This window comes from Pleurodeles waltl, chromosome 8, assembly GCF_031143425.1.
Source record: "Pleurodeles waltl isolate 20211129_DDA chromosome 8, aPleWal1.hap1.20221129, whole genome shotgun sequence".
Classification (NCBI taxonomy): Eukaryota; Metazoa; Chordata; class Amphibia; order Caudata; family Salamandridae; genus Pleurodeles; species Pleurodeles waltl.
The window spans coordinates 536,014,351-536,591,066 of record NC_090447.1 but is presented as its reverse complement, the minus strand read 5'-3'; the positions used below and the strand labels follow the sequence as shown (position 1 = coordinate 536,591,066).

The 576,716-nt window shown below is 43.1% G+C and overlaps 1 long non-coding RNA gene across 1 annotated transcript; it reads left to right on the top strand.

Moving 5' to 3' along the window:
• The first annotated feature begins 222,915 nt into the window (after nucleotides 1-222,915).
• Nucleotides 222,916-546,273, top strand: LOC138249123 (uncharacterized). Its single transcript, XR_011194731.1, has 5 exons — nucleotides 222,916-222,990; nucleotides 245,569-245,887; nucleotides 271,560-271,639; nucleotides 304,250-304,345; nucleotides 544,515-546,273. It is a non-coding gene; the product is annotated as an uncharacterized lncRNA (long non-coding RNA).
• The last annotated feature ends 30,443 nt before the right edge of the window (nucleotides 546,274-576,716 follow it).

Below are 576,716 nucleotides of genomic sequence, written 5' to 3'. Positions count from 1 at the left end.
TTTGAAGTCAGCAAAAGAAAAGTAAACACCAAGCTCCCTCAGAAGAGAGAACATGACATTTGACCTCTGTGTTTGAATGCATGGCAAATGTAACAAGATAAGACAAGATTTGAAGGCCTGTTTACAGAAGAGGAGTTTGGAGAAGAGTACAATAAACAAGGTTTGGGCGACGGGGGTAGGAACTCAAGCTAGACAGTCTAAAGCAAATAAAGCCTGTTACACCGCAAATGGGTTTTCAACCTACAGTGTTACATTCTCCGCCTTGGCGAGGTCTGCGGTCCACTTTCTGGGCTGTCAGACCTGCAGCGGGCTGCATGCTTGGCTGAAGCGTTTCCCTTTTTTCTGGCAGTGGGGTCAGGCGGCCCAGGGTCAGGCCGGGGACCTCGCTGCCAATGACTCACAGCCTGCTGTTGTGTCACCGGTGTCCCCGTGACACCCACATAATTACTTACCTGTCCGTGGGTTCTTTGGGCTCTGTTCTTTACCTCTGGAGATCAAGCCATATTTTCTCCTTCCCAGAATACTATTATTTCCCCTGCATGCAGTAGTTACTTTTTCTTTTTCCCTTTGTAAGATGGTGTCCTGTCCAGTTTTCTCTATGGCACGTTCCCAATCCAAGATGGTGTTTTTCCTTTTTTCTGCTTGTCACTTCCTGTCCATCAGTAAATAAGGAGCCTGGGTTCTTTTCTTCCTTACAATTCCTGTTGGTGGTGGTCCTCACTCCTGCTCAATATTCCTGTGGAATTGTTTCTACTTGTTTCTCCTTCAGCCTCCTGTTGTTCCAGTTCTTGAAGTCCTCATACCCTGACTCTCTCTCTCTCTCTCTCTTTCTCTCTCACTCTCTCTCTCTCTCCTGCTTCCTAGAGTTCCCTCATGGAGGTTTTTTCCCTTTGAGATTTTTCCTCCAGGATTCCTTCTGGAGGGCATGGACTGCCTTGGCTTCTACCTTGCCAGCAGCACTGTGGCTACCGTAAAGAGTGGCCCCTATCTTAGCCAGACAAGACCATGCAAGATCCAAAGATGTATCCCTGTTCCATCTGACAAGGGCAGTAAGAGAGAAGTGGAACTTACCAAAGTCAGCAAATAGAAAGCCAGAAAGTTAGAGCTGCAAGCCACAAAGCCAATGGTAATCAACAGACAGAATGCATTTCTAGGTCAGCTTTCTGTATGTCCCCAAGAAGTCTTTAGCAAAACAGACACCTGCTCTGTCTGGTATGCTTAGACCTAAAAAGGCTCTGAATGAAAGCACTGATCTTATGCACCTAAGACCACAGCCATCACTTATGTTTTTTTATTTTTGTGCATACACTAAAGCAAAGTTCACATCCCAAAGTTTTTTTGTTTTTTGTTTTTTGCAACTGGTGCACAAAGACTCAAACAGCACGCACAATAGGATGCTCACCAGCAAAATCTGGGCCTTCTGTCGCCATCAGCAATCCATGTCCAGGTCTTACTTTTATACAGATAATGCATTCTTCAAACTTTTTTTAGGAAGATTTTTTATTAATTTTCTTATAGAATAAAAGCATAACTTTTTAGCATCATACACAATTATACCGTTTATAAGTGGCCTTTTCCTTTGGATCTGTAGACCTAGGTTTCTTCCTTACTAAACATGGAGATGTTTAACCAACTATTACACAGCTCAGTCCATTCCTTGAAATGTTTTAATGTCCAAGAGTGATTCCAGCCAGGACATCGGTGCTTTAATAGCATATCGCATTGTAAGTGCTTTGCTCTGTTACCCATTTTTTCATGTGCAGTGGAAATATTAATGGTAACACTGGCTTATCCATAACTGGCATATTTAATTTTCTTAAAAGTCCACAGTAAAGTGCAATACCTGTGCCCAGAGTCTGCAAATTAAATGCTACTAGTGGGCTTGCAACACTGATTGTGTCACCCACTTAAAAAGCCTTTCAAACATGTCTCTGGCCTGCCGTTGCAGAGCCTATGTGCAGTTGTAAACTTCCATGTCAACCTGACAAGTTAACCCTTTTGCCTGGCCCAAACTTTCCTTTCTAATACATACACATCACCCCTGAGGTAGTCCCTGGACAGCCCAAGGGCAAGGTACTGTGTATTTACAAATGAGGACATGTATGTTTAAGTTTTACATGTCCTACTAGTGAAAAACTCCTAAATATGTTGCTCACTACTTCAAGGCCTATCTCTCCTATAGGATAACATTGGGATTACCTTATTACATTTTATAACTGTCATTTACAATAGGGAAGAGTTGGGACCTCCACAGTTGGTGTCTCTGGAATCACAATTTAAAATCACAACTTATGGTGAAGATGGATTTTGTGATTGTAATTCTGAGAATTACTCGCTTAGAAAGCTGGCCTGTTTTTTTTTTTTTACTTTGGTGCCAACAGCCTGTCTCTGAATACACATCTGTGGTGGGTGATAACTGGGCTTTGTGCACTCCTTCTAGACAGCCGTACACAAAGGGAGCTTAGGTGTGGCTGATGGGCCATCAACATCCTGATGGGCCATCCTTGGCAGGGTGCGAGGGAGGAGCTGAAACACCTGAATAGGCTGTGTTCTGTCCCCATACAAAGGGCTGCACACACCCCTGTAGTGAGTTTGGAGCAGGGAGGGAAGGGACTCTATGCACTTCAAAAGCTTCTCTTTGAAGTCTCCCCCACTTCAATGGCACAACTGGGCATACGTATTGGACTTCTGACACCACCACTTCAGTACACTTATGGACCTGTGGATACTCTGCCAGGAAGGACTGCTGTGCAGTTCAAAGGACTGCCACTCTTCTGGACTGCTACTCTGCAGGACTCCTGCTCTGCTGTGCTGACCTGCTGCCTGCTGCCCTCCTTGCCTGGGAGTGAGAAGGACTGGACCTGCTTCTCTCCAACCCAGAACCCAAGGGACTCCAATGGCTGACTGGCTTGCCTCCTGTTTTCTGAAGCCTTACGGAAATAAAAGACTGTCAACTCACCTGCCACACCACTGGGACTCTGTCAACTGAGAGTCTTGCCCAGCAAAGAGGTGCCAAACCAGTCCTGGACCCTTGAAATTGGGAATAAAGAGCTATTCTAGACAAAATCAATATATCTACGCTGTTGTGCCTCTCAGAACCAGAACACCTCCATCGATACTGACGCACCACCGCTGCCTACAGGATCAAGGACGTCAAATCGCTGATGGCAGAGTGAATCACCTCCATCCCTGATGCATCTCTGACTTTGCATGGCTCGGTACCGATGCATTGCCTTTATTTGAAGGTAGGATGATGATGCATTGCCACCCCCGCATCTCCCTTGAAGCAAACAAGGTACTGTTGCAATGGGCAAAGGCTGATCCCTGTATCCAAACTTTGCTCCACCGCATTTGGCCTGAACTTTTAGATTTGACCAGATCTAGCACAACCAGATAGCCCTGGCTGGAGCTTTATGCTGTTAAGCACTACATTTCAGTTTATTCTTTAAAAATGAATAACTCAAGTTCTACTTAATAGATTTTTGTTGTTTTGGTCTTGTTTTCTTTATTAGGTTGAGCTCTATTTTTCTAACCAGGTGAGTTATCTTTTTGTGTGGTGTTTTCAGTATTTTACTGTTTGATGTTTTACACATATATTTAACACACTGCCTCTTGAGATAAGCCTGACTGTTTGATAGCAAGCTACCTGGGGGGGAGCACAGGCAAATTTAGGGTGTGTTTATGAATTACTCTGACTAGACTGTGGTCGCTCCTCAGAAAGGGTGCATGCCTCTGCCAACCAGAAACCCAATTTCTAGCACTACGTATTGAAAATGGATGATTACTTATAATTGGGTCAGCGGCGTCCAACACAGGTCCATATCTATAGAAAGCAAACCTGCATACAATGAACCTCAGTGAAAATCGTTTACTTGCTGGTTATGTGGACAAACTGGAAATAGTCCATTTATCCTGGAATTTTTAGGAGATTCTTGAGTTAGACCTTATAATCAGTCCTTAATCTGAGCTAGTGGTTGCAGAATGGACCCCTTGCACTTATTTTTGTTCACCATCACTTATTTTTCATCATTATATATTGACCGAGAGGGAAAAACACACAAATGAGAAAGAAGGAGGATGAGAAAAACCGGAAAGGGAGGATGCCATGACCTGAAATAGTGAGATAAAGGGGCAGGCAGTGTTGAGAAGCAGATTAAAGAGCCATCAGGTAAATTCAAGGCTACTCAGACGTCCTATCCTGACATTTAATAGCGCCGGCCACTCAGTTCTGAGGAGACCCTTGGGCACTGGCATGCATTATTTTACAAATTAAGACCCAGCACTCGTTCTTTTACAAATTAAGCACTGCTTATATTCTTGTGTACTTTGTTCATGGAGCGGAAGAAAAAAAGCAGTGTTAGTATTAATTCCATTTGAACATCGCAAATTGAAATATCTTTCCCGTACTGCCAATGATTTTAACTAAACAATAATAAGTTCTGAGAGACGAACTTCTCTCAAGGTCATATCCTGCACTAGCAGACGCTAAGGAAGTGGCAATGCTGACAGGCACAGTGCACGTCAGAATTGTTTGCACCCGCGGCTGCCAGCCACAGCATGAGCTGCTCATGACACACATCATTATCTTTTACATGGAGAGCGTGAGAAGGTTAACTAATGCGACCCATCCAGCTTGTGCAGCGTGTTGACTAACAGAACACCAGACCGTCTCTGGTTCCGACCATAGGCGTGTAATTCTTGCTATGGGGGTTGTTTGAGATAAACGAGGGTTGACACATGCCCACGGGGTGATGCCAGGCATAAAACCAACAGTTTTTCAGTCTGCTGACTGCAGTTTATAAAGTTCATATTCCATTTCGGAGCAATTCGTAATTAATCGCCCCTATTATCAACCGAGTGACAGATACACGTATGTAGGCTCTCATACTGGATATTAAATACAGCTTCCTACTCCCCCCCAAGCAGGAGTACTGGCGTTAACGGCCTTTTACTGATGCATCTCAGAGATTACATGGTGATTGAATTTCAACTAATTTGTGCATAACCTAGCAATCATATTCAACAAACGAGCCTCCCTCAGGCCAACAGGCGCACAGTGCATCTCTGCTGGAGGACAGAGCGTCATAGTAATGGATTGTGGATTGCTAAATTGAAAATTAAGTTTTCCAAGCGCAGTGCACGATGGGTTTAAAATCAGCATTTCAGGAGGATTTCCATTAAAACTGAAGGCCACATACACAAATCTTTTTTACGAGCTTTTGGGTCTTACATCTTCTGTCTTAGGTGTGAGTTTCGCCTAAATATTCAAACTTGATTCATAAAACGTTTTCTGATATTAGTTCTAGGAGTAAGGCATGCTTACTCATAGAAACCACGAGTAAGCAGGCAGTATTCATGCCTAAGCATGGTAAAAGACACACCTATTCATAGACCACATACACACTTTTGGTGCATTTAGGCTGGCAACGGTCAAAGGCCAGATCCTGAATCGTGAGCATGCAGCCTGAGATCCACGGCTGCATGCAGCTAGTTGTGGTGGTGTGGAGGCTCGGTGCCAAATCTGGCCGAAGGCAAGGGCCTGGATCTAGAGCACGCTCTGCGGCTAAAGTGCATGCCTGGTGAGTTTAAGGCTCATGGTGATTGGGTGCAGAGCCGAGCCCAGATCAAGGATCCAGCTGTTCATGCTCTTTTGGTAGGTGCACTGGGTTCTGAATGGATGTGGTTCAGGTACAAGGTGTGAATAAACACAAGGTGCTGCTACCCAGAGCTCACTGTGCACAACCAAAGCAGTGGAATTTGGGGTCCTATAGGCTATGAGCAGGCTTCGCCAAAGGCTAGGTTCTCTGTCGAAATTAAAACACCCATGTCTGAAGTTCAAAATCATTTGACTCTCGGATCATTGTTCACGAGCTTAGGACATCACCCCAGTTTGAAGACCCCTGCCATAGACCAAACGCTGCATCTGGGCACTGCTCGTGACCAGGGCTATTTACGGACGTTCCTTAATTTGGTCTGGGGTCAAAGTTTACCATTACAAAAGCAAATGCAATTTACTGAAACATATTACAATTCCCCTAAAACGTTGCAATTAAAGGGACATTAATGTTATGGAAGAAAGTCTAACAACACTGAAATGCAGTGAGTCATCTCTCCCAATCAACTGCTCCAATTCACCTTCATAGTGAGTAACAGAACCACGGCACATTTTCTGAAAGCACTGTTCTCTCCCTAAAACAAGATGCCTCAGATGACACCTGTGTGGAGATAAAGCCAGAGCTGCCAACTTTGGAACTTGGAAGCCAGATTTGAAATTCCTTGTTGGCTCAACATCCTTTTATTCTGGGGATATCTCTTAATCTCCACATGCTTAATAAAAAGAAGAAATGAACGTGTCGTTGTGCAACGTAACTGGTGCTCATGTAAAGCGCTCAATTACCCTTGGAGTTCCCGCTATATAAAACCATGGACGTCATTTAGGGGTTGCCAGGGGTCGCAACTGCGATCCATAACTTGCTCCCTGTGACCTCCGACACTGCCCGTGTGACCTCTGACCTCGGAGGTTGCAAAATCAGAACCAGAAACAAAGTGGCACCTTGTCCTTATGGACATCGGTTGGGGCTCCACTCCCTTTGTTTTGTCTCATTTTGTTAAGCATTAATAGTGAATAGGAGTATATTATTCACTATTAGTGTAATGAAAAAACGGAGTACAGTTAGCGTCCATATAACCCTTTCTGGCAGATGAGGTAAATTAAAATGTTTGCGTGAGTGCAGGTGAGAGTATGTTTATGTGAGAGTGTGTGTGATTGTGTGTTAATGTGTAAGCACCTATGTGTGAGAGGATGTATAGGTCGAATGGCGTATGATGTCACTTCCGCTACCCCTGGCCTTTCGTGAACTGACGTTCATATATAAAACTGCAAAATAATACCGCCCCTGACATTGAGAACATCAATGACGCTGTCTTTCCAGCCTCTGGCAGAAGTCCAGAGGTGTGGGTATAAAGGATCCTTAACAGAACCAAGGAACTGAAACCCACTGTAAGACCCAGAGAGTAAGCAGCAAAAAGCCCTTCTTAAAAGGTAGCCTCTCCCTCTGTGTGACAGTCAGACAATAGATGGAGTGGGCGATGTACAGGGTGCCGAAAAGAAAGCATACACCTTCTCCTCTCCTGAAAACAAAGGAAAAACTAATCTAAAAAGACATTCTTCCAAAGAGCAGCCAACCGACCGTTCCAAATAGATTCCCATGAGGTTCCCAGTGATGCCTCAATTACTTTCAGAGTTGCAATAATTTAATTCGCTGTGTCTGTACTCTAAAATAGCTGGTGTACATATGAGCTCCTCAAAGGCATCTCCTAATTTGGTCTATTGGAATTATTTAGTCAACTCGGCCCTTGTCTGTGAAAAATACAGGATTAAAAGCACTTGGAAAAAAACAAACAAAATAATACATCAAGAGCCCTCACAATGCAATTATGAAACCGGATCGTGTCAGTGAAAATGAAGCTCGGATTCCGTACGCATTTTCGTATTCCTCTCTTTGTTTTGGCATCCTGCTAATCTGGTCATTTGTACAAATTGTGGTGGTGATGTTATGTGAAGCCGGCACAAGTCAATAGTGAATTAGTCGGAGTCCACAAATGTCTCATATAGTCTCCAAACATCTGGATTAGATTGGGCAAGATCATTTAGAGGCATAAGGCTCTATAAATCTCTGTAAAAGCATTTACAGCCGTGTGCAGCAGGAATACCTCGTGCAAAACAAGTGTGTGCATGCTATTCATTCTGCACTCACCGGTAGTAGGTCATTGCAGGTGAGCCAGTAAGTGAAGGAAGAACACTCTGTGAGTCAGCAATAGGGTGTACAATTATTTCCACAACATTTTGTGAAAAGTAGATAAAAATTCAAGATATTTCACACAATTCACTGCCAGTTTATCGTGCGAAAATAGAACACAAGGTCATACCGCACTTCCAAAATTCTTGCGAAATACAGGGGGGGGGGGACTGGTTCAATGAGAGCGCCTGCCACGAGATATTTTCTTTGCGAACCCGTTTTTTTCCATAGAAATTATCCATAATTTAGCATCTGATGAATTCTCAAAATTTTACAACATTTCAATAACATGAAACGTGTGAATTTCGTGGGTGTGAAACATGTTGCCAACGCCTATTAAGCACCCACTCACTAGGATTATTTGCTCAGGTTTACCTCCGGATATTAGCCGGTTGTAGAATAGCGCACAATAACAGGTGCATAAATGGCAGAAAAACCATCTCTGTCTGTTATCCAACACGTTTTGGTCATTAGAAATAAATCAGGTGTAAAAGCTAAGCCGCAAAGCAGAGTAATTATACTCTGGACTGCGGAGATTTATGTGCCTGGTTTTACTGCACTCTGTCTGTAAATAATACATGTTCTTTGCTATAAAACATGAAACAACTTTTCCACGTATTCTTTGCCGAAGGGTATTTCTAAGGCTAGGAGTATGACTTCTATTGCTAGGTAACACTGCCCCTGGGGGTTAAGAGGAGGTTGTCCTCAACAGGAAAAATATGAGCACAGGAAATGCAGGTAATCACTGCATATGAACTAACATGTATAAATGTCTTCTTCTTTAACTTTTTATCTCTTAAAGTCATGGGGCCTGATTCGCACGAGGTAACTATGCACTCATAGTAATACTTCTAAACATGAGGGCAGATGTATTACTTTTTTTCAGTTCACAACCCTTTATTGTGCCTGAAATGGTGCACCAGTTGCAGTTTTCTAGGTGTGTTACTGGGAATGTCACTTGACATTTTTCATCTTGTCATTTCTTCAATATATAATTCCTCACATAATGCAATTTTGCATTGGGTGATAACAAGCCCACTATGCAATTACACATGTTGTAAATTTTTTTGTTTTCTCCAAGAGAAGAACATTTTTCCCAGTAGAGAGTCAAAGCCTTTACAGCATCAAGAAGTTTGGCCGCATTCTGTTCCCCTTCCCACCCAGAATGGTGCACTCCAGCCCTTTTCTGAGGCACATCTCCTTTCAGTTCCACAGTAGAAAGAGGTCAGAGAGGAGTTTGTTATTTGCCCATAAACTAATAAATATATGAAAGTTCACAGACTCTTGAAGCATCCCACGCCTGAATCCTCCCGATCTCCACCCACGTGGAGTACAATTATGCCGTGAAACATAAGCTTCTGCTTTCAGGTGCTGAACTGACCCAATATTTATAAAGTGCAAAATTGTTACGTACCTCTAACAGTGTCCTAATTTCCAGAATAATCCTCCCAATAAACCATTTCTAAGCATTATCTAAATTCCCGATAGATGTGTACATTACACTGACAATAATGCAAAAATGGTTTGAACTGATCTTTCGTCCACGATTGCCAATACTCACTTTTAAAACCTCATTTTGTACTTGTTAATATGCCTACATCTCATTAAGGTAACTCAGTTGAGAACCCTCTGTACTCTTCCCCCCAGCAATGAATAAAGTGTACAGTCTAAATTACTGAAGATGTTGGATTAATGAACAAAACTTATGTGTACATCTTTATCTCCAAACTAGAAATGATTAGCCATATTTCAGTTTCACCGATTTGTAAATGTGTTGACGTTTACTGAAAACAATTATATTACTTATATCGCTAGAGGCAACTAGCCCCCTAACACTAACCCCCAATACCGAAAACACCAACAAACCTGTGCAGCATGTGAAATAATCAAATATATGAATAGTATAATATACAAAATACATATCACTCTATTCACAAAACATTTTGGCACATCTTTGGAACAAGTTTGTGTTCAAAATGTGGATTAACAGTCACAAATACCAACTTCTATCCAAGGTTTCAAGATTTATGATGTTTTTCCGATTACAATTTCAAATTCTAAACAGAAAACACATCAGAATGAATGATGGATTTTCTACAGTCAGAAAGTTAGGGCACCGGAGGGCTGAAGAACACTTAGGGAATTGACAGATGTGGCCATGCAAAAGGGTTTTTATCCTTATGTTCAAACTTGCTTTTATGAGTGGAAAGTTATTTCCAATTTCCAACTTGTAAAATAACGTTTGCGATCCTTATCAAATAGGAAGGGGGGGGGGATTAAAGGGTGCCCCCCCCCTCCTACTGCCGATGCTGAGAGGGGTGAATCAACAGTTTATGATTGCAATTGCAGTCGCCAACCATTCCGAGTTACTGACGCCCAATGTGGGGTAGTAACTTATTTTCAATGCGGAAGGGTCACCTTAGGACTCCTTCCCCTTTAGGAATCATGTTGACATCTTCTGGGTGAGTAGGCAGTGGGTTGGGGGACCACTTCCTCCTCCCACTGAAGTTTTCCAAAGAGGAAAACACATTTCTGTTTTGAATGCATTACTATTTTTATGGAAAACAGGCTGCTTTAATGCTTTGAAAAGAAATGTTTTCTGTTTTGGAATATAATCATAGAAGTGGTCACCTGCTGTCCCTTTCAGCTTACCATCCCTGTGATTGCTGCCAATCACAGGAGGTGGTAAATTGCGACCCACGAAATGAATATTAATTAGATGCAGTTCTGTGACCTGTGCTTTGGCTCTGAGGGTGTTCAAGATTCGCAAACAATGGAGAAAATTATTTGCTACACTTTACTTTGCTGCTAAATTGGAGACGCTGGTAGTAAAAAAAATAATAAAGTGAGCCTAGTAGGTCGAAGATGTTTTCAACAGTGACCCTTTCTTTCAAAACAATATTTCTGGTGTGAAAATTGCAGAAAAGATTAATGGATCCTTTTATGACTGCATCTATTGCATACACCTGATGTGCTGAGAGCATGTTGCACTTCAGACATAATTTTTCCTGGTTGCAAAGTATGTCAATGCACGTCTTGAGTTGTGCATAGTAATTAAATGGGTTGTATGGGAATATTTGTAAATCATTTACATGTTCACATTTTGCGCACTCACTCAAATACATCTGGCACAAGCCTCAAGTTCCTCATCTTTTCTGAGGCATTTTAAATCAGCCCTCAAATCATTTACCAGGGAGAGGCCCCTTTTGCATAACAATGCACACTGGATTAAAAAAGAAGAAATAAATATTCATGAATAGCCATATTAGAATAAAAGTGCATAGTAATCAGCTCAATGATGAACAGTAGCGGCCAGGCCGTAGCCTCATTTACCCTTGCAAAGTAGACAGGAGGTTTAGATGAGAGTCAATCAATCTAAAACGAAAAAGCTACTCCAGACAGATTGTCTGGAACATGTGCATGATTGTTAGGTCGGTGTGTCACTGTCTTCAGCTCGAGAGCTCACTCATGCCAGGCTCTGCCTTTAGTTAAGTGCCACTGGTCTGTTAACAGAGGTACGCCCACCTGCAATGTCACTTCGTAAGAGAGCGAATATCTCTTACAGTTTACTTTCTAAGATTGGGTCACACGCAAAGCTGCACTTTTCCAATTTTATATTAGGGAATTGCAAAAAGTGCATAGTTTGTTTTTGCATAATTACCTGAAAGCTTGTGAATAGTATGCAAAATAACTTGTAATTACACAAATCAATCAATTGGTGCTAGATCAGCTAGAAATGGGAACTTGCATCAATTTTGACTCAAAGATGCATTTGGCACCTAAAAAATACAACAAAAAACGCAAGTGACATGAACAAGAGCTGCTAGCAATCTAGTTGTTCGCATTGTTCTTGACCACCTGTGCTATGATCTTGCCGTGAATGGCAGCATAATTAAGGGGCATAACTTAATAGCGTAATTTTGAAAATTTAACGAAACACGCGATTCTTTATATTATGTGAACTATTCCACGCAATGTAAAGTTCCGCCAGGCCCAATTTATTTATTTATTTACCGAGTTGATCTGTTTTGTACAGTGTCACTGATCTTTATCAACCAATGCACATTTTCAGTTAGAAACGACATGGAAGTCAACTATGTGCGTTATTAGAAACATTGAGGGCAACGAGTTAATTCCAATGGGACTCTAAGTCCCAGGAGCAGCCCAATCGGAATTAAAGGGTTCATGCATTCATTGTGGAGCTGGTATGCCAAGAGTTTAGCTGGTGACATCCAGTGGGAAAGTAAAGAATCACTGGGGGAGTCATAGAATAACCAGAGAAGTCCCTGGTAGTTTATAATTTCCTAGGGGAAACTAAGGATCCCACCTGTAATCTACATGAACTCTGTCCTCTTGGGGAGAAGTTCAAGGACCTCATATGGAGCCCACAATCAATAGCTAGCCTTTAAACTAAAGAAGATTCGTGCTTTGGTTCTCGCAAACTCGTATAGAAGCTAGTGCATCTTAAAATCCCAAGGAGGTGTATTAAAAGTGAACAGCAGTTTAGAGAAGGAGATTCCTTGCATCGTTTGGCTAGATCCATTATATTCTGGTATAAAAAAAAGCTAACATTACAATAGAGGTCACTGGCACTGAAGGTAATGCCTTTGTGAATGTGCTCCTTGTGAAAGTGCTGCAGACCATAACTCACAGGGAAGTCAGCCAATAGCTGAAGTGGGCTGACCCAGTGCTCCATGTTGCATGCTGGAGTGAGTAAAAGAAAAATGTGAATGATACACAGACTAATGGATGAAGTCTAGCTGAAAATTCTTATGCATAGTTTAGGTACATAATTTTAGTAAAATCAAAACTTTGTGACTAATACCAGGACCTAAAAGAATAGTCTGTCTGTCAGCCTTTTCCCTTTGGTAATGTGTTTTTTGTAATGAGTTGAAAAGTCAGATAGAGAGAGGTGTATATATAGACAGACAGATAGATAGATATGACTGATAGAGAGACAAAGACAGACACGCAAGTAGACAGATAGAAAGAAGGACAGACACACAAGTAGACAGATAGATAGATAGACATAGATAGATAGCACAACTTCAGTTGGTGATATAGTAGTCAGACATCTATATAAATGACATACAAGAGCACAGCAAGCAAACTAAAATGACACAAAAACAAGACATACAGTCTAAATTGTTTTGCAAATATAGCAGTAGACCTTAATTAAAATACGTACCAGCAAGACATACACGAGTACAGTTAGAAACACACTTTATTGTGTACATATTTAAAAGAGTATGCTGTAAAAAAGCAGCAGTCAGATAAACAAATGTCAAACCAAAAGGAACCTACAACTGCATTAGCAGGAGACAGAAACTAATAAAGGTGGATGTGCCCTGTGCCCCATCAAAAGCAACATGAAGTGCTGATAGAAAATACTCCGCTATCACACCAGGATCTAAATACAAAGGCAACACTAAAGTAATAATAAAGTAAAAACAAAAATACTGGCACTGAAGAGGACTATAGTGTTTGAATGTGTTCTTTGTGAGAGAGCAAAATGCATCCACTCAAGGTGAAGTTAGCAAGTGGATGTAGGCTGACCTATTGCCATTAGCTCTATGCTGTAGTGGGTGGAAACAAAATGTGAATGAAAAAAACCACAGACCAATAAATGAAGAGAGCTGCATGAAAGCCCCTTTAAGTAAGTATATAATATATAACTGTATTAAAATCAAACGTTCTTAGCTAACACCAGACCGAAAAATGCATTGAACCTTTTCAACAAGCAAAGCAATCACCAATTGTGACTCCACAATAATTTGCATTTCATTTAATTGTGGATTCAAAGCCTCTACATTACAGCAGGATAGCTTGTGTTCACATTTAGTCCAAGGGCACAATATTCTCTATAAAGAGGATTTTTCAAAGTTAGCCAGGAGAGCTTACATGGAAAGACACAATTCTGCATTTGAAGAAAAAATAGACTAAATAAGTTTGCATCACACATATAATAATGTGCTATGTGTACATTTACACATACAGAAACATTTTTATAAGATAGTTCATGGAATCCACAATGGAAATTAAGGAGTGAATCTTGAACCTTAGTTTGCTATAGCTTTCTAGACATAGTCATGGGCTCTTTTGTGAGTTGCAAATATTTACTCCAAACATACGGGGAAACACATAGGATTAAATGTTCAACTGTTTCTGTGGAATGGCCCTATTATATTTGCTAGGTTAAGCATCGTTACTATTGTTCGAACATAATCAAATGGCAGTAAAGTAATTCAAAGATGCTCTTCTCTTCTCTCTTGCAGTTGTCCTTAAATGATGAAGTACATCAGAAGGAGGTGTAGAATCTGTATCGTAGCACCTATGTTGTGGAATACCTAGCATTTTTGTCTAATAAATAGAAGTATCTGCCATCAATTTTGAGAGAATTAAAAAAGTTTCATTTCTAGGTAAATAAGCCCGGAGGTGCAAAAGTATTATGGATTTGCCAAGTCTCGAAATCGAAGAATCATAGGCTTTCTAACCACAAAACACTTTGTTGCTCTGTACTTAGTATACTTTGTGAGCAGAAATATCTTTCCAAATCGCAAAGTACAATTGTGTAAATACTAGATTGCAAAAGAAGGAGGGGAATGCAGGGCCGGACCGGATAACCAAAAGTAGGCCTGGCAAAATGCTCAGATCGGTCCTTCTCCCTTCCTTGCCCTATATCTCTCTCTTTACATCCATTCATTCCCTCTTTCCCCTTCTTCCCTCTCCCTCTTTTCCTCTCTTAACTTTCTCCGCACTTCTCATGTCAATTACTGCAGTCAATCTCTTGATTTTGAAAGTAGACCCTGACCATTTAAGAGACAGTCACTGCATTAACAAACAAGCATTTGCAATGCAATGGGACTTGCGTTTACTCGAGTTAAAGCTATTAGAGTTGTAAACTCCTATTCGGATTTTTCTTGCGACATAAACTAAAAAGTAAAACAGTTTCACATAAGCAAGCCGACGGCCGCTATGAGCACAAAGCAAACACACAAAAGGAAACAGAAGTTCGCTCACAGTGAAACGTATTGGCAAAATCGCAATTCTCCATGTAATTGGCAAAAGTGCAATTATCCATGTAACAGGGTCGATGTCATGCAAAGTGCTCAACTACTGCCCAGTGAGATCGCGCTGCCTATGAAATAAAGAGAAAAAGTAGTCCAGAAACCATACGGAAAACATGGAGCCTCGTATGTTTTCAGTAGTTGGCCGGTGCGCTCGAGACGGACTAAACACCAGAAAAGGCTTGACATTTGCATGCCTTTCACTAATGAAATGAAGCAAATTGTAAAACGCAAGCCCACGAACCAACCAAAGTGATGGGCCTGACATGGGCGTGGTTACAAGCCCATGCAGAGATAACAACAGGGACAGAGCTCTTTGTGCTCGACCCTAAAAAGTGTCAGAATGAAGTCAATATAAGTGCAAGGATGGGGGATGCTTTTTCTTGCAGGCTTCTTTCCCTGCATTCAAAGGGTATCCTTAAAAGAGATTTGTGCGTCATAAGTTTAGATGAGAAAGTCGTTTTTGCGACTCCCTGCATGTTATGATTTGAGTCATTGGTACATCTGCAATATCACAAAAGAAAGGCAGGTTTGCAAAGCAATAGGTGTGCAAAACCTACTGAGACTCTGACTAAGGTTGCCCCCCTTTACTTCACTTGAGACCCTTCATTTGATGGCAATCAGTTGGTTCCAGCCTGTCAGAGTATGGTTGTAATGGCTAGACGTATAGAGTGCAAAAGATAGGCTATTAAACTGATTTATCATCCTGTTTCTTCATCAGGGATAGTCAGGAATATTAGAATTCTTAGGGCTCCATTATAAGTGCCTATTAAATTGTGCACATACTTGTTTTCTGATGGCTCACAGTTGCAAGTGGTACAATATTTATTGTGCCTGGTCATTTGCAGGTCTCACAAAGATTGCACCTTTTGTTAAGTTTTGGCAGGTCAATCATGCTGGAATTTAAGAGGGGGTAACAGGTCTAGTATTTACGTTGGCATTCAAGTTTTGATTCAGTATCTAATCTTGTAGACATGTTCAAAGTATAGAAAACCATGTTTTGTTTTCTATGCTTTTAACATGTCTGGTCGCTGATATTGATCTTTCCAATGCCAGTGGATTTGAACAAGCTTCAGACATTATCAAAGCCAATAGTGGCTGCAATCAGGGCCCGAGAGTGCATGTGAGAGGGCAGTGGAGGGGGAGGAAACAAAACATGAAAAATAAGGGAGTACAAAGAGGTGCACATCCAGGGCATCACCAGTGCTGCCTTCCAGTGCCTGGTGTGTTGAAGAGAAGAATCCAGAGGTGGGGTGGGAGTGGAGAGATGAGTAGAAGGGGGCTGAAGGGAAAACAAATGCACCAAGACCAAGTCATGAACTCCCAAGGAGTGCTAAACAAATAATGAAATTAACAAAAAGGTAGTTCCATAATGTCAGCAGTGGAAGGCTACATGAATGCTAATCAAAAGCAAGGAGAATAAGCTATTATCCAGGGGAGGAATACGCACAGAAAAGAGAGTAAGTCATTCACTAAAGAGCAGGGAACTGACACAGACAAGAAAATCATCTAATAATGAGGAAGGCTGAATCTGTGTAGTACTGTACGCAGTGCTGCCTGGGACAGACAGCTAGAGCTGTCTATAGTGAGACTACTAAAAACAAAACTTCCCCTTTGAAGGAAGTCACAAAAATGCGTCACACAGATGATTAGACATCAAAAAGAAGATCCAGTTACAATGGTTTGGGTATCTCAAAGGTACCCAAAATGTTGGAAAGATTTAAAGTTTCTGTGTGCCTACCATGTGCACACATTTGTTTTTGTTTGAGCTCTGCTGGGAAGGGGCAAGTCAATGCATGGCTGATCTGGACAAGGAAATGCACAAAGCTTCATTTTATTTGATCCCAGTAGGGTAAGAAACAGCCATTACAACGTTATCACTACTACTCACTATCTTTACAAAGCAACCATTGCAACGCAATGCCTTTGCCACGCATGTCTTTATCACACATTTGTTTTCCCAAACATATACTTTTATCATGCGTGCCTTTACAACAAAAGTGTAAATATAATGGAGGTAAGAGAGATGCATGGCATAGGGGCTGTGCTCTCACAGCTAAATGAAGAGGGCCTGGATCAACCTGTAGCATTTATTAGTAGGAGGTTACTCCCCAGGGAACAGAGGTGGAGCACAATTGAAAAGGAAGCCTTTGTTGTGGTCAAGGTGCTGAAGAAATACAAGTCATAACTGCTTGGCCCTCACTTCTGGGTTCAGACAGACCACAGGCCCCTCAGATGGTTAATGCAGATGAGGGGGGAGAGTACCAAAATGTTGAGGTGATCCAGCTCTGTACACGGAATGGACTTTATGGTGGAACACCATCCTGGAACAGACACCAATGCTGATGGTCTCTCCAGGTTCTTCCTTCTTAGTGAAGAGAACTCCTAAGGGATTGAATAGCTCTCCCTACTTCCAGCTGTGAGGTGCACGTGTTAGACCTGGCATCCTTGGTGTGGTTTCCTGTGACTTTTTGCCTTCAGATCTTCTGTTTATCTGACTTCATTTTTGCTGGCTTTAGGATTCGGTGCACTTTACCACTGCTAACCAATGCTAGCCTGGAGGTGTTCTGTACTCTAAAACATGGTGATATTGGCTTATCCACAACTGACCTACTTAATTTACTTGTGACTCCCTAGTAAAGTGCACTATATGTGCCCAGGGCCTGTAAATTTAATACTACTGCAGCACTGATTGTGCCACTCACTACAGTAGACTCTTAAACATGTTTATGGACTGCCACTACAGAGCCTATGTGTGCATTTTCAAACTGTAATTTTGACTTAGAAAGAGCAGCCAATTGCCAGGCTCAAACCTTCCTTTTTATTACATATAAGTCACCCCTACGGTGGGTCGTAGTTAGTCTGAAAGGCAGGGTGCAGTGTATTTAAAAAATATGTAAAAAGTTGTACATGTATTTTTAAGTTGAAGATGTCCTAGTTGTGAAAAACTATTACATTTTCACTGCTGCAACACCCCTATCAAGATTTACAGATAACTTTTCAATGTGAAAATGCAGAAAGAAAACACTTGCTTTGTATTGACCATGCACTAGAAATTATTAAGACTTTACTTGAGTGGAACTTCAACTTGATAGAACTGCTTCGTTTATATCTGAAAGTGCTTCCCCCTGAGGTTTAATTTCTGTGAAATGAGCATTGTGCCATAATGAATCATCCTGCCATGCATATTTATATATTTATCCAAGAAGACCCACTGTTTTGTGCAAAATGTCTACCCAACTGGAATACTTTCTATAGGCTAATTAGTAAGTGCTTGCTTGTAGGGTAAATGTATAGTGCATCTTCTAGACTACAGCTGCTTAAAGGATGCCGTGGTAACGCCTCCAGTGACTTTGTGTGTCTGTAACTTTGCCAATGCTATTATTCCTGGAGCATCTTCATTAGATAACTTTTCTAGAGGATTGCAGGGTGAGCCTCAAGGCTTCCAAGATCCCAGCCAACTCCTGTCTCCTGCGGGAGCCAGCATTGCTATTGCAAGCAGAAAGCTGCTTTAAATAGCAGCTCCCTGATTGCGAGAGCAATGTTTTCATGTCTTTACCTGCATTTATGTTAGCGTGCAGGGAAAGAGATGATTTTGCTTGGTGGGAGATGTCAGCTCCTACCAAGCAAAAACAAACAGCTACCTTCAGAGGATGGGCACCTCAGGAGGTAGCTGGATCCGGCCCAGGGTGTTGTGGTCCTCAGGGCCACGTATGGCTCCATTTCAATTTTGCCCCAGGGAGGTGGTGGTTCCCAGGGTTGGGGCCCCATGACAGAACCCATGTTTTTATGTTATTTTAGCCTCAGGGAGGTGGTGGTCCCCAGGGGGGAATGCAGGACCACTTTTACTATAATAATATTTTGCCCGGGAGGTGGTGGTCCCTGGGGTGCAGGGGGCTATGCTCCTCCCTATGCTATCAAACGTTAATACCTGGGGGGGTGGTCCCCAGGGCCCCAGGGGTCCCCAGGACCACCGCTATTATTGTAAAAATATTTTGCCCTGGGAAGGTGGTGATCCCCAGGGTGTGTGGGGGCCACGTGCCCCCCCTGCACACTATTAAGTTTGAGCCTCGGGGAGGTGGCGATGTCTGGAGGGGCCAGAAGACTCCTCTATTATTTTTTAAAAAATATTGCCCCAGGTAAGTGTGGGCCCCAGGGTGCCGGGGGCTTCACAGCCCCTGCATATTTTATGCACATAGCCCCAGGCAGGTGGGGGTCCCTGGTACTCCTGAATCCCTTTTGTTCCACAAAATGTACCCACGACCTGGCCCCCATGGGACAACAAAACAGAGAAATGCCAGAGACCATTTTGAAATCAAATCACGACAAAATGTGCAGATCTGCCACAATGTTCATTGTGATTTTTTTTTTTAAATGCTTTTAAGCCTTGGAGGAGTCCCAGGAGGACCCCTACATCAAGGCTAAGGAGTTTGGGAAAACATTCCCTGCCCCCTTTTCTTTTTTCATATTTCGTGTTGAGACTCGGCTGAAGCCAAGTCTCAAAATGGCTGCCAACACTTTCTGGTTGAAGTGTTGGTAGCCAATCAGATTTATGGACGATATCAGGAGTATTCGCACCCCAATATATTTAATTTTGGCTTTCTTTTAGTATATAACAAACTATAGAATGGATTTGCACCAGATAACAAAAAACACTTAATCTGGACCAAGAGCCACCTTTCTGCCAAATTTGGTGAAATTCTGTCCAGCAGTTTGGACTGTAGTCATGTCTAAAATCTCTACAGGAAATGAAATGGGAAATGCACTTTATTTGACCCCAACTTTTTCTCAGCCCCCACTTGACGGATCGCTCCAAAACTTCCCGAGCACAACAAGATTCTTGGGCATACTTTTTTTGAAAAATTTAGTGAAGATTTATGTGAAATGGTGCCAAAGATATAAAAAAGTCAAAAAACATTCTATGGAAACTAGGTCCTAACTATAACTAATATTTTTTATATATGCATTTCTAGTAAGGCATTTGGATTTCATGGGTCTTTTTATATTTCTATGTTGGGTGAGTAGGGGTACTTAGGTAGCAAGGGTATTTTTAGGGTTTAGCGTAGTTAAAGGTGAATATATATATATATATATATATATATATATATATATATGTAGGCAAAAAAGCTTTATACTTACCTGAGTAATACTTACATTTTCATTGTAATGGCATGCCTTTAAAGGTATATGCCTGGTAAAGATATGCGTGGTAAAGGCATTTGTGTTGTAATGGTTGCGTTGTAAAGGTATTGATTTGTAATGGTATGCGTGGTTCCATCATACAACCCTGTAGGTTGGAGAAGAGTTCTTAAGGCCATTACTGTTAACATTTTAAGAATGAGCCACGTACCAAACTGCTGCATGACTGCAGGGCTGTGCTATCTGCTAGACTGTACATAGTAAATAGTACTAAATACATAAATTGAAGTGGACCTATTGAAAGACTCCTATCTGAAACATGCCAAATGACTGACACCAGTACCATCTGCATTGAAGAAGGACTACTGTAGAATGCCGTGGGCATAACAAAGCTAATTCCTAACTGTACCAACAGTAAAGCAGAATGTATTGATAGCCTGTAGTGCTCACATTCACACTTACAAGTAATAAAACCTTTTAAAAAAAATGAAAGGACATTTACAAAAACATAAGCCTTACTGGCCTGATGGTGTTTACCATCCCATAAATTGTATCACAGTTACTGACATAAATGTGTTCTGGCCAGTACTTAATTTGAGCTGGTGGTTGCCAGTGGGGGCCACCAGACACTTATTTTTGAGGACCAGCACTTATGTTTCACATCACATATTTGCCAAGAGCAAGAGAGGGAAAACACACAAATTGGAAAGACATAGATAGAGAAAGGCAGTAGCACTTTCACAGAGGGAAAAAGCAGGAACCTGCAAGAGTGAGCTAAAGTTGCAGAGAGTGCCTAGTAGTGGATTAAACAGACATTAGGCAGATTTATTTATGACTACCAGTCATGGTATTTGGTGTGTGACTTTAAGAGCCTCGGCCACGGTCTTCTGAACAGGATAGGATAACATTGGAGTTGCTTATTAACTTTTATAAGTGTAATTTCCAAATGGGCAGAGATGACTCCTTCAAGTTTGGTGTCTCTGTAATCACAATTTAAAATCCTAGCTCACTGTGATTTCGGACTTTAAATTGTGCTTCTGAGAATGACACCTTTAGAAAGTTGACATTTTCATGCCTTAGCCATTTGGCGCATGCAGTCTGTCTCTGGACACATGACTGGGTGAAGTTGGCAGTTGGGCTTTGTATATTCCTTCTAGACAGCCACCCAAAATGGGAGCTTAAGTGTGACTAGATGGATCTGCACTGGCAGGATGGGTAGAAGGAGCCGGATACAGCCTAATTTACATCTGAATAGGCTGTGTCCTGTCCCAATACAAAGGGCCTAATGACCCTGCATTGTCACTCCATCCATCTTGGGTCCGGGGCAAGGGAGGCAGGGAATTCTTTGCACTTCCAAGCTGTTGTCAAGAAGCTTCTCCCACCCTCCTGAACCACAGCACTGCTGTATAAACGATGGACCTCAGACATCGCCACTTCAGTACACTTCTGGACCTGTGTATACTCTGTCAGGAAGAAAGACTGCTGTGCTGCTGAAGGACTGCCACTCTGCTGGAATGGAATCTGCTGGACTCCTCCTTTGCTGTTCTGACCTCCTGCTGCTGCCCTCTTGCCTGAGTGAGAAGGACTGGACTTGCATCTCTTAAACCTAAGACCAGAATTACTCCAAGAGCTAGTTAGCTGGCCTTTTGATCTGAAGCCTCAGGGACATAACAAGCTTCCAACAACTTTGCATCTGCACCATGACTCTGCCATCTGAAAGTCTGCCCTGTCAAGTGACAAGTGATATCATCCCAGTCCTGGACTTTTAGAAGTGGGCCTAAGGTGCTCTGCCAGCCTGTCGATTCAGTGGAGTCCATAGATCACCTCTGCTGCACTGTGCGGAACAAACCTGGGCAGAGCCGATGCATCACCATCACTGTATTGATTGGACCTGTCACAAAGACCTGCATTGCCAATGCAACCCACAACACTGGACTTCTCATTGTAAGCCACGTCGATGGGATCCTCGAGGTAAATGCAAGAGGACCTCACACTGCAGCCTCGTTGCATCTTGGAACCGAAGCATCACCTAAGCTGCGTGGTGCATCTTCGACGCAGATTCATGCATTGCTCTGCCTACCAGGATTGAAGGTACTTTTGCTCAGTGGGTCTAACTAGGTCCCAGGAGCCAGCCCATGCTCCATCATGGTTGACCTGAACTTGTGACTTTGGCCTGGCTATGTGGGACCAGATATCCACAGCTGAGGCTTCATACCTCTTGGTGCTATTTCCTTTAAACATTTTAAGATGCAATATATCCGGTTCCACTAATTGGACTTTTGTCACTGGTTTTGTTTTATTTATTAAAAACAACTCTATATTTCTAACTCTGTTGTGGGCCTCTTTAGGAGTGTGTTATGTTAATGTTTGTAGTGTTGCACCAAATATTTACACACTGCATCTGAGTTAAGCCTGACTGCTCTGTGCCAAGCTATCAGGGGATTGAGCACAGGTTAGGTTGGTGATTGCATGTGCCTTACCCGGACAAGGATTGTGGTTGCTGCATGGCCAGGGCTCACACCCCAGTCAACCAACAACCCAATTTCTTATACCAAACTTGTCAAGGGTTTCAAATCTCATCAACATTCTGCAGTGCAATTTGTGGCTTTCTGCAGCCCTCCAAATATTTACATCTTCCAATTTTTTACAATAGAAATAGCAAATATTTATGAATGGAAATAATGAAGGTTTGTGGGAGCCTCGTAAAATATCCATTTGGGATCATTGCAAAATGACACACATTCTGGAAGATAGCATTAATTACGCTGTTTGTGCCCAGCAATGTAAATAATTTGTCTTCCAATTTCCACTGCAAACCACATCTGAAACTGTATCGAAATGTTCTCATCTGAAATGCTCATTTAATTTGTTCTTCAATGTATTGTTTTTTGTGAAATTGCAGTATATAGTATGAAGACATACTCAACCTAGAATAGCATTTGCTGTTTCTAAAAAGCCCTTGTTGTGGTGGCTTTTTCATAAGTGCTCCCTAAGTTTTCTCCTCCTTCTTAGCAGCATTCTGTTGTTGCCATGTGAACCGATTTCTGCTTCAGTCTTGAATCTTCTAATGCTTTGTGAAAGTATACATTTGTGTTTTTTTTCAAATAATCTCGTTCAATTGAGATGTGTCTTTTCTAAATTTCTGTCACTGATGACTTATTATTATGATGAGTGATAGGTTCAAAAACGTATAAATGTTTGACTTTTCAAAGTTTGCAGTAAAAGAAGAGGAAAAAAATAAAATATGGAATGATGGAGTTTTTCGTGAAATCACTTCCTAGGGACGGTTATCAAAGGACTCCATGTTTTGAGGCACTGAGGGCCTTATGTAAGAAAAGTGGCGCTGCTTCTAGTGCAGCGCTACTTTTCTTGCGCCCCATGGGGCACCCCTAACGCCACATGTGTGCACCTTATTTAATATGTGGTGCAACATGGCGGTAGTAAGGGAACTCTAGTCAGGATTCTTTATGCTAGTTCAGAGCTTTGCAGGATTAGCGTAAAAAAATGTGATGCGATTCCTCCAAAGCCGATTGAGGCCCATTGTAAACGATTGTGTGCCTCCTTTCAGTTAACGCCAGCTCTGAGCAGACGTTAAAAGTGCCAAAAAAAACGATGCGAAGAAATGTCTTAGATTTCTTTGCGCCATTTTTTTATCACCCCTAATGGCGGAATGCCCCCTTTACATATATTATGCCTGGCATAGGCATAATGTGGCACAAAGGGTTACAAAGTGGTGCAAAGCATGCATTGCACCACTTAGTAAATTTGGCACAGCAGTTTTGGCCTCATTGGGTCACATTAGCGTAAAAAATAAAATGACGCTAATGTGGCGCAAGGAGAGCAGGGGCTCTTAAATATGCCATTGAGTCTGTTACATTATTGGCTTTATTTATTCTGGGAGTTGTAGTCCTTTCTCTCCTCCATTACACCAATGCCATTAGTTCCAGTTAACAATGGTTGTACTTTGACTCTACCAAGTACAGTGGGCCAGGATTTGGTTTGCTATCCAGTTAGCCACAACAAGAAGGTACTTGTAGTCTATGTAGTGGTGTGCTCTTCAGCTTCCACCCTTTACTCATATTTGCACTAAGGCACCAACGTACCACCCTGGTGCCTTAATTGTAACTGTGATGATTCACTCTGACTCACTCCTTCACCACCTGCCTTGGTCGAGGCCGTAACCACTCATTCACATCTACCTACAAAGGTCAAGGGGTCTTCACATGACCATCTACTGCAGTTCTCATAGTTTGAACATTGGTTGTTGGGATTGCAGGAATCGAACTGTTGTACTTACTCTGCAGTTGCTTATTACAAAGCTTCCTTAATCAGAACACAGATGATTTGGTGAAACAAACAATCCCATAGCAAGTACATATATGTAACAAAGTCATCAACAACCACGCCTACAGAAACTACCACTGAAGCCATAAACTAAAAGGATGTATGGAATTAAATACAAAATCTGGTAAAGGACAACGTGATGGTATATGCAGCATGAAACCAGAAAAGAAAGTAACAAGTAGTACAAGAAGAAATTAGATTGACTAAACCATATTGGTTCAGATCCACAAGTGGAACATAAACATCACCAGTGGATCTAGTTGAAATTTTTAATGAAGACTGAGGGCCTGATTTAGATCTCAGCGGAGGGGAACACACAAATGTGACGGATATCCCGTCTGCTATATAACGATCCCTTTACATCCTATGTGGATTGCAATACAGCGAACAGGAGAGCCATCACATTTATGACAGAGTATTACCTCCTCTGAGGTCTGAATCAGGCTCTGAGTCTCATTCATGCTCCTAATTTCAACGTACAACACAATGGGTCATGGTGTCTTGCAATGGCTTGGGAGAGCTATAGAGTATCTGTCAACACAAACTTTGTCAATTTGGAGACAAGCAACTGGAATGACCAGGCACAACTATTTCAACAAGTATGTAAAAATGGCTGCAAATGAAGTGATCTTTGTTTCTACTTTGTAGCCACTTCTGCCACTGCCACTATTGTAAAGAGATATAGGGGGTGATTCTAAGTCTGGCGGGCGGCGGAGGCCGCCCGCCAGACTTCCCCCTCCGAAATACCGCTCCGCGGTCGAAAGACCGCGGAGGGTATTCTAAGTTTTTCCCTGGGCTGGCGGGCGGTCGCCAAAAGACCGCCCGCCAGCCCAGGGAAAAACTCCCTTCCCACGAGGATGCCGGCTCGTAATCGAGCCGGCGGAGTGGGAAGGTGCGACGGGTGCTGTTGCACCCGTCGCGTATTTCACTGTCTGCCAAGCAGACAGTGAAATACTTGTAGGGGCCCTCTTACGGGGGCCCCTGCAGTGCCCATGCCAGTGGCATGGGCACTGCAGGGGCCCCCAGGGGCCCCGCGACCCCTCCTACCGCCATCCGGTTCCCAGCGGGTGGACCGCCGGGAACTGGATGGCGGTAGGGGGGGTCGCTGCGCCGCCTTGGAGGATTCAATAGGGCGGCGGGACACTGGCGGGAGACCGCCAGTGTTGCCGGTCTGACCGCGGCTTTACCGCCGCGGTCAGAATGCCCTGCGGGGCACCGCCGGCCTGTCGGCGGTGCTCCCGCCGACCCTGGCCCCGGCGGTCTAAGACCGCCGGGGTCAGAATGACCCCCATAGTATTTATTTAACATTTTATTATTTAATTGGTAGGTAGGTACAAAATCTTTATTCGACTTTCAACAAGTCATAAAAGACATAACAGTCATAAAAAGATCTCCATTTATGATACATACATACATTTCAATATACAATAAAAAGTTGAGTAAGTAAAAACACACAGTAATAAAACGATCTAATGTATCAATAAATAAAAAGAACCCTATCACAGTAGATTATATTTCGATCACCTCCCTCATAGATTTCCTTATCTTTAATACGGAGCATAAAAAATTTGCTAAAATTCCGCACATCTCTAAAGAATATAGGGGGTCATTCTAACTTTGGCGGGCGGCGGAGGCCGCCCGCCAAAGTAACCCCGTCGAAAGACCGCACCGCGGTCAAAAGACCGCGTGGTCATTTCGACTTTCCCGCTGGGCCGGCGGTTGACCGCCAAAAGGGCGCCCGCCGGCCCAGCGGGAAAGACCCTGCAACAAGGAAGCCGGCTCCGAATGGAGCCGGTGGAGTTGCAGGGGTGCGACGGGTGCAGTGGCACCTGTCACGATTTTCACTGTCTGCAGAGCAGACAGTGAAAATCTTTAAGGGGCCCTGTTAGGGGGCCCCTGCACTGCCCATGCCTGTGGCATGGGCAGTGCAGAGGCCCTCAGGGGCCCCATGACACCCGTTCCCGCCATCCTGTTTCTGGCGGTGAAAAACGCCAGAAACAGGCTGGCGGGAAGGGGGTTGGAATCCCCATGGCGGAGGATTCCCTGGGCCAGGGGAAAACCGGCGGGAAACCGCCGGTTCCCCTTTTCTGACCGTGACTTTACTGCCGCGGTCAGAATGGCCCTGGAAGCACCGCCAGCCTGTTGGCCATGGACCGCCAGGGTCGGAATGACCCCCATAGTGACTGAAGACAGACATAGGCTGTGCGACATTGGGGGAGATTGATTGACCTTAAAAGCGGAACAACTAGGCGCTTCATCTGATAGGCATAAAAATTACAAAATAAAACCACATGAATTGTGGATTGAAGTGTTTTTGCATCGCAGGGGCATGGTTTTAACGAGGTTGACCAATCATTCATAGTTGGAAATGAAACTAGGCGATGAAACGTGTCTAGCCTGAATCTAGTAAGAACATAACGGTGACGAGGGAGTACCGTATTTGCCAAATACGGCTGCATACCCTCAGCCGTCAAAATTATTTGGTTATGAATGACTGAGGTTTTTTTTTATTCCGCCCCCCAACGTATGTCTTCTAGATAGTTCAATGCCAGGTTACTCAGGTCCTTCCTAGATATATTCCGCCACGAGAGTGGGTTTGTATAGTAGTCTTTATTGCCCAATTTTTCAAAGAAGGTCGTAATGTATTTTAACCATGGTACCCTTGATGTATATAGTGACTTCATACAGTAGGTCAGGATGGCCTTATTAAGACTGGTGTGTTCCGAGGTCCAGACTTTATGCCATAATAGCAATGGCTGGATTTTTATCAGGTCTGCAATAAAGGGAACCCCAAGTTCCGAGTGTGTGACGTACGATGAAGTGCCTTTTGGTACCCTCAACAGATGTCGTAGGAAATCATTTTCCACTGTCTGCACTAGATCGCAGTTTGTATAACCCCAGATTCCTGCCCCGTACGTAACAGCTGGAATACACTTGGCTTTATAGATCTTTACCATATTAGGTGGTGTGATCCCCCCAAGCCTATTGGAGAAGAGTCGTAGTGCCATTGTTGTTTTGATCAATTGCACTCTCTTCGTCTTCCTGCAGTTGGCCCAGGAACCCAGCTTATCAAATGTTATGCCCAAGTATGAAAAGGTTTGCACGATTTCAACCTTGCTATCTGCAATAGTGGTGTTATAAGTCTTACCGCGCTTGCCTCCACAGTTCATGATAAAAGTTTTGGATCGGTTGACAGTAAGTCCCAGGTGTGTCATGTATGTAATGCAGGTTGTTAAGAGTTTCTGGAGAGCTATTGGGGTCCTGGACATTAATACTGCGTCGTCCGCGTAAAACAGTGCCGGAACAGGTCGATTATCTATTTGGGGTTGATTACCATTACATAGGAACTCATTGCCTTGAAGGTTATTGTTTTGCGATGCTTTGCCACTATTTTCCTGCTTGCAATGAATGGAGTTCATGATCCCATCTTTCCCTTTCTAAACTTTTCGATAATTAATGGTCATCCTGTGCCTCTTGTTGTCCGACCTTTTGCGTCTTCCCCTCCAGCTTTAGCTGTCTGTTGGCAGACCTGTTGTAACCCACATATTTGCACAGAACTTTGGGTAGGCCCCTCACCCACGATTCAATGATTTAATTGTCTTTCTCAGCTCCCTGATTTTGATTTGATAGTTTGATTCCCTAATCATGTCTATGTTCCTGCCAAGAGGAGCATTTTTGTGTCACCATGTTTTGATTTGCTTGGTGGTTGTATCATTCCATTCTATGAGGGACAATTTTCTCTCCATCTCCTTGCTTTTATAATGAACCCCCACATTCCCCATCCATTGCTCTATTTTATAGATTTCTTGTTCTCTCTGTGGCACGCCTTACACCTCCTGTGCTTGTATCTGGCACCCACCACTCATAAAGTGATGGGCAGCATTTTTTAATGGTTTTAAAACCAATGTGAGACTACTGTCCATGTGAACTCAGTGGCCATTTTGTAATGTCCATTATTTTTTGTTTTGTGTCAAACAAATATAGGGTAGCCGTCATGCTTGTTCACATGTAAGCCAGCCAGTTTGTAGTGAATGTTCATAAAGCTTAAGAAATACCACTCAAGATGGCTGCCATGCTGGTACGTCCACACTTTGGGCCTGATTATGAGCTTGGCAGACGGGATGACCCATCTGCTGAACGTCCGAAGGGGAGGTTGCCTCCATATTGGCTAACCCCCCACCAGGCCCATTAAGACTTTCCCGCTGGGCTGATGGGCGAAAACCAAGGTTTCCGCCCATCAGCCCAGTGGGAAAGTGGCACAGCATTGTCACCAGCTTGTAATCAAGCCAGTGCAATACAGCCACACCCAGGGTGCATGGGCCTGGTGCATGGGTAGTGCAGGGGTCCCACTGTGGCCCCCTGCACCTGTTATCCGCCAGCCTTTTCATGGCAGTGAAACCGCCATGAAAAGGCTGGTGGAGAACCAGGTCATAATCAGCAGGGAGTGCTGACTTCAGCCCCACTGGCTGAATATGACCTCTGTCACCGTCATACTATCGGTTTCAAAGATCCCGTCGGAGACAGCGGTAGGTTGGTCGGGCTGCCTGCCAATCTTGTAATGTGGCGGTCAGACCGCCACAACCACGACAGTCTGACAGCCACTGCGAGTGTAGCTGTCCAAGGACCGCCACACTCGTAATCAGAACCATAGTGCCATTTTGTAATGGTGTGCGCCATAAAAAGCATTGCCACAAAGCCATTAGGTCTGCACAGTGGTGCATAAAGGAATCTCATTGGTTTTGAAAATGCTCCTTATTTGCTAATACCGTTCTCTTCTGTTCATAATGCCTTCTGGAAATCCATTTCTAATTCCAATTCTTCTCCTCCCTGACTTCGTATCTTTCTGAGTTGCAGGCATCGTCTTAGTTCTTTCAGTTTCATTGTCATAGAATTTTTTTGTTTGCACTTTCAATGCAAAAAAGACTGCACTACCTCTTTTGTGACAATTTAAAGTTGGCAGGTTCACTTGCCAGATACCTTCCTTTACTTGAATTATAGATGTTTTTCTTCTATTCTGTTTTTTTCCTGCATATGGACGAGACCGTTCAAACCATCCTTATTGTTATCTTCCCTTTTACCATGCTCCTGCGCTGATTGAACTACAGCCATGTTTGCTACTCTTATGTATGCCTTTTTGAAACATGAAAATTACCATTCAGATTTTATAGCGTAACTCCAAAATGTGAAGTTGCATTTTGGAAAGTACTGAGGCAAAAAGTACACAGAAGCACCAATATTACAAGATCACGTCTTAAAATTCCAAATTTATGTCAACAAATCAAAACCGTGAATCTGCAGCTTAGGGGGATTCGGAACCCAACTAAAAAAACTGCCTTGAAAACATATAACAATAGCTAAGGAAGGATATCTTTTCTATAAATTGAAAAAATATAGGTAATTCTACTGGCCAGGAGTTCAGTCATCCATTCAATAGACCATAACACTGGGATTAATATTAAACACACTATGATAACTTTAGAAATTTGTGGATACCATTTAATTTTGATCTCTAATTCTCGTACCCTTTAAATTTAGGGAACAAGAGTGCTCATTTCCAACCAAATTTCTTATGCCAGAGGGCTGAATTTACAAGCCCTTTATTCATAGTGTTTCAGACCTCTTCGCAAACTTAAGAAACTACCTACTTCCTAAGTAGGGCTCCCAGTTTTATGGGATGTATGTTTTTTAAATTCCCATCTGTATTTATCCATATTTATTTTTTGCTATTTTTGTCTGTATTTATCAATATTTATTTTGTGCTTAGTGTAAAAAATGAAGCTGCAATGGGTATATTTCTATGTTTATTTAACCAACAAATGTTTACTCACGTTTGAATGTCCAATGGGTTTTAACCATTTACAATAAGATAGTAATCTAAAATCATTTATATTGTAAAACAGCGTAAACAGTTGTGCTACTGTAGTTATTGAAGCTTCAGCAGGAAATCTTTTTTCTTTTATTAACTCCCTCCACCTGTCAGTCTGCACGGTGTTGACTCAGCATATATAACTGACAGTAGTACGATTTGTGTAGAAGAAAACCTATTTTCTGTATTTTTCCATATTTAAAAATAAATACAGGCAAGAAATCGATTGTTTTCTGTCTGTTTTTGTCTGTAAAAATCAGTAAATATGGAAAACTCTGAGCCTTATCCATAACTTACAAAAAGTTCATCTGCAGGTGATGCAAATATGCACTCAATAAATGAGCAGGAGCAGTACAATTTTAAAATAAAGGGCTAGTTTAGATCCTTACGAACAAGGCCTTCTGATGAAAGGATTGAAGAAACAAATGTCTGTCACCAAATTATAATGGATCCCGCCAAGGAAAAAATATGCGGTTTAAACATGATGACCTAGAATTAACGGTCAAGGGGTGAACCCTAGCCCTACCTTCTCACTATTCAAGCCTTCAATCGTAAACAAAGGACACTGTGCTCAGGAAACAGATGAAAACTCCCACCTCGTCGAACCCACTACATCAAATTTCATGTTGGTATTGTGCAGCACACTCTAAGTTGTGGTAAAATGGCACTGTAGTGCTTTACAAAGAAATTTAGATAAGCACTCAGTGAGTTAAACATAGCCAGTAAATCAGTGCACCAGCCAGCCAGTGACTACAAAACAGACGAGTGGTCTGATTGTTAGGTAGTAAATTAATAAATTAGTGAAAGTGTTTTTATTAATGTTGTAAACATGGACAATAGTTACGGGTCACCAGGGGTTGCTGTTGTTATACCTGGTTGTTAACTCTGACAATACCCTTAATACCCTTGCTGTCAGGGGTCATAAAAGGAGTAACAGGAACAAAAGTAAAGAGAGCTAAACTTTCTGTAGTTTCTACTCCTAGCTCATCCTCTATCCACCTGAAGAAGTTAGGAGGCTGGTGGGAAGTTAAGGCAGGTGAAAGGATCAGCCTTGTAATACAGGTGAAAATCCAAAGGTATGAGACACCCCGTCCGCTAATCTTAACATTTTGTTCAATCAACATTTATGGCTGTAGAGTATGTCAATGAAAACTTGTTACTGAGGGTAAAAGAGGGGCTAGAAAAAAGTAGGGGTAGGTGGAACTCATAGAGTTTTACTCTGCAGAATTTCACAGCTACATAAAAACTCTGCGAGATTCTGCAGAGTTCCACCAACGGGTGCAAAATATGCACATCACCCTGCGATTTAGCACTGGTAGCGCGAGCAGGGAGGAAAAGTCAGCATGAGCGGTGTGCAAGAGTGCGTGCCCATTCAAGTTTATATTGCTGCTGCTCGAGTAGAAAATTGACTTGAGCGGCAGCAAATAAACTTGAGAAGTAGCCCGCTGACCGCGGCTGCTCACGACTGCCTGTGATCGCTGGCATTAGAAAATGGTGATAAGGAATACAAATTCTCATTTGTGGTTGCATTTTTGGAGACTTGCACAAAATAATGACACTACGTAGCGATTGGTGGAAATTGGCCAGAACGTGACATTACAAGATTTATGTAGAGTTGCCTAATTCTCACAACTCTGTGGAACTACAAAAAAGACAGTGCAAATTAACAGTGAATATGATTTCGCTGCATGATGTCTGCATGCATGACATTACTGTTTATCAAGACAGCAAGACTATACAGCAAGGCCTTCATTTCAATTCTCACCATAAAGCATAAAAGACTTCTACAAACACTTCTTCTGTTTTGTGGATTCCTGCAGAGGGCCACCAATTTCACCAATTGGAAAGCGAGGTTTCTAATCCCCAAATGACAAGTCTGACCTACTTCACTTAGCTGAAGGTTCCTTCTTAGATTGTAGACGATGCATTCACTCAGATAGGGAGCTAAAGCCATTGCTAAACAGACACAAAATGATGATTCACATATGACCAGATAAGGCATAAAACACATTGTAAATGACCTAGTTAATAATTAAATATCAGCATGCATCTAATTACAACTACAATTTAAGACTGGGATGGTTTATTGATGATGTTGTTATTGCCTCTTTCTATTCTCTAATGACTTTATAATCCTATGTAATATATACAGTCTGTGTGCTCCAGGTGTACTCAGAGTTAGTGGTGGCTGCTGATCTTTGAAATTGTTGGGCCATAATATTTGCCAGGAGTTTGGCACGTTTTTCAGAATTAGCCATGAGAGTTTGTGTTATGGGTATCTCATTTTGCCAAGAATCACAAACTATATTCCAGTTGCAGAATGTTGCTATTAATACTGCTCATACACCAGTGATGGCCTGTATGTCAACAGCTAGTTCCAGTAGTTCAGAACCAGTATTTTGTCATAGTTTGCATCCCTCAAACCACCCCATAGATCCCCTGTAGGCCAACGCTGCTCTCTCTGAGGGAAAGAGTTACCAAGGCTGAGAGGGCCGACCTGCACTATGGCAGTGCTCATGAAAGCACGACATGTTTTCATGAACCCTGTTCACTTACATAAATAGCAATTGTGGCAAGGGACAATAAGTGGCACCTCACAGGAGGCAGGGCTGCACCCTGAGCCCCTGATAAGGAACTTCAACTGCTAAGAATGTTTTAAATCATCTCGGTAAATATATATATTAGGGACTGGTGCAATTCTGACAATAAAAATAAAAATGCTTCCAGAAAATAGAAAGAGCAAATTCCATACTCTAAAAATCCCTTTTATAACTTGTATATCCTGCTAAGTATCATACTGTGATTGGTCCCAAATAAAGTTTTTGAGAATTTAATTGGTGGTAAAATCTCTAGAGAAAATGAGAACAATAATACATTGGATGCACATTTTCTATGCACTTGTGTATACACCAATTCGGTTTACCACTTTTATGAACTATGCAATGACCTCATTGGGCTCATCAGTCAAATGTATCTTGGTTCCACTGGCACAGTGAGTATGGAACTCATGTCTGGACATACATACCCTTGCCACTCAGAGCTGTACATCAAACACACAAAAGGTGATGGGAGGAATGCTTGACTGGCAATTGCTGAGGGCAGAACCAGTCTTGTGTTGCTTGTGTCCTGATTTAGAGAGGACCTGGCTTGGCAGTTCGGGCTGGCACAGCAAATACTTTCACATGTCAGTTGGCACACACATCTTTAAGACAGAATCAGACTATACTGGAGCACAGACGCCCTTAGGCAACAGTGCAAACTATATTAAAAACAGAGATTCAATTTATATATTATTTGGATTCAGAATTTCCTTCACGCTTGGCAAAGCTAATAAGTATGCCATTTGCGCATGCCATGCATTAGCGCAATATAGCCAGGACTACTGCCTTTGACAATGCTGGTTCAATCAGTAGCACACTATTCATTTAATTATCATGACAATTTTCAACAAAGCTTTTGGTTTTTGCTCTTTAATCAAAGCACATTTTGCTACAATCATACTTCGTTGATATTTTGATGGTACACGTAGCGTTTTCTTTCTATACGACCCTTAACATCTGTGCATGTCGTGGTGCTAGATGTATATTTTGCAAGTCTATAGCAGAGAGAGTAGACACGTACTACTGTTGGTTGATTAAACTGAAGCAGAGTTTCTCTTTTATTTCTTAACGGCGACTAATCAAATTTTCAACAGCTCAGCTCCTGAACTCCAACTGGAATAGTCTTCTAGCCTCTGGAGCAAAGGTAAGATAGTAATCATAGCTGGAGCTGAAGATGTGTCTTTCAATATCTCTGGTGCATAGGGACATTTGTAAAGAATATTTGTGAATCCTAAACATGTAGGTAAACAGTTTCATGCCAATGGACCCTATATGCGGGTCTCTCTGACCCCAAATAATTTGTATCTGTTAGGTTCAATGAAAAAACATAGCCGTCTACTGTCCGCAGGCTCCTTGAAAAAAAGTTTATGCATGACTACGAAGAGCTAAATTGACCAGAGAGAGTCTTTTGAACAGTGATTTGTTTAGTGTAGTGTTTACAAGATAGATGTGATTTGACAAAGATGTTTCAGGTTTTGTATGCGTGGACCCAGCTGGTTTGAGCCCTTTGAACTTAGTCAGATATTTTTGGTAGCCCTTTGTGGATGGTGATGCAGAGGTCTAACTGTAAGGTAATCACTGCCAGACCGAGGCCTTCATTACGAGTGTGGCGGTATAAAGACCGCCACACTCGCGGTGGTGGTCGACCGCTGCCAAAGTCTGACCTCCACATTATGACTGTGGCGAAATCGCCACGGTCAGACCACCAGCTCTGGCACGTTTTGGCCGGCCAATGGCCTGGCTGTGCCATTGGTCTATATCCACCAGGGCAGCGCTGCAAGCAGAGCTGCCCCGGGGATGACAACTCCAGTGCTTGCCAGCTTTTGAATGACGGTTCCACTGCCATGCAAAGGCTGGCAGAGACGTGGTGCAGGGGGGCCCCATGGGAGCCGGCCCCTGCACTGCCCATGCACTTGACAAGGGCAGTACAGGGTCCCCCACGACAGCCCCTTCACGCTTTTCACTGTCTGATTTACAGGTAGTGAAAAACATGATGGGTGCACCCGACGCATCGCAACATTGCCGCCAGCTTGATTACGAGCCAGAGTCAATGTTGTGGTGAGTTTGCCTCTGGGCCAGTGGGCTGGAACGTGAAGTGGCGATCTTCCAACCCAAAGAGTTTTGCGGCAACCTTGGCCACCAACTAAACTCATAATGAGGCCCCAAGTGTTATTTTCTGAGGAAGGAGCAGAAGACAGTGGATTTCACGCATTTGTCATAAGTCATGGAACATGCTCTTGAGATTGATGTACCTGATTCACAAAGGGGAGGTCAATCTTCTAGGTTGCGTGTTTTTTATTTTGTCATTGGAAGTGGACCAATGGAGGTTGTCCATGTATGCTGAAAGGATTAAGGGTCTGCAGACTGGACAACAGGATCTTATCTTTCTGAATGTTCAGGCTAAGCTACTTGAGTAAATGTAGTGCTTCAAATCATACAAGCAGGTTGCCCCTCTCTGTAAGTCTCCAGATACGTCCTTTAAAGTGATGTTGATCGTCGTATGCATAAATAAGATGGCTAATTTTATGGGCTTTCAGAATGTACGTTTGATAGTCCATGTAGATGTTGAAATGGATTGGTGAGTTCTCCAGTCTTTATGGGATCGCATCAATGGTAAAATGTAACAACGGTACAGTCCTAATTAAACTTGCTGCTTGTGATTGCTCACATAAAGGATGTGAACGTTGATATTGTGATTCCACTGACTGCCACCTGCATTTTCTTAACCCAAGCTTTATTGCATTTTGATAAGGCATCTGAAAAAGATACACAGGATACAAATGTGAGCATTGTCCAGTCAAGAAGCCAAACATTGAATAGGGCATGGCCCATGTATATCATTATATGCATCCAGTATTGTGGAATGACAAAGAGAATAAACTCAAAAGCGTTGTTGTCACGGCATACACAACCTATAAATAAAAAAACAATGACTACGGCAAGCAGTAAGACTGTCTTACATTAGGAAAAATGCACATCCTTGCAAATGCAGCATAAAACTCCTCCCTCTCCACCCAACTTATCACTATACTACACTGTCATGCAGGTGTTCATCACATGGGCTAGAGATATTGGTGTGTGTGTTAGACATGCGATATGAGACCTCTCTGAGTGTGCAAGCTGGATATCGTATTGGTGTATCAAAACACAGAAAAGCAATGGTAAGTAGAGGAGTAGGGTAGGGAACGTCAGTTGGACTCTTCTTTGACTACCACTTGCATAATTAGGAAATTGAACCACACGTTTTTGCAATGCAGTTGAAATTTTATGACAAGTCTGGGAGGAGAAGAGACTATGAGTTACGTTTTTTCAACAATGGTGTGATGATAGCATATTTGAGTCAGCGAGGGACATCACTCATGGACTCAGTGAGGGATGCAAGAAGAGAGGACTTAAGCTGTAGTGTCCCTTCAAGTGATGAGGTTTTCTGAAGGATGGGATAAGCTTGATGACATTCATTTCTTGAAAAGGGCAAACTTTCAAAGGAAAGGCTGGTCATTTTTCTCCACTGCATTGGCTTGCTCATGCAATATGTCATAGTTCAATGTTTTCTTTTATGGTGGTGATTTATTTTCAAACAAAGGCCGTTAATAATTGGATGGTCCTGGTGGGAGAACAGGTGATTACAATTAAAACACGTTTTAAATCAAATATGTTTAGTGATGCAGGCATGGCACGTGCTATTTCAATCTTGGTGCAAGTGATGTTACAGCCACTGGAATATCTCTGGCCAGTTGTGTGAATGGTTTGTGATTGTGATTTGATTCATCATCTCTGAGGGATCTCAGCTTTAATTTGCCATGGTGGGGATCAGCTGTGCCAGTCCACCATGTTTTTTAGAGATGATGTTGTGAACATTGAGAAACAGTAAGTGGTCAACAGCCAAGCAGACTTTGATTTGCAGCCAGATGGGCTAAGAGTTCCATCGAATTTACATGAGGTGAGTTGTTTGTGGCATTAAAGTTTTTGCCAATGTGTCTGAGTTAAGGTGTTTGCAATACATAGATGGGAATGCAGAATTCTTCTTCAGCTGTGCTTTATGCTTACTTCAGAACTTCTCTCATATGCGGTTAATAAAGACACGATCTGATCAGGAGAGTGGCTGTTGCCCTATCTTTTGGAGTTCTTTGATGAGCGAGAACAGGAGGTCTCTGGAATGGTTTGTTTTTCCAATCATTTGAGGCAGTCCTAAGTACAGCATATCAATGATATTTTGGTATACACATATGTAGCATTAGTGATCAGCCCAAGAACCGAGATTGCCAAGAATAGCAGCACATTTTTAGATTTAAAGGATGTGTTAAGTGAGAAGGTCACCAAGAAGCGTGACAAGTTTTTTTCTCCGGAAATGGCTGATAAGTGCACATAGTTTCGACTGATAATGTAGCTGGCTAGTGAGTATTCAAATGAGTAGAGCCTGGGTCTTGTGTTTCCTTGCAAGTGGGTGTAGTGTGATGAATTATGAATGTTGCCATGTGGCAATTGCTGGAGGTGTGGCCTATTTATGAATTCAAGTATGCAAGGGTGTCCAGTTAATTATCGATAAAAAGCCTAAAACATTTATGACAGAGCTGACACCAGGACTTAATTATTGTTCCAGTTTATTGCTTTTCACTAGAATTCATTACTTTAAAATGCAAATCTCTGTTTTTTTTCACTTCAGAGACACAGTATGAAACCTGTGTTTTCATTTATATACTTCCAGCCACATCGTGATTAAGACGTGCACTGCCAAGCATTCCAAGAACATCACAAAAGGAACAAATATCAAGACAATAAATAAGACCCAACAGACCAAATCTCGAAACCTTTTTAGCAATGAGCACTTGACTTCGAAACAAGGGCTAGATCCTGTATAGAGTACCATCAGTCACACAAAAATATTTTTTTACAAAAAGTACAGTACATCATTTCAACCTGACAGTGTAGGATTATCACTCCTTAAAAACAGTTTCATATCCTGCGGAGTATGTTGGCCCATATAATTTGTTCAACACTCCTCACTTTGAAACATGTTGACAAATTGAGTTTGCAACTCTTTGTACTGGGGACTAATATTCACTGAAGTTCTTCATTGGGACTAGATCTTTGATATTTGACAATATGCAAAGGCGATCAAAGCTTGTGAATTAAGACCCTTATGCCTCTCAGTTTGGAGGTTATTGGAAAGGGGACAATTTATCCCATTTTGAGCCTTCTAATCCTATTCCATATATGTTGTCCCTTGTTTCCTTGGTGTCCTCATAAATGGCCCTGTCTTCAATTTGCACTGCCTCTTTGGTAATGTTTTCAAGGATCAATGTTCAGTGATTTAGCTGATGTGTTTATTCAGCTAATGTAGTCGAGGTTTTAGCTAGGTGCAATAGTAGGGTGGACAGAGGTCCACGATGTTGGTACAGGAATCATTGGAGCAAATGCATATGAAGATGCTAGGAGTTGAGATAATATCTATAATCATGTCATGGATGTCGGAGGAGGGCTCTATGTCAGATCTGCATTCAGCAGTTCCTCAATAAGACAGATGCTGCAGGGTCATCACTGCAGATATATTTTCTTATTAGTTGTACATGCATGGTACTAGCATAAATGACATCAGCTGTGGAATAGTTTAGCTTTGTAAAATTGTAGACACCTTACTTTTGACCTTTGCAAAAGTCTTGTGGCCCAATAAAAGCATCTCTGATAAATGGCCACTCATGCTGAATTTCCATTGGTCCCCAGTGTTAGCTCTGCTGTGGGCATTATGACATGATGGACACTAGTCTCACACTAAAAGGAATAAAATATAAGAATCATATTATAAGGTAAATCAATACCGTCTTTGCTGAACAGTTATATACAAGATCATCTATTGGTTTGTGAAGTATAACTTATAATGTTCATAAACCTGAAATATGTCTCCGATATCTAAAGTGTCAAACCACAGCCTAAAGTTTAAACTCCCAATCATTTGATTTGACAGATTCTGATGTGAATTTCTCAATATGTAATTAATCATGCCTAAAACACACTAATAAAAGTATGGGTTTGGAATATGTCTTTTTCTTTGGACTACAGAAGTTGTGAGATGTCATTCCCTTTAGGCTCAAGATCAATTACCAGATTACCAATTGTATACCTGAGCTACAGGGGAATTGAATAAACTCAGGTTAAGATCCCTGCTGTGGGCTCTGACAGCTTCCTGAAAGGCTTTCCAGAATAAGACAGCACTAGCGGACAGAGTCATCCTTTCTCATCATCGTCTGGTACATGGCATGACCTGGGAGAGAATAAGCATTTTGTTCCAGCCTTATAAATTGCTTTTTGTAACACTTGACCAGCTGACTACACTTCTCTGTAGAATCCGTGGCCTCTTGGATCTAGATGTTAGTGTGGATTATCTTTATTTTCATTTGTTTTCCTGAAGGTGTTCTGGCGGCTGTGGAATAGTGTGGGAATTGTTTAGGTGTTCAAGAAAGAGATACCACCCATCATGTTCAGCGTTCCCAAAATCTTTGTATGAGAAACCCTATGTGAGGCTTACATTGCCTGAAATCTGAAAGCAAATCTAGTAAGACTTCAGTTGCATCATAGCAAATAAGTAGCAAGTAAGAGTTGGGAGTGTCAAGTCAGGTAAATGACAATCATTAACAGACCCTACCAATTGTATGTCAAGATTTAATTTTGGGTATTACTGCTTAAGTATGACAAGTTGATTATATTCATGCTCCATGCACACTCTGCTTGGATTGGTGGAGACTGAGCACCTAGATGGTAAATGCCCAGATAAGGTACTATTGTCTACATGAAGCTGCTAGTGTGTGGAGAATTTCCAGTTAACTAAAAGTACTGAAATCCTGAGTGGATTAGAACTGGCTGTGTAGGGAGAGCTGGCCTGATGTGGGCTGTTGAGTTGTGCTCTGTCCAGAGTCGGGTATACTAAATATGAGATAAGGTTCTGCAAAAGAGTAATCCCAGAGCCATTCTGAAGTATCCCAGTTAAAAGATGTACCACAAGAATTTGTTGACTTTGTTCCTATTGAGAACTCCTTCCTTATCAAAAAAATTCAATTTATGTGGGAGAATGTGTTTTGCTTGAAAACAATTTGTGTTAATTGTTTTCTGCTTTGTAAGTGAAAAGCTCATAATGAGTAAGTTACAGAGATCTTGGGCTAACCAATAGAGCATTGAGCCTGGTATTGCTGTCAGCATTTGAAGATCTACAAAAAATGCTGACCAAAGTTTTGAAGAAATGTATGCCAAAAACGAAGACCTTTTGTCAGATGTTACCTACAACTGAAACATTTGGATATCTAAAACATGCCCTAACTTTGAAGCTAAATTGTGGGACAACCACTTCTTCAGGTTTCCAGGTTGATTGCTCACCTTGTTTGACGTGCTGTCCTTCTCAAAACCTTTGGAAGCAGAAGTCCACATCTGACAAGGATGCCTCAAAATTAATTTGTGCACCTAGTGATCTTTCCTAAATTTTATGATTTTATGGAACAATATTGAGAATGGCGATATAGTGACACCACAATATTGTGCCAAAAATATAGTCTACAAAAATATTGAGTTTACGTACTTTGTATGTCAACTAACAAAATATAGAATAAACAATATAATCAAAAAGGTTTTCAAATACTCATAAATATACATGTAAGTTATTTAAAATATTGCAATACAAAAAAGACAATATAATTGAAAATCAATGTTTACATAGTAATAAAAATTCAATATTCACTCATCCACATACACACACACACATACATATATACATAAATTTATGTACATATGTGTATTTCCTCAAAAATATAAACAATAACGAAACAATAAAAAAAAAAATTACATACAAATTATTAGCAATAGCTTAAATGTATAATCCTTAACAAAAAAAAATCATATGTGAGACTAATTTAAAAAATAAAAATGAATACAAAATAGATGCAATTACAAACATTAGACAAATATATTAAATAACACAAAATTTAAACAATGTACAAAGTTTATTAAAAGTTTAAACAGTAAATAGAAAAATTAACGGTAACAAACATATATTAACAACAATATATATCACACTCTTTTATAAGTGATATAAATATTGGAAAAAAAAATAATACTAAACGTGTTGGGCTTCAAAGGAGTCAGATTTAATATTCTAACTCTAATTCAAGCAGAAGTAGAGAAAGTGCTGTAGGCCTTGGATTTACCATTCAAATTCCAATGTAAGCACAACCCTTGGACTTTAGAAGGGTTAGATTTACTATTCCCACTCAAAGAAAGCAACACTAAGTAAAGTGTTAGCCTATGAAGAGATTACGTTTTCCATTACCACTCAAATCTAAACAGCTGTAGGAAAAATGTTGGACTTCGAAGGGGTTCAATTTACTATTCACACTCCAATCTGAACAACAGTAGGAAAAGTGTTGGACCTTAGTGAAGTTGTGTTGCTATTCCCACTGCAATCTAAGCAACAGTAGGAAAAGCGTTAGAATTTGGTGGGGATGTACATACTATTCCCACTCCAATGTAAGAAGAAGTAGGGACAGTGCTAGATTTTGGAAGGATTAGATATACAATTCTAATCCCAAAAAAAAGTTTAAACACCTAACAATATATACAAATATTAAATCATATTTAAAATTAAAAATATATTTCTTTTAAATAAATAATATTAAATGTACTTAAAATAGAATATAACAACACAAAAATAATTTCATAAATTTAACAAATATAAAACAAAGTACATACATTTATCGTAAAAACACTTCTCTCCCTACCAGCCAAAGAAATCAAAAAAGCATTTAAAATAAAATAAAATAATAATAACAATAAAATAGTAATTACATACATAGTTGAATAATTAATTACTAAATAAATATTTAATTAATATGAAAACTATTTAAAAAACAAACATTTATAATTTAATAACTTCCCACTCTATTTTCCTATACACTTACTCAGCAACTCACTACTACATTTTACATTAGTAATTAAGTGAAAATTGAAATTATAAACTACTATTTAATTGTAAAAATAAATAAATCCACCTTAAAATTTACAAACTATCCAAAAAATAATTACAATAACACTAATACCTAAAATAATACAACTAACAAATGCTAAATTAATTAGAAAACAATACTGAAAACATCTGACCATAATACACCTATAATAAAATAAACAGGGGACAGATAAGTGATAGCTAAAAGCTATCTGTGGTGTAGAAGAACTTACAGAAATGCAGGCTACCAATACCGTTAAAAGGGAGAAATTGAAAGTGCAATTGAATAACTTCCGCAAACCTAATAAAAAGAAAAGTCCTCCAACCTTCATTGTCCGGGAACAAGGTAAAAAAGGTTCTGCTATCAGTAAGCATCAGGACCCGCCCACATAATTATGAAACAATTGAAATTCATAAAATGTACATTTAAATTTACTGAAGCAGTACTATTGACAAAACAGGCTTAAATGTACAGTAGTCCCATCTTGAAGTAAGTCAAGTATCACACATGGTTAACCACTACTATTTCAACACACACAGAGAAATAATGGAGGCTGGGAATTAGAGTAACATGTAGGAAAACATATATAATAAATTAAATACATTTTAATTAACCCCTTTGTCGCCACGGACGGCTGCGCCCGTGTGGCGCCATGGACGTAACCATTACATCCTGGGGCCGGCCCTCGGGGGAAGCGCTAGCGCTCCCCCCGTGGGCCGCCCCCCCAACCCCCCAGGCCAGGGCTGAAAGGGGAATCCCTTCCCCTTCCACCCCGACCCCCCCACCCCCCATGTGACGTCAGCACGCGATTGCGCGCTGTTTGTCACAGGGCCTCTTCCCATCGCGCTGGAAGCTCAGCTTCCAGCGTGATCGGAAGAGAAATGCTTTGCATTTCCCTTCTGATCACGTGGGGGAGGCCGAGAGAGGCTTCAAAGGGAAGGAAAGTTATTTCCTTCCCTTTGAAGTCTCTCTCTGCGTTTTGGCAGCCGGATTGAAAGCAATCCGGCTGTCAAAACGCCCACTAGACACCAGGGATTTTATTTTTTATTTTTGAAACTGGCTTAAGGGAGCGACCCCTTGGGCAAGGGTCGCTCCCAGTGGGGGCATTTCTTTTAAGGCCTTTTCTGCCCCCCCCTGGGGGCAGATCGGCCTATTATTAGGCCGATCTGCCCCCAGGGGGGGCAGAAACTTCTAGGCACCAGGGATAATTTTTTTTTTTTTTTTTTATTTTTTTTATTTTTTTTTAGTTTTTTGTTTTAGAGGTGGGGAGCGGCCCCTTAGGCAAGGGTCGCTCCCATAGGGGGCAAATTATATTTAGGCCATTTCTGCCCCCCTTGGGGGAGGATTAGCCTATTTTTATGAGGCCAATCTGCCCCCAAGGGGGACAGAAACCACTAGACACCAGGGAGTTTTTTTTTTTTGTTCGTGAATTTCACGTAAGGGGAACGACCCCTTAGGCAAGGGTCGTCCCCCTGGGGGTCAAATTTATTTTAGGCCATTTCTGCCCCCCAGGGGGGCAGATAGGCAGAAACCACTAGGCACTGGGGATTTTTGTTGTTGTTGTTTTACAGATGGGGAGCGTCCCCTTAGGCAAGGGTCGCTCCCCTGGAGGGGCAAATTGTATTTAGGCCATTTCTGCCTGCTTTGGGGGCAGAGCAGTCGAATTTAGGTCAATCTGCCCCCAGGGGGGGCAGAAATCTCTAGGTGCCAGGGCAATTTTTTTTTTTTCGTTTGTTTTTTTAGAGATGGGGAGCGACCCCTTAGGCAAGGGTCGTTCCCCTGGAGGGGCAAATTGTATTTAGGCCATTTCTGCCCGCTTTGGGGGCAGATCGGCCGATTTTAGGTCAATCTGCCCCCATGGGGGGCAGAAACCACTAGGCACCAGGGATCTTTTTTTTTGCGCCGCAACGCAAGGGGAGCGACCTTGTAGGCAAGGGTCGCTCCCAGGGGTGTGGGGGGCAAATTTATTTTAGGCCATTTCTGCCCCTCCTGGGGGCAGATCGGCCTATTGTTATTAGGCGATCTGCCCCGGGGGGGGGGGGGGCAGAAACCTCTGGGCGCCAGGGCTAAAAAAAAAAATGGTGTTTTTTTTTATTTTTTATTTTTACAGATGGGGAGTGACCCCTTAGGCAAGGGTCGCTCCCCTGGAGGGGCGAATTGTATTTAGACAAATCGGCTGATTTTAGGTGAATCTGCCCCCAAGGGGGGCAGAAACCACTAGGCACCGGGGATCTTTTTTTTGCGCCGTCACTCAAGGGGAGCGACCCCGTAGGCAAGGGTCGCTCCCCGGGGGGGGGGCAAATTTATTTTAGGCCATTTCTGCCCCCACTGGGGCCGGCTGAGCTAGAGGCCAAAATCCACAGATAGGCACTTTGCAAAAAACACCTCTGTTTTCAGTGAAAAAATGTGATGTGTCCACATTGTGTTTTGGGCCATTTCCTTTTGTGGGCGCTAGGCCCACCCACATAAGTGAGGTAACATTTTTATCGGGAGACTTGGGGGAACGCTGGGTGGAAGGACATTTGTGGCTCCTCTCAGATTCCAGAACTTTCTGTCACAGAAATGAGAGGAAAAAGTGTTTTTTTTGGGCCAAATTTTGAGGTTTGCAAAGGATTCTGGGTAACAGAACCTGGTCAGAGCCCCACAAGTCACCCCATCTTAGATTCCCATAGGTGTCTAGTTTTCGTAAATGTGCTGGTTTGCTAGGTTTCCCCAGGTGCCGGCTGAGCTAGAGGCCAAAATCCACAGGTAGGCACTGTTTTCTGTGAAAAAATGTGATGTGTCCATGTTGTGTTTTGGGCCATTTCCTTTCATGGGCGCTAGGCCTACCAACACAAGTGAGGTACCATTCTTACCGGGAGACTTGGGGGAACGCTGGGTGGAAGGAAATCTGTGGCTCCTCTCAGATTCCAGAACTTTCTGTCACCGAAATGTGAGGAAAATTTGTTTTTTTAGCCAAATTTTGAGGTTTGCAAAGGATTCTGGGTAACAGAACCTGGTCAGAGCCCCACAAGTCACCCCATCTTGGATTCCCCTAGGTCTCTAGTTTTTAAAAATGCACAGGTTTGTTAGGTTTCCCTAGGTGCCGGCTGAGCTAGGGGCCAAAATCTACAGGTAGGCACTTTGCAAAAAACACCTCTGTTTTCTGTAAAAAAAATGGGATGTGTCCACATTGTGTTTTGGACCATTTCCTTTTGTGGGCGCTAGGCCTACCCACACAAGTGAGGTACTATTATTATCGGGAGACTTGGGGGAACGCTGGGTGGAAGGAAATTTGTGGCTCCTCTCAGATTCCAGAATTTTCTGTCACCTAAATGTGAGGAAAATGTGTTTGTTTAGCCAAATTTTGAGGTTTGCAAAGGATTCTGGGTAACAGAACCTGGTCAGGGCCCCACAAGTCACCCCATATTGGATTCCCCTAGGTCTCTAGTTTTATAAAATGCACAGGTTTGGTAGGTTTCCCTAGTTGCCGGCTGAGCTAGGGGCCAAAATCTACAGGTAGGCACTTTGCAAAGAACACCTCAGTTTTCTGTAAAAAAAAATGGGATGTGTCCACGTTGTGTTTTGGGCCATTTCCTTTCGTGGGTGCTAGGCCTACCCACACAAGTGAGGTACTATTTTTATCGTGAGACTTGGGGGAACGCTGGGTGGAAGGAAATTTGTGGCTCCTCTCAGATTCCAGAACTTTCTGTCACCGAAATGTGAGGAAAATGTGTTTTTTTAGCCAAATTTTGAGGTTTGCAAATGATTCTGGGTAACAGAACCTGGTCAGAGACCCACAAGTCACCCCATCTTGGATTCCCCTAGGTCTCTAGTTTTCAAAAATGCACAGGTTTGTTAGGTTTCCCTAGGTGCCGGCTGAGCTAGGGGCCAAAATCTACAGGTAGGCACTTTGCACAAAACACCTCTGTTTTCTGTAAAACAAATGGGATGTGTCCACGTTGTGTTTTGGGCCATTTCCTTTCGTGGGCGCTAGGCCTACCCACACAAGTGAGGTACTATTTTTATCGAGAGACTTGGGGGAACGCTGGGTGGAAGGAAATCTGTGGCTCCTCTCAGATTCCAGAACTTTCTGTCACCGAAATGTGAGGAAAATGTGTTTTTTTGGCCAAATTATGAGGTTTGCAAAGGATTCTGGGTAACAGAACCTGGTCAGAGCCCCACAAGTCACCCCATCTTGGATTCCCCTAGGTCTCTAGTTTTCAAAAATGCACAGGTTTGGTAGGTTTCCCTAGGTGCCGGCTGAGCTAAGGGCCAAAATCTACAGGTAGGCACTTTGCAAAAAACACCTCTGTTTTCTGTAAAGAAAATGGGATGTGTCCACGTTGTGTTTTGGGGCATTTCCTTTTGTGGGCGCTAGGCCTACCCACACAAGTGAGGTACTATTTTTATCGGGAGACTTGGGGGAATGCTGTGTGGAAGGAAATTTGTGGCTCCTCTCAGATTCCAGAACTTTCTGTCACCGAAATGTGAGGAAAATGTGTTTTTTTAGCCAAATTTTGAGGTTTGCAAATGATTCTGGGTAACAGAACCTGGTCAGAGCCCCACAAGTCACCCCATCTTGGATTCCCCTAGGTCTCTAGTTTTAAAAAATGCACAGGTTTGGTTGGTTTCCATAGGTGCCGGCTGAGCTAGGGGCCAAAATCTACAGGTAGGCACTTTGCAAAAAACACCTCTGTTTTCTGTAAAAAAATTGGGATGTGTCCACGTTGTGTTTTGGGCCATTTCCTTTCGTGGGCGCTAGGCCGACCCACACAAGTGAGGTACTATTTTTATCGAGAGACTTGGGGGAACGCTGGGTGGAAGGAAATCTGTGGCTCCTCTCAGATTCCAGAACTTTCTGTCACCGAAATGTGAGGAAAATATGTTTTTTTGGCCAAATTATGAGGTTTGCAAAGGATTCTGGGTAACAGAACCTGGTCAGAGCCCCACAAGTCACTCCATCTTGGACTCCCCTAGGTCTCTAGTTTTAAAAAATGCACAGGTTTGGTAGGTTTCCCTAGGTGCCGGCTGAGCTAGGGGCCAAAATCTACAGGTAGGCACTTTGCAAAAAACACCTCTGTTTTCTGTAAAAAAATTGGGATGTGTCCACGTTGTGTTTTGGGCCATTTCCTTTCATGGGCGCTAGGCCTACCCACACAAGTGAGGTACCATTTTTATCGGGAGACTTGGGGAACGCTGGGTGGAAGGAAATTTCTGGCTCCTCTCAGATTCCAGAACTTTCTGTCACCGAGATTTGAGGAAAATGTGTTTTTTTAGTCAAATTTTGAGGTTTGCAAAGGATTCTGGGTAACAGAACCTGGTCAGAGCCCCACAAGTCACCCCATCTTGAATTCCCCTACGTCTCTAGTTTTTAAAAATGCACAGGTTTGGTAGGTTTCCCCTAGGTGCCGGCTGAGCTAGAGGCCAAAATCTACAGGTAGGCACTTTGCAAAAAACACCTCTGTTTTCTGTAAAAAAAATTCGGATGTGTCCACGTTGTGTTTTGGGCCATTTCCTTTCGTGGGCGCTAGGCCTACCCACACAAGTGAGGTACCATTTTTATCAGGAGACTTGGGGGAACGCTGGGTGGAAGGAAATTTGTGGCTCCTCTCAGATTCCAGAACTTTCTGTCACCGAAATTTGAGGAAAATTTGTTTTTTTAGTCAAATTTTGAGGTTTGCAAAGGATTCTGGGTAACAGAACCTGGTCAGAGCCCCACAAGTCACCCCATCTTGAATTCCCCTAGGTCTCTAGTTTTCAAAAATGCACAGGTTTGGTAGGTTTCCCTAGGTGCTGGCTGAGCTAGGGGCCAAAATCTACAGGTAGGCAGTTTGCCAAAAACACCTCTGTTTTCTGTAAAAAAAATGGGATGTGTCCACGTTGTGTTTTGGGCCATTTCCTTTCGTGGGCGCTAGGCCTACCCACACAAGTGAGGTACCATTTTTATCGGGAGACTTGGGGGAACGCTGGGTGGAAGGAAATTTGTGGCTCCTCTCAGGTTCCAGAACTTTCTGTCACCGAAATGTGAGGAAAATGTGTTTTTTTAACCAAATTATGAGGTTTGCAAAGGATTCTGGGTAACAGAACCTGGTCAGAGCCCCACAAGTCACCCCATCTTGGATTCCCCAAGGTCTCTAGTTTTAATAAATGCACAGGTGTGGTAGGTTTCCCTAGGTGCCGGCTGAGCTAGAGGCCAAAATCTACAGGTAGGCACTTTGCAAAAAACACCTCTGTTTTCTGTCAAAAAATGGGATGTGTCCACGTTGTGTTTTGGGGCATTTCCTGTTGTGGGCGCTAGGCCTACCCACACAAGTGTGGTGTCATTTTTATCGGGAGACTTGGGGGAACATAGAATAGCAAAACAAGTGTTATTGCCCCTTGTCTTTCTCTACATTTTTTCCTTCCAAATACAAGAGAGTGTGTAAAAAAGACGTCTATTTGAGAAATGCCCTGTAATTCACATGCTAGTATGGGCACCCCGGAATTCAGAGATGTGCAAATAACCATTGCTCCTCAACACCTTATTTTGTGCCCATTTTGGAAATACAAAGGTTTTTTTGATAGCTATTTTTTACTCTTTATATTTCAGCAAATGAATTGCTGTATACCCAGTATAGAATGAAAACCCACTGCAGGGTGCAGGTCATTTATTGGCTCTGGGTACCTACAGTTCTTGATGAACCTACAAGCCCTATATATCCCAGCAACCAGAAGAGTCCAGCAGACGTAACGGTATATTGCTTTAAAAAATCTGACATTGCAGGAAAAAGTTACAAAGGAAAACGTAGAGACAAATTGCAGATTTTTTCACCTCAATTTCAATATTTTTTTTTCCAGTTGTTATTTTCTGTAGGAAACCCTTGTAGGATCTACACTAATTACCCCTTGCTGAATTCAGAATTTTGTCTACCTTTCAGAAATGTTTCGGTTTCTGGGATCCAGCATTGGTATCATGCCCATTTCTGTCACTGACTGGAAGGAGGCTGAAAGCACAAAAAAATCATAAAAATGGGGTATGTCCCAGTAAAATGCCAAACTTGTGTTGAAAAATTGAGTTTTCTGATTCAAGTCTGCCTGTTCCTGAAAGCTGGAAAGCTGGTGATTTTAGCACTGCAAACCCTTTGTTGATGCCATTTTCAGGGGAAAAATCACAAGCCTTCTTCTGCAGCCCCTTTTTCATTTTTTTTTAAAAAAAACACAATTTTCACTGTATTTTGGCAAATTTCTTGGCCTCCTTCTGGGGAACTCACAAAGTCTGGGTACCTCTAGAATCCCTAGGATGTTGGAAAAAAAGGACGCAAATTTGGCATAGGTAGCTTATGTGGACAAAAAGTTATGAGAGCCTAAGTGCAAACTGCCCCAAATAGCCAAAAAAAGGCTTGGCATCTAAGGGGGAAAAGGCCTGGCAGCGAAGGGGTTAAAACTTGAGTTGTTAGTCTTGTTTTTATTTATAAATGATTTTCACTACAACATTCTAAATGTACTGTTTAAAAAACGTAATCACATTAGGATAGAATATATTGTAAACAGTCATTTATCTTTGTTTAAAAATGTATTGTAAAACTAAAATACAATAAAACATAAATAGTGCCCAAGGTTTTGACACATTCAACACAAATGATACCATAATAGGTGCGGGATTAGCATTTTAATTAATTCGATTCATTTAATAAAACATTTAAATAAACATTAAAACATTGCAATAATTGAAAATGTGTTACATTTTAGTGTATGTATATAGTCTCGTGTTACTGTGGTAGTCCTAGCTGAATAGGAGATAGAAAAATGTGGTTCAGTTATTTTTAATTTCCAACATATATATTTCCATTAGTTTTGAATTCATGTTAAAATTTTCTATATGGAGCTCTCCGCCCCAGTGGCAGATACCTTCGCATAGAAATGGAAAGTCACTAATAGTAACTTTACTCTAAAAAATTCAGTCATAGGAGTTTCACGCCCCTCATTTGAGAGGGTGGAGATGCATAAGTCTACATCCAGGTTTAGGTCTACACTTCTGGAGGTCTGTTCATGCCAAATTACCTTACAGCAAGTTTTAGAAGAGGTTAAATTAGAAGAACCCTATTCACAAACGTAAATGTTCATGTTTTGCTTCCATTGAACTAGTTAGACTAACAAACTTAAAATCAATGCTTTATTGATGAAAAATTCAGTTCAGGAGACACTGTTCTAGATGACCTGGAGTGAACTGGTCTCACGAAGGTGGGGAAGATGTAATACAAGTTAACAGCGGAATTAAGGACAGGTAATTAGGATGAACTGTCAAATAATGCCACAGCTGCTTAACGAGTTTTTATTTTTGCAAACCACTATTGTCTACATTTGCGGACATTGCAGCTCATACCATGTATTCAAATCATTATTGATTACAGTTTCATGGCACTGCCAATTGCACGAGTCAAAAAGCTTGGCAGGTCGTTTTAAAATAAAAATATGCTCCGGGGACTGTTAATGCAACCACAAATAAAATACATTTAGCCGAAATCTCAGTATGCATCAAATTCTGTAGTCACATTTATCAAAAACTGTATTTTTCAATTCCCGTATTATTCCTTCTGAGATAAGTATGCTGGAAAGCATTAACCGCTGTGTCAACCAACTAAATCATGCTTTTCAGGAGTTCCCAGCGATTCAAGGTGACTTTAATGCTGCTGTTGGTGAGATTGTTTTGTCCTTATATCTTTGCATCTTTACACAGTTTGAAAAGCATGCACAGATAGAGGTGTGCAGACAAATGCTGAGCTGCAAACATATGCATTGTGCCACTGCAATCTCTACTCGTTCCCTGGACCCACAATAAAAAGTGAGATAAATCAATCTTTTAATGCCAACATCAACTCTGCATAAAAAGGCCACTTTAAAATAGGGGAACATACACTAGATTCAAGAAGAAGTTCACCAAGTTGGCAGCAATGCATCTGAAACGGAACAGGCAACATAAGCAGAAAGTTGGAAAATGCGGAAAACATGCATTGTCATTGTTTGCAGAAAAATGCTAAATAAATCATACCTGTTATTTCGTTTGACAAGTAATGAAGACAGTGATTGTGGTCGAAGTGTGTTGGTCACCATGCGAAGAAAGGAAAGAAAAAGAAAAACGCATTGGTCACAAATATAATCAAAAGCTGCAGCTTACCAAAAGACAACATACACGACTAGCCGATTCGTAAGGCCGCATGCGTGCTTGCTAATAATTCGTTCTAAAACATTCCTTCTGTTTTATGTATATATTACATGGGAGTCTGCATTCCCTTTATAGAAGTCTGTCTTTAATTTCACCGTTACAGTGGAGTTGTTAAATCTCTACCCACCTGTAATAAGGAAATGACTAGCTGCTTAAGTTTACTAACTTATTTAAGCTAAATTGTGATTTCATAATGCCTGCTATCAGCAGCAAAGGTTAAAGGCAGGTCCCAAGCATAATTACAGCTGCAGATTAAACAGAGATAAGGCGAACTTTTTTTTTTTTTTACTAATCTGTTTTTAAAAACTGAAGTGCTCAGCAGAAAGTAAATATATATATATATATATATATATATATATATATATATATATATATATATATATATATATATATCAGCATGTTTGTTTTTTCTTGCCTTGGATTATTACAGGAAATACAGGGCCTCATTTACGAGGCCCTGCACCACTGGGAAAGGGCAGAAATGCTCAGGATCTACAAGATACAGCACATTTCTGTCCTCTCCCCCTGCGTTAGTGCACACATTGCTGCCTAGCGCCAACACAGGTAACCTTACACCGTGTTGCAAGGGTGCCTGAGTTGTGGGGAGGATTATTTTTGTTTAGGAAGGGACACCTTACTACACAAAAACTATCACAAGAGGTGTTTTCTTCATTCTATGTGTGCCGCAGAATGCAGCACACATAGAAAGAGATAAAAACAGGGAGAAACAAATATATTTCTCCCCATTACATCATTCTTAAGCCACTCCTGAGGTGGCGTGGGAAGCTGATGCATTCCCAGACTTGTAAACCTGGGAATGCATCAGATTCCTTGAGTTTCCATGGATGTTGCATGAGAACACCCCAAGCAACACTCATGGAACGTCCCTTTCATGCTGTGTTAACGCTGGAAGTGGTCCATATTTGCAAGGCCATGAAAAGCCACGCAAGGTGGCTTTACATGGCCTTTTAAATATGGGCTGGCACACTGAGTCACCAGAGTGCCAAAAAAATTACACTCCACTGCCACAGTGTGCCGCTAGGGCCTCGTAAATAAGGCCCACAGAGTCTTTCTGAATGTTTCGACAAATTCTGATCTACAGCATTTTTTTCAATCTGACTTACATTAAACATATTCCAATATCTTTCGGCAACTGCTTTTCGTGGGAAGGGTGATTGTTTGATCATTTATTATAAAGTTTAAATTACGTTATCATACTTTAAAAAGGATATTGCATTCAATTTTAGAGTTCTATGACCTTACAACTAAACATGGTCTCTGGCTTTGTTCCTTTATATGGTCACAGAACTCATTGGTGGCTTGCAATATCTTAGTAATCTGCATCAGGGGGTACGTCATCATATATATTTGTGCTTTCTGCAGTTCAGTATGAAATGTATAGGTGGGTAGTCCCATAATCAACCAGTGTACTCAGGGTCCAATGTCTGTCAAAGGAAACTGACCTGATGAGTGAAAAAACAATTGAGTTGAACACAACATGAAAAAACTCGACAAGTAACTCACTCATTGCATCAGAAATAAAGAAAACTGAAAGAAAGTGACTGATTTCCTTTATAATACTACAACACACTTTGTGAGCACAGACATACTTGATACACATGAGACATTACACAGTTATGCAGCCATCAGACACCATTCATTGGTGGGACCATGAAACACAGTACATATTTTTGGTCTTTTATTACACACTGTCCTCCTCAAAATCAGTTCCTGACCTCCTTTGGGGGATATAATTCTGAATATCTAGTTTTATCAAGGGTAAGTATTGTGCCATACTACTTTGGAAATCCAATCCATTACCACCTCATAGAATAAGCCTAGCCTGCTCCCCATCACTATCCTTGATGAATTAAGTGTACAAAGGGAATGACCTGGCTCTCCAATTGAAATTTAATAGTATCTTAGGTCCTGAGATACCAGTGATAAACAGCATTACCTACCAAGTATGTTGTCTTGTAAACAAAGAAAGGTCGTACAAACCTCATCAGCCCTTTATTTCCTTATAACACCCTGCCTGACACTCCACTAATCAAAATGTGCAAGAAAGTTACAGGCCTTTGATCAAGCTGTACTGTGTTCCAGTTTTTGTTTTCTTAGTTCACACAATACATTGATTTTGGACAGGTTATGTTCTCTATTCTCCCTATGCTTTGGTCCTCCTGTTTGGTATTATTTAGGAACTATGAAACTGCTCAAAACAATAAATGAGCACCATATTCCGAAGACAGGGCACCCACCGCTGTTTTCATTCTCTCATGATTATATATTGATCACATCCTCATTCCTATGGCTAGCATGTAATGACCAGTGTAGGAAATTGGGTTATTAGTTGTGAAGGATGTGAGGCCCGCCCAAGTTTCTTCCTTCTTGAGAGCGGCGCGAGGGGTGATGGTAATCCTCTTCATCCCATTTTGTGACTGAGCCAAGAGATGGATCTGACATAAATCCACCCAGGGGTTGAGATCTCCAAGCCTCGAGAACTCTGGGAGGAGTCCACATGTATGCCTCCTCTCAAGCTCCTCTCAAGCTCATAAATATTAGTGGCTTGTGCTGACCCCAAGTCACTGGGGGGTATCTTGAGCTTTCGCAGCAAAGCTCCACACATTAGATTTCTAAGGTGGAGTGCCAAAGGGCAAATCATTTTCCCTGTGATATTTCAGGCCTTTTGGGCTATTTTGTGCAAACATGTGGTCATTTTGCTCCTGGTGACAAGCCCGAGCCACATGGAGCCCTTTCACAGGCCTCCTAAACTCTAAGGTGGCCCACTTTGCAGGGAACTAGATCCACTGGCTCCCTGTGCCAGCTTGCCTAGTTCTGGAGTGACATGGGGTCAAATGTAGGCAGAGTCCTTGGTCCATTAACACATCTGGTGGCTTGTCCTTTCAGTGTCCATGGTGATTCTGCCGTCCATTTACAGTTTCCAACTCCAACAAAAAGCACCCACTTTCCCTTATATAAGAGTTTTTAAATGGTGATGGAAGGTTCTAGAAGTCAGACACCCCTTGCCAATCCTAAAATGCCACATCACTCCTCCATCTCTGATGTCCTGTATGTATAATACAGTTTCACTGCAGGCAAAACAGCAATCCATACTGAGTTTACCAATGAGTGGCTACCTGTGCGCAGTTACCGGGCTGCCCACAATGGTATTCTTGTATTTGCAACCTGCAAACCTAGCAAATTTCCAACACACAGAATGCTAAAAGGAATGCAAAAATTCCTGAATTCACAATGTTGTATTTTCTTTTTGTCCACCAATTGAAATTAGTACCTTGTGACTCTATAGTTAATTCAGCCTTGCGAGTACTTGACTCTGCATTTCGGGATTGGAATGTTCCTCTTAGAGCCAGACTAAGGACCTCATCCTGAGTTTGGCGGGCGGCGGAGGCTGCCTGCCAAACTCACAGGATCTGAAGACCGCCAGTGCAGTCGTCCTCCCACTGGCCCTATTCCGACTTTCCTGCTGGCCCAGCGGGAAACAGGCCACAACATTGACGCCGGCTCATAATCCAACCGGAGGCAATGTTTCGGTGCATTGGGTGCCGTAGCACCCATCGTGCTTTTTACTGTCCGCCAAGCAGACAGAGGAAAGCACGACGGGGCTGTCCATGTGGGCTCCTGCACTTCCCATGCCAAGTCCATGGGCATGGCGGGGGACACCGTGGAGCCCCTGGTGCCCTGCCCCCACCAGCTTTTCAAATAGAAAACCAAAAGGAAGCTCTGTTGACATATTGTGTGAGGTGTCACTCATCATGCTTTTAAACAAGCATTGACCATACCAATCTCTTCCCTAACACAATAAATGAGTACAGGGTAAGTGGCTGCACGAGGAATACAAGTTTCTGTGAGACACAAAAAGCAAACATGAGCAGCAGCATTGGAAACTTGGCCCTCACAGAACAGATACACAAAGATAAGGGAGGAGAAGAAACAAAGGAAAACAGGGTGGATGGAAATAGATGGGGCATAGAAGGTAAATGGACAAAATGGTTGAGAAGTTGAAAGAAACAGGGAAAAGTTGAAGGAAGGAGATGGTCACAACAAGTAGAAGAAGAATGAAGAAAGTCTAAGGAGAGGTGAAGAAATGAGAAGGACTGAGAGGAAAACGTGAAAGAGCAAAATTAACCTAACAGATTACACTTATTGAAACCGCCCAATAATATCATTCACTTTTTGAGAAGAAGGTGACAGGCCTACGAAACACAAAATAGATGTGTGCCTTAATCCACAGCATTGCCAGCATGCCTTCCAGTCAAAGTAAAAAAATACAAGTCTCAGCTCCTTTGAAAAATACTTTGCTGCTTCTTTTATGGTCTGCCATTGAATACAAAATAATGCATCAGCAGCAATCGATGATGCAGTTTTTCCCTGAAGTTTTTTTTCTCATGCAATTGTAGGTTAGCTGTAATGTTATTAACACACCTCTGAATCATTTGCCACAGCTTCAAAATGTTTTGGGACGGTAAATTAGTATTTTATTCCGAATTAAAGTAATTGATCATGAGCTGCATTTTCCGCATTTAAGATATGCAAGTTTTACCTGCAGACTCAGCGGCAGCTACTAATAACTATTACCGGAGGTAAATGAACATCTGCATCCGCCATGAAAATAGACTGCTATTGATCATGGCAAGCAAATGGTGAACCTGGCAGTCTCCGTCTGTGGATCAGCGAGTGTTTTTGCTAGCCCAGAGTGCCCCGATAGATTAACTTAAGTGCTTGCAATCAATACTGTCCAATTCAATGTTTTCACATGGTTATCACAGACTGAGCTGTAATTAAGAAGCAACTTCATGACAAGGACCGTGGCCTACACTGGAATACCTCATGGGATCACACAGTCGCTCTTTTCAGAAAGCCTATTTATACATTCACTAATCTCGAGGTGTCTGATTTATAAAAGGCATGCCACTGACAGCGAATGTAATCGCAAGTGTACCATAACTGACAAAATCTTTTCATAACTAGCCAACAGTACAGTCTTCGGGAAATTAATTGAAGAAAATATCTATATTTTGAAGTGCACAGGGAAATGTCATATATGTGATTTGTTGAAGCTAAGACAAATGCATGGGTGGGAGTGTCTTTTGTAGCAATCTCCCTGTATTTTATTACTGAAACGAAAGATTTAAGGAACCTCATGGCAGTAATAACGGGTAACACTGTAAGTGATGCCAACATTTCATAGAATGCTTTTTTCCCCAACGCAATACCTGAGAGAAAAACAATTTAAATGACTCTCCTAATCCATGTGTTAAGAACTCCCCAGGCTCATTTCAAAGTCATCACTAGTGCATAATAGACAAGCATTGGCATAGCCAATAGGTCTCACCTTTGGGACCTTGTAAATATTTAGCCATGCAGCACATTAAACCTTTATCTGAAATAAACGGTTTGTGCATTCCTTCTTGCACTTGGCATTAAACTGTAATGGTCAGAACATCCCCTAGAGGGCAGCACAATAAAAGTAGCATGTGGAAGAAATATGATTGTGTAACAATATAGTCAGCCCCTAGAGGACTTAGCCACATGAAAAGAGAAGGGCAGAGAGCATTGCAGTGTAACCATATATTCAGCCTCTAGAGTGCATAGTGCATTACACATTTTCAGGCTTAGCAGCCCATCTAGAATATTACAACATGCCCCTTAGAACACAGACTATTCCCAGCTGTAAAGCAAAAGCTTTAGCCATGAGAGAGCTTAAAAAGACATTGAATGGTGGGAGAGGTTAAGTTTTGTGGGTCCCCAAACTAGTGTGGGGACCCAGATCATGAACTGGACAGAAAGAGCACGAGAGTATGTCTTGCTGAACTTTTTGGTGATGGCCCCATTTCCCTAGGACCACCACAGGCTGAGTTGTGGGCACACATGTGTTGTAAAAGGAAGGTCCTGCAAAGCATTATGGCGCAAATTTCCAGAGTACAAGGAATATTGTAGTATCGACTCTCCCCCTGTGCCGTGGTGAGCTACACATTGAGGGTTTCTTTTTTTGTTTTTTTCTATTTAAAAGACATCAGGTTGTATATTTTTCAATTGCTAAACTTGGGAAGAATTTAGGAATGGGACTGCAAATTTAACCGGATCTCATGTAAAGTGATCCAATCTTCCAGTCAAGTTCATGCTGTACAAATAAATAAAAAGGAATCCCCCTCCAGCTTGCAGTCTTTGTCAGGTGTAGACACTGCAAAGAAACAGCGAGCTGCCAGAGGAACAAACAGCATACTGCCACAAAGGTGAAGCAGAGAGGCATAGGAGAAACGTAGTGCGCCGACAATAAGGTATATGGCCAATCATGCAGTAACCCATGTAACAGGTTCAGTCTCCTAGGAGGTAACAAAACAGCCTCTAGGCAAGACAAACCTAAAGCATATACCTAACAAACCAAAGGAATTTTGAAAGGCAGGCCAAGGAACAAATGAAAGTGATGGGTGTGTGATGGGCGTGGTGAAAGCCCATAGAAGTAGATTACAGCATGTCTCGAGACAGCTCATGCGTGCTGTCTAAGCTTGACCTAAAAATGAATGCAACTGAATGCAACCAATATATATGTGGCTCTCGCTTAAAAGGCCAATATTTACTATGATTACGTCGCAGCATTGAGAAACAAAGTTTGGTTTCCATTGCTGTGATCTAACAGTGATCCATCCAGCACCTGGAGTTGGTCTCCTCCAGTTCCTGTTTATATCTTTAAGATGCCACAAATTTAAAAGCCTGTTTACCACAGAGAAAACATAAATTTGTAGCTGAGTAACTGAATAAAGGGGATTTTTTTCACCATGGGGTTCAGAGCTTTGCTCTTGTCTGTTTCATGTCACTCAGAACCCCCTCGGCGAAACACATTGGCATTTTTCATAGCTACCTGTAGTTTTGGGGCCCTAGGCCCTCATGCTGCTAATAAAGGTGACACGGACACATAGTTAGGGTTCATATAACTGGCCTTGAGCACATGTGCCCAGCCCTTTTTATTAGTTGAGTCACCTGACTGCTGACGCCTGTGTTGATGGGTGTGGGGTGTGTGTGGAAGCCAGCCCTCAGCAGAGTGGCTGTGGAAAACTTAGAATGAGTCCAGCCGGACTCTACATCCCTCCCAAACTTTATTTCAAATGAAACAACCAAGTCCAACCTGTGGGAGAGAAACAAAAACAACAAAATAAACACTGAGGGGGTCATTATGACCCCGGAGGTAGGTGGTAATGTGGCAGTAGTACCGCCAACAGGCTGGCAGTACATACCACCACATTATGACATTCCAACCCGCCAATTTACCATTCCTACTGCCATGGTGGTAGCAGCCGCTGGGCCACAGATAACACTCTCCAGCCCGGCGGCCGCTATGGTACCGCCGGTGGCACTTTGAGCCAGCCTATTGCCATGGTTTTTGTGGAGTTAGCAACGCCAAGAAAACAATGGCGGTAGGCCCTACCAGTGATAGAGAATTCCTTTCCTGTCAGTGGTAGAAGGTTCACCCACCCCCCAAACACTCCCCAGATGCCCCCCACCAACCCTCCATCCACGCTCCCCCTTCTGATCACTCACCCCCATACATGCACACACTCACAGACACGCATTATGCATACACCCCCTCACTCACACTGACATACACGCATTCATTCACGCATACATCCATTCATGCTCGCACACACATTCACACTGACATGCAGACATTCATTCACATTTCCATTGTAACACGCATTCACACACATGCATACACCCACACAAACAACACTACACACACAGACGCATTCACGCACACACTCACACATTCATGCACACAATCCCCCCCCCACACACACACACAACACCTCCCTCCCCCTCCCCTGGCGGAAGCCCAACTTACCTGCATCCAGGTGGTCTTCCATCAGGGGACGGGTCGTTGCTACCGCCAGCAGTGCCCATCAGCAGAACACAGCCAGAGCGTATCATGTGTCATAATACGGCTGGCGGCGGTCTACTGGTGTGGCAGTGCTGGTGGTAGCAGCGCAAACCTACCACCATCTGCCAGTATGGTGACAGCCGGATTTCCACCCATCTTGTGGTGGAAGTCTGGCTGTTGTCATAATCTGGCAAACGGATGGTAGCCGGGGTGACAACATTTTGGCTGCTTATATCACCAATGTCTTAATGTGGGCCTGAATCTCTTCAGGGGGTCCACCGGACATGCTGCATTGAACAGGTCCAGCTGGGGCACTAGGTATCACGGCATGCCTCTGTTATTTAACCAGACTGCCCTGGACACGAATGGCTGTGTAGATGAAGTCCGGATACCTCAATCACCTGTCCACAACATTATAGTTCACTTGGGGACTGTTGGTCCTGTCCCACCTGGGCTCGCTGTGTTGGAGTCTATTTACAAAGTTTGATGCTGGTGGATCAGGAGCAGTGGGGAGTCCACTTCAAGGATCTCTGAAGGTATTCCAGCTCCAGGAAAAGCAAACCTCCAAAGACTGAGGATGACCTGAATGAAAAGGGTTTGTCCTTAAAGGCCTTGGTGCACCTTAACGGCTGCTGGTAGAGCAGCTTCAGGCTTCTCTCTCTCATGCCAGAACTCCATCGGACAGGAGTCTCCTCAAGGCCTTTTGGTGGGCTGCCACCGGACTGTGTAGACTGTGCTGGGCCTATCATAGGCCAAGCGGATGCGTCACTGAGGAACTGCCAACAGGACCACATCCAAGTCACGCTTGGAGCCACAAGGGTGGTTCTCACAGGGTCAAGGTGCTTTCGCCATAATGACTCAGGTGCTCTGGCCTTTGTGCGATAGTCTTTGGGTGACCAGTCTCTGTCTGCAACCTCATTGATTCCCAGTGCCTGTCGTGGAGCTGCCTCAGACACATCTCTTATGGTGGGGTTCTTCTCTCACTGGAATTCCCTCGAGTCCCTTGCCCCTGGTTTGCCACAGGACCATGTGTGCTGTGTGGGCCATTGGTAGGCTGCAACAAGGGGGTCACTGCTGAAATCCCAACAGGATCATGTCCAAGCCTTGTGCAACCCGAAGGGTGGATGATCCAAATGGTCTGGTCTTCTCTTGTCAGCAAGTGTCTGGTTCAGGGGGGCTCACACCAGGTTTCTTGGTGGTCAGCCTTCCACAGTGCCAGGGATGCCTTTTCAACTTCTGGTCTTGTTGCTGACTTTGGCTCCACTCTGGTGGCCCTGTGCTCCTTAGGAGGTTTGGGTGACGCACCTGGAAAGGATGATGATCTTATCACTTGTTTGTTCAGATCAACAGCTGGCGATGTTATTCTTGGAGAAGGGATGACTTGAGGGACTTTGCTGCCACGTGCAGTTCTTGCATGGCATGTGCAGTCTGCGGCAGGGATGCCATCGATGTCAAGCAGCCTGTGACAGATGGCAGATGGTTGCACTGAGAACTGTGGAGCTGAGACGCGCTTCGCATGTGCTGGTGGCTTACAGTTGGTCCACCCGCGGAGCTGTATCCAGTGACGTCTGCTCACCCCGGTGGCTGGCTTGTGGTGATGGATGGCCTCTCCTATGCTGGCACGAGTCCTCAGTCCTGCAGCTCTTCTCCCTTCCTCTTGCACCCCTGTGGTGTTCTTGATCTTCTATGTGACAGGTCTGTCACACTCTTCTTCTCTTCAAACATTCATGTTCATCGTGCCATGTTCTTCTCTCCTCCTTTCTTGATGTGGCGTAGTGCAGCAGGTCGCATTTTGCGTCACATGGAACATTCGCTGGTCGTGTGCTGCACCTCAGCTGGTGCATCGTCTTCTGTTGCAGCCTCTCGCAAGGCTTAGTCCTGTTGGTAGGACTTGATCCGCTCTTCCTGCAGACATCTCACAGGTCTTGTCGATCCCGGTATCTTCTTGGTGGTCCGCTCCCTGACTGGAGGATCACAGTTCTCTCCTTCTCTTCACTCAAGGGTGCATCACTTGCACCTCCAGACTACACTGTTGCAGTGCTTGCTCCTGCCTCCATTTACTTGGCAGGGTTGGTCACTTCTCCTGACCTATTCAATGATGGGCCTATGGTGGCCATCTTGTGCTGCAGTGTGGCCGGCTGGAGCAGGCCTCTTCTCACTGGCATTGTATCACTCTCAGGGGGCTCTCTGTCTCTCAGGCTCCAGCCTGTGCTGTCAGGTTCACCGGTGCAGCCCTCAACGCACCTCTGACATCACGCTCTCCAGCATTCTCCATGGGCACCCTTTGTTGGTGTGTGGTGTTCCCATTCTCCGGGTGTACAGTGGTGGCCATTTACCGCTGAGTGTATGCAGAGCTGTCTTCTTGTTGTTGGTGGTGGTGGCAGACAGCCAATAGGGACTGCGCATACCACGCATGTTGTCCTTGTGCCCCTCGTGGCACTTGTGGCCTTCTTAGGCTTTGCTGCTTGGCTGGGGCAGCTTTGGGCAGAAGCATTCTCTCAACTCGTTGAGCAGGGGTTGCACACATCTCTCTCTCTGGGGAACTCACTGTCCGTGGACACTGCTGCCCTTCACCTGTGGGCACAGCAGCTATCTTGGTGCAGTAGTCTGTTTGTTTTGGCTAAGACTCAGTTTAATTTTTTAAAAAGGGGGTTCAGCAACCACCAGTGCCACAAGGTGGCACTGCAGCCTTACTTCTCACTGGCCGCATCTCACTGGCTGCTTTGTACTCAGGGGTGAGGATGCTGGTGCGGAGCCATGAGATGCTGAAGCAGCTCCTCTCTGATCAAAGGCAGTCTTGGCCAGGTCCTCTGCACACAAGTGGCACAGGTATGGAGAGCAGTCTCATTGCTTACAACGGCCTCAGCAGCCTTTCCAGTGCTGCGGGCCGTGCTGTCCTCGGCTTAATGCGAGTGTGGGGGCAAGCATTGTCGTGCAGCATGAGTGCCTCATTGAGAGGCCACTGCTGGGCTTTCCCGTTGGGCATACAGTGAAGACTCGCTACGCCTCACAGCCTAGACGCAGCAGCTGATCCTGGCAGGCAGTAAGGCTGTAAACTCAAATGGGTGAGAGTCCCCCTGACCTACAGATGAGGACTTGCACTGCCGGCTGTTCCCTTTCCTCAAGCGCATCCGTAGTACTGCCCGTCTTGTTTTCTGCAGCGCTACAGAGGCAGGGGGGTCCGCTCTGCTGCTATGCGGTCACTGGCTGCTTTTCTCCCTCGCCGGGATACGATCAGCAACAGGTGGGGCAGTTGCAGGTGCTCTACCCAATGACCGGTTAGTCAGCACCACGTTTCCTTGTTTGGAAGGACCATCTCTGTCCCCTCATTTCTCCAGGATCAGATGGTGGCAGGCGGGAGCACAGGGATTGGAGCTGTAGATGGGGCCTGTGGCTTTTGCTATGGGGCAACTTTTCTCTGCACCGCACTCTCTCACAGTCAGCGCTCTCACATTTCAGCTCCTTCTTGAGTGTTGTTACCCTTTCACATGCCGACCGCAGCATCTTTCCGCATGTTGCGGACTGTGCTATTAATCTTGGGCTAAGTTCGTATCACTGCATGGCAGAAATTGGCAGTCATTACTGGACATGGAGTGGACCGAGCCTCTCTTTTCGCTCCCGCAGGTCCTTCAGTCGCAACCCTTATTCCTGCCCTGACTCCGCTATCATTGTGCTGGCATTCGATGCGGGGGTGCCTTAGAAGTAGGCAACACTTCCCCCCACGAACAGCAGCAGAGTTGCTGCCAGTGCGCATGTAGGGTCAGGCCCACTTGTCGCTATTGTGGTGTTGGGGCCCTAGGCCCTCATGATGCTAGTAAATGTGACATGGACAAATAGTTAGGGTTTGTATAACTGCCCTCAGGCACATGCCCCCGGCCATTTTTATTAGCAGGGTCACCTGACTAGTGACGCCTGTGATGGATGGATGTGGTGCCAACCCTGAGTAGAGTGGCTGGTCGAAACACTAGAATGAGTCCAACCAGACTCTACACTACCGATCTATAGTTCTATATGTTCTGTATGGCTCGATTGTGAATATCTCGTTTAAAATCTAGTTAGTCACTTCAGTGACATCACGAAAGTCACTAACCAAAGTGATAATCCACTGTGTTGTCACAAGGGGAAGCATTTACTTCTCCTTTGCTTCGCTGCTTATTTTCGGGGTCTCTAGAGACCCGAGTGCTGCAGCAGAATGGTGGTTGGCGGGCTGACCCACTTTCTTCCTCCTCTCTCAGGTCTCCATAGGGTACAGGTGATTTGGTATAATATTATCCAGAGAAATATGAGTTTTGAAAATATTACTCCTTTTTGTGCAATAAAAGCAACCAAAAATGTAATAGAACACATAGTACATACACAACATAATAAATCATTTTATACATCGTCACTCTTAAATGATATTTCTCAAGGACATCTCTGACTCTCCCATGACAATAAAGACTACACATACGTCAGATAAGTAACTCATATGTATGTTTTTTTATCATTTATTGAAATCATATAATTAACTTTCTGGATGCTTGAGGTGTTTACCTTGGAATTCTTTCCCCACGCCTGTATACTTTCAGAGCAGACACGGATGCAATGTGCTTCTCAAATTATTCTTCTGGCTTAAAAAAAATGTAGATACCAAGAAGAGGAAACGCAGCGTACATATATGTTTAATAAAATGCCCACTTGTAATTGTGATATGAGTGAGGTATTTGCATGAGAAACCTAAAACGTGACAACATTGCAGCTTCTCTGGGGTATTCTTTTCCCTTTAGCCAATCTGTAGGTAAAACATTGCAAGCTTATAGCGCAAAACAGTGAACTTTTCACATGTACCAAAATGTCTGACTTGGGCATGCACACGTTACACAGCATATTGTATCACTGTGGAAAATAAGAGTAGTAAAACAATATATGTATGCCAATTAGTATTTGCCTAAGGCAATATGCTACTCCTTGATGAAAAAAAGAAGTAAGCCAGTTATTTGCTAAAAGGGAAGACAGGTTACAACTCCAAGGTCGAACACCACCACCCACGGTGCTCATCCCCCTCTCTGTGACTACCAGCCAGCTACCAAGTGGCATAACTAATACATGACATCACAGGACACTGCGGGGAGAGCAGACGTGAGACAGGAGCAAAAGCAACAGCAGATTATAACAGAAACACTATTACAATTAGAGATAGTAAAATCTATGTATTTATTGCGGGATGGGTTTTCATGTTTTCTGTATTATTTTAACATAAACACCCTTGAGGTTCTGCACTAATGCTTACGAGAAACAACACCTTACAAACCACAACTACATTTTCTCTGAGTGTTTTTTCAGTGCATTACCTCTATTTAAAATAATTACTTTAACATCATGCAATCACAATTGCTTGCATTCCATTATATTTCTTGAGGTCCTTTTACGTCTTCAAACAAAGTGGCAGTGCCATCCTGACTGTTTCCTGCCAGCCACCGTAGGTGCGTTTGACAATGGGGCGATTCTGAAGATCCAGAGAAAGCAAAATCAGCAGCCATATAATAACATAGGAGTTGTTATTTCTGGACAGTATACAGAGGGGAATTAGCAGCTGTTCTCTAATGGATGGTAAAGCTTTTAGTTGAAAAAGATCACCTTACATGATACATCTCTGCACAGATGGGTTAGAGAAAATACCAGAAGTGCATCTTCCCGCAGGCTGTGATTTCCCCATGGTGTTCCAGTTAACCATTAGGTAGGAATGTCCCAGAGAGACACACCAGTGTCCTCGATTAGACTAGCAAACATTGGGGGTTATTCTAACTTTGGAGGAGTGTTAATCCGTCCCAAAAGTGACGGTAAAGTGACGGATATACCACCAGCCGTATTACAAGTTCCATAGGATATAATGGACTCGTAATACGGCTGGTGGTAAATCCGTCACTTTTCCGTCACTTTTGGGACGGATTAACACCTCCTCCAAAGTTAGAATAACCCCGTTTGTGTCTAACCCTGTACCCTGCCTCTCCCAGCTCTATAATGGTGATTTACCATCAAGTAACCACTGGAGGCTGGGGTGAAAGCTACGGGGTCCACCCATATATGAGTCCACTGGAGAACACGTTAGGAGACCTATGCAGCTGGAAGGTGCTTGAAGTCACCCATCTCTCACCATAATACTTTACATGAGGTAATAGCTCCCTCTTGGTGGCATCCATACCTAAAAATAGGTGGGAGTTTTATGTATCTTAAGTAACAAGGGTCCACATCTACCCAGATCCTAATGTCTGACCCTCATAATGAGTTCAAACATGTCAGCAGGAACTGTTGGCTCCTTTTTAATTCTGATCGCTCATTCACCAAAGGTATACTGTCTGCAATTAGTATCACCAAAAAGAAAGGGGTGTACGCACATCGGCCAGGGTTATGGACATGATATATAGGATAATGGGATTTCCCCAGTGGAACTGGACTGGTTGAAGTGGATAACACCATAAGGCAAGGAAAGGTGGTTATTTAGAGAAAGGATAATGCCCCCCCTCCTAGTGGAAACTGTACGGGAGGGAGATTTGTCAAGACCTAGAAGGTGGCTCTAGGAGGAGTTATTTATATTGATCCACCTAAATAGATACCAGCAGAGCTTGCTGAAACTGTTCATCTGCTCTTCTTATCCACGACAGCACAAACAGAAGATGTCTCCTCTAAGCATTTCTAATGAAACCCAACTTACTGTTGCTTTGCAGTGTTCTCACATTACAGTGCTAAAAGTCTGAACTATAACAACGTTGAATCAAGGTATCTATTACATGTTGGATGCACTTAAAATCACTTATTATGTAGTCTACTCTACATGCTTCTCCCTAATTATGGCAGTATTAAGTACGTAGTGATGTGGTGTGGCGCGCATGACACTGTGCTGCTTGCATTAGGCAGTCTTCTAAGAAGTGCTGGTAAATAACACTAATCTTAAATATTCTAACGCAATTTTGGCTAAAGGACTGAGATGGGGATATTAACTTAGAAAAGAATATGTGAATTTTAAGATTATGTCGAAACTGAAATGGTCATTGTTAGAAAATGTCTACTTTTACATGATTACCTCAATTTTGTGGACTGATGCTGTTGGTTTTTGGACTCTGTACAGTAGGAATCTGCTAACCAGCCCCCAGTGCATGTGGTGTGACCATTCAAAATTCTAAATCACTGACTGGCACATTTAACTTTCCTATACGCTCCTAGTATATAGTGCCCTGTGTGTCTAGGACCTGCTACTTAGATGGTGCTAGTGTACTGCAGCACTTATTGTGCCACCACTAATGTGACCATATACATCATGACTCTGGGCACGCCACAGAAGCCTAGCTGAGCAGTTTTAAAACTGCAATTTCGACATGTCAAAATCACCCTTTTTCAGACCTAAACCTTTCTTTTAAATAGGCCTGGACAGAACTTCCAGAATTTCACTCACCAGAACTCTGCAGAGTTACATAAAAACTCTGTGCAATTCCATGGAGTTCCATCAGTGGGCGGAAAATGCAAGCCATGCTCTGATTTAAGCTCCTGTAGAGCATTCAATGCTGAAGAATATGTGTGATCGGCACCACTCAGTGCACAAGAATGCATCTCCATTCAAATTGATTCTGCTGCTACTCGATTAGAAAATCTATTTGGGAAGAAGTCCACTGACCATGACCGCTCTTGACCACCTGCATTTGAAACTCTCCTAGGAAATTGCACTAGGGGATGTAAAATCTAGTTCACACTCTCCAGCTCAAATTCTGGAGCCTCACGTTTTTCTCATTGTCATCACATTCCTCGAACAGGGAAAAAATTCTTCCAATGGCAATTGGTGGAATTTGGCAGGAACTCAGTGTTACAAGAGTAGTGTGCAGTGGCCAGATTTCTCAAATTCAGCGAGCACAATCAAAATTACACCGGGACCTACTGCTATATAATAGTAAGTCACGTCAAAAACAGGCCTTTCAAGCCCTAAGGCAGGGTGCATAGTTTTTAAAAGTAAAACATAAGTGTAGTATGTCATAGCTTGTAGAATGTTTGAGATGTTATAGCATGTAGAATTTAGAATTGTGAAGGGATGGTGGAATCCAGCAGAGAGGACGACGGCGAGTGAGGAGAAGGAGAAGCTTGCAGTTGATGGAGCTGGATGGGGTTTCTGTAGATAAATAAAAGCTACTTCGTGAATCCAAACGACTCACCGTAATTTATGGTCCATATCTTACAATATGTATTTGATGTTTTTATATGTCCTTACAGAGAAAAGGGCCCCAAACCAGTTTTTCAATGTAGCAGGGTTGGTTGTACCATAGAAATGCTGGATCAATTTATTACACTTAATAAAGCTAACTTCAGATTGACACTTTCAAGACAAATAATTCAAACAATTAGTCAAACAAAACCCATCTTAGTGCTAAATCCAAATTTGACTACTGCAGATATAGTGACCTTAGAAAGTAACTAAGGTTCAGCCTAAAGCCTCTAGTAGCCTTTTCAGGGTTAATCCCAACCTGTGAGTTGGAGGACTGTTGGCCCTCTGCATGGGAGGTGATAATGGCTCCACAGAAAATAAACAAAAGATCCTTTGGTGGGAGATGTGTGACCTCCTCCTGACAGGATTGCCTGCCGGATGCACCCACCAACTGCTTAAGCTTGAAAGGGACATCCCTGTAACAAGCAGATGTAGCTCACACCTAGGCCTGCTCTTTCTATTGTCAATGGAGTCACGATGGCACTAATCCCCATTGGGGGCACCCTGTATAAAAAAATGGTTTGGAAGGGGAATTTCTTATTTCCCTAGACAGTCATCAGGGGTGTGCCCAGCGCTCTGCCCAGGGCAAGAAAGGTTCTGCCATGTTGGATTTCAGCAGAACAGTACACTGTGGGATTGCTTAGGGAAAACCCTCCAGGAAATGATGTCAAAGCAGGAGGGTTGCTCCTGGGAACTTTTTCCTAAAAGACATGAGAGCCTCCCCCACCCACACACTAATGTCTGGCATAAATGTGACATTCATGGGTACATTTTTCAGACCACACCTGGACCTATGGAATACAGAGGAAGTAATACACCTGCTGTTGAGCCTGCGAAGAGAAACCCCATGGGCTGAACTTGCTCCTATTTTTACCCATGAGAAGTGGTCTCTGTTAGTTGGTGGATTGCATGCTAAGTTACAAGGTCACATAAGCTGCAACAAGCCTACTTTTTACAATAGCCCAGCTGACCAGTTCATATTTGATTTTGCTGGGACCCTGCTGGTGGCTTCTGGGAGAGTGAGTCTTAACCCACAAGTGGTTCACACAAGGTCCTGAACCCTTTGCTGGTGTTAGAGTGTACTTCCTGACCTTAAAACCTGCTACACTAGACACTTAGGCCCATATTTATACTTTATTAGCACTGCATTTGCACCGTTTTTTGATGCAAAAATGGCGTAAACTTACAAAATACAATTGTATTTTGCAAGTTTGTGCTGCTTTTGCGTCAAAAAATGACGCAAATGCGTCACTAAAAAAGTATAAATATGGGCCTTAGAAACGTTTTGGGAAATTTTTCTTTGGAGAACCAGCAGAGACTGGAAATGATGCTGAAGCTGCAGCCACAAACATCGAATAGCCAGCTGGGTTAGATTTGCTAATTACCCCTGCTTAAAGGATTCTCACTTCCATTAGTTTCTAAGTCTGAACATGGAGATACTTCAGCAAGGCTGATGTTGAACAACATCCAACAACGAACAAGACCTTCCTAGGTACATATTCTAGACTTTACCTACTCAAAGTTTTCCCGCTATAAATGTCAGCGGCAGCAAGATTCCCGCCAGAGCTGAGGCTCACTTCGAGGACCTGTGCTTCACCAGGGCTATTGTCAGAAGGTAAAAAGGTAAACTTGCCACCAGAACAAACCAGCTGGCCCCTGTACCCAACTGGTGGAAAATTGTGGTAAGCCATAACTTTTGACTTGGAGTTGCCCCAGTGCAACCTGATACCCATGGTTACAGCTTTGCACTTTTAGGCTCTATTTTGACTTTAACATTCTTAAAATCATATCTCTTGTTCCCAGCATTGATTTTTGTAGTTTTGGTGTCTATTGCTTCATTAAAATGTACTTCATTTTCATAAATTGGAGAGTAAGTTTTAGTTGTTAACTGTTTTGGTACTGATAAATGCTTTACATATTTCTCCTATGGTAAACTTATATGGAGAAGCTTTCTTGACTGTCTTGTTTTTTACTTTATTTTTTAATTTCTTCATGTCCCGGCAGAAACTGTTCTGGCTATGGATATATCTATGCTGCCACCAATGGTGGTGAGCTTGTGAGGCATGTGGGTGGGAGTTCTGGACTTGATTGCTTTGTGGATGGAGCTGTTGGTTTTGTAATTGGTGCGGGCTGCCAATCTTTTTAGCTCTTAAAGTATGGCTTTTGTTTTCCTTCACATGACGTCAACCAAGATTTCTTGCTCCCAGAATTAATTCTGAAATGTTGAACAAGGGAGAAGCCATGACTGACAACAGGATGTGGGAGTCAATGTATGAACTCCTGCCATGTGACAGGGTGCTCTTTGATAGCTCCTCTCTCTTTAAAGCCCAGATATACATGTCTTTTAAGTAGCAATTGGCACGCACGCATCCATTATCAAGATATTTCCACTCACTTAAGGAGTCATGTTCCTCAATTTGTCAGCAAGGCTCAACATAAGCACACACAGGAGGAAACAGGAAAGTATACACTGAGAGCATGAGCACAGCTGCCACTTTGTGAAGCAGAGGGAAGAAGGAGACTAGTCTTAACAGCACACATATGAATGCTAGTACTGTTAAGTACCAGGCTCCACACCAACAAGATGCAACCCAACCATAGCAAAAAACAACACACGACAATAAAAGGTTACCAATGCAGCACAAAACATTGTATTAACAAACACGGAAATGCAACAGAACACAAAAAATGAACAAAAGTACCACAACATATGAAAAAAAGTATATTAACTAAAAAAACACAATAATAACAAAAACACATAAAATTGACACTATAAAATACTGCAACAAAACAACCCAGCAACTTAACAAACACCTCACAATAACAACAGAAACTCACCCTACAAAACTATGGCTACAAAAATCGCAATAGAAGCCTAAAGCAACAATACACCAGTACAGTAATCCAACAACATAAAACACAAACTAAATGACTCATGGTGTTGATTTGTTTTTCTGATTTATGTCAATGTATCACTGTGTTGTGCTAGTATGTGCTGTTGTGGCCCATCTGGGATGTTAAATTGTCATGTATTATGATGTGGTTTTAGTGTTGTCTGTGTTTTGTTGTTCTTTGATGTACTGCTACAGTTGAATTGCAGCTCTATTGCTCTTCTACCTGAAATGGAGTACATCTGGATGAAAGTGCATAAACATTTTTGTCTCGTATTACCACCACCACAGATCAACTTTTTTGATATAGTAATAAAAGGTATTTGCAACAAGCACTGCCCTACTTACCATCAATGGCATCTAAAAATGACTAACCAAAAATGCTTTATAGTCTGGCGATGTGACTTTAGGATCCCTTCTTCCCATCATATTTATGATCGTAAAAAGCCTTAGCAGTGCTGTTGGCTGAAAACAGATCTGCCAACTCACACGGTGCCACCGTGTGATACACTATCGGCTTCCATCACGCAGTCAGCCAGTGAGGAGCGGATATCACACTGTGGCAGGGAAAACAAGATGAAAACAGGTTTTTAGCACATTTTCGGAGGCTTTGAACTGCAGATGACCATTAATGTGTGCAGCAGCATCAGCAAGGTTTTGTTTTTGGAGGAGGGAGCTTGGGGGCAGGGTGCAAGCAAAAGTGCCACTTAGTTACTTCTCAGCACAAGGCCCATCCCCCTCCAAGGCCGCGCCCCCTTCTCACATGGTGAGTATTTTATTCAAGTTGGGTGGCCTGTAAAAGCCTAACTGAAGGGATCACAAGTGGCATTAGCCATCTAATGGCCAAGCACAAATTCACTGTTCGAGTTAGTAGTAATGTGATGTGTGTGCATACATGCATATTACAACAGAATGGCTCTCATAAAATAGCTAACTGGTCCCAAAGTAATGCTAAAAACTTGAAATGGAGATTCTTGAAAAAAAGTGATCTTAAGCAGAAATTGGCTATAAAGGTTCATAATTATTCCCAAAGCCAAGGCAGCTAACATACACAGTTCTTAAACTAGAACTTTGTCAGTCTGCTCTCTCCAAGCACCGATTGTACTTGCATGAACATCTTGTGAGAGCACCTTAATGGCCAATATATTGAGAATTAAACATTTCGATTCAAGGATACTGGTGCTTACAAACAACCCCTTTGTACCTCACAGGCCGTGCTGTTTCGCAGGAGCACTCAAAAGAAACACCACCATGGGAATAAAAAAATATAAATGCGTTCAAGTCTGCCTATCCTCACACAGAAAATGCACCCTTTATTAAACTACGAGGAAATGTGAAAAGCATAAATATTCAAAGGTAGATTTGTTACATAGGTCAATAAGTACAAAGGGACAGAGCTGATTAAATTCAGCCTCAGTTCAGTGGTCTTAAAAAGAAATCTTATAAGCATGCTAAATAAAGGAGAAAAAGTGTTTCACCTTGGAAAGTATACCTTTCGATAATAGCATGGTTACTGAGAGTGGCTTTAGAAGGATTTATTTGTCTCTTGGGGAATGGGCAGTATTCTCCCAAAAGTGCAATGAATGGAAACTCGCTGCATTGCGTTTCATTTGAACAAAGCTATGTTGTGCTAGGGTCATTTTGATTCTTTTCTGTTAGTGGTGTTTTTTGTGAATCAGTGGTTGACGGGATTTCCGGGCATTTTACTTATGTTGCACCTGTCATCTGTGTAATGCACAGGGGGCTGCTCCCACACATTCAGGCCATACATGGGAGGTTGCAGTACCTGTCACCTGTGCAACAAACAGGACGCTGCTCCCATTCATCCAGGCCATTCCTGGGAGAGTGTTGCACCTGTCACGTCATTTGCGCAACAAACAGAGGGCTTGGCCATCCTTGGGAGGGTGTTGCACCTGTCATCTGTGCAATGAACAGGGGGCTGGTCCCATACATCACTGGAGAGTATTGCACATGTCAGGATCTGGCATCAGGCAAATGACACAGTCAAAGATGGGAAATGACACGAAGGAGATTCTCAAAAGTATGCACAGCATTGCACACTTACAATCTTGAGCTTCGGCTTCCTGGGAATAGTTGTATAACTATGCAAGCTTCTTAACTTACTATGGGAACTTATAGCATAGGGAAGAGTAGACTGCTTAATTTGAGCCAGTCGTTTCCAATGCTCAGCACCAGCACTTTATTGTCAACACCATCACTTATGACGGTCTACCACACAGTGGTACTGTTTGCGTAATCTAGAGAGGAACACAACAACAATTGTTTACTAACTCAATGTACATTCCAAAATGACTAATACCTGCCACCCAATTCTTTCTCAATGCTGTGGAGTCCTGGAATAGTTTCAATTGTCACACTTGTAGGAGTATGATGGTTAGTAGTTTTGTTGGTTCTAGCACTGACAGCGCTGGTTAGGCCAATAGGTGGTGCAAGCTGAATTGGCCTCCTGACAAGGGCCCTGGCACTTATGTTTTTTTTTTTTTTTTTTAAACAAATTAAGCACTGAGAGTAGCAGGACAATGTAGAGTTGTACGAGAGGTCCTCTAATGAATATGCATGAGCCAGGCATTGACAGGCCTCCTTCTTACTCTGACTATTCACAACCACTTGCAGAAGAAATAGAGGCTCTGCTTTTCCAGCTATCTCCATTCCTGTAAGAAGGTAAATGGCAGGACAAGCCTCAAACAGGATGTCAAGATCATTTTTAAAATTATGTTTTAAATAATGTTTAATCTTTTAAAACCTGTGACAAAGCATTTCTTGTCTAATTTAGACCCAGGTTGGTAGAGGTCTTGCCCACTGCTGCCACCCATCACAGAAACATAGCTTATTTTTAAATTTCTGTCTGCCTGATGGGAATCTCACTGCATACAATGCATCCACTGGTGTAATGCATGCATTGGATAAAGAGGCGTATTCTGAGTAGTCACCATGATTTTTATATCTTGTTCAGCATATTTTTTTTTTTTTTACATAACATAGAAAGCGGGATGTGTCTTTCCTGTACGGGCCTTCGGAAGTTTGCCCTGCTCGGGTTCAGGGCCTATCGCAGGGAAACCAGTGATGGCTGCCTGTGCTAAGTACGATAGGGCAACTATCAGTGTGACGTCATGGGCCAGTGACAGAAAGGACATCACATCAAGAGTTTCCAATAGCAGAGTCAGATGATGCTCCTCAGTCAAAAATCCTGTAATGCCCCCATCTCTAAATGATTTTGTAGAACTGCAAGGTTTGGTTTTAGAGTACTCCTGCTTGTGCTGACCATGAGCGCAGCTTCACAGTGAATTTTATTGCCTTACAGGGTTTTGGATAGACCATTGTGTACTCTCCATATGCGCTTTGTGAGTAATTGCATTTGCACACGAGGTATCTCAAAGCAGAGCAAAATTGTGCTTCCTACCAAAATAAAGGATTTGATGCAATTGGTGCAATTGAAGTAATTGCACCTACAACAGACCCCATAAATGCAAAGTATTTTTAAATACACCAGTTATCCAGGTCTGTGATCAGTTTTAAATACTACAATACTGTGTTTTAACATGTTTTCTAATGGTTGCAAAAACTCTGATTTAGCGAAGCACAGAGTTTGCGACAATTAAAAAGGTTTACATTAGGCCCAATAAATCTTATTGGCTTTGTGACTTACGTAGCAGTAACTGTTAGCAATGTAGACATATAGAATACAGCTGCCTGTAGCCTTAGCTCCAATGTAGCACTTTTCAGTTAAAAAACAGAAAGTGTACCCCATGAATTTCTTGACATTTTCTCCCCATCTGAAAACGATGAAAAATATTAACTATCCTTGTGCTCTACCAATTACCAAAAATGAACACTGAAGCCCATATTCATGAAATGTTTGCGCCGCCTTAGTGTCATTTTTGTTTTCGCTAAAGCTCCACAACCCTAACTCCATATTTATATTTTGATGGTAGACCCGTCTAGCATCAAAATATTGGAGTTAGCACAATTTTTAGGATGTGCCAACCCACCTTGCGTCAATGAGATGCAAGGTAGGTGTTCCCGTCCATCGCCATATGGACGGGAACACCGATGGCCTCCCCATCGCCATATTTAACTCCCGGCACAGAAACGACACTCGGGTGGGAGGCGGACCAAAATAATGGCGCTAAGCCCTTTTAGCGCCATTATTTAACGCCTGGTCAGACCAGACGTTAAAGTGCAGATAGGCCCATTTCCATGAGGAAACACCTTGGAATGGGCACAAAGATGCCCACCCCAACCCCCAGCAACACCACCACCCACATCACAGGGACACTGGAGGAGTGAGTCCATCCCAGGTAAGTTGCAGGTATGTATATGTGTGTGGTGTGCCATTGGGGGCCCCTTACTGGGGCCCCCTGCCTGGCACTGGGTATGTAGGGCTTGCCCAGGGGACACCGGCCCCCTGTGGTGGGTATGGGGGCGGTGGTAATGACTCTTATCTATACTTAGACAGGAGTCATTTTTGGCTGCTTGTGTGTCAAAAAATGATGCTAGGCTGATGCTAGGTTGAATAGCGGCAGACATTTTGCCACTAACCAGCAGAACGTAATTTCTTACCCACTAGCGCCATTTCCCCTAACGCCATCCCCCACCGGCTAGCATTTTTTTTGTGATGCTAGCTATTCCTTAGCGCAATTGTGCGTCATTTCAAAAATATGGCGCACGGATGGTTTTGAGGAATGGCGTTAGCCGGCATTAAACAAAAAAATGCACAATTGCGTTAGCGCAGTTGTGAGCCATTTTTCATAAATATGGGAGTCTTACTCCAACACATGAATCACTTCCCTTGCTTTAAGAGAACTTCAAGAAACAGGGAACTGAAAACAACAATGCTAATAGTCACATTTGTAGAACTGACATGTTTTCGCAATAGTGGGCTCGCTTCAGGTGCTAGGAAAGGGTCACATGGTCATTTTTTTAAGTAAATTTGAGGTCAACAGTGGTTCACTGCTTCTCTGCACAAAAACACAGGGCTGAAAAGGGCAGTGTAATTGGTTTGACGACAGACTAAAGATTTTTCTTTCCAATTTTCACAGCTTTTCTCACCATCCAGCACCACTAATGATGGCTAATTCATTGCTAACTTTCTCTACAAAATTGACCCTCGTACACTTCCTCAGTTATTAGCGGTTGCTTTTTTACTCGGACGTTTTGTGCAATTTTAGCTACATGTATTTCTGTATGCATTTACCACTTGACGCATGTCCCTACATTACTTAAGCAATCCATCAATAGTTCCATCTCCAATTTGACCATGTGAAACAGCATAGTGTCTTCTTTGTACTGTACAAGATGTTTGAGACAATGTGTCTCCCTAAAGCCTATTCTACAAAAGAATATTAGTTTTTAGTTGGCAGTAGGCCCCTGGAAGTATCCTCTTGGAAATGTACAATGAAGTTACAATTACATATGGGTGAAATTTCTGGTACATCAGAGTAATCTCACGTAATGCTGGTAATTTCATGTTACGCCTGTTGTTCGAAGTTCCTGAAATTACGCTATTCCGTCATGTCACATGATTAAAAACCATTCATGGCCCGAATGAATAGAAAGTGAGTAGCTGCTGTTTGTGACGCTTTTGTTTTTTTCTCACCTTTTTGGCGCGAAAAGCCCCCTCCTGTCTAAAATAGATGCACCAACGCATTTAAAGATACCATTAAAGCTAGTTTTACATATTGCATAATAACATGTAAATATGTGTAATTTTTCCAAAATGGTGTGTCTATTTTTTGAACTTTTATGTAATTATGCACATACATATTACTTCCACACACTGTTTAATTTGCTTAATTTGTAAATAAAAAAGTGCCAGTGCCCAAGCCCTCCTCCTAAATACGCGGGTGCTGCAAATAAATGTACTAACACGGAATACTGAGACAGCGTAATCCAGAAGCCACTTCGGGCCTCTTCAATACATTTAAAGCAACTCCCTGCCCCTTCAGCTCCCTCTTGCATCTTTCTGATGTCTCCCATTGTGAAGCTTTCACGTTTTTCTTTTCCTCCGTCTTTCCCATATTTGCCTTTTGCTCGCATTGAATGCTTGAGGCTGAAAACTGAGCACCGGCCCTCAAAAATAAGTGCCGGTGCTCAGCACCGGAAACAACAAGCACAAATTAAGCACTGCTTCCACACATCTAGTTGCAACAGGCACCAAGACGCCATTTCAACATTTTTTCTGCGGACCAGGAAATATTGTCATTTGGGATAACCAGTGATTTATTTTTACAAAAAGTAAGTGCAGGAGCCAACATTTTTCATCGAAGGCACTGCCAAATGCTGAGGTTGCTGAATACCAAGGCTGCCTTATCTCCACCTAATGCCTCTTTCATCAACCACCCTACATTTCTTGCCTCCTTCTTACTCTATTGGCTTCATTGTCATTCCTGCTTTTGACCTCACTTTCTGTTTTCTTGAATTTTTTTTGGTCATTCTTTCTCAGAGGCGGTGCCTATTATATGCCACTAGGCAGTTATGTTAGGATGTTATGTTTTTGACTATATCTTTGGCACTGGTTGATGAATCTTCATAAAATGTTATATCTATCTATCTATCTATCTATCTATCTATCTATCTATCTATCTATCTATCTATCTATCTATATATATATGTATACATCTAATATATCTGTTAGAAATGGGGTCTTTGCTTGGCAGTCAGGTTACCCCCTGTCCAAGCAAGGACCCTCACTCTAGTCAGGGTAAAAGAGAATCAACATCAGCTAACCCCTGCTTACCCCCTTGGTAGCTTGGCATGAGCAGTAGGCTTAACTTCAGAGTGCTAGATGTAAAGTATTTGTACCAACACACACAGTAACTTAATGAAGACACTACAAAATTACACAACACAGGTTTAGAAAAATAGAGAAGATTTATCTAAACACAAGACCAAAACCACAAAAATCCACAATCAAGTCAAGTTATCAATTAAAAAGCAAAAAGAGTCTTCATGTAGTTTTAAACACACACTAACACTGTTAGCGTGAAAATGTACCTTGGGGGGGTCAAAAATAACCCCGCACAGGAGAGTGTGCATCAAAAAGGGCTTGCGATGTGTCGATTTCACTCACTCACGAGACCTTGCGTCGTTTCTCCTTTCGTCCGGTCGGGCGCGTCGTTTCTTCTTCTTCTTGCGTCGATCCGGTCAGCACTCTCGGGTCCGGGCAGGCCTTGCATTGTTTTTACACACCCAGCGGTACTTGTGTTGAAAATCCAGCCACACAATGATCCGAAAATCATGCAGCGCGGGTTACGATCTCACCAGCCTCCATCAGCGATAATGCACGTCGTTTCTCCAGCTCTGTGCATCGATTCTTCAGTCGCGTTACAGGCGGGCATTGATTTTCAGCCGGAAGGCCGGCGGCGCATCGATTTCCCAGCCACAGATCGAGTCATGTCGATCTTTTCCCGGCACGGCGTTCTGTGCGTGGATTTCTTCCTCTTAGGCTGCCAGCTTCTCCTTTCAGGGTACCAGGAACTGGATGTGCACCACAGTGCAGAGTAGGAGTCTCTCCAGAGGCTCCAGGTGGTGGCAGAGAGAAGTCTTTGCTGTCTCTGAGACTTCAAACAACAGGAGACAAGCTCTAAATCAAGCCCTTGGAGATCTTCACAAGATGGAAGACACACAAAGTCCAGTCTTTGCCCTCTTACTCTGGCAGAAGCAGCAACTGCAGGATAGCTCCACAAAGCACAGTCACAGACAGGGCAGCTCTTCTTCCTCAGCTCTTCAGCTCTTCTCCAGGCAGAGGTTCCTCTTGGTTTCCAGAAGTATTCTAAAGTCTGTGGTTTTGGGTGCCCTTCTTACACCCAATTTCTTCTTTGAAGTAGGCCCACTTCAAAGCAAAGTCTCTCTTGATTGTGAAATCCTGCCTTGCCCAGGCCAGGCCCCGCCCCAGACACTCACCAGGGGGTTGGAGACTGCATTGTGTGAGGGCAGGCACAGCCCCTTCAGGTGTGAGTGACCACTCCTCCCCTCCCTCCTAGCACAGATGGCTCATCAGGAAATGCAGACTACACCCCAGCTCCCTTTGTGTCACTGTTTAGTGTGAGGTGCAACCAGCCCAACTGTCAAACTGACACCAGACAGGGAATCCACAAACAGGCAGAGTCCCAGAAATGGTTTAAGCAAGAAAATGCTCACTTTCTAAAAGTGGCATTTTCAAACACACAATCTTAAAATCAATTTTATTAAAAGATGTATTTTTAAATTGCGAGCTCAGAGACCCCAAACTCCACATATCTATCCGCTCCCAAAGGGGATCTATACTTTAATCATATTTAAAGGTAGCTCTATTGTTAACCTATAAGGGGGACAGGTCTTGCAACAGCGAAAAACAAATTTAGCAATATTTCACTATCAGGACATATAAAACACATTACTATGGGCCTGATTACAACTTTGGAGGAGGTGTTAATCCGTCCCAAAAGTAACGGTAAAGTGAAGGATATACCACCAGCTGTATTACGAGTCCATTATATCCTATGGAACTCGTAATACGGCTGGTGGTATATCCGTCACATTTGGGACAGATTAACACCTCCTCCAAAGTTGTAATCAGGCCCTATATGTCCTACCTTAACCATACACTGCACCCTGCCCTTGGGGCTGACTAGGGCCTACCTTAGGGGTGTCTTATATGTAAGAAAATGAAAGGTTTAGGCCTGGCAAGTGGGTCCACTTGCCAAGTCGAATTTACAGTTAAAAACTGCACACACAGACACTGCAGTGGCAGGTCTGAAACATGATTACAGGGCTAATAATGTGGGTGGCACAACCAGTGCTGCAGGCCCACTAGTAGCATTTGGTTTACAGGCCCTGGGCACCTCTAGTGCACTTTACTAGGTACTTACTAGTAAATCAAATATGCCAATCATGGATAAACCAATCACAATATAATTTACACAGAGAGCATATGCACTTTAGCACTGGTTAGCAGTGGTAAAGTGCTCAGAGTTCAAAAGCCAACAGCAACAGATCAGAAAAAATAGGAGGCAGGATGACCCTGCATAAACTCAAAAGTGTAACAATATATATCAATATATAGTTGCCACTAGGCAGTTATAGTTAGGACCTAGTTTCCATAGGATAAGCATTTTTTGACTTGCCTATCATTGATTAATTTCCCCCAAAAATTTGACACTCTCTTCAGTTGCTGTCTGGAAAGTTTCGGGGTGATCCATCAAGAGAGGAAGGGGGGTGGGAGGTCTTAAAACGTGTTTTACCCATGTTAATTCTCATGGGGTTTTTGAACACGACTAAAGCCTGAACCACTAGACGGAATTACACCAAATGTGGCAGAAAAGTAGCTCTTGGTACAAAAAGTGCCTATTTTGTTATTTTGTGTAAATCCGTTCAGTAGTTTTCAAGGTATTGAAAGAAAACCAAATTTGGATAGAAAGGGACACAGATTCTCAATGGATCCTCCTCGGTTTCGCGAATACATGCTCCAACAGCAATGCCGTGATTGGCTGGCTACAACCTCAGAGGAAAGATATTGTCCAAAAACCTTTTTATTTTTACCATATGATGAGCCTTGGATCCTACTCGGATAGTCCCGGCATCCTCACAGATTCAGGTAGGTTCAGGGAGGATCAGGGGATCCAGACCCCAAATTAAAAAAAAGATACACTCACTCACAGATCTACACCTACTCACACACGTACTCACTCACATACACACCAACTTACATACCCATGCAACAACTCATACACCCTCTTACACACCCATACAACCACTCACACAACTTCTCACAGACCCACAAAACCACTCACACACCCACTCACTGACCTTCATTCACACACCCACTTAGACACCTACACACCTAATTACACACCCATGCAGCCACTCACAGTCCCACTAACAGACCCTCCAAACCACTCCTACACCCGCTTACAGACCCACACAACTTTCACACACCCACTCAGACACCCACTTACACACCAACACAACCACTCACACACCCATACAGCCACTCGTACACCCACTCACAGACCATCAAAATCACTTGCACACCCACTCACAGAGCCACACAGCTTTCACACACCCGCTTACATACCTGCACAACTACTCAGACAGCCACTCACACACCCATGCAGCCACTCACACATCCATTCACAGACCCATGTAACCACTCACACACCCACACAGCCACACCGACTTACAGATCCACCCAGCCAGTCACAAGCACACACTCATGCACCCACCACACACTCACACATCTACTTACATGCCACACAACCACTCACACACCCACTCACACATCCTCTCACACACCCAGGATGCAGGGACGTTATTGTTAGAAAATAGCAATAATAAAACAAAGACATTTACTGAAAAAATCAATGGTTACAGGGATGTTAGAGTTAATGGAAGGCTCTAACCCTACAAATTCCATCTGACACTGCATTCTAAGCAAGGAGGGTAATTGAAGCTGTTTCTCTGTACTGGGGACCCATTGTCTCAGGCTCTATGCCCAGATCGTGGTGAGGCACGTCTGATCACACGTGAGCGATGACCCTCTAAGTGGTGAAACCGAGGAGACATCCCCATTAGAATGTTGGCACAGGGGCACATGTCTCTTCCACGAAAGCTCAGAAAGTGTGTGCTATGGCTTTTTTTGGAAGCCCCCAAACTTTACAGAGCTGAGAACATGAAGTGCAACAAAAGGAGAAGGAAAGAACATGAATTCCTGCCTCAAAAACACAATAAGCATTGCGAGGGGAGTGTCTGAGAAGCAGCTCAGCTTCTGCAGCTCAAACCCCACCATGTGAGCAGGAAAAGGAGATTACAGTCACCACATTCCCCCGCTATCTGCAGTGCAGACACAGCAGCAGCTATGTCAGTGGAGTGTCCAGACATGTGCATGTGTTCTTGTTGTCCTAATGGCCTGCTGTACTGACCTGCAAGTGCACCGCCATGTTGATGTCAGGCTGGGAGATGGATTCACAGTGAGGAGGAGGTATGAATAGAGGAGGCAAGGGGTGGAGTTTTTGAGGTGGGCACAAGGTGGCTGTCAGGATTTGCGTTCCGAGAACCCTCTCTACTTGTTAGGGTGTAACATTACTGAAAGCATTCATTGTTACTTTCTCAGACTCTGCAGTCCTCTTTAATACTCACTATTTCTGGTGCCATACCATCATAAAAAAACTTGTGGACACACTCCCAATGCTTTTGATTGTTTGTCATCAGACAAAGCAAATAAACGCTGTGCAGCCTTAAGCAAATATGTGTAAAGTAGCACATCAAATATGAAAAGAAGTTCTGAAACCAAAGCAGATGAACACAGTACTTGGCCCTCGGGATACAGATAAGAGTAAACACACTTGGAACAAGCATTGGTAAATGCAAGAAAATAGTGCAAGAAAAGCAAGGGGGCTGGATCTAAGCCCCGTTTTTTAAAGATTTATATTAAATACAATAGATTTCACAAGCACAGCACAAGTGCTGTGCAGGTGAAACCTAAAAAGTCAATGAAAATGTAACCATCTGGAAATTAGATGAGTGCGAATATTCTGAGCCTTATGCTACAAATATAATTAAGAGCTGTTCTCGGGCTGGTCCTTGAGTGCCTAGGGTGCTGATGGGAATTTAGTAAAGGAGGTGAGGGGTTCACCAGGATGACATGTAACAGATCGGTAAAGTAGTAAGGATGAAAGGAAGGATGGTGCGCTGTGCTGACAGAATGAAGTTTGTTACATATGTATATATGGTTTCTGTTGAGTGGAGAGTGCAGAAGCTAGATTGGTGAGGGTTAAGTATCGTTTTGGAGGAATATAGTGTAAAGTGAATGAAGACCATTCGTTCCAGTATCATGGAGAAAGGGAGCTCAGATGAGGATGATAGAAGGACCAGAAGTAGACTTTTTTGTGAAGGCAGGACTACTGCAGGTTTGAAACAAGAGGGCTAGATACCAGAATTAAGTGAATGATTGAATTGAAAAGCTCAGTAGAATAGAGCTTTGGAGATGAGACTGATGTGTTTGAGAGTTTGTGTTCAGAAGGGGTTAGAAGAAGCAGATGATAGGTTAGCAGATATGATTGGGAATGAGCTCTGATGACTAATTTGTGAATGAAGCCAAAATACAAGGACCTATAGATTTTCTTAGGGTCTGGCTGACGGTGCAGCCAGATACCAGTGTTTCTGAATCTTTAGGTTGCCTTTTCTTTGATTCTACCTCATGCCTTTTTCTTCCACCACCCCACATGTATTTGTGTTTAGCTCACTTGCTGGTTCTGTTTCAACTTTAATTTCTCACTTTGCCACTATTTTTCTATCTTTTACTTCTACCTACTTTCTTTCTTTTCCTCCTTTCTCCCTTTTCTTCTGGGTTAAAGTTTGATCATAAAAAATAAAGTCCTCGTGCTGATGTCCACTGACATGAAGTAGGCACTGCTTGGCCTATGGTAAATGAATCCAAAAGCTCAAACTGAAAGATATAGGTGGATGGAAACCAACTGGGGAAAAGGAGACATAAGCAGTCAACTTGGGAAATTAGTCTTAGACCGAGGACACCACAAATGAACCACACTGAGTGATTATGACACAGAAAATCCACTGAGTCTAGAGTTGTTTTAGCATAGTAGATATGATGAAAAATAGGTGAGCAGTGGGGTAAGTGAAGAGGGAAAATTCAAACCACTGAAGGTACAGTTTTAATATTGAGGAAACTAGCTATTTCCAGCAGGTTGTTGCTGACCCACCTAATGACCAGTAGTTAGGTGTTTCAAATGCTTGCACTAATTTGCAAATTATGCCAAATGTGCAGAATGAAGCAGGTGACAGCGTACATGACAGCATACATGATGTAGATGCTGATCTTTAAGTTGACCTGGATCAGAATACACCATTGTGGTGCCTGGTAATGTTTAGAACAAGGAAGGTTTCAGGAGTACCACTATCTTAGACCATGGACAAAAAATACAATGAGTTTAATTATGTCAGTGGAGAAAAAATGTGATCTTTGCACAAACTCTTAGTTGCACGAGGATTGGAATTCTAAGTTTTGCAGTAAACACCACTCACCACTATTTTTGGTGCACATTTTGTCAACAAACCTCCTAGCTGAAAGGGAATACGTGCAAACAAAATCTGAAATAACCCCCTGCAGTAAGCACCGAATTTGCACCCAATGCCCCAAGCAAATTCATAATAGGAGGGATTTACCACACAAGGTAAATACCTCAACTCAAAGTAACATTGTTTATTAAACTTTCATTATGAGGACCAAAGTGCCACTTCATACGTACCTATACCTGACCAATGCCTGATCAAAGCTGATGTTATTGGTCAGACAATGACCACTGTGATGTTTCTGATTGGTATTTCATAAGTTATGTCGTCTGCCACTAGGCTGTTAGAAGGTATCCATGCTCTTTTATGAGGTAGTGATACAAAAAAGCCATTCAGGCTCACATCCTTATCAAGTATGTGAAGAAGCCATGTTTCCAAAACAGCGTGAAATGTGCAACCTGCTCTAATTACCCCGTGTACTCTTAGTTAGATGATGTTTTCTACTTTCGTTTGGAACAATTTCTGATGTGATTATGGATGTCATCAGTGATTTAATCAATGACTTTATTTGTAATCTCATGAACATTCATGAGTGTCAACTTAACCCTCAAATGTCCTTTATTTGGTAACCTTTAGGCTATTTTTACCGTGTTTTCTGATGAACGTACACATGCATTGAGGCGTGAAGTCAAACAATTCTAAAATAAAAGATGGCCTTGGTCCCCGCGGACCGTAGAACATGTTCACATACACTTCAAATTCTGTCTAATATTAATATTGTAATGAGCTCTACATTTCCACTGTCTCAAAAATAGATGACTTTGCAAATAGCCACGCTGTAGACAAGGCAATATAATTGCCATTCAGCTCTCCTGAGAACCTCGAGTAAATTGATGCATGCACTGAATAATCACTGCCGGTAGGACGGGGTCGGGCATTGGACGCAACGAGAGGCACAGATGTAGAGAAAGAAGAGATATTGGAGAGTGTATGGAAGCGAAAATTACAAAGGGGAGACAGAAAAGAGAGCGAGAGGGAGGAGAGTGTATGAAAGAGAGATGGACAAAGGAGAAAGAAAAGATGGAGCTAGAGGAGAGTGCATGAAAGGGAGGAGGAGTAAGGAGAGTTGGGGAAGAGAGAGGGGTGGAGGAGAGTGCCAGAGAGAGACGGGGACGAGAGATAGAGAGAAAGGACAGTGTATGAGAGAGAAGGACAAAGGCGAGACAGTGAAGGGAGAGATAGGAGAATATGGAAGAGAGAAGGACAAAGGAGAGAGAGGCGAGTGAATGAAAGAGAGGAGTACAGAGGAGATATTGAGAGATAGAGGAGACTGTATAAAAGAGAGAAGGACAATTGAGAGAAAGTGAAAATGTAAGAGAACGAAGAGAGAGCAATGGAGAGAAAAAAGAAACGGGCAATGTAAGAGAGAGAAATAAACGGATAATTAAAGCAATAAATAAAAAGTGAGATTGATAGTGCGCACAAGGACAGAAAGAGGTGTGATACGTGGGGAGAGAAAGTGAAGTCACAGTAGTAGTGTGTCGAGGGAGGAAAAGAGAGACAGACACACACGGCAGTGAAAAAAGAGCGGGAGAAAGTACTTGATTACAAGTGCAGCATGCCAGCGTTTTGGCTGTCTCAGTGTCTCACACGAAACAGTCCAACTGTACCACGCAATCGCCAGTCCATTTCAGAGAGACCACGTTGCAACTCGAACTTTTCCATACAGACAAGCGTCCATAATGAAGTACTAAGCCACTTAATGCACTCGAACGATCTTTTCACGGCATAATACTGTGCGATCTGTATGGCCGTTCCAGGCAGGCCCCAGAAAAACCCCAAATACAAGTCCACAGGCAATGCAAAAAAGGCCCCGATAAAATGCAGTTCCGAAAATCGACATTGGGATGTTCCTGGCTATTCCAAACAGGCCAGCTTCCTAAGTATAATCCATTAGGGTATTCCAGACATGGCAGACCAGTCTCAATGCTGCAATACAGCGCCCATTCCAAGCAGGGCACTTTGCAGTCCAGCCGGCCATTCTAAACTGACCAGCCCGCACTTTACACTCTCCCTGGCATATGCTATAGGAAGAAAAAAAGGAACTAATAATACGGGCTGGATTTATCAACACTTCGTGCCATTGCACTAATCCCAAAAGTGACGCAAACCAGTGCAGGGGGGTGTCCAAGGGTGGTTCATGGCCATTCCCAGAGTGGTTCTTTAGGATTCCCATGCAGCCACCCGCGGATTTTAATGCAAAGCCCTATCTTCTGACATTTGTATAGAGCACTTTGCACCAAAGATCAACACTTCGCAGAACATTTCAGAAATGTTTTTTTCTCAAAACATTTCTAACTTTGCATGTGTACTGTACATCACACATACCGAGTTTTCAGCTATGTCTAAGCACATCATTTTGCTCTGGGATGGTTCTCTTCCAGATGCTAGGCATGACACACACAACTGTGGTGCAAGGAGGTGTGCGTGGCACAAGGCTGTTAAAAGGACGCCGGCTGAGGAAAGCAACAGCACCATCTCACAGTAGCTATGACGGCTGTGGTGCGCTCTTCCTATCTCACAATGCAGCACAGCAACTTTGTGGTAAAACACTCTCTCATCAGCCAACTGTTCACTCTCCCCCTTTTCAAAGTCCCACTTGTGTCACCGGCCGTTCTACTTCACCCACTCTCTACTTTTTCTTCTCTGCTTAACTCTCCATGCGTTTGAATATTGTCAAACAGTCAACCTTTTGTTTCAGCAGCAATCGCTGACTTCTGGAAGGGAACTGTCCGGTGCTGCACCCAATACATTGGCAGACACAAGCATAACATGCCTTCTGAAGATGTAGATGATTGAGTGGTGATGGTGACAATTCCGGAATTATTTTGCTGAAGGTTTTACTGAGTCTATGGCAACATGTGCAGACCAGTTCAGCGAGGACATAAAGCATTTGCCACAGCATTGACATTTAGTGCAAAATATTACATGTCATGTAAGAATATAGCAAAGTGACATGATGCAGCAAGTAGCTATTTCTTCACAAACATTGAAATTGATTAGCCTGCAAGATGCCCACTGTGTTGTCAACAGGCAAGAAATGCAATGCATCATGTAACTTGACGTAGACAGGCATGGTATGTACTCGTGCAGATGTTGATGGAAGCCTATTTTCATTTTACCTGACTATGTACATGATCACATGTGGTGGGAAATACCATTTCTGTTCACCCCTTTTTCTGTCGTAACTCACTGTGGGAGTTTTAGCTCCAATTGCCTCTTTCACATGCCCTGCTCCACATGACCAACAAAGTCATAAGCAATGTCTGGTTCTGACAGTTTCATGAGACTCCCATAATGGTTCATGATTCTCCTTTACCACTCATCTTTGCTAAAGCATTGTGAGATACATTAGGCATAAGATGACTCGCAAAGGTGATCCATCTTTCCTGCATAAGCACTCAGTATATTTTTCACTTTACTTTTTTATTTTGTTTTGGTCAGCAATATGATCTTTCTTTATAAGTTATCGTAGTATAGCAATGCATTTTGACTTTTACTTTGTGTGCTAGTCTGTATTAAGTATTGTTATCTTTGGGATTATAGAAACATTGTCTTTTCTGCACGGTCACCCCAGATTTATGTCTTTCTGTGGACCCAATTTTTATTGGAATTATGATTCTCTGCCCTGAGGCATTACTATTCAGCGACACATTGTATGTGGTGTGGCCCTAAAATAGCACTTCCAACCTTGTTTCACCCAATTGGTTTATTCAACTTTCCTGTACAACTATGGTAAATGGCAGATACATTGCACTAGTGGTAACATTATATGTCATATGTAGCCTGCAGTGTGTACTTACACCCCTCACATATTTGTCAAAACATATGGACTGCAGAGACCCACAGAAAGGAAAGGTGCCTTTGCTACGGAGGGATTCCTATTTTTAAATATTAATAAGCCTCGTGTAAAATATGGCTGTAACAACATTTCTGAAATGCTACAGGTGTTCTAGGACTAAAGACAATTTCCAATGGGAGAAGAAAGGCACCACTCTACTAATAAGCATTTTGAAACAGTTAGGTGTTGATCTTTTTATCTTTTTCCTGAGGGTATTATGATTAGTGGTAGTTCCAGAGTTTGGCTGAAAGAAAGGTGTCTGCATCCTTGTCTTGCATGCGTGAATTGAGGGATCGTAATCAATGACTAAGTAGAGGACCGAAACTTACGAGGTAGGAGTAAGTTTCCTGCTGGTGGATAAGAGAGTCAGTCAGTGTGGGGAATGGCTTTGCAAATAGTGCCTCGAAAATGGCACATTTGATTACTGGAACCAGTGCAGGGACTCAAGAACTACTCTCACTGAACATCTTGGGATATGCAGTATAATCTGGGCTGCAGCATTCAGTACAACTGTAAACGCGGTAAGAGATGATTAGGTATGCAAGATATAGGAAGTTTCCACAATCCAATCTAGATGTAATGAGGATTGTACCACGCTTTCTCACAAAGAAATGCATATAAAAGGAAATATTTTCTTAGGAGTCCTAAGGTTTTGAGAAAAGACAGCTGCCATATGTAAAATTCGTGTGGAAAATGAAAGCTTATTTGCAAGAAAGAAACCAAGAAAGGTTTATGGCAGACATGGTGGGAGTTGAAGAAACACCAATGTGCTCAATATATAAAAAGGTGCACATTACATATTTGAGATATAATGCGCCATGACAGTGACTGAATCTCAAAATGTTTTCATTGAGTGGCTTTGGCTAGATTCTCCTTTACAGACCTAAGTAAGATAAAAATCCTTAAAGTACTAGCAAAATGATTTAACGTTATTTCCACTCAGTTTGAAAAATCTAATTTAATGGTGATTTTCTTTGCAAAGGTAAATTAATGATGAAATCAGATTATTGATAACTTTTTTGGAAGGGTAACTTTATAAAATGTTACTTTGTATGCCTTGAGCCAAAACTGGCTTAGAACCAGTTTTACCATGTTAGACCCCACAGCCTTAGGATGGTCACACCTAACTTTTTGCCTGCCTCCCTCCACTTTTTAGATACTGTTTTTGCTGGTTTTAAGACTCTGCACACTTCACCACTGCTAACCAGTGCTAAAGTGCATATGCTCTCTCCCTTTAAACATGGTAACATTGGATCATACCCAATTGGACTATTTAATTTACTTATAAGTCCCTAGTAGAGTGCACAATGTGTGCCCAGGGCCTGTAGATTAAATGCTACCAGTGGGCCTGCAACACTGATTGTGCCACCCACTTCAGTAGCCCCTTAACCTTGTCTCAGGCCTGCCATTGCAAGGCCTGTGTGTGCAGCTTCACTGCCAATTCGACTTGGCATTTAAAAGTGCTTGCCAAACCCAAAACTCCCCTTTTTCTACATATAAGACACCCCTAAGGTATGCCCTAGGTAACTCATAGGGCAGGGTGCTGTGCAGGCAAAAGGCAGGACATGTGCCTATGTAGTTTACATGTCCTGGTAGTGTAAACCTCCTAAATTCGTTTGTACACTGCTGTGAGGCCTGCTCCCTTCATAGGCTAACATTGGGGCTGCCCTCATACATTGTTTGAGTGGAAGTTGCTTATCTGAAAGGAGTAGGAAAGTCATATTTAATATGGCCATAATGGTGAAATTAAATCCTGCTGACTGATAAAGTTGGATTTAATATTACCATTTTAGAAATGTCACTTTTGGAAAGTGAGCATTTCTCTGCACTTAAATCTTTCTGTGCTGGCTGGGATTAGTTGACAGCTCCTTGTGCATTCAATCAGACACACCCCAGCCACAGGATACTCAGCCTCACTTGCATACATCTGCATTTTGAATGGATCTTCCTGGGCTGTGAGGGTGAAGGGCCTGCCCTGACACAAGGGACTGCCACACCCCCTACTGGGACCCTGGCAGACAGGATTGAACTAAAGGGGACCTGGTGCACTTCTAATCCACTCTTTGAAGTCTCCCCCACTTCAAAGACACATTTGGGTATATAAACAAGGCCTCTGCCCCTACCAACTCAGACACTTCCTGGAGAAGAAACTTGTGACCAGAGCCTGCATCCTGCCAAGAAGAACTGCGTGGCTGCCCAAAGGACTCACCTGACTGCTTTCTGTGAAGGACTGCTGCCTTGCTGTTGCCCTGCTGCCTTGTTTCTCTCTAGCTGAGGTGAAGAAGTGCTCTCCAAGGGTTTGGATAGGGCTTGCCACCTGTTCCCTGAAGTCTCAGGACCAAAAAGACTTAATCTCTTCAAGAAGGACTGCTTGTGCGGCGAAATTCGATGCACAGCCTGCCATAAATGACAAACAGCCTGCACCGCGGTGAAAACTTCACAGCACGCCGAACCGGAATGACGCAGCCCCACTTCGCAACGAGAAGATCGATGCAGCGCCAGCGTAGCAACCGGAAATTCGATGCAAGGCCCACTGGATCGATGTATAGCTGAGCCGGAATGACGAAGCCCGACTTCCAGAGAGAAATCGACGCAGCACCTGCCGTGCAGTAGAAAATTCAACACAATGCCCACCAGATCAACGCAGCTCCTGTGAATTTGTCCTGCCAGCGCAGAAAACCCACGCAACGTCCCGGGGCGTCTGAAATCCCCGCTACCTGAAGAGGATCCACGACCGAGCACCGGAAAGCGGCGCACAGCCATCCCTGCGTGGAAACTAAACAACGCATTGCCGTGTGCGGCCTGAGAAATCGACACACACCCCTTTGTTTCCACGCTTCTCCTCCTCTGTGGCCCTTTGCGGACTAGAGTGAGGGTCCTTGCTTGGACAGGGGGTAACCTGACTGCCAACCAAAGACCCAATTTCTAACATACACTAATCTCATCTCCAGAGGCCTATACACATTCCTGGCTGGAGTTAATTGCCCTACTAGCCAGAAGACAATAGCCTAGCCTCTGAGCCCAGGAAGCAGGGGTGTTCTCAAGACCATGCCACCTAATAGGTATTAGGTATTTGGAAGGGGAACATGAGCATTTTGCAGAACAACACCTTCACTGCCTATTTTGATGTGGGCATGCTAAATTAAGCTGATAGGACCTTCCCAAATTCATATAGCAGGGCCCTTATAGACTCTGGCTCGGGTTTGCAGCGGGGAACTAGTTCTTGGCCCTAACAGATGGTGAAGACTTTTACTAGTTATAGGTGTGGCTAAGGTTTAGACAGCGATTCTTTTAACTGAAAGAGGGGCTGACTAAATTGGATTTACTGTATCTGGGAATTTTTACAGTAAAGTGAAGGCATGCTGGAAAAGGAGGTGGGTGAAACAGTAGGGCAAGAAGGTACATAGGATTGGGTTACGAAGGATTCTCCATACACTGACCAAGCAGGCAGGTGCTCATTCTCCATGCTCTACGGCAGGGGGTCTTGGATTCTGTGGGTGATGTCCCCTCACCCAGCATGGAGACAACAAGGCCTTGGGCCCCAATCCTGGTAACAGGCAAAAGTCTTGCAGAGGTTACCCTCCTCACAAAGACTGTCTGGCTGCTTGGCAGATAACATTTTTTGGTGTCTAAAACTCCTCTCCTTATAGTCCATTTCCAGACACCAAATGTGATTTAGCGTCTGAGCCTTTGAAGCTTTATGTTGGGGTTCTTCTTTGTTTGAAGTGTCCACTGCTCTGCTCTCTCTTCCTCTTGAAAAGCAGTCTGTCACAGGGGGAGTGTCTCCGAAGCTGATAGCCCCACAATACAGGCAATGAGAGTAACTAGAGTTCACATCTGGATGTCAGCCATAGTGATATGTGCATCAACGGTTTAGCCCAGGGCTCCAATCATCCTCTTTATGATTTTCTGAGCCTTGTCTCCTTCCTGAGATGTGCATAGGCCCTTTCCTTGTGACCTCTCACTGAATCAAAGAGCATGCCTCTAAGTGTACAGGGGATGTCTGTGCCCAGGGTACGTTCCACCCAGCTTACAGGAATACAGAAAGTCTCATATGTGTCTGGGTGGGGTGGAGTCTCTCTACGTCCTCTCCATGTGTCACCATGAAGGCCTTAGATTCCCAAAATGGATCACAGGGCCTTTCAAGTATTGTACCATACACAGACACAGGTACACCTAGTGCATGTATACAGCATATATACACTGCACAGTACTGTATCCTTCATGTATGGTACACAAATATTTAGCATATTCATTTAACATACACATATTTCCCGGCACTGAGGCCTTCATTACGGCCCACCGTGGTGGTGTTGGTAATCACAGCGCTGCAGGCCCGGCGGTGCCGACCACCGTATCAGGAGCAATGCTGTATAGCTGACAGCAAAGAGCCATATCGCTGCAAGGCCCACCGGTGCAGGCAGACTGCCGGGGCTGGCGGGTGCTTCCTCCGGGCTGGGTGCATGCCTTACACCACCGGCCATATTATGAGGGTGCTTACCGCCAGGGTTTTTGTAGTGGTCACCCCACAATGAAAACCCGGGTGGTGACGCACCCGGCATCAATAATAATCATTCCTATTGCCCCTACACGCACCCCCACACCTCCACACACCCATACAGACACATGCACCACACATGGCTGGTGCATAGCTGACCTTCACCGCCACAGATGATCGTCGTGGGCCCCAGTCTGCCATATACAGCAATGAGTTCCCATTGGATAGTGCACAGTGGTGAAAAATGCCAAGGGTTCAACACCGTGCAGTGACTGCCGTACTGAAATGTAGCTCGTAATATGGCAGGTGGAGTCTTCACATCGTGGCAGTGCAGGTGTTGGGACTACGTCTCTCTAGCCGTCAGTCGGCCTGGCGATGGGTGTAATGTGGCTGTAATTTGGCAGTCTCCTATGTGTGCCTTGTAATACGGCAGTCAGGAGAATTTGGCAGCCACTAGTACGGCGGTCTTGTTGAAATACCACCATTGTCGTAATAAGGGCCTGAATCTTTCATGTACTCTGTAAGGCATAGGCAAACATAAATCCAGGATATACATTTAACATGCACGCACTGCACCCTTTATGTATTGGACCACTCACAGATATACACACACCCAGCACATGCATTTGTCCTGCAACCACTGTGCAGTGCTAAATCCTTCAGGTTCTGTACGACTCATAGGCATTTAGATACCTAGCACATGATTTCACTATGCATGCATTGCGCAGTGCTTCACTATCACTGTATTGAACCCTTCCCATGCACACATACACCAGCGCCGATACCTCACTTCCGTGCTGCACAGCACTTCACGCCAAACTGATGTAGACCAAGGATGAGTTAAGCATACAGCAGTAGAACTTTAAGAATGAGTGAGCCTCTAGGTTTCACTCCTGTGACACAGGATAAAAAGGACCTGTTCTCTCCTGCGTATCACTAAACTATGCTGCCACCACTACATTGATGCTGCTTAATTCCTGGTGAAGGCAGTAGCCTTTTACCACTATGAGGGAAGTGCTTTGTGTGTCTCTCCTGGACCACCAAGACTACAATCCGTGAAGTAGGCCTATGTGAAATCCGTAATCTTTGTTTGCCTATGACAACAAAAATCAGCATTAGGGATCTAGACATCAGTCCAGTTGGGAACTCAGGGCGGGGATGCTTGTTTATTACCATGTAGAGGATCTTTCTGTCCCAACACACACCCATTGGGATTATCCATAACACCTTCAGACACGTTTATTTTCAAAAAGCATACATGTAAACCTTTGCATGCCCGTGCATGTTTTCTCCTAATTGAGAATCATTGTATCATTGTAATTCACATCATTTCTGTTTCTGTTTTTTCTAAATTGAATCCAATAGATTTAGGCAATTTGATATACAAAGGAATTAATCTAATGGCCACATAGTGTCAATTGTAAATTACTTTATTCAGAGGAAAAACTGATGTCAACACTTCCCATGTTTGTAAATACCATAGTATTCAGTTTAGAAGTAATATTTTTCATTAAGATTTCTTTTCTGCAAACTCGTCCATCGGTTGATTGATTTTCCAAATTCTTCTTCATATTTCCCCTTTTTTCAATATGGATCATGAAAATATGCCAAGCAACAAGAGAAAAATCTGAAAAGACCTTTAACTCCCCTTAGTGTGGGGGATGTTCAGATCATCTCCTTTCCTATGCCTCTGGAATACAGCAATGTGACCTCCATATACTGGCACCATCTGGGGGGATGTTTGGGGCACGCATTGCAAGACTTCTCCCATTACATCCCACTGATGCTGGCAGTGGAATCACTTATGCTGTCACAGGAGGGTATTGATTGATGTTTTTGACCGATAACACACAGTGTGTGCAGAATGCACAGTGTAGCGACATTGCCATTTCTCTTTCAAGGAACCCACTGAAGCCAATGGCCTCAGAAGCAAGAAGAATCTGCCACTTTCACATCTATAGCTCTGCCTCCTCAAGGCTCTTAGGCAATGGAGAGATCCCGTTGGAATGGGCGAAATAATTGATCCTTCCGTGACCTCACAGTCGATGTTGAATGCCTTCAAGGATTACTGAGGAAAAGTGACTAGTGATCTCCCGGAATTGAAAGATTTTGTTCACATCAGGACTCTACTAGTGACTCCCACTGCCTCCAAAGGCTTAAGGGATATTGTGGTCAACAGTATCAAGTGCAGCTGACAAATCTAACAGGATTAGCATCCTAGGGTATTCCTTTATCACATGCTGAGTGATAATCATCAAGGGCTGATAGGCGCTATTACTGAGACAAAAGCCTGCTTCTTCCATTCTTGTTCCTGTTGATTAGTTTGTTAGGCTCTACAAAGTCTTGACTCTAACTCATGGCCACTCTTTCCAGGTGTCTACAATGAGGTAGATCGTTCATCTTTTTCACTTTTAGGGTGAACTTCTTGAGCAGAGGTGTATTATGTCCGCACAGCAATTCTATGCTTTAAGGAGCTGTGAAAGATTGCCAGGAGGTGTCACTTGCAGCCAAAAGGACTGATTTTAGATGCTTTGTGAATCAGTATTATTTGGGGACCCTGAAGATAGGCTGTCAGTTAAGGTCTGCAGTAGTTTCTCTTGTGTAATTTGAGTGCAGGAGTTTAGATAGCTCCTTGTCTACAAAATAGATTTAAATTGTGACACGGCCATAGAAAACGAACCATGAATGATGGTGTCCGAGACAGTTGACATTTTCAGACAATATTTCAAATTTTTTGTCTGTGGGGTGTTTAATTTCAGAGGCAATGCAAGATAGTTCTCCAGAAATGTTGGAGTAATTCTCAATGATTCCAAAGAAGGACAATTTAGCAGCTTCAATATTCACTTTACGTATATCTCCCTTGCTGAGGTGCATTACTTCCGTCTCCACTTTCTTTACCCAAACTTTAAGTTAAAGGATTTTTTTATTACCTGAAAACTAAGGAGTATTTCTGTTTTGCATGCGTACAGATTTCTATTCCGGGGCTGGCCCTCTTTCATCCAGGGTAGCATGCAGTGAGGGGCTGAAATTATGAGTAGAATGTTATGGCTGGAATCTGTGCATAGCGCACCCTTTTTTGGGCTCAAATATTTAGTCGTTTACGGCAAGTTGGTCTGGGATGAAAAGGTTCCGGTTGCACGTGCTGGTTGTCACTGACTGTTCTTTCTAGTTCTGCTCTTCTCATTTCTCATTGCTACTACTTGGTTGTTAAGAAAAAATATTGGAGAAAAAATATTGTGTTGACAAAATATTGTGTCAAGAATATTGACGACAAAATATTGTGAAAGTAAGTTTCTATAGGTAAGCAAAACTTTACTGTGTATATATCTCCACATCTATGTATTTTGACAATATATATATATCTTTTAGGTACATAGTTGTAGAGTTAAGAATAGTAAATCTATAATTACCTATTTGCACTTACCTTCTCGATATTTTGCTCTTCAATATTTTTGGCACAATATTCTGTACACACAATGTTTTTGATTCTGATATTCTGTCAGTGATTCTACTACTTGCATGTACTTAAAGGTTTTCCTTGCATCTCTAAGCAAATCTAGACTTTTTACTCCTTATGGCTGCATAAGGTTGTTTTTGGCTATTTTACAATCCTTTTCAAACTATGTCTAGTGGTTTTATTTATGTTATGGGCTAAATTTGCAAGCTTTTGGAAGTAATTGGCATGCACCGTGACTATCTTCCTTGGTAGGTATGGATCCTATTTTCCCCAATTACTCAGCCACTTTCTTGTATATTGATGCTAAATCCTCAGGCTGCTGCTGGATACATGCCCATTTATCTCTCCATCCATCATTTGAGACCAAAGTTTCCTTGTTGTTAGACATAAAATATAGAGCTGCAACATTCTTAAATATATTTTTCTCACTTAGTTACAGGGCATTGTAGTCCCTCTCTCTTCTTCCAATTACTCTCATGTCATCCAAATACTTCCACAAATAAAGGGAAAGCAGAAAATAATCATCGTGCTTGTATGATTGAGTTTAATAACAATATGGATGTCATTTCTATCATAACAGGTTCGGCCATTACAGGACCTAAGTCCCATGGCCAAGGTCAGTGTTGTTAGCTGAATTACCAGTACAGTCCATTTTTTATAGGTGATAGCTCAAGGAACGGTATAGCCTACCACTCATCTTCCCTCTCCATGTCTGACCTCATTTCACTATCAAGGAGTTCAAAAGAGATGTTCAAATCCCCTGCTACTATCATTAGATCATTTGCTATAATCTCTTTCCTGTGTGATTCTAAACGCTTTTGGGTTTCAGGTTCATCCTTGACCCTCTCTGAGCTGGTATAAATGTTTTTCTTATAAATGTTTTGGACACATGGTACCTTTATAGTTATACCTAAAATATCAAGAAATTTTATATTTCGTTGTTTAACTTCACGAATAAGGACTATATTTATCCAGAAAGAGAGCCCACCATATGGTCTTCCCACACCCTTGAATTAGGCATTGACACAAACATTGGTGAATTCTGTTCTAAATACAGGATCAATGCACCACATCACCTGAAAATGTATATATAAAGGAAGCTATGAAGGCCCTCAGTCAACCTGTTTTTCATACCTGCTATACTTGCGGATAATAATTTGATGCTATCAGAATCTGATTTCACTTGTACTCCATTCCAAAAACTGAGCATGCTCCCTCTAGTGTGGGTATTAGCCTTGATTTCTGGGGGCACCTTAGTCTGACATTCATTAATTGGTACTTTTGAGGGCAGCAGATCACGACTTGAAGTTGGAGTGGCACAAAGCTGGTACACACGATCAGTCACTAATCGGTTCAGTGAATCTACATGGGCTAATACAGAGTTGTTATCAGTAAACAAGCAACCTTTATCAATTTAACTAAGGGGTGGCTTCAGCTTGAATTCAATGTAATCAGCTTGATTCTTATTTTTAATCAGGGTGTGTTATCTGGCCTGTAAAATGTCAGCACCTATTACTGAATGACAATGTGGTAATGATCTAATCAAATGAATTGTTTTATTTTTCAGGGAGTGGTGATCCTCTCTCCCTTCTTGTTTGAGCCTCTGTACAATTGCCGTACAAACAATGCTGCCTTCTTCCTCCTGAGTACCCCTAAAATCCCCCTCTTTGGTTATTTTCACTTGGGACAGTGGTGACATCACCCTTTTGATCTTATTGAGCTCCCACTCAATGGGGAACATATTACTGATGACCCATGGACAAGAATTCATAGAATTCTTAGAGTAATTTGGAACTATTTAACTGGAATGCATCAGACCCCTCATAATATCATAATCATTCAGACCCCATAGGATGGAAATTTGTCTTTTGATTGTTCACAGTTGTATGGTTGCATAATCTTGCTTCCTCTCCTACTAGTAGACTGCCTAACCGCCTGCCCCTTAGTCCATTAGAGAAGGAGGCATCACTCTCAAAATTAAATGTTCTGCTACTGGATGCCTTTCTAATTCCTGTGTCTCCCTTACCATAACCACTCACAGTGCTTGTCAGTACACCCACCATAAATTCAAGCACATTGATTCCAGCTTTAATATCCTTCACCATATCAGTGGCTGCCCCAGCCCAATTTACCCCCTCTTTTAACTCAGTAACCCCCTCACTTCCTTGCTCATTATTTTCTACAGCTAATAGTGCAAATCTATTGGTGCATATAATAGTTGTTTCAAGGGTAATAATTCTCACTGATGTACTGGTTTCACAAATATCTATCTATACTGTACCAATTTAATTAACCTCTACATCATTTGCTCCAGTGTGAGACTTTGGTACAAGTGAAGTGTTCAGTCTTTTCCAAATATTCCCGCTATCTTAGGTGACTTTTTGGTAGTTGTGGGGGAAGGGCTTTCTCTCTATTTAACATGGAATCCACTTCTTCTAATAAGCTATCAATTTCCTTTAATGTACAGTTATTCTTTTGTTGTTTAAGGATTTTCTTAACTCCCTGCAAAGGCTCAGCTTTCTTGAGTTTACCCAAAGCATGCAGCAGAGCCTTGCCACAGACAGAAGAGAGCTTCAACAGTAAAGATTTTTATAAAAAAACATTTTTTTAAACTGTTGAAAAAATGTGTTAATCCCAGAGAAATATGTATAATCAAACACTCAAGCCAAAGGGAATCAAGTCTCACTGGAGCTCATTTAGTCCTTTGCAAAGGAAAGGACCACAGGGCTGGCCCAGCCCAGTCTTTTCCGGGCGATGACGGAAAAGAAATAGATGCCCTTTGCCTGAGCTTTCCCCGGGCGCAACACTGCACGCATCATGCGCAGCAGGAGAGTCCACAGCGCTATATAGCATGTTTGAGCACCAGGCCTGCCTTCTCTGCCCCATCCTTCCTTAGTGCTGCAGGGTGTGCTAGGACTTGGAGTCCCTCCTGGGTGTGCTGGTGTCCCCTGCAGCACCCTTGTCTGTGTCTTGCTCTCTGCAAAGGATCCCTCTACTCCAGGACTCCACATTTTTTGAAGATTTGTTGTGCCCTGCAGAACTTGCTCTTCTCCAGAGGCTCTGTGCTTCACATGCAGCTCTGCGTCCAACTTGTCTGCTCTCACAACTGCTGTTGTATTTTTGCCTGCAAGTTTACCCTCACTCTTCAGTGTCTACTCCTCCTACTCTCTGCCTGTTGCTCTCAAGATCACCTCCCTGCTCTCCAGCCCACAAGTATTCCATCAGCTTGCAGTGTCCTCACCCTGTATATACTGTCCAGTATATATTGCAAGCTGACGGAATACTTGCAATCAGAAGACGCAGGATTTATCATGGTTCCGCCAATTTCTACTTCTGCTTTATACTGTTGGTAAAATTTTGGGAACTTATTTTCTCCTGAAAACTCATTAGAGAAGACAGCTTTTGGACCACTTGTAATCACTGAAGTCTATATTATACACTAGACACAGCTGACTCATATAGGACTGACCTACTTTATATATGGACTCAACATTCCCTACGTCTCTGCCTTGAAAAAATCACTGTGTGATGAAACAAGTGTTGGCTGTTAATGAAAGAATTAACTATCAAAGACTATTACTGTTGGCTGTGAACAAACCAGTTACAAAGGACTATTGCTGACGGGAATAAAACTACAAATTTACAACAAAGAAGATCATTGTTTTGTTTAAGGACTGGTCTCCAATCCTTTTGCCTTGAGGTAGTAAGGCAATTAACCACATAGCACCACATCTATAAGCTACTATTTACGTTTGTTACTGGACACAGTGGGAAGTGCTTTTATTTTACCATTACTACCACTATTTCATATATATATATATATATATATATATATATATATATATATATATATATATATATATATATATATATATATGTTCATGTGTGTGTTTTTTGTTTGAAATAAATTAATTTATTTAACATTACTTCCTATGGGGTTCTGTTTTAAAACCCTGCCTTCATTAATTTCTATGAGAGGGTGCTAAACTACCAGTGGTTGCCCATATGTAGTGAGACTAACTGCAGGTCTGTGGTAGTGTACATTTACTACTATTTTCGGTATTTTGGTTGTAGTAACTTTAAAAGTGCACTTTGTGAAAAGCAATTGCCTATTTGTTAGGGGTGGGTGTCCGTCCCTTGGTGAATCCCTTCTTAGCCATTTATAAACACCTGCTTTCTGCTTCCTAAACTCGTCTTACTTAGTAGTAAGTAGTAAACATATATATGTGAGGATCTGACCATAGAAAATGTAGGCGAGATGAAGGTAGAGATTTATACTCGTAGGATTGCGAATTGCACTTTGTAGTAAGTAAGCAGCGCTACTTTAGTACTATTGTATGTACTACAAAATGCAGTTTAAGAATCGAGCCTGTAGGTTGTGAATTGCATTTAAGTAGTAAGCAAGTAGCACGGCTTTAGTACTACTTTACATGGTACAAAATGTAGTTTGTGAATCGAGCTAAAAAATGTATGTACATGTGAAACCATTGTGTGCAGATTATGTAATGCTTTATGTGGGGACGTTTTGTAAAACAATTTTTTTACACAATTTGAAAATGTATGACCATTATGGTTATATGTACAGCTTGGAATAATCAGATGCCCTGAAATATAAAACAACCCTAGCTTAAGTGGAACCTGTCCATGCCTTCCATTTCCAACATAACACCACTGAAAATAAATGGCAGAGAGAAATGCTTATTTGGACTCTAGATGCAGTCTCTAAAGTCTTTATACTTGGAGTTAGTTCAAGTCTACCACCACTAGATGGGGAGACATTTTCTGGAGCCATAGCATAAAACCCAAAGCTGGAGGCACATCTTGCCAATACTTAGGCAGGCAGAAGGACAAGTATCTTTCTGAGAAATCTTCATATCTTCATATCTTCTTTTTTATATGCAATTCTCTTCTGTAGTAATAACCACTTCCAAAATAAGGCCTTAGCTCACCCTAGACTGCTCCGCAGAACTGTGCGCAGAACTGTGCAATGTTTGTACAAATCTTTAGAAGCATATCTGTAATTAATTTATGTGGCATACTTATACTACCCTAGATTGATCTCCAGATCTGTACCTTGCACTAAAGTGTAGAGTTTACATTAGTCAAACGGCTAACGAATTTCTGAGGCTGCCCTGATAGTTTTGCGTCTGAAAGGAAATTTAGGCAGAGTTGACAGAGGGCCAAGAATTTCACTTTGTCATTTCTAATGTGGAAGGGATAAAATAAATTACAATGTATTAAAATCAAATGAGAAAATGTGGTCTAGGGTCTCTTTTGAAGATTACAATTAAACAGTCACAGTGGAGACAATGTGGAAATGAAAGAGGCAAAGCAGACCATTAATTTACAAATTTCACTCATAGCAGAAGAGGAATAAATTGTGTCCTAATAAAGAGTAATATTAGGATTGTACAGCTGTATTAAAAATAAAGCTGGTCAGTAGCTTTACAAATGTTCATTCCGTGTCTAGCTCCACAGATTGCATTGTTAGTGTCTCTAAGTGTAAGAGATAAATTTGTTAAGAAATGTGCTACATTACTCAGTCAAAGGCGTCTACTCTGAATATCAAACCCAGAATATCGATGGGACAAAATATTGAAGACAAAATATTTTTAAAAAATCAACAAGTAAGTCTAGACTTTCTTTACCTTATTCCAAGTAAATGTACCTACACAGACCAGATGTATTCGAGGTGCAAGGATGTGGAGTTAGAAATAGTAAATCTAAACTTCCATATATGAACTTACCTTTCTATATTTTGTCCCTCAATATTCTGTCCTCAATATTCTTGAACAACAATATTCTGAGGTTCTTTATTCAGTAGTGCAATCTGAATTTAAATAGTTGGAAAAGCCTTGTAAGGTTATCTCGCACTCCTCTTTAAACTGTTTTATCTTGGTGTGGTCAGAGGCACTGTCACTATAACTCTACACAAGACATCTTTGCAGGGGAGCTAGGCCTCCTAGGTTTGCCATATATCAAGCAAACTCACTCTAAAAAATCAATTGCTGCTAGAGGTGCAGACAGGATTTACAGCCGTATTATATAAGGGCATTGCCGAATTCACCTAGGCAATATTTTCTCTCTAAGAGTGTATTTATTTGGGGGTTGGAAAATGAGAGAGGTGGAGTAGAAGTATCATATGTCACTACTTACACAATTAATCCGACAACCCTAAACAACCTTTAAAAATGATACCCTCCCTAAACAATGTTACCAACATTCCAGCTGACAGATTCACGCAGCACCAATTTAATTAAAGAAAATACCTATGATCACACATACTGTAATACAGATGAAACATATGGAAAAGTAATTTCAAAATGCTACTTAGTTAAAAAAGATTTTCCCACATATTGCCAGCCAGTATAATGAAGCAAAACATACTGTAATGTGTACAGACTAAGAATTACAAGAAAGTGACTGAACAAGCACAAAGTTAAAGGTCAAAATGGACAGCTATCACAGATAATTAAGACAGAGTGCTAGAATTTTAAATGTTTGGTGAAAGGTCTGGTCACTAGCAAAAAGGAGCTTTAGGAATGGCTTTAATGAGTTAACACATGCAAACAAAATGCATTTGTGCCTATATTTCGCATGTGTTAGCTTGTTAAAGCCAGAACTAATGGCTTTTGTGGTAATGGAGATAATAATGATAATGGTGCTGGTAGCGGTGATAGCAGTGGTGGTGGTCATTGATGGTAATGGTGTTAATAAGGGTGGTGATGGCAGTAAAGGTGTACATATTGCTAGTTATGGTGTTTGTAATGGTGGAAATGATGGTGGTGTTAATGGTGGCGAATGTGGTAATGGTCAAGGTGGTACTTCTAAATAAAGTGGTAAAGGTGGTGTGGTAATAGTGGTGGAAGTGTTAGTAATGGCTGTGGTGGTGATAATAGTAAACGTGGGTGTGATAATAATGCTGGTGGGAATGACAATGGTGGGAATAGAGTTAATTATGATGGTAATTATAGCTGTGAAGATAATCTTGGCAAGGCTTGAATGGTAATAGTAGTTGTGTTAATGATGGTGTTAATGGCGGTGGTGATGTAGTAAGCATGGTATTGTTGATCAAACAACAGTGGTGCTTGTAATGGTTGTGTTATTTGTGCTGGTGGTAGTGGTAATGGTGGTGATGGAAATGTAGTGGCAATGGTAATGTGGTAATGATTCCATAGGGGAGCACAATAATTAAGTTCTAGGGTAGCTGCTCAGTATGTTGAAAGTGTACAATGCATCTGGTAGCAGAAGAGCCACAGTTAGAAGCAGCATGGGTTGAGCTGAAACCAGGGGGACAATGCAGTAACATCACTTGGGCTTGTGAAACAGGGAAGCAATGTTTGAGCCATACCCTCCAAAACTTTGAAAAAAGCTAATAAGTGACAATTTTAAAGGCTATTCATTTTTAAAAGGCACAAAATATATAGTTTTCTGTACACAATGTGGGTATGAGAAGGATAATTAATTGTGTGATGACTGAGTGTGTTTTTCTGATGTAAAACAGTCCCTTCTGGACAACAATGCAAGCCCTACGAGGGATATATATGAGGAAGAATGGTACACCAAACAGTCAACTATATTCCAAATCATAACGGAGAGTAAAGATGAAAGAGCAAAAACCTAAGTTTTTTGTAGCACTTTACAACAACTCCCCAAAAAATAAAAAAAATAATAATACATAACTTTGCATGTCAAACTTCGCTACATTGCCATTGATCAGGAGATGTGAAGGTAGACAAACAGAAATAAAGACACTAAGGTTTTTTATGTGGCCATTTTCAATTATTTTAGGTGAAGCAGAAGTAGGTGGGAAATGTATCACAGAGCATGTAGGCATGGAGCTTAGCATAATGAATATATATTTACCAATATATACTTACCTTCACAATACTGCGTTAGTCGGTATTCTGTCTGTGATATTTTTGGGGCACAAAAATGTTGTGCTTGATATTCTGAAATGCAACCCCCAGTGCCATTATGGGTCTGTTTTTAAACCACACAGTAACATGCAGCAGTTCCAGTGTAAAAATTAAATTTCTATCTTTTGCATGCATACCTGGTGCCTGAATGTTGGCATACTTAAAGGCACATCGATCTCAGTGTTTGATTCTTCTATAAAGCGCAACTGCTCTCATCATCATTGCAAAGAACAATGCAGTCTTAGAAGCAGGTAAAAACTTAAAGTGTTTATTTAATTATCTCAAGCAATATTTACCATTAAGGGAGGAAAGAATCCTGGGTGCAGTAATTTCTGGTAATTGCATTGTTTACAGACCATTCTGGTATAATCATTTTATAAACCACTAAAACTAAATATGAACTGATGGAAAGATAAGGTATCCAGAGCAAGCCACCTAAATCATTTGTTTTGAGAGTGAGATTCTCACTTATGGAAAAAGGCTTGAAATCCACTATTGGAGTTGTACTGTGGGTTAAAGAACTGGATTGTTCTATTTCCATTTTCACTTCCGCAGAAACTTGACAATGGGATAAAGAAATATTTAAAGATAGATAAATATTGGGGGTTGTATCTGGCATGCACAAAGAGGCACATGTGAGGCAAGCACTGCACTAATGCACTAGGAAATACACAACCACACATACACCCAAACACAAGATTATATTTTTTTATCTTGATATTTTGGTACAGCTGCACAAACATGTGTGCTTCAAAACCACAACAGAGTGCAATCACATTTGGAATTCATGATGTTGACAGTTTGACTTCTTTTTGTATTTCTCTTTTCATGGGATGCAATTTGTTTCGTATGCAGATATTTTTGCTACAGATTGAAACAGGAGTTACATAAAGCAAGTAAACTCTTCTTTTTTCTGTGGCTTATATTCTGGAACAAATGTTTTGCCTGAAAACACAACAGGTGCAGTGGTCCATAACTCAAGCCAAGAAAATGAGTCCTATTGTTAGACAATAAATGACATTGACTATCAGTGTATCAGGCCCTTCTCACTCTGGGACCTGATTGCTACTGCCTTCAGATAAGCTTTCTTTTCAGTCACAGGGGTAGGATCCCTCTCATTCCTCTCGTGCTGCTCAGTATCCCTACAAAACGCCCATCAGGCTGAATGCCATAAGTCAACAGATGTGTTGCAAAGTTACATTTTGTTTAATTTACTTATAAAACGTAAATGATGCCTTTGCAAGCATTTTGTGAGGTTTTCAAGTGATTTTACCATTTGCTGTTATATTTTTTTATTTGTACATAATATGTATTGGTTTTTCAGAAGTTTTGATTTTTTATTTAATTTGAAGTAACTCTTCTAGCAGCTTCGGTGTTTGATTAAAGAGCTGCAATTTTGTATTGCTTTTTTATGTTTTCAGTTTTGAAATAATAACTGTATTTCTTCATAGCGAGATTCTGAAAGGCTTCAAAGTGAAGACCGCTTATGAGTATTGATGTTTTGTATAGCAGCTCTAACAAACCACTATTTTATAGTGCCTGTGAAATGACCATGAAAACTGTGCCAGAGGTTTCTAATAGCCTTGGCACTGCTTAATGGAGCTGCACAAAATTCAGCAGAGACTAAGGGGAGATATGTACAAGTTTGTGGTGCAGGGAAGCTCACCAAGTCACCTTGTTTGACCCCATGGATAGGTTTGCATGAAACTTGGTACTCTGTCAAGTCAATCAGCTAAGTTTCAGCATGGCAGCTGGAGTGAAGATCCATCCACAGTAAAAACAAATACGGTAGTAAAAAAAGTGTATCATTTTCCATTTTAGCTCCCAAAGGATTTTTTGCTGAAAGTGGGAGCAAAAACACTGAACAGATTTACATCAAGCTTGAACGTAGAGCTTCAGTCATAAAGCTTGTTTGTTTTTTCTAAAGTTGATGTAAACAGTCCAGTAGCATTAGAGATATTTGTGTTTGAAAAAAAGGGCAGGGTTGAATTTAGAGGGTTAACAGATGTGTGCGTGTTGATTAAAACTCATGAGTCAATCCTGTCTATCACATTTTCAATTTTCTTTACCCAGTGTGATTGGAAGTCAGAGCAGACTCACAAGTTCACAAGCAGCCATTTTAAGTTAGGGTTTTGACTACCATTTTGCCTCTCACTCTTGAATGGGAGCCGAAACGCAAGTTGCATGCAGTGTAAGAAAAACCACAATTAAAACCAAACCCTAAATTAAGTGTCTGGCTTTGCTTGGAATGCAGGAGATAGGACGCAGGGTCTCTCTGCATGATAGGCCCTGTACCAAAGCTCTGCTGGCTACACATTGCTCTCTGTGGGTTAGGCACAGGGTTTGGCTTCAAGCTAGGCTCTCCTTCCCAACCACTGCCAGGCAAGGCATCAGTGGGGGGGTTGGGCAACTAAGGCAGATTGAGCGGCCAGGCCCACGCCCAACTGTACCTGCGCACTGCCAAAGGTTGTGAGTAGCAAGTATTTGAAAACCCATACATCATAAAAATTATGAAATCCACTGAAGAAACTAGTTAAAAATTGACATAGCTTTGGTTCAAGAATGTAAAACCATTAAAATTCACAAGCTTTAGTTACGAATGCACCCAACAACTATTTGCCAATGGCACGGACACAACAAAACAGTTAACAGGAGAGCATCATGGAGGACGTTGTGAGCTATGTTGTGCGTTGCGCGTGTTAATAACCATAACTTGAACATTTCAGTGGTTTCATGCATTTGAGTCAGAACTTTAGCCCAGTCATTGTTCTTTTTTCAGTTAAAGTCTGTGTGTGCGTGTCTGCGGTCGCCTTTTGTGCATGTTTGTTTTCACCTGCGCCAGGGAGGGTCCGATATGACGAGGTATTCATCGCATATTAGTCCTGCAAGCAAAAACTGTAGGGCTGTCCCTGCTTACTGGATGGAAGCAAATAAAAATGAAAGGCAAACTTAAGAATCGAAATTTGAAATGCCAAAAGTAACAAAATTAATGTTTTTCCTTTAGTTCCTCAGCATTAGTTCCATGGATACGGATAATCACAGTACACATTTTTTCACAGCACTAATTATACTTCACAGATTTCTGCTTACAAGTTACTTCTGTTGATGGCTTCAAGCAAAAAGCACTGTCAGGGCAAAGGTAACTTCTATACAAACAGATCAGGCCTTGCATCATTCTTTGAAGAACATGGTTTCAGATTTTGAGAGCAACCTGACTTTGCTGATCGTAAAAAGTTCATTATTGTCCATTTCAACTTCTGTAACTTTTTCTTCTATTTTGCATGTTTGTGACCGTGAAATTGCCTTAATTTCTGAAGGCTAAGGTTAAATTTGAAGAGGAAAATTATTAGATTATTTATTTACAGTACTGCACCAATGGTCTGACGGAAGCCTTTTCTAAGAGAAGACTCTTGAGGGTCAGCCTTGAAATATGGAGGAATATATATATTTCATTACAATCTATAACACTCTTTTAAGCAATAGAGCGCGGTATCATAATGCCAAACCGAATTGAAATGAGATTGTTACCGGAAAGACTTACAATGCCGTGCAACTAGCCGTTACTGATAAATTTAATTCCAGTTATGTTTTGATCAAAGACATTATTTTCCCTGGAATGTTTTGATCAGAGACATTTTTTTCCCTGGAACATTGATTGACACGTGACACATAATGCCTTGCATTGCCACCCGGCTTTGATTTGTTGCACTTGTTCTTTTTTTTGCCCTTTAGCCTACCTGTTCATATGTATTTTCATAACCATTGCTCAATCTCTCTGGCTTTATTGTTGGGGCGTACGTATTTGAAAATACTGTGGTTTGAGCTCCCAAAATATTTTATTGACAGTACTTACTGTCAGTAAGTGGTGGCAGGTGGGGCCCACAGGGACTTATTTTTGGGCACCAGTACCCATTTTTCCTCAAAAGACTTTGATCTAGAGCATGGGTACTCACAAACTTTTTCTCGGGGGCCAAAACTGCAGTATGGTTTGTGGCCGAGGGCCGCACTGAAGTGACAGCGGGGGCGGGGCTTAGAGGGGGAACAACCACCCCACCCCCTTTTTCAAAACATCTGCACACTACCCCAGTAACACACACAGCGCCATCTGCACACTGCGCCATCTGCTCCCACCCCTACCCCAGTAACACACACAGCGCCATCTGCTCTCACCCCTACCCCAGTAACACACACGGCGCCATCTGCACACAGCGCCATCTGCTCTCACCCCTACCCCAGTAACACACACTGCGCCATCTGCACACAGTGCCATCTGCTCTCACCCCTACTCTTTTTATTACTCTAGATTCTAGAGTAATAAAAAGAGCACAAAAGTAGGAAAGAAGGAGGAGGAGTAAGAAAGAAAATCATTGACAAAGTAAGAATGCAGTGATAAAAAGTGATAGGACAATATATTGTGCTAAAATATCGGGAGACAGAAACATTGGAAATTAAATATCCTCTATCTAGTGTTGAATTGGAAGGCATTGTGTCAGGCGATTTGTGAAAACGGAGAGCAAGATGGCGGCCGCGTAACGCAGCCGCGAAGCGTCTGCTCCGACCAAGGAAACCTCCCAGTGTTGCGGCAGCTCTCCCGCGGGTCGGAGCTTCCTTCGGCAGTCGCGCTTAGAGGAAAACAATGTAGCGGCATTTTAGCAACATTGTGCTGACTCGCGTTGCTTCACCTGCTCCCTCTTTTTTTGGGGATGACTGTCCCAGGACTCTCAGGAGGGGCGGCACAGGGGAAATATTGCGGGTGACATTGCTTTTTGAAGGACTGCTTTTCATGTGAGGATTGTTCTAGGCTACTTGGCTCTTGGTTTCTGCGGGGCCTTTTTTTTTCCCCTGGGAGAAGTAAAACTACGTGGATTTGCTGACGGAGGTTAAAAGGATTGCAAAGTGTTTTCCCGGGATGCGGTCTGGACTGCTCCTGCTCCTACCTGAAGACAACTACAGGTCTGTGCTCACGGGTCCCAATTGGGGGCAATTTTCGACGTGGACTCAAAAAACGGTCAGAGTTTCTTTATTTTATTACAAGTATTTGACACTGGGCGTATATTATAATAACGCATTTTGCATTAAAAAGCAAAAAAAAAAGGTAAAAATGCCACCTAAAGGAGTGAAAAATGTGACTCTGTCTGGACGAGGCAAGCCGGTAAGAGTAAGCCTGTCGGCACGGCAGGGGGGGGGTACGGATATAAAACAAGGCTTAGGTGAGAAGGTTGTCTCCAAAAACAAGAGTGCTTCACTGGGCAGGTATTTTGAGAAAGGGAAGGACATACTGGTGGGGGGCATAGATACCCCCCCCGCCGCCGTGGAGGAGGCTGATCCTCTAGTAAACGAAGAGATGACGGCTACAGATGTGCCCCCCCCGCATGAAGGTGGGCAGAGTGATGCTGAAGATGTGGCAACTTTACAAAAACAAGCTACCGGGAGTCAGATGGAGCAGAGGGAGCAGAGGGAGGGCGCACAAGGCGCTAGGTCATTATTACAGGTGGAGCGGAGGCCAGTGGAATTACGCGATAATGAGACAATACAAGGAGACAAGTTTTTCTCACTATCAGATCATTCAAGTTGGTCAAGCAACGAGCAGCTGGATTTGGAGGCGGATAAAACTTCTTCTGAATTCAAATCTGAGGTGTCCTCTTTGGCACTGGGAAAGGAATTACAGGAGAGTGGCAGGAGTGCCACTGTTAGGAAAAAACAGAGGAAGAGAAGTGAGCAAGTAGGACCTAATAAGCACTCCACTAACCCATTGGACACTAAGGCCCTCATTCTGACCCTGGCGGTTCTCTACCGCCAGGGCCAACGGGGGCGGGAGCACCGCCGACAGGCCGGCGGTGCTCCCTTGGTCATTCTGACCGCGGCGCTTTGGCCGCGGTCAGAACGGGAAAACCGGCGGTCTCCCACCGGTTTTCCACTGCCCCTTAGAATCCTCCAAGGCGGCGCAGCTCGCTGCGCCGCCGAGGGGATTCTGACCCCCCCTACCGCCATCCTGTTCATGGCGGGAAAGCCGCCATGAACAGGATGGCGGTAGGGGGGGTCGCGGGGCCCCTGGGGGCCCCTGCCGTGCCCATGCCCATGGCATGGGCACGGCAGGGGCCCCCTAACAGGGCCCAACTAGGCTTTTCAGTGTCTGCGATGCAGACACTGAAAAGCGCGACGGGTGCTGCTGCACCCGTCGCACGCCTTCCACTCCGCCGGCTCGATTCCGAGCCGGCTTCCTTGTGGAAGGCGCTTTCCCCGCTGGGCCGGCGGGCGATCTGAATCAGATCGCCCGCCGGCCCAGCGGGAAAGTCAGAATACCCCTCGCGGTCTATTGACCGCGGGGCGGTATTCAGGCGGCTTCCGACGGGCGGGCGGCAACCGCCGCCCGCCTAGGTCGGAATGACCACCTAAGGGTCTTCAGGGGCTTCAGTGGGAGTATTCCAAGGATGATTTAACTCTATATGATAATGGTGAAAAACAGCCTAATCCTGTGTCACTGGAAACCATATATCAAAGCATTATGGAACATCAAGAGGAATCTAAATTAGAGAGCCGTAGGACTCAAATGGCTTGCCGCAAGATGCAAATCCAAATTCGTCGAGTAGCTAAGACATGTTCAGAGTTTACTACACGGATGGAAGAAGCAGAGATCCGGATCTCGCGTCTGGAGGATGAGGCTGGAGCTCGCCAGTCATCTCGAGAAATGATGGAGAAACAACTTGAGGACACTCAGTGGAAATTGACAGATTTAGAGGACAGAATGAGGAGGAATAATCTGCGCGTCCTGGGTGTACCAGAAGGACTTGAAGGATCAGATATACATAGCTTTATGGTCGCACTTTTTAAGGAAGCTTTTCCGGACTTACACCAGTGGGACTGGGACAAAGAGGTTCAAAGAGCCCATCGATTTCCTTTTAGCAAAATAGGACCAAACTCAGAAGGAGGAAGTGGTAGACCTAGAGCAATATTAATCTCTTTGCTTAATTATCAGGCAAGGCAGGCTATATACGACCGAGCTCGACCCAATGCTAGAAGTAAGGCTAAGGGATGTGAGTTTTTGTGAGACCAGACTATTGCCATATTACTGTTGAAAAAAGGTGGAGGCTCCGGCAGTTAATTCAGCCACTTCAAAGTAAGGGGGCACAGGTTTTTTTATTAAATCCGGCTAAACTGAAAGTAGTAATGGATAATAGGACTTACTTCTTCACGACAGAGGAGAAAGCAAGGGCTTTTTTGGGTGGACTTAACGGTCCGGTTCCCTAAGATAGATTTTCTGGATTGGGACATAGGGGTGGGGGTAAAGTAGAGAGGGTTAGGAGTTAAGCCCTGAGAAGTCGAGCCGGGGGTAAGATATTGTTTTGGCTGAAACAGGGTTAGATAGAGAGAGATAAAGACAAAGAAAGGGAGAAAAGGTAAAAGAAAAAAAAAAGAAAAAGAAAATCATGCACTGGGTAGGGACGGTCGGAGCGGAAGCTTTACCATCATTAGGGACAGTGAGATCCCATACTCTCCATAAATTGGGTGTAAGGGTAGGGGTAAGGGGTGTAGGGGGGTGGGGGGGGTGGTTGGTAGCAGGGTTGGGGTACAAGGGGTGGGAGGATGGGAGAGGGGGTAGAGGGGGGAGAGGGGTGGTGGGGAGTGGGGGGGGCACTAATATAGGTAGAAATGTTCAGAACAATTTAATGAAGACATATCAAAAGAAGAGGATGTATAGGATTCAATATCAACAAGTTGGTTTCTTTAAGGGAGAAAGTACTGACGTGAGTTTGGTACATCAAACTGAGTGATATGGCAAATAGATTAAGGATTTGTACACTGAATATTTGCGGTCTAAATAGCCCCCAGAAAAGGAAAAGAGTGGCAGCTGGTCTTAAACTAATTAAATCAGATTTATATTGCTTGCAGGAAACACACATTGCATGGAGTAAGCGAGAGCTCATACGAGAGCTTGGGTTGACGCCTCTTGTTTGTACCAGACAGGAGGTTTCGACACGTGGGGTGACGATACTTGCCAGAAATAACAATGTACAAGTTTGTAGATCTCGAGCAAGTAACGATGGGCGATGGGCTCTCTTAGAATTATCCGTGAATACATTTAAATTTACCCTCTGCACTATATATGGATCAGTTTTGGACGAGGCTGAGCCTCTGGATACGTTGAATATGGAACTAGTTGGATGGCCCTTACCAATAATTATTTGTGGCGACTTAAATATTCATTTAGAGGTAGGTAGCAGGAGCATGGACACCCAGAGTTTATATCAGGGACGAAAGCCTAAAGTATGGAAAGCTCTAAGGAGGTTAGTAAGGGAACATGGGTTGAGAGATGTCTGGGAAAATATTAAAACTGTAGATCCAGGGTATACCTATTACTCGTTCCCACATGCTAAATTGGTAAGGTTGGATTATTTTTTCGTATCACAAAACTTAATCCATGGGGCTGAAATAGAATGCAAACCCAGATTCTTATCAGATCATAATCCATTAATATTGTCCATAACAATTAAGGGACCATCTAATCCGCGTCGTGTATGGACATTTGATAGGAAATTGTTGGTTGACCCAGGATATATATCCCATATGAAAGAGTGGATTCACCACTTTTTTGATATCAATAGGAATACGGCAGATCCGGGGATGGTATGGGATTCATTTAAAGCTGCAGTGAGAGGTGAAACTCTTAGCTATAGTTTGGGAATACAGAAAATTAGGGGGAAGGAAATTGTAGAACTTCAAGAAAGATTAATAACAAAAGAGAGGGAATTAGCTAGTAAAATTACTAGTAGAGAAGACATTACTCTCACTCAGACCCAAATGGTGATTCTTAAGGCTAAAATAAATGCTTACTTGAATAAAACAGTGGCAGCCGTCTATCAAAGTCACCGATTGGAGTGTTATGAATATGGTGAATCCACAGGAAAAGTCTTAGCTAGACGGGTCAGACAAAAGGCAGTTCAACAGAATGTTTTGAATATAATTGATGGTAATGGGCGGAAACATACAGAGTTAGAAGGAATTCTAGAGGTTTTTAAGGGTTACTATCAGGAGCTGTATAGTGAAGATATAGGGGGTCATTACGACCCTGGCGGAACAAGTCCGCCAGGGCCGTGGGACGCGGTGGCACCGCCGACAGGCCGGCGGTGCCCCGCGGGGCATTCTGACCGCGGCGGCTCAGCCGCGGTCAGAGAAGGGAAACCGGCGGTCTCCCGCCGGTTTCCCGCTGCCCCAAAGGAATCCTCCAAGCCGGCGCAGCATGCTGCGCCGGCATGGGGATTCCGACTCCCCCTCCCGCCATCCAGTTCCTGGCGGTTCTCCCGCCGGGAACCGGATGGCGGGAGGGGGAGTCGCGGGGCCCCTGGGGGCCCCTGCCGTGCCCATGCCTATGGCATGGGCACGGCAGGGGCCCCCGTAAGAGGGCCCCTAAAAGTATTTCAGTGTCTGCAAAGCAGACACTGAAATACGCGACGGGTGCAACTGCACCCGTCGCACCTTCCCACTCCGCCGGCTCTATTACGAGCCGGCGTCATCGTGGGAAGGGAGTTTTCCCCTGGGCTGGCGGGCGGTCTTGTGAAGACCGCCCGCCAGCCCAGGGGAAAACTCGGAATACCCTCCGCGGTCTTACGACCGCGGAGCGGTATTTCGGAGGGGGGAAGCCTGGCGGGCGGCCTCCGCCGCCCGCCAGGCTCGGAATGAGGGCCATAGTGTATTCTGAACAGCTACAAAAAAAGGTTAGTGAATTTCTGGGGGGATTAAAGAGTACAAGGCTCTCTTCTGAGGAACAAATTACATTAGATGCACCAATTCGTATTGATGAGATAATTGAGGCAGTAAGCTCCCTGGCAACAGGGAAAGCTGCTGGACCGGATGCAATACCACTTGAATTTTACAAGACCTTCCTGATAGACATTAAAAAGGATATGCATAGCATTTTTTGTATAGCGCAGGCAGGTCAGACACCCTTATCGTGGGAATGTGCAAGTATTATAGTGCTAAAAAAAAAGGATAAATCAACAGAGTTCCCCAGTTCATACAGACCCATATCTTTGTTAAACGTAGATGGAAAGATTTATGCAAAGATTTTGGCCAGTAGATTGGCAAATGTGATAGTCAGGCTGGTTAGAAAACAACAACATGGGTTTATTCCGGGTAGAGATACAATAGATCATATAAGAAGAATAATAGCCATGTTTGATCTTGCAGAACTATATCAAACAAATTTAGGATTATTACTTTTGGATGCCGAGAAGGCATTTGATCGTGTATCGTGGAAGTTTCTATGGGAAGTCATGCGCTGGAAAGGTATAGGGAGTGGATATATCACAGCTATAAAAACTTTATATGTAGCCCCAAAAGCTAGAATTTGCATTGCTGGTTTGGAATCAGATACTATCTTAATCTCTAGGGGGACTAGACAAGGGTGTCCATGTCCCCCCTTGCTCTTTGCTCTATATATTGATTCTTTCTTGCTGAGATTAGAAGAATGCAAAAATATTCAACCTCTATTATATCATGGAGAAACATATAAGGTGTTTGCATATGCTGATGATGTAGCTATAGTGACAAGCAACACAGAGGAAGCTATTAAGGCAATAGAAATAGAGGCAAGAGAGTTCGGAAAATACTCCGGATATAAGCTGAACTCAGATAAAACACAAATAGTATGTTCTGGGCACGTTTCACTAGTAGATAGACGATTGGTATCTGAAGCAGTGTATTTGGGGGTGAAGATTACATCAGTGGTTAATCGGTTGGTGGAAATTAATTTTATCCCATTATTAAATAGAAATAAGAGGGATTTAGACCGAATGCATAATTTGCACTTATCGCTAGAGGGTCGCTGCAATGTATTGAAAATGATGGTTCTGCCAAAAATCCTATATTTATTTCGGGCTATTCCCCTTGAGGTTGATAAAAAATGGCTTAAAAGATTGGAAAAGATGGGGAATAATTTTTTATGGGGATATGCTAAAACGAGAAGGGCAATGAAGTATATGACACTTCCCAAAGATCGAGGCGGGTGGTCAGTCCCTAATTTTACACTGTATTACTACGCCTGTTGCCTTCAACATATGGATGAACTTATAAGGGGAAGTTTTAAGGGTAATGAAGAAGTAAAATCAACCCCTATTTATACTATGATGGCGGGTGGGGAGGCAAGTGGTTGGTTATCAAAATTTGAGGAACCAAGTTACTTTAAAAAAGTAAGATTTAAGCCTTTTTTGTCCGCCTTCAAGGTTTGGGCTCAGATAAAACGGAGTATGGGACTGGGAAAGATTACGGCTTATACACCAGTGAAATTTTCAGCTATCCCAAATCATATCTTTAGGGATCCCATACTAGATTTTTGGCGTTCTAGGGGAATAAATAAAGTCGGAGACTTGTATTGTAAATCCGGTTATAAATCATTTACGGATCTGCAGTCTCAATTTGGCTTACCTAAGACCCATTTTTTAAAATTTTTGCAAATACGAAATTTTTTACAGTCTCAGAAGTGCGTTACAGTACAGTTGTCGGAGATCCCGGTAGTTGAGGCTGTTAAAAATGGGGCAAAGATTGGCAAGTTATATAAGTTACTAACAGAGTTACAAGTAGATGATATGGCACAACAGAATGAGAGATGGATTGCACGATTTGGGGTGGCTGGAGAGTGGGTGGACCAATCCTTAGCCATGGCTGAGACAACATTTCTATCAGCTAATTTGAAAACCCAGCATTACAAAACACTGATGGACTTATATTATACTCCAGCAAAACTGAAAAAGTGGGGGATATCCTCTGGAAGCTGCAATCGATGTGGGGAAGTTGAAGCTGAGATAATGCATATGTTTTTTGTATGCCCAATGTTGCAGGGAATATTAAATGAGATAGAGGTATTCCTTAAGAAGATCACGCATTGCAATATTCAGGTTACTGTTATGCTGGTAGTATTGGGAGTCGTGGACTCACCTGAAAGTACGGAACCTGCACTGTATAAAATAAGGCGATTTTTATTTTTGTCCATGGCAATATACCGCTTATGTATTGCTACAGATTGGCTCAAAAAAGAACCCCCCACGTTTGAGAATTGGCGCTCTAGATTACTTACCATCTATAATACTGAATTAAGTCTTTATAAGTTAAAGGGTCATAAGAAGAGACATAGAGGAGAACGAATGTGGGCACCACTGACTAGATGGTTGGAATATCAAGACACAGTTTAAACAAAAAAAAATGCTAATTGTTTCGATATGTGATATATATATAACTGAGGTTTTTTTAAAGGTCTTCTTTCTCCCGTTGTTTTGTTTACTTTACTTTCTTCGCACGGATATATTATGTCTTCTTCTTTTTTTTCTCATGTAACCCCCTCCCTCCGACATATTAAAATAAAATAAAATGTAAAAAAAAAAAAAAAAAAAAAAAAAGGAAATTAAATATCCTGTCACAAATATTGTGATGTACAATATTGGCAAGAATATCTTTTTTGGTGTTAAGTAATATCATTTTGAATAATATTGATGTTTTTCATATTGTTTTCAGAAATATAATGGTAAAAAATATTATTTTGAATTATTTGAATGTATTTTGATCTATAATAATGTTATGTGCTACTACTGTTTATAAAAATGGTATTAATATTTTTGAAATTAACCTTGCAATTTTACACCCCTAAATTTGATGTTTGCTGCAGATTCTGGGTAAGAAAACACTGGTGGATTCATGCAATTCACACCACCCTGGAATCTCTTGGGTGTCTAGTTCTCAGAAATGTCTGGGTTTGGTAGGTTTCCCTAGATGGCTACTGAGCCCAGGGCCAAAAATGCAGGTGCCCTCCCTGCAAAAACAGGTTGTTTTGTAATTGATCATTTTGATGTGTCCACGGAGTGTTTTGGGGCATTTCCTGTTGCGGGCACTAGGCCTACCAACATAAGTGAGGTACCATTTTTATCAGGAGACTTGGGGGAATGCTGGGTGGAAGGAAATTTGCGGCTCCTCTCAGATCCTTCAACGTTTTATCACCGAAATGTGAGGAAAAAGTGTTTTTTGCCAAATTTTGAGGTTAGCAAAGGATTCTGGGTAACAGAACCTGGTGAGTGCCCCACAAGTCACCCCATTCTGAATTCAATTCCCACAGGTGTCTAGTTTTCAAAAATGTAAAGGTTTGGTAATGTTTGGTAGGTTTACCTAGGTGCCGGTTGATCTAGAGGCCAAAATCCACTCCTAGGCACTTTGCTAAAAACAGGTCAGTTTTCTTTGGGCAAATGTGATGTGTCCATGTTGTGTTTGGGGGCATTTCCTGTCACGGGCACTAGGCCTACCCACACAAGTGAGGTATCATTTTTATTGAGAGACTTGGGGGAATGTTGGGTGGGAGGAAGTTTGTGGCTCCTCTCAGAATCCAGAACTTTGCAGCACTGAAATGTGAGGGAAAAGTGTTTTTTTAACCAAATGTTGAGGTTTGCAAAGGTTTCTGGGTAACAAAACCTGGTTAAAGCCCCACAAGTTAACCCATCCTGAATTTCCCTAGGTGTCTAGTTTAAAAAAATGCATAGATTTGGTAGGTTTCCCTAGGTGCTGGCTGAGCTAGAGGCCAAAATTCACACTAGGCACTTTCCAAAAAACACGCTAGATTTCAATGTAAAAATGTGATGTGTCCATGTTGCATTTCCTGTCGCGGACACTAGGCCTAACCACACAAGTGAGGTACCATTTTTATCGGGAAACTTGGGGGAACACAGAATAGAAGAACAAGTGTTATTGCCCCTTGTCTTTCTCTAAATTTTTTCCTTCCAAATGTAAGACAGTGTGTAAAAAAAGACGTATATTTGAGAAATGCCCTGTAATTCATATGCTAGTATGGGGACTCCGGAATTAATCTCTTCACAGTTTAACACTTTCCAACACTTTCCCTACTGTTGCCCTGTTTGGAGTGGGAACAGTAAATTTAACCTGTCCAAAGCCCAACCCTTTCCACACTGTTGTGTTGTTTGGAGTGGGATGTTAAAATAACTCTTCCGAAGCCCAACGCTTTCCCTACGCTTCCACAAATTATTTTTAATTCTAAAACTTTCCCTGCAAGTGTGCTGTTTGGAGCAGGAGTGATAAATTTAACCCATGCACAAACTGGAGGGGTAAAATTAAACTGTACACCTCCAAAATCCAACGTTTTCCTTATTGGTGCACAGACTTCAATAAGAGAAGTAAATCTAACTCCTCCAAAGTCCAAGACTTTTCCTACTGCTGCATAAATTAGAGTGGAGGTAGCATATTTAATATGCTCCAGTAGTTTTCATTATAGTGGCAAAATAGATTTTACAGCATTAATTGTTATTTTTTCTATATTGCATTATATGTTTTCATTTTTAATTTATTTTAATGTTTCCATTATTTTTAGTAAATGCATTTTTTAAAGTTTTACATTATTAAGCGCCCCCACAGGCAGACAACCTCATGTTTGCCACTGCCTTTGGGTAACCCACCTGGGGGCAACTAACCACATGCTGTGCGTGGCCTTTGGCCATCTGTGGCAAGAAATTGGCCGCAGGGCCTGGGATGTGGTCAGGCACTGTGGACAACCCCCCCAAAGACAATTAACCCACTCTAAGACAGCCACCCTCCACAGGTTACCTTCCCCATGCTGTGCTCAGCCTTTGGCATGTGTTGCATAGAGTTGACCTTTATATTACGGGGAGGGGCATGCAGCCCCAATCCCCAAGCTTCAAAAGGCCCCCAGGACCCCATTGCCAGGGATGCATTGCATTAATAAGGTGAGGTGGTCATGTGGTACCCTTCCCAAGCCTCATTAAGCCCCTGGGGCAAAATTCAATCAAAAAAGGGGAGGGTGCTCCATGCCCCCTCTCCCTGAGCCTCATTAGGCCCTGGGACGCCAGCATACAGTGCCAAATTCATCTACAGTAAAAAGGGGAGAGGGCTCTGCGACTTTCCTCCCTGAACTTTCAAAGGTCCCAGGGACCCCATTCCACATATACTCATTCACTCCCTCCTGTAATCACGTTGTATTCTGAGTAGATTTTGTGTCAGAATATAGACCCACAGTTACTGAAAGCCTGTGCAGCAAGAATATATTACACACACATATATATATATATATATATTTATGTATGTAGTTATAGTTAGAATTTTTAGAGACAGGAATTTGTTGGAATTTTGCTTGCTAAAAACGTTTCCACCATATGACAAATCCCCACGAAACTTTGCAATCCTATTGCTTTTTCTACTTTGGCAGACAACACAAACTTTAATGGAGATTCGTCAAGGAGGTGCAAAGAAAAAAGTTGGGTCCCAAAATGCATTTTTCCAACTTAAGCATTTTCCATAGACTTAGTACTCACCAGTAGCGCAAACATTGCTGAAAGAATGTTAATGAAATTTGACAAAAATATTGAATATGATGACTGGATGCTCCTTTTGGGATTTTAAGTTACTCAGTGAAATAATTGTAAATTTGTTAGGCACAGAATTTTGATACATTGGTGGAAACTAATATTGCAGTATTATCCCTTTTTTATTGCAGTACATGGCAGTACACGGCAAAGACAAAACACAGTATGATTGGTGAGTGTTAGCCTTTTCAGAATTAAAAGACAGTCATGTTGAATACAGCACATGTTTGATGTGTTGTGTGCTTTAAAGTGAAATATAGATGATTAGTGAGGTTTTACTATAGAGGAAGGAATCAGCTAGCGGTGCTAACTGTGTAGTGGTAGGGAAAGTGTAATGCTAATGCTGTATCAAGATAGTACCACAGTACTTAAAATAATCAAAGAAAATTTAAATAAAATATATTATAGGGTGGCTCTTAAAAGGTACTTTGTTTTTTTAAAGAAAAAAACATACGTAAATATAATGGCGAAGCCAATTTGAAAGGTTTGCATTAAAATCATGGTTTTCATAGCTGATAGAATGGACACATTGGTATGATAAAATGTTGTATTGGAATATTTGATATATAAATGAAAAATTGAAGACTTTCTATAATGTCTGAGGAATGCTGAGATTGTCTTGTTGACATGTCTAGTCGTTTGAAACTTAGCAGAATGTAAATTAAAACACTTCCACTTTTGTCTTTGACAAATGTTGAAAAAGACAAAATGTGTGTTTGGTAACATACACCGTAGGTTTGAAAATGTCTTCTTCATCTCAATTTCTAGTCCAACTCCAATTAAGTGGCGTATATCATTGCCACCATAGGGGATAATCATACAGTGCTGATGGTCACATGTACTCACAGAGGAAAGCAGAGAGATTAACTGATTCCATCTCAAACCTCTTTCCCCCCCCAATTCATGTCATGTCACCTCTTAAACACCTAAAGTACCTTCCAAATCTGTTTTCTTGGCATGCTCTCTAGCCCAAAACCTGAAACAGAGCCCAACAAGCCAAAAACAAACCATCTTGAAACTATACCAAATGCAACACAGAGCCACAAAAACAAAAATATTTGAAGTTAGATGATACACTGATAGAAAAGCACTTAACATTTACAATTTCGAATAGAGGACAATGATTGGCTTCTATATGTATTGGGCGACAAATGCAACACGATACTACAATATATCAAAATGATGTCAAAAGAGAATCTTGTCTGCAGCTATGAAGTTTAACAAGTATTACAAAGACATGTTAAACATCAATTTCTGGACACATGGCAACAAAAACTAAATAGACAAATAGATAAGAAACAGAATAAAAATGTAAAGCATTATGTCATTACTTATTAAGAAAAATAGGCTACAAACACTGCCAAATACTACTAAACACATACGTCTGGCCACATAGCAATTAAAATGAATAGAAAAATGAAAATATAATGGAGAAATAAAGCTACATCTTATCGGTTGATAACTCCAACTGGTCTATGAATACAGCCCAATACTGCTAAATAACACCAAGAACCATAGACACTCTGTTGACTATTGGAATGCAATAATTTTTTAAACACAAGCTTTATTCGGTTATAAAAACCATCAAAGCAATTAACCACAGTGCTCCATATAAATACAAAACTGGGTTAAAAAGGTAAATAAAAACAATTAAAAAAACATCATACAATGTTAAGAATAAAAATGAATTAAATCTCTCAGTCCTTGCCCTATAGCATACTTATTTATATATCACTTATGTTGTAAAAAGCGAGTGCAGATATGCCATGCAGCCACAAGGAACTTGCTAACTGCATGTATCAGTGCAATAGAAGTGTCGCTCCTGAAAATCCTGAGGGCAGTAACATATTGTCTAATTCCCAAATTCTGGCAAACTGGGTGAATCCACTTACGTCGTGGAAAATCATATGCTGTGCAAAAGAACAAAAAGTGTTCAACCGATTCTGGGGCATCGCCACAGCCTGGACATAGGTTGGATACTGACTGTGCCTTCCAACTGCTAGTAAAATTCATTAACGATAAATACCCATAGCGAAAGCGGGCCTGCAGGCTTTTTACTAAAGAATCAGGGATAAGATCTAAAAAAGGTTCATAATGGGTGTACCATTTAAAGTGAAGGAATTGGTTGATCAACCACCCATAGGATGTGCCAAGGAGATAGTTATTCCTGACATAAGACCAGTAGACTATTTTCAATGTTTGTTTCTGGGCCTTCCCTAAGTCCTGTGGGTTCTCTCAATAGCCCCCAAGACCCAAGGTGCGAACTAGTTTGACGCATACCTAAACCATGGGATGAAAGCTACATTGGGTCTTTTTAAAAGATCAAGAAGTGAGTCCCTATAAATAGTGAGCTCTGGAGTGGTCCAAATCCTTACCTAAAAGAGTAACGTCTTAATGCTAACAAATCTGAAACATGATTAGGTGCAAGATCCAGAAAGATAGGACTCAAAGGAGTACTGCCTGGGCACACAAGTAGTGCTCTGGCAGAGCTATTTTCACTCACAGATAATTTGAAAGCTTTGTAAAATTCCCACACCTCAGCACTGTAGATAGCAGAATTTTGTGCGTTTGCCAAATACATCTTAATAGATGGAGACACGGCTTTCATGGCAGTAGTTTTATATAGGCATAAGATGGCACCTGATCTTTGTTGGAGAAGAGACACACTTTTACTGATCTGATCACCCCAATGTAGATTATTGGAGATCCTCACGCTCAAGTAGTCTATAGAGTTAACTTTATCCAAAGGAACACCAGCTATGTTGATACTGCATCTCGTGGCTGGTCCTGGGCTAAACACCATTAGTTTGGTTTTGCTGACATTTAGTTCCAACCCACGATCTGCACAAAATTCTGTAAACTTATTAGCTAGATTCTGGAGCCCCATTGGTGTCTTAGAGTTGAGGAGGGAGTCATCCGCAAAGAGTAGTATAGGGATTTTTTGAGCATTTAGGAAGGGACATCGTTCTGGCAGTGAGACACAGCTTGAATCACCTCACTTATATATAGAGTGAATAGTGTTGGTGCCAGAACACAGCCTTGGCGAACCTTCTGCTGAATGGCAATATGATCTGTTAATTCCCCCTGATTACCCATCTCACCTGAGCATATGTACCCTTGTGTAGTCTCTGTAAAAGATTAATTATGTTCCCTGGAGTACCTATTTTTTATAAAACACCCCACAGTTTTGCTCTAGGTACAATATCAAAAGCAGACCGAAGATCCATAAAAACTACATATAAATTTTGTTTAGCAATGGTTACATGTTTCCAATAAAGGAGTGCCAACCTAAAAACTTGGTCCACTGTGCTAGTTTCAGAGCGGAAACCTGCCTAGAGTGGCAAGATCACTTGATGAACATCAGCGCAATCCAACAACCTATCCAAAAGATGTTTTGCAAAGATTTTTGGGAGATTAGCAATAAGGCTGATGGGTCTGTAGTTAGTAGGGGAACTCACTTCACCCTTCTTATAAATGGGTATTATTTCGGCCCCTTTCCAAGTACTGGGCATTGAGCCCCCACCTGCTATTGCATTTGAAATCATGTTGATATAACTGGACCAGATTACAGGCTCGGACCTGGTATCTTATCTGGACCTGGGGCTTTAGAGGATTTTAAGGAATTGATTGCAGCAATAGTTTCCCCCAACGAAAAAACAATATGATCATCATAGTTACAAACGACCATCCTAGGTCATCTGGCGATAAATGATTTTTAGCCAGCTGCTTGAATGAGGAATCATGGGCTGAGGAATTTCAGAATGGAGCATAAAGATTAGTAAAGTGGTTTCGCTATTGTGGCGATAATCAACCCTCATATCTTCCAACATCGGCCACAACCTAACATTCACTAGGATATAGTCGATAACACCAGTAGATTGGCCCCGCTTGAAGGTGGGGGCGATGCTTGGATCGGAATGCGTGCGACCGTTACAAGCCTGAAGCCCACACTTGAAACACAATGATGTCAGCTGGAGGGCGTCATGGGAGCGAGTGCACACTTGTTTGCTCATCAGTTGGGGAATGCCCCAATATGCGTCCTCTTCAGCCGTTAGATCACTGTTTGTAGAAGAGGGTTCAAATGTACAATTCATATCCCCTGCGACCACTAACTTAGTAGAAGAATGTAAGGTGTCCGAACATTCGATTAGTTGAGCCAAGGTGTGGGACTCTATCCCCCCTGAAACTGACCTAGCATATACATTGATTACTATTACTTTAAGACCTCAATTAAATTCAAGATGGACACCCAGTATATCAGGGGAATCTATTTTTTGTGCTGAATGATTGCACTCTAATTTCTTGTTTAATAATATCAACATACCCCCCCTTAGCCCGACCAATGCCCCCATCTGCAGATTGGGCCACCACACAATAGGATGAAAACCATCCAGGGAGACTGGGCCCTCGGCCCATGTCTCAAGGAATATACATACATCCTGTTTGCTAATATAGGTGGCCCACTCTGGATCCAGTAATTTACTGCCCAGCCAGATTCAAGGACATGATAGATAGTTCAGAATTAATTTCCAAATCTCTAAACCCAGAATACTGAACTTCCCTACAGTCAACAAATTCGTCTAACACCCTGCGCCTACCCACAGAGACCAAAACTGGAATGCAATACATCACTATTTTTTCTTTAAATATATTACAGACAATTTGAAAAAAATACCTCATAACCTCCATCTACTTATATTTACATAATACAGGTATATTGCTTTATGGAATACTGTTTGAAAACCTAAGCAGGGAACTACATTACCAGTTGTACTAGGACAGTCAATTATAAAACCTAGACTTTTTATGTCTTTGATAAAACAGTATCCCCACCTTGAAAACAATGCCTACAAAATAATACCTGCAGAAGAAAAAATGGATGTTGTACAATACAGAGGGGAGAAAAAAATAATTTAACAGAAAGAAGAAGGAGGCCTACTGAAAAACCATACTACTGGTACAGGTTCTGTAGAATCATCTTTCTCCACAACTTAAGTTTAGCAGTAAAAAGGTTACAAGATTGCAATTGCCAAAAATAACACTATTAACACTTAGCTATTCCAAACAAAGATTTTCTGTCCTGTGAACCAAAATATACACTTTAACAAGTAGAGAGAACATTACATTGGGAAGATAACTGCAGAGCATCATAAAACTTATGTATTTAGGAATCTGCTTCAAACACTAAAGATAGACAAACTTGCCAAGAAAATATATGTTCAACATATTGTGGAAAAAGCATTTGTTGTCAAAAGAAAACTCTTCATTTTAATAATTAATCACATCAAAAACCTGGAACGTTTAACTTCAACTTATTAAAAGCAAAAAATAAATAAGAAACAACCAACACGACTAAACATTTGTAACCGTTTCCAAGGGACTTGGAGACATATCTCATGCATTAAACATTCAAGAAGATAATTACCATCTACAGAATGGTTGTGTCATTTTAGTCACACATGAAGGCTGATGTTATGACATCTTACATAGCAATATAGTAGGCAAAGAAAAATGAAAAAATAGGAGAAAAATTGTATCTACTGATGTTTTACAGGAGTAAAAAAAATGTTATATGTATGGAATTGCACTGCTATTTGTAATGATAGAGATACATGCGTTCTGAAGCTAAGGACATTTCTGATAACATATAAAAGGTCATCGCTAGTTAAAAAGCAAAATTACTACAAACTTTGAATTTCTGCCCATTTAAGGCCATTAATAACCTGCAAGGACATTCTTTAAGTTTCCTCAGAATTCACGTGTGAGATCACATTCCATCATGTCAAAATGCTTTCCATACATCATTCAACAACAAGAAAACCTGTGCGGGAATTTACCAGTGTTGCGATTAGGACAAATTATGAATACTCTACTTCAGTCTAAATCAGCACAAATCAAGAGCATTATGGGCTATATCTAATCCAAATACTTTGGTGCACTCTCTGATAACAATAATTATCCAGAGGTTGTCTTCACACAGAATGAATCAGACCATCCATTAATGGAGTTGGGCAAGTACAAAATGGATATTCTTGAATTCCAGAAGACACTTTCAGATATACCTAATTAAAATTGCATTTGTTGCTGAATAACATATTATAAGAAGCATGGTTAATCTCCTTGACAAAACAGAAAATGAAGAAAAATTGGCATGGAGAAATCTTACTCTCTTTCTATTTGCTGAAGAAAGGCACAATATCTATGAATATCATGTAATCTACAATTACTGCCTTGAGAACACAACCATACTTTGGTGCCTTCAAATGGAATTCATAAGAATTTGGAAATGTATCCAATACTTACAGAGCTACAGCAATTGAATTTATTTGAAAAAATATAGTTTAAAGTCCATCCTTTCCAAACCATTGTTAGAATGCAACCAAAATCTGGAACATTTCAGCCACATGAATTAGTTTACACACTAAAAGGTAAAGTTGTTTTCTTACCATTATGTTTCACCAAAAATATAACTACTTTTGGAAAGACAACACAAACGTAAGGAACCTTTACCGGTTTTAGACAATGGCGTGCCTATGAAAGACAGGAAAGTTTGGCAGCAATTAATATGCATGGACAGTGTTACAAAAGCTATACATTACCCTTACAAAATAACATCTACTATAAAAATATGAACATGGCTAACTTCATCTCGTCTACATACTCCTCATTTGGAAAATAAATCCAACAGGACAATTTGAACAGATTACTGAGGAAATAAGCCGAAAACATATCTGAACATTACAGTATACACCTACTACAGCCCAGAGGCATAACAGGTGATGCATTAGAACTGTATCAGATGAAGGAAGCTAGAGGAGAGCCTGTTGAACACTACAAGCAAGATGTTATCAACATTTATTCCCCAGTGGAAAAGGTGGACAATATGATGATCTTCCAGCTCAAATTTCTAAATGTGATTATTCAGCTATAACATTACATTCAAAGAATTCAGGCTTTTGACAAGATATTTCTGATATTTTCACACTACTTTATGAAAGTGAACTCTCAGTCACTTCTTATGCCCATGCACATGTTATACGAACTGGAACTGGCTTTACTAATATTACAGCACAGGGATTTGTTGAAATGGTGAACAGCAAAGATAAAAATTTAGAATATAACATTATAGCATATCAACAAGGGACACATGAATATTGGATTTGGAGATATGGAAAACTGAAATGTATGCTGAGAAATTTAGGATCACCTACTTGGTTAATTACTTTAAGTTTTATTGAGCAAGAATGGGACAACTTGCATCAATTTCTTCTTGAAGCAAATGCTGATATTAACGAGAGTACCTGCAAACACATGCTGTAATATGTTATTTAGGTCCTGCTAATGTGTGCAAGTATTTCAACAAAATGCTTCACTATTTACCGAACAAAAAGTATAATCCAGTTGGAGAAGTCCTTGATTTCTTTTGGAAAAAGAATATCAAGCAACAAGTCCACCACACACTTATATGATTCTCTGGATCAAAGATGCACATAAGTTTGGATAAGACTCATTTGAATCTGTTCTATATTTTATTGAATATTATGAGACTTTCAAAATCCGAAAAAAGAGAAAAACTATAAACTATTTGAATGCGTTTTATGCTTTCAATCCTATGAGTGCAATAAATATTCCTTAAGAAAATATTGGAACAAATCTAAACGTTATTCAAAATGTCACTTTGGATTTCCAATACCAATTCTACAGAAAGGAAGAATAAACAATTTAATGTCATCTGTAAGGCATGTGGTTACCGGCAAGTCACCAAAACACCCTTACAATCTTTGGAGACCACAAGCATCACAGCGGATCAACAATTACAACCTTTTAAATCTAAATATGTGGGATGCTAATATGTATATATGATTCATAGCAGATAACTTTACAGTGGCTGCCCGCTATGTTACTTCCTCCTTAAAAAAGGCAGAAAAACAGATGTGAAGGAAGTACAGGAAGAAATTTCTGCTGCAAAACCTGAAGTAAAAGATCACACAGAGTTAGGGCCTCATTACAAGGTTGGTGGCCCGACTGTCGGCCTGCCAGCCCTGTGGAGAGGAGACCACAGTGGAGCTGGTGGTCTCCCTCTTGGCCCATTACAAGGTTTCCACTGAGCTAACCAGTGCAAACCTCTGAAAAGAGTGCAGCGGCTTTGGTCTTAGCTCCTTATGAAGCCGAGGCCAATGTAGTTTCACAGAGTGCACCTCCAGCACCCTCAGAATGCACACTGTCTGCCATAGCAGACAGTGTGCATTCTGAGGGTGATGGGCGGTGGGGCCCCTGCACTGCCCACAACATGGTTATGAGCAGTGTAGGGGCCCCTCTGTGGCCCCCTGCACAGTGTTTCCACCAGCCTTTTCATGGTGATTGAACTGACATGAAAAGGCTGGCAGCACACTGGTGCTGAACTCAGCACTGCTGTGACTGAGCACCAGTCAGACCGCCGTCAGCCCACCGGGAACCATGTTCCTGGCAGGCACAGCGGTCCCCTGGCAGCCTGCCCGCCAGGGTCCTAATTTGGAGGTTGGACCGCCTGGAGTGCAGTGGTTCGACAGCCACAGTGAGTCTGGACCACCAGTCCTGCAATGAAGGCCTTAGCCTCTAAATGCTATGTCACTGTGAGAATAGTAACATTAAAGCATGTGACCGTTTGAGTTCCTCATGCTTATACAGTAAATGATGGGCAATCATGTGACTTTCTTCTGGCTTGTCATCATCAAACTGAAGAGTTCTGAAAAGTATGCCTGAAACTGAATACCTTGCTGCACATTTTTATCGCACAAAGAAATTAAAAAAAAAAATATGTTGAACATATATTACCCAAACAAATGCCCATTGTTAGAAGATCTAGTACTCTGTGAAGTTTCTAAGTTCTACACATATAGAAATAATATGGAAGAAGATATCAACACTGAAAAATATTGAGATCAAAAGACCAATTTTTTTTATATGTCATTCTAACCCTACTATTATTAATCATCGGAAACTGAGTTGTGAGACAGGAGATAAGAAAGAATTATACTACTTAGCAACTATTTAAACAATGGTCTAAAGAGCAGGAGGTCAAAGGTCACTATGAAATCTATGAAGATGCATTTGTGATGGCTGCAAAAAAAAGAAATTGAATTTATAGTTGCCAAATTTGACCACATCAAACAGTAAAAACAAAAACAGATCTGTTGGTGTGCTGCGAAATTCTTACTTTTCAAGGTTTTATATATTTGTAGAGAACAGTTTCCTATTTGTCTTGTGTGATAACAATACAGAAATAATAAGAACTACGCTTAGATCATGCACTAATTAACACTGGCTATAGAGTATTCAAAAAGGGAACAGCATTCGTTGCTGTATCTCATATAAAATAAAATACAGATTTTGCCGATTTTGATAAGACAAGAATTAATGCAGCCAGTACCTGTGTCAGCGAATACAATCGTTTGGAGAACAGATATAATCCCCATCTTGGTGAATATCCCTTTTTAAAAAAAAAAGAAAAAAAACTAAACTGTCTTTTAAAAGAAAAACAACTACAAGAATGAATTGGATGAACCAAGAAAAAAAACTGAAAATGGAACATACCAATATTACAGGACATCAGTTTCAAAATCAAAATGACATCAACTGATATAGCATTTCTACTGTTGATCTTCTTTTGTATCTAGAAATAATACAGTAGCATGTACATCAATGTTTCTGCAACACATTGATAAGTCTTTATCCACAAACTCTGTCGGATAATTACATATGCCACTCCACAAGTCATATAAGAGAAATGGTAGATATGTGTAAAGGTGCTATTCAGTTTTCTATCAATTAGCAACAAGGTGCTCAAGAACTCTGCATGGCTGTTTTACAAATAATAGCTAAAGAGACTCACCCAAGTTCTGACCTCTTTAGTTTAAGCTACTCTTGAGAATATGAACAAGCACCACAATCACAGCTTTTGAAAGATTTGTATATTTACCAATTCCTGGTTGCAAATTGATTCCATTTCTAGAACTAAAATATAAAGGTGTGCAACAAAACCTATGCCCGAATTCTAAATCAGCCCTAGTCCAAACCCTTTCCTTAAGAATGTTAACCAAATATCTAATTTTGATGATTCAAAGATGTGATGTGAATAACAACAAAATCAGTTTGTCTATTGCTAACTTCACTGTTTCTCAAATTTCTATTTCAGGACGCACATTTATTACTAGTGCTATTATTTTTTAGCATGGAGAAACTGCAGGATCAGGACACTATACCATCTATTAAAGAATAACACAGGTTAGACAGAATGTGGTGATAACACTTTTACTTTCAAGCACACACTCCCAGAAAATTTACAAGACAGTTACCTCCTATTTTACTTCACAAATTCTAAGCAACTATGGGTACCATTGTTATAAAGTTACAAAGGCACTTTTCGGTTGCACTTTTCTGTTGCACTTCATAATAAAGTAAATAAATTATTATGTGACCTAGTGTAGTTAGATATATACTGTAGGTACTGCTATAATTTATGCTTTTGCATTGATCACTTTTGTTAGAATGATATGTGAACTGCTGAACATGCACAGCATGCATGGGGTTTTCACAATCCATTTGATTTGTTTTCCCTAGTGTTTCATGGTAAGTCCTACCATATGATCATCTTGAACTCTTAATGTTCTAAATGATGTCATAGACATAAGCAACATTTATGTTACAGAACTAAGTAACACATAAACATTAAAACAATAATGGATTGCCTTTATGGTATGTTCATTACATACATTTACATTTCAATGTAGTAATGAAGTATGATGTTACCAGTTTTTCCTGTTATAGGTTTAAAAAAATGTAGATTACCTTTATGTTGTGTTTATTACAAACATTCAGATAAGTATATAGTATTCTGCTATCACCTTACCATTTTCTGCAATTGCAGGTGCTAAGCAGTTGCAATGTAGATTCAGAAAATAAAATTGCTTTATGTCAAAGGTTCAATAGCTTATACTTGTAAAATGTACATTGAATATGAGTGAAAGATATACAGTTCCTGTTATGTACAATTGGGAGAGTTGTAAGCTGATGACATTCTGTTTTACAGTGCTGCAAGGACGTATTTCAAAAGCAAAACCAGGTATGCACCTCCACTGTATGGCGCTGTACTGTATTTTATGATACTGCACGACACACCAATCAACTGTAGTGTCTGAGATGAGACTCAACTGTATAAAAGATCACTCCACTCTACCAGATGCCACTGTAATGTAGGACATCCCCCCTCACTGTCTCCACTATTTCCTAGACACATCTACTGTAAAACACTATACAATACCACACTCTATCAGACGACACTCCACTCAGTTTTCCGACACTGTACTGACTGTACTCCACTTAATAACAATATAGTGAAAAACACTCCTCTCAACAACTCTTCAGTCATTAACACAGGACAGAACAATACTCCACACAACAGCAGTCCACTGCGCAACAGTCCACTGTAGTGTATGCCATTTCATTGCACTCAACCACAGTCCATTTAGAATGCTGTACGATGGTATCTTCCACTCTAACTGACTCTATGCTCCTGCACTCTAGGACAAAGTGCTCCACCCTATCTGACTGCACAACACTGAAGTCCTTCCTATTGCACTGAACAACAATGTACAACACAGTATGATACTCTACTACACTCATTAACAATATGCGCTTAACCATTGTACAACACTGTATTTCACTGCACACCACTCGACAGTACTGTAGTACACTTTTGGTATATTACTACCATCCTTGGCAATTTCACACACTGTACGTCACTCCATAACAATGTACAATACTGTAAACCATTCTATGATATGGCACTGTGGGACATAGCACTGCATTCTGTTACATGCGACTACGCTGTAAGACACTTCACTGCACACACCTCCACTGTAAGAGTCTTTACAACCGGCTACTGTATAACCTGGCACTACACTCTAAAGCACTCCACTGTCTTCCCCTCCACTATGGCCGGCTCAACAACTCTCTATAACACTATGGGGGTCATGCCAATATTGGCGGGTGGCGCCGCCATGGAGATTCAGCCCAGACAGGGGAAATCCGGCGGGAAACCGCCGGATCCCCTTTTCTGACCGCGGCGGTAATGGACAGGGAAGCACCGCCAGCCTATTGGCGGTGCTTCCGTGGTCATCCACCCTGGCGGTCGATGACCGCCAGGGTTGGAATGACCCCCTATATGTCATTAAATGACTTACTCAGTTTGTGCCCCAGGAGAACAATTGACTCAACTACAGATGACTCAACAACACTACACTTACCTACAATGTAGTACAGAACAGCCCACTTAATGACACTGCACTATACAACACTCAACTGTCCGATAGTGTGATATACTTTAAATAAAACATATATCACTGTAGTACTGCATTATAAACTTGCTATTTACTATAAAGACAGGACAAACAAAATGATTAACTTATCTTAGACTTACTTTTTTATCAGTGTATTACATTCCAAAATATTTTTATATTTTATTTTATATTATCTAAAAAATGCTTCATATTATCAAAGTGCTTTATTATTGTAAATATTTTGGTAGTTCTAAAAATAACCTTATTTTCTTCTTTTTTTCTGACAGTTCTGTAATTTGTTTTTACCAGGTCAATGTGGCCAGCAAAACAGAAACAACAGGGAGAGGACAAATGAGGATAAGCAAGGGGAGGGTCAAAGTAAAACTAGGGATGATGGGGAGGACACTGGTGCGCTATTACAAGTTGGCAATGTGTAGTCAGATCTGTCTCACCAGCAACAATTACTGTGTGACACAGTAAACAGTTCATGGCCATATTTGCATACTGGTTCACAAGTACTCAATTCTATCTTAACAGATGGACTGTCACTGCGGTGCCAGGAGCAGGTAGTGAGGGGAGAATAAAAGGAGTGGGTAGTGGGGAGGTCCAGCAGATGCTTCTGATGTATAAGGAATTGCAGTGTCCTAAGCTCTGGCCACTAAGTCTATTGATGTTGCGGCCTCCTGCAAATCCTGTTCCACCTCCTTTCTGCCCATGTCTACCTTATGGAGTGGAATGGCCTTGAGGTGCTTCTGCATCCCTTTTGTGCTGAAGGAGTATTGTTGGCAGGTGCCACATGATATTACCTTCTGGCACACATTGCAAGAGACTAGCTCTGCATTAACTTTCTTCTTCCCTTGTAGCAAGGAGACAAATTGTCACACTATTTCAACTACTTATGCTTTTTGCATTGAAGCACCTCCTGTTCTTCCTGCAGCCTGAGCTGCTCCTCCTCATCTTTCTCATCCTCAAGTTGCAGGGCAAGAGCTTAAATTTGAAGCTGGAGGAGTACACTCTGATGCTTCTTAATGTTCAGGACCTGGCGACATGTCTTGGGGATCAAGACTCACTCCAGCAGATTTCTGCAGAAGGTCCCAGGCAGGTCCTCAGCGTGTTGTATCCCTGTAGCTCAAACAGGAGATAAGCCTTGGAGTCATTTCTAGGAATCCTGTGTTCAAGGCAAGCAGGTTCAGGCTTCTTTCCTCACACAGAAGGGCAGTCCTTATTCTAAATCTTCCAAGGTCCAGGAGTGTTCTGCGGAGAGGTTCTGAGGGTGCTATTCTTATATCCAGTGCCAGCTTCTGAGTGAGGAAGTGACCCCTTTGTCTAAAAGTTTGTGGGTTTGGCTCCAATCTGTCTAGGGAGACAAAAGGGGCAGGCCTAGGTGTAAAGTGTATAGACTTAAGAAGTCAGGAAGGTTGTGGACACAACACCCAGGCAACCATATGAAGCTCAGGGAGGCTGAGTACAATCCCCTAACCCATCCTGCTCAGCAGAGGAACAACTCGCCTCACACCCAAAGCTCTTTTGTCCCCATATCCAGAAGGAATACAAAACACACCACAGGAGAGCCATTCATAGCCATGTGACCCTACACAGGCAGAAAGGCACATTTGGTTAGGGGAGAACAATGTCAACTTTCTAAAAATGGCATTTTCAGAATAGGAATTTAAAATCTGACTACTGTCAGGATTTTAAATTAGGAATCAAATGAGGTGAACAAGCATTTCTCTTTCTGTTCCCAAACTGAAAATATCATGTAGTCAGTGTAATAGGGTAACCCAGTGCTAGTCAACTGAAGAAATAGCCTTGCTGCAGTGAAATACAACTTCAGGATTTTTTCACTGTCAGCACATATGAAATTTAAGCACATTTGTTCTACTTTTTAAATACCATACACCCCTCCCTATGAGCCTTTAGGGCCTACCTTAGGGGTAACATATATATTAAAAAGGAAGATGTGGGCTTTGCAAACTCTTTATTTTGCCAGGCCAAAATAGCAGTGTAGATCAGCGCTACAGGCTGCAGTAGCAGGCCCAAGACATGTTTTGCAGTGCTAATTTAATGGGTGGCACAATGACTGCTGCAGTCCACCTATAGTATTCAATTTACAGGTCATGGGTACATGTAGACCCATTTACTAGGGACTTATAAGTAAATTAAACGTACCAATCATGAGTAGATCAATTTTACTATGTTTAAGGAAGAGTGCACAACCACTTTACTACTGGTTAGCAGGACTAAAGTGCACAGAGTCCCAAAAGCCAACTAAAACAGGTTCAGCAAAAGAAGGCAAAACTCTGTGGTGACCCTGCAAAGGAGCCCAGTCCAACACACATTGTTAAAGGGCATGCAGGTTACTGGCATGTGTCATCCAGAATGTGTTCCACAAGATATTTGTGTCTTGTTAGTAGTCAGCAGAGTCACTCTTATCACATGAAGAGTAAGTATTGTATAGATTGTAAGGCAACTTTTCAGAAGTTGAATGAGGGTACAGACTAGTCCACAGGCTTGTGGTAGTCTTCCCTCCCGAAAGGGCACCTGCTTTTACAGTGGCTCAGCATTTATAGAAGAGTTGGTCTATTAAGTTGTTTCTTCTACTTACAAGGGCCATGGCTCTCACTTTACTCCTTAACAGCATGAAAAAGTGGACCCATGGTATGCTTAGGATTTATATATAAGTCCTAAAATATATGCCTCTCCTATGCCTGGTATAATTTGTTTAATTACTTTTTTGCCCACCGCATGGGAGATTAACATACTTTGTTTTGTTCAGTTTTGGGTTTATCAAGTTTCCTTATGTCCAGTCCCTTCTGGACACTGGCAAACTCGTGAATGAAACGGCCCATTGCTCACTTCCGGGTCTCCTCATTAACATGTATATAATGTCATTATTAACATCACACAAATATAGGATGCTTGGGGGGAATTCCCCAGCTCCTACGGTAGCACCAACAGAAAAGGTAGACATGTCTAGAACGATCGCATTGAAGAGATCCCGAGTAACACAGATGGGATTTAACCTTGGCAGAGATTTGTTCCTGCATGAGGTAGACTGAAGGGAATCATCATTTTTTGAAAAAGAAATGTAAAATATCTGATAAGTGTCTTATTCAAAATGTTCTACCAGTCACTCAGGAAAAGGTAGATTTGACGTAAACCAATAGATTTATTAGGCCATACTGAAATAAGAAATGTATTAATGTTATACTTTCAACACAGTCTAGAGTTTGATATTTGGCATCAAACGGACAGTGCTCAATAAACAGCGATTCTGCCACTATTTAGTGATCTGTGCTAATATTACGTAATTTATTGTGCAGGCTACACTCTGTAGAAAAACCCACGCATATTTGGTATTGCCAGATTCCAGGCACTCATAGCAATATTGTTCGTTAGCATCTGGTGATTTATGTTGGCCCATTGTGAAATGCAACAAAATATTGATCACATTTGTTAAAACGTAATATAGCTCAACTTGTTTTATTAAATGTAGATACTTCCACTAGTTATTCACACCGGTTTGCCCCAGTAAATAGTAATGAATTTGTTAAAGATCCCCACAAAGGTTCGAAAATCCTCCAGCAGTGATAGGGTTAAGAGGCTTATCATTCTCTCATTCTGTAGGCACCAAACAAACTTTATGGAGAGTAGATGATATTGTTTATTGACACACAGAGCAAACAGAAACGTCAACTATGAACATTTATGTTCATTTGTCTTGCCACTAGTGGGCCTGCGTGTCTCTGAGGCATATATCACTCTCGACATCCCGCCCCCCTGAAAAGGCCATCGTAGCCAGGTTGTTGGGTGTTATGTTTGGAACGACAAACATTAACTGAGCAAACAGCAAATCTTTAATTAACTCTGCTCGTTTAGATTCGTGGATGCAGGGCTGCCTCTGGCCTACAGAAAGCATCAGCTTAATAAACGGAGAAGGTTATAGCATGACCACCTATCATTACCTTTACGAGGAGATGTGGTATGTTCTCATTCCCAGTATCCTGCCTATTTTAGGAATGTTAGCTGCATTGCCAGCAACAGTTTGATTAGCTGTGACTTGTCTGACGTGATTATACAGTCATAGCAAGGATTATAGCATGTTGGCCGTCCCCATGGATTTGGAGGTACTGGGCATTATAATACGCCTAGTTACAATGGAACTGAGCTGGACAGCATAGAAGATGAGCTTCAGTTTTCTTGCCCTCCTTCAACTTGTCCGGTTCTGCACATAGCCTGGGGGGACTGCTGGATCTGAAATTAACAGCCACTATTTTGGTATAAATTGCCACATTAAGCTCTGTGCACCAGTACAGGTGAACGTTTGGATGAAGTTCATACTCTGTTGCTGACCTCCTTTAAGCGTCAGGAAAAAACATGGGGTAGGGACGGGTAGAGTGTTGACTAGTACCCTAGCCCAATGCATGAATTGTGATGTATCTCATGCTTTGACACAGCAGTGTCCCCCTCTGGCTACTTTGAGAGAAAAATTGGCTAAAATGGCACTCTCGCTCCTGCTGCTCAGGAACAATCATATTTTCACCCATCTCCCTGTGTCTCTGAGTAAGAAAGTTAAAGTGGCGAGACAGAAAATGCCAGAGCCGAGTAAAAAGAGCTCAGGAAAACATCGCACACATGTCATCGTAATGATCATTGTCTCCTGCTGCACAGCGTCAGAGCACGGATGGCAACAAAGGTTGTCAACCAATCATCCTCGATCAAACTGAGGTACACAGGCTATTTATAAATCATCCCGCCATTTAAATTAGGGTCAGGTTAAATGCCCGACATTGAGCTTAAACCATTCCTCCACCCTAATTACATTTGACAGGTGGTTCAATCTCTGGTTTCATCTAAAGTAGACTATGGCAAGTCAGCCTTAGCTGATCTACCTGCCCACCACTTGGCTCTAAACTCATCTGTCATACATTCGACTACCAGAGTCTTCAAGGCACCAAGTAGTACGAACATATTTAACCCCAGTCATCAGAAACCTACCGTGGTACCTTTCCAGGCCAGAATAACACGCACCTTGCTTTGTATTACATAAAAACCATCACATGTCAAAATGTCTTTTATCTGAGATCCACACTCAACAAATCTGACTAAAAACTCAATTTAAAGGGTCTATAGAAATCAGGAAATTCAGGACTCGAAGAACAGCCACACACGCCTTTTCAGAACGTGCCACATTGATATGGAATTCGTTCCCAGTGAAAGTCGGGATTCTGAAACTCTGTTCATTTCGTAGAAAACACCACAAACTTTCCCTTTGAAAGCCACCTAAACCAATGAGGTTTATTCACTAAAACATGTTAGTATCCCCACTGAATTTCGTTCATCTAAGTCACTTTCGATTTGGCATTTCTCCGTTTTTCTTTTTTCATTTTACGTCCAATAACATTGATTCACCCACTTCTTTACTAATGCGTTTATGCTCTTACCCCGACTTTTCAAGCTCTCCTTCCCATTCTTGGTTTCTCACCTCGCTGTATCCTCCGATCACCAACCTTCTCCTTTCATAGGGGCATATTTACAAGCCCCTTGAGCATCCTTTCGCCACATTAGCATCACTTTTTTAACGCTAAGGTGGTGTTAGGTAGGCATTTCTGGCACGCCATTTTTACAAAAGTAGCGCAATATATGCATTGTGCCACTTTGTAAACCCTTGTGCCACATTATGCATCCACCAGACATAGGGGGTCATTCCAACCTTGGCGGGCGGCTACCACGCCCGCCAGGCGGAAACCGCTATTTGGCCGCCATGCGGGCAAAATTCCGCGGCCCCCATTCTGACATTCCCGCTGGGCCGGCGGGAATGAGGGCCGCAACACAGGAGCCGGCTCCGAATGGAGCCGGCGGTGTTGCGGCCGTGCGACGGGTGCATTTGCACCCGTCACGCTTTTCACTGTCTGCTAGGCAGACAGTGAAAAGCTGGCCGGGGCCCTGTTAGGGGGCCCCAGGACACCCCTTACCGCCAGCCTCTTCCTGGCGGTGAAAACCGCCAGAAACAGGCTGGCGGTACGGGGGTCAGAATCCCCAGGGCAGCGCTGCTTGCAGCGCTGCCCTGGCGGATTCTCCCAGCCGGGGCAAAAACGGCGGAAAATCGCCAGCCCCGGCGGCCCGACCGCGGCTTTACCGCCGCGGTCAGAATGGCATGTGAAGCACTGCCAGCCTGTTGGCGGTGCTTCCGTCATTCGTGACCCCCATAATGTATGCAAGGGGGCATTCCGTGGCTTGGAGGCCCGAAAAACTGGTGCAATGAAATTTACAAGACTTCACTGTGCAATTTTTTGCATCATTTGTAACGCTTGCTCAGAGCAGGCATTACAATGATGCACCCATTATGTTCAATGGGCTTCCCTGTGCTTTGCTACACTAGGGTAAAAAATGTTGATGCTAGTGTAGCAAAGCGCCAAAATAGCATAAAAAATGTTGACGCTATTGTGCTAACAAATGCCATGGAGCGCTGTATTATAAATACGGTGCACACGTGGGCCCTCATCCCGACTTCAGCTGTCCTTTTCCAGGACCACCGAAGCCGCTGCAGGCAAAAGACCACTAGTGCTGGTGGTCTTCTGCTTGCCATATTAGAAGTCCTTGGAGGACTTCAGCCTGTTTCTGGGCTGAAGCCTGACTCCAAAGTGGCAGCTGCATCGCCAGCACCACCATGACAGCAGGACTCCGCCTGCCATATTACAAGCTGTTATATGGCTTGGCGGAGTCCAGCTGGCGATGCAAGACTGCCAGGGCCAATCCCCTCTCAGACTTCCTCCTTGACAGAGAAGGTAAGTGGGTGTCCAAAATGGGGGGGAGGGTGTCTGTGTGTGTGTGGGTGCATGTGTGCGTGTGAATGTTTGTGTGCGTGTATGTGTGCGTGTATGGGGGTGTCTGTGTGGATAAATGCGAGTGAGTGGGGGTGTTAGAGTGCATGTTTGTGAGTGAGTGGGGGGGTCTGTGAGGATGTATGCATATGCTGAGTGGGTGTGTATGTGAATGCATGCATGCGTGAAGGGGTGTGTGCATGTGCTGGTGACAGGAATGGAGATTCCTGTTGCTGGGTGCGTGACCGCCAGGGTTTTCGTGGTGGGGTGACTGCCACAGAAAGCCTGCCAGTTTTCAGCGTGGTAATCCGGCAGGCAGGCAGAGTTGTGGAGGCTTGGCATCTGTGTTTGCCATGGGGGGCGCAAGAAAAGTGTCTCATCATCTATGATGCTTCACTTCTTTGTAGATATACCCCTTAGTTTCTTGACTCATAAGGGGCGTTTTCAGGAACCAACCAGAGTTTTTACTTCCATCTAGTTTGATGTAAGTTTAAGCATGCGTTCTCTTATTTACAGTACAGGTCACAGATACCCCAGGGTTGAGTGAGCTATGTAAAAAATAAACTACATAAAATAAGATAACTCAGTGGACTAATGTGTCTATAATGGGGCTCCATATTTAACCTGAGAGTCACAAGTGTGGATGCCAATAGCCACTTATCGCTTGAAGGTTCAATAAATAAGTACCACTCTATTGGGTAATAATTAAGGCTGGTTATCTAACCCAGACATCATCAAATGGGGAACTGTGCTTTATAGCTATAGTTATTGTTATTTAGAAAATAGAAAGATTGTTATTTACTTCCTCATAATAACCGTACCACCAACAGAAATGGAGTAAAATAGTTCACTTTTACCAATGTGTAAAAGGGGAGGAGAATTCCCTAGAGAATCACACCTAGAGGTAGCGCTGGTAGAAATAAAATGCACGAAGAAAGGGTCTCACAAATGATCAATGGTAGTGTCCAAATGAGAAACAAGTTTACTGCAACTTAGCACAGAATGAATTGCAACAGACAGGTAAATGAGTAGACAGGGTGAGCTTGGAATTCTTCACCTGTATCAAGTTTCTGCACACTTAATTAACAATAGAGATAGAGAGATGGAAAATGCTGACTTACTTCCAAAGCTTTTTATATGATTAGTTGTATTGACTTGAGCCTCAGATGTGAGTTACATCCGAACTTCCAAGCCTGGTCCGCAAACCAATTTCAGTGAGTAGTTCCCAGGAGTAAGACAAGCTTACTCAAGGAAACCAGAAGTAATCATGTCTAACTCAAAGAAATTAATGAGTACATCGCATAGAATATTGGTGTAAAATACACCAAATGATTGAAAACTCTTTATGAATCAGACTCATCATGTGCTTTACACCTGACCTGCATGAGTGTACTAAAAGTGTCAGCAGCATTATTGCAAAATATTAGGTCCTGTAGCCTTTCCTGAACTTTTTGTGACAGTCCCCTTCCCCATCTCATCACTACTTAATGTTTTGCCAACAAGAGGGACAAAGTGGTATACTTTCTAATGGACACTTCTTTCACGTACCCCACTAATGCATCCAACAGAGAGGGTTCGAGACTATGCCATGTACTTGTCTCTAGTCTGGAGAAAATATTCCTCCAAAAAATGTAATGTCTAGGCGCCACCAGGCCTAGTGCATAAGGTCTACTGCATTATAACTACATCTTTGATATTTTCCGCCCTAGGACAGTAATCTGGCCAGGGTGTTATAATACTGGCAATTTAATCTGAATCTCGGTATGCTGTAAATGAAGTGTTTTTCTGTAGTGAGCAGAGTGTAAACCATTGTTCGTCAATGATAGCGCATCCCAGATGCCATCGCTCCCGGCAGACAATCAGCGCGACATTCGTTAACATGTAGACAGGAGGACATAAGCACTTGCAGAAGAAAGGCCCCAGAGACGGAAATAACTTTATAAATATCCTGTACGAGGATGACACCCGCCCAAAAGTGTGACTGCCACCTTGAGATCGTGTTCTTTCCCTACTGTGCAGCAAAATACGGAGACTGCAACTGTGAAGCGAGAACAGATGGCATGGTGCTACACTGAAAGAAAAGCCCACGTTGATACATCTTAAAGTGGCTCGGTAGCTGCTAGCAGTTAAACTGTGCCTGTGAGAGCTTGAGAGCAGCAGGAATGTAGACATGTTATTCAAGAAATCAAAGGAGTTGTGCATTTTTGGAATTCTGCAATATGGTTTATCATTCACTTTCAGAGTGCTCATTTCTGCATTAAAACATTTAATCTCATCGCTCGCTAAATGCTGAGGACTGATACTCCCTCTGTGATTAAACACGTCCAAATGAGATAGATTATCTTGTAAAACAACGACAGACATTTCTAGTCCGGCCTGAAATAGATTAGCAGCAGGGGCAGTCTAAGAATTCAGCAAGGCACATGCTTCAAGCTGCTTTTACATGCTTGAATTCCCACCTTCAGATGAAAGTCTACCGGGACAATCTGATCTCCACAAGGGCTAAGGAGGTGAGAAATATGGAAATATTTGTCCCAAGCTTTACACCTCAGGGGATAAGACACTCTCAGCATTTGAGACCTTTTCATGGTTGGAGTCTTATATAATGTAGGAGAGAAACAGAAGACAGGAGACAAACTATGTCCACCAGTAAGCAATCACAGAGCACAATGTAATAAAGTGTGTTATCGAGGGGGTGCTGAAAAGGCACGTAGACCCTGATTCCAAGTGGATTAGGAAAAGGTGCGATATCTACCTCACCTAGTATATTTCAATACAATAGGTAGAGGTATAGTTGGTGGGCGTGGTAAATTCCTCATGTTGCGAGTTTTGCTCTGAAAAATTAGGGATTACTCTATGATTTTGGTGTTTTCTGAAAAGAATACCACATGTACCATGTTTTGCTGCATGTTCACCTTCCCACCTTCGGAAAGATTAGACAGGTTTGATCTGCTGAAATTAATCATAGAAGTATAGGGCCTCATTACAACCCTGGCGGTCAAAGACCGCAAGGGCTGTTTTGTCGATTACACCGCCAACAGGCTGGCAGTGCAATCTTGGGAATTACAACCACGGCGGAAGTGCTGCAGTCGCACTGCCATGACTGGCGGTTTTCCGCCACAGTGGTCCCGGTGGATTTCAGGGGATTGCGAGTCCCCCTCCCGCCAGCCTTTCCGCCATGAAATGGCTGGCGGAAAGGGGAGTCGTGGGGCCCCCTGGCACAGCCCCATGAAGCTTTTCACTGTCTGCATAGCAGACAGTAAAAAGCACGACGGGTGCAACTGCACCCGTCGCACTGCCGCAACACCGCCAGCTCCATTTGGAGCCGGCTGCCATGTTGCTGCCATCATTCCCGCTGGGCCGGCGGGCGGAAACTCGGTTTCCGCCCGCCGGCCCAGCGGTGATGTCGAAATGGCCACCGCGGGAGTACAGCCGCCACCCGTCAAGTTGTAATGAGGGCCATAGTGTTTGAGGTGTGCATGGAAAATCTTACATGTATCAGATTTAACACCCTACTCAGAATCGGGGACATAGACATCAGGATGCCTGCACTTCAAGAAATCAGGTTACAAGTGTATTTAAAAAATATTGTGTCCCATATCTGTATACATTGCAGACACCAGTTCACAACATATACTGAACGTGTATACATTTGAGATTCACATCTTTAGAAAAATACATATGTGCTCATTTTTAATAAACAATAACAGCACACATGACATTTGACATGAGTCACAACTCTGCACAGACTCATAACCCATCACGTCACAAAAACACAAGTTTACTGACACACAACACAATCAATGCACATTAAAAAAACACACAATTTGACCTAACAAAATATAGAAAAAAACATTCCAATCCAAAGTCACCACAACAGAAACATTTTTTATGAACACCCATACAACATCATTCCCCATTGCCTATGATAATTCTCGGACCCATATTCTTGCTTCTTTTCTTCCGACAGGCCTATTCAGGAGTCTCGAGGGATAAAGAGGAGCCAAAATCAACACTTCAAATTAATTAACAGTGTAACCTATTTGGTCATGCATTAAGTTCAACAGTTTATTACAAATTAGGGGCCCAACTTATGTAAATGAATCTAAAAAAACATGCTATATAAGTCTAAAATCACCAATGGTGAAGTAAATCAATGTGTAAGGCTAAATCGCACGAGCATAAACCAAAGAAGAATCTTTGCTGAAACAGTACAAAAGATAAAGAAATAATAAATGGTGATCAGTATATAAACCACAGTTTTCTTGTACCCTAACCTAACTAAAAGAAAACCTTATAAAGTCTCAGGGAAAAAAAGAAAGTGCCAGCATAACAGAAACCTCAGTGGACGTTCTGGTATTGAAAGATGTTGCATAGCATAGAGCCACACAGAGGATAGAAAGTAGAGAGGTCTGTGCCTCCCCGTCATCTAACTAAGTGAATACCAATTAAACTGGATAGTCCTTTGAGAAGTCAACACCAGTAGTTTTCCATCTTCCTTGCACAGTTGAATTTGACAATTCCCATTAAGTTCTCATCCTTTAAGTTGAATGTTGGGATGACCTTGAGAGCCTCTAGGAGAGTGGTATACAACAGGAGTCTTTTTCTTCTCAGTTTGTTACCATTCCTTCTTCCTTGCCACAGTATCCTCTCGTACCTCACTCAAATACAAACTATGCCTTTAATTTACTGTAGACCCAGACACATGCACCCGCAAATGAAGAATATTAAAATGTGAGCAAAACTCCACATTGAAGGTTAGACACATAAAATCATATTTGAGGCCCTCTATTTAAGCTACCTTAACATGACGTTTAAATGCACGTTAATAATACATGACTATAAGTGCATCTCGCAATTATAAATTAAACAAAAGTTGTAAATTGGATTTGATTATATACAATTCTACCACAATACCATAATTAGAATGCACAAATATAAATGTGCACACATATTAAATTCAGCATGTTATATTCAAACAATTAGAACACACATATTTATGTAAATTAATACATTTCTACTGCGGTTGCACCTTCAGTAATACGATTTAGATGCTCTACTTTACATTAGTAGCATTAAGACACACAATATATGCATTTTCAATTGCACTGTTATGTCACACCTGTGATGCATAATGACACAGCCAAAGTTAAGCATTCCCACTTGTGTTCATAGATTTATTCTGCACATGCACAAATAGACACACTCATGCATTATTATTACACTTCTAATAGGAAAAAATTCCAAGTGGGACATTGTGCCTGCCACGTGGCACTATTCAGGTGATTGACTCTAGGCATGTTGTCCCTTTCGCCCTAGCACTATTTGCAACTATTTACGTTTACACTGCGTAGATCTATTTAACACAGTCAGAGTTTTACAAACAGAAAGTTACCTAGTGGAAGAGAAGACATGATCAATACTGAGCACAATCCACCTGTAACCTTCGGCTTAATTTTGATCCAATGCCCCCAAAATGACTGAGGACAGAAGAGAGCGCCCCCAGTGTTACCCAGGAGGAATTTGAAGTGATTGGGTGAGTAGTCCACAAGCATTATCCTCCTCTCTGTTGGATGTGGTCAGATAGTCAGCTGGCAATGAATGTGCACCTGGCCATCAGGAAGGATATACCCAGCAGGTGAACTGGAGTTGTCCTGCATGGAGCACAATACCCCCACCTGCTTGGAGGCCCACAACTAGGCCCAAGACATACATGAAATGTTTAGCTAACAGCATAGCAGGCATCCAACTAAACCTGCTGCAGACCTGGGTATGACAGACCACCTATCCAGATCTTTATTTCCAGCTGGCAGAATTTCGGCAGCGACATGGTGTTAAATAATGTGTACATTTACTGAGGTCTCATATCTGTAGATTGTGTGATTTAATGTCTCATGTTTTGTTAGGCTTGAAATGTTAATATTATCATGATGCTAGTGTGGAATGCATGAAATGTCAACATCATCAAGTAGTTACCAAAGTGATATGCACCTAAATGTGTCTCATTTTTTCGGTTTCATATTTTTCCATACATTTAATTCTCATTTGTCCTCCATCCCTATTCCTATGCATGTATGTCTCAGGGGAATTACGGGAAGCCACAAATTAGATGATGCCCTTGTACAGGCTTGAGCATGAAGGTTATAACATTGTTTTTTGCTGAAGGACTTGAAACATGCCTAAGCAGATTTGCACCACAAACTTGATCGCCTGTTGTCCTCTTCAACCTCCACTTTGTTTTCCTCTGCTCCATCCAACTTCTTCCTACCTACAGTCTTCCTCAGCCCCGATCATCTACCATCACTGCTCCTTCAAGTCACCTCGTGTTTCCTAGTAATCAGGAGCTGTTGGATCCTGCACCCCCAACACTATGCTTCACTCCCAAGAAGGTAGTAAAGGTAAAATTCACCACCGATCTGGAGGATGCTGTGAGCTCCTGCCCCAAATTCAGGACACCAATGAGGAGACCATGTGTGGGTTAGTGGAAAATCGTTTCGGTTAATTTGAACTTTTATTGTCTTTTGTTTTCTAGTTATGAAACCTCTGGATGAATTTCAGCACATATTCAACTGTCTCTTGATGGTGATGCCCCCCAGTAGTGAGGTGTAAATTGCTCCATGACAGGGACAAAGGACTTGACTGTGGGGAGATGTTGGTCTTCCCTTGCCAGGAAGACTGGGGGTCTGCTCCGAAAGACTAGTTACATTTCAAAGAGGCCTACTCTGTCACAAAAGTATGAACCCAACACCAGGCCTGCATTCTTCCTTTGTTTCTTTCGTTAGCTTGCCTCTAAACACACTTCTGGGTGTGCCCCGTATCTCTGATTAAAGGAAGAATGTTCTGCCATCTCGGATTTAGGTAGAAAGGGGTACTATGTAATAATTAACAGACAAACACACATGAAGTGCTGTAAAAGTGGGTAGGGTCACCTCTGAGAGAGGTTACCTCATTGGCTAAGTTGTGGTAAGTGCTTGCTCTCACCCACAGGCTGACACTAGGCATACATGTGGCTTCCCCAGTACCCTCCTCAGAACACACCTGCACCTGAGAAGAATCAAGAGAAGGACTGCCATTCTGTCTAAAGAACTCAAATGAAGACTTGGCCTTCTTGCCTTGAACCCAGGACGCCAGAAGTGACTCTAAGGGTCATCTGGCTGGCCTCCCGTTTGAGCTACATGGCTAAAATAGGATTCCAGAGGCCTTTTAATCTTTTCCAGATAACCAGTCCCAACTCGACTTGACCTGGTCTCCTCTGCTGGCTTCTGTGGGAGTGAGTTCTGACCTCAACTACTGTCCCTAAGGTTCTGGACCCCTGGCTAGGATCAGGGTGCACTCCTCTCTGCCTAGCTGAAAGCTTCACTGGACTGCACACCAAGCAGCGATGGTGACAACCTTCAATAATGCCCTCACCAGAATCAACACTGAGCAGCAACCTATGTATGGCTTTTCCAGACTTGATGCAGAGCAGCACCCCATCAATGTTGAAAACATATAGATCAATGACTTCACTGGGCCCAACGCCGTGCAGCCCTCGATTGACTCAGGGAACTTGTGCAGTGGTTCCCCTTTGTCATCAAGCCCTTCCTCAGATCCAAATGGCTGAGTTGCCCCACTGAACACTTTCTATCTCCATAAAAGTTTCTAAGTAAAAAGTTAAGCATTGCTATCAGGACGAAGCTGGTCCTTGTATCCGACTCACTTCATTGTTGTCAGCCTTAAATCTTACCCTTGTCAAAATCCAGTGTGACCTGTTGCCAGTGGTTGGCGCTTAGTGATTTTTGGTGCTATATTTTAAATTTTAAAAAAAATAAATCATACCAGTGCCACTAATTGAATTGTTGTTGTTTCGTAGTCAAATAATTTATTAAAAGTTAGGGACTGATTATGAGTTTGGTGGTCTGAGGATCACCATTGCGGCAGCGTCAGTCCAACCGCTGCCGTGTTGGTGGTCCGACCGCTGTATTACAATGTTGGTGGTGTGCTGAACTAGAGACCGCCGGAGTCCTGCCAACACTACCATTCATCCACTGACCAAAAGCAGCTGACCACCTACTACGAAATGGAGAGACCACCTACTACGAAATGGCGGAATCAAAGAAAATGGGGTGCTAGCTCCTCCATTTCCTTCTTTTCCCTTCAGTCTCCAATGTGGGCCTGTTCGACCTGGCCCTTTTTGTGGGTTCATCCCCAGACTGTTTCTCTCCTTCCTCCTATTTTTTCTGACCTCTTTCTGTTGGTTCTAGGATTCTGAGCACTTTATCACTGCTGATCAGTGCTAAAGTGCAGGTTCTCTCCCTTCTAAAATTGGTATGATTGGCTTATACCTAATTGGCACATTTAATTTACCTGTAAGTCTCTTGTACAGTGGTATCCCTATACCCGGGGCCTGTAAATTAAATGCTACTAGTGGGCCTGCAGCGCTGCTTGTGCCACCCACAGAAGTAGCCTTTCAAACCTGTCTCAGGGCCGCTAGTGCTAGGCCTGCATGTACAGTTTACTGCCACAGGTACCTGGCATCTAAATTTACTTGCCAGGCCCAGAACTCCCCTTTTACTACATGTAAGTCATCCTTAAGGTAGGCCCTAGCTGGCCCTATGGGCAGGGTGCTATCTATTTAGAAGGCGGACATGTGCCTGATTGTGTGGCCTTTCCTGGTAGTGATAAATAGACTATTTGGTTTCTCACTGTTGTGAGAGCTGACTTGCTCATGGGATTGCATTGGAAATGCCCTGCTTTACTTCTAGGGTGTATTGTCTGATTTATGAGGGGTAGCATAGGCATGTTAGGTATGGTTGTGATGGTAGTGAGAAATGCTGCTTAATGGTATAGGTGGATTTCTTATTACCAAAGTAGAAATGCCACTTCTAGAAAGTGAGTATTTCTCTGTCCTTATGACTGTTGCTGTGCTGACCTCTGAGCTGCTGGGTCACTAGGAGGAACTGCCACTGTCTGCCTCCCCTTTGTGCTGGCCTGTTGTTGGGCCCTAATGCCCTGTGCTCCAGTTTGGTGTCCCCACAGGCTGGGTGCTGTTGACCGTCGCCTGCAACCTTTGAACTTCATTGCTGAAGCATGAGGAGCACTTTCATCTGCTGGAGCACATGGATTGGCGCTCTGCTGGATGCCCAGCGCCTTTTCTTCTAATTTCTAGTGTCTTGTTTATTCCTACAGTGCCTGGAGAGCGCTTTATTGTGTGGCCGAAGGAGTAAAACTATTGTCGCAACCCGGGACGGCAGTAAAGTCAGAGCACGTTTGATACAAGCTCCTTCAGGTGCCCCCGGGGCACAGGAAACAAAGATCAGAGCTAGCGCGCTCCTTTTGGTGCCCCCAGGGTGACAGTCACTGAGGAGAGTGCCCCCAGGGCACCTACCGACTGCAACTTGTGCGACGTCCTCACCGTGCGGCCCGGGCCACCCTCCGAGCGTATTGCCAGGAGGCGAGGGAACTGCTGCGAGCTTGCCGGTGGAGGGCCTAAGAGGATCATGGACCTCTGACTTGCCCAGCCAATGGAGCGATTGTGAACTTGGAGCCATGGTGCTGCTGCTCAGAAGGGGGAGGCCCTAGGAGATCGCGGAGCACCAGGTATGGCTCCCAGGTACGGATCGTGGGTTGGGAGGGAAGCCTCAGCAGAGATTCCCTTCCCTGCCGAGCATCACTCTGTTGGCTGTCTTGTGGACTGGAGAGGGAAGCCTTATCGAAGGTCCCCCCCCCCACCAGGATTTCCGGCTGTTGCGCGCTTGCGGTCTGGGGGAGGGAAGCCTCATCAGGGAGAGGGGAGGGAAGCCTTCCTCAGCCCCTCCGAGCCGCTTTTTGCACTATCGTGCTCCTGGAGCAGGTGCGCGGTGGTCCTTCACGGGATACGGGCACAACCAGAGCATGGGGGCTCTTGTGCTGGGGCCCACAAGTACCATCCGGTGAGGGTCCTGGCATTTTGGTGATTGTTTGTGTTTCCTATTATATCCTTGATATTAGCAATGCTGACCCTTACCTACAGGATGATAGGTTGTAATGATCTGCCAGGTACTTCCTGATGTTCCCTGTTATGAGAAATGATGATAATATGTATCTCTCTATTCTAATGTGTTTTTATGACTTGTCATGTGTTTCCTGATGTTCCTGGTATGGGCATTTATGATGACCTTATGACATGTGCATTACTGTAGTAATGTTTTCCTGACTACTGCTTATGTTGCAGAATAATTATAAACTTGTGTGTTATATGTGACTACTGCTGATTTTTTCAGACTAACCATACCCTGTAATGTTCTGACAACTGCTTGGCTAGCAGGGTATTGCTGTCATGTTGTGTTTGGTCTAAACATGAAGGTTACAAAACAGTTTATTTTTTATAACTTGGTGTTATGTTTCCTTTGTGGTGGGGATAGTGTGTCACATGTGTTGTGTGTGTTGTGCAATCGCTTTACACATTGCCTCTGGGATAGGCCTGACTACTCGTGTCAAGCTAACAAGCGGGTGAGCAGGGGTTATCTTGGGTGTGTAACTCCCCTGCCCTGACTAGTGTGGGTGGGGTCTGCCTGGCTTAGGTTCATACCCTAGCCAACCAGAAACCCCATTTCTAACATTGGTTGTCGGAGGTGAGGATAGGACTTGCGCTTGCACAATAACATTGTGACTCATTGTTGCACCATAAACTGTATTTTAGACCATCACATGTTTTGTTTCTCCTATTTTCTCTCATTGGTCATTTTCCCTGGTTTCAGTTCTTACGCTTTGGTATTTGGATTGTCAAACTTGTGTTTACTTACCTTTTCAAAATGGGGCCAACCTTTAACCTAGAGGACCTGCCATGCAGAAGGAATTAAAGGGGTTCTGTAGAGAGAGAGGACTGCCAGAGAGCAGGGACCTTGCAGAAGGAATTAAAGGGGTTCTGTAGAGAGAGAGGACCGCCAGAGAGCAGGGACCTCAGGAGATCCCTGGATTTCTTTGACGGTTTGTGACATGTACCCAGGGGAAGAGTGTTCTTAGAGGATACTCAGAGGATCCTGAGTGTAGTGAGGATTCCCAATGGGAGGGTTCCCTAGCCTCATCCCAGTGGTACGGTGAGCGGTGAAGACACTGGCCAGGAGAGTGAGAATGATCGGGCGAGAACGCCAGTTGACAGGGAAGGCCCCAGTGATAGGGAGTCCCTTCATGTGTCCTGTGTAAGAAGCAGTGTCACCTCTCATTCCTTGTCGCCTGATGAACTTAGAGATAGGCGAGAAGAGAGGGACCTGAAGTAGCAGCTAGGGCGACTGGCTGTGGAGAAGAGAAGGACTGGGGTGAAAAATACCTTAGTACAGGGGAGGATGGCAGAGGCAGAGAGGACCTTTGCCAGAGAGAGACTTGCAGATGAGTACAGTCTGAAGGATCTGGACTCACTAGTGCTGCAGGTGGAGTCCAGTGGTGGCAGCAATGTAAAGTGCAGTGGCATAGATGATCCTCACATACCCACAGATCTGGTACCTAGGTTCCAAGAGGGGGGTGACATACGTCAGTGGTTGAAGAAATATGAGAGGGCTCTGGTAGGGCAGAAAATCCCTGAGAAGGATTTGGGCACTGGTATTCCTGAGGAGGGGACAGATGCCCTACTGGCTCTGGATGGGAGTAACAGGAAGGGGTATTCCACCATGAAGGACTCACTGATTGTGAAGCATGGTTTTTCACCTGAGGTATACAGAAAGAGGTTCAGGGTCTGTAAGAAACTGTCCCACCAGTCTTGGGAAGAGTTCATGAAGGATTGCTGCATGGCACTAGATGGATGGGTGAAGGGTAGCACAGTAGACAATTTTGAAGGGCTGTTCAATCCGATTGTCAGAGAGCACTTGCTTCATTGTTGTTTTTCAGGGCTCCACCAAAACCTATCAGTGTGTGAGCTCTCTGAACCTGGTTGAGTGCCAGAGGGTCTGGTGAGGAATTTGTGGGTGTTCCTAAAGGGAGTGGTTTAGGTGTTTCCCAACCAAGTGTGGTGGGAGAGGTTTGTGTCCCAGGCAGATCCCAGTATAGTGTGATGGGTTTGGGATCCCTTGTCCTATCTCAGAGGAGAGGGAGTGGGGGTGGGCTGAGTCCCAGGATGTCCGAGACCAAGTCTCAGAGCCTGGTTGGTTCCATGAGTGAATGCCAGGAGGGGAGCCTGGCCTGTACCACAGGGCCAGCTGCTGAAAGGGATCCTATTTTTTCAGAATGTCTTGGGATGGTGGCTGGTGACTGGTGATGTGTACAATACAGTTTATTTTTATATAACTTGGTGTTTATATTTCCTTTGTGGTGGGTATACTGCATCACGTGTGTTGCATGTTGTGCAATCGATTTACACATTGCCTCTGGGATAGGCCTTACTGCTTGTGCCAAGCTACCAAGAGGGTCATCGGGGGTAATCTAGCTTGTGTAACTCCCTCACCTTGACTAGAGTGGGTGGGTTCTGCCTGGCTTAGGTGCATACCCTACCCAACCAGAAACCCCTTTTCTAATAGGGCCCCTTCATCCAGGGCCCTACACATGGAAGCATCTGCACACCTGCTGCACACCTGCAAAAAAAGGAAATAATACAGATAAATACATTTTGCATTTTTCTGCCATTGCCTGGACTGTGCACATATGTCCAGTCACCAGCAATGGAATGGTATATGCACAACCTATGCTTTTGCATTTCTCCTCCGATCACTGGAGGGGCGAGAAAGGCATGAAAGGAGAGGAAAGGCCCACTTGACACCAGGGATTCGTTTTTTGTTTTTGCAAGGGGGGCAGAAAGCCCACCAGAGACCCGGGAAGTTATTTTTCAAAATAAGAGGGTGGGGGTATAGCCATACCAACCCAAATAAATGGGGCCAAAGTTGTTCTGCCCACCAGTGGGCAGATGGGCCAATTACCTCCGATCCACACCCCGGGGGCAGAAGGTCCACTAGATGCCAGGGAATTCAAAAGAAACAAAAAATAGTGGGGTGGTGGCTATCAACCAGAATGGGCCTGGTTATGCCCCCACCCCAACTGAAGGGGGTAACAGGCTTTCAGCTCTCCCCCCGCACACTAAAACATCTTATATCATGGCAAGCAAGAGGGCATTTGATTATTTTGAGTTTTGGTTTTACATTTGGGCCATGAGACCTTGGCTAACTCTCAAAATTGTCCAATTTGGAATGGTGAGGGCTGCACTTTTTGGACTTTGGGATGCTGCCATGCAGAAAAATCCAAAATAAATAGACACATCTGAAAACTAAACATCTGGGTGAGTCCAGGGTGGTGTGCATCACATGCACCCCGCACCATTTTCTTATTCACAATGTCCTGCAAACCTCCAACGTTGCTGGAAATCACAAATTTTTCCCACATTTTTGTGATGGAACCTTCCGGAATCTGCAGGAATCCACAAAATTCCTACCACCCAGCATTGCTTCATCTATACCAATAAAAATTCTGCTGCATTTGTCATCCTAAAAATTTTTTTTTTTCAAACTGCCCTTTTGGACCCGCTTTCGTTCCCCCTCAGTTTCAACATGTTTTTGGTTCTTCCCCGTCACAGGCACTTGGCCCACCTACACAAGTGAGGTATCATTTTTACCGGGAGACTGAGGGAAACATTGGGAGGTAGGAAACTTGTCCCAGTGCAGTGATCACACACAGAAATGTGGGAAAATGTTTTATTTCTTTAGCTAAATTTGAGGTTTGCTGAGGATTCTGGGTGAGAAAACATTGGGGGATCCACGCAAGTCACACCTCCATAGACTCCCTTGGGTGTCTACTTTTCAGAAATGTCTGGGTTTAGTAGGTTTCCTTAGATGGCTGCTAAGCCCAGGACCAAAAATGCAGGTCCTCCCCCCGGCAAAAACAGGTAGTTTTGTATTTGATCATTTTGATGTGTCCAGATAGTATTTTGGGGCATTTCCTGTCACGGGCGCTATGCCTGCCCACACAAGTGAGGGACCATTTTAATCGGGAGGCTTGGGAGAACGCTGGGTAAAAGGAAATTTGTGGCTCCTCTCAGATTCCGGAACATTCTGTCACCGAAATGTGAGGAAAAAGTATTGTTTGGGCCAAATTTTGAGGTTTGCAAAGGATTCTGGGTAACAGAACCTGGTGAGAGCCCCACAAGTCACCCCATCTTGGATTCCCCTAGGTGTTTAGTTTTCAAAAAGGCACAGGTTTGGTAGGTTTCCCTAGGTGCCGGAGGCCAAAATCCACACATCTAGGCACTTTGCAAAAAACAGCTCTGTTTTCTTTGGGAAAATGTAATGTGTCCACGTTGTGTTTTGGGGCATTTCCTGTTGTGGGCACTAGGCCTACCGACACAAGTGAGGTACCATTTATATCAGGAGACTTGGGGGAACGCTGGGTGGAAGGAAATTTATGGCTCCTCTCAGTTTCCAGAACTTTCTGTCACCAAAATGAGAGGAAAAGGTGTTTTTTTTGGCCAAATTTTGAGGTTTGCAAAGGATTCAGGGTAACAGAACCTGGTGAGAGCCCCACTAGTCACCCCATCGTGGTTTCCGCTAGATGTCTAGTTTTCACAAATGTGCAGGTTTGGTAGGTTTCCCTAGGTGCCGGCTGAGCTAGAGGCCTAAATCTACAGCACGTCAGATTTCAATGTAAAAATGTGAGGTGTCCTTGTTGCGTTTCCTTTCGCGAGCATTAGGCCTACCCATGCAAGTGAGGTACCATTTTTATCTGTAGACGTGGGTAAACACAGAATAGCAAAACAAGTGTTATTGCCCCTTGTCTTTCTCTACATTTTTTCCTTCCAAATGTAAGACAGTGTGTAAAAAAGAAGTCTATTTGAGAAATGCTCTGTAATTCACATGCTAGTATGGGCACCCCGGAATTCAGAGATGTGCAAATAACCACTGCTTCTCAAAACCTTAACTTTTGCCCATTTCAGAAATACAAAGGTTTTCTTGATACATATTTTTCACTCTTTATATTTCAGCAAATGAATTGCTGTATACCCGGGATAGAATGAAAACCCATTGCAAGGTGCAGCTAATTTATTGGCTCTGGGTACCTAGGGTTCTTGATGAACCTACAAGCCCTATATATCCCTGCAACCAAAAGAGTCCAGCAGACGTAACGGAATATTGCGTTAAAAAATCTGACATTGCAGGACAAAGTTTCAGAGTAAAACGTGGAGAAAAATGGCTGTTTTATTTCAGCTGTTATTTTCTATAGGAAACCCTTGTAGGATCTACACAAATTATCCCTTTCTGAATTCAGAATGTGGTCTACCTTTCAGAAATATTTAGCTTTCTGGGATCCAGCATTGGTTTCACACCCATTTCTGTCATTAACTGGAAGGAGGCTGAAAGCACAAATAAATTGTAAAAATGGGGTATGTCCTAGTACAATTCAAAAATTGTGTTGAAAATTGGGTTTTCTGATCCATATCTGCTGTTCCTGAAAGCTGGGAAGATGGGGATTTTAGCACTGCAAACCCTTTGTTGATGCCATTTTCAGGGGAAAAACCACAAGCCTTCTTCTGCAGCCCTTTTTCCCACATTTAAAAAGAAAACAATATTTTTGCTGTATTTTGGTTAATTTCTTGGTCTCCTTCAGGGGAACTCACAAGGTCTGGGTACCTCTAGAATCCCTAGGATGTTGGAAAAAAAGGACGCAAATTTGGTGTGGGTAGGTTATGTGGACATAAAGCTGTGAGGGCCTAAACATAAACTGCCCCAAACAGCCAAAAAAAGGCTTGGCACCTGAGGGGGAAAAGGCATGGCAGCGAAGGCGTTAACCTGGTTCAATACTGTCCCATACACAACATACCCTCCCCTGTGCCTTCAAGCCATTATCCGTACCTGCACATCCTCATACTGATTGGAATACCCTCTGTCATGCTCTACACACCTTTACCCATGCAACGCACACTCTCTGAGATGAATAACACACCCTCAACAATGCATGGGTCTCTTTTGATTGGAATAAAGCATGACCTTTTATTGTAATGTCGCCAACTACCCTCTGCACACTCAGCTATGTTCTGCTAACCCACTGCTCTGCCCATCTCAGCTTCCCTTACGTATCAACAATCACGTTTATGTGCATGTAAGGTGGCAGAAAGGCTGAACTTTCTCACTGTGGGACTGGTTGCCCCCTCCCCTTTTGAGACAACACTGGTAGATGCTACAGGCTACTTGACATTCTTTACATGTTCTACTCACAGAACTGGTCATAGAACTCAAGGCAAGGAGTGCCATGTGATATACAAAACTCCGATCTGCATATATACCACTGTAGTATGTTCTGCTCCTGCCAGTCTAACAAAAATGCAAAGGATCGCCAGGTTACCCCTAGAAGCACAACAGGGATCTGATCTGTACAATTAGTGAAACTGGGACTCCCGGAATTTTGCTAATTTCAAACTCTGTTAAAATATGAAAGTGCACTTGGTTACCTAATGACTTATAACAGCACATGGATGACTCTTAAAACTTCCCGTTTTCGTAGACATGGAAAATAAGAAAATAAGGCAAAGGGACATGATTGGCCTAGGATTACACATTGTCCTCAAGTGGCATGAATGTAATTTAGGGGTCGACAGAGGTCGCAGCTGTAAACTCATCCATCCCATCCCGCCTCACCCCCCCCCCCTCCTGCCTCCCCGCCAGCTTGCCCCTTGTGACCCCTGGCACTGTATTGGAGCCTTGGCATCAGAGGAGGCAAAGGGAATGCCAAGAAAAGAAAGTAAATGGTGCTGCGATGTGCACTGTGTAGTTTGTGCAGCTCCAGCTGCAAACCGAGGCACTTAACTCTTAGCTCGGAAAAACAAATACGTTTATAGCAATGCACTGCATACTCTGCTGAATAATTTTTTTTAAATGAAATAAAAATACACCTTTTTAGTAGGATGTTGCAGATTTGTATTATTGCGAACACATAATAAATTATGTGTTTGAATAAAAAATCTCACCTATGTGACGTAGTGAGAGATATTTCCTTTCACGTGAGGTTAATCAAAATGCATTAACAATGCTAAGAATCAATTTACGTCAATAACATTGTTCACATTGGTCTATTTAAAGATATACAGATGAACAAAACAAATAATATTTTTTTAAAACTTTTTGTGTGTTTTTTTGTAAGTTTCCAATACAATTTATGCTTAGAGTTTGTACCAGGAAAACTATTAAATCATGAATTTGAGGTCTAAATAATTTGGCTTCCTATTGCTATTTTGTGTTTAAGTGGCAGTATATTTTCCTCTTCCAAAGAAGCATAATCTGTAATATATACAAAAAAAGAAATGTGTAATGTTTCTAGCATGTAAGTATCTTATTTAAAATGTAGGCAATATATAAAATGAACATGTATCTTTTTGGTAACTTGTTTTATTCTATAATTTGCACTTATGAGCCTCTTCAGCTATGTCAGTTAATATGATGACATGGGGATTAAGTTTATGTGACATCACTTTCTGGGAGGATTCAGGGTCAGATCATCTGATGTCACTTCCATAGATGTCATAGGTGTCATTGGATCAAAGGAAAGTTATGTGATGTCACTTCCACTGGCTCTGGCATTTTGGTGAATTGACACCCATGTCAAGTAGGGAAGTCAGGGTTTGAATCCTGGCTTTCGTGAGCCACAAACAGCATTTAAACACCTGAGAATATTGATTTGTGTATCTTGGTTTGTCAAGCTCAAAAACATAAAATCAATGTTACTGAAGTGGAAGTCCCCACCCTATTTAGAATTGCTCATTTTGTCAAAGTCTTGCAACTGTGCTAATCCATAACTCAACAAACTATGGCCCTCACTTTGAGGAGTCCTTTAAATTTCAATATATGTGGTGTGGTAACTGGTCTTACAGCACATATTGGAATTACCAGTTTGACAAATTCCATAGCACCTGTTACATACTTTGGGCCTGATTCACAAATGTGAACTTACTCTTTTCTGTAGATTTACAATTTTTTTTCCTTTTCACAAAGGCATTTTATGAGTAGCATTTTTACGACTGCAGAGTTTCTGCACTCATGGCAGAGACTCCGCAGTTATAAATATTCTGCTCACAGAATACCCTTGGAAAAGGAAAAAATCATAAACTTACACAAAAGTGTGAGTTTCCCTTTGCGAATCGGACTGAGGGAGTATTAAAAAAGTGCTCTCCCTGGATGCAATTTGGGCGGTCAAGCATGTCGATATTTATTGGGATAGAATGGTAATAAATACTGGGACATGCAGATTTCGGTGCATGGATCACAAACATTTGCATATTATTTCCCATTGTATGTGATAAACTCATGATAGGTACTACTTATCAGACCCGAAAACTAATGTACACAACAGTGTCATTAATTATCAGATGCAAAACATATCCTACCTAATACCGGGCCACTCATAATGAGGGGCTATGTGCTAACATACTTTTTCTCTAATTTGTTACTGTTAGAAATGGGGTCTTTGGTTGGCAGTCAGGTTACCACCTGTCCAAGCAAGGACCCTCACTCTAGTCAGGGTAAAAGAGAATCACCCTCAGCCTACCCCTGCTTACCCCCTTGGTAGCTTGGCACGAGCAGTAGGCTTAACTTCAGAGTGCTAGGTGTAAAGTATTTGTACCAACACGCACAGTACCTTAATGAAAACACTACAGAATGACACAACACAGATTTAGAAAAATATGAAATAATTATCTAAACAAAGCAAGACCAAAATGACAAAAGTCCACAATACACAAGTCAAGTTATCACAGAAAATGCAAAAAGAGTCTTCATGTAATTTTAAACACACACTAATACTGTTAGCGTGAAAATGTACCTTGGGTGCATCAAAAATAACCCTGCACGGGCGAGTGTGCGTCAAAAAGGGCTTGCAATGCGTTGATTTCACTCACGAGTGAGACCTTGCGTCGTTTCTCCTTTTGGCAGGCGCGCCGTTTCTTCTCTCCGCAGGAGAGCAATGCGTCGATCCGGTCAGCACTCTTGGTTCCGGGCTGGCCTTGCGTTGTTTTTACATGCCCACCGGCACTTGCCTCAGAAATCCAGCCACACGATGATCGATGCTGCGCGTTGTTTCGCCAGCTCCGTGCGTCGATCTTCCGGTTGCGTTGCAGGCAAGTGTCGATTTTCAGCCAGGAGGCCGGTGGCGCGTCAATTTTTCAGCCGCAGATTAGAGTCGCGTCGATCTTTTCCCCGCATGGCATTCTGTGCGTGGATTTCTTCCTCTTAGGCTGGCAGCTTCTCCTTTCAGGGTCCCAGGGACTGGATGGGCACCACTTGGCATAGTAGGAGTCTCTCCAGGGACTCCAGGTGCTGGCAGAGAGAAGTCTTTGCTGTCCCTGAAACTCCAAACAAGAGGAGGCAAGCTCTAAATCACGCCCTTGGAGATCTTCACACGATGGACGGCACACAAAGTCCAGTCTTTGCCCTCTTACTCTGGCAGAAGCAGCAACTGCAGGATAGCTCCACAAAGCACAGTCACAGGCAGGGCACCTCTTCTTCCTCAGCTCTTCAGCTCTTCTCCAGGCAGAGGTTCCTCTTTGTTTTCAGAAGTGTTCTAAAGTCTGTGGTTTTGGGTGCCCTTCTTATACCCATTTTATCCTTTGAAGTAGGCCTACTTCAAAGCAAAGTCTCTCTTGAATGTGAAATCCTGCCTTGCTCAGGCCAGGCCCCAGACACTCACCAGGGGGTTGGAGACTGCATTGTGTGAGGGCAGACATAGCCCTTTCAGGTGTGAGTGACCACTCCTCCCCTCCCTCCTAGCACAGATGGCTCACCAGGAAATGAAGACTACACCCCAGATCCCTTTGTGTCACTGTCTAGTGTGAGGTGTAACCAGCCCAACTGTCAAACTGACCCAGACAGGGAATCCACAAACAGTCACAGAAATGGTATAAGCAAAAAAATGCTCACTTTCTAAAAGTGGCATTTTCGAACACATAATCTTAAAATCAACTTTACTAAAGATGTATTTCTAAATTGTGGGCTCAGAGACCCCAAACTCCACATGTCCATCCACTCCCAAAGGGAATCTACACTTTAATCAGATTTAAAGGTAGCCCCCATGTTAACCTATGAGAGGGACAGGCCTTGCAACAGTGAAAAAAAATTTAGCAATATTTCACTGTCAGGATATATAAAACACATTACTCTATGTCCTACCTTAACCATACACTGCACCTGCACCTTGCCCTTGGGGCTACCTGGGGCCTACTTGGGGTGCCTTACATGTAAGAAAAGGGAATGTTTAGCCCTGGCAAATGGGTACACTTGCCAAGTCGAATTTACAGTTAAAACTGCACACACAGACACTGCAGTGGCAGGTCTGAGACATGATTTCCGAGCTACTTATGTGGTTGGCACAACCAGTGCTGCAGGCCACTAGTAGCATTTGATTCACAGGCCCTGGCACCTCTAGTGCACTTTACTAGGGACTTACTAGTAAATCAAATACGCCAGTCATGGATAAACCAATCAATAATACAGTTTACACAGGGAGCATATGCACTTTATCACTGGTTAGCAGTGGTAAAGTGCTCAGAGTTCAAAAGCCAACAGCAGCAGGTCAGAAAAAATAGGAGGCAGGAGGCAAAAAGATTGGGGATAACTCTGCATAAACTAAAAAGTCTAACAGTTACTAACATATTTAGAAGACTACTTATAATGTACATTGTTCATTTTTTTTGGACCTATAAAATTAAATCCGTAAATAAAATAATTTGCAGCAAAACAGCAAAAAGTAAGATGCATGCCTTACTGCTTCTTAGCTTTAAATCACATAGACTGAAAAACTTGTGCACAAAACCTCTGAAGAAAGTATATCACTGACAAATAGACAGCTGCAGTTTCTTCTCGAGGGAGGGGGTTTGTCGCTCCCCCGCCCTCTGCAAGCCGCGCAGGCAAAAATAAAATGCAATGAAAAGATTTAATTGCCATTTTTTTTGTACCAGTGCAGCACGCATCAGCCCAGAGACATGCTGGGCATGTATTCTGCTGCCGACTGGCAGCAAAGGACTGGAGCAGTGGCTTGGCTGGATGCTCCATAGTGAGCATGTCACTTTGGTTGGTTATTTTGTGCCAGCCAAAGTGACATGCGCACTTTGAAGCTCTCCACTCAGCTGTCCTAAGACAGCTGGGTGGAGAACAGGCCTCTAGGACCTGAAGGAGCATCCAGCGAGGCCACTCCATGAAATCCAGGCACTTCTCTCATGCAGGTTAACAGCATAAGATCAGCATCTGAATTAGTTACTGCAGCTCTCCTGGCATCGGAGAAGGGAGAATAGCACCAAGGAGGACGCACAGCCCATAGGTAAGTGCTGTTTTTATTTTTATTTTAAATGTGTATTGCAAGTGTGTGTAATGCATGTAAGTGTGTAATGCATGTAAGTGTAGTGGTTGTGTTTAGTTTTTCTGGTTTTATTTGGGCTTTTGGAGAAAGGGGTATTGGAGTTTTGTAGGGAGGGGGTGTTTATTTTTTTGTTTTTTTGGGAAGTGGTGGGGCACTTTACTCTCCCCACCACTTTAAAAGGGTACACGCCGCCCCTGCAAATAGGTAGCCATTTCCCATTGGACGAAACATGGAAATAATTTAAATCAATGAAAACAGCAGGTTCGTGTTTTGGTGCCATAATATTCTGGCATTCACGTGTAACATTTATGCCGATTTTTGGAAGTTAATATTGAAAGGCCACCAGAGCAATAAGGAATGGCACACGCTTCTTACACAGATGTTACAGAGCCTGATTACCAGTGAACAGGATGGAATAGGGTATTTGCACATCTCGTACAAGCCATTACGCCTGGGTGAAGTATTTACCATTTGAGGTAAATACTTTCGATCCTAAGTTTTTCAGTATGAAACGAGTTTAATATTCCATTTTCATGCCTTTCCTTCCAATAGTTCTCTGTAGGTTTAAACTGCTGGAAAATCAGAGGGGTGCGATAATTATCACACAGCTTGAATTTTGCACAGGGATCGGATTTAACCCCAAACTTAGGGCCATATTTTTCAACTGCACGCCACAGGACCTGAAAAAGCATGCCATCTTGCTAAATTGTGCTCCACTAATAGAAAGTATTAAATCTTTCCACTGCCAAAACGTTTCACTTTGATAGCAAACGATTAATGTCAGAATGGGAAAATTATGATTCCACGGGAAATTACTTTCAGTGTGAGCTGTAACTATGCATTACACACTTAAAGGTTGATTTCATATTTTAAGCTCTGAAATAACCCTATAATTGCCTGATATCATGCTAGTTGTGACTTCTGCCGCAGAAGGGTTGGGGGTTCTCCTTGCGCTATGGGCTCTACCATTTTGCGTCATATACATATGTGTGAGAATACATTATTCTAAAATCTTTTGATATGTTGTAGTCTGTGTAAGGAGATATGCTTGGCGCCAAGAAGCTTGGTTTACTACCAGTGCTTAATTTGTAAATAAAAAGATGCCGGTGCCCAAAGCCCTCCTCTTAAACACGCGGTTGCTGCAATTAAATGTGTGAACATGGAATACTGAGGCAGCGTAATCCTGAAGCCATCTCGGGCCTCTTCAATCCATAGAAAGCCACTCACTGCCAATTCAGCTCACTCTTGCAGCTTTCTACTTTCTCCCTTTGTGGCGCTTTTTTGTTTATCCCTTCATCCGTCATTCCCATATGCGTCTTTTGCTCGCAGCAAATGCTTTAGGCCGAAGAATAAGCCCCGGCCCTCAAAAATAAGTGCCGGTGCTCTGCACCGGAAACAACAAACACAAATTAAGCACTGTTTACTACGCACCTGTTGCCATCACATTACAACAATAAAGAAAATGTTTTGACGGAGAATACATAGGGTTTCCTGGCTGCAGTTATGTATGCATAAACAGTATTGACATAAATGCTCTGGCAGACTTAAATGAATGTTGTTCAAAGGGGAGCTGCAGTGCTCAGGCACTACCAACCAATTAAGGTATATATAGATCAATATTTCAACCAATGCAACACAGCAAGACACCTTTCTGTGCTGCATGAAAAGGAACGGGCAGGAATGTGCCATATATAACATTAGATGGTGCATTCTTTTCCTCTCCTTGTGCTAGCGCACTGTGTGCTGCCTAGCACCAACATAGACAGGATTGTTATTGTGCAGCACGGGATACCTTCCTGCACAAGAACAAATCTGAGGCATTTTCCTCTTTTTCCGTCTGCTGCAGAATGTAGCACAGGTAGCAAGAGGAAAAAACAGGAGAAATAAAGATATTTCTCCTCGCTACGCCTCCCTTGGTAAGGCGTAGTATTTTGACGCATTCTATCACTCATGGTGAATCTGGAAATGAGACAAAATCAAAGGGTGGGTGCATGGGAACACCCATGCACCACCTGTGGAATGTCTCCCTGGGGCAGGATGACACAAGGCTGCTTGTACTGCCTTGCATCACTCCATATTCACCAAGTAAAACCTTTGATAAATATGCTTCCTAGGTCCAGATTTAAGAAAGGTACACTGCACTGGGTGCAGTGCCACTTTCTTGCACCACTTAGCGCTCCCCTAATTCCACTATGTGTGCGCTATGGCAGTATTTAGGGAACCAATGTTTTTGACGCCAGTTTGGAGCTTTGCAGGATTAGAGTAAAAAATGTTGACGCTAATACTGCAAAGCCCATTGAGGCCCATTATGAATAATGGTGTGCCTCCTTTTAATGCCAGCTCAGAGCAGGCGTTAAAAGTGCCGAAATAAATGATGCAAAGAAATCTCTTAGATTTCTTTGCACCGTTTTTCATCCCCCAACAAAGGAATGACCCCTTTGCATACATTATGCATGGTGATTGCATGATGTAGCGCAAAGACTTACAAAGTGGCACAATGCATGCATTGTGCCACTTTGAAAATCTAGCGCAGAATTTTTGGCCATCTAATGCCACATTATTGTAAAAAAATGATGCTAACGGGTCATTAGATGACGCAAGGTGCTCTTAAATGTGCCCCTTAGTGTTAATGTGGATGTAGTGGATGAGATAATATTACTGTGCCAGACACAGCTCCAGTGGTATAGTAGGGGTATAGAAGCCCATGAATACCAAAATCATTTTCAATAAAAATAGCAAAACAGTGCCGCCTGCTTAAAATGTAGGAACAAAGCCATCCTATAAATAAATGTACATACTTTGAAAACGTGTTCCCTTACATCAAAGATATTTTGTTTTCAAATAAATCCCTTTGTCCATGTGAATGAGTAATACCTATACAGCCCTTCCACTTGGAAATTCCCTAAAGTAAGGGAAAAACTAAGTAAGCTAGATCCCTTGGTAAAGTGTAGGGGATGTTTACACCTCCGCGTTTGCGCTACCCAATGAGTAGATTGCAGATTCACGAGGGTTTGGGGAGGATCGCAATACAGAGATATGCCAGCATAAAGGTATCCTACAGCCGTTTTTATCAGTCAAAATTCTGACTGTTTGGTGATTCTTTTAGCAGAGAGCCTGAAGAAAAACAACACTGGGTCTCTGGTAAAAGAATCACGAGTCAGTAATGTGACAGAAAAAACGGTTGTAGAATACATTTATGCTGGCATGTTCACACCGGGAGTGAGTGTCCTATACCCGAAAAAACCTCCCAACCCTCCCCAGACCTATCAAATGTCTGGGTTTTTCTTTTTTGTTAATAATAGTGGCATCCCTTCACGGAGGCGTAAAAGCGCGTACAAGTTCGGCCCAACTGATATCAACAGCGGGGGACGGGCAGCTCACTCAAATCAGTGGCTCATGATGGTGCAGAAGTGGATGTCATCCAATATGACCTGCACCGCTTAGTTGTGTTTGCACCAAAAACTGAGAAAAAATGAAACACGGTTAACAAGAATGGGACAGAACTAAGACCACCACCGAAGACCACTCCATACTAACTAAAGATTGCAGGAAACAATTACACTTGTGAAGGTCAGGAAGACCTGAAAATACATCTCCCCTCATTATGTCGTCACCAACCAGCGGTTAAATAATGCAGTTTTCAAAGATTAGTGTGAGTCAAATGGAAGAGAGATATCACGAGCGAACGGAGAAGGCCCCTATTTGTGAAGTAGTCCCTCATGCAGTTCAGTTAAATCTTTGGAATGGAGGTGGTAGGGCAGACCCAAACTGCCAATAGCATTAGTGCTAGATGAACACTCCATTGGGCTAATCCAAAATGTGAGGAAAAAATCTCAAGCTAATGGCTGACAGAAGCTAGTTGAAGAAAGACAATGGTTGAAAGGGGCAGATCAAAATACCACTCTACATAAATTAAAGCAATAAGTATGTATATGTTGGGGTTTGCTGCTTGGGTTTATAATAAAAACAAATTAATAATAGTAAGTAAGGGCCAGACAGTGCTGGATGGACCACCTGATCCCACTAGCTCATGAATTCCATAAGAGGCAGTTGCTGGAAGGAGAAAAGAATGAGTGTAATTTCCATATATGGGCTTCCTTTGTGGATGTGTCGAAACTGTGTATTTTTGTGTTATGTAATAGATATTCATCTAGTGCTTTGGTATTCGAGATGCGATGATTAACAATTTAGGGCCAGATGTAGCAAACGTTTGCGACTCGCAAACGGGCCGAATCGCAATTTGCGACAGTGCAAAATCGGAAATGGGATGCAAAAAACCCATTTCCGACTCGCAAAAAGCGATGGGACCCGTTTGCGAGTCGCATCCGTTGCGACCCCCTTTTGCGACCCGCAATTTGCGAGTCGCAACCCATATGCAATTGCAACTCGCAAATTGCGACTAGTCGCAAAAAACCCAGTTTGCAAGTCGCATTTACCACTAACTCAGAGCAGGTGGTAACCATTACCAAAGTATAAAAGGAGACCCAGAAGGCATCTGGGTTACTCAAGATGGCGGACATATACCTGATAGCAGTGAGGAGGAGAGTCTACGCAGCCCAGCAGAGGAGGAGGAGGGGCCACAGACAGGAGAAGATATATAGAACAAGGCAGACCCTTTTCCAGCAAACTGAAGAGGAGATCTATGATAAATACCGCCTTAGCAGCGCTGCCATTCTAGAATTGATAGAATTACTAAAACCACATCTAGAACACAAGACTCTGCGTGGCTGCGCCATCCCTACGCATGTGCAAGTACTATGCGCACTGCACCTCTTGGCCTCAGGGAGCTATCAGGGGGTCATTGCCGTGGCAGGTGGGGTATCCCAAAGTGCAGTGTCAAGGTTCCTCAGGGCATTCCTAGATGCCTTAGTAGCGCACAGGTCTCAGTTCAAATACTTACCAAGGAATGAGGCAGAAATTAACAGCACCAAGCTGGACTTTTACCGCATTGCCCACTTTCTTCATGTCATGTTATGTTATGTTATGTTATAAAGATTTATATAGCGCCCAACTGCCAACGGCCTCGTAGCGTTTATACAGCCATAGTGATGATATACTGTTTAAAAACACCAAGTTATTCAGTTTTAAGTTTTAAATAGCCATGTCTTCAATTCTTTCCTAAACAATAGCTCTTGAGAGTTGTTTCTCAGCTTGAGAGGGAGGCTATTCCACAATAGCGCGCCTTGGTAGGCTACCGATCTTCCTCCCCATCTAGCTTTCCTCATAGTTGGAACTTTAGCCAGATTAGCTGAGGAAGATCTAAGAGGCCTAGCTGGAATATAGACCTGAGCAAGGGTTTTCAATATTTCAGGTCCCTTCTCAAATATGGATCTATGAACATGGCACAGAGTCTTGAATTGGATCCTTTCTGCCACAGGGAGCCAGTGTAAAGAGACAATTCCTGGCCGTATTGAATGATGTTTCGGAATGTTTAGTAGTAGACGAGCCGCTGCGTTTTGTACTCTTTGCAGTCTCTGGATGACATATTTCGGGGAGCCAATGAACAGAGCGTTTCCGTAGTCAATCCGGGCCCCAATCAATGCCTGGATGACCATTCTCCTCGCTGTAAAAGGCAGAATGGTTAACACCTTCCTTAAGGTCCTAAACAGAGCGAAGGTCGCTCCTGCCACTTTGTTTGCATGTTGAGCCATAGAAAGAAAGGGATCAAGCCATATCCCGAGGCTTTTTATAAGACCTTTAGGGGGGGGGGGAAATCGATATCCCTCCCAGTATGCTAGGATTGGAAGGAGGAGTTTTATTTCCAAAAAACATAATCTCTGTTTTATCATCGTTAAGCTTTAATTTACTATCAGCCATCCATGTTGCAACTGCCTTCATACAAGGGCCAAAAGCTAGTCCCATATCCAGGTGGGAATTGGAAAAGGATACTATCAGCTGCGTATCATCGGCATAAGAAACTATATTCAGTCCAAAAGGCTCAACTATGCCTGCTAATGGCCTCATGTATATATTAAAAAGCAGTGGACTCAAGGCTGAGCCCTGGGGGACACCACAGCTGCTAAAAGTGCTTCTAGAGATACATTCTCTGTCAAGTACCTGGAAAGACCTACCATAAAGGAATGAGCGTATCCACTCTAACGCGGACCCATCAATCCCACATTCTTGTGCCCTTTCTAGGAGGATTTTCAAATCAACTGTATCAAAAGCGGCACTTAGGTCAAGGAGGATGATCGCGGTTTCCATACCTAAGTCCATCCTCTTCCTTGCCTCTTCTGTTATGGCAATCAAGGCGGTTTCATAGGGTGTGTAGATGGGACACACCTTCAAATATGCCCCCCTGCTAATCTGGAACACATTTTCCGCAACAGGAAGTGTACCCACTCACTCAACATACAGGTTGTTTGTGATGCCCATTATGTCATCACGGACATCGTAGCTAAGTTTCCTGGCAGTACCCATGACTCATACATTTTTAGGCATAGTGGGATACATCAACGCCTGGAACGTGGGGAATTTGGAGACGGTTACCTCCTAGGTAGAGCCACAGACACTTGCAGACATACACACAGGTCACTGTGCACGACTATCTGGACTTCCTAACAGTGTACTTTTGTGCCCAACAGGTGACAGTGCATATGCTCTCAGGCCTTGGATCATGACTCCGTTTTTAACACCCAGAACTGAATCAGAGAGGCAATACAACAGTGCGCATAAGAGGACCAGGAACCTGATCGAGCGCACCTTCGGACTGCTGAAGGCAAGATTCAGATGCCTCCACCGCAGTGGAGGCGCCCTCCAATACACCCCCATTACCGCTTTCAAAATTGTAGTCGCATGCGCCATCCTCCACAACATAGCCACCCGACGTGGGCTACCTCTCACCCCTGCAGACCCAGATCCTGATGATGAAGAGCAAGAACAACCACATCGCCATCATGGGGATAGGAGTCTAGCTAATCAAGGCAGACTGAGACGGGACCACATTGCAACGCAATATTTTGGACGGTACGTGTCAACTCCCACCATACTCACCTATTAACCATTTGTTAAGTGGAACAAAAATAACTGTTTTATTAATGTCATGAAGAAACTATATACAAGTTGAAATTGTCCATGGGCAGGAAAATGCCAACCAGTCATGTGGCACATTAACGCCATGTGCCACATTAATCTGTCCTGGCTGTTATCTATGATCTCCTGCCCCTCCTGCCAGCCTGGCTGGTCCCTGCTGCGTCCATGGTGCTGTGCCTACCATTCCTCAGCACCCTACTGTGAGTGGCAGAGACACTGCTCACTGTTGAGCCCTCCTCCCAGGTGTATTTGTTAACTTCCTGGCTGTGATGCCATCATCATGTGCCAGGAAGTGTTTCCAGAGTGTTCTGGTATGCTTTCTGGAGTGTTCTGCTGCATCTGCAAGCAATTTTGAAGGTATTCGCAATTTGCGACACCCACTCGCTAATTGCGAGTTCGTTTTTGCACACTCGCAAACAGCGACCTCGCAAACTGCGGACTCGCACACAGCGTTGCAAGTCCGGCTGCGAGTCGCAAAATCGGATCGCTTTTTTTTCTGGCATTCCAATTTGCGACTCGCATTTTGCGAGTCGCATCAACTCGCAAAATGCGAGTCGCAATTTTTATTTTTGCTACATCTGGCCCCAAGTTCCAAAAGCACTGAGACTGAGAAGCTGACATAATTTCACAACCTGGATCACTAAATTCTAATGGACTTGTGTAGTTCCATTGGATGGCATTTCCCTATTGTAATCCTGTTGGAGTAGAAGGTCTTCTTTGCGTAATATTTACCCCAATTAAAATGACTCTCTTGAAATCCTACTATTAATGTACTTAAAAGTTTCCATATACCGCTCAACACTTCTTGTAACCAGGTATAAAATGTTATATGACAACACTGTCTACAAGGCTTCTACATAACTATCTAGTATCCAAAAGAACACGTTAGACAGAACACTAGACATGCATCCCACACACCACACAAATTCTATATTCTGTTCTATATATTTGGGCATCACTGTGCCCACAACAGCACCACTCACTAAGAAAATGCACTGAACATGCAACTGAACAGGGTATGTACATTCAACACAGCTCATGTAAGCACTTATTATTAAGATACAAGGGTGCATATTTAAGAGCTCCTAGAGCCACTGGAGTTTTTGTGATGCTCTGGTACCATTAAGCACTGCTCCATATTAACAAGGAAGTGTAACGCCACCTTTTTGTGGTGTTACGCCTCCTTGTAAATATGGGTCCCTCTGACATAGTTTTCGGCATCCACCTCAACACCCATTGCCCCTGGGAAAATGTTTGTGAGTACCCATGCCTTAGACTATTGCAACACAGTCCAGTATATAGCTATCATTGTTCCCAAACAGCACTTCCTAGATGAGTATGCATTTGTTTTTATATAGTGTTGACAGTTTGAGGTGCAAGGAACCAGTTTACTTTATGGGGGAGTATTCGGAGATGTTACACAATCACTTATATGAAGAAATAAATTACGCATGTACATTACAATTCACAAATTATTATTTTTTCATACAAATCAAGAGATTAGGTTATCTCTCAAGTAACAAGGCCTAAATTCAAACCAAATTGCCCACAATCCAAAGTCAGCAGTTTAGCCACAAGACCACACCTCAGGCTTCCTCCCTTCCTTACTAAACCCTGGGCAGTACAAATGCCAAATATCCCATCTGACAATCAATTTAGTAAGAGCTCAGGCAAAACCCATCAAACACTTACCTCTCTGACTTAGCAAGAGCTACGACATGCTTAGTAAAAACAGTAAAAAGAAATCACACATCCACCACTGATGATCATTTCGTGGGTTAAAATGAAATCAGACTCACGCTGGTGATTGAATCCTTAAACCCAAACTAGAAGCTGGTCAGACTGTGTAGTGCTGCAAGTCCATACTAATCACAGAACTGAATATGTGATAGAGAATTACTCTGACACAAAATCTCTGACATTTTTAGGACTGTCGGAGTTCTCTAAAACGGCTAATCTAAAGGAATAGTTACTAATTCAAGGCACACAAAGCAATAAACATGCACTGGCAAAAATCAATAGGTCTTAGCCTTAAAGTGCTGAGCTATCGGCTTTGGCAATGTGTTTTCTTTTTGTTTTTTTTGCAATGCATGCATGCTCATGAATAAGGACCAAATGCATGCATACAAAGGCAATTTTAGAATTTTCGAATTTTTTTCTAATAAAGAAAAGCCATTCTATACTGGCCACTACACTGACAATGCATGCAAGCATGTTGTGGGGAGTGCTCAAGCGTCGAGATCTTGTTGTCCATTTTCAATTCACCAATCTAACGTGGCACACATGAAAAAGTAACCAGCAGAGAAACAGCCTGTTGCAGGTGCTGTGTATTTTTAAAACATAATGTATATTTAAAAAAAAAATCAGATTGGGACAAATAGCCAGAATGTAGTGACCGTGGGGGTGAAGAAAGAGCGAATAAACGTGAGGGATGAGAAAATAACATAATAAGTGAGTGTGGGGTAGGGGAACGTTGTAGGGGAACGTTGTAGGGGAAGAAGCACAGAGGGAGGGAGCAAAAAAATACATGCTCTCATTGCATGCTTACAAAACAAGAAAAAAGTAGGTCCTTCAATGGAAACAAGGTCAGCACTGAAAGGATATAAGTCAACCAATCAGAATACAGTGAGACAGAAATATTCCTGGGAAGAAAGACACATACATTGAGAGTAAAGGCATCATACGAGGAGAAAGACATGGAGGAAGGCAACAGAGCCTAGCAGTAGAAAGGGGCTGCCCAAGGCTCACTATATGCATGCTGGAAACAATGGGTTGGGCCAATAAACCTCTTAAGCTGCCAGTGACCAAGACCTAAAATTATTCATAAATACAATTTGCCTCAAGAGGAAATGTATACACTTTTGCTCCTGTCCGACCTGTAAACATGAAAAATTAGGGTGAGCTGGACATGACATAGGACACTCTTTGTCGGTCCTTAAAGCACTGAGCTACAGTGCATTCTCTTGTCTTTTCACTCTCTTTTTGTCACTGGAATGCCTGGTGAGTTGTTCCCACGCCCTCTCGCTCTATCCTTAGTGGCATAACTCAAATTCTTTTAGCCCCAGCACGCAGAATGATGTATTGGGCCCCTAAAACTTCAATATCTCACGGATATTCAGAGGTCTAGGGCTGAACTCCTGAAGGGTCCCTGTGAGCTATAATACACTATGGGGAATATTTATACTCTGTTTGTGCTGAATGTGCGTCAAAAAGTTTGACGCACATTCAGCACAACCATGCACCATATTTAAACATTGATGCCCAAGCCTGCGGACGTCAAAATTCCTCTGTGTGAGTCATTTTTTTGGATGCGGGAAACTGCCTGGCGTTAATGACATGCAAGGTAGGTGTACCCACCCAAAAAAGGACTTTAAGGCCTGTGCGCCTTATTTATACTCCTGCGTCATTTTGACGCACAGGAGAGGGCGGGCCTTAAAAAATGGATCACAGCTTGATGTGTGCCGTTTTTTAACGCCTGGATCAGGGCAGGCATTAAGGGACCTGTGGGCTCACTTCCATGGTCTCTGACCATGGAAGGAGCCAGAGGTGCCCTTCCTTGCCCCCAGGGACACACCCTGCCACCCTCGCCCACCCATGGAGGACACCCATGGATGGGGGGACCCATCCCAGGTAAGTACAGGTAAGTTGAGGTAAGTATTTTTTTTACTTTTTTTAATTGGCATGGGGGGTCTAATTTGGGCCCCCTACATGCCACCATGCCGAATGACCGTGCCCAGGGGACAGAAGTCCCCTGGGCATTGCCATTGGGCAAGGGGGCATGACTCCTGTCTTTGCTAAGACAGGAGTCATTTCAATGGGGGTTGTGCGTCAAAAAAAAATAGCAAGTCCGGTTTGAGGCATGATTTTTGCCTCAAACCTGACTTTCACCATTTTTTGACGCACAACCCCCATTTTCCCCTATGCCGGTGCTGCCTGGTTTGAGTCATTTTTTTTTACTCTGACCAGTCCGCAGCGCTTGCTAACGTCATTCCTTAAATAAGACACCCGCACGGCGCGTAGGAATGGCGTTAGCCGGCGGTAACATTTTTGACGCAAACCAGCGCCGGCGCTGGTTTGCATCAAAAAGTATAAATATGGGCCAATGCTTTCACCCATGGCTTCTATATATAGTGATAACCCAACACAGATGACAACTATTCCTATTCATTAACTTACCAAATTCCCTCACTCACAATTATTCTATGCCAGTGGTTCCCAACCTTTTGACGTCTGTGGACCCCCACTTTATCATTACTAGAACCCAGGGACCCCCCAATGAATCATTATTGGAATCGGGGGACACTACCACACTGAGTCATTACTGAAAGCTGGGGACATAATCTGTTAATATTATTTAACCCCTACGGTGCCCAGGACGAGCTGGTCTCGCCCTCGGCACCGGGCAGCTCGTCCTGCTATGTGCCCCCGAGGGTGATGGACAAGCACCTCCCTCCCCTGGGCAGAGATGGAATGGGAATCGTTCCCCTTCCACCCCTGCCCCCCCACCCCCTGTGGCATCTGATGAAGTCAGCGCGCTTTTGCGCGCAGACCTCATCAGAGGCCTTCCCCCCGGCGCTGGAAGCTCAGTTTCCAGTGCCGATCGAAGGAGAAATGCAAATGTATGTACCAGTAAAAATGCCAAAACTGTGTTAAAAAATTGGGTTTTCTGATTCAAGTCTGCCTGTTCCTGAAAGCTGGGAAGCTGACGATTTTAGCACTGCAAACCCTTTGTTTATACCAATTTCATGGAAAAAAACACAAGCCTTCTGCTGCAGCCCTTTTTTCCCCATTTAAAAAAAAAAAAAAGAAATGTTCACTGTATTTTGGCTAATTTCTTGGTCTCCTTCAGGAGAACCCACAAAGTCTGGGTACCTCTTGAATCCCTAGGATGTTGGAAAAGAAGGACGCAAATTTGGCGTGGGTAGCTTATGTGGACAAAAGGTTATGAGGGACTAAGCGCGCCCTGCCCCAAATAGCCCAAAAAAGGCCTGCCACCTGAGGGGGAGAAGGCCTGGCAGCGAAGGGGTTAATTTTTGAAGCAGTCGCGGCCCCCCTGAGGAGACTTCGCGGACCCCTAGGGGTCCCTGGACCACAGGTTGGGAACCAATGTTCTATACCATTAACTTTGTATTCTTTGATATGCATATTCCAACTATTATACTTTGTGCACATATTTTCCTTAGTGCAAATCTGTTGTTGCCGTTGGACTGAGTGTCCCATAATCTACTGTTCTTCATCCGTTCCCCGTTTGTGTTGTTTGCCTCTACTGATTTCCCTACCTATGATAAGTTTTCTGAGATCATCTATCAGTCCTTTGAAGGGTCTAGTTCACTATATATAACAAAAAGTATGCAAGTAAATATAATATGAGGTGGGTGACTTTTCAGAGAAGCCCCCCTCCCCGCCTGCATTTTAGGGCATCTGTCCACGTGTCTACTGTGATTGAACACTCTCTGGCTCTTCTGAATGCTTGACTGGGTCCTAGATGTATATGTGTATTAATTTGCTTGTGATTTTGTAGCGCTCACTCAGTCATGTGACTGCTTCAAAGTGCTTCAAGGCGTGAAGCAGAGGAGATCAGGTTAATGTACTCCATGTGACAAATCTTCAGCTACTAAAGAGCCTGCGGTCCACTGGTGACCTGGCATCCTTAGCCCTCCAAACCTATGCAGAACCTTAGCAAATAGACTGCAAGTGTGAAATGAGGGGAGGGGTAGAGATCAGGAGAATTGAGCCTTGTAAACAGCCATTTCATGTAATCGATCAAAACCTCAAACCATTACCGAAGACAGGATACAAATAACGAGATATTTCTCATTCATATTCCAATCCAAGTATGAGAAGAACAACCCAATTACTCATCCAATCAGCCTATTTAAAACTCTGTCAACTCGAGAGATTAACATGCCTTATGTTTATGAAATTAGAGGCCCCTCTGTCAGAGTCTCCATGCAAGTGCCATTAATAAACGCACATTTAGCCTGTATTACCATTCCGTGGCTGTCACTGATGGAATGACCCTGAGTTCTGAAGAGGGAACGTGTCGGGCGGTTACGTCGCTGCTGTCTTGTTTGTCAGGTGGAACAGGAAAACTCGCAGCAAATAATCAATTAATATTATATTAATTATTCGCAACAGTAGTCATTTTTCCCTGTGGTGACAGAATAAAATGACCGCGCATAGTGCATGATTAAGTAGCAGTGCTCGACGGAGGCCAAAGTGATGTGAAAAAGTGGGAGTTCATTCGGTGTTCTGTTTAATTTGACTTGTGACATACAGACAGACCAGAATGCATGCACGGATTGATTTAAAAAAATGCTTAATTGCACTTCAAGACTATGACAGCAATTGGCAGCTAGTTGCACGTGAGGTTCACTGGTCACAAAAATAAATGTGTTTGAGTTGCTTGCTTGCAACGCACAACAAGCATTGGCAAAGCAAACATGCCTGTACTTGCTAATCTGGTGCAGCGGTTACTGTGACATAAGCAAAAAGTGAATGAAAGTTTAAAAGACCAATAAATGAATCCGTTGACCAAAAGTATGTACATTATGCATCAATGTTTGGAAAAACAATAGTGTGGGGAAAGAGCTAAATTAGTCTCAAAGACTAGACCTCAAAATGGTGAACACAATATATTATTGTTGCCGGAAATGTCGTAACTTAGATATGGAGGATGTGAAAGATGGCTTCACTTATTAAGGTACCATTAACATTATCTCTGCAGCTTCATTTTAGGTGTTAAAAATCAATAAGCAGAAACAAAAGTGAAATCTAGGGTATAAGGGTTAGGATCTGTCGACATTTATTCATACAGATGGAACTTGTTTCCATGGAAAATGCACCAAAATGAAAAATTGCAGACTTTCCATACTAGTAAGTTTATGGTTAGGGATGGTTAGAATCGTGCTCCAACAAGAAAAAAAAAGGGTAGGAAACCCGGACACAAACCAAAACTGCTTGTGTTAGGGCGCCCAACATTTCCAGGGTGTGCTGACTTCCATGATTTTTTGGAATGGACTGTCAGAGCCAGTCTTGAAGAGTATTACCACAAAGACTTGTGCTTTGTGGAAGGAATCCAGCCATTAGTCCACCTTTGTGGCAGATTTAAGCTTGTTGTATGCACAGCTCCATGGACGAACTAGAAATAAGTAGACTGTGCTTATTTTTAAGTTTCTTCAAAATGTGTTGCTCAAAGCTAATATAAACCACTGTAGATATTTACAAACCACTCTAATAATTTTCATATGCAATTTGCATTCTTGACTAGTGCTAAAATGGCTGGCCTAGGTGGGCCATTTGAATGTGAAAACAATCAAGGCATCTCTCTCTCACTTCCTCTCAGAAGTCTAATTGTTAACTGGTTCCCTTTACACCTTATCCCTGACTGAAAACAGGTGATTTTTCGACAGATTGAAATTCATCGATTTCGGGTAAATCATACACATGGAAATCTGTACTTTTCATAAATTCCTCTTTCTACAACTGTGAAGTTTCGAGAATCCACTAAGATTTAGAAATATACTCAGACTGTAGAAGGAAACATATCACACATAAAGGAGTAGATTTCGGATGGTAATAATGTAAATTGTGAGCCCGCACCGTCTACTTCTGTGTTAACACTTTCGTTATTACATGTGTCTAGCACCCCATTTCTAATACTTCCTACAACCAGCCATTCATTTTTCACTGGCTGCATAACTGAAACAATTTCCAAATGTTAATTACTCTACTTCATTTTATTGTATCAATTTACTGATTATTCTGTTTATACCTGGTGTAAACAATTGTCATGATTATCAATAATGAGTACCTTTATCCTGTTATGGTGGCCACAACATTCTTTTCGTGTTTATGGCCAGCCAATCAGAGCATGAGCTCTTGCAGTACTCAGATGGGCTTCTCTATCATGTAGGCTTTAGGTAGCTAATGGGAGAAAAGCTCCTATGGCCAACCACATTGCTCTATTATTTGAAGTTGCATGCCCACAGGACTCCTGCGGAACCCCTGGATATTCAACCACCCAGATGTTTATACATTTTGAACCTCCATTTCTCAAAAACTACTGGATGGATTTTCACCAAATAATGAGAAGTACGTTGTTTAGGTAAAGATCTAGTGTCCTGGCAGATTTGGTGTAATTCCGTTAAACCGTTTTGGTGGTACAGCTGTTCAAAAATCCTTATGGATATTGCATGGAGAAATTGCACTTTGGATCGCTCTTTCTCTTGGTGCCTTCTGGACGGATCCCCCCGGAACATCCAAGAAAGGAGCTGATGTGGATGAACTTCTTTTTTAGAAAGTTTTCTGAAGGTTCATCAAAGGGTGCCAAAGTTATTACCACACCTAGAAATCCAATTCCTGTGGTAACTAGGTCCTAAGAATTAACATATAGTAATTCAAATTACTTTATGTTAAAAAAACATAGAAATTCACTGAAAAAACAAAGGTTACAGGGCGTTATAGTTAAGAAGTAGAATTAAAAAAAAAACTGAAATTCACTGAAAAAAACAAAGGTTACACGGATGTTATAGTTAGGTTCTGAATTTACTCATGCAAAACCATAGAAATTCAGCTATAGTTAGAGTTATGTCAAGTAACTGTAAATTGTGCTCTAAAGTAACTATAACTCTTGTCCCCGCAATGCAAAGTTTTTTCTTCAATAATTTGAATGCTAATGTTTCATTTATATTTTTAATGACGTTATGGAATTTGTCATAGTGCTGTAATATTTGGGGTAACTACCAGTGATTGGTGAGGGCAGGAGTTATAGTTAACTTAGGGCACGAGTTATAGTTCTTGCACCGTTCATGATTCGATCAAGGTATTGCCCACGCCACAGCCTTAATGTAATTTGTCCAGGCACTCAGACCCTATGCTGAAGCGGAATGATGAAAATATGAGAATTATGCTAATTTTGTCCTCTGCGTGTAATTCGCTAAATCAGTACCCAAGCCAGGACAGACCTATATGGAATATGATGAACTATAGAAGTCATCTAAGAAGCTATAAGGAATAACAAGGGACTGCGCAAGGGCTGCCATTTGGTTGAAATGCAAGTAAGAAATACTGATATGGCTGCCATTGAAAAGATATCAGCAGCCGTCCTCTTTTGCGTGCAAACCAATTATCCATTGGAAATGTGGTTGTATAATTTTGCATAATTTAAAAACATAGCTGTGACATTTGCAATATTATTTGGTGAGTATTGAGAAAGGCAAAAGTTGAAACATGTCTACTTGCAACAAATATAGAGGAATTACAGCTCGTGAGTGCTCTGTGTTTTGTTTGACATGCAGAAATCATGAGTCCACCCTCATGCAGCGGAGGCACCCGCTCTGAATGCAGGCAAATTACTGGTGGACTTTGCTAGTGACTATATGTATAGGCGTTAGCAGCCATTTTGAGACTCGGATTCACCTGAGTAACAAAAAAAAGAAAAGAAAAAAGAAAAGGGGGCAAGGTAGAGGTACCGTTCTGCACCCTCCACCCTAGGAACTACCACCTCCCCAGGACAACTGCCCCCCTGCAGCCCGGGGACTGCCACATCACTGGGGCACTTCTTTTCATGCATGCCAGGGATGCCCGTGCAGCACCCCCCCACCCCAGGGACCGCCACCTTCCTGGGGCAAATGTTTATAGATAAGTGTGTGAGGTCCATGTAGCCCCCCCCACAGCCACAGGGAGTGCCACCTCCCAAAAACAATTCATACAATTTATGGGGGGGCTGCCACCTCCCCAGGTCTGAAAGATATTAATATAAGGGGTCCATCACGGATCCCCAGCCCTGAGGACCACCACCTACCTGGGGCTAAATTTAACAATGGAGAGGGGTCACACGGCCCCCCTCGTGAAGCCATAGATGGCCTTTTTGGACTGCCAACTCCCAGGGCCGGCTTCTGCTACCTCTCAAGGTGCCTACCCTTGGGAGGCAGCTGTTTGCTTTTGCTTGGTGGAAGCAGACAGCTCCCACCAAGCAAAACCAAACATAACTCCACTTTCTGCAAGCGGAAGCTGTCAAAGTTGTGCCCTAAGGTAACTATAACTCTTGCCCTTGCAATGCACTAATAATTACCCCATAAATTACAGCACTCATGACATCTTTGATAACATCATTGAAAATGTCACTGTAACATCTGTAGTAAAATTATTGATGATATAACTGTACATGGTGGGAGCACGAGTTAAAGTTGCTTGCGGTAACTCTATAACAGCTGTATTTCTATGGTTTTGTACGTTTAAAATGTGAGCCTAACTTTAACGTCCCTGTACCCTTCAATTTATTAATTGAATATATATATATATATATATATATATATATATATATATATATATATATATATATATATATATATATATTCACCCAAAAAAACAAAGGTTACAGGGAGGGTATAGTTAGGTTTACGTTTTACCCACACAAAACCATAGAAATGTAGCAGTTATAGTTTTACTTATAGTTTATAGTTATAATGTTAAGAAACTAAAACTCGTAGCCTAAGGTTAATTTCCGGCCTGATTTATAGTTTCTTCAGATAAGTATAACTATAAGTATAACTATAACAGCTGAATTTCTATGATTTTGTTTGGGTAAAAAGTGAACCTAACAAAAATGCCCCTGTAACCTTGTTTTTTTTCAGTGAATTTGTATGTTTTTTTAACATAAAGTAATATATAAATACTGTATTAATACAACCATCATTGCGCATGGCCTTTGGCCATGGGAGGTAGGGGTTGGCCACAGGATCTGCAGCCAAACACCCCCAAATGCAGCCAAAACCCACACTGCACATAGCCTTCAACCGTTCTCAACACAAGCACAATGTGTCAGTGGATGAGTTTTTTTACCACTGGGCTTCGGATCCACAGATCCACATCACTAGATATGCACATTTTTATTTCTTTAATCACTCCAAAACTACAGAACAGATTTCCACCTAATAACAAAATGCGATCTATCTGGACAAAGATCTAGCTTACTGACAAATGTGGTGTAAATCGGTTAAGTGTGGGCTGTAGTCATGTTAAAAAAATGCAAGATCCCCCTAAACATAACATGGGAAAAAGTTTCTAAAACCCCCTTATTTCTCGGCCCCTAGTTGACGAATCACCATGAAAGTTTCCAGACAGCAGCTAAACTAATTAGAGTAGGAGTTTTGAAAACTTCACCAAGATACATCAAACAGCACCAAAGGTACTAGCAAAACAACTATGACTATGGAAAAAGTTGGTCCTAACTATAAGTACCTAATGGCTATCACCAGTAGGTATATGTGTGTGTGTGTGTGTATATATATATATATATATATATATATATATATATATACATATATATATATATATATATATATATATATATATGTGTGTGTGTGTTTGTGTGTGTATGTGTGTGTGTGTGTTTATAATTTATACACCCTAAAGTTTGTATCGCTGTCAGCAGACCTCTTCACCTCTTCCTCACTATGATAGGATAGCTATGAGATACTGGACATGATAATTGTCAAATTATTAGCATGTTTTCTCAAAATGTTGTATTTCCTTCCAGTCTCCTTCACACACGAACATATCTCTCCTGTCCTCCGGAGATCTGATCAAAGTCTCTGTTCTCCCAGGCCTTCTGAGTGTGGAATGTTCATACAATGGGGGGGCATTCTACATGTTTTAGCGGAGATCAACATACAGGAAATGTTTTTGTTTTGTAAGATTCAGTACAGGTAGGCTGGCACTCAGGGGAAACTACCAGTCCATCACATTTTTTAAATATAAAGACACATTGAAATCCACTGTGACCCAGCTTCCATGACTCCCCAGATTTCTGCACAAATGACAAAGTATAATTAAAAAAATAACAATTCTGCATTTTTCTGAGGCTGACAAATCCAGAACTTCACTCAAATGAAAAGGATCCAATAGTCCAATGTTCCCACACTTCTCCTGATATAAATGATGCTCACATACATGTGTGGGTCTCTAAAATAGGGCAAGAAAAGGGTAAAGATGTGATCATATGAAGACCACACCAACACTATATTGACTTTACACTTTCACATCTTGGCCTATTCCTGTCAGTAATTATTAGCCCCCCTACCCATGCAAGGTACTGCTTTTATTGGTAAAAGAGTGGCAACAACAGGTGACAGGATGTTTGCTATTCCCTACAAATACCAGAATTGTCTGTCACAAAAATGTGAGAAAATCATTTTTTTCTTCAGTGATTGTTCAGCCCAGGGCATTACAGTTAAGAAAAAGTGTGATATCCATGCTGGTTATATGCCGGACAACAACGAGGTCTGAACAACGACCTCGTTCTAACCACTAATGCCTTTACCATGAATACGTTTACAATGATTTTACCGTTGTAAACGCATTCCTTGTAAAGGCATTAGCAATCAGCATGCACGGTTCCAGCATGCTTCCCCCCTAGTCCCCCACCCCCAAAAATTACTGCGACCCCCCCCCATCCCCACAACTACCCCAACCCCCCACCCCCAAAATTACCAGAACCCCAACCCCCTCCCCATAAACCTAAACCATCCCAACCCCCAACCCACCCCTTAAACCTAAACCCTGACGCCCTCCACCCCCCTAAACCCTAATCACCCCCAGCCCCCTCACCCCACCCCGAAATCTGAAAATACCACGAGTCCCCACCCCACCCCTAAAACCTGAACATCCCAACTCCCCAACCTACCCCTTAAACATAAACCCTGACCCCCTCTTTCCCAAACCCTAATCAACCCCAGCCCCCACCCCACCCCAAAAACAAAAAATACCCAGAGTCCCCACCCCTGCCCCTAAATCCTAAACACCCCAACCCCCCAACCAACCCCTTAAACTTAAACCTCTCCCCCCCTCTAAACCCTAATCACCCGAGTCCCCCAACCCCCCCAAAAAAACAGCCCCAGTCCCAGCCCAACTTACCTCCTCCTTCACCGCGTCGACTCCGACTCCCTTCTTCTGTACCTTAACCATGCATGTACGTGGCTCAGACATGCGTGGTTAAGGTACCAAAACCAGAAAGTCATGGAAAACGAAAGCGTTGTTTTGCTTTTGTTTTTCACGTCTTCGTGGTTTCAGAGTCATTGTTCCGGGTGTTTCCCATCTATGCTAGTCAGACCACCGAGAACATTTCCTGGTGTCCAGAATTCAAAAATGGCTGGGGTCGGCAGGTTTCCTTAGGTGCTAGATTGCACAAGATCCAAGGAGAAGTTAGATGCCAGTATGGGATCCTCACTGAACATGTGTGTGTCTGCACCACAGCAAGCCTACAGGTGAGGTTTGGATTTTTTTTGGGGATAAAAACAAAATCCGAACAGCATCCTGGTTTCTTGATCAGTACAGGCCTGTCTTCACGTCTATGCTCCAATGAGGATATCAGCTCTGCTTAAAGATCTGTTTGGATTTTTTCTGAAGGCATGAACAAACCCACAGAGCAAGTGGGCTCCTTGCTGGGGCACAAGTGCACGAGTGTCTTCACACCAGTGAGGAACCCGGATGCTGTTTGGATTTTTTCTTGGGGTAAGAAAAAAACAGATAGGGTCTGGGCAGTTTGATAGGAGGCAGACATGTGTGTGTCTGCACCCTGATGATGAGATGGGCATTGTTTGGCTTTTTTTTACAAGGCTGCTAGACCTGGCATCCTTAGGGTGGTCTATTTCTAGACCTTTGCCTTCTGTTTTGTCACTGCATCTTTTTGTTGGCCTTGGAACCCTGAGCACTTTACCCCTGCTGATTAGTGCTAAAGTGCACGTGTTTCTCCCCTAAAACATGGTAACATTGGTGTATCTACAATTGACATACTTAATTTATCTATAGAGTGGTAAACCATATACCCGGGAATGTAAATTAAATGCTACTAGTGGGCGAAGAGCACTTATTGTGCCACCCACTTTAATAGCCCTGTAAACATGTCTCAGGCCTGCCATTGTAGAGCCTGTGTGTGCAGTTTAACTGCCATCCTGACTTGGCCTTTAAAACCTCTGCCAAGTCTTAATCTCCCCTTTTCTTACATTTAGGTCACCCCTAAGGTAGGCCCTAGGTAGCCCCTAAGGTAGTAATTTTTCATTACAGCGATCCCTGCCCCTCTCATAGGCCACTTTTGGAAAATCCTTATATTGTCTTTAAACTGCAATAACTGATCTGAGAGGAGTAGCTGCATCATGTTTAGTACAATTTAAATGGTAATAACAAATCCTCTCTTCTGGTGAGGTCGGACTTATTATTACTATCTTAGAAATGCCACGTTTAGAAAGTAGGCATTTCTCTGCACTCACTGTCCAGTGTGCCCACAGCCTATCTCCATTACATGTCTATCCTGGGTTAGGTGACAGCTGCACTTGTGCATTCCCTTCAGGCACCCACAACACAGGATACTCAAGTGCATCTGCATGCATCTGCACACTGATGGGTCTTCCTGGGGAGGATGTTTGGAAGGGCTCACACTTACACCTCAGAGGGGTAGTGCCTGGAGTCCACATAAAGGGGCTGATTAACTCCCACTGATAGTCTGGAGCTGAGGCTAACCTGAAAGGGGTACCTGTGCACTTCACAAGAACTCTTTCTAGTCACCCCACACATCAAAGGCACCTTTTGATGTAAATACTGGGCCCATGACACACTCAAGACAGTCAACTTCTGGACTCAAGCCTTGCTGCTGGAGTAAAGACTGCTGTGTGCCAGGATTGCCACTCTGTCAGGACTCAATTCTGTCAGAAACTGCTGCCCTGCTTCGTTGTGCCACACTGATGATAGCCTTCCCGGTAACCCAGGGCTCAACCTTGAAGCCCAGAGTGGCTCTGAGTGGCTTTGCTTTTCCGCACTGCTTGCATTGTAACTCTTTACTTCCACCCGAGTGGCATTTACCCTGCTTTGCTGCTCTCATTGCATCAACTCACCAGAACAGCTTCTTCCCTGCTTTGCCACTCTCATCGCATCAACCTCACCTGAGCGGCATCCAACCTGCTTTGTTGCTTGCATCAACTTCACTCGAATGACTTCTGACCTGCTGTGCCACTTTCATTGCATCAACTTCACCCGAGTGGCTTCTGACCTGTTTTGCCGCTTGCATGGAAATAACCTCAACCGAGCGGCTTCCAACCTGCTTTGCCACTCACATTGCATCAACTTCACCCGAGCAACTTCTACCCTGCTTTGCCGCTCTCATTGTATCGACTTCACTGGAACGGCTTCTTACCTGCTTTGCTGCTCGCATCACAACAAACTCACCCAAGTGGCCTCTGTCAAGCTTCGCCACTCACAACTGTTCGGCTTTCACTCAAGCGGCTTCTGCCAAGCTTCGCTGCTCGCAACTCTTCGACTTTCACTCAAGCAGCTTCTGCCAAGCTTCTCTGCTCACAACTCTTTAACTTTCACTAGAGCAGCTTCTGCCAAGCTTCACTGCTCGCAACTCTTTGACTTTCACTCAAGCAGCTTCTGCCAAGCTTCGCTGCTCGCAGCTCTTCAACTTTCACTCGAGTGGCTTCTGCCAAGCTTCTCTGCTCGCAAATGTTCAACGTTCACTCAAACTACTCCTGTCCTGTTTCACCACTCACAGCTCTTCAGTTTCACCCAAGTGGCTTCTTGTCCTGCTTTGACACTCTCATCGCAACACTTCTACTTTCATCTGAGCAGCTTCTGCCATGCTTCACCACTCGCATCTCTTCAACTTCACCGGAGTGGCTTCTGCACAGGTTCGCTGCTCGCTCTTCAACAACTTCAACCCGGGTGGCTCTGGCCCTGCAAAGCGGAATCCTGCTCCTGGTAAGAGGACGACCAATGGCATTGGACACTCATGCCCGGGAGTCCCCAGCACCATCATCTTTCCCTATTACCCTTTTCTTGCACATTGATCTTACTACTTTTAGCCTACAAAGTTAAGTATTTTTGTATCACATTGAATTTCAAAGTAACCAGATACACAAGGTTTATTTTTCTTTACACCTGTGTTAAATCTTTTTCCTGTGGTCTACCATGCATGATTATTGTGTGTGTGTGGCACAAGTACGTTACACGTTGCCTTCTAAGTTAGGTTTGCCTGCTCTGTGCCAAGCTTCCAGAGGTTGAGCACATACTAATTTATGACCTGTCATTGACTTGCCCAGTCTAGAGCTGTGGTCCCTACTTAGACAGCGTGCATACATCTGCCAACTACAGACCCTGTTTCTAACAAAGGCTAAGAGAAAATCGAACAGGCTCAGGGCTACTCACTGGAGCATTTGGTGTCTTTGTGTCTACACCAAAGCAAGGATTCAGGCAAGGTCTGGATTTTCTATGAGCCTGAGGGTCCAGGCTTGTTGCTGGAGCATAGACATATGCATATCCATGTGCACCTTAGCACGGGGATATGCACTGTTTGGATTTTTTCTGAGAATAAAAAAAAACTACAGTGGCCAGACTTCTTGGTGCCTTATAAACAAGTGTGATTATCTTTGTTTGCATCTCAAAAAGGCATTAGGTGTGGGTTTTTTTCTGAGCATAAGAAAAAAACCAAACAGCATCTAGGATACTAATTGGGGAGCAGATATGTGTGTCTGTATGTGAGCCCCAGTGAGACCCCTGGTGCTGTTTGAATTTTTTCAGAGGATAAGAAAAAATGTGGACAACATCTATGTTCCTCACCGGGACGCAGATGTGTGTGTGCATATACTGCAGCGAGGATCCTGTGTTATTTGGATTGTTTTCAGAGGAAAATACATCATTATACAGCATCCAGCTCTTCACTGGGGTGCAGATATTTGTGTCTGCACCCCAGAAATGATTCAGACAGTGTTTGGATATTTTATCAAAAAGAAAAGACAACTAGTTCCTGGCTCCTTTCTGGGCACAGATGTGAAGCTCCTTCCTCTTCCAATGCTTTTGCGGCTAGAGAAGTAATGGGAGATGAAGAAGCTGTCCTAAACTGAATCAGAAAATGGAGGTTGAAAAGGGAGGGACTAGGAAAAATGCTAGTCAATCTTTTCTCTATTGGCATAGTAGTAGTAGTAATAGTTTTAGGGACAATGGAAAGGGCTGCACTGCATCTCCTACACTCTCTCTCACCTCCCTCACTCCCACAAACAGAAAAATGAGACTCATGCTGGTGTCCACAGCTAGAGAGGAGCTTAGGGATGCAATAGCTGTCCTAAACCCCACCTTTAGACCAATACACCAGCTTAATCCTTGGATTGACCTAGGAAAGGCTAGGAAATCCCTTGCAAGACTATTCAATATGTGTGTAACATCACTGGTGATGTCATACACTAATTAATGAGAGAGCATAAAAGTTAGTAAGGGCTACCTCATTAAGGAATTTGCTGGTGGGCAAAAAGGATCCCGCACCACCAAACTTCTTTACGCCCTGGCCAAGGAGGATTTTGTCGCCCAAAAGGGGGACAGACATTTTTTAGGGAATAGGGGGCCGGGGCCGAGGGCCCTGGGCTGTCTCATGAGGTATATATACATAATAAGGGAGTCCTGTTGTCATCCTTTCATGGTGTATATATTCATCCATAGGGCAACCAATGCGTTAACCAAATTCTCCACTGGTGACATCAGGTTGTTTGTAGCCCTTACCTGCTGATCAGGGAAGTGTAAAACTCAACAGAAGTCAATTACTTTTTAAGAATTGGCTGTATTTATGGCTCTAGCTCTACTCCCTCTGTCTGGAGAGATGGAGGGGGTATTGATACAAAGTGGAGATTCTCCAGTTTCCAATAGTGGTCATCCTAAAATAATTTCTACTCATGGATCACATCTACAAGAGCTGAACGACCCGCTAAAACTAGGGAAGCAATTTTGGGGACTAAGAAAATATAGTTTTGGAGACCAAACTCCTGCGATAGCAGGTAGCTTCCCCTCCCTTCTATGTATATGCTCTCTTTTTGCTCCCTTGAAGGTAAATCAGTTGATTTAACTCTAAACAAACACAACAGCAGGAATAATAAGGTCAGTACGAAAGAGGGAAGAAACTGATCAGAGTTATCAGTTTTGAAATGTGAAAGATACAATGCCATGGGATATTTCCCCTTTAATCACACAATTATGCATTGACTGTTCTGCACCCAAATAGGATCAGAACAAAAGACATTTAATTAACTCTATCCCTTCCAGGGAAAACGAATGGTACAATGCACGAGGGACATATTGTGGAGCAGCTGCATTAGCAGCCACAACCCTGTTTCTAAGAGATCCCTTAGTACAAGGTAGATATTGTTGGGAAGGGCGGATCCACAAGCGCAGGGCATGTACTGCTGGAAAGGGTGAACCCTCAAGCACAGGGCAGGTGCCGTTGGGAAGGATGAAGACTCCAATTTCAAACTAATATCACCAGAGAAGATTATTTCTTAAGCCACATGCAGGGGGCATAGTGCCTAAGCAGTCCACTTGGACTGCCACCCTGCAGCTTCTAAGAGACAGATTATCAGGGAGTTTAGCCTAACAGTTTTCTCCCTCCCTACAAGAGCAGCACACTCCACCAGACACTAGGGATACAGATTGGGCACCAAAATAATAGCGTGAACACCAGCCCAGTAGCAGACATCATTCTTATTCCAATTCCCTATTCAGTCTTCTTATTTGGTGAGCTGGGGCCGGAGATCGAAGAGACACTTTGCAACAAGTGAATTGTGCCCTAAAATGAATCAAATTATGTGATTGAGGTAGCTCACACTGGCAAGGGACTTTCCTCATCCACCTCACCTTCACTCTCTAACGTTTTATCTTCCTTCTATTTGTTCTGGTCCCACTTAAACTGAATATCCACTAGACAACATGGACATATTGAAAAGTGCAAGAAGTAGCAACCTAAGCTCCAGTCCCATTGATTCCTTGGCAAGTAAAGATGATTGTTGGAAAGTGGAAATTCTCATTTTCTGACAGCTGCCCCTCCAAATGGATTCTTGCTCATGGTTTTACAATGACACCTGTGCAGGATTCCCATCCATCAGACAGCAGGTAATTCAGTCATGGGGAGCCACTGTCTAGGGGTCTAATTCTCATCCTGACCATCACATTGTCAGCCTTTCAGCTCCCAGGATGTAAAGACCAGACATAGTACTCCCAATATGCATGCCCAGGAGAGCTGCAAGCCCTTTACCTTCCAAGAATGTATTTTTCAGGGACACAGTGTGACCTACAGGGTCGTAACAAGGTCTCCAGGACATCTACAATGGTGTAGGAGAAACAGGTAAAATGGGGGGGGATTCCCCACCATACCCTGCCCACTGGGGGATCTCATAGTCCACTAAACATTAGACATGTACATCGAGAGAAAAAATATACCTGTGTGAGGTGTTCCCCTTGACAACTTGTATCGTTCCAATTTATATTTCACATTCAACCAATCTACTCACTATGCAGTCTGGATTAGTGATGTGCATGCTTGGCACAAACCATTAGGCACAAATGAATTGTAAAGGTGTTGGATGCTCATACTGACAGCCAGTACTCTCTCTCCACACCAGTCTCACCAACCTTTCAACTTCCTCTCCATCTAATCTGCCCCAAAGGAAGTGTCCTCTATACATCACAGAGTTATTAACACATGAGTTCAAATTCCCTTTAAATACCAGTGATCTTTTTTATGATGGAATAAATAAAAACAAGTCTGCAACCAGGTATCCGGGCATAAGAGATAGAGCCATATGTACGAACACATTTTCCCATAGACACAGAATGGATAAAATCCTTTGATACATCTGGCCCATAGTTTCATGTGACCTTCATGCACCATGCACCTTTCAGTTTTCCTCTAGGAACAGATCAAGAGTTAACCCGCAGTCTATTTTGCTTCAGGGCATCCGAAATGCCCCTGGACATCAGAGGTAGTTTTATGTCTACTGAACAGAAATAAAAGGAGTGAAGAGTAAGGCAGACTAGTACACACATACCTTCTTCGACCCCAAACCATGTTCTGCATTTTAGTTCTTACAGAGGAGCAGATCGGGAGTGCTAGCCCGAATCTAATCCTCATGGGAACTTAAATGTTACCTGCTCCAAGGGAGAACTTTTGTAATTAACAAATTGAAGTGGACTGGGATCCAAGGTAGGTCTCTCTTTTGTATCCACACACCATTTGCATTACTGTTACTCTGAAACAAACATGGTACCCTGGACGCCAGAGGGTCCCTTGAAAAAAATATGGAACAGAGTCTGGAACTTTAGATCCTGATTCAAGGTGTGTCCCCTCAAAGACCTGCACCGACATCTGTATTTCAGCCCCCTTCCTGGGGGAGCTGATCATGAGTATTAACTTGATTCTGTCCTATGCCAAGGAGCAGAAATACCCCATGTTTTCCAGTGTGATTATTTAACAAATAGTAAAATGGAAACAAAGTAAGGGGATTGGTTTCCTGGCTTTTTATGCAGTTTTCCTCTTTTACTCAAAGGTCAGATTGACCGAATGAATAATAAAAAGTAAAGCAAAACAATAAAAATCACAAGATCAGTACCCCCGAACAGTGGGAGTTGTCTACATGTAAGTGGGTATGTTTCAGGTGGTTGTCTGCCAGAGGAAACATGGTTTACTGATTGGACATATACAGGATGCTACCACAGGTGCTGTTCTAAACTGGGCAGCCCCTACGCTTAGTGTAACCGCCTGCGCCTCCAAAAGGGTGTATCCAATGTTGAAGCATGTGTTGATGTCACCAGAGGAAAAAGTATATTTCCCTGCACTCCAAATAAGGTGCAGAAACAGACAAGATAGTACAGAGGACATTCATACATTTTTGCAGAATGTCCCATTGCTGACTTCCTTAATGGCTAACATATACTACTTACATTTGATACGTATCTAAGGGCCAGATGTATGAACATTTTTTGCACTCGCAAACGGTGCGAATCGGTAAATTCGTCCGTTTGCGAGTGCAAAACAGTGGTCTGCAATGCATGAAAGGCATTCGCAGACCACAAAGCAGAAATCTCGATGTGACCTGGGTTTTGCGAATCGCAATATGCAATTCGCAAAATGCACATCGCAAGGCGATGCTGCAAAAAATCGCAAATTGCGATTTTTCGCAGACTGGTATTTTGCACATGCAAAATACCATGGACTGCAACCAGGTGGTAACCTGGTGCAAAATTTTAAAATGCATTTAAAATGCATTTTTAAATTGAACATGTAAAGCACACATGCCCTTTTGGCATGTGTGCACCTTACATGTCCCCCAAAACATTTTTGGGGTGCAGCAGAGGGGGCCATAGGCCCCCAGCACCCTGGGGATTTGCATTTCCAAAATTGCGATTTCTGGTTCAGAAATCGCAATTTTGGAACTGCAAAAAATACTATGGGACAACAGGCCCATAGCTGCGAATGGGGCCGGTATTGCAATTTGCGATTCGGTAATAGCATTTGCGATTTTTAGGAAATCGCTATTACCTAATCGCAAATGTGATACATGGCACTTTGCGAGTCGGTAATATCGATTTCTTAAAAATCACTATTACCGAATCGCAAAGGGCCGTGGTGATACATCTGGCCCTAAGTGCTTTAGGATGAAGCTTTACTGTATATCTGGGGCAGTGGTGAGTATTTCAAATATTCCCAGTTAAAACTAATGCTTTTTGAATGGAGAATGTCCTAAGTATTCGTTTAGGGGATGACATATCATGTACGTTCTCACTGCTCTTAACTGCATTTCGGGAAGTTGTTGATTGTACCTTGTGCAAAATGTATTATTTATTCCCAAAATGTCAGTGCAGTCAAACCACTTACATTCCTGCCTGCTAATCACACTTAAATTGTACTCCTGGAGAAAGCAAACATATCGCTGGATGCCAAATGATTTGGACCCTTTGTTTGTTTTCTGCCTAAGATAATGTACTGCACAAATAAGAAACAAATTGAGGAAGGAATAACAGATGCGCTGCAATGAAAATATCAATAATATTCTGCCCCGAAGATCTGTGTTTCGTTAAACCTCAAAGCCAATATCGCAGCCCAATTCAAACGTCATTACATGGACACAATGAATGGGACAAAGAACATATTGAAATGAATGTGTCTGTGCAATGTTTAGGGCAGTGCGGGGAGGGTAACTAAGGGGGCATTATCTCGCAGGCCCAGCACTTGTTTTTAGGGCCTTGCGTTCCCGCTACAAATTGCATTTTTTATTTTAAAGAAAAGGTGTATTGTTCATTAATGATGAGGCAGCTAACGTAACTAAACACAACAGATGGCTCTAGGTGCTGGAGTTGTGGTTTATCCATCCCTGGGGACATTTGTATTTTAACATAGAAAACCGTGATATACATGTGGCCGCATATAGGCCCATATTTATACTTTTTGAGCGCCGCATTTGTGTCATTTTTTGATGCAAAAACAGTGCAAACTTACAAAATACAATTGGCCCATATTTATACTTTTTGACGCAAACCAGCTCCGGCGCTGGTTTGCGTCAAAAATTTAACCGCCGGCTAACGCCATTCCTACGCACCATGCAGGCGCCTTATTTAAGGAATGACTTTAGCCGGCGCTGCGGACTGGTCAGAGTAAAAAAAAAAGACTCAAACCAGGCAGTGTAGGCATAGGGGAAAATGGGGGTTGTGAGTCAAAAAAGGGTGCAAGTCAGGTTTGAGGCAAAAATCATGTCTCAAACCAGGCATGGCCATTGGGCACAGTGGCATGTTGGGGTGCCCACATTAGGCCCCCCATGCCACTTTAAAAAAAAAAAAAATGCTTATCTCAACTTACCTGTACTTACCTGGGATGGGTCCCCCCATCCATGGGTGTCCTCCCAGGGTGGGTGAGGGTGGCAGGGGGTGTCCCTGGGGGCAGCGAAGGGCACCTCTGGACTCCTTCCATGGTCAGAGACCATGGAAGTGAGCCCACAGGTCCCTTAACGCCTGCCCTGACCCAGGCATTAAAAAATTGCGCACATCAGGCTGTGCGCCTTTTTTTAAGGCCCACCCCCTCCTGTGCGTCAAAATGACGCTGGAGTATAAATAAGGTGCACAAGCCTTGAAGTCATTTTTTGGGCGGGAACGCCTCCCTTGCAAGTCATTAACGCAAGGCAGTTTCTCACATCCCAAAAATGACGCAAACGGAGGAATTTTGACATCCGCAGGCGTCAAAGTTTAAATATGGTGCACGGTTTGCGCCGAATGTGCGTCAAAATTTTTGACGCACATTTCCCGCAAACAGAGTATAAATATGCCCCAATTGTATTTTGTACGTTTGTGCCGATTTTGCATAAAAAAACAGCGCAAATGCAGCGCTGAAAAAGTATAAATATGGGCCTTAGCTTTGGACCCGAGCCCCGCAAAAACTTCAGCCCGGCAATATTTGTCTATTCAAGCCCAGCTTTTGAATAACTGTCAGGAAAGCACATTTTGATATATTTCAGGTTTTAAAATCGATCTGATAGTGGTATATGCACGGAGAGTATGGATTTTAAACTACAGTAGATATTCACAGGCATTCATAGATTTCTGAGTTAAATGGAGGCTTGGCAGGACCGACCCATGGGTTCTAAGTATGCTGGACATGCCAGCCCTTTACATGAAACAAATCACAAACAGGAGCTTTGGATCAGCAAAGCGCCTAGGTCTGCCAAGTCAATTGGGTTTGCAGGCTGTTCATTTTGAAAACTAGATATATCAACATTGCTTGATAATGCTATTTTCTATATACCATTTGCTCATGGCATATGGCTGGCAAGCTGATCTGTAACACTGTTTCATTATTACATGCGAATATGCATATGTAAAAATAAGTGTAAGTAAAATAGAATCGCGACTGACAACACATCTAAATATAATGCTTGAAGATGTGAGCGTTTTAATTTATTTCGTTTACTAGTTAAAGATGGTGCTGGGTTTGACATTGCCCATATAATTATCTCAGACAGAGTCACCGGTGAAGTGTTGAGCCAACACTGCATGAGAAACAAATGATGTATGTTCAATTACATTAGCAGCTGTTTGATAAAGACTCTGAATGAACTACTGCAGCGTGCCAATTCAATAAAGTGCGTTGTCTAGGGGCTGCAGAAAATGCATTCAAGCGACGCATTACAATGCCCTATTGCCAAAATGATCTACAGTGACCCAAAAAGAGATCTCTATTTTCTTATTATGTTCTTTCAACATAATGGACCTGTTTCACTCTGATACCCACATTACACCTAGGTGCATAAAATGATCATGTGTGCAAGTAGATTCTTTAAGCTGATTCATCGACGCATAATTGGTACAATTTTCCATGTGCAAAGTTTATTTACCAATAAAGAAACGTTGCCATTTAGTATAAGTATTCAGGAGTGTGGGCATCTCTCGATGGGTTTACCTGTACATGTAGGTAAACAGTAGCACACTTGCAAGTTTGCAAGTCTTAACATCACACAGTAAATGCATACAAATAAATTAATGTCAAAGACAATAGTATATGTTTCCATCACACTTCCAATGCATGTTTGCATCAGATTTGCACACACAAAAGTTCACCCCTGGAAGAAATCCAACAAGAGATTTCCTACAGAACCCCCTATGGTAAAGTGTAGGGAACATTAAAATTAAAATATTTATTCAACTCAAAATAACTATTAAATGTATGTTATGTTCAATTTTTATTTAAATGCATGTATTAATTATATATATATATTTTTCTTCAAATGTGGCAATAAATTAGAACAGATATACAGCTCTATTAAATTATTTTTGAATTAAAATGCTGATTAATGGAAATATATTATATTTACCTAAAATTATTTTACTAAAGTTAAAATTAAGAACATATATTCCGACTTAAAATATAATATACATAATAATTATTAAAAATAATGTACAGATTTAATTACATTTAATGTAATTATTATTACTAAAATGTATTTTTACATGAGTTTTTAAATTCAAAATAGGTGAATAAAATATTTTATAAGCAAACTAGAAATATTTATATAGATAGATAGATAAACAAAAAAACACTAATTTAAATTTACTTATTTTTTTCATTATTTTCAGTACATTCATTAAACATTGTTTCCTATGGGGTTTTATTTTAAGTTACTACCTCCATTATTTTTTATGAGAAGATGTTGCAGAACCAATAGTTGTCCATGTGTAGTGCTGGAAACGTTACTTTTTAGTAGTGACTTAACTTGGAGGTCGTGAATGTCAAAAAGTAGTAAACTTAGTCAAACATGTGCTTCACCTTTGTGAATCAGGTCCACACTGAACTCTACAGTTGAAAATGGCTGGCTATAAAGGTATAGGGCAGTGGTTCCTAACCTGTGGTCCGGGGACCACTGGGGTTCCGCGAAGCCTCCTCAGGGGGTCCACGACTGCTTAGAAAATTAAATGATATTAACAGATTAGGTCCCCAGCTTTTAGTAATGACTCAGTGGGGGTCCCCCGAATTCCATTAAAGATTCAGTGGGGGTCCCCGGGCTCCAGTAATGATCAAGTGGGGGTCCACAGAATTCAAAAGGTTAGGAACCACTGGTATAGGGTTTGGTAGGAATTAGTGCAAGAATGGAGGGACACACGTTGTGGGTCCTACTGGCGGTCATAGAAGGGGCTAGAGCGTAGAGGAAAGGTGTGCACAATAGAGCCTTCCCTATAGCTTAATGAAGATGTTTCCCTTTCTTTGGGTATGCTCTGCTGCGTCTAGCATGATGACACTGTTGAGTCGGAGAAAGCATTTCCCATTACTCTGTGCGTGTGTGTATGTGTCTGTGGTTATACCATTCGTGTGCCTCCTAGTTATCTTAGAACAGTGTGAACACCTACAGCCCTTGTAATTCTTAAGCATACATACACAAGCACCAACTATCCTCTGTACATTAACTGTGCCCGTCTCTGGTGCTAAGAACACATCAACACCGGTGCCCCTCCCACCAGGCTCTATTAGCACACATACAACCCATGCACACCATTTTTTGTAAGTGTTTTTATGGTTCATGTCCTCCCTGGTCTTTAAAAGGAGATCCACAGCCACAAGCTTTGTGTATATATCTACAGCCTGTGCCAGCTCCCAGATTCTGAGTTTCTTCATGTCTTCACCCAGGGTCTTTGTACTTCCCCCCACTCTTTGTCTTTTGGCTTTTTTGTGTAGTCCAACCCTTGACTTCCACATGCTCTTTGTGTACATCCATTACCCATATCTGGCTCTGTTTGTATGTTGCAGAGGGGACATTATCCACTCCCTTCACAAGTAGTGTGTGTGCTTACAGTGAGTACTCCCTGCAAGCTCTGAGTGAACATTACCTGACCATGCTGTCTTCTGTCAATATATGAATATTCAGAGTTCATGTCTTCTGCAGATTATGTGTGGCATTGCACTGCCCATGTTCTCTAAAATGTGCGTGCACTGCATTACCTTACCCAAAACAAGCTATAGTTGCAAATCCACAGTCCATGCCCTCTGCAAGTTGTGTGCATTTTCACAGTTTGTGTCCTCTGAACATTTTGTCAACAACAAATACATATGCACATCCACAGTGGAGGGCCTCGCTTTGACCTGTGTGGTTAATAGATATAGTCCATGCCCTCCATACCCTCTCCTGTCTTTGTGGACCCTGCACGTATCCTCTATTTGCTCTGCGTGCATGCTGAAGACCTCCCCAGTATGTGCCGCTCCATAGCTAACTCAGCGTACACATTTAGAGTGATTCTTCCCTTTCCCAACACACTCACCTTTTGAATGTTAATATCTCAGAGAGGTGTAATGCAGAAGCTCTGGTCACTGTAGGATAGTATTTAATATAGGTTACACAAGTGTACGCGAAATGGATGCTACTTTGTTGCAACCTAGTGATCTTTTATTATTTTGTTTCAGTACGCTGGCACAAGTTCAAAGATGATTTGATAACCTTGCACTTATAAAGGTTTTTGATTATTTATGTATGAAGTTCAGTCGCAGCTGTAACTGTACTCGTTGATTGATCTTACATATTTAGTCAATGTTTGATTTGGAGGTTGCATTTTAAGTGGGTATGGTGTACTGTTAACCATACCTCCAAAAATAGCAGTGGCCAAAGTTTTTTGCTGTGCTCAAACGGTTTTGTATAACTGCACTGTAATGTCTCCCAATGATTGACTGCTTGAATCTGTGTTTCAAGTCTTCGGACCTGATTTAGAACTCGGAAGACAGCAGGCCCATTTCCAGGAATTTATATCTGGATAGGCCAAGGGTGCGGTTGGGTGGGCTAATGTGTGCCCAATTTTCGACAATTCTGGAGGTAGCCTACAACCTGGGGTCTGGTGCCACTGCACCTGCTGCATCATTGGCAGGTAAACCCCTGTCCTGTCTTCCCCAAAACACACCTCCCCACTGGAGCTTGCCTCAGACATGAGCTAAGGTCGCCACAGGCTGTTTTCTTTTCACAGGCATGCCCATGGTTTTGTCTCAGACAGTAGAAAAATATGGAAAATCATCTGAAGGTGGTATTTTTCTCCCTATCAGTACACAAGTAAACCAGCTATTATTAAAACAATACACTATAAAATGTATTCTAGGGATTTATCGTGGACCCCTGACTGATAATTAAAGTAAACAAATGTGAAAAAATCACATGTAACAGGTGCTTTCTCTGTGGACTCTTTTGATGTTACTGGGAGGGCCAAAGGTTATGTTTGGGTGGGCCTGGCCCACCTGTCCCACCCCTAGAACCGGGCCTGGAAGACAGTCTACTCAACGATGACAGATATCCTGTCTGCCAAAATCTAAATCCCGAAGGATAGAATGGGATTTAGATTTCAGCAGATGGGATATCTGTTACTGTTGTGGCAGAGTAACCCATCCGTCGAGCTGTAAATCAGGCCCTTAGATGTGATGGCACTTATCACACTTCAATAACATTGGTAATATAGTAATTCTGCCACACAGAGCATTGCGCACAAAGCGCCCATATTAGTAGCATTCCTCCAGGCTCGTGTCATTTTTCATGAATATTTAGCAACAAGTCGTTCTTGTGTGAATTTTGATCCCTATTTCACAGGAATGCAGAGGGTATGTGCCTTTGACTTTTAAGGTTTCTCTGTGTGAATTGTGAACCCCATATCATAGCAGGTTGGTGGATGTGCTCTCTCGCTTTCTCTGCATTTTGGTCATTTAAGGGTCCTCTTTGACTTTGGAAGTACGACTCTGATATCTGAGTTCAACAGGGTGTGTTTGCTACAACCAGCAAGATTATTTTACCACTTAGTTTGCGGGATCACTATAATCAGTAGAGTTAATTTACCATTATGGGTCTCATTACAACTTTGGAGGAGGTGTTAATCCGTCCCAAAAGTGATGGTTAAGTGACGGATATACCACCAGCCGTATTACGAGTCCATTATATCCTATGGAACTCGTAATACGGCTGGTGGTATATCCGTCACATTTGGGAAGGATTAACACCTCCTCCAAAGTTGTAATCAGGCCCTATGTCTGCTGGAGTGACTTTGTTCCATATTATTTTTTGCAGTATCGCCGAACATCTTGTTTTTTATGTGTCTTCTCTTTTTGGTGTATTCACAGTTCTAATTGATGTGAGTTGGGGAGTATTTTACTACAGGCTCTTTTCCATTATTCCAGTCAACTCTGGTAAGCAAATGTCTATACTGTGGGATGTTGGTGGTGGATATTACACATAAAATGTTGGAAATGAATAGTAGATACTTGAAGTATCAGGTGGAATTTTGCCTGCTCGTTAGAACCCCATCTCCAGTTGAGATTCTTTAATGTACATATTTGGCTGGAGATAATAGATGTCAAACTGGGACAGAGGTTTCTAGTCACAGCACACTTTAAGATACCTGAATCAGGGAAGTTACCCCGTGAGACCCATTGATACCATACTTAAGTCACATTGTATTTTGGCATATTTACTCCACTTTTTTCAGCGGAGTTGATGTTTTGTAGGGTATATGTTCACAATTATACTTTTAGTGATATTGTTATCCATATCTCTTTCAGCCCTGAAAAGGCAGATACAGTCTGCGAAACAAGTGTTGGCAACTTCAGGATTTGTAAAACTTTGAGATCCTTGGCAACTTCTGTATCTGTAAAACTTTGAGGTCTTTGGAGATATTGCTCACATCTTGATATATTTGTTTGTGCTTCTGCACTTTGATTGCTTAACCATTACAGTATGTATTTATGTTGCAATATATCTAATGTTGTGTATTGATGGCATAACAAATATAATTAGCTTCTGTGAATTGGACAATATGTTTAGCATTAGACCTGACAGCCTTACGGTGGTCTTCCTGCAACTTCTTGCCTGCCTCCCTCAAACTTTTTGATTAATTCTTGCTGGTTTTAGGACTCACACACTTTACCACTGCTGACCAATGCTAAGGTGCTTGTGCGCTCTCCCCTAAACATGGTTACACAGACTGATACCCAATTGGCATATTTAATTCACCTATAAGTCCCTAGTAAAGTGCACGAGATGTGCCCAGGGCCTGCAAATTAAATGCTACTCATGGGCCTTCAGCACTGATTGTGCCATCCACATAAATAGCCCCTTAACCATATGTCAGGTCTGCCATTTTTAGTACCACAAAAGGATGATGTACAGAGTGCTGAAACTTTTCAACAACTCACCCCCAGTCACAGATCTAGGTTTAAGCCATCATTCTTTTGCTCACCATGCCACCCCAGTTTGGACCCAGCCATATGCAAATCAGTGTTGACCCTGTTCCCCATGGGAACAGTCCAGCCCGAACTGCCAGGCCAGGTCCTCTCAGAACCGGAAACAAGCATCCTGGGACCGGTGTCACGGTAACACCCTTCATCAGCCAGGCTACCTTAAATCCAGTGGCACGGTGAGAAAGGAACCCACGTCTAGCCATACCCTTCCCACTTAGGGCAACATTAGCAACACAAAAGGATGATGGATAGAGTGCTGAAACTTTTCAACCACTCACCCCAAGTCACAGTTCTGGGTTTAATCCATCGTTCTTTTGCTCACCATGCCACTCCAGTTTGGACCCAGCCATATACAAATCATTATTGACCCTGTTCCCCATGGGAACAATCCAGCCCAAACTGCCACGCCAGGTCCTCTCTGGAGCAGAAAAAAAGCATCCTGGGAATGGTTTCAGGATATGACCTTTCATCAGCAAGGTTAGCTTGAATCCAGTGGCACAATGAGGAAGTGACCCACGTCTGGGTATACATTTCATACTTAGGTCAACTTTAGCAACACAAAAGGATGATGGACGAAGTGCTGAAACCTTTTAACCACTCACCCAGGTCACAGATCTGGGTTTAATCCATCATTCTTTTGCCCACCATGCCACCTCAGTTTGGACTGCTCCCTTTGGGAGCAGGGTTAAGACTGATTTGCATATAGCTGGGTCCAAACTGAGGTGACGTGGCAATCAAAATAATGATGGATTAAACCCATATCTGTGACTGGGGTGAATGTTTGAAAAGTTTCAACACTTCATCCATCATTTTATTTTGTGATATTGCCTTGTGCGCCCTGAGTGGCTAGGGTATGCCCAGACGTGGGTCCCTTGTTTGCTGCGTCACTGGATTCAAGCTAGCGTGGCTGATAAAGGGTGATGCCTTAAAATTGGTCTCAGGATTCTTGACTCCTGTCCAGGGTGGACCTGGCTTGGCAATTCAGGCTAGACTGCTCCCATTGGGAGCAGGGTCAAGACTAATTTGCATATAGCTGGGTCTGAACTGGGGTGATCTGACAAGCAAAATAACAATGGATTAAACCCACATCTGTGATTGGTCGTGAGTGTTTGAAAAGTTTCAACACTCTCACCATCATATATTTTGTGATATTGTCATGTCTGCCATTGCCACACCTGTGGGTGCAGTTTTACTGTTACTTTGACTTGGCATATAATAGTACTTGCCAAGCCTTAAACCCCCTTTTCTTACACCCAAGTCACCTCTTATGTAGGGCTTGGTACCCCATAGGGCAAAGTTCTATACAAGTAAAAGGCAGAAGATGTATTTAAAAGATTTAACTGTTCTGATAGTGAAGCTTGTTTCTATCATAGACAAGCATTAGAGATTCCCTTATATGCTTTTAAGTGGTAATTTCTGATCTGAGAGGAATAGACTGGTAGTAAGAAACCCTACTTTCTGGTGAAGTTGGATTCTACATTAGTATTTCAGAAATGCCACTATCGTAGGTACACATTTCTCTGCACTTTCAGCCATCTGTGCCTTACAGCCTGTCTCCAATCCATGTCTGGTCTGTGCTGGTTGACAGCTGGACCTTCAACTGGACTCTGTCAGAGGGAGTGCCTTGCTGCCCAAAGGACTCTTCTGGACTGCTTTGCTAGATGGACTGCTGGACTGCTTGTTGTGCTACTGCCTGCTGACCCCTGACTCTGCTGGGAGGACTCTGCCTTCCTCCTCAAGTGCTCTCCAAGGGCTTGGACTGAGCTTGCTGTTCTGAGGTCTCAGGGCTATTAGAGACTTCACCAAAGAAGAGAAAATCCAGCGCGTCTGAAAATCAATGCAATACCTGCAAAATTTGAAGCAACATGTGCCAGATCAACACAGCGCTTGCCTCATAGCCCGAAAAATCACCTATTGCCTCTGCTCAACCGATTGTTAGTTTTCCATACATCGTCCCTGGGTGTTAAAATATCCCCACACCACAGTTAGGAACCAAGGCTGGGCTCCTGGAAACCGACGCTTCGCTTTGCAGCATGGAAAAATCGACATGCGTTTTACTTTTAAATGCATCTCCTCCTTTGCGGCCCCTCTGGGTCGTTATTTTTTACACAACCCAGGTATGGTGTGTTTAAAGGATACAACCACTAATTCTTAAGGATTCAGACTCATTTAAACCCTTTAAAAGTGATATCTTGACTTGCACATATTACATTCTTATTTGTTTCGGTCTTATTTGTTTTCATTAAAATTGGGATTGAGTACTTTTTGTGGTGTTTTCACTGTGTTGTGGTAGGAGTTATTGCATAAATAGTTTACACATTACCTTTTAAGTTAAGCCTGCCTGCTCTGTGCCAAGTTACCTGTAGGTGAGAACAAGATAATTTAGGCTGTATTGTGACTTACCCTGACTAGGCTTGTGATCCCTACTTGGACAGGGTGCATATCTCTGCAACTACAGACCCAATTTCTAACAATTAGTTTCTGTGAATTGTATGTTTGACCTGATGATAATATAACTTTGAAAATGTAAAAACAAGCTTGGTGTTATGTAGATTTATTTTGAACTTTATTACTCCCCGAGAACACTAGCTTTTCATATTTATCTTTTCTGCAGTTACCGCTCAGTGCACGTCAACGTTTGTACTTCAGGCTCACACCAGTATAGTAGACCTTTGGCCATGTATGAGCTTGATTTACATAGCATCCAAGGAGTTAGAAAGAGATCCTGATCAACACAAAATGCCACAACAGTGTTATAGCACAATGCTTCCTTAAAGGAGACTGTGAGCAGCATCATATACTCATGAGAGACTTGTACGGTATCAGTTATCACCACATTATACAATGTCTATAAGCATGGTAGGGCTGAGCTGTAGAGGAATTCTGCACTGAACAATAAGAGGTGAGGTCATACATGACCTGATTCTTACTGTCACCTCATCATCCAAAACATATATTTCTAAAATCTAATCCTATGAACATCTTATGTGAGCACGTTATTTGATTTGAACGGTCAGGCAGGACAACTTTTGATAAATGTCCACACTATGCAAGACGTGCATGTGCTGCTTCCAGACCACCACTGGGGAAACCTCTGAGATATTCATAGCTCTGTATGTCTGTGCATTGGAGATAAGCTTATGATTAACATTTCTGAATTAAATATGAATGTAAAGCTTGATTTTGTAAGACAGTTGATGATTCTGCATATGTATTGTCTCTCAACCTATATGAGAAACTTACAATTAGACTTTAAAGGCTCCAAGCTTTAAGTCTTCTAGGAATGCATTTGTTTTAGAAGGCCAAACTTGAAGACTACCTTAGAAGTTCTTGCACTGCTGCTTCCAATTATATTCTTGTCATGATTGACATCTTCAGTCAGTCATGACATGCTGGGATTAAATCTCATTTATGTTCTGACTGTTCTGTACTCATACATCATTGCTGGGTTACACGACTGTAGCACTCACTAAATACTTATCCACAAATGTAAGCTTTAACCCATTTATTCTTTAATGCACCGCTCATCTATCAAATAATTGACTCATTCTCATGCTCACCCTACCACACAACCACACAGTCTATGGAGAATCAGTTTCAGCTATAAAACAGACAGACCTAGCGCTATGCCAATGTTATGTTCTGATCCAGGAGATCATCTCAAAACTAATCTCTTTATCCCATTTCACCCCCTTTTAAGATTTTCAGTGTAAATGCCAGAGCTTTTGGATGGGGCAACCTCCAAATTCGAGGCACAAATTACCAGGAGAATTTGCTACAGTTTGTGGTCACTGTAAAAGGTTGTTTCAACATTCATCATTCACAATTTTGTCACAATAAAGTCCTGATCTTACAAGTGTAACTGTGCTTGTACAGCCTTCCAGTGTTGAAATAAATACATTTAAAAAATCAGGGAACATATGCCTAGCATCTAGATCAATAATCGTACAGTGGAAAAATTTTCAGGAAAATTATAATTTTAAATAAAGGATGGGAGAGTAAATAGTGATGGAGCACCCGCAGAAGTCTTCTTCCTGCTTCGGGTCCAAAACTTCAAAGGTCGGCTAAATCACAAATCAATACCATGAAACCATTATCAATATTAAACAGAATGAACAATTTAACACTAAATCAAAACTTCAAACTGAATAAAGTTTCAAAGCTTTATTACAATCCCAAAATCAATGTGACTTAGATGGTGCGCCAAACTAAATTGTAAACATACATGAAAACCATAGGCTGACAAAAACATCTGAAAAGATTCAACCTATTAAACATCAACACTGTTAATCATGTCAAAAGAATGATATAAATTAACAAAATAATATGAAAATGTTTGTACTTGAAGTAATACTTTGAAAATAATAATTATTAGGAATTTACTCAAATGTATATGCACAATGCCCTCATGTTAAACGTGGCGACAAAAATACGAGTGGCAGCCACAATGTCCACCACTATTTAAACCTTAAACCGTACACATTTTTCATTTCTTGGTTAAGCTTTTAAATGAACATTTATAAATTCACCATACACTAACTTCAATGCCACTACTTTATTAATACATTTTGATCTATTTCAGTCCCTCCTGTGACTGCAATTTATGCCTTCACAAAAGAACCTTTCTCATTTACAATGAGACAAAATCGAAACCTTGTAGTTTGATAACGCACTGGACTAGGTTTGCGATAATTGTAAATTCTCTTCATTGTCTGATAATACCTGTCTCTCATATTCCATTTCTTCCCTCCTCTGTTTACTCTTTGCTATTTGTTTTCCACAAAATTTTTAAACTTTGTAAAAATCCAAGTGCACAAATTATGCACACAGTCACAATTAATAAAGGTTTCAGGATCGTTTTTACAAAAGCATTTCCCAAGTTTCCAAACCAAGATCCTACCTTAGAAAATCCTTCACCTATTCTTTCCCAAACATTTGTCTGCTTCAGGCCATTCAGGTCATGTCTCAAACTTGTCAGATTAGATAAGTATCTCCTTATCTTCTTACTATTATCAAGTAAGAGCGGAAGTGCTGTGACTTTAAAGTTCGACAGACACCACCTTTTGCTAAAAGGATGTCTAACACAAGGCGATTCTGAAAAATCATAGACCTTGGCGTAACCATTTCTGTGCCCATTAGGAGCATTGCACCTGAGAAATCAGTTAACATCTCATCTAAAATCGATCAATCGATCACACCCACTGATGGAATAATAGTTCCAAAAACATCTCCTGTAATCTCTTAACTACTTGCTCTTCTTTTAAATCTCATTTTAAATTCCTCAACCCCTGCTTGATTGTCAATGTTGTCCACTTGGTAAATTTTTGGGAAAAAACACTCCTAAATAGCATGAACCATACCAACCTTTTGGCAACTTGTAATAAGCATCTTACCATATTATAATAAACACAAGATACAGGAGGGTCTTGTCCACACAACACAAAATCCCATACACCCTTGAACAGGAACACATATCTGCCTTCACTCATTCCTACAAGGCTATTGTCATATTTTGATTGCAGCCTATATATACAAAGCTTTTCTACATGATGCCAATCTAAAGCTAAGCATCCTTGTGTATTAGGTGTGTTGTGAACTGTTTTCTTCTTATTGACTATACCCTTATCTATCCTTTCTTTCATTGATTTTCTTCTATCATCTACCTGATTAATGAAATCCTTTTCTATCTGTGTAAGAAGACACATTGATTTATTCCGGTGTGCATATGTTGTGCCAAAAGTCAATGTAGGCCCAAAGAATCTACTATATATATGTTCTTGGCCTTTGCAATGCTGCTCAAATGCTGATTAATGGGAACAAAGGAGAAAACGAATTCATAGTTAGAATAAAAGTACTGAATGTACTCTTGATTGTACAGATGTGTCAATACTAAACTACAACCAATGCCATTAGTCAGTGGTAAGCTATGTTATGTGACCCCTTCTTGTACTGACAAAGGAATTTGTGTACACACATAACAATCATGCACATTCATTGTGTCCACATACTCATGCAGCAAGCTATAATATACATTGGAAAATAAATGTCCCTTTGTGTCATCTAAATGAAGCAATCCCTCATCCTTATAGAACTAGTACTGCTTGGATGTTGTCCCTTTCTGCACTGGATTTGCTTTACTTTGCACCTCTCTTTTCATTGACACTATCATTCCCGCAATAAGTAAAATGCACACAATTATACATACTATTATTAAGCCAATACACACATATTTACATTTACTGTGTTGGCCCTGTCCATGATTCATGGCTTCTATTGAATCAGAAAGAAAACAAAAATATAAAAGCAAAAGCGAGCAAAAATCAAAAACAAAGCAGCTTTCAAAGTCTTTGCACTATATACAGTAGTTCTCAATCTTCAAGAAACTTCTTGAGCTCAGCCAAGAATTCTCAAAAATAGTTCAAATGTTCATTTTCAATAGAACACAATTTGACGATCACTTATTATTACTTCCAGAATGTAATGTCTTTATTGATCAATTGGCAAGGTTTTTCAAAATCAGTTCAAATGTGATTTCAAGGAACAGAATGTTCAAATTAATTCTCATGGTCAAAACAAAAGGCCATAAACCCACTCTCCCATTCATTTGTGACAAGGTAGATCCATTCAGGTGAAGAGTATTTGGGACTTGGCACTCTTTTCTTTTTCATTCTCCTTACAGCACCATGTTCATCTTCACTCTGATTTGACTCTTCGACTGCTTCTGTTATTGGTGGGAGTTTATCAGCAACAAGTTCATGTGCATCCGCAGACCATTTATCTCTTTTCACAGTTCTCTTTTTGGGTGCAACTGCTTTCACACCATTTGCTGTACTTACAGGAATCAGTTAACTTTGACTTTGCTCTCCTACACTTTTTTCTGCATTCAGGCTGTTTGCACCTTCACCACTTTGCACGTTTTCTACTTCAGTCACTGAATCTGTCCTCACAGCTTGGTCAAGTCAAACCCCTTCTTCATCAGCATTCTTTCTTGCGGGATCAGACTCTGTGTTTTCAAGAGGAAACAGAACTTTGCACGTATGGCTTGCATATATCCAGTTTGGAAGACCAGCACACTTCTCATCTGTTGTCATCACAAAGATAACTTGAAACAGACCTTTCCACCTGGCTCTAGGCAAATCTTCCCTAATTGTTTCTTTACTGCAAACAAATCTCCAGCTTTCAAGCTGTGACACTGCTCTTGGGTCGTTTGAACTGTTTCTGCTTCAACCTGATAAGACAAAGAGCAAACCACATCAGCCAGACCTTTTCAATAATCCAACACTAAGGGCCTCATTCTGAGGCCGGCGGGCGGCGGTCGCCGCCCGCCTGGCGGGAACCGCCATATGGCCGCTCCGCGGTCGAAAGACCGCGGAGGCCATTCTGGCTTTCCCGCTGGGCTGGCGGGCGACCGCCAGAAGGCCGCCCGCCAGCCCAGCGGGAACCCCCTTCCCATGAGGAAGCCGGCTCCGAATGGAGCCGGCGGAGTGGGAAGGGTGCGACGGGTGCAGTAGCACCCGTCGCGAATTTCAGTGTCTGCTAAGCAGACACTGAAATTCAAAGTGGGGCCCTCTTACGGGGGCCCCTGCAGTGCCCATGCCATTGGCATGGGCACTGCAGGGGCCCCCAGGGGCCCCACGACACCCCTCACCGCCATCCTGTTCCTGGCGGTCGGAACCGCCAGGAACAGGATGGCGGTGAGGGGGTCGGAATCCCCCATGGCGGCGCAGCAAGCAATTAGAATCTTGTGGGGAGACAGTCCTGAATTCCTTTCAGGGGTGATAGGCATGCTTATCAGGACAAGTGGCAATGCATCAGGCCATTTCAATGCTGTAGAGGCACGCACCTTTGCCAATCACACTTTCAGTGTTCCATTCATTTGCTTCACCAATCCAGATGCCTCTGGTCTGTAACTGCAGTGCAATTTTTGCTCAATGCTCAGTGCTGAACACAATTTTATGATCTCATTAATAAAATGGGTTCCTTGATCTGATTCCAAAGAAGTCAGGAATACATACCTTGGTATCAGTTCCCTGAGCAGCAGCTTAGCTACAGTGAGACTATCAATCCTAAGTGTTGGATAATCCTCAGCCGAATGGAAGAGCACGAAGACAATGGCCAATGCATACTTCTTTCCATTAAAACAGGCATCTCAATAAAAATAAGTTGCATTCTGTTAAATGGACTTCCCAGTCTACCTATGTGGCTCAAATTAACCACAGTGCTCTTCCCTACATTCATATGCTGACATGTAACACATCTGTGACAAACTGCTTCCGCAACCAATCTAAATATGGCGTTGTACCAGGTCTTTTTGAATGTGTGAATCATTGCATCTCTGCTGAGATGAACCCGACCATGATAATACCTAGCCATCAAATTCAACAAACAATCTGGCAACACAACTTTCCATTCATTTGAAATCCAGACATCACCTCCCTCTCTTTGAACACAACCTGCTTTTATCCAACCTCTGTGGGTTTTTTTCTGTAGCTTCTTCCTGCAATCTCTTATTCTCATCTCAGGTATCGACCACTGACATCAAGAAATTTTGATTTGTCTCACTGGTGTCACTTTCATTACTCCACTCTTCATAGAAGATGATGTAATGTAGTACACAATATCTGGCAATTTGGTCAGCATAGGCATTACCCAGTGATACATAGTCATTCGATCTTACATGCACGGTAAACTTTACAACTGCAATCTTCTCAGGTAACTGTAGGGCATTCAACAAATTATGAATTATTTCGCCATTTCGAATGGGTGATTCAGTTGAGGTCATGAAACCTCGCTGGTGCAGTAACTGCCCGAAGTTGTGGACAACACCAAATCCGCATTGACTATCTGTGAATATTGTCACTTTGAGCTGCTCTGTTATGCAGCATGCTCTTGTAAAAGTAACCAATTTGGCTGCTTGGGCAGAAATGACTCCTTCAAGCCATGAGGCTTCGACCACTCCTGAGAAGGTACAAACTGCATAACCAGCTCTCAGAGTCCCTTCACTGTCTCTTAAACAGGAGCCATCGACAAAAACAACTTGGTCATTCTCCTCTAAAGGAGTATCCTGAATATCAGGTCTGGGTGTGGTGCATAGTTCATTGACATTGAGGGAGTCATGCTCCATTTCACTAAGATCATTTGAAACATCAACATTTACAGGCATTAATGTGGCAGGATTTAAGACCACACACCTGTTAACAGTTACATTGGATGACCCAAGGATCAATAGCTCATATCAGGTAAGACGGGCATTGGTCAAATATTGGGTCTTTGATCTGGTCAGGAGAACTTCAATTGAGTGTGGGACATAAACAGCTAAAGGGTGTCCTATCACAATGTTTTTGTATTGAATGATGCTTACATCAGCGCTAGCCACGGCCTTAAAACATCCAGGCAAAGCAGCAGTAACAGGATCCAAAGTGGTGGAAAATATGACACCGGTCTGTTTGTTCCTCCATGCGACTGCATCAAAACTGATAGAACACAACCATCACATTCATGACTAAACAGTGCAACCCCTTTCATGTTATAAGGCATTCTCAAGGCTGGAGGTCTGCACAAATTCTCTCTCAACTCTTTGAAAACTTTCATGCATTCTTCATTAAAGGGGACTGGATCTGTAACTTCCTTGTATGTCAATTTCTGCAATGATTTGGAAATTACTGAAAAATTGTGGATCCATTGGCAACAGTAGCTCACCATTCCCAAATACATTCTGACATCTCTCTGCATTACTGGGGGATTTATTTGCATAATAGCTGCAACTCTCTCGCTCCTTTCTCAATTTGGTGACCTGAATACGTCACTTCTTTCTGACAATACAGTAACTTAGCAGGGAAAACCTTATGTCAGTTTTCACCTAAATGATTCAATAATGCTATGGTATCTTGTCTGCAAGCTTCACGTGTATTGGACGCAACCATCAGGTCATCAATGTACTGCACTAAAGCAGACTGAATGGCACTCTCATAGACTCTAAATTCTTCTTCAGGATCTGATTGAAAATGGACAGAGATTTCAAAAACCCCTGTGGAGTATGGCACGATGAATACACACAATGGCAGAATTTAATGAAAAGAGGAACTGACTATCCTCGTGCAAATGCACTGAGAAAAATGCTTGTGACATATCAATAACTGAAAGCCATCCTGCTTCACATGGAATCTGAAATTTAAATATTGCTGGATTTCACACAACGGGACAACAGGATACCACAATTTTGTTCACCTTTCTCAAATCCTGAACTATGTAATATTTTCCACTATGCTTTTGCATACCCAGAATTGGTGAACTGCATGGGCTGCCCATCACTTCCTTGAACACTTCCTGCTCAATAAAATCTGCAATTACTGGAGTAATTCTTTCAATCACTTCTGGAGTCATGTTATACTGAGGTGTTCTGGTAAAACTGCATTCAGCTTTACAGTCACATTGACTGGTTCAACACCTCGAATAAATCCAATATATTTTCCAGAGAGATCCCAAACTGTCAGCGTTACTGTCTCTTGTAATTCATCAGGGACGTTTCAACTGTCATCGCAGGAAACAATGTAATGAAAGGATACATCTCATCAGTTTGACTTGAAGTTTCATCATCACAATTTGTCTGAATTCCTATCCATTCATGTGTACAAGTGATGGATCATTTTAATTTGCATAACAAGTCTCTTCATAACAGATTCACAGGACTTGAATTGCAAACTACGAATCAGTGCAGCCCCTCAAAGGTTCCTATTTGAACTGGAATAGGCTTTATAATTGGGGTTACCAAATGCTAATTTGATACTCCTACAACCTGAACTGTTCTTCGTGAAAGAGGCACATTAGGGTCTTTTGCAGATCTGACAGCTGAATGAGTTGCTCCAGTGTCGACCAGGAATGAAACATCATAACCCATGACACTTGCATTCACATAGGTACCACGCTGATCTACCTCCAATGAGGTAGCCAAAACACATTCTTCCTCTTCAGAACTCTTGTTCATGCATTCTTCACTCATTTCATCATCACTGAAATCAATCAATGGGTATTGTGTAATTAACTGATTTACATTTACGTTTGTTCTCTGGTTCGGTTCTGCTGAGGAACCATCACATGTTGCTGTGACATTGGAGCTCATGGCATCTGCATTTGCGATGAGACATGCATTTGCTATTGGGGAAACTGTACTTGCTGCATTTGGACTTCTCTCATAGGAAAATTCGTGTTTTGACTTTGTTGCCTTTGAAATCTTTGATTTTGCAATTGACTGTTGTCAACCATCTGTGCAACACCACCATCTTGCATCAAATTATTTAGATTACTAAATGGACACGCCCGTCTTTAATATCCAACGTTGCCACAGACATAACAAGGAAGCATTTTCTTCATGTTCTGAACATCAACTACAATAGCATTTGAATCTACTCGAGTTCCAAGACTCTAGAGTTCTAAACCGAGGCACTATGTTTTCATGCTGCTGTGTTCCCTGCATTTCTCCTGCATTCACCATTGCTTGTAGACCTCGCTTACCAGCTGCTTGGGCAGACTTGCCTTTTCCTTCAACTCTTCTGCTTCAAATCAATTTCATCACTGTAGTACTTTGTACTTTGCGTATTGCAACACCATATCAATTGGCTTTCCTAGCCAAAAAATCATATGATTCCGAATCAAATGACTAATTTCAGGCTTAGATTCTTGAACAAATCTGATCACAAAATGAATCCTGGCTCTCAGTTCAATACATTCTGTACCAATGTATTGTCTGAATGCTTTCAGCAGTCTCTCATAATAGGCATGAACAGACTCCTTTGCCTCCTGAGGTGTCCTGTCAATTCTGTGCCAATCAATATATTTAGGGGAAACTCTGGTCTTCCAAAACCCAATCACCCTATAGTAACTTTTCATCACCTCTTCAGGCGGCGCACCTGTTACTACGTCTCTTGGCAGCTCACGTGTTGGTCAATCAGCACTCCTCTTACACGCAATCTGCTGGAACCACAATTTCAAATAAGTGTTCAAATCTTCCCACAAACACTTTACAAGCTTGACAAACCTCTCGGTTTGCTGGTACCATTCCACTGGTTTTTCCCTCAACTTTGGGTAATCATTTGTAAATGACAGTATGTCACTTCTGCTCCAAGGGACATGAACAAAATTCCGTCCCGGAATTTCTCTCATTGGCATAATTTTTACAGCTCCTTCAGCCTGACTAACATCATTTGAGGATGTTGTCTGTTTTTTCTTCTGTTCTCTTTTTCTTACCCAAATGCCATCCCATTTATTTACTGCTCCCCATGTTTGAATACTCTGAATCAAATCTTTAATGTTAATCTTCATTCCTTGTGATCTAATGTTTGCAATGTCACTGGAGTCAAACTCCATCCTGTAACTCCTCTTTAACTGTTTGGACCTATTTATTTTGATTTCACATTTCTCAGCCAAATTAGCCAATTTCTCATAAACCTGTCCTGCACGAAGAGGAATACCTTTGCATGTGAAACACAATTCACTTTCATTATAAGAATCCAATCTGTCTCATTAAAATGTTCCCTCGATCATTTCATTTAATTCTGATTTTGATCCAGCCATGTTCAATGTCTTTTTTCACTCTAGTATGTTTCCTGCAACTGATGCTCCATTCAAATTGTCTAACCATTCAGTCAATTGTTGTGCTGATAAACCTTGTGAACTAATGTTATTCTCATTGTTTCAGGGCACAAAGTGTGGTACTTTGCATGGGGCTCTCATAGCCTGCTCTTGAGCCATCACAGATGATCCCACAGAGCACGGGGGACATGTCACATCAATCCATGGACCAACTCTATTATGTGTCTGGTTCTAACCAAAAGTATTCATAGGGTTCATGGCTGGCACAGTAGTGCTCAATCTCTCCATTTCTGCATTAGGTCCAAAAGGTCAATTAATTGCTGAAGCTGGATTTGGAATCTGGGGACCACTCTCGTTATTACTCTGGGCATACAACGGGACTACTGGACCTACGATTACAGGAACTATTAATGCTTCTGATCTTGACAAATTTGTTTGACTTGGTGGGAACATTAATACTTTACTTTGGCCAGTCAATACTGTACCAAAAGCTTGATTTGAATAATTCAGGGCAACATTCTGTGGTGTCATTACTGGGGAATACATAGTCTCTGGTTCACAGGTGTCTTGTTCACTAGGTGTGGACTCAAATTGAGCCATTCCTGCATTCTGAATTGTCTGTGACATAACTGTAACTGGAACATTCTGGGCTGTATTACCATTTGGAACCATCAGATAAACCGCTGGCACCTGCGCAACATTAGCAATAGGCACATTTGGAGTCATCTGAACCTGGCTTTGTGTAACTGGAGCTGTGGCAACACTAAGGACTGCATTCTGATTTACCGATATGACTGCATTATATGTTGGGGGATGATTCTGCAAAAACTGAGTTATAAATTAGTCACTCTCAACATCTGCTACTCTTTTATTTTCACCCAATTGCTTTTCTGTATCTTCCTCTGATTTATTTTTGTCTTTAGGCTTAACACTTCCATCACCTTCCTGTGTGATTGCTGGGAATAACTTCATTGCATGTAATGTATCTGCTCTCCATATTCTCTGCTCCTCATCCCATCTAGCTTCTGTTAATGTCTTTTCTGCTTTCCTCATTCTCCTTTCAAATTTCTGAGCCTCATTTTGTCTCGCAACTAATTCCCAAATGGCAAGTGCTTCAAATTGTGCAAGTCTAGGAAAGGGTTTTAATTCGTACAACACCCTCCTCAGATTCTCTAATATTCTTAAATTAAAAGTTCCAGAACTAGGAAAGCTAAGGCACCTTACTTCTCAGTTATTTTGCACTATTGACTTATCCAAAGACATGCTGAAACTCCTCTTTCCTCCATCACCTTGAATGCTGTGTACCCTCAGGATGAGTAGGTTCTCCTTCTCTAACTTGAATAAAACATCTCCCCTCAATGTACTCTTTGGAGCTTTAAAAACTTCATTTAATTTTTACACAAACCTAAATCTCAAACACACATTCTACAAAACCAAGATGTACATTTCCAATCTCACAATGAGCTGTTCTCGACCGATATCGGCGCATTATTGTTCACCAATCCGTGTGTGGCTTTTCCTCACCAACCGACCTATCCCAACGCAGACCAAATAACGCCACACTCACTCCACTGGACTCACTTCAGAGCCACCTCATATACCCCTCACATAAAACGTAAATGCAAATATTGCGAGCACAAAACCAAAACCTGTCAGCTCGCTACAGGTAGTACTCGAACGCTTTGAAAGCTGTAGGAAACATTCGACTGTGGCCTTCCGCACAAACAGCTACTCTTCCGGCTGTGCTTTCTCACAAATGCAAGTTAGATTTTACCTGCAAATCTCACTTCGGATGATACAGATTTTCCCTTTGCACTCAGGATTCACCTAATACCAACCAACAACACACTCAAGGGAAATCTACTTGTATTGTTGACAACGCTCAATCGACCAAACACCTTACCTGTAGAAAATAGATTAACCAAGTTTCTCCATACACTTGTATAATACTCCGGAGTCTTAGGCCTCGCAGGAACAGTTAACAATAACCACCATGTGGGCAAATTTTGAGCACAAAGCGCAGCATTCACTTGGAGTACGCAAACCCCAACTCTCATACCTGGAATATGCAAACTCCTTGTTCAATTACCTTGGAGTACGCAAACTCCCTACTCACTTCATACATCACACTTCACCACAATTTAGCCAAAGCACTGTAATCACAAACCCTACTCAAAACACATACCATACACTTGGAACACAATGCAGGAATTTCATCAACCCTTACAATCCACTAAAAACAACTCATAATGTGGGCAAATTCTAACTTCAGTCTACACAAGACAAAACCATAACTCTGCTACCAAAAGCTGATGAAGCGCCTGTGGAAGTCTTGTTCCCACCTCAGGTACAGAAACCGCAAGCACGCTGGTGAGACAACATCACTATTCTCACCTTCAGAGGTCGACTAAATCTTTGGACTTGGTGAAGAAGATAGTAGTTAGAATCATACAAACACAAATCAATAACATGAAACCACAATCAATATTAAACACTATGAACAATTAACACTAAATCAAAACTCCATACGAGTAAAGTTTTAAAGCTTTATTACAATCGCAAAATCAATGTCACATAGATGGTATGCAAAACTAAGGTTCATTTTTATACTTTGTAGTTTTTGCAGTTTTGCGTCAAAAAGTATAGCGCCAGCTTGCACCATTCCAGGACGCCAGCCGAGCCCCAGATTTATGAAATGGCGCAATTTCGGGGCAAAGGGTGGGCTAGCGTAAAAAAAAAAAATTAAAAACCATTAGTCGGGGTGTTTGCGGTTTGGGAAAAGGGGATTTTGCACCAAAAAATGACGTTAGGCTGTTTTGAGGCAAAAAATGCTTCTAACCAGCCTAGTGTCATTTTCTGACACAAAACCATCCATACCACATGAATCCTGTCTTAGAAAAGACAGGAGTCATGCCCACCACCCCAATGGCCAGCACAGGGGACCAGTGTCCCCTGGGCATGGCCATTGCACCCTGTGTCATGCAGGGGGCCCCAAGTTAAGCCCCAGATGGCACTTTAATTAAAATAAAAATACTTATGTATACTTACCTGGGATGGGGTCCCCCATCCTGCAGTGTCCCACTGGTGTGGGTGGGGGTGTTCCAGGGGCTTGAGGAGGGCACCTGTGGGCCCATTCCATGGCATTTAACCATGGGAATGGGTCCACAGGTCCCCTAACCCTTGGTCTGACCCAGGTGTTAAATAATGATACAAAGCAAGCTTTGCACCAATATTTAGACCCCTCCTCCCAACCAGGTGTCATTTTAGCACTGGGGATAAATATGGGGCTATGGGGTTAGCACCATTTTTAGGATGGGAATGCCTACCTTTCATCTCATTGACGCAAGGTAGGTTCACGCATCTAAAAAATGATGCTAACTCCAATATTTTGATGTTAGGTGGGTCCAGCATCAAAGTATAAATATGGAGTTTGTTTTGCGCCGCATTTGTGTAAAACAAATTACGCAAATTTGGTGCAGATGGAGTATAAATATGCTTCTAAATTATAAAAATACGTGAAAACCATAGGCCGACCAAAACGTACTAAACATCAACACTGTTAAACACTCCAAAAGAATTATATAAATTAACAACACAATATGAACATTATTACCAGATTTCAAAGCATATGGTGGCAATATCATTAAATCATCAAATACAATTTGAGCAATCAATTTCAGAGCTGGTCCTTTAATAACACTATAGCAACACAAAAGGATGATGGACATAGTACTGAACAATGCAAACATTCACCCCCATTGAGTGACGTGGATACTGTGCTCACTGTGCCACTGGATTCAAGCTAGCCTGGCTGATGAAGGGTGATACCCTGAAACCAGTCCTAGGATGCTTATTTCCAGTCCAGAGAGGACCTGGTCTGGCAGTTCGGGCTGGACTGTTCCAATGAGGAACAGGGTTATGGCTGATTTGCATATGGCTGGGTCCAAACTGTGGAGGCATGGTGAGCAAAAGAACAATGGATTAAACCCAGATCTGTAACTTGGGGTGAGTGTTTGCATTGTTCAGCACTCCGTCCATCATCCTTTTGTGGTGCTAAAGTTGCCCTAAGTGGGAAGGGTATGCCCAGACATGGGTCCATTGCTTTCTGTGCCACTGGCTTCAAGGTAGCCTGGTTAATGATGGGAGAAACCTTGAATCCTGTACAGGGAGGACCTGGCTTGGTAGTTCGGGCTGGATTTCTCCCATAGGGAGCAGGGTCAAGACTGATTTGCATATTGCTGGGTCTGAACTGGGGTGATATGGCAAACAAAAGAACAATGGATTAAACCCAGATCTGTGACTGGGGGTGAGTGTTTGAAAAGTTTCAACACTCCGTCCATCATTTTATTTTGTAATGTTGCCATTCTTAACACTAACACGAATTTCGACTTGCCTGTGTGGAACTGCGTTAACACATGCAGACTAAAACTAAAATAAAGAAAGTGAAAAATAATTTGGAAAAATCATCTAACTAGGGCAACTAACTCTAAAAATACACTGGCGTAAGGGACAAGGCTAAAAAAGAAAACAGGAAACCACAGTTAGTTCAACCTCTCAACATGGGACAGCAGACAGCGGTGATTCATCAAACAGGACAGTCACCTTCTTCTGGAGTCAGTTGATAGCAGAACACAGGCTGCACATAGAACAAATCAGCGATTCAGAATTAATTGCACATATTAGTACTGCAACCACATAACAATTGGGCCAATCCAGCCTATAATAAGAAAATCATCAGAGGACATGAAGATGAGAAGGTTACAGCAGACTTCAGACAGAAGTGGACACAGTTCTGGATGTTTTTGGGACAGACATAGACTGACTCTCGGTTTCTTAGTTCTTCACTGATTAAAATATGATCAATTCTTGTGATTGATCCTTCAGGTGGACACACTTTGGGCATCGGTTTTGGCATCCAGTAGCTTTTCAGAATCTTCTCAGTGAAAGTCCATTGTTAATTCCATGACTTCATATGATTCTGCTGAAATATTAAATTTTCTAATAATTTGTTACTTGAGATCCTTTCTCAAAAACAGACGATAAACTATACTAATGCTTCACATTATAACTACACATTTCCTGTCTTGTTCAACATCTAGAACAAAAGTGCAACATTTTTAGTGATAAACGTGTTCTTTTGCCTTCAATACAATAGGACATTCAACATTACATTAGAACCTAGGAAAATAATTCAGGTCAGAGAGGACATAATAAACAAGTGATTTTCCATTACTGCTGCAAAATGAGTTTTTCAAGCCTAGTCAAGCTAAGGAGCCTTAATACCTATTAATACATTAATAAACCTATTGTACACCTTACAATTCATATATGCAAAGTAAATTATTTAATTGCACACATTATTTATAACATGTTAGAATAAATTCAAAGGTGCATTTACTTTCTGCACACATATAACTTGCATTAATAAAAATCCATTTAATTTAATACAATTGTGTTTAATTCATATTTGTTTAATACTCATAATATATTTTATTTCTATTGTTTCTACTTGAAATAACATTGTCATATTATTATTTATCAATAATTCACTCAATTTAAACCATGCATGTTTTTCGTTTCTATGCTATTTTCTCAATTATGCTTTTAAATGAACATTTATAAATCCTCTGTTTGCTAACTTGTATGCCACTAATTTATTAATAAAGTTTGATCTCTCTTAGTAGTTTCCATACCTCCAGCCTGCATCAATCAAGGTATAGCTAGAACCACTAATCCACTTTCACTCAACAACAGGAAATTAGTGAAACTAGTAATAGCCACTCCAATTAAACACAAACAACTGTACAAAAAATCAAAGATTTAATCCTAAAAAATTCTAGGCCTGTACAATCCTCCTGAACTTTTTTAACATTACCTTGCAGCAGTAAGTGGCAGGACCAGCTCTGTGCTCTACAGATATGAACCTGGTATGGGTCAGGCTGTTTTTGTAAGTGCAGACATGTTGGAAGTCTTTTTTGCTGTAAAAAATCACACTTTGAAATCCATTGATCCATAACCTTCATTAGCTTGATCATCTTTTGTGCTGCACGTAACTGAAGACCTGGACTCTTCCCAGAAAGTGCATGCTGATGTAATTAAAGTGTGTCTAGTATCACACAGCACCATGAAACCTTTCAAAGTGAGAAAGCTTCAAGGCAGCATTTTATCATCACTTATTTGCGTCCTTCAGATGGAAAATGTGAAGACTGAAAGTTTTAGTCATATGTATGGGGAAAATTGTGCATTTTTCTGCCTAGGATCGCAACGGTGGTCCTGGAAAGAAGGTACTCCAGTGGAAACGAGGAAAGGTGGGCCACTAATAATTGGGCTGTGCCTCTTAAGCCATTTCCTCCTGAAGTATGTCCACGAAAAAAAAGTTCCCACTTATTCAGTTTGTCTCCACCAACTGGAATACAATGAAATGCTACCATCCAAATGGGACAGTACTTCAGAAAAAAGGGCTGACAAAACACTTGCCAATTTTCAGCAGAATTCCTACTAGCCAATTCTTATCTGCATTCTCTAAAGGAGACCTTACGTCCTCAAGGTGTTGGTTCAGAAATTCTGCACTTTGGATCTTGTGGAAGGCAATGAGCAAGGCAACATTAGCCATGAACAGAGGAACTATTTGAAACACCTGGTCCACCTTTCATTTAAGAAGTGGCAACTTGGCCTAAATTTCAAAGAGCCGCAGATATTCCTCTAGAGGCTGATTCAGTGAATGATTACAGCCACCTGCTGGGACTCCTCAATAATGCTGCCCTTAGGGTGAGAGGTGCATGGTTTCCATCTCTATGTTGTGCACAGTCAGTGTTTCTCCAGAGACTTCTTTGCCTTTGAGCCTATATTTATAATATGGCACAGGCACAAAGGCATATAATATCCTCCTTTTATATGGATTATGCCACAAACAAATATGGAAATTCCTTGAAATTGTGCTGCACTACATTTGTGCTGGTGTGATCTGTATTACAGACTGGGCTGTACAAGTGTCTGCACCCATTCTGTAATATCAAAAATCCCTCCAGATTCAGAAAGCAGGCACACATAGCCATTGGGTTCTCATGGCACCTTGTACAATGCGGCCTCTGGTTGGAATTTCACCATGTTGCATATAGGAGTACTGCTGGAAATGTATGACTGTGGTAGAGGTCATTAACAGCTTTTGAGAATCTTTATGACTCCTAAAACATCAGAAATATACCATAAACGTAGCAGTCATTGTACAGGAATAGGTTTCTGATGGTTTATTCTAAGGCTTTGTGAATCACACCTATGTTACAGTGACCAGGTGTCTGGGATCAACTGGGACTGTCCTGATTTTTCCCCATTTGTCCCAGCAGATATTGGTAAATATTCCTTATGTTCTAATTTTCAGTGGGTGTTATCTAACACAGTAACAGGCAGGTTTTCATGTGTTCCAGTGCAGGATTATTAGTAGCCCTTATCTTACGCAATTTAACTAATACAGATGACACTTTTTAAAAGTTGTATGTACATTTTCTTACAGCCTCACAGTCTATAGGCATGATTTAGAATTTGACGGACGGCACTAATCAGACACAGTGGCAGAGAACATTACCTCCAAACATCTTTACAAACTGCTGTCTGTCAAACTTAGAGATGATCACCGGCCCAATGACACAGCAATTCTTTTCAATGTGAAAAATGTTTGGTGGATGTCCACCACTGGTTTTGATTGCCATCCACCATACTTTGTGAGTTACTTTGTTTTTCAGAAACAAATTCTCAAAGCAAGAGTATGGTTTTTAAAAACAAAAAACTAATAACGCTCACACCCTGGGAGTTCTTCCCATGGTAAAGGGGTCGTTTCCATCCTTTACTGCTAGGTTTGATCTGGTGATGAGGGACAAAAAATCATTACACCATCTCCCCTGAATATGGTGGACAATGTAATATATCCTCTACTGTCACCCCTATCCGTAGTCCTATCTTAATGTGCTTAAACCTCCAGGTAAAGTATAAATCAAATTCTCAATAATGACTATGAAAACTCTTATGGTAATCCACATCAAGGATGCTACCACTGCTTACATTTCACATGTTTTACTTCATCAGACATTCCCTAAAACTACTTGCTTTTCCAGATGTTATGTTTCTATAGTTTTATGCATGCAAAATAGGAATGATATCTATTGCATCTTGTGAACTGAGTTGCTTGTAGATGTAGGGTGATTTCAGGGTGTGAACAGGTGTGACTATGTATTCATGATGGGACTTGATAGAGAGCGCTAAAGCTGAGATTAAAGGCAGTACAAGTTTCTTAGAGTGCCTGTCAGTGGTTCATAAAAGTGTTCAAACTCCAAGATGCTCCAATCATTAGCGTCTTTGAAGAAAACACAGTGTAATGGTTACATATGTGCTCATTGTAATTACTATTGTATGTGAAAGTGTTTGAAGGATGTACACAGCTGTTGGAAAAAAAGACTGTACTAAAGGAAAAGAAAATGCTATGATTACACCATTTTATTTTTCCTAGTTGATGTAAACATTTCCATATCAGTGTTTAGGTGGATGAGAGAGAGGTTGTGTGTGTGTGCATGTGTGCATTTGTGCATGTGTGTGTGTGTGTGTGTGTGCATGCATGTGTGTGTGTGAGAGAGAGAGATAAACAAAGTGAAAAGACAGTGATAAAGATGAAGATGATGAGAGAATAGGGGCATAAGTGACTAACAGTGAGCTACTGCAGAGGAAGTTGGGGTAAAAGGGAGAATGGGATGACGGAAACACTCCACAGACCACTGCCACTTGCACAGGGTTTAGGAAACTTCATTCGATAGCCCAGTATTTCCAGAATTTAAACATTTAAAATTCTTATTATTCACAACAAAATATTGTTGATACTCATTTCTCAGCTATTGTAAAAAACAACAGTCTGGCTTGCTTTAGGCACATGTTTATTTTAGTGTGATAATTCTGACTGTAGTAACAGAAAACTCACAGATGCACCCAAATGCTGGTCAGATGATACACTGTGTCAAGCACAAGTTTTTAGATCAATGTTCTAAGCCATGTGTTAGGCCTGTCAGCCTCAGGGGGGCCTCCCCTCCCCCCAAACGTTTGCCTACTGCCTTCCTATTTGCTGAAATTCATGTTTGTTGCCTTTAGGACTCTGTGCACTTTAGTACTGCTAACCAGTTCTAAAATCTTTGTGATCATGCCTCAATACATGGTAGAATTGACCTACTCCAAATTGGCACCTTTAATTTACTTATAGGTCCCTGGTAAAGTGGTACAACATGTACCCAGACCCTTTAAATTAAATACTATTGGTTGGGCTGCAGCACTTATTGTGCTACCCACTTAAAAAGCCTCTTAAAACATGCCTCAGCCCTGCCATTGCAGACTGTGTGTAGTTTCAGACTGCCCATTGAACCTGGCAAACTGACTCTTTTGCTGGGCCTAAACCTCCCTTTTAATGCATATGTCACTCCTATGGTAGACCCTAAGCAGTTCATAGAACAGGGTACATTTTATTTAAAGAGTTGGACATGTAATTTTAAGTTTTGCATGTCTTGGTAGTAAAATCTCCTACATTTGTTTTTCACTACTGTGAGGCCTACCTCTCCCATAAGCTTACGCTGAGTTACCTTATTCCATTTAATAAGTGATAGGTTTTGCTTGGGAACAGTTAGAAATGTCCTGTATAGTTTCTAAAAAATGTAATTTAAAGTCATTTTTAATCGTAATTTTGGATTTTAAGTTGCAATTCTGAAAATGCCACTTTTAGAAATTGTTGCCCAAAAGTGGGGCATGCATATCCTGTGCTCCCCATGCCACTGGAGTCAAGCTAGTCCTGCTGATGAGGGATGATACCACAAAACTGGTCCCAGGATGCTTGATTCCGGTCCAAGGAAGACCAGGCTTAGCAGTTCGGGCTGGACTGCTCCCATGGGGAACCGGGTCAAGAGTGATGCATATGGCTGGGTCCAAACTGGAATGGCAAGGGTAGCACAAAAATGATGGATTTGGGCTCAGATCTCTGTACTGGGGTGAATGTTTGACATTATTCAGCATTCTATCCATCACATCTTCTTTTTGCAACTTTGAGAAACTTGCCATTTTCTTGTCCTAATAATTGGGTGCCTGCAGGCAGTATCCTGTGTTACATGACTGTGATTAGCACTGCAGCTGGCCTTTGTGTTTTCCTCCCAGATAGTAAGACAAAGGGGGACTAGATGTTGGCAGGATGGGTCATCATGCCAGGTTGTGTGGGTGGAGCTGTTTCCTGCCCTACTTAATATTTCAAAGGAGCTGTCTCAGCACACTCACAAAGAACTTCACAATAGCCTTCTGTCCCCCCAGACTATTGGAAGCATGGGAAGGGAGAAAGGAAATTCAAGAACCATCTGTGGGTGAAAACTCCAGAAATTTCTTCCAATTAAAAGCTGGCACCATGTATAAAAAGGACTCTCAGACCTTCTCTTTGGTTCACTCCGGGACCTGCGGAGAACACTCAGAATGCCCACCCTGCACTTCAAAAGACTATTCTGTTGCCTAAGGCCTGCTTTGTACTTCAAAGTACTGCCCTACTGCTGGAGGCCTGCTTTGAACCCTCAGTGGCTGCTGGAGGGCTGCCTTGCTGAGTGAACCTAAGTCTATCACTGTGACTTTAAAAGCTAGTTGGCTGGTCTCCTGTTCTGAGAAACAGGGACACAAAAAGCTCCAAACGCTCCAACTACCTGAACCCTGCCCCTGGACGCTGCTTGAAGTGAGTCCTGCCTTCCAAGTGGTGCCCATTCAGTCCTGAACCATTGGAAGTGGTGTTAAAGAAATGCCTCACCAGCCTAAAACCAAAATTAGGGAAGCAGAAATTTTTCAGCCAAAAAAGTGCCCTTTTAACCGAGAGGGGACCAGGACCTACCTGCTCACCAATCTGTCTAAAGTGCATCACCGGTCAGCCTGACGTTGCAGTAGCTCCTGCTACATTCTTCTCTGCAGTAGCAAATCCTGTTCAGTGGCTCCTCACAGAAAGGGCATCTGGTCACACGAAGCCCTCATTGGCTACATCCTGCAGCGTCATCTGCTGGAGATTAACAACTTTAAAAAAAAGAGACTAAGGGCCTGATTTGGAGTTTGGGGGATGGGTTACTCCGTCACAAACCTGACCAATATCCTGTACACTGTGTTATGATGTCTATAGAATATAATGGAATTTTAATAAGGCAGACTGGATGTCCGTCGCATTTATGAGAGAGTAAACCCATACGCCGAGCTCTATATCAGGCCCTAACTTTAACCATAGAAATCTTAACTGCAGCTTCCTTCAGATGACTATGCCTGCTCATTGCTCCACTGAATTTTACCTTCTCGGACATTTTTCTTCAAAAATTCTTCCAAGTCCAAAGGTAAGCAGAGACCGTGCCAAATTCACCTTGTGTATTTGAACCATGCTCCATTATGGCCGGCCATAACTTTCAACTTTGCCACGGTCTTGTGCAACTAGATGTCTGTGATTGGCGCTTTGATCTTTTGAGCCCTAGTTATTATTAAAAACTTTACAAATTCATAACTCCAGTTCTAATGATTGGATTTTTGTTGTTTTGGTGTCAAATAATTTATTACATTTCACTCCATTTTCCTAAATTGGTGTGGGATTTTCTTCTGTTGTGTTATCACTTTATTACTGTTTATATGCTGTATAAATACTTTACATATGGCCTCTAATTTAAGCCTGACTGCTTTTTTTTTACCAGAGGGCAAAGCACAGGGTAATGCAGTGACTTTTTGTAGTTACCCTAACAGGGACTGTGGTTGTTGCTTGACAAGGTTTCACTCCCATTCAATCAAAATCCCAATTTCTAACATCATGCCATTAATTATATAGATAATGCCATTGGAAATGATTCCTATTGATGCTTCTTTCTCACCCTCGGTATTTTGACTGTGGTTGAAAAACAATTCTCACACAAACACTTCAAAAACAAACAAAAAATACTATATTTTAAAGGTGACCGATTGCAAATCAGGGGAAACACAACGCGGAGCGCCAATCTCGAAACACAATAAAACATCTTATTACATGTTCTTTTAGTCAAACAGGGCAGTCGTCATGCATTCATTCATCAAATTGCATTTTCCATTCAATTAAATTCAGAAAGAGGATGCACACAAGTAAGTTAGTTCAGATGAACGGCTGCATAATGCACTGTAGAAACGTGTCCAAACTCGAAAACTGTGACTCCCTAACTCCCCGGCGCCTCCTGTGTGCTTCCGTTTGACTCCCGGCAGGGGCTAGACTCAGCAGCAGTCAGCAGACCTACTGATTCGGCAAGCTCGTGGAGATGAATACGCACGCGGCAGTCAGGGACATTCTTTCCTTGTCATCCCCCCTGGGACAGTTTAGCGGCAGCTCCAGAAACCACAATGCACCGGGATGCCAGTTTATACTCATGCTGCCCACCAAGCAGCTGTTAACAATACCGGCGGCATTCAAGGATTTTAAAGCTCATGATTTCTGCTTGGTCGTGCAGAAAACGGCGTGGCCAGCCTTTGGCTCACGAACCTATACTGCGCGAAAGCAGCATTTATTTCAAGGCCCGTATTTTTTTCTCACCTTGCGTTTCACCCCAGACACGACGACTTATGAGTGGATAAGAACAATGAATCCCTCACAAAGTATCCCTTTTCATTCAAACACACGTTTATGTCTTTCAAAGTCACTCCCGAGTTTTGCTCTCTTAATTGGAATAAAGGTGCTCGCAAAATACTGAAATGGTGACTCGTAAAAGCATGAGACACTAAAGCACTCGAAAATAATAAGATTCCCGACTTAAGCAAGCGTTCTTCAATTTTGTAATTATTTTTTGATCATGCACTTAGCTGAAACCGAATTAGCTGGCCAGAGGCCTTTTATTGCTGTAACCTCGGAATGACTTTCAATGCTCTCGCGCCAAGTGTCCCAGATGTGTGATGCGCTCACTTTAAAGGACAGTGCGCGCAAACAAATACCAGCAGTACAGTGTGATGATAAATAGAGTTACACGGTAATTAATTGCTGTTCTTCTTTGTTGTACAGATGGGTGGCTGTCCCCACAACTGCGCTAATTTACATATTTACAAAGAAAAGAGGCTAATTCAGGACATGAGAGAAATTGGTTGAGCACATGTAAAACAAAAAAAAGCAGGCACATTTCATCTCCACAAGTCTTAATATATATTTTTGGGGCGAACCTGCATACATGCGCGCTGCGCTTTTGTTTAGGCTACACGGGAGCCTGCCTGAGTGCCCGTGAGATTGAAGGGGTTACATATTCATTTTTTTTAGCAAATAACTTAAACATCTGCACAGCTTGTCTATTGGTAGACCACTAACTTATTTTTTTGCATTCAGAGCCAGGTAAAACCAGCATTGGCAAAGCCAATAGGTGTCACCCGAGAGACAGCTATTGGCTTTGATTTTTCAGTCATGTTGTAGAGCAGCACGGCTGCTGTGCAGCATGAGGGAAAGTGAAACAAGCATTTGCAATGCAATGGGTCTCGCGTTTGCTCGAATTAGAGCTATTAGCGTTGTGAATTCCTAATATGACTTTTCTTGCCACTTAAATTGAAAATGAAAATTAAAACAGTTGACATAAGGGAGCTGATTCAAAGCTCCATGGCCGCCATGAGCATGATCATGAAGGAGAGACACAAAAAGAAAAAGAAGTTTGCTCACAGTCAAACGTATTGGGAATCGTGCAATTAACCATGTAACAGGGGCAGTCTGCAAGGTGGTGACAAAAACGCTCCAAGGAGGGACAAACCTAAAGCATTTACCAATGATAGCAAAGGATCTTTGAAAGGCAAGCGCACAAACAAGTGAAAGTGATGGGCGTGTGATGGGAGTGGTTGAAAGTCCATAATTTTTACAACAGGTCAAAGCGGTTGTGTGCTGGACCTATAACAACAAGCATGGTACTGGCTATGTCATAGCACAGTGTTATTGCTGGCTGGAGGACATTGTGGAAGGCATCACGGAGGGAGGGAGTATGTGGGATATACACATCTGTGAGGGTAAAAAAGTGCTATGACACACTCATTAGTATCCACATTTTTGATGGGAGGGTGGGGGCAAGCAACAACAAGTGGGGTAGGAGGTAAGCAATTAAAATGTTAGGGAGGGAGGCAGGACAGGTGCGTGGAAAGTTTTTTTTTGTTTTTTTTAAAGCACTTTGATTTTTTTGTGATTGTGTTTGAAGGCACATGCACGTTTGGAGGGGGCAACCAACATCATGGAGGGTGGACGGGGCAGGAGGGGGCAAGCAGCAATAAGGAGGTGGGAGGGTGCAAGCAACAACATGGAGGGTGAGAAAAGGCAAGCCACAGCATGGACAACAGAAAGCAGCAAGCAACAAGGACAGTGGGATGAGGGCAGGTGAGACAAGCAGCAACACTGATAACAGAATGGGGCAAGCAATGGAAAGAAGCAGGGTTGGAGGACAAGTATGAGGGCAAGCAACAGGAAAGATGTGGGCATGGATGGGACAGAAAGGGCAAGCAACATGAAGGCACATGCACTCTCATGGAGTGCATCAACAATAAGAAACAAAGTAACACCCAAAATGGGAGCAGTGGAAGGGCACAATTACTTTGACTATGCTCCAAGGGAAGGTCAAACCGAAGAAGAGAAAGCGAATCCCCACTCGTTAACAAAACTGAAGCAAGTAAGAGTGACGGTGAAGATAACCAAGGTAAAGTAATGGGTGGGCTCTAAGCAGAGGCGGTTGGTCCATAGGGAGCACTGGAGTGGCGCCCCACTCGTAGCATCTACAGAAAAATAAACTGCTCACTTAGTTCGGATAGCAAATATGTAAACTGACATATTGTGAGTTTTCACAAGTCGTCTGTTCACTTTTCCAGGCCTCTATTTCACACAGCTCAAGGTGCACATGTCAACGCACAGGGCAGGAGAAAGCAGGAGACCAGATAAACTGCGCATGTGAGGGGCACTTTTCATTTCAGCTCCCTACTCACATTGACAAGGCATTATACATGCTGCGCATGCCTACTGTAGTGCAGCATGTCTAAAGATAGCTTCCTGATTGGGTGGTGACGTGTTTTTGACACAGTCAACCCATGCTCTGTCAAATGCCAGGATACAGCTGATTCAAGAATGGTCAACCCCCACTCGTTTCCTCCCTTTTGGTTTGACAGTCAGAAATCAGTTCATGATCTCGAGATGCATGGCTTCTGAAGGCTCGTAGAAGCAGAAGAGGATCCACGAAGAAGCTGGCCTGCAGTAAGTTGTCAGGACAGGTGGTGTTTAGGTTAGTTTAATTTCAGTTAATTTTCAGAGTTTTACTCATTAATCACAGGGTGCACGAAAAGTGTGTTAAAAGTTGCTTTTCATTTTTTTGTAATGTGTTGTACTATTAGCATTGCATCTGCAGTGACCCCACTTAACCTTTATAGAGAGCTAATACCATTTAACTTTCTTTCGAAACAGAGGTTTAGTTTTTACTATTTACTAGAGGTGGGCGAGCCACTGAAAACTCGAGTCAGGCTCGAGGCTGAAGCCTGGCTCTGGCTAAGCTCAAGGCCCTGTTGGCTTTCATGTAGTTCTGCTTCCCTCCCTCTAGACGAAGTGTGGTGTTATGTGAAGAGCTTCCGACTATTTAACTTGGTACCAGGTTTGAGTCTGGCTTCAGCTAAACATCATGTGATTCTGAGCAAATCACTTAATCTTCTGCCTATAAACAGCGCATGGGACCTTGTGTAATGTAAATGGTGCTCATGTAAGACACTCCAGTACCTTCAGGCAGAGCCTGCATTATATTTTACAAACTGCAGAAGAATGCACTAAGAGGTAAAAAAAAAGCTTAACATAAGGAAATACAAATAGATACCAATGTGCTGGTTGATTTGTACAGAGTGAAATCAGAAAGCCTGGATAGATTGTTTCCTCCCACCTTAAATTGTGAGATATGAGGCATATATTTTTTTCACCCAAACTGTTTTTTCTTCATTATCGTGTATGAAAGCACTTTTGAATATGTGTTCAAACTATCAGTTGTACAAAAGTATCAGTTTTAATAAGTGCTCAGTTCAGTGCTACAATGTGCCCTATTAATGCCAAGGTTTCCACAAGTTCAAGAACTATAATGTTTTGAACTTCTAAGAGACTTTATCATATCTTACGTTGTTTGTAGTATGATGTACATAGCACATATTTTCAGGGCTTGGCTCATGCATGGGCTCTGAGATCTATATCAAACTCTGGGCTCTGGCGTGGGTCTCCTTTTTAATTTGTAAGCTCGTCCACCTCAATTTACCAGTGTATTGCTAAGAGGGATGTCTTCTGACTCTTCTGCAACAACCATTGTTACATCCATAGACAGCTGAAGGGCTGAGTTAGTCCTGCTATAGTTGATCTAGTAAAATGAATGATAAAGGACAAAAGGGTAGAGTGATGCCTTTAGTACAACCAAGTGCAGCATATATACCAAGAAAAGGCAAGGCTTGCCTGGCACCTCACAAAAATATTTGAATATGTCATCAGTGTCTTTTCAAAACCTCTAGATTTCAAGCTAACTTATGTGGAGATTGGGCTCAAAAGTGAGCAATTAGTCCTTATGTTTTACAAAATGTTTGCAGCGGAGAACCCTTGCAGTAGGTTGTGTTCTCTAGCTTTGTATGCTTGCTTGTTTAAACTTGAAGAAGGCACTTATGCCCCACTACTTTCAAAGTTCACCAGCCGCCACTGGCTCTAAGCCCTCTGTAAGTCAACAAAATGCTTCCCAAGCAACAGCACATGTGCCGTTTCAGGCCAGACCTAAAATCTCTTATGTAATCCTTGCCCATCCATATTGGACTGACAACCTTCATCAAGGTATTTCTTGTTGGACCCATAATGCCCTTATGAAGGATGTCTATCTGATGTGGTTACAGAATTGTTTCTTCACACTCTCCATTTCGAAACATTTTGAATTACCCCATTTCATAACAACACTCTTCTTAACAAAAATTGGCAAACCCAATAGTCTTGACTTTTGGACCTATTGGCTATAGTACTGTACGTTGCCGAGTCCAAACAGCATTCGCAAAATAACTGTCTTTTAATAATGCTGTGTAGTATTGGCAAAAATGTAAAAAGAAGTGCAATAATGTGGCCAATGTGGCTGCATCATTTCATAGGTGCACACAAGCATGATGACATACTTCTGTGCATACATCTGCACACCTACAAAGTTATGTGGCTGCTAGTTTTATTTACCGATCCCAGTTGGATTGGTAAACAAAAAACATTACATTTGGCTAGTGTTATTTTAAGGTGGAGGGGTCAGCAGCAATATGCTGCCTGGTCCCCCCAAAATATTTTTTAAAAGGACAGCTGAGGTGAGCGTGCAATGGAGGAGTCGGTGGGGAAGCCAGTGGAGGGGAGGCAACATAGAGTGGGTGGGGGATCAAATAAAACTAAAGCTGGGTAAGGAAAGGAAAAGTAGAACACCAGGAACAGAGCAACATAAGGGGAAGGGGGAGAAGCACACAAGGTAGAGAGCAACAGAGAGTGTAGGGGTGAGGTAGTCTGACAGGGGGAGAAGCGTATGAGGAAGTGTGAGCAGAGTATGGAAAAGAGAGCAACACAGAGCACATGGGGCAGATATTTGAGTGGGAGAAGCACACAAGGGAGAGAGCTGGAAAACACACTCTCATGTCGTGCTTAACCAAAAGAAAAACAAGTAATTTCTTAGAAGAAGGCAATTGAAAGAAACAAGTCAGCCAATCAAAACTATTGTAAAGAGTTATGCTTCAGGAGAGGAATTAACACAAGAACAGGAAGTCAAGCCATAGAAAAAGAAGCAAGCAATTGAGTGACAATAAAGCAAATCATTGGTAAGCTTTGGGTGGGCTTTGAGCCCACTGTAAGGTCAAAGTAATCCCACAATACGTCTTTCACAACCAGACAGCTTGCATTGTCTGGTAGGAGAGGACTAAAAACACTTCATTTAATTATGATTACAACAAATCAAGACAGCAAGAATATTGTGATTAAAAACAAGTACTTTTCAGCACGCTCTCGTAGAAAAAGGTAAAATATCAGTATTTTGAGTGTGTCATTTCTTGGCATTCAGTGCTTTAGGGAAGCAGATAGGCCCTGGATGCCAGAGCTGCCAACGTTGGCACATTGAGGAATCAGGTTTGAATCATTACCTCAGCTCAACAACTTGTAATTTTGGGCAAATCACTTAATCCTCCTGTGCTTAAAAAGTAAAACAGTGTGTATCATAGTCTTGTTCTGTTGAAACGTGTTCTAATGCATATTAGACCAGGTTTACACAAAAAAATCTAAAAAAATGGGCTACGAGACAACTAAGCAGTAGAGATGTTGAACATGTGGGACATTTATCATGGATATTAATAAACTGAGAATGGAATGCCATCAGATAATATAGCCACATATGTTTGCCCTGCACAGTGTTTTTGTTCATTTCATGCAAACAAAGGCCAAGTTCATTATCTGTGAATCTATAGAGAAATAAACATTAACTGAGCCAAATGGGTCCACACACTTCTGAGAGCTCTATGAGGATTGTCAGTGTCTATTCTCCTTTTCGGATACATTTCTAAAGCAAATGGAGACATCAACAAATATCAAAGTGCTTTGAAGAGAAATGCTAGTATTAGGCACAGAGAAAAAAATTGACACTTCTTTACCAGACCCAGGTTTTAGGTTTTTGCAAAACTCAAGTTGCTTAGAGATGGAACATAGCCGCAAAAGGAACTCCACGGTTTTGTAGTTAGATAGGAAAAAACAACAATGCTTTTCTTGAGCATACATTTGACAAGAAGTACAAAAAGGAGATGGATGAATGCTGATCAAAGTGCAGGGGTTACTTGCTATCTCCTAAAATGAGAGAAAAAAGAGGCCTTCCAATCACAAATGGCTTTATGACAAATACAAAGAGATTTCAAGCAAATTATTTTCTAGATAGGCACCTAGTGCAAATGGGGCAGATGGCTGGAGATATTATCTCCCCAAGAAAATCCCAAAAGTAAATAGATACCGTTATTCTGCTATAACTGATGTTAATGTTTCTATGCTATTACCATAATCTATCCAAGAGGTGACAATGACTTGCGTCATAATTTTCAGAAATCAAGGAAGCAGGAAGAAACAACCCTTGCGACTTAAGTCAGAAATGACATATTAACATTAAAAAATGCCCAAATTGCTAACCTGAGTTATAGGTGAGCCATGGTCTCCAATGTAACGGGGGGCACCAAGATTCTGAATAGAGAAGGGGTCTCCTCAAACAAATATTTCCATGTAGTTGGAATTCACTTTCACCCACCCACTCATGGATTACCACAGTGCAACCTTGAAAACAGTATTGAGTGACATCACATGGATCATTAAATTAAAAATCAGATTATCATCTGCATAATGGTAATAATAAAATCACTTATAGAGTGTGTGGCTCCTTCGAGCCGAAGTGTCCCAGCGCTAAGTAAAGTGACTCAGAGCCCGACTCAATAACCTATACATAAACATGGCCCAATAGACTGACCTAAACATCCAGGTTTTTAGCTTTTTACGGAACAATGATTCTGAAGGTTCCTGTCTAATTTGAAGAGGCAGGGAGTTCCATCGCTTGGCTGCTAAGAAGGTAAAGGAGCATCCTTCAATCTGTGCCTTTTTTACATTGGGAACAGATGTTAGAAGACCCCCTCGATCTTAACCTTCTAGTAGGAACACAGGGCTTAAAGAAAGGGAGCAAGTTGCAGGGACCCTTATTCATAAGGATCCTGTGACAGTAGCACATGGCTTTAAAGCTAAGTGGAATTTTGAAAGAGCAGTTCCCAAAGAAGACCACCTAAGGAGGTTCAGTAGCAGACAAGCTGCTGAGTTCTGTACATGCTGAAGTCTCATCAGTCGAGACTTCGTAACTCCCAAGTAAAGAACATTACAAATAGTTCAGCCTTGAAATGACCAAGGCCTGGACTACTGTCTTTCTGGCAGCTTCAGGGAGAAGTCCAAGAATCTTGCTAAGGGTCTGGCAACCAGGCAGAGGACCAGATTGACGGATGGTTCCCCAAAATAAGGATCTCTCTTTTTCCAGCAATTAATTTGAGATCCATCCACTGGGCCACCTCTGTCAAACAGGCCCTTAGCAGCACAGGAGTATCAGTTTCCCTCTGTGACAGGATGATAACCAATTGCATATCATCGGCATACGAAATGTTAAATCAGTACCTCTGGATGATATCAGCCAGGGGGAGCATATGCAGATCGAGTAGCGTAGGGCTCCAAGAAGAGCTACGAGGCACCCCCTGCTGTAATGGGAAAACCTGAGATTGGAAAGGTTTTAGCAACACCTGAAAAGACTGGTAATGCAGAAAAGAAGCTAACCACTGCAGGGTTGTGTGTACAGTGTCAAAAGATGCAATGAGATCTATCATCAGCACTTCTGCTGTATCGTCCCTATCCATGATTTGAAGGATGGACTCTGGCGCTAGAAGCAGCACTGACTCTGTGCTAAAGAGGGGACAAAAACCTGACTGGGTCCAATGAAGAAGCTCTTTTGTCTCGATGAAAATGGAATGCTGCTGGTTTACCCATTTCTCAGCCACCTTAGAGGGATAAGGGGTCAATGGAATTGGCCTGAAGTTTTCATGCTTAGTTGGATCCAGACATGTTTTTTAAGGCGAGGCACCACAGTGGCATGCTTCAGTGTTGAGGGACCGTACCTGCCTTAAAGGAGTTGTTTAAGTGGTCACAAAGCATAGATGTCATAACTAAACCCCTGGAGCAGCTGGGTCAGAGGGGTATCCCAACTTCAGTGCTGCCATCAGGAAGGACATCTCCGCAAGTTCAAAGGCTATAATTGAAGATAGCCCTGAGCTACCCAACAGCAATTCAATCCACAAACTGAGGAATGGAACATCCCTGAATGCCTCAGGGAATTTAGAATAAATAAATGTAACCTTGTTAGCAAACAACCTGTGAAGCTGGGGTAGCCACTGACACTTGATCCAAGGAAGATACAGATTTAACAATTGAGAAGATTTCTCAAGTGGAATTCTCAGCCACCTCAATTTTTCTGGCATAAAAAAGCATGATGATTCACTTTAATATGCCAGTGATATCCCTTCAAGGCCATCTGATAGTTGGTCTTTTCCCTTGCGCCAAATTCATTATAGGCATTTACAGTTCTTTTTTACTATGTGAAGTTCATCACTAAACTATTCTGCTGAAGGTTTAGAACTTTTAGCAATATGGTCAACCGACAATGCAATTTCATCGATTGCACCAGTTATCTAATCTTTCAGCTGTGAATTAGTTATATCAACACAATTGTCTACACTAACGTGATTCAAGGCCAGAGTCTGAGTAAAATTGTCCATGGTCACCCTTGCCCACTTCCGTGTCCTTACCGACTAACCCTGAGCAGGTGTAGGTAAAGAAATAACAACAGGGACCTGAACAGGTGTAGCAAAGTGGCCAGACCATATGAGGTGCAGAGGACAATCCACTGATAGGCTAATCAGATTCGACAAAACAAGGTCTAGGTTATGACCCATTTTATGCGCAGGGGACATAACCACTTGTGAGAGTTGAAGGGCTTCCAAATCTGCAATCAACTAAGCCACAGAAGGACATGTGGTCTTGTCAAAATGGATCTTAAGATCGCCAATTACCATAAAGTTAGAATAATGTAAAATAAAAAATGGTAGTAATTCCTTTGCAGAGGCCATAACAGTAGAACTGAATATTGAGAGACTGATTGAGAGAAGCCATTGGAGCTAAATATGCACAAAATAAAATAGAGCTTAAGGAGGTCACTGGTACATTGCAAAGACAACTCACACAGTTCAGAATGCTAGTTTGTTTCTTGTTATCTAAAAAAGATGCTTGACAGCCTAGAGCTTGCCCTTCCTCTTTACACTTAACAAGACATTGGAATAAGATGGGAATGGGACTCTGTACTGGAGGGTGCAGAGAAGACAAAGAGAACAAGCAGCGCTTTCTGACTGAATCTAGGATGTGCCTAATAATCATGCAAGTAATCACTCTAGGATCTGTCTGATAATCATCAAAGGCAATTTCTCCACTCCTTTTGGAGGGAGGAAGTGAAACCTGACTTGGGTGATATCCGGTATAAAATTCACTTCTATGGAAGCAGAAACTTGTTAGTTGATAGTGGTTTTGATGACAAGAGAAACAGGCCGTAGGATTTGAAGTTATGTTTGGGAAGATTGACTGTTGCCTGTTTCCAGGCTAAGGGGACAATATCGAACTCAAATGATCTATTGTAAGTTTCTGAAATAATTCGTGCTGTAGTATCACCGACAAGTTTGATGATTCTCGCAGGCCATGTATCCGGTGGAGAGATGGACTTGACAGGATGAAGGAGCTAAGATTAGCTCTGAGATCAAGTAGAATAAAAGAAGAGAGGGATGTGTTATGCAGGTATTGACAGAGCTGGCAGCAATCCAGAGGTCTAAAGCAACACAAGTTTCATGGATGTTTTAAATTGTAGAGATGCAAATATATATCTTCACAGATGTTTTTAGAATCAGGAAACTCTATGAAGCATAATTTAAGATTACAAAGATCCTGAACATTACTGCACATTTCCTTGGGTCTATTGGAGGAGTTAGCAATTTTCGCATGACAACAAGAGGACCAGGCTTCATTACCAACTTTATTACATATATTTGTATTTATTGTTTATGCTCGCAGCTGGGAGAAAGTGGCTCCAATTGCATTCGTCATGTTTGCAGGCAGATTTCAGCAGGTTCGGGTCGTGGTTACACCAAGGCTCATTCAGGGGAAAACATCTCATCTGCACCTCAAAGGAACTACTTGATGAACTGTGGCTTGAAGCCAGTGTTTAAAACAGGCTGAACAAGGTTGAAATCCAAAGGGAGCAACATAGTGGTATAAACATTCTTTACTTTAACATTTGCATAATCGCTCTGCATGAATACATGGTTGATTTTCATAATAGTCATTAGTTTCAGTTCTTCTTATATTTACCTAAATATTTTACTAACAATTTAATAGGTATTTTCGATGTACGATTGGATTTAAAAGGAATGTGCCAGGTATCTTCAATTTGAATAAACTTGTCAAATTTCAGGTTTAAAATGTGTCTTTATGTTCTCTCCTAAATTGTATTGGGTTTTATTACTTCGCCTCCTCTTCAGTTAAAAGGAGAGATTGTACTTCCTGTTATGATTTTCCAAAGCTATTTTTAGGTCTGAGTACAGGCACCTTCTGATTTGCCCATCACATTTTTTTAGAAGCACAAAGCACTTTGCAAGTGTCTTTATTTTTTCATAGACATTTGAAATTGACGATGTCTAGGTTAATTATAGCCCTTTAGAATCATCCGTCTAGTGAGCTGGCCCTCATGCCTTAGCTCAACAGAGTAGTGGGGCACTGCACAAACGAATGTCAAGAACATCTGTGGGCGGTGGTAATAAGCCACTTTTTTCTACTATTCTGGTAATGTGAGCTCTCAATTATAAGCATAAAATGCATCCAGCTTACAATGGGCTTCTGCATTGATAACAATTATACCAAATTCTAAGATAGCTTTTTATTTGTCTTTTAAAGCAGGGTCATTCGTTTTGTTATTCGTATACTCCTTTAATCAACACATAAGCATGTTTCCATTTCATGATTTATTGATTACACCCAGTGTGTGCTAACAAAGCCACATAATATCCCTATCTGTCTTGGAGGGGGAGTGGGTCGTTATGTGCCATGCTTTTCAACAAAAACACCAAGGTTGCAAAAGCTGAAAGCATTTCCTGGCACTTAATATTGAGGAGTATATTTTACCTCTGAGAAAAAAAAAAACAGAAGTCTTTGTTAATGTGCAACGATTCTGGGTTTGCATATACTTTACAGAATATGAGGGATCTACCTATGTTCTGAAAAGTCCTCGTACATTAATTATTCTCCTTCCTTCTTTCATTATCTTCACCACTAGCGACACCTGAGAGGGTTTAAAAAAACATCACAAGCAGCAACATATAGACTCTTTAGCAAAGCCATTTTTTATGTTTAGAGAATTCTCCCAAAATGAGCATTCTGCTTTGGAACTAGGAGAGGCTTTCCACGAAAAAACAACCAATAAGGGAGTAAAAGCAGAAAAACTTTAACACTATTAAGGAATGTATTTTTAATGTGAGAATGAAAAAGACGTGGGTGTGCAGTTGTTATACAAAGCCTTGCCTGAACTGTCACTCATCTAAAAACATAACTTTCCTTTTTACTGTCTGCATCTTCATAAAAGGACAAGTCTTTGAAGATCACAGATACTGTTAAGCAACTATATTCGGATTACTTTGGCCCCGCAAGACGGAAACGTAATAAAAATAATCTGTTTATTGAAGCCGTTCTTTACATAACCTCCTATAGAACATAGCATACAGAAATGCAAACCTCTTTTGTTTCCAGAAGTTTTATGCAAAGAATGCTGACAAGGTAAAGTAAGACTCTTTTAGTACTAAGGGAGTTCTTATTAGTAAGACTTTCAGAAAAGTAAAATGTCAGCATATACATAAAAAAGTTTTATAGTACCTAATACTATCAAGGGATCATGATATGTGATTGGGACTGTGCAAGAAATTCTGGTCATGTCATGTGGATATTGCACAAGGGATTGTGGTGTGTCTGCAGATGTTGTGCCAAGGCCTTCCGGCACAGCCTCCCGTATAGAAGAGACTGTTCTTCTCTCCTCTCATTAGCCTCAAGAACAGTCACGTTTATGAGGTTAATGTGCTGCACAGGAACTCCACTTGAAATTTAGCTAAGCTGAGCAGCTTTTATGTGAGTGTTTGGTCGACAAAAATAGAAAGCATGTTGGAAAAAAAGTCTCCACTCCCTCAGTTTCTAAAGCTGTGTACTCCTGTCATACTGCGACATAAAACGAGAAACAATAGACAGATTTACTGGAAAGAGAACTTTTTTCTTATTTTTACTTTGTTTTCTTTGTTGTCTTATGAAAACATTAATGAACACAGCTGACAAACATAGGGGCTTATGTACAAGTAGCTTGTGCCGCCGGTGCATCACTTCTTGTGCCACAATGGCGGCGAAGGCCCATATCCACAATAGCTTCGTAGATATAGAGCAAGCCAATACAGCGCAAGTCATTGCCTTGCCTTACTTTGTGTCAAAAAGGCTTTCCCAGGGTGTTGTGGTAGGTGTTCACATGCAGCACCCATTGATTTTGATGCCTTAAGATTTACAAAATTTTGTAAACCTGGGAATGCGTCAAAAGCCTAGCCTCCCTGGGGATGCCTAAGGGAGCCACAAGGGTGACAAATAGTCTTATTTCACCTCATGTTTCCTCTTTCTATGTGTACTGCAATACCTGTGTGCTGCTGACTCTACAAGTAAAGTAATAACAAGTTTCTCAGGCGGCTATTAATCACTGTAATTATTTAAAACAATAACAAGCAGATGAACTTAATTGTAGTACCTGTACAAATGGCTTTATTTATTACTTCAATTAATGTTGTATGCATAACATTATCCAAACTTTAGATAATCTAATACAAACGTGATCTATCTATCTATCTATCTATCTATCTATCTATCTATCTATCTATCTATCTATCTATCTATCTATCTATCTATCTATCTATTTATCTATCTTACAGGCGGTCGCCGGTAGGTAGTTATAGTTAAGACCTTTTGTCCATTGAAAAAGCGTTTTTTGACTTGCCTATATCTTTGGCACTGTTAGGCGAATCTTCACAAAATTTTCCAAACAAAAAGTGTCACGTTGCGTCTTATGTATGGAAGATATCAGGATGATCTGTCAAGCGGGGGTTCCCATGTCAATAACCATAGACTTTTTTGAGATATTAAAAGGAAAGTAAAATGGTATATCTAGTGCTGTGGATCCAGAGAGTTCTCCTGCTGAGATCTCATTGGTTGCCAACACTTCAAACAAGAAGTGTTGGCCACCATTTTGGTACTTAGCTTCAGCTAAATCCCAAAAGAAACATAAAAAAATGAAAAGGGGACAGGGTGTATATATACCGTAACCCCCTAGTCTTGGTCCAGGGGTCCCCCTGGGACAACCCACCCCCACCTCCCCGGGGATATTCACAATAAATAGCCCCTGATGCTCCAGGGACCACTACCTCCTCAGGGCTAAACTTATAATATTATAATGGAGGTTCATGCAGACACCCCCACACCCCAGGGACCACCCCTCCCCTGGATAACATATAAAAAAACAAAAAAGGGAGGTCCTGTGGACCACCCTCCCCCCCCCCCGGGGCTACATGACTGTCACCTACCCAGGGCTACAATAACATTAAAGGAAGGGGTTTGTCACAGACCCATGGGCCAAAGGACCACCACATCCTCAGGAACAAAATCAAAAGAAGGAAGGGGGCTGCCAGGCCCCACTCCTGGACCAATATATGGCCCAGGGGACCCTCACCCCCCTGGGCCAGCTCCTGTTTGCTTATAGTTGCTTACACTTATCTCATCAATAATTTTACTGCAAATGTTACAGTAACAATGGTGTTCTAAAAGATGTCATGAGTGCTGTAATAGCTGGGGTAATTAGCACTGCATGGTGAGGGTGCAAGTTATAGTTACCTTAGGGCACAATTTATAGTTATTTGAAATAGCTCTAACTTCAATAGCTTGATTTCTATTGTTTTGTATGTTTAAAATGTGAACCTAACTATAACGTCCCTGTAAACATTGTTTTTTTCAGTGAATTTCTATGTTGTTTTACGAAAAGCAATTTTAATTGCTATACATTAATCCAACCACTTCCTATACCCAGCCTAATCCCTGAAAACACCGTCCCACCCAATAACCTATACCCATCTTAAACCCTAAAAACACCTTAAAACACAAAAACCCACACCCTCCCTAAACTCAAAAAATTCCCTTGCTACCCAAAAACCCATAGCCACACTAAACCCTAAAAATTCCCTTGCCACCCAAATATTCATACCTACCCTATACCCTAATATTAACCTTGGCACCAAAAACCCATACCCACCCTAAACCCTAATAAAAACCATTGACCACGCAAAAAGCCATACTTATCCTAAACCCTAAATATGACGTTTCCCATATATATATATATATATATACTTTAAAAAACCAAAGGTTACAGGGAGGTTACACAGGAGGTTATACTTAGGTTCACATTTTAAATGTACCAAACCATAAAAATTCACCTGTTATAGTTGATTATCTCAAGTAACTATAACTTGTGCCTTATGGTAACTATAGCTCACGCTCTCGCCATGCACAGTTTTACTGCAAATATTACATTGATATTGTCAATAATGTCATCAAAGATGTCCTGAGTAAAGTAATTTGTGGGGTAATTAGCAGTGCATGGTGAGGGTGTGAGTTATAGTTACCAATAGAGCATGAGTTATAATTACATGAGATAACTATAACTATATAACTATAACAGGTGAACTTCTATGGTTTGATACATTTAAAATATGAGCCTAACTATGATGTCCCTGTAACCTTTGTTTTTTTAAGTGAATTAATATGTTATTTCCTAACTATAACGTCCCTTTAACTTTTGTTTTTGTCAGTGAATTTCTATGTTTTTTTCTAACATAAAGTAATTTTCATTACTATATGTTAATCCAACTTGTAGCCTGACCCCGTGGCCAACCCCGCCTAACCACCCAACACCATGCTGCCCACAGCTCTTTGGCCATGCACGGCAGGATTTGGCCATGGCCTGTCTCTCTAAGTGTGAGAATAGGTGTGAAAAAGTGAATCTAGGTGTGAGAGTGGCTGTGGGAGTGTTTGTCAGGGTGTGAGAGTAGGAGCATCAGTGTCTTACTGGATGCGTCAGTGTCTGTGTGGGTCTGTGAGTGGGTGTGTGAGGGTTTCAGTGGGTCTGTATGTGGGTGTGTGTGAGTGTGAGTGGGTCTGTGAGTAGGCATGTGAGTGTTTAGGTGTGAGAGTGGGTGCATCAGTGTCTTGAGTGGGAGAGCCAGTGTCTGTATGAGTCCACGAGTAGAGGTTTCAGTGGGTCTGTGAGTAAGTGCATGAGTGTCTGAGTGGGTCTGTGAGTGGGTGTGTGAGGGTCTGAGTGGGGCTGTGAGTGGGTGCACGATGGTCTGAGTGAGTCTGTGAGTGGCTGCCTGAGTGTCTAAGTGGGCCAGTGAGTGGGTGCGTAATGGTCTGAGTGGGTGTGTGGGTGGCAGAAAGAGATTGAAAAAGGGGACTTGAGAGAGAGAGAGAGAGAAAGAGAGTTAGAGGGAGAGAGCTAGAGAGTTTTTTAGGCTTTAGTGGATGATATACTTAGAAGGACCTATTTATGGACATTTTGAAAAGAAAAATGTCTTTGTCAATTAAAAAGAGGGAGATCACCTTTCATTACCTTAACCACCCGACACTGCGCTGTGCATGACTTTCAGCTGTGACAAGTCACTGTTCCCAACCCCTATAACAATCCAACACAGCATGGATTCCATCCCAAGGTCGATCTTGGCCCCAGGGACCTCTTCCACTGGGGCCCCACCTAAATATATAAAAATGTTTGGGGTGGGGGGTCACACACCCACCCCAGGTCGATCTCAGCCCTGGGGAGCCCATCCCCAGAAGCCCAAACTAAATATTTAATTGTTTTGGGGGACTGGGCCCCTTTCCCCAGGCCGCTCTTGTTCCCAGGGTCCCCATCCCTGGGGTGTAGCCTAATTATTTATTATCTTTTCGGGAGTGGCCCCCTCCCTAGGGCTGATCTGGGCCCCTGGGCCCCTATTCCTTGGGGCCTGGCAATGTGACCTGGGTGCCCCCCAGGGCACCCTGTGACAATGCTGGGGACCACGGGGTAGCCTGAAGGCCCACATGGTGCCAGCTGGCTCCCCACCTCCTGTGGCACTGCTGTCACAAAGAGGGAACGGCTAAAGCAGCTTCTTCTCTTAGAGAGCAGTTTCCTCTGTCTCCCTTCCTGCATTTTTGCAGGCAGGGAGACAGAGGAAATCTCTGCTCACAGCAAGGGAGAGCTGTTCACAGCTTTTGCTCACTGTGGGCAGAGTGTTTGCTGTGAATTGGCAGCAGCTGTCAAAGCTGCCGCCAAGCCACAGCAAACAGCTGTGTCCGAGGGGTGGGCAGCCTGGGACATAGCAGAAGCAGGCCCTGGGGGGTGGCATTCCCCAGGGCCATCAGTGGTCCCTTGAGGGTACGGGGGATCACGCGTCCCCCCACACATAATCTGAGCAATACCGGTGGGAGGTGGCAGTCCCCAGGGCTATGGGGGTCATGTGGTCTTGCATACACAAATTCAGCCATGCCCCATGGAGGTGACCATCACCGGGGCTGGGAGGGGGGGCTGGCAATCTCCCTGCTTCATATTGATTTAAAGCCCCGGGATTACGTGGGGGCACATAAAAAATGTAAATTCCCCAGGACCTGGCCTACCTGGGGGCCTTACAGAAACAAGCACAGGAGCCAGCGCTTGTTTTTTAAAATTATTTTTCCCCCGAATTTGCATTAACATTTTTTTTTAAAATGCCGTTAAGACCTGGGGCGGTCCCTCTAGGACCCCACCACCAGAGCTAATGTTTCACTGATATTTTTATTGACGTTATAAAAGTTGTCATGAGTGCTGGAGTATCTGGGGTAATTAGCAGTGTGAGGCGAGGGCATGAGTTATACTTACCTCAGCCCGCAAGTTATAGTTACTTGAAATAACTCTAAATGCTGAATTTCTCTGGTTTGTGTGAGTAAATTCAGAACCTAACTATAACGTCCCCATAACATTTGTTTTTTTAAGCAAATTTCTAAGGTTTTTTTAATTCTATTTCCTAACTAAAACGTCCCTGTAACCTTTAGTTTTTTGAGCGAATTTCTATTTTTTTTTCTAAGGTACAGTCATTTTCATTATCTTTGGCCGTGCGTAGTGGGAGTTGGCCACAGGCCCTGTTTCTCTGGGTGTGAGAATGATGTGAAATGGCTTTCTGGGTCTAAGACCGGTTGTTGGAGTGTCTGTCTGGGTGTGAGAGTGGTGTGAGAGGCTCTATTTGGGTGTGAGAGTGCATTTGAGAGTGTCTGTGTGTGCTCCAATAGATGAAAGATGCATTCACCTCCATGTAGGATTTAAGATTGTTTTTCAATATGGAATCGGCAAGTAAACATACTTGCTTTGCCTTTGCCAAGCCCAGTAGTTAAGAACATTTGTCGTTTCCAGAAGTAGAGCTTCAACTGGGGCACCTGGTATGTTTATATTTGTAAGTGCTTTCTGTTGAGGTTTAGCTTCTTTGAAATGAGCATCATGGCTAGAATGGAAGCTCACCTGCTCATTTATCCAACAAAAATCCACAGTTTTGCACAAAATGTCTATCCAACTGGGGCACTTTCTAATGGTTATTTAGTAAGTGCTTCCTCATTGGTTGAAGGGTCAGTGTGGGGGAGTTAGGGTTGCGTGGGGGAGGGGTACCACTACAATTCAATGGGGGCTGCGCCGCCCCACTCCCCAGACTGATCTCTGCTCCAGAGACCCCATCCCCCTGGTCCCGGCCTTATGATACTTTTTTGGAGGAAGGGGGCTGCATGTCCCTCCTGCCCTGGCCGATTTTGGACCTGGGAACCCCATTACCTGGTGATGGATTTTGGCCTCTGGACCCCATCCCCCACCCATGTCACCTGGGTGCCCTCCAGGACAACCACTCACCATCACTGTGGACCGCAGGGGGAGCATCAGGGCCCGTGTAGTCCCAGACAGCTCCCCGTCTCCTATGAGAGTTGGCATTGCTGTCACAGACAGAGAGTTGCTAAACGTGCAGCTCCCTGTCTGTGAGAGCAATAATTTCCTCAGTTTCCCTGCCCGCATATCTGTGGGGAAGGAAACAGGGGAAACCTCCACTCCCAGCAAGCAAGAGCTGTTTCACCGCTCTCGCTTGCTGGGAGCAAAGTGTTTGCTCTGACTTGGTGGGAGCTGTTAAAGCTCCCACCAAGTCAGAACAAATAGCTGTGTGCCTGGAGTAGGCACCCCAGGAAATTGCAGGAGCTGGGCTTGGGGGTGGCCAAGACCCATGTATGGCTCCATGAGTGGGGCAGTGTGACCCACAGCTAATGTTTGAAATTGCCCCAAGGAGGTGGAGATTCCCAGGGGTCTGCAACTAACCCCCTTCATTATTTCAATTCTGCACCAGGAAGGTGGCTCCCCTTAATTTAAATGGACAGCCCAAGGAAGGTGACATCCTTGGGGTGCATGCGGCTGCCCTTACTTACAATCAATTGCCCGGAGAGTTGGTGGTCCCCGGGGTCAGGGTTCCGCAACAGACTCCCTTAATCATTTTTTTCTGCTCTGGGGAGGTGGTGGTTCCCAGGGCTGTCGGGAGCAATGCAGCCCCCCACATAAATTTTATATACAGCCCAGGGCAGGAGGTGTTCCCCAGGGCTGCAGGGTGGCCTTACTTGCAATTAATTGCCCCAGGGAGGTGGTGGTCCCCTGGGCTCAAGAGGCTGTGTGGCCCCCTGCATACTATTAGATTAAAGCCTCCGGGTGGTGGTGGTCCGCAGGGCATAAATAGGCCCAGGAGGGGAGACAAGTGCGCACCACTCCTTTATTTCTTACATGCCCTGGGACCTGCCCCACCCTGGGGCTTTATTAAAACAAGCACGGGAGAGCACACTGACACCTTTTCTTTTTTTCACTTTTTATAGGGACTCAGCTGAAGCCAAGTCCCAAGATGGCTGCCAATACTTCCCGGTTGAAGTGTTGGCAGCCAATCAGAGCTCTGCAGATCTCTGCACAAGGTCTTATTATTCATGAAGTCATCGGGGAGGATCTGAGGTCCTAGATATCCCAATTTTAATTTCCTTTAATTCCTCTTAAACTTCTGAATGGATTTTTACCAAATAACTAAAAGCATAATCTGCCTACTGAAAGCCTCTTTTCTGCCAAATTTTGTATAATTCCGACCAGTGGTTTTGGCTGTAATTGTGTTCAAAACTCCTATGGAAACTAACATGGGAAATACATGTATTTTGATCCTCCCTTTTTTTGGTCCCCACTTGATAGCTCACCCCGAAACTACCCATGCACAGAAGAATGACCGGCACAATTTTATTTGGAAATTTTCATGAAGATTTGTCAAATAGTGCCAAAGATATAGGCAAGTCACAAAAATGTTTTTTCTATGGAAACATGATTCAAACTATAACTACCTAATAGCAATATATATATAGATAGAGAGAAAGAGAAAGAGAGAGAGAGATAGCGAGAGAGAGGGTGATCAATAGGTAGATAGATATAGATATATTGACTAAAAAATACAAATGTTCACCAGTTATAGCTCAGTGAGCTCACTATAACGTGTGCCTCTGCCATGCACTGCTTATGGCCTCACATATTACATCAATCAATCCAGTTTGCTACATCCTATCACACTGGAAAATATTCAGCCAGCTATAAGTGAAATATAGGTGGAAACAACTTTCTATCACCTCTGTAGTGCTAGTGAGTTTACCATTTTGTAACTTGAAGGCATAACGCATATCGGTGAAAGTGCCCATATTTAGTAGAGCTTATACTCTTTTGTGTACTAGTATTCAGGTACATAAGAAACATAATGCCTGTGTAAACATTAATGCAATCCGCAATTTGTTAAACTTTATATATAGTTCAAAAGAGTGTTTGGTTATTATCTAACAACATGTACCTATTAAATACCTAATCTGACAGAATTTGAACTCAACTTCTTCACATCAATTCTTTAGCCACTGATATGGCATGCTTGAAAAAATAACTTACACATATTTCTGAAATTAGCAGAATGGTGTACACTATTACATCAAAGCTTACAATCATTCTGTGACTTCAACCTTTTCTGAGTCATCCAACGATAACACATTCTCATTTTCATTGAGCTTCTGGAAATAAAAATCTGTAACATATAAATCTTCTTTTTAAAATGCTGACATCTCTACATGATAACAATTTAATGCCAACATGTGCACAGAAGTCTGCAGGTGAATAACGTATTGTAAACATAAACTTTAGTTTTTCTCACATATTTTAGCAAAAAGACTTTGATTTGAGCCACATACTCTTTATAATGCACGTTAGCAATTCACACTAATTGCACTCAGTCTGTACCTTATTAAGATCAGATGCTTGCACTTAAAATTTTGCTAGAGTTAAATTGTGCACCAGATAAATGATACCACACTGAATCAGACTTGTGTCCAGGACTACACTTATTGTTTTTCAGAGAAGCACACATGTACTTACAGTCAATGTATGATGTATATGTTTGTCAGCCATGTACTACTTACTTTCCTTTCTAAAATGATAGAACAGTTTATAGAGCAATTTGAGGAGCGGTATATTGAGTGATGTAATCAGTGATGTCATCAATGATTCCATTTGAAATGTCATCAGTGATGTCATCCATGATGTTATTTAACATGTCATGAGTGACATATAATGTGAAGTCATAAGCAGTGCATGGCGGGGAGTAATTTGCAGTTGGCTCACTGAGATTTAAGTGGTGAATTTTATTTTTGTTTGTTTTTTAAGCATTAGTTTTTAACTAATTTCAATACCTAACTGTATAATTACTTTAAACTTAAATGTGTTTTGCAGGAAATGTCTAGTTTTTTTAAACATAAAGTAAGATCCTATTACTATACCTAACTATAATGCTGCTACTTTAAACATTGGTTATTTTCAGTGAATTTATGGGTGGTTTTACTGTTAGGGAAGGTCATACTTTTATACCGGACTATAACACCCATTTAACCTTTGTTTTTTTTCAGTGAATTTCTAGGGTTTTTGGAACATGTTCAGCCAACATCCCCACTGGACACAGCTTTTGGTCATTTGCAGCAATGGATTAGTACAGACCCACCTTCTGCTGGTGACTGACCAACAGCAGCCTGTCCTCCATTGTGCTGACCTTGCCCATGCCGGCATGCTTGCTGGGGTCATATTGCTGCCCCCCCTTTGCCTGCCTTCCGCTCACCATCTTTGTGCCCCTTCCATATCCAGCCAACCTTCTGTGGACAGCTTACTACCCCTGTCAACCTGTCCTACATGGTGAGCTTGCTGCCTTTCCACTTACATCCTCCTCCCTGACCTTCTTACTTTGTGTGCATTCCCCTGCCCACTCCTTCCCCTCTTCCATGGTGTGGTCCATTGTTCTGCCCCCATCCATGCAGGCCTTTTCTTTATTGTCAGCAAGCTGCTCATGCCCCTTCTTCCTGGCCACCATTGTCTAAGTTCATGCCCTTCCCCCTCACGTCAGCACTGTGTGGCCGTTATGCAGCCAATGATCTTCCTGCCTGCCCTGCATGGTTAGGTTTCTTCCCCTACCCACCTCTTCCCTGCCCTCTGTTCTCTGAATCCATGAATTTGCCCCTATCCTCCTGCATGGTTTGATGTACTGCTACTATCCCTCCTTCTTGCCCTCTGTGGTTAGCATGCTGTACCTGCCTCTTCCCCTGCCCTCCATTGCCCGAGTCTGTGTCCATGCCCTCCAGCATGGTGCCCATGCTTAGCCTTCTGCTTCTACCCTGCTTCCCCCTTCTCTCCTTTTCTGTGTGTGTTTCCCTGCCTCCTTCCTCTTTCTCTCTATGCTCAGTTCAGCTACCCCTGCCCCCATGCTTCCCCTGCATGGTCTGCTGTGCTGCCACAGGCCCCCGGCTTGACCAGCATGGTCAGCTTCTTGCCCCTCACCCTGCTTCCATGGTACATTGTGTTCCCACTGCGCCTCCTGCCTACTCTACATGGTATGTTGGGCTGTCCCTGCCCCTAACCCTTAACATCTGTTGTCTGAGTCCAGCTCCAAATCCCCTCCCTTCTGCCCTACATGGTCCTGTGTCCATGCCCCTGTCCGCTCCCTTCTGCCCCCTATAGTCAGCTATGCTATCACTAATGCTCTTGCCTGCGATGAGTAGTCTGTTGTGATGCCATTGTCCCTCTCACCTGTCCTATGTGGTCAGCTTGCTGCCCCTGCCCCCTTCTACCTTCCGTATGTTGCTGTATGAGTGCCCCTATTACCTCCCTGCTGTTGTAATGTGTTATGCTTCCACTGCTCCTCCCGCCTGTCCTGCATGGTCAGCTTTCTGCTCCTGTCCCCCACCCCTGCCCTCTGCCCTCTGTTGTCCATGTGTGGGCCCACACTCCCCCCTCTCTCCTGCCCTCCACGGTCTGTTGGGCTGCCACTGACCTGATTTGTGTGGTCGTTTATGCTGTGAGGGCCTCTTCTACCTGCTCTGTGCGGTCAGCATGATTTCCCTGTCCCCCTTCTCCCAATCTCTGTTGTCCGCGTCTTTGTACTCACCCCCATCGCTCCTGTCCTCTAAGGTATGTAGTATTGCCATTGCCCCTTCCTCCTGCCCTTCATGGTCTGCTGTGCTGCCACTCAATGAGCTGGCTGTCCTGCATGGAATGTTGTGCTGCCACTCTCCTTCCCACCTGCCCTGATTGGTTAGCTTGTTGCCCCTGCCGTCTCATTCTTTTCGTTGCCTGAGTCTGTGCCTGTAGCCCCTCTCTCCTGCCTTCCGTGATCTGTGGGTGTGCCCCTGCCGCCTCCCTCCTTCCTCCCATGAACTGCAATCTATGCCATTGCACTCTACTCTACGCCACTGCACTGTATGGCACTCAGGTCTACTTTGCACCACTCTTCTACAGGCCACTACCCTTTATGCCACTGCACTCCATGCCACTGTACTGCCATGCCACTCCACTTCACACAGTGCCACTCTATGTTACTCCAGCCCATTTCAGTCCACTCCACATAAAGACACTCTACTATACATCACCCTACACTTTGCTGCTCTACTCTACACCATTGTACTCCACTCCATGTCACTGCACTGTATGCCAATTTGCTCAACTTTACTCAACACTACTCTACGCCACTGTACTCTGTGCCACTCTACTCTATGCCACTCTAGTCAAGCTGGACGGGTAGTAGCAGTACATCAGGCCATGCAGAAGGGAGGGGACAAATGCATGGACTCAGAGAACAGAGGGCAGGGTCTATACCACTCCAAGCCATTCTGCTCCACTTCACTGTATGCCATTCTACTCCATTTTACTGTACTCCACTGTACGTCACTGCACTCTACACCACTCTACTCTACCCCACGTCACCCTACCCCATGTCACTGTACACCACTCACCTCCATACCACAATACTATACACCACTCTACTCTACCCACCTTCACTCTTTGCCACTTCAATCTACGCCACTCTACTCTAGGCCACTCCACTCTTCCTCACTCCACTCTACATCACAACACTGTATGCCACAACATTGTACAGCACTCCACTGTATGCCACTCTACTCTACACACTCTCCACTACAACACTCTACAACATTACACCGCAAGACTCTATACCACTTCACTCTACCTCACTTCACTGGAGTGTTGTGTAGTTGCATACTCTCTTCTTTCCTTATTTGAAGAAGGACAGCCCTCGGAAATGCAGTGAAGACAGTTTAATGGAGATACTCCACAGAACGCATTTCGGCACAAAAGTGCCTTTGACTCCACTGCTCTGTATGCCATTATATTCCACTCCACTCTACTTCAATGTACACCACTGTGCTCTACTCTGTACCACTGCACTCTATGCCACTCTACTCTATGCCACTCTACTTCATGGTACTCTACTTTACCCCCTCCTCACTCTACCCTACTTCACTCTACTAAACTTCACTATAGGCTTCTCTACTCTACGCAACTCTACCCCAATTCACTCTATGTCCCTTCACTCTATGCCATTCTAATCTACAGGCCTCTATTCTACCCCACTTCACTCTACCCCACTCTACTCTATGTCACTCTACTCTACCCCACTTCACTCTATCCCACTTCACTCTATGCCACTCAATTCTACACTACTGTACTCGACATCACTTCATTCTACCCCTTCACTCTACTGCACTTCACTGTACCCCACTTATCTCTACCCCACTTCACTCTACACCCACTTTACTCTATGCCACTCTACTCCACATCACTCTGCTCTACAACACTCTACTTGACCCCCACTTCACTCTACCCCACTTCACTGTTCCCCACTTTACTGTGTGCCACTCTAAGCCACTCTACTCTATGACACTCTACTCTTTGCCACTGTACTATTCACAACTTTAAGCTAGTCTACTCCTGTCCACTGTGTGCCACTCTACTCACACTACTGTACTCCACACTGTGATACTGTGCCACTGCACTCTACACCACTGCACTGTACTGTGCACCACTTTACAACACTCTACTCGAAGCCAGTCTACTCTACCCCACTTTATTCTATGCCATTCTACTCTATGCCACTCAATTGTATTCCATTCTACTCTAGTCTGTATCACTCTACTCGGCACTACTGCACTCTACGTCACTCAACTCTACTCTCTACCACTCTACTGTATGCCAATATACTCTACCTCACTTGACTCAACCCCACTTACTCAACCCCACATTACTGTATGCAACTTTACTCTATGCTTCTCTACTCGAGTCTGTAGCATTCTACTCTGCGCTACTTCACTATCTGCACTACATTGCACTCTGCTCTACTCTGCACCACTCTACTGTATGCCACTGCATCTACTCCTCTCCATCTACACCAAAATAATAAATTATGTTTTTCTAACTATAACTTATTTTCAGCCTTTGACTGTTTCATTTTTCCATGAAACTGTAGTCAGCTCTCTGTCTTCAGCGGTGCATTCCTTAACACAGGACTCACAGTGATTCAATCAATTTTCAAATGCTGCTCTCGGCAACCCCCACAAGTTATCAATGAAAGGCACACTCACAGGGGATCCTGGGCTAGAAAAGAAGAGTGTCTCTCTGTTTTTTTCTGACAGGAATGTTGTTTTTATTTCCAGTCTCCTCAGATTGAGTATGAGGTGGTGGTGGAGGCTGTTACCTTGCCAATCCACATCGGAAGCACAGCTAGATAGAACATGGAATTAGATCTGGCTAGCCTCTCTACCCTCACAGGACTCCATACTTCGCTCACTAAGAGCTTCCATCTGTTGATGGTGACCACATCAAGTTTCCTACCAGAGCCGAGGCACACATCCAGGACCTGTGCTTCACCAGGCCACCGTCAATGAGCCCTACTTCCAACCCAGCCTGCTGCCTGACCACCCCCAACGAACCATCGATGAGGAATTTTCTCCAGAAAATCTTCTAAGTCACAAGGTAAACTTTCTATCGGGTCAAACCTGGTCCCTGTACCCAAAGGGAAGTAGCTTGTGGTCAGTCTTAATTTTTCACTTGGACCTGATTTAGCATGACCAAATAACCACAATTGGCACTTTGTGCTTTTAGGTGCTATTTGACTTAAAACTTTAAAAAAATCATATCTCCAGTTCCCTGCATCTTATTATTGTAATTTCGGTGTATATTTGTTCATACATTTTACTCTATTTTTCTATTATATTAATTGGGAGGGATATTAATTGTGTTGTGCTTTTGAACCTGGTTCTGAATTGTGGCGTTATTACTTTTTGAGAACTCACATCTCCTCCAACTAGTAATTGACTTTCTCACAACAGACAATTAGCAATTCACAATTCCTGGAGTACTATAATGAGGAAAATGTATGCATGCAGACTTTCCTACAGGTGGAACAGTCTGCATTTGCAAATGATGCACAAATGCTCCTCTGCTTATGTAACCTTTTATTAATCTTTTTTCCCTCCAAAACTGTGGAGAAATCTATTCCACTACATCCACATTAAGGGGCACATTTACCACACATTTTAATGCAGTGCAGCGCAGCAAGCCACCTTCCTGCGCTGCCTGAAAGGGAAATGGTGGGAATGTGCTGTAATGAACACTATATGGCACATTCCTGTTCTTTCCTTGTGCTGGTGCCCTTTTGGCTGCCCAGTGCAAAAACAGGCACCCCCGGGCCGTGATGCAAGGGCCCCTGCATTGCAGCTAGGTTTTTATTTGTGCAGGAAGGGATACTTTCCTGCACACAAAAAGTCCCAGACACATTTTCCTCTTTCTATGTGTGCTGCAGAATACAGCACACAGAGCAAGAACAAAAAGCAAGGAGAAATAAAGATATTTCTCCTTGTTACGCCTCACTCCGGTAGGCATTGCATTTTGTTGCATTCCCAGATACACCAATAATGGTAAATCTGGGAATGTGCCAAAATCCATGGATGGATGCATGAGAACACCCATGCTCCTCCCATGGAACGCCTCCCTGGGGCAGAGTTATGCAAAGCAGTGATTTGTGCTGAGTTGCATTACTTTAGATTTATCAAGCCATGCAGGGCAGCTCGCGTGGCTTGATAAATCTGACATAGTAGGTGCATCGCTCTTGCGACTCCTTGCGGGGCGCAAGGGCTCTGCAACTCAATGATAAATATATTTCTAATTATGGGTAGGTTATGGCCATTGGTGTTCCCTCTCATTTCACACCCAGAAAGACAGTTACTGCCTTTTACAGAACTAAATGTGTGTTCATGTGCAATTAGGCAAACCACTCAATGATATTTGTAAATACTTGCAACTGCTGGTGGTCACACAGAGCTGAATTTGAAAAAGACTGTAAAATGGTGCCCAAAGTTTCTCTCAGAAGCATGTTGAAGACACTGTCAAATGTCATGATTGAGGAATACCCAGTCTTGATTCTACCTTGTGCCTATTTCACCCACCATCTTATACCCCTGCCCCCTTCACTTACTCTTGCAGGTTCTTTTTCATCCCTGCTTTCGCCCACTATCACTGTTTTTCTATTTTTAATTCCCTCTTCTTCCCCTCTTTTCTGACTCCCTCTCTCCATTTCTGGGTCAACAACTGATGATTAAAAATAAGTCTTTTCCCAAAAATGAGTGCTGGTGGGCCCCACCTGCAAGCGTCGGCTCAAATCAAGAACTTTGTTTGACTTGTCTTGCAAGGCTACCTCCTGTAAGTATTCTTTGAAGAACTTTAATCCTACTAAAGCTTATTCTGTGAATCAAGATGTTGGTTTTATGTTCCGAAACTTTTCTGAATCCAGCTCAATATATCGAGTATGATAATAAACTGAAGCATTCATTGCTATCGCAAGAGGTCTGTGTGCCCATAAGGAGGCAACAAAAATGGCCCTTTTTACTCTCATGATGAGTGCTAAAAAGCAGCCACATTTGGGATGTAGGTCCCCATTTACAATCATGGGTCCTGGTGCCACTGCACCTCCTGCACGATTGACAGACACTACCCTTGAAACATTTCAGAAGGATAGAATGCCCGATTAGCTGCTCTTTCACAGTTGGAAATCTGTGGTTTTGACCACCGGATGAAGATCTCAAGGAAGTATTTCTGGGAGAGAATCTAGTGCCTCATTTATAACCGAGATGGCATGGCAGTAGCTGTATTTCACATGCCACAGTGGTAGCAGTGCTCCAATTAAAATCTACTTCCAAGGTGACTCGATCTCTCCATGGATTTCAAAACATCTCGTCCTAATGAGAGTAGGAGTTGGCATACAAGACAGGTATCCCCTGTGGTGCGTGGAGCCTTAACACTGCTCAGTTTCATAGTGCACAATAGTTGCAACTTTTCTCAGAATTCAAACCAAAAAACAGAGACCAAACTACGCAATGTACTCAAATAAATTAACACCAACACAACCCAGACAAATAGATATAGCGCCTGTTGTAATTGCTCCTTCTATTCTTAGCGCGAATAAGCACGTTTCAGGGCGAGCATGCCAGTTCTAATTAACTGCAGAAAATTGTCAAAAGGTGACCAAAGTCAGCTTAACAAGTTGCAACTTCTTGAGGTCTCAGGAATTTCTAGGTAGTGAAAGCACAATTCCCACTGTGCTAAGGCTAAAGCAGGCTCCTCAAATGAAACAGCATTAAATTGCATTTTAGCAGTCAGTGAAGATGTCAAACTAATACAGGCGGAAGGGTTTCACAATGCTCTGACAGTCCTCGAAAACATATAAAGAGTAATCAGTCGAATGATGAGTCCATTATGAGCAGTAACAAAACGTGGATTTTCATTGCTCCTTTCAAAATTATATTTTGCGTCTACAGTGCTCCCTAAAAATCAGAAACAAAGCAATCTATCAGGCTTTTGCTTTCGTTTTGCATCAAAGCTAGATGACACCTTATTGCAGGTAACATATGTCACCTCAAGGACGCACCATCCTTACTTATATGGTAATTGTGGGGATTCAGCAAACAATGTCTCGAGTTAGCGAAAAACAATAGTTTTAGTGACAGATGAATGCATCATGCAAGTCTTACTCGACTGACTTTGACTGACACTAAATTCAAATATGTAATTTCAGGCGATCATAGTTGACTGTCACTTGTAGTTTAAAAATGTGTATATGTTCACTTTTCCCCCAGGTTTTGTGTTTTTACGGCACATCTCTTGCGAAAAAGTGGTGCTGGTGTTTTCACTTTGTAGTTGAAGGCTGCACCAGGTGAATGATTTAAATAATTTCTCTCAGTGTTTGTGAAAATGCTAGTGATCTAAGGTTCGGTGGCAGACCCTTACTTGATAAACATCAGCTTTCATCACCAGTGTTCAGAAAGGTAGCAATTCAGTGCTTAATTTGTAAAAAAAAGAACAAGCATTTGCAATGCATTAGGTCTTGCGTTTGCTCGAGTTAGAGCTATTGGCATTGTAAATTTCTAACTGGACTTTTCTTGCCACATAAATTGAAAATGAAAAGTAAAACAGTTGACATAAGCGCACCGATTTAAAGCGCCATGGCCGGTATGAGCATGAGCACGAAGGAGAGACACAAAAGGAAAAATAAGCTTTCTCACAGTCAAACATATCGGCAAATGTGCAATTATCCATGTGACAGGGTTGGTTTCCAAGGCGGTAACCAAACCTCCCCAAGTCGGGAGAAACGTAAATCATTTACCAATGATAACAAGGTAATTTTTTTAAGTCAAGCCCACGAACGAGTGAAAGTGATGGGCGTGAAGTTGGTGTGGTTAAAAGCCCTCAATACTTACAACAGGTCAAAGTATTGTGCCAGGTGTCAGTCTGTGAGTTCTGTCTATTGTAATGGATAGCTCTGCTTTTCATGGTGTTAGCCCGTGAGCTCTGTGTATTGTGGCAGGGGTCAACCTATGAGTTCTGTATATTGTGTTGGCTAGCACTGCTGTCCCAGGCATCAGCCTGTGAGTTCTGTATATTGTGATGGATAGTTCTGCTGTCCCTGATGTCAGACTGTGAGCTCTGTGTATTGTGACAGGTGTCAGCCTGCAAGATCTTAGCATTATGGCACATAGCTCTGCCTTCCAAGTGTGAACCCATGAGAGCTGTGTATGGTAGAGCTCTGCTATCCCAGGTGTCAATCTATGAGTTCTGTGTATTGTGCAGTATAGCTCTGCTGTTCCAGGTGTCAAGCTGTGAGAACAGTGAATTAGGCGCTATAGCTCAGAATCATACGTGAATCCTAAATGTACAGCTCCTCAGGGAAACAATGTTGCTCAAAGTCTGAGTGTTAAAGGCGTGTACTCCTCGGCAGGCACCTGCTGCCTATAATCTGTATATCACATCTCTCTTAACACGATACCTAGCCCTGCTGACTTAGGCCTCTGTCTGTCGCATCTCGTTAGCATGAGAGATAGTTCTGCTGTTTCAGTTCTGCCTGCTACTTTTCTTTAGCCAGAGAGAAAGTGGAGCTAAGCCACTTGTCTGTCACATAGTTCAAACGGGACTGATAGTTCTGATGTCTAAAGCACCTGTGTCTCATAGTTGTTTGATAGGAGGGTTGGCACTGCTTTCCAAGGCTCTTGTCAAGTACATCACTTTAAGATGAGAGACTGTACTGCTAAACCATCTGCCTATCACATAGTTCTAACATGAGAGATAGATCTGCTGTTTAAAGCTCCCATTCATCATATTTCCTTTGGATGAGTGGCAGCGTTGCATCCTAGTGCCAATGTATAGCAAATCTCCTTAACACAACAGATGGTGATTTTTAAGGCCACGGCCTTTTACAGATCTAACGTCAGAAATAACATCCGAGATAGTTCTGCTGTCTAAAGCATGTGGAAGACATGTCTCTTTCCGATGAGGGGTAGCGAAGCTGGCTGAAATTTGTATCTATACAAATATTATAACCACAGAGATATCACTTACTCCGGGCCTGGACTCTTGCCAGCTGCATTACAGTAAAGGGAATATGGAGTTTAAGACCTCGCCATACAAATTAAAGCGTACCGGTTCCAGTTAAACCACGCAAGCACAGCCTTTCCTCCCACTGAGGCTCGTAACAAAGGAGCCAGGTGCAAGAAGTGCTGCTTTACATCCCACTGGGGCATATGGGGAGCAGGCCCAGAGAAGCGCAAACTCCCTCCCACCCAGCAGCTCATAATACAAGAAGCGGACACACAAAAGGCACATCCTTTCATCCCACTGAGACATGTACTAAAAGGAAGTCACTGCGTTTCACACCACTGAGGCATGTAAAACAAGGAGCAGACATGAAAAATGCACAGCATTTCATCCTACTGAGGTGTGCAATACAAGGAACAGATACGCAACAAAAAACACATTTTTTCATTCAACTGAGGTACGAAATACAGGGAGCAGACACGCAAAAGTCACATTATTTCATCCCACTGAGATGTATAATAGAAGGAAAAACAGAGAAAACAATGCATTTCACCTCACTGGCTCATGCAAAACAAAAAGCAAACACACACAAAAAGCACAGCATTTAATCCTACCGAGGCACGTCATATCCGGAGCAGCAGACGCTGAAAGCACATGCTTTCATCCCACTGAAGCATGTGGTACAAGGAGCAGACATACAAAAAAGCATTCCGATTTAACGTGCCATGGCCGCCATGAGCATGAGTGAGAAGGAGAGACACAAAAGGAAAAAGAAGTTCGCTTACAATCAAACATATTGGCAATTGTGCAATTATCCATGTAACAGGGTCGGTGTCCAAGGCAGTAACCAAACCATCCTAAGGCGGAACAAGCGTAAAGTATTTACCAATGATAACAAAGGACTTTTGAAAGGCAAGCCCAAGAAGAAGTGAAAGTGATGGGCATGAGGTAGGCATGGTTAAAAGCCCACATAGATCACAACACGTCGGAAAAGCAGCACTTGCACGCTGCTATGCTCGACATAAAAACAAAAATGTAGAAGGCTAATATTTTTTCTTAGAAGTCCACCCCTGGTGTTGCTGAATGTCAGTTTTGTCACTGTTTTCCTTTCTTTCTCTTCTCCCACACTGCCTTACTCTTAAATACTTTGGATTAAATGCAACGTTTTTATTATGCTGGTGTAATCTCACGTAATTTTCAGCATTTCTATTACAGGAGCAAGGGAACAACCTGAACGAATGGAACACGAGCAGCTGTTGTTCTCGGCACTTGTGTATTTTAGTGCTATTTCTTTGGTATGCAATGTGTCCTCTCTGCCACACATTTTACGCTAAAATATATCACTGAGGGGGTCATTCCAACCCTGGCGGTCGGTGTTAAAGCGGCGGCCAACCCGCCAACAGGCAGGCAGTGCAAAAAATGGAATTCTGACCCTGGCGGGAACCACCAACACAGACCGCCAACTTAACACTCCGACCGCCACGGCGGGACAAACAAACAGCGCGGCGGTCACCGCCAACAGACAGGCGGCAGACAATGAACCGCCCACCTTATCACAACTCACCAATCCGCCACCTTTTCCTGGGCGGGAGCCCCGCCGATAAAAACACGGCGGAAACAGACTACGAACGGGAAAACGCTCACCCTACACACTCCACGAGGAATCTGGACAGCATGGAACCAGAACTACACATCCTACCAGCAATTTTCTACCTGCTCCTCTACCAGGAGCACGAACGCCGGCGCAGAAGACAACGGTGAGTACTGCACCTACGACACAGGGGAGGGGGGAGGAGAAAAGAATACGGGCACACACATACGCGACACCCCCCCCCAACTACCTACACACAAATGCAGAGCAACAACTCAACCCCCCAAACCCCCCAGAAGAATGCAAAGACAAAATAATATGTTATTGGAATTCAAATATATTGTAAGGCTAAGTAAATAAGTAAGTCGAACATCCCATAACTATATACACATATGTAAATTGTCCCGTCATAATTGGCTTTCTGTCATTGTACGTGGGCCAATGGTCCTCAACACATGGGCAAAGCCCACACATGAGACCCGAATCCATTGGACAGAACACTGCAGGGGCATCAGATAGGAAAACTACAGGCACCTCAGGGGGAAGGGAAGGGGGGGCACCTCAGGCACATGAGTCCACGACGCCAGATCCACGAGGGGCCTCCATGGACACTGTTCAATCCTGGGGAGTGCAAAGCCACAGTCTCTCAAGTCCCTACAGTGGGTGGCTTGCCCACTGTTCAATCCTGGGGAGTGCAAAGCCACAGTCTCACAAGTTCCTACAGTGGGTGGCTTGCCCACTGTGCCATCCTGGGGAGTGCAAAGCCACAGTCTCACAAGTCCCTACAGTGGGTGGCTTGCCCCCTGTGCCATCCTGGGGAGTGCAAAGCCACAGTCTCTCAAGTCCCTACAGTGGGTGGCTTGCCCATTGTTCAATCCTGGGGAGTGCAAAGCCACAGTCTCACAAGTTCCTACAGTGGGTGGCTTGCCCACTGTGCCATCCTGGGGAGTGCAAAGCCACATGCTCACAAGTCCCTACAGTGGGTGGCTTGCCCACTTTGCCATCCTGGGGAGTGCAAAGCCACAGTCTCTCAAGTCCCTACAGTGGGTGGCTTGCCCACTGTTCAATCCTGGGGAGTGCAAAGCCACAGTCTCACAAGTCCCTACAGTGGGTGGTTTGCCCACTGTGCCATCCTGGGGAGTGCAAAGCCACAGTCTCACAAGTGGATGACAGACTCCAGCGGTACTGGAGGAGTCTTGGTGCCCAGAGTGTATCGTGCAGCCCTGTCCGACACGGATCCGGGCCTGCCCCTTCTGCCAATGTGTCATCGGTGCTTGAGTTGAAGGGCCCAGCGGAGCGGTGCAGAGACGGCGGTGCCCAGCGGAGCGGTGCTTGAGAGGAAGTGCCCAGAGGAGCGGTGCTTGAGAGGAAGGGCCCAGCGGAGCGGTGCTTGAGTTGAAGGGCCCAGCGGAGCAGTGCTTGAGAGGAAGGGCCCAGCGGAGCGGTGCTTGAGAGGAAGGGCCCAGCGGAGCGGTGATTGAGAGGAAGGGCCCAGCGGAGCGGTGCAGAGACGGCGGTGCCCAGCAGAGCGGTGCTTGAGAGGAAGGGCCCAGCGGAGCGGTGCTTGAGAGGAAGTGCCCAGCAGAGCGGTGCTTGAGAGGAAGTGCCCAGCGGAGCGGTGCAGAGACGGCGGTGCCCAGCGGAGTGGTGCTTGAGAGGAAGGGCCCAGCGGAGCGGTGCTTGAGTTGAAGGGCCCAGCAGAGCGGTGCTTGAGAGGAAGGGCCCAGCGGAGCGGTGCTTGAGAGGAAGGGCCCAGCGGAGCGGTGCTTGAGAGGAAGGGCCCAGCGGAGCGGTGCTTGAGAGGAAGGGCCCAGCGGAGCGGTGCTTGAGTTGAAGGGCCCAGCAGAGCGGTGCAGAGACGGCGGTGCCCAGCGGAGCGGTGCTTGTCTTGAAGGGCCCTGTTCAGCGGTTCTTGAGACGGCGGTGCCCTGTTCAGCGGTGCTTGTCTTGAAGGGCCCTGTTCAGCGCTGCTTGAGACGGCGGTGCCCTGTTCAGCAGTTCTTGAGACGGCGGTGCCCTGTTCAGCGGTGCTTGTCTTGAAGGGCCCTGTTCAGCAGTTCTTGAGACGGCGGTGCCCTGTTCAGCGGTGCTTGTCTTGAAGGGCCCTGTTCAGCGGTTCTTGAGACGGCGGTGCCCTGTTCAGCGGTGCTTGTCTTGAAGGGCCCTGTTCAGCGGTGCTTGTCTTGAAGGGCCCTGTTCAGCGGTTCTTGAGACGGCGGTGCCCTGTTCAGCAGTGCTTGTCTTGAAGGGCCCTGTTCAGCGGTGCTTGTCTTGAAGGGCCCTGTCCAGCGGTTCTTGAGACGGCGGTGCCCTGCTCAGCGGTGCATGTCTTGAAGGGCACTGTTCAGCGGTTCTTGAGACGGCGGTGCCCTGTTCAGCGGTGCTTGTCTTGAAGGGCCCTGTTCAGCGGTGCTTGTCTTGAAGGGCCCTGTTCAGCGGTTCTTGAGACGGCGGTGCCCTGTTCAGCGGTGCTTGTCTTGAAGGGCCCTGTTCAGCGGTTCTTGAGACGGCGGTTCCCTGTTCAGCGGTGCTTGTCTTGAAGGGCCCTGTTCAGCGGTTCTTGAGACGGCGGTGCCCTGATCAGTGGTGCTTGTCTTGAAGGGCCCTGTTCAGCGGTGCTTGTCTTGAAGGGCCCTGTTCAGCGGTGCTTGTCTTGAAGGGCCCTGTTCAGCGGTTCTTCACATGTGTCTCCAGGGCTCCAGATCTGGCCAATATATGGTGTTCACTCGCCATCCGACTTCTCGCTTGCGGGGCCCTCCTGTGCTGGTGTCCCGTGCCCATGGGTGTCCTCCTTCACCCCCGGAATGGGTCTGGTGGGGCCCTCCTGGGCAGCTCGCCTGCTGCCGGACTTGTCGGCCGTGCTGCCCTTGCCATCCTTGCCTGATCCTCTGTGTCCCTTGCCTCCCTTTGGAGATGTGCCAGGTGGCACCCCACTTCCTGACGGTGCCAGGGTGGTGCCTGTGGAGGCTGCCGTCTCTGTCCTCTCGCGCCGGCCCTTGCCTTTTTTGGATTTCTTCCCAGGGGGTGGGCTGGCTGTCCCTTTGCTGCTGGCCGATGTAGCTGCCCTCGAAGGTGGTGGTCCTTGTAGGTCCAGGGCTTGTGCTGGCTGAGGTGCTGATTGGACTTTTACGAGATGGAGGGGGTGGGTCAGGTGATGGAAAGAGGTTACATTTGGAGAGGAAAAACTTTTTAGGAGCAATGGGAAGGGTAGGTGCAGTGGGTATGGGAGTGGAGGAAGAGGATGTGGTTGTAGGAGAGTCAAGTGTGCTGTCGTTGGGTGCAGGTGCTTGTGACGGAGGCTGTCGTGAGGTGGATGGCTGTTGGGTGGGTGGCTGCCTGCGTTTGTGTGGTTTGGAAGAGGGAGTGACAGACACACTGGGAGAGGACACAGGGGACGTGTAAATGGCAGTGGGGGTGGTGACTGTACGTGTGCGGAGTGTTCTGGTTGGTGTGCTGGTGATGGACGTAGTGGCTGATGAAGTGGTGCATGCAAGTGTGAGTGGAGACGTCACAGGGAGGGAGGAGGGAGACGAGGAGGAGGGGGACACAGAGGAGGCAGTGGCTGTTGGTATGTCTGCATGTGGATGTTGCTTGTGTGAATGCTTGTGGGATGTGTGGTGCTTATGTTTGGATGAGACCTTGGGTGTTGAGGTGTGTGCAGGCTGGTCTGAAGGTGTGTCTGGGATAGGCAGAGGAACAGGGGAGTGGGACTGGGTGAAGGGAGTTGGAGGAGGGAGGCAGGAGACAGGGACAATGGCTGCCGTCAGTGCTGAGGCCAGAGCGTTGAACGATCGCTGATGGGCAGCTTGACCCGAATGAATGCCCTCCAGGTATGCATTGCTCCGATGCACCTCCCTTTCCACCCCCTGGATGGCATTCAAAAGGGTAGACTGCCCAACAATGAGCGTCCGGAGGAGGTCAATGACCTCCTCACTGAGGGCAGCAGGGGTAACTGGGGCAGGGCCTGAGGTGCCTGGGGCGAAGGAGATGCTCGCCTTGGTGTGCGAGCGGGCACGGGGCAAACGCTGAGGGGATGCTTGGAGGGCGGAGCTGGTGCGCTGGGTGGCGGCTGTACCTGTTGTTGCGGTGGGCACGGATGTTGCCGCCACCACAAGGGAGCTCCCTTCCGAGGACGTGTCGGTGTCGCTGATGTCACCACGTGTCCCCTTTGTGGAGCCCCCCTCGCCCTCCGTCTCACTGGTGAAATCAGAGTCCGTTGCATGGCCTTCCGGGGCCATGTGAGATGCAGCTCCCTCGTGCTCCAATGCCACTTCTCCTCCGCCAGATGATGCTAATGCTCACATGAACAGGAAGTGCAGACAAAAAAGGGGGGGGAGAAATAAAGACATGTTGAGTGCATGCATTGGCAACACAGTTGGCGGAGAGGACAGACACAGAAGCCCCCTGCACTACGCTGCGCACTTGGGGTACACTACTCAATCAGTGAGACTTGGCCTACAAGCCAATGACGACATCTGAACACATAGGTGACACAAGGCCATGGATAGCTGTACTTGGCACCCTACAGAGGTGGAGGGCGGGGGAACAGGGCCATGCCTTACAGGCGACTAGCCTACAGAAATCGCCCTGGCCTAGGGATACCCACATCCCTCCTCCCCCACCCAGACACCTCCACTGCGCGCTAAGATAGCAGAATGTGCTTGTACTCACCCCCTTGTGTCTGCTGTGATATCCTCACGCGCCCATCCAAATCTAGGTAGGCCACTGCCAGGATCCGAGACATCAGGGGGGTCAATAGACGAGTGGCACCCCTCCTACGTTGGGAGGCCATCCCCAGCAGAGCCTCCGCGGTCTTTCTGCTCCCGCTGCAGATGTCCTCCCACCTCTTGCGGCAGTGGGTGCCCTGTCTGTTGTGGACCCCCAGGGTCCGGACGTCCTTGGCGATGGCACGCCAAATGTCGACTTTCTGATGGACGCTGACCTATGTGACACGTACAGGGAGAGAAAACAAAATATCAACATTTTCTGCATTCTCGATGTGAGTGTCCCCCCATCCCCACCCTTGCCACGTGGCACATGCTCTCATCTGTCGTTTGATGCATGCCTCATACGCTCCCCTCCGCACCTTCGTTCATTCACCCCACTCAACCCAGGCATTGCCCACAAAGCATGGTCCCAGTGTACTAACCTGTTGGTCTGGAGGACCGTAGAGTAGCGCATACTGGGGGAGGACCCCATCCACGAGTTTCTCCAATTCTTCAGAAGTGAAGGCAGGGGCCCTTTCCCCAGTCGCAGCAGCCATTGTCTCTTCCAGACCGAGGTCACAGCAGCACTTGCAGTATAGGTCCTCTCCTGTGGATGATCAGGTCTCGAGTGATTAAGCTGAGAGAAAATGGCGGTCGCGCCCGTGGCGGTGCGTACCGCGGCGGTGCGTACCGTGACCGCCGGCGCACTTCGTCATTGGCTCCTGAAACCCACAGGGTTCTATGTTAACCAATGCGGCTTTGCACCGCGGTCTTCGCCCGCCTACCGCCACGGTGTGTCACGCCAGCGCATTGACCTCACATTCCATTGTCACACTTCACAGGTCAGGCAGCCGCCATTTCAAGGGCCCACATGGCTTAATTTCTACTGCGTCACACAGGCCTAGGCCTTGCATTGCCACTCATACAAGCCATTCAATGCATAGCGAATCGTGTACTGTGCAAGCTGTGGGAACTACCTGTGGTTTGCTTGACTCTGTGCTCCATGTTGTCCTTCCTAGGCACCTTCCGCTGGGACTTGCGAGGAGATGGAGGAATGTTCCTGTGTACAGACCGCTGGTGGACCTGTTGTAGGAAAGTACCATCTTGCCTGGCATGTTACCCCCATTTTTCACCGTATATATGTTGTTTTAGTTGTATGTGTCACTGGGACCCTGCCAGCCAGGGCCCCAGTGCTCATAGGTGTGCCTGAATGTGTTACCTGTGTAGTGACTAACTGTCTCACTGAGGCTCTGCTAATCAGAACCTCAGTGGTTATGCTCTCTCATTTCTTTCAAATTGTCACTAACAGGCTAGTGACCAATTTTACCAATTTACATTGGCTTACTGGAACACCCTTATAATTCCCTAGTATATGGTACTGAGGTACCCAGGGTATTGGGGTTCCAGGAGATCCCTATGGGCTGCAGCATTTCTTTTGCCACCCATAGGGAGCTCTGACAATTCTTACACAGGCCTGCCACTGCAGCCTGAGTGAAATAACGTCCACGTTATTTCACAGCCATTTTACACTGCACTTAAGTAACTTATAAGTCACCTATATGTCTAACCTTTACCTGGTAAAGGTTAGGTGCAAAGTTACTTAGTGTGAGGGCACCCTGGCACTAGCCAAGGTGCCCCCACATTGTTCAGGGCCAATTCCCCGGACTTTGTGAGTGCGGGGACACCATTACACGGGTGCACTACATATAGGTCACTACCTATATGTAGCTTCACAATGGTAACTCCGAATATGGCCATGTAACATGTCTATGATCATGGAATTGCCCCCTCTATGCCATCCTGGCATAGTTGGCACAATCCCATGGTCCCAGTGGGCTGTAGCACAGACCCTGGTACTGCCAAACTGCCTTTCCCGGGGTTTCACTGCAGCTGCTGCTGCTGCCAACCCCTCAGACAGGCTTCTGCCCTCCTGGGATACAGCCGGGCCTGGCCCAGGATGGCAGAACAAAGGACTTCCTCTGAGAGAGGGTGTTACACCCTCTCCCTTTGGAAAATGGTGTGAAGGCAGGGGAGGAGTAGCCTCCCCCAGCCTCTGGAAATGCTTTCATGGGCACACATGGTGCCCATTTCTGCATAAGCCAGTCTACACCGGTTCAGGGACCCCTTAGCCCTGCTCTGGCGCGAAACTGGACAAAGGAAAGGGGAGTGACCACTCCCCTGACCTGCACCTCCCCTGGGAGGTGTCCAGAGCTCCTCCAGTGTGCTCCAGACCTCTGCCATCTTGGAAACAGAGGTGCTGCTGGCACACTGGACTGCTCTGAGTGGCCAGTGCCACCAGGTGACGTCAGAGACTCCTTCTGTTAGGCTCCTTCAGGTGTTGCTAGCCTATCCTCTCTCCTAGGTAGCCAATTCCTCTTTTCTGGCTATTTAGGGTCTCTGTCTCTTGGGATTCCTTAGATAACGAATGCAAGAGCTCATCCGAGTTCCTCTGCATCTCTCTCTTCACCTTCTGCCAAGGAATCGACTGCTGACCGCGTTGGAAGCCTGCAAAACTGCAACAAAGTAGCAAGGATGACTACTGCAACTCTGTAACGCTGATCCTGCCGCCTTCTCAACTGTTTTCCTGGTGGTGCATGCTGTGGGGGTAGTCTGCCTCCTCTCTGCACTAGAAGCTCCGAAGAAATCTCCCGTGGGTCGACGGAATCGTCCCCATGCAACCGCAGGCACCAAAGAACTGCATCACCGGTCCCCTGGGTCTCCTCTTAGCACGACGAGCGAGGTCCCTTGAATCCAGCAACTCTGTCCAAGTGACTCCCACAGTCCAGTGACTCTTCAGTCCAAGTTTGGTGGAGGTAAGTCCTTGCCTCCCCACGCCAGACTGCATTGCTGGGAACCATGACTTTTGCAGCTACTCCGGCCTCCGTGCACTTCCGGCGGAAATCCTTTGTGCACAGTCCAGCCTGGGTCCACGGCACTCTAACCTGCATTGCACGACCTCCTAAGTTGTTCTCCGGCGACGTGGGACTCCTTTGTGCGACTTCGGGTGAGCACTGTTTCACGCATCCTTGTAGTGCCTGTTTCTGGCACTTCTGCGGGTGCTGCCTGCTGCTGAGAGGGCTTCTTGTCTTGCTCGACTCCCCCTCTGTTCCCTGACGCAATTGGCGACATCCTGGTCCCTCCTGGGCCACAGCAGCATCCAAAAACACTAACCGCACGATTTGCAGCTAGCAAGGCTTGTTGGCGGTCTTTTGGCAGGACACTTCTGCACAACTCTCCACGACGTGAGGGATCCGTCCTCCAAAGAGGAAGTCTCTAGCCCTTGTCGTTCCTGCAGAAACCTAAGCTTCTACTGCCCAGTAGCAGCTTCTTTGCACCCACAGCTGGCATTTCCTGGGCATCTGCCCATCTCCGACTTGCTTGTGACTTTTGGACTTGGTCCCCTTGTTCCACAGGTACCCTCGACTGGAAATCCATCGTTGTTGCATTGCTGGTTTGTGTCTTTCCTGCAGAATTCCCCTATCACGACTTCTATGTCCTTTGGGGAACTTTAGTGCACTTTGCACTCACTTTTCAGGGTCTTGGGGTGGGCTATTTTTCTAACCCTTACTATTTTCTAATAGTCCCAGCGACCCTCTACAAGGTCACATAGGTTTGGTCACATAGGTTTGGGGTCCATTCGTGGTTTGCATTCCACTTTTGGAGTATATGGTTTGTGTTGCCCCTATCCCTATGTGTCTCCATTGCACCCTATTGTAACTATACATTGTTTGCACTGTTTTCTAATACTATTACTGCATATTTTGGTATTGTGTACATATATCATGTGTATATTTGCTATCCTCATACTGAGGGTACTCACTGAGATACTTTTGGCATATTGTCATAAAAGTAAAGTACCTTTATTTTTAGTATATCTGTGTATTGTGTTTTCTTATGATATTGTGCATATGACACTAGTGGTACTGTAGGAGCTTCACTCGTCTCCTAGTTCAGCCTAAGCTGCTCTGCTAAGCTACCATTATCTATCAGCCTATGCTGCTAGACACCCTATACACTAATAAGGGATAACTGGGCCTGGTGCAAGGTGTAAGTACCCCTTGGTACTCACTACAAGCCAGCCCAGCCTCCTACACCTGTCGACAATGGAAGAAAGACATGTCATACTGACATACAGACTTGACCGAGCCACTATACAGGAACTGTGTGCCCAGCTGGAGCCAGACCTGATGTCACCCATTCGCCAACCCACAGGGATTCCCCCTCTGGTGCAGGTTCTGTCAGTACTCCATTTTTTGGCAAGTGGATCATTCCAAACAACAGTGGCCATTTCATCAGGGATGTCTCAGCCTATGTTTTCTAAGGTTTTGTCCAGAGTGTTGTCTGCCCTGATGAAATACATACGGAGCTACATCATTTTCCCTGAGGTGGGCGATTTGGCTACAGTGAAGGGTGATTTCTATGCCCTTGGACATATTCCCAACATCATTGGTGCCATTGATGGGACCCATGTGGCTTTGGTTCCCCCCAGTGAAAGTGAACAGGTGTACAGGAACAGAAAAAGTTATCATTCTATGAATGTCCAGGTGCTCTGTTTGGCTGACCAGTACATCTCCCATGTAAATGCCAAGTTCTCTTGGTCAGTGCATGACGTGTACATCATGCGAAATAGCAGCATCCTTATGTGATGGAACAGCTACAGAGACACTGTGTGTGGCTAATTGGTGACTATGGTTACCCCAACCTGTCGTGGCTACTGACCCCAGTGAGGAATCCCCGGACCAGGGCAGAGGAACGGTACAATGAGGCCCATGGGCGGACTAGGAGGGTGATTGAGCGGACCTTCGGACTCCTGAAGGCCAGGTTTAGGTGCATGCATATGACAGGTGGATCCCTAATGTACTCACTCAAGAAGGTGTGCCAGATCATCGTGGCCTGCTGTATGCTTCACAACCTGGCTTTGCGACGCCAGGTGCCTTTCCTGCAGGAGGATGGTCCAGAGGGTGGTGTTGTGGCAGCTGTGGAGCCTGTGGAGAGTGAAGAGGAGGAAGACAACGGGGACGACACAGACAACAGGGACACAGTGATACAACAGTATTTTCAATAACACACAGGCACGAATCAACACCGCCATTTTACATGTACTTACAGTCTCCTGCCTCTCTACTGTCTGAGTTTCCCCCCAGTTTATGTTAACTGAGTTGTGACTTTCCCTTCCGTTTTCAGAGATGTGGGCCCCACTGCGTGACCTCTGCTTTGTTTGCCCATGGACTACAGCTGTGTGACAGTGGTATGTTGTCATCACAATGTAACTGAACATATTGGCACCGTTATGTCTAATACATTTGTTCAAAATACAAGCAGACTCCAGATAATTTTAGTGCAATAAGTGATTTTATTTAAGTGCTAAATTTAGGGACATGCTTGAAAATCGTTGATGGGTGATGGTGGAATAATGTCCATGGGAGAGTCCAGCTTTTCAGTCTCACAGGTGCATTGTCCATATGCCTGTGGAAGGATGGAGCAGGGGCAGTTCAAGGTTGGACAGGGTGACAATGTGGGACAGTGGGATGACATCAGGGGGTATCCTTTGCTGGCGGGGGTCTTGGCATCCTACTCTGTCTTCGTCTTAGATCTCAGGTACAGCTTGTGGGGTGGTTCTTCTTCTGCTGGAGGTGGGGTTCTGGTGGCCTGTTGTTGTGTGGGGGCCTCCTGTCCACTAGCGCCGGCGGAGGTGGTAGGCTGTTCCTGGTCCATGCTAGTGACAGGGTCCCTTTGTGGTGCCACAAGGTCCCGCAATGTGGTGACAATCTGGTTAAGAGCCACGACGATGGTCCCCATTGTGGAACTAATGGCTCGGAGATCTTCCCTGAACCCCATGTACTGTTCCTCTTGCAGTACCTGGATCTCCTGGAACCTGGCCAGTACTGTCGCCATCGTCTCCTGGGAGCGGTGGTATGCTCCCATGATGGAGGAGAGGGCCTCGTGGAGAGTGGGTTCCCTGGGCCTGTCCCCCCCTGTCGCACAGCAGCCCTCCCAGTTCCCCTGTTTCCCTGGGCCTCTGTCCCCTGGACCGTGTGCCCACTACCACTGCCCCCAGGTCCCTGCTGTTGTTGGGGTGGTGGGTCAACCTGGGTGCCCTGTAGTGGTGGACACACCGCTGATTGACGTGTCCTGGAGACAGAGGCATGGGCCCGCTGGTTAGGAGCTGTGCTGGTGTTCCCAGAGGGGGGTAGGTCTGCTGTGGCCTGTGGCTGTGTGAGGGGAACCGACTGTCCCGAGGTCCCCGATGGGCCGGGCTGGTCATCTGGGTCCAGGGAGACAGAGCTGCTGTCATCACTGGGGGCCTCTTCTGGGGGTGGGATGGACATTTATGGACCCTCCTGGGCGGTGTGGTGGTGTTCGGGTCCTGCAGGGGTATAAGAGTATGGTTATTGCTTCTGTGTGTGCCATAGTGTGCAATGGGTGGGTGGCCGTGTACCCCAGTGCTGGCATTCCCTTGTGGGGGCTGTTGTGACGGTGGCTTGTGGGGGAGATGGGTATGTGCAGTGGGCATGCTTTGGTGATGGGTGTCCATGCTTTGTGGACGAATGCAGGGCTGGGTGTTGGGATGGGTGGGTTGTGATGGTGAGCCATTTGCAAGGAGTTGGTGTGATGGGGTGGGGGTGAGGGTGGGGGTATGATTTGGCATGCAGGTGGGGTGGGGGGAATGAAGTAGTGAAGATTTGACTTACCAGAGTCCATTCCTCCAGCTACTCCTGCAAGGCCCTCAGGATGCAGGATGTGCAAGACTTGCTCCTCCCATGCTGTAAATTCTGGGGGAGTAGGTGGGGGTCCGCCGCCAGTCTTCTGCACCGCGATGTTGTGCCTTGATACCATGGAACGCACCTTCCCCCGTAGGTCGTTCCACCGCTTCCTGATATCGTCCCGATTTCGTGGATGCTGTCCCACAGCGTTGACCCTGTCCACTATTCTTTGCCATAGCTCCATCTTCCTGGCAATGGTGGTGTGCTGCACCTGTGTCACGAAGAGCTGGGGCTCTACCCGAACTATTTCCTCCACCATGACCCTGAGTTCTGCGTCAGAGAACCTGGGGTGTCTTTGGGGTGCCATGGGGTGGTGTGGATGAGGTGAGGGGTGGTGTATGTGTTGTAGAGTGTGGTGAGTGTGGTGGTGTATGGTGTTTTGTGCATGGATATTGTGTGGGTGATGTTGTGATTTGCCTCTGTGTGATGGTGTACTCTATTCTGTGCTGTCTCTCTCTGGCCTTCAGTCGCAATTGTGGTCGTAAGGGTTTGTGGGTGATGTGGGTGTGTGTTTTATATTGTAATGGGTGTGTGGGAGTGGTGTGTGTATGTGTCTCAGGTGTGTGTATTTTGAATTGTCCAATGTGGCTGTGTTTTGTAAAGGTGTGTGTACCGCCAATGGAATACCGCGGTTGAAAGACCGCTGCGGGATTTGTGGGTCGGAATAGCATGGGCGTATTTCTGTTGGCGTGACGGTGGAGGTTTGGTCATCGCCAGTTTTTTGCTGGCCGTTGGTGTGGCGGACTTTTGTTGTTGTCGGGTTTTTGGCAGTTTGCCAGTTGCGGGTCAGAATGACCGTGGCGGTTTACCGCGACCGCAGGTGTTATGGCGGTCTTTTGACCGGCGGTAAGCACCTTTTACCGCCGAGGTCAGAATGACCCCCTGAATGTCATATTTACATTTTAAATAATTTTGTGTCATTTCATGTTGTTTTTCTGGAATTTCATGTAAGTAAAAAAAAAAATCACAAATTTTGCACGCCCCCTAGTCAAAGTATGGTGAGGAAATATAAGCCTTGGTCCCCAAAAAATGAACGCTGCTGCCCATCACCTGTAACCACGTGCAAAAATTAAGTACTGGGTACCAAACTGAGAGCCTGGCTAAGAAAAGAAAATAATGGAATACAAGGTGTCAACTCTAAAATAATAAAGAATTGTGAAGCTGAATGGACTAAAAAGTAGCAAACACTGGAAAAGCCAATAGGCCTGTCATTGGCAAGTGTGATTTTGTTTTACCTTTTCGCAGACATATGCAATATTTAAAAGCCTTGGCAGAAACATAAAAATATGAAACTAAAGGAGTGGCCCTGCAGCCCACGAAGCTATCCCTGGCACTGCAGTGCACTTTTCTGGCTGGTGTCAGCTTGTGATCAGATAGTATTCCATCACTCACAGTGCAAGACAGTCAGTGGGTGAAGTAGGCTGACTCATTGTCCCATCCTGTATAGAGTGGTGGGTGGAAGCAAAATGTGAACGACACTTAAACAGACCAAAGGATGAGCAGAGCTGACCAAACTCTACTGTGGGCATGAATAGAAGTATGCATTGTCAATATTTTTACTTTTTGGAAAACAGGAGGCTGGTGAGGCAGCTAAAGCAGTCATAAATACAGTTTCATGGCCATTTATAATCTCACTGGGCCTGGTTCACAAAGGTAAACTTAGACTTTTGTGTAAGCCTATTTTTTCAAATTCACAAACTACAAGCTAATAGTATGTTTACCATTCTGGAGACTCCACAGTCAGGGAGTGAAGGGAGCCCGGAACTCTGCACATAAAAAGATAGGAATGTCGTATCATTTTATGTATTGAGTTCTCCACCCTAACTACGTAGTAGTCACCGCATTCATAAACTCAATATTAACTGGTAGTTTTTTAATTACGAGACGTTGGGTCAGTCAACATTCCCTTAATAACATGTGCCTGTGCTCCCACTGGGGAACGAGCAAAAGACCGAAGATAAAGAAAATACGTGGGGTAGATAAAGTCCGTTTAACCAGGACTTACCTGCTGTTACAAAGAAGCAGGTTATCTTCAACATTTGAAATACGCAATACGCAAATGTGCGCAGGATATTTTGCTGGGTTAATAAATTATGCAACTACATTGTTGCAATAGAAAGATAAAGGGACAGGAAATATCCGGTGTTGGAAGAAGTCGCACGAGATGGAATCAAGTCAAGTAAACCTGGATGTCCGGCAAAGCTGGCATTAAACAACGCGGTCAACGTGCTCCCAAGAAAAACCTCGGGCTGTTGAACTTATTTTGTTGTAAATGAGGCGTTTATTGGTTTTAAGACTTGGACTGGATTCCTAAAAAAACAGACGAAGGTTAGTGTCTAGATGTGATTTATCGGACACATTTCGCTTCTTGGCGCTAAGTTTTCACTCATTTGCTTCTATGCGATTCAGTAAATCTGATATTGTTTTTATCTTCGTCGCTTTTTATTATACATTATTCTTGCATACGTTTGCATCACACAACATAACGACAAACGTTAGATTCTGGGGTATTTTGTGATTTCCAAGTAAGCAGATGTGAAATACACTCAGTGGTTTTCAAGCACAATTTCATAGTCCTGTCTTGAGTTCTTCTCATAAACTGCTTAGCACATTTTAATTGATATGGTGAAAGTAACCATTAAAACATGATAATCACTAACCATAATAACAACGCTTCAGCGAATCACCAAAAGTATTCTGTCTCTGTTTTGTCCCCCGGCAATCGCCCAGCTTCCGTTCTGCATTTTTTTCAAGCTATAGTTTTTTTGACAAATGTAATTATTTGTGCTCTCCCGCGTGGTTGCCGCCTGGTTATCGAGATCAACAGGGCGTCGTGATTGAGCTGTAAATTGTGTGAATCTCATAAACCTTTGAAAAATCCACAGCCAGGTTTATTTGTGTCCCGTGCTGTAAATTTGCGAGCTCCAGCTGGGTAGCTGTAAATGTTTTCAACCTGCTGCGCTAGCGGGGGCAAAGTCTGCATGACTGTTCCCGATGCGCGCTCTTGGATAGCAACATGGTCTGCATGACTACCTCGCCGCGATCAATGGGAAGGCGCTTGCATGATGAGTAGATGTGAGAAAGCACGGCGCAGCGATTTCAGCCCTTTTACAATAGCGCCTGATGCCTGGCCCCGCTCAGAAGGCCGCAAATCAAATTGTGTGCCTCGAAGCTTCATTATCGGGCATGAGCTGCACTGACGTCCCATTATACAATGGATGAATGAAAAACGAGGGTGTCCATCAGCGAGGACGGCCGTCACATCATCAACAGAGGGAGATTACTGCTACTTCTGTGCACCCTGGCATTTATGGCAAGGAAAGTGCGTGGATGAAGAAGTCAGAAAGACCTGGATCCATTGCGCACAGGTCGATAGAAGCCTGTAGACATCCAAATAATTGAAAAAACAAAATTGAGATGAGTTGCATTCTTGAAGTAATATCAGCGTCTGGTACCTATTCACGCCTCGCTCCAGTCCATTGTTCTTACCCACAATGCCACTCTAGACAGAGCCCAGTCACATCCAAGTTAGCCTCGCTCCAATAAGAGCAATACAGTGCGAACTGTCAGGCCAAGTCCACTCCGGGTGGGGCTACAAGCCAATCCCAGGCCGGGTTTGGCATAATAAGACTCATTAGCCATGTATAACTTGAGTCCTGTGGCACAGTGAGCACGGGAAACATGCTTGGATATACCTTGTGGACATTATACAACCTCACTGGGGCCATCTGTAATCCCTGTGAGCATGCTCCACTGTGTGGCTATAACAAGCCTAGTGTGAGTGATAATTATCTGTGTTTATTTTCATTTCCTAGGAGGAATTTTTATAACTCGCCCGCTTTGGAAATCTTGATTATGGGCATTTCAGGCCATCTTTGGGAACTGAGACATGCTGTGTACCTCTGACATCTATCACTACATCACATAGTGTGGAGCATGAAGGAGCCACTTGTGTGACCATCTCAAATATATTCATGTTGGTGCATTTAGTTCTATAAATCGATAAACTTAATAATCAAAGTAGCGCTGAATTTGCATACAGTAAATGCATAAACTTATTTGTCTCGATCTTGACTAAATTCTGTAATGGTATGCCTTTATATTTAGAACACCCAATCAAATGAGGGGCAAGCCACACTCTTTAACATATGTTTTCATATGTGCTGAAGACAGATGGAAACTGCAATCGTAAAACATAGTCCAGCATAATGTGGCTCATGGGTTGCCCTTTTCACATGAGATCAAATACTGATGTTCGTGTATGTTATCTGAAATTGTCTCGCATCAATGGGCAGTGCACCCTCCTATCTGAACTCATACCCACAAACAAGATCCTCAGGTCAATGGAACATTAGGGATCTTAACAACAAACCAACAATCTCCACCTGGACACCCCTCTCCACTGAAGATACACTGAAAACAATGAAGTCCATATACTCCGGGGCCCCTACGGACTCATGCCCCCATCACATCTTCAACCGAGCTGTAGACACCATTGCCCCCAAGCTCCGCCTCACCATCAACCGCTCACTAGCTGCCGCCACCTTCCCCGACAACTGGAAACACGCCGAGATCGACCCCCTCCTCAAGAAACCCTCAGCAGACCCCACTGACCTAAAAAACGTCAGACCCATGTCCCTACTTCCATTTCCTGTGAAGGTCATTGAAAAAGCAGTCAACAGTCAACTCACCACGTTTATAGAAGACCACAACATCCTCAACATATCCCAATCTGGATTCAGGTCAAACCACAACACGAAACAGCCCTCCTGGCTGCAACAGATGACATCCTCTCCCTACTGGACAAGGGAGAGACTGCGGAACTCATCCTACTAGACCTCCCTGCAGCTTTCGACACAGTCTCCTATCACACCTTGATAAGAAGACTCCACAAAGCCTGCATCAGAGACAAGGCCCTCGACTGGATCCAATCCTTCCTCTCAAGCAGAACACAACAAGTGAGACTCGCCCCCTTCCTCGCAGATCCCACACCCATCACCCGTGGAGTGCCCCAGGGATCCTCCCTCAGCCCCATGCTGTTCAACATCTACAAGGGCCCGCTAGCCACCCTCATCAGAAGCTACAGAATAAACATCATCTCCTATGCCGACAACACCCAACTCATCCTCTCCCTCTCCAACAAGCCCGACAAGGCCAGACACAACTTCCACGAAGGCATGGAAGCAGTCGCCAACTGGATGAGAAACGGCTGCCTTCAACTCAGCACAAACAAGACAGAAGTACTCATCATGGGCCCTCAACCCAACACCTAGAGCGACTCCTGTTGGCCACCCACCCTCGGAAACCCGCCCATCCCCGCCAGTCAAGCCCAAAACCTCAGAATCATCTTGGACCCCGATCTCAGCATGAACCATCAAATCAACTCAGTCACCTCCACCTGCTTCCGCACCCTCCGCCTCCTATGCAAGACCTTCAAATGGATCCCCCTCGAACATAGAAAGACCATCACACACGCCCTCATCACCAGGAGTCTGGACTACAGCAATGCACTCTACGCCGGAATCAACAAAACCCGCAAATTGCAAAACATCCAAAACGCTGCGGCCAGACTGGTCCTCAACCTACCCCAACACTGCCACATCTCGCAACACCTACGTTCACTGCACTGGCTCCTCATAGAGAAAAGAATCACTTTCAAGATCCTCAATCACGCACACAGAGCCCTCCACAACACTGGACCAGCCTACCTGAACCAGCGACTCAACTTCCACGTACCCCAGAGGGCCCTACGCTCAGCCCAGTTCTCTCTCACAGAAGTACCCTGCATCAGGAAAATCAGAACAGGATGATGCTCCATCTCCTACCTCGCAGCCACCACCTGCAGCGCACTACCCATCCACATCAGACAAACCACCTCCCTCCTCAGCTTCATGAAGGAACTGAAGACATGGCTTTTCTAAACCACCTCACCAGTATACGTTGTATCCCCCCCCCCAGCGCCTTGACACCCTAACGAGTGAGTAGCTGCACTTTGAAAACACAAATAAATGTCATGTTCTTAAATTTGTAACTTTATCAATTTTGCTCCCATTGAAGATATGGATCTCCAGGTGCAGTGTCTCCAATAACTGGTATGCATTAGAAAATTAGTCTTTTCAAAATAGTAAATGCCCCTCAGGGAGTATGTGTCACTACCATGGAAAATCGAACTGTGGGATTTAAAATGAATAGTTTTCTCCTCACTAGGTCTCCAAAGTTATGTTCAAAACAGTGGTTCAGAAACATCACTGAAGGTCAGACTTAATTCAAAGCTGCATTCTAAACCATTAAAACATATTGAATGATGAAACTGGGAGTATGGTGTCAGATCTTTGCATTTCAAACTCACATTCTACTCAATGAATCTACATGATGTAGCAAGGATGCCATGAACCCTAATGTAAGCAACTAAAATTGCCAACCCTTTGCCTTATGTTATGGTTCAGTGGACCCCTCGGGCCCCTGGATCCCAGGGTCACTCCATTTGCTGCATTATTGCTAGTATGCTTCTACCCACCAACATTTTAGAACCCCACCCCCTCGTAAAATCCATGTGGGATCTTACACTGCCTATTATCTCCTGACTGAAGACATTTCTCACCATCATCTCGAAGCAGGGGGATTTAACTCTTTAAAGGCTCATGGAGACCCAGAGACTATGAGTAATTTCTCAACTTTAAGTAGTTTTGAGTTGTGCCATCCGAGTATCTTGTAGGACAGCAAACCAAGTTAAAAATCAAATAGCTAGCCAGCAACACACTATAGGCGTGTCACCCTTTTACCAACTTCACTCCTGCAAAACCGATCTGCCCTTGGCACTAAAAGGAATTTCCTCTTCTTTTCCATCACAGAACTATGGAAATAGCTTCACCTGGGTGGACTGTGAACTATCAAACAAACCTCTTTTGATTATTGTAGTCTCATGGTGACTTCACAGTGATAAGACTGCCATAAGGCTTATATCAGGGGGAACATCTTTCATCATGAGATATGACGCCATCCATGTGAGCCAGGCAGATTCAGTATGTTCCTCAGAGGTGTTGAGTTTAGTCTCTCTTGAAAAATGGGTCACTTTGCAGTATTAAATCTGCCATAAGATGTAAACAAAGGGAAACGTCTGTGTTCATTCAGTCTTAGAGAAAAGTTATCAAATAGTCCACAGCCAGCAGAATGGATCGTTATCTTTCCTGTTGGTTCAGCGTCATATTCACCATGGGAAAGTGGAATGAGGGCCCAGGACTGTGGACAGCCAAGGGGTTACTCTCTTCCTTGTGTATTCTGTCCCTCATGATGGGGCGGGGTGCTGAATAATTTGCATAGCTACATAAAGGCATCATAACCCTGAGGTCTTCACCTACAAATCACATTGACTCACTAGCCTCTTAATTTTATGAATATACCTATAGGTTCGTGTGTATGCAATGTTTTAAGAAGGATCATCTCCTTTGCCAACTACTAATGTTATAATCAGCTAGTACTTAACCTGTAACCAAAAGTGCTGGTGCCCACGGCCAGGGTTATTGAAAATCTGGGTGTCCAATATTAAGGCTGCATAGACGTGATGCCTCCTCATGCCTCTTTATTGCACAACCAGACACTACCTGCCCCTTTACCTCACTCTTGCATGTTCCATTTCGTCCTTGCTTTCACATTTTATCACTGTTTTTCTGCCTTTCTGTTTCCTTTTCTTCAATCTTTGTGTTTTTTCTCTCTTGCTCTAGATCAAAGACTATTGAGGAAAAATAAGTGCCGGTCCTCAAAAATAAGTGTTGATGGACCACACTTCAACCACCTGCTCAAAGTAAGTATTGTAATCAACTGCAAGACATTATTCCCTTTCTATCAGCATGGATATACACATCTGTTACACTTTCTTCCAGCAAAACGATTGCTTTTCTTAGCAGATGAAAATCATGCCAATCCAAAGTACCACCATTTAAGCAAAATCTATGCTATTTATTTCCTTTCACGAACATCTTGTAAGTATGATTAATCAAATCACTCCTCTCTCCAGGCAACATGGTATTAAGTGCTCAACGCAAATTACAGACTCAGAGGAGAGAAGTATTTGATTTAGACAGGCATTATCCTCAACGCAAGTTTAAATAGTAATGATAGGGAAAGGATGTACTACACTAAGGAATTAATAGAAATCTCAACATGCTAGAAATGTCGGGATTGCATACAAAGTCTGATCAGCTGAGCAAGAGGACATTTTGCACAATACATGAAATCACTTCGAAGAATTAATGATTGCAGGGAGAAAGATATCCACGCCTGTTTTTTTTTTCTAACCTGAAAATGCAGTCATTACACCGCGAGTAAGACAACATCTGAATATTAATAAAGCTAAAGTTGAATGCTATGAATGAGACATACAATGTACATACATAGAAATAACTCTGAATAAAAGACTGCCAGGCTCATCACGTTTGATTCATAGTCCTACCTTTGTAGCATCTGTAGACCACACTCAGGCCCTTTTTCCAACTATGTTGGACTGATCCAGCGATAAATTTACACGGGGTAAATCAATTACTGTGCCTTGCGGTTTAATGTCTACTGATTCTACCTCTGCATTCTGAATTTTGAATCCAAAATTTAGAAAAGTACAGTCTTATGGCACCTGATTTCAATATTCTCCCCTATTACTAACCTCTGTTCCCCAGGCCAGTTCTTTCAGTTCCTACATATTTTGATTGGGTAGAATCTGTTTGCTTCCGGCTGGAAAAAGAGTGCTTGTATAGCACTTTTTGCTTTGTGGCAAAGCTTATGTGAAATACAGCGTGACTGAATTGGTTATAGTGACAAGCCATGAACACAAATGTAGTCTTAAACTGATTATTATGAAAAGTTACAACAAAGGCAGTATGCTTGACTTACATATACGAAAATAATTTGTTAAACCTAATAATCCTTAAAGAGTGGATTGCAATTACATTGTGCTAAAGCTTGTAGAAGGGTATTTTGCTACATGGCTCACAGATTACCATAATAGGCAAGGGTCTAGGTGTTGGTTACCCCCTGTGGCAAGCCCTCAGGGTCAAAGATTTACACTTTGAGCATCCTTGTTATACCAATATAGGACTGGTTGTATATTGTTTTGACCTACGTACTTGTACTTTTACGACTCTCTGCTAATAAGTTTATTGTGTGAAAGGTTATATAGTAGGCCTGAACTGGTTGTGCTATCAAGCCACTGTCTAAGGCTCTAGGCCTGATTGGTTCTTTGCAAACGTTATGTTAGTGGCTGTAGGCCTAATATTTTTATTATGAAAATTTACAACAAACTCTGTTGGCCCCACTTTTTTTGTTTGAAAAGTATATGTTGAAGCCAATGAGTGTTCATGTGTGGATTGTTATTAAGCTGTGTTAAAGCCTGTAAACTGGTATTGTATTACATGGAGTCACGTAGATTGCTGTAATAGACAAGGATTTTGGTGCCGGTTTTCCCTTCTAGTTTCCACTCTTTTTTAAAATTTATTTAGGAGGAAGAAATACCAAAACAAGTTCACATTGTCCACCAGTTAAGCATTAACAGCATTAACCCAGAAACTCCGGCAACTGACCAATAAATATTATTCAAGGAGTACTATAGTACTACAGATTGTAAACGAGAAAGACCTTCTTTGCAAAATAGCACCTTCGAGTTCAAAATAATGGTACAACTGAAATAGACCCACCATTTACAAAGGACATGATATTTCAGTCCTTTCCCGTGCTACACAGACTCAAGAATTACTGCAACAAACAAAAAAATGAAGCACACTAATTAGTCTTGTTTGCCTCAGATTCTAACATAGTATTCCGAGTTGTTAAGCTCAAATCTTTTGAGAAAATCCGACATCTTTGTAGGTACATTAGTCCAAAAATAGACAAGGATTGAACAATTAGCAAATAAGTGTATCTCATCTACAGATTCATGACCACGTTGGAATTCAGAATGCGTTAAGATTTTATATTCATATTATTTGTAAGGTGTTTAATACAATCTTCTGAGCATTGCTGCAACTTCAGGTTGGTGCATTTAAATGTGTTGTGGCCCATAGTTGTCACATGTAGTGTATAATGCACACTTTCAGCACACCCTATCGTCACAGACCATTTTGAAGCCAGGTAATTAATTCATCATCAAGCAAGTCACAGGTGCCATATATCTAAACCTCCAACATAGTTGTTCAGTAAACCTACCAGTCTGATTCTATAGATTCCAATGTTATGCACTCACATTTTATTAAGATAGGTAATTATTTGCATATATTTATAAAAACTATGCTCTGCGTGTAAGAATTTTGCAAGTACACCTGAAAATAAACAGAGTATCCCATCCTTAGAATCTTGATCAATACTAATCAAACCATGCTATGCTCAGGTACGACACATGGGATCATTAAAAACATCAGGAAAAGAAGAACTCCCCCATAGTGGAGTGTGTGTATTAATGGTTGAAAAATAAAATTGACTATACCAAGCTATCTAAATCTGCGGGGCCGCTTTGACTAACCTAAACCAGACAATTTTCAAGTAGCTGGAGCCCTAGTATTTCAAAAGAAAGCACACAGGACTAGAGCCAAACACATCTGCTACATCATAAGGAATCAGCTGTTGGGTTCATCGACTTTTAAACAGTACATTCTTGTTGTCATTGCAGCCCAGTATTAACATTTAAAGCCCGGAAAGGCCCACTCTCCTTTCTATACTGGAAGTTTCAAAAGGCAACCCACATTATGTGCTCTTTAATAACCTCACAAAAAGTTCCTTAGAGCTGAACCTAGTCTTTTGAAGAAAGAAGTGGGAATGAGCAAACAGATCTATCTTAATAAGTAATGAAAGTTTGGGAGTACATTAATTTTCACCATACTGCACCGATCAATCAGGTAAAAAGAAAGGGGACCTTATTTACAAGCCCCTTGCAAAGCAGGTGCGTCACTTTTTCCCATGTAAAAAATGACACACCAGCGGTGCAAAGGGCTCTACTTGGCAGAGGTTTGCATCCTGTCAAAGTAGGGACCACAATCCTAGTCAGGGTAAGTCAGATACACCCTAAGTTAACGTGTGCTCTCCCTCTGGTAGCTTGGCACAGAGCAGTCAGGCTTAGTTTAAGAGGCAATGTGTAAAGTATTTGTGCAACACTTAATTACAGTAACACAGTGAAAGACACCACAAAAAGACCACACCAGGTTAAAAAAAATAAAGGCTATATATTCGAGTACAACAAGACCAAAACGACAAACATCCAATCAGTAGAAGTCCAGATATGAATGTTTAAAGATTACATGTGAAAACAGTGCTTAGAAGTCTACAGCGGTCAAAAGATTACTTGAGGTCGAGAGGGACCGGTGCAAACCCAAAATAGAGGCCGACTGCGATGGAGCGTAGGCTGGCTACAGAGCCCATGCAGGGTCCGCTGAATAGTACTTTTGTGGGGCAATGCATCAATGGAAAGAGCACAATGTGTCAGTATTTCTGCCGCACTCAGGAGGATGTGTCGCTTTTTGAAGTTTGTAGCTGCAGAATCCACTTCTGAGGCCCAGTACTGGAGGAGGTTACCTCAGGCAAGGGTAGGGTTCACAGAAGGCAGAGTCCAGCAGCACCAGGAGAGTTGCAAGCAGTATTTGATGTCCCTGAGACTGAAGAACAGCAACTAAGCAAGAGTTCAAGGATGTAGAGAGCAAGTCCAGTCCCTCTCACCACAGGACAGAAGTAGCAGGCAGCAGGCCAACACAGCAAAGCAAGTAGCAAAGTGGAAGTCCTTCCTACAGCACATAAAGCAGTAGGCCAACACAGCAATGCAGTTGCAGAGTGGCAGTCCCTCCTGGCAGCACAACAGTCCATCTTCCTGGCAGAGTGTCCTTGGTTCCAGTAGAGATCTGATTGGGGAGGGGGGGCGGGTTGGGTCCAGTATGTATACTTTGGTGCCAAGGTTCTGGAAGGTGGGAAAAACTTCCAGGCCTTCTTTTGTAGTCCACACGGTCCCTGTCTTGCCCTACCTGGCTCTAGACAGTCTACAGGGGTTATACAGCCCTTTGTGTGGGGAGAGATACAGCCCTATTCAGGTGTAAGTGTGGCAGTGCTAAGCTCTGCCCCCCATTAAGCCAGTTAATGGGTCATTATGGCCCATTAAGTCACCTCTAACCTCCAATTCTGCCACTGTCTAGAGGAAATGCACAAAGCCCAGCTGTCATCTACCCCAGACGTGTATTCAGATGCAGGCAGAGACACAGAATAGTTATAGTAAGGAAATGGAAAGTTTCTCAAAGGGCCATTTTCAGACTTACAATCTAAAATCTGATTTCATCATAAGTTGTGATTTTAAATTGTCTAGGGACACCAAATTCCATATTTCTATCTTTTCCTATTTGGAAATTACACTTAAAAGATGTTTTAAGGTAATCCCAATGTTATCCTATGCAAGAGATAGGCCTTGCAATAGGGAAAACAAATTTAAGAGTTTTTCACTATCTGGACATGTTAAACATAAAAGTACATGTCCAACTTTTTCAATACACTGCACCCCGCCCTTTGAGCTAACTAAGGCCTACCCCTAGGGGTGACTTACATGTAATAAAAGGAAATGTTTGGGCCTGGCAAGTGGATACACTAGCCAGGTCGAAATGACAGTTTAGAACTGCACACACAGGCTCTGCAGTGGCAGGCCTGAGACATGTGTCAAGGGCTACTGTAGTGGTCGGCACGATCAGTGCTGGAGGCCCTTTATTAGCATTCAATTTACAGACCCTGGGTACATGTAGTTCACTTTACCAGGGACTTACAACAAGTAAATTGGAGAAGCCAATGTTACCATGTTTAGAATACAGAGCACCTGCACTTTAGTACTGGTCAGCAGTGGTAAAGTGCCCAGAATCCTAACAGTCAGCAAAAAAGAAACATAAAACGAGCAGAAAAAGGCAAAATGGTTTGAGGTGACCTTGCAGAAAGGGCCATTTCCAACTAAAACCAAATGCCTTTCTTTGATCGTGGTTGATAATTGAGTACCCTCTTTAGTCTACATGGCCACTGATCTTATTGTTCAATAAGCTGTCCTTTTAGAAGATGATAATCAGGTCAGGAAATTGCACGGTTGATGATTATTTGAGTTTTCTCTGAGTGAAGCTCATAACCAGAAACTTTACCATCAGCGTCTTAATCTATTTCTTTGAGAGTTTGGATAATTTTGAGGAAATAGACTGCAATATTATAGATGCTGGAATATTAATTCATGTATTATTAAGCTCAACAAATTCTATAGTGAAACTGTGAAGCATGTGCCAAAAGTAAGGTTGTCAGTAATTTGTAAAAAGCATGAGGGAAATAGCACACCCCTGCTGAGTACAGTGGGTCATCATTACACTGTCAGATGCCAGCTCCATAGAAGCAAACCTAGCACTTTGGGTTTATCTATATGATCTTTATTTGCCCAGTTTATCTTTTGGGGTACCTTATTCTATCCATGACTATCCATAAGAATCTTTGTGATACACAATCAAATGCCTTCTCAGCATACAGTAGGATATCAGCTTTACATTCCACGCATCCGCCGCATCAAACATTGCATAGCATTGTTGATGTGTACACTAGTGTCATGTCCAGGTAAAAACCTATGTTGCTGTGGGCTGACTAACTGGGCAATAATTGGAGATAGGCAAGGTGAATACACTTTTGCTGCTGCATTAATCAAGGATAAAGACCAATATGATCAGCTCTCTTCCTAGGAATTCTTCTTCTTTAGAAAGACAGCAATATCCACCAGGTTCCCAGAAGGTGCCACTGTCCATGGTCCCTTCATCAGCTAACATAATCATCAAAAAAGCACAAAGAAGTGAAATCCCTGTGTTGAGTACTTCCACATCACTAGCACCCAAACAGAATAGGGTGACATATATTGACTGCTTTCATCCTGAGATAAGGTGAAATGTATTGACTTCTTTCATCCTGATCAGAAGTGTCTTCATTGTAGAGTTTCTTATAGAAGCCCTTAAGTTGTGACAAACTTCTTTGAAGCACTTATTAAACTTCCTGCATCATCTCTAATCCCTACATTATTGAGGCACTACACCCACAGAAAAAACACGCTCACTCAGGATACAGTGCACTCGTGAAAAAGTTTATTCACAATGTGAACAAGGGCGCCAGGCTGAAAACCATCATGCTGCAGGTTGTGCACCCAATAAATATTTTCGATAGTACACTGTACCCTGAGTGAGCGCGTTTACTTCTGAGGATGTGGTGATATTTTCTGCTAGATTGCTTCCCCAGCAATTGCACTACACAGTCACTAGGGTTCATTGTGTTTTGGAGGCATCAATGGATATTTAGATTATTAAGGCACCACATGTTTCCATACATCTGCCAACTTGCTCACTATATTTTAATTTCTTACCCTTTTACAATAGGAAGGCAGATGCAGCCCTGTCTCTGGTATTATCACCTATTTGTGCCCTAAAGGCTAATATTTATATGAAACCTTACTTCTCATTTTGTCCAGAATGTCCCTCTAACATGGAATGCTAAATTAAATTAGAAGAATGGACAATTTTGGTAGTTATTTCTATTCAATAGCTTTTTTTAACATTTATTTCTGTTAGCCACTAGTTGAGTGGCTAGGCTTATTTTGTCTCTTGTTTGCCCTCTTACATACCCTGTGAGTAGAAGATTTGCACTTTGATGAGCCTTGTTAATCCTCTTAGGATGGTCTGAATGTTGTCATTTATGATTTTCGGACTGAATGCCAGAGGTTTTGTCCTGTGCAAAATCATATGCAAAATTCAGTAGGCCTGAAATGGTTATGGTGAGAAACCAGTGATCAAGGCTACTGATCTGATTGATTCATTGGGAACATTTATGTCAGATGCCATCTGTCCCATCAGGTTATTATGAAAAGTTATAACAAAGCCAGTAGCCCTGATCATTGTGAAATGCATTTATGAAAGTCAATTGGCCCTTAAGGATTGGCTCTTAAGGATGATTGTCATTATCCTGGGTTAAAGACGGTAGATGGGTAGCTTGTTACATGAAGATCCACGGACAACTGACATAAGCAAGGGCTTTGGTGTTGATTACATCCTCTAAAAAATACTTGGATTTCAAAATTTGCAGAATCATAATTCTCGTCAGGTCCATTTAAGAGAGGATGCAAATTTTCTGCTAACTCTAATTTTGTATATATTTGTAATTTTATAACTGTGTGCGAGGTGGTTGCCATTTTATGCACAACACATGATACCTAAATCAATTGGTTATGGTGACAAGCTAGTGATGAATGCTGAAGGATTGAATGCTTCAATGATAAAAGGTATTTTAGTGACCATAAATCTAATCCTTTTGTTATGACAAGTTGTGATAAAGGAAGTAGAACTCACTTAGTTATTGTAAAATTAATTTATGTAATGGTCTTCAAGGGTGGATTTTATTAAGCTGCATTTATGTCCACAGACAGGTATTTTGTTGCATGGAATCTAAATGGTTACTGTAGTAGGTAAGAAGGGGGTTGACTTTCACTGTGATAATCCTTGCTGGCCTTTATTAGAAGGGCCATGTACATGGACCAGGCTCTTATAATAAAAAACATAACAAACTCTAAGTAGATACTGCATATATAGAAGTTTTGGGTAAGCTCTCTTTTGTCTGTTTGACTGGTCATTCCCATTCTGCTTCTACTCATCACACATAGTGGATGGGGCAATAGGTTATGCCATTTCTGTCACTAGCTTCATTACCCTCCGAGTGATGTAATTTTTCCTCAAGTCAGTGGTGTAATGAAACTGTAGCCCCCACAAACAACATGAATGGGGCCCCCCTCTGGACTTATCCAGGCCAGGTGCTGTGCTGCGAGGGGCCCTGGAGGTCAGGGCCCTTCGCACCACAGAGGCTGCAGGGGCCTTTGTTACATCACTTCATCGAGTGCATTTATTTCCACCTAAAAATGAGTGTTCCTCAGTACCTGCACTGGTGGGCCAGTAATTCTATTTTCCTTTATTTCCTTTTATGTGTCCCTTTTCATTTCCTTCCTTGTTCCTTGCTGTTTTGACTGCATCCTGCCTAGCCACATGCTTTACATCGCTTCTTTTAACATATCTTACATATGCTTGCTGGGTCTGCGTGTCTGTTTTATTATGGAAAGTAAGAGGGTGAATGCAAGAATACGTCATAGGGTGGATGCGCTGATGTATGAGGTCGAGGATGAGTGACTGAGATGCATGTATAATGACTTATTAAATGCCAAGACTCTTCATTGACTGAAGAGCCTCTTTTGTTATTAATCAGACTCATTGACAGTAGTGATGACTGTCATGTTTTCCTGCTGATTATTGCCCACATTTGTCATCATATTCTTTTATGATTATTTAATTTAATTCCTATCCTCGCTCTTGGGCAATGGGTTTGCGTTTTGAGAATGAGCAAAAAAGCCAGGAAGTACCAATGTGTAATTTCCAGTTCGTCTTTGCCACTTAACCTTTATATGGGATCAGTCATTATAGCAGCTCGCAACAATTGTATACGTTCTTTAATCCCTTGGACTAGAGATACTTTTTTGAGGGAAATTTATAGAACACACAAAGACATATGAGAGGATTGGACCAAAATGTCACTTACAGTCACACCTCAAGACCAATTGAGAATGGGAAGGGAAGAGATGGAGTGTGATGGAAGAAAGAGAGGAGAGCAGAATAGAAAAGAAAATGACTAAGGGGCATATTTATAATGAATTGGCATAGAGCAGCTTTCCAAGTATTTTTGCTGCACTGCCCTATGCCAATTGAAAGGACATGAATGTACAGTATTTAAGAGATATAGGCCCTCATTACAACCCTGGCGGTCAAAGACCGCCAGGGTTGAAGTGGCAATCGTACCGCCAACAGGCTGGCGGTACAAATCGCCATATTTTGACCGCAGCGGTAGCGCCGCGGTCACAGCGCCGGGACCGGCGGTTTTCCACCATGGTTGTCCCGGCGGTTTTAATCCACCACGGCATCGCTGCAAGCGCTATATTATTTTATTCTCCTCGGGATTTTGACTCCCCTTCCCACCAGCCTGTCCTTGGAGGTAGAGACCGCCATGGAAAGGCTGGCGGGAAGGGGAGTCGCGGGGCCCCTGGGGGCCAAAGCACTGCCCATGCACTTTGCATGGGCAGTGCAGGGGCCCCCCGGCACAGCCCTGTCACGATTTTCACTGTCTGCCTGGCAGACAGTGAAAAGCACGACTGGTGCTGCTGCACCAGCCGAACCGCCACATTGCCGTTGGCTCCATTAGGAGCCGGCTGCAATGTTACGGCTGACATCCCCGCCGGCCCAGTGGGGATGACCAAATGCGGCCGGCGGGTTTCTGGCTGCATGGGCGGCCGACAGGCGGTACAACCTTGGCGGTTGGCCTTGTCCGACCGCCAAGGTTGTAATGAGGGCCACAGTGCATTCCTGTCCTTTCATTCAGCGTTGGTGTGCAATTTGCTGCCTAGCGCCAATAAGGGACACCCTTGCACCATGGTGCAAGGGTGTCTGCAATGTAAGCAGGATTGTTTTGTGCAGAAAGGGACACCTTCCTGCACAAAAACGATCAATGGAGGCTTTTTCCTCTTTCTATGTGTGCTGCAGAATGCAGCACACACAGCACACATAGGAAGAGAAAAAACCCAAGAAAAATAAAGATAATTATCCTCATTACCCCTCCCAGGGGAGGCGTACAGTTTTGATGCATCCCAGATTTACAGATCCTTGTAAATGTGGAAATGTGTCAAAACCCACGGGTGTTGCTTGTGAAAACCATTGTAACACCCATGGAACACCCCCCTGACTCGGTGTTAGGCAACACAGCGGCTTGTGCTGCGTTGCCTTACACCATATCTATGAGGCCATGAAAAGCCACAAAAAGTGGCTTTGCGTGGCCTTGTAGATTTGGGAATGTACTCTGCGCTACCAGAGCTTCATAAAAATTACGCACCAGCAGCACAAGGGGCTTGTAAATACACCGCTGAATACAAAAAGGAGAAGAGGTCACCACAAAGTTAAAGAGAAAGGCAAGAGAAAAACAGAGAATCAAAATGGCAGTGAGAGTTAAAGAGAGAGAGCAGAAGGGCATGAGAGACTTCTAATGAACATAAAGGGTTTTTAATCCATTACAGTTGAATCAGGGATCTCAGAACAGGAGACATCTTGACATTATTCTGCTTTACTACCTCCGCCAAAATGATGTAGTTGACATGCTCCAACTCCAAAATTCGAAAGAGTCTGTGCCTTCCTCATTGTGAACAAGCATTATTACGCACCAACTCCACTGGCATTCATTATTTTGCACATATCTATGTAGATCCCAACTTCAAGTTATGAGAAATGGGATGGGACTTCAATGCACCTAGTAAAGAGGGGAAATCTGAAAAAATGATTACTACCTCCTATTTTAAGTTTTCAACATGGGAATGAGGAATAATACGTGGAATCAGTATTTACCACACATGACTCTACATGTTTTGCATTTTCCAGACATTTTCCTCAATAAATGTTAACAGGTTTTGCTGGGTGAAATCTGTTAGGGAAAATTATAGAGGTGCAATAATTATCCCTCTATACAGAATTTGATATTTAAGGCCCAACTTGGGTGTTCAAAACCATCATTTCAGAACATCAATCTGCATTTCTGATTGACTGAAGTAAGAATGGTAGTAATTTACCCTCACAAATGGAAGATTCTCACCTTATGATCAAAGTCACTAAATTGGGGGGCAGGCACAGAGGAGTGTTTCTCAAATCGCTTGTGTGGGTTCAACCATAAAAGTGAGTGGACATTTGCAAACTAGTAAGTAAGTGTGAGTTCACTAAGAGTTTGCAGGTTTTCCTCCATCTTGTAGATGCTCATAGACTCACCACTGCCAAGGAAAGAAGTCAATATGTTTTGAGTTTTGGAATGTAGAGGGAACTCTCCCAAGATTGTTGTTGATGTAAGGAAAGGTATTTTTCAAAGGAGTGATACTTTTTCTATATGGTGAAACAAGAGAAAAATAGTTTGCAAGTGCAAGTTCACTGTAAGTCACATTTCTGCATGAAAATGTTTTCACCTATTTCTTCTCTGGGAGCAGAATCATTCACCTCTGAGTACTCATGAATGTCAATAATCTATGTAGACACACAGGTGTACTACAGAGGTTATTACAGAATTCCAAAAGAGTCAGAACTATAATGCCAGCATAGCAGTAACTCTGCAGTAGTTTCATTAGCAACTGTTCGATTTTTTACAACAGGTTTTGTGAATCAGCCCCTTTGCCATTAGACTTATGTTCAGAAGTCTGATCAAGATTGGGTATACAACTTTCCTGTTCAAAGCCATTCTACCAGTAATCCTTTGTTTGTGAGCCTGAAGAATCCTAAATTTATAAAATACTCTGCACCACTTAGGCAACAAGTAGGTGATCTTTTATATGAGTTGGAAAAGAAAATCTGCAATTTTCAATGTCAATACATACAATAATTTCTCTCAGGAATTAATAATGAGAGTTGTACTTAGAGTTTAAAGGTTTTATTTATCATGAGTTTGAAATCTTTCTTTATTAGTCAAATACATTTTACAGAAAATTGCATAAAGTGTGTACCATGATCTAATCCCTATTCTAGTATTCTAAGTCAGTAAAAGTAAATCATTTTAGTCAGACTATCAAAAAGGAACAAATGTCTAAGAGGCAGTTTAGTCAGGGAAGCTATTAGTACTCCAAAAGAATACTGCAACAGACTATGATAGAGGTTAGTCTAGGCAGAGAGCAAAGTCTGTCTGAGTCTCACAGTCAGGAGCTCTGTGCGAGAGTGGGAGAATGGATCGGGCATGAGAGGATTGAGGATGTCTTTGATTATGATTATCTGTTCTTTCGCTGTCATACTTTTATAATATTAATAATACAGCAATTTACAATTCATACAGTTGTTTCAGCTGATATATTTAGTTGGCCAATCACAGTCAAGGAAAGTGTGAGACAGGAACAGTTTCTGTTAAGATGGTAACTTCTAACACAGGCAGCTCTAATGCAAGATACATTCAATAAACATTTCTACATATGCTCATAGACTAAAAGATTTTCTTAGCCGTCTTGGTTCCTGAAAGAAAAACACTCATGCAAACTTTATGCACAAATAGCTTATGTCATTTTAATTCTCACACATCTTCACACTAAAAGCTATTAATAACGAAGCAAGTTTCCGATCAGTTTGCAAGTTTTGAGATTTAAAAGTAGTTCAAGTGGTTAAAAAAGAATAAAATAATATAGTTCTCTTTGTTAGCAAAGGAAGATTGTGCTATGCAAAGGCCATGCAAAATTCATGACAGAAGCACTTCTGTTGAGTTAAATGTTGTTTGGAATTTGTTAATGATAGCAAATCAAGTCAAACAAATGTGGGTCATGCAAAGTTTAGAAAGGAAATGCATATTTTGGTTAGGCCTAGATTCCATTCATACAGGTTATTAAGTAAATGGATTTTATTTTTAATGAAATCTCTAGCATGTTCAATATTGGTAACAAAAATTACTGCTGCTAAATTGATCAAGACAAATTGTGATTAATGTTATTTATAATTTTCAGTATGTGATCTCCATCTTGGCTTCCTTAGAGACAGAGGATAATTTTCAGGATACTGTCAGTGATACACTGGGTCTCCACTACATTATTTCTATGTCAACCAAAATGAGTGTTAGCATTATATTAGGTTGAATGTCTGTATCCACCCCAAAAAGTATTTTTGTGATCTCTGGAGTTTCATATTAACCTCTATGCCTGTAAATGATCACAACCCCTAAAACACATCTTCCAGCAAGGACATTTTGGATAGAAATTTGAGAATGGTTTCTCAATTTTGACAAAATGTGTTTTCTGTACACAAGCATTTCAGACTGGTTAAATCACATAATATCCATTAATAGAAATATTGTGAATATTCTGATGATAAGGTCACTATGAAAGCTATTTATTAAAATACCCTAATTTAATTTGCAGTTTTTGTTCCCCTTGAACTATAAAACAAACTAAAACATACACTTGCATCTCTTTGCTCTGGTACTTTGCTTTGGGATACTTTTATTCAAAATACATTTATAGATTGCAATAAGATGAGACCTGACTTCATGTCTCACTGGTGGATACTTACACTACCCCTAGAGAGCCAAAAGTTGTAGACACTCTTTCTTCCAGATGAATGGTGTGAAAGGAACATATTTGCTGTAAAGAAATAACAAGCACTTCCCACCCATTTTGTAAGGAAATTGGGTCAGATATACATAGCTTTTTTCTAGCCGCTTTTCACACTTACCTTCAGTATCAACACCAATGTTGAATTAATTTACTTTTAATGTTTAGGCTCATATAATAAAAGTGCCCTCATTACAAGTTGCCTCTTAATTATGAGAGGGCAGTACCTGTTGTAACCGGCCCTCATTGCAAGTTGCCTCTTAATTATGAGAGGGCAGTAACAGTAGTAACTGGCCCATTGGAATTATAGGTATTTTATTTTAACCTAGAGATGAGGAATTACTGGGGTTATTGCACTCAGACCTATGGATTGTCCTGGTAATTCCTAATTTCTTGAATGACCCTCAGGGTCCAATTTATACTTTTCTAGATTTTCTTCTTCACCGGAGTTACCAGATTCCGGTATGTGTAAGTACAGGGGTGGGGAAAATCCAGGCAATTTCTGGTCCATTATTAATGAGGGCCTAAAGAGTTATGAACAACACATTTAAAGTTTAGACTTAATTTGTAATTGACAAACACATAATTTTTCATAACAAATCAGACTATAACATTCTTAAAATGGTGGCTAAATTACTTTATACTCACCATGCTCTTATATATTCAAGTTAAAAAATGACACCAACTGTTTGAATCATAGACAAGGATAAACACCAAAATAACAGATGCTGCTTTCAGGTTGGCTAAATTGTATATGCTCATGCACCAATTACACTGAGGAGTTGGTCAAGGAGGACAGCAATGTGAATGAATTTGTTGGAAAACTGTTATCTTTCTTAAAGACTTTAAGCCTCACTTTTTCAGGATCTACCTAAAAGCTAACTTACAACCCTCCTCTCTTTTGCAGTCTTTTTCATTCGCTCTATTTCTGTATATTCATGTGATATTGAAACCTAGATGTGTAGATCTGTACCATATAAATAATGTAAATAAATTGATAGAGTAAATATCATGTAGCATCAATGGTTCCTGCTTTAATCGATAGGACCTTTCAATGCGGTCCTTCTATTAATGATGTACCATGGAATCTGTGAACTGGGTAAAATGGAAATTGACTCTAGACTGTTTTAAGGTAGTGTTTTACTGTATAGATTCAGAAATCATTCAAACTAAGATTAGATTTAGAAGCATGATGCTATTATACTATTGAGTGAAAGTATGCACACAAAGTGGAAATTTTTACCTCAGTGTTGGACATGGCCCTTCATACATGTAACTGGGCACAAATGTCTTAGTGGCTTAAAATATTGCTGGTCCTGAAGAAGCTCCTAGTTGAGGCTCACTCACTGTAAGCTCTGGTAAAATGGTTTTCAGTGTTAACGGGTAAAGCCCATCTTTCAAAATAAGACCTGTTGCTGGGCACTTGGGGTACATGCATTTAGGTGTGTGCAAATGGAACTACCATCTAGAACAGTCCAGTGTTTACATACAGTTAGCATGTGGCAGATGGGATCTTTAGTATATTGTTTATGGCCTGTGCAGGCCATATGATTTAGTTGGGCATTCTAAAGAAATCCATATTTTTGGATTTTAGTGTGAGTTTGCAGTGCTTCAGTGTAAGTTTGTAGTGCTTTACTGTATTAACACTTTAGGTGAAAGCTGCACAAAATGATCATAATTTCGCATTGGTATGACCTAGAGAAAGATTTAAATTGTGCTTCCCTAGATCAACAAAGGTCCCGAGTGAACATTTGACATTAATTCTTTCATATTTGCAATCTTTCAGATACTTTGGGATTTTGGTCATATTTCTCTCAGTGAGCACTTAATTAATTTTGGCCTTTGAAAAACCCTGCTGGGCCCCGCTAATTGCTCTGCTAGCTAGCAGGTAGATCTAAGTCGCCTTTACACAATAGGACTATTTGAATTGGAGTAAGCCTATTCCTGGGAGAGAAAGAGGGCAGGGCAGAATCCTCATAGGTTACTTACATTCTCACCATCCAACAAGCCTGGGAATGCCCTTCCTAGAGAAACAATAGGGGAGTAGAAAGATGTCTGTCTCCATTCTCTCAAGCCCCTTTGATATTTTGGAGGGAATGTACCAGTTTGGCAGTAGGCACTGGCGGGTAGGTTTAGACCTCTCAGAGAATTGTGGTCACTGACCACTGAAGTCATCATTTTAACAGTCCCAATGCTGTGTAGGTGGGATGAAATGGGTTGACTGATGATGTGTCATCTTTGGATTGGGCTACAGCTGCCCATTTTCTGGAACTTTTTACCCCCAATTAAAAACTCCTGCACAAGGGAGGAGACTTTGAGGAGCACTGAAGAAGAGAAGTACAGATGGATACCTTGTAAATGAACCTATGTCTTCAGTTGTGGGCCACAGTGGACTTGCACTGACTTGGAGTCTGTAGACCTGTTTCTGCAAGGCCAGTGGTACTGGCCTCCACACTTCCTCTGAGGGGCAATAGAGGGGTGGACTTGCTTGGACTTGCTTGTGACCTTGGAGGGGAGGAATCCCCTGAAACTCTGTTGACTGGTGTTGGGGAAGCAATGCCTTAAGGGGGACCTTTTGACTTTGACTGGATACACAAGTGCCCTTCAAGCAGCCAAGAGCCGGCCATGCCTGAGGAGTGCAAGAAGGGAGGGTAACCTACCTTGATAGCCAAAGGGTGCTGCTGAGAAAGACCCTCCGACAGCAGTACACAAGGCTTTGTTGTCCAAGTGGGAGCTAGCTAGGCTGCACAGGCTTGGGCTCTCATTATTCCCTTCTGCTGATACCCAGGTCCCAGAGGAGGGGCAGAGAGGGCATCTCAAAAAGGGAAAACATACAAAAAATGCAACTTTAAAAGGAATAAAAAAGACAGCCTATGGCTGTCTGAAAAGCAGGATGGCACAGCTGAATCAGCTGGGCAAGGGATCACTCCATAAGCCTGCACACGAGCTTCAGAGTTTGTATATTTGATTTGTTGATGTCCCAGGAAGACAAGAGCACCACCAGAAAAGTGATTATTGGCACTTTGGACCTGCCAGGAGGTTGGCATTCCCCATACGATCCCCTTCAGATATATTGGGGATATCCACCACAAGTCTTGTGGGCAAGAGAAAACATGACCATTGGACAGGTTTCTATTGATTTCAAGGACTCCTGGAGTAGGGACATTGAGTTATTGTTCTGTTGTGCTAGGACCTTTATTGCTAGGTCTTCTGGTTTCTTTGCAGTACGTGTAAAGGTAGATGAAAGGCTCATATGATGTATAGTATTGAACATTGAAATGTTTTTTGACAGTGACAGTATTAACAATTAATCATGGTACATACTGTGTCAAGTCACATGACAAAGTGAAGCACAAAAAAGGACAATATGGAAAAGATGGCACACAGAGAATCGAAATCACACCATTCACACCTTAAAGTATATTTCCCTGAGTCAATGTTGCAGCCCCAGCCACTAAAGGACCAGCACATGAAGACATATTTCCAGGTCACTAGAGCCAAATAGAGCATTTAGACTTGACTTACATTGAACTCCCTTGTCTGGCAACAGTTGATGTTTTGCTTCCTTGCTATTTGCATTAGTTCACACCTGGCTTGATTTGTTCTTTTATCTTTGTTGGTATTCCTATGTTCATTTTTCAGCTCCTGTGTTGGTTTCATGGCACAGCGGGGGCTAGTTAGTGCATGCCATCTGCTTGCGTCCATAAGTCCCAATCTGTGGTATTTATGTCTCTTATTTCCCTTCTGTTTGTAAACCTCCTAGTAATTTGTGATCTTTCAACTGTACCTAACCTTGATAAGTCTGACTCAAGATGCTGGGCCTAGAAATTCAGTATGGATCTTCCAACTACCAACTTGCAGGGGTCTCTCTCTCTCTTCTTAGTGAGCCCTAGACTGCTCCACCTTTCTTACCTGAGAAGGAAGTGCTAAAAAGAGATATTTGGTTCCCAGTTAATGACTCTGCAGAATTTTCTCGGAAGTCCTACTCTTCGGATATCTCTATTTTTCAACCTTCATTTCTTGAATATGGCTGAACAGATTTCTACTAAGCCACAAAAAGTATCCTTTCTAAGTAAAGATTTAGGGCCAGATGTATCAAGCTCTCGGTTTGCATTTCTTAAATAGCTAATTTTAAGAAATCGCTATTTAAGAAATGCAAAATGGGATGTATGAAATTTGTGAATCGGTAATAACGATTTCTTAAAATTTGCAATCGCTATTACCAAATCGCAATTAGAGAATGGGACTCTATTCATCCCTATGGGCCCATAAGCCCATAGGTGCAAATGGTTTTGCATTTCCCAATCTGCAAATTCCAGTTAGGAATTTGCAAATTAGGTAATGCAAACCCCACGGTGGTGGGGGCCTAAGGCCCCTCTGATGCACCCCCAAAAAAATTCTAGGGGCATGTGTGTGCTACATGTCATTTTTAAAAATGCATTTATAACGTATTTCTAAAAATTGCACATGCTTACCACCAAATTGGATCTGGTGGTAATTGCATTTCCTAAATGCTCAATTCGCATTTAGGAAATGCTTGATATATGTGCTTTGGAAATCGCAAATAGGAATTCCCTCTTTGCGATTTCCTATTTAGAGAATCACAATTTGCGATTCTCTAAATGGGGTCACAATTTTAAGGAATCTCTATTTTTGCGATTCCTTAAAATTGCACAGCGAATGCCTTTCATACATCTTGAAAGGCATTTTTGCATTCTCAAACAGCTGAATTTTGTGTTTCACACCATTTGCAAATGCAAAATTGCTTGATACATCTGGCCGTTAGCTTTCTGACAAATTTAGTGTTTTCGATTCAGCAGTTTTCTCTGTAATGTGGCCTAAAATTCCCTGTTCATTTCTTCATAGGAAAATTGAACAGGGACACTGCACAAACTGATGAACAGAATTACATTAAATTTGGCACAAAGTTGTATCTTGGTCCAGAAACTGTGCGTTTTGTGATATGGTGTAATTCAATTCAGTAGTTTAAGAGAAATTAAGGGGTAAAATAAATATAGATATTTTACACCGCATAGGATCAGCGGAACTGACAGACGTAAAGATGAAATCCGATTGACCTCTAACTCATCAACACAGAGGTGATGCAGTCATTTTAGGACTCAGTCCCATCTCCTATGAAAATTTAAAAAAAAAAACACATATAGGGAGGCTGGGATACCCTGCCTTCTAGGCCCAGAGGTCTAATGCAAGTTAAAATATACCAGTTTAAGCTTGCATCCTTGCCATGCACTGTTAATACTCTCACAGATTATATCAGTCATAACATATTCTGTGTAACTTTTGATAACATTACTGCAACATTTGAAATTACATAATTGATGACAACACTGTGCATGGCTGGGGTGCAAGTTATTTTTACTATAGGAAATTGGCTTACTCACCTTGTAACAACAATTCTTGTCAGGGTGAAACACAAACAAACCTCAAATTAAACTGTGCACCATTTGGTAGCTTGGAATAACGCAGACAGGCTTAGCTTAGAGGCAACCTATAAAGTATTTATGCATAATTTAAACTGCAATATAGCGAAAATACAACACAAGATAAAATCACACCAATTTAGAAAAAAATTGAAGTAAAACCTAGTGAATTATGTGAGACAAAACATCAAAAATCCAATTAGTAGAACAAGAGATATGCAATTTTAATGCTTGATAATAGTGTCTAAAAGTGCAAAGTGCCAATTGTGGTTATATGGTCACGTTGAACCAGGACAAACTTCAGGTCAACTGTGGTGGAGCAAGGGCTGGATACAGGGAGTAGGTTAGGTGTCAAACCCAACTCAAGCAGCAACCAGAACTCTTGTTATGGTGATATACAAGCAAACCACAAATTAAGCCTGTGCTCAATCCTCTTGTAGCTTGACACAAAAGCAATCAAGCTTAACTTAATAAGCAATGTGTAATGTATTTATGCAGCACTTCAAACAGTAATAAACACAAAAACATGCCACATAAACTCAGACAAATAGAGTCAATTTATTAAATTATTTGACATAAAAACAACAAAAATCCAATCAGTAGAACTGGAGATGTGACCATTTAAAGATGTAAGTAAAAATAGTGCTTAAAAGTGCAAAACACTAACTGTGGTTATCTGGTCATGCAGGACCAGGACAAAATCACAAGTGCAGACCAATTGTGATGGAGTGTGGGCCAGATATATGAACCAAGGTAGGCCCACTGAAAAAGGAATTAGTTGTGGAGCATTGCGAAATTCTGCGCTGAAAGTGCATAATACAGTGGCAGCTCTGATGAGATGTGGGCTGTGATGCAAGATCCTGTGTCAAGTATGCGTCACACAGCAGCAGTTACAAGGCATTGCTGGGCTGTAATGCATGATTCTGCAGAGAAGAGGCATCATGCAGCAGCGGTCCTGAAGAGTTGTGGGTTCCAATCCAGGGCTGCAGGGAGATGTGTTGCACTGCATTGGTTCTGCCCAAGAGATCACAGCTGGACTGGCAGAAACACATCCAAGGGCCCAGGGCTGGATTGAAACCACTGGGGGTGGGCAAGACTCACAGCAAACAGAGTCCAGGTGCTAAGGATCAAAGTGGTTGGAGCCTTTTCTGTTCCTGGGGCTCTGATCAAGAGGCCAGCCAACTAGCCCTTAAAGTCACTCTGGAGGTCCTGGTTTCAAGATGCAGGTGCAGTGCTCACCCAGGGACTAGGGCAGCTGAGCAGCAGAGTAGGAGGGCAACCAAGTAGCAGTCCTTCTTGAAGCAGAGCAGCATAGCCGCCCTTCTTCTGAGTTTTCCACATGTCCAGATATGTAATGAAGAGTTGAGTTGGTCTGAGGGTTCCCTTTTTATACATTATGCCCACTTTGAATTGGAGGAAGCTTCTGGAGTCCCCCCTCCCCACAAATGTATCTGGAATTTTCTGAACGCTGCCCTGGCCCCATCCTTTCTGGAGGTACTAAACCCTTTGTGAGTGTGCTGAGACAGAGACTTTGTGTTGTACAAGAATGGTATGTTACACCTCCTCCCTCCTATTATGTCAGAGATGGCCTATCCTGTCAACAGTTATTCCCCCTTTCTCTCATTTACTCTGGAAGCAATACACAAAGACCAACTGCCAGCTACACCCAGTCATGTCACCCTTGATATAAGCTGCAGGCACCTAATCATTGGGACAAGAAATTGACAACTTCTAAAAGTGGAATTTTTCAGGATTGTGACTTAAAATCTGACTATACCCTTAAAGAGAGTTTAAATTACAGTTCCTTAGAGATCAAACTCAACATTCCAACCTGATCCCAAAAGTTATCACTTGTTAAATGTAATAGGGTAATCAAATCTTATCCTATGGGAGAGGCAGGCCGTGCAGTAGTGAAAAACAAATGTAAGCGTTTTTCACTACCAGGACATCTAAAAGTAAAAAGTACATGTCCAACCTTTTAAATACACTGCACCCTGCCCTATGGGCTGTTTAGGGCCTACCCAAGAGGTGACTTATATGTATTATATGAAAAGTTTAGGCCTGGCAAAAAAATGATTTTGCCACATCAAAATAGTAGTTTCAAAGTGCACACACAGGCTACAATGGTAAGCCTGAGACATGTCCAAAAGGCTACTTACATGGGAGTGTAGGGGGGGCACAGAAGCTCACATTTTACTATGCTCACAAATGGAGTAGCATTTAATGCCCTGGCCTTGGATACATACAGTTCCAATTTACTAGGGATCTGCAATTAAATTAAATCTGACAATTGGGTGTAAGTCAGTTTTACGATGTTTAAAGAGAGAGCACAAGCACTTTAGCATTGGTTAGCAGTAGTAAAGAGAGCTGAGTCCACAAGTCCAACAAAACCAGGATCTGAAAATAAGACGGTTTAGGCAAAAATTTGGGAGATGGCCCTACAGAGAGGGCCAAGTCCAACAAATGTTGAGAACAGTACCATTGTCTCCATCATTCCCACGTTCTAATCACAGTTATTCCACTGAAGCACCTTGGTTGAATGCACTCTCTCACTGCATATGACTCGAATATATTGATTTCTTTTGGAATTGCTTCTGATAGATTATTAACAAAATTGTGAGCAAATAAGTTAAAGTGATAGGCTTCAGAGTACAAACAACTTTCTCTACGCACTTGTAAACTGCCTGGTAACGAGAGGTGTCAACCTATATGTGTATATTATGCATTTTTTGCCATTGGGCCAGAGATCGTTGACCTATGTGCCAGAGATCAGCTCTTTGCCCTGCGTAATTGTCAGTGGCACAAATGTTTTCAAACACCGATAATGCAGTAATTATACAGTAAATATTACAAATTATTAAGGGCCATATGTACGAACACATTTTCCCATTGACACAGAATGGGAAAAACCTTTTGCTACATCTGGCCCTAAATGTAGACTGGGACCAGTAAGCAGCATGGAGTAACGGATTAGTGGAAGAGGGTAAAAAATAAAGAGTGTGCATGAGACACTGGATAATCTGAAAACAATAGGCCTATTGCTCTCCAAACGGAGGTCCTCATCTAAAGTTTCATGGTAAATTTGTGTTGAAACCCCTATTATAGAAGACACTTTACTGCAGATGGGAAGTGTTCTACTACATAAAATTAGCTTTTTACTCACATTCAAGGTTCCATTACGGATAATGTAGTTAACCCACAATGGTATTCTATAACTTGGAAGTATTGATACTCTCACTGTGTGTACTTCTGGGAATTTAAAGTATTGGATCATTACAATGTAGTCCATTTATAATTGATAATAGCACCTGGAATCTGTGGTTCCACATATATTTCCACATGGTATTCCTTATTGGGTGGGGGGTACCCTGTAAATTTTACCTGTTTCAAGGCGGTGAAATGCCATGGGGAAAAAAATTGTAAAAGTGAAAGAGAATTACAGTCAACTATATGTGAATTTTGAATAACTTGCAGAATGCCATTTCATTAGGGTTTACCATAATTTGTTATGCATATTTTTATAGCTTTTTTTAATCGCAGAAACTGGGCATGTTATTTTTACACTGTGATTTGGTATTACTACATTTGTATTTCCCTAGTAGCACATTGTTACTTTAAATTATCTAGTTATGACAAATGTGAGTTAGGGCCTCATTTAGAACTCAGTGGACTGGTTACTCCGTCACAACAGTGACGGATATCCCTTCTGACAAAATTTAAATCTCATTATGTCCTGTGGGATTTATATTTCGGTGGACAGGCTATCCATCACCGTTGTGATGAAGTAACCCGTCTGCCGAGTTCTAAATCATGCCTTTAATACATTATGTAGACACTCTAAATTAGGTATTTTGTCTAAAAAGTAAGGGCTTATTTACAAGCCCTTTGTGCTGCTGTAACGTCAGTTTTTTGTGACACTGTGGCAGCACAAGCAGTCCCCTACAATGCATCACATTTACAAACTGGTGCAATAGGACCATTGCACCAGTTTGTAAAGCCATGCACCACATTATACCTGTGTGAGGCATAATGTATGCAGGGTAGGCACCCCAGCATCAAAAGCCATGAAGAACTGGCACAGTGAAATGTATTAAATTTCACTGCGTCATTCTGCAACTTCACTGCGTTAAAAATGTAACACCTACTCAGAGCAGACATTAAAGTGACGCACAGCTTTTTTCACATAGGAGCCTTCCACGCATTGCTGGAGTCGAGTCATTTTTTTTACGCTAGTCCAGCAATGCATCAGTTTAGCACCACATATGCGTCAGAATTTCTTAAAACATGCGCCATGGAGTACTGTATCATAAATACAGTGCTACCAGGGTACCCTTTGGGGGTCCAGGGCTGGTACAAGAAAACTGGTGCATCGATTCCTATGCGCCGGTTTCTTGTAAATGAGCCCTCTAGTGCGTTATTCGGATACAAATCCTGGTTGAAGTACACAGTGAGGTCTATAGTTTGCCATCCTAGTTTGCCATGGGCCCTAATGCATATAATGAGAGTGAGCCTACTATCACCCAGTTTGGAAGTAAAAAATCAGCTATATTTGGGTGCAGTGGGCCCCCTAAGATTGCGTGGCACCAGTTTGTCACTGCATCTGCTGCACTATTGATAGCTACACCGCTGTTGACATGAGCAATGGGTATGGGAAAGGTTCTCCAAAGACCACTAATTTTTCAGATGCACCTGGAAACCACAACCAATTGGGATTGCTTAAATCAGTAGACCGCCCCCTGACTATTTGTTGCTCTTCATATAATTATAGATTGAAGTCCAAAAGGTTTTAATTGAAAGGTAATCCTTTGACATATGTTTCAATCTCCCGGTTGTGCTATGTCTTCTATTGCAAATATTATGATAGATTCTATAAATGTACTATTGCAAGTTTGCGTTAGATATAATCGGTTTCCACTGTTTTATTGAAATCTGTTTCACAAATTATCTTAATTTTTCATGAGGTTAGGAAAATGATTATAAATACCTGTTAGGTACTTCACCAAAATATTGTATGAAAATATTGTTTGGCACAACTATCATGTCAAAAAATATTGTGATGTTAAAAATATCATGACACAGAATACTGAAGTTAAAAATATTGTTTTTTAAGTCTTATTTCTATATATTTATTTTAAATATAGTTGTAAATAATATGTGTTAATTATTTTGTTTATTGTTTGTGTTTCTTGTGTTTAGTTGTTATTATTTTAATGTTAAATAACTTCGATTATTTTAAGTGTAGTTTTGTTCTCTTTGATTGTTTAATATACTTAAAGGCTTTTAATTGTTTATTTAATTTTTTTTGTTAGGTTATTGGGCTTGTAGGAAAATAGGCTTTTAATTTTTTTAATTATTTATTATTTCAATGATTAGATTTTTTATCAGTAATAATTATGTATTTTTTACTTTATTTAATTGCTAAGTTTGAAAATGGTAGTTATTTTTAAAAATTGTTGATTGCTTAATTAGATGATTGATTTTGTTATTTACGCAATTGCTCTTACTAAGTTGGATATTAAATGCTTATATTATGCTTTATGTTTTTCGTATAATAATTATTTGTATAGTAGTATTAATTTTAAAATCATTTTTCAATGTTAATGTCATTTTTTGTAATTATTTGAATTTTAAGGTAATAGGTTGGGAAAAATGCTAATTTATGTTTAATTATTGTAATTCTTTTATATAGTTTTATGTTTAATTGTATATGTTGATAATTTGTTTTTAGTTTTTAATTATTTTTATATGCATTATTACATATCTATATTAATTTGTGCATTAAAATGTAGGTTTGTAAACGATAAACTGAGCTCTCCAAAGTTTAACATTGTTCCCTACTGTTGCTTACACTGAGTGGGTATAGTACTTCTGACCCATCCAATGTCCAACATTTTACCTACTGTTGCATACAATAGAGTGGAAATAATAAATCAGATTTCTCTAAAGTTCAGTACTTTCCCTACTGTCGCTCAAATTTGAGTGGGAGTAGTAAATCTGACCCCGCCAAAGTTCAGTACTTTTCTTACTGTTGAGGGAATAGTAAATCTAATGTCCTCCATAGTACAACACTTTCTCTACTGTTGTTTACATTGAAGTGGAGTCAGTAAATATGATCCCTCTAAATTTCAGCACTGTCCCTAACATTGGTCAGGTTGGAGTGGGAGTAGTGCATTTGGCACCTCCAAGTATAATTTTTCATCTATTTAAAAAAAATCTGCTTTATTATATCTTTTTTTTAGTTCATTTGAAACATTAGCTTAAATTAAATTATTTTTATTGCATACTTTTTGCAGTCATTTGTAGTGTTACTAGGTTGTCTTTTAATATTTATTAATATTGTTATTAAATATGGTTTTTTAAAGAATTTATAATTGATTACTATTAGTATTTTTCTTAATATTTAAGTTTGCATAATAATTTCATATTTTAAATATTATGTTGATTATTTTACAATGTTTTAAAAGTATCCATTTTTATTTTCTGTATTTCATTTACACTTTGATACTAAAAGTATTTTTCTTGAAAGTTAATATTTTTAAATGTAAACATTTTGAAACTAATATTATGTCTAATATTTACAATTTGATATACGTACCTATTTTATGATGGTATTGTGGTCTTCTACATTTTTGTTGTTGATAGTTTTGACTTTATATACAAGTTGTGTACAGTCCATATATGTATTGTTAATACTTTTTGTCTGAAATGTTTGTCACTGACATTTTTGTCTGTAATATTTTATCATATAACCACTCTTTAACTGATGGGAAGAACTACCTCTCTAAAAATACCGGACTGTTCACCCACTGTTAATTGGATAGCTGCCAATGGCAAGCTCATACTGTACACTTTTTGAACAAAAGTGAATTTAGATACCAAGGAAGTGTCAGAAATAGAAACAAACATTATGGTAAAATTAGAATTTTAACTATATTATTCCATCCTACTATGGAAAGTGATGAATGGCTCCCTCTAAAGAGGTTGTGCTTAATCTGGATGATTGGTCAGACATAAGTTAAATGGGAAATATAATTCAAGGATGAAAATACATGTAGACCGAGGTATCTGAAGGGTGAATGGTATTACAGGGCTAAATCTATAACATTAAAGTTCTTTGAAGGGTTTATTTCATTTCCAAAGATTTGAGAACATCTACGGATTGTATAAATACCAGCCTTATGTTGTTTTTCTTCAGAAGTCAGGAATACACCAACATCATTTCCGCATAATTTGATTTCAGAGGTACCTTGCACCTCAGGGGTGGCTATAATTAACTGATCATTGGTAATATGCCTAGATAGATCCTCACAACTTGGGACACCCCTACTCTTGCTGTGACATTCTTTTCTTTCTTTATTTTAATTTAAAACTGTTAAAATTTGTAGATCTCAATGACAAGAGTATTTGAGAGCAAGCTTTTTTTACTTTTAATTTATTTCGATTTTTTGATTATTTTAGATTTTTAGTCTACGAACCTAGTACAATAATAAATTTCTTAGCATCACAGAATCATAAATAAATAAATAAGATCACAATAAATACACCCACGTCAAACTTGTTAAAAATATAAAAGTATGCTTTTGATGCTGAAAATCTAATTGTTTCCAGGAGAAGCCTAGTTTGCTCGATATTGGTACAGTCGAAATCTATAACACTCAAACAAAACGGAAACTAATATCACACTTTACAGCAGCAGAAAACCACAATCTAACAGGAGCCAGATGTAGAAAGCTGAACTTCTAATTAATTATTTTTACATAATGAAAAACACATCCTTTTACTAAGTGCTGCAGGGCGACTAATGGGTGTATTAATCAGAAACACTCCCCTCACTGCTGTACCTTTCGGTTTCACCTGCTTCTGAGCATGAAACATGCTGACTGACGAATTTGCATTTATCTTGTCCTGAATCTTTTTTATTTACTGGCTTCATTTGCAAAATATAATCGTTAAACGCTAGAATATTCTTTTAACCTGCTACTTTCATGCACATTTGGAGTTGATAAGCATTCTTGAAAACCAAAATAGTAAATTTATCATAAGAAAAGTATGTAGGGAGCTATAATTTGAAAAGCACTTCTTTTGCTGTTATTTGGAAGTGGTAATGCACTGCACGCTGCTGGGAAGAGTGCACTGAGCAGGGAACAGAGGGAAGGAGAGCGAGCAGAAATCCAGGGAACCAAAAGTGATTTAGGTGGAAGTTGAAAAGACCTTTAATGAAAGTGGGTATTCATGCCATGCAGGATTTTTGACACTTCTCTTCTTTTCTGAGAGAGGCAGAGGGGGGACATTTTAGTAAAGGGATGTCTGGGTGCAGATTTCACATGGCAGATTTTTTGTAGTAAGGGACCCATAACCAGCTGGACATCTTCAGGATCTCCAAAGTGTGCCTCTAAGAGACAAGTCATTTATATTTCATGCACTGAAAACTATGACACTAGTTTTTGATTTCAAAGACTGGATTCACATATACGATCCATTTACAATTTCTTGCAGTTTCACAAACAAGATTTTCATTTAGTAAAGTTGTGTTATGTGCCAATCATAAAATTATGCATTTTGGAACATTCCTGTTTTATGATAGCTTCAGGACGTGATGCTGGATTAATATTACGTAAACAGGAAAGCATCCAGTATTAAGACATTTACAAGGTTAAAATGTGGTACAAAACAAATGCAGACTAAAATGATCCCAGAAGAAACTCCTAAATATGACACTACTCCTTAATATTTTCTATTTGCACCTTTTATATGTATGCTGACATGCACACCTATTAACCAATACCTTCTTGTTCAGCCACTGCATTCATGTTCGAGTCATCACAAAGACCACATGATCTGGCCACCTAACTAAAAACTTTAATATAAATTGAATGTAAAAGAAGAGCACAGAGCAGTGGTGTACTGAAAAAGACCCCCCTGGTAACTCGATGAACCAATCCCACAAGCATAATTATTTAAAAGGTTTCTTTGTGAACATTTGTGCAACTTTCTCTAATTTTATTAGAGGGTTGCCTCCTCTAAACTCCTCACATGATGTGATAGAGTTATCTTACAGTAATAGTTGGTGTCAGGGGAGAGTGGTGGGGTGGGCGGGTTGGGGTGGACGACACAAACTGAAAAACACTACAAACAGAGGAAACAAAAGAAAAAAAAGAAAATAAAAGAACTTACCTGCCGCCTGCTGCAACAACGCTCTTCTGCTCCTTTCTACTTCAGACACAGGCTCCTAGACTGCCAAGCGGCCAATCCTGCCGCTGCTCTCATGCTGCTGGCAGCATCAGCATAAGAACAGCATCAGGATTGGCCTGAGCGCCCTCGATCTGCGCTCCCAGACAGACTGGTAGCCTTTGCCTGCTGTTTTCAACCCAGTAACACAGCTGAGGTTGGAGGCAGCTCACTGCGCATGTCGGTTTTGGTCGTCCTGACATGGCCAGCCAAACTCACATGCACGATGGCCCCAATCCCATTACTCGGCCCGGCCCAACTTGAAAAATAAAATGATAATAAACTTTTTTCATTATTGTTTTATTTTTCAACTTTTGAGGCAGCAGGTAGGGGGGTGGTGATGCTCCTCCGCAATAGCAGATGTGCCACCACTGGTATCTCAATAATATTCTAATTTTCACAAAAAGACATAGAGGCTCATTACAAGTGTGGTGTCTATAGACCGCCACTCATGCGGTGGCGGTCTGGACTGACACATTACAACTCTGGTGGTTGGACTGCCAAGGAACCATCAGCTCCACCAGGATCATGAATCCCAGAGGATCACAACCTCATTCTCCACCATGAAAAGGCTGTCAGAGAACAGGTGTAGTGGGCCACAGGGGGCCCCTGCACTGCCCAGGCACTTAGAATAGGTAGTGCAGGGGCACCCCTAGCCAGCACCATCGCAATGTTGCAGACAGTGAACTTTGCAAGAGTGCTGGTACACTCTGCAGGCAATATCATTGCCACCGTCTCGATTGCAAGCCGGCGACAATGCTGTAGCCTGTTTCACGCTAGGCTGGAGGGTGGAAACTTAGCTTTCCACCCTCCAACCTAGCAGGAAACCCATAATAGCTCCGCCGGGGAAGTCCCCGCATAGGCAGCAGCCACCCTGTCAGGAATTTGGCATAAGAAGTTTCCTGTCCGCCAAACTCGTAATCAACCCCATAGTAACCCTAGGATCTTGAGAGCACATCCATATATGCTGATACACTCTCGAGAACGTTTGTGAAGCTCAAGATCAAGGCAATTTTGGTGAGTGTGCAAGGCTTTTACAGGTGAATCTTCAAGTCTATCTGCAATTACTGATGCCCCAAGGAAAAGGACCATTATTGCTTTGCCAATAAATATGTCACTGATTACGGGTTGTTCCAAATAATTGTGAAAAATTAAATCAGGTTAAGAGGAGCCAGCTAATGCTTACATGTCTCTTTCACAGACCTCACTACCCAATGAATAAATTACTACAGCTAATAATTAAAATAATTAAACATTAAAATGTAAATTTGAAATGTACAATATAAAATAACACTAAAATGCATAGTTAATATTCAATTAAAAAATATACTATATTTTTAAAAAAATCAATATTAAATTAAACATGTTAATAATTTACATAACATCCCACCCTATCCCCCTACAAACTCAGCAACCTGCTACAACACTATAAATCACTAATAAAAGTAAAATAAAGTGCAAAAATTATTTAAAATTACAAACTACATTTAAAAAATAATAATAATTATACCAACTATACTAAAAACTAAAATTAATTTAACAACTAAAAGTCATTAAAATAATATAAAAACGACTTTGTTTTACAACTGTATTAATAAAACTGATCATAAAAACAACGATATCCTGATAAATGATATTACTTCCCTAAAAATGAATATTCATGACAAACATATTCTATACCACAATACTTGTGCTTTGTGACACTTTTGTCCTGATGTTTTTGAGTTCTAGAATTTTAGAACTCAATTCTTTGTCTGAACACATGTGTTTTCATTAATTGTACATCTAATCTAACTGGACCTCACAAACAGGTATAACAAAAATCTGAACTGTATATTGTTTTGAAGAAAACAAGTATTACATTGTTATCCGTCATGCATCCAATATACAAATTTGCAAGATACATAAAGGGTAACTATGTAAAACAGTCCAATATTGTCATCTTAGTGTCCTGGCGACATCATAAAACAAGAGGCTGAAGGCCGAGTGGTTTGTAAATGTCACCAGAAGATTGGCATGTCAATACTGGACAATATTTAACAATTACCATTTATGTATTTTTTTGTATTATATGTTAATTTGCTTTACTTAACTTGCCAATACTGATTTCTTCAAAGTGGAGCTAAAAATGTACTTTGAAAAAGACACTTATTAGAGGTAAAGATTTGAGTTTTTTTTTTTTTTTTACCTTGTATGAATTATTGATAAAACATTGTGAAATAGTGTGAGCCAGTGTATTTAGGTGATTCTGAGACAGAAATGTTTACCACATATTTATAGGATTAACAACTTCCCACAAAATTAGCCACATAATTTACTGTGTAATTTGTGCAAATTGCAGAAAAATGCTATGTCTAGCTCACATGGATCAAAATAATAATGCCACAGAATGTGCTACACTGTCTGCATTTTTGCTGTACAATTTAGATACTTTTGCTGCATAATTTGATCAACTATTCTGCACTATCCTAGTGGCCCTGACAGTGTTAAAGCTCTCCAGAATGTTGGGGAGGCTGTCATTTTGATGATGAAATTCATATTTCACAAGTAGGCATGAAACATGTTTTGTATTTCACAGTTCCCTGTGGTAAATGTTTTTATACCATTGAATTTTGTGCATTAAAAATACCTAAACATGTAATGTTGGTTCAAAAAGCATATATAAAGTTTATCTCCCTCACCTCATCTCTAGAAAGTTCTAGGATGATCTGTCAAGCAGGGTCAGAGAAAAAGGGGTCCCAATATACATTTTCCCCATGCAATTTAATTTTCTATATGACTTTTAGTCAGCTACACAGATAATACATCACATTTGTCAGAAAGCTAGATCTTTACCCAGAAAATGTGCTTTTGTGAATTGTTGTAAATCTGTATAGCAGTTTCTGTGAAATGAAAGTTCAAAAGTTATAGATATCTAGTGCTGAGGAACTCCTGTGGGACCATCAGATCTAAAGATAAGATCTTCGGGGGCGGAGTCTGACCGCCAGCCAAGTTGGCCCTGTAACTCAGGAGCTCCGTGCATCATTGGATGAGTTTCGGTCACCGGAACCGCTTTTACAACGTAAAATGTCAGAATGACTTTCCTAAATGTTACTGGACTCATTGGTGAGCACTATTACACGTTTGGATGCCACATCTGCTTCTCTTAATGAATGTTAATATGTTTCCTCTAGTTTTCCTCACGCCGGCAGCCATCTTTCATCTAACATACTCTCTAGACTAACGTGCACACCTGATTGGATTATTGGCACTCCTTCAGTGAATGGATTGTTCTTGACCTAACATGAGGCATGTGATTAGTTGCTAATATATGGAACTTCCACATATTATTTACTATTTTTGAACATTATTTATCAGCTGCCGACACCCAGTGTAGAAGGATCATCTGATTCTGTTGAGGCCTATCTATGCTGTGCTATTTCAACAACATATGACTTGAGCCCCTGTGTTGTTCTCATCCTAATACTATATTTATTGGAAATTTTGAGTTATTTTACTCTTAAATTGGTATTGTGCTGTACTTTTGCGGGATGGTTCATGCCTATGGTTCTTCTATTTGATTCTTAATGAAGTTTTTGTGCATCATATTGGCAAATTAAAGAAAACAAATAAATCTTTCACATCAGGTGGCACCCTCTACTAATAAACTCTTACAGTTTTTAAAGCTAGATAATTGCCCGGCAACATCTATCTTCGCTACTTCAAAGATGTATTCATCATCTCTCAAACTATATCTACAGCTGCTTATAAAAGAGTCAAACAAGACCGGCCTTCTCCTGTAAAATCTCCTCCACCAATTTCTCTTGAACTTGTGCTTGATGAAATATGTGCATTACGTAAATTTATTGAAGAAACTAATTACAGTTTTTGAGAATGAAGTGGCAAATTTGAAAGCACTCTCTGAGGATTTGGAAAACAGAAATAGACTAAATAACCTTTGCCTTTATGGATTACTGGAAGGTCTGGAAGGTAATGGTCCCACTTCATTCTTTGCTTCATTTTTACCACAGGCTTACCATCTTCTACAGTATTAAACATTCAGAGGGCACAGCATTTAGGCCAACTCCTTAAAAACTCCTCTTCTTCATCTAAACCAAGAGGAATGATAATTTTCTTTCTTGAATTCACTGCCTTATTAAAAGTCCCTAACGCAGCAAAGTCCAAAAAGCTAATTTCCTGGCAGGGAAGCAAGATCTTCATTTTGCAGGATGTTTCAAAAGCCACTGCAGCCACAAGCAAAACATTTTTGGATCTTCGGACACAACTTCATTCTTTGGAAGCTCATTTTGGGTTATTTCATCCCTGCCTTTTGAAAGTGACATATTAAAGTAAAACAACTTCATACACATCTCCAGCAGCTCTTTGAGACTTTCTATGTGTGCATTCTATAAGTTCTATGGAAACTGCTGATCCTTCTACAAGTTGATTGCATAGTTTTCATCTAACATATTCATTGTAAACTCTTAATTACTGGTTTAGAGTTCATGGTCCTTTGTTTACTGTTTACATGTATTTAATGTTATCATATGTCTTTATTCACTAACATTTATTTTTGCTAACATAATTCTTTGTATCATTACCTTAGCTCATATCATTCGACTGTTGGTACGTTCCGTTCCCTCGCTGTGCTGTCTTCACCCTGTGATGTCACCATCCCTACCCAACTGTTCATCCATATCAGGTATGTTTTTACAGTCGTCATTATTTGGCATGCACTGTTTTTTTATTTTTCTCTGATCTTCTTCTGTCTTTTTTCTTATTGTTTTCCCTTACTTCTTCCTTCCCTTTGATCTGTTCATTCCCTAATTCTTTTATGTTTCTTGAGTTTCATTTTTTAAAAGACCTTTCATTTGTTTATATTGTCATTCATTGTAACTTTCAGAGTTGTTTCTTAGAATGTCAAACATGTTATTAATTCAATAAAAAGGCAGAGAATTTTATCCCATTTAGCGAAATATGATCCAGATCTCGTCCTTCTACAAGAGACCCACCTAACTATACCTGAAGCAGTGAAACTTAAACGCAAATGTGTGGGAAGAGTTTTTGCATAGGCAAAAAAATGTAGTAATATTGGTTTGCCATAAGAAATTATCAGTGAGTGTCATTTCTCAGGGGTCTGATTCAGATGGCAGATGGCTGTTTGTTAAACTAATTGTTAATGGGACACCATTACCAGTTGGCAATATTTATGATCCTACTCAATCAGACTATTTATCTTTTCCTAGCGTTACTAAACAATGTATGTAGTATAATGAGTACAATGATGATTTCATTATCCTAGGAGGGGATTGTAACCAAATAATAAAGCCTTTTATAGATCGTGTTGGGATTCATTGAAGGCTGCAGCATGTGGATATATTATTGATTTTGTTTCTAAAAAGAAAAAAATCTTATAATAAACAACACCAATCTCTGATATCAAGCATTAAGTGTTTAGAACATTAATATTATTTTTCCCCCACTAATCCTAATTTACAAGAACGTATTCGAGCAAAATTACAGTTTAATAAAATCTCTATAGATAATGCTTCTTCTTTTCTTCTGCGTAGTAGTGCCCGCTATTATGGGGGTTGAAATGATACAGGGAAACTTCTTGCTCATTATTTAAAAGTGTATAAGCAACGTGACATAGTTATGTTTTAATAATAATAAAATTTTAGCAGAGTTTGTCAAATATTATTAAACTCTCTCTACTCCTCAATTGCCGCCATGCCCCTCACAGGTTGATGACTATTTAAAGAAGGTTCAAAATCCTAATAAGAATCTATTTGAATTTTCTTCCCTCTAATCAGATATCTCTTTGTCAGAAATTCTTTAAGCCCTTCGTTCCCTTAGAAGAGGGAAAACTCCTGAACCGGATGGTTTCAAGGTGGAATTATTCCATCAGTTTTTAAATATCTTACTTCTCAAGCTTTTTCATCTTTTTCAATTCTTCTCAAATTCAGGATATACAGGGTTACTTATCAACAAGCTACTACTTGTCCTATCCCAAAAGAGGGTAAGGACCCTACCTTTTGTAAATACTGTAGACCAATTTCTCTGGTTAATGTTGACTACAAAATATTTGCTAAATTACTAGCTTTACATCTTTATCCCCTTTTGCCTTTAATGATGAGAAAGGAAAAATCCAGATTTGTCAAAGGTAGACTTGCTACTATTAATTCTAGAACATTCTTCAATGTACTAAACAAAGCCTCTATGCTTTCATATTCCTTAGCAGGAGTTTCCATAGACGCCGAGAAAGCGTTTGATCGTATGGACTGGTCTTTTTCATTAAAAGCCTTATCTTGGCATGATTTAGGTCCCCAGTTCATCTTGTTTATTTCTTTGCTTTATCAATCCCAAATGGAATCTGTCTTGGTTAATGGGAAAATGTCTATATATGTTTCATTCCGTCACAGCTTTCGTCAAATTGTCCATTATCTCCTCTTCTGTTTATTTTGGCCCTCAAGCCTTTTTATCCTGTGTTAGAAATTAAATTCAAATTGAAGGTTTCCAATATGGTGATAAACATTTGAAACTTTCTGCCTATGCAGATGACATATTCTTATATAGTTCTAATCCTGAACTTTTGGTACCTGCTCTACTCCAAAAGAGAGCTGATTTTTTTCTCGGTCTCAGGATGTAAGATGAATTGGCATAAAACTGAAATCTTCCCTCTAACTCAATTGTGTCTTAGGCACTCGTTTGTAATCACTAATTTTCAATGGAATACATCCAAGACTAAATACTTAGGTATTTGGTTTAACTCGTCCATTAAAGATTCCATTGCTGCAAATATATCTGGTTGTTTAGATAAGATTGACCGATCCTTATGTTATGGAATCCTCTATATTAATCTTGATGTGGTCGTCTTGATTACATCAAAATGACGATTTCTCCCTTAATTCTATATATTTTATCCAAACAGCTTGATTCAAAACTATCCAAATTTCTATGAAACAATAAGAAATCTAGAATTTCTCTTAGTCATCTCCGCCATTCTAAACAGGAAGGTGGAGCTAACTTTCCTGACTTCCGACTTTAGCAGAAATCTTTTTGTTTACAACAAGCTTCTAGGTGGACTTACCTTGTCAAGGTCTCATTTGCCCCCTTATAGTTGAATATTGAATGTTCTTTTCTTCTACCTTTTTTCTCCTCTAGAGGTGTTGTCTTTTTCTTCTAATACATCCCTTATATCTTCCCTGCTCCTTAAACATACTTGTACTTTTCTACAAATGTACTACTTGTCACCAACTGTAAATCTTTCTTCTTTTCTACATTCTTCTCTTTGGCATAATAAACTCATTACTATCAATAAAAAGAAAATTGGAAGTCTTGGAGACAAAAAGGTGTAGCATTGGTCAAAGATGTATTCTCTAACGAAAGTCCACTTTCCTTTTCACAGTTCCAACAACTATTTAATTGTCCTAATTCCTTTATGCCTAAGTATCTTCTCCTTATAAATATCCTTCTTGACATCTTATTTTCATTGTCAATTCTCCCACCTTCTTCACCATCACACTCGTCTTTATCTTCCTTTCTTACCTCTTTTTTAAAGGCATCAACTATTTATAAACTTTTCCATTCTCTTCTTCTGACAAGGACTAAGTCTAAAATAGAGTCTCAATGGGAATTAGATTTGGGATGTACCTGGACTATTTCTATTTGGAATAAGGTATGGGATAGGTCATACAAACCTTCTATTTCAGTTTCTACTTCACAATCATTGTTCTTTTTGTATCATAGACTATATTTCACCCCTTCCACCACAGCTACATTTTCCATGTCCTCTACTTCAAAATTTTGGTCATGTGACCACCCCAATGGAGGACCCATGCATATACTCTTCAAATGCCCTCCTTCTGCCTCCTTTTGGTAAAAGGTTTGGCTTTAGCTTGCCTAAATGTTTCTTTTACGCTCCCAATTATCTCCCTCCACACTCTTTTTAGGCAGTCCATCTGAAGATATTGATTCAGATTTTGATAACTTGAGGTTTTAAGAGCTTTTGCTAGCTCTAACCTTTCAACAAGCTACTCTTTACTGGAAACATTCTTCTAATATTTCCTATAAAGGCTGGTGGTACAATGTTTGTTACTATCACAGGTTGGTTACTGCATTTGCTTCTCTGTGTTGTCCTTCAATTAACAGAGACATATATTGGTTGCTTTTAACTTCTTATCTTGATACTGTTGCTCGCATATTTACTAATTGTACTTCATCTTAAAATTTTAATCTGCCATAAGAGGTTTGCTTTCTCTGTCATTGGTTCTCTTAATCTTACATTTTGCTATATGCTTTCCAATATAACTAATATTTATCTAGATTTTATTATAAAGTGCTAGTTTTTATAGGTCTTGATCTCTTAACACTTTTTCCCTCCCTTCTTCCTTTTCCTTCTTTACCCCCCAAATCGTTCAAAATGTTAAACAGCTTTCTCCTTTTTTCACTATTTTTGTAAACTTAAAATGTATCTTTGAGGTTAACACTAGTTACTGTTAATATATGTTTCTAATATGTCTGATTTCAATAAAGCTGATTTACCTTAAAAAAAAGATAAGATCTAATTGGCTGCTGACAAGATCAACAAAGATATTAGGTGGCCATTTTAGGACTTGGGAACTCAGTTTCCATGTCCTGAAAACACAATAACATATGAGGGCAGGGTAGGAATACTCTGGGCCTTGATGGTGGGTCTCATAGGGACCCCACCTTGGGCCAAAATATTTTTTTGCAGTTTCAAAGTACTGCTGTAGAACAAAATACCCCCGGGGTGGGCCAGCGTCAAGAAGGTCAGCTCATTCTCCCGTTTTAAAAAAATATGGGGAGGGAAGCATTTATATATATATATGTTTTTTAAATAAAATATATATTGGGGAGGTAAGGCATGCGTATGGCTCCCCAAGCCAGGTATTGGTGAGTGATGTAATATAGGAGGTCATAAGCAGAACATGGTGGATGTGCAAGTTCAATAAACTATGATGGTACATTTCAGTGATTTTTTTCGTTTACAATTGTATTTTTCAACTGACATTTTCACCTAACTATGATGTCACTTTACCCTTTGTTTTTTCAGTGAATTTCTAGGGTTATTTTTAATTGAAAGTGACACAATATAACCAGATCTAAACATAACATAATTTTAACCTTTGTTTTTTACAGTGAATATTTACTGTTGTGCACTTGTCAGACACTGCTTATGACCTCACATATTACATCCCTCATGACATGTTCTATGGTATCATTGATAATATCACTGATGACATCTGCATTACATAGTTAAAAATATGACTGTGCACGGCAAGTGCGCAAGTTGTAGTTACTCCAGTTACTTATAACAAGTGAATTTCAGTGTTTTTAATATAAATTACATTTTATAATTGACATTTTCACCCAGGTGGTTTTTCAGTGAATATACAGTTCACCAGCATCCAGTGAATCAAGAATGTGTTGCTTATTCTGGACAACTAAACTTTAATGTGACTGATAATGCCTTGCAAACACTGCTTGTCTGTGAAGTGCATGTGACGGTAACTCTTATTGTATGAAAATGCCACCACCGCACTGCTCTTCTCCCAAATGGTGGATCAGTCATTGAAACAGAGAACCCCAAAAAAGTGTTAAGGCTCTCTCAAGCACACAGACGCAATTAAGTTATACAGCATGCACTATAAAAAAAAAAGATAAACATGCCATAAGAGTCCACCAATTACATTACTAGACTGCAATACACAGCTACTCAGTTTGTATCCACTCTCTATTCATTTAGATTATATTAGTCTCATCTCTCTATATGCTTATATTAGTTACTCTTCATGAAAATTATTATGCATAAAGCAGCATCTTCACAACTCTGACAGGATGTTATGAAAACAGACTGGAACGAGTAAGACCTGATTTTGCAAACAGTTCATACATAAAGGTTAATTAAAGTCTTTGGTAGAGAAAGAACACATGGATATGTGCCATCTCCCAGACAGGTTAACATCTGTTCGGATAAATGTGCTATTCCTCCCGGGAGCGTCACTGATTTACAAATGATACATTTGCAAAAAGCCGACCTAGTCATGGGCATTTCCTACTGCAGCTTGTATCTTGCAGATCAAATGGTATATATTATATGCTAAGGTTTTGCCTGGGCCCATACATGGTGCTGAACAATGTGACATTGAGTCCTCAGGCTTTTATAATGGTAAGTAAATCGGTGCATGCTTTGTGTTGCTTTGCATCACACAAGCCCCCATGCAAACCTTGGTAATTGTCCCCTCATGATTTTGAACGATACACCAAAAGCCAATAAAATATTAATAGGCACACCTTTTAATAATAGCATTTACAAAAGCTACAATTCCACTAGTAGGGTCTATAAAATTTCAAGTTATTATTATGTGGTTTTTCACAGCTTTTTGTTTGACGGTCTGTGTTACTTTTATCGACAAATGAACCACATGTAAAGTAAAATTTGTGTAGAAGCATCAATACAGTTCGCTGCGATAGCAAAGATATTCTAGAATCTCATCTCTGAAATCTCGCGCCCTCAAATTCCTCAAGCCTAAAAAATACATTTGCATTCCGGTACACAGCCCAAGTTGTTGGAGATACGCACACTAATTAAGGCCGCATGGCAGAGCTGCAGGAAACTTAAGATTGCCCATTGATCACTGTCGCGATCTACAGTATGTCTGCAGTAGGCGCTGTGTGGCGCGTACTGGAAATGCACGATTACAGAATCCAATTAATTTTACATCCTCGAGCTGTGGGTACCAAGCAAGCAAAATCCTAAAAGTGCATCAGCACCAAGAACCAAAAAAACAATGTCTCATTTACGAAATCCAGCCAGTGGAGACTAGCGTCTCTGCTCACGCGCAAGGGGTTTAAAATATGGGAGATTGGGCCCAACGGGTCACAAATTCCGCGATTATGAAACCGCTAAATGGCGATGTCCTTGACCACGTGCTAAAAACCTTTTGGAGATTCAAAAAACCTTTCCGACTCACAGAAGGCGTTTTGCGATTCAATACAAAGTAAAACAAGGAGGTGGCATGACTGGGGCATACTCATGTAGCTGAGAAAAGTTATTGACACCTCAAATGGGGCGTTAACTGACACATCTTTCTCTTTGGAATCATTTCATTCGCCCTTTGAGACAGCAGACATTGGTCCAGGGACCAGCCAACCATTGATGCGTAAAATAAACAATTATCAGGGGTCGCAAGTAGTAAATTGCACAATCAGTATTCATTAGTCCAGTCATTTTGCAACACCTGTGAATGGAAAATTTGCAATGTGGCCTCTCAGTATATAGGTTGCATGGCAAATTGCATTCCTGTTGCCAAACTAGTGAGTATGCAACTTGTACATCTCTGGTTTGCGAACAGGGTAGTACATCAGCCCCATGACTTTGTATTACTGAAACAGGTGCATAGTTACAGTATGCATTAGAGTGCATTTTCATTAGGCTCCCAATTATAAAAACTGTTCTATTGGGCTGGACACAAACCTTTGGAATTTAAACCTGCGCAGGAGAGGTCATCAGTGAAAGACGGAGTGGCACTGTTTTTACTTCCAGTAGTCCCGTGTGTATTTGAATGGAAGACAGGCACCTCCTTATTGGTATGTGCAGTACTTCACTTCATCTAATCTCGGGCTAATGCTTTGTGGGCCTGTGAGATCCTCTGTGACCCCTCAAAAACTGAGTCCATTAGGGCACTAACTGTGAACAACTTCCTAGGTTGGTGCTCAGTTACAGCTCCTCTAGAAAGCTTCTTCGCTCCAGGACTTGTGTAGGTAATATACTAAAGACACAAATGTCACCAGATCGGCCTACATTTGGAAGGTGGTCAGGACCTTCCCACAACCTGGTGCAGTGTTTGATCCTGCCCCATCTGGGGGACAACTTGAGGCTCCTTGGAACCTCCATGCCCTCCTCTCAAAAGGTACCCTTCATCAGAGCAATAACTGTGTGCAACTTCCTTGGTGCCACACAACACAGTGAGCACACCTCTTGCAAGCCTTCTTGCCCCTGCACTGCCATGGTACCAGACCTGCAAACTCACACGGTGCCACAGTTTGACACAATATTGGCTGCCATCACAGTCACACTTTGAGGAGCCCATATCACACAGTGGCAAGGTAAAACAAGCTGAAAGCTATCTATATTCACTGAAAAAAACAGTTTACAGGGACGTTATAGTGAGAAAATAGAATTAAAAAAACATAGCAATTCATTTAAAAAATCAAAGGTTACAGGGACGTTGAAGTTAGACTCACATTTTAAACGTACAAAACCATAAACATTCACCTGTTATTTCAAGTAACCATAACTTGTGCTCTAAGGTAACTATAACTCACATCCCGTCAGCCTACCCCACGTACTCATTCTTTGTTTGGTCGAGATGTGATCATATTCCTGTTCATCAAGAACTTGTCTCCAAAATCAGTGGGAAACAGGTTCAGGGGTCCTTTTATTAATCTGTCCATCTTCCTTAGAAAAGGGATAACGCAATATCTGGTCATAGCAGCAGATGACAAGAAAGAACCCACTCGTCACAGTCACTACATGAGATATTGTCCTCAAAAGAAACAAGTATGAAAACACCTCTCAAACTTTACCGATAACATTTTGCAGTGGAAATGCAGGGAAAATACATTTATTTTGCCTTCGACTTCCACATGAAGCTAGGGTGATTAGTTCTTTACAGAAGTGGAGCTTCAACTTGGGCACCTGCATTGTGTAAATCTTGAGGTCCATTTTCTGTGAAATGAGCATTGTGCTAGAATGAATCCTGCCCTAAGTATTTATCCAAGAAGAGGCCAGCGTTTTCTGCAGAATGTCTGCCCAACTGGAGTGCTTTCTACTGGCTAATTGGTAAGTGCTATCTCACTGGGTAAATGTATAGTGTTTCTCCTACACTACAGTTGCGTAAAGGATGCAGAGGTAATGTCTCAAGTTTCCTACTTTCCTAGTGTGCATATGACTTTGCCAATGCGATTGTTCTTCTAGCATTTTCGTTACAAAACACATCAAAGTTGAACTGCAGAGAAAACACACTTGGATGATTTGTACTTTAAGGAAGCAAGTGCTTCTTTGTTGGCTGCTAATGCAAGGGACCGCAGGGAAAGCTTCAAGGCCCTAGCGGTACCAGCCAGTCCCGGCCGGCTCCTTGCCTCCAGTGGGAGCAGGCATTGCTCCTGATCACAGGGAGCTGCTGGAATTGCAGCTCCCTTCATGTGGGAGCACTACCTTTTACCTCTTTCCCTGCTTGCATTACCGCGGGCTGGGAAAGAGAGGGAATCTCTGCTTCCAACAAGTGGGAGCATTTTTACAGCTCCTGCTTGCTGAAAGTAAAGTGTCTGCTTTCCCTTGGTTGGAGCTGTCAAAGTTCCCACCAAGGAAAAGCAAACAGCTACTTCCTGATGGTGGGTACCTCGGAAGATAGCAGGAGCGGCAGGGGGTGGCGCTCCCAAGGGCCATAAATGACTCCGGGACGGGGGCCATATGGTGCCCTCCTTTGTTTAGTTTGGGCTGGCACTGGTGAGGTGGTGGTCCCTGGGGCCATACATGGCGGCCTAGAAGAGGAGCCGCGTGCTCCCCTCCTCCCTTTTAACTTTGTTATTGCCCCCAGAGAGGTGGTAGTCCCTGGGGCAAGAGGTCCACACAGACTCCCTCTTAATAATTCAATATAGCCCCTGGGAGGCAGCGGTCCCCGCGTGCCGGGATGCCGGGGGAGTCTGTCTGGCACCCCTGCATATTTATAAAATAAAGCCCATAGGAGGTGGCAGTTCCTGCCCTATTTATTTCAATATGTAGCCCAAGGGGAGGTGGTGGTCCCTGGGGCCCTGGGGTGTCTGTGCGCCCACAGCATATTTACCACATGAGGCTCCTGAGAGGTGATGGTCCCGGGGACTCTTTAGAATACCAGGAGGGCCCGTGCTCCCCTCCTCATATTTTTATCATTGAGCATGCCCCCGGACCTGGTCCACCCCGGGGCGAAATTAAAAGCAAGTGCCGGTCACCGTGCTTGCTTTTTTTTTTTTAAATTCATCATGAAATTTGCCAATATTCAAAATTTTGCCATGAATTGAAAAAAAAATGCTTTTTTGCCCTGGCATCGTCCCAAGGGGACTCCTGGATCGAGGCTCGAGAGTTAGGGTATTCCTACCCTGCCCCCTTTTCTTTTTTTGTTTTGTGTTTGTTTTTGGAATTTGGCTGAAGCATATCCCTGACATTTACAGAAAGGACATTCTCAGTGTGATGGGGCAGCAACTGTTGAGCGCATCACTGCAGAGCAGCCCCCTATTATGATGAAGGTGCTAGGTATTCATCCAACACCTGTTTCCCCATTGGCTTCTGCACCTGGGATGCAAGCCTGCTTATGACAACAACCTATTGTCTGTGGTGGATACCATGACAAAACCTATACATGGCAGATTATTGTTTATTCTTATTTTAAAGAAGTAAATAAAGTAAAATAACCAGCAGTGATGCTTCCTAATATATGTATAGGCACAGTGTGCGGGGGCAATCTGATGTAAATGCTCAGGATTCACTTCCATATGCACTTAAATTTTTTTAAGTCTGATTACGAGCATATAAAACAGTCTTTAAATTATCGTGAAGCCAGCACATGCTTTTGTCAATTCGGTTTCCTTCAATGTTTCATCAAACACAGACACAAATGAAACAATATATGTCCATGGAAATAGCCGTTGCAATTTAACCTTAATAAAAAACAGTTTTTAAATTTCATAAAATAACAATACCATAGTAGCAACAACAGTTCAGCACCATCCAGGCACAGCACCCTTCCATGGGAATGTTGGTATTGCCGTAACCATCTGAAAACTCATTAGAAGCAATAGATATCATTTCAGGAAAAAGGGGGCAGAAACAGACAGGACAGCTAAAGAGGATACCCCATGTCACTAGCAAACAATCCACCTCTGTTCCAATTGCATGTTCTTTACAGACAGATTGTCATGATATGTTGCCCGTATCCACCTGTTCACTCTCGACAAGTGTGTATACATGACACTCCAAGCTGTCAGATGGTGCGTCTGTTTAAAGGATGCAAAAGTTGTCAGTCCAACCCAACATATCATAGAATCCTCTGATAATAACAGTGCTCACACACATTTCTAAGAGTCTTTCACCCAGACCTTGGATACAGTTGCACCCTTCAGATCCAGTCACTGCAACTCCACCAGACCTTATGCTCCATGGTTCTTAGAAGAACTTAAGCAAGAGAAATCAGCCTGTAGGAAATTAGTGAGAAGATGGGACACCTCCAAATCCCTCTCTGTTAAAATTACTTACAAACTAGCCTTAAACAGCAACCATAAAATGGTCAAAGCCACTCATAAGTCACATCTTATCAACAGAATCAACAGTGCTAGCAATTCATCCAAAGAACTATTTAAAGTCCTAGATGTGTTCATGAGGCCCACTGCCCAAACATTTTTCATCACAGACTCCCCAGGATTGTGCGACAACCTGGCTTTAAGGAAAAAATCAAACTATCTATAGGAAGCTCGCTAACCACCCCTCACTCACTGACTTTTCCTGCTATTCTCCCTATACATAAGACCTCTATCACTTTAGAGGACCTTGAACCCATCACTATAGAACTAGATTTAGAAATGATGAGCAAAATCAAGTCAGCTTTCCCCTCCAACTTATCTCCACCTCTCATTATGGTGACACTTGCTAACACTCTGCTCCCAGCCAACAAAGCACTGTTTAACTTCTCTCTAAATACTGCTACTGTACCTCAGGTGTGGGAAACAGTGCAAGTTATACCCATTCTGACAAAATCCAATGCATACCCTCAGAAACTGGTGAATTATGGGCCCATATTTCTTCTTCCCAACCTCAGTAATATTTTAGAAAGCCTAGTCAATCAACATCTCTCCAATTATTTGGAATTCAATACCATCTTGGAACCATCACAATCAGGTTTCAGAGTCTCAGGCAGTACTGAAACTGCACTGATGACGGTTCTGGACACCATCAGAGTCTCCCTTGATGAGGGTTTTCCAGTCATGCTGGTGCTATTTGACCTGTCTGCTGCCTTCAACACCATCTCACACTCCATCACGGTCCAAAGACTTTCCATGAATGTTGTAAGAGGCAAAACTCTGGGTTGGATTCAGAATTTCCTTAGCAATCTTACTCATACTATCAATCTAGGTCCTTTCAAATCACCTGTCATGCCTCTAGACAAAGGAGTACCACAGGGCTCCCCTGACTCCTCTGACCTCCTTGTCAGCATTGTGCGCTCCCGCCCTCGCAGCTCCACCTGCTGCTTGGACTGCTATCCTCAGGAGCCTTCTGTCTCTGAGTTCAAGGCCCAACTCCACCCACAGGCACCCGCCTGAGCCTCATCCCTGGTGGCCTGGTGGCCATCTGCTTAGGTCTGTCTCTGTCCTTCTTGCTTTTTTTCCGATCTTTGTCTATTTCTGTCTGTTTTTGCCTTTCTTCTTCCTTTCTGCACTGTTTTTCTCACATTTCTGCCTTTAGCGCTTTTCCATTCCCTGCTCTCCCTCCCTGCCGCTGCTACCCCTGCGGCCCTGTCCCCCTCCCCTCAAAGCATTTTCCCACCCTCTTGCCTCCCAGCTGACCAGATCCTCCCACCCCTTCTTCAAGATGGCCTCTGTGAGGTAAGGGGTGACTCCTCTGACCTCCTGGTCAGCATTGTGCATATCCGCCCTTGCAGCTCCACCTGCTGCTGCCGCTGCTGCTATCCTCAAGAGCCTGCCGGTTCCGAGTTCAAGGCCAGCCTCCACCCGCAGGCTGCCTGTGCCTCATCCTTGGTGGCCTAGTGGCCATCTGCTTAGATCTGTCTCTGTCCTTCTTGCTTTTTCCTCTTTTTGTCTATTTCTGTCTGTGTTTGCCTTTCTTACTTCCTTTCTGCACTGCTTTTCTCCCTTTTCTGCCTTTAGCTTTTTTCTTTCCCCGCATTCCCTCCCTGCTGCTGTTGCTGTCCCTGCAGCCCTGTCCACCTCCCCTCAAAGCACTTTCCCACCCTCTCGCCTCTGAGCTGATCAGACTGTCCCACCTCCCTCCCTTTCTTGAGGGTGGCCGCTGTGCGGTTGCGCCACCCGCATGCCGAAGCCACGCCAAAGGCAAGCCCATCTGCACCCGTCTGTGCCTGGAACTTGCCCAGCACCACAGACCCTGGTTCTCACACCATCCGCCGGTACGACGCCAATGCTCTGCATGCCCTCAACCCTAGAAAGATCCTCAGCCTGCAACCTAGCTGACCTGAAGAACACTCAAGGACCCTTGTCTTGCTGCTCCTGCTCCCTCACCTGCCACCGCCCGCTACACAACTGTGCACCAAGCCTAGACAGACACCTCCAGTGCATACTCCTCAACACCTCTCCCTTCTCAAGCAAGCAGTAGAAGTCTGTACCTCCTCAACTCGATCACCCCAGATGTCGCATTCATCACAGAGACCTGGATCACCCCCATCTTGGCCACAAAGACCGACTCAATCGACCCAGAGGAGGCATCGCCATAGTCCTCCGCCTGTCCATCACTATCGAGACACAGATCCAGTCAACCCTTCAACACCTACACTTCCAGATTCAGACCAACCTGAATGCCTCCCTCCATGGCATGCTCGTCTACAGACCACCTGGGCCACAGACCCAGTTCAGTGAAGCCATCGCCGATCTTGTCACCCCCATGCATTCACCTCCACCGATTACAACCTACTCAACGACCTCAACTTCCACCTCGGTTTCCACGATGATCCAAACACCACAACCCTCTTGGACAACCTTGTTACTCTCAAGCAACTAGTCAACCTCCCTACTCACTAAGCAGGTCACACCTTCGACCCCGTCTTCTCAGCAGGGAACAACATCAACATCTCTCACACCTCTGAACACCATTGGACTGACCACCAGTGAGCTCATTTTGATTTCACAAAGAACACCACTATGTCCCCCATAATCCCATGGCAGATGTTGGGACAAAGTCACTGAGGCGCAGCTTACTGACGCACTCAGCCACTCCACTCCACTGGATTCCACGAACACGAACGAATCAGCACGTAATCTACATCACTGGATCACAGAATGTGCAAACAGTGTAGCTCCCTTCAGAAAACCCACCGGACCAGCACTGCAAGAAAGCAAAATGGTTCATGACAGAACTCTAAGAGTCAAAATGCACCTGTAGACGTCTGGAATGGAAATGGAGGAACAGCAAAACAACTGAAGACCACATAGCTTACAAAAAAGTAGTCGCCACGCACCACAAGTGCAACCGAGCCTCCGAGAAAGCTTCCATTCAATAACACCTCAACGCCAACGCAAACACAATCAAGGTGATGTTCATCATCATCAAAGAGTTCAGAAACCCCATAACAGACACCTACACATTCTCTTCTCCCCCTGTCAAGACATCTGTGACGACTTTGCCACCTTCTTTCACCAGAAAATACAGGACATATACAAAGAATTCAAGAACCCAAATCACTCACCACCCACCAGCACCAGCACAGACCTCACGCCGGCCTGATCCTGAACCAGTGGGCTCCCATCTCCACAGAAAACAGCCAGAAACTCATGGACTCCATCGAGTCTGGGGCAGCCTCAGACCCGTGCCCACATCACATCTTGAACCTGGCCAGTGCCACCATTGCAACAGAACTCTGCCAGATTATCAACTGTTCCATAGAGACCACCACCTTCCCATCCAACTGGAAGCACGCAGAGATCTACCCGCTCCTAAAGAAACCCTCTGCCGGCCAAGGGAGTTGAAGAACTGCAGACCCAATTCTCTGCTCCCCTTTTCAGCCAAGGTAACAGAAAAGGCCATCAATCTGCAACTCATGAAATTTCTCGAGGCAAGTCAGCACTGAAACAGCTCACCTGGCAGCCACCGACAACATCCACACCATACTGGACAACAAAGACACGGCTTCCCTCATTCTCCTAAACCTCTCCACCACATTCCCCACAGTCTTCCACTCCACTTTCAACACCAGACTCCACGACGCTGGCATCCATGGTAGAACACTGGAATGGATCTAATCCTTCCTCACCGGAAGAACCCAGAGTGTCAGACTCCCACCGTTCACCTCGTCACCCAAAGAAACATGCTATGGAGTACCCCAGAGATCCTCTCTAAGCCCGTACTCTTCAACATCTACATGGCCCTGCTCGCTAAAATCGTCAGACAACGTAGCCTAAACATCATCTTCTACGCTGACAATATACAACTGATCCTGTCCTTGATGATTCCTCAACAGCCAAGAGAAATTTTCACAATGGAATGAGAGCAGTCTCCACCTGGATGGAAACCAGCTTCCTCAAACTCAGCTGAGACAAGACAGAGATTCTTGTACTCAGCTCCACCACCTCCACCTGGAACGACTCCTGGTGGCCAACCGCCCTAGGAAATGCCCCCTTGTCCGTCGACCATTCATGCAATATGGACATCATCCTGGACTTTATGCTTTCAATGACCCGTCAAGTCAATGCCATCTCATCGTCTTGCTTCCACACCCTGCACCTCCTTCAAAAGATTTTCAAGTAGATCCCCACTGAGACAAGAAGGACGGTCACCCACGCACTTGTCATCAGCAAACTGGACTACAGCAAGGCACTCCATGCCGACATCACAAAGAAACTTCAAACAAGACTTCAAAGAATCCAGAAAGCAGCAGCCAGACTCATCCTGGACATCACGTGCCACAGCCACATCTCCGCCCACCTCAGAGATTCCTGCACTGGCTCCTGATCAATCAATCAATCAATCAGGAATTTGTAACGTGCACTACTCACCAGTGAGGGTCTCAAGGCACTGAGGAGGGGAGGGAGAACAGGGGGGAGGTACTGCTATTGCTCAAACAGCCAGGTCTTGAGAAGTTTCCTGAAGGTAAAGAGGTCTTTGGTCTGGCTCAGGTGTGTGGGAAGAGTATTCCACGTTTTGGCGGCGAGGTGCGAGAATGATCTACTGCCGGTTGTAGTTTTGCGGACGCGTGGGACGGTTGCGAGGGCGAGGTCAGCGGAGCGGAGATGCCGGGTCAGGGTGTAGAAGGAGAGCCATCTGTTGAGGTATTCTGGTCCCGTGTTTTGTACTGCTTTGTGAGCATGGGTGAGGAGATTGAAGGTGATTCTCTTGTTGACTGTGAGCCAGTGAAGGTTTCTCAGGTGGTTTGTGATGTGGCAGGGGATGTCCAGGATGGGGCGTGCTGAGGCGTTCTGAATGTGTTGCAGCCTCTTCTGGAGTTTAGCCATGGTTTCTGCATAGAGGGCATTGCATAGTCCAGTTTGATGCTTACGAGGGCTTGGGTGACTGTTCTTCTGGTTTCGGTGGGTTTCCATTTGTAGATCTTTCAGAGCATGCGGAGGGTGTTGAAGCAGGAGGAGGAGATGGCGTTGACCTGCTGGATCATGGATAATGAGGAGTCCAAGATGAATCCTAGGTTGTGTGCGTGGTCAGTGGGAGTCGGAGCGGCTCCGAGAGTGGCAGGCCACCAGGAGTCATCCTATGCGGAGGGGGTGGAGCCAAAGATGAGGACTTTCGTCTTGTCGGAATTGAATTTGAGGCAGCTGCTCTTCATCCATTCAGTGATGGCCTTCATTCCTTTGTGGAGGTTGGTTTTGGCGGAGTCCTTGGTGAGGGAGAGGATCAGCTGGGTGTCGTCGGCATATGTGATGATGTTGAGGTTGTGGGATCGGACTATGTTAGCGAGCGGGGACATGTAGATGTTGAAGAGGGTTGGGCTGAGGGATGAATCCTGGGGTACCATGCAGATGATTTCAGTGGCCTCCGAGCGGAAGAGGGGGAGGCAGACTCTCTGGGTTCTGCAGGTGAGATAGGAGGTGACCGAGTCCAGGGCTTTGGCGCGGATTCCTACATTGCTGTGGCGTGAGCATAGGGTGTGGTGGCAGATGGTGTCGAACACAGCTGAGAGGTCCAGGAGGATGAGGGCCGCGGTCTTTGAAGGCAGTTCTCTTGGCGGCTCGGATGAGTTGGTGGTGTCTGCGGATGGCGTTTTTGAAGGCTGTGTGGTTGTACAGAGTCTGATCTTGGCACCACTTTCCTTCGAGCCTTCGGCAGATTTGCTTAGATTCGTGGAGGTCGACGGTAAACCAGAAGGCCTTTCTGTCGGTGCGTCTGTTGGAGGGATTCTTGATTGGGGCAAGAGTATTGGCACAGGTGTCGACCCATTGCCTGACGTTGCCGGCAGCTGCACTAGTGTTGGTGGTGTTGATGGGTGAGTTCCGGGAGAGGGTCGCGATAAGTTGGTCTTCGCTGACATTGTTCCAACTGCGGTGGGGGATCCGTTGTGGGTGGTGGTGTGTTGTGGGTTTCTTAAAGGAGAAGTGGGTGCAGCGGTAATCTGTCCAGTGGAGATAAGTGGTTTGGCTGAAGGAGACATGATTGCTGGCGGAGAAAATAGGCTAGAGTGTGTGTCCTGCAGAGTGGGTCAGTGTTGTGACCAGCGAGTGGGTTGGTGTTGTGACAAGCTGTTTGTGACCTAGGTTGGAGAGGTTGGCGATCAGTTGACAAATGCATCACTTACAAGCTACTGACACACACCTACAAGGCACTGCACAGGACCGGCACACCTCAAACACTGCCAGAACTCCTACACCCCCACCAGACCGCTCCGATCTTTCTAACTCACCATAATCCCCAGAATAGGGAAGACCACAGCAGGAGGCAGATCCTTCTCTTACCACGCAGCCCAACATGGAACACTTTCCCTCTCAACCTCAGAAAGGCTGCCTCATTGAAGCAGTTCAGAAAATACCTCAAGACCTGTCTCTTCGAGTGAGCAGCATGCCCACAACAGCGGCTTGAGACCCCATAGATGATAAGCCGCGCTCCATAAGTCTCTGATTAATTGATTCATTCATTCATTGAGCCCTACACTCTTTAACATATATGTTGCTCCACTGACTCAAGTAGTAAGGTCCTGCAGCCTTGATGTTATCTCATATGCAGTTTAGACCCTATTGATCATTTCCATGGGCCCCAACCCTGAATATACAAATTCGGGGAATGTGTGAGGAAAATTGCACCCTGGTTTTCCCAGAACTGCTTACAGTTTAACAGCAATAAAAGGGAGATTGTGCTGTTTAGCAAAGCCCATGACTACTGGTCGAATGGCTGATGGCCGACCGAACTAGGCACCTCACCTCATCCCAAAAAGGTGCTCAAGAATCTTAGTATCTTAATTGATGACATTCCCACAATGAGAGAGCAGGTAGGCTTCACATGTGGTGCCTGTTTTGGTATATTGCACAAGCTGAGAAGAGCGTTTCAGTGGTTGCCTCTCCATACAAGAAGAACTGTTATGCAGGGTATTGTGGTCAGCTGCCTGGACTATGGAAACACCCTATTGGTAGCAGCTAATTAATCACTTTTGTCAAAACTACAGGAGGTTCAAAACACTGCAGCTCACCTTGTCTGCAAACTCCCTTCTCGTACTCACTCTGAACCTACTCTAAGATCACTGCATTGGTTTCCTATAAGGAAACAAGCCATTTTCAGGCTACTATGTTGGGTACACGTATCCCTATCAGGTAAGGGCCCTGCAAATCTCCAAAACAAACTTCTACCCTGTGTCCCTACCAGAAATCTGAGATCCAAGGATCAACTCTTGATACACCTACACCATATTTGCACAACCAGACACTGCAGCTGATCCTTTTCCTACCGTGGCCGTCATCATTCGAACAGACTTCCTCTACACATCTAGCATGCTCTGATTTTGTTCATTGGAAAAAACTTCTTAAAACGTGGCTTTCCTAAGCACTCCTTTTTACCTTTCTTCCTTTCTCAGGGTCTGGGCACGAACACTGAGATACCCCTTTGGTGGTGATTTCTCATGCTTTACTAAGTTTATTAAGTTAAGAGTGTTGGTGCAGCTTGATGAAAGGTTTTGCTTCTTCACTGGATGCATTATGCAAGACATCTGAGTACAGTCATGAAACTCCAAGTCTCATAAGTGTTGCCAGTGCTGGCAGCCTTTACAAATTCACAGAGTGTAAGTACTCCAAGGTCTAAAACATCTTTTTTAGGCAGTTGGGATACATTGTTGGTGCAGCCAGGACCTTGGTGCCAGAGTACAGGAAAACCATGGAAACGGTGTTATGACTATCTTTTGGAATGAACAGAAGTCTGAACAGAATAGAGAGAACTATTCTTAGAAATTCGTTTGTGTTTATGAAGACAAACTATACCTTCTAATTACGTTTTCAGAACTATCCTTCAAGGACGATAAACTCATATTTTTGCACACTTTGGTATTTGAATTGAGGAACTGAAAGGATCCACTTAAAAGACTGCAATATATATTTTCTTTTTTGTGCACGTATTATGGTAGCAATATGGTTTGAGTAAGTGACTGATTCGCAATTATAATATTTTTCTTATTTCGTTGAAGTTGTTGAAACAACTACCTTGATTGTATTTTCGAATAGTTGAGCATGTTCTCATATGACAGACGGTAGTTATTTTTAATGAGAAAAACACAATAATTCTAAAAACTGTTGACATACATTTCATAGGTAATATTTATTTTTAAGGTTTAGGAAAACTCAGAGTTCCATCAAAGTTTAGAGAATTGGCAACACAGGGATATCAGAAGGTGTATCAGTTCTGATAGACAATATCAAATTATATTGCAAGAGTGATAAGATGCTAAAGGTCTCTTCTTACTTTTAGATATAAGTGCCTTTACAGTTGAAGGCAGGGCTCAGCTATGAAGTCAGGGTGGTGATATTCGGTGATATCCAGTGTTCATTTTGTCTCTTCTCCCATTCCTTTTTCTCCAGGTCTACAGCTAAACTGTAAATTATTTTGTTTATGGTTGGCCGGAAGGAGAGGAATTCGGACTCCAATAAGAAACATATCTATCAGTGGCACAAGTTAAAATGTAGCACCTGTAGTGAGTGGGATAGAATTAACCATACACAGACCAATTCTCTAGTGTCATTAGCAAATATATAAAATGTGTGATAGTAACTTCACAGGGGTCCAGCCACATTGACAACTCTGATAAATGTGCTGATTCATATGCCACGTCTTAGCACGACTGGAGCAGCTTGAACCAGTATGTGGTGGAGAAAAGGCTTTTTTCTTCTGTAGATGTGTGTCCTATTTTTGCTTCACTGTACAAGGGACTCTCTCCTCTTTCAGTATAGAGCAATTCAAAGACAGCATTTAACGTTCAGAAATGCTTGTTTTTTATCAGAAAGTATGAGAAGGGAAACATCACTTACAACGCAGCAAATGCAACGAGACACATTTACCGCGATGTCGTCACCATGCTTACCAGAACAACAGCTTCCTTTTTCTCTGCCTTAACCATGCATGTGCTGAACAATGCACATGTGTGGTTAAGGCAGAGAAAAAGGGAGTCTGCATCGGGAGAGGACGGCGGTCAGGTAAATGGAGCTGGGGTAGTTTTTAGGGTAGTTTTCTTTTTTAGGGAGGGGGTGGGGGGTCAGGGTAATTTTGTTTTTGGGGCGGGGTGGGGGGTCAGGGTAATTTTTTACTTAGGGGGGCTTTTAGGGGCGGTGTGGTGTAATTTTGTTTTTAAGGGTGGCAGTGGGGGTCAGGATAACTTTGTATTTAGGGTGGGCGGGTGGTGGTTTTTTTAGGGGCGTGTAATTTTGTATTTAGGGGCGGGGTGGGCGGTCGGGGTAGGATGCGGTCAGGAAAGTGGTGTTGGGAGAGGATTGGGGTAGTTTTTAGGGGTGGGGAGTGGCTGGATTCTTTTTTTTTAAGGGGCGGAGTAGGGGGTCGGGGTATTTTTGTTTTTAGGGCAGGGGTTGGGATACTATGGTTTTTAGGGCAGGTGTGGGGGGTCGAGGTAATTTTGTTTTTAGGGTCAGGAGTCGGCGTCATTTTGTATTTAGGGGGTGGGGTTCGGGTTTTTAGGGACTGGGGTGGGGTAATTTTGTATTTAGGGTGGGTGGGTCGGATTTTAAGGGTCAGGGTGGGGGGGTTGGGGAAATGTTTTTAGGGGTGAATAGAGGGGTTGGGTTTTTATGGGGGCAGGGTGGGGTCGGGTAATTTTGTTTTTAGGGGCAGGGTAGTACTATTTTTGGGGGTGCGGGTTGCTTGTATTTAGGGCGAGTGGGGGGTTGGGATAGGTTTTAGGACTCAGGGTGGGTGCGGGGTATCAGGGTAGTTTTCAGTGGCAGGTGGGGTTGTGGTAGTATTATTTTTGGGGCGGGTGAAGGGTTCGGTTTTGTTTTATTTTTAGGGTGGGGGGTGAGGGTAGTTTTATTTTTAGGGTGAGTGGGTAGTCGGGGTAGTTGTGTTTATAGGGTGGGTGGCATTCGATAACCACACATGCCGTTCCACACATGCCTTTACTAGGTATTCCTTTACAACGAAAAAGCATTCTAAAGGCATGCGTGGTAAAAGTAGTCGTGGAAACAATGCGGTCGATGTTCTGTCCACGTTGTTCGTGCATGCTTGGTTGGCGCATGTGTTGTTCCATCATACATCCGTATGAGAACAGTTTTGTTAAAATTAAATAGCATGGAATGTGGTTAGCAATAAACTCTACCCATTTTAATCTGCTTCTTGATAATCCCTGTTCTGCTGGGATTGTGACAGAGACAGTCACACTTGTACTGAATAGACTGACAATGTGTGGGTCACTTTTTCTGGCCTCACCTGACACACACATGCTGCTCGGAGGGTGGACCCACCTGACACACACATTCTGCTCTCAGGGCAGGGCTAGACATCTGCTTTGCCTACCACAGCCTGCCACAGCCCATGGTACAACAGGCTCATAGGTCCAAGGAATACAATAAAAACAGAGCACCTAGAACTGTGGATGCTACTGCATAAGTTTGCACTTGCCCCTTGAACACCACTCAGAAGAGGTTGCAGATGCCAAGCATACTGTAGCCCTATCTGCCTGACACTCTTGGCATGTCTCTGTGTAGTCAGGAAACAAGCATGCAACTTTCTGACATTGAGCCTGCCCTGATATGGTGGGAGCTCTTAAAGTGCTACATTGGATGACAACTGACCAACCCCACCCTGCTCCAAAAGAGTGAGTGCAGCAAAAATTCACAGGAAATCAAATGTTCAAATGCTGAAAATGAACAGAATAATTCACCTTGTGGTTACTCGGGGCATGCACTATAACTTAGAACAACCTCCAGACAAATTACAATTGGCTAACTGTGAGAAGGAAATTAATCTAAAATCAACTGTGGGGTCTTGGTCTCCAAAAATGAATCACACATACAAAATATCACAAGGTGGCATGAAGATAAACCATTACAGACATTTATACCACAAAAACATCCTGTATTTGAGTACTAGATAGGTAATTCAGCCATACATACAGAATCAGATATCATCATCCTGCCCTCTGCTATGTAAGCAGTAATCAGATGTGTTCCGTATATGGAATGATAATGGATTCATCAATGAACTTTCATATTGTGACATCACTGAGCATGAGTTTACAAAACTGTTGTAGGAAGAGTAATATCTGAGTAAAACTGTTGTGTCTGATTCTTTCATCACTTTAGAGAGGTTGATGGAAATTGCACATTTTCCTCTACATGCAGGTGACAAGAACAACTGTTTTCAGTGCAGACGTGTAGTTATGCAGGTTGTGTTTGTGCTGGTAGAATTTGAAATAGAAGATGTGAGAATTACTTTTCTTACAAATAGTGTAATAGTTTTATTCAAATAACCTCGATGAGACACAGAATTGAAGACCTTAGAAGACTTGGACCCGCCCCACCATGGTGAACACGAAGTAGGTGGCATCTGTATTCGTTTCCTACTAATGCAGCAATTAATGACCCACCCAGCCTTCTCTACACGTCATCGAGGAAGTTGATTTGTAGTGTGGCTGTACGTGTAAACTAGGATAGCAAAGAGGCACTGTCATAAACTATATTAAACCTGTCTCATAGAGATGCCAGTTATGGATGACTGTGTATCATTTGGTCTCCTAAAATGGGCAGAAAATATCAAAGCTCTATCAACTCCTGCACTTAACAATCACCATATAGGTTAGAACCTAAGGTTCGTAAATTATTGTCAAGTTATTGTTATTGTTAGTCTTGAAAGTAGAGAGACATAGATGTAGTAAATAGTGCAGATGTAAGAGTGTATAAAAGTAGGGTTGAACATTAAATGGTATGGTCCCTCACTTATAAGGAGAGACAACCCCTAGTGGGTCAAAATTCCCATTCATGCTATCCTTACTGGGGGTCGTGCAATAGAAACCAATACTAATTTCTATGGCCCTGTTGCTTCTCAGCTCCAGTCCTCTTTTTTGCTTCTAAAACTTTTTTTGGCCTCCTCAAAAATAAGTTCCCATACTTAAAAGCCTGCATGCTTCTGCTTTAGTCCTGTTCTATTAGCATCCTACAGACTATACATGTGTAAAATCTCAGTTTGCGCATAAATGGATTTAAAGGTCAGAAGAAGTTTCATTGTGGTAGTTGTCTGAAATATTTTATCAGAATCGAAGTTGATTTTGTGAAGCTGTCATATGTGCTTTAAGTGTTGGTATCATATCATTTTTTCATTAAATAAGGTTGCTCTAATTGTTCTTTTGATTGTACCTTACATCTTGAATTTTGCTAAAGGGTGTCCTTCTGTAGACTCTTCTGAAAGTAACATGCTAGTGATATATCACTAAGCACTCCAAAACAGGCGTTAATAGCAAATAATTAAATGGTACTCAATTTTATAACTTAAGTACGGCGAGCGACTGAGTTGGCCGTGCCAAGACTCATAAACACTGCTGGGGTCAGAGGTTCATGTGTAACTCACTCAACCTTCCGTTCAGCTTGAAAACAGATTGTTTTATTTTTTTTAAATAATGCTCGTTAATGTTCTCGATCTCCCTCGCCCCTCTTCAGCTCTGCTCCCAACTGCAAAGTATGATACAGTTCACCAAATTTTGTGTTTTTGTCATGCGTTGTTTAGGAACAATAAGAAAGCCCTACATAGTGTCACCCTTTGAAAAACACATGTTCAAAACGTTGGACGTATAATAAAACAAGAAATATAAGCAAATGAAATAGTGAAACAATTGAATAAAAGTCAAATCAACGCCGACCACTGAAATGCTGAAAGCAGGTTCGTTTCATGCCTTGATCCTTCATAAAACCCTCCAGCTTATCCCTATGTGCAAGTCCCATGCGCACAGACTTAAGACCCGATTCCTGATGGATTGTGTACATAAATGTGCATAGAAGGTGAGCAAGAAACGTTTACAGAGGTTCCCAGTCCTGAGTAACAGAATCAGGATTGTTGAACTAGTCCATTCAGAAACCTTATTTTGAATGTGAAAATTCAAGCAGCCTGGTAGAATAGCCGCACTTAAGTATAGGGTTAGCAATACGATGATGGGCCTGCCTGGGAGGAGGGCGGGGGGGGATGATTCCGCAAACGTAGATGAAGACTCACAAACTCACACCTAAATGACTATTCACATACCTGTTGAAGACAAACTTTAAACCTACCACACAGGAGACCTTGCTCCTGTCATAGAACTAAATAGTTTCCACACTGGAAATGAAGAGGAAAGAAGCCCTTGCTTTAACTGGGTGTAGTGGTGGGGCTTCCCAGGGGAGCTTTGGGTCAGATTTACACCTGCAGAATTTTGTCCCTGGTGATAAACACATAAGAGTAAATGAAACATGCTGGAGTATCTAAAAGAAAATCACCACTGACATCATAGTGTCCTTGATAACTATCCTGTGGTACACTGGCACTGCATTTTTAGATTAGCAATAATGTATCAAACTACACAGGGTGTGAGCTCATAGTCCGCACTTTATCAAAGCTGACTCTTGGAGGAGGGCTAGCAAAGCAAAACCGTACGCAGGGTTCAATAGAGCTTGCACACTGGTCAAGATCTCGGTCCTGGCAGCTATAAGAAGTAAGGTCCCAAGGTACGTAAAGCAACCAGGACTCACTATAAAACTTTGTTGACAAAGAAAAAGTGAAAGAATGAGCATGCTAGGTGTTTGATTTACCCGATGCAGTTAAAAAAGGTATGCAAGCATGTTGGTAAATTGTAGCATGTGGCACTAAAATCCAAACTGCAGAACCGCAAATGCACACAAATAAAATCCCTGGTTGTGCAGTACTCCTTCTTATATTATACTCATGGCAGCCAGGAAAGGGATGGGTCTTATAGTAGGTTGCTTACTACTAATGGTCCCCATGTAGAACCATTATTCTAAATGAGGTTCTACTAGTAATTACCAGACAAACAAGCAAAGCCAATGGGTCTTGCCTTGACAATGTGAATTGATTTGCCAATATGTTTGTAAACATTATCATAAAAATAAGAGGAAAAAGTCAAAATGCTGGAGGAAAAAAAAATATATCCCCAAATTATCTTGCAGCTGAACACTAAATTCAATACATTATAAACCTGCCTAGTTTCATTTTCAAATTTCACACTGGAACCTCTGAACATAATTGCATGTTATACAGCTTAAAAATAACACGGATGCCTAGTAGTAGACACTTTAAATAATATAGCAGCTGTCCGAGAAAGTACTAGAATTCAGAGGAGCACACTTGCTTTTTACACTCCCCACGGCCAGGAACGGGAACAAACGTCCAAGCCTTTGTGTGCTCTGCAGAAGCCCAAGGAGAAGGTTTTAGGCCTCTTACAGAAGAGTCATCTTTCCAGTCGCTTTTATGCCTCAACAGAGGCAGAGTGAATGCAGCAGCCTGCCTGTCCCCCAGAGCCATGAATGTGTGCCAAAACTGGACTATACAGTGGCATGTGGAAGGTAGGATATAAAAGAAGACCATCCTGGTAAACTCTGCTCTTTAATAAAACCTAGAGAAAGTGTACCTGTTGCTGTGCGTTTACATATGAGCTGGAATGGAGGGGCCATATGGAAAGAATAAGGAGGCAGGGGTTTGAAGATAGAGCAACACTTCTAAAGAAAGCAAGAACATGCATGCGCTGACTCCCATGAAGTGCTCAAAGAAAATAGTATTCCCTTGATGTCAGCTGTTGAAGGACAACACAAGCCATCAATATAAAAGAATGGAAACGAAGGTATGGTCCAAGTGACGGACACACTCAAAGGAAAGCCATTGAACGAGAAGTAAGCAAATACATTGCCACCGACATAATAGATTTTTGAAAACCTGTCTATAGATGAGATATGAAAGTGGGAAGCCCTGGACCCTGACAAAATCCCAGCTGACCAACATAAATCAGAGTGTATTTTATGGAGCAAGTATATTTTGCTTGTGGGTATTGGTATCTTTCATGGGGCCCCAATACCTGCATTCTGGTTTGACATGTAATAGTGACATTGAATAAAAAGGTGCTGAAAGTACCAACCTGCAAATTGCCAATTGATAAGGCTTTGCCGCCACAATGTCCAAACATATTTACTTGTGTACTATTAGCCAGACTGGAAGCCTGGTTGCAGTATGATAATAAATAGCCTGTCACTCGGTCAGATATGCTTTGCAAAGAAATTCAGCCCTATCGACCAAGTGTTCAGGTTCCATATGTTTTGGAATTTGATGATTGTGGAATTTCCCCATTACCTGCTTTGGAGATCACTACACGACTTAGTTATTTCATCTGGTCTTCTGAGCATTTTGACAAGATTAAACAAAGGGAACTTCGCTACAGAACGCTAATGAACCCTTAGGGAAAATACAAAGCCCTTCCATGTAAATAAAGTTTGTTTCATGTTTTATATTCAAGCTGTACAATCTGTGGGTGCTGTCACCTACGTTGCTCAAGTGCTCAAAGGCTTCAAGCCTGCAATTATTGGTTTCAGAGATGGCAAGTGGCCTACAGAATCTATGAAACAAATTTGATGATTTCTGCATATCAAGTGGGATAGTCAATCCCACTGCTAAAGATAAACTGATGATTTTTAGACCACAAAAAGCTTCGGTAATAGGTTTGTGTTGGATAATTCACAGTTTGAATAAGTGCACAATTTAACACACTTGGGCATTAAGGTATCATTAGATATGAAATCTAAAAAAAAATCCTGATGTCAAGGAATCCCTTAGCACAAGGTACTGACATGACTGTGTGATTTGCAAAGAAACGGGGTGGGCAAATTGTGGGGGTTATTACAACTTTGGAGGAGGTGTTAATCCGTCCCAAAAGTGACGGTAAAGTGACGGATATACCACCAGCCGTATTACGAGTTCCATAGGATATAATGGACTCGTAATACGGCTGGTGGTATATCCGTCACTTTACCGTCACTTTTGGGACGGATTAACACCTCCTCCAAAGTTGTAATAACCCCCTATATCTTCAACCCCACGGCTATATAAGCTGCAGTGTCACAATGTCACCTTTTATTCCCACGGTCCCATGGTTTCTAGATCTTGGCTTATGGATAATATTTTTCTAGTCAAGAGAAGCTGATGTGGTACATTGTCAGGATTTGAGGGGTGCCCGAGTTAAACTATTTTAGGAAGGTCTTGTGTGATGTCTTAGGTTTAATGGGGGATGGGACCTTGGGCTGGTTCAAACATGTCTCACAACTATTGGGATGGATAGGTACTTCATTTAGGCGGTCATTCTGACCGCGGCAGGCGGCGGTCGCCGCCCGTCATGCGGTTACCGCCGAATGACCGCCCCGCGGTCAAAAGACCGCGACGGCCATTCCAACTTTCCCGCTGGGCCGGCGGGCGACCGCCAAAAGGCCGCCCGCCGGCCCAGCGGGAAAGCACCTGCAACGAGGAAGCCGGCTCCGAATGGAGCCGGCGGAGTTGCAGGGGTGCGACGGGTGCAGTGGCACCCATCGCGATTTTCACTGTCTGCAAAGCAGACAGTGAAAATCTGTATGGGGCCCTGTTAGGGGGCCCCTGCACTGCCCATGCCAGTGGCATGGGCAGTGCAGGGGCCCCCAGGGGCCCCACGACACCCGTTCCCGCCATCCTGGTTCTGGCGGTGAAAACCGCCAGAAACAGGCTGGCGGGAAGGGGGTCGGAATCCCCATGGCGGCGCTGCAAGCAGCGCCGCCATGGAGGATTCCCTGGGCCAGGGGAAAACCGTCGGGAAACGCCGGTTCCCCTTTTCTGACCGCGGCTTTACCGCCGCGGTCAGAATAGCCCAGGAAGCACCGCCAGCCTGTTGGCGGTGCTTCCACTGCCCTCCGCCCTGGCGGTCAGAGACCGCCAGGGTTGGAATGAGGGCCTTAGTGTCTTACCCTCAGTCTATTACTAATACCTTAGCGTCTGGAGTCAAAGTTGTGCACAAATTAGTGCTTCAAGTAAAGTTATTTACGAATACCCCCAAGGGAGCTTGACTGTGGTGTTTTGAACTCGAAGATGTGTACTTCTATTGGAGAGTTACATGCTTCAGGGAAAACCTCTATTGGCAAAGATTTTATAAATGAAAACTAGGTTTGGTACCCTACCTCTGAAATGCTTTACCTATAACTGGTTAATTTGAACTGGACAGTCTGGGCAATGTTATAACTGCCACCGTTGGATAGAAGATGAACTACGGTTTTGTTTTTCTGCCCAATGTGTGCCACTAAATGACTAGACAGCTCTGGGTTTGAAGATGAACTTAGGTGTTTTCTTTGCAGGATCACCCTACCTCTTGGTTGCCTGAAAAATCAGACACCCCGTATTTTTTCTCCATCAGATTGAATTTTAAATGAATGCATGCCTGAGATATTTTATTAAATATTTGCTTTAATGCATTTGAATATGGTTTTATCAGTCGTCACCGAAATTAACTTTGTTATTGGTTGATTATTGGTAAAGCTATTCATTCTATAGGCTTTTAAATCCATATTTTGCACGTGATTATACATTAACCTGGCACTACTGAACATTATTTTTCTAACATTTTTGTAATTAGGCCCTAAAAAGAATGGGTAGGGAAATCACTTCTTAGAAACACAATTATACTGACATAAAACAAGATGAACTGTTCTCTGCGCTTGTACACATTATTCATTTGATCACTTTTTGGTCTAATGTATTTGCTGATTCCTTACGTGATTAAATGACCCTTATTCGAAATGCCTTTCAATATTTGGGTGCAACTGGCAGAGGGAAAGACAAAAACGTTATTGTGTAGTTAATAAAAACCTATAGAATACGATTCCCAGAGCAGTTACATTAAAAAAGCTTCCAGAAAATATTAAAATACCAGATGAATTAAATACAAATGGTATAAACACCATTTAAGCAGCAAACGTATACTGATTATTCAATTTCATGATTGTTTTTCTGTTTTTTCAATAGTGTTTATTAACTTCACAGTTCTGGACACCAACTGAGCGTGGGCATCTCTCACTCATGATATAGCTGATAGCGTCCTCCACATTCTGATTGCCAAGGTTTATGCACATTGCACACAACCAGTGCCCCCTCTGTATGCCTGTGAGAAATTTAAATTATGCTGGCATAACTCACAATTTTGAGAATTTTGTGATGCGCTTATTATGTAAATTCCAGAAATGACCCCATTACACCACATTGCGTATTTATGCCACTGTTTGCGGCATAATTATAGAGGCGGAGCGCAGGAACAACATGAACAACCAGGACGTGAACTACTGTTGTTTGTGACAATTATGTATTTTGCAGTACCTTTTTACCACAGAATGAGTCCTTCTGTCAAAAACTGGCACAAGGAGACATTTCATGCTAAAATTTATATGAATTTTATGTAATTATGTGTCTTTTTGCCCTTTATGCCAAAAATTACTAGCTAGGAAATCCTGCAACTATGCAAGTGCCAGTATTTTGCCCTAGGTATCTCTATAAAACAGTAATAATCTCCAGAATACCTGGGTCAAGGACAAACTGACATGCATTACATCATATTCTCGCTCGCCCTCACATTCATTCTCTCACTCACACTCATTCACACGTATACACCTTCCCTACTCTCTCTTCCACCCTTACTCTCAAATGTACGCATTTTCATGACTCACCTGTATTCACTCTTAATCTAACTCATTTGCACTTACTCATACTTACTGACACTTTGGCCAAGAATTAATAATCCTTTGCACTAAGCTGCATCACTTTTGTGAAGCAAAACCGGCACAAAGTCGGTAGGATTTACTACGTGACGAAAATCAGGATATGCGTTGGATAGTATTCCAAAGGAGCACATGTGCCCTTTGCATTGCTTTGCATCAAGGATACATTCCATTGGTGGTGCATGTGCATTCCCATGTCACCACCCATAGGTTTTGACACAAATGCCTATCTAAAAAATTGGTAGCCAGGAATGTGTACCAAGATCTTACACCATCTTGTTTTTCCAACTTTGTATGTGTGCTGCGTTGGACAGTGCACACACACAAACTGGTAGAAACCTTGAAAGAATGGTTTGTGCACTGGAAGGAACAGCTTACAGTACAAAACCTATTCTCCGGAGAATACACACACCATTGCACTATGGCCCAAGGGTGTGTGGCTGCCAAACGTATGCCAACACACAGAAGAGGAAAAATATACCATAGCGTAGTAGACATGGCACATTTTTTCCCTCTCTCTTTGTCACAAGGCAATGTAGCAACTTTGGTGCAACATTGCCTCAAGTCAAAGAATAGTAAATCTGGGCCTCAGTCTCTACAATTTCACTCACTACCTGTCACTGACTTACTCACTTTCACTCATACAAACATGCTCACACAAACACACTCTCTATTACATAAGCACACTCTGACCTGCAAGCACACACACATTTAACACCATTTTTACTTATCACAGTTGCCACGAAAGGTCCCATTTTAGCTATGTGTGCCTCATTTTTTACTACACTAATAGTGAATCATAGAACATTATTAAAATAGTGAATACTATATTATTCACTAGTAGTATAATATAAAACATAACGAAGGAATGCAGAGCTGCCCCTGTGTTCTTGGCTCTAACTTTCCAATCTTTGAGGCCACTTATCGCAAAAGCAGTGCCTGGGTTCGCAAGGGATAAGCCAGGGGTAGCAGTTGCGACCCCTGGTGCACCTAAATGACTCTTTCACACCTAGAGAGAATGAAAGAATTTTATTTGAGGATTGCACAGCCTCAAATCACAACCACTTTATATCACAAAGAGTGTGATGGCCCAAAAGTAAGTCAGCTCTTTTCATAGACCTACCAAGATGTCCTACCGCGGTCTCTTTAAGAGAATAGAGGGGTCACCTCACCCATCATTTGATGGCCTGCTTCATCATGGATGCCTCCTCTCATCCGGGTAGGTGAATACTATCAAGATGGGCTCAACAAAAGAAAACCTGTGGAGCTCATGATAAGTACCCCTTCTGGACAATTTCAGGGTTCCAGTTAAAGGTGACTACTGATAAACTCCAGAGATCTCTTTATACAGCGGGTGTCTGTGTCACTGTCAGAAGTCTAAATCTGGACGTATCTTGAAACTTGATGGTTTCTACATCCAAAAGCAAAGTTGCCAACATGTTTCAGTCGATATCTATCTGTCCCTACAGGTCACTCAGCTTTCTTCAGAGCTAGGACTCCCTGCCCACCTTTCCCTAATACTAAAGGAGTCTAAATGAGTCATTATTAATAAGGAGGCATGAGGCTATCCTACCTCTCATATAAGTGTTCTAATACGTTCCTAGATCTACTTCATGGATTGAAAGGGAGTAGGCATTCCCTGTAGTCACACTTGTATAAAGGGTACAATGCCTCCACACCACTGATAGTACTTTTCCTCTGCCACCCAGGACCCCTAAGTGACGTTCGTGTTGTGACATGTCATCCATCTATAGAGATGAGCTGAACATAGGATTAATGACCTGATTGTTGCTGACTTACTTCAGGGTAGATGCCTAATTGTTGATTCAAGTTCCTAGGATATGCACCTGTGTGTGCATCCTGTGATACATATACGTATCATGCACAGGGTGTTTAGAAATGTATAGAGAGTGGAAGCTGTTTAGATGTACATTCTGATTACTAATATGTATGGTTTTCACATTCCACATTCACTACTTTTGGAGGTGACCCTTCCTTTTCTCAGGGAAATTAGTATAAAGTATTTTGATAATCTAACCCTGAACAAATACGAGATCTTACAAATTATCTTCATAGGCACATGGAAATCTAATGAAGGATGGCTCACAGTTCCTGCATTTGGAAAAATATGTGTTACCCCATTGGCTTTAATTGTGGGAAGCAACAGGCATCTCTGGTTTTCTATATGTGGTACAGATGACATGGAGTCAGATGACTGACTACAAACTTCAATTCACAATGGACAGCTCACTCCATATTCATCTCAATTAGGTCTGTTATGTCTAAACCACTTTTCAGATTCTTTAAGGGTGCACAAAGCTATCACCCACTGACCATGGGTGTGTGAACTTGCACACACCGCATTTCATGTTTACATCTGGTGGCCGTGTCATTAAAATGTGCATAAACCACAGAGTCCGAAATGTAAAAAAAAATGCCATTTTCAATGCTAAGAGCTCTAACTTTGAAAAAAGCAAGACTGATTGAATTGAAAATGCTTCTTTTCACTACGATTTCATGGGGTATCGGTGGTTTATAACACTGAGCCACAAGAGCACTGGATTTTTAAGGCAACTATCCACTTTTTTACCATCACAACTGCATTAAGCGACGATCACAGGTTATAGGTGATCACTGGTTGAGACCGAGAATTTATATTTCATATGTACTTGTTTTTGGGGACCCCATTTACCATTATTGATTACCCACATTGTTTACATTATAGGAGTATATTTCCCCTGAAGAAGAGCAGGAGCACAAAATGCATCAGGATTTTTAAGTTGACATGGAGATTCAAGATTCATGAAGATATTTAATCCGTATGGACAATTTGTCATTGCAGTAATTGATTGAACCACAATAAATGATTGGAGAGCATCCAAAAAAGAAGCAGCACATGGTATGGAACTGAATGACTGCATAAAGATGGGTTAATAGTTCAAACCTCAGTAGAGGCATTTGGAAGTGCATAGGAGGGACGCTGCTCCGGCACATGAGCCAGTGCTTTGGTTGTTCATCTGACTACAAACCACAAACACAACAATACCATGCACAGGTACATGCAGATAAACACATGCAGCTCAATCATGTAGACATTCACACCCCCTGTGTGCATATGCATGTAATAACCAAGCAATCAAAAAGCAAGGTAGCTGAGTATGGAAGGCAGAATGATCATGGAAAGACATTTACAATGTTGTGGGAAAAATAGATACTACATATCACAGCCTGCAACAGGCACCCCACATTAAAAGACAGGCAAGTTGCTGCCTGCACAGAGAACGGTACACAGGTGGCATGAAACAGCTGTCAGTCTTTCACTAATGTACTGTTCCCAAGACAGGAGCGGGCATTGCCTGCCCTGGGAAATAGCATACTTGCTGTGATACAGACCACTGTTCAAGTGTCTGTCAAGCACCCAGAGTTGAGTGTGCACTGTGACGCAGAGTAGAACAGTGAACTGTAACCACAATACAAACCCTGTTGCGCATAGCAAAGGATAATTATAGAGTTCCTTTTGTTGGCTCTCATTATGTTGTGGATCTCATGAAAGCCATGCCATTATCATCTTGTGTACAATAATTCAAAGAGCTTGTTGTTACCCATAATTCTTCAAAGCAAAATGTCCCTTTGGTGGTCACCACATATTCCTTTAAAGAGACGGCACCTCTCTTGATTGTCATTAGAACTTTAAATATGAAACTGATATGACTGATAATTGATAGTACTTTCATTTTTAAAAGGAGGAAGTACAGGCACTCCAAGATTGGCAGACTATGGCCCTCATTCCAACCCTAGCGGTATCTGATCGCCAGGGTGGAGGGCAGCAGAAGCACCGCCAACAGGCTGGCGGTGCTTCCAGGGCTATTCTGACCGCGGCGGTAAAGCCGCGGTCAATAAAGGGGAACCGGCGGTTTCCGGCCGGTTTTCCCCTGGCCCAGGGAATCCTCCATGGCGGCGCTGCTTGCAGCGCCGCCATGGGGATTCCGACCCCCTTCCCGCCAGCCTGTTTCTGGCGGTTTTCACCGCCAGAACCAGGATGGCGGGAACGGGTGTCGTGGGGCCCCTGGGGGCCCCTGCACTGCCCATGCCACTGGCATGGGCAGTGCAGGGGCCCCCTAACAGGGCCCCATACAGATTTTCACTGTCTGCTTTGCAGACAGTGAAAATCGCGACGGGTGCCACTGGACCCGTCGCACCCCTGCAACTCCGCCGGCTCCATTCGGAGCCGGCTTCCTCGTTGCAGGGGCTTTCCCGCTGGGCCGGCGGGCGGCCTTTTGGCGGTCGCCTGCCGGCCCAGCGGGAAAGCCAGAATGGCCGCCGCGGTCTTTTGACCGCGGAGCGGCCAAATGGCGGTAACCGCATGGCGGGCGGCAGAATGACCACCTATCTCTTTTAATCACTGTGTCCAGTATCTTCTATCTGTCTCTTGCTCTTGAACAGGACCATACTTCACCAATCTCCTTTGGCTTTCCTCATCCCATCCAAGTCTCTTTTACTCACTCTTGAATACTCCATGTCATCTGTCTTCATAACGTACATATTTTGTAAATTGTTCTGTGCTACTGGTATTTTAATGATTGAATGGCACTCTTAAATGGATCTTTAAATTATTAAGAAAAAAAACATTTTTTCACATACCACTGGAAAAAAGGAAATACATTTCATTTGGAAAAAATTTGTGCATTGAGGTATGGTAGGGCATGGGGATATCTGATGTTGGAAAGTACCATATTTCTTGGCATGGTACCCTCAATTTCTGCCTGAATGTCAGTGTGTTTTGACTGTGTCACTGGAGTCCTGCTAATCAGAACTCCAGTGCTTATGCTCTCTCTATTTCCACATTTGTCACTATAGTCTAGCGACTACATATTTACCTCCAGGTTGGCATACTGGACCCCCCCTTATAAGTCCCTAATATATGGTACCTAGGTACCCAGGTTATTGAGATTCCAGGCAATCCTTATGGGCTGCAGCATTTCTTTTGCCACCCATAAGGGGTTCATACAAGCACTTCTTCAGGACTACCATTGCAGCCTGAGTAAAATAGTGTAAGCACAGCCATTTGCACTGCACCAGGTCACTTGTAAGTTACCTATATATATAACCTTCTGACCCTGAAGGCTAGGTGCATAGTACCTGTGTGTGAGGGCACCCCTGCACTAGCAGAGGTGCCCCCACATCCTCCATGCCCATTTTCCCGGACTTCGCGAGCGCTGGGACCCCATTATAAGTGTGCACTACATATAAGTCAATACATATATGTAGCTTCACAATGGTAACCACAAATATGGCCATGTGAGGTTTCTAGGAACTGGAAATTGTACCCCCAATCTGATTATGATATTGCAGGGAGCAATTCCATGCACCCTGGGGGCTCCACCATGGATCCCCAGTACTTCCATAACAGCTCTCTGAGGTTTCTACTGCAGCCCCAGCTGCTGCCACCTCTCAGACAGGTTTCTGCCATCCTGGGGCTTGAGCAGATCAATCACAGGAAGGCAGAACAGTGCAGTTTCTTTAGGAGAGGGGTGTTACACCGTCTCCCTTTGCAAATAGGTGTTACAGGCATGGAAGGGGCATCCTCCCAGAGCCTCTGGAAATGCTTTGAAGGGCACAGATGGTGCCCTCCTTTATAATCCTGTCTACAGTGGTTCAGGGACCCCCAGTTCCCGCTCTGGCATGAAACTGGACATAGGAAAGGGGAGTGACAACTCCCCTCTCTATTACCACCCCAGAGGTGGTGCCCAGAGCTCCTCCAGAGTGTTTCTGAGTTCTACCATCTTGTTTTCAGGCTGGTCAGGGAACTCTGGGAGCATCTGAGTGGCCAGTGCCAGCAGGTGACGTCAGAGACCCCTCCTGATAGGTGCATACCTGGTTAGGTGACTAATCCCCCTCTCAGGGCTATTTAGGGTCTCTCCTCTGGGTGTTTCCTCAGATTCAAATTGCAAGACTCCAGCAGAAATCCTCTGCAACCTCTGCTTCACCTTCTACCATTGGATCAACAACAGAACTGCTCCGGGAACTCAACTACTGCAACAAAGTATCCAAGAAGGCTACTGCAACTCTAACGTCAGCTCCTGCCAACAACTGCAACAGTTTCCAGGTCGTGCACACTCCGAGGACTGCCTGTCTTCATCCTGCACAAGAAGGACTAAAGGAATCTCCCGTGGGGTAACAGAGTCACTTCCCTGCTTCAGCAGGCACCTCTCTGCAGTGACGAGTGGTACTCTGGGTCCCCTCTCCTGATGATGAGCATGGATCCTGGAACACAGGTGGTAGACCGAAGTGACCGTGACTGACCAAAGGTCAAACTGTCCAAATTTGGTGGAGGTAAGCGCTTGCTTGCCCATGCCAGACAGTACCCCGGTGCACTGCGTGTTTTGCAGCTCCCAGGGCTTCTGTACGCGTCTCCAAGAAATCCTTCATGCACAGCATAGCCCAGGTCCCCAGCACTCTATTGTGCGATGCTCAGCTCCCTGAGTTCTTCTACGGTGGCGTGGGATCACTTTGTGTAGTGCTGTAGTGACTGTGATTTGCAATTCCTTTGTCCCTGTATCCTGGGACTCCTGTGGGTGCTGCCTGGTCTTCTGAGGGCTCTCTGAAGTGCTGAGAGCCCTTCTGTCTCCTCAGTCGGAGTTGATTCCCCCTGGACCAAGGTAGAGCCTTTTCCTGCCAAATGCATCTTTTGAGTGAGCCAAGGTTTGTTGGCAGAATTCAATTATGAAAACCAGCCTGCATACATCTACTTGACGTGGGACACCTCTTGCACCAAGTATGAATCCACAGCTGTCTTCTTTGGTGCATTTCTGACTGTTTCTCCTAACCTGAGAATCCACTTTTGCACCTTCATATGGGTTAGCAGGGGCTCCTGTTACTCCTGGACTCCTCAGTGACTCTTGGACTTGGTCTCCTCTCTCCACAGGTCTTCAGGTCCAGGAAACAATCATTGGTGTCTTGCAGTCTCGCTTGGTTTTTGCATTATTCTTTATCATAACTTCTAGTGTGTTCTGAAGAAACGTGCTGTACATTACTCCTGCTTTCCTGGGCTCTGGGGTGGGGTACTCTACTTACCTTTGGTGTTTTCTTACACTCCCAGTGCCCCTTCCACACTACTCCTGCCTAGGTGGGAAACCCACATTCGCATTCCACTATTTTAGTATATGGTTTGTGTTCCCCCTAGGCCCATTGTAGCCTATGGTGATTTTCACTATTTGCACTATTTTATGACTGTTTACTTACCTGTTTTTGGTTACCAGTGTATAGATTGTGTAATTTACTTACCTCTTAAGGGAAGTATTTTTAGCCTTGTGTCACTAAAATAAAGTACCTTTATTTTTGGTAACACTGAGTATTGTCTTTTATGTGTGTGAGTACTGTATGACTACAGTGGTATTGCAAGAGCTTTGCATGTCTCCTAGTTCAGCCTTGGCTGCTCTGCATACAGCTTCCACTAGACAGCCCGGCTCCTAGACACTGACTATATTTCACTAATAAGGGATAACGGGACATGGTATAAGGTGTTAGTAGTACCTCTACAAACCAGGCCAGACTCCTACAGCCGACTTGTACGTTTTCTGAAAAATATTTATACTTTGGAAGCTTTATGCATTGTGTATTTAACAAAGGTAAAAATGATAATAAATGACAGTGTGTCAAGTTAAGGTGAAGAACTCATATAACGTGACAGGGTTTCCCGGCGCTTTTAGCTACAGATCAGGTTCTGCCAAGGCAAACTAATTCAGAACAATCAGGTCTTCAGTTGCCTATGGAAGGTGGTTACAGAAGGGCAGAATCTTGAGTACTCCGGTAGGGAGTTCCAGAACTTGGGGCTAAGATACTCAAAGGAACGTCCTCTCATGCGGACCTGTTTAATTATAGGAACAGTACATAAGGATAAGTTTCTCAAGCGCAGTGAGCGGACAGGCTGATGAAGTTTTGATATGTCCGTTATATATTGGGGTGCAGGCCAGGCCCTTACTTTGAAGAATTAACACAGGGCCTTAAAATGGATGAATTTCTCCACCTTGAGCCAATGAAGCTTACAAGGGAGAGAAGTAGCCGACTCCTGTTTTCCCAGTTTATAAATCAGCCTGGCAGCCTCATTCTGCACCACCTGTTAACATCTCATAGAGGACTCATCAACCCCCCAGAACAAGATGTTGTCATAATGCAGTCTGGATAGGATAAGTTCCGGGTTGACAGTTCTTTGGCGAAAAAGGGGAACATCTAGATAAACTTCCGTAGCCATTTTATGGTTTAGAAACAGGTGGCAGATACCTTTGCCACCTGAGACTTCGTGGAAAGCTTAGAATCCAATAAGAAGTCAAGGTTCTTGACTTTGGGGGCTGAGCAGGGATAGTGCCTAAGGCCTCCTGTCTGTACTGTAAACCATCCCCACTGCTCTGAGCTAAAATCTATACAGTGTTCGATCAACAACCGAAGCTGCAAACCATTTTATACAGACAGAAGTTATGAGAAGATGGACTCAAAGAGTGATGGCTCATGGGTAGCAAACCAAACAGAAGGTGAAGGCAGTAACTTCTATGACAGAAACTCATAGGGTGGCTGCAAGCTTCAGAGACTGGAAAAAGTAGCCTCTATGTTTAAGCAGTTCTGAGACATGTATACAGGAACACTCGACCAGAGCCCTTAACAATTGCCATTGTCTTTTCAGGATTTTCCAATGCTTAAGGTCAGCATAGAAAACGTCAATTACAGTAAATAACATATAACAAAAAGTGAAGTAGATAGGGAAATCAGGGATCTACCCAATGGCAAGACACGAGGAATTTATAGGTTCAGTAGTGAATGTATAACACATTTTAGAGGTGCGTTTAATCCATTTGTTGACACTTTATTATCAATTTTGAAATCCCACAAATTGCGGTTCCAATTGACCCATCAGACTATTGAACACAGAAAAGTAGATATTTCTGAAAATCTTGGCAATCTCCTAGCGCCTGTGTTTGGTAGTTTGGTGAGTAAAGAGCAAACAGGCTGTATACCTAGAAAACGGTTGGCAACCCATACTCATTATGAAAAAGAAGCAATCTCTTAACTTACAGATGAAAGAGTAAGTGTTTAGACATTTTCTTGAATACTGAAAAGCCCATTGATATGGTGAACTGGGAGTTGTTGTGGATTGTCTTGCTCAAAATGGGGTTTCTATCCAGTCGACCAAGTCACTTCTAAGGTTATGCTTAGGCACTTGGGTCTGATAATAAAATAAAAATGGAGTAGAGCAGAGATTATTGTCAGTAGTGGCACAAGGGAGGGATACCCTTTATCCTCTTTATTATTCGTTTTCTTTCAAGAGCCATTTACATCCAGAATCCATTTTGTTCCCAGATTAATTGCTGCCTTCCAGGAGGAAAAAAAGATCAAACTATTCTCCAATGATGTAGCACTTTATCTTGCCCTGGGAGAAACCAATGTTCCCAGAACTTTAAATCTTATAAATCAATTTTTCATTACTTGATGTTATAGAGTCAATCACTGTAAAACTCAGTCCTTGTTGTTTAAGATTAATGCCAATATCCTGATTAGTGTGTTACGGAATTCTCATATTGATGGCTCTGCTTGATATTGGGATACACAAGGGAGCATACATCTTCGTAAATTGAACAGATAACTAACCAATTTAAATGGTGGAATAAGCTGTTGTTTTCACTCATTGGAAGAGTTACTCTTGTCAAGATGATTATATCATTTTAATACTTATTTCTTTTTCAGTATGTTACATGTTTTTTTGTCTAAAAGCATCCCCAGTTCATTGAATTCATCTATAGCGTGGTTTATGTGAACAGAAAAACAGAAATCGAGCTAGCAGGAAAAAGATGTTCCGCACACTGCTTTGCAGAGGATGAGCTTTGTCAGACGGGGAAAAATATTATACAGTTGCTTCATTGATGTCTATACGTCAATTAATTAATCCTGCCCATTTAGGCATATGGATAAAGCTATTATGGTTGAAATGGTTGACAAAGGTAGGATGTTTGGATGTTCCTTTCTGTCTGGGCATCAAAAACCTTTTAAGAAATAAAGGTTTCAGGTGCTTGTGAATTTGCTAAGCATATTAATGACACTCTTCAAATATTTAAGATCTCAGAACTCCAAGAACTCACTCTGCTGTGGGGTAGTCCAAAATTCTTGCAAAAGGTGGGAGTGCAACCATTTAAGAGCTGGTAAACAGGGATAAAATTAAATATTTTCATAAATTATAATCAGAGTTTGATCTACCATTCAAAGGAGTTTATCTTTAATATTTGCAATTAATCGATTGGCTGTTTATCCAGCTTGATAAACGAGGATCTATTCTGGATAAATTGGGATTGTTGAAACTAACACTAACAGCTAAGAAAGTCCTTGATGGGCTATTGGCATGGTCCAAAGCAATTGATTCAAAAAGACTATGTAGCAGTCCTTGGTGCTTAAGCAGCCAGAGAATGAGCTGATGCCAGACAATGGAACATTGAAATCTCGAGGAATGCTAGGTGGCGTAGGTGTTACTGCATTAGCCTAACCAGCACCATGGATAAGATCTGCGGCCAACTTTTATATGAGATAACGTAGAGGTGGAGGACAACGCTGATTACCAAGCACTTTGGTTTATTTCAAAGAGTATTGGACAGCGCAAGAGCTACGAATCTGAACACAGGCACTTTATATATTTGTTTAGCACTTTAAAACGTGACTACGCAATTACCAAAGGGGTAATGATTAGAAATGCAGATATTACTTGACAGCACAGGTTGATTTGAACTCGATTTCAAACATAAGCTCTTTACGAAAGTCTATCTTTTGGAACGTGGCAGGCTGCCAGGCTGCACTCTAACTAGGCAATCAAAGAGAGATGAATTGCATGGAAACATCCCTTCTGCTCTACGGCACCATCTCAGCTTTTTCATTCTAGGACTGCTCTGGTGTTCTTATATTTATATACATGTACTTGGAGAATTCTTATATATTTTTTGGTATTGTAACGTAATATTTATTCACTTCTGAGCAATTTCCATAAATTAATTTAAAGGTCTTACACTCCATGACTCAAAATAAATTTAGATAAGCTCTTACACACACAATAATGCTGACATCAAACACTGCAAGATCTATAGCTTCCAGACTAAATTATTGCTGACCACTTTTATCCCCAGCATATTTCAAAAAGCAATGCCCTGGTTGTTTTGTTCTCTTTGTCCCATCACATGGACTACTGCCTTTCAATTTAGAAGCCTACTTGAGACAGGAGGCATTCATGCTTTTATTGATTTAAGTGTTTGTTCAATGACTTTTGCAATTAAAAAACATCAAAAATCATGGCGCCTGGTTCAGAAAGTCAGATGGGGCCCATGTATGAGGAAAATGCACTATTGAACAACTCTGTGCAACAGGGCGACTTTTGCCATCTTTTTAGTGAAAGTATTTCTTTACCCATGTCTGTATTTCCGTGAGGAAAGTTCTCAAACACAATGCAAAGTTTAAACATTAAATTAAGGCCCATATTTATACTTTTTGGCGCAAAACTGCGCCATCGCAGTTTTGCGTCAAAAATATTACCGCCCGCTAATGCCATTTTGGTGCGCCGTGCGGGCGTCATATTTATACTTTGACACAAAGGGGCGCAAACCACAGGTGGGAGTCATTATTTTTGATGCACACCACAGCGTCAAGTCGTAAAGCAAAACGACGTTAACGTGGCGGAAATGACTGTGGGTCGATTTACGACCCCGCAAACCGGATATGCTCTGTTTTTTTACGCAATAGCGTCAAAAAAACCCGCAAACACCGCCATTTCACCAGAGGAGAGCCAAAATGGATCCCAGATGCCACTACAGACCCCAGGAAGATGACAGCAGACCAGGAACCAGCCAGGAGGACCCACACAAGAACCAGGAAACTTTTAAGAAGAAAAGAAAGTGTCGCTTTAGTGCAGAGGAGCAGGAAATTCTGGTTAAAGAGGTGACGGAACACCAGCACCAACTGTTTGTCACCTCAAAGTTGCCAATCAGTAGGAGAGAGGCTATATGACAACAAATTGTCGACAAGATTAACAGTGTGGCTGAAGTACGCAGAACTGTCATCGGGTGCAAGAAACGCTGGCATGACTGCAAGAGCAGGACCAAGGAAATGATGGCCAGGAACAGGAAGGCAGCACTGCAGACTGGAGGGGGGACTCCAGCACACGAGGAGGCCCTGGACCACATGGAGGAAATGGTCGCAGCCGTCATCCCTGAGGAGATCGTCACAGGGATTCAAGGACAGGACAGCGCAGACTACCAGGAGACAACGCACATGCAGGGTAAGTCGCATGGGGAATTATAATGCAATAATGTCAACTGTGAGCAGGGGGGAATACCGACCACAAAATGCATGGAAGTCATCTTATACATCGAGTGGCATGGGTAAAGGGGCACGGCAGGGGGGCATGGCCCGTTCTGAGAAGACCTGGGGCACACCATTACACAACACCAACAACAGTACCATGGGGGCATGCTGTCATGCCAACGATGGAGCAAAGGGAAAGCCACGCCAGGAGGGAAGGCCACAACGTCAAACTGACATCCCGGTACACGTCAGCCACCATACCCCCTACATTAGCTAGGGCCCTCTTAACAACCTCTAGCCATACTGACAACTGGAATGTAACTGCAACAACAGTTGCCACTACCACCTCTGCTCTGTGTGCAGCTCAAGTAGCCAATGGCAGTAACCTCCCCATGGATCATGCACACCTAAATTAGGGGGTGAGGATGACAACTTCAACAATCCCCAGAAACAAGACAAAGGCCCCAGTACTGTCAAATGTCAATGCCCATAGTTGTTGCAAACATCAGCCAATGTAAACAACAATAGGAGCTACACAGCACTAATGACACACCCATGCTGCATATGTCTGGGTCCATCCTGTGCCTGGGTAAGAATGCAACAACCCAAATGTCATACTGCTCAGACAATAGCCTTGATGGGGGGACACATGTAACTGGTCACTGAAATACACCTGCACAGTCAGAGGAGGAAATAGGACACTGATACGATTATCAGGGCAATCCACTGTAACACACATTCCCCAACATCAGCAGGACACATTACCAATGTCAACATCCATATCAGATCATAACATTGCCATGCATAGGATATGCCACATGTCAATTACATTTAAGTGGATGTGAAAGATCAGAGATTGGGGCAGGTCCAGATTGTTAAGTGTGCTGCCAGGGCCATCAGTACACCCACAGCCAGCGAAAGGTCTCACCATGAGAATGGATGTAGACGGAGGGTTGAGTAGGAAAAGAAGGTGGCAATTCTCTATTTGGCCTAAACTAACACCTTGAGGCAATGAGGCTGACAAGTCTGATAACTCAATAACATACATGTGACATGCAGGTGGGCCATAGGCCTGGAATAAATGCCCATCTGAAGGACTGGAGAAATTAACACAAAACAAGATCACAAAGTGAATTCATCAAAAGGCAGGCACGTCACATCAAAATTGCCACAACACAGTCACACTAATTGTACCCTGTTTCATTGCAGAGGAAGATGGATCTCCTGCGGATATGCCTGTTCCAGATTTCCCTGATGACATGGATGACGAGTCGATAAACATTCCCCAGGAGACTATCCAAAAGGTCCTTGAAACCCTCCAGACCCCACCTTCGGTCACAAGGAGGAGCACAGAACAAGCAGCTATCGCAGAGGATCCACCCACCACCCCAATTGTAAGACCTGCCAGCTCCAATACAGCTGAGGACTCAGAAGACACTGGCACCAGCTTTGAGAGAACTGTAGTTGGAGTACAGCGGGAGCTGGCCAAGGAGGTGTGGGTGGGGATGCAAACTATGGCAGCCAACCTTGAGGGGGTGCGTTCGTGCATGATGTCATCTGCAGATCAGGCAGCAGCTATGCAAGCCCTAACATCTATCTTGCAGGAACAGCAAAAAAAACAGAAGGAAATCAGCACAGCTGTAATACAGTTGACCCAACACCTACAACAGCAATCCTGTCAACGCGTGCACGAATGCAACATTGAACCCCTCAGGGCCAACCTGGCTGCCCACCATCGTGATGTGGCTGCTATTCTCAAGAACCAGCAGACCCTCCTTGCTGCAGTACTGCCCTTAAGACCTTCACAGGGAGCAGCAACCGGGATGTCTGACTGCACGTCTTCTAACACTGAGGTGTGTGTTGCCCCTTCACAACCAACAACAACAAGGACAGAGGAGGCAACACACACATCAGAAGAAGAAGACATGGAACAGATCACATTCACAAGGAAAATGACCTGGAAGCACTAGTCCCTGCCACATGGCCCACATTTACCAAGGTCCTGCGCTTTGTAACTTGCCAGTCTTGCAACAACTTTACTCAATGACTGTTCTGCAAACCACTGTATATCTTGTCACCCAGCCCAGTGATTGTCTCTCTCCTACTCATTGGCAAATCCTGTCCCTCTGCACTGTATGAAACATCAAACCCAGTATGTCAAAAGCATTTCCTTAACCCCTTGTGTAGGATCACAATGTAAGATGTCACTATAATGGACTCACAATCATAGACAATGTACAGATAGCACTACATTTCTTTTCAATAAATAGCACTAACACAACAAATCTGTCTCTGGGTAATGTGACATATCAACTGTGCAGTAGATAACTGAAATGTGCCTACTGTCAAATTATGTAGCTTGTCAATACAACTGTCCTGATAATATGTAGTCAGAGAAATCTGCACAGTGCCCATGATTGCATCATACTCTGCCCATCCTGAGGGACAAATCTGATGAAGTGAGAAACCATACACCATCATGCTGTGTTGGACAGAAGAATGCTTCCTCAGGGGATAACTAAGTCATCAAATAGTGGCCGCAAAATGTTGTCAACATGCAAAAATAACACAAATAACATGGCACACTAATCTAAGCAAACACTACAAAAACTGCATAAATGAAGGTGTCTGAGTTTACATACAAATAGGTAATCATGCTGAACTGTGTCACAAATGATGTATGAGAGTCATGAAGACAAGAATACAAGATTGCCGTTGAGAACTCATCTTATAAGGGTGTCCATGATCATCACACTGCAGTCAGACCTAAAACTGTTTCCCCAATACCAAGTCTGGAAGCACTGTTTGTGACTTTGAAAACACACTTATCAACAGAAACACATTGTCATCCATATTAACTGTGATTGGTGGTTGCAACGAAGGGTCAACACTTTGCAAGGTAGCTCTGGGCTAGCTGCCAATCGTACAGCTCAGTTGGGATTTGTTTGTAGCATAGGACACAGATGTTATAGTACAAAATTGATGTACACTGAATCCAAACCCACGATCAAGTACCATTCAACACATACTATTAAGGGTTAACCAAACATTTATTAAATGCTAATCACAGATGAGGAAACTGAGGGAAAAATCTTACCTACCCTAATCTACCCTGAGTACTCATTACCCACAACTGTCCCTAACTAACCTAAGCTACACTTACTTATCACATGTAACGAAATGTTCTAAACATCTACCCCCCACCCCCCTTATGAGACGGGACACAAGGAGGACAACACATACTAACCTAAACACATACTATACTATCCTATACAAATATATATATAATTTTTTTTTTGTTTGTAATTTTTTTTGGGGGGGATTTTTTTTTTTTTTAAACACACAAGAACCCCAACATAGCCCAACACACTTAAGAAGTAAATATATAAAGATTGTGGAACCCCCACCCACTAATACTAACTAAACTAACAGCCTATACTAATCTAACACTAAGCCCCCTAAGCCCACTAAATTTAAGAACAAAGAAAGAGGAGGGAGGGGAGGGAATCATGTCCATCTACAAATGTCTAGAGGTTGGCCCTCCGGAGGGTCCTCTTAATAGACTTAACACGCCGGTTAATGTGGCGCACATCCCGGCTCAGGTGGCTCAACTTGCGCAGCACTCTGTCCATCTTACGTTCCATTTGGTTGAATGCTGCAGGGTCAACAGATGGAGCTGTGGCAGTCTGGGTACCGGTGGAGGAGGTCTGTGTGGGTGTGGTGCCAGGCCTAGTGGGCTGTCCTGCACCAGTGGCAATGCTGGGGCCTGGAAGTCCAGCAGATATCGGACCAACAGTCCCAGCTGTGGGTGGGGCCACCTGGCTCGGATTGGTGGTTGTGCTGGTGGTGGCTGTGGTGGGCAAAGTAAGCCCACCCTGTGGGAAGGCTCTCCAATCCCCGGAGGCCCGTTCATGACGATATCGCCGGGCCATCCTCCGGAACCCCGACTCCACCAGCAGGATGTGCTGGTATCTCATGGCCCGGCGCTGGAATTCACGGACCTGGTCTGGAGTCATGTTAGCAGCTGTGAAGACAAATGCAGATATTCTACATTAGTAACTGCATTGTGTGAAATGGCACAAGAAGTTAATCAGACAATACATCTACTGTACTTGTAACAGCTCATATCACAATACAGATCATTGAATGTCCCTGAGGAAGTACATGGCAGGCCAGACTACAAAAGTCACATCACACATAGCACATCCATAGCCTACAAGATGTATAACAACTGGCTTTGACTTGCAATCTGAGTTCTGCCAGTTATCAGCTAAGAATCATGCTGCATATCCTCCGCCAAGACCGGGCTACAAATGTCAGTGTACGGAAAGCAAAACTAAAGCCACATGGTCTGCAAGTTGTAACTGGACTTGCCAGTATAGTACCAAGTGCCAAACCTGAGTGTGTATACTAGTTTGCAACCAAACCGTCACTTATTCACATGCATGTGTAACATACTGGTAGCATCAGTACTAGGTACCCCATTCACAAACCCATGCCCATGTTTGAGGGTGGGGGGGTGGATAAACAACTATAATTTGCCAACAACATGTACACCGAGGAGTGTATAGAAAACTCCACACATGTTTGTCTCTACAGACACACCACAGGTAAGGTCTATCAACAATTAGGAGTCAGCAAACTCTAGAGAAATCATAGGGCCACACATGTCAGGAAATGCAGATCTTGGTACACAACATATACTTCCAGTGAGGCCTGACTTACATCAGACACATAGTTGCTAGAACACCCATGATCATGAATTGCATGCACACCTCGGCCATTGCACTCATGTTCCACATACTTGTTGCACTACATGTGGAAGTACATGCTGCTAGGAGGTTCTACCTACTGTTTCATAATTACGTAGGTAAATAGGGAAGCAGATGTCTATTGGAAAGCAATTTGCTGTACCAATCTTGAAGAATGTGGGTCTGACAGGCTGACTAAATCGGACCTGACTTCCAGTGCGACTCTTGGTGATACAAGTGTCATCCACATGACTAACCCCTGTACTCACAGTGGGGCCTACAGGAATGGCCTACAATCCCTACACAATACCATTGGATACGCATTGGCCAACTCAAAACATGTGAAAAACTGAATTCCCACTCGGAACAAGAGAAAAGCTTGCCCAACGCATCACACCTAGCTATGCGTTCAACTCACACGAGTCCATAACCAGCAAACACAACACATAACAGACATATCAACACTTACTGGAGTGGTCGTGGTCCTCAAATGTCACCACCTCTCCCACAGTGTAGGATGCCGGTCCACCTGTAGGGTATGGAAGGAAGAAATGTGCTCAAAATCTGTGCACAGCGCAACAATTTCATAAACACATACAATGTGTAGGCTGAATAAGGAAATGGCAGCCATTCAGACATGATGGTACTGCATCGGATATATCACTGCCAACTTGTACATAGCATGGGTCTCCTGTGACAGTTACACACATATCTGCACACATACATTGGCCCTAACTATCATGTGGTTGCAAACATGCCCCGTAATTGGTGACCAGAAAAAAATATGGAGTGTAATAGTCTCATCATGTGCATCCAAGAGAGACATCCAAAGCCTTGTTACTTGAGGACTGCATTACCAGTCAAACATGCCTTGTGGCCATGACACATTAATGACACATAGGTACAATGTACAGAGGGAGGGGCCGGGACTTTAGTAAGCCCCCTTGTTGTTACATTTGATTCAATTGATGTTGCCCAGCTATGCTGATTTGCACCAACCATGGAGATGTGAAGCCATGTGCATACACTTGGACTGCCATCCATATTTGGAATGTGGCACAACTAACTCCAACAAATATTCTAAGATGTTAGCTGAGGGCACCTTACACCTTTTCACGATGTTTTCAAATCCAGATCTGACATGTATCCAAAAAGATCAAGGAACACAATAATCCCACATATTCATAGTACTTCAGTGAACGCGTTCCTTCCACACTCACCAGACTCACATGAGACATATGTCTGAGCCACGTTGCTATTATCAATTGACGTGAAGGCAGCACTCATTTTCTGCATCATGTAGTGATTCTAAAGTCAGTCTAGCAATTGTGTCAACAAAGTTGGCCTAAATGTTAGTACATCTGTACTTCTCTGTCAATAGTACCCAATATAGACATGATTGGCTCCTATTTTGTTTGCTTTTCTGACAAAAAGGCTGCACCAATTTCCTTCATGGAAAAGTATCCTGTAAGTTTGCTGAGCACGTGCTACCTGACAGCTAGCAATTGTGATCCTTGCCATAGTGCATCAATTATCCCTTTATGTTTCCCCAGCATTACACACAATCAGCAAGTTAGCTGGCAGACATTGTACTAATCCCCTTATGTCACTACAGAGCATTTAATCGTGCACATAACATAATTCGTACTCACCAACAGTGCCACCAATCATGATTCCCAGGTGGTCCAAGAGATCCTGCTCCCTGGTGATGAGGTCAGCCCACCGGTGCTTCAGCTGGTGGTCACTCCTCTGGCTGGCATACACACGCTGCAGGTGATGCAGCACCTTTCCCCACCGGAATCTGCGCGCCTCTGTTGGATACCCCTGTATCACCCTGCCCCCTGCCTGGATCATGAGCGGCAAGAAATGGCACACAAGCCAGATGAACCCCCCAACTCCTCTTCCCCCATCCTGCCAAGACGTGGCCTACCAGACATACTTGCGAAGTGAAAGGGAATAGGGGTAAAAGAAATAGAAAGGGGAAAAGGGGGAAAGTAGGGGTACAAATACAGATGAAAAGTAAACTTAACCACTAAAAGAGCCCAACTATCCCCAAACTAACACTACCCACAACAGACTCCCACAAACAACAAAAACACAAGATAAATGGACAAATGTAGACAAAACACAGTAGTACAGTATACAGCAACAATATTTATTTCACAAATGGACTTTACAGATAGCACACAGGACAAAAAAGCACAAAATCTCAGGACAACACTCTCTATACAGCCACACAGTCTAGAAGGATCATAGACTGCAAAGTGAAAGTGAAAGTACACCCACTGTACATGATCTGTAAACAGGATATCCTATTACATCACTTCCTGTATGAAAAGTCCCGCCTTTTTCGCATTATGCGTCATTTTTTGTTTACCAAAACTGTATTTGCGTCATTTTTTTAACGCACAGAAGTGAAAATTAGCCCGCATCCACATAATAGTACATTGCCTGTACAAATATCTGGATGCGGGCTAAATTTCACTCCTGTGCATCAAAAAAAATGACGCAAATACAGTTTTGGTAGACAAAAAATGACGCATAACGCTAGGAACGTCAAAATTACAGTGCATTAACTGGTTTTGGGCAATTTTTCTATTTTTTTTGTTATGTTACATTTGGGACACATCAGAGATAGGCTGATTGAAGACACTATGGTGTTGATGGTGTATGTTCACATGTGTGACATCATACTGCAGCGGACCATGATCCGCTACTCCCTTCACAGTATTTTTACAGTTGGCTGATGCAATAGTTGGTCATAAGTGTGGCCTACATATATGTGTTGCAGAAATTGTGCATGTTTGCCATAAGAAGAGGATAGCAATGTGACGCACATATGTACAATACCTAAATGCCTTTGGCTCAAAGCGTGTGCTTTGGCAACTAATGTATTTGTTGACTAAGTGTGTGTGTATCACATGAAGCATATTTGTACATATGCTTGTATAAATGTGACGTCCATGTGTCCAATCCTTAGATGCAAGTCATTGTGGAAATGAGAGAGAGCATGTGTTAGTCATACATGTAACAACACCCGTAAAGTGGACTTCCAAGATTTAGGGTCACGTAGACACCACATGTGATATAGCATGCACCAGATGGATGGCAGACGCTTGTTCATGTCAATGGTCCACATTTCCCACATCCTATGTCCTAGAGTATTGGTAAGAGCTTCCTAGACACTAGTTGGTGAATCCCACAGTGAGTCATACACATGCATTGAGGAAGTGGGTACCATGTTCTTTGCACAGACAGACAAGGGTGAATCTCAAATGTATGATGACACCACAGTTGAGGCCATAGAAGTGAGCCCCAACTATCAAGTGGCTGTGGTGGAGCAGCAGACGAGGCAGCACGTGTCCACATATTTCCAGTGATCAATTGCACATAGGTGTCTTGTTCATGTGTGTGGTCCGATGATGATCCTGTATATTGTTTGGGGTGTAATTTGTCATAGTTCGGTCCAGGACTCATCATGAGTCAGTGGCAGCTATTCCTGTATCTACTGAGTATCCTTGGTTGACAATGTGAGTAAAGTGGATGTGGACATGTGAACCAAAATGTGGATGGTCCCACCCTGTCACTAAAGATGTGTAATGAGACAGTCAACAGGGCAACTTTGGTGTGCTGAGTGAGATAATGTCTCAGGTGTCATGTTCCAGCAGGTGTCATTACAACATTCGTACACAGATTAGCCTCTGCAATTCCCACTGCATCTGGGAACATTATAGCCTCTGTGCTGATTATTCTCGCAGCTATTAACCACACACGGCCCAGCACTATGTTGTGAGGACTGTGATTCTGTGTGTGAACTGTCATGGTCCTGACATTTGTGTATTTTCCATGGACATTATCAGAGGTTGCTGGTTGTGCAGAAAGCCCTGTACCCAATCTCTGCCTACGGCCATGGGACACTGTCACATTTTGTCATTCATGCATAAATGCAACCCAGACAAGGGATGGGCCATGAATTTTGCTTTTCCAAGAGGATGTAACTCAAATGGTACAGTTAAAAGGCAGATGATGCTATACAATGTATTTGTGTATGCATTGAAGAAGCCCATGCCCAATACCCCCTGATGAATGAGAGGTTTGCTAACCAAGTGTGGTACATATGTAGACACAGGGATACTTTGGTGAGACGCACAGACAGTTGTCAGTCAGGCTGACAGAATGCAAGGTGATTCAGGATCCAGCTACTTGACAAGTTACATAATCAGTGGTCTGACTAAGACTGTTTGGAGGACAAACTAGAGAGCTGACATGTCAAACTGTGTATGTCCTGTGTTTTTTAAGGTGACAAATGAACCCAGTGGCTGTGTTACACGGCTTAATTAGTATCAATGCTTAACGGTGTATTTGACATAATGGCAACTCCTATGCTGTTCCAGGCATCAGCAGGGGCAGTGCTTTTTTAAATGGGTGGTGTGCATGGAGGTGATCACAGGTGTGGGCTGCATCTGTTTCTCACCAGTCCTGTAGGTGAGACTTGCATTCTAAGGGCCAACAGACATTTCCACACAGGAAACAATCTACAGGTGCTAACAGGGCTTTGAAACTAGAAGACGGTGTATAAATTAACCTGACGTCCATGCAGTCAGATGTTCTATGACAATGGCATACCATAGGAAAGGGTGTAGCACACTGGTTTGCTAATGTTGGTCTGTGTGTGTAGAAGAGGGAATATCAGGGTACACATCTTAGTATTCCAGGGACCTCTTCCGACAGGTGGGTTGTGACCAGGTGCATGGGTGTGTCAGGAGTTAGGAAATGGGCTGACTTGTACATGGAATGTCATGTGTGCAATGCTGCTCATATGTGTGGCACTTGTGCTGTCTATGTTCTGCTTCTATGGGACTCTGGTCACAGATAGTCCTTGCAAAGATTGGATGCAGCTGGACTTACTGCTGTCAAGGGTCTGGTCAGGCATTCCTGTTACTGATGCCAAAGCACATTGACTGCCTCATGTATGAGGCTTGTTTTCCCCTTATTGAGTGATGGTGTCTTAGTTGTGTGCCATATGCTGCGTTGGACCTTGATTTCAACATGTATGTGTGAAATAGTTGTGGTCCTCTGCTATTGGCCTTCAAAGGAGAAATGTACATGATATATGTCATTAACAGTGTGTGTGTGTATGTGACCATTGTGTGTTAGGCATCACATTAGCTCTGGGATGTTCAGTGTCCTACTCAGTATATCAGCAATGCTCCATGAGGCAACACTCTTATTCTGATAAGTAGAGATGAAGGTGTGCAAAAAGGATTAGCCAGACCATTATATGGTGATTATAATAGGTGTTTATTTAAATTCGTTAACTAAAGTGGTGAAGGTGATCATATTCAAAAGAAATTGTTGACGATCTGTTGCCGCCTGCGTATACTAGCGGCCATGTTCTGTAGTTCCCCCTCATGTTGCAGGCCAGCATCCTCCTCTTCCTCCTCTTCAGGCATGTGTGGCTCTGGTTCCAGGAGGGGAATGTTCCTTTTGATGCAAATGTTGTGCAATATTGCACATGTTAGGATGATCCTACAGACCATCTCCGGGGAATATAGGAGGCTACCACCAGTGATGTCGAGGCACCGAAACCTTGACTTGAGGATGCCAAAGGTCCTCTCGACAATGCTGCGTGTCCTCCTATGTGCATCGTTGTAGGCACGCTTTGCAGCAGTACTTGGGTTGCCAAATGGTGTCATAATCCATGGCTGGATGCCATACTCCTGATCAGCTGCAAGGGAAAATGATTGGGATCATGTTGACGTAGCTGGCCCTATTGAAATGACCTTTCATGGCAGCAGTTGTCTTGTGTTGTCTGTGACTCTTTTGTGTAATAATGTAGCATCCTAGGCTTGTAGGATGTACCATCTGCATTGTGTTGTTTCCTTGGCTGAACGAGTGTTTGTCTTCTAACCGTTTGTCAGCAGTATGTTTTGGGATTTGCAGTACAGTGTGTCCTCCCTAGCATTGTGACTTGTGATACAGGTGTCCGTGTGTCTTCACTGGGGGTGAGATGATAGTTCCATACACAGTTAAAATTGACAGTGTTGTTAACACGTTCATATCAATGTACCCTGGACATCCCATACCTTTAGACTTAGGCAATGGATTAATGTAAAGGTCATTGGGACACTTAAATTTTGCAATGGGACATTTGGGCAACCCTCTCCACACGTTGTGATCTTTGACATCTTAACATTAGGCTGTACAGTAATTTCCAATGTGTGACAGGTTCAATGGTGACCTAAGAAACGTGGCTAGCGATGTCACGAACTCAGTATGTTCCTGTTCACATGTTGCTGCTGTGGTGTATGTGTTGTGTGTCCTAGAGGGTTGCTGTGCAGTGTGTATATAAGTAGTTTTTTTTACTTACCAACAAGTAGTCCATTGCCATACCGTCCATCCTGGAAGTGTTAATTGATGGTGCAGTGACGGAAGATGTATGAATCATGGACACTCCCAGGATATTTAGCCACGATGTTGGTGATCAATCCCTGGTGATCGACTATGGCCTGCACGTTGTTGGAATGTGTGTACTTCCTGTTGCGGTGGAGGTGTTCAGTTGAAGCAGGTGGCACAAGGCGTACATGTGTGCAGTCGATTGCACCAAGGACGTGTGGGATGCCACTGATGAGGTAGAACCCCTGTTTTGTTTCCTGCTGCTTCTGCAGTGTGTCAGGGAAGCAGATGTGGCGGGGTGTCAGTCCAATGATGGCATCCAGTACTTTGGGCAAAAAGGCGGAGAATGATGGTTGTGATATTCCGCCAACCAAGGCACCAGTTGTTTGGAAAGAGCCACTTGCCAGCATATGAAGTATGGCAAGCAGCTTGGTTTCTGTTGGGATGGTGCGGGGTGTCTGCGTTTGCGCTGAATGGGCGTCAAAATGTTTGACGCACAATCGGCGCAGACGGAGTATAAATATGCCCCTAAATGTCTACTTGCCTTTCGTTTTATTAAGAACTCGAATCTAAGGAATTTAAAAGAAAGTGTCTGTGCGCCCGAAGTATGTTTTAACAAAAATAAAATTGTTCTTTTCGGGTCTTTAGTTTTCCCAAGGAGCTTTTAGGGAGGCCAATCTGTAGAGCATTTCACTAATGCTGCCTCTTCTTTCTGTTGATATTGAGTGCTATTTTTCGTGTTTGAGTTCTTTATTTGGGAGAATAAACAGTAGTCCAGTTGAGGGTTTTCCAAGCCTTGCTCAGTATCATTTCAACAGCTGTCATTGCCTATATGTGAAAGAAAAGCTAAGTGTCCGCCCTAAAATAGAAGTGCAGGTACTCTGTACCAGAATACCTGCTTGTTTCCGAGAAGTGTTGGTACTCTCCAATTAAAAGTATTGCGTTTTTCTAGAGAAGTGCAGGTACTCTCCCTCTCAAAATAAAAAAGTGCTGGTACTCAGTACCAGACAGTACCGGCCCATTTAAGGCACTGGGTAGCAGTGATGATTTTGTGCAGGAGGGACACCTTTGTACACCAAAACAATCAATGGAGGCAATTTCTGCAGCACACATAGAAAGAGGAAAAAACAGTGAGAAAGAAAGATATTTCTCCCCGTTGCATCATTCTTACGCCACCGCTGTGGTGGCGCGAAGGCTTTCGGTGCATTCCCAGGTTTACAAATCCTTGTAAATCTGTGAATGCGTCAAAATCCATGGATGTTGCATGGGAACACCCAAGCAACACCCATTGAAACGCCTCCCTGATGCAAAGTAAGGCAACACAGCAACTTGCGTTGTGTTGCCTTACTCCATATCTACAAGGCTTTGTAAAGCCACACAAAGTAGCTTTGCATCGTCTTGTAGATATGGGTCAGCAGCCTGCACAGAAAGTGACACACCTGCGGCGCAGGCCGCTTGTAAATATGGCTCTGAATCTGTAGGCTGTAAATTGTCCCTGCTGCACCAATAATAACTATGCCCCTGAGTTCTTGATGTTAGCACAGTATGTAGTATTTACAAGAAGAAATGTTATTGACAAACAGCATCAGAAGTCCCTCAATTGCTCCCCTCAGAACTTCATTGCTCTGCTCTCCAGAATGTCGATGTCTTAACCCCTTCCCCGCCAGGGACGTAATGGTTACGTCCATGGCAGCGCCCGTGTGGCGCCATGGACGTAACCATTACGTCCTGGGACTGGCAGTCGGGGAAGCGCTAGCTCCCCGCCCCCCAACACCCCCAGGCCAGGGCTGAAAGGGGAATCCCTTCCCCTTTCACGCCCACCCCCACGATGCGATCGGGCAGCAGGAATGCCCACTAGACACCAGGGATTTCGCTATGTGTGTGTGTGTTTATTAGTGTGGGGGAGCGACCCCTTGGGCAAGGGTCGCTCCCCTTTGGGGGCCAATGTATTTTGCGTCGTTTCTGCCCCCCCTGGGGGCAGATTGGCCCTATTTTTAGGCCGATCTGCCCCCAAGGGGGGCAGAAAGCCACTAGACACCAGGGAATTTATTGTTGATTTTTATTTTTTGTGTTGGGGAGCGGCCCCTTGGGCAAGGGTCGCCCCCAGGGGCCCTCATGTATTTTTGGGCAGTTCTGCCCCCCTTGGGGGCAGAGAGGCCTATTTTTTTTAGGCCTTTCTACCCCCAAGGGGGGCAGAATCCCAATAGCGCCAGAAAGATATGTTTGTATGTGTGCTTTGTGTTGGGGGGTGGCCCCTTGGGCAAGGATCGCTCCCCCCGGGGGCGCAATGTATTTATTGTCGTTTCTGCCCCCCTTGGGGGCAGATTGGCCCTATTTTTAGGCCGATCTGCCCCCAAGGGGGGCAGAAAGCCACTAGACACCAGGGATTTTATTGTTGGTTTTTCTTTTTTGTGTTGGGGGGCGGACCCTTGGGCAAGGGTCGCCCCCAGGGGCCCACATGTATTTTTGGGCAGTACTGCCCCCCTTGGGGGCAGAGAGGCCTATTTTTTTTAGGCCTTTCTGCCCCCAAGGGGGCCAGAATCCCAATAGCGCCAGAAAGATATGTTTGTATGTGTGCTTTGTGTTGGTGGGTGGCCCCTTGGGCAAGGGTCGCTCCCCCCGGGGGCGCAATGTATTTATCGTCGTTTCTGCCCCCCTTGGGGGCAGATTGGCCCTATTTTTAGGCCGATCTGCCCCCAAGGGGGGCAGAAAGCCACTAGACAGCAGGGATTTTATTGTTGGTTTTTATTTTTTGTGTTGGGGGCGGCCCCTTGGGCAAGGGTCGCCCCCAGGGGCCCACATGTATTTTTGGGCAGTTCTGCCCCCCTTGGGGACAGATAGGCCTATTTTTTTTAGGCCTTTCAGCCCCCAAGGGGGGCAGAATACCAATAGCGCCAGAAATATTATGTTTTGTATGTGTGCTTTGTGTTGGGGGTTGGCTCCTTGGGCAAGGGTCGCTCCCCCTGGGGGGGCAATGTATTTATCGTTGTTTCTGCCCCCCTTGGGGGCAGATTGGCCTTATTTTTAGGCCAATCTGTCCCCAAGGGGGGCAGAAAGCCACTAGACACCAGGGATTTTATTGTTGGTTTTTATTTTTTGTATTGGGGGGCGGCCCCTGGGCAAGGGTCGCCCCCAGGGGCCCACATGTATTTTTGGGCAGTTCTGCCCCCCTTGGGGGCAGAGAGGCCTATTTTTTTTAGGCCTTTCTACCCCCAAGGGGGGCAGAATCCCAATAGCGCCAGAAAGATATGTTTGTATGTGTGCTTTGTGTTGGGGGGTGGCCCCTTGGGCAAGGATCGCTCCCCCCGGGGGCGCAATGTATTTATTGTCGTTTCTGCCCCCCTTGGGGGCAGATTGGCCCTATTTTTAGGCCGGGGGCGCAATGTATTTATTGTCGTTTCTGCCCCCCTTGGGGGCAGATTGGCCCTATTTTTAGGCCGATCTGCCCCCAAGGGGGGCAGAAAGCCACTAGACACCAGGGATTTTATTGTTGGTTTTTCTTTTTTGTGTTGGGGGGCGGACCCTTGGGCAAGGGTCGCCCCCAGGGGCCCACATGTATTTTTGGGCAGTACTGCCCCCCTTGGGGGCAGAGAGGCCTATTTTTTTTAGGCCTTTCTGCCCCCAAGGGGGGCAGAATCCCAATAGCGCCAGAAAGATATGTTTGTATGTGTGCTTTGTGTTGGTGGGTGGCCCCTTGGGCAAGGGTCGCTCCCCCCGGGGGCGCAATGTATTTATCGTCATTTCTGCCCCCCTTGGGGGCAGATTGGCCCTATTTTTAGGCCGATCTGCCCCCAAGGGGGGCAGAAAGCCACTAGACAGCAGGGATTTTATTGTTGGTTTTTATTTTTTGTGTTGGGGGCGGCCCCTTGGGCAAGGGTCGCTCCCAGGGGCCCACATGTATTTTTGGGCAGTTCTGCCCCCCTTGGGGACAGATAGGCCTATTTTTTTTAGGCCTTTCTGCCCCCAAGGGGGGCAGAATCCCAATAGCGCCAGAAATATTATGTTTTGTATGTGTGCTTTGTGTTGGGGGTTGGCTCCTTGGGCAAGGGTCGCTCCCCCTGGGGGGGCAATGTATTTATCGTCGTTTCTGCCCCCCTTGGGGGCAGATTGGCCTTATTTTTAGGCCAATCTGTCCCCAAGGGGGGCAGAAAGCCACTAGACACCAGGGATTTTATTGTTGGTTTTTATTTTTTGTATTGGGGGGCGGCCCCTTGGGCAAGGGTCGCCCCCAGGGGCCCACATGTATTTTTGGGCAGTTCTGCCCCCCTTGGGGACAGATAGGCCTATTTTTTTTAGGCCTGGGGCAGAATCCCAATAGCGCCAGAAATATTATGTTTTGTATGTGTGCTTTGTGTTGGGGTTGGCCCCTTAGGCAAGGGTCGCTCCCCCTGGGGGGGCAATGTATTTATCGTCGTTTCTGCCCCTTATTTTTAGGCCAATCTGTCCCCAAGGGGGGCAGAAAGCCACTAGACACCAGGGATTTTATTGTTGTTTTTTTTTTTATTTGTGTTGGGGGGCGGCCCCTTGGGCAAGGGTCGGCCCCAGGGGCCCATATGTATTATTGGGCAGTTCTGCCCCCCTTGGGGGCAGATATGCCTATTTTTTAGGCCTTTCTGTCCCCAAGGGGGGCAGAATCCCCATAGCGCCAGGGATACTATATGTGTGTGTGTGTGTGCTTTGTGTGGGGGTGTGGCCCCTTGGGCAAGGGTCGCCCCCCCCCAAAGGGTGCAATGTAATCTGGGTGATTTCTGTCCCCTCCCCTTGGGGGTAGATTGGCCTATTTTTTTTTAGGCCCATCTTCCCCCAAGCAGAGAAGACTAGACACAAGGGAAAATGAAAAAATGGTTAGTGGCGGAGTGTTTGTCAACTGGCGAAGTATTTGCTTTTATGATAATAACAGTTTTTCTCCTTTTTGTTCTAGTTCAAAGCTTTTGCTGACTTTGCTGTGGCTTGTTGCAGTTTTGGTAGTAGTTGTCCTGCTGTTTGCGTAGTTGCATGTTTTAGGTAAGTAAATAAATTTACTCCAAGTGAGTATTGTTGCAATGCATGAATGACATGTTTGTAGGTGGTGTACTGAATGCAGGATTGTGTGTGAAATTGTCCTTAGAGTTATGCACAATGATTATTGTGTTGATTATTGTGTTGTCTTATGTCTAATTTGCTTTTTTTTTTCTCTTTTTAGTGGGATATCGTTGGTGATTGCTGTGGCTGTGCAGAGTAGTTGCTGGTGAGTGAAGCTTTTTCAGGCAAGTGAGCAGTATAGTTTTTGAGTTTATAATTCTTAGTGATAAACCTATACTTTGTTACTTATCTTACATAGTGCTGGTTGTTGGTGGTGTATTTGTCCAGTTAATTTTTGTAGGAAGGATCATGGCTAGCCGTAGGATGACCGCTCAGCAGGTTGTTAGTGTGCTTTTTGAGTCATCTTCTGACCATGAATATGAGACTGACTCTGCATCTGAGGCAGAGGAGGAAGTGCAGGATTCTGGAAGTGAATTTTCTGTCAGAGATGAATCATCTGATGATGAAGCCACTCTCAGTGCTGATGAAGGGCCTGTTTTAGAGGAGGACAGTGATGTGCCAATGGTGCAGGAGCCAGCGGCTGAAAGGCTTCCCATTGGAAGACCTGATGCATGGGTTGCACCAAACATGGAGCAGCCACAGTTGCCTGCATTTACTGGTTTTCCAGGGTGTCGAGTTAATACGGAAAACTTTTTAAGATTAGACCTGTCCTTGATCATTTGGAAGATCGGTTTTCAGAGATCTATGTTCCAGGGAAAGAAATATCTGTAGATGAGTCTTTGGTCCTGTTCAAGGGTCGTTTGGTTTTTAGGCAGTACATTCCTAGCAAGAGGGCACGGTATGGAATTAAATTGTATATGCTGTCAGAAAGTAGTACAGGATATGTTTATAATTTCCGGGTCTACACTGGTAGGGATTCCAATATTGACCCCCCTGGTTGTCCTCCCACTTTTGGAGTTAGTGAGAAAATTGTGTGGGAACTTGATTGACGACTGTTTAACAAAGGTCACCATTTATATGTAGATAACTTCTACACTGGAGTTCGGTTGTTCAAGGAGTTGTTCAGAGTGGACACTGTTGCTTGTGGCACAATCCGCTCTAATCGGAAAGGCTATCCAAAAGAGCTTGTCTGTAAAAAACTTGAGAAGGGACAGTGCAGTGCCTTGCGGAATGATGAGCTGCTAGCTCTGAAATTTGTAGACAAGAGGGATGTATACATGCTAAGCACCATCCATGATGAGAGTACTTCACCTGTGGCTGTTTGGGGTCAGGTTGCCGAAGTGCGCAAACCTGTGTGCATCTTAGACTATAATAAGCACATGGGTGGTGTTGATAGAGTAGATCAGAGGTTAGAACCTTACACTGCTGCTCGTAAGTCTTATGTGTGGTATAAGAAATTAGCGCTTCACTTGTTCCACTTGGCAACTTTTAATGCTTTTGTTGTGTTTAAGGATAGTTCTCCAGAGTCAAGGATGACATTTGTGAAATTTCTATCACAGCTAGCCTTGTTGTGCTGGAACAGGCAAGAGTTCCTAGAGAAGCAGTGGTGGAGGATGTGGCTAGATTGAAAGATCGTCACTTTGCTGAGCACATCCCTCCCACGGCCAAAAAAAAACTTTCCTGCTAAGAGATGTAGAGTCTGTGCTCGAAGAGGTATCAGGAAGGAGAGTAGGATGTACTGCCCTGATTGTCCTTCAAAGCCTGGGCTGTGTGTGGGTGGCTGTTTCAGGAGCTACCACACACAGAAGAATTATTGGGAAATTCCGTGAGAGTAAACTGGTGTTTTATATTTTTATATGTTCGGTTTCACGGTTGGCATTAGTCATGTATTCAGTTAGAGCTTTTGTGTTTGTAGTTTTGTACTAATTTATGATTAGTGGTTTCTTTGTTGTTTAAAAACCTAAAAAAGGGGATGGCATGTGTAGGGTGGCGCTTGGCTAGCGGCGTGAGTGGGGTGGCGCTTGGCTGGCGGTGTGTGTGGGGTGGCGATTGGCTGGCGGTGTGTGTGGGGTGGCGCTTGGCTGGCGGTGTGTGTGTGGTGGCGCTTGGCTGGCGGTGTGGGTGTGGTGGCGCTTGGCTGGCGGTGTGGGTGGGGTGGCGCTTGGCTGGCGGTGTGTGTGGGGTGGCGCTTGGCTGGCAGTGTGTGTGGGGTGGCGCTTGGCTGGCGGTGTGGGTGGGGTGGCGCTGGGCTGGCGGTGTGGGTGTGGTGGCGCTTGGCTGGCGGTGTGGGTGTGGTGGCGCCTGGCTGGCGGTGAGGGTGGGGTGGCGCTTGGCTGGCGGTGTGTGTGGGGTGGCGCTTGGCTGGCGGTGTGGGTGGGGTGGCGCTGGGCTGGCGGTGTGTGTGGGGTGGCGCTTGGCTGCTGGTGTGGGTGGGGTGGCGCTTGGCTGGCAGTGCCGGTCAAACGCCAGTCCACACACTCATCAGCTGGTGTGATTGCTGTATCAGGCATGTGGGCGTATGAAAGTGATGGGCCCTTGACTGGCGCTGTCTGTGGATGCGAGTCTTGTAATGTGCTGGGCCCGTGGCTGGCGGCGTGAATGGTCTAGTGCATGTCATGTATGAAAGGTGTGTGAATGGACTGTAAAGCGGTTGGTGCCTTGTCGTGGCTTTACAGCTCACGAGCTGTGAGTCATTGGTTCAGTTTTTTGGCCTTTCAGTTATTACCAGTGCATTTCACTTTTGTGAAATCTCTTGTTAATAAAATTTGATCTACTGAACCATCACTCACCCTCGTGCCAAATCCAACCAGTATGTGTGGTACAAATGACAAAACCTGCTCCGCTGTAATCAGGCGTCGCACCACACTTGAGACACGCTAGGTGCCTCGGGTGGGACCCCGATGATGAAGCATGCCACCTACTTGGTTGGTGGGTGAGGGGTCTTCTTCACATAACCTAAGTGTGTTTCTTTTCACAATTTTAGTGTTTGGCACATCACGGACGTATGTGCACACATCAAAGTGATATATTCCAAAAATACCTGTGTTTGGGGGGGAGGGCCCACCTATGTTTTTGGTCCTGGGTGCGGCCGTCATGTAGGGAAACCTACAAAACCCAGAAACCTTTTAAAACTAGGCACCCCAAGGAGTCTAGGGAGGTGTGGCTTGCGTGGCTCCCCCAACATTTTCTTACCCAGACTCCTCTGTAAACCTCAAAATTTGCATAAAAAAGCATATTTTCCTGATTTTTCTTAGTAGGATCACCGCTCCAGCACAAAATTCCTACTCCACAGTTTTCCTCTCAGTCTCCCAAGTAAAATGACACCTCACTTATGTGGGTCCCCAAAGCAGAGTCCGTCTAAAGATGTATAAAAGAATATGCCCTTATAAACTTGCTGTGCTATCCCTTCTATCCCTTCAGGTTTTGGGCCTTATTCTGTTGCAGGCACCTGGCCCACCCACACAAGTGAGGTATCATTTTTATCGGGAGACTTGGGGGAACGCTGGGTGGAAGGAAATTTGTGGCTCCTCTCAGATTCCAGAACTTTCTGCCACAGAAATGTGAGGAACATGTGTTTTTTTAGCCAAATTTTGAGGTTTGCAAAGGATTCTGGGTAACAGAACCTGGTCCGAGCCCCGCAAGTCACCCCTCCTTGGATTCCACTAGGTCTATAGTTTTCAGAAATGCACAGGTTTGGTAGGTTTCCCTAGGTGCCGGCTGAGCTAGAGGCCAAAATCTACAGGTAGGCACTTCGCAAAAAACACCTCTGTTTTCTTCCAAAATTTTGGATGTGACCACGTTGCGCTTTGGGGTGTTTCCTGTCGCGGGCGCTAGGCCTACCCACACAAGTGAGGTATCATTTTTATCGGGAGACTTGGGGGAACGCTGGGTGGAAGGAAATTTGTGGCTCCTCTCAGATTCCAGAACTTTCTGCCACAGAAATGTGAGGAACATGTGTTTTTTTAGCCAAATTTTGAGGTTTGCAAAGGATTCTGGGTAACAGAACCTGGTCCGAGCCCCGCAAGTCACCCCTCCTTGGATTCCCCTAGGTCTCTAGTTTTCAGAAATGCACAGGTTTGGTAGGTTTCTCTAGGTGCCGGCTGAGCTAGAGGCCAAAATCTACAGGTAGGCACTTCGCAAAAAACACCTCTGTTTTCTTCCAAAATTTTGGATGTGTCCACGTTGCGCTTTGGGGTGTTTCCTGTCACGGGCGCTAGGCCTACCCACGCAAGTGAGGTATCATTTTTATCGGGAGAGTTGGGGGAACGCTGGGTGGAAGGAAATTTGTGGCTCCTCTCAGATTCCAGAACTTTCTGCCACAGAAATGTGAGGAACATGTGTTTTTTTAGCCAAATTTTGAGGTTTGCAAAGGATTCTGGGTAACAGAACCTGGTCCGAGCCCCGCAAGTCACCCCTCCTTGGATTCCCCTAGGTCTCTAGTTTTCAGAAATGCACAGGTTTGGTAGGTTTCCCTAGGTGCCAGCTGAGCTAGAGGCCAAAATCTACAGGTAGGCACTTCGCAAAAAACACCTCTGTTTTCTTCCAAAATTTTGGATGTGACCACGTTGCGCTTTGGGGTGTTTCCTGTCGCGGGCGCTAGGCCTACCCACGCAAGTGAGGTATCATTTTTATCGGGAGACTTGGGGGAACGCTGGGTGGAAGGAAATTTGTGGCTCCTCTCAGATTCCAGAACTTTCTGCCACAGAAATGTGAGGAACATGTGTTTTTTTAGCCAAATTTTGAGGTTTGCAAAGGATTCTGGGTAACAGAACCTGGTCCGAGCCCCGCAAGTCACCCCTCCTTGGATTCCCCTAGGTCTCTAGTTTTCAGAAATGCACAGGTTTGGTAGGTTTCCCTAGGTGCCGGCTGAGCTACAGGCCAAAATCTACAGGTAGGCACTCCGCAAAAAACCCCTCTGTTTTCTTCCAAAATTTTGGATGTGTCCACGTTGCGCTTTGGGGTGTTTCCTGTCGCCGGCGCTAGGCCTACCCACGCAAGTGAGGTATCATTTTTATCGGGAGACTTGGGGGAACGCTGGGTGGAAGGACATTTGTGGCTCCTCTCAGATTCTAAAACTTTCTGCCACAGAAATGTGAGGAACATGTGTTTTTTTAGCCAAATTTTGTGGTTTGCAAAGGATTCTGGGTAACAGAACCTGGTCCGAGCCCCGCAAGTCACCCCTCCTTGGATTCCCCTAGGTCTCTAGTTTTCAGAAATGCACAGGGTTGGTAGGTTTCCCTAGGTGCCGGCTGAGCTAGAGGCCAAAATCTACAGGTAGGCACTTCGCAAAAAACACCTCTGTTTTCTTCCAAAATTTTGGATGTGTCCACGTTGCGCTTTGGGGTGTTTCCTGTCGCGGGCGCTAGGCCTACCCACACAAGTGAGGTATCATTTTTATCGGGAGACTTGGGGGAACGCTGGGTGGAAGGAAATTTGTGGCTCCTCTCAGATTCCAGAACTTTCTGCCACAGAAATGTGAGGAACATGTGTTTTTTTAGCCAAATTTTGAGGTTTGCAAAGGATTCTGGGTAACAGAACCTGGTCCGAGCCCCGCAAGTCACCCCATCTTGGATTCCCCTAGGTCTCTAGTTTTCAGAAATGCACAGGTTTGGTAGGTTTCCCTAGGTGCCGGCTGAGCTAGAGGCCAAAATCTACAGGTAGGCACTTCGCAAAAAACACCTCTGTTTTCTTCCAAAATTTTGGATGTGTCCACGTTGCGCTTTGGGGTGTTTCCTGTCGCGGGCGCTAGGCCTACCCACGCAAGTGAGGTATCATTTTTATCGGGGGAGTTGGGGGAACGCTGGGTGGAAGGAAATTTGTGGCTCCTCTCAGATTCCAGAACTTTCTGCCACAGAAATGTGAGGAACATGTGTTTTTTTAGCCAAATTGTGAGGTTTGCAAAGGATTCTGGGTAACAGAACCTGGTCCGAGCCCCGCAAGTCACCCCATCTTGGATTCCCCTAGGTCTCTAGTTTTCAGAAATGCACAGGTTTGGTAGGTTTCCCTAGGTGCCGGCTGAGCTAGAGGCCAAAATCTACAGGTAGGCACTTCGCAAAAAATACCTCTGTTTTCTTCCAAAATTTTGGATGTGTCCACGTTGCGCTTTGGGGTGTTTCCTGTCGCGGGCGCTAGGCCTACCCACGCAAGTGAGGTTTCATTTTTATCGGGAGACTTAGGGGAACGCTGGGTGGAAGGAAATGTGTGGCTCCTCTCAGATTCCAGAACTTTCTGCCACAGAAATGTGAGGAACATGTGTTTTTTTAGCCAAATTTTGAGGTTTGGAAAGGATTCTGGGTAACAGAACCTGGCCCGAGCCCCGCAAGTCACCCCTCCTTGGATTCCTCTAGGTCTCTAGTTTTCAGAAATGCACAGGTTTGGTAGGTTTCCCTAGGTGCCGGCTGAGCTAGAGGCCAAAATCTACAGGTAGGCACTTCGCAAAAAACACCTCTGTTTTCTTCCAAAATTTTGGATGTGTCCACGTTGCGCTTTGGGGTGTTTCCTGTCGCGGGCGCTAGGCCTACCCACGCAAGTGAGGTATCATTTTTATCGGGAGACTTGGGGGAACGCTAGGTGGAAGGAAATTTGTGCCTCCTCTCAGATTCCAGAACTTTCTGCCACAGAAATGTGAGGAACATCCAAATTTTTAGGTTTGCAAAGGATTCTGGGTAACAGAACCTGGTCCGAGCCCCGCAAGTCACCCCATCTTGGATTCCCCTAGGTCTCTAGTTTTCAGAAATGCACAGGTTTGGTAGGTTTCCCTAGGTGCCGGCTGAGCTAGAGGCCAAAATCTACAGGTAGGCACTTCGCAAAAAACACCTCTGTTTTCTTTCAAAAAAATGGGATGTGTCCACGTTGCGTTTTGGGGCGTTTCCTGTCGCGGGCGCTAGGCCTACCCACACAAGTGAGGTATCATTTTTATCGGGAGACTTGGGGGAACATAGATTAGCAAAACAAGTGCTATTGCCCCTTGTCTTTCTCTACATTATTTCCTTCCAAATATAGGAGAGTGTGTAAAAAAGAGATCTATTTGAGAAATTCCCTATAATTCACATGCTAGTATGGTCACCCCGGAATTCAGAGATGTGCAAATAACCACTGCTCCTCAGCACCTTATCTTGTGCCCTTTTTGGAAATGCAAAGGTTTTCTTGATAGCAATTTTTTACTCTTTATATTTCAGCAAATGAATTGCTGTATACCCGGTATAGAATGAAAACGCACTGTAGGGTGCAGCTCATTTATTGGCTCTGGGTTCCTCGGGTTCTTGATGAACCTACAAGCCCTATATATCCCCGCAACCAGAGGAGTCCAGCAGACGTAACGGTATATTGCTTTCCATAATCTGACATTGCAGGGAAAAATTACAGAGTAAAACGTAGAGAAAAATTGATGGTTTTTTCACCTCAATTTCAATATTCTTCTTTTTCAGCTGTTATTTTCTGTAGGAAGCCCTTGTAGGATCTACACAAATGACCCCTTGCTGAATTCAGAATTTTGTCTACTTTTCAGAAATGGTTAGGTTTCTGGGATCCAGCATTGTTTTCATGCCCATTCCTGTCACTGACTGGAAGGAGGCTGAAAGCACACAAAAATGCAAAAATGGGGTATGCCCCAGTAAAATGCCAAAATTGTGTTGAAAAATTGGGTTTTCTGATTCAAGTCTGCCTGTTCCTGAAAGCTAGGAAGCTGCTGAGTTTAGCACTGCAAACCCTTTGTTGATGCCATTTTCAGGGGGAAATCCACAAGCCTTCTTCTGCAGCCACTTTTTCCAATTTTTTTGAAAAAAACGAAATTTTCACTGTATTTTGGCCAATTTCTTGGCCTCCTTCAAGGGAACCCACAAAGTCTGGGTACCTCTAGAATCCCTAGGATGTTGGAAAAAAAGGACGCAAATTTGGCTTGGTTAGCTTATGTGGACAAAAAGTTATGAGGGCCTAAGCGCGAACTGCCCCAAATAGGCAAAAAAAGGCCTGGCACAGGAGGGGGAAAAGGCCTGGCAGCGAAGGGGTTAAACTCTCGCAAGGAGAGCATTATATACCATTTGAAGCTTGTATTGTGTGAAAAATTAACCTTGTTTTCATGATGCAAGGTGAGAAGAATAATAGTATTCCCTTGCGCCATCACGGGAAAACCTAAAGAAATTATGCTTTCTCCTAAGTACCATCTATTCAACTGAGTACATAAATATATGAACTAGATACATACTTTTAAAACACACAATAAATGTATTTCATGTAATTTACATTGCTGTATAGTAGATAAAATAAAATGCATCAGCTATTACGAATGAAAAATGACATGCAAGGCTTTAGAAAATATGCACAAGTGTGCGGGCTGCAAGTGTAAGACTATTGTTATGTCCAGCCTGGTAACTGTGCACTGGTAGCCTGGTGCAGGGGTACTCTGCAAGGCTGGCAATTGATCAGGGGTAAGCTTTATAATATTAGGGAACTGTTAGAAATTGGGTTTCTAGTTGGCAGAGGTATGTACCCTGTCCAAGTAGGGACCGCAATCCTAGTCAAGGTATGTCACAACACAACCTAAATTATCCTGTGCTCACACTCCGGTAGCTTGGCACAGATCAGGCAGGCTAACTTTGAAGGCAATGTGTAAAGTATTTGTGCAATAACTCCTACAGTTACACAGTGAAAACACCACAAAAAACACTTCACACTAGTTTAGAAAAATAGATACTATTTACCTGAATAAAATAAGAACAAAACATCAAGAATCCAATATGCACAAGTCAGGAGATCACTTTTTAGAGGCTTAATTAAGTCTTATTCTATAGGAATGAATGGTTATATCTGTTTAGCACAAAATACCTGGGATGCATCAAAATTAATAGTGCAGAGGGTGGCTGAGGAGGTGATGGTTCGGAAAGTAAAGAGATGCTTTGATTTTTTCACCACAGCAGGGGTGATGCATCAATTCTTTCCTCAAGGGCAAGGTGATGCTTCGATTTCTGGGTGCGCAGCCATGGCTTCTTATTGTGGTTCATGGATAGTTTGACGTCCAGGGACAATGCATGGAAAATCCAAAACGCACTGCGAAGATGAAACAAGTGCTGCTGCGATTTTTCAGCCATGAGACAGGCGCTGCATCGTTGTTTGCAGGCATTGCATCAGTTTTCTGGTGCAGTGGATTTTCTAACTCTAGTGAAGTTTTTAATGGCCCTGAAACTTCTTAACAGGAGGCAGTCTCAGTCCAAGCCATTAGAGCTCACTTGTGGGAGAAGGCAACGTTTTTCCAGCAGAGTCATGGAGCACCAGGCAGCAGGGCGATAAGCAGGAGGACAGTCCATCCAGAAAAGCAATCCGGGTGAGTCCTCTGGGCAGCATGGCAGTCCTTCTGACAGAGCCCAGTTGTAGTTCAGAAGTGTCTCATTGGAGGGGATCACAGACCCAGTATATATATACCCAAGTGTGCCTTTGAATTGGAAGAGACTTCAAAGGGTTAAAGTGCACTAGTTCCCCTTTCAACCCAGTCCTGTCTGCTTGGAGATCAGTGTGGAGCTATCAGTCCTTTCTGTGAGGTCAGGTACCTAGCCTTTGAAGTGTAAATGAGAGTTCGTCCACCCTTCCTGCCCAGGAAGACCCATCAGTATGCAGATGAATGTAGATGCAGCAGAGTGTCCTGTGTTTATGGTTGTCTTGGTGTAATACACAAGAGGAGCTGTTAACCAGAACAGACCAGACATGGATTAGAGACAGGCTGCATAGAACAGAGAGCAGTAAGTGCAGAGAAATGGCTACTTTCTAAAAGTGGTATTTCTAAAATAGTAATGTTAAATTCAACTTCACCAATAATCCGGATTTCTCACTACCATTCCAACTATGCCAATAATGACAGTGCCACCCCTTTAAAAGAATTTAAGGGAATTCCCAATGCTGGCCTATGAGAGGACCAGCAGGCTTCATAATAGTGAAAATGACTTTGGGTGTTTTTCACTACCAGGACATGTAAAACTAACTAATTGACCTGCCTTTTACTTACATAGCACCCTGCTCTATGGTTTACCTACAGCCTACCTTAGGGGTGACGTATAAGTAATAAGAGGGGGGTTTAAGGCTTGTTGTAGTTTTAAATGCCAAGTCGAAGTCCCAGTGAAATTGCACACACAGGCCTTGCATTGACAGGCCTTAGGCAAGGTTAAGTGGCTACTTATGTGGGTGGTACAATGAGTGCTGCAGGTCCACTAGTAGCATTTATTTTACAGACCCTGGACCCATCTAGTACACTTTACTAGGGACTTACAAGTAAATTAAATATTCCAATTGAGTAGGGGCCAATGTGGCCGTGTTTAGGGGAGAGAGCACAAGCACTTTATCACTGGTCAGCAGTGGTAATGTGTGCAGAGTCCTAGAACTACCAAAAACGAGATTAGAAAAATAGAGGGAGGAAGGCAAAAAGCTGGGGGAAGACCACCCTAAGGCTGTCAGGTCTAACATGTGTCCCCCTCATCTGAAAGTGGGGAGAGCTACCCAATCCCTTGGGAGCTTTCTTCACTAGCGAGGAAGAATATGGAGAGATCATCAGTATTGCTGTGGTCAGTCCCCGGGCGATGCTCTGCCATAAAGTCCATTCCTTGTAGGAAGTTAGACCACCTAGAGAGTTTAGGATTTTCACCACTCATTTGCATGAGCCATCTGAGGGGCCTGTGGTCTTTTTGAACCCGGAAGTGAGTCCCAAACATGTAAAACATGTATGGTCTCAGCTTCTTCAGTGCCCAGACCACAGCAAATGCTTCTCTTTCAATGGCACGCCACCTCTGTTCCTATGAAAGTAACCTCCTGCTAATGAAGGCTACTGTTTAGTCTAGGCCCTCCTCATTAAGCTGGTCTAACAGAGTCCTTATGGTTAAAGTCAGTATGGTTTACTGTTTTGTCTGTAGTGACTCTTTATTATACATACAGGGGGACATCTGCATTAGAGCTCTCAACCCTTAGGCCTACAAAGACCAGTGAGGTATGAAAATAGTGTGAAATGTATGCCCAGCCTGACTATGCAGGTCTCAAGATCATAAATGTACAATTTATGGGTCATCCAGAATTTACATATTTCCTTGGCTCAGCTCAACATCAGAGTCCAGTGCTGTATTGATATAAGGATTACATTTAGAAATGATCACTGTCTATAGTGAAAGGTTGGTGATTAACATGTGATTTGTTTGCCTTTGTATCTAGTGTACCTTAGATAAAGCCAAAAGGCTTAGCTTGTATGCTGGGATGACCCTTGTTAAAACCAATAGGCCTGTTTAAAGTGATATTCTATTATATTGTGGTGTGCTGTCTGGTATAGGAGAGGAGCACTGTGATTTTGAGGGTCAGGGTCATGACACTTCAGGGGTCAAATGTGATTGCAGAATGTCTTCTATGGTATTTTTAATCTGCCTTTTATATTTTATATATATATTTGTAAGATATATAGATAGTGTTAGAAATGGGGTACTTGGTTGGCAGTCAGGTTAACCCCTGTCCAAGCAAGGACCCTCACTCTAGTCAGGGTAAAAGAGAATCACCCTCAGCTAACCCCCGCTCACCACCTTGGTAGCTTGGCACGAGCAGGCAGGCTTAACTTCAGAGTGTTAGGTGTAAAGTATTTGTACCAACACAGACAGTAACTTAATGAAAACACTACAAAATGACACAACACAGGTTTATAAAAATAGAGAATATTTATCTAAACAAAACAAGACAAAAACGACAAAAATTCACAATACACGAATCAAGTTATCAATTAAAAACCAGAAAGAGTCTTCATGTAATTTTAAACACAACGCTAATGCTGTTAGCGTGAAAATGTACCCGGGTGCATCAAAAATAACCCGCACAGGCGAGTGTTCATCAAAAAGGGCTTGTGATGCATCGATATCCCTCACGAGCGAGACCTTGTATCGTTTCTCCTTCAGTCAGGTTGGCGTGTGTCATTTCTTCTCTCCGCAGGAGAGCGATACGTCGATACAGTCAGCACTCTCGGGTCCGGGCAGGCTTTGCATCATTTTTAGACGCCCAGCAGTGTTTGCATTGGAAATCCAGCCGCACGATGATCCGAAAACCTAGCAGCACGGGTTGCGATCTCACCAGCCTCCGTCAGCGATGCTGCACGTCATTTCTCCAGCCATAGGCGTCGATTTTCCGGTCGCGTTGCAGGTGAGCGTCGATTTTTAGCCGCAAAGCTGTTCGTCGCTTTTTCAGGGGCAGATCGGAGTTGCGTCGATCTTTTCCCCGCATGGCGGTCGGTGCATGGATTTCTCACTTTTGGGCTGCCAGCTTCTCCTTTCAGGGTCCCAGGAACTGGCTGGGCACCACTTGGCAGAGTAGGAGTCTCAGCAGAGGCTCCAGGTGCCGACAGAGAGAAGTCTTTGCTGTCCCTGAGACTTCAAACAACAGGAGGCAAGCTCTAAATCAAGCCCTTGGAGAGTTTGTCACAAGAAGGAAGGCAACACAAAGCCCAGTCTTTGTCCTCTAGAACAGGGAGAAGCAGCAACTGCAGGGTATATCCACAAAGCACAGTCACAGGCAGGGCAGCTCTTCTTCCTCAGCTCTTCTCCAGGCAGAGGTTCCTCTTGGTTTCCAGAAGTGTTCAAAAGTCTGTGGTTTTGGGTGCCCTTCTTATACCCATTTTGCCCTTTGAAGTAGGCTTACTTCAAAGAAAAAGTCTCTCTTGTTTATGAAATCCTGCCTTGCCCAGTACAGGCCCCAGACACACACCAGGGGGTTGGAGACTGCATTGTGTGAGGGCAGGCATAGCCCTTTCAGGTGTGAGTGACCACTCCTCCCCTCCCTCCTAGCACAGATGGCTCATCAGGAAATGCAGACTACACCCCAGCTCCCTTTGTGTCACTGTCTAGTGAGAGGTGCAACTAGCCCAACTGTCAACCTGACCCAGACAGGGAATCCACAAACAGGCAGAGTTACAGAAATGGTTTAAGCAATAAAATGCTCACTTTCTAAAAGTGGCATTTTCAAACACACAATCTTAAAATCAAGTTTACTGAAAGATGTATTTTTAAATTGTGAGCTCAGAGACCCCAAACTCCACATATCTATCCGCTCCCAAAAGGAATCTACACTTTAATCATATTTAAGGTTATCCCCCATGTTAACCTATGAGAAGGACAGGCCTTGCTACAGTGAAAAACGAATTTAGCAGTATTTCACTGTCAGGACATATAAAATACATTACTATATGTCCTACCTTAACCATACACTGCACCCTGCCCTTGGGGCTACCTAGGGCCTACCTTAGGGGTGTCTTACATGTAAGAGAAGGGAAGGTTTAAGCCTGGCAAGTGGGTACACTTGCCAAGTCGAATTTACAGTTTACAACTGCACACACAGACACTGCAGTGGCAGGTCTGAGCCATGTTTACAGAGCTACTAATGTTGGTGGCACCACCAGTGCTGCAGGCCCACTAGTAGCATTTGATTTACAGGCCCTGGGCACCTCTAGTGCACTGTACGAGGAACTTACTAGTAAATCAAATATGCCAATCATGGATGAACCAATTACATACACATTTTGTATAAGAACACTTGCACTTTAGCACTGGTTAGTAGTGGTAAAGTGTCCAGAGTAACAAAAACAGCAAAAGCAGAGTCCAGCACACATCAGCAACCTGGGGAACAGAGGCAAAAGGTTAAGGGAGACCACGCCAAGCATAAAAAGTCTAACAGATCGATAGATTTGTAAAGTAAAGTATAGTATTTGGTAGTTTGTAATAAATTATTGAGTGTTATTTTTTTGCATACAGCAAATGGTGATCACTATCTCACCCCCAACCCTGAGCACTCCTTGAACTGATTTGCTTCACTACCTTGAGAGAGTCAAGTACTACAATGGGGTGCTTGGTTCACAGTTAGGGGAAATTGTAGAGATATTACTTACGCAGGCTTGCACAACTAGTGAAAAACACAAGTGCAGCACCTAAATATAAATATGGGTATAGCCATCAGTGATTTCTCTCTGGTGTTTGATGAAGAACTGTAAGCTAAGCAAGTCTTTTATAGCTTAAGGACACCCTGTAATCCCACAAAAAGTGCTGAAAATGTTATGATCTTTGGGTTGCTACGGTCTCTGTTCTTCAGCATTTCCAGGTCTTTTGGTCATCTTAAATGTGTTCTAAAACCTTAGCTGTTGCTTGTGACACTTATGAAAGATGGGTGTTATTTTGTCCAAGTTTCTGGCATGTCATATTGGTCAATGAAGCTGCTTCTGTGCACATAAATGTAACTTAATGTCCACAGTAGAAGTGGCGTATTGGGGATATTCCAGTAACCCATCCATTGTTACAAAAAGCATCCGACTCATCGTTCAAAGAAGGGGAGAGGAGAAACAATCACAGAAACTCACTCACAGCCATCAGTGCATGCACAGTGAATGGAACTATGTCATGACAGCAGCCACAAACCACACATTTTTGTCTAAGGTAACACAGCATTCCAAGGCTTAATTATTTAGGCAAGGGTCGAGAATTTAACCTTGGTGGCAGTACAGTCTCTATCACGTAAACTGGTATTTGGTGGTGGCATTTTAATGAGACAATAGTAACATCTGATATTTAATTCGTGCAAAACGTTGTTTAATGAAGTACAATTGGCAATAATACACATTGTAAGTGGCAATAGTGTGTAAGATAGTGGTGTGCAAAAACTATGAGGTAGGTCGATTTGAGTTTGCTGAGGAAAAATGAAACTCAGCAAGCATCAAGGAAGTGTGAATTTAGCACAGTTAAAAATAATAAAAAAGTTCAGCATAAACAGTTACCCTGGCTACTCATGACCACGACCGGCAGAGAGTGAACTGAGACCAAGTGGTGGCTATTTAATGTCACAACCCCCACCAAAAGGTTGATCCGAGTGTAGCCCTGCAACCCTGTTCTTAGGTTCACTCGTCTTCCCTCTGATGACAGATCCTTATGAATAAGTCACCTGCCCAGAGAAATGCTCTCTAAGCCCCCGTCCTGCATTTTCCCATCAACTGCCACATCTTCTGGTCAACATTTGCAGCTTCAAGATGTCATGACTTTTGTGGGAGGGACATCCTGCTGCTGACAAATAGCACATTTGGTGTGGTTGCTGAGGGTACATTCGGCCTCAGCGAAGCAAGGGGATTTTTGACCACTTTCTTGGAGAGAAAAAAAAAATCCCATCTTCACCCAGCATTGTGTGATGGATAAGCCCTTATACACACCCAATGCTGACATCAAGCCCTGCACAATATACTGCTGACAAACTAAAAAACTGCTGACAGCTTTAACAGCACACATATTTCAATATGTAATGAGCATTGGTTATTTTGTTCATTATTCTCGCCTCATTTGTGCTACATGTACCTGTAGTCTTTTTTTCTCTCCCCTCACATCTGCTATATGTAGTTGTAGTCTTAAAACCTAATAGAGGCAGTAGATCACCATGCTTTTATTGATTTATGGAGCTTTTCAGACAGCAGACAGCACAAGGACAGGTGCACAATAACATTCTAAAGCCACAGCACCTGATTCAAAAAGACAGATGATGTCTTCTCCGGGTGAAAATAGTCATATGAGCAAACGCCTTAGTCACAGGGAACTGTTACCATCTTCTTGGATAAAAGTATTTTGTGTTTACTTTTTTCACGAGCATTCAATTGTGTTCGCCCAAACTAAACTTAAGCTCTAAATTAAACGTGTACATGTATTTAATTTATATTATGAATTCTAGCGGTGTGAATCGTTTCTAACTGCAGCAGTTATTTTTTTCACAAAAATACAATTACACTGTTCTTTTATTCCATTTTCTCTAATAACACTTCTTAGGTAAAACAATCTGATAACCAATTTTCTAATCCTTAATATTGTGTACGGTATTTTTTCATTTGTGCTTCCTTTGTGTGGCAGAACAAACAGGAGGCCAGCTGAGGCTTTCCCGCGTTTTTTTCAGCATCCAGTACACAGTTTTCGATCCCTGCATCTGGAAGACGAGATTCGTTTTTGTTTTACCCACACAGAGACCTACGTTTTCATTTATATTAATTCTGAAATTCTGTGATGCTGTGAGTAGCTGGCATGTCATAATTGTCAATGCAGACGCTTCAGCTCTGCATAAAGTTGGTTTTTCAAGTAGAAGGGACACAGTGAGGGCAGTCTGATAGCACAATCAATGTCTGAAGAAACTAAAGGACTCAGCATGCAAGGCTGGTGAAGAGGGAAGCAGGCACGGAGAAGCAGTCAAATCCATCAAGGCATTCTTTGTCTAGGCTTTAATAACATTTCAAGGATGCATGTTTCTAGCAAGGGTTGAGCTTCATTTAACAAATATACCTTGGCAAATATTCAGAAGCTTCTCGAAACTGAACGATTAAAGTCATGTTTCAGTTCAATTTAACAATTCGAGTCCTTTCAAACTACAATCTCACTGAGAAATGGAAAACATTGAATATTGCAGTCCAGAAAATGAGAAATATATATCTAGGATGAAATATGCCCTATTGTATATTGTAAGGGTATCGCACATCACCGATGAGTTCCGTGATCATGTAGAAGAACAGAGCCAAAGTCAGAGCTCCTTTACGAGACTCCAAGGTCATTTGAGCTATCCCTTTTACATGGCCATATATTCCATCCTCCTACACATCATCATCTTATGACAGATGGTAGCCTGAAATCCAAGCATGAAAAACTATCTCTAATTTTCTTATTATAGTATAGTTGTGACATTAATAGCTACGTGTAGTAAGAAAATGGCGCACCTGCTTGACCATAATAAGTTATTACACGAGCGTAGAAAAGCCATAAGACAGTGTAAAGAGCAGGAACTTTGGAGTTCCGTGACATTTTAAAAACGTCACCCTCATACCTCTACATAGTCACAGAACTCCTCTGTAACTTGGGATATCCTTTTAGTATACACCACCGCATATTTTATCCAATAATATGAAATTCCGACTGTGCAAATAAAATAAAATGCCTATATAGTTTATATTTTTTTCGAACACATTTAGGTAGGTAAAGGCAAGTCATTGTCAACATTTGTAGTGACCTGCAGATACCCTTCTAATGTACTGCAATGGACACTAGCCATGTATTAAATGAGCGTGCACTTTTATCAGGTAGTAGATGTGAATTTCTAGGATTTTTTTCGGAAGTAAGAGAGCTAAAATGCAAGCTGGAGCCTTCATTGGATAAAAAGCAGTTCATTGTCAGTAGATTCTGGCAGCCGGTGTTAAAACATCACAACTTAGCAATTGTGACGTAACGTCTGACCGTTGCGTAGTGATGTCTTTTTTCTATTAAAAGCAGTGCTTTAAATGGGCCGGTACTCTCCGGTACTGAGTACCGGCACTTTTTCATTTTGAGAGGGAGAGTACCGGCATATCTCAAGAAAAATGTAATAGTTCTAATTGGAGAGTACCGGCACTTCTCAGAAACAAGCAGGTACTCTATTGCAGAGTACCTGCACTTCTATTTTTCCATTTAAAGCACTGATTAAAAGTGATTAATGATGTCACAACTATACTACAATAAGAAAATTATATTGCAGGCTTCCATATTTTAAATCGATATCTAATCAAACTAAACATTATAATTAACACCATGTCTTCAAATATTATTTTCCTCTAGCTTGACGTTAATTATTAGGTATGACATAACAACTGACTAAACACCCTTAATATATTATAATTGCTTCCAATTTCCTCAGTAGCACTGTGAATGTGTAAGTTCCTTGTCTGCGTTTAAGGCTCAGAGCCTTGTCTGTTTCTTAAAATGTCTGCCTAAGGAAGAAAGAAAGTGTGAGTGCTTTAATTTTCCCATTGCCTCACAGCATCCTTAGTCAGAGCCTGTGCACCGTTCTGCCATTGTGTACACCTTTTTCCCTGTACTTTGAGGTAAATAGGTGTGTCCCAAATGGGCTTCCCTCTTTTCACATTCCTCTGTCTAGTTTAATTTAGGAAGGTCAAATTGAGAGAGTCCAGATGTATTTCTGACGGCTCTCCTCTCTGACCATTTCATCCCTCTCTATCTGGCATGTTATGTTCACATTTTTCTAAAGTGCTCCGCTACCCCGAGGAAGGAGGCTTCCTGGCACTAACCACAGGTATGGCAAAGCAGCAGATGAGAGAAGAGTGAGTGCAACCTAGGCTGAGAACAGCTAGGTCTTTTGCTGTTTCTGGAAGCTTAAGTGATTGTGGATATTTCTTAGCTTAGGCGGCATAGAGTTCCTTAAGGCTGGCGCCATGACTCGAAAAGAAAGCCCTCCCATTCAGGCTCTTATGGCGTGAGGTGTAAAGGCCAGATAAATCTGCTGAGAGTGAGGCTCTAGTAGGCAAATATGACTGCATCAAGCAGGTAGACTTGGTGCTCCTTGCTTATAGAGGATCTTAAATGCAATGCAGAGAGCTTTGAACTTTGTATGCTTATTTAATTGGTAACCAATGAATCTTACTTAGAAGCTGAAAAACTGAGCAGAATTATGGGCAGTGAAAAGCGTGACGGGTGCTGTCGCACCCGACACACCGTAACATTGCCACCGGCTCCATTACGATCTGGTATCAATGTTGTGGTGAGTTTTCCGCTGGCCCAACAGAAAACTCATAACAGGGCCAGCGTGTGGAAAACCAGAGTGGTGGTTTTCCGTCCTAAAGGCCCAGAGTGTTTTGTTTGCGCCTACTGGGTACCTAGGTTCCACCTATAGCTGTCTACTCTGGCTGAGTCTATAGGATCCTTTTGCTCCCTGATAATTGTCCCCATCCAGGCTATTGGAAATCCAAAGAATGGTCTCAAAATTAGATTCTATTGGGGCAGATGCCATTATGCACACAAAAGGCCAGCATAGAGGTTCTCTTACAGAAAGGGGCATGTCTCTCTCTCTCTGTTCCCAGCTCCAAAACCAGTGTTTTTGCACGTTTTGAACATTTCCTGTACAGTTCTTTTGCATAGGGGATACTGCATATTATTCAAATTTGAATTATTTCCAGAAATTATAAACAACACTGTATAGCATTCATAAACACATGTAATATTAGCCATCTTTGTTCCAACTGAATATTGCTAACCCCTTCCATGCAGCGTTCATTTTTTCTTTTTCACAACAATATTGGTAGGCAGGTTTGCCTAAAAGTGTCCACTTTCAGACTCAATTACACACTTGCCTGCTCTTCACATATTTTCATGTGAAAACCATTGTCTCTTAAGTAAATGTTACCAACACGGACCCAGGATTTCTTAAAAACCCTCAAAATATCCCTCTATCTGAAAGCCTCCCTTCATATGAACATTCAAACTGTTGGCAACTGATGCATTTCTTTAATGTCATGGGCATTGGAAATTACCATAAACTGAAAATAGGACAATGCACAGTTGTAGACAGTCTCACGGGAGCAATGTATTTTGCTGTCGTGCTCTCATGAGCTAATTATGTTAGTTGGCCAGTCCCAATATCTTAAATCCCATGGTCATGTGAGTGACACTGGGACCTATTGACGTGGGCAAAACAGCATGCAGTGGTCTCCGTACATCTAGATTTCTACCTACGCCTGAGCACTTATCTCCACCTGTCTGCAATTCACCAAGACCAGGTGGAATTTTTCACCCAGTCATAGGAGTACATGTCTCTATCCCATGACATGAAGAGGTGGAGACTTTTACGAGTCAAACTATGACCATAAGGTTGCAACTATTACCTCAAATCTGCTCATCCATATCATGCCATTATATACTTTGCAAGTTTTGTGCTGTCAGTCCCTCTGCCACCGGCCACCATCTCCACTGCTACTGTACTGAGGGGCAGATTTATAAAAAGTGGCGCTGCACCTAGTGCAGTTCCACTTTTGCACCCCTTAGCTCCCCCCTAATGCCACCATGTGTGTGCCATATTTAACATACGGTGCACCATGGCGGTAGTTACGGAACTAGCGTCAACAATTTTGATGTTAGATTGGTGCTTTGCAGGATTAGCGTGAAAAATGTTGACTCTAATCCTGCAGAGCACCCAGAGGCCCATTGAAAGTAATGGGAGCCTCCTTTTAATACCTGCTCTGAGCAGGCACTAAAAGTGCTGATAAAAATGACGTAAAGAAAATCTTAGATTTCTGTGTGCCATTTTTTTGGCCCCCCTAACGGGGTAACGACCCCCTTGCATTTATTATGCCTAGTGCAGGCATAATGTGGCGCAAGGGTTCACAAAGTGGCGCAATGCATGTATTGCACCACTTTGTAACTATGGCGCAGCGATTAGGCCTCGTTGGGCCATATAAGCATAATAATATTACATTAATGTGGTGCAAGCAGTTGCTAGGGGCTCTTAAATATACCTCAGAGTGTGCTGACATGTTAAAGGGCCTCAGACACAAGACAGATGACAGAACATAGTAAGTCTACTTCCATCTTCATTGAGAATAGTCTTTGGTTATCTTTCTCTGTGTAAGTGTAAGAACTGAGAGAATGTAATTTTATAACACAATTAGGACCCCATGTCCTAACCATGTCACTTGAGTGAAGATTTCACCAAGAAATCACTGCCGCATCCTACCACAAAGAAGTTTGATTTGAACACCCAATCACTGAATGAATGCTATTGAATAATTTATAAATACAGAATCAACAATATATAATAATAATAAAAATAATAAAATGATAAAAATACAGAAATAATGCTTTATGTTAAAACGTTTCAAATGAACAAATATTGCAGCTACCTTCCATCTGCATGCCATCTAAAGTTTGCCAGGCCTGAAATTGGTACATGCGAATAATATCATGGAATGTTGTAGAGTTTGGATCACATTCACTTTACCCTTATGTCAACATGCACACACTCTTAAAAACTCAAAATACATCAAAATAAGTTTAAGATTCATAAAGAATTCAAATAAATAAATAAATAGAGCATTGATTCTGGTGTGCAAGAAGGTAGAAGAAAACAAAATATTGTTTAATATAAGTCCAAGAGTTAACTTTGAGGGGATGGCAATGATGCTCCTAAGCAAGATCACACTTTGCAGTAGTTTGGAGATACTGATCCTTTTTGGCTTGATTTTCCCAGACCACCCACTGTCAATTATTGTACATGCACCCACACACATTTACTATTCTAACTTAATTTATGCTTTGCTACTGGGGTAGGTTAGAAAGAGTGCCAACGCAAACATAACTGCACTTTTTTTATGCACTCACTTTAAAGCACCTAAAAACACTACAAAGACCAGTCCTCTTAGCTCACCGGTCCTCGCAGTGATAATGTTGTCTATTTATTTCTGTCAGGGTCTACCAACACTGATCCAGTCCTCATAACATGTATGCCACATGCCAGCATACACAAACACACACTCATACTTATACTCATGTTTATACAACATGACGTGAAATATGAATGTTCCGAATAATTCACACATGTATATAGAAATTCATGCATACATTCACAAAAGCAATAAATAATTATCTTAAAAGTGGCATCACCCCTCTCCTTAGAGAAGTCTGTCACTTACTGGTTAGTAACTGATGGTGGATTTCCCTGGCACTAGGCGAGGCTGATTCTACATGCAACCTGTGTTCACCGCCTGCCTTGAAAAAGATGCATGATGCAACCTGATGCCTAGTCCATAGTTTTCCCTTCTCTCTCTCAACAAGTCACACTACAGGCCTCTGCATCCTTGATATCATGTTTGTTACCAAGTGTGCCAAGGAGAAGTGTGCGTGACGGACACTACAAGGCATATTTCTACTCTGTTTGCGCCGAGACGCACATTCGGCGCAAACCGTGCACTATATTTACACTTTGACGCCCGAACCCGCGGACGTCAAAATTTCCCAGTGTGCGTCATTTTTTGGATGCGGGAAACTGCCTTGCATTAATGACATGCAAGGTAGGCGTTCCCGCCCCAAAAATGACTTTAAGGCCTGTGCACCTTGTATATACTCCTACGTCATTTTGACGCACAGGAGGGGGCAGGCCTTAAAAAACGGCGCACAACCTGATGTGCGGCGTTTTTTAACGCCTGGGTCAGGGCAGGCGTTAAGGGACCTGTCGGCACACTTCCATGGTCTCTGACCATGGAAGGAGTCCAGAGGTTCCCTTCCCTGCCCCCAGGGACACCCCCCTGCCACCCTCGCCCACCCCTGGAGGACACCCATGGATGGGGGGACCCATCCCAGGTAAGTACAGGTAAGTTGAGGTAATTATTTTTTTTAAGTGGCATAGGGGGGCCTAATTTGGGCCCCCGTACATGCCACTGTGCCCAAATGACCATGCCCAGGGGACAGAAGTCCCCTGGGCATTGCCATTGGGCAAGGGGGGAATGACTCCTGTCTTTGCTAAGACAGGAGTCATTTCAATGGGGGTTGTGCATCCAAAAATGGCACAAGTCTGGTTTGAAGCATGATTTTTGCCTCAAACCTGACTTGCGCCATTTTTTGACGCACAACCCCCATTTTCCCCTACGCCGGCGCTGCCTGGTTTGACTCATTTTTTTTCTGCAGCGCCAGCTAACGTCATTCCTTAAATAAGGCACCTGCATGGTGCGTAGGAATGGCGTTAGCCGGCGGTAAAATTTATGACGCAAACCAGCGCTGGCGCTGGTTTGTGTCAAAAAGTATAAATATGGGGCCACGTCTCCTTTGGAGCTGCAGCCTTCCTGTTCCAGTGACTCTTAATGCCCGTATGACCCCTTGAGGAGTGCCATGAAGTCAATGTGATGGGCTTATACTGCGGTCGCTGACTGTAGTAGTAGATCAATGCAATAATATTGTAAGTCAATACTGTCAACCTTTATACAGTGAAATATAACCCTTCTGAGCCACATAAATGATTCCTTGCATCTCTAATTGCAAGAACATACTTCATCAACATTTCATAGCTGATACACTGTTCATATTTTGACCTAATAATAGAGGCGATTACTTTTTCAAATGCACATACGGAAAGAATTTTAAGAAAATACAAAAAACCATAGCTGCTACACGTCATGAGTATGAAGTTCTTTTTATCTTTGTTGGCCAACATAATTACATATCTTTCTTCTATCTGCTGCTTCTGCGGTCAGCTGATTCTACTGTCCGATTGCTTGATTATATTTTTAGCAAAAGCATTACCCTGAATACTCCCTTTGGATTTAAAACTATAATACTGATAAAATTGTTTTTAGTCTAGAAGAAGAGTGACTTTACATGGCAGCTAGCTTGAGCATGAAAAGGTGATCAAGGCAAGTCTGATCTCAAGGAGGATTCTAGTTTCCTAAGCTTCCTATCGCTGGTTCTTAAAACAATCCCCTATTATTCCTTAATTCTTCAAATCTAGCGATTCTTATTTTAAAAAAATACACTTCCAATTTCTGAAAACAGCGCATAGGATGTGGCTGTCAAAGGCACGATTAAATGCAAAGATTCTGAGACTGTAGAATCCTGCTGCAGTCATACACCACAGTGTCTGATTTTAGAACACATAACACTTGCAGAATATGAAAAGGCGATTACTTATCCCTTTTATACTTTTGCAAGTCTTTTTTATTTTTTTAAATAAAAACTCTATCTCTAATAGTGTAGCTGAATATAAGGTATAAGTAAACAGTGATTATCTGCTTGGAATCCGAGGACATGGTCAGTGTTGGCCCCAAAAATTCATTTTAGTAAACTATTATTGCGTCTATTTGTTCAATAAAAATGTATATAAAATTAAGAAAAACAATACACCACTATATACCGTTAGCTGATCAGTGATGACTATAACTTGGGCGAAACGCCTAGATTCTAAGACACCTTTCCTCCTCAAAGGTTTATGTAATGCAAAAGCCGCATTATGATTGGCCAGTTAAATTCCATGTGTGCGGAAACATCTGTTACCTCACATATGGGAATTATGAGTTGGTGGATTGTATTACACCTGGTTCAAACTAAGTGCAATGAAAAACACACCCCTGGATAAATAACGGCTGGTCATACTGGCTGATATTTATCAGAGAACAATTCTCCGTACATACTGGGACATGCGAGTTTTCGCGTGGTAAGCACCAAAATATGCATGTTATTCCCTATTTTATGGGAACCTCTATTTCACCCGATACATAAACGTATTCATCAATGTCATTAATTATAGCAACTAAAACAGGGTCACTTGTAATGAGGCCATAAGTCACTGTGGAATAGAATGAGGCTGCTGTTAAGGAGAAAATTATTTAGCTGTAAAAGTGAGCATAACTTTACAGTTTGTGACATACTAATTGAAGTCTTACAACTGGCTGGTATTCATATGTTTTTACCATATGGATGCAGAAATCACAAATATTCCATTGATAAGCGGGGTGATGTGCACTTATGAATACATGCCAATCTATTCTGCAATTCAATTCAATATTTTAAATGGTAGTGCAACCCACAAACTAGTGATACACTTTAGCAAACTTGATGTGATCTGACTAATCATAAATTAGCATCAAAAGACGAAGGGCCACATGTACAAAGCATTTTTCTAGTCGCAAAACCTGTTTGTGAATAGGAAAATGCTTTTTGTGGTCACCGAATCGTAATTTGGGTTTTGCAATTCGGTATTAGGAAGGGGCGTGTCCAGGGCGTCCCTTCCTAATACCAAATCTCAATGGTATATATGATTGTTTTGTGACCATGAATGCGGTCACAAAACAATCACAGTTAGCACCAATTTCAAATTGGTGCTAACCCATTCGCAAAGGGAAAGGGGTCCCTAAGGGACCCTTCCCCTTTGTGAATGCATGCGAAAACGTTTTTTAAGAGCAGGCAGTGGTCCCAAGGACCACTGCCTGCTCTTAAAAAATGAAACTGATCTGTTTCATTTTTTTCTTTTTAAACACAGCCTGTTTTCCTTTAACGAAAATGGGCTGCATTTAAAAAAAGATTGCTTTATTTAAAAGCAACCACAGACATCGTGGTCTGCTGACACCAGCAGGCCACCACCCCTGTGATTTTTGTGATTCCCGGTGGGTTGCAAATTGCGATCTACCTCATTATTATTAATGAGGCAGGTCTATTTGTGACTCACCGGGAATCGCAAAAGAAACCCAAGGAAGTTTCTTACATTTGGAATTGCGATTCCCTTAGTGTGATTCGCATGGAATCGTAATTAGAAAATCGCAATTCCAAATATTTGTACACGTGGCCCTATGTCTATTATCAGCACATCTACCATTCTGTGATACTGTTTGGTATAACATTCATCGGCCCAACATAGAATTTGGTTGACAGGGTACTCCATCACAAAAGCGATCAACAAAACCTTGTTTTGCCCACCTCATTTGGAGATGGGTTGCCCATATTGTTTCTGTGAACTGAACCCCAAATTTGACATCTGGTAGTCCATCCACATGGCAGAGGTAACTTCATCCACTGCCCTGGTGGACAGAGTACTATCAGACACATACTAAATCAGGGCCTATGTCAGTGACAACAGTGCCATCTCTAAAATTAACGTCAGTAGACATAATATGTGCAATTTCAGTCTGTATTGGACAGCATATAATACAAAAAACTGGTGATTTATGCTATGAAGTTTGTGCATCCAAAGTATGTGTGTGATTCTCTGGGGAAATTCCTTGTCCTGTTGAGAAAGAGTTGTACAGTGGATGCCAAACTGGGTTTACACCCAACCACCAAGGGTGTAAATTGTGCTGACTGGATGGCCATTCAGAACTGGGATACTTATCAAGGAATGCCAGGGCACACGGGTATAGTCCAGAATGTCCATATAGGTGATACACTGTGCACCAAAGTCCAATATGCGTTTTTGTGGTTGATTAGGGTTTATTCTTCTCAAGACACAGTATATTCCAGAATGCAGCTGACACATGTTCCGTCATCTAGACTTTCTCATGGCTGCAAAGATCAAATATGCAAAAAAAGGATACAATAAGAACGTAACAGATGGTAACAGCAAGATATTGTTGTGTATTTACAAGTATTGGGTGAAGAAGGAAAAGCTCATTAGGTGATCATGCTGTCTAGTGGGATGTATGATATCCCTATTAAGTACAAAGGATAGCAAACAGTTAAGCGCAGGGTGAGACACCAGAGAACTTATGCATGCAGAACACATGCCTGGTATCATTGGATCTTTAGGCCAGCGAAACCGTGCGTGTGATATGACGTGAGTGACAATAATTAGTATCTATAGTGCCACCATGATACCATGTGTGAAAAAAATACGCTAGACAGTGGAGAAAACAGCGAAAAAAATGAAAAAAGGGGCCATACCATAGATTCTTGATGATAGTGTCCACACGTGTTGGGAGGCACTTATTTCCCCAGTTGGAATAATAGAGACAACCAGAAAATCTTTCAAGATCCGTCTTCTCAATATCAGAAATAATTTTTCGTTTTTTTTCAAAACAAGTATCTGTAGAAAAAGGCCATGATAAGCCTAGAATGAAACACTAATTAGTAGGTAAAGTGGCCCAAGTAGTGTATAAAGACGATGTTATGATGATGTAGGGCATGACTATATTGAGGTGGCAGTAAATTACAAAATTTGGAAAATTAGGAAAATGGTGTTCTCCATATTATAAGGAACATCGCTTATAAGTAAGGTAGATAAAGTTCGATGAAATTACGCCAAGGCAATTATTGTCATGTGCATATATGAGGTAGGAGCAGTCATGGTCAAGTGACTATCCCATATTAGTTAGTCTTTATCAAGTAAATAAACAAATTTAGAGGGTTGTGAGTTTGCCTAAGGAGTTGTGGTCGTACAGTTTATTGTGATTGCCCATATTAACAGAACAATTATGTTCTGTTAAGTTTGTGCAAAGCAAGAGTGCCGGTAAGAATGTAAGTGTAGCCATGCTACCCCCGTTACTCAATCCAGAGTATCCGCAAGCTCACCTTGTTGTCAGTATCGTATGCCATGTGGAGTGAAGCAGTTGTATCTGGTACGTTAGTAAACAAGTGTGCTATTTATGTTATTTTGAGAGCAATAGAAAGCGGACTAGTCCGTGGGAAGTGAAAAAGAGGGCATGGTCGCCATCTGGTAGTGGATTAGTTACGTGACACACCGTTATGCATATTTTAAGTATGGGATACAGATGTTGAATTCTAACAATTGTCAATTATTGAGCCTGACATCATGATATAGACTTTCAAGCATGTTTTGTTGTGCTACACATTTTCGCATGTATATGTGAAACATAGTATCACAGAATTCAATAAGAGCTAACATAGGGGAATCATTCCCTTTCAGTTGGTTAATATTGGAGAAACCGTATCCCAAGAATGATTACTATGGATAGGTAAAAGAAATACAAATAGAAAACAGATTGGAATGGGTTGTGTATATCCTTTGTCAAATTTAGAGTGCGTCAATATGATGTAAATTCTCGCGCTTGTCTTAAGAGAGCATTGTAGATGTGTGTGAGAATATAGTGTCACAGATTTTTCTCAGATTTGATATGAAGGGAAACATCTGCTTGCAATTTGTTTATGTTGAAGAGACCGTATCACACAGATTGTTCCTATGGTTAGGCACAAGATATAAAGAACAATCAGAAATCTTACATAGTCAAAGGAACACATGTAGATCTTTTTCCATGTTCAGACTCTCTTCTACTGCCCTAAGTTTGATGATCCAATTGCTTACCATATTTCTTAGGATAAGAGTTTTGTCACCACTCCGTGGTAATGCACCTAATGTGTGTATACCATGTACAGTGATACCTAAGATTCTTGTTGTCCATGGGCAGTGTTGTAGTGTGTGACAAAGGGATACTTGGTGTTGTTTGGGTGAATGGCCCTTATGTGGTCTTGGATTCTCTCTGTTAATGGTCTGATGGTACTGCCAACATGGATACCGCCACATACACATATCAAACAGTACACCACATATTTGGTATTGCAGTTGAACTTGTGAATCTTGTATAGAATCTTGGTGTTGTACTGGAAACTGACCGTCTTGTCTTTTATGTAACAACAAATATTACAGTAGAGTATATTGGACAGCATATCCCCTGAAGTACATTATAAAGATATTAGAAGCCCTGAGGAGTCCTGTGACCATATAGAGGCACAAGGCCAAAGGCCAAGTTCCATAATAATGTCATAATAAGGTCTTAATAAGGTTGCCCTCACCATGCAGAAATGCTTTAATGGATTACCACTTAAATGTGAATGAATGAATTTGCAAAATCCAAGTGATTTATCCTACAACATCACTTTTCACGTGACCTATCCTACATCATTATTTTTCACAACTTCCAGGCCTGATTAATAAAAAAACTGGCTTCCATGTGGGAATCCACAACCAACAACCACTGCTCTATGTGAAGGTTTCCATATGTCACAGAATCAAAATTATCATGACTAATATGCATAGAATTCTGTGAAAATTACAACTTTCCTTGTTCTCACCTATCTATAAAAAAGCAGATATTATGTTGGTGGAATATATACAGATATATGTTTGAACTCAAGGTGAAAATGCACTTTCTCCCTAGTCCCCCTAGAGAAACCAAACCACCCCAAGTTAAGCCCCTGAATTTAATGGAATCCCTCAACGTCTATGTCAGTTGGTAGGTGAAAAAAGACGCTCACTTAGTTGTTCGCTTCTTTATCACAACTGCTAACGTTGTTCTGTAAAAGAGTATATTCAAATCATTAAGACATTGATAACAGATTGAAATAAAGTAGAATGATGGATACCAACTTCCAAACAATTAGTTTAAAATGATTTGTTTGGAGTTATTTTATTTTAAAATGTCTTGTACTGTAAAAATGTTAGAATCTTTGTATTTGACTGTACACTTTGTTGGAGTTAATTTGTATTTCAAATGGGGGTAAGATTCACATATACCAACTTTAACCGTGTTTCTACTCTTTCACATTTCACCCATCTATCAATCTTAAAGCTAGTCGACTTCTTGCTGAAAGGGTTGTACGCCCCACCACTGTGCTACAGTTCCTGCACAATGTGTTGCCTTAAGACACATCATCCATCCCTCAATGGGTGTATTGCCCATAAATCAGCACTGTTTTGACCCCCCCTACGTATTTGCTGTTCAAGACAATTGGTAGTTAAACACCAATGTTGCAAAAGGACCTGAATGCCTGGTATAATTTGGCGCGGTCAGGCTTGTGTTGGTCCGCCAATCAAGAGTTTCCACCACAGAGTCAGCTGAGGCTCCTCCGCAGGAAAACCTGAAGGTCCAGGGTATCCAGGCATCTGCAGTTTTTTTGGTGGATGCCCCATTATGACACACATTCATTGTAAGTCACACACTGAAAATATATATATATATATATACTAAAAAGCAGAGCATTCATTTCATAAATTCCTTTTATTACTTTTCAACACACTCTGTTCTTGGAAATAGGATCTTATAGTAATAATAGAGCATTTTAATTTTGGAGAATCTACTTCGCATTTTGGAATAGATCCACGTGAGAATCACACAGCCTGTCTCGTGCAATTTGTTAGCACCGACATGAGGGTATTACCACTAAAAAGTTTAAAAATTGCATCCTATTATTCTACAGTTGATTATTTGTTTTATCTGACAATTTTTTTTATTCCACGTGTTTACAAAAAACGTACATCTTTATCCTAAAATGGACGCTTTACTGCGTCTGATGAGTTTAATATTCCGTGCATTCATTCTTAAATACATTATGAAGGTTAAGGGCCCCAGGGCAAATTAATTAGCGAAATGATAATTCGGGAACATTAGATAATACAGAGTCACTGACCTAGTAGGAAAAATCAGTTTGATTTACCAAGTTCTGTGCGTGCATGGATTAGTGTATTTCTCTAAAGTATAAAAAGGATTTGCACTCTGACCTTAGATCGTCCAAATTAACAATATCCTCATACTTGCCAACTTTTGCTTTGCTGGAAACAAAGTCGGTTTCAGGGTTCATTTAACAACAACCCTTCGAGATGAAGTAATGACAATTATCCTTCCAAATATAGTTCATGCCAACAAATTGGCAGATTGTATTGCCTCTACCATCTTTTAGAACAAAAGCTGTAACTACCGTGACATTTAACATTCTAAAATGCGTTAAATAAAATAACAAATCCTATTTTGTTGTAGGTACTGCACAAAGCAAAAATATTGTAATAGGGGAATGGTGAATCGGTTCTTCTCGATGTCAACGTTAGGATTCACCCATGCCTAGAAAGCTGTTGTTAAATGAGGAAGTGCCCTCTTTGAGATTGTCTGAGTTCAGTTGGGTCACGATGAAGAAAATGTGCAAATGTGGTAAGGGGAATACACAATATGGGACACATTATTTGAGGAACAGCACAGTCTCAGAGGCAGAAACAGCAGGTTTCCACAGGGAATGATGATCAGAAAGTGAAGTTTCAAGTGCCACTAACATTAGTTTTTTTTCCATTAAGGAGTATCCTGGGAAAGCAGAGGACACTTCAAAATGGAGTTTTCAGGTTGATTTAGGATTGAACCATCAACAGGGACCCGAGGTTCAATGAGACACCTATGGTTGCAGCAAAATGTTCACTTGAAAAATATCAGTGCCCAAGTGAAGATCATATAGACGTGTCTAAGTGAATCATGAAACGTAAGATAGCAGTGGACGTGGTGCTATATATATAGGGTAAAATGTGGATACGCAGAATAATAAAAAATTTGCTGCTCCTAGGACGAGGGATGCAGACACAGATTAGATTAAATTGAATTATTAGAATGAAATCAATCTAATATCTGAAAGATTGTGCTGTCATTGATGTGCAAGCTATTGTATGCTCCATAACTTTTTATGAGTGTCTATGGGTTTTGACTTCAGGCTCCACTGGTCACCGTAGTGTGGCCCTAAAGGAAATTTTTTATTTTCCTCATGGGTTTTTGGGCAAGGAGCTTTCGGGCTTCTTGGCTAAAAAATCAGTTCCAATATTTTAGATGTGTTGTGTGTGTGACCTAGATATAAATATAATAATAATAATATGTATGGAGGGTCGTCTGTGCTGAGGCTAACCTTTGAAAAAGGGAGTCAGTCGTTGGTGGCAAATACTACCAAGAAAATCGGAGGTGCTGTTTGTGCAGTTTGACAACTGCTGAAATGGCAGAAAAAGTTTGCCATCTTGTCTCACCAACAAGCAGTGTAGGTGTCACCCTAAATTAGAGGCCTAAAGCTTGTTTGTGCCTAGTGCTATCAGTGAAAACTCCTAAATACATTAGGAAAAGCATTATACCATGATGTAGAGGCAGTGTTATTAATTAAATAAGTCATAAGTTAATAGTTAAAGCACAAGGTAGAAAATACTATGAACACCATTAAGGATAATGCCAGTAAAATGCCAAAAATATCACATCAGCCATTTGATGTCGATTACCTATGGACTTTATCACATTTATTTATTTTTGTTTGTTTTTTCAAAATGGTACTAGTCGTCAGTAAGTATTAGTGCGCTGAAAATACAGTAATAGAGTGAGATGCAGGGACAAGAAACAAATGAAAATGAGCCACAACTGTACTTGGGATGTAGCTCATCTTATAACTACATCAACATTAGATTGATGTCAATATTCAGTTGGTGAGAACTGAAAAAACACAGAAGCGAAAATGATACAGAACTCCCAATAAAAAGGATGAGAGCTACTGGGAGAGGAAGTAGAAGTGGTATGGGTAACAGCTCAAAAAGAGTAAAGGGGGAGATCAAAGCGAGAAATTAAAAATGAGTAGTCAATGGGAGCAGGGAGAAACATGAATCAGAAATTAGGCTGAAGGAGTGAAGAGAATGATGGGTGAAGAACAGCAGGGGTAGCTCCTTCATTAGGGCAGAGGAGCGTCACCGCCCCCGCCAGCAGCAGCAGCAGCTGCAAAACCTTTTCAAGAAAACAATAATAAACTGTGTTTATTATCATTTTCTTGAAAAGGGGAGGGGTCACGGGGGGACGAGTAGCGAGGGGGAATGCTCAGCACTCCCCCTCATTGTGCATATATGTTAGGCCGGCCGTCTCGGGCCTGCCAAACACACATGTGTAGCAACAAAGTTGCAGGGCTGGAGAAAGCCTGCACAGGCTCCCAGTCTGCCTGGGAGCACTCAGCCTGGGTGCTCCCAGCCAATCCTGATGCTGCTTTTAGGAGCGTCAGGATTGGCCACAGGGCAGGCTGGGAGCCTGTGCCTGCAGCAATGAGGGACATGGCAGAGGAGGTAAGTGTTTTTGTTTTTATTTTTTTTAATTAAATTTTTATTTGCACAGTCCCCCAGGCACGCGCCGCCCCACCCCTTCTCATTGTCGCAAGCCTGGACTGAAGAACAGACAAGAGTTGATAAGAAACGTGCTGACAGGAAGCAGCGTTAAGTCCAGTTAGGTTCGAACAAATGGAATTTCATCTTTTTTTGCAGTAGCACGTGGGTCTCTGAGCATTTCATCTTGAGTGGAAAGGAGATCCATAGTGCAGCCCTGCTCCCGAGAAAGATTGTGTGGCTGCTATATGCATTCTGATTCCTTTTGTTTCAAGGTTTAAGTTGTTGTGTATGCTCACATTGATCGAAATCCCGATGTGGATCGCACCTCAAAAAGATTTTAAATAAATAAATAAATAAGTAATGACATTATTCAAAGTAAACGTGCCCTTCAGTGAACTAAGGAGTAATTTCAAGCGATTGTGGACGTAATAGAAATCAAACTTCCTAAACCAAACATTTTTCCATATTTTCTTGCATGTGTTGATTAGGTGTGGTGTTAGCAAATACATTTGACTTTAATAAATTGTTATTCACATATAAACTATACTTACTTGTAGGGTTTTTAGCCAGGCTTTTTATCCATTGGTCTGCTTTGTGTCATTCACGTTTTAATTCTGCCCACTACAACATACAGCATAGGCCAAGTGGTCAGTTCACTTCAGCCATTAGGTAACTTTACTCTGAAGGAAAGCATTCTGCCTTTCCACAAGGAACACACAATGGAATGTGTGCTTTTTGAGACCCTGGCAATTTGTGCTTTTAGAGCCAAAAAAAATATTTCTGTTTTTTTCCAAATGCGCTTTTTTTCAACATTAGCACTGAGATTGCAGCTCCTACAACAGTGTTTTGCTAAAGACCATGGCAAAACAAAGCAAGCATTGCCAAACCAATGAGCTAGCATCCAATGCCACATCGATTGGCTTTTCCAGTTCTTGCTTTTGAAATAATTTGTATATTCGCTCTTGATGAACATGATATATCGGAAAAGTTTACAGGCAAATGTAATACCTCGTGGCTTAACAGGATGGCATAAGAAGTCGCTTTTGACTTCACAGCAGACCGTTGTGGGCAGAAGGAGGCACAATCAATTTTCTGTATTGATCGAGCTGTACCTAAAGCAATCTGAGCATTGCAGCTGTGCCCTGTATGTTCTACCTATTATTACAATATATATGAAGACGTCAAGTACAAGAGTCTGACAGAGAAGATGCTATTATAAAGCCCTGCTATAGCTGACATAATATCTAAAATCAAATCCCTTGAAAGATGGCAGGCAGTAAACTCCCGGAAGAGGCAGCGTGATATCTATCGAAAGTATGTTCAAACTTTTATTATTTCTTTCCCTTATCTTCTTACCTTAACATCTGATTCGTCCTCAAATATTTCAACATAAGAATTTAAAATGCCTTCAGCTGCATTAAAAAATATGCAGATGTCAATCAAATCTAACGGATGCAAACTATTTGTCAAAGTGAGATGTTCTAGCTCCACTCTCGGCCAATCACCCACTACGTGACGTCGGCCCCCACATATTCGTACATTTCTGAACAACTCATGCGTGATGTACACATTACGTACCTTAACTGAGTAATTTCTCTGTTTTTCAAGTATATTGATAATGAATGCCCACTTGAGTAATGCACAAATTGCATACCTAAGCTACATAAGTGTATGGCATTCATATACGTTGAAACCTGGTATCCGTTTTCTTTGGACGCTTTGTTAGAGTAAGATGTGATATCAATAAATATTCATACTTAATGGAAATGCGCTATTTTTAAATTATGTTTACTTCTCATATGTTTCCTTATTAATTATTGTAAGTGTCCATCATGAAACTTAAAAGATAGTTCGCACTTTGGCATTATTTGTGAATCATGTTCCACTGTCTGGCATATGGGTAAAAAACCTATATGAAACAGGCTATGCTACATCCCCAATGCCATCCTGCATTTGGTGGACCCTTTCTAAGGCCCTAGAGGTGCCAATTTAAATTAGAAGTCTACGCATGGATGAAGGTAAATTAACTTTCAACACAATCGCCTCTATCCGTCTTTAAAGGTCAAAGAATGCTTAGAGCAGGAAGAGAATGTAGATGAAAATGCGCTGTAAATTTCACATTAAATTGTATTTTAGTACCAAGAATATTTCACTTTGTAATGGCAGGGTAAGACCCCACTTTACTGTTCTTTTTCAGTACCTCTCTTTCTTCCATTTTCTTATCTCTGTTCGATTCTCTTTCTGCTCCAATTTTTTGTATGGTATCAATTTTTTTAACTAAGTGCATTTTTAATCTCGTAGTGCAGCGCTTCATAGTTATAGACATACACACACACATATGTATATACGTTATAGTTAGGTTCTGAATTTAGTCGCACAAAACCAAAGAATTCAGTAGTTATAGTTATTTCAACTATGATGCACAACTTAGGGTACCTATAACTCGCGCCCCCTACCATGCACAATATTTTCTTCACTAATTTGACTGCTAATGTTTAATTTATATTTTTAATGACGTTATAGAATTTGTCATGAATGCTGTAATATCTGTGGTAATTAGCAGTTCGTGGCGAGGGCGCAAGTTATAGTTACCTTAGGCCACAAGTTATAGTTACTTGAAATAACTATAACTGCTGAATTTCTATGTTTTTTTGTGAGTAAATTCAGAACCTCACTATAACGTCCCTGTAACCTTTGTTTTTTTTGAGTGAATTTCTATGGTTTTTATAATTCTATTTCATAACTATAACGTCCCTGTAATCTTTGTTTTTTTCAGTGAATTTCTATGTTTTAAAAAAAAAGTAAAATAATTTTAATTACTATACGTTAATTCAACCCCCACTGCACATGGCCTTCAGTGGCGGACGGTGGCAGGCTGTGCAGCCAAGCCCCTATAACCACCCTACCCCATGTCACGTACGGCCTTCAGCCATGCACGGTGGGTGTTGGCAGCAAGACCTGCAGCCAACACCCTACCACCCAGAGACGTTTCCTAGACTTTGATGAATTATATATTTCGAATGAGATATTTTAATACAAATTGAAAAATGCAATTGCCAGTTAATAAGAGTGAGATCATCTTTCCGTATGTACCTTAAACATTTGAAGTTTAAAAGACATTCAAGCAGGGAAATGACCACAGACACAATTCTACTACAATCCTAGAATTCTCAAACTTCAGTGTGAGTGTCTAAGACCTTAACCACTACACCACAGGTTATTCCTGATTATGCAGTGTGCAGACATTATTATGACCATCAACCAAAGGATTTTGCATTACCACTAGTAAATAAACAGACACACTGTCATGAGATACAAGGATTTCAACCTTCAACCTACTTAGTAACAGTCCATGAGCTTTATCAGTAGGCCAGAAGGCACAAATCAAACATATTGCTTGTGTGCAGCTTTGAAGTCATTCTATGCTTATGCTAGTAGGGTGGGTAAGATACCCTACACCCTCTTCATGTTTTTCACATTTATTTTTTAGACTCGGCTCGGCCGAGTTTCAAAAGGGCTGGTAGAAGTGTTGGCATCCAATCACGGCTCTGCATTTCCCTACACAAGTTTGTTGTTCTTTGCAAAGTCGTTGTGGAAAATCCACGGCCCTAGATATACACATTTGGAATTCCTTAACTTTCCCAACAACTACACCAAATAACAAAAAGCACAATCTATGGGACAAAATCTACCTTTCTGCCAAATTTGGTGCAATTCAATTCAGCGGTTTGGGCGGTAGTCATGTTTAAAGCTCCTATGGGAATTAACATAGGAAGCACACAATTTTTTTTGATCCCCCCTTTTTCTCGACCCCCGCTTGACGATCACCCCGAAACGTTCCATGTGCAACAAGAATTACCGGCACACTTTTTTTTAGGGAATATTTTGTGAAGAAGATCGGCACCAAAGATATAGGCAAGCCAACAAACGCTTTTCCTATAGAAACATGGTCCTAACTATAACTACCTACTGAAGACAGCCAGTAGGTGATATGTATAAATATATATATATATATATAGGTATGGGTATAGATTTATATATATAAAGATATCTATATAAAGATAGATAGATAGATAGATAGATAGATAGATAGATAGATAGATAGACCGGCCCTTTGTCATAAAAACAGGAAAAAAGCCCAACATTTCACCCTTCTCCAAACAGTCTCCACCCCCCCCCCCAGGTTCCATGTTTTGTACACAGCATCATAGTAGCAAATGGGCCCCCACTGCTATTTTCTGTAGTAAGACAGCCATAATTGGGGTACACTGGCCACTCACACCCGTCCCCATTGTCACAGCTCCTGCAGCACTTATAATAGTAAGAGACTGTTGGACCTGTCAGCCCTAGGGTGGTCTTCCCCCAACATTTGTGCCTTACTTCTCCATATTTTTCTGATCTTGTTTTTGTTGGCCTTAGGACTTTGTGCACTTTATCGCTGCTAACCAGTGCAAACATGTGTGTGCTCACTCTTTGAAACATGGGGACATTGAATTATCCCCAACTGGCATATTGCATTTGCTTGTCGTAAAGTGGTACTACATGTACACAGTGACTGTACATTAAACACTACTAGTGGGCCTGCAGCACATGCTATGCCACCCACTTAGGTAGCCTTGCAAGCATGTGCGAGGCCTGCCATTGCAGCCTGTGTATGGAGCTTTAAAACTGCCATCTCACTGGCAGTGATGGGATGAGGGAGCGGGGCTGAGCACAGCGCCACTTACACCTAAATAGGCTGCACAGAGGGCTGCATACTCTCTGTAGTTAGTCTGGCCAACTTCCATGGGTGCAGGACTGGGGTGGCACCATGTGGCAGGGTTGGACTCACAATTGGAGAGTCCAGGTGCTGGTTATAAGAGCCAAGCCTTTGGAGTCACTTTGGTGGTCCTTGGTACAGGTTGCAGGTCCAGTCCCACTCACCCAAGCAAGAGGGCAGCAAGGCAGGTATAAATATTGGACATCAGACACCACCTCTTCAGTACACTTCTGGTCCTGTACGAGAAGGGTGGGAGCAAGCTCTCAGGAAACCCCCTCAGGATGTGGTCAGCTACATGCTAGTCCTCCGTAACCAGATGCATCACTTCTGGAAAAGATACAAAATCAACCTAGATGGCAATCAAGAAGGTATGAAAATTTGGTATGACCGGAAGGAAACTCTTGAAGAGTTTCAACCTTGCAAGAGGTGTGGGTTATGGAGCCTGTGGAGGCCAGAGCTCTCCAGGATTGCTGGACAGGCCCATATGGTGCAAAAGAACAGAAGAAGGAGTACACCTAACTGGTGGATCTAAAGTCTCCTAAAAAAATACCTTTGGGGTGCTCCAAAACTGCCTCAAACCTCGCTTCAAGAAATCTGAAGTCATCATGCTCATGGTGACAGATGAAGGGATGGAAAAGGAGAGTGAGTTTCTCTCTAAATTCCTGTCAGCCCAAGAGCATGTTGAGTCAGTGGAGGGTGTCAACCTCTCCCTTACTCTGCCCCCAGAACAGCAGAGAATCTGTTGTTGGTTGCTGAAGCAGTTTTCCTCTTTGTTCTCCCTCACCTTTGGGCTTACACATTTGTGTACCCATTACATAAATACTGGAGACAGTCTGCTTGTTAAAATAACATTTACACGCTGTCGGACAAGGTGAGGGCCATTATCAAGGAAGAGGTCTCTAAGATGCTGGCATTAGGTATGATTGAAGCCAGTAACAATCCCTGGTCCATCCTTGGGGTGCTGGTAGCCAAGGCTGCTCCACCAGGCAACACTCCAGAACCTAGATTCTATGTGGACTACATGAGACTCAATTCCATCATATAGACTGACACACACCCCATTCCTCAACTTGATGAGCTCATCAACAGGCTGGGTGATGCTGAGTTCCTCTGTACATTTGATCTTCCATCATGGTACTGGCAGATTGTTATGAATTAGGGGGCAAAAGAGAGGTCTGCCTACTTAACACCAGAGGGGCCCTACCAGTTAAAAGTGATATCTTTCACTTAAAGAATACCACTTACACCTTTCAGAGTTCGGTCAACAGGGTCCTAGCTAGAAAGGGTGCCCTCTGTGCTGCCTCCCCAGATGATATAGTTGTCCTGAGTTCCATCTGGGAGCAACCTTCAGGAGGTGCTTCAGGTCCTGCAGCAGGTGCCTTGATGGTCAATGCCAGTAAGTGCCAGATCAAGCAGGGCTCCTTGGTATATCTGGCCATATTGCAGGTGGGGGCAAGGTAAAGGCTATTCAGGCCAAGATTGACACTACCCTTGCCTGGCAACCTCCAAAAACACAGACTGAGGCGAGGACCTGTCCTGGGTCTCACAGGATACTATAAGAGATTTATTAAGGGATATGGCACCATTGTTTACTCCTTAACGAAGCTGACTTCAAAGAAGCAGCCCAGAAAGGTGATCTGGACAGAGGCCTGCCAGAAAGCCTTTGACACCCTCAAGGAGGCTATGTGTACAGCTCCTGTACTCAAGGCTCCTGACTTGTTGAAGGAACTGATAGTCCTGACCTATGCCCCAGAGCATGGCACAGGGGCCATCTTAGCACAGTTAAATAAGGAGGGCCTAGACCAACTGGTAGACTTCATTAGCAGGAGGTTACTTCCCTGGGACCAGAGGTGGAGCGCAATTGAAAGGGAGTCCTTTGTTATGGTCTCTGCACTGAAGAAGCTGAGGCTACAACTGTTTTGGGCTCACTTATGGGTTCAGATAGGCTTCAGGCCAATCCGATGGCTCATGCAAATGAGGGGTGAAAACCCATATTGTTCAGCTTGTGTATCTCCATACAAAGAATTAACTTTATGGAGGGACATCTTCTGTATCATACCACACCAATGCTGATAATCTATCCACGTCCTTTCGACTTAGTGATGAGAACTCCCAAGAAAAAGCGCATCGTCTCAACTTCGCGATGCATACTCAACACTAGACTTCTCATCACAAGCCCTCATCAACGGGATCCTCAGTGGCGATGCAGGACCTCCCATGGCAGCTCCACAGCAGCTCGGAACCAATGCATTGCCTCAGCTGCACAGCGCACCCTTGGTAGGAAACCTCGCTATGCTCCGCAACCAGGATCTAAGGTACTTTGTTCAGTGGGCCTAACTGTGTACCTGTAGCCGGGCCTCACTTCTTTGCAGTTGGCCTGAACTTGTGACTTTGTCCTGCTCAGGCGCCAGCAGCTATCCACAGTTGGCCCTTTGTGCTTTTTAGCTCTAATTTAACTGAAACATTAAAACCTGCATATCTCTGGTTCTACTGATTGGATTTTTGCCATTTGGTTTTGTTTTACTTATTACTCTATTGTTCAGAGCCTAGTGCAGAATCCTTTTGTGATGTGCTTTCATTGTGTTACTTTTTGAAGTGTTGCACAAATACTTTACACATTGCCTTAGAATTAAACTAGACTGCTCTGTGCCAAGCAGCCCGGGTGGTTGGACACAGGTTAATTTAGGGTTTGCTCGTGAGTTCACCTTCAGAAGGACTGTGGTCCCTGCTTGAATAGAGATTCACTGCCCTCAACCAGTAACTCAATTTCTTAAACATTGCCTCCAAGTTAAGCCTGACTGCTGTGTGCCAAGCTGCCTGAGGGCTGCACACAGGCAAATCCGGGGTTTGGTTGTGGCTTCAACCTGGCAAGGACTGAGGTTGCTGCTTGAATAGGGTTTCAACCCCCTCAACCAGTAACCCCGTTTCTTAAAGATATATTTTAAGGCATGGGCAAAGGGGGCCCTGGCTCAGGGTCCCAGTCTTTTTAGGGCCCCTTTGATACAGACAGCTCTGTTCTGCAGAGAGTCTTGCTTGAATGTTTCTTAAGCAAATTGTTTAAATACTGTGGGGCATATTTATACTCTGTTTGCGCCGAATTTGCGTCGTTTTTTTCGACGCAAATTCGACGCAAAACTAACTCCATATTTATACTTTGGCGTTAGACGCGTCTAGCGCCAAAGTTCATGGAGTAAGCGTCATTTTTTTGCGTGAACACCTTCCTTGCGTTAATGATATGCAAGGTAGGCGTTCCCGTCTTAAAAAATGACTCCGATGCTATTGCGTCGGATTTATACTCCCGGGCAAAAATGACGCCCGGGAGTGGGCGGGACTAAAAAACCCACATTTGCGCCGGATTTTAGCGCCTGGGTCAGGGCAGGCGTTAAGGGAACTGTGGGCTCAGAATGAGCCCAGAGGTGCCCTCCCAAGCCCCCAGGGACACCCCCTGCCACCCTTGCCCACCCCAGGAGGACACCCAAGGCTGGAGGGACCCATCCCAGGGAAGAAAAGGTAAGTTGTGGTAAGTTTTTTTTTAAAAAGAAATTTTGTGGCATAGGGGGGCCTGATTTGTGCCCCCCTACATGCCACTATGCCCAATGACCATGCCCAGGGGACAGAAGTCCCCTGGGCATGGCCATTGGGCAAGGGGGCATGACTCCTGTCTTTGCTAAGACAGGAGTCATGTCAATGGCGTCTGGGCGCCCAAAAAAAATGGCGCAAATCGGGTTAAGACGATTTTTTTGCCTCAGCCTGACTTGCCCCATTTTTGGACACCCAAACGCCATTTTTCCCTACGCCGGCGCTGCCTGGTGTACGTGGTTTTTTTTCACGCACACCAGGCAGCGCCGGTCGACTATCGCCGGCTAACGCCATTCAATAAATACGGCATCCGCATGGTGCTTCAGAATGGCGTTAGCCGGCGCTAATTTTTTTGGCGCAAAACTGCGTTAGTGCAGTTTTGCGTCAAAAAGTATAAATATGGCCCTGTTTTCCTATAATGTTTTTATGTGGGAAATGCACGGGAGTCTATTACAGACATTTTGCAGAGAAATGTTTGTTTTTCTACACCATGCACCATCCATAAACAATGACCCTTTTAGAGCAAAACAGGATCTCACATATGAGAAAAGAGAGGTGGTCACAGAGATTGCTTGCAATAACATTAGTGAGATGCTGCTGTATTATAATATTGGAAGGACACATAATTTTCCATGAACGTTAGAATTTGGACCAGTGGTTCGGTGCACTGTCAGAGATCTGGCGAAAGAGGGCATGAAATATCTGAAATTATATCATAAATTCAAAGCTGTTGTGAACAGGGCCCCCCAAATTACATTTGTCTGAGGGACCCCGAAATTCTCAAAATGCCCCTGATGGCAGCAATGGGCCTTTAAAAAAAATGCCTATATTGCCCCCCCTCCCCAACCCTTCCCCAAGAGCATCTCCCAGAGGAAACTGTCTCTGTCCATTTGTAAAAACAATATTAGCCACCACATCTCTTTTACATTATCCACAGATATGTATTTTTTCCTCTTTCACCTGGGCTATTACTCTGAGGCCTAGTGGACCATAGGATCAGGGATCTATACCCAAATGCATCCCTGCTGGCCTCTTATTTCCTGCTGCAATCTGGACCCAGCCTTTTACAAATACAACCATACCTGAAGGGTTAAGTCAGACCTTGATACGCACCTGCCTGAAACTGAAAAGGCGTGGGGACTGTACTCCTGAGCTGTGAACCTAAGGGAAGCATAGAAAACGAAATAAGAAACAAGCTTCCTCACCAGGATGTCTGGTACCTGAAAGAAATGTAAATTCTTGCCATTAGGTAATCACCAAAGATAAAAGCTGTTTTGGAGCTAGTTTAGGCTTTCAGTGATGGATTCATCTGGAGCTCCACTGTGACAAAGATTTATTCTTCACGGAGGTAATGTAAGGATGCTACCAGCTGAGCTCTGGAGTTCTTCATTTTATTGGACACTTATGAAAACGTTTCTAGCCACAGTCTGATTAAATATTACAGAAATATATTACCATAAAAAGGGATTCACATATGCAAGAACATTTTTCCACAAACTCGGACCTTGAAGTACATAAATACAAGTCACTATCTCCCAATATGCCAAGCTTCATTTCTGTGACTTTTTGGTCACATACATACATCTGCACTGATGGCATTAGCCAGCTGAGCTTTCATTGCCTGAAAGATCACTTTTTACACAGATTAGTTTAACTTGCATTTATTTTTCGTTAAAGTTGCATGCTTGTTTTTTATCTACTGTTTGCTATAGGTAAAAAAAAATATATATAGTTATTGAATATTTTTATCTTTTTAGTCACATCTTCGACCCCTCATGCCCACTTACTGACCCGTACCTTAGGGCACTCAGGGTCAGGTTTGCCATACTTTTTTATGTACTTCAATCTATGCAAATAAAGACAGCCTGGAAATGAGAAAAATTCAACTTCCAGTCCAGCTTCATTTATAAGTACTTTCAAATGCATTTGTGACCCATTGGGAATGGAGCCACAGATCCCCAGAGTTTGCTCCTCACCGTTTGAAGATCTCAAATACAGTTCGATGAGAATGAAGGTCGAGTCATTTATAAAGTCATGGAACGCAAACCATACCTCACTCATGACACCTGATGAGGATATTGGTCTGGGGATGCTTATGTTTTCATCTGGAGAAGGCCTGACCTCACAGATCAGGCTGGACTACTCATATTGGATCAGGATCAAAATTGATTTGCACAAGCCGGGTCTCTGTCACGAAAAGCACAGTGGGCGAACAGCAATTGTTTTGAATGTGGCCTGGGCAATGGCCAGTGACCCAGGCTAATTCAACCATCGCCTTATTAATTTGTATCTAAGTAATGCGCACACTCAAAGTGCAATATGCAACAGTAAACTCTGCAAAGATGTTGGACATACAGGAAAAATCTGTATTTTAATAATAACAATTTGTATGTATTGCCACAATTGTAATCTCTCTAAGTACTGTAAATTACAGATGCTGCTTTTACCCAGTTAAATAGTTGTCATTTTTATGAACTTGAAATGGTGGAAAGTTGGTTTTGTTGTCATTCTAACGTGTTACCTTTAGGTCGCAACTGAAGCCAACAGTGAGCATTCAACTAACAGCCGTTGTTCCCAATTGGCCTGCTTCTAAGGGCCAGCAAAAAGCTTCACGGGGAAATGGGCATTAGGATATGTGAACATGAAAAGGTAACTGCCATAAAATAAAATATCAAAAAAAGACAAAGTATGTAAGTGAACAATTTCCATCTAGTCAAAAAATAAAAAAATAAAATAATGGTTCAGAACAGAGACATCATGTACAGGAGCAGTTTAGTGTCTTGTGTAGGAGGGAAATCCAATTAAAACATTTTTTCAAAAAGACATGGTCTCACAGGGTTTATATGAATATGTTTTCCATACTCACAGAAAATGCTTTGTGTCCCACACCTGGATCTTCAGGTGTAACTCACATCTAAGACATGAATAGAACACAACTACTCAAAATGTTGTTGAGATAAGACTCCTATGCCTGTAAAATATGCTTAGCATAGTTAAGTGAAGAAACACCCTACTTTATTTTTTTCTTTCAATAATCCATCACACACTGATCATGTAGTCCATTTCCTCTTTAACATAAATCCTTATTAAAAAAGTTGAATAATTGCACTTAAACGTTTTGTCTTAGTCACAGTACGGTTAATACATATCAATATTGGTCTGCTGTGTGCTAGGGTAAAGATCTTTTTGTTGCCAAAACATTGACTACATGGTGTGATCAACTACAATAGCTTCACAGGTACCTTCTGTCAGAACCCTTTGCAGAGGGCCACTAGGCAAGTAGGGGTTACTGTGCCTAACTGTGGGGACTGATGCCTTTTACTACTGATGTCCCAAAGTGACTCCAAGGGCTAGCTGGCTTGCCTCCTGACCAGAGCCTCAAGGAAAGAAAAGGTTCCAACCTTCTTAAACCTGAACCTGGACCCAGCCTGAGGAGCCCTGACCCTTCAAGTGGTGCCCCTCCAGTTCTGGGCCCTTGGAAGTGGTGCTGGAGGTGCCCAGAGTGTGCAAATCCAAAATTTGGCGAACAGTAGAGTTGTCTCTAGCCAGGCCTAGGACTGTCAGGGATGGAACTGTTGTGCAGATAGCCCTGGATTTTCGTCCCTACACACAGGAATGTAACCTATATTTTGACCTGTGCACAGATTTTGTAAAACGGAGAAGCATCCCACTTTGTTAGTCTTCACTTTTACTTAAGAGCAACATAGACTTTTGCGAGGCATATGAATCAAGGCAAGTGTAATGACCCTGAAAACAGCAATAATGGACTATTCCGTGAAAGCTAGTCCCTCGTAAACAATGCACAAACAAGAACAAGTAGCCTCTGTTCTGAGAAAGAGTACTCTGTGATGGAAACTTCTACCATAAAACAACCCCACTGGGAATCCATTAAGGCAGGTGGTGGTACAAACGGAAGCGCAATGGACGGAAGTACGTACACTTGAACTGTGGCTTCAATCCGCTTCTTGCCAGATGATGTGACACTTGCGGTGCATTACTCTGATATCCTTGGCATGTGTTGTGGGTGAAGGTATGCAGCTAGGCTGTTTTAGGCGTGCAAGAGAATGTGTCAGCCATTGCCAAGGGAGTGCAGAGCATGGCTTAGGGCAGGACGGACATGAGTGAACATTTAAAAAAGTATGTAGTGCATGGCCCAGGGAATGGAGTACATGTCAGGGGTGTAGCACAGGCTCCTGCTGCCCCTTAGGCGCCAGGGCTCCTACAACACTACTGGAGCCTCCCATACCTCCAGGGGTCATCCATTTAGCTCTAAACTAATGAAAATATTTGAAATATGGAAGACTGAGTGGCTACTCTTTATATTCGGCAGGGGGCCCAATCATTTTGCGTAACTCCACTGATGAGTATCTCTGACTGTGGAGCTTACGGTGTGCAGCTTTGTAGTGTGCTTATGCAGAGTTTGACTCTGTGTAAGGGGCACTAATGCTAGAGGCCGTGCTAAATACCATGCATCAGGGGGTAAGACTAACACATTTTAGTGCTGATGTCCTCATCATCACACAAAAATGTACTGGTTGAGCATATCAGAGCTAATCTGACCTATTGTAATGCAAGATGAGGAGCTGCAAAATATAAATAAACAAAAGCAGTCAGTGTTCTTGAGCTTGCTGTGTGCTGCTACCCTAGGCAATTATCAGTCCAGTCACCATCAGGCCTGCCCGGGTACATCAACCTACAATCAGCAGTGCCTGCACCCCTTTGGACCCCAGCCCAACCCCAAGACACTGTCTGGCTCAGCTGGCAGTCAATAGTGAGGCACGTCTGGCTGGCACAAGTGAGTCCAGCAAAGCAATGAACTCATGATACGTGAAATGGGGATAGTGTAGGAGTGTGGGATCTGGGTCTAAGACATGGCTAAAAAGGACAAAATATTATGTAACTATTTTGCCTTTTTTTTTGTTTTTCACCTTCAGATAACTGTATATCAAATAATGCACGTCTTAACTTAAAATTAAATGCAAGTTAAAATAATCGGTGGGAAATCCACTATTTTATATTAAGACACCTCAATTTGTTAATGCAATCACTGCTGACATCTATGTGTGTAATTAGAACGAAACAGAATCGATTCCTAGTTGAAACAGTGGTGAATAGTGACTTCAGTATCCAAAGAGCTAGAAGGTCCCAGCAGGCGACTGAGAGAGCACTTTGAATATGCAAGTCATTATTTCAAAGTTGTACCACACACAGTGACAATGTCATTCGCATTGTCAAACACTTGGCTGTAGAGTTTCACTCATAAGTACAATGACACGATGTAAATATCACACATTAGCAATCTGAAAACTCGATAGCTATATGGTATTGGGCAGGATGTATACAGAGAAATGCTAAGTGCCTGCAGAGCATAACTGATAGCCTTACCTTCCTAAATGCCAACAGCCTCTGCAGAGCAGTCATAGCTAATCCCCCAATGTTGCTAAAAAATAAGATACCAAACAGTACAGGTAGCTAAATGACTTAAGAGATAAAACTGATTCTAGCAGCAGGATACTCACAAATAAGTGATGGGCATACAGACAAATGCATAACAGACAAAAAAAGAAGGCGGCAGTGAGAATATTACTGGAATACTGTTAAAAGATGTTTTGAGTCTAACAGTCAAGATCCCAAATTATGCATCCCTTCCTACCGTTTATTTCTGGGCAAAGGGCCATATTATATGTTACACAGTACTGGGATACTGGTAAACTCAACTGTGTATCTTTCTGCATAGTACACCTGCACCACTGCCTTGCAATTCTGAATAAAACCCCACACAATGGGGAATCACTATATGGGACCAACTTTTCCAGTCATAAAACTAAATAGAATTTACAGTTCCAGGTGGTAAATGTATGTGGGGACTTGTGGGTGGGGTGGAGGAGAAGGGGGTGGTTGAAGGGAGTACGGTAAAGAAGGTGGATTGTTTGGCAGGGAGCTGTATCGTATAGTGCCCCATGTAAAAACCCAGAAAATGTGGCCTGGCTGCACTTGCAGTCAAATCCTTCTTCAATTTTTCCATTCAGAGTTACAGGTCAAAATATCGGGTATGGCTTTCCAACACTGGAAAAAGACGAGTGGGAAAAAACCTACCCACTCTGCAGCAGGTGCTATAAACTTCCATGCAGTAATTTAATTCCACCTGAATCTGAATCGGGCATAGATGGGCTAAAAGTAGGGGCAGAATACTCGCTTTCCTACACTGCCATAAGCAGCAGGAGATGCAAGAAGGTGGCTCTCTGGACATGGTTCACAGAGCACAGGTGATACAGCTGCAGTCTTTTGCCCAATACATTTCCTAAGATCTTCTCATCCAAATTTAGCAAGGATATTGAGAGTATGTCTGAGCATTCGTAGAGTCCCGACCCAGTTTCAGCACCACCATGACCGCCTCACTTGTCAATTGAAGCAGCAGGTCCTTTTGCTCCACTTATTTGTGAATGTACTAGCAGTAGAGGCCAAAGGCAAGTTGTGCCTGGTATATAGAGTAAAGGTCTGCCGGAAACCCATCTGAGCTGAAATTTTGTATCTGGACAGTTCTTCCATAGCTACCTTGATCTTTGCCAGTGACATGGGCATTTCACGATCATCTCAGTGTAGTGGCAATGTTGTGGAAAGTGAAATAGAGGGAAAGTATGCCACTTTGGGTCAGTTCTCAAATGGTTGAGGAATAAAACTGTGTGTAGCAATCTGCAAACGTCTTGAATTATTATTGCACCCCTACCTTGTTGTTATGTATTTTGATTATGATCTCTTTATTATGATAAATGTTTGGGGCAAGAATGGGCCATCTTGAATCTTGCTAGACATTTTGGACATAGAGGTGATTCAATCTTGGGAAATGCCTGCTTATATCTGACACAGTTTAAGAATATATATGCTTGTGCCAAAGGAGTTGGGGCTCATCTGGCTTTGGCCCTCCTTCCCATCTGGTGGAGTTACTGCAGCTGTGTGGGACCTAGCAGCACTGTTCTTAACATAGGTCACGAACATATGGATTTTATTCATGTCACGCAGACCTATATACAAAAACTGTTAGGTGAAAAACAACTATTTCAAACTAAAAAGAAAGTCTTTGTTTCACACACGAGTCAGTCCCGAGTGTTACTCAATACCCACATTCTTTGAAAAATTCAACAGTCATTCTTGCTTCAGTGATGGAGGACTGACGTGGCAAAGGGCCTTCCGGATATGTAGACAAAGGAGGCATGGGCAACTGAATATTGCCAGGGAAGAGGGCACCATCAAAGAGAATTACAACATGCTTAAATGTAACTGAACACTAAAGAGAAACTCTGATTGATCCTGGCATGTGAAAATTATGAGCGAGAAAAAAAGTGTTAGCAATAGATTTGGTGGAATTTAAAGGCATAGCTCCCAAACCACAAACAATAACAACATACAAATCATAATGTTTGATATGAAATACATCCACCAATATTTTTGTACCTTGAAATGAATCACCATGATGGCAGTTTCTTTCAATGTACAGAGATGACTGGTGGGCCAGCAGTATTCTCTAACTAAGATGGCCTGATGTCCATCAGGTTGGCGGATGTTAAATCCTCAATTACCCGGCCGACAGTACTCCATCCGCCAGGGTTAAATCTTGCCCTTAGGGTTAAATGGCCATTTTCAGAATGCCTCAAGGGGCTTGATATCATTTTAGTTTTTCTGTATTAGTACTGCACTGCAATACTCTTATATGTTGAGCGGATCAACCCTGCAACTTTCTGAAAGGCTTTACTATACTGTAAGGAGACCATATCAGAACTCCTCCGCATGCAGCAGAAGCCTGTTGATTTTTTCATTCTGCAGAGTTAGACGTTCTAAGCAGAGCTACCGTGCTCGTAATAGTGATGGTTTGATGCAATTATGTGGTGTTTTTAATGGCGTATCAGACAGAACTCGGTTTTTACACAGATGAGGTGGCATCAGCAGTGCACGCTCCTCAGACACACACACACTTCGCAGGTACAGTCAGGGGAGTCACGTTGCTTCAGACATGCGTAGAAGGCACGGTACAAACACAAGCAGGATAATTTGAATTCCAAGACAGGTGTGAGCAGTTACTCATCATCGTCGCTTCTGTGCACTCGTGTTCCATGTCTCGTTTTAGTCAAGTCGTATAAACGAATTATATGTGCTAGAAAGCACAACAAATATTGATTTGAATAACTCCCATACTTGACATGCGGTATATAGCGTTTTTTGAAGACAGGAGGTATGTTGTGGTTTCTGAAGCGTGTGCAAAACGGGAAGGACCGTGGACGGTGCCATAATGTCATATACCCACAAATCTAGTAATGCTATTTCTAATGAGGCTAGATCAACCCGCCCTTTAGCTCCTTTGCATTTTGATACATGCAGTTGTATTTTTCCTTCACAAATACAAGAATACAACCGTCAAAATGAAAATATATAATATGATACAAAAATGCCCTTGGTATGAATAAATATACTAATACTGCAAAGACTGACACAGAACAAATATGTGTCTAAATTGAATAAACATTATAAACGATAAAAAGTATAAAAAGCAACATTCATTAGAGGGTTTCGTTTATTTTTGTCTATCAAATTTATAAACATTTATAAATAAGAACAAACTGGTTTCGTTTATCATTTTTTCTTTCTGGTATGACGTAATGATCTTGGCAATGATATGAAACATTCTCATATCTCGGTATTAATGAAATCAACATTAGTTCAAATGTATGTTAACTACAGCCACACTGGCCCTTCATTTCCAACCAGTAATCACACATATACTGTTAAAAATGAAGCTACAGAATAGAAAATATAATTGCTTGGCTAGCCTGTACAAAGCGATCCGCATGTATCATCACCTTGAGAGCCTGCCTACCAGATCCCAACGAAAGGGTGGAAGTGTGGCAGGAAGTACTAAGGGACGGGATATACCGACTCCCCCAATGAGGTAAAAAAAGCAAACACCGTTCTCTTCCATGTATGACGTCTGAAAAAGGCAGTTTTGTCTGCAGCTCCAGGTGCTCCTCTGTGCTCTAACAATCGGAGCGTGGTTTGCCCATGATTAATGCCAGCCTCTAGACCTGATCCGTTGCAGACACAACATACGTATCTTGTTTTCTTGTTTGCAAATGGCCCATGTGCGAAGGCGACAGACGGCTAATAACGAACTAGAATGTTAACTTATTTCGCAGAATGTGAGGCCATTGGCGGCCATGCTGCTGGACTGTAGAATCCTTCACTTTCAGGCTATGTAGATAAGCGTATTTCTTGCCAGTGCTGCTACGTGTTCTAAATTCAAGAGTGGGCCGAGTTCGAATTATTCCTTCTTCCAACGTTCAATCAAATGAACTCAAATTGTTTTAGTCTTTTAACATAGCAATACAGAGTTTTCATTTTGCTCATAGCTGCCGCATTTTCATAATGGCACTGGCATTGTTGTCTTACAGGGAGAAAATAAGTGATTGAGTGGGAGTTGGAGTTCAAACCACTGCATTATTTAAAGTTTGTTTCACTAAGCAATATTTCACTTTACTGATGAAATTATTTTACAAAATGGGGAAGTGTAAAGTAAAATGGAAACAATATACTTGCAATGTGACCAAACCAGAAGCAACCTTGGACCGAAACAGTTCTTGTACACATTGCCCAATTGTTTTTGTTCGCCATCATTGCACTATAAGGCACAACTCAAAATCAGCAGTGCAGTAGGTATGGTATAATGAATAAACAGGGACCCTCCTTTTTGGCTACTCGCAAGAGGCCTTATACATGACAAGTATTGGGGATACTGAAATGTCTAATTATTTTCTGACCTCTCAATGCAGCTAAACATACTCGGTTTCACGGAGTGCAATAATTATGTTAAGCTTAAAACATAGTAATTAAAAAGGTTAACACAAGGGCACCCTTTCTTTCAGATATTATATATTTGTCCACTTGTTAAGAGCATTCCCCTCGCAAGAAAAAAGGATTGTAAAGTATTCGCACATTCATACATGGAGCTGGAAATAAAAACTATTAAAAATGAAAATGAGAGATTATCCTCTAACCCCACCTTTTTTTAAATGTCTGTCCTCCCATTTGATCTCAAAACTAGTCATTTCAACCACTGGCTCTGTCTGTATATAGCTGCCACTCCTGTAAAAACCTGCTCGAGTGTGTTGCAATGAGTGGCTGAAATGGCTTCTTTTCAGATTTTAATATGAAGGAGGAATGAGAAGACATAAAGGATGTATGACAGTGTGGGAAAGAGATGCTAAACACAGATCTGTAGTCCACCACCCAACAGATTCTACCTACATGTCACATGTATCCAGGGTTCGATTGGGGCCACAATTAGGCCTGGGCAGTCAAAAAGAAAGTGGCCCACATTTGCAGATCCCAACCTTTCGCAAAACACTGTTTAGTTAGGGGCATGGACCTAATGTTCGTAAACATTTGCGGTACTAAAAGTATTTTAAACCTTATAGGGCCTGTAACTTTTGTCAAGACTGGAAACAAAATTATTCCACATTATTCTCTTGGGTGGGGTGTTCTTGGAATATTTATCACCCTGAGATTCCCAGAGAGTCCTCTTCATCCTTAGGCCTTTTACACTCACCCATGGCTTTTTAGGTATGCACAGTACTTTTACACTACTTAAGAGAGGTCCTGTAGTGTAGTGTGCAGAGACTGGCAAAAGGCGCATCGTTAATTTTTTTACTTGCAGATAGCATCATGCGTAAGTTCTAACAAATTAAATGATGCTAGTGTGTAAATGCAAAAATAAATATACATAGTGTCTCTTTCCTCACAGTTTGATATAGCATAAACTTGACACAGGAGTGTTGGAGAACTTTACAAGAGCACCAGATGACAATACAGAAGGTCAGATTAATTCCTTTGGAGGCTCAGGTGAATAATGTGATATGCCCAGAATCACAGGATGCTGAGCTGATGCTGGGACTTAAATATGGTTTCTCAGTTTCAAAGTCCGCTAAGGCCACAACCTCTCCCTGTTGACTGCAGAAACGGATATGGGGCAGGCAAAGAAGAACAGCAGAGAGTCATTTATCCCACCCTGTTCCATGGAAGGGAGGGTACAAAATTAAACTGTAGAGTTCACTCTCTGCCTCTCACTAGCCTCTCACTACCAAACTCTCAGGTCCTGTCCCCTGCCCCAGGCCATTGCAAAGCAAGTGGTAACTGCTTCCCATCAGGAGCTCTGTCACACCTGGAGAGAGACGGAGGGGGCATGCTATGACAGCCGGAGCAGCCCATTGTCATTCTGCCTATGACAATTAGCTGGCTGCCCTGACTTCATTTGATGGAGACAGGTTCAGTATTTGTATGTAAAAGCTAGTATAACAGGCTTTAACATTGTGCATTTGGTGGCGCCGGAGAAGGCCAAAGCAGGTTGCACTGTTTAACATACCGAAAAACAGGTCCATTAACTGGCCTCAGACACAGGCCCATCAGCCGATGCCCGATTGCCCGCCTTGCCAATCTGAGGTTACATTTATCCACATATCCAAGATGTGGTGTGGTGAATGGTATCTATGCAGACCTCATTGGTGATTAAGAGCAATGCTAGTAAACTTACACACTTTACAAGAATGCAGCCTATCACTTCACAAAAAGCAGTGTCTACTCCTCTGGGAAGAATACAATACTTTGGATGTGTTTTCTGCAACAACAGAGTTAGCAAAGACTCCACAGAAGCCCCAGACATTGTACCAGGGGTGGCTCCTCCATTAGGGTGGAGGAGCGTCGCCTCCACCCCCCCCCCCTACGAGCAGCAGAAGCTGCAACCCTTTCACCGCAAAGGGATAATAAAGTAGATTTATTAGCCCGTCGTGGTGAAAGGGGCAGGCCACGAAGTTGATGAGCAGTGAGGGGAGTGCACTGTGCACTCCCCGCAGAGCACATGTGTGTTAGGTTGGCCATCTCGGGCCGGCCAAACACACATGCGCAGTAGGCTTTCACTAGCCCGACACTGTTGCTGGTCTGGAGAGAGCCTGCACAGGCTCCCAGTCTGCCTGGTGGCACCCAGCCAAGGCATTCCCAGCCAATCCTGACGCTGCTCTGAGCAGAGTCAGGATAGGCTGCAGAGCAGGCTGGGAGCCTGTGCCTGCCTGCAGCGAGACAGAGGGGAGGAGCGGCGCGGTGAGGAGCGAGGTACGTTTTTATTTTATTATGTTTTTTCATTCATTTTTAGATCCGCACCCCCACATCTCCCCCACGCGCCACACCCGCCCCCACCTTATTAACGAAACAAGCCGTGACTGAATTGTACACGTGCCAACCCCATGAAATACAGAAGAACTCAGGAGCTTTTTGTTACTGGTCACTGTTGCAGCAGCAAGGAGGCAGGAATGTAATACTTTGACCTAAGGGAAAATACAGAATTAGTAGTGGGTACAAGCCCTAAGTAGAGTTAGGGACAGTCCTGCTACAAACACAGAGGCAATATGAGGTGGCCCCCATTGCCTTTGCAAGCTTGGCACAGAAAAAATAATTATGTGATGAACTCTCACAGCAGACACGAGATAAGTTACACTCTTTGAAGTATTACCAAGCCATAGTACAAGTAACAGGTGAGGACAGTGGATGGTGCCACATTGTGATATACTCACACATGCCATTGTACTAGTTTTGATGAAGCTAGTTCATCCCTTCATTCAATTCCTTTACATTATTTTTACGTACTGATTTATTTTCCCCTACAAATGCTGGAGAACAAGTACCAAAATGCAAATATATAATGTAATACGAAAACGTCCTTCACATGACTAAATATACTTGTACTGCCAAAGAATGATACACAATTAGTTTCAAATATCTGTGTCTAAATTGGATTTACAGTATTATCGAATACAAATATAAAAAACAGAAACAGGAATTTATTTTATTTTTGTCTAGCAAGCTTATAAACATCTAAAAATGATGGTTTTCGATTATTTGTTTTCTGGGGCATCACTTGTTGGCCAACCAACTAAGGTATGTAATGTTCTTTGCAATGCTACAAAAATGTAATCACATATCAGTACTGATTACATATACTTTAGCTTAATTGTATGTTAACTACAGCTACCCGGGCTCTCCATTTTCAATCAGTACTTATTCATGCACTATTCAAAATGAAGTCACAGAATAAAATAATAGAATTGCCTGGCTATTAGCGTGTACAAAGTGAGAGGCTATCTCTCAGCATCAAGGGAAGGGTCATACTCACTGCCAACAGTGTGGTAAAAAAAGAAGCACTCATTGACCAATGCTCTCAAATTGAATAAGGAGCCCTGGCAATCTCATGGCCTGTGTGCTCTTCCATTTGTATGTGTATGGAAATGACTTCAAGCCAGTAACTGATCACAAAAACGTGATTGCCCTATTTCAGCGCATGTCGTCTGATCTGCCATTGAAGAATGAAATATGGGAATTTCAGCTACAGAAATGCTAATTCTCAAGTGCCAATGTCAGCAATCAAGCAGACTACCTGTCAAGATGACCAAAGTCTGGAAGAAGGCAAGTCCTTTGCGCACCCAACAGAGGGGCGTGTATTTGGTATTACAAGTGATCCGGGCTCTGGCATAGTGGACATTACAACAGATGTTAAGAAAGATGAATACTAACAGACAGCAATTCCAGTCATTCAGACCAACATATGGAAAACATTCATGGAAGGTGTCTAAATCCGGTGTGTGTTCGTTCAGGTTACACTGTCAGCACTCTGCAGAGTTTGACATGAGCTGAGTGTCAGAGAGGATGGTCTGCTTCTGAAAAGTGACAAACACGATCCCTGAAGACTCTACCTTCACATTTAATGCATCCCTGCACCCATGATGTCAGATGTGGTGTGCCAAATTAATAAAGTAAGGGATGAGTGCCTGGCCCCAGTCCCCATACATGCCTTCACAGTGTCGAGAGTTGTTCAGTGATGCGCAAACAGCCTGACTACTGTGTGTTGGAATCTCATATTAATGGATTTTGGACTTTTAAACTAAGAATGCAGCAAGATTCGAATCTGCATTACCAACTGAGGGCCTGATTAATACTTTGGCGGAGGGGATTACACCGTCCCAAAAGCGACGGATATCCTGCCGGCCGGTTTGCAAGTTACATAGGATACCATGGAACTTGTCATACGGTGGATGGGGTTTCCATCATGTTTGTGACGGAGTAATCCCCTCTAACAAGGTTGTAATCAGGCCCTTAATGTTTTCACACTGATCTGCTGGAATTTCTATAAACTCCACAGGTCCTTGTTCAGTAACACGGCATACAACAGAACAGTTCTGTCAACAACAGCCAGTGGTGAAGATACAGAAGTAGGCTGTGCAAACAAGTTACAAGCTGTACGTGTGCGGATTAAATGATTTGCTCAATACGTTTCAATGGGTGAGGAGTTTACTTAAGAAATGTCATGCTGTACAGAATCAAGTGATTTAGATGAATGTCAATAATCCTCGATTCTTTCACGTTGAGCCCCTTCCTCAAATACCTTCTTCGGCTACCAATCAGTGCCAGCAATGTCCTTAAAGTTTTATACCTTGTTCTTAGAATTGTTTTTTGGCATAAACTAACTTCTGCCTCGTGCTTTCCTATGCAGTGGTAGACGCGTGTCAGCTTTGTTTCTATCCATTCTCTGCTTTAGATACACCATTATTTGTATGGGCTCCCACCCTATGGAATGCTGCACCATTACTTCTCAGGTCTTCAGCTCTCACATAACTTTTCACTGCTGGTTGAAGGCATACCTCATTTCCAACCAAGCAGCATTCTAAATTAACAGTTGTGCCCCCTAAAAAACACCAGTGGGTGATTTCTGCTCTGTACAAGAGATGTATCTCAAACTTTTTACAACTCAATTTATGACAATTCCTTAATTCAATGTAGTAACTCCAATGGTGAGATCATGTTGAACCTAAAAGACATTATCAGCTCAAAAATTGTCATTATCTGGTCAGATGCACACACACTTTAGCATGGGTGAGCAGTGGTAAGCTCAGAGAGTGCTAAAACTAACAAAAACAAGGTCAGAAAACGGGGAGGTGGAAGGCATAAAGTTTAGGGGTGACCCTGCAGAAAGGGCCATTCCCAGCACATCTTAACAAGGTTGTTGTGTTGCGAAAGAAGAAAGAGATGGTAATGACTAATCATCAAAAATAGTGCTGTACAGTTATTCTTCATGTACTATCTACTTAATTAGTGCTATTCAAAAATATAACATCTAAAAAAATATGGTTCACTTCTCTCAGAACTGTCAGTGCCCAATTTAAAATGGCAGTATTATCCAAGATTGCATGCACTCCCTGTGTATTATTGGAATCAGAGAGCCGCAGATGAAACTGGAGTACCCTCTTCTTGCCCCACTGCTGGTCGGAGGATGTCTGAAACTGGTGGGACACAATACGTGTCCTGAATTCCAGAAAGCCCCACACGCTATGGATGCCCCATATCAAAAATTACCTCAAATACATCAGGACCAGCCCTAAACAAATGCATATCAAATGTGGGGTGAGGCTGGGCCAGTATGTGGCAGCTTACATGCCGCAGGGCACTGCACTAACACCCCTGTTGACAAGCTGTCACTGGTAACCACACTCAATTCAGAGATCACTGTTTAAGTGGAGTATTTATAGAACATAATCATATAACCTTTGTAAAGGGGAATTTGTATCTTGTGATTAAGTTGCTGGTATTAAGAAGAGATGAGTAGAGTTTCAATCCTTGACATTTCTTGTGACCAGTTTTTTGTCATTAGGGGAAATTCACTTATGTAAATAGGTCTTGGTTGCCTTCTCTTTAAAAACAGGAGCAGCAATCCCATTAATGTACATACAGTAATGCACATTATAATATCTACAGTTCGGGTTTCAGTCCGCTTTTTGGTGTCGCGAATGATGAAGTATCAGTTCTCTAAAAATAGTCATTGTGGAAAAAGTCAATCCACAGGGTGAGAAAAACAATATCAGAAACATGACTGGATTGGGAATAAACCCGACACAAACCCCATGTGATTTTATGTAAACCTAGTCAATAACCTTGCTTGTAAAAAGCACCATATTTTAACGAATAAAGTTGTTACTATTGGAAATGAACGGTAAAATATTTCATTTGCTTTAACACATAAATGCAGTCTAGTGAACCGAGCAGAGCTCATAATGTCTTCCACGCGGAACAGCTGTGACGGTCGCGGTGTCTTTTACTGAGGAGAACTGATACTTGAATGAACTACCGCCAAGGGCTGAAGCGTTGCTCTGTTGCGCTGGGATTTCAGGCTAAAACTTGGTGCAGAAAATGATTGCGAGGCTAAAAAGTATAAGATATACGATGATGAAAAGCCGCAGTAAAGCCGAGGTTGTACCTCATAATATTGTAACAGGACATCAAAGTGGAGCAACTTGCACCTAATAAAGAGCTCCCCTAAGCTTCCAAGAGGAAACTATGATTAGTTTAAATATTTTACGTCCCAAACCATTAACTAAGTAAAAGGTGAAGACTTTAGAGGTAATAGTGTAAAATGATATTGAGCCATTTAAATGGGAAATGAATAGTAAAGAAGCATTTAAAGCGTCAAAAGGGACCAACCTGTTCTTTCAAATTACAGTTAAGGCAGAGTTTAATGTTCATCAGTCATTGAAGGTCGTTGGTACAAAAAATATTTTTTGGGTTTGGCTCATTTTATACTATCACATTTCGACCTATACAATGTAGAAAAAGGTAGAAAAAAATACAAAGGGGGAACTGAAAGATGGGAAAACAAAGAAAAAGGGATTAAAGCAGGGTGAAAAATAATTTACAGGAGTGAGATCTAGAGACAGAAAGTGCAGTGGCGGCTGTCACTGAACGGGTGTCGGGCGGGACGGGGAACGACGGGATGGGGGGGTAAAAAAAATAGCAATAAAAAATATTTACCTTCAAGGGGAGACACGTTTGTGTCCCCACCATCCTCGTCCTCTTCCTGTTCCCAGGTGCACATAGGGTCCAAGCCAATTGCAACGCCACTGTCACCAGCATGAGAGCAGAGCCATGATTGGTCTGAGCAGCCTGCTTCGCCGATCAGACTGGGAGTGGAAGCCTGTGCATGTTCTCCATTCAGTTGTGCAATACAGCCGAGTGAAGAACATGCAAAGTGCTTATATCTGTTTGGCCGGCCTAACATGGCTGGCCAAACAGACATGGGAACATTGTGGTGCATAGCCTTAGTCCAGCCCCTCCCTCCAGCCCAGCCCCTCCCCACCCCTTGCTCCCGGGGAAAATAAAATGATAATAATGTAACGTACGTTATTATCATTTTATTTTTCCTTTGTTCAAAAATCCAGCGGGGATGCTCCTCCGCCTTAGCGGAGGAGCCACCCCTAAGGAAGTGTATGGTGGTGAAGAAAAGAGAAGTGATTCACACTTAAAATTAGGCAGATTTGGTACTAAGCAGCCCCACTATCCAATGGCGCTGGCAGAAGACACTTAAGAAAAGGTATGGGTCTCTGCCCTTTTTCTAAAACATTTTAAGCACTGCTTTGAGGTAAAGGTGCATGTTTATCCCTGGATGGAATGTTGACTTGTCATTATAATGATGTTTAGAGCTGACATGGTACTTTCCGCTGACAACATACTGCCACAAAGACACACAATGTTGCAGATACACAGTCACACAAAGATGTGCATAAATACACACACACATTGATATACTGTCACATGCAGTCCATCTCATAAACATTGTCAACACTGTAACACATTTACACTGACACACACTATCACACAGTCACTGTCACAGAGACATGCAAACACACAGTCACGGAGACAAAGAAACCCCTCTCTTAATCCATACTCCATCCTCAGGGGAAGTGGACAACCCCGGTGATAGAATTGATAGGATGTGACAAAGGAGTTTTTTTACAGTGATATACTGGTATGTTTCCAACTTTTCCAACTTTGGTTATTCATTATTCTCTAAATAACGCTTGAATGTCAGTAGCATATGTCAAATTTTAACCATAACTGAAGAGAATTTTGAATTTGTAATTTAATTATGTAATATATCTCTTGCATGGAGCAGCTATCGGGGGGAGGGGACATTTCAGAGTAGCACAGTGAGGCTGATGGCAATTATAGATCATATCAAACCTGAGAGCCTATGAATGCTCACCTAATACTTTTATTCAGTATATAGGAAAGCAGCAGCGGGATGCCAAAGAAAAGCTCCAGAGGAACATGTGGTGGGAACAAAATGGATTCCTTTTTAAAACAATGGTCCAGCAAAGTCTTGCAAGGCTGAACATTGTTGTGGCCACAGAATCAAAGGGAATATATCCAATTTCAAGTGAAGTATTTATGTTGGATGTTGAAAATCCCAGCTGCCTTCAGTATTACATCAATTGTTTTTCAATGTTTGGGTATATGCTTTTTTCTCTTTGGCTGTAGTGAGAGGACTGCTGTCCAGGCATCAACTAAACTTGCTGTAAAAGGAAAAATATTCTGATCAGACCCAATGCAACTATTGTTACAATGGGACTTAACCAACATGGCATAGGGTCTCCAGTCTGTAATTGTTAGTGCCACATGTGAATAGCCATCATTAAATAACTTGACTGCATAAGTACCGAACCACCCGGGCACAGCTACCTCTATGTTATTTTTGGGATCTGCAGAATAGGATAGCATCCAGCACAATCTGCAGTGTCCAAAGTGGTCCCACACACAGCTGGCAGGACTGGACATATGGTTCGTCAAAACTAAGCAAATACAAATTTGGCCATTGCAGTTTCATAGTTTGTGTTTTTAATGTTTAGGTAATTTGGAGAAAAAAGCTCCCAAATAAGAAAAAAAGAATTGAATAGCTCTTACAATTTTTCAGACATGAGTGATGTATGATTTTATAATGTATCCAGCCGATATGAACATATTAACACTTCTGCGTATTGCAGACGTTCGACCGATTGAAATTACATTTGTGCTGTAATGATCATCCATGAATTGCACAATTTCGAAAGCTTCCTAGATTGACATAGACAAAAGGTAGAACAAGATGTTTTGAGTTTGAATATCTTGCCATTTCGTATCTTGACTTCTCTCGTGGGGGACGTAGGAGACGGTTCAGAAGGAGGTACAGGAAGAGGTGCTACAGGAGTAGGAGGAGGAGCTGGTGGAGGTGGTAAAACCAGTGAAGGAGTTGTCATTCGTTGAGGAGGAGATGGTTGAGGAGATGGTAATATCTCAAGAGAAGTATAAGATTCAGATGTAGAGTAAATCCTTCTCCTCTTCCTTGGTGGAATCCTCGACGTCGACAAGCTCCTGGATGGCAATGTATGATGTCGAAGTGTTCCCCTCGGTGTTGACAAGCTCCTGGACGTCGATGTGAGACATCAACATGTTCCTCTGGACGTTGAACCTTCATGATGTTGTGTGGCCCTCGATGTCGATCTTCTATGCTGTGCCAACAGCGACCTCGACAGAGAGGTACTTCTCCACGTTGGATGTCCATGACGCCTCGACGGCGTGGAGACTTTTGCCTTCAATGAGTGTCGAGATGCCGAGTGGTGTCGCTTCCTCGCCGTCCAACCTGTTCTCGACAGCCAACATGTTGGCGCTGTAGCTTGCCTCAAAGTCGATGTCCTGCTAAGTTTCCAGCAAGAACTGCATTTCTGGGACATTCCGTGTCCACTGGCCGATGAAGGGAGAGCCCTGGTGGAAGACTGACCTTCGCCTTGCTCTAAGGTCCTACTGGTAGGCTGCTTTCTTCTTCTGCTGTCCTCTCTGGCCTAGAGACAAATCTTCTCTCTGTTACGCAGAGTGCGCCTCAAGACGTTTTTACATATTTCACAGGCATCAGGTACATGTGAAGATGAAAGGCAGATAATGCAGACCTCATGAGGGTCTGTTATGGCCTTCTTCCTGCCACAGTGAGGACACTTGTCAAAAAGTGAAGGCATTTGGATGGAAAAATATCCTCAGTTTTTGTCAGAATTGTACAAAAAATGACAGAAAATAGTCAGGCAAGATGAAAAACATTGAGTAAAAATGTAATCAAATGTGTCTGACAAGAATTTTTGTGAAAAAACCTATAAATAGGTGGAGCTCAATACTTCAGGGTCCTGTCAGCAGGAGCCGGAAAAAAAGAACTGAAGTACCTGCCTCTTGCTGAGCATGATGGGATGTGGGAGGGCCATTTGCTCTTAAAGGCACACCTTTACTTTTTAGTGTGTGTAATGGCAGCTTATGGACTACACTGCTACACTGCCCAGCATTCCTTCATCCTTATGTAAAATTACAAAAAGGTTTGTGAAAGATTTTTTCTGTGAAAACTTAAACATATTCATGCATTTGAATGCATAAGTGCCTCACAGGACCTTTTTCAACCATACAAGATGAAGAATTTTGTACTTTATTGCCTCTCTTTTAGGCTGCATAATGACATTCTTAAGTGACTTTGCAGGCCTTCCTGAGGAAAGGTGAACATAAACACTTAAGAAGACATTTTCAGAAAAGGGCTCTATGGTACCCGCAGGCGGGTGGAACTATTCAGCGCTTATGACTATCATGAAAATACCCCTATGAGAAAGCAGGAATTACAGGTAAGAAACTATTCCTTCCACAGCATTTCTATATAGGCTGTGGACTGTTAAAACCTCTCTGAATGCCCTTCAGTTCGGAATGTCAGCAATACCTTTGTTGTGGCAAGGACTGACTTGTTAACCAATATCTCATCTATGTTTTATGGGCACCTCTATTCTATCAAGAGAGCCCTCAACAATCTTGCTTTTCCCAGGAGTGTTTTGTGAGATTTCAGCTGCGAGAAGGCATAATTCAGAACTTTCTTTACGTCTTACAGAATCCTTTACAAGCGTATGCACAGGTCAATTCTGTTTCTGCTTTGCTAAAAATACATATTTCTTCTCTTTAGTGTAGGAAAATTGGAAGGATTGTTCTCACTTTTATCATAAATTACTGCTTGAAAGGGTCTGCTCTAGGATTGTGACAGACAACCTTCTGAACAGACTACAGGATTACTGAAGTCTTGATCTGCCGTCTTAATCTGCAGTGGACTGCTCAAAACATGCCTTCTGCCTTTAAGTTGTTCGGAAGCCAAGGCATTCCTAGATCGCAGGAATCTCCTAAACCATTTAGGGTATACCTGCTTGAATAACATGGCACTGGATGATTTAGTTGTCCCCTGTCAGTTGGGGGCGCCCTACAACTCCTCAAAAATGAACTGGATTAAATGAATGCAACCAGTCCTAGGGAGAATGACTCTACAAACTTGTTGAAGAATCAGGTTTGCCTTAAAATTACTGTTTTGTACAACATCAGACGTTTTGCAGGCAACTGGGCAATTTTAGCAGAGCACTGGTTCCCATTCCACACTAAACATGTAAAGAGCTATGGAGGAGGAAAGCTAAAATAGAGAATTGAGAAGGGTACTGACTGAAAGACACATAGATGGGATTTCAAGAACCTGAACTCATTCTGGTGAAGAAAGGGATATCAAAAGAATGCTGTAGGGATTTATTGTATTCGTAAGTGAATGAGTGACAATTGCACTGCTGACACATAGGGGGGCCTAGATGACAGCAATTGCATGCCAAACAGACTCTCTCCTGGAGATAACACAAAAGTCTCCATTACTTGGCTATTTTAAGTACATTACTAGTCATCGATTCTAGGTTGCCTGTGATTGACTTGCGTATCTGGGAGAGAAGAATAGACAGCCTCACAATAATCAATACACTTAGAACAATCAGTTTATCCTTCACAGCGTGATAGGGGAGCATGCTCATCAAACGATTTCACTGCCATGTTTACAGTCCTAACAGCACTTGCATCCTGAGTGATCAACACCGTTTTGGTAAGCCATTATGATGCACATACTGCTCAACTTAGTTTGCAGTGATTTCCTAACCAAATACAGAGGGCACTCATTCTTGGAGAGCACATATCTCTCCACAGCTTTTACAAAAAATGATATGGTCTCAGTCTTAGCAGCATTAAGATGACATAAGCTTGTTTTTACTACATTGCATTGCTCGAAAAACACACATTTAGGTGTAGCCTATACCCCCGTACTAATCTGGAACCCAAGTAAATGTATGTTTCATCAGCATCAGAATCCTAAGCAAAAATAATTGTCATTGCACACCGAAGTGTGGGGCCTTACCCTTGAAAGATGGAAAAGATGTGAGTTACACAGTGGCTCAACAATATAGAAAACATGCGTCAGTCCTTTGATGCCTCATATGTCAGAGGGAATCCGTTGAAAGGAAAGCACAATGTTCCCATTTCTGATATGTCTCACATAATAACTGCACTATATCCATTCCAACTCTATGATCTTCCTAGTGGCCTGCAGGCGCTACAGACGCATAGGAATGACTGACAGCATTCAAGCTGATAGAAGATCTAATAACATGAGCATGACAATATACCTGCGTTAACATTCCACCCTTTTACCAGGGCACCTTAGTCCTATACCTTGGATTAAAAAGGGACTCATCCGAGGCGTAGATAATTATGGAATTTAGGTTGTTTCAGAGTTAGTTATCAACATCATTTTCATAAGCTCTGATATGGGAACTAGGTCATTAACATCCCTGAAATTGACTAATATTCTGACAGGGATGCTTTCCAATTATGAAATTAATAATTTGTTCAAACATTTCAGTATCACATCATTTCTACATGTGCAAATGTTCATACAAGCCAAAATTAGAAAAGGAGGCATAGGTTTCTCTTCGACTAACAACCCTCTATAAAGACCTACTGAGCTATAATTTGCTCTAATGATAAAACGCATATTTACAACTGTCGATTTTCCCGTGTGCGGAAACAAAAACTGTGCTAGATTTGATTGACAGCATAGCTTATAATTTTGACAAATGTTATACAAAGCCTTGCCTCTAATTTACGGGGGTATGGAAATAGCCACTGAGGGATCACTTGTGCACCTATGCTTAAGGGAACTTTGGGTGCCATGGATGCACTGTATCCAGAATTTGTGTAGGGAAAAGAAACATCTTTGATGTTTTCCTAAATTGGTGCTTATTTCAATTCTTTCTAATATGTAGTGTGATGGAGGTCGATAGAGAGGAGGCAGTGATTGTAATTGGTAATCCTGCATCCAGGCTTTTCGTGGCACTAGCATTTTGAGCAACACAACTTCAGTCAGACAAGTGTATATTCCTACCTCTAGAGTGAGGCTGAATATTGTTTTGCAGAAAGATCAGACTCCGGTGGTGAGAATCCTTTATATGTCATATCGAGGATCTTGAAATCTATTTATAAGGAAACCATTGGGATCAAGTAAAACGGCTAAAGTACCCAGTATATATTCTCTCATTATTGAGTGACTGTGGTGAATCAGATTGCTGCATTCTCTAGGTTCTAAAGCTTTTTATTTTGTTTTCTAGGGAATCCATATTAGGGGCCAGATGTAGGAAAATGCCAATTTGCGACTTGCAAATTGCGAGTCCTTGCGACTCGCAATTTGAAACTCGCAAATTGGTATGCAGAACGGTGTCTCAGACACCGTCTACGAGTCGCTATGGGGTCGCAATGACCCACCTCATTAATATTAATGAGGTGGGTCGCAAATTGCGGCCCCATAGCGAGTCTAGGCACTCGCAAACATGGAGGCCTGCTGTCGTCAGCAGACCTCCATGTTCGTGACTGCTTTATCAATAAAGCAGTTTTTTTTTTTAAGTGTAGCCCGTTTTCCTTAAAGGAAAACGAGCTGCACTTAAAAAAAAAAACGAAACCTTTAGTTTCTGTATTTTTTCAGGGCAGGTAGTGGTCCCTTGGACCACTACCTGCCCTGAAAAAATTGTTTTGGGTCCATTCGCAAAGGGGAAGGGGTTCCATGGGGACCCCTTCCAATTTGCGAGTGGGTTACCATCCACTTGAAGTGGATGGTAACTGCGATACCATTTGCAACCGCATATGCAGTCGCAAATGGTATTGCATGCCACTCCGAATCGCAAATAGGAAGGGAACACCCCTTCCTATTTGCGATTCTGAAATGCATATTGCGAGTCAGTCCCGACTCGCAATATGCATTTCTGCATCGGGAAATGCGATTAGCGAGTCGCAAACGGCAATTTTTGCCGTTTGCGACTCGCTAATCGTTTCCTGCATCTGGCCCTAGATTCTTTTCAAAGAGTCAACATGAGAGAACCCCTTTCCTATTGCTGCGGTGACTCTCTATATGCCAGGTATAAAATTAGGCACTAAAGGACCATATGTGGAAAAGCATTTTGTGACTGCTGTGGAAATCTTTGGGTGCATTGAGAGCAAATGGTCAAAAAATACACTCAGTACTGTTTGAGTTTATTGACTTACGTTTAGACATTGACAATCTGCCAAGAGTTACTTTGGCTGGTATGGATGTCTGAAGATAGGTTGACTATAACTAAGTGTCATTCACATAATTATTTAGAGAAAGGCCAAATGATTTCACCAGAGGTGGGTGAGCAGCTTACAAATAAAAGAAAATAAAGCAGTGCCCTGAGCACTTTATATCTGAATGGTAGGTCCACATCGTTCTTGTGATCCAGTAAAAATATCTGAAACCAGTTCTCTGCTTTCTCTTCTACTCCAAGTGACTTTTTAGAATACAAATTTGTTCTAGGAGCAAAACAATGTATAGATTAGCCTGGTTTTATGCACATTGTTATATTGAAATACCTCCCATCTATTGCTTCCCCCAATTTGAATCACTCCTGTTGTTAAACTGTTGCAATTACAAAGTAGAGCATGACCCAAGGTGGTTTTGTATTCTACATTAGTGAGTGGGAACTAACACTGTGTTCTGCAACTCATTCTTTAGGAGACAATAGGCCCAATCCAGTGGCATAACACATGCCCATCCATCGCCCGTGAGACGGGGGAGGCAACACTTTAAGGGGCCCCAATTCCTTCAGGAGCCCCCCTGTTCAGCCCAAGGCCAAAGGATATCTGAAAAATATGGGAGACTCAGGGGCCCCTCATCTCTTTCTGCAGATGGGGGCATGTTTTTGTGTTATGCCACTGGCTATCATAATTTCAATGTATAGGGCTAGAAACAATTTATGAGAAAGAAGCATTCTTTGTGGTAACGTAAAAAAATCAGAGGGCAATAGGGTAAAAATGTCTCAAGTAGTATTGTTGCTTTGTAGAGAAATGTTGCAACAACTAGCAAAGCTTCATTTTGACCTAGCATTATTTATTAAAGAAGAAACTGTATATTCTTTGGTAACGAGTGATAACTAATAAGAAAATAATGAGACTTTTCCTGTATGGTTTGTACTCCACTTGAATACTCCAGGCTGTCAACAAGATGAAGTGGGCAAGCAAGCGGTAAATAAGACAAGTTATAATCAGAGCTGACAACCAGCCAATTGCCCTGAACAAAATCGTCACTGTAGAGAAGCTGACATGAGGTATGTTGTCAAGCTGCAAGAGTGGCGACGAGGGTGGTTCTTACCCTCAAAGAATGTGTGGACATGAAGGGATCGTAGAATTCAGGCAGACTCAAAGATGATATCCGATTGAGAGTGATGTCACAACGTGGGCACAAAGGTTTTGAAAAGTTACCAAGATAGGAAGAGTGAACGTTTCCTAAATGAAATGGGCATGGAGAGTGAGAACAGATAAAACAGTAAACCAAGTTAGAAAAACCAGTCGTGTCGATATTCAAAAGGAAAAAGAACAATGACTTGTCTGTTTTACCTAACTGTAAGAAAGATAAACACGCTTTGCTAGTAACAGGCAGAAGCGACAGTAGAGACGGATGATGGACGAACATTAGTTAATAAGATAACGCTAATACTCCAGGGTTTTGGATACCACCTATAATGTTTGACGTAACAAATTTTGCAAAACCTGTTTTCAGTTTAAAGCAGAAAGAAATCAAAGAGCGAAACCTCAAGACCTACTCAGTTCAGCTAATTTTGACTTTCAACCCTATCATCTTTGGCAATTTGTACTCATTCTTTTTTTCATGTGGTTAGGCTTTCTAAGGGCTGCCTGCATGGTAACATGACCATGTTTCTTCCAAATGCTGTTTTTATTGTGATGATCTCCAGGGGCTGTTCTGAGCATTGCAGTCAATGTACTGTAATATTTTCGGCACAAAAACTCTCCCCATAATGCTTTGCAGCGCATTACTTTCACAAAACATTTTTGCTCATAACTCATTCTGTGGTGGTCCAAGGACAATGGGACCACCTTCAAAAACACTCTTTCTGTCTACATCGTCTCTGGGTCCCCACACTGGGTTAGTGGGGACCCAAAAATAATAACCGCTCCCCCCATTCAGTGTCTTTTAAGCTTTCTCATGGCTGCAACTTTTGTATTATAGCAGGGAGAAGTTTTGTTTTAAAGGCCTTGTTTATAAGGTCAATGCAATAGGTCTGTTAGCTCTAAAAATGCTCTTTTCATGGGGTTATGCCTTCTTGATGTTAACAATATGGTTACATGGCCATGTTTCTTCCACATTATATTTTTGTTATGATGTTTTCTTGAGGCTGTTTTGAGCATTATAATATAATGCCAAAAGTGTATTTCTGATAAAGGGTTATGGGATAATTGTATATGTTTTAATAATCTCTCTCTATAACAATTATGACCATAATTCAGGGCAATTTAACATCCTTATTACACTGTGAGCCTGGAATGGTATCACAAAGGGCCAGATTTAATGGAAAATGATGGTGTGTGGCGCTGCACCAAATTTGGCAGCATCATGCACTGTCATTTTCAAAATGCAGGGATGCAATGTATTTGCTAGAATTCGGCGCACCCCTGTATTTCCCCCTGCGCCGGAGCTAAATTTGCTGCCATGCCCGAACGCAGCCACCCTTGCACCGTAGTGCAAGGATGGCTGTGTTGAAGGGGAGATTGTTTTTTTGTAGGAAGGAACACTTTCATGCAAAAAAACAATCTTAAATGTCAATTTGCTCTATGTACGTGTGCTGCAAAATGCAAAAGAAAGAGCAAAAAATTAGGAGGAATGAAAGCATTTCTCCTTGTTGTACCACTCTAATGCCACTCCAAGGGTGACGTTAGATTTTGGGGCTGCCTCAGGTTCACGAAAATTCATAAGTCTGAGCAGCCTCAAAATGCAATGGGTGTGGCTGTGGCACACCCACAGCAACACCCACAGAACTCCCCTTCCACGCACAGTGCTGCATGTGAAGGGGCTGTATTTACAAGGCGGAGTTAAGCCTCAAAAATGTTGATTAATGCCACCTTGTAAATACAGCGCAGGACATAGAGCCACCGGAGCATCACAAAAAGTGATGCTCCTCTGGCGCTGGGAGCTTTTGAATATGGCCCATAGGCCCTGATTTATATTTCTTCATGCAAAACTGTGCTAACAAAGTTTTGCATGAAAAAGTATACCTCTGGCTAGCGCCATCCCAAAAGCCGGCTGGGTGTCATACTTATGGTATGACAGTAGCTGGCGGGAAGACCTGGCTACCGTCACAAAAAAGGATGCTAGCTGGGTAGGGGATGCATAGGGGAACAGGAGGTTATGCGTCAAAGGATGACGCTAGTATGGGCAGAGGCATAAAAATGCCTCTAACCAGACTAGCACCATCCTTTGAGGCACAACCCCCATGGATATGACTCCTTGTCTTGGTAAAGACAGGAGTCATGCCCACTACCTCAGTGGTCATGCCCAGGGGACATATGTCCCCTGGGCATGGCCATTGGGCCCACTGCTATGTAGGGGGGCCCAAGTTAGCCCCTCCTATTGCACTTTTTAATAAAAATAAAAATACTTACCTGTACTTATCTTACTCGCCAGAGGATGGGGTCCCCCATCCTCTGGAGTCCCTCTGTTGTGGGTGGGGGTGTCCCTGGGAAGGGCACCTGTGTGCCCATTCCATGGTCTCTGACCATGGAAATAGGCCCACAGGTCCCCTAACGCCTGCCATGACCAAGGCGTTAAATAATGGTGTTAAGCAAGCTTAGCACCATTATTTAAGGCCCCCTTCCCCCGTCCTTTATCTTAGCACGGGGGGATATATATGGCACTAAGGTCATATCATCATTTTTTTGCCTGGGAACGCCTACCTTGCATCTCATTGACGCAATGAAGTTTCCCGCTAGCAAAAAATTACTTTAACTCCAAATCTTTGGCGCTAGATGGGTCTAGCGCCAAAGTATAAATTTGGAGTTAGGTTTGTGCCGAATTTGTGTAAAACAAAATAACGCAAATTTGGTGCAAAACAAGTACAAATATGCCCCATAGTGCGTTAAATTTAGTTACGGCAGCCCAAGCTAGTTTTGGTGGAGCACCCTCTGAGTAGAGCTGCAATATAAACCATGGCATTCTTGCATGCACATCCCTGAAATGTGTCCCTGACATGATGTGTGAAAACTCCCCATGCTGTCCAAACAGTGTGGTCCCACCAGAATAGAGCTTTTCCCCTCACGGTGATTCCTGTCATGGAGGCAGGAACTCCCTCATGGTAAATGCTGTTTCTCTCTGATGGGGAAGCCTAAAAGCAGTGGACCCTTCAGCCAATGTGGTGATTGCCTTCACTTGAATGAGGTGCATCTTAGCAGTCTGGCCATTAAAGCGGAATGATTCGCTATACAATAATTTAAAAAATAAGAATGTGGACATTCAACTCAAACACTGATCAAATTGTGTACAATTTATGTGTGCCACAGAATGCATGATTGAAGTCAATATTAATTACGCATGGCCACAGAAACTCTCCATTTATGAGGTAGGGCAAATACACTGCATCTCTATGTAGAGAAGACTAGAATACCACTTATAACCACATCACTTTCACCATCACCTGCTCCCTGCACATCACACCAAACTAAGGCCCAGATTTAAGAGGGTCTAGCACCATCTAATGACACATTACTGTAATTTGTTAACGCTAATGTGGCATTAGATGGCCAAACAACGCTGCATCAGATTTACAAAGTGGCGCAATGCTTGCATTGCACCACTTTGTAATCCCTTGCACCACATTATGCCTGCACCAAACACAATGTATGCAAGTGGGCGTCCCAGCGTTAGGGGGGCTGAAAAAATGGTGCACAGAAATCTAAGAGCCTGATTTAAGAAAAGTGGCACTGCATCCAATGCAGAGACACTTTTCTTTCACCCCTTAGCGCCCCCCTACCGACCACCATGTGTGCATCGCATTTAATATACAGAACACCATGGAGCAGAGTTGGGGCAATAGCTTTGAACGTTTTTACGCTATTGATGTACTGTGTAGGATTAGTGCCAAAATTCTGGTGCTAATCCTGCACAGTACATAGGGGCACATTGAAAGCAGTGGCGTTCCCCCTTTTAATGCCTGTTTTGTGCAGACGTTGAAAGTACCCACAAAAATGATGCAGTGGAATCTCTTGGTGGAATTCCACTGCACCATTTTTGCACCCCCCCTTAATGGGGGGATTCCCCCCCTTGCACACATTATACCTGGTACATGCATAATGTGGCGTAAGGGGTTACAAAGAGGGGCAATGCATGCATTGGCGATTTTGGCCTCAATGGGTCACATTAGTGTAAAACAAATTATGCAAATGTGGTGCAACGAGACGCTAGGTACTCTTAAATCTGAGCGTCATTTTTTCTGGCCTTTTTAATGCCAGCTCAGAGGAGGTGTTAAAAGGAGGATCCCATTGGTTTCAATAGGCCTCCGGATGCTTTGCAGGATTTTTTACCCTAATCCTGTAAAGCGCCGAACTAGCATACTAAATTGTGATGCTAGTTCCCTACGTACCATCATGGTGCAACATATATTAAATACAGTGCACACAAGGTGCAATTAAGGGTGCACTAATGGGCGCAAGAAAAGTGGCGCTGCACTAGGTACCCAGATATAGGTCCCATGCTCACTACACCACTGGATGCAAGCTATCCTGGCTGATGAAGGGTGATACCCTGAAATCGGTCCCAGGGTGCTTGTTTCCAGTCCAGGGAGGACCTGTCTTGGCAGTTTGGGCTGGACTGTTTCCATGAGAAACACGGTCAAGACTGATTTGCATATGACTGGGTGGTCCAAACTGGGGTGGCATGGTGGACAAAAAAACAATGGATTATACCCAGATGTTTGTGATTGGGGGTCAATGTTTGCATTAATCAGCAATCTGTCCATCATCTGTTCTTTTTGCTTTTGTCACCCTATGTGGGAGGGGTATGCCCAGATGTGTGTTCCGTGCTCACTCTGCCACTGGATTCAAATGAGCCTGGCTGATGAAGAATGATACTCTGAAACTTGTCCTAGGATGCTTGTTTTTGGTCTAGGGAGAATTTTGGCTTGGAAGTTTGGGCTGGACTGTTTCCATGAGGAGCAGGGTCAAGACTAATTTGCATATGGCTGGGTCCAAACTGGGATGGCATGGTGGACAAAAACAAATGATGGATTAAACCTAGTATTTTGTCACATGGGGTGAATGTTCGTATCGATCAGCATTCCGTCTATTATCAGTTTTTTTTACTTTTAGAAAGTAGGCATTTCTCTGCTCTTACTGCTCTGTGTGCCTTGCAGCCTGCTTCCAATACATGTATGGGGTGGGTGACAGCTATACTTTGTGCATTTCCTCAAGACAGCCACAAACACAGGAAGGTTGGGTGTGACAGAGAACTTGTCTGCATTCACCTGCATTCTGATAGCTCTTCCTAGGCAGGAAGAGGGAGGGGGAGCTGACACTTACACCTGAATAGGTAGTGTCTGTCCCCACACAAAGAGATGATTACCCTTACTGATAATCTGGAGCCAGGGCTTGGAAGAAAGGACCTCTGGGCACCTCGAAGACCCTTCTTTGAAGCCACCCTCACTTCAAAGGTACATTTGGGTATAAGAACTGGGTCCCTGACCCCACCAAATCAGTGAACTACTAGACCTGGGAAGAACTCTGAAAGGAGTAAGGACTTCGGTGTCACAAGGATTGACACACTGCTGAACTGCAGCCCTGGAAGGACTGCTTTCTGCTTTGTTCTCCTGCCTGCTGATCTCTGCCCTGCTGAGGACAAGAACTGGACACATCTCACCTAAGCCCAGAGTGACTCCATGGGCTTGCTGGCTGTTATTCTTCAGTCTTAGGGACATCAGAGGCTGTCTACAAACTGAAACCAGCACTTGGACTCTGTCTGCTGTGAGCTCTGCTCTGCCAAGTGGTGAAAATTCAGTCCTGGGCCCTTCGAAGAGAGTATATGTGCTGAACATCCCGAAAAACAATGCATCACCAGCGTTGTACGGATCAGAACCACCACATCGCTCCTCAAACTCAATGCATCTCAGCTGCTGCTGAGGACAAGGACTTTGCATCGATGACTGCATGACTCAGGATCAACGCATCACCACGAACCCCAGCGTATCGCCTTTGCATCACCTGCTGCACAGCTCAACAACTTCATATCACCTTCATCACAAAGGGTTCGATGCCACACCTTGAGGACATTGCATCACCAACGCGCAGCTCAAGACAATGCATCCCCTTGCAGCATGGATCGGAACTGATACATCGCCTTTGCATCAGTCCCTGATATCAACGCTACCCTCCATCCAAGAATTTTTCTCAGTGGGCCCTTTGTGGGTCCTGTAGCCAGCCTGCCCTCCATCGTTGTGGGCCTGGACTTTGGATTTACATGTCTAGCGCGACCTCAAGTAACCTTTTAGTGTCATTGATTTCCAAGCACTACTTTTGATTTATTCTTCTAAAATGCATAACTCCACTTCTATTTGGATTTTTTGTCATTTTGGCCTTATTTTACTCATAAAATCCAATCCATTTCTCTTACCCTGTTTTTTGTAGTGCGTAAATTGTGTTATTGTGTGTGTGTGTTGCACAAATACTTTTCACATTACCTCTCTAGATAAGCCTGACTGCTCTGTGTCAAGCTACCAGAGGGTGAGCACAGGATATCTCTAAGTGTGTATCTAGCTTAACCTCCATAGAGTGGTGATCCCTGCTTGTCCAGCGTGCATACTCTGACAACCACAAACCGCAGTTCTAGCAATGTGTTGTATTTATACTACACACTTTGGACTGAGCTCAACAATATTGTGGGTATGTATGCATCTTTAAATTGTTTAATAATATTGGTTTTCTAAATGCTTGGTGCTATTAGGTACTACATGGTCCTCTAGTGCAAGAGTACTGCCAAGAGCATTAATGTGTTTGCACATATAACTGGAGTGTACTACTGTAAAAAATAAAAGGAGATGTTGAAAAATATTTAGAAAAGCACAGGTGGCCTAGCAGGTGGCCTCAAAATGTACTTGTTCTTTTGACTGTGAAGAAGCTCTTGAATATAAGGTGGTACACGTGCCTTTGAAGTCATCTCAATTTTGAGATGTCTACCAACAATCAAGAGCTCCTCATATCTCAAATGATATACGGTTTTAAGAAGTTTATCAAATCTTAGTTGTTATATGATTCTTAAAAGAGGATTCTTGCTTTCGAGGCATTAAATGACTCCCTGGATTGAAACTTAGCATTTAATGTGTTTTTCAAAGATTTATTTCTCTTCCTGTGGTTACATAATTCTGTAGAGGTTTCTGACTTTGGAGGTCCAATGTCTGGGGTCCTTCAAATATTTGATGGCTTGTGTTAGACATATTAAACAGCATTGTAGAATGATATCTCATTCTCATCTTAATAACTTACTGCTTTACGCATCCAGATGAGGGAGTGTTTCCAGATAAAGCCTTAATAGACCTCCACTCAAGTTGATGGCTTCCGCATGCACAATGCACACTGCATCTATTTGACACAGGTTATTAACCATAATGCCCTTTTTTGCATGAACGCTCAGTCATGGCTAGAGAACCTGGCATGCAATCCACAATTAAACTCATACAAGCAGTAAGATTATTAGTCCTGGCAAATTATGTTTTAGTTATTTTAATGTAAGTTCGGGAAGGGGATAAGTTGGTGCAAAGGATATAGAATAACCAGACTTCTCAATCAAAGGAATTTACTAACTGTGCTGCCACTAGAGACCAGAGAAGATAGGTTGTTGGTTGGAGGAGAAATATCTGTGCAAGCATGGCAGGTAGGTGACTGGGACCACAGAATCTGCCATCCAATAGAAGTGCTCACAGATCCACAACACTGCTGTCACCAGGACGAGTGGGACTGGCACCCCAGTTGCATAAAGGCTTGCAAAAGATGCTGTTGCCTTTTATCTGTGGTCCACTTTTCCCTATGGATGATCATGCAGCCTATACCTTGTGCCTTGACCCTAAGAAAAGCATAAGATATCACATCAAATTATATGAAGCACGACCTGGCTCATAATCTCATTCAGCCATCACCATATATCCGTGTTAAGTGACTGCTCACCTTTAACCAAATTCCTAATATCAATCACCTACCGACTGATCAAAGTATTTAGCTCAGTATTCTTTAATAAAGTATTTACCAGACCAAGGGCCTCATCAAGAATTTAGCAAACATGGTATTCTGTCGCCAATGCAGAGCACTTTTCGGCCGTCATGGCGAGGAAACTCTGCCTACCAAATTTAGAGATGTTCCCCAGCACAGTAGACATCTCTTGAAATTTGTCACAGTGGTTGTTGTCAAGGCATTAAAAAATTCACATGATGGAGCTGTATGGCAAACATTCATTTTTTTTTACTTTCAAAAACAAAATCCCAAAGTGGGGTACAAAAACAATGACCCCCGCCCTTCGCCATTGAAGATTTCTCTTATGGCATTGGGGTAATTTACAAGTTTTCACTGTCCCTTACCAGCAGGTTTACCAGGTTTTACCTGCCAGTGGTGGACAGTGAAAACTGGCCATTTGACAGCCCACTCTAAATGGCCAAACCTATGACGGCACTTACTCTGTTGGTTATATGTTGTGCATATCAGCAGCAGAAATGGAGTAGTCTCCACCAATGACGTACTTCAGCTCTGCCGAATTCAAAAGGAGGCAGGTGGAACTTCAGTTTGGCGAGGAGAGTACTACATTGCCTTTGCATCTGAGCACCTTCTCCGCCGTGCTCTAAAACAGGCCGTAAATTTGTTAACATATGGCTTAATATATTTATCATTGACAACAAAACAATGCCACACTGCCTTCTAGTGTAGGTAAAACGTCTCATCAACCAGCCCTCTGTAGGTGAACCCTGAGGGGCATGCAGGGAATATGGTGATCAACCCTCAAAACAGTAAATATTGGAAAACCAAGTATACAGTGCAGTTATTTGACACCAGTGTCAGGCCCAAATTGTTGGTAAACTTGAAACGGCGAAGGTAATCAGACCCATGCAAATTCTGCATGACAGGCTCTAACCTCCCAGGCCAAATTAGAGACTAACTTTATTCCTAGGAAAGCAGAATATTGTATAATAGATATGTGGGAGGATGTCCCCCTTTTATACGTGCACAGCTCAATTAATATCCTCAAATCACCTGCATCACCATCACGGTGGCAAAAGGAGTCTTCTACTGTCAGAAAGGCAAAACCCTACTAATTTATGTTAATTATCATTTAAAAGGGTAAAGGCTACAACAAAACAGTGAATGTGTTAAAACTTAAAGATATTTTTACCACCTAAATATTCTCTTGGGACAGCAAACGCATTTTCATGCCGAAAATAATATATTTCTCCTACCTTCTATATGTAAGGTGTAAAATACAGCAACTTCAAATTCAAGTACTGGCCGCTGGCTCTGAGGTCAATACTTGACTGGTTTAATTCATCCTCATAGTATTTTGCAGTATATCAAAGGCAGTGCAGCATTCCTTTTCTGTGGTGTCAGAACCAATGAATGGAATTCAAACAGACTAAGGACTCCTTTTCCAAAAAGCCTTTTATTTGGAGTGAGACTTTCACATTTGGTCCATAATCCGTGGAAATGTTTTCTTTTTTCAGGATTAAATGCAGATTAATATTGCTGGTGAAACATACTGTCAAGAGCTCAGAAAGTAGGCTATAAAGACAGACACCAGAGGGAATATATTTTCAAACTGTATACATACAATACATGAGTAAGTAAGCTTGCGATCCATATATTAATTCTGAAAGTACATGCAGATGCTGCTTTAGTCTGTCAGCACATGCTGATTAGACGCTGAAGCTGTAGAGACAGCTATTTCTATTTAGAGCCCAAATGCTAAAAGCAATAATATACACCGGAAAGGCAATAAATCCTTGATATGCTGCATTCTGAGGATGCATCATTTACTGCTACATTATATCTCGAATTCCCCAAATAATTATCGGAAAGCCCCGCTGCCGTCAAGTTGAATAAACACAATTTATGCCACTGAACACCCCCAGCACAGAGAGTTAAAACAGAGGCTGGAGAGATAGTCCATTCGGGCGTGAAATTGACTTCAGAATAACAAATATCATGATGCCTTCCAGATCCTTAGTGAAAAGGAAACAAGGGGAAATGTGCCTGTGTGGGGAGAAAGGAGAGTGCAGAGATGACAAAAAGCCAAACCTTTCACTGCTACAATCAAGCACAGCGCAAAGAATCCTGTTGTGAAACTGCCCATGATGCTTACCTAACAATTATCTAAAGTAACTACTTTCAGGCATGACACAGCATTTACTAACCTGAATCTCTCATCTTATGAAAACTAATGCTTACCCTAGAAAACCTCAGTGTTCGACAGCCAGGATCCTAGGGCAGTTACTATACAGTGCTAAATTTGTAAAAGAATAAGTGCCAGGGCCCAAAGTTTTGCTCAGAGGCCCAGGGCTGGTCTTATCAAATTTGGGGTCACAGTCGGGTTCACTGAATACCAGGGCTATATATTCTAGATTCCACATCATGCCTCTTTCATCCACTACCAAACACTTGCTTTCTTTATTTTACTCTTGCATGTTGTTTTTGATTCCAGATTTCTCTTTTTGTCACTGATTATCCATCTTTCTCTCCCACCTTTTATGATTTTATTTATCTTGGTCTGAATCACAGCAATATAAGTGCTGGTCCCCAAACATGAGTGCAGGTGGGCCACACCTGCAACTACTAGCTCAAATTAACCACCGGGCCATATCGTGATGTGCTGCATTGGCTCACCGCTGACCCGAGCATGTTTATTATGTGTCCGAGGCATCTAAATGTCATACATATAACTTGGATTTTCTCTGAGTTAACGCATGAACCTTACAAAGAACAAGTCAGAAACAAAGGCAATTATATGGAGTACATGTAATGCACCTGATCACTATTTGTCCCCAAATGTTTCAATAAATGTGTACAGTATGATCTCATGTGCCAAAGAATGATTGCGTAAGTGCTTTGCTTCAGGCAGTAGGCTTTGTTGACAGCTCAGACTGCAAAGTAGGTGGACATAACTGTCCTTGAATTGTTTCATTGAGAGATTATCTGGGCAAAGTCAGAGGTCTTGAAACATGTTTTCCTTAGTTCTATCCTTGGTACTTCAGCAAAATGTATGTGATTTTGACCTGATGATTTCTTCTTTCAATGCCTTATGTTGCAGGTATTGCTAATGTAAATGTGTGTGGTATGCAATTTATTTAATGTTTCGTCAGTATATTTTTTCATTAATCATCCATTACCTTCACTGTTTCTCAATGTAACCATTCTGCTGCCATTGCTCTAGTGTACTCTCATATTCCTATATAATATTTCTGATACAAATGCTTCATTGTAGACAGGACCACTGGAATTATGCATCGACTGAAGACCGAATCAGGTGCCTGTGATGAATAAATTATGCAATAACGAAGGCATTCTATGAGGCATAGCCGGCGCAAAGCGTGGGCTAGCGGAAAAAAAATGATGTTAGCCAGGTGGGGGTGGTGGTATAGGAGAAGGGGGTTTTGCACCAAAAAATGACGTGAGGCTGGTTAGAGCAAAACAAATGCCTCTAACCTGCCTAGCGTCATTTTCTGACGCAAAACCATCCATACCACATGACTCTTGTCTTAGAAAAGACAGAAGTCATGCCCGCCACCCCAGTGGCCAGCACAGGGCACCAGTGTCCACGTTGGCCCCGATGGAACTTTAATTAAAAAAAAACTACTTACCTATACTCAACCTACTCACCTGGGATGGGGTTCCCCATCCTTCGGTGTCCCTCTGGTGTGGGTGAGGGTGTTCCTGGGGCTGGAGGAGGGCACCTGTGAACCCATTCCATGGTGTTTAACCGTGGAAATGGGTCCACAGGCCCCCTTAGCCTGGTCTGACCCAGACATTAAATAATGGTGCAAAGCAAGCTTTACACCATTATTTAGCCCCTCCTCCCACCGATGCGCCATTTTAGCACGGGGGATAAATATGGGGCTATGGGGTTAGCACCATTTTTTAGATGGGAATGCCTGCCTTGCATCTCATTGACGTAAGGTAGGTTCATGCATCTAAAAAATGGTGCAAACTCCAATATTTTGACGTTAGACGAGACTAACGTCAAAATATAAATATGGAGTTAGTTTTGAGTCGAATTTGCATTAAAAAATTACGTAAATTCGGAGCAAATGGAGTATAAATATGCCCCATAGTGTGCCACATTTCACTATAGTGTATTTTTACTAAACATCAATACTGTTCCAACAAATATTTCACCCCATTACTACCAGTTTAATGCCTAAGTACAGCGATCACACCTACTAATGAATATACGGTGTAATGAGTATGGGAAAGTCATATTGCTGAGTATTACCTTTTTAAAAACATCCTAAAGATAGACTGCAGGGAGACTAAACTCCCAGATGCCTCACAAAGTTTATGTAGCTAAGAAAGGGATCTTTGAGCATTAAACATGTTCTCTGAGTGCTCCATCTTACTCCCCAGTAATCCAGAAAATCATACAGGACGAGCTTTTCTTGGGGTGTCAGCTTCAACAAATCAGCACGGACTGTCACAATTCCGCATTTTATTTCTCTCTCATTTTCATTTTTAGATATGATCATTTGTGTTTTTTTAAGGAGAAAGGTTCGTGTGTCATTCTCTTTTTGGGAAAGCATTAATTTTCATGCTTTTTCATGTTACATGGTTAACCCCTTTCACATGTTGTACCCATTCTAATGCCTCACTTAAAGCCAATTTATGCATTCTGTTACAGAAGTGTAATCCTTCAAATGTCTTCGGCTGAAGCATACTAAATAAATGTGGACTTGAGTGGGAGAAAGAAGCCAAAGTACGATATGTGTTGAATGGGCTAGGGAAAGGAAAGGCTTAATCTGACAAGTAAATCTTTTTATTTATTTTTTGCTTGATTAATAAAAGCCATTGCAAAACATGTATAACGGGAAATACTCCTCAATAATCACTGCTAAAATATTTAAACAGAAATATTTTAAAAAATACAAAATATTAAAGAAGATATACACTTATGGACCACGTATGTTCTTATCCAAACGCTGCAATAAACTTGCTAATACCCTTGTAAGCCTCGCAGTTTCAATTTTCCAAATGACAGATAAAGCTGGAAGATTGATGAAGGCTACTAAGGAGCGTTCACAACTAGATGGAACATGTGCCAGAAAGGCCTGTAAGCACAGTTTGAATAATTCCAAGGGGCAGTGGGAGAATGAGCAGTGGGCCCGGAGAAGTGAGACCACAGAGTCTTCCACAAAGTTATTGCAACCAGCAAGAATAGTGGCTCTCACTCCTACTGTATGTGCTCCTGCTGATTGTTGGGTTGACCATTTTGAAGTGCTGTATAGTGCGATGGTCAACATAAACTTCGGCTCTCGTACACAGGTGGATACTAACTCGAGTTCTCGTTTACAAGAGGATGCTATAGCCCCTTATGTTCTAACTGCTTCCCATACATCTAGAACTTATTTAATTGTATTTATACTGGAGGAAACCAAAGTGCCCCTTTCACATATGAAGAGAGAAAAAGCCCCTGGCCCATCTAGCATACCAGTGGACTTCTTCCACTCTGAGCCATATTTGAATATGTCAAGCAATGCAGTAGCTAATGGGGAGAGAATTCCAGAATCATGACAGGGTGCTATTATTGTTCCCATCCACAAGAGGAACAAAAAGACACTCTTGCAAATTATAGGCCAGTTTGTTTAATTGACAATACTCAGAAAATCTTCTGTAGGCAAGTCCTTGTTAGTTTGCAGGAGTGGATGAAAGAACACCAGGTTTCCGTAAGAACACAGGCGCGATTGACCAAATATTCTGCTTTATGACCATCTGCTGGAAGTATATAAAAATCAGCAAGGGTCATCTGTATGTAGCTTTTATGGACATGAGGGCGGCCTTTGACTTTGTGCCAAGACACACCATTTGGGGCGCTGGCTCAAATGGGGATTGCTCAGGATCTTCTCCATCACCTCATCAGATTACTTATAGCCATGTACACTCAGATCAGATGATATGAGGGTGACCTGACTCCATCAAGCATGGTGTGTGGCAGAGATATGCTTTGGCTCAACGCTGTTCTCTCTGTTCATGAAGAACGTGGTAGATGCACTGAGTAACTGCCAAGAGACACTCCCAATACAGTTAGCACCCATGCCCCTGTAATAAGTTTTGCTTACGATACACTGCTGCTTTCTGGCACTCCTTTGGAGCTGCAGGAACTATTAAATCGCTTTTGTGAGCTTTTGCGAATTCAGGGGGCTAGAGATCAAAGGTAGCAAATCCAAGCTGATGGCCATCAATCCTCATCGCTCTTTCAGGAACAACCTGATTGTAGAAGATTCAAGTATTGATCAGGACATGAGTTTTGATTACTTGGGAGTTAGGCTTATGGAAAAACTTTCCTGGGACCAACAGGTGTTGAAAAGTAATTCCAGCCTATCCCATAGATCAGTGTCCATTGTTAGGAAACATAAAGCTTCAACTAATAGGGTGGTGTCACAAGGGCTACGGCCTTAGAAGGCACACTGAGAGGGGCCGAAATTTGGGGGTCAGGGGACATTTCATAACTTTATATCACAGAAAATAAATTTGTAAGATCACTGTTGAATGTCCAAGTGAGCATCCCATTGTTAACTTTAGGATGGGATTTGAACCTGATAGGATCGATCACACTGCTTGACTTAAAGTCCTGACATATTGGGAAAGAGTGTGGACCACCCAGGAAATGGTCCCGTATAGAACCGTCTTGCAGGAGCTAATCCTCTTGGACAACCACTATAGTACACCTTGGCCTAAAGCTGTAAAAACCTTGTGCAGTGAGCTAAAGTTTGTTGTTGTGTGGGAAAATCCCAGTAAGATGAGGAGTAACACAGCTAAGTGTGTGAAGGAGATTTATTGGGACTTTATAATGCATAAAGTTTTGTGGCGGCAAGGCCTGACGGGTTGACGGACACATTTTTAAGCCATAAATGTTGTCCTGGCTTTGAATTATTTTTGGATAGAATTACACCTCTTGTAGCAAAGTCACTGTACATATAATTTCGAGTCAGCACTTTATCACTTTAAGATTTTTATACTGAAGTTGGATAAAGAGTGGGAAGCAGTGGGTGATTGCCCTTTCTTCCCAAGCACATTGGAAAGAGAGGCACTTTTTTATTATTCTGTTGCAAGTACAAAGCTCAGCGATTTAGGTGGATTTGTCCCCTATGTTGTACAATAGGTATTAGGCAGTGTGCGGGAAGCCTTACACCTATTTAGATGCTACACCTCAGAGCCCATAGTTTTTGCACTTTCGAGATTTTTAAATGACGCATGGTTCATTAGAGTGGCAGCATTTTAAGGGGTTTCCCCAGGGGTTTTAGGTGTGATTATCCGTACCTGCTTCTGTGTTGGATTTAGTATGATGACGTTATGCTACTATTGCTCCTTTAATGATTATTAGCTGCTGTAATTTATCTGACATTTTAAACCTTCTATGTTTTTATTATATTTTTTTTAATGTTGCATTGTATGGTGATGTACTTTTTAAGGTTGTTTGTGACTAAAATAAAATAATAATGATAACTTCTGATCTTATTTTTAAGGAGACATGCATAGAAAAACTATACAGTACATGCTATGCTATCAAGAAGCTTAAAGTGCCATAGTGCCTAGCTGCTGCCTGGCTCAAGTCAATGAGCTCCCTTCAAGTCGAACTGTTAACTGGCTTTATGTTGTGGTGTTCAGGCCTTTCACATTGATGGTTTTATTTGGCATCTTTACAGTTCATCTTACATCTCAGCTTTCAGTTTTGTTGCCAACTTCAATACCTTATTCACTACCTTCTGTAGACATTTTACCACAGAACAATTCAACTGAGGATGGTTTGGATTAAACCTGCTACAGCCGCCTCTCTGTAAGTCCTTATACTTTGTTTAATTTCCTAAGAAGTGGTGTTAGGCAGTCCTCTAAGGTGGCATTGCACAAACATAGAACATAAACCACGTCTTCAGTCCCCTGTCCACGCAGCCTTCAGTTACCCTGGCCCTCTGCTCTTTTCCCAAGCTTTGTATAATTATTAAGAGTTAACCATCCATGACTGCGCCAGACGAAGGCCAATTTGTCTTCTGAAAGTGACAGGGTTTTTCTACTAGACTTTTTTTTTATTCTTTTTAATTCTTACCTTCTCAGTGATATATACCATGCTAATGTTAGGCATAAATTTGTTATGGCTGATTTTAAATAGGCTTTTTGGTGACTTATTGGTGACCAGGCCAGCTTGGTATTTCTAGCCAAAGATGGTGATTTAATGAGTCTGCACTTGCTGGTTTAAAGCTATGGCAGAAGTTCCCCAAAGCTGAGTGTCGGGCCATGGACTGCCTAACTAATCCAAATTCCAGTCTGATCCGGGCAGGTGATGCATATTTTGGTAATGTAAAGATGCTCCATGGATCTTTGTTGTTATCTTATCCAATGTGGTACTGTCCCGTCTTCTTAGGGCTTCACTCCCATAGGTCAAAGTGAGAGAAATCTTTGCTTGGGCAACTTATAAATAGTGGTGTTAGAGTTGGGCACTTCAGTTTTCTTTAAAATGCTACTATACCTTCTATGAGTGCATTGCCTTTCATTTTAACATCTTCCAGTTAATTACTAACGCTGCCATTGGTGTTGAAAAACACCCCTCAGCATTTATAATCATTAACGGACTCGAACTTGTCTTTACCTAAACGCCACGTATGCTGTTTCAGCCCTTTTTCATATGGTTGCGGTTTTGAGTTTTTTTCAGATTAATAATCATCCCATTTCCCCCTGAAAAGATTAAAGTTACATCCAAAAGCCCTGACATAGAATTTACCAAAATCCTGCACAGTTTTTAGTGTTTATGATCCACAAGGGCTGTCAGCTCACATCAGGGAAATAATGTTGAGTCATAAGCCGCTCACTTTTCTAAGTAAAAAAAAAAATATTTGATATACCTATGCTGGGATGGATGTGTTTGTTTTTGAAGAACATTCTCCTTAATGTTTCTGAGATTTTATGTGTTATCTAGTTTGCACTTCAACCGAGCATTCTTTATTTACCTCTGCTAATGACAGGATTATTTCAGTCTTTCAATACCTAACCCTCCCTGAATGTCAGGCATCCTTTTGGAGAATATTATTATATTAGCCTGTATGTGTAGGGACCAGCGATTTTTGAATTTACAGAAGCGTTCCAAAATTTTGAGGTCAAACACAAAAGACTGCACTTCCACATACTGCAAATGTGCTGCCTACAAACTGTTTTGTTTTTTACGAATTGCTTTACTTTTTGCCATACATCAAATTTGTTTTGTTACAAATCTATCCTCCTTTTCTAAGCATGGAATACTTATCAAAACATACATACATCATAAGCAGTGGATTATTAAACACAAGGAACGCACATCTTCTAAATATTATCAGCAAAACATCACTATTAAATCAACTTCGCCGCATGAAAATACTTGTGTACAAAAGGCAAGAGTGAGTCAAACAGTTTAGATCAGATAGAGGGAGAATTAAGTGGTTTATCATTCTAACAAATTCATCCTATATCAGTTTGAACATTTCCAGTTTCAATTTATGACCTTTAGGTAGTTATGCCATAGGGAGCTCTGTGCCTGCTGCAATTAAAGAATGAACTGGTTTCGATTACAATAAAGTAATAATGTTTATGACTAACAAGTAATTATTTTAATGTTTAAGCCATTGCTCAAAAGTAATTGTACTTTTGAATGTATGAAACTGTTCTTATTCTATGTTGTTGTTATGGCTTTAATGATCGAAATAAACTTTTATTTATTTTTTGAACTCATTTGTGCTTCCTTCTTTCTGTACTCTTTGAATGAAAAATATGCATTGGTATCATAGCACTGATGAAGATGAAGGAGCAGGCGAGAACATTCCATGTAATGTAATCAGTCTTTGATTTCAGATTGTAATTTACCAGGCACATCAAAAGGGAAGGGCAGAGGGGGAATTATTCCCCAGGCCCACCACTTTTTCGAGGCCCTTTGCTTGTGGTACAACATATAGTTATTAATTTTAAAGAAAGTCTACCCTGTTCATTTACAGGGAGCAGGCTAGCGTAGCTAACACCATTTGAGGATGCCAGATGGTGCATCTGCTGTGGCTTCACTTTCTTAGCAGGTGATGTGTGAAAACTTGAATCTTGCCTGTATCATGTTCATACATTTCTGTGTTGCACAGTGTTATTAGCACGGCGGTAACCAAGAATGTACTAATATGTTATAATTTAATGCTGCTGTTATTCTATAGTAGTTTGAAGCATCATTTGGCATTAAATCCAGAAAGCTTAGCGTACTACATTTACTTGATTCCTAAAGATGCAACCTTGCTTTCGAACTTGGCATGTGAAAGTGGGATTGAGGAGAAGATCCTGAAGTAGGATTTGGGGATCAACCATTGTGAGGCTGCCATCAGACCAAGGAGGAATAAGAAGCACTGGTCACTCTGTCTGTGACCTTCAGGGAATAATTAACACATTGAATTGCTTACATTTCTGTGCCTCTGAGGACAGCAGTGTGAGTTGGACGTCAATAGATGCTGTAGTTGTCAATTTTGTCTTGGTATTGTGAAACCTTGCTTGAAATGAGATGAAAGTAGTTGGTGAGGATCCAGGTGAAGTTTATGTCAATAGGGAAAGGATTTGGAGATACTTTTAAGGGAAGATTAAAATAGGTTCAGAGTGAGCAGTTAATAATATCAAGTAGAGAATGTGAGCAGTTGTGGGAATAACTGGATATAAGAGGATGTAAGTATGTCATTGTTATTGTGAGAAAGTGCCTCTTTTTGTGTGGTTCTTCCATGTTTTATTTTGCCTGGCTGATATTGCTGTCGTTAAAACTCTGTAATGTGAGGCATTGCTATCCAGACAACAACGTAGGTGTTTTGACCACTAAAACACAGTACAATTGGCAAATCCCCAATTGACTAATTCACTTTTACAGTAAGGCCATATCATATGGTGCTGAAAAATACATCAATGGCATAGAAAGTTACCTTTTCAACTGTGGACTGCAGCTCTTATTGTGCCATCCCCAAGAGCAATCAATAAAAACGACCTCAGGTCTACCTGTGGAAACTAATTCCTGAAGCTATCACACTTCAGACATACCAATCTCAATAACCCTTTTTGACAAGAAAAAAACGACATTTAAACATTAACAAATCATCTGTAAATAGGCCTTCTAGGCCACAAGTTGTGGTACATAGTATTTAATGCAAGAGGTTAATGTTGGCATTTACCTATACTGACTATCTCTTAGATGGCACACAAGTTTGTTTCGGGAGCACAAAGATTCTGCCATGTTGCACTTGCCTTTGAATTGAGAATCGTGCACAGTGGGATAGTTTGCAGAGAGGGAAACAAGATGTACTGCAGAAGTGGAAAGATTTGACCTTGGGGACTCTTTCCTCATTGGTCAGGGAGTATGCAGGAGTCACCCCGACCCAGTAGCTAGTGAATCCTACAAAAGTGGCACCTCACTCACAGTTCATTAGGACACAATCTGGACCTGCAGAAGAACAGAAGAGGACTAGACCTGCTGTTTGGGACCTCTGTGTAGATCTGAAAGGCTGAGCCTGCTCCAACTTGTACCCAAGACTTAGAAGTGGACTTCAGAGGTCAGTTGGCATACTTTCCTTTGTGGCCAAAGGGACACAACACGCTGCAAGAGGCCTTTTTTTCTGAAGTGCCTAGCTAACCAGTAGCAACTGGACCTGGACTGGACCATGCTGGCTGCCCTTCTGGAGTGAGTCCTGAACCCTACATGATGTTCCTGGGGTCATGGAGGTCTCAGAAGTAACCAAGAGGATCTGCTCCAGAAACTCAGAAAAGTTGGGATTGTGAACATTTTTGGAGTTCTAAGGCAGAGGTGTTCGATTTTGAAGGGTTTTTGTCAGATACATCTTCAGACGTGTCCTGTGTCGTCAGAATTATGAACACTTAAAAAGGACTAAGAGCCAAATTTATGGGAGTTTGCATATAATGGAAAGGGCAGGCATGCACCATATCTATGACTTACAATGCATTCTTGTCCTTTCCCCTTGCACTGATGATGTTTTGGCAGCCCAGCTCCAACGCAGACATCCTTGCACCTATGAGAAATAGTGATATTTCTCCTCGTGCTTTTCCTGGGTGGGGGTAAGGCTTTGGCACATCCCCAGGTTGAAAAGACCTTGTAAATCTGGGGATGCACCAAACTCCATGGGTGTTGCATGGGAACACCCACTGCAATGCACATGGAACGTTGATCGCAATAATGATTCCCAGTACCTTGTCACCAAAAAATTCTACAATCAACATTCTGCTAAAGACTAGTTGTTGAGATTTGTAGTGATTGATAAAGTGGAACCCAATATATGAAGGGGGGACAGAGGACGTCATTTGTGAATGCTGAAATCCAGATACATTGTAGACTTCAAAACACTTCCCCCTAAAGGTTGGAACACAAGTGAGGAATTGGCCATACATTTGGGATAACATATGCTCTTATAATAATTGGTTGATGTCTGCATAGACTCTCCAGAATATTATTGTTTTTAGTGGAGTAACTTGCAAAGAATATTGTTATATTTGAGATGTCCTTTTTCATTTCTTGTTTTTTTGTGTTTATGTTGTTTGCACACAGGTGGAAACACTACAAGAATCTCAGAGTAGCAAGCCAGGGATCTACATTTACTGCACATAGCTTCTGCTATTTTACGGTCATTCAGTATACACACATGATATGCCAGCAGTTGATTCTGTCCATGTTATTTTGTTATTCACTATATATGAGGTAGTAGATCCATGTGTACCATTTTCCAGATGGGCAATCTATGACATAGACTACAAGTTGGAACAGCAGTTTATTATAATAGGGATGCACCATTTTTTGTTGCCTCTCTGTAAGGTGACCTTCTGAATAGTATGACTGTGTCTACATTCCTTACACCAATCACATTGACGAAAGCCACTCCCTTGTTCAAACCAGTAAGTCTTCTGTGGGAAAAGATGACTATGTACCAACATATCCTTCAGGAAAAGATTTTTTGAGATGTCACCATGGGGTTTCTCCCTAATTTTTCTTTTAGGAAAGGGTCTTGTGTCAAGGTACTCCAACTGTTCTTAAGAATTTGTCTGAACTTCCCTGCTTGGCTGTTGTACTTGGTTACAGACCTTATTGGGGCATCCCCTTCTTGTTTTCCTTTTCCAGGGTGAGGGGGTTGGAACAGAGCACCCCCCCCTTCTTACATTATCTGCCTTTAAACTAGCCTGTTTCAAAACTTTGATGGGATAATTTCTTGTTTGTAGTCTTTCTGACATCTCACCCATGTTTGTTTGATAGGTTTGTTCCGAGCTACGGTTCCATTTAGCCGAAGGTACTCAATAGAGGGGATGCTCCACCTGAAACTCAGAGGGTGACAACTAGCAGCATACAAGATAGAATTCCCTGCTGTTTGCTTTCTGAATAATTTAGTATTCCATCTACAACAATGAGTTTTAAATCAAGAAATGTTGATAGTACTTTGCCTAAGTTGTGTTGTCATTTTCAGGTTAATATCATTCCTATTCAGTTTTGAGAAAAAAACCTTTCAAATCAGTCTCATTGCCTTCCCACACAAAGAACACATCATCTATATACCTAAGCCTTAGATTGACTTTTTTTTAACAATATATATACATATGTATATATAAATATATGTGTGTGTGCTTTTGTAGTAGTAAATTGAAAACAAAATACAAAAAACTGAATATAATGTAAAATATATTTTTAATAGTGGTATGCTTTATATGTGTATATAAACATACAAATACATATGTACTTATGTGTGTATGTTTATATAAATATATATTTATATTTAATAATAAATGTACCTATTTTTTAATATACATTATAATAATTTTGGTTATTAAAGCATTTCAGATTTACTAGTTGAAACTATATACTTATTGAAAGACGATATTTTTGTCTTATTTTTAACAATATCAGTGTGAAACGATACTTTGTTTCGATATTTTTGTACTTACCATACGTATAGGAAAAACGATATTTGAGTCTTCAATATTTTTGACACAATATTTGTGTGTCACAATATTATTGTAATTGATGTTCGGTCATTGATCCCTCTTTACTGCACATGTACCATGGTTCCACTGCACCTGCTTCACTACTGATAATGGCACCTCTGTGCTGTGTGTTGGGAGCACGCTGCTGTAGGTTCTTCACACCACCTGAGCCCTGATTCCACTGCACCAGGGAAGAGGTGGTAGCTGTGCCTCCGAGTTCCATGGTGGGATCAGGCTGTGGTAGGCTTCTCACACTGAAGAGCTCTGGTGCCAATGCACCAGTTGCACTAAAGTATTTTTTTCTTTATATGCCTCCAGCTAAAAACAGGCAGTTTATAAACCCAGTCTCTGGCCTACATGAAAAACCAGGTTCAATAAATAGGAGGCAAGTGGAAGTATGTGGAGAAACTGCAGGGTAAAGAACATATTTTCTCAACTTTTGAGAGTGTGACTCACATTAAGTACTGTGCAATTCAGTTATAGAACTGCAAATGCATGTTTCTTTAAAACAGCAAAGGAGCTCTGAGAGCTTCAAAATCAAGCTTGAATCACGTTTCCTGGATAAAATGGGGCATTAAACATTAGTTTTAATAATATTTTCAGTGGACATCACAATGGGAGCTTCTGTGAACCAGAAAATTGTTGCAGTTACTGTCATCTATCCACTTCCACAACTACTTTAACTGAAGCAAGATGCTTAGGTAACAGGCAGCAGCAATTGAAAGCCACCTAGGGACCTCAGCTGAGCAATCATACAGGATATGGAATCATAGGCACCAGTGTCCAGGTCCATACCAGACTCAATATAATAATATGGAGAGAGACCTTACCTTCCAGGCGTCTCTTCTCTTGAGATTCCTACAGGTAAGGTTAAAATGACTGCAGAAGCAGAGGAAAGAAACTGAAAGTAACTCTTCTAGCTGTGGCCATCCCCTATAAGGGATGCTTTAAAGGTTGGTTGCTAGGTGACAGCCTGGTGCTGGCTGGTAATCTGGTCAAAATGAAACAATTTATAATATTTTAGTGAACTCAGTCTGACATAGTTGGCTTTAACAGCTTCCTTTTAATTATTGAAAAATATATATGTTTTGTGACGCTGTTTCTGGTGCTGTCTTTGCAGCCCCAGTTGCTATGGGTAGCAAGGGCAATGTCAGGGGTCTCCAGGAGCAATCCAGGGGTTGCAGTAGCAACCCCTGGCGACCCCTAAATGACGTCCATGACTCCCTATCGACACTGTCATTGCTAATTATGTAAATGAGAAAAGAATCCGATGAGGATATAAACGCAATTGTGCAAGTTTGTTTCACTACATAGAAGACCTACAAGCCTGCAAAATCCTTGCTTTTATGAATGCCAAAAACGTTCTGCAGAAGAGCTTCTCATGCATAAATCATTTGTTGGCATCGACACAACACTTACTTTAAGACTCTGACACTAGAAAGTGTCACAACTGTTCATAAAAATAAAAACTAGTGCAGTGGGCTGCCAGACACGCCACCTTAAAAGGCACTTCCTAATGAAACTGTCAGAGCGGCAGAGGCAATGGCGCAGCTCGCACTTTCAAAATGGCATTTTAATATGAGAGTGCTGCCCTCCTAACGGCAAAACACTTGTCGTGACAAAAATAATCCCTGAATAAATACGCCTTTAGCTCTGCAGCTCACGTTTGCCACCCAAAACATTGATGATTGTCATCTGGAACCGATAGCTTGAATGCTGTGCGAGTACACTGTTCAATTTTGAGAGGTCCGGAGCAGCGGGTCTTACCCTGGGGTCAGAGGACCCCCCGGGTCTGCAATCCCTACTCACGTCTGTGACTCTTCGGAAAATTATAGTATATTTGCATACAAAGCAAAATGTATAATTGAATATTTTTAAACGAGAGTAAATGTTTAGGGGTTTGAAACTTGGGGAGGGAGTCTGGGGGGACTAATATTTAAGTTGAAATCATTCGCTTAATTCATGGTAGCAGCAGCAGCGATAGCACATCAGGCAGAATCTAGGGTGGATCATTGATGGCGTAAAATAAAGTATTGGTGTCTGCAGTCAAAAAGAGATAACTCATAAAGAGCAAAAAGACAAACTGGAGTCTGCTGGAGTCTAGCATAATGCTGCTTCTTTTAGAAATAAAACCAAAGATTGGAAAGCTCTAACCTTCCCATAAAGTTAGAATTCCAATTTCTGTAAGTTTTGAATTACCTAAAATAATTTGTGTGTTTGTTTGATTATGCTTGTTTCCGAACGTTTATGTAATATATTGAGGTCCAAATTGTGGAATTACTTAGACGGGCGCCCCCTGGCTTCCAGCATTGATTCACTGGTGGTCAAAATAAGTGAAGAGGTAAAGAACCGCAGCTTCAGAGGACAGATCATATGGGTGCTGCCAGCTGCTGTTTGTGTGTTACATTTCTCAGGGGATGTATTTTGACTTCTTCGTGCAATATCTTCGCTAGGGTGCTCTAAAAGTGTTTTTTTGCCAAAGTACATCATTCTACTGTGCAGTAGGCGAAAGACCTCTATTGTAGCATACAAAAGCAAACTTTGACAGAATAGAACACTTTTTTAAAGTATGAGACATGCAAAGTACTAGCTTCAACCAGCACTGGCAAGTTGTTTGCTGCTTTATACTGTTAAATGCAGCAAAACACACACCTTGTGCAATGTAGCGCACAAAAACAGAGCCAAACCCATGAAGTCCACACACCATTTGATACTTGGCGAAGCTGAAACTAAAATGCAAGGAAAGTACAATGTGTATGTTTTGGCCTGGCGCTTCTGTAAGCCAAAGTAAGGCAGCAGCTTTTGTGTGCCACATATAGTAATGCAAAATTACTTTAAAAACCCTGAAAACAGTCTTTAGTAGGGGAGTACACAAGCAGACAAAATTCAGACCCTGATTTATACTTTTTAACACTAAACTGCGCTAACGCAGTTTAGAGTCAAAAAGTATACAGCAGGCTAGCGCCATTCCAAGACCCCAGCCCGGTGTCTTATTTATGGAGTGGTGCAATCCGGCGCAAAGGGCGGGCTAACGTCATGGAGAATGACGTTAGCCGGGTGGGGGTGGCAGTATGGGAGAAGGGGGTTTTGCACCAAAAAATTATGTTTGGCTGGTTAGAGTAAAAAAAGATGACTCTAACCAGCCTAGCGTCATCTCTTGATGCTAAACCTACCATACCAAATGATTCCTGTCTTAGAAAAGACAGGAGTCATGCCCACACCCCAATGGCCAGCACAGGGGACAAGGGTGCCCTGGCCATGGTCATTGCACCCAGTGCCATGTATGGGGGCCTATTTCAGGGCCCCCAAAGGCACTTAAAAAAAAAATACTTACCTCTACTTACCTATACTTACCTGAGATGGGGTCCCCCATCCTCTGCTGTCCCTCTGGTGTGGTTGGGGGTGTCCTTAGGGTCTGGGGAGGGCAACTGGGGACTTATTCCATGGTGTTCCACCATGGAAATAGGCTCACAGGTCCCCTAACGCCTGCCCTGACCCAGGTGTTAAATAATGGCGCTAAGCAAGCTTAGCGCCATTATTTAGGTCTGCCTCCCTCCCATGTACCTTTTTTGTTTGGGAGGATAAATAAGGCGCATGGGCCTTAGAGTCATTTTTTGCCCGGGAACGCCTACCTTGCTTCTCGTTGACGCAAGGTAGTTTTCACAGGCAAAAAATGACTTTAACTCCAATATTTTGATGGTCAACTGGTCTAGCCTCAAAATATAAATTTGGAGTTATGTTTGCGCTGAAATAGCGTTAAAAAATGATGCAATTTCAGCGCAAATAGAGTATAAATATGGCCCTCAGCTTTTTTTGGAGTACTTAACACCTTTACACCATTGTTGCATAAGCATTTGCATTGTACCATTTGTGTCTTGAATTTCCATTCAGTCCAAAAAAGATTTTCAAATACTGAAGGGCCCTTCAGCTCAATGCAGATACAAGATGCAAGAGTTTGAAACAATGGGTTGTCAGATCTTGTGAAATGAAGTACTTTCATTGATGAGTGCGAGACCACCTTGAAGCACACAGCCCAAATGGTTGAAAGTACTCAACATTATTATGGATTACCGGTGCAAATTACTTTCTCCTGTTAAGAGACCTATCATTACGTTTCGGTTGTTTCATAAATTCACCACTTATATTGCTGCTAAATATAAATGATTTACTATTAATCACTGATTTCTGTGCCTTCCCTCATTGTCATTCCTTTTCCATAATGTGCTTTAAATTACTGTTTGTGCTGTATCGGTGTACATTTCATAACGATGAATAGAAGGATAATGGTCACTTTTTGCAAAGAGTCAACACATACACAAATGCACACAATCTTGATTAATAATATGTAATACGTAGTGAAGTATTCACCTCCCAATATTATTAAATGTACGCTTTACTATAAGAGGGACATCACATCTAAGGCCCTCATTTAAAGTGGTCGATTACATTTTGACACACGAAATAACTCATAAACCACATTTACCGGAATTCCGAGTTTTGCGGCAAAAAACAGACCCCCGTAACTTACCTCAGGTAAATATCAGCAGGTCAGCATGTAGAATTTATGGGTGACGGGTGCCCTGCAAATACTGCAACATGTGGAATTTGTTACAGTAAGCACCAACATACATTTCTTATGCTAAATTTGTGCAGGCAAAATTCGGCGATAAATATAACACCGACAAATTCCAAACACCTCGGTATCAGATTTCTTTTGTTTCAATAAATATCACTGCGGACAACGGGCCACTAGTATCAAGGGTCTTAATGTGCCTTAAAAGTGGGATGAAGTCGAGGGCAGTCAAATTTCTCTGAAATGGCTTTGAATTTTTAAAACCATGTACACAAAGCCATTTATCCTTTAAAAAACTGTGCTTTGTTTGACTTTTTCTGGTAATAAGCCACCCTTACTGATGCTTATCCCCACTACCTAATTGCAGTCACGTACAAATCATTAACAATCAGAAAATGATTACGTAAAATTGTTACCTTCACTTATTTTGAGTTGTTCAAAAGAAATTGCTTTAAAAAATGTAATGCATTTGCTGGTCTGCACACAATTCGCACTTTTATCAGTAACGTCTTCAAATAACAAACAATAATTTCCCTGCTATGGCATTTTTTTAAATGTGTCAAAAGAAAATGCAAGCATGGAGTGTAATTTAGAACACTTTTTAATGGTGGATAAGGACTGAAAATGTGCTATGTATAATTTTGAAAAAAATACTACCATTTATTTATCTGATGTGTGCAGTCTTCCACGGTGGAAACATATGCTCATTTTCTCCTGTGAAAGGCAGGAGTGTTTTTACAGGTTGCGGGTGGGAAGGGATCTCGCCAATATTTAATTTGGGAGTTAAAGATTTGTTTTATTAAGAACGTTTTCCTGTAGGGAAAAATCGTATACAAATTCGCACTTACACCCCAGATGAGCATGCAGAAATGTCTGTTACGGCATTTTATTTTATATTTGTATAGCAATGTTATTGCATTGCTGCAAATTCTTATTTGGGTGCCCTTTCACGTGGATCTGTCGAATAGGGGAACGGGACCATTGTTTGAAAGTGTATACTGACTTGCTATGTTTGGTTAATGGATAATTTGTTCAGTGTTAAGTTTTATAAAGGGTTTATGTGAGTTGGGGTGAAAGTAAAGTGCGTTCGACCTTGGAAGATCTTTTGTGGTTCTTTACGAGTGTGGCAAGTGTGTCAAAGAACGTTAGTTTCATTGATGCCAGTTGTCCATTGCTGTGCTTCAGGGTGGTGTTTCTGTCTATACATGACTTTCTAAGCCACTGGCGTGTGGTGCCTTTTCTTTGGGCCCATGTCGCCTCTGGACAGTAACTGTGAGAGTCGATGTTCTTTAACAGTGGTCACGATGGACCACTATACTGTTGCGATGCAATGGCGTTAGTGAGATAGTTCATTAAGTTAATGGTACTTTTATTTTTGTCTGTTTAAGGCATGGGTACACACAGGGGGTCATTCCGACCCTGGGCCGGGGACCACAGAAGCACCGCCAACAGGCTGGCGGTGCTTCCAGGGCCATTCTGACCGCGGTGGTAAAGCCGCGGTCAGAAAAGGGGAACTGGCGGTTTCCCGCCGGTTTTCCCCTGGCCCAGGGAATCCTCCATGGCGGCGCTGCTTGGATGGCGGGAACGGGTGTCATGGGGCCCCTGGGGGCCCCTGCACTGCCCATGCCACTGGCATGGGCAGTGCAGGGGCCCCCTAACAGGGCCCTATGAAGATTTTCACTGTCTGCTTTGCAGACAGTGAAAATCGCGACGGGAGCTACTGCACCCGTCGCACCCCTGCAACACCGCCGGCTCCATTTGGAGCCGGCTTCTATGTTGCAGGGGCTTTCCCGCTGGGCCGGCGGGCGGCCTTTTGGCGGTCGCCCGCCGGCCCAGCGGGAAAGCCAGAATGGCATCCGCGGTCTCCTGACCGCGGAGCGGCCATTTGGCGGTGACCGCATGGCGGGCGGCGACCGCCGCCCGCCGCGGTCAGATTGACCGCCACAGTTTCTCAGGGGCCACAAAGTTTGATCTGTGATGTGACAGAGGGCTGCATTGACGCCCACAGTGTGGCAATTAGGGGGCAGGGGCGTTGATGGTACAGTGGGTGTAGGGGAAACAAAGCATATACATCTTGTTAGACTTTTCATCCTTGTCATGGTCTCCCCTAACTTTTTGCCTGTTTCCCAGGTTGTTGATGTGTGCTGGACTCTTTGTTTTTGCTGTTTTTGTTACTCTCGGCACTTTACCACTGCTATCCAGTGCTAAAGTGCAAGTGCTCCTTTACAAAATGTGTATGTTATTGGTTTATCCATGATATTGGCATATTTGATTTAGTGGTAAGTCCCTAGTACAGTGCACCAGAGATACCCAGGGCCTGTAAATCAAATGCTACTAGTGGGCCTGCTGCACTGGTTGTGCCACCTACATTAATAGCTATGTAAACATAGCTCAGACCTGCCACTGCAGTGTCTGCGTGTGCAGTTTTAAATTGCCAATTCGACTTGGCAAGTATACCCACTTGCCAGGCCTAAACCTTCCCTTTTTTTACATGTAAGACACCCCTAAGGTAGGCCTTAGGAAGCCCCAAGGGCAGGGTGCGGTGTATATTTAAGGTAGGACATATACTAATGTGTTTTACATGTCCTAACAGTGAAATACTGCTAAATTCATTTTTCACTGTTGCAAGGCCTATCCCTCTCATAGGGAAACATGGGGGCTGCCTTTAAATATGATTAAAGTGTAGATTCCCTTTGGGAGCGGATAGACATTTGGAGTTTGGAGTCACTGAGCTCACAATTGAAAAATACATCTTTTAGTAAAGTTGATTTTGAGATTGTGTGTCCGAAAATTCCACTTTTAGAAAGTGAGCATTTTCTTGCTTAAACCATTCTGTCACTCTGCCTGTTTGTGGATTCCCTGTCTGGGTCAGTTTGACAGTTGGGCTGTTTGAACCTCTCTCTCTAGACAGTGACACAAAGAGAGCCGGAGCGCAGCCTGCATATCCTGATGAGCCATCTGTGCTAGGAGGGGGCGGAGGAGTGGTCACTCACACCTGGAAGGGCTGTGCCTGCCCTCACACAATGCAGTCTCGAACCCCCTGATGTGTGTCTGTAGCCTGGCCGTGCAAGGCAGGATTTCACAAATAAGAGAGACTTTTCTTTGAATAAGCCTACTTCAAATGGCAAAATGGGTATAAGAAGGGCACACAAAACCATAGACTTTAGATCACTTCTGGAAACCAAGAGGAACCTCTGCCTGGAGAAGAGCTGTAAAGCTGAGGAAGAAGAGCTGCCCTGCCTGTGACTGTGCTTTGTGGAGCTGTCCTGCAGTTGCTGCTTCTGCCTGTGAAAGAGGACAAAGACTGGACTTTGTGTGCCTTCCTGCTTGTGAAGAACTCTCCAAGGGCTTGAAGTTGAGCTTGCCTCCTGGTGTTGAAGTCTCAGGAATAGCAAAGACTTCTCTCTGCCAGCACCTGGAGCCTCTGCTGAGACTCCTGCCCTGCCAAGTGGTGCCCTACTCAATTCCTGGGGCCTTGAAAGGTGAAGCTGGCATACCAAGGTTAGAAATCCATGCACAGACTGTCATGCAGGGAAATTTCTGACACCACCTCTTGAGCGCGGCTGGAAAAAACTATGCGCCGCCAGCTTCGTGGCTGAAATCGACACTCCGCCTGCAGCGTGGCTGGGAAATCAACACACGCATCTGGAGAAACGATGCGCGGCATCACTGACGGAGGCTGCAATGATGCAACATCGCTGGGCGCGGAAAAACAACTCAAGCCTTCCCGGACCTGAGGTGTTTTGTCTGGATCAACGCATCTCTCTCCTGCGGGGAAAGAAACGACACACGCCAATCGGACCGGAGAGGGAGAAACAACGCACGACCTCGCTTGTGTGGTGAGAAATCAACGCACCGCTAACCTTTTTCAACGTACACTCTCCCGTGTGTGTTATTTTGGCGCGACCCAGGTACATTTTCGCACTAACAGCGTTAGCGTTGTGTTTAAAAGAACATGAAGACTCTTTTTAAATTTTAATTAATAACTTGACTTGTGTATGCCGGATTTTTGTAGTTTAGGTCTTGTTTTGTTTAGATAAATATTCTCTATCTTTCTAAACCTGAGTAGTGTCAGTTTGTAGTGTTTTCATTAAGTTACTGTGTGTGTTGGTACAAATACTTTACACATAGCACTCTGAAGCTAAGGCTGCCTGCTCATGCCAAGCTACCAAAGGGGTGAGCGGGGGTTAGCTGAGGGTAATTCTTTTTTACCCTGAGTAGAGTGAGGGTCCTTGCTTGGACAGGGGGTAACCTGACTGCCAACCAAAGACCCGATTTCTAACACACCCTTTCTAACACATCTAGGGCCAGATGTAGCAAAACGCCAATTTGCGACTTGCAAATTGCGAGTCCCTGCGACTCGCAATTTGCAACTCGCAAATTGGTATGCAGTACGGTGTCTCAGACACCGACTGCGACTCGCTATGGGGTCGCAATGACCCACCTCATTAATATTCATGAGGTGGGTCGCTAATTGCGGCCCCATAGCGAGTCTAGGCACTCGCAAACATGGAGGCCTGCTGTCGTCAGCAGACCTCCATGTTCGTGACTGCTTTAAATAAAGCAGTTTTTTATTTTTTAAGTGTAGCCCGTTTTCCTTAAAGGAAAACGAGCTGCACTTAAAAAAAAAAACGAAACCTTTAGTTTCGGTATTTTTTCAGGGCAGGGAGTGGTCCCTTGGACCACTCCCTGCCCTGAAAAAATATTTGTGGGTCCATTCACAAAGTGGAAGGGGTCCCATGGGGACCCCTTCCAATTTGCGAGTGGGTTACCATCCACTTCAAGTGGATGGTAACTGCGACTCCATTTGCGACCGCATATGCGGTCGCAAATGGAATTGCATTCCACTCCGAATCCAAATAGGAAGGGAACACCCCTTCCTATTTGCGATTCTGAAATGCATATTGCGAGTCGGTCCCGACTCGCAATATGCATTTCTGAATAGCAAAGAGGCTTTTGCGCCTCGCAAACGGCGATTTTCGCTGTTTGCGAGGCGCAAACCCTTTGCTACATCTGGCCCCTAGTGTCTGAATTGCACAATGTAGAACCGATAACTTGGGATTAATCTCAGCATCTCCACTTAACCAAATTGTGTGATCCTAAGCAATTGTTTTATTTCACTTGCCTCCCTTTTTCTTTATTATCACATATGAGGACATTGAAATACATTACTTTAGGATGTGTGCTGTGCAACACATTCTCCTGTGCTTAATTTAATAAACCATAATGTTGTTCATGTATGCATGTTAGAAACCCAGGCCACCCAAAGAGTGCACATAACTGACTTTGCTCTTAGTTAACTTTTGGTGTGTTGTAAGGGTGGGGGGAGGGGGTAGAATGAATGTTTCCTAATTCATGTTTATAAACATGTTACTTAAAAAAAGTACTTCTCAATGCATTGATATAATCTGATATACTACAGTGCAACGGTTCTGCATGCTAGTGAAATACACTTTTTGAATCTTGAACAGAATTTATCATACACTTTTGCTGCAAAATGTCTTTAAAAATGAAGGTGCTTTTTAAGGTAAGCTGTGCAGGACACCCTAGTTACATCCTTTCTTTAACTAAGGCTAAAGGAATTGTTCTTTTCTCGTGCAAGGGAGAGAAGAGAGAAAGCAATTTTGGGAAAGTCAGTTTTTTCAGCACTTACACTTTTGAATAGCTCGTTTGGTCTTGAACCATACCTCAACTAGGTTAAATGGGCTTGGGAGAGATTACTCCTTTTGAGCTTTCACTTGGGCACATTCATTCACGTCTCTGCTTCCTGCCCTGGCAATATGCTCCATCTTCTATTGAGGTATGACCATGTGGCAGTCACTCCCTTCACACCTTGGTACACCTAGTCCTGTTTTGCGAGTATTATGATCACCCTGCCGCAGGTTCTTGCTGCCTATCCTCAAGGCAAGGGGCTTCCATCAATACAGACCAGCATTCCTTCATCTGCAATTGTTGAGTGATCACACAGTGTCTTTTGGGGTTTGCCTATCTCAAAAAGCAAGAATAAGGTTATTCATTTTTAATTTATTTGGGGTACCTTTTTATGTATTTATATGATCTATGTATGTCCTGTCTGATGTTTATGAATTATTAAGCTGGTTTTATTCTTTTATGATTATATATTTATAATCAAAATAAAGCTATCAATCAATCAATCATTCATTCTTTAACTTCAGTTAGCTTTTAAATAAATGCGTGTCTGTTTAATATTTTTTTTATCTTATTGGTAAGTCAAGTAAACATCAGTCCAGTGCTGCTGCTAACAAGGAGGCCACATGTAAAGATAAGGAGGGTCACATGCAGCCCCAGGGACATATTTTAAGTATCAGTGGTGTAGGGTGTGTGTGGGTGGCAGTAGAGTTGACTTTACAATCTAGCTGACTTTGAATTTGTGATGTAAGCAGGTCGGGAAGAGGGTTTTACTTAGCACGCAGTGTATACAGTTGATCACTGAAGGTGAGGTTGTGACAACGTTTTGTAACACTTGTATTAGTTATAACATGCAGTTAGAAGTGGGATGAAAGCCCACATATGGTATAATGACAGGGTGCTGGATGTGTGTGGAAAGGGTTTGGTGTGGTGCGTGTGGGATTTTGTAATGTCTGTAATAAAAAATGGCTATTTCTCTATACCCGCCACATATGCCTGTGTAGTGTTGGGTCCACCTGAAAGTAAGCATACTGAATGAAAGGACTGCAACATTACAGATTTTCAAAACATCCAGAAATAGCTATTCTATGAAACAGACTTGCTGTATATGAAGTGTCATGTTATGCACAAGGTCCTGGAGAAACACTCCACTCAGCTCCACTGAAGCATTGGCTCTCCTTCACCTCCACTATGCATTGAAAGATAAAAAATAAAAACAATTCTTGAACTCCTCATTCCAACCACAGAGCTCCTCATTCAAATTCCACATTCCATTGACCCATCACCAGCATCAGGCCAGCCCATGAAACTATGCCACCCAGTCAGGCCACATCCACAACAAGATGTCTCAAGGGACATCTAGTCCACACTGCTAACCCATGGCACAAATGTATCTTTGGCTCTCCAGGTGCTTCCGATAGTCAGAGGAAGACTATGCATGGACCACATGCTCACAAGGAGTGATTCAGGGCACTTTGGCCAGGGCACAGCTGGACGGCCTCATGGTCTTAACAGTACTAATTATTCTATGACTGTGGTCACCTAGAGGTGTACCCTTATTAGTTGAAGACATTAGCTGACATAGCCGCTTGTGATGCTATTAATTGTGTTTGACCAATGACTTTGTGTTTCACCACTGCGCATATTAGTTGCTCAATGTTCACCAGTAGCACATTATTCAGGTTAGCTGCCTATTGGCTTTAACAGGACATCAGACATTACATTTGGTATTTGGGTTTAGCTGCCTATTGGCTTTAACATGGAGTTAGCCATTACATTCTATATTCAGTTTAGCTGCCTATTGGCTTTGTCATGGCATTAGACATTACATTTGGTATTTAGGTTAGCTGCCTATTGGCTTTAACGTGGAGTTAGACATTGCAGTTGAGACATTGCAGATGAGCTGTGTTTTTCCAAGCTGTGTTTTTCCACATGATAGACCAAGCTGTGTTTTTCACACCAGACCCTAGCTGATAAGAGAGAGTATATTTGGTGTTTTCCTTTCTGCTCAGCCTTGGGAAGAGGAGGGCTCTAGGAGATCTGGCCAGTCTCCCAAGGCTTGCCTTCCTTTCACGAGTCTGAGAGGAGGGGGCACGTTTTTGGAAGGATGGCTCTGGACAACAGCAGAGTTAGTTGGAAACTATCTTGACTTCAGACAGGAACCGACGTCAGTTGCCTGTCCCCGTTTGGGTAGAAAATCTCTTTCTCGCAGTTGAACCGGAGTCATCAACTTGAAGCCCCAGAAAGATGAAGCTGAGTTATAGGCCCTACAGCCTTGCCCTACGGTGATGCAATTTTGACTTTTATGCTTTGCTTTGAAGTTATACTATAATATAATCACATGTATTTGCTGTGTACATAGCAACTGAGAAGTACTTTGATATATTTTGCTTTCATTGCTGCGACTACTTTTGAGCGTGTGCTTCCAACCTACTAATTTCGTCTTTCAGGAACCTCGTTGTGAAGTAATAATAACAATAAATGTCTTCTTCAAACTAAGAAGTGCATTCCAGAGAGGTTCTGTAAGCTCGGTCATAAGATAAAAGAAGGAAAGCAGAACACCGCTGTTTAGCCTTGACATCTGGTAAATGGAAAACAATGTCAAACTGACACTATGATATTGAGGTAAGGCACATGTTAAAGCCTATGAACTACCACTCCCAAGGTGGTGTATTTTTCCAGGGGGCCCTAATGAAAGTCCCCAATTCAAGATGAGGTATGAGTTTTTTCCTGTGAAGTCAGTTGCTGTCTGAAACATACAAGGGATGCAATAATGAGAAGAAGATGTATCGTAATGTATTAAATCACAATTTTCCATTGCATTATTTGCTAATTTGACCTGTGTTTTTGTTCTAGATTCTTTGCTTCTCGTAGTTAGATTTCATTTGAATTTATATCCTGGATTTATTGGCTGGTCTCTCCTTCCTAATGTCAGGAGGAGTGTGGTGTTAAGGTTATCTTCTGCAGCATAAAGTTCCATCTTCAATCAACCAAGGAGGTTGTTTATTGTTGTTTCCTCCTACAGGAAACCTCTCAAGGAGACACCTTCCCCCTTTCACCTTACCTACTGGGAGTATTTCCTTCCACCAGGTAATTTTAAAGGAAACAGAGGAGACCTTCATCCAGTCCCTGACAGCCGCCAGTACGTTCACCATAGACCCTAAACTTGAGAGCAAAGTGAAGCTGAGCGGCCAAGGCACGACTCCTGGAGAATGGTAGGGGACTAAATGACCAGTCCAGCCAGCACATGCATCACTGGCAACAAAATGTAATATCCAAGCAGTGGTATTCTCCCATACAAATATAACACTCCATCATCATTAGGTAAACGTGCCTATCACCTTTAGGTATTTCTATTAGAATGCTAAAGTTGCTAGCATTATGGACAGCTAAGGTCCCACAACATTAGTTGTGGGCACTTCAGCATAGTTTTTCCCCATCTTTCCATATCCATAGGGATTTAGGGCCAGATGTAGCACACAGTTTTCACGTCGCAAACAGCGAATTTCGCTATTTGCGATGTGCAAACTGCACTTGGCAATGCACCAAACCCCTTTTGCGATTCGGTAACCTGGTTACCGAATCGTAAAACGGGTTTGCGACTCGCAATTAGGAAGGTGAGTCCCCTTCCTAATTGCAAGTCGCAGTGCAATGCCACATTGCTTTGTGACCGCGAACGCGGTCGCAAAGCAATCGCAGTTAGCACCCGTTTCAAATGGGTGCTAACCCCCTTCCCTTTTGTGAATGGCATGAAAAACATTTTTCCAGAGCAGGCAGTGGTCCTGTGGACCACTGCCTGCTCTGAAAAAATGAAACGGAAACGTTAAATTTTTTTGTTTTGTAATGCATCTCGTTTTCCTTTAAGGAAAACGGGCGGCATTACAAAAAAAAAAAAACTGCTTTACTGAAAAGCAGTCACAGACATGGTGGTCTGCTGTCTCCAGCAGGCCACCATCCCTGTGAGGGCCGCCATTCCCAAGGGGGTCGCAAATTGCGACCCACCTCATGAATATTCATGAGGTGGGCATTTGCGACCCCCTTGCGAATCGCAATCAGTGTCAAGGACACTGCCCTACATTTGGATTTGTGGCTCGCAAATTGAGAGTCGCAACTCTGAACTTTGCTACATGTGGCCCTAAATTCACAGCAATAGGTGCTGATATAATCACTTGGATCAGTGGATTGAATTGGTTGCGACGAAGTATGATACTGAGTGATAAAGAGAATGTGGCCTGTCTACTGTACAGATTATCACTACCTGGTAAAAGGCTATGTCAGGGATGAATGACATTGTAGGAATGGATCCTGCAATCAGATGATTTGGTCTAAAACCATCATGACATTAATTTAAGAATGAGGAGAAATTGTTAAATGTGAGTATGGAAACTTGAATGCATGACGTTTATAAGAGTTTGATTGAGTAACTGAAGGTGAAGCCGTTTATCACCCCTGAGGGGCTATTAATTCTGCTGCTGATAGAGAGAGAAACATTTGAGCAGTTGCCCAGGATATATCTCCAGAAGTTCTATAGCAAATATATCACTGTCGACATTGTCCAGGGTACCCTTGGGATTCTATATGTATCCCTAAATAGTTGAATATCTGCTCTAAATTTAGGAGTAACACAACTCTGACAAATGTCCAACTTTAAGACTTGGGGCCTTATTTAGGGTCTGGTGTACTCAAACATGGTGGGTGTCCCATTCACTTTATTACAAGTGCATAAAAGCCTAAGCACTTGTAATACAGTGGATGGAACAGCCACCACATTTTGACAGAGTATCCCATTTGGCAAACTCTAAATAAGACCCAAAGAAGCTTATATACAATAAAGTGGCACATCGATCCAGATGCACCACTTTTCTTGCGTCGCCCTTACCCAAACTAATGACACCATGGGCGCGCCATATATGCAATACGGTGCACCATGGCGGTCGTTAGGACAATAGCATCAACATTTTTGATGCTATTGTGGCGTTTTGCTGCACTAGTGTCAAAAGTTTTGACACTAGCCCAGCAAAGCACAGGGAGGGTGTGTCATTTAAACTCCTGCTCTAAGCAGGTATTAGAACATTGGAATGTTGGCAGCTCCATTGAAAACAATGGAGTGCTCCGGGCTTTTACTGGCCGGTAAAAGCCCGCAGCCAACATTCCAGTCTTCTTTGTTCACAGAAGCAGCTGTGAACAAAGCCTTACGGAGCCTGAGGGGATTTTAATCCCCTCCGGTTCCGTGAAGCCTTTGTTTTATTTAGGAGAACTTTCTGCCTTCTAATGGCAGAATGTTCTAATAGCCTTAGAACCCGCCGTAGCGGGCTCTACCGGCTATTAAAGGCCCTCTCCCTTGTTAAACGCCTTCGCCTTCAGCTCGGGCCTTCAATGCGGGAGCGGGCCTTTAATAGCCGGTAGAGCCCGCTACAGCGGGTTCTAAGGCTATATTAAAAATGACGGGAAAAGTGGCAAAGTGAAATGTTGTAACTTTCCCTGCACCATTTTTTTGGGCCTCCCTGTGTCCGAACGTTTCCCCCCACCTTGCATACATTATGCCTGACGCTGGCAAAATGTAGCGCAAGAATTTACAAAGTGTGAATACGACATGAGTGAAAAGCATCCTTAATACCGCCTTAGCGTAAAAAAAAAAGAAAATGATGCTAGGGTTTCGCAAAGTGGAGCTAGGGGCTCATGAATATGCCCCTTAATTCTTACTGAGTCAGGCCCACCTATGCTCTTGTTGGAGGTGAACACAATGTACTTATAAGTCTTACAGAAGAACCTTTACATTTTGAATGATACAAGGGTTGTGTATCTGTAATGGCTTTTTGGTAGTGTGACTGCTTTAAGTCCTGTTGGCGTTATGTTTCTTTCCATTATTATTTTCTATGTGCTACTCTGAAATGTGCCAGTTGATTAACAAGTAGGCGAATTCCTTTTATAGAAGCTGACCGAATGAAAGGCTGTGTGTCTAATTCACAACAAAATAATATCTAGGCATTGAAGACGTATCCTACACTTTACATAGTTTTACACATTTTTATGAGTAGTACTGGAAGTCTGCAAAAAAAAACCTGTTATAGTCCTAAATCTCCATATATACTTAAATGGATTTTCTACTGGTGAAAAATTCCCGAGGGGTAAAATAAAGAAATACCAAGAACGTATTTGTTTTAATTTCTTCTCAACAAAGAAGACACAGTCCCCTGCACCCCCACGATTTCCTATTCCTCTATGATCATCCAAAGGCAGTTGCTTCTGCTCTTCACAGCAGTAGCTTATCGAGGCGGGAAAAAATCTGCAAAGTGATGAAACTTTACTCAAACAGTTAACTTGAAAAGTAATAATTTTCCTTGAATTAAACCTATTTGGCTGGTGGAAATGTCTTCAGGTTTTGAGAATCAGGACGTTTGATTAGCCAGTCTCACATTAGTTTACATTTTTGGACAAGAACGTTTTGTGAACGTGCAGAAAAAAAAACTTTGTAACTCGGAATGATTAATCGTAAATCCTTCAAAACCATCTGGTAGACTTCCTAGCGCAGCAGCTAAAGACATCCTTGGTCACCACCGAGGAAGACATTCTTTGCATGCATGTTGCTCAATGGCATTGCCAGCAACGACCTTGAAAGCCGAGAAAAATAAAATAAAAATAGCTTTCAATTCTAATTGCAGCGAACGGATTTTAAACTTCTCTGTCTCTCACTAATACCCAATAAGGTTTGCTTTTTTCAGAAAACTGTCCAAATTGAAAACATTTCAAAGAGATCGTTTTACTATTGCTCCGATCTTTTGCATTAGGATGTGTATGGCCTGTTCTTTGTGCAACCGCTCTATTCTTTGCCCTTGTAAGCAATTGCTGTTTGTCCAATATGCCACATTTTTTCAGCATTAGAGCCTGCTAGTATTCTGCAGATAGCTTCGGTGCCTGAAAAAAGACTAGACAACTGCACTGTCTCTAAGGACAATGAGACGTGAGAGAAAAGCACAAGCCCGCCAAACAGTGGAAAGGCACCCTGAATTCATTTAGACAGCACTCATGGAAGGAATATGCAAATACTATCAAAGGCTTCTTAAGTTTTCTTTCAAGGGCATTTATCACACATTACTTGCTATATGTTTCACAGGCACCACGCTATGTATGGATTGCATGCCAAGGGAAAAGACGCTGTTGCCGATCTGTGAACAATGCACATCATGCCTATTGTGTTTATTGTTCCCAAGCTGTGAGTGAAAGCTCACAAATAGGAATGGACCATTCACAGAAGCAGGCATTGTTTTCGGTCTATCACAGCTTGCCAATGAAACCACGCAAGAGGATCCAAAATGAACATAATGGTGTGAAGATGAGCAGTCATGTAGGGTCCTGAATAGAAAGGAGATGAGAGAAAGGCCAGAAAACGAGAAAGGAAACATAGAAAATGGGGTAAGAAAGATAGACATATGAGGGAGGGCAAGCAAGAGGCCATCAGTATGGAGTTACACAATTGGAGCCATTTTATCAACCAGACATTTTAACAAAATGTCTTCAGGTGCTATCCAATACCTCTACATTGTCATCTTTATTAAAAGATGTATTTTCCAGATCAGATAGGTAAACGAGGTCCTTGTGCTCCAATCAGACCTCAACTGAGGGTTTCTTGGTTGGTTTGCTACATAATATCATCTCATTGCATCTACAGAGTTGCATTGGTCCATGCTTGATAATGCTTTAAAACCATGTCATTTTTTGTCCACAGCAGGGGTGGCTCATACCATATGAAAGTGGTGAGGCGAGTGAAGTGCCCCACTACTTCCCTCCAAAAAAATAAAACACCGCTTACCTCCTATACCCAAAGTAAGACACCACTTCCTCCAAAAGCCCAAAATAAAATACCACCAGCCTCCAAAATCCCAAATAAAAACACACCAATAACTACAAAATAAACACAACCTCTACACTTAAAAGCATTGCACACTTACATGCATTACACATTTGAAATAAAGCAAAAAACAGCACTTTCCTATGTGTGGCACGTCCTCCTATGTGTTTTTCTTCTGTCTCTACTGTCCGATAGAGGAAGAGCTCCACTAACCAATCCGGATTAACCAGTGTTGAAAGTGGCCCTCTCTGAAGGGTCACCCCAAACTTTCTGCCTCTTTTATTTACCTCGTTTTTGTTGGCTTTAGGACTATGGGCACTTTAACACTACTAACCAGTGCTAAAGTGCATGTACTCTCTCCCTTAAACATGGTACACTGGCTCATACCCAATTGGCACATTTAGTTTACTTGTAAGTCCCTAGTAAAGTGCACTACAGGTGCCCAGTCACCCCTAAAGTAGGTCCTCTGTAGCCCATGGGCAGGGTGCTAAGAAGGTAAAAAGCAGGTCATGTACTCGTAAGTTTTAAAAGTCCTGGTAGTGAAAAATGCCCAAAGTCTTTTTTCACTACTGTGAAGCCTGCTCCTCTCATTTGCCAGCATTGTAAATTCTCTTACATACTTTTAAGTGGTAATTTCTGATCTGAAAGAAGTGGCACAGTCATGTTTGGCATGGTTGGAATGGTAGTGAGAAATCCTGCTTGCTGGTGAAGTTGGATTTCCCATTACAATTTTTGAAATGCCACTTTTAGAAAGTAGGCATTTCTCTGCACTTCTCTCTGTGCCCTACAGCCTGTCACCAATCCACATCTGGTCTGTGCTGGTTGACAGCTCCCCTTGTGCTTTCCACCCAGACAACAATAAACACAGGATGCACAGCTGCATCTGCATTCATCTGCATACTGATTGGTCTTCCTGGGCAGGAAGGATGAAGGGGCTCTCACACTTCAAATGCCTGTGGCTTGACCACACACAACAGACTGATAACTTCCCACAGATCTCCTGGCAGACAGGACTGGGTTGAAAGGGGAACTGGTGCACATCAAAAACACTTTTTGAAGTTTCCTCCCATTTCAAAGGCACATTTGGGTGTATATTTACTGGGTCTGTGACTCCCTCAAATCAGACACTTCTGGACCTACAAATTGACTCTGTCAGAAGAACTGCAATGCTGCCCAAAGGACTCATCTGAACTGCTTTTCTGAAAGGACTGCTGTCCTGCTTTTTACCCTGCTGCTTGCTGCTCCCTGACTCTGCTGGAAGGACGTTGCCTTTTGCCCCACAAGCGATCTCAAAGGGCTTGTCAGCTTGCCTCCTGTTAGGATGTCTCATGGCCATCAAAGAATTCACCTAGGAGAGAAAATCCACTGCACTGGAAAAACCGATGCAACACCTGCAGAATTGACACAGCGCCTGTCTCATTGCTGAAAACTGATGCAGCGCCTGCATAATTCACACATCGCCTGTTTCATCATCACAGTACTTTTGGATTTTCCATGCATCGACCCTGGGCATTCATTTGTCATCAATCCCGCACCGCTTTAAGCAACCAAGGCTGTGTGCCCAGAAATCGACGCATCACCTTGTCTGCGAGGAAAGAATCTACGCATTGCCTCCACCGCATCCGAAAAATCAGCGCATCGCTTTACTTTCCGATGCCTCTTCTCATCTGCGGCCTACAACATCTTTACTTTTGACGCATCCCGGGTACTTTGTGCTAAAGAGATACATCCATAGATCTCTACAGATTTAGACTTACTTAAACCTCTGAAAAGTGATATTGTGGGTGGTGCATATTGTTGTTTTGTAATTTTGGTCTTGTTTTATTCAGATAAATATTATCTATTTTTCTAAACTGGTGTGGAGTATTTTTGTGGTGTTTTTACTGTGTTACTGTGTGAGTTATTGCACAAATGCTTTACACATTGCCTTCTATGTTAAGCTTGGCTGCTCTGAGCCAAACCACCGGGGGATAAGCACAGGATAATTTAGGTTATGTTGTGACTTACCCTGACTAGGATTGTGCTCCCTACTTGGACAGGGTGCATACCTCTGCCTACTAGAGACTCAATTTCTAACAACCAGCATGAGAGAAGTGTCTGGGTTGGATGGAGCAGGCTGGCTGAACACCCCCTAAGGCACTGGAGGCCTGTGCTTGGTCTCCACCCAGCTGTCTTATGACAGGTAAGTAGAGAGTTTGAAAGTGCGCATGTCACTTTGGCCGGTGCAAAACAGATGGCCAAAGTGACATGCGCAGTTTGGAGCATCCAGTCAGCCCTGCTTCAGTCCTCTGCTTCCAATCCGCAACAGAGGACTGGGCTCTGGGCTGGAACTGCTGCAGTGCGTAGTGTGCTGATAAAAATAAAATGACAATGAAATCTCTTCATCAGCAGTTTATTTTTGCCTGAATGGCTCTCAGCGGGTGGAGGGGTGATGCCCCCCCCGAAAAAAAAACACTGTTGGTCCACAGTGCATTAAAAAAGACAGCTTGTTTTATACAGAATTCACATCTGTTAACATATTTTACAACAGGCGTTAATGTACACCATTGCAGTGATAGTGTTGCAGCTGATATGCTAATATGAGAATATGCTAATGAGTTGCGTATATTTACTAATGAGAACATTTGACATTTGATTAACAGTAATTGAAAATAACGTAAAATGTGTTCACGGGGAGTGGTCACCGTCTTTGTTAACAGTACTAAATAATGTGAACGTTTAATATTTGTACTAATGTGCTATAATGAGAGATATGTTAAGATGCTTCATATTCTTAAATTAGCAATACCAGAGGCCTAGTTAGCGCTGGGGCTTGCTTGATTACACGTGGAGATGCGATGAGCTGCCGCAGACTGGAACTGGAGAAAAAGGACCTTGAACTGTACAGAGTTCACCATGAAACACTGCTAGAAAAATATGCAAACTCACCAGCGGACAGGAGACGATCAGAACAAATTGATACAATTATGTGTAGAGTAGGCTAAATGTACTTTCCCAGGACTTGAACAATGGAGCTACAGACGAAGAGCTGGGGGCAACAATTTTGTTACCTGAAGAAACCGGATGATGTACTCATCGACAAGAAGACTAATCATGTAAATGAACGCAGACAAGTGATAAACAAAAAGTATAGGTTAGAGTCATAACCCCTGATAAGGTTGACCAATGGGCAAATTGTGGGACGGACTGAGAGACCCTAATAAAAAGTCATGACATGAGGGGAGAAATCAGAACGGAGAGGTGAAAGTTGATGACGTCAGGAGACGCTGTCTGAAGTGCTGAAACTTGGGCTTGCTCTCTGTGAGCCCAAAGCTTGCTGATGACTGATAACCTGGAGATGAAGACTGACTCGTTGCTGATCTATCTTGGATAGGTAGCTATAACCTGACTGACTAATGAATGCTTTTTCTTTCTAGGTATCAACTGCGCTGATTTAAAATGTTTTTCTCTTCTAGTTAAATTTTTCCAAATTAATGATTTTGACTAAATTGTTTTCGCATGAAGACCCACATGCTGATGCTAATTGGAAATAGGTAGGCTGACAAGGGAGACTTAGGGTAACGTAGACTGACTGACTTATATTGCTGAATTATTCAATTGCTCATGAATTGCTATGTTTTGTTTAACGTTGGTTGCATATTGATAAAGTACTGAGAAATTCATTGCTAATAAAGTTTGGAAATCATGGTCTTGCTGAATAAAGGTTTTTGATTAGAATTTTAACTAATAGGGAATAAAATGAACTAACTTCCATATGAGTGATGGTGATTAGGTTAGTTCATAGTATTTTAAGTTGATTTTTGATTTGTTGTAGATGTCTTTTACTCACTATACTTAACTAGGGTACCCTGTGCGATCCAAAAGATTCATCGACCTATACGCGTCCCCTTGTAAGTTTACTTACTAAGGACAAGGCATGCTAGCAGTTTTTGGTAGCAGCTTGATGGTTAGTTTCCTTAGGGAACTAGTTAAGTGCTGAATAAAGGTTATGGTGGTAGTTTAAATTTGAGTATAGTTGTTTAGATTATGAGGTTTGAATTTTGTTTTTCTGAAATGATAATGGTAGCAAAGATGATGTTTCCGTAAGTCCAGAAATTACTTTTCCAGATCCTGAATCCCGTAAGTAAGGTTGGGGATGTTCCTGGCGTATTTGAGATAGTATGAGAGTGGTAGCATTGCGCTTACACAAGCTTAAGCAGATCGCAGGTGAATTGTGATGTATGTGAGGTAAACAGTAGGGAGTTTGCGTACTCCAGTTTAGAGTTAGTAGGATTGTGCATACTCCTAAATCGTGTAAATGTAGGGAAGTCGTCGAACTTCATATGTGTGTGGCGCTTTGTGCTAAACAATTGTCCACGTGGTTGTTGGTGATGTACAGACCCTGCATGGTCTAAGACTCCGGAGTATATTGACAAGTGTAGGAGACACTTGGGTATATGTTGTAATCTGTCTGGTTTAATAGGTTGATCGGGCATGGTCAACAAGTCTGAATGAATGTACATTGAATAAAAGAAGCTTCAACTGAAATTTGGTGAGTCCTATGTGCACCAGGACAGACCCAAAGATCAGTTGAGAGTAACATTTGTCGGTCGAATTTTACTTGCGGACGTGGGGGCTGAGAAAGAGGACAGCTAAGGTCCCAAAGAGTGCCTTTTAGTGAAAATCTGTAAGGTCCCTGAAGCGATTGTGTCCCTTCCTGTAGTAAACAAGCAGATTTGTTTTAGTTATTATTTGGTGAAGACGCTCGCAATATAATTGCATTAGTTGAATGGAGTTGAGTTGAGGAAGGCGAAGCCGCAAGACTTTGTCAGCTGCTGTGTGTTAGTGTGACGTCAGTGTGCACTGGGATAGGTCGGTTACTGAGAAAAGCCGCAACCGAAATTGGCAGCCGTCCGTGAAAGGCAATTGTTTGTGCGAACGGGTGAAGGGAATCTCGGGAGTAAAAGTCATTTCATTTATTGAATTGTAATACATAAAACAGGCAAAATAAAAATTTTCAAGGCATTTAGGAGTGCAGTGAAGGGTGAATCTTACATTAAGGCTTCAGTAGGGAAACCAACCCTCCCCGGAGGATAGTCCAGCTCATCTCGTAATGACAGAAAAAGGCATAGCTTCTTGTCTTTGGTTAAAGCAATGGAGCGCATTGACTAAGAATCAAAGAACCCTAGCATTCCCAGAGCATGGAACATTTAATTTAAGGGTTCTAGACCAATTGTGATTATCATTGCATAACATGAGACCATAACCAAGACCAGCCCAGTTCGAGGCTTTAGCAGTTTGGGAACTAGTGGCCAGACAGCAGCACGAGCTAAAGACTAATAGAAGGATAAAGAAGATAGAAAAATCACTAGCCGAAGCTAGGTGAGATTGGGGAAAAAAAGATGGAGAATGGTACCATGAAGGAGATTAAGATGTTCCCCGCAATCGCGGAAGGTGACGATTCAGACAAGGGAGACAATAACAAGGAAAGGGAGAATGAGGAAAAAAGAAAAGGGAAAAAGTCCTATGTAGATGATGACGATTCTGATGTTGAGGATTATATTACGCAGTTACTGAGAGATAGACCTCCGCCTATGACGACTTATGCAGGGGGTCCAGAGAATATTGCTACAGCACCTCCTGCTACTCCTGGGACATCCCAAGGAGCCGCGAGTGCTTAACAAACAGAAGGAGGACAGACACCAGGGGTAGTGCAGAGTGCGCAAGATGCAGGAACGAGAGCGGAAGCTCAAGTGCAGGTGCCTACTCCTTCAGCACCAGCGATTTACACGAATGTACCAACTCATGAGACTGTTTCAAATATTGTGGTGCCGAGGGAGGAGGTGCATCCGCAGCCAATACTAGTTCAGACTGACCCAACTCCAATGTTACTGCCGCCAGCACAGATACAGAATATGCCAAAGTTTAATCAGATAACAGGGACATCAGTGGATCACGCACCAGTTATGAATCAGGCGATAGGAGTACCACTTACACAAAGTTCAGGTTCCAGTGCAGCTCCAGAGGCAATATCGATACCGATTACTGTTGGTCCAGCGGTTCCTTTATATGCCCAGAAGAAAGCAGAAACAGGAGGACAGGCAGAGATGTCACAGAGTCTGGTGAGAAGGGGAAAGGGAGATTTAGTACAGTCGACATCATCATCAAGTACTTGCCCGGGTGAGCTTAAATCTCCTTTGGGATTTAGTCCTCCTGTGGCATTGTCAGATGCTAATCAAAGTCTGAGACTCTTGACTCCGCAAGTTTCAGGAACAGGGATACAGCAGCTGCCGGCAACTAATGTGAGTAACATTTCATTACAAGGGTTAACAGCACAGCAGTTAACTAGTTGGCTGGATAGTTTAAATTCTTCGCAAGGTGCCTCAAAGGGGGAAGAGCTACTGAATCGAGTAGGACTAAATATCGAGGCAAATGAATTGGTTGAAGGAACAATGGGATTGAACAGGTTAGAATCCTATACTGAAGAAGAGCTGAAGTATCTGTGTCCGAGGATTACAAAGGAAGTTGGGAATATACACCAGAAATGAGCGGAAATAGCGGAGAAGCATGACATTGATCTGAAGACAACGAAACATTTGAGACGAAGCAATAGATTAGATTTCGAGGCAAAAGATTTTTAACACATGAGGTCAGCAGGAATGAAAGCACATTTGAGAGATTTGCTGCAGAGTGCTCACATTTGGGGAGCATTAGAGAAGTGGGAAGGCAGATGGGCGAAAAGGAAAGATAAACAAAAACGAGATTCAGATGGGGAAACAGAGGGAGCGGAGAAGGGAGAAGCAGTCAAAATGCTACTGATGAGGGAAATTCCAGGAGGACAGTTTGTTCATGTTCCTTGGCATCGAAGTGACATACTGTCTTTTACCAATGATTATCCTATATTGAGGGAGAAGCAAGTTGAATGGTACCAGCAGACAGAGAGGTTTGTGGGAAGATTTGAACACCTTGTTTGAGATAGTTGTGTCAGCTGACTAATGGGTTGAGTGCAAAAGGGCAGTAGATTGGCCAGCAAGCGAACCTGAAAGGCACAAAATGACAGGCGCACCGTCACCTGAGGTAATGAAAAATTATTACAAGGTGATTGAGGTTTTGAAATCTAGGATTTCACCAAAAAACATTGATTGGCAGAGAATTGACAGGACAGTTCAGGAAACCAAAGAGTCAATACACACTTATTATGAAAGATTGTTAAAGGCTTTCAAGGAGTACAGTGGTAAGGAAGCATTGAACCAAAGGACATGTTACATTTTGTATTTAGATTTGTTGAAGGGTTGAGACCTAAAGTAGGTCAGATGATTAAGAATCATTTGATTTGTTGGCAAGCAAAGCCGATTGATGGGGTTCTGCAGTTTGCTAAATACTGTAGTGATGAGATTGAATTAAAGCAAAAGAAGTTGAAGGAAAAGGCAATGGTGATGCAGATTAAGGCAGCACAATCAGGAGTGCAAGGAGCTTTAGTGCCGCCAATGCCGCCGCAACAGAGAGCTATTGCGTTTCAGCCTGAAGTGAGTGGTAGAGGACGTGGTATGGACGTGATGCGTGGTCCAGATCTGAATGCAGTGGTTGTTCAGAATGACATGCAGGGGATGAAAAGGATGTTGCCATGTCACCTGTGCGGAAATGTGGGACACTGGAAGTGGGAGTGCCCGTTGATTGTGCAGGAAGGAATGATTCAGCAAGGTGATGACAGTACAATATAAACAGTGAAAGTCCCCAGAGTGAGGGGCCAAGTCCTGAATGTTCAAACTTGATGTCAAAACGTTTTACCAGTACAACAAATGCAGGTGCCAAGAGCACAATTTACTCCTTTAGCACCGGTACAGCAGCAGATTTCTATGGTGCCTAGACAGCAAATGCACATACCTCAAGCCCCGATGGAGCAGCAACAAGTTATGCTTACTCAGCAGGTCAATGGTCAGAGATTAGATAACAGTAACAATACAGTACACCAATTCCCATTCCACAGGGAGGATGAAATAAACGATGAATGGTTGAGTGACAATTCTGATGAAGGAACCTGTATACTTGCCGCATCCTTAGAGGTAGATCAGAGAGGGCCTTTTGTGAAGGGAAAGGTAATGGGACATAAAGTTTCATTCTTGGTTGACCCTGGAGCTACGCACTCCACAGTAAGGAGAGTAGAAGTACCAGATTTGCCCCTTTCTGGAAGAACAGTGCAGGTTGTAGGAGTGGAGAATAGGCAATTAACGAATCCTGTCACGGAACCAGTACAGATTGAAATTGGGAACTATGCAGGACTGCATAGATTTGTGGTGTGCGACTCAAGTCCTGTATCTTTGTTAGGCAGAGACTTATCATGGAAGACCAAATGTTCCATAAATTGTACAGATGCAGGAATAGAAGTCCAGACAAACAGTGATGATGAGGAAGAGCAAGCATCAGCCATGGTTCTTAATGAAGCATTTGAAGAATATCCTTTGATTGAGGTTTCTCCAATGTTTACTTTAAGGAGTTGCAGACAGAGTTACAGGGAACAGTGAAGGAGAAGGTTTGGGATTTGACAGGGAAAGAAGTGGGTTTGATCAAAGATGTGGAGCCAATTAAAATCACCTTGAAGCCGAAAGTTGAGTTTCCAAAACTTCGACAGTACAATATGCTACAGGACGTGTTGATGAAGGTGGCACACATAATTGGGGATTTCTTGAAGCAGGGTGTTTTGAAGGAAGTATTGAGCAGTCCATGTAATTCACTGATAATGGGATTGAAAAAGCCCTGTGGGAAAGTGCGAATTGTGCACGATTTGTGAAAAGTGAATGACATGGTGTTTAAGTGTTGCCCGATTGTGCCCAATCCAGCAGGGATACTGTTTCAGATTCCATGCGAGGCAGAGTGGTTCACAGTAGTCAATCTGTCACAAGCTTTCTTTTCAGTACCACTTCACAAGGATAGTCAGTTTCTCTTCAGTTTCAAATTCCTAGATAAAGTGTACAGCTGGTGCAGGCTTCCACAAGGGTATATGGAGTCACCATCCTTGTTTAATCAGATCCTGAAAAAAAACCTGGAGTCATTGGAATTACCTTGCTAATCGACCCTTGTACAGTACATTGATGACTTATTGATTGCATCCAGAACAAGGGACGAGTGTAAATATGATTCATTTGTCCTATTGAATCATCTGGGAGACTTTGGTCATAAGGTTTCACCTGCCAAACTGCAATACTGTCAGAAATCTGTCAAATATTTGGGACATCAGATTGAGAAAGGGTTGAGGAGAATTTCCCGAGAAAGGATTACAATGATTTTGCAGAGAAATCCACCCACTTCCCAGAAGGATGTACGCATGTTTTTGGGAATGGTAGGATACTGTAGACAATGGATCCCGAATTTTGCTGAGATTGCCAAACCTTTACAACAATTGACACACAAGGGAGTTACAGACCCCATCACTCTAGATGAAGATCAGATGAGGGCCTTCACTGAATTAAGAGAGAGTTTTTGCAGAGCTCCGGCGTTGGAAATGCCTGATTACACAAAGCCTTTCACACTGTTTTGTCATGAACGTGATGCCTGTTCTTTGTCTGTCTCGACACAGGTCCATAGAGGTGCTTATCGCCCAGTAGCCTATTTTTCAGCTACCTTGGACCTGGTTGCAGCAGCTTTACCAGGTTGTCTGCGAGCAGTAGCTGCAGTTGGTCAAAGTCTTTCCCAATGTGAAGGGGTAGTCATGGGTTACCCAGTGACAGTAATGGTGCCACATTCAGTTGAAATTTTGCTGACAAGAACATAAACACAACACTTGACGGGGGCCCGACTGACGAGGTATGAGACGAGTATATTGGGAGCTCCAAATGTTACATTGAAAAGATGTACAGTGTTGAATCCAGCAACATTATTGCCAAGTGATACGGCTGAAGTCGAAAAAAGAGGAAGATATAGAGCATGATTGTCTTGAAGTTACAGATCTCTGTACAAAGCCTAGACCTCATATTAGAGACACTCGACTGGAAGAAAATGATCAAATTGTTTTTGTTGATGGTTCATGCCTTAGAGATGGGACAGGCACATTGAAAGCAGGGTATGCTGTGTATACAATTACAGGGATCCTGGAAGCATCTTGGCTCCCTGGTGTATATTCAGCACAAGTGGCAGAATTTGTGGCTCTCTCTAGGGCATGTTACGTCTCTGCCAGGCTGAGAGTGACAATATACACAGATAGCCAATATGGATTTGGAATTGTTCATGATTTTGGTCAATTGTGGTCTCAAAGAGGGTTCATGACTTCCAGCGGAACCCCAGTACGAAATGGTGACAGGATAAAAGAGTTATTGTACGCAATACAGTTACCTGAAGAAATTGCTGTAGTAAAATGCAGTGCACATCAGAAAACACCAGATTACATTTCCTTAGGAAATGTATATGAGGATCAGGTAGCCACTGTATATCGTTCAAGGATAAGTGGGAACTTATGCAAGAAGAAGAGACCATTTGTGCACTTTTTGCTCTAAATGTAATTGACACCCTAGAGGAACTGAAAACGTTGCAAGAAAATGCAGAGAAGGAAGAGAAAAAGCTGTGGGCAAAACTGAAATGTACACAAAGATCAGATGAAATCTGGGTATCTGAGGAGGGCCAGATGGTGCTACAGATTTGTCTGTTGTCTCAGATGGCTCAGTATTACCATGGTCAGGCACATATTGGAAGGGATGCCATGATTAGGTTGTTCAAGGTTGATTGGTTCAATCCGAAATTTAGACAATCAGCTGAGGCAGTGTGCCATAGATGTGTGATTTGCCAGCAGTTGAATGTGGGAAAAGGGACAGTAGTAAATTTGAGCCACATTGGAAGAGCAGGAGGACCATTCAGCAGAATGCAATTGGATTTCATTGAAATGCCTGCATGTGGTGGACTAAAGTACATGTTGGTGATTGTATGTGTGTTTAGTCATTGGATTGAAGCATACCCGACACGTAGAAATGACAGTCTCACAGTTGCAAACCTACTGCTTAGAGAGCTGATACCAAGGTTTGGATTTCCGATCTCTTTAGAATCAGATAGGGGAACGCACTTCAATAACGAAGTGATTAAACTCTTATGTGCAGCACTGAATATTGAACAGAAGCTACATTGCAGCTTTCGTGCAGAAGCATCAGGATTGGTAGAACAAATGAATGGTACCCTGAAATCAAGAATCGCCAAAATGTGGGCAGCCACAAATTTGAAATGGCCAGATGCATTACCTTTAGTGTTGATGTCAATGTGAAATGTACCTGACAGGAAGACAGGATTGTCCCCACACAAGATTCTCATGGGAAGAGCAATGAGACTGCCAGCAATACCAGCCAATGCTCTTGTCAATATCACAGATGATATGGTGTTAGACTACTGCAAAGGTCTAGCTGATGTGGTTCGATCTTTTTCTCAGCAGGTACAAGCTGTTACTCTGCCACCTATCAATGATCCAGGTCACAACTTGAGAGCCAGAGACTGGGTCGTGATCAAAAAGCATGTGCGAAAAACATGCTTAGAGCCGCGTTGGAGAGGTCCATATCAAGTGGTGTTGACGACTACCACAGCTGTAAAGTGTGCCGGATTGCCCAATTGGATACATGCAAGCCATACCAAAAAAGTGGTGAGTTCCCAGGATCATGAAGAAGTGTTGCTGAGAACACCAGCAGCAGCGAAGCGAATAATTCTACCTGAACCAGAGCCAGAACAAGTCGAGCCGGAAATAGACCCAGAACTAACGGAAGAAGGATCAATCACCCCAGTAAGAGACGAGGGTGTGGAAAGTCAAGAGACAGAACGTGCAGACAAGGCAGAAGAGGGTTAAGAGATCCATGCACAGGAGAAGTGCTAACGCAAACAAAAGGGACTGAAAAACAAGGAGATTCAGTGCCAGAACCTGAGGGGGAAAGAGTTGAGGCAGGTCAAAGCAAGAATGATCTGACTCCTCCTGAACCCGTTGCAGACACATCAAAGGAGGGCACACCAGAGAAAGGTGAAAGAGAAAAATCCGATCTTAAAGAGATTGTTGACAGAAGGTGTAAGAAAAGGGGATCACTAGCCTGAGTCTCAAATAGGCAAGAAAAAGGACTTGGTAATAAATGAGACCATAAAGGAAGAACAAGATACCACAAAGAAAGATGAACTGAGTGATGGAGAACTGACAGGGGAAAGCATTAGTCATTCTGTTTGTGTTGGAAGGAAGTTGGAGTCCTTCTGCTGAGATATGACTGTCACCAGCAGGTTACAGAAATGTCTTTGGAGCAGCTGATTGATCATCTGCATTCTAGTCAGTTGCAACGGAAGTACTTATGCCACAGGAAAATAAACAAAGACCACAGATTTGCAACAGAAGAAATACTTTCAGGGAAAAACTAACATCCCCCTAAGGTCATGTGTAATACAAAATGACTAAATCAGCATACCATAATGGCCCCTTTCCTGAATCCAAATTATTTGCTTTAAGCAGTGTGTAAGGGCCTGCCCTTTGTCAATGTCCCTTAGCTGGTGAATAATTAGTAGTTATGTTCTCTCTGAAAGAGATGTCACTTAGCTTTACTGTGATTGACAGAAGGTAGCAAATGTTTAATTCTTAAATAATATCGAACCACAAACCTTGGAAAGCTAGTAAACAAGACATACATGTTCACAAGCATCTTTTTACTAATCACACTAGAGTTTAAGGAGAGTAAAGAGTTTCAGACCTGAGTGTTACATTAGAATATCAATGATAAAATATGAGCAGATCTGAATATTGTGCCCTAAAAATCACTTCCAAAACGTTTGATCTTTTTGCATAGAGTTCAATTACTTACACCAAAGTGCAACATTTTGCGCCCACTATTTAGGACACAATAATTTTGTCCGGTGATGTGTAGGCTGCGTTATTCTGGTACCTTTCCTTTGCTACCTTCATTATCCTTATCTCAACAAACAGAACTAGACAATAAGCCCAAATCTTACAACTGAACATTTTTAACTGAATAAAGATTAAACGTAATTTTTATTTTTCAAAGTATTGATTTGGTTATCACAGAAAAGTAGTCCAGACACCTTCATTTCCCAGCTCCCAGTATCAACTAAATACCAATATCAAATGGGGTTTACCAGGGGTAGTCCTTCCTACTAATTGCTTTGCCATTGACACACCTGGTGCTTTTTTTCTACCCTGAAGAATTAAAAGTAAACATGGGTCTCAAAGGTGAGTTTGTTTTCTATGTTTTGCACTCCTTCCCCTTAACCTGGCTCGTCAGCAGGAAGTAAGAAGTTGTAGCAGAGCTAATGGTGAGATGAGTGGCCAATTGTGTGGCATCATTAGTAGACAGTTATAGCGTGATGTAATTTACTATACCCGTGAGATTTTGATGGCTCGACTTCTATGAATTTAGCATAGTGCAGAGTAATTTCATGGCAGTAACTCCATTTGTTTAGGTGTAGACTTTGACCCTTATTATGACATTGGCGGTGACTGTTGAAGTGGCGGTAATACCACCAACAGGCTGTTGGTAATTACTGCCAAATTATGACCATGGCGGCGATAAATCCCATAGACAGCCAATGTACCACACCAACCATCAGGGCATTAACACCACTGACCACGGCGGTAGCCACCTCTAGCCAGGCAGAAGCCAAGGTACTGTCCACCATATTATGACATAACAAACTGCCACGATTTCCGGGGCAGTACCAACGCCATCACAAACCTGGCAGAAACACAGGACAGAAAATGAAAGATTCACCATCAGGGCACAGAGAACCATGGAACTGGAACTACAAGTCTTTCTGATGCTCTTCTACGTCATGCTTCACCTGGAACACCAACGCCGACGACGGCGGTGAGTACAGCTGCCTAGCACACAAGAGAGGGAGGGAGGAAAAGGAGAGTGACACACACACGCACAGCACACACCATTCACACACACACACCATACACGCAACCAGCTGCAGAGGAAAACCAATGTCACAGGACCCACTTCATAATAATGCAAGGACTACATTTAGGTATAACTGATAATGTAATTTGAAGCCAACAGGCATCATATTGTCTATGTGAAAAAAATAAATAGGAGTAAATGTCCAGAAAGGGCCAATGGTCAGTCCAAAGTACAGAAGGCTCACATGGCCACAGGGCACAGTGCAACCCCAACTTGTTTCCTGACAATATCCTCACTACACTGTGTGGGGGCCTCATGTTGAAAAGGGGCAGGCACCTCAGAGGGAAGGGGGGCAACTCATCTAAAATGGGGAACTTGCCCACTGGTTCTGGAGGGGGCTCCATGCCCATTTCTATGTGCTGGGGAGTGCAAGGTCACGGTCTCTGAGGTGGGGAACTTGCCCACTGGTTCTGAAGGGGGCTCCATGTCCATTTCTCTGTGCTGGGGAGTGCAAAGTCACGGTCTCTGAGGTGGGGAACGTGCCCACTGGTTCTGGAGGGGGGTCCATTCCCATTTCTCTGTGCTGTGGAGTGCAAGGTCACAGTTCTGAAGTGGGGAACTTGCCCACTGTTTCTGGGGGGGACTCCATGCCCATTTCTCCATGCTGGGGATTGCAAAGTCACATTCTCTGAGGTGTGGAACTTGCCCACTGGTTCTGGAAGGGGTTACTTGTACAGCAGTCCCTGGAGGGTGGTCTACATGCCCTCTTCTGGAGGTGAGGGCTTCTGTGTCTTAGCTGGAGGTGAGGGCTCCTTGCCCACTGCTGGTGGAGGTGTTACCCTGCCTGCCTCTGCTGGAGGTGAGGGATGCTGTGTCTCTACTGGAGGTGAGGGCTCCTTGCCCACAGCTGGTGGTGGGGGCCTCTTGCCTCTCTTTGGTGGTGGAGTGGGAACCTTCCCTCTTTTGGGCGGTGGAGTGCAATCCTTCCCTTTCTTGGGTGGTGGAGTGGGATCCTTCCCTTTCTTGGGTGGTGGAGTGGGATCCTTCCCTTTATTGCCTCCACGACTAGGAGGGGCCTCCACTGTTGCCGTCTCAAGTCCCTTGGGTTTCACCACTCTAGTCCTCCCTTTCTGAGGAGGAGGTGTGCTCACAGTAGGAATGGGTGCCGTCACACTCTGGGCCCCTTTGTGCCAACAGCTGTTGATTTGATGGGAGCAGTGGCAGACTGTTTGGCTGAGGTGCTGGGCTGGGTCCTTGGGACTCTGCTTTTACGAGCAGGATCGGGGTGGAGGGAAGAGTTCAAGTTGGGCAAGGAAAAGCTTCTTAAGGACAGTGGGGTGGAATGAGGGTGGAAGGATGGGAGAGGAGGTTGAGGGAGTGGTTGTTGGAGGTGTTCGTCTGCTGGACTTGGGTGCAGGTGCATGGGCAGTGTGCTGAAGTGAGGTGGATGGCTGTTGGGAGTCTGAGTGCGTGCGTTTGTGACTCTTAGGAGGGGGGAGACAGGGTGGATGAGGACACAGGGGACATGTGGATGAATGCTGTGGAGGTGTCTGTAAGTGAGGTGTGTGTGCTGCTTGGTGTGGTAATGGTGGTGGTGGCTGCTGATGCAGGGCATGCAGGTGTGAGTGCGGATGTGACTGTGAGGGAGGAGGAGGATCAGGAGGGGGAGACAGTGGAGGCAGTGGATGTTGTTGTGTGTGCAACTGTCTGTTGTTTGTGTGAGTGCTTGTGGCCTGAAGTGTGCTGCCTGTGTTTGTTTGTGCCACTCTTGTGTGATGTTTTGTGTGCATGCTTGTCTGTATGTGTGCATGGGATGTGTTAGGGTTGAGGTAACAGGGACTGGGAAGTGGTAGCTGGAGGGGGGGCGGTAGTAACAGGGACACTGGCTGCCATTAGAGAGGAGGCCATAGCCTGAAACGATCTATGTAGGGCCACAAGCCACCGTGGATGCCCTCCAGGAATGCATCACATTGCTGCATCTGTGATGCCAGCCTCTGCATGGCATTCACTATGGTTGACTACCCTACAGAGATGTATCTCAGGAAGTCAATAGCCTCCTCACTGAGGGCAGCAGGGTTGACAAGGGCAGGGCCTGAGGTGCCTGGGGCAAATGAGATGCCCACCCTCCTGGGTGAGCAGGCACGGGTAACTCGGTGGGGGGCAACTGGGAGGGCCGTGCTGGTACCTGCAGATGGGGTGGTTCCAAAGGTGTCCGCCGCCACCAGGGAGCTCCCACCGGAGGAGATATCAGAGCCAGTGTTGTCACCTCCTGTCTCTGCTATGGTGCTCCCCTCGCCCGCCATCCCACTGGTCCCCTCAGAGTAGGTGGACCCTGCCTCCTGGGTCCTATGGAATGCAGCTCCCTCTGTCGCCGGTGACCCTGCTCCACCATCAGATAATGATAATGCACACATGGACAGGATGACAGAAGAAAAAAGGGGGGGAAGGGAGCACTGGGTCAATTACAGCACCAACACCACACTTGGCATCCACAGCACCGTCACACACAGGATCAGGATTGTGCACTATGCAGCGCATTGGCATTCAATTAGATAGGTGCCACAGCAAGATAAGAGCCAACCACCACCAACTGCACCCCTCCTGTGACCCACTAATCACTGTCTGACACAGAATGCAACCTAGCCAGGTCACCAGATTTTGCAATACACCCATTTCCCTTGAGCTTGATCACACTGCAATGTCTGACCTGGCATTAAGGGGCACTCACTAACTGAAACCTACCACCAGAATCCCATGTCACGTACCAATAATTATTGTTACGCTTACTGTGCTCACCCCCTTGTGGCTACTGTGATGCCCTCAAGCACCCATCCAGATCTGGGTAGGCCACCGCCAGTATGCGGGCCATCAGGGGGGTCAGGTTCCAATGGGCACCCCGCCCTCATTGGGAGGCCATCCCCAGCTGGGCCTCCGTGGTCTTTCGGGCCCAGCATCTCAGGTTCTCCCACCTTTTCCTACAATGGGATCTCACCTGCTATAGACCCCCAGGGTCCACACATCCTTGGTGATGGCATGCCACAATCCCTTCTTCTGATGGGTGCTGACCTGCAGAGGTAATACAGACAGGAGGACACCATTATACATACAATTCAGCCTGTCACACATATGGCCCACAAATCCCATTTCCAACTCCATTGGCACCCACCATGTACACTACCACCAGACACCCCCCCCCCAAATGACACGATGCATGCACACACCTCTCCATGCAACCTTGTCACATGCATCTTGCCCAAGGTGTAATCACCTGTTGGTCTGGAGGCCCATACAGCTGTCCATACTGGGTTAGGACCCCATCCACCCTGTGCTCCAACTCCTCCAAAGTGAAGGCAGGGGCCCTTTCCCCAGTCACACATGCCATGGCAGGATACAGACACAAGTCATAGCAGCACATGAGGTGTAGGTGTTGTCCTGTGGAAAGTCAGGAATGAAGTGAGGTTACAGACTGAAAATGGCAGTCTCGTCCACAGGGGTGTACACCGTCACTACTGCCGGTGATCCCCCTTGGCCACTGTACTCCATAGAGCCCTATATTAGCCAATGAGGAATAGCACGGCGGTGCAAGACCGCCTTCGGCCATGACGCCCAACACAGGCGGAGTTACCTCACTTCACTTCCACCTGTCCCTACATACAGGACAGGTGGTCTCCATTTTATGGTGGTGGACAACATTCAGATAATCAAGAACTGCGTCATTGCTAAAAATTGTACATACATTGCCATTCCCATTTTCCCATCACATTAATGCTCTATGTACACTGAGGTGATGGTTCCATAGTTCAAATTGTGACACCCTACTCGCTCTTGTGTCCCTTAGATACCTACCATTGCGGATGAATAGGAGGAGGAGACAAGACCCTGTGTACCAACCCCTTGTAGACACTGTAGGACAGGCACATAATATCACCTATAGACTGGACAGGGCCACTATCACAGAGCTGTGTGCTCAATTGGAGCCTGATCGGCTATCAGCTATCCGTCATACCACTGTGATCCCCCCTCTTGTGCAAGTTCTATCAGTGCTCCATTTTCTGGCAAATGGTTCTTTCCAAGTGACAGTGGGCTTTGCAGCAGGAATGTTACAGCCAATGTTCTCAATAGTGCTGGCAAGGGTTTTGTCTGCCTTGCTCAAACACATGTGCTTCTACATTGCTTTCCCCAAGGTGGAAGATTTGGCCACTGTGAAGGCAGGATTCTATGCAATGGGACATATACTTAACATTATTGGGGTGATTGACGGAACACATATTGCAATTGTCCCCCCCGCCATGATGAACAAGTTTTCAGCAATCTGAAGAGTTTTCACTCACTCAATGTACAAACGGTGTGCCTGGCTGACCAGTACATCTCCCACGTCACTGCCAAATATCCTGGGTTGGTGCATGACGCCTTCGTCCTGAGGAATAGCAGCATCCCAAATGTGATGGCACAACTACAGAGGCACATGGTGTGGCTAATAGGTGAGCTTGGGTCCCCACGCACTGTATGTCAGTGTATGCCTTCAGGAGTTGTCCCCATAGCATTGTGTAAGGCTAATGTTTGTCCCTCAATACTGGCAGGTGACTCTGGCTTTCCAAATCTATTGTGGCTCTTGATCCCTGTTGGGAATGCCATAACAGGGGCTGAGAATCTGTATAATGATGTATATGGGTGAACCAGGTAGATCAACGAACGTACCTTTGGTCTCCTGAAGGCCAGATTCAGATACCTCCATCTGATAGGTGGATCCCTGTGTTACTCACCAAGAAGGTGTGCCAGATAGTAGTAGCATGCTGCATGATGCACAACCTGGCCCTCAGACAACATATGCCTTATCTGCAGGAGGAGGAGATTGGAAATGCCCCTGTGGCAGCAGTGGACCCTGATGGCAGTGAGGATGAGGAGGCAGAGGATGAGGATGTGGACAACAGAACATCAGTTATATGTCAATACTTTCAATGACACACAGGTGAGACAGTGGAACTGACCATTCTTCTGACTATTGATGTTTTCAGTGTGGCTGTAGCAGGATCGCATTTGCTTCCTTTGCATCTCAACTTTCTGTCACCTATGCCTTCTCATTTTGCAGATGTTGGTGTTATGGCAACTGTGTACTGATGTGATAACTATAGACAGCTACAGCTAATTATGTGTATGCTATCACAGTGTTCAGATCATTTGCACAAGATGTGACTGTTTCCGTAATTGCACATTTTCTATCACATAAAACAATTTCACTCAAGTTGTGTTCAAGGGTATTTATTTTAGTGCAAATTATAGATGGAAAAGTACAATGGAATGAGGTGATGGTAGAGGTAAGTCCAGGGTATTGTTCCAGTCTGTTTGTAGCACAGGTCCATTGTCCAAGGGGCCACAGGAAGAGGACCAATGGAAGTTCAGAGTGGACAAGGTGACAGGGTGGGACACAAGGGTGACATTCAGGAGGGTCTCTTTTCCTGGCAGTGGTCTTGGTCTTGGTAAGTGTCTCTGGCTTCTGTCTGGGTCACAGGTAACATCTGCAGGGTGGTTCACCTTCTGCAGGGGGAGGGGATTCTGGTGGCCTGTGGGTCCTGTGGCAGGGCTTCCTGTCCACTAGCTGCAGCAGATGTGGTGGGCTGGTTAGTAGACTGGCTAGTGGTAGAGGCCCTCTGGGGTGCTGTCCATTCCCTCATGGGGTTGGCCATATCAGCCAGCACCTTTGCTATGGAGACCATGGTGGTGTTGAGGGCCTGCAAATCTTCACTGATTTCCTGATGGTGTATCTACTGCAGCTGCTTGTTCTCCTGCATGTTGGTAAGGATCTGGCCCATCTTGTCCTGGGATTGTTGGTAAGGCTCCAGGACATTAGTGATTGCCTCCTGGAGAGTCGGTTCCCTGGGCCAGTCCTTCCCCTGGTGCACAGCTGTCCCCCGAGTGTCCCTGTCTCCCTGTGCCTGTGTCACCTGAATGGTGTGCCCACTGCCACTGAGCCCAGGACCCTGATTGTCTTGGCTGTGAGGTGTGGACTGGGGTCCCTGTACAGGTGGGCACACTGATGATTGACGTGTCCTGGTGACAGAGGTGTGGGGACTGGACCTCCTCGCTGCTGGGATTGGCAGGGGCACCTGTGGGGATGTAAGTGATGTATTATGCTTCATGTCTGTGACATATTGTACATTCCTAGCTTCCCCTCTATTGTCGCTGTTGCCCTGCCACCTTTGTTTGTGTATAGTGATGTATAGTATGATTGTTAGTAGTCCATGCTGTACATGCTTTGGTGGTGGGTGTACATGCAGGGCTGAGAGGGCTGTCCATGTATTGGTATGGCATGCAGGGCTTGGCATTGGGGTTGGTCACATGTGTAGGTGCACTGTGTCGGATGGAATGGAGTGATGGGAGTCAGGGTGAGGGGGTGGGATGGCATGCAGGTATGGAGTGATAAGTAGTAAGTATTGACCCACCTGTGTCCAGTCCTCCGGCTACTCCAGTGAGTCCCTCAGGATGCAGGATTGCCAAGACTTGCTCCTCCTATTCTGTGAGCTGTGGGGGAAGAGGTTGTGATCCAACACCAGTCCTCTGGATGGCGAGCCGGTGCCTTGCTGCCATGGAACATACCTTCCACCTGTAGGTCGTTCCACCTCTTCCTAATGTCGTCCCTTGTTCTTGGATGCTGTCCCATGGCGTTCACCCTGTCCACGATCATCCACCATAGCTCCATCTCCCTGGCAATGGATATCTGCTGTACCTGTGCTCCAAACAGCTGTGGCTCTACCCTCACTATTTCCTCCACCATGACCCGCAACTCCTTATCTGTGAAACAGAGGTGCATTTTTTGGGACATGGGTGTTGTGTGTTGTGCAGTAGGTGTTGAATAATGTGGTGGGATGTGGGGTGCGTGACTGATGGATGGATGTTTGTGGTGAGTGTAGTTGTTGCTGTGATTTGCGTGGCTTTCTCTTGGCTATTTTTGGTGTTCATAAAGGGTTGTGGGTAATGTGGGTGTGTGTTTTATAGTGCTGTGGATGGGTGTGGCGTGTGTATCGGTGTCAGATGTGTGTTTTTTGTAATGGCCAATATTGTGTTTTTTTTTACTTCGGTGGCCATTCTGACCGCGCCGGTGTGTACAGCCAATGTTTTACCGCCCTTGAATGTCCGCTGTGGTGATTCGTGAGTAATAATGTGGTGGACGTTGTTTTGTTGACATAATGGTATGGGTGGTAGTACCAACACCCTACCACTGACCTTTGGTCTGGTGGATATGTGTTTGTGGCAGTATTCTGTTGGTTTGGTGTGTGTGTGTCATAATATGGTGAACGGATATTCACCTCCGCGATGGTACGTTGGCGGCTGTTACCACGGAGGTAAGCAGGATTTACCGCCATTGTCATAATGACCACCTTTTTCCCTTTCAAACCTCTGCTAAAGTTCATCTTTTTATCTCCATACAATTACAACATTCATAATTCTTCGGAGTTTTTTTACCATGCTGCTTACTCACAATAAGCAAGAGCCAAGTATAACTCTTTGGGTATATGGAATGTCTGCACAATTCTGGTGTAAAGGAACTTCATCTTTCAATCAAAGACATCTATCTCTCTAATTGCATATGCAGAATGCTTACTTTTTTCTTGATTGCAGCCTTTTAACCAATTGAGGGATAGGGGCAACAATTAAAAAATAAAATGTACATAGGGCGAAGGGCGTGTGGGAGCATTCAATATTCTCCTGTACTGGTATGAATAGAAAATAAATGTTCATATCGGACAATACATTTTATAAACTGTGACTTTCAGCTTTGTGGTAGCAAACTGCAAGGTTTACTATCAAAAGCCCTATCATACTTCATAACCGCATCCCAACTTTCTCAAGTTAGGTTAACAACTTCATATGATATTTACAAATAGCCCTGAAGAGAATTTGTCTGCAGCTGCACGATACAATATTTCTCTCAAATTACAACCTTTCTTACTAGGATTATGATGTGCAATGCATACACCCGTCAGAAAAAATCTCTGCTGTTTACTGTTCCGATGGAAAGGTAAAGAAATTAATGTCTGTTAACGAAAAAAAGGTAAAGAAATTAATGTCTGTTAAGGTGAAAGTCCCAAAAAACACAAATCCCTAAATACTACAATCCCAGGAAGAGGACGATATGTGCCTCGGACTGATCACAAATTAACATTGTATGATCATTATACGAAGCCTGTATCATGGAGGCTTCTGTAATAGTTAATGGATGTTCTTATCTATGCATTCCTAGCTAGTGTAACCCTTCTATGTTCCTGCAGAAGCAGTGGAATCTGCATGGATGAGAAGGTGTCTCTTCTCCATGCCCCTGTCATGCCGTCTGCGTATTGATCCTTCCAAATGCAAAGGTCTACAGTGATTGGTTTATCTTGACAAATGGTGGGGATAATGTGACAAATCCTGGCCCCAAATTTCCTTTCACTGTTCTAAGTAGATCATATATTTTCCCAAAATTAGAATAGAACACTTGCTTCACAAATCACTCCAGTGAGGACAGGAACTAGCACAGAATCGAAGAAGAGAATTTAGGGCACAAATCAGGGCCTCTGAATGCCTCACTCCTTAATTGGATTGATTGTCAGTAGGGAGGCTAGGACGATGGATGGGTGGGTCAAAACTCCATTTCTGAGAAAGAAAAGAAAGTAAGATAACCCATGAAGTATATCAGAGAGATGCTGCCTTCCAGGACTATCTACAAAGCAGTAAAGCATATGTTCTAAGCAATAGTTCCGAGCTAAATTTAAAATGAAAAAACCCTTTCAGTTGAGCAATGTTTCAAAGGTTATTTTGTCTCCACTGACTTCATGATCAAATGTACTACAATGGAAACGCCTGTCTACCAAGCTCTCCTGTACAAATACACATCACAACCTTCTGAAGATAAAGTTTGAGAGCTACAATTTAGAACTTCTTATAGGCCCAAAAGGCCTTGGATAACAGGGAAAGGGAGCCACCTTTTCATACTGTACTTATTCTGGCCTGAGCTGTGTCTCTACCCTCTGGACTTGACAATGTGTAAACCCACTGGCGGTGTACCGTGAATTAGAGGTGATGCTCAACAGGGGTGCTAGAGTTCTCCTGGTTGAGGGATGAACTCAAAGTGCCCAATACCCACAGTCTAGGAAGGCTTTGACCAGCTACGGAAATACTGGACAGTTGGTTGACATTTGGCTGTAAAACACACAGAGGGCCAAAAAGGTCCATTTAAAGAACCAACCAACATCACCTTTAATTATACAAAACACAGGATGTGGTGGGTATACCTCTAGAAGACACAAAAGTTGTGTTGAACAAACAGAAGTCTCTTGAAATACAGTCCTTTAAGGAGAAAACCCCAACCCCACTCTTAGGTGGCATGCTTCATCATCAGGTTCCTCCTGTCATCACTATCATGTGTGCTGGTGGAGTGGGCTACAACTCTTCTAGACCAACAGAAGAGATGGGGACGGGGACGGCTTCTTCGCAGGTGGAGGGGCAGCAGAGGTAGAAGCAGGGTCACAGGAGGACTTAGAGGTAGAGGGACTTGGCTTGGGGAGGGAACCATGAGAGCAAGGTGCAACATAGGGAGGGATAGGGTCAGGGAACAGGCCAAGGCGGGAAAGGAAAAGCTTCTTAGGACCAAGGGGTACGGATTGGGAAACAGGTTTGGGAGTGGAGATAGAGGGAGTGATCGTAGGACGTGTAGGTGTGCTGGATATAGGTAAAGATGTATTCAGAGTATGTATGTGTGAGGTGGAGGAATATTGAGTGTCTGAGTGCGGGTGTTTATGTGTCCTTGGAGGAGGGTGGAAGAGGGGGTGGGAGTGAACAGATCGTGTGGATGAATGTTGGGGTGGTGTCTGCATGTAAGGTGGATGTGCTGCATATGTAAGTGATGGTGGTTGTGGTGAGGGCGGAAGTGGTACATGGGGTGCATGTATGAGTGTCTGCTGTTGTGGTGACTGAGGGCAAAGTGGTGACAGGGTCTGGGAGTGAGGATGCAGTGCTGGCAAGTGTGAGTAATGATGTGACAGCAAGGGAGGAGGTGCTGGGAAGACAGGGGAGGTAGTGGCTGATGTCGTGTCTGCTTTTTTTTGTGTTGAGTGTGTGCATGCTTGTGATGTGATTTGTGGTGCCTTTGTTTGTCTTTGCGTACCCTGTCTGTTGATTTGGGTGAGTGCTTGTCTGTATGTGTGGCTTCGCTAGGAGAGGACTTTGGGATGGGGCACAGGTAGTAGGAGGGAGGACGGAAGTACTAGGGACACTGGCTGCAGTTAATGAAGAGGCCAGAGCCTGAAATGATCTCTGTAAGCCAGTCAAGGAACCTAGAAGGCCCTCCAGGTAGGCATTAGTCTGCTGCATCTGGGATGGCAGGCCCTGGATGGCATTCACAATTGTTGACTGCCTTACATACATGGACCTCAGGAGGTCAATAGCCTCAGCATTGAGGGCAACAGTGCTGACTGGGGCAGGGGCAGAGATGCCTGCGGTGAAGGAGAAGCCCCCCCTTCCTGGGTAAGCAGGCATGGGCAACTGTGTGGGGAGCTACTGGGAGGGCGGTGCTGGTAAGTGGGGATGGCAGATGAGGATGGTGCTGGAATGGTCCTAGAAGGGTCCGCCACCGCCAGGGAGATTCCATTGGAGGAGAAATCTGTATCAGTGGTATCAGCTCCAGTCTCCCCCATGGTGCTCTCTTTGCTCTCCGTCCGACTGGTCCCCTCAGCTTCGGTGGTCTCTGCCTCCTGGGACTGTGGGCTGCAGCCTCCCCACTCACCAATGCCCCTACTCCTTCGCCTTCTGATGCTAATGCACACAAGGATAGGATTGTACAAAAAGGAGGGGAGGGGGTGAAACAGATGGGAGCATCGGGTCAATACCAATCTACATTGCACGTATGTACATCACAACTAGATACTTCTATGTACATTCCTGAACACACACCCTACAGCGTCAACGGAGATCTCCCTACACCCACTGTGCATACACTCTGATGTGCATGCACGATCATGATACCAATACAATTACACTCAGGTACTACTCAACACTGTTAGGGCTCTTGAATACAGGGTCATTACTGTGAGAAACCTGTCAATGAGTGACATTTGTACATTATCATACCTACCTGTGTCACCCATTATGAACATGTATAGATAGGCCTGGATACCAACTGAAGATCCTGTATGTCCATGTGAAGTCCAAAAATTTGGCACTGTAAAAATGCCATGTACACCTGATGCTCAGATGCTCACCTATCACAGCTACTTCTGTTCACAGCACAACTGTATCCAACCTACATTAACTGTCATAGCTACAGTTTACATCCTTGATCCCACGGCTAACACACCCATCCAGTCTATTGCAAACTGTACAGGGCATGTATTATGTCGCTCACCCCCTTGTGGCTGCTGTGTTGCCCTCAAGCACCCATCCATTTACAGGTAGGCCACCACTAGTATGGGACAGTGTTAAGTATGGTTAGGCAGCATGAACTTGGAGTGTGTACATATTCTGGTAATGACAACATGACATTGTGGGAATGCTCTTACATTTTGATGATGACTGTAGAGTAGCAGTGACAGACAAGCATCTCACTATTGTCATCCATTGTAAATACCAGATGTATGTGCAACTGACATGGGAATTACAACGTTTTGACACATTGAAGTCTGCTTTGCATGCAACAAGTGGCAGCATATGTGATGTTGATTCACCGTTTGTCATCCTGCAGTAGGATGCATGAATGGTAATCGTTGACATACTTGTGTTGTATGCCATGTGTAGATGCCGACCACTGTGGAAGGTGAGGCGTGCACCTGTGTACCGGCCCCTGGTTGACTTGGCAATGATAGAAGAACGCCACATCATGTCCCACTATCGACTGAACCATGCTACAATCAGGGAGCTGTGTACTCAGTTGGAATCTGTTCTGCTGCCAGCCATTCGACAACCTAAAGCCATTCCTCCAACTGTGCAGGTGGTCCCCGTCCTCCATTTCTTGGTCACTGTCTCATTCCAGGGGATAGTGAGAATGGCAACAGGCATGTCTCCACCTATGTTCAGCCATGTGTTGGGGAAAGTCTTGTCTGCCTAGTCAAACATATGGACAGATATATTCATTTTCCAAATCCTGTAGAAATGCCAAGTGTGAAGGCTGATTTCTATGCATTGGGTTATGTCCCTTATTTGATTGGGGCCATAGATGGCACACATATTGCATTAATACCACCCAGGGCTGATGAGCAAGTGTACAGGGACCATAAGGGCTCTCACTCCATGAATGTGCAGATGGTCTGCTTAGCTGCCCATTACATCTCCCAGGTGACTGTAAGGTTTCCAGGGCCTGTCCATGATTCGTACGTGCTCAGGAATAGCAGTGTCCCACGGTTGATGGCGCCTCTACAAAGAGTGAGGGCTTATTTCATCGGTGAGTATGATGAGTGTATATATCATCACTGTTACCACAGCATTACGGCATTGTGGAATGTAAATGTTGGTTTACCCTATCCACAGAAAATTCAGGTTATCCCAATCTTTCCTGGCTACTGACACTGGTGACGAATCCGAGGACCCGGGCTGAGGAACAGTAAAATGAGGCTCATGGGACGACAAGAAGGGTGGTCGAAAGGACATTTGGGGGGTCATTCTGACCCTGGCGGTCCAAGACCGCCATGGCCACGGATGACTGAAGCACCGCCAACAGGCTGGCGGTGCTTCATTGCCCATTCCGACCGCAGCTATAAAGCCGCGGTCGGAAAACCGGGTCCGGCGGTTTCCCGCCGGATTTCCCCCGGCTGGGCGAATCCTCCATGGCGGCGCTGCAAGCAGCGCCGCCATGGGGATTCTGACCCCCTTCCCGCCAGCCTGTTTCTGGCGGTTTTTACCGCCAGGAACAGGCTGGCGGGAACGGGTGTCCTGGGGCCCCCTAACAGGGCCCCAGTATGCTTTTCACTGTCTGCCTAGCAGACAGTGAAAAGCGCGACGGGTGCAACTGCACCCGTCGCACACCTGCAACACCGCCGGCTCCATTCCGAGACGGCTTCAGTGTTGCAGGCCCTTTCCCGCTGGGCCAGCGGGTGCTATTTTGGCTAGCGCCCGCCGGCCCAGCAGGAAAGTCAGAATGGCCCCAGCGGTCTTTCGACCGCGGAGCGGCCATATGGCGGTTCCAGCCAGGCGGGCGGCGACCGCCGCGGTTAGAATGAGGGCCTTGGTCTCTTGAAGGCAAGGTTCAGATGTCTGCACATCTCTGGGGGTTACCTGCAGTACTCACCACAGAAGGTGTGCCAGTTTGTGGTGGCCTGCTGCATGCGCTGCAATCTGACACTAAGGAGTTATATCCCATTGCTGGAGGAGGTAGGAGTTGGGGACAATCTGGTGGCGAGGAGGGAGGAAACATGAGTGACGAAGATGGGGATGAGGAAGATGTAGGGACAAGGACAGATCTCATCCAGCTGTACTTCAGCTAAGCTTCTGGTAGGTACTTCTCTGGGTTTGACATGTTACATGTTGGTGTACCAGATTGGGTGTACTTCATTATCCATCCCTGATATCAGTAGGTGTTGACCCCATTTGGGATTCAGATGAGTGTATACAGCAGTGGTCTGAAAAGTAGGTCTACAATGCCACTGTGATGTTAGCTAGCCCATCTGTCTGAGTTACTTATAGTTCTGACATCCTAGCTACTTCTCCACACATTTGTGACTGCTCCATTCTGGAATCACAATTTCATTGGCATAGTTTGCAGCTTCTTGTGACTTCAAGTGCTGTCAATACTTGGCCTCCAAGGGTGTGAGCTGTGTGGCACTACTACAATGAGTGTCTGTTAATCAGGTCATTGTTGTTAGATGCAACGATTAACTAGTGAAATTATACCTGAACAGGGTTGTGGTCACGTGTGCAATAGCACTGGATTGTCTATCAGTGTGTGGACCTACAGTATGAATCGTTTAACCATCATAATGTGCTGGTACATACTGTTGGCAAAAGTGAACATTATGTGTGTTGAACATTCTGTGCTATCAATTGCAGATGTACTATGGATTATGTATCACCACTCTTCCCAGTCTGCTATCTGAGGACCCAGGGATGTGTGTACATTGACTTTGCTGCAGGAAGCCAGATAACAGCATGATACATACACATCTTCAATGTGTTTCAGGACTCAATTTCTGTGATGTCACACATTTATTGCACTTTTACAATGAGTAAACACATTACATCAAAACTTGTGTCTATGTGCATTTATTGTGTGCATTTAAGGGTGGATAGGGTGCAAAGCAGTGGGACCATGGTGATAGATTTCATCAGTCTGTAAGGCCCAGCTGTTGGTAGCACAGGTCCAGTATCCATGTGGCATTTGGAAATGGGGCTATGGAAGTAGGAAGTCAACAAGGTGTCTCAGTGGCAGACAAGGGAGACAGTTCTTGAGAGGCTCATTTCCTGGCAGTGGGGTTGGTCTTGGCTTCTGTTCCTGCAGGATGTCTGGGTCTGCGATGACGTTTGCGTGGGGGTTTCTCAGAAACAGAGGGTGGCTCAGTGGTGGCTTGTGAGTCCTCAGGCATGACCATCATCCCACTAGCTGCAGCAGATGTAGAGGTCTGGTCAATAAGTTGGCTAGTTGAAGGGGCTTGGGGGTGGGTGGAGGACTCACGCAGGACTGTGACAAGCTCCTGCATCAAGCCTTTCATGGAGGCCATGGTGGCATTGAGGGCATGCCCCACCTGCATGGCTCCTGGTTGTACTCCCTCTGCTTGCTCAGGATTTCCCCCAACAGGTCTACTAACTGGCCCATCTTGTCATGGAATACATTTATGCTCCCAGGACTTGTGCTATAGCCTCATGTGCAGGTGGCTGTCTGGGTTGCCCCACCCTGTGACCCCTAGGTTCACTCCCACTGGCCCTACCACCCTGTATCTGTGTCTCCGGCACGGTGTGCCCACTCCCACTTAAACCAGGACCTTCATCGTCTTGTGTGGTGGGTACTAACTCAGGTCCCTGTATGGGTGGGCACACTGTGGATTGAAGTGGCCTGAGACACTGGTGTGGGAGCTTTGGATGACATGTATTGTGGTGGCAGAGGTTGTGGGGGCTCCATGGTACCCTGGGTGAGGCTAGTTGAGGTGGGCTGCCCAGAGAGCCTGGATGAGCAAGGTAGGTCTTCCAGTTCCAGACATCCTGTGTCGCAGTCATCACTGGGGACTTCATCAGGTCGGGTATTGGCTGTAAGTGGCATTAGTTGTCTGACTACATTCTCAGTGGCACCTGTGGGTGACATGGATTATTATTCACATCTGCCTGATGTACTTAACAGGGGCTGCAGGTTGAGTGCTATGTTTCATGCTTCCGGACTCAGGTGTAGTTGTGCGAAGGGAATGTGCCTTGTTAGGTGGCTACAGGGTGATGCACTATAGGAGTTGTAGTGCTTTATGCTGTACATGCATTGGGTGCCTTTGGGAGTGTGGACCTTGGGACTGGATGCATTACAGGTATACTTCATAAAAGGGGACTATAGGTGACTTACCAGTTTCCAGTCCTCCGATGATTCCACTGAGACCCTCAGGGTGCAGGATCGCCAAGACCTTCTCCTCCCATGATGTGAGCTCCAGGGGAAGTGGTGGGGGCCCACCACCAGTTTTCATGAGGGCGATTTGCTGTCTGGACATCATGGAGCGGACCTTCCCCCTTATGTCGTTCCACCTCTTGCGTATGTCGTCCTTTGTGCGTGGGTGGCTTCCCACTGAGTTCACCCTGTTGATGATCCTCCGCCATAACTCCATCTTCTTTGCCAGTGATGTTTGCTGGAACCGTGTCCCAAACAGATGTGGCTCTACCCTGATGATTTCATCCACCATGGTCCTTAATTCGTCATCGGTGAAATGGGGGTTCTTTTGCTTTTGTCTGGACATGGTGAGTGTGATGTGTATGTGAGTGTTAAATATTTAAGTGAAGTGTGATGCTTGAGAGGTGTGCAGGTGCCTGTGATGTGTGTGTGCAGTGCAGACTTCAGGGTGGACATGCAATGTCTGTCAATAGTTTGTCATGCGAAGGGGTTGTGGGTTGTGTGGGTTTTATAGGGGGGATGTGGTGTGTGTATGTGTTTCAGGTGTGAGTTATTAAAATTTGCATATGTAGTGTTGTGTTGCAGTGGAGCTTCTATCTTGGCTGCTGCGGTCCTGACTGCCAATGGATTACCACGGCGCTATGTCTGCTGTGCTGATTTGTGGGTCAAATTAGGGGGCGCGGTCTTGTTCTGCCGTGGCGGTGTGGGTGGTGGCTCTGGATCTCTGCAGCCATCGTTTCGCCTGACAGTGTCAGTTTTGTGGCTGTGTTCTGGCGATTTTGTTTTTATGTATCGTAATTGGGCAGGCGGATTGCCGCAGTCACTGCGGTCTTTTGGCGTCTGCCAGCATGACGGTCTTCGGGACAGCCAGCCAATGTCATAATGAGGGCCTATATCCTTAACCTGCCAAGACTATACCTGCCTTTTCTCTAGCCCTCATGAAAGCCCTGAAAATGAATTATTTGTTTATTGAAGGACAGTTTACATTTTAAAGAAAGCCTGGGATTTGTCTTGGACCTACTCTCCTGAAGGGTGTCCAAAGCTAGTTCACCACTGCCTCATCCAGCCAGTAGTCTAACTTCATCAGGATTCTTATGCTGCACAGGACTCTGTGTGCCACTGTTCTCCATAATGCCAGGAACAGGCTTAGAGCTATGGCAGACACCCTGCTGCTGTGATATGACCTGGAATGAGAGGAAGCTGTGGAAGGAGGAGGCCTCTGACTAAGATGGGCAAAGAGCAAGGCCCAGCTAACTAAATATTGCATATAGATAATGTCTCTGAAGAGAATTACCTGGGAGCTTTGAGGATGTTTTCAGAATCAATTCATGGACATTATTTGTGGCTGGAGGGCCTTGACTTTGCAAAGTGCATTACATCACTTCTATTGTGGTGAACCTGCACAGTACTTTTCATGCCCTGACTTTGTGGAAGCCATTGTCTACCTCTTGCCAGTGAAAGAAGGAAGCAGAGATCTTTTTTTCCATCCTATGCCCTGCTATTGTTCCACTGTCTGAACCTGGTAAACTTGAGCCAGGAAGAATTGTTTAAGCACGTATGGTTCCCGAGGATGGCACCACAGCTGTCTGAAGCCCCAGTCATATCCTAATCCTAGAATTTCAGTTTGTTGTTGTGACTACCCGTACCAGCTGCAAATTCCCATTGTCACCCTTCAGGACTGATGTATGACCTTAAAAGGTTTTGTACCACTTGGTAGAGCAGTCAAAACGGGGCAGCAGCTAGGGCTACTTGCCTTGGATCCTGTGCTTTTCTTGGAGCTCCATACACCTCTTACAACTTGATTTCCAGTAATAAAACAGCAGGCCAGCTCAGTTCCCTAATGCAGCAGTGAATATAGCAATACTGGGAAGTGGCAACAAATACTGTGTTGTCTTTCCACAGTATGAATGTTTTATTTTATTAGGAAAGTGCTTCTTGGATCAGCATCCAAATATTTGAGCCTGGAAAGGATTTTACACCAGATAGTACAAAAGCTTCTAACATGCCTGTTCATTGGTCTGAACTGGTGGTATCTAGGTTACATTTACAAGGATATTCGTTGACTTTGGTAACTAGTGCATGAAACGTGGAAGACATCAGTGTTGTAGGGCTTGGTTGACTGTAGAAAAATGAGTTATTGGTTGAGGGGATGGAAACCCCATCCACGCAGTAACTACACTCCTTGTCAGGGTGAACCACAAAGGTTACTAAATTAATCTATGCATAGCTTAGACAAAGCGTTAAGTATTTAAGGAGCACACAAACAGTAATAAAGTAAAAACACGAGAAAAATCCCAAACCCATTTAGAAACATAGAGAAAGTTTGAATAAATTAAATCAATCACTCAATTCAATACTTTATTTCCAACAAATAAATTCTTACAGAAATGTTGCATGTTACCCAATTCATTAATATAGATAATCACAAGATTCATAAAAGCAGTACCGCACAGCACACATGTAAATCTTTTCAACCAACATGTGACTTCGGCTTATAAGAATATAACAATATGAACATTTAAAATTTCCTCACACCACAACTCCATAATGGTTCAACAGCCCAAAATCCAACTTATATTAAAAGCATTTTAAAAAGAAAAAGAACAACAAGTTTACCAGCAGCATACAAGTCATTTTGCCCAAGTAAAATTATTTTAAAGTGCAGTGTGCATAACAACTTATCGCAATCACAGGGGACTCTCTTAATCTATCTTACTAACAGGGTCAAATTTCCCATCTCCAAACCCAACCTTGTCAGGAAGTCCTTTTAATGCAGTCAGCAGCTGCTTACCAGTTAGGGACCCAATATTACCAACCTGAGGGTTGTGACAACCTAGATCTTAAAAGCACTAAGAGGAGGAGAGCCTAGCATGGGATGTTGTGATTTTACGCATGTCTTGACCATTGGCAATGGCTACATCCTGAATTCTAGTTTAGACCCACTTCTCTCGACCATATCCCATACTTTTTAAAAACAGGCCGGAGAATCTTCTTGTTTTCCTTGAGGAGGAATACACAGTCCATCAATAGGTGGCTCACTGAATATTTCCTACCCTGCTTGCAGGGGCACTGCCCACTGTTCTCTGCTATTTCAGTTTCTAGCCCCAGTATTCGTTAACTGGGGTCTATTCCCACCCTCAACCACAGAATTTTGTTTTGTATAAACCTATCTGGGATTATATATAATTACGGGAAAATGTCCACGCTCTCCTGGGAGACTAGGGAGGGGGTAACTGAACTTTTGCCCTTGAGATACTAAAGGGCCTTCCTCCAGCTGTTTTCAATAGCACATTGCTTAAGGGAGCACTTTATTTGTCTAACTTGGCCTGCTTCGCCTCCTTCAAAATGCATATCAGGGACACCCGGGTGCTTCATCATTACTGTCACAGGGTTTCTGTTACTGGGAAAAGTTGACAATATCTCAGGTAAAATTATCCCCGTCAGTTTATCACCAGGGACCAAATTGTTGACCCAAAAATAGAAATATAAGGCTCTGGCATCAGCCAGCACACTCCAGGCTGTGATTCTCAATTCCTACCTTACTGCTTGGAATAACCTTCTAAACCTTCCCATGAGACCTGTCTATCCATTGCCAGCACCACCACTCTTTAAAGAGCCTGGGGGGGTTATTTTGCCCTGTGTGACATTACTTAGAGGATCAACTGTATAGCTGCCATATTTAGGATCAAATTTTTTTCAGGCCATTCACTTCTACCAATAGTAGAAGTCTACAGTAAGCAATAAGTTCATCCCACCTCAGATCATCTGAGAAGATCATGCTCAGATACTTAGAAGTTCAGACCTGCTCCAGCCACGCATTACCTAAGAACAAAGTAAATTTATTTTTCCTTTTAGCAAAAAACAATTTTTTTGACTTGTCAACATTTATCATTAATTTATTTTCAAGACAATGAGAATTTAGGGCATTTAATTTCCGTTGAAGTCCTACGGACGTGAGATTCATCACCACCAGATCATTCACATACATACAGCAGCTAATATGCCTACCCCCAATCTTTGGGGTGTAACTATGCATGCCACTTAACGTCTGGGGGAGGTCCGCAATGAACAGACTAAACAGCTCAGGTGCAAAAACAAACCCCAGCCATAAGCCGTTCTCTACAAGGCTATTCCTCGAGAGGCTACCTAGCCCATCCAGGTCACCTTGGACCCAGTTGTCACTATGAAGCTTCGTCACAAGGCCTAACAGGGATCCAGATATACTCCACTGCTGGAGTTTTCTCCAGAGCATACTTATGTCCACCTTGTCGAATGCTGCTCCGAAGTCAATGAAACAGCAGCAAAGGTCACCTGACTCCATTGACTTCCTGGCGACTCCCCACAGCATGAGACAGTGGCCCATCGTGGAGTGCTTTGGTCTGAAACCTCCTTTCTCATTGGGAATAAATCTAGAGTCAAAAGCCCAGGCAGCTAGGTGTTTTTATAGTGTTTGAGCAAAGAGTTGAGAAGGAATATCATCAAGGGTAATCAGGCAATAGTTAGCAAGCTGATCCATTTTTCATTTTTTATGTATGGGCTTCACTATGGCTCATTTCCATGAAGCTGGAAGGGTGCCTGTAGATGTTACCCATTGAAAGAACCCATTCAAAATTAGTCACCATTTCCTGGGGGTCTTTCTTAAATATCACCAATGGAAGACCAACAGGGCCACCAGACCAAGAGGCTTTCACATTACAATTTATTCCAGTCAGCATTACTGCCGTTTGGGAGTTTGCAATCACTTCTGCCTCTATTTCCTAGCTGGCCCAGGATGCTGACAAGTTTCCTTAGTTTCCACTACTGTACAGAGAGCAAATGAAGGAGTACCAATCTTCCTCATTTATCTAGACCTCAAGTTAGGATGGTGATGAAAGAGTTACAGAGTTCACAAGCCACCAGAAGTGCTTACTATTCTTATTGGTAGTGGCAGCTAGCATTAACTCCCAAAATACCCTATAAAACGTTCTCTTTTTGTGGGCACATAAATTCAATAGACAATTTTCAAAGCTATTCTTAAACAAGGATCACTTCGATTTCACTTAAAGCATCAACAACTTCTGTTTACTGCTCTCCTGCCCTTCTGACAGTCATCATCAAACCACCTATTCCCCTTACCTTTGTACCACTAGTTGGGTGAAGGTCCCCCTTTGCCAGCTTGAAGTGGGCTAGTAATTGCTTTGTTAACCTATAATACCAATCCAATGTGTCTTGACCTGCTTCCAGGTCTAGATGCATGAGTTCAATTGAAGAAAGAGCCTAGAGTAAATCTCTGTTAATCATCACTCAAATTTTCTTATGATAAACTACCTCAAGAGATAAGATGACACTTGAACAACGAGAGAAAGCATCATTAAACTCTAGGCTAAGGGCACATGGTCACTAGGCCCCATATCAAGAACTCTAAAGTTTTTCACCTGATAGAACTGGTGTATTGAAAACAACATATAATCAATGGGCAAATTGCTGATACCATATTTAATGGTTTTCGCAGCAGGAATACCATAATTACACCGACCATTCACATTAAACAGATTCAGTTGGACTAAGTGGGGCAAGACCTTCCCCCTCTCTTTCCTCTGGACTTTCAGAAATGACATAGTAAGGAGTATTTAATGCTAGCCGCAGCTCTTTCATAGCCACATCAAACTCTCTGAGATCTGATTTTTCATTAAAATCCCCCCTACCACCAACAAAGCATCTGGATAATCACATATCAATGTTTTCACATCTTTAACCAGATTCAGTAGTTCACACTCAGACAGGAGGCAGATTGGAGGAACTTACACATTAAGACAAATCATTTGCTTTAACCCCTCAGCATAGGTAAACAGGTCAATTAGGCAAGCGAGGACCAGTACCCAGGTAGTTTGAAGCTTTCTTACCTTCCTCCCACAGCAGACAGCTGCCAATATTAGTACTCCACCTGCTGCTCTTTCTCTTAATGAGACCTTGGCATTTTGAGCCATGGCAACAAACCCCTCCGCTACAAGGCACTCCAACAGCCAGGCTTCCTGAAGGAACAGTACTGGATAATTTGTTAAGACCTCTGTACAGTTTTCCATTCCTATAAATGATTTAAATCCATTTATGTTCCACACAACCAACAACCGGGCAGTAGATGCCCTAATTCCTACCAGTCGATTTCCTCAGCAACTTCACCACTCCAGGAAGGCATATAGTAATCATAACTGTCTCTACAGGAATGGCTCTCCATTCTATGGGGGATATGTCCCTGCTGACCAAGGCCTCTTTTCTCGCTTGTCTCATTAATCTCTAGGGGGTGAGACAGATTTCAGTTCCTTCAGTCTAGTCTGAATGTACCAGAATGACAACAAAATTGATCAGAGGAAGCGGAGATATGCGATCTTAAAGTTATAAATAGATATAGCACCTAAAAGCACAAAGCACTACTTGTGATCATCTGGTCGCGCTAGACCAGGGGAAAGTCACAAGCTCAGGCTGACAATGATGGAGTGAGGTCTGGATATAGGGATCAGATTAGTCACGCTGAAAAGGTTACCTTCTAAATGTCGGGTGCAAAGAGTTTTCTTCGGAATGAAAGAGGCCACAAGAAGCAGGGGGAGAGACACAGATAGTCATCGCTGCAGCCCATACATCCGGTCAACCATCGCATACACTCACTGTTGGAGCTTCACGTTGGTGGTCACTGCATGAAGTCATTGCTGTAGCACGAAGTACACATCTAATGTTCGTCGTCATTGCTGGCTATCACTCTAGGTTGAAGAGTCAGGTTTACCAGAGTTTTGCATTGGTGGTCATCGCGAGCAGCAGAGTCTCAGTGCAAGCTGACCCATTTGCAGTTGTAAAGAGCCCAAAACTTCAGGATATCCCTTTCTTTACGGAAGGACCTCAACTGATGCCTTTCAAGGGTCCAGGAAATGGGTAGTCACCTCTTGAGGATCACGAATACACTCCAGCGGGGGCCAGCAGGGCTCTCGCAAGTCTAGTTGCAAGTGCAGAGAAGTCCAATGCAGCAGGTAAGCTGGGCAGTTGCAGGGAGGCCTCTGGAACTTGTTGTGTCCCTGTAAAAGGAGGTCAGCCAAAAGAAGCTTGGAGTCACTCAGATCTGTCTGGGATGCAGGGTGTAGGTACAGTCTTCCTTCTCAGAGAGCAATCAGAAAGGCAGGCCTCTAGGTTCAAGGGTGTCCTCAAGGAGCACGGCAGCCCTTAGATAGCAGCAGGGCACTCCTCTGTGGAACACAGCAGGCCTCAGGCAGCAGAGCAGCCTTTGGGGAAGCAAGGCCAACATGTGCTATATTCTGTAATGCCCAAAAGTCCAGGAGTGTACTGAAGAGTGGCTCTGGAAGTCCAATATTTAAACCTAGTGCCAGCCTTTGAAGTGAGAGGATTCTGTATACATTTCCACATCTGGCTCTGGAAAGGTATTCCTTCCCCTGTCAAGATGCTTTGAAGTGTAAATGGGGAAAGGTACAACTTCCCCGCAGCCATCCTGCCAGGATGACCCATCCTTCCTATACCTAGTCCCCTTGTGTGTCACTGTCTGGGGGAAAACAGAAACGTCAACAGCAGAGCCATTCACGGTCATGTGACCTAGGATACTGGCAGAAGTCACAAATACTTAGGACAGGAAATGTCCAACTCTGTAAAAGTGGCATTTGTAGAAATGTGGCTTAAAATCTGACTTTATCATTAACCCCTTCGCTACCAGGCCTTTTCCCCCTCAGGTGAGAGGCCTTTTTTTGTCTATTTGGAACAGTTCACGCTGAGGCCCTCATAACATTCTGTCCGCATACGCTACCCACACCAAACTTGCACCCTTTTTTTTCCAACATCCTAGGAATTCTAGAGGTACCCAGATTTTGTGGGTTCCCCTGAAGGAGACCAAGAAATTAGCCAAAATACAGCAAAAAAAATGTTTTTTTTCCTTCACAAATGGGAAAAAAGGTCTGCAGAAGAAAGCTTGGGGCTTTTTCCCTGAAAACGGCATCAAAAAAGGGTTTGAGGTGCTAAAATCAACATCTTCCCAGCTTTCAGGAACAGGCAGACTTGAGTCAGAAAACAACACACAATTTTGATATTTTACTGGGACACACCCCATTTTTACTATTTGTTGTGCTTTTAGCCTTCTCCTTCTAGTTAGTGACAGAAATGGGTACGAAAACAATGCTGGATCATGGGCAGATAAACATTTCTGAAATGTAGGCACAATTCTGAATTCAGCAAGGGGTCATTTGTGTAGATCCTATAAGGTTTTCTTAAAGAAAATAACAGCTGAAATAAAATTAAATGTTGAACGTGAGGTAAAAAAACAGCCATTTCTCTTTACGTTTTACTCTGTTACTTTTCTCTGCCATGTCAGATTTTCAAAAGCAATATACCGTTACATCTGCTGGACTCTTCTAGTTGAAGGGATATATAGGGCTTGTAGGTTTATCAAGACCCCTAGGAAGCCAGAGCCAATAAAGAAGCTGCACCTTGCAATGGATTTTCATTGTATACAGGGTATACAGCAATTCATTTGCTGAAATATAAAGAATGAAAAACAGGTATCAAGGAACCCTTTGTATTTCCAACATGGGCACAAGATAAGGTGTCGAGAAGCAGTGGTTATTTGCACATCTCTGAATTCCGGGGTTCTCATACTAGCATGTGAATTACAGGGCATTTCTCAAACAGACGTCTTTTTCTCACACTGTCTTACATTTGGAATGAAAAAATGTAGAGAAATACAAGGTGCCAGAACACTTGTTCTTCTATTATGTGTTTCCCCAAGTCTCCCAATAAAAATGGTACCTAACTTGTGTGCATAGGCCTAATGCCTGCAACAGGAAACGCAACATGGACACATCACATTTTTACATTGAAATCTGACATGTTTTTTGGAAAGTGCTTAGCTGTGGATTTTGGCCTCAAGCTCAGCCGGCACCTAGAAAAACTACCAAACCTGTGCATTTTTTTAAAACTAGACACCAGGGGAATCCAGGATGGGGTGACTTGTGGGGCTCTCACCAGATTCTATTACCCCGAATCCTTTACAAACCTCAAAATTTGGAGAAAAAAAAAAACCTTTTTCCTCACATTTCGGTGATAGAAAGTTCTGGAATCTGAGATGAGACACAAATTTCCATTCACTCAGCATTCCGCCAAGTCTCCCGATAAAGATGGTACCTCACTTGTGTGGTTAGGCCAAGTGCCCGTGACAGGAAAAGCCCCAAAAACGCAACATGGACACATCAAATTTTTACATTGACAACTGACGTGTTTTTTGGAAAGTGCCTAGCTGTGGATTTTGGTCTGTAACTCTGCCGGCACCTCGAAAAACCTACTAAACCATTGCATATTTTAAAACTAGACATCTAGGCGAACCCAGCATGGGGTGACTTGTGGGGCTCTCACAAGGTTCTGTTACCCAGAATCCTTTGCAAACCTCAATATTTGCTAAACAAAAACCTTTTTCCCAAAATTTGGATGATAGAAAGTTCTGGAATCTGAAAGGAGCCACAAATTTCCTTCCACTCAGCATTTCCCAGATTCCGGAAGGTTCCATCACAAAAATGTGGAAAAATGTGTGATTTCAAGCAAAGTTGAAGGCAAAGTTGAAGGCATTGTGGGTAAGAAAATGGTGCGGGTGCATGTGAAGCACACCACCCTGGACTCACCCAGATGTTTTGTTTTCACATGTGTCTAAGTCTCGTAGATTTTTCTACATAGCAGCTCCCCAAAGTCCAAAAAGTGCAGCCCTCACCATTCGAAGTGGGATGATTTTGAGAATTAGACAAGCTGTCATGGCCCAAATGTAAAAGCAAAACCCCAAATAATCAAAAGTCCTCTTACTTGCCATGGATAAGCTGTTTTAGTGTGTGGGGTGAGAGCTGAAAGACTGTTACCCCCTTCAGGTGAGGAGGGGTCATAACCATGCCCATACGGATTGGTAGCCACCACCCCACTATTTTTATTTTTTTTAATTCCTTGGCATCTAGTAGGCTTTCTGCACCCCCCCCCCTCCACCGGGGAGTGGATCGGGGGAAATTGACAACTTGGTCCCCATTTATTTGGGGTGGGGGTATGTCCAAACCCCCACCCTCTTTCTTTAAAAAAAAATCTCTCCTGGTCTCTGGTGGGCTTTCTGGCCACCTTGGGGACAGATGGACCTTACAAAAATAGGGGGGGCAGAAACGGCCAACAGTAATGTGCCCCCATGGGGAGCGACCCATGTCAAAGGGGATGCCCCCAAACAAAACACACACACACACACACCAACCCCTGATGCCTAAGTAGTTTCTGCCCCCCGTGGCAAATGGGCTTAATAGAAATAGGCTGATCTGCCCCCAAGGGGGGCAGAAATGTCCTAAAATAAATTTGACACCCCAGGGGAGCGGCCCTTATCTAAGGGTTCGCTACCCATCTGTAAAAGATAAAAAAAATCTGTGGTGCCTAGTGGTTTCTGCCCCCCTTGGCATAATTAAAATAAGCCGATCTGCCTCCAAGGGGGGGCAAATTTTTTCTTTCCCCTAAGGGGTCGTCCCCTTGTGTGAAACTGACATAAATAAAATCCCTGGTGTCTAGTGGTTTCTGCCCCCCTGGGGGCAGATTAACCTAAGAAAAATAGGCTGATCTGCCCCCAAGGTGGGCAGAAATGGCCTAAAATAAAATTTCCACCCAGGGGAGCGACCCTTGCCTAAGGGGTTGCTCCCCACATGTGAAAAAAAAAAATGATCCCTGGTGTCTAGTGGATTCTGCCCCCTCTCCCCTGGGGGCAGATCAGCCTAATTAAAATAGACCGATCTGCACCCGGGGGGGGGGGGGGGCAGAAAAAGCCTAACAATTAATTGCCCCCCTGGGGAGCAGCCCTTGCCAAAGGGGTCTCTCACCTGTCTGTAAAAAATGTTTTTTAAAACATCCTTTGGCAGAAATGGTCTTAAATAAATTCCCCCCCACCAGGGGAGAGACCCTTGCCTAAGGGGTCGCTCCCCTTGCATGAAACTGTTTAAACAAAATCCCTGGTGTCTAGTGGTTTCTGCCCCCGTGGCAGATTGGGCTAAAAAATATAGGCCGATCTGCCCCCAAGGGGGGCACAAATGGCAAAAAAGATTTTGCCCCCAGGGGAGCTACCTTTGCCTAAGGGGTCCCTCCACACATGTGAAAAAAAAAAAAGATCCCTGGTGTCTAGTGGGTTCTGTCCCCCCCCCCCCCGGGAACAGATCAGCCTAATTAAAATTGTCCGATCTGTCCCCGGGGGGGCAGAAAAGGCCTAATTAAAATTAGCCAATCTGCCCCCGGGGGTGGGGGGTGCAGTAAAGGCCTAATAATTACTTGCCCCTCTCGTGGGGAGTGGCCCTTGCCAAACGGACCGCTCCCTTTATACATAAACAAAAAAAAAAGTCTCTGGTGTCTAGTGGGCATTTCTGCAGCCCGATTGCTTCACAATAGGGCTGCAGAAATGCTCACAGAGGCATGAAAGGAAAGGAAAGGCCTTTCCTTTCATGCCTCTGCCTGCCCCCACCTCGGCTCCCAGAGCAATGGAAGGTCACCTCTGATGAGGTCAGTGCGCGATTGCGCGCTGACGTCATCAGAGGTCCCTGGGGGGATCAGGGGTGGAAGGGGAAGCGATTACCCTTCCATCCCTGACAGGGGTGTGTGGGTGGCAGGCCCACAGGGAGAGCGCTAGCGCTACCCCATGGCCCTGGTACAGGACGAGCTGGTCTCGTCCCCGGCACACGGGAAACGTGGCCGAGGACGAGATCAGCTCACCCCAGGCACCCGGGGTTTAAAGAGGATTTAAAATTACAATTCATTTGAGTGTAAACACCCTATCTCTATCACAAGATATCACTTATTAAATGTAATAAGGTAAATCAGTATGAGTTAGGCCATAGGCCTTGCAACAGTGAAAAATTACTTTAGGGAGTTTTCAATAGGACATGTAAAACTGAAACCAACATGTCCTATATTTTTAAATACAATCCACCCTCCTCTATGAGCCTTTAGGGCCTCTACCAGGGGTGATACATATATTAAAAAGGGAAGTTTGTGCCTGGAAAAAGATTTATAATGCTAGGTGAAAATGGCAGTGTAAAGCTGCACTACGGCTGCAGTGGCAGGCCTGAGATATGTGTTAAAAGGCTAATTTAGTGGATGGCACAATGTGTGCTGCAGGCCAACTAGTAGCATCCAATTTACTGGCCCTCTCTACATGTAGTACTATTTTCTAGGGTCTTACAAGGAAATTAAATGTGTCAATTAAGTGTACGCCAATTTTGCCTGTTTGAAGTAGAGCGCACAAGCACTTCACCACCGATGAGTAGGGAAAAATTGCACAGAATCTCCTTATGCCAACAAAAACGGGATCAGCAACAGAAGACGAAATACTAGGGGAGACCCTGCAGAAAAGGGCCAGGTCCAACAGCAACTTCATTTTTTGTATTTCTGTCTCAGCAACCTGAACTTAAACACAACGAGCTGTCTGCCATGTGCATACCTGTTTGCCTTGCACATAGGGCCACTGGTAACCACACACAATTCTAACAGTCTTTAGGAGAACGTTGACCAATTGACTGAACATTGCTCACAAACTATATTGCAGAATAATTGAGAACAATGAGTTCCAGTTCGCAGCCAAAGACCATCCCTCCTTTAAACTTGAAACATTAGCCAGAGGGCCTGATGTTATCAAAAGTGCAGCCTCACCACATAAGCCCTATAATAGAACTGAACAGTGAAAGATTTGTACTGTTGCTGCTTAATAGTAGATCCACCTTAGTCAGACACCTATTCTGATATTTAGCACCTCTTATCATGTTTAAAATTGTGATTTGTAAAAATATTTTCTGATCGAAATATTTGCACAAGTTCAGCTGTGAGGCTGAAAGCTTGTTGAGTTAGTGGACAACCCTTTTTCATCCCTCATAAAATAATTCAAAACGTTTCAGGTCTTTATGATACTGTCTTTCTGCACGTTCCTTCGTGGGATTTTCATGCTTACCCAAAATATAGTGAGAACAAAACTACCTAGAAAACATTCTAAAACATATTAAATGGTTATGTTATAACAGCTTTGGTGCGAGCGTGACACAGTATTTCCAGGTGACTTAGTGAGATAAATCTCTCATAGTCAGTAAAAATGCATTTATTGCGTTTTTGTGGTAAAAAAATGAAAACATTTTTGTCTCAATCAGTAGCATCACATGTAAGTATTTCGAAAACGTGCACCTTACTTGGCCTTTGAAACCAGTATGACGGTGAACTCTTTACACCTCTTTTGGGTTTTGACAGTTCTCAAAACTGTGTTCAACAACGTCTGCAAAAAGAATGGAAGAAGGCCCTGGTTTCCTTGTGCAGCCCAGGCATGCGTCCTTCCCTGTAGCATCTTTGCAATGACGTTGCTCCCGCCTGACCCCTCACTTGGTGACCTGCTTGCCCTGCACTTCTTAGAGAGTAAAACACTGCGCACTGAGGCATGTTATGATGTATCTGGACTACAAGTTCAATCCTTGCACCCTGACCATACTGGTATTCTATTCACATTTTATTTAGCCCGTTTCCTGTAGTGTGTCATAAAGTGCGTGAGAGTACTCTACAAGTAGTGAAGAAGACATCCATTACATAAAGCACGTAGATAAGGTGAATGCAGGTGTGTGCTAAACTGGATTAGTACTTTGGACGGAACGTTGAGAGCTGGCCAGACAATCAGTATGCTCACTTTATGGCTTATAGCTGCAATCACAGGCCTGCAAGAGAGACATTCTGCCCTGCTAGCTCCTCCAGATTGCTATCAGCCAATCAATGTGCTCACTTTGTGGACTATAACTACTGCTATAGGCCTGCAAGTGCGGCACTCTTTCCTGCAAGCGCCTCCAGATTGCTGAGGGACCCGGGAGAGCTGCAGGGTCAAGACCTTTCCCTGACTTTAAAGAAAGGTTGAAAAAGGGTTTCCATGTCTTAAAGTGCCTCATGCACCCCTTCTGAAGCAGCCAGATCACACATGACTCTTTGGACTCCTCTTTTTGACTTTGTTGAGAGGGAAGGCTGCACAACATAAAAATATGCTTACATTTTGTGTGCTAAAGAAAAATACAATGTTTATGAGCATTAGCAATTTTCTGGATGACAGCCACAATGCATCTGTTTTTTGTTGCTTGACTACACCATACACAGTGAGCAGGGCCTCGAATAATGCAGTAGAGGAGACCAAAATGTAATGGCACAGTTGGCAAAATTACGCGCCTAGAAAAGGCAAATGGTGTTGTGTAACATACATAAGATATGTAGCAGTACTAATTTGCTATTTGTCATTTTTTACTATTATTACCGCTGTCTGTCTAATAACCTCGCTCTCAAAGTGCCAAAAAGCAAGTGCCTAGATAGAACATAGATATACATGTAGCAAGCTGGCATAGGCCACGATAGAAAGTGTTGCTCTATTCAGAGTGAGTCTGACTGGCGTGCTCAGAAAGGCAAGGTTGTGTAAGAAAAGGTCAGTTGAAAATCGCTGGTTTTGACTATCACTGCTATTTGTCAGTCCACAGAGCTTCCGGTCAAGCCAAATGCCCACGTTCTTTACTGAGAGTGCAGTGAGAGGGGCGGAGCTGGGGGAACTTGACTAACTGAAGGGTGGACTATATGGACAATCCAGTATCTCAGTGCTTGGTTGATGCAGTGTTGGCATACTTCATTGTATGCAAATCTGGCTGTCATTAGGCATTGCCTCAATGTGCCCTCAATGAAGCAACCCACCTGCCCCACCAACCTGGGATCATCACATGCCTCTGTAAATCCAGATTGTAATTCGAATTGATACACATTACATAAAGTTCACAAACGAGCTGAATCCTGAGTTACCCCACAACTAAACAGAAGTACAATGGAGAGATGTTGCCGTGTCTGAACCATTCCCCATCTGTCCACAGTGAGACATGTAGCCACCTCAGGGGCAAGGGGTACAGTACTCACCCTTAGTATCTGCTTCACCCTCCAGTCATTTCAATAGCAAATCATGTTATTTGTTACTGATGGAAGGGAACACAGTTCTAAACTTATATTTGCTGTGGCTGCCTTTTCTTGTTAACACATACGAGCAGGTCCATAATGTCAACCACAGCCATTTAACTCCAATGGCTGATACAAAACCTTTAAAAACAGCTTTTAAGTAGCCTATGTGCTTCTTTAACTTTTGCAGTTGTTCACCAGAGCTGCTTCCATGACATAGAGGCTCAGATTTACTAAAGTTTGTGCCACCCCAACAGCAAAGCACAGATACATAAAATGGTGCACAGTGGCAGCAGTTATTTACTATTCAATGGAAAAGTTGTTTTGCAGTGAGTAGGTGCCTTTCTACAGGACCAAATTAATTTTGCTCTGTTTTGTCACAAGGGGGAAACACTGGGGTGGATCAGCCTAAACTCCCTCAGATTTTGGCAGAAAATCCAATCAACTAAGATAGCTTGACTGGGCTATGGTTCAAACGCTAGCGCCTACAGGAAACAGGCACAACAAGGGGAAATGCACTGATTCTTCGAGAAAGTGACGCATTGCATTTATGCTGCAGTGCAAAGCATACATCCAGTCTGTGTGACCTTTCTGCATAGTCTCGCACTGGGATTGACTGGAATTGAATGCCTCTAGTACAAATCTTATGCAAGACAATGCACAGTCTACTATGCTTCATGGCATGAGTTTGTACGTCAAGGAACGTAAGAACAGCTGCCAGGTTTACCAGGTCCATGCGCGATGTGCTGCTCCAGTACCTTTTTTTTCTTTTAATTCTGGGACTTGTAGTCTTGTTTTTAATGCTATATACAAGACTGCAAAGCCCATAATTGAAAGAAAAAAACCTGGACTAGAGCAGCACATAATGCATGGACCTGAAAAACTTGGCAGGGCTGAGATAACCTGTTTGTGAACCAGCCAAGCGCTGTACACTTTTAGGTCGAGCGTAAGCATAGGGCCTCTTATATACTTTTAGTATACCTCTGTGGGCTTACAGCCATTCCATTTGTTTGTTTCAGTGTCATTTAAAAATCCATGCTTGCTAGTGGTCAATGCTGACTCTTTGTCCCTCCTTTTCTTCTCTGAAAGAGCAGTGCTCCAATACTTCTACCCTTCCACTTGTCTCATTGCAGCATGTGTTTGGGACTACTTATATGTTTCTCTCAGAGCATTTGAACAGAGCGCTAGATGGTTTCAGTCACTCTGAGATCTGTTTCTGTCAGCAGGGCTGTAAATCATGTTCTTATCTGATTACATTTGCTGTGCATTCAAAGACAGTAGTACCAATACTCCAATAAACATGCACTTTTCATGCAAGTGAGTGTATTTCTTTCATTATTACACAAATGTTAAAAGGCTGTTTTCCCAGGGTGCCTATCTATTTCCCTCCCCTTCCATGCAGCCGTTTTCAAGCACGGATCCGCCCCTGACACTCTCAGGTTTGCGTCCGGCACACCGTATGTATCAGAGGAACCATTACATGCGGTGAAGATGCTATGGGGGCAAAGATGAGGGACCAGAAGCTGGAGTAAGTATGTGTGGGATGCAGAGTTAAAGCTCAAGGTAGTAGAAAGCCAGCTTGTTTTATATACAAGTTGTTTTCAGCCCTGCCTATTCTCTCCCCCTTTCTGGGTCGCCCCTTTCTTCCCCACCCTCCCCTCCTCAGCCTCTTCCCTTGCTCTGCATGCTCCGCAGGATCTACAAGTGGATCCCGACCGAAACTAGAAGAACCGTGACATAGGCCCTCGTCAGCAGCAAGCTGGACTACGGCAACGCACTTTACACAGGCATCCCTGCCAAACACCTACGACGCCTCCAGCGCATCCAAAATGCCTCTGCCCGGCTGATCCTCAACGTACCCCGCCGCAACCACATCTCCCACCACCTGAGAGACCTCCACTGGCTCCCCGTAGACAAGAGGATCACCTTCAAGCTACTCACCCATGCACACAAGGCCCTCCACAACACCAGACCTGCCTACCTCAACAGCAGGCTCAGCTTCTACACCCCCACCTGCCAGCTCCGATCCTCTAACCTCGCATTAGCCGCCGTCCCCCGCATCCGGTGGCAGATCCTTCTCTTACCTCGCCGCCAAGACCTGGAACTCCCTCCCCACCAACTTACTCCAGACCCAAGACCTCCTTGCATTCAGAAGACTCCTCAAAACTTGGCTCTTCGACCAGTAGCAGCACCCCCCCTCCCCCAGCGCCTTGAAACCCTCACGGGTACGTAGTGCGCTTTATAAATTCTCTGATTGATTGATTGATTGATTGATTCACTTGCAGTCTCAGCTCCACCCACCCTCCCTCGCCATTCGTATACATGGCACCCTCTCTCCATCCCTCCTCCTACCCACCCCCAGCCCACCTCTCTCTCCATGTTCACATTGCCAGCGCAGATTCTATGATCGATCGATACCGGCGCTCTCACTCCAGCCAAAGAACTGGGTGCGTAGCCAAGTCTTAGGCTGAAGTGTACATCCACTTGTGATTTAAGTGAAGCACACATATCATGGCCACTTGTTTTTCCTGTTACTGCTTTGCTCTCCCACTTGCTAATTCTCAGTGTGCTGTCCATTTCCTCTCACCCCTTACCCCTGTCCTTTCTTGCCCAACACTGAGATAGCACCGGGTTTCCAAACCTCGATTGCAGCAAACTGTGTTCCCATCCCTAGGACTTGAAGTGGTATGAAAAAACTGGGGGTCTCTCAAAGGGGGGTGGCTGATATAATTATGTGCACAGCTTAAAAACACATAAATTGCAAATCTCTGCTTAGCCTAGTGTACCGCCCGACTGGTATTTTTGCTCCTTCTTTCTGTCGTTCCATCCAGGTATAAACTACAACAAGTAACATTACACCTACACAAGCCAGGACTATTGGCTTTGTCAATGGTTGTTAGTTGCGGGGGTTGATCAATTTATCTGGCAAGAAAAGTCCAGTTATGCATTTACAATGCCAATAGCTCTAACTCTGATAAATGCTTGACCATGGTATTGCAAATGCTTGTTTCCCTGTGTAACGCAGCGCAGCAAATACGGATGTTATGCTCATTTGCATGCGATATTAGTAAATCTGGACCACAATCTCCAATCTTAAAACATTGACAATTATGAAACAAGAGATCGTTTAAAATGTGCCACAATTTGCTGAGAACTTCTATGATACAGACCGATCTCATCAACATTCACAAAGGAAATTGGAAAAGCGCAGCCTTCCAAAGCATCGATTCCATCTGCAGAATATTAAGCTGGATGCAGCTGAAAACAAGATAAAGGAAACCTTCCCACTCTTTGGGCGCAGATAACATCCTTCCTGCTTCTTTCTGCACTTTGTCCGAGAGCCAGGGATGCGTCCACTTCATTTATCATGTTCGTAAGGTCACATTAATCTTAGCATGTTGTGTCATTTGAAGATAAAGGGAGTTGCGAACGGGATTTTGGAACACTGACAATTGAGACACATTGGAATGCTGCACTTCATAAAACTTTTAAGATTTAAAATATTCCGTCTTAAAGGGGCCATCGAGCTTAAAAACATACCTCTCTTTACCCAGTCGTGTCTTTTTTTACAGTCACAACAATAGGCACTTTGTAAGTCTGCAGAGGTGTTGAAAGGCATTGTGACATCATTCACTGTATGGGTGGAAACAGAAACTTCTTCCTAAATCGGTGTTACACGACGGGTAATAATGGGACGTTTCCTCCGGGTCAAACATGGAGGAATGTGTCCACAGAAAAAGGCCGTGAATAAAAGATAACATACATAAATCAGTGTGTTAACACCAATATCTACATATTATTCCTAATTCATTGCATGATCTAAGTCTCCTTTGCTTTCGCGGGTCCTAATACGCAACTGAACACATACCTCTCAAAATCATCTTTAAAAACACGAGTCATTCATGTGCCACACACTTTTTTCTTTAAATGTATATGTATCATGCTCAAAAAATAAAAACGTATTTACAATAAGATACTTTTACTCAGCTGCACGTTTTCTACGTATTTGGTGCATTAGGAAGCGGGGCATAACTTCAATCGGTGCATCAGGTGCAGTGACACCGGAGCCCAAAGGCTTGAGGGGAGCGCTGAACTCTGATTAGTGCAGTACTTCAAAGCTGAAACAGCATCTAGCGGTCCCATTCTCTTCCTTGCACCAGGGCCCATGACATAGCGGCTATGCCACTGTTGGAAGGTGCTGAAAGGATGTGCGGCTCTCCAGGCAAAACAATATTTTTCCGCCTTGCCCGCTCACCCTCCTTTATTTAAAAGGCACCTGGCTTACCCGTTGCAAACTGCGGCCTTTGCTATGTTGTAATAAAAATTCCGTTCGGAATGATGAGCTCTACTCATTTTCGTTGTAATAATAAAAAAGCAACAATAAGCGAGGAAGCTATTTTATTTTACATGAATAGAATGGGACACGCTAAATAAAACCTTTAAAGAAGTACTGCAGCTCACCTGTCACACACATGCACACAGTTCACCCTTCCTCTCTTTGGTTCTGCTTCATACACAGTCAAGTGAAATGTCGGTTTTGTTCTACTCGTACTCAACAGAGCCCTCATCTTAGTTTTCTTCATAGACTGGTGTTAGTTAGTCTTCCCTCTCGTGTTTCCAAACCTACATTTCCAACTTTATAATATTATCTTTAAATGTTAATATTATATTCCCATTGAATCCTCTGCACCAAACCAGGAGATACTCTCAAAGGGTGCATGACATTTTTGTTTAACAAGATGTATGATGCCATCTGCCAGGGGTGGGGCCTCTGCTATGGTGGAGGAACGTCACCCACACGCCAGCAGCGGAGCTGCAAACCTTTCACAACGAATACACTTTGTTTATTATCCTTTTGTTGTGAAAGGGGCGGGGCCATGGGGATGACGGAAACAAGGGTAGTGAACTGTGCACTCCCCTCAGTGCGCATGTATGTTTGGCAGGCCATCTCACGCTGGCCAAGCACACATGCGCACTTGTGTTCTCTCCAGCCCGACACCGTGTTGCCGGGTTGGAGAGAGCAAGCACAGGCTCCCAGTCTGCCTGGGGGCGCCCTGGCTGGGCACTCCCAGCCAATCCTACTACTTCTCTGAACAGCGTCAGGATTGGCCGAAGGACAGGCTGGGAGCCTGTGCCTGCCTGCAGCCACAAAGGATAGAGGAGCAACGCAGCAGCAACGGAGGAGGTACGTTTTTTTTGTTTTGTTTGTTTTTTTAAATGTCCAGGCCACACCCGCCCCTTCAGAGCGCAGCAAGTCGCGACTGCCATCTGCGTGACTGTATATTTGCTGTTCTGAAATGCAGTTGGATTTGCAGTCATTCATGTTTTTTAAGCTATTTTCTCTAAAACAGAGGAGAAAAGTAGCAAGTACAAAATGACACTGTGTAGGAAAGTCACAGAAGACCAGAATGCTCCAACGTAGCTGTTGCCTTTTCGATATATCACATTCTTCTCTGATTTGGGCTCAGAGTTATGGTTGGCTTCATATTCTTGCTATCTCCAGAAGTGGCAGTTCTTATTTTATTTTACTGAGTTCTAGTCGCAATAGCAGTCGCTCACCTTCTTGTGATCACTGCTTCTTGCTTTGTGGTAGAGGAGGCAGGCATCTTCAGCATAGGAAACACGAGTCAGGGATCATTCTTCCTTCAGTCTGAACTTGAGCAGAGGGTTACTGGTGGTGGGCACCAGCATTCATAAATGGGACTAAGACCTATTTTTTGTCACCAGACTTTGACCCAGTGGAAAAACAGAGAGAACGGGGAGAAAGAAAGAAAACAGTAACAAATAGAGAAAGTAAAGATGAAAAAGAGATGAAGTGAACGGAAGAGAAAGAAAGAGGCATGAGGTGGCATTAAGTCACGGCGGTCCCGGTACTTGACAATCCCAACATCCGGTCTCAATGGAGTCAGTCTCCTAAGAAAAGTTTTAGACCCACACTTTTTTTTAAAACAAATTAATAACTTTCTTGTTTTTGCAGTCCAGCTTTTGGAAGGAATTTGAGTCTATATGTTTTCAGTTTACAGAATGCAAGTGGCGAAGGACAGATGCGCAAACCTGTTGCTAACATTTGACATTTTGCCACAGGGTAACATAGGAAAATTATGTACATTTCCAAATTGTCCTATTTATTTCCTGCATAACCTCATGTCACGTGAAAATAAAATTTCCAAATTGTCATAGGAGCTGTTGTGCAACTGTCAGAATCGGAGGCAAATGAAATATATTACTAAAGTTTCCCACAAAGTATTACACAGTGCAAGGATTACCAAAATGATGAGTCAAAAGCACAAGAATATTACACATGTCGGTTTAGAGCAACCCTTACCTAAAAAGCTAACAAAGAATAAACTATAAAAATATTGGGGACAATTCGCAAAGATTTTGATGTGACTTACTTTTGGGGTACTCCTGGCCTACTTCTGAATTCCATGACATTAGCACATATTAAAGAAAGAACTGTATTTATGAAAATACATTTTCATTTTTTTTATTTGGTGTTAGAACATCCAGTAAAGACTGAAGGTTATTAAACACAGTTGGTTTAAATAAAAACATCTGTCGACTGGTCAATGTGTGGCATGTGGTGTCTGACAAAAATAAAAGACAATTAAAACAACCTGTCTAACCATCCATCCAAAGCGTAAATCTCAAATGAAAGTGGTCAGAAAATTAAGGGGCATATTTAAGAGTCCCTAGTGCCACCACAGCATCACTTTTCATCACGCTCGGGTGGCGGTGAGCACTGCTCCATATTTACACGAAGGTGTAACGCCACTTTTTTGTGGCGTTACGTCTCCTTGTAAATATGGGCCCCTTTGACACAGTTTTCTGCGTCAGAGGGTCGTGCAATGGGTGTGGCTGTGGGCACTCCATCGCAACACCCATTGCTTTTGACGCTGCCTCAGATTTACGAGTTGCCACTCTGGGGTGGCGTTAGCATGGCAAAATGAGAAGGAATGCTTTTATTTCTCCTTGTTCTTTGCTTTTTCTATGTGTGCTGCATTCAGCAGCATACATAGAAAAAGCAAAATACCATGGACGATTGTTTACGTGCAGGAAGGGAAACCTTTCTGCACATAAACAATCATTAAAAATGATGCTTTGTACTTCTATGTGTGCTGCATTTTGCAGCACACATAGAAGTGCCAAATCACCATTACAGATTGTTTACATGCAGGAAGGAACACCTTCCTGCACATAAACAATCTATCCCCTCAACGCAGAGCACCCTTCCACTATGGTGCAAGGATGCCTGCGTTGGCACAAAGCACCTTAATTCAGCGCCAGCGTTGGGGGAATGCAGGGATGCACCGTATTCCTCAAAATACGGCACACCCCTGCGTTTCAAAAGTGGCTCAGCGGGGCACTTCTATTTGTAATGCAACACAGCGCTGCGCGACTTTATCATAAATCTAGACCTTAGTCTGTTAGGAAAGTTGAAGTTTGACCAATAGACCTAATATTTGTTCATGTGCATCTGCAAAACGAACTGATGATAATTCATGTACCACAAAGCAGTGTAGAAGGTTTGGACGTGCTTAGTTTGCATTCCACATATGTGAAATACAGAAGATTAAACTTGGATGAGAGAAAAGCTTGACTGTTGACCTAATAATGGGTGTAAGTTAGGAATGTGTAGAAGGCAAAGTGTTTGTTATCAACAAGAGTTAAAATGTTATCAAATGCAAAGATAAAAAAAGAGTCTTATAGTTTACACATGGTAAGAACAAATGCTAGTTACGCTATTCATAAAGTAATACAAGAAAATGCGAATAATATTCATAGATCTGACAAGTTGGGGGTAATAGTTATGCGTTGTAGTCTGGTGATGTATATGTGTGTGTGTGTGTGTATATATATATATATATATATATATATATAAATATATATATATACACCCACCTATATATTACCTACTGGCAATGGGCAGTAGGTAATTAAAGTTAGGACCAACTTTTCCCATAGGTGGAGCGTTTTTTGTTTTGCCAATAACTTTAGCGCCGTTTAACAATTTTTCACTAAATTTTAAAAACTAGTATACCAACTAGTTTATCTTCTGTCTTGTATGTTTTAGGGTGATTCATCAAGAAGGGGCAAGAAAAAGGGGGTCCCAAAATACGTTTTACCCATTCTGTGTCTATAGGGATTTTGCATTATTTAGACATGGCTACAGCCTGATCCACTGAACGGAATTACAGCAAATTTGCCAGGAACCTAGATCTTGGTCCTCAGATTGTGCCTTTTGTGATTTTATGTAAATCTGTTCAAGCGTGTTGGAGTTATTAAAGGAAAAATAAATTTGTATATCTAGGGGCGCTGATTATCTGCAGATCCACTTGCAGAGGATTCATGGAACTGGGGGAAAAGAAAGGCCCTGATTGGCTGGCCACAACCTAATGGAAAAGTTGCAGCCCCCATTGTGGTTTTCTTACATTGGCTGATTGGGCTTGGGGGGCAGAAACAGTGTCAAAAAACATATAAGAGGTCAGGATACAGATATCCTGATGCCACAGGACACATGGAAGGGTCATGGGCTAAAAGTTACCCAATTGTTTTTTGGGCCAATCTGCGAATCCTCCACGGCGCTCCTCAGGGCCCTCCAGTATAAACTCATGAAGGATCCATGGGTTACAAAAATGGAAAAGAATACACATGCATCAAACCTCATGCTGCTCATGGCCAAAGGCTGAGTATATTGTGGGGTTAGGTGCATGTGGGGAGTGGATGCGTGGCATGGGTGTATTAACCTGCGGCAATTTGATATTGCTTTTCATTAAAACAACATAGAAATTCTCTGAAAACAACAAAGGTTACAGTGACTTCATAGTTAGGTTGACATTTTACGTGTACAAAAGCATAGAAGTTCAGCAATTTTAGTTATACTAATCTGAAAAAACTATAACTCGTGCCAGAAAGTAACTTTAGGCAACAAGGTATAGGTTCTCAACATAAGAATAACTATAAGTAAAACTATAACTACTGAATTTCTATGGTTTTGTATGGGTAAACAAATATATATATATTTTCTTCCCTTGGTGTGGACTCTGGTCAAAAAAGGGAAACAGGTTCAAGCCATACTAATATGTTTTATAACATTTGTGCAAAAAAGATTAAGTAAAAAGGATAATAGGCAGAACAAATTACATGCAATTACATATGCTGTGAGTAAATTCAGAACCTAACTATAATGTCCCTGTAACCTGTAATTTTTTGCTAAATGATATATAAATATATATATATATATATAGTTATATATATAAATACACACATATAAATACATATATACATACATATATACACACTCACACACATTCACACATATGTACTTTTTCAATGAAAAAACAAAGGTTAAAGGGACTTTATAGTTAAGTGAAGATGTCAATTAAAACATACTATTTTATATGAGTTATAGTTGTCTCAAGTACCTATAACATGTGCTCTAAAGTAACCATAACTCACACCCCACTGTGCAGTCTTATCATCAATGATGTCATTTCACATGTTGCAGTGATGTTACCAATGATGTCATAGAGCACATCATATGTAGTGTAATGTGTGAGGTATTCAGCAGTGCATGCAAATGCACCATTCCAGTTTCAAAAGGTTCCTCAGAGCAGCTCATAATCTTACATCCAATGGTATGGAAGCTGAGAGACCAGCACTTCATTGACTAGGTTGCAACAAAGAATTAGTAAGAACATATAGGAATCTAGAAATCTTTCAGAATTACTTTCCTATGCAAAAATTTGAAAGTTTTGATAAGTGCTGCAATAATAAGAATTTAACAGCTACGGCTGTCTAATGTGATCCCTTTCTGATTTTGGAGTTTTTGAGTGAAGGTTTTTGGGCCTACCTTCATCTGCATTGGCAGCACACTTGGTACCCATGAGAGGCCTCAAAGAAATGTGGGGGACTTTTCTAAGGTTGTTCCATTAGCTTTCAGATTGATAAAAAAACATTTGGTTTGAGGAAAAGAAAAGCACCAAATCCATGCCGGTTATGGGTTTGGTCAGTTGTGTGAAAAGGTCAACAAGATAAGCACAATGTACTCTGGAAACAGCAGATATTCCTTGGCCTTCAGCTAAAGTAGCACTTTTGGTGACAATGACATTGGTCAGAAGTTTAGTAGAGTTGTGGGCTTAAGTGATGCATATGCACAGAGTTTTACGCAAAGGGCTTTCTTAAAACCAGACTTGAAATACACGCATAGAGGTCCAACAAAATGTCATGTTTCAAAAGACATTGTTTTACCAGTTTTAGAGAAGAAATCTGATTCTTGAATTCCTTCATCACTAAATATATTTATTAATATATATGGAAACTACAAAAGACCTGGTTGATGTAAATGTGCTGTTTGTTGCTTATGGTTTAGGAAAAAAAGGTAAGAAAATAACACCAGCCACCTTAAATAGGTGGGGACAACAGGCTATCTCGCAGGCACATATGGTTGTAGGTCAGGAAGTACCAGGGAAGGTTGCATTGTCGTTCAACAAGAGCAGTTTCAACATCCTGGACAGAGGCATATGGCATATTATTACACACATCTGCAGAGCAGCCACATGATCTAATACCAATAGCTTTGTTTCTTATTATAGATTGGATTTAGGTAATGATATTTTGGTTAACTTTGCTTTGGTGTTCTGTTAGCAGCAATGAGGATATTGCAATAGAACAAATTTAGTTAAAAATAATTTCCATGAAGTTAAGTTCAAATTGTCTGTGCTGCATTTTGTGGAACTTTAGTCTGGGATGGATGAAGGGATAATGTACTTTTTACTTAGCGGTAATATTCTTTATGCTGCACTAAAGTCAAGAAGAACATATTACAAAACAAATATTGACGTGTGAATATAATATAGAGCACACAAATTGCACTCACTTTTATTTTAGAATTGTTACACTGAGTAAAGATGTAGAGTGAATGCCATTGTTCATTGCACAATAGGGTGGCAACCTACAAATCATTTATTCAGGTGTATTAGTCTAATTAGTTCAATGGTCTCTTAGGAGGGGAAGACTGGAAACACCCACCAGCCCAATGGAAGGACTGGTAAGAGCGGCCTGGCAGGATATCCCTGTCACAGCCTTGCAGACTATGAACATGATTTGTGCAGAGGTGATTGTGAGGGGATGTGGTTTGTTCACAGGTCAAATAGGAGGCGTAAGCTGCAACACTGAAGTCATCCAGCAAAACAAAGTGTTAGAAACAAGTGTCCATGTTTAGGGAATGCTGATAAGAAGGAGTTTGGATGCCTAAAGTGAAGCAGCACAGAACTAGAAGAGTGGCCCTACACCAAGAGGGTACAAGCCATCAAAACTTTAGTGCAGCCTGCCTTATCTGAAATGAGCTGGAATGAGTTAATAGCAAGTGTGTTCATGAGCTTCCTCTCCAAAAACTATACCTTTAAAGAGGTTGAAAATCCTCATTTACTGTAAAGTCTGAGTTGAGGAAGAGTACGATGATTACTGGTAACTAATTGTGGTGTTGCCTCGGAGCTAACAAGGTAAATGCACTGGGTTTCTTGAGGCTGTACAGTATTACCGGGAGAGGAAAGATTTTTCTCTGCGCTTCTGAAAAAGTTTCTGTGCTCAAGGCCCGTACCAAAAAAGGAAATTATTGCTCGGTTCACGGTAAGTGGGAAATTAATCATCCAAAATGAATGTTTAAAATATGCATAGTTGCCTCAGTGTTAATTAGACATCACACATTATCACATCTGCGCTACATGAAAAATATATATGCGTGTGAGAGAGCCAGGTATTGCTAATTAAATCTGCACAATGGCATCCAAGTTGTGAAAGATACTTGTGGTCCAGTTTATAACAGTACTGACAATAAGGTGTAATTCAAAAGTTGTTCAAAAGTAGTTTTAACTTATTAAAATCATAATTAATGATTCTGAGGCCATGATCTTTTGCTAACTGACATATATTTCAATAGGCTTGATTTAAGCATGCATGAACTATGCATTATGTAAATACCCACAGGAACGTTTTGTTATTTGGAGAGACAACGGACATGCTTCAATTTCCAACGCACTGCTCATACATCACTCCCCCAAAGCTCAAACTACTCACGCTTAAGGTGGGATACTTAAGATCCTCTTGTACAAAGCCCCTTTGCGATCGCGAATCCTGCAATTTGCAAAATCATAGAGGTTGGGATGCAAAAACGTTTTTCCTAATATACAGAAGCCCTTTTATGAGTAGGTAAATTCTTTCTAACTCGTAAAGTTGGGGCTTTTGGGACCCTGATGGAATCGCAAATAGGAGGGTCATGAAAGAAGCACCCCCCACCCCGCCCCCCATTTCCAAGTCAGATAAGAATAAGTCAATGGTGTATGACTACAATTGCAGTTGCAAACCATTGATCAGATACAGACACCAAAGAGAGTGGTATCTAATTTATACAGGGGAAGATGTTCCTGTGTGACAGCTTACCCTTTGGGAATCATAGTGGTGGCCTTGGGGTGAGAAGGTGGTGATCTGTAGGACAACAGCCTGCTCTCGCTGATGTCTTTCCAAATGAGAAATGTGTTTTTTTAAAGCAGCACTGGTTCCGTCAATGGACAAGAGCTGCCTTTAAGAAAACACATACAGATTCCCCAATTGAAAATTCAAATGCAGGGTTGGACATCAGGGGCTGTATCACGGTGGGCTTTCCTGGTGCAGTGCATAGCCGAGTGCAGGTTTTTAAAGCCTGCAAGTCTTAAAGTGAATTAATTTAACCTGATATTTCTTTAAGTTATTACTTTATTTTCAGATAGTATAGCTTGGACATAGTGGGCAAGGATTGCAAGGATCGCCACTTTTGGTTTCTGAGCTGTGCTTTTTGAAAATAAAGCACTATCTCAATGAAACATTGGGTTGATTACCTTTACACCATGCATGTGGATAAAACAGGCACTCGGCTCTGTGCTGCGCCAGAAAAGCCCATCATGACACCAATCTCAGAGGGTCACAAATTGCGTCCTCCTTATTACATATTAAATGGTGAGATCGTTCTGCGACCCCATTGAGCTATTATTACATAGGTAGGTTAAAAAAATCAGATTGCATTCACAAAAAATCTGTGCACACTTTGCAACTACTTTTTGCGAACAAAATCTTAGTTCATGTGGCCATCAAACACAACATATTTTCTGTTTTAGACTTCTTTTCACCTTTACAAATAATTTGTGCATTTCTAATTCCTTCGCATACTTCGCCCCACTTACATCACGTCTGTTTAGTTTATCTACTATCAAAGAAGAGGAGAGAACATGTCAAAGGCTTTGTGAATGACCCAGACATTTGCTAATCTGTAGGCATTCACAGAATATGAATTCAATTTCATCAACCACCCTTCTGACCCTCACGCTTACAACTCTTGACTCCACACACCTGCACACATACTCACACCTACACTTAAATTGCAAAAATAACCGCTATAATTCTGTATCTACCCACAAGTAAATTACACATTTTGATCAGGTGAATTGTGTGTAAATTAAGCAAGTACATGATTCTTTTCTTTTTTTCTCACTAACAACAAACCACATCACAAACCACATCAAGTTTATAGCATAGATAGTTATAACCATTGCATAACAATAAATAGACATATAAAAACAATCTAAGCTAAAATGTCACATGTACATTGCATCATGAGCTGCAATGGGCTGAGGTCATTGTTTCCATGTCGATGCCCAAACTGCGTCCATGGGATAAAAGCAAGGACTTTATACAGATCTACAGCATTGTCACCGTACCTTCTTTCTACTGAAAATATGATTCAAGTTTCTCTAGGAGTAAATCACACGTCCATGGCGTGAGAAGAAGTATGCTTTACGTTAACACTTCCAGGTGGGAGAGAGAAAGACGAAATATAATTGCATTATTGTTAGTGAACAATGAAGTCGCTTACTTGAAGCCTGGAGAGAATCAATGGTATTCATAAAGCTGCAAATATCAACTTGTCTCTATCGATCATAAGAAGCATTTTTACAAATGGCAATCTTGATAAGAACATCAGGCTCTAACTGCAGCATCTCTCCACAAGAGCAACAACAGACACGTCTAGTTTGTGTAATAATCAATATGAACAACAAATAACTCAGCCGTGAGCAAAATGAATGTACGCTACTGTAGTTTTCTGCCAAAGCTCTGGAGAAATAAATATCACTTACCTGAAGTGAGTTGATAGGGAGTACCTAAAGTGAACTATAAAATGTCACCATTCTAAATTGCACCTTAGCCAATAGTTTCCCCAGACACCTATGTTCAATGTGGAGCAAGGCATCTCACTATCTGCAGCTCCAAGAGAACCGCCTTTACTTTAAGGAAAGTCTAGGCTTTATTCCCTGCGCCTGGTGAGATGATCTTGCAGTTTAGTTAAAATGTTAATACATGCACAGTACTGTGGTTAGCGTCTTTCCCAGCCCTGGAGTAAGCAATAGATTATGACACACACAGAAGCTGTGGTTGAGCATCTTTTTATTCTCCAGCATCCAGTCACACACAGTTCATTATGTCATACTTCCAAGAACCACACCCCGACATCTCCCCCGCATATCCTGTAGTTCCTGTTCAGAGTCGGCCTAGAACCACAAGGGTCCTAGTGTGTACAGCATCAATATGCTACATCTCCCCCTTTGTTAAACAAAAGGTGGCAGGCATAATTTGAAATCACATCTCAATCAGCCTGTGAGGAGCCCGCACTTGTATGCAGGCTTGGGTGATTCGAGGTGATCGAGGTCCACCTGTATCAGGCAATGGAAGTACAGTCTCAGGAGCCAGACCTGCAGGTGTGGTCACCTCCAACATAGTTGCAGGAGCTGGTGAGTGTGTAGGTAGGTGTTTAATGTGTGATGTGTCCTGAATGATGAACTTCCCAGGACGATATGCTGTCACCATGTGTCCCTTGCACGCCATCACCTGTAATGGGTCAGTGGCAAAAGGGGTATCCATCTTTTCTTTCTGTCACTGCTTTACCAGTACTGAGTGTGCTTTGTCAAAGGCTGTTTCCTGGGTTTGTCGTCACTGATCAACATTCACTTTTATTGTGCGCTTATGAGTATCGCCTGTGTCACGAAGTTTGTCAGCATTCACTGATCGATCTGATGTCCATTGGGGTAGTTTTGTTCTGATGGGTCCCCCAAACAGCAAGGTAGCTGAGCTCTCACCCGTTGTGGAGTGAGTAGTTGATTGATAGGCCCAGGGAGCCTGGTGCATAGTTTGGCTCATATCAATTCCTTGAATTGACGCTCATAGAACTTCACTCTTGAGGGTGCCCATAAACCTTACAACTACACCATTGGCTTTGGGCCAGAGGGGTGTACTCTTTTGATGTTTGACATTGAGTCACACAAAAAACTCTTTGCTGTTTGATTTGAGGATCTCAAGAATACCCTAAATTGCAAAGATGTCATCAAGCCTTTCTACGATTTTATCAGGAGTTGTTAAGAACAGTGTTTCTACCAAAGGAAAACAGAAATATTTGTGTATGACTACCATGAGATGCTATCCATCTCCTAATGGTCTGAAGAAGTCAACTGTGATATCTCCCAGACATGGGAAGGAAGGTCAGACATAGTCACTGGGTGCTGCGTCACCTTTGGGGACAGGCAATTGAAGATGTGGCATGCATTAAACTCCTTTTCTACCCGCTCATCTAGTCGAGGGAACCACACTCTGTCTCTCGAAGCTCTTTTGGCAGCTACAATACCACAATGTCCTTCATAGGCCAATTCAATGACCTGTTGCCTTAGGTGTTCAGGTATGACGATTTTCGAGCCTTTCAGTATTAAATCTTCTTGTGTGACAACTAACTCATCCTGCACTTTTTGGATCTTTTGGAATTCAGTACCTTCAGCCAAAGGCAGCGTGTGTTGTCTCCATGACTGTGTCTCAATGAGTTCTTTAATAATAGTCTTGTCTTTGTCTGTTTTGGTGTTAACAATGATTTGGTCCACTGAGCCACTCACATGCTGTACCTCACAATAAAATTAAGATATTCTTCAGCTGCCCTGGATGTCGAACCATGATGATGTAGTGGTGCTCGTAAAAAAGTAATCCGCTCTGTTCTGATCCATCCCTGGTTTGTGTACAATCTCATTGTCATACTCTTGCAGCCCCAACCCCCACCTTTTGATGAGAGGAGGCATCTTAGCCTTTGGTTTTTCAAAAATAGTGAGCAACACCTGCTGGTCCCTGATGACAGTAAATCATTTTCCATAGAAGAATACATGAAAATGTTCACAGGCCCACATCACAACCAGACTCGCCTTCTCCGGCTGAGAGTAGGCACATCCTTTTTCAGACAGGCTTCGATTGGCATAGGCCACAATGTGTCTCTAAACATGCAGATGGATGTTGTGTTGAGCAAGGATTGCCCCAAGCCCCACTGGGCTAACATCTACCATGACCTCAGTATGCAGCTTGGGGTCGAAGTAATTCATTTAAGTTGCATTCTCAATTGCATCTTTTATTTCTTTCAAACTCTGATTGTATTCAGGAGACCACTGAAAAGGAACTTTCTGCTTTGTCAAGTCTCTCAATGGGGTGCTCACTGTGGCAAAATTGCAGCTGTATCTTGAGCAGCAACTGGCCATGGCTAGAAAGGCTTGCAGTAGTGTAACATATTGGGGGTGGGGGAGTCATGTTGATCACTGTACTTGCACCATGTCTAGATCTGGAGTTATTCCCCCATCAGAGGATATGTGCCCTAAAAAAGTTTGGTTTTGTGAAATTCACATTTTGCTGCATTTTAAGTGAGACCTGCATCAGCGAGTAACTGGCACTCTTGAGTGAGGGCTTGTTGTGTTCTTCCTGGGTTCTCCCAAAGACCAGCATTTCTTCACTGTAATTGATAGAATGTGCAACAGGTTGGATTACTGTGCGGCTAGCATCCTGAAATATCTTGGCAGACACAGACTCTCCAAAACTCAGTCTCTTGTATCTGAACAAGCCAACATGAGTGGAATAAGTGGTAATATATCTGCAGTTCTCTTCTAACTCGAGTTGGGGCTACCCTTTGTTTAGGTCAAGATGGGAATTTTTTTTAGCTCCGTTCAGTTGCATGCTCATGAGCGCTATATTGGGATCAGAGTGTCGTTCCCTCTCAATGGGTCTATTTGGCTGACACACAAACGCTCACTGCTCTGCTACTGTTCTTTTTTGGTACAACTACTATGGGCAAAACCCATGGCGTGGGACCTGTCGAATGTTCAATGATGTCATGCTTCAAAAGTATTGCCAACACTTTCTCTACTGCTTCTTGCAGATGAAAAGCCACTGGCCAACCAGACAAAAGCCTTCGTTGTTATAAAGCCCTACTTTCATTTTTGAGTTTTCCCAAACCATTAAACAATGATGGGAATTGGCTCGCAATCTCAGTCTTAGCACAGAGATTGTAGTTGAGAGATATTAATCCCATGTCAGCTGCTGTGGCAAAACAGCAAATATGCACTAGACAGGGTTCCTTGTAGGACATGAATGGTGGCTCATACTGACGTTGTTGTATTTCATTGCTGCTGTGAATGATACTTGGCATTGTAGCGGTTTAGGAGCTGCCCAGGTGCATACCTTTATGTCTGAAGAAGAGAGACATGGCACGGGAGAAAGACTGTTGAATTTTTCCACTGTCATGATAATAATTGATGCTCAATGTCGATGATGAACATTATGAGGTGACCATTTACCTTTCATGTAATTCTGGGACAGTGTCCGAAAGAAGTTTGTCGCTTTGTTTGGTAAGTTGTTTTTGAACTTCGGTCTTCTGCATGGGCAGCTAGCCTCACATGTCCATGCCGACTTTTGGTGGACATCATGAGCACGCACCCATCTCCTTTGCTGGTACTTGATAGCACAATGGAAGAACTTTTGTATGATGAACTTGATGATGATTGATTTTGCTTGGTCTCTACTTGTCATAGCTGATGTTGCTTTTCGGTTTTGTGGGGGTGGCAAGAGTGCTTCGGGTACGCTCTTGGTCCATCTTTTCTTTCTATGATGGCACACTTGATTTTTCCTCAGCTTGACACACAGTTATGAAGTAGTTCTCTTGCCTACAACCCTTACAGATTTGTCCTATGGGTGGACATTTGCATTCACGGGGAAACAACAATCTACTCCGGAAGCATAGTTTTGTTTTCTTCAATGACATCGACTTACATGCATTTCTTGTGGTTGTGCTTGCTTTTGCTGGTCAACGTTGATTCATTATGTGCTGTCCGTGCTTCCATGTCAGCAGCTTGTTGTTCTGCTCATTTCTCTGCTCTTGTAGCCATCAGCCTTTTCTCTACACTGATTGTCTCTCTCAACATGCGCCTCCTAAAGGAATCTGAGAGGCTGCTATCAATGATTCTGAGGCACATAGCTTCTTCATTGGAAAAGTCACAGAACTTGAAATGTTTAATAAGTGTGTCAAGGCTTTCAACAAACTCATCCATTGTTTCACTAGTCTGTTGCAGTGCTTTATTGAAGATATACCTTTCATAATCAACATTCAGCATTAGATTGAACTTGGCTTCCAATGCTTATTTTACTTTTCGATCTAATGTTGCATCAGTCTGTGAAGATTTCTTTGGCGCTTCTTTCCTTCCATCACCTGCAAGGTTTTTCAAATATTTTATTATTTTCTTACCATCTTCAATCCACGCAGTCCACCTGGCACCAATGTTCTGTTTCTTGGATGTGTCGAATGGTAGTAGTGGCTTCATTGTATTTCTACTCAGCTCTGCCACCATTGCATTAGCACATGTTGTTCAACTGATTTCAATGTGCAGGGTGACTCTGACAACCTCTGCAAGCATCAGCTGTGCACAGAGGCCTATGTCGCAGTATGCTTCTATCGCCCCAGAATTTGAGTATGCTCTTTGTTTCCTGTACATTGTTGGCATTATGGTTTTCTTTCTTAGTCTGAATAGCTGCTGCATGTTCGGTGCACAGCGCAGTGTCTCTGACAACAACCTTAAGTGGCGTAGTGGTGATAATTTTGAAAACGCACCTTCGCAGGGCCTTTGATTGCCATTTATGAGCTGCAGCAGGGCTTTCACTCCACGTGTGCTGGTCGCAAACTGCTTTGCATCGATTCTGGGCACATGCGACATGCACAAGTAGTTTGCCGTGCAGTTCCAAACTCTCAGGGAGAGAAGTCTTGTTTTCCACGGACATGTAATCCCTTACTAGTCGCTAGTTGTAGTATCTTTCCCAGCCCTGGAGCATGCAGATATGCAGATAAATTACGCCACAAACAGGCGCTGTGGTTGAGCATGTCTTTATTCTCCAACATCTATTCACACACCGCGCATTAAATCATACTTTCCAGAACCATACACGGACAGTTATTCTGCATATCACACAGTTCATGTTTAGATTCCACCCAGAACCACAAGGGTCATAGTGCAGTTAGCATCAATATGCTACACTGTGTGTAAGCCTTAATGTCCTTAATAACATAGCTCAGTGAATTTTAAGCATCTGTTGCAGAGATTCTTGTATAAATAACAGGTCACACGTTCTAATGCTAGGTAATAATGTAATGGGTCATGTGCCAGCTAAAAATATCTGCACTGGTATAAGTTTGAGTTCTTGCAGGGCTTAATACAAACGTACATCTTTGGATGTTAATAAAATGAGTTCCATTGGATTGAGTATTGATATTATTAATTATCAAAAACAATTCAGTTTCTTTTTGTGCTATGAACCATCCTGCATTTTTCAGGTATTCACAATCCAAAATGATTTTTTGAATGGAGATGCTGTTTGTCGAGACAACAGAGAAAATAGGATGCAAAATAACTATACCCTCTCCTTATTCTTCTGGTATTATCATAGACATTTTTCTTAACTCTTATTTGTAAATCCTTTGCCTTTGGAAAGGGTTAAAAAAATGATTTCATATCTAGGGTTATCTCGTTGGCAACTTGTTGCTCTTGATAGCTTGCTGAGTGTTGCATCCATGTCTGAGTGTCACAGCTCAGCCAGCCCCCTCCACTGTCCTTTCCCTTATTGTTGAGCCCTTTTAAGGTCTGCACTTTGAGACATTCATAATTGTCTCAGCAGTCTATTGTTTTTTCAAAATACTACAGCTGCATTTTATATATGCATAGATAGCCTTTGGGTCATCAGGTTTCATAAATTGGCCAGTCAAACTGTCATTGAAACGTTCTTCATCCCAGCACAGCATACAGCATGGGGAAAAGGCCCAACCCATTTTACCTATTGGCTCTCTTGACACTGAGTGACTGCACCAGTCGTATGCAGATTGTTTGCATCTGCCAAAAATAATTCCTCTCTCCAAAGTGACACATCTTGTTCAAAGTGAGCTTTTTTGAATTATCTTTTATTTTAACATTTAATAGCAGCTATTTATTTTACCTATACTTCTACTGCCCAGTTACAGGGGTATTTATTTTCCGTCTGTATTTTTAAATTCCTGTAATAAAGTGCTTAATTAACATTGTAACATTGTAGCTGCGTGTAATTTGAGAACTTGGGTTGTGATTTCTGCTTGTGTCCGTCATAAACAGTAATACTAAGTGATACATTGAGTCACTGAAAGGCTTATTATCTTTTTTTTTAAGAAAAACATTAAAAAGTGTAAAACAACCACCTTATTGAATGATTTTTACATTAAACATTTTATTGCAAGAATATGGCAGTTATGTTTGGTTTATTTTTTCCATTCTGGTTTTGTGGCATTTATTTTCAATGAAAAAAATCTTTAGAAATTCCACTGGCCTGCCCAACGCTGGACCTATTAGCATTGCCAATGCTTGTTTGATATTAGGGCCAGTTCACTTTAAATCCTTAATAAACGTTTTTCTGCAAAAAATATCCAGGCCAAATTTTGTCTATTTTTAGATATCTTTGGGACAGTAAAGGTGTCTGGGTTTGTGACTTAAACTGGAGAGATGCCTGTCAAGATAGACATTCAGACAGTCATCTTCAGCTTTATTAGATTTTTCCTTTAAAAATCATAAACAAAGTACATCATAAACCTTGACATAGCAGTTAATGAAAAACACATAATAAAACAGAAGTGCAAGAAATGTTAAAAACATCACCCAGTGCTATTAGGATGTTATTTTATTCGGATCACAGACCTTAGAAAGCAAGACATTTTGCAGCAAATTGCCTAAGAATTAAATTGTTAGAGGAACAGCAAAGCTGGCTGACACTGCTTAAAATGATACCCGTGAAGGAAAGGTAAAATGTATTGATTACGTGGTATATCATAATAGGAACAGAAGAACATAAAGTGCAAGGTGCAATGAGCTGAGAGACCATCACAAGGACAGTTAATAGGGCCAGTGACCAATCATTTGTGGCTGCAAAAGTAATTAATTGATGAAAGATAGCCAGCCTGAAGCGTGTCATGAGGTACCAGTGCTGTCGATTATGAATGGCTGCGAGGTAAGGCTGAATTGTGTAGGTCAGTGGTTCCAAACCTTTTGACTTCTGAGGACACACACTCAATCACTACTGAAAGCCAGGGACTCCCAAGCAATTTGTACAATTTCACTTTCAAATATTAAAACCGTAATTCTCACAAGATACACAAACAAGTACAACAAGTACACATCAAGCAAATACTTGATTTACTAAAGATATAATTATTTTATATTGAAAAAATATGCAAAAATGGAAGCATTTTAATGGGAAGGTTGGCGATGCATCTCAGCAACTAACTTTTTAATGTTTGGTTTTATATAGGGAAGCTGAATCCTCAGGTCAGATTCTACATTTCCCAAGCAATTTCTGTTTTTAGTTTTTAGGTACATAAGATCTGAGAAAGCTTTATCACATAAATATGTGGTGGGGAAAGGAAGTAAACCACAAGAGTCTCATCTCTCCATAGCCCCTCTGTCACATGTATTTAATTTGTTTTATAGCACCTCTCATACATGGGTAGGGTGTCGGAGCACTTTACAGGGGACTACTTCACGTCATCCACACTGGTAGGCATTTTCTAAGAGTGCTTAGGATTCAGAACATAACACAGTGGTTAGCACTGACTTTATTAATAATAATAATAATAATAAGGTATTTCTATGCGGGCAAACCTTTTTTAGCAGCATAAGGATAAAGAAAGACTGAGGAAAAAGCAAAACTTTCTAATTTGTGCCATGCAGTTTGCTTGTGGCTCTTTTATGGCAGTTCGTAGCTCACCGTGCTAGATTATGAGTATAACTTCTAAACTGCACAGTAACAAAAGAATCTCTGTGACAAAAGCAGTAACCCACTGTTCTATGCATATAAAATACTGTTATTTGCATGATACACATTCTTTGCTGCAGGCATCTTAACCATTTGTGCTACTGTAGGTGAGTCAAAACTGCCACCAGACAAAACTCCCAGCTCTCTCCAGCAGGTACATTAATCACCAGAGTTATCTTGATGCTTTTATTTTTGCCCGAAAGCTGCTTGATGTGCAAGGAACTTTTCAGTGCTTATTAAACTGCTGCGCAAATGAAGTAATAAACATAAAAACGCGCATGTTTCTGTAAAGAGGCCCCTGCTGGAGAAGTGCCATCATACTGGCCCAGACCTGCGGACCCCCTGGGAGTATATCACAGACCAACACAGGTTGGGAACCGCTGCTGTAGGTGACTAACATCAGTTGGTTCCTAAAGACACTAGGTTTGGACATTTTGCTACAGAATCGTTGCTAGAAAAGACAAACAAAAACGTTTTCGATCTCTTCTGCTTGCTTTGGATAAAACAGCTGTAACGTCAAAATATTATGGGTGACCCAAATTTGTGAAAAACTGCTTAATAAACTTGAACCAAAAGAAAGAATCAGAATAAGTTAACTTTAAACAATCTTGTAAAATGGCACAATTTAAGATGGTAAAATCACTAATCCAAACTTTATGCCATAGAAAAAAAGGTTGTATAGTGATCAAGTCAGGTAAAAAAGAAGCCCCTGTCTCTGCATGGCAGACAAAGGTGGGGCAGCTACTGGGGACAGGCTATAGAAACACATTTTGATTTATAAATGGTTAACATTTCTTGACTGGTTTGTTCCTCAACTTGCTGCAAATTTAAGAAGTGCAGATTTGGATTTAATAACATACTGTGATCTGTTGTTGAATGCTTGGGACCATAGACCACGTTCATCAACTAAAATGCCCAGGTAACGAAAGGTCAGTACAGTACCTAGCTTGGTGCAGTTTATCCTAAAATCGTGACATTTCTGAGGGTGGCTCCCACACTTCATTACAAAGGTCTTCCCAATAATAAAGGACAGAACAAGCTTAGACATAAAGGGCCCGATTCACAAAAGTAAACTTAGACGTTTGGTCTAAACTTAGACCAAGCAACTAAGTTTACGACTTTGGGAATTCACAAAGGACATTTACAAGTAGTATGTTTAGGTCTGCACTCGGAACGGATCTCAGCCGGTTGGAAATATAGGTGGACAAACCCCCCTTTGGAGTAGTGGTTAGGTGGAAAGTCTTAAACTTGTTAATATGAATTGGGTCCACAGCCCACATCTGCTGTAAACAAAGAAACTGAAAGTTAGACACAAAATCCACCAAGGTGGGGAGATGAACCTTGAAACGAAGTCCAGCCTCGTTCCAAAAGAGGAACTTGGATGGAAGAGGCTGCACAGCACTCAGTGTCCTGGAATTAGGAGCTCTGGCAGTAGTCTCAGGTATCGCTGGCAAAATAACCTCCTGGAATGTGGTAACAGGCTAAGCCTCGGGTCAATAGATGGGGGGATCGCAAACTCAAGAGATTTCACTAGTTCAGGGTAAAGTCAATTATTGCTGTCCAAGTCTGTCAACGTGGCGTAACAATAATGGGGTAAGGAACCACGGCCTCATAGTTGTTGATGTCCCTAAAGGAGTTAGGCCTCGCCTCTAAAGTAGGTGGCCGATAAAAATAACCCACTGGAAAAGCAGCAAATTGTGAAGAAAAATGTGTGGGGTGTGCTGTGGGTCTGTTCAACATCGACTGTACCACAGAGGGGGACTTGAAGGACATCACAATACAATCACCAGACAGGATTTTAGCTCTTCTGCCAGCCCAGTTAAACTTTCTCCATTTGAATGCCTCACATGTCAGGCCGGTTTTCTTGCCAATCCAATGAAATGATTTTTTTTGCAGGCTCTTCCAGGATTCCAATTTGGGGTCAGAAAGGGCCGGTACATTACCAAGGACCACTACCAAAGGCATAGTGTCTGGAGGGAGATTCAGACTAACTGATGAGCCTCCAGATGCTGTACTGTGTGACGGTTTCCTGGGTTTGACAGATAAGTTGTAAGAGCACGCAACTGACCTGGCACAGTTAGCTAGTTGGAGGGCACTTGGAATACTATTGGTAGCTTTAGTTGTTGATCCACTGGTATGCTGATTGGAAGAACAGCTGGGGATCACACAAGCTTGCGGGCAGTGGCAGATTGAATCTCGGCTAAAAGGTTTAAGTTTGATTCAGAATGCAGCTTTTTCAAATTGTGCAAAAAGTCAAGACAACTAGCGGTGTTTTTTCCAGTCGCTGCCAACCTAGGTGTCAGAAAAAGTACAATGTGTGTAACCGAGCCTTCCAGTGACTGAACAACAAAGCAAAGACCGTTCAAATCCTCAGAAATGGGCGATAACGATTTTGTTTGTTTTACAGTTTTTGGTGATTTTTGTGATTTACTCTTAGTAGCAAGGGCCACTTTTAACGTGGCAGCCAATGAAAGGCGCTGCGAGGGCTCCTCCCGAACAGGATCTAAGCAGGTCATGTTTTCCACTGAGGTGACCGGGGAGTTTCAGGGATTTTCTTGCATTTACGTGGCAGGTCAAAGGCTAATTTAAGGGAAGAAACAGGTGTAGCTGAGTCCACAGTATATTGGACACATTCATTCGCAGCCTCGCTATGAGTATCGCTGCGGCTTGTAAGAACCTTTGTATCTGGGCCCCGGTAGTAGGACAAGGAAGGTAAGGAAAATCCTTAACGGAGTGGGCACAGGTACTTAACCTCCATTCAACTGAGGTTATCTCTTTATCGAGAACACCCATCACATTGGCCAGGTAATTGGTAATAGAGGAGCTGGGCCTACCTTGTGCTTTAGGTGGAGGTAGCTTATGTTTCCCCATGATGTATATCCTCCGTAGATGTAACGGGGGTCGAAGAGAGGAGGACACAGCCTCATCTGGCCGTGGGCTGGAGCAGATGGGACTGCCCTTGGCCTGGTCTTTGCCCAGACATGCACCCAGGCTTGTCCCTCGCGCATCCCGTGCCGTGAGGAGCACAAAGCGCTTTTCACGGACTCCCTGTAATTTCGCCCTGCTCTCCGTTGTCCATGATGAAAGGCTTAACAGACAGCATTTGTCATAATTTTAGCCTTTCACCTAAAGAACAAAATATTATTAGGACAGATCAGTTTTCCCAGCTGGACTGAAAGGCAGGGAGTCTCCTGTGCTCTGAGGGAGGGGCAGACAGATAAGAAACAGGCCTTCTTTCTTTCCCTAAAGAAAATGCAAATGTGCACAACTGGTAAATCAGCAAATGCAAAGGGGCTTGGAAACCTGCATTAAATTTAATCTAAAGAGTCACCTGAAGCTTTCTGATGAGAAATATATTTTCTTTTAGAGAGGTACTGTAAGGGTGTTCCAAGGTGAGCTGTGGAGTGTGTGGTTTTAATGGACTGTTATAAAAAATGTTAGTACTAGGTATAAACTGTATATTATTCAAATCTGTATTTTAGAAGGCCTTTTTTTCAATTTAACCAAAACGTTTTTGCATATTTTGTAGCAGTCTATATTATGATGTGTGTAATGCATGTTTAAAATAAGGGCTTACACATTCACAGTTCTTTCAGGGACCACGGTACCTCTTTGTACTAACAAACATTGGCAAAGCCGATAGGTCTCTTCTAAGTAAGAGTTATTGGCTTTGCCAATGTGTTTTAGCCATGTTATAAACCAGAGTGGCTGCTGTTCAGCATGGCTAAAAGTTAGTGGCATAGTTGTGTAGAGTGGCATAGGAGCAGTGGCGTAGAGTACAGTATTGCAGAGTAGATCGCAGTGGGGTACAGTGCAGTTGTTTAGAATGCATTAGCACAGAGTGCAGTGGTTTACAGTGCAGTGGCATGGAGTGGCGTGGGGCAGAATAGAGTTGCATAGAGTGCAGTGGAGTAGAGTGCCATGAAATAGAGTGGCAGAGAGTGCAGTAGTGTGGAGTGGTGCAGTGGCATAGAGTGCAGAGTAGACACGCGTGGCATAAAGTGCAGGGACATAGAGTGGTGAGGAGTGAAATAGTGTAGAGTAGAGCAGTGCAGAGTAGAGTAAAGTGCTGTTGAGTGAAGTGGCGTAGAGTGGAGTGATGCAGAGTACAGTGGCATGGAGTGCAGTGGCATAGAATGCAGTATTACAGAGCAGAGTGGTGTACAGTACAGTGGCGGAGAGTGCAATGTTGCAGAGTAGAGTGTCAGTGCAGTTTTGTAGAGTGGAGTAGAGTGGCACAGAGAGCAGTGGCGTAGAGTACAGTGATGCAGAGTAAAGGGCAGTGGCGTACAGTGCAGTTGTTTAGAGTGCATTGGCATAGAGTGCAGTGGAATAGTGTGGCATGGGGCAAAGAAGAGTGGCATAGAGTGCAGTGGAATAGAGTGGCATCCAATAGAGTGGCAGAGAGTGCAGTAGTGTAGAGTAGTGCACTGGCATAGCATGCTGAGTAGACTCGATTGGCATAGAGTGCAGTGTTGTAGAGTGGTGAGGAGGAGTAGTGTTGAGTAAAGCAGAGTATAGTGCTGTAAAGTGCAGTGGTGCTGAGTGGAGTTATGCAGAATAGAGTGGTATAGAGTGCACTGGAACAGAGTGTATTGGTGCAGAATGAAGTAGTACAGAGAAGAGTGGTGGAAAGTATAGCGGCGGCCAGTGCAGATTGCAGACTATAGTTGTTTAGAGTGCATTGGCATAGAGTGCAGTGGTTTAGAGTACAGTGGGGCAGAGTGGCATGGAGTGCAGTGGCGTGAAAAAGATTGTTTCAGAGTGGAGTGCATTGGCATATAGTAGAGTGGTACAGAATAGAGCAGAGAGGTGTAGTGTGAAGTAAGAGTGCAGTGGGATAGAGTGGAGTGGAGAACAGTGGGGAAGAGTGCAGTGTCCCACAGTGCAGTGGCATGGAGTGGGTTAAAGTGGAGTGATACAGAGCATGGTGCAGTGGTGTGAAGTGGTGCAGAGCAGAGTGGAGTGTGCCTGGCGTGGTAGCACACTGCCATTACAGACAACACGTTTTTGATTGAAATGACCATTACATTTGCAAAGAAATACAGTTTTTCAAATAAAACTATACAGTGCACAGACGATGACATGTGGAAATTGCATCATCTAATACATTGATTTGTTTTAATCATATAAAGGTATTTGTTTCCAGCACAGTTCAGAGTTAACAAAAATATGCTTCATTTGTACTCCTAATTTTGATATATTCTGAAGTTTATTCAAATGCTGTCATGTGATATAAAAAACTCTTTCCTACCCTTGGTATCCAGCAAGATTGTCGCATAAATCCTCTCACTTTGAAGTCAGAGAAAGAAAAGTAAACACTAAGGGGGTTATTACAACTTTGGAGGTGGTGTTAATCCGTCCCAAAAGTGACGGTAAAGTGACAGATATACCACCAGCCGTATTACGAGTCCATTATATCCTATGGAACTCGTAATAAGGCTGGTGGTATATCCGTCACATTTGGGACGGATTAACACCTCCTCCAAAGTTGTAATAACCCCTAAATTTCCACCGAAGTCAAAGCCTGACATTTGACCTTGTTCTTTGAATGCACAGCAAATGTGATGAGATAAGGACAATATTTACAGGCCTGTTTACAGAAGGGAGCACTTAGAAGGATACTGTAAATGAGGTTTGGGCAAGGGAAGGGACGAACTCAAGCTGCATAGCTTAAAACAAATAAAGCCAGCAAATTGAAAGCAATAAAATGTGAGTTCCAAACCACAAAGCCAATGGCAAGCAACGGGCAGAATGCATTCCCAAGGAAGCTCTAAGAATGTACATAAAGTGACAGCCGTGGGATACTTTGTGGGGAAAATCCACTATTTTAGTCCAGTCTGTATCTTGCAGAGGTTTGGCCACATAAATCACTCAGGTAGTATGACGAGAAGAACTGGAGTGGTCTCCATGTTGCAGGAAAGGTCTGTGCACACATTCTATCAGTTTGTCACCAGTCCCTATGGTGTAGAGTTTCTGGCACACCTCATGTAGGGTTAGTGCTAGGTGGCAGACATGAAATAGGGCATTTAATGATTGTTTAAGGTGGTTGTAAGTAAGGAGTTGACCGGGGTGAAGATGGTAGTCTGCCACAAGACTTTGGAACTTTAGGAGCTCGCTGTCCACAAATAAATCCCCCACTTTTAAGACACCTGCAGCATGCCACTGGTGAAGTTGCTCTGAGCACAGTTGCCCTGTGCGAGTGGAAGGCTTAGCAAAGGTACTGCAGGAGAACAGGGTTTCTTCTTGTCAGTGAGTTTACAGGTTCTAGCAAGGCAACAGAAAGCTGTGCATGATAACCCTGGATCGTGATCCGTAGAATGGTCAGTAGGAAACATTGAACAGTGCAGTAAGCACTCCTTAAAAGTCTTTACCGGATAAACCCCTTCTCATGCAGGGGGTGGGCAGAAAAGCCAGCAAGCCACCCATTGTAGCTGTGCAGCGTTCTATGTCCAGAAGGCCTAATCCACCCGCAGTCACGAGTAGCTTTAGAGTGGAAAGAGCAACTGGACAGCGTCCCAGCGACCAAATCAGATGTGTGGCATGTCTGAAGAAGGAATGAAGGACGAGCAGGGGAAGGTTTGCAAAATAATACTGCCATTGCGGTAGCCCACCATCTTCACTAGTGCACTGTGGCCCACTACAGAAAGCAGAAGAGAAGACCAAAAATGAAACTGAACTCGGAGGGACTATGATGTTCTGCCAAGATTTCCATCCTGCAAATCAGTGGGAGAATAGTAGATATTAATCACTAGGTATTCGAAAGGTAACTGGTTCCCAGTTCAATCTGAGGTCTAATTGTATATAAAGGGGAAAACAGTGCCATATGTTGAAGAAACACTAGTTAAATTTTTTAAAATCTACATTTTGTTTGTGCAATTTACATACCAAATATTTTGAAGATTCTATGTGTACTTGACACTTAGGGATAACCCAGATCACTAGTTTGGCTTTTTCTCAATTTCAAAACCATTTTAAGACAAAGCACGAATGTTAGACTTTTCATCCTGGGCGTGGTCTCCCTTAACTTTTTGCCTCTGTTCCCTAGGTTGTTGATGTGTGCTGGACTCTGATTTTACTGTTTTTGTTACTCTGGGCACTTTACCGCTGCTAACCAGTGCTAAAGTGCAAGGGCTCCTGTTTAAAATATGTACGTAATTGGTTCTCCATGATTGGCATATTTGTTTTACTGTTAAGTCCCTAGTAAAGTGCAGTAGAGGTGCCCAGGGCCTGTAAATCAAATGTTACTAGTAAGCCTGCAGCACTGGTTGTGCCACCCACACAAGTAACCCAGTAATCATGTCTCAGACCTGCCACTGCAGTGTCTGTGTGTGTATTTTTACTCTGTAAATTCGACTTGGCAAGTGTACCCACTTGCCAGGCCTAAACCTTCCCTTTTCTTACATGTAAGGCACCCCTAAGGTAGGGCCTAGGTAGCCCCAAGGGCAGGGTGCAGTGTATGGTTAAGGTAGGACATATAGTAATGTGGTTTATATGTCCTGACAGTGAAATATTGTTAAATTCGTTTTTCACTGTTGCAAGGACTGTCTCTCTCATAGGATAATATGGGGGCTACCTTTAAATATGATTAAAGCGTAGATTCCCCTAGAGAGTAGATGGACATGTGGAGTTTGGGGTCCCTGAACTCACAATTTAAAAATACATCTTTTAGTAAAGTTGATTTTGAGATTGTGCGTTTGAAAATGCCACTTTTAGAAAGTGAGCCTTTTCTTGCTTAAACCATTTTGTGACTCTGCCTTGTTTGTGGATTCCCTGTCTGGGTCAGTTTGACAGTTGGATTGTTTTTCACCTCGCACTAGACAGTGACACAAAGGGGGCTGGGGTGTAACCTGCATTTCCTGATTAGCCATCTCTGCTAGGAGGGAGGGGTGGAGTGGTCACTCTCATCGGAAAGGACTGTGCCTGCCTCTGACAATGCCGGCTCCAACCCCCTGCTGTGTGTCTGATGCCTTGCCTGGGCAAGGCAGGATTTCACAAGTAGGTGTGAGTCCCCTTTGAAGAAAGGTGACTTCAAAGACTAAAATGGGTATAAGAAGGGCACCCAAATCTACATACTTTAGAAACACTTCTGGAACCAAGAGGAACCTCTGCCTGGAGAAGAGCTGATAGCTGAGGAAGAAGTGCTGCCCTGCCTGTGACTGTGCTTTGTGGAGCTTTCCTGCAGTGCTGCTTCTGCCAGAGTAAGAGGGCAAAGACTGGACTTTGTGTGCCTTCCATCTTGTGAAGAAATCTCCAAGGGCTTGAGTTAGAGCTTGCCTCCTGTTGTTTGAAGTCTCAGGGACAACAAAGACTTCTCTCTGCCAGCACCTGGAGTCTCTGGAGAGACTCCTGCTCTGACAAGTGGTGCCCTATCTAGTCCCTGGGCCCTTGAAAGGAAAGCTGGTGGAAATCCAAGGAAATCGACTTCGGACGACTCCGGACCGACGCCGCTGCTGAATCCGGTGACGCCGCCTGCACCCGATGCCGTACCCTTCGCTGGAACGCGACGCTCTTCGCAGGCCCGACGCTGCTGCAGCCCTGCTGAAGTCCGCGACTCCGTGGAAGTCGCCGCACCACGTCGTGACCGACGCAGCTCGAAGTGCACGGATTCAACGTTTCGCACAGACGCCGCGATCCCCGACTCCGTGCATCGGCTTGTTTTCACTCTTCACCAAAGGTACTGTACTTGGGGGTCTACACGACTCCGTGTCCGGCGCCGCTGGTGTCAGCTTGTTGGGAACGACTCCGTCACGACGCCGTGTTAACATCTCATCGAAGCATTTATGTTTCTAAGCGCTATTTTTGGAGTTTAATCTCTAAAAATTCATAACTTGACTTGTGTATGTCGGATTTTTGTCGTTTTGGTCTTGTTTTGTTTAGATAAATATTTCCTATTTTTCTAAACCGGTGTTGTCATTTTGTAGTGTTTTCATTAAGTTACTGTGTGTGTTGGTACAAATACTTTACACCTAGCGCTCTGAGGTTAAGCCTACTGCTCTGCCAAGCTACCAAGGGGGTAAGCAGGGGTTAGCTGAGGGTGATTCTCTTTTACCCTGACTAGAGTGAGTGTCCTTGCTTGAACAGGGGGTAACCTGACTGTCAACCAAAGACCCCATTTCTAACAACGAACAACAGACCATTGCACCGGAAGTGTTTGCCAAGGTGGGTGGGTGCTTGTTCATCCACTTGACAGTGCCTCTTCTGTTTCTCTCCTGTCTTCATTGACAACTTCCCAGGTACCCAATACCTTCCGATAGTCTTGGTGGACCCATCTTGTCTGATTTTTAGGAATTGTCCCACCTTGTTCTTCTCGTCCTTATTTATCCAGTTCTTAGCAGCAACCCTTCGAATCGTTTGCTGTGGATCTGCCATTTAATCTCGATTTCATCCTCTTCTTTTATTATCTTTGATTGGTAGTCCTGGCTCCCAGTTCTGAGATAAATGCAGCATCCCAGACATACACTCTAGTGCTGTGAGACTACAGACAAGTTGTGGGAACCTCACATCCAGACATGAGGTGTGAGACTGTCGCCCACACCATTTGTCCTGCCTCATTACAATTATTTTAGGTTGAAAGTCCATGGGCGGTTAGGGTGTGCCAGATGTTTTTGCTCAATTTGTTTAAACTAGCATAAGGTTAATTACCTTAATGATTCCCAAACTGTTTGCTAGGGGTTTTCAAATGTTCAGAAACATAATCAAAATGTTTCTGTTGCTTTCTCTTCAAGACAGATTGGGTAGAATTGGGTAGGGGTGATGGCCTTGACACACTGCTGAATGGCATTAATTTACTACTGAACAAGGACGTAATGTGACACCTGAATGTGGCATACCAGGAGGCAATCACAAAAATACCACAGTGAATAAATAGTTCTATGTTAAAAAAGAGTGTGTGAATGCACTGACAACATAGTGAAGGATGGCCTCTCTTGGGTGTGTCTGTAAAACTGGCATTTGTTCTTGAAGTTTTGTCCTGAATTTTAACCCTTTGTCTTGACTTTTTGTCCTGAATTTTGACCATTTATCCTAAATTTTTTACAGCCCTGTCCAGAATTTGCCTCAATGCCAAGTGGTCACCCTAAGCATCAAAAGTGCCCCTTCTCCTTCCTGCAACCAACAGGAGTCAACAGTCTTCTGGGAGATGGAGTCCCACCACAGCACCATACATGGAAAACTGCAGCGGCAAATCAGGCATCGCGTGCCATGGGGGCCACACAGAGCTTTTAGCGCAGTGTCAGAAGTTCCACTCCTTCTCCCTTGAACCAACAGGAGCCAACAGTCTTCTGGGGGATAAAGATAGCCAAAAAATGGCACTTTTTTTTATATAAAAATGGGGAAACCAAGCAGGTCAAGAAAATGTGTGCTTGTTTTCTAAAAATGTCATCAAAAAAAGATTTTCAGTGCTAAAATTGCATTCTTCCCAACTTTCAGAAACCGAAATAATTTTTTTACCACCGTTTTTTTTAAACTTTCGAAGTGGTGGTCAATAGTTCCTATTTCTTCTTGATGCCTATTTGCAAATAGTGGGGGAAAGAAAAGGGAAATCCATTCGTATATAATGATCTGTGTTATTTATTCCATTATAAATGATGGGTTACCCATAATCTCATATTATTTTGAGAACCTTTTTTTCAAAATGTGCTTTTTGTATACACTGACATGCGAGTTGAGGCCAAAATTATTTGGAAATTCAATGTATAGCAAATGTCTTACCTTTCTGTGACCCACACTTCTCTCAATGAAACAGTACCTATATGTGTGTATTAGCCTATTGCATGTGATACGACAGAAATAGTCAACCATATAAAATGATAAACATATGCAATAGACATTTGTGGTGGTGGCTGACTGCCGTTTTCTGCCTGCACCCCAGTTCATCTACCAACATCAGACATTTCCGGAAACCTAAGAGACAGGGAAGAGCCCATCGTTGTGTGCCTTGTGTTGATCTTATCTTTTCCCTAGGCAGAATGTTCAGTATATGGATACCTGTGTTTTTCGGTCTGGTGGTCAGTCAGCCCCCAGGGATACCTAGCAATCCCAAACATTTCTAAAAAATTTGAGACCTCTGGGAAATCCAGAGAGCTTAACTTGCAGGGGTTTGTGTAGGATTTCTTACCAAGAATGCCCTGAAAATATCATAACTGTACCTAAAACACCCCATTTTCACTCACTTTTTTATAGGACGTGGCTGCAGTATTCATGATACTTTCCCAATTGTGACTCTAGTGTCTTTAGTGCTATAATCAGTGCTCGGGTGTCCGAGATATGCCCCAAGCACCGTACACAGTGAATGAATATAGTAAAAAGGTTCTCTCTTTTCTTTCTCCTTTTTCCATTAATACAGCTCTACTTCACAGCATGAAGTGGAGTATGTAAGTATGTGCATTCACTAAAAAACAAACATCATCGGGCAAACAGATACTTTTGAATATATAGTGGATTTCGAGCGCAAAATTTAGTTTTGCTTTAATTCAGACTTAAGTGTGGCTTACTCATGAATTTTAAGGATTAATTCACACAAGTCACAACTTATTTTGCACAAATTGTAATAAATCAGGCACAGGGGAAGTTTTGTTAGTGTTTCATTCTGAGCCCCCCAAAACCACCCACAAACGTGAACTTTGTTGGTGTTAACCAAACATTTGCAAGTAATTTCCCACTATTTCAAGGGCAGAAGTAAACCCATTTTCAGTGTTGTGAAGAGTATTTCATGTTACCTTCTCTGCTTTCATAGAGAAATTCCTGGTTTCCGGGCTGTTCCTCTGGCTAATGGGAAAAGTCAGTCAGGATAAAGCTTTGTCAATGTTTTGACTCTCTCCGTGTTTATTTTACCGTTTCCGAGCATAACTATTATATCAAGCTCACCTGCTCCTGCTCTTTCCCTCCCTCAATGCATGTAGGTTAAGTACTGAAACATGAACATTTTAGATTTTTAATTTTTGACATTTAGGAACCACAATAAAAATAAATATAATTTTTTAAAGCTGCTCTAGCGAAAATGGTAGTCATTACCCATGGTATGGTAAAATAGTTTTTGAAGTTTATTTAGAACATATAGGGGGTCATTCTGACCCTGGCGGTCGGTGATAAAGCGGCGGCCAACCCGCCAACAGGCTGGCGGTTCCAAAAATGGAATTCTGACCCTGGCGGGAACCGCCAACACAGCCCGCCACATTACCACTCCGACCGCCACGGCGGGACAGACAAACAGCGCGGCGGTCACCGCCAACAGGCAGGCGGCAGACAAAGTACCGCCCACCCTATCACAACTCACCAATCCGCCACCTCATCCAGGGCGGGAGCCCCGCCGATAAAAACACGGCGGAAACAGACTACGAACGGGAAAACGCTCACCTCTATACACTCCACGAGGACGGAGGACAGCATGGAGCCCGAATTACACATCCTACCCGCTTTCGTCTACCTGCTCATCTACCACGAGTACGAACTCCAGCGCAGACGACAACGGTGAGTACCGCACCTACGACACAGGGGAGGGGGGAGGAGGAAGGGTTACGGGCACACACATACGCATCACACCCACCCCCCAACTATCTACACACCAATGCAGAGCACCAAGTCAAAGTTACCCCACCCAAACCCCCCGGAATAACGAAAAGATATGATTCAAGTGAGAAACAACATTTATGTACAAAATAGGTTCATTGAAGACATGGCAAAATAGGAAAATTATGGAAAAATTATCTAATGTAAACATTGCGTGACCGAGAAATAGAGGCAGAAAGTCCCGCACAGTCACAGAAATTGCAAATGTCCGTGGGCTGAAGTGTATCAACACATGGGCAAAGCCCACACAGGAGACCTGAGTCCGTTGGAGAGAACACTGCAGGGGCATCACATGACAAAACTACAGGCACCTCAGGGGGAAGGGAAGGGGGGGCACCACAGCCACATGAGTCCACGACGCCTGATCCAAGAAGGGGCCACCATGCCCACCGTCCAATCCTGGGTAGTGCAAAGCCACAGTCTCTAAAGTCTCTACAGTGGGTGGCTTGCCCACTGTCATATCCTGGGGAGTGCAAAGTCACAGTCCATCAAGTGGATAACAGTCTCCACAGGCAATGGAGGAGGCAGGGTGGGCCGAGTGCAGAGTGAACATTAGCACGACACAGAACCGGCACAGTCATTGGCCCAGCGGTGCATGAGACGGCGGGGCCCAGCGGAGCGGTGCTTGACAGGAAGGGCCCAGTGGAGCGGTGCTTGAGATGGCGGGGCCCAGCGGAGCGGTGCTTGACAGGAAGGGCCCAGCGGAGCGGTGCTTGACAGGAAGGGCCCAGCGGAGCAGTGCTTGACAGGAAGGGCCCAGCGGAGCGGTGCTTGAGACGGCGGGGCCCAGCGGAGCGGTGCTTGACAGGAAGGGCCCAGCGGAGCGGTGCTTGACAGGAAGGGCCCAGCGGAGCGGTGCTTGAGACGGCGGGGCCCAGCGGAGCGGTGCCTGAGATGAAGGGCCCAGCGGAGCGGTGCTTGACAGGAAGGTCCCAGCGGAGCGGTGCTTGAGACGGCGGGGCCCAGCGGAGCGGTGCCTGAGATGAAGGGCCCAGCGGAGCGGTGCTTGAGATGGCGGGGCCCAGCGGAGCGGTGCTTGACAGGAAGGGCCAGCGGAGTGGTGCAGGAGACGGCGGGGCCCAGCGGAGCGGTGCTTGACAGGAAGGGCCCAGCGGAGCGGTGCTTGAGACGGCGGGGCCCAGCGGAGCGGTGCTTGACAGGAAGGGCCCAGCGGAGAGGTGCTTGAGACGGCGGGGCCCAGCGGAGCGGTGCCTGAGATGAAGGGCCCAGCGGAGCGGTGGTTGACAGGAAGGGCCCAGCGGAGCGGTGCTTGAGACGGCGGGGCTCAGCGGAGCGGTGCCTGAGATGAAGGGCCCAGCGGAGCGGTGCTTGAGACGGCGGGGCCCTCTTCAGCGGTGCCTTCCTGCACGGCGGGGCCCTTTTCAGCGGTGCCTTTCAGGACGGCGGGGCCCTCTTCAGCGGTGCATTTCAGGACGGCGGGGCCCTCTTCAGCGGTGCCTTTCAGGACGGCGGGGCCCTCTTCAGCGGTGCCTTCCTGCACGGCGGGGCCCTCTTCAGCGGTGCCTTCCTGCACGGCGGGGCCCTCTTCAACGGTGCCTTTCAGGACGGCGGGGCCCTCTTCAGCGGTGCCTTTCAGGACGGCGGGGCCCTCTTCAGCGGTGCCTTTCAGGACGGCGGGGCCCTCTTCAGCGGTGCCTTTCAGGACGGCGGCGCCCTCTTCAGCGGTGCCTTCCTGCACGGTGGGGCCCTCTTCAGCGGTGCCTTTCAGGACGGCGGGGCCCTCTTCAGCGGTGCCTTTCAGGACGGCGAGGCCCTCTTCAGCGGTGCCTTTCAGGACGGCGGGGCCCTCTTCAGCGGTGCCTTTCAGGACGGCAGGGCCCTCGTCAGCGGTGCCTTCCTGCACGGCGGGGCCCTCTTCAGCGGTGCCTTTCAGGACGGCGGGCCCTCTTCAGCAGTGCCTTTCAGGACGGCGGGGCCCTCTTCAGCGGTGCCTTCCTGCACGGCGAGGCCCTCTTCAGCGTTGCCTTTCAGGACGGCGGGGCCCTCTTCAGCGGTGCCTTTCAGGACGGCAGGGCCCTCTTCAGCGGTGCCTTTCAGGACGGCGGGGCCCTCTTCAGCGGTGCCTTCCTGCACGGCGGGGCCCTCTTCAGCGGTGTTTGTCCTGTAATTCCAGGGAGTCTGACCTAGGCAGGACTCCCTGCTCAGTCGCCCTCCGACCGTGCAGTTGCTGGACCCTTCGATGACGGTGTCCTGAGCCCTTGGATGTCCTCCCTCACACCCGGGATGGGGCTTGTGGGGCCCTCCTGGTCCACGCTCCTGCTGCCTGACTTCTCCGCCCTGCTGCCCTTGCCCTCCTTCGCTGTGGCTCTCTGGGCCTTGCCTCCCCTGGATGTTGTGGCAGGTGAAGTGTCCTCACTTTGGTCCTTGGGGGCAGCCGTGGCACTCCTCCCGCGGCGGCCCCTCACTTTCCGGGTCCTCTTTCCAGGGGGGGCTGGCTGGCCCCTTGCTGCTGACCGATGTCTCACTGCTGGCAAAGGGGGGACTCCAAAATCCATGGACTACGCTGACACGTGAACCCGGGCTGGTGGTGGCTGAGGTGCTCTTGGGACTCTTAGCAGATGGAGGGGGTGGGTCAGGTGAGGGAAAGAGGTCAAGATTGGAGAGGTAACACTTTTTAGGACCAAGGTAAAAGGTAGGTGCAGTGGTTATGGGAGTGGAGGAAGAGGAGGTGGTTGTAGGAGAGTCAGGTGCGCTGTCCTTGGGTGAAGGTGCATGGACTGGAGGCTGTCGTGAGGTGGTTGGCTGTTGGGTGGGTGGCTGCCTGCGTTTGTGTGTCTTGGAAGAGGGGGTGACAGACACAGTGGGAGAAGACACAGGGGACATGTAAACAGCAGTGGGGGTGGTGACTGCACGTGTGCGGACTGTACTGGAGGGTGTGCTGGTGATGGGTGTACTGGCTGTTGGTGGTGTACATGCAGGTGTGAGTGGCGACGTCACAGGGAGGGAGGAGGGAGACGAGGAGGTGGGGGACACAGAGGTGGTAGTGGCTGTTGGCATGTCTGCATATGGATGTTGCTTGGGTGAATGTTTGTGTGATCTGTGGTGCTTATGTCTGGAAGAGCTGCCCTTGGGTGTTGAGGTGTGTGCAGGCTGGTCTGATGGTGTGGATGGGATAGGCTGAGGAACAGGAGACAGAGACAGGGTGGAGGCAGTTAGAAGAGGGAGGCTGGAAACAGGGACAATGGCTGCCGTCAGTGCTGAGGCCAGAGAATTGAACGATCGTTGATGGGCAGACTGACCCGAATGAATGCCCTCCAGGTATGCATTGCTACGATGCACCTCCCTCTCTACCCCCTGGATGGCATTCAAAAGGGTAGTCTGCCCAACAATGATGGTCCTCAGGAGGTCAATGACCTCCTCACTGAGGGCAGCAGGGGTAACAGTGGCAGGGCCTGAGGTGCCTGGGGTGAAAGAGACGCCGCCTTCTTGGGCGAGCGGGCACGGAGCGTAGGCTGAGGGGCTGCTGGGAGGGCGGAGCTGGTGCGCTGGGTGGCGGCTGTACCTGTAGAGGCGGGGGGCACGGATGTTGCCACCACCGCTAGGGAGCTCCCTTCCGAGGACGTGTCGGTGTCGCTGGTTTCACCGCGGCTCCCCGTTGTGAAGCTCTCCTCGCCCTCCGTATCACTGGTGGCCTCGGTGTCTGTGCCATGGCCCACCGGGGCCTTGTGAGTCGCAGCTCCCTCGTGCTCCGGTGCCAAGTCTCCTCCGCCTGATGATGCTGAAGCACACATGCACAAGAAGATAAAGAAAAAGGGTGGGGGGAGACATAATAAAAGGTTGAGTACATGCATTGTCAACACCGTTGGCGGAGAGGACAGACACAGGAGCCTCATGCACTAAGCCGCGCAATTGGGGTACACTACTGAGTACTTGTGACTGGGCCAACAGGTCTAGGGACAACAAACGCGCACATGGGTGATGCAGGACCATAGCTAGCTGTACCTGGCACCGTACTGAGGTTGGGGGCGGGGGCACAGGGCCATGCCTAAAGGAGGGGACTACACTACAGAAAGCGCCCTGGCCTAATGTCACCCACAGCCCTCCTCCCCAACCCAGACGCCTCCACTGCGTGTAAAGATAGCTGAATGTGCTGGTACTCACCCCCTTGTGTCTGCTGTGATGTCGTCACACGCCCATCCAAATCGGGGTAGGCCACCGCCAGGATCCGGGACATCAGGGGGGTCAGGGTACGACTGGCACCCCTCCTAGGTTGGGAGGCCATCCCCAGCAGTGACTCGGCGGTCTTCCTGGTCCCGCGGCGGATGTCCTCCCACCTCTTGCGGCAGTGGGTGCCCCGTCTGTTGTGGACCCCCAGGTTCCGGACTTCCTTGGCGATGGCACGCCAAATGTCGATCTTCTGATGGGCGCTGACCTATTTGACATGTACAGGGTGGAAATTGAAATATCATCAATTTTCCGCATGACAGATGCGATTGGCCCCCCCTCCCCAACCTTGCCATGTGGCACATGCTCTCATCTGTCGTGCCTTGCACTCCTCATTCGCTCCCCACCCCACCATCTTACATCCACCATACACAACCCAGGCATAGCCCATTCAACGTGCACACAGTGTACTTACCTGTTGGTCTGGAGGACCGTAGAGTCGCGCATACTGGGGCAGGACCCCATCCACAAGTTTCTCCAACTCTTCTGTCGTGAAGGCAGGGGCCCTTTCCCCAGTCGCAGCAGCCATTGTATCTCCCAGACCGAGGTCACAGCAGCACTTGCAGTATAGGTCCTCTCCTGTGGATGATCAGGTCTCGAGTGATTAATCAGATAGAAAATGGCGGTCATGCCCGCGGCGGCGCGTACCGCTGCGGTGCGTTCCGCCGGCGCAGCTAGTCATTGGCCCGTGAAACCCATAGGGTTCGATGTTAACCAATGCGGCTTTGCGCCGCGGTCTTCGACCGCCTACCGCCACGGTGTGTCACGCCAGCGCATTGACCTCACATCCCATTGTCACACTTCTCAGGTCAGGCAGCCGCCATTACAAGGGACCACAGGGCTTAATTACTACTGCGTCACACAGGCCTTGGCCTTGCATTGCCACTCATACAAGCCATTCAATGCATTGACAATCGTGTACTGTGCAAGCTGTAGTTACGTACCTGTGGGTTGTTTGACTCTGTGCTCCATGTTGTCCTTCCTAGGCACCGTCCGCTGGGACTTGCGAGGAGAAGGATGAATCCTCCTGTGTACCGACCGCTGGTGGACCTGTCGACAATGGAGGAACGTCATATAATACTTCGATACCGACTTGACCGAGCCACTATTCATGAACTGTGTGCCCAGCTGGAGCCAGCACTGATGTCCCCCATCCGCCAACCCACAGGAATTCCCCCTCTGGTGCAGGTTCTGTCAGTCCTCCATTTCTTGGCAAGTGGGTCTTTTCAGACAACAGTGGCCATGTCATCAGGGATGTCTCAGCCTATGTTTTTAAAGATTTTGTCCAGAGTGTTGTCTGCCCTGACGAAATACATGCGGAGCTACATAATTTTCCCTGAGGAGGGTGATTTGGCCACTGTGAAGGCTGACTTCTATGCCCTTGGACATATCCCCAACATCATTGGTGCCATTGATGGGACCCATGTGGCCTTAGTACCCCCAAAAGACGATGAGCAGGTGTACAGAAACAGGAAAAGTTACCATTCTATGAATGTCCAGGTGGTCTGTTTGGCTGACCAGTACATCTCCCATGTAAATGCCAAGTTTCCTGGGTCAGTACATGACGCGTATGTTATGCGAAATAGCAGCATCCCCTATGTGATGGAACAGCTACAGAGACACCGTGTGTGGCTAATTGGTGACTCTGGTTACCCCAACCTGCCGTGGCTACTGACCCCAGTGAGGAATCCCCGGACCAGGGCAGAGGAACGGTACAATGAGGCCCATGGGCGAACTAGGAGGATTATAGAGAGGACCTTCGGCCTCCTGAAGGCCAGGTTTAGGTGCCTGCATATGACAGGGGGATCCCTCATGTACTCACCAAAGAAGGTGTGCCAGATGATCGTGGCCTGCTGTATGCTTCACAATCTTGCATTGCGACGCCAGTTGCCTTTTCTGCAGGAGGATGGTCCAGATGGTGGTGTCGTAGCAGCTGTGGAGCCTGTGGAGAGTGAAGAGGAGGAAGATGACGGGGACGACACGGACAACAGGGACACGGTCATACAACAGTATTTTCAGTAGCACCCAGGTAAGAATCCCCCACGTCATTTTACATTTACTTCTGGCCTCCTGCATCTCTACTTTCTGTGTTTCCCCCCAGTTCCTTTCAACTGAATTGTGACTTTCCCTTGGCTTTTCAGAGCTGTATGACCCACTGCGTGACTTCTGGTTTGTTCGGCAATGGAGTAAAGCAAATTGACATTGGTATGTTGTCATCACAAAGTAACTGCACATTTTTGACCCGTTATGCATAATACATTTGTTAAGAATACAAGCAGACTCCTGAGTGTTTTATGTGCAATAAGTGATTTATTTAAAGTGCTACATATAGGTCCATGATAGTAAAACGGTGATGGGTGGGGGTGGAGTGATGTCCATGGCAGAGTCCAGTTCTCGGTCGCACAGGTGCATTGTCCATATGCCTGTGGAAGGATGGAGCAGGGGCAGTTCAAGGTTGGACAGGGTGACGATGTGGGACAGTGGTATGACATCCGGGGGGATCTTAGGCTGGCGGGGGTCTTGGCATCCTACTCTGTCTTCCTTTGTGATCTCAGGCTCCTCTTGCGGGGTGGTTGATCTTCAGCAGGAGGTGGGGTTCTGGTGGCCCGTCGTTGTGTGGGGGCCTCCTGTCCACTAGCGCCGGCGGAGGTGGTAGGCTGTTCCTGGTCCGGGCTGGTGACAGGGGCCCTTTGGGGTGCCACATGGTCCCGCAATGTGGTGACTATTAGGTTCAGGGCCTGGACGATGTTCCTGAGCTCCTCTCTGTACCCCATGTACCGTTCCTCCTGCTGTGCCTGGATCTCCTGGAACCTGGCCATTACCGTCGCCATCGTCTCCTGGGAGCGGTGGTATGCTCCCATGATGGTGGTGAGGGCCTCTTGGAGAGTCGGTTCCCTGGCCCTTTTCTTCCCCCCCCTGTCGCACTGCAGCCCTCCCAGTTGCCCTGTTTCCCCGGGCCTCTGTCCCCTGGATGGTGTGCCCGCTACCACTGCCCCCAGGTCCCTGTTGTTGTTGGGGTGTTGGGTCAGCCTGGGTGGCCTGTAGTGGCGGACACACCGCTGATTGACCTGTCCTGGAGACAGAGGCATGGGCCCGCTGGGTGGGAGCGATGCTGATATTCCCAGAGGGGGTTAGGTCTGCTGTGGCCTGTGTCTGTGTGTGGGGAACCGACTGTCCAGAGGTCCCCGATGGTCCGGGCTGGTCATCAGGTTCCAGGTCGACAGAGCTACTGTCCTCACTGCGGGCCTGTTCTGGGGGTGGGATGGACATATCTGGACCCTCCTGGCCGGTGTGTTGGCGTTCGGGCCCTACAGGGGTGAAAGAATATGGTTATTGCTTCTGTGTGTTCCATGGTGTGCGATTTGTGGGTGCCCTTGTCCCCCAGTGCTGGCCTCCCCTTGTGGCAGGAGTTGTGAGGGTGGTTTGTGGGGGGGATGGGTATGTGCAGTGGTCATGCATAGGTGATGGGTGTCCATGGTTTGTGTTGGCATTCAGGGTTTGGTTTTGGGTTGGGTGGGTTGTGCTGGTGAGACATTGGCAGGGAGGCTGTGTGCTGGGGGGTGAGGGTGGGGGTGTGGGTTGGCATGCTGGTGGTTGGGGGGGGGGGAGTAGTTGAGACTAGACTTACCAGAGTCCATTCCTCCGCCTACTCCAGCGAGGCCCGCAGGATGCAGGATGTTGAAGACCTCTTGCTCCCATGCTGTGAATTCGGGAGGGGTGGGTGGTGGTCCGCCGCCAGTCCTCTGCACAGCAATGTTGTGTCTGGAGACCATCGACCGTACCTTCCCCCGTAGGTCGTTCCAGCGCTTTCGGATGTCTTCCCGGTTTCTGGGATGCTGTCCCACAGCGTTGACCCTGTCGACAATCCTCTGCCATAGCTCCGCCTTCCTGGCTATTGTGGTGTGTTGCACCTGTGTGCCGAAGAGCTGGGGCTCTACCCTTATGATTTCCTCCACCATGACCCGGAGTTCTTGGTCAGAAAACCTGGGGTGTCTTTGGGGTGCTATGGGGTGGTGTGGATGAGGTGTGGGGTGGTGTTTGCGGTGATGTGAGTGGTGGTGTGTGGTGATGTGTGCGTAGATGTGGTGTGGTTGATGATGTTGGGTTCCTGTGTGTGTTGGGGTTTTCGATTGCTGTTCTCTCTCTCTCGCTCTCGCTCTCTCTCGCCTTCTCTCCGATTTCCAACTAGTGGGGGTTGTGGGTGATGTGGGTGTGTGTTTTATAGTTGCTTGGATGTGTGGGGGTGGTGTTTGTATGTGTATCAGGTGTGTGTATTTCAAATTGTCCAATGTGGCTGGGTTTTGGAGCCTGGGTGTGTATTTTGACCGCGGCGGTGTGTACCGCCAATGGAATACCGCGGCTGAAAGACCGCCGCGTGGATTGGTGGGTCGTAATGGCATGGGCGTGTTTGTGTTGGCGTGGCGGTGGAGGTTTGGTCATCTCCAGTTTATCGCTGCCCGCTGATGAGGCGGTCTTCCGTGGATGTCGGATTTTTGGCGGCTTGGCAGTTGTTGGTCAGAATTACCGTGGCGGGTTTCCGCGGCCGCGGCGGTAGAATGGCGGTCTTCTGACCGGCGGTAGGAGCCTTTTACCGCCGAGGTCAGAATGACCCCCATAGACTCTTATCACTTCCATCAAACACATCGTTTAGCAAAGGTGACCATTGCTATAGCAAAGGTGACCATTGCTATTGGACTTCTGAGTAACTGGCACTTGTTTACGAAATGTAGATTGAAGGGTTGCATTGTGGAGACTTTTGGCACAGCCTCCTGGGCAACAACAAGAAAAACGGTGCCTGCATTTGTGGAAGAAGTTTAGGGTCTAAATAAAAATAAAGACATTCTGACTTTTGCATCCGGAAATATAAATATTCTGTCCTATTTACCATGACAACAGAAGTTCACAGATAACACGTTTCACCAGACTATTACTTACGTGCTCTCGGAGCACAACACTAGCAGGCACAACCACATGGTAGGGGCGATAATTATGATCTGAAGTTTTATAACACTAACACATACAAAGTCCGTACAGGTGACTAAACACCTCCAGAAGACTCAACTACGTACTGCAGAACATGAACAAGAAATTTTTTCCCAGATGAAAAACATTAAGTGGTAAAAACAATATTGAGCATAATCATCAGCAAAGAAATGGAACAGAACGTGAGCTAGACATTTAAAGATGTCTGTACCATTATTGGAGGATCTTAAGTGGGTCAAAGAAAGGAGACCTTTCACAGTGCCCAGTATCTTCCTCGCTTAAAGGCATTTCTTCCATGTATACAGAACATGGCAGACTACTTCTATTTGTGTTAATCTTTGAGAGTACATACAGCCATTAGCAAAACCAGTTCATTATCATTGGAAAGTGGCAAAGAGGGAGGGCAACTGGGGGAAGATGTGCAATAGAGGTGTAATTCAGGTAATATCCCAAAGATCTAGACGGCTGCATAAATAATATGGACTCTGTCATGAACCCAATGTTAATGAACTAAAGAAATCAAAAGTGCTGATGCGAGTTAGGAACCAGATCTTAATGAACACAGGAGTCAGGAGAAAGGAAAAAGCTGGAACATTGCTGGAAAACCTACAGTGAAAAGCAGCCAAGTCCTGAATTTGAAGATGAAGTGGAGGAGGCAAAAGAAAGACAAGTAGAAGAGAACAGTAATAGTAATGAAATGAAATTCTCAGCTGTGTGGAACTTTGAGGGTCTGAAATGGTATGCGGTAATGCTGGATTTTTACGTAAAATGATGTCAATAGGTGTGAAATGATCATTTGGGAAGCCCTTCTAATTGTTTGGAACACAGAAGAGCGCGAACAAGGTCTTGTTGGCACAGGATAATATCTCAAATGTTACTAATACCTTACTGCAGAGAATTGTGAGTTCTAAAGAGAGACCTTACTCCCTCAAAAGTCACATGGAGGCTACCTATAATTTTACAAGAAGAGACGTCATAGAAAAGAAGGGGGCTGGGTGGGATGCCATGTGTGGAATAGGCACAAAATTGGTTGTCATGGGCTTCTGTGGCGAAAGAATGAGGATTTGGATTTCTCTGGGAGAGTTCCATGTTGGGGAATGACACAAATAAATGTTCAAACTGCGTGCGAATAGAGATGATGCCTGACATGAGAAGCAGGGGACAAGACTTGGCAACATTTATGTTGATGCCTTGTTATGTGGATGATATTAAAGATAAGATAAAATGTGGGATGATTATACAATTTGCCAGATAGAACACCATTGATGTAGTGTTGCTAATGGAAATTATCTTGATGGTCAGCGCATATTATTTCTTGGGCCCGGCCCACATAACTTGGGCAATGTATGCACAGTTCTCTAGTTGATTAAGTGCAGTTCCAATTGTGTTCAGGACATAGCAACGTCTGTAGATTGAAGAAGTGTTATAGGAACAATATGGATGTTGTGTTATGATATCCTCATATCTAAAAAGCAAGATAGGGATGCTGGTAAATATATTTTCCTGCTCCACTTCCACTGGGCTTCCAGGGAGGTATCAGATTGGTTGTGATGACAGTGGTGAGTTGGCTTTAATGACATTATGTGCAGGAAATCGAATAGGTCCTGGATGACCTCAATTGGCTATAAGCAACGAGGTTGAGAGATATCTGGAGGAAGAGCCTTATGCCATAGTTCATTGCTTGTTACCATGAATGGGCAGTACTTGTCTTTCAACGAAGGATAATCACAGTGCTACAGAGATTAATTCTCTAGGGGATCTCAATCCACTAACCAGCATTGATACTGATATGTAAACGAGACAGACTTGAGAAGTAGAGTTTAGCTGAATTTGACACTTAATGATATGGAAACCAATTTGACCTTGAAGATGGCAGACTGAGCTAATTATGATATTGAAAGCTGTGTTCTTGGAGAGATGCAAGCTTGTATTAGGACATGGACTAATCACATTTTAGAAAACAACAGAAAAACTGAGGGATGTTGGAGTAATTGCAACTACCTCATAACAATAACGCATTAATACATTTTCATCTCAACTGAACACTTAAGGAGATGAACTCAAGGTGGTAACGATTGTTTGAGTGGTACCCTTGTAAAAATAAAAGAACTGAAGAATAAGACAGAAATCAGATTAGCAAGTAAATTACGAGAGATGAACGGGATGGACTTGGTGCACATATTTAGGTCCTGTGCAGGACTTATATCTTATTGCAGAGCACTGTTGAAGCACATCAAATATACTAAATGAGGTATCACTAAAGTATACTGTGAATAACCATGTACAGTAAATTTCTTGATTGCTAATGGACCTATTATTCCGCATGATACAGTATGTGGAATGGACAATTGTATGTGATGTCTGTTGCCCATGTATGCACTGGTTGGTACGCAATATGTTTATTCAGACCTTAATCAAATACATTAAAAAGAGATGAACAGATGAGGTATAGGGTGTCAGAGGATGGTGATTAGAAAAGGATGAGCGGATTATTGAGGAACTTGCAGATTGCTATTCACACATTTATGATAAATACAAAGAAAGTGACCTGAAAATGAGATGAGTGATTCTTGATGAGAGCTGAAATGACCCCAAGTTGTCTGCAGAGGCTAGTGCATTTTTTCAGGACACCATAGCCAATCAATGAATGGCAAGACTTTTCTCAGCCATTCTCAAGCAGCTGCATAGTCTTAAAGGCATGAAGATCAATAATCAAGAAAAGTTCCCCTACCTAATCAACTGATGGCAAGGGTTTTCCTGACCAGTCCAATACTATCACACTTTCCCTCAACCCTGTGAATATGTTTACTCCAGTGGTACTGGTTGCAAGTGATGAAGATCCAACCCTGCTCACCATAATTACAGGACAGGAGACATTTATTGATAGAAAAATAATGAGCAACAAATGAAGTCTCAAATGGTTGTCTCTAGGGAAGTTCTTTAGAGATGGTCACCCTAGCTGAACAACTCAAAAACAAAATATAGAGCATGTGGACTCATAACGCTACTGTTGCAATAAAATGTCCATTTGCGGAAGAAGAATAAAAACTCTCCATGTTCTGTCTGACAGTTGCAATTCTCCAATTCTCCAATGGCTGATGAGGGTGGTGGATACATACTGGTCAATGTGTGAATGACAATTATTCTAACTATTATTCACATTCTAATATCATCACATGTTTGCAAGCCCTATCAACCATTGGAGGATTATAATTACCATCCATAACATTTGGAGTTTTTTGCTTTGGCTGAGGGGGTCTGAAATGTTGGCCACTTCTCACTATATAGATTGCATAAAGTCGGTGACACAGCCAAAACTGTCTCTACTAGAGATAGAAAAGGAGTTCACTTTCACACAAAGACCACCAGTGAAGTCAGGCATAGTCATTTGATTGGCAAATGTTAATTTATAGTCAAATATATTTTAATGTGCATGACAAGTTACCTCTACATCACTAGTGAATCTGCACAAGCCTCAAGTTTTGTCTTTTTGGAAACGTCATTCTACAAGTTACCTAGTGAATGCATGTAAAGTATATTTTCATTAATGGATAACTCAAAACTCTTCTTTTTTTATTAGGGAATGGATTCTAGGGTGTTTAAAAAAATACAGACATTAGGGATTCTAATACATCAATTGACCAGCAGACGGGTGATGAACAATCAGAAATCCCATGAGTTTTCTAAAGTAGACACACCATATTGAATGAGACCATGTGGAAAAAGGATTAGGCTTCCTAAATGCTTTCTAAAATTTCTCTGAAATTATATAGTTGACAGATATGATTATTATAATAAGGTCTGCAACTGAAGAAGGATAATTCACAAGAGGACTGATTAGGTTAATAATATTCTTATGAAGCACATATTCCACATTATAGGAAAGATATGAAATAACATACTCATGATTGGCTACATTATAATCTAAGAATATACACTTCATGTTAACTCTGACTGAACTCCCCCAGAACATGATCAGAAGCCTACTTTTATCCTGAGGGATTTCTTCTTGAATACCATTTGGTAGATTCCCTGAAGTCAAACGTTAGTCTTGAGGGGTTTATGAAGGTTGTCTAGTTTAGGAACGCAACAAGCAAAAATACTTGTTAAAAGATCGTCAGAAGATAAAATTGTTTAGTTCTAAAATAGTATCTAATAAAACAGAGTATAAACAGCGCATTAAATAAATGCTGCAAGCGTGAGCAAAATATAATGTTCAAATCACACATTTTAAAACAAAGTCAAGTGTTCCCATAAGAACCAATTAGAAAGTCACCAATCATTAGACACAAGTGGCAAAAGATAAAATTCCTAGAAAAACGAATGCACAGTGCTCTAGGGCATGTTATGTTAATGAATGTATTTATATCCTGTCACATTATGCCTGTTAGTAAATTCAGGAAACTATAACAATGTGTGTGAAAGGAAGAGAACATTGCATGGGAATAGTAGGGAGTAAGCAATATCAATTGCAGAGGAGCGGTAGAAAAAATGCTAACAGATCAATAACTGTAGACCTGAGTAAAATATAACAGTCCCTATCTATGTATTCATTTATTTGAAAATGTTGTGTCGTTCCCACCTCTTGATTATACTCATATATGTAATTAATTAACACTTTGCATTAAAAACAATCATTTAAAGGCACATCAGACTATATCAATAGAAACTAAAACACATATTAATCTAGCTCACCCACCCTTTTTTAATAAACAAACCTTAGATATTTATAGAACAATCCAATTGATCAACCAGAAGGGTCAAACTTACAAAATAGGCCTGCTATCATATGACCAGTACATGGAATTAAAACTTTATACGCACTCTCGTAAAATTGGGATGACTACAGAAACAAAATTGATGTGAAGGTGCGTTTAAACAAATCGTGGCTGCTTTTCTCCTAGTGCACACTATACACAATTAATAGGCAGTAAACCTTTGTTGTGAAAATTGTGCAGGATCCTAAAAAGTGTATTTTCAATTGGCTAATACTCAATTAGCATAGATGAAATTGCATGCAAGTCCCTAGCATAGGGTACTAGGGGCACACAGCACATGTAGGTCAACGTGCCCCTCACGGACCAAAGAACTTTATGTGTCACCACAAGAGTGGCAAAGTAAGGCATTTCTCCCAGCAGCCACTGCAGAATGGTAATGCAGTTTCAAAGTGTTGACTTTGCCATCTAAGCTAATGACAAAGTCCCAACCTTCCTTTTTAATATATATGTCACCTGTAAGGCAGGGTGCTGCATGTTAAAAACTAGGGCAAGTTATTTTTACATGTTCTGACAGTAAAAAAAAAACATTGTTGTTTTTTTTTGTAGTAGAAAGGCTAGTAGCCTCAACATCAAGTACAGGGTTAGATTGTGAAAACAGAGCTCTGCCAACATCTGAATGGGGCTACTAAAGTTGGTACTATGGTATCTTTACACTAAACCTGACTCGATGCCCAAGTTGAATTTACTGTCACTTTTAAGTAAATGGCAACTTTAGAAAGTTGACAGTCTGTTCCCAAGTTTTCCAGTGACCATTTATTGTTCCTGGCATTGAGACAGCTTTCTGCCCTCCTGAGCAGATGTGTGAACGTCTAACAGGAAGGAATATAAAGGGCCTGCCCTTGGAAGAGGTGTTACCTTTTTCTAGCAGGAAGGCCAAACAGGATGTGAGCCCAAAAAGAGAAGTTGCCTTTGAAGGGCGCATGGGGGACGCACACAAGAGGGTGTGCTTTTTTGTTCTGGTAGACAGGTTGGCGTCAAAGACAAAGAGGTGGAAACAGTCAACACACCAGTTTTTCCATGGGAATGTAGCCCTGAGGTAGCCACACAGAGGGGTTTCTGCCATCTTGGAAGTGGAAAGAATATTGCTCTCTGGAATAGCCAAATGCCACACTTTGCAGTAAATCATCATCTTGTGGCAGGGGACCTGATAGCCCATTGGCTAGTAGTCACTGCATCCCCTGAGGGCAAGTTGCAGGCATAAAAGTGGTACCCCTGGCACCTAGACCTCAGATATCATATGAACTTGAGAGAGGACTGAAGAAGAATTGCTTTGCTGTTACCTTGGCCAGGCAAAGAGAGGCTTCAACAAAGAATGCACTGCACCTGCTGCACCTTGGGCTAGCAATGAAAACACTGTTCCTGTGCTGCTCTACGTGAGGAAAAGTCAGCTTTGAGCCGTAGACTGAAGAGGTGACTTAAAGAATCCATTGGCTGACTTCCTGTTCCGGGTACAGAGCCACAAAAGCCTATCTTGGCATGGTGGTAGCCACAAATGCTTGGCCTCCACCAACTGCCAAAGTGCAGCCTTGGAGTTCGAGTTCCGGAACTGCTGAGTTGCACCTGAGTCAGCTGGACCAAGGAGAGTTGCAGACATGGAGATTAGTTGCTAAAGACGGATACTAGCCTCAACCAAAGGGAATCACTGGTTTCATTAAGACCAGAGACCAGTTGACCAGTGGTAACTGGTTTTTAGGTGGACTTTGCCTGGACTTTGAGGGCCATCGAGCCCTGTGGCAAAAGTTGCAGTACCATGACAGTCGACTGAGTGGTAGGCCCAGGAAGACTCCAGTTGCTGGAAAAGCATTCACAATATCCACAGCATCCTCAGCATCCTTCAGCATCTATAGCATCATTTTCCCTTGCATCAGGACCACTCCATGTACATAAAGACTTGACTTGAGACTGCTTTGGCGGTGAAGTAACTGTCGAAGCAAGCCTCACTGCCCCCCCTTGACTTGCTTTCTGCTGGAATTGATTGCCCAAAGCAGGTCAGAGTACTCAAACCTAACTTTACAAATGTTTTACCAAGTGACCTCTACCTGCAGTAGTTACCAATGCTTATTTATGTTTAATGGTTTAAGGGACAAGCTGTGATTTATGATCCCTTAAAGTATTTATATCTTTTGAAACCTTCAGAGGATTTGGTTCATTCTGGTGTCTAATAAGTCATTCAAATAAGACTTATTTTTATACATTTGTGCCAGTTTTTTGTGTTGTGTTACTTAATCAGCTGTTTTGGTACTACTCAATGATTTGCACTTGTTTCTTTGACAAAGCCTGACTGTTCCAAACTGCAGATACTGCGGGTTGAAAGTTGTTTTTCAAATGAGCTTAACTGGACCCAAGACGAGTTGGTGAGTGTATTACACTGTGATGTTGTATAACCACATTGTGTAGTACTCTGCTTTCCTCACACCTACCTAATTTTATGAGTTGTTTAAATTCATGTTTGGTATTTGCAAAGTGTAAATTTACACTTAGAAAGTGATTTACTTAGGCATACTATAACACTCATGTAGGGTGATTTCACATATGAGTAAATCAGCTCAATGTTTTTAGAATGGATGTTGTTTTTTTAAAATGGATGTTTTCCGGGAGTGGAGGCTTTGAAAAGTAGACAATACCTCAAAAACGTGCAAGTTTGAAAGCATTCACAATCTTTTGCAAGGCTCATTTGCACCCATGACATGTCGGAGATGTATGCTATAGTGTCTTGCAAGTTTTATGACAGAACACTTTTGGCTTCGAACAGACTTCATAGCGGTGTCACATAATCACTGGAGTGGAATGCAATGAAAGCTTGGTTTAGAATGTTGGAGTTGACAGGTACTTGCAACAGGATAAAGACATGGAATTTCAAGCACAGTGTGTGGTGTAGTCATTGGCAGGTACTTAGGCTGGGGAGGACGATACAACTGGTGACGAGATAGAGGATAAGTAACCTGAAGAAAGGTCATGCTCTCCCTGAGTTTGTCATGGTCCAAGCAAACTGCTCGTGCATGCCACATGTGATGCTGTCAAACTTCGGAATCAATGCTTCATGCATATGGAGTCAAAGCGCAACTCCAGCTAAGTAAAGCATTTGTAGATAAGTAAAGCTTTACTGAGAAGTCTACATATTATTGGTCAAAAAATTAAGAACAATGCCATACAGAAATGCACTGCGCTGTCAAGCTAGATAAAATTATACATATACTGAGCATTAACGTTGGAGGTGGATACAACTAGGTTTACAAAGCGCAGTCAAAGATAATAATAACTTGCATAATAATACTGTGAACAGAAGTGCTGCAAGGCAGAGATCCACCAGGTGTGAAAAGAGAGACTTAAACAAGATCCAGCAAGTACATAAAAGGGTCACCTGATTACTTGAACCAATTAAAGAGTCCTCATACCGCGGCATAGGGTGGCTCCATGAGAAGTGCCTGGGATTATGTTAATAAAACCAGCCATACCTGCAGCAGCGAGAAATTCAGCAGAAGGTAATTTTGCTAATATAGCCCATTAATGATGACCCAGAGTCTGGCCCATCGCAGGGCCAGGGTAGGGGCATGAATGGAACAGGCCCTGACTTCAGTAAGGAGAGCCAGAGAGAGCTCTGTTTGCAGCATCAGTTAATCCGATGAACAGTTACAATGCTGCCACCTTGATGAAACCACTTCCACCTTTTGATACCGCCAAAAAGCAAATTATTGGCGACAGATGGACTGCTTGGATAGAGACATTTGAAGATTTCATTGACACACTTGAAGAGATTAATAACAGAAAGATTATGAAGTATCTTAAAAATCTTGCTGATGTGAAAGAAGTCAGAAAGAAAATGGCGAGAACTGGCAAAGAAGTGACATACTGTCAGATTAAGGAAGCACTGTATGTCAAGGTCAATGCAGTGCCAAACATTGATTACAAAAGATACATTTTCAGTCAAGATCATCAGAGAGTTGGTGAAATTATCAATGACATTCTGAAGAGAGACTCAATGCACTCATTAAACACTGTAAGTTCAATTAATTAAATGAAGAAGGTATGTGTCTTATAGCTATTGAGGGATGCTTTTCAGATTCATTCAGACGATGAATGCTGAGAGAAACTCTTTGTCTGGAGTGAGTGTTAATGGCTGCCAGAGCAGAAGAACATGCTGAGAGATAAGCTGCTGACATGGAGGTCGGAATTGCCCAGAGTGAATCAGTCATGAATTTGAAAAGCAAGCCAAAGCAAAAGACTCAAGGACACAAAGTGATGTCTATTTTTGAAAAGAAGTTATGGTTTAGATGTGGATTTTAGTTTCCAAAGTAAGGTAAATGCCCCACTATTGGACAGATATGCAAAGGCTGTGGAAAAGAGAACCATTTTTGTGACGTGTGTAAAGCAAAGGAAATTGTGTCACGGCATGAAGACAAGATCACAGTCCAAAGCAACGTCTTCTGATTCATTGGTCTTCAAATCGAGATGGTGAAGGAAAGACTGAACCTGAAAACTCAGTAACTGCTGTTACCTCTTCACCATCTTTAAGATCTTTGACACTGAAGATGATAGCTTTCAGCTTCCAATAACCAGATAAGGTCAAATGATCATGGTGCCAAGAAGATTGATCGAAGAGATATTTTTGTACGTTTCTATAGATATACATATGATGCTTTGCAAGTTTTATGATGGAACCCTTATGGCTTTGAACAGACTCCATAGCCATGTGACGTAACTGCTAGAGTGGAATGTAATGAAAGCTTGTTTTAGAATGTTGGAGTTCACAGGTACACGCAGAAGAATAAAGATGCGTAATTTACAGCTCTGTGTGTGGTGTAGTCATTGCTGGGTACCTAGGCTGGTGAGGACTCTACAAATGCCTGTCAACCAATGTGATAAACCAATATCTGTATGGTAAATCACAAATATAAAGCTGGTAAGGGGGTAGGCTCTCCAGGTTAAAACATTTCTCTCCTGTGGATGAAAAAATAAAAGCTTTTAAATTTCAATAGCACTATTCTGAAGAATTTTATGTTAGTGAAAATGTGCCCTTTTTTCATTTTTATATGCAAAAATATCTTCACGTAGGAGAAATGTGGAATTTACATAGGATTTTCAGAAAAAACTGTAACAGTCCCAGATTCCCAGGAGTAATGCTAGAACCTAATGAGTCTGTCACAAATGTGTAAATGCATTGCAGATATAAATTTTAACTGAACACAATTCTGACCTATTTGAAAACTTGAACCAACGATGCTCCATCATACGTTAACTGCCATTGGGTTCCACAGCCTTGGCGAATCTCGGTTGCTATTCTGCAGACTATGGCTTCTGATCAAAACGCCACAGTTGTATTTTTTTATTTCGATTCTTTGAGTTTACCTATTATCTCTTTGTCTAGCACAAAACAGCCATGCTCATGCTCCTCACAATCAACTCCCAAAGAAGGCAAGATTATTTTTAGAAGCAGGAATTTTAGAGGTCACGCTGCTCCTCTGTCAAGCTCAGACAACTTTGTGGCACATACTGATCCACTCCTGGAATTCCCATATAAAATACGGTCAAGAGGCTCCTAGGTCAATCAGAATTACTGTGCCTTAGTCTTTAACGTCTGGTGTTCGTGGGACCTATACTCACGGGCCTGTTGTGATGAAAACAAAGAAATGTGTTTGGATACCAATGAGAAATATGGGCTACTATGAAGGAGTCCCAGTGTGTGAGAACATTTTTTAACAAAGTCTAAACGTATCATTGTTAAAAAAAAACATAAGAGAGTGTATTAGTTCAGGGTCTCTATATGGATTTGTTCAAGAGCTTTAAATTGGTTTCGTTTTGTGAAAGTAGGCCATAGGAACATAGGTATGCATGAAATGGAAGTAAAGCCCAGTTCTGTCCTAGTTCTTAGGAGGTTTACGCCTACTACTAGGGCCTATTACAGATTTTGTTTGGCACGATGTGGCATTCAGCTATCAGATTGCCAGAAGACAATGTTTGAAGAATACTTGATAGAGATTCTTACAATCCATTTACACTAAGTTACCCCCACATCATTTCTAACTATTCTGAACTAATCATTAATTATGTTGTGCCAGCGCTTTTGAAGTAACACACACAAACGCACACACGCACACACATATACACAGACATACACACACAGAAACCCACCAATGAGGTATGCTCATTTAATCTGTCTCCAAGCAGAAAGTTGACTCGTTGCACAATATTTTCATGATCACAAGTCTAGAATGTATGAAAAACTGGACATGAGGAACTTTCAAAAAATTAAATGCAGTGCTTAACTTGGAAGTCTGTGGACAGTGATATAGAAAGTCAGGGTGCCAAACACCAAAGTTGTCTAGGCTTGATTTCGCCTCATGCCTCTTTCATTCTGCAGCTAACACACCCTGCCCCTTTTTCCCACTCTGGTATGCTGTCCCTTTACATTCCTGCTTTCTCTCTTTGTCACTGTTTTCCATCTTTCTCCTCCTCCTTCTTTCCCCCTTTTCTGCTTTTCTCTCCCTCGCTCATGGTCAAGGGCAGATGGGGAAACGCAAGTGTGGGTTCCCAAAAATGAGTGCAGGTAGGCCACACCTGCGCCCTTTATCTCAAATTAAACCTGCTCGTAAAAAGCCATTTGTTGTGACAGGTGCCATGGCACAACAGATGTGTACAGTATTTACCACAAATGGATGACTGAACTTTGACGTTGCCTGGATCTAGGATGAAATAAGCTAAAAGGAAGCTGCGCCTCAATCGGAAATATGTGAAGTGCATGCTCTTTTTCAGAAGGATGTAGAGCAGGAAGGAATCCAGCAGCTTCAGGTGAGGTGGGGTGGATGTCAACCACCGCTCCGCTAATAGGGATACATTTGACCGATCCGAGGTTAACGTGGATTTCCAATTAAGTGCCCTGTAACACGTTTCTCCCAGTATGAGGAGGGATTTTACAACATGGCGTGTGCACAGCATCTATACACTCTGGAACTCACAAGTCCTGTTCACGTTGAGCAGCAGACAACTAGCAGAACCTTGGCAGTGCCACCTATGCTGAAAGCCAGCGCAGGGTGCCAAATCTGTGCTAGTCACAATACACAAATAAAACCTATCAACAACAATAACACAATCGACCTTCCTCGACTGTCAAAGCACATGCTAAGATTCCTTCTTGATTGTCCAAGAGAAGCTAAGTATTGCTTTAAAGAGCATGCCTTTACATACAGAGCAGCTTCTGGCCAGCAGCTCCTTCAGATTACTAGCAGTAATGCATACCTTCATTCCTTTTCCAACAGTGAAACGGCACAAAATGTTCCTTTACAATCAGTGACACTACTATAGCAGACAAACCATGCACAACAGGCCAGATGACATCCACAACCAAGGAAGCAGCCTCAGCTCCACATCCTTTTAGAAACTGAGGGCCATTCAAGCATTCTCACCAAATATATGGCTCAAGTTACATATATAAATAGTGCAGCTCAAAATTTAAACTGTTCCCCTATCAGTGCTATAAACATGAAACCATAATTTAATGTAATAGAGTTGGCAGCAACAGCCATAGGATACATTACAAGAGGCAGACACGCCATCTAACAAAACCAGTATCTAGAATAACATACCACATGTGAATTAGAAAAAAAATATTATTTTAACTTCATGTGTTTCTTGGATGGCCTTGAACTTTTGTTAACTGGCCCCTTGCTCTATGAGTGTTGGACCTGGCTTTTTTACAGGGTCATCCCCAAACTTTTTGCCCCCTTCCTCCTATTTTTTCTAACTTGTTGTTGTTGGCTTTTGAACTCTGGGCACTTTACCACTGCTATCCAGTGCTAAAGTGCATATGCTCTCTGTGTAAATTGTACTGTTGATTGGGTTATCCATGATTGGTTATTTGATTTACTTGTAAGTCCCTAGTAGAGTGTACTATATGTGCCTAGGGCCTGTAGATTGAATGCTACTAGTGGGCCTGCAGCACTGGTTGTTCCACCCACTTAAGTAGCCCCTTTACCTTGTCTCAGGCCTGCCATTGCAAGACCTGTGTGCTGTTTCACTGCCACTTCGACTTGGCATTTAAAAGTACTTGCCAAGCCTAAAACTCCCCTCTTTCTACATTTAAGTCACTCCTAATGTGTGCCCTAGGTAACACCTAGAGCAGGGTGCTGTGTGGGTAAAAGGCAGGACATGTACCTGCGTAGTTTATATGTCCTGGTAGTGTAAAACTCCTAAATTTGTTTTTACACTACTGTGAGGCCTGCTCCCTTCATAGGCTAACATTGGGACTGCCCTCATACATTATTGAAGTGGTAGCTGCTGATCTGAAAGGAGCAGGAGGGTCATATTTAGTATGGCCAGAATGGTAATACAAAATCCTGCTGACTGGTGAAGTTGAATGTAAAATTACTATTTTAGAAATGCCACTTTTAGAAAGTGAGCATTTCTCTGCACTTAAATCTTCCTGTGCCTTACAATCCACGTCTGGCTAGGTTTAGTTGACAGCTCCTTGTGCATTCACTCAGACACACCCCAAACACAGGGTACTCAGCCTCACTTGCATACATCTGCATTTTGCATGGGTCTTCCTGAGCTGGGAGGGTGGAGGGCCTGCCCTCACACAAAGGACTGCCACACCCCCTACTGGGACCCTGGCAGACAAGATTGAACTGAAAGGGGGCCTGGTGCACTTCTTAGCCACTCTTTGAAGTCTCCCCCACTTCAAAGGCACATTTTAGTATAAAACAGGGCCTCTGCCCTACCACCTCAGACACTTGCTGGAGAAGAAACCTGAACCAGAACCTACACCCTGCCAAGAAGAACTGTCTGGCTACTCAAAGGACTCACCTGACTGCTTTCTACAAAGGACTGCTGCCTTGCTGTTGGCCTGTTGCCTTGCTGAACTCTTGTCTTGCTGCAAAAGAGCTCTCCAAGGGCTTGGATAGAGCTTGCCTCCTGTTCCCTGAAGTCTCAGGACCAAAAAGACTTCTCTTTTTCAACTGGACTCCTTGTGCGCCGAAATATTTGACGCACAGCTTGCTCCGCGGTGAAAAATTCACTGCACGCCGATCCGGAAAGACGCCGCTCGACGTGACGCCTGCGGTGCGACCGGAACTTTGACGCACGGCCCGCCTGGACAATGCTGCCCGACTTCCAGAGAGGAAATCGGCGCGACGCCTGCCGTGAGGAAGATAATTTCACGCACAGCCCACCGGAACGACACGCAGCCGGATAACAAGCCTAGGATTCCACTCATAGACCCTGGGACATCTGGTAATCCCACGATCCACAGAAGGAGACGGTCCGCGTGCCGGAAAACTACGCACGTCTTCCCCAAGTGAAAAATAACAACGCAAGTCCGTGTGTGAAGGGGTGAAACCGACGCACACACCATTTTTCTTCCCGGAGAACGACGCACTTCGCCCAGCGTGGAAAATAACGACGCAAGTCAATGTGTGAAGGGGCAAAACCGATGCACACACCATTTTTCCACGCATCTCCTCCTCTGCGTCCCTCTGTGGAGATTTTCCACTGCAAACCAGGTACTTTGTGCTTGAAAGAGACTTTGTTTGCTTTTTAAAGACTTAAGGTACTTTATATAACTTTTCAGTGATATCTCTACAATTTCATATTGCATCTTTTATCGTTTTGACCTGCAAATACCCAGATAAATATTATATATTTTTCTAAACACTGTGTGGTGTATTTTTTGTGGTGCTATATTGTGTTATTGTATTATTTATTGCACAAATACTTTACACATTGCCTCCTAAGTTAAGCCTGACTGCTCAGTGCCAAGCTACCAGAGGGTGGGCACAGGATAATTTGGATTGTGTGTGACTTACCCTGACTAGAGTGAGGGCTCTTGCTTGGACAGGGGGTAACCTGACTGCCAACCAAAAACCCAATTTCTAACAATGAGGATATTGTAACTTTTATTTTCTTCCTGTATTTTTGATTCAGGGTCATGGATGTCAATTCACCAGAACACCTGAAGCAACGGAAATGACATAAGCACCCTTAGAGTGCTGATGACATTATAGGTTTGCCTGATCGTCCCACACTTAGCCACACAATATCCTCCTGTATACTATTTAAAGCCACGTTTTCTTCAGTCCCTGTCTTCATACTTCCTGGAAGACGGGGTAGCAATGCTCGTGTCGGGGTTCGCATTTGTTGCCCCTTATTGACTTCTGTGTTCAAGCACATTATGCTAACTGTAAAAATGTGAAGACTCTGTCCAGAGTCCCTCGATGTATGAATAATTAAACACTTCTTGACTGTATTATGTATTTGTCATAAATATGTAAAAGGCCTTGCATCACTGAACCACTATTTCAGCGCGTCTCTTTCTCTCTGCTTCACTTCTGAAGTTACTAACACATCAGTTACTTGCCAAAGGCGGTATTCAAATGAGCAAATATGACCTTTCTTCAGTCACTCATGAGGAATCAGGTCTTCTCAGCGTTGCTTATTTTGTAACTGGCTCTTTCAGTCACACACGACCGATATCAGTTGCAAAACAGCATGGCAAGGTGGGAGATATTGTGCTTTTAAGTGGCAGTTGAAGGGCTTTCTGGCCAGGACAAATCGAGAGTTAAGCATGAATTTAGTTTTAAATAGGAACACGCTTCTTTTCAGAAAAGTTTCAATTTCCATGTGAATGAGAACATTTAGAACTGCTGGTCTAGAACCGAAACGGAAAATTAACTGAATTGGAATGGCAAGGGTAGACACAAATCGCGGAAGTAAACGAACTCAAACCGTCAGGATTAAATATGAATATTTGCATTTGAGGCTACTCGTCAAAATATAACATAACGTTTATTTGTAAAGCGCACTTATCACCCGACGGTATCGAGGAACTGAATAACAGAGGTTTATTGTTTCCCAACTCAATGTTACTTATTCTATCGACCACAGAAAGATGAAAGGCTGAAGTAACCCACCAATTTGAACCTGTGACCATGAGGTCAAACACAGGCCTATATAGTGGATGCATTAGTCCACTAAAGCCACCTGACCCAGAAAAATATGCCACAAGCTATTGATGTTATATGTCTGATTTTATGGGTGGCATGAGGCGATATGGATGTCTACTGGCATAAATGACTATAGGTACAATATTGGGTAATTTCAAAATAGTCAGCCTTCCACACAAAATACATACTCTGGCGAAGGTACACTGTAGCAGCTATGCTAGCATGGACCCATTTCATAGGCTAAAACGTCGGCCACCAAATAGTAAGGCACTATGGGCCCAATTTATACTTTTTTAGCGCCGCATTTGCGTCATTTTTTGACGCAAAAGCGGTGCAAACTTACAAAATTCAATCATATTTTGTAAGTTTGCACCGCTTTTGCATCAAAAAATGACGCAAATGCGGCGCTAAAAAAGTATAAATATGGGCCTATGTTTGTTTTTATTTGACACATTTCATTTCACCTTTCAGCAAACCAATAATCCTGGAAAAAAGAACCAAATACATCCAATATGAAACAACGTGCATGATTTTCTCTATCTCTGTATGTATAGTGGGCCAGACTTACAAAGAGTTCATGCAACGCAACACAAGTAAAGTTGCTGCACTGAATTAGAGGAACGGGAGAGAGAGGAACTCCACCATATCTATTAAGAAGTGTCACAGTGCTGCTCTCTCCTTGCACTGGAGCACTTTTGACAGCCATGCATCAATGCATGCACTATTGCTCTTCAGTGCAATGATGTCTGTGTTGTGGTCAGCTTAGGTTTTATGCAGGAAGGCATCCCTTCCAGTACAAAAAATATGCTTTTAGGCATTTTCCCCTTTTTTATGTGTGCTGTGGAGTGCAGCACATGTGTAAAAAGGGAGAAAAAGGAGAAATGAAAACAGTACTCCTCGTTAGGCCTGCTTCAGGGAGGTGTAGGATTTTGGAGCAAATTCATGGTTGCAATTTTTTGTAGACAGGGATTTGCATCAAAACCCAGGTGTGGTTGCATGCTCCACACATGAAACACCTCTTTGACGCAATCTATTGCAAGGCAATGCATCACGCTATGCTCTCTTACCTTGGGCTACAATCCACCAGAAATCAAGATTTGTGTTGGATTGTAAATCCCACCAGTAGACTTAACCTCTAGTCTGAGTTCAAAAAGTAAAACAAACTTTATGCAAGTTCTTTGTAAATCTGGGCCAATAAAAATAATGAGTGACAATGTAATGCGGTCCAATGCTGTCAATGAGGGATTCTAGTGACATCATAGACCAGGAAATCGAATAATAAGTGGCTTGTAAATGTCACTGGAAACCTGAGATGGCAATATAGAACCACATTGCACATGTTATCTGGTAAATGTTTTATATTGCATGTTTACCTTGCGTTGATTTGCTTGCAAAAAGCTATTTTAACAATGGAGAGTGATTGGAATCAGAATGTTTATCTTTTATTAGCAAGCTATTGATAAAACTATGGACAGTTGTGAGGACCATTCAAATTATGCAATTCTATGCCAGCAGTGTTTATTGCATTAACCTGAATTTGCTACCTTTGTGAATAATTTGTGACACAATTTGTATACTTTGTAGATTTCACAAAAACATTTGTTAGCCAAAGCGGATAAAAAGAATATTCTCAGCGTATGTGACATATATATGTATATTTTTTTTGCATTTGCACTTAGCCTTATAATTCTGTCCTTAATTATGCATACTCGTAGTTGCCCTGATTATATTAAAACTCTGCAGATTGGTTTGGGGCTGTCACTAAGACCATCAAATCTATATTTCACAGGGAACTGTGAAAAACTTGACATACTTCATGGTCCCTTGTGCAATATTGTATGTTTTATTTTTTTTTAAATAAAACTGCACTTTGTAGAATAAAAGCACAAATAAGAAATAGATATGTACATGCTATGGCACTGACATAAATGTGGCCCAATAATAACACGTTGTTTAGAGCAACTGTGCTAAGAAAACCTTTTTCACCCATTAATTATTACTGTGTAAAGGTAAATTTTGAGTTGTACAAGACTACAGCAGAATTAACGTGAAAAATACTTTTTAATGCCTCACAGTTTTCATGCAACAGTTACTTTACACACGGAAACAGCTCTCCTAACACCCACAATATTAGCTATATGTGATTTTGTTTTGCTGCACATATTTGACATGTTGCATCCTGGTTTTGGTTAAATACATTTGTTAAAATCACTACACATGAAAATGCTGTGGCATAAATAATTATTACCGTTGTTGAGGGAGGGGAAGGGCATCATGACTCAATGACGGCTCCACCTCTCGTGAGTCTCGGTCACTCCTCACGGTAAACATCCTTTATGCCAAATTTTTTATAACGAAGGCCTGGTTAACGAAAGCGGAACAACGCTTTCTTTAACCACGACTTCGTTATTTTGTGCCTTAACCACGCATGTCCTGAACAACGAACATGCATGGTTAAGGTACAAACAAGGGAGTCGGCTGAGGAGGACGACGCAGATGACAAGGTGACGACTCAGGTAAGTGGGGGGTTTTAGGTTTTGGGGAGGGGGTGGGGGGTCAGGGGGTTTTAGGTTTTGGGGTGGGGTTGGGGGGGTGGGGCGTTTTTGGTTTTGGGGAGTGGGTGGGGGTCAGGGGGTTTTAGGTTTTATGGTGGGGTTGGGGGGGTGGGGCGTTTTTGGTTTTGGGGAGTGGGTGGGGGGGTCAGGGGGTTTTAGGTTTTGGGGTGGGGTTGGGGGGGTGGGGCGTTTTTGGTTTTGGGGAGTGGGTGGGGGGTCAGGGGGTTTTAGGTTTTAGGGTGGGGTTGGGGGGGTGGGGCGTTTTTGGTTTTGGGGAGTGGGTGGGGGGTCAGGGGGTTTTAGGTTTTGGGGTAGGGTTGGGGGGGTGGGGTGAGGGATGTAGGGTGAATGGTGCCTATTGCTAATGGTTTTATCAGGAATGCCTTTACAACGAAATATCGTTGTTAAGGCATTCGTGGTAAAATCATTAGTAGTAAAGACGAGGTCGGTGTTCCGACCTCGTTGTTAAGGTTAGTAGTAGTTTACAATTCGGTGTTCCGTCATATAACCACTCCTCACACATGAGACACTATTCTTAGGTATATCATTCTACATGTTAAAGCAATGGCACTTGCTAGTTCAATGTGAAGTTGAGATGCTAGTGCTATAAAATGAGCTGTATCAAAAAGGTGCAAACATAAAATCAGAGCCCTGAATCGTTGTCCTCGGATGAGGGAAGACAGTCTTGAGAAGGTTATAGCTTTATCCTGCATGGGCTACATTACGTAACTAGGTAAGACACGCAAACCCAGAATCTAATGAAAAAAAATTGAGGTGTTTGAAAACCAAGGTCAGGGCACATGATGCCGTCTACCTTGGTTTTCTGTGTTAAAATTCCACTACATGGGAGCAGACTGGCCTCTCAATTCACGAGACTACAGTAACACAAATCTATAAGTGGTGCATCAAAATAGTCTCTCTTGAGTAGGTAACATTTTGTTACCATACTACTTGTAATCCTCTTAAATTACTGACGCCCCTCACCTCTATTGAAATGGGAGATGCTGTTGATAGCTAAGAATGTAGGGAGCCCTGAATACAACTTTCGTTTGTAGACAATCCACAAAGAACAGTGCTATCTCAGTGACTAGCCTTTATTTTTGTTTTAACTCTTTTGCTCCATCTGTCAGTTTGGGCCACATTGCTAGTGTGCAGATAATTTTAACGTGGGTACAAAACGGGAGTTTGCATTTAAAGAGTCTACATGTGTGGTAATGCTGGCAAATATGTCTATGGAAAAATTAAGCATATAATGAAATTTCCAGCCCCGAAAGAGGAAAAGCATGCATTATGGCTACGTTATCCACCATCACAAGATGCAGAACTCGGAATGCAGCACCCAGTAAGAATACCTTAACAGTTTAAGTCCTGATTCATAATGGTCAGGTGAAAAAACAGTAATATGGTCCTATAGAGTTACTCCTGTGTTTGGAATAGCTTTCCAGTTTTTGAGGGATTCACAAAAAAGTTAGGAACCACCATCCTCAACATCCCCATTAATTATGATGTGCTCTCATTGTTATTTCTAAACCACATTCACTCCTGTAACAGATAGGTAAATATCCAACAACCTCTGGGTTTTTGAGGGTTCATTTTCTTTTGCAGGTGACCCTATCAAGAAACGCTCTGGAACCAATATAAAAGTCCATCATTGCACATTCTAAAGATCCCTGTTTGGATTTTGTAATTGTCATTTTTTGCGCCTAAATTTTACTGATGTGTACAATAATGTTGTGAATTGTTGAACTGTGTTTAGAAAATGGGCCACTACATTAAATATAAATTTGAGTTGGAGATGTAAAAAATTGAGGACCATATTTAGGCTTTTGGCAGACAGGATACTCCATCAAAAGATGACAGCTATCCCATCCACCATTATTACAACTGTCCTGGAGTATAATTATTTTGTAATGCGGCAGGTGGGAGATCCTCCAGGTTTGTGGCATAGTATCCAGTCTGCTAAGTTCTAAATAAGATCTTAAGTGTTCCTACCGCAAACATATTTGAAGGGCTAGAACAGCTTACTGACTGCTAGCTCTGAAATACACATATAGAATAACTCTCTACCTCTAATGAATGCCTCACCCTCCTTATGGGGACCAAGGAGCACTGTGCTCTTGTCCATATCATTCCTTCTTAGAGTGGGAACAGAATTCTGCGGCTGGTTATGTGATCCCTGTCCTTCAACTTATAAATTGTTAACTCCATATAGAAATGATGCTGACTTCAGGGAGTACA